At 37.9% G+C, this 459,968-nt stretch overlaps 6 protein-coding genes across 6 annotated transcripts; 2 read left to right on the top strand and 4 right to left on the bottom strand.

The window, feature by feature from the left end:
• Nucleotides 1-21,140: 21,140 nt before the first annotated feature.
• On the bottom strand, nucleotides 21,141-133,146 carry BTBD9 (BTB domain containing 9). Its single transcript, XM_058801912.1, has 11 exons — nucleotides 132,979-133,146; nucleotides 127,887-128,097; nucleotides 126,994-127,357; nucleotides 125,132-125,396; nucleotides 123,093-123,312; nucleotides 119,220-119,339; nucleotides 66,402-66,511; nucleotides 58,301-58,490; nucleotides 50,857-50,964; nucleotides 35,099-35,177; nucleotides 21,141-30,448 (listed from the first exon to the last, which is right to left on the bottom strand). The coding sequence occupies exons 1-11, from the start codon at nucleotides 133,058-133,060 to the stop codon at nucleotides 30,344-30,346; spliced, it is 1,854 nt and encodes a 617-aa protein (XP_058657895.1). The 5' UTR covers nucleotides 133,061-133,146; the 3' UTR covers nucleotides 21,141-30,343.
• Nucleotides 133,147-137,253: 4,107 nt separating this feature from the next.
• On the bottom strand, nucleotides 137,254-144,026 carry GLO1 (glyoxalase I). Its single transcript, XM_058801828.1, has 6 exons — nucleotides 143,917-144,026; nucleotides 142,790-142,872; nucleotides 141,489-141,629; nucleotides 140,642-140,709; nucleotides 139,651-139,740; nucleotides 137,254-137,825 (listed from the first exon to the last, which is right to left on the bottom strand). The coding sequence occupies exons 1-6, from the start codon at nucleotides 143,995-143,997 to the stop codon at nucleotides 137,737-137,739; spliced, it is 552 nt and encodes a 183-aa protein (XP_058657811.1). The 5' UTR covers nucleotides 143,998-144,026; the 3' UTR covers nucleotides 137,254-137,736.
• Nucleotides 144,027-148,376: 4,350 nt separating this feature from the next.
• On the top strand, nucleotides 148,377-261,377 carry DNAH8 (dynein axonemal heavy chain 8). Its single transcript, XM_058800824.1, has 91 exons — nucleotides 148,377-148,414; nucleotides 150,633-150,717; nucleotides 151,561-151,709; nucleotides 153,205-153,394; nucleotides 153,754-153,917; nucleotides 154,878-155,054; nucleotides 155,413-155,526; nucleotides 158,009-158,116; nucleotides 160,390-160,491; nucleotides 161,749-161,895; nucleotides 162,821-163,018; nucleotides 163,555-163,631; nucleotides 164,090-164,189; nucleotides 166,371-166,490; nucleotides 167,195-167,330; nucleotides 168,025-168,212; nucleotides 169,116-169,196; nucleotides 169,974-170,090; nucleotides 172,599-172,718; nucleotides 173,470-173,599; nucleotides 174,642-174,739; nucleotides 175,682-175,788; nucleotides 176,727-176,787; nucleotides 178,262-178,448; nucleotides 180,133-180,320; nucleotides 181,888-182,014; nucleotides 185,030-185,265; nucleotides 186,642-186,746; nucleotides 187,714-187,827; nucleotides 188,373-188,435; nucleotides 189,363-189,463; nucleotides 190,348-190,485; nucleotides 191,676-191,916; nucleotides 192,907-193,106; nucleotides 193,466-193,619; nucleotides 193,712-193,875; nucleotides 194,021-194,123; nucleotides 194,677-194,781; nucleotides 195,064-195,225; nucleotides 197,042-197,266; nucleotides 198,202-198,374; nucleotides 200,019-200,197; nucleotides 201,878-202,065; nucleotides 202,911-202,997; nucleotides 203,098-203,205; nucleotides 203,985-204,119; nucleotides 204,749-204,910; nucleotides 205,749-205,995; nucleotides 207,320-207,561; nucleotides 207,644-207,784; nucleotides 211,084-211,321; nucleotides 212,270-212,412; nucleotides 213,032-213,166; nucleotides 215,180-215,302; nucleotides 216,374-216,587; nucleotides 217,135-217,244; nucleotides 217,941-218,104; nucleotides 220,079-220,271; nucleotides 220,697-220,819; nucleotides 222,443-222,573; nucleotides 222,917-223,070; nucleotides 223,506-223,670; nucleotides 224,247-224,473; nucleotides 224,861-224,979; nucleotides 227,653-227,756; nucleotides 228,585-228,761; nucleotides 229,611-229,778; nucleotides 230,595-230,807; nucleotides 231,963-232,100; nucleotides 232,441-232,568; nucleotides 233,285-233,456; nucleotides 234,493-234,648; nucleotides 235,937-236,092; nucleotides 237,090-237,272; nucleotides 237,736-237,841; nucleotides 238,671-238,923; nucleotides 239,024-239,214; nucleotides 239,588-239,709; nucleotides 241,685-241,803; nucleotides 243,091-243,293; nucleotides 244,238-244,311; nucleotides 246,594-246,746; nucleotides 247,462-247,617; nucleotides 249,618-249,734; nucleotides 250,900-251,001; nucleotides 251,377-251,537; nucleotides 256,403-256,559; nucleotides 257,075-257,227; nucleotides 257,313-257,502; nucleotides 260,437-260,558; nucleotides 261,016-261,377. The coding sequence occupies exons 1-91, from the start codon at nucleotides 148,394-148,396 to the stop codon at nucleotides 261,301-261,303; spliced, it is 13,566 nt and encodes a 4,521-aa protein (XP_058656807.1). The 5' UTR covers nucleotides 148,377-148,393; the 3' UTR covers nucleotides 261,304-261,377.
• A 9,795-nt stretch (nucleotides 261,378-271,172) lies between these two features.
• Nucleotides 271,173-353,589, top strand: GLP1R (glucagon like peptide 1 receptor). The gene is given in 16 exon segments (XM_058801461.1): nucleotides 271,173-271,354; nucleotides 272,285-272,483; nucleotides 272,486-272,549; nucleotides 272,552-272,724; nucleotides 300,359-300,455; nucleotides 301,685-301,795; nucleotides 323,528-323,637; nucleotides 326,187-326,293; nucleotides 329,670-329,823; nucleotides 331,275-331,434; nucleotides 339,830-339,890; nucleotides 344,041-344,110; nucleotides 344,814-344,902; nucleotides 347,365-347,503; nucleotides 348,351-348,392; nucleotides 353,422-353,589. Coding segments are annotated over 16 exon segments (1,926 nt in total).
• A 2,826-nt stretch (nucleotides 353,590-356,415) lies between these two features.
• Nucleotides 356,416-358,737, bottom strand: SAYSD1 (SAYSVFN motif domain containing 1). Its single transcript, XM_058802511.1, has 2 exons — nucleotides 358,579-358,737; nucleotides 356,416-358,500 (listed from the first exon to the last, which is right to left on the bottom strand). Exons 1-2 carry the CDS (start codon nucleotides 358,735-358,737, stop codon nucleotides 358,210-358,212), a joined length of 450 nt encoding a protein of 149 aa, XP_058658494.1. The 3' UTR covers nucleotides 356,416-358,209.
• A 66,129-nt stretch (nucleotides 358,738-424,866) lies between these two features.
• On the bottom strand, nucleotides 424,867-459,670 carry KCNK5 (potassium two pore domain channel subfamily K member 5). The gene is made up of 5 exons (XM_058802457.1): nucleotides 459,366-459,670; nucleotides 433,707-433,818; nucleotides 432,138-432,304; nucleotides 430,824-430,992; nucleotides 424,867-430,016 (listed from the first exon to the last, which is right to left on the bottom strand). The coding sequence occupies exons 1-5, from the start codon at nucleotides 459,549-459,551 to the stop codon at nucleotides 429,202-429,204; spliced, it is 1,449 nt and encodes a 482-aa protein (XP_058658440.1). The 5' UTR covers nucleotides 459,552-459,670; the 3' UTR covers nucleotides 424,867-429,201.
• Nucleotides 459,671-459,968: the final 298 nt, after the last annotated feature.

The raw sequence follows: 459,968 nt of genomic DNA, 5'->3' as shown, positions 1-459,968 counted from the left end.
ACAGCTCTCCTTGTCCCCGGCACTGCTCTCCCTACCCCAGCGCCCCGGCTGGCTGAGGGAGGGCCCGAAGGTGCCGGGCCCGGCCAAGGGGAGCCCTTGCGAGGGGCCTCGGCCGGGCAGGGGGAAAACGCTCGGGGTGCGGCTGCTGGAAGAGGAGCGGGCCTGGAGGAGGAGGCGAGAGAAGCGGGGACCGATGTTGGAAGTGCAGCGGGGGCGGGCCGGAGCCCGGCTGTGAGCCCGGGCAGGGAGCGCGGCTCTCCCGGTGCCTCCCGCGGGAATCCCGCCCGTGGCCCTGAGGAGGCCCGGGGCGAGGAGTGCAGCCCTGTGCCTGGAATTCACCGGGTATCTGATCTGATAAAGCACCTTTCCTGTAACAAGCATTCTCTTTTCCATCTTGAATGGTGTCTTTCAATAAAATAAGTTGTTTTTATCGTTTATTCTGTCTGTACAAAACACACCAGATTTGTGGCTAGAGATAAAGCTATAGCAAAGTACAATGTTTAACAAAGATATCAAAGGGTTTCCCACAAAGCAATGCCCAATACACGCTTCACATTACTGATACTAAGGAAAGAAATTGATGGCCATTGTAGATTATCCATCTCTACAGAGAAAAGAACTTTCCCCAGAAGTTATTAATGCAAAATTACACCTGTCACCCAAAATGCCCAAATCGGTTCTTTCAGCTGTATTTTGCTAAGGATCCTAAAACAAAGTAGTAAACCCTTAAATACATCCTTGCATTAAGCTCACAATGTCAACCTTAATATGTCATTATTGCCCTTCTGGCCAGTGGACATCAGCCAGCATTATGTGGATATCAGAAAGCATTAAGTAGTTTGTAGGTTGCTTTCCCTTTAATCTTTCCTAGGCAGCATTTCCTTGGGATACACTGCAAGAAATTATGTAAAAGAAACAAAACTAAATATTGCCTCAACTTCTATTACACTGTGAAGCTCATATTGTAGCTCAGGTAAATCTTCATTTGAGGTCTTGTCTTCACAAACTGTTCCTTAACTCACCTGCTTTTATTTTTTAATAAAATTGTCTTTAAAATGTATGTGGAACATTGGAGGGGGAAAGGTATACAAGGACAGAAAGTGCACTGTCAGCCAAATAAGCCCCTAAATGCAATAAATAAATAATGAGGGGAAGCAGAAGGCCCTGAAACATGGGGCCATAAAGATGCGGGAATGCCCAGGAGAGCAGTATTGTAAAAGAGCAAACACTACAGCTTTGCTTCCAGACAGCCACCCAGCAGAGGGGATGTGGAAGAGAAAGCTGCCACTGCTGAGGGCAGATGCAGTGAGACTCCAAGTGCACTTCCAGGACTAGAAAAATTAATGCTTCACAGAGGAGTCAGATGCTAATTGCAGGTCACAAGGGAAAGGAGAATCAGTTCCTACTTGCAATGATGAGCCCTGTGAAACTGTCCTAGAAAGATCAGGGAGTCTGCCATTTCAGATCATTAAAAATCTGTGATGCTGCTCTGGAATGACTAAGCCAATTCAGGGAAATCAGGAATTGTCCTCTTTCTTTCTTTCCCTTCCTTCAAGATGAGAAGGACAATACTCACCTTTTCAAAATGTCATATGTCCAACATTTGTTGGAAATCTGATCCAAGTTGATGCCATTATTCCCAAGAGTATTATTGATTTGTTATATTGGAAGGAACGTTATTAACTGCCCAGATCACTGTGTGCCCTTGGTTTCACAGTTTTCCATTTAAATAGATGGAGACTCAGGGAGATATTTTCAAATAGAGGAGCTGTAAATTTAACCACTGTTTGATTTTCAGAGGTGCTGATATTTCTTAACTACATGTGAAATGAATCGGAGGGGCATTTGCTCAGCCCTGCTGAAAATTAGGGTGGTTTTATTTAGGTATTGCATCAATTTGAAAATAAAAGTCATATACAAACCTGGTCTGTGCATTCAGGTTGAAGATTTTGGCCATGATTTTTAGCAAGCGTCAGTCCAGGCCCAGTGCAAGATCCATGTAGCACATGGGGGAAGAAAATCCTCATTTCATTCTTTGCAAATGTTAAGAACAGCATTTTTGACTCAACTTTTCTTTCTCAGTAGGACACATTGTTCTGGAGATTACTGGGCCTGCTCTGTTCTGTTCATACTTAGATGCTCATTAATGGAATTGTGCCCTTTGGGGAGAGGGATGGGAGAGAGAGGCCTGAGGATTGATAGCTGAAATACTGATACTGGCTGTGGAAAGCCCATAAGAGGAATAAACCTATAAAAAGATGATTTTTTTTTTTTACCATGAAGATGCAAAAGAGCCCGTGGCACATTAATTTTTCATATGGAAAAGATAGAAACAGGTTGCAAGTTTAAATAATTTACTTAGAAGAGTTAACACACTCTCTTTTATCTCTAACTCATTCATTTTTCAAATACAGATATTTCTGAAGAGCAGACTACTGCTGCCTCCTGAACAAGTTTATACTGGGTGTGGTTTTACTGGCTCAGTGGAAACTCCAGGTGCCAAGCCAGCCCCTAAGGCCAACTCACCCCACCACAGCAGGAGCAAGTGAACAGCAGGGTGAGGGAGAAGAAAGGTCCCATTTGTCAAGACTTTTGTGGTAAATGCACAAGTGAAACTCAATAAAATTTCCCTTTAAAGCAGCTAAATCTTTACTGTGATATCCTTATGAATCTAGTCTCAAAGCATCTCAAATTGATACTATTCCTGGACTCCCATCTGTAAGGATTTCTGGGAACACTTTCATGCTGTAGTTATTAGGTGAAGAGCAAGCTTTGCTGTGCTTGAGTCATCCTGCTTCTTCTGGGATTAATCTGTGTAAGAGGAATAGGAACATCTCCCAGACCTTTTCTGGCTACATAGTGCAGTATCGTTTAATTTGATAATTGTAATTAATACTATGCAGAGGGTTATGAATGCAACTGTGTTAGATATAGAATAAGAACAGAAAATGTTTTAAATGCACCAAAAACATTCAGAATACTTTGCACCAGCAGAAAAATTGGAGTGTCTATTGACAAACAGTCCCATCTTTGGGAAATCTCCATCTGAGTATCAATGTTGGAAGCCTTTCTTTTCCAAGAATTCACTCTAATTAGAGATCAGATCAGAAAACAAAACCTCTAGCTGCTTTCAACATCTTTTTCCACAAGATCATTATATGCATAACAATAAGGTGTATTTTTTTTTAAGGCACTACTATCATGCTAGGAAAACAGCTTTAGAAATGCCACCACCTTGAGCCTCCTACCATGTTTGGAACAGCATTAATGAGGAAGCTGGCAGAGAAAGTGTCTTGGTCTCTGCTGACCAATATTGGGGTGTAGCTACTCACACAGGTCTTTCTACCATGCAAGATCTACTAATAAGAATTTAGTTTAATTTCTCATCCCTCACTACAGAAAAGCCTTTTTAAAAGACAAGTGTAGAAAAAATAATTGTTTTCAAGACTCCACATTAGAAAACCACCTGACAGATGGCAGCTGACAGTGAATGTAGCTGTTTTGATGTGACTTACACATCTGAGGAGCAGAGTATTCTGCATTTAGAATTAATAGTTAACTCATGCTCATATTATTGGCTAATGATTACTTTGTGAGTGATGAATATATTAGTTGTGAGCTATTTTCCAACAGCTATATGACTTCATGGAACAAGCCCATATTAATCTGATTTTAGATTGCAAACATTACAGTGCCAAACAGTGATAGCTATCAGTACAGTCCCTCTGTTAAAATTTCTTTACACAAAATACTCATTGAGTAGCTCCGAGTGAGAAACTGTTCTCTGTTCAGAAACAAAATTCAGACTCAGTGGGTAAATAATTTGCTGCAGATAGCTCAGGTAGACCAGCAGTGGCAGGCTGGGCGCTCTGTCACTGTTCTCTGTACCCACAAAAAAAAACATTTGTAAGGGTGCGTGCTGCAGGTCAGCATAAAGTACAAGCAGAACATCAAGCTTTTTTTTTTTAATGGAAAAACTATATGTGATGCTTTTGTCAGCTGCTTCCAGTAGACAACATGAAGCTGTGGGCAGAAAAGAGGAAGCTCTAATAGAACAAAGCTTTTCTAAAGGGTAAGTCAAGCAAGCGCTCTATAAAATTTCCAAAGAACAAGCACACTTTTTGCAGTCAAATCCGCTGTCCAACTGGATCTGTTTACCACCTGCCTTATCTCAGAGGCACAGCTGAAATAATAACAGGGATTTTGATGCTGGTGAATTGCTTAAATGTGGCTCATTAAAACCCAGAGCAACTTGTAAAGGTGAAGTATTTTCTACTGAGACTGAGTATTGTCAGTATCAGGGACTGACATACAAGAATGCCCTCCTTGCTGGTGGCCCACAGTGGCCAACAATGAGGGCTGTCTGCTCAAGGAATTTGGAATATGATTTGGTTTCACTCTGAGAAAGGGGCTTGAGTGGGATATGGGAAAAGGGACAATATGTATAAATCAGAGAAGCTGCAGATGGACAACCTAGTCTACATTTATATCAGTGTCACTATCACATTAGATAGCAGCCAAGATTTATTCTTTCTGAGCTTTTATAAGGAGCTGAAGGTTCCAGGCAGGCTGGAGAGAGAATTGCTATGGGACTGGGTACAACATGATGCTTTTCCTATTAAAGAAGTGTGATTAGCCTATTGCTTACTGTACCTCTTAACCTTGGTGATTTGAAACCCGTTTCATGCTGACCATGGCTGGCTACGATCCCAGTGCACAGAACCTTGCTGTGAAGGCACTTGGCTACCCAGGAGGGATGATTAGTGACTCCCCTCATCACCATCACACAGACTAGGAAAATAACATTTATCTGACCTCCCCAGAAAATCTGAAACGTCTAAAAAGCCTTGGCAGCAAGACAAAGTAGATGCTGATCAGTAGGAATCTTGCAACTACTATCTCTGGTCCAATAGTGCCAGCCTTCAGAACATACTTGACTTTTGCACCCTGCAAGGAATAGTCACACTTTTCTATAAATTCCCGAGTCATTTTTTGTTGCCGTGAAGATAACAAAGGAAATGGGTATTCACTGAAGCCAGGGACTTTTAACCAGAACTTTTCTATTAACATTCATTCTGAATCCTTATCCACAAACATGAAATGTTGGGCTCATATTGGTTATTGCTTCATGTTAAGTAGAACAATTGATTCTTCATGGAAAGGTAGTGCTGGCACAGAGGTATCAATCAAAATTCAAGTCTCTAAGTCTCAGCAGTGTTAGCACGTGGGATCCAGAAGAATGTGTCAAAATAATCAGTGTGCCTTTGCCCTTCATTATATAGTAATAAAGAAGAATTTCTGAATCTGTATCTGACTTGTTCTTCTCCCTTTTTTCTCCCCAAAACATGGTGATACAACTTACAGAAACCCAGTATTTAAGACAGCAGAAAGCTGATTATAATACTGTGATCTGTCAGCACTCCAGAGATCTTATCACAGTTTGTAGTTGCTAATTCAGGCTCAGAAACCCCGGTGAGATAGGCTGGAGCCAGTATTTTCATTTTCAAATGTGAGTAAACAGAGACAGAGTGAGAGGTCATGGCTCATGGAGTATTGCTTCAGGAAGACATCTTAGAAATGTGGCACTGCTGCCTGAAAGCAGACTGGTTAATGAAGGCTTGTGCCCCAATCTCACAGAACTCCAGAACAGTGTGCCTACTGAGCTTAAGGGTCTTGGTCACATGTGGGCAGTTCCACCATCACATAAGTCAGAGGAAGGTATAAAATTCCTTTGGCATAAATTCACATCATTCCCAGGGCATACATTAGTCACTTCTATTAAAAACACTGTCTCCCTCTTGCTTAATTGCACTAAAACCTTTGTGTCCTTTCTTCAGGATATCAAAGGAATAAAAAAAGCAATAAGTAATTCTGGGGCAGGGATGCTGGTGTTTGGGTATCCTTTACCCATTAGAGAATCAGGACAATCTATTAATGCTGTCACAGTGAAAATACAGCTCTCCTTCAAATGCTTTAGAATCACAAAGAGAGGTGTTTTTAATGCTTGGTTACATATTCCTTTTAATGGAATTTTCCTTTTTTGCTTGTTAGCCAAGAAGGGGAACGTTTCAGGTTACTGCTATCCCCCGCAGTTTTCCATGTTCTCCCAGGGAGGTGACTCTATCCAGGAGGCAAATGAAACCTGCTTTGGTTCTCTCTAAATATTTGAGTACCCGGGATTCCCTTCGAGGGGTTTTTCATTTAGCTGCCTCTCCTGCATATACATTTCAGCAGATTTAAGAAGCTCATCCTACTTTCCCCCTGAGAATGCTCAGATAGTCAAGTATCTGATTTATCATGACAGTGTAGAAGACAAGCACTTCTCCATGTTCAGTTCAAGACACCTTTGCAGTCTTTCTTCTCCTGAACCTCCACACTCATCCTAGCCTTGCAGAGCTGTAATTTGGGAAAACTAATACCATGGACACAACTATGCAGTCACCTCTCTGTTTTCTGGGATTGGATTGTTCAGATTGTGTTTATCTCTGGTATGGCTGCAGGGGGACTTGGCTCTGATACAATCCCTGGTATTGCTTAGGCGGAGAACAATGACACACCACTGTGTGAGGTGTGGAAATCACAGAGCTGATCTGCGTTGCTTGGAGCCCCCACTGTAAACCTTAGATTCAAAGTCCCTCCGTGCCTGTGCCACACTGGCAGGACCAGGCGGGCTGTCAGGAATGGTGTGCAGGAACAGCTTCCAGAGCAGTGAGACTGAGTACAGCTGTGCACAGCAGCCCTGTGCAAGCAGGATCTGGGTTAGTGCTGTGCAGAATCACTGCCTGTGCACTGCAGCCCTGTGCTCCAGGTTCCAGATTCCAGGGCTTGTTTGTTCAAGGCATGGTGCAGCTGCAGGCCCCTACTCAGCCTAGCACTGTGCTGCATTAGTGAAGCCTCTCTGGAAGACTGGGAATGCCAGTGTGACAGAAGAGCCAGCCTAGCTCTGATACAGGCAGCTACCAGGCTCAACTGAGTGCAGCCCTGCACTGGACACAGACATTGTGTTCATTTCATTGTGCTCTCAGGTGCACCCACTAGCACATGTACAGGCTTCTCATTCACAGGTTTATCCATTACCTTTGATAAGGGAGATTCTGCTATAGGATCATTCTGCCATCTCTTATCCAACAGTATTTATGTACATGGGAAGAACAAATGTGGATGAGATTTGCAAATTGCCAAACACTGCAACTGTCGCAGCTCAGTATCCACGTTTCCATTCTTAGTTGAATACATTTCACAAGAGATTCTAAAGACGCCCAGGCACAACTTTATCAAGCACAGCTTCATTCTTGGCTCATTTGTTGCCTCTGATGTTTTACTTATTTACACACAGATAAGATCAACAGATTCAGCCTAGAGCAGCACCTGTCTCACATTTCCAAGAGGCTAGGGAGTGCCCAGGCAGCCTGCCAAGGCTGAGTGTGCTACTGGAGAGGCCACCTGACACAAAGGAAAATTGACTAGTTTCTCTAGCAGGAGTGCTAAATTAATTAACTGTAGTTTGTAATAAATCTGATATGCTTTGGACATTTAATGTTCAAGAAAAACAACACTTTGGAGGGAAATAACAGTAAATAATTGTTAGGACTAGCTGATTATGACTACCATTTCTGTACTTCTAGCCCTATTCCCAAGTCCCTGGCTGTCATTTTTGCACCATTGGTGTGTGAGATTTTCTTCAAGCCGATTTAACAGAAAGTATATTTGCACATTTCATTTCACTTCAGTTTTTCAAAAACTAAGCTTCTTTCAGGTTTTTGGCTTCCTGTACCTGATTTTTGTCACAGCTTCTAAGTTTTTCTTTGTTTTGGCTGAGATACAAAAATTGAGATTTTGAGTAACTTTGCTTATTGAGGTTCCATTTTTTGAAAGAACCAGGAAATAATTCAGTTTTCTTAATGGAAAATTCTATTGGCTGTTTTCCTTTTTAATACCTCTTCCACCTTTTTCTTAAGGATCTGTACTGCCCTTTTTATTTGTTCTAGTTCTCCACATGTTTTTTTCCTTCTACTTTTTCTTACTTTCTTCTCCTCTAACCTTTCATTTCCCCTTTCTTTCCTGCTACTCTCTACTGTGGAGCACAAGCACCTGTTCCCTGCAGTCCTGCAGGGTTTTTCTCTTGCCATGCTTTGTTTGAAAAGCTTTCCACCTTTAAAATGGCTTCCACCTTTAGAGTAGTCTTAGTGTTAGCCTTAATATCTGAACATGGCATGGGGTTTTGAGTGTTTCAGTTTGACTGTTCTCTGCACTCTCTCCTCTTTCAGCGTGTCATTCTCCAGTACTGTCCTAAATTCCTGAACAAGCTGCGAGGATGCATGTTTATTCAGAAGTTTCACTTCAGAGGTGAAGTAAATCTTATGGTTTGCTGAGACTTATAGGAAGGTTTGAGGTGGTTATTAGCTGATTAATAATCACAGGAGAATGAATAAAGTCCACAGACAAATCATTGCCCTGCCAGTACCATCCAGCAGGCTGGGAAACCCATTTGAATGCAGAGATATGTATTAAGATTCACCAAAAAGGGCATTTCAGGAGGGGTGTTTAAAACAAAACTTATGTTTTGGAAAATAAAATTTACATCAGAAAAATGTAAGCCTGTAACTTTCCATCTGCAGTCAAATTACAGTCTGGCAAGATCCTCTACATGCCTGCAGGGACCTGTTTGGTAGTCAGAAATGGAAGTTTATTTTTTGTTTCATTCTTGAACTTATTAAAATGAGGCCCAGATTTATAATTTTTGAGCTTGTATCCTACAGAGAATTTAAACTGTCCTATAGCCATGGATTATAAATCCCTGACCTGACATGGTAGTGAGTGATTCTTGTTTGCTCCTTCCCTGCTACAATCATTAGAGAAGTATTTTCTCTTGATCAGAGGCCACAAAATGGATTCCTACAGTTCTCAGGCTAGCCAGCAAGTTAGTTAGCCTGTTCTCTTTCTGTCATCAAAAGAACTGTGTAGAATGATCAAAAACAGGCCATGAACATGGAGAACAGTGCAATTATTTCAAATCCATATTTTTACCAGCTGTTAATCATGCCAGCAGTTTCCTCCCACTCTGCTTCATATGCTGAGCCTCCTCATTTCCTTTAATCATTAATTAGAGCACTTTTCAAGCAAAAAGATTCTCAAAAACTCCAAGGCCCCTCTGAATTTAGTGATTGCCAGCCCTGTCAGACTTTCAGCAAAGTTTATTGGTTATGTTTTATCAACTCCATTCACAGTAAAACCGTTTATCACTGCATTGATCCTTGCTGGTTATATTATGGGACAGCCACTTTCCTGACATACTAGGGCCAAAGGGACACTTGCACCAAAGACATGCCATAAAGGGATTGCACAAAAGAGCAATAGCAAGAACCAGAAAGGAGGAGACAAAAATGTGCAGAGTTTAGGATTTATTAATTTAGGATACCCCATTTCACGTGTTGCTTTTTCCTCCCTCTCTCATAATTTTTTCCCCTTAACATAGATGTTCCTTCCTGCCCACCTAAATTGTAAGTCTGATGTCCCAGACTGAATTTAATTGTGCTATTTTGTAGAAACACATCAGGCTGAGCATCAGTATAAATACAGTGACTCCTGTGTTTTGCTTTTTTTGCATAGTGAAGCCTTTAATCTTGTTTGGTTATCTACATCCTGCTAAAGGGAAATTTAGACAAAACAGTAATTGAAACACAGATGTACCACATTGAAATATGAAAGACAGCTGTTACAATCTCTTTTGCCTCAAGGTATGAATGAAAAAAAATCCCAAGATCCTAAGGTAAATTTGTTATGTGGTAGGATACTTGTAGCAAATTTTGAGGAAAGGCCTCCTGGGATGGAATATACTAGCTGCTTTCTCTAAATATAAAGCTACAATGAAAACAAAACCTGTCTTCTACAGAGACAACACTATTCTATGGTTTCTATTTTTATATAAGAGACATTTGGAAAAGTTCCTTTAAATTCATAATCCACTCTGTGGGTACAAAAAAACGAACTTATTTTCATTTAGAACCATAGAACCATCTAGGTTGGAAGGGACCTCTAAGATTCTAACCATTAACCCAGTGCTGCTGGGTTCCCCACTAACCCTGAGTGCCACATCCCCACATCTTCTGAATACCTCCAGGGATGGTGACTCCACTGCTTCCCTGAGCAGCCTGTTCCCATACTTGACAACCCTTTTGGTGAAGGAATTTTCCCTAATGTGTAATCTAAACCTCCCCTGGAGCAACTTAAGACCATTTCCTCTCTTTCTATCACTTGTTACTTGGGAAAAGACACCGACTCCCATCTCACTTTGTTTTCTCGCTTTCACCTCACATCTCTTTATTTTTTTGGTGACCTTACCTATTATTTAGTGTTTGAAATTAGATTTCAAGTTCCTTGAGACAGGAATCCCATATTATGCAACATAGAGATCTTTAGAATACACTGAGCTGACTTTTAAAACACCTTAAAAAGAAGAAAACATGAAATGGCAGTGATTCTGAATTTCATGGGCCTCCATTATTGCACATCTCCACCAGTTTTACTTCTCATACAAAGGATTTTGCATTAGGCTTGGAATTAAAGATTGCATGTGGGAAAACTGGGAGCAAAGGCTATACTCATAATGTTTTTACATTTTAGTTTCACAGACCTCCTGTCACTCACATAAGTAAAGACAAATCCCCCCACCCAGCTCACCAATCAGGTCACCACAGACATCACTACAGTCATTAGCTCAGGAAAGTTTTTGTCATGCTTCTTGCTTATTTAAAGATCCCTTTGTCTTGTGAAAATACCAGCTCTTTGGGGAAGAGGTTGCCTTCAAGCCACTTCTCAGACACCTAACTTTGCTGTTGCTGAGACACTGATAATTCCTCGTGCTTTTGCATGGGGCCTTTACATTCTATGCTTTTTTCTGAACTTCTACATTATAGAAACTCATATTGATTCAGTCACAGAGTTTTATGTTACAATCTTAACTTACAATGCCCATCTTAAGTGTGGGTGGTACTCATGGCTGTAGAACCTGGGTGCCCAGGCAGACAGCAACTCAACAACAGTTTTACTGGCAAGTAATAGAGTAAATCAGATAATCATTCAGTTTTGGGATCAGAAGTGTTTCTCAAATCTGCACTGGCTGTGCCACTCTGTTGATTGTTCTTACCAGAGTTCATTTTCCAGGTGACAGGGACAGGAAAGAAACAGAAAGAATTTCTGAAAAATCATTTCATTCTTAGTCTCTGGGCAATGATGACAGCAGCAAAAATCAACCTTATATATCACTGATGATCACTCCCCATAAATACAAGCAATTCAGGAAACCAGCTGATATTGCAGCTTCTTTGGTAAAACTCTGTGATTCAGTGTGTAACACACAGCACTTACTGGGTAACTTCACTACAGAACTCCAGGATTTATGGTGGTTCAAAGCGTGTGAGAACATTGCCAGACACTGTGACTTGGATAACTTAACTGTGGATAAATATAAGACATTGTATTTACTTGGTTTAGCTACTTTATTGGAGGTTTGATATGTATTTGCCAGTTAGCTGAGAGACTTGGGCAGCTGGATCAAAGAAAGCTCTTGTGTGTATGTCTGTGTGCATCTGCGTTTTTTGTACATACACATGCCTAGCTTCATACATACATAACCTTACCAGTATAAAAAAGTGGGTGAAGAGTCTGCCAGTCTATCTAGACTTCCATGGTGGAAGTAGTTGTGCAATCAATATCTATGACCAGTTCATTCATCTCAGAAAAATACCCTGGAGTTTTGTTTTTCATAAATTGTTCTATTAATCTACTATTTCTATTTTCATACTACTGTATACTTGATGCTTTAGAGGTGTGAAGTACTAATAGAGTATAGGAAATACCTATAAATACTACATATGCCACAGACCTTAGACTATATCCTTCCTGATTTACAGCCTTTCAGTACACACCATCTGTCTGATTTTGACTAACAAGGGGAGGGAGAAAGGAAGAGTGGACTTAGGGGTTGAAGGACAGAATATTATAACTGTTCACATATTTTCTGTTTTGAAAACAAAGGCAGTTAGGTTATAAAAATTCTCATGCTAATGTTGTTTGTTGTTTGTTACCATTAATTAATCTTGATGATTTGCATGCACTGTATCTCTCAAAATCACAGTGACATCTTTCACGGTGCTGCTTTCCAGCATCTGATACGATTGTAATAAGACTTTATATGAAACTCCTTTATTACTGTGGCTAAGGATATAAAAATCTTACAGATGTCGGAATGACAAACATGTAATTGAATAAATAAAATTACGCAGTGCACTGATGTGTCTACTGGGAACTGGAAAAAGCAGCATCTACTTTGGTCTGTGTTTATTTTTCCACTGTGGTTGCAGCAGGAAACCATTGCATAGGAGCAGCATGTTGCTTGTATCCTGAAGAGTCCCACTGAGTCTGCATTTCTTTGGACTCTGTTTCAGGATTTTTTAGGATGCTTTTCTGACTCATGCTGCCCTCTGCAAGGTGACCCTTAAGCAGGCTGATGCACTTGTTCTCTCCCAGAATCACTACTCACTCCCATGGACAGCCCCCAGTATGATGATGTGAAAAGTCATGGTCTTCAGGGTAAGGTGAAAGAGCAGGAAAAGTGCTTTATGATGCACAACAGTGGTTCGGTTTTTTAATTGTCGTTTTACTAAAAATCTACTGAGCACCTAGATAGATTTGACTTGCCAGTATCAACAAGATACACTTATATTTTGATACTGAATGGGTGGAACTATGATGCAGTCCTACATTACTGTAATAGCTCAGCAAAGATCCTTGAGCATGTTGCATGTTTTGAATTTGCTGTAATGGAAGAAAATATTTCTGGTCACTTCCGGAGGAGGGGATATTGCTTTACTGTGATTCCCCAAGCTTTGCCATGAAAATCAAGTCATAGTCAGCTGTTGGCAGTAGGAAGTCAAAGCTGACCAAACACTCTAATATATGATGCCTTCTGTTTGCTCTTCAGCGTTTCTACAGCTTTCAGTATGCAGATATTCAACTTTAACAGCCTTTCCCAATTTAACATAGAGTCCCTGATGCATCCCTAACTAGGGAGGATGATTAGATGAGCCAGGCACACAGTGCTATTCCACTAAGGGTAGTCTCTGTGGCAAATCTTTGAAAAGCAAAAGATAAACTCCCACTGGAATACACAAAGAACCACTAACCATATGGGGATTGTGATGTTGCATATATCAGAGAAATCAAGAAAAAATATATCTCAGGATAAGTCACCATATGGGAGGCATCAGCAAGGCTTAGATATTCTTCTCAGCTTGGGCTGTTTCTTGCACAGGTCACAGATAAAACCCAATAATACCAGGAAAAAAAAAAAAGGAAATATCAAAGTCTGCACATGAGTTAAAAGCATCTCAATATGTGGGCACAGTACGTAATCCATGGAGCAAAATAAGCAGTGTAACATATTGCCAGCTGACACTTCCAACACCTGATTGCACACAGGGGTAGAGCCATCTCAGTTCCCTCTGCCTGCAGCCTGGTCTCTGACTACCACTATGGGAACCATGAAGAGAAAAGGAAATCTGACCTCACACTGCAGGACAAACAGTCATCACGTGAGGAGATAATTAGAATTTCTCTTTATCTATATCTTATACCATGCTGATTACCACAGTTTCTGAAAATGCACTCAAAACAAAAATTAAACTTCTTTTTTCTCTTCCCTCTACTACCCTGCATGTTTTCTCAGGAATTGCTTTCTGACTGTCTTCTGTCCAGGACCACTCAAATTATGTATGTTTTAGGGAATGTTTCCCTTCAGTTGAAACATCAGACACCAGTCCTTGACAACAGCAATGGAACTGATTTGACAGAGCTAGGGATGTGTGACACCATCTATGCCAGCAATAGTTTCCCTCCCTTTCTGGAGGCAGCTCATACATTCACAAACTGGTCAAATTTGTTTTGTAATGCACTGGTCTATCATTTGGGAAAGTGAGTTAGCAATTTCCAAGGTAATTCCCCAACTTTCCTGCCAAGAGCTCTGACAGGACCCCCCAGGGAAAGAATCATTAAGCAAACATCTGTCTACTTCCTATCTGTCAACATCACAACAGCTTCAGAAGTCGGACTGACATGAAAGACTTGCCAGCTTTACCAGAGCCCACATTCTGAGGCTGCTGAGATTAGCAGAAACTCTGTCTCTACAGCGATAAAGACCCAGAGAGATACTTAACTGCACAAAGTAGTGAATTGCTGTTTTCCTAAATGTATTTTGATTGCCTTGATACAATATATGTCAATTTTTACAATAAAAATCTCCCTTGAGAACCTGCTGCAGAATTAGTGTTGTCACCTGTCTAGTGATGATACATTGTACTGTCAGCTTGTCAAAATGATTAAGTGAACAAGAAAACCAAATTTTTAGCCCTTTCTTGATAAATTAAGAGCAGAAGGGGTTTTCTTTCCGTTTGTCAGCATCTGCTATGTTTTAGTAGTTTGGCTTTGATGGTGGAGGGAAAAGGAAAAACAATGGGGAGAAAGGCAAGGAAACCCATTAATCTTGAGAAAAACAAGACTCTAATCTGCCCATCAACATTAAGATTAAAATCGCTCAAAAAACAATGGGCAATTTTATTTTCACTTAAGAGGAAAATGTTTTAACAACTTGCTACTTCACATTCTCAGAAGAACAATCTACAAAACACCTGTTACCTAATAGTTTCTAGAATATTTTCAGGGGAACAGAATAAGTTACTTCTCTTCCTTGACACAAAATGGGCCAGCCAACACTTCCAAACTATACCTGAAATAACACTTTTGCACAGTACCCAGCAGAGAATATTTTCATAAGTTAGATGATGACCAAAACTGTGATCTTATGTCACCAGGGAGGTGCTGCAAGTGATATTAGTGACAGAGACTGTACGTTAGTTACCTTGGCACAAACTTGTCATCAAGTTGAAAATAATATTTTGGATGTAAATATTACAGATGCATCTTAATGGAATAAAATTTGATACAGGACTGCTTCAGGCAACCATGAGCATTCTCTGTGGTGTCTTAGCAGAAGGCACATAAATCTATGTCTTGCCCAACAGCGTGGTTGATTTGGCCTGCCCACTCTACTGCAATAGTGGAGACAATTTGATATCATATTCAATATGCCTAATACAGGTATCTGCCAACTTCAAAGTTCAGGCTATGCAGTCAGGATTTCACAGCCTTGGAAAGCAGATGATTTAAATTATTTTGTAATCTCTTGACCTTAGAAACTATTACAAGTAGACATACCAGCCTTTCCTCTTGGTCAACTGGCTGTTGTAGCACTGAATAGTCATGTTTCATCAGCTCCTATCTCTGTCAGAGAGGAAAAAATCTTTGCAAATTTTACAAGAGCATCTCCTTGACTATGGGTCATATAATAGCCTAAAGTGAAGTGCCAGGACCTTTCATGAGCTGCTTCATATACATAAATCTGACTAAAGGATCATTTTCTAAAAATTAATAATAAGCTGGCTTCCTGTTTACTTATCCCACTGAGAGAATATCTGAAATGTGTAATGGTTAAGCTTAGAAATCATAGCATTTAAGTTATTGGGACAGTAATTTCCCTGAACAGCTACCACTGGGAGCAGTTCAGAGTTAATACTTGGAAAACAAGAAAGAAAATGCCCTTGGAGTATCAGTAAACTTGTGGCTTGTGTTTCTGAGCCTGCCAGTTTTAACAATGACATGAAGGGAAAACAACATCCTCTTAGAGCAGATGTTTTATTTACCCTGGTCATGTACAAGAACCCCCACGTGCTGGGCCATCACCCAAACAGCTGTGTGCCAGTGTGAGAGACAGTGGAAGTTCTTAAACACACCATCAGTAAAGCCTGAATCTGGCAAATGCTAGAAGATTACAGGATTTCTTGCTGTAAGTCATGGGGCCTAGTCTAGTTTGAAACAAAAAGAAAGGTCAGTTTAATGGGGAATTCTGATCTCATAAAATATGCAGGATAACACACATATGCTTATATTACTGCTCCTCATTCTAGAAAAGTAGGAAGAACACTGAACTCACTGTCTGTTCTAATCAGGAGCTAACACTAAATCACAATTGTGCCACAACTTTCTCCAGTTAGTTTTCAAGGCTTTTAAAGTACTAATCCTGTATTCAGTGTTCTCTGCCCAAATACTTCCCCCCAGGTCGGCAGCTGGGAGTGATGCTTTTGGCAAGGGAGCTACTGGCATTTCCCACCATTTAAATAAATATTTGTACCAAGCCTGTATGAGAATGTGGACAAAGAAAATATCTGTGTAGTAATTATATACTTTATTCCCCTTTCTGTAGAACTTGAGAGCTGGGGAACAGAACTGTCACTGGCAGAAAGCCCTTCAGACTGGAGCTACAGAAGGGTGAAAGCTGCTGGGAGCAGGACAGCAAAGCAGGACCGTTAAACATATGGGAGAAGAGTTAACTGTACACATCAACTGGAAAGCTGTTGACTGGGAATATGTGAACATCCCTACTGTTATTTCCTGTGTTTGTGCAGAAAACCACATTTCTTCTAACAGCCTCAATTGCAAAGCTGTGCTTTTTTATTCCCCTACTAAGGTTTAATCAGGACAGTACTAAGACAGCATTAAAAGCATGGGGAATTGCTTTCCTTGTCCAATCACTTCCAAAGGTAGCCATTCCCATCTGGTATTACCATTAATAACCAGATAAATCACAATGTAACTGTAATGTAAGTTTATATATTAGTAGCAAACTTCTACTAACATTATATAGCTTAGAACATGGCTAAAGGATCATTGTGACATATGTTCCATTTATATTAATAAACCCCCATTTATCTGTTTATTAATAGTGAAACTTTAGCTTAGAAACACATCTATAACATAAAGCATCACCTCCATTATGTGATACTGAAGTCTGAGCAGTGTAAGTAGCAATAAAACCATACTATGTCAGCACCTTGGCAAAAATATCTCTTTACCCAGCGGCTGATAACAAAATGTGATAATGTCACATCTGAATTAAAACAACAAGGATAGTTATGCAGAGGTTTAGCAGAGAGCATTCAGCATAAAGAACACACCTGACAGAAACAGATCTATTTCTACCACATTCTCCTTTCTTAAAATACACATTGTAAGTGTTCATGTCATTAGGCTGCTGGAAAGCAAGACCTTTTCAGATCCTTATAGCGGCATCAGTTGAACACATTGCAATGATGGATTGATAGTAATTTGCCTTGTAAACAGAATGCACTTATAGACCTGCACCAGGCAGCCTCAGCTGTGCCTTAAGCAAATTTCTAATACTCTTACCATGCCCTTCATTGATATGTACAAGTACATTTGTCAGTGCATGATCTCTTTGTACGTGTGCCTAATGAAACCATTAAATCAAGCTGCAAAATGGCTATTTATCAAAAAGTAAATACCTCTGAACAGAGCTCAGACTTCATCTCATGCATCTCCAAGGCAAGGGCAATTAGGAGTAATTGTTGCTAGAATCACTTTCACATGGTTTTTAAGCAGCAATCCTGGAACCTGTGACAAAGCTTACTACCTAAGGACACAACAGCCCATATTTTCAAAGCTCACACATTCTCTGTATCGCATTTGGGACCTCTCATTAGCAAAGCGTGTGCATGAGCACAGCTGATTTGCTGGTGGCCATTTGCATACATCAGGTGTGCAGAAATATGTGTGAGCATGCATCACCTACAAGGCAAAGAGGTTTTTGTATTAAATAAGCACAGCTGTGTCTCAGTCTCTGCTCTTGCCCACACATGAGCTCCAGGCAGTAGATCCAACTATTTGAGAGTTCCCAAGGCATGAGGGAGTGGCTAAGGGTAGATCAGGGAGGATGGACTGGAGTGCAGTTACACCTCCATGAGGATTTTAGCCCGGAGAACAGGAGGTTCAGGGGAGACCTTATAGCTCTCTGCAACCCCTGAAAAGAGGGTGTAGTTGGGTGGGGATCAGCCTTTTCTCCCTGGCAACCAGTGCCAGGATGAGACACAGCCTCAGGCTGTGCCAGAGGAGGTTCAGGTTGGACCTCAGGGGGAATTTCTCCACAGAACAGTTGATTCAACATTGGAATGGACAGCCCAGAGGTGGTGGAGTCACCATCCCTGAAGATGTTTGAGAAATGACTGGAAATGGCATTTAATGCCATTATCTATTTAAGAAGGTGGTGTTCAGTAAATGATCTCAGAGATCTTTTCCCATCTGAGTCTGGTTCTGAGGATGACCAAAGCCCTTGGCTATTCTATAGCTGTGCCTCCCTGGCTGGGGCAGGTTCCTCCCTTACATACAGCACATGCAGGTGTCCAGCAGCAGCTCGTGTCTTCTACAAACCACACCACAAACGTGAGTGAAGGACTATGAATGAAACTGGGGACTGACAAGCAAGTTTCAGGTAGAAGCACACATATGACCTGGCAGATGGGAAAATGTAAAAGCTATTGCACAGTGCACAGAAGGGTGACTCCTCTTCATTACCTCCTCAATAGACACACAATGGGAACACTAAGGATGGCTTTGTAGAAGAGATAATTAACTAACAAATACATTTAGTGCCTTGAAGAAGTGAATGAACACAAGGATACCAGTGATCTAGTGGGTATATTTAGGTTTCCAAAAAGATACTCAGTTGTCATAGGGTGTAGAATGTCCCCTCACAAAAAATAATGTTCAGACGATAGAAAACCAAACATACCTTTTATATTATAAAAACACTTCCTTCTTGCCAACCTGATTTTATTCCAGAGATGGTGATATTTCCATGCTAAGAATACCACTATCTCCCTTACACACATGCTGTGAACATTCTCATCTGAAAAACACGGAGGTGTTTGATCAAGCAGAGCTGCAGATGCGTTTCCATGCACACACTGAGAACAACCAGCCCGTGCCCTCTGCAGGCCAGAAGGGTTCCTGTGCAATCACACAGTTTGTTGCTGAGGGAGGGGGGAAGATTTGTGAATATTTCAGTTTCTCCCTGAGTCATGCAGTCTTCAAGGAAAAACACTTAGCAATTTAACCATCAACCTTCAAGTTAATGTTTACCACCTTCAAAAGCAGACAAGGAGCAGTCTTTCATAAACAGGACTAAAGGTGGCACTGCACAGACCAGGCACTTCCCAATGACTCGGCTGCAACAAGGAGCACTTCTGTGACGTGTCTACTCTTATTAAGAGGGATATGCTTTTATCTCTATATCTCAGTTCTCGCTTTTGAGGTAAAACCCACACTCTTCCAGCTGCAGAAGGTCGACATATTATTGGATGAGAAAAAGGGAAAGAGAATGGCAAAGCATGAAAATACAAACTCAAATAAAATTTTATACGATTATTTCTTTTTTGCCTTGAGCTATAAGGCAACCATTGCCTACTTTCCAGGATGTTTAATTTAATTAACACAGCCTACAAGGATATTTAAGCAGCAGTTAATAGATTATAATATACAAAATGAATTAGCAACAAAAACGTCCTGTTAGTGCATTTTGCTTTGTATTGTAATGATAAAATGATGGTGATTTGATCGGTATCTGGTCTTACTGAAATGATGTGTCATGGTGTTTTAAGCTTCAATTGCCACTGCTCAAGCAATCGAGCCCATCACTTAGAATTAGAAACAACTTTGAAATAAATCCTCAGGCTGTAGCAGAGACAGTGCTGACTGCACTCCACTACTGCTTGCAAAGGCAGCTCTGTATTTCCGCTTCAGTCTCCACTCTCTTCATGAGCCCTCCCTGCTGATGATTTTGCCTAAGCACAAAGATAAACTGGACCCTTACCAGAGCAAGGAGAAAGAATATTTCTTCTTAGATTTGTTCTCATCCTACCTGCTTTCCTCTTCTCTAAGATTTTTTTAATGTGTTTTTTCTTGTTGTTTAATATATCCAGCCCTCATTACAAACTGCATTATCTTGAACACAATCAAAATTTTGCTGAGGGCTGCAATGCAAATTTCCCAAAGGCCTCAAGAGGCCTCTGATTTGTCAAGACAGTAAAGTCATTGACTCTCTTCTTAACTTGGACACATGGCATGGGAATGCAGATGGCTCCAGCATGAGCTTCTTCTCATTGACTGGATTATACTGCTTTCTGGCTGGCTTTCAGCCTGTACCTTATTATGCACACAGCATTTCAAAAGTAAGGCGTCCTCACCTCACTATTTCCACCCATGTCACAATTTAGTAACTGAGCTGAGGGGCAGCTTATGCTTCAGAATTTACACATCTGCTTCTTAAAATGAACAGGAGGATCTGAAACTTAAAAAAATTCTCATTTTTATTCTCAGAATCTAATAATAACTGTCAAACATATTTACTATTGTATGACTAATCAAAGCACAAAAGAAATTAGATTTAATTACATTATGGCATTGTATGGCTTGCTGTGGTACCTCAGTTTGATCTTACAACTTAGTACCATCTTTTTTTGAGTTTGACCTCTCCACTTTCTAGGTACTTTTATGAAGAAACTAGCACGACATACAAATGTTTAGAAGATTACATGATGAAGGAATGTAGCATAGCTACAGAGAGAGACTGGAGAACAGTCACTGCTTTAGGGCATGAGGTTCTAAAAGATGGGCAAGGCTCACAAAAATTCTGTTTGATATGTGAGGCTGATAAGCCAGGAAGATAAAGGTCTAATACTCATTAATCAAACATTCAATGCTCCCACCTTTCATGGTAGTCTGATGGGTTTATCAGCTAAAAACCTCTGAAAAATTAAGCCTTTTTCGGTTTTTAGGAAACAGAATCCCAAGTCTCACAATATTAGTCCACTTTTTTTGTGAAATAAAGTGAAATACTGATTCATACCCTTCATCCAGAGAGTGTAGCAGCACATAATGGTAGCAACACCCAGCACCTGTTGGTCCAGACATTTGCAGCAGTGGATGCCTGGTGGCCTGGAATCACAGTGAAAATCACCCCCATTTTCTATGTTGATATTAAGACTGTGTTGTTATGAGTTATGAGTTATATATCAATGATGGGGTTATTAACTACCTTGATCTGATGAGAAATCAATACAGTTCTGCCCAAAGTCTTCTATTCACACATGCAATATATGAGCAGCATCAGACAGGTTCTAATATTAAGTTAAAAAAACTACAGACAAGCAGTGAAGCACAAAAGATCACTTTATTTTCCAAATCACACCTCTCTCATTCTTGAAAAGGTGTATTTCTAATTGTTACTATTTTAAATATACTCTATATTTTCCTGTGAAGTTAAATACTTTGAAGAAGAATCCCCAAAGAAATAAATACCAAGCACAACAGTTTCACTTTATTATTTGCTTTGAGCATTGTCTGGTCCTGCATCCACTCTGGCACTCTGCTGCTCTTTGAAACTGTAAAAATCCACAGCCCTCTGCTTATCAGCTGTTAATACAAACTGTTAATACAATGCCAGAGCATGCACAAAATAGCTTACAGCAGTTTAATAATTCTAAAACTTTTGTTACAAATACACACATTGCTACTAAGAAAATAATTGGGATGCTTCTTTTTCTGGATGCTCATAGAAAATTCCATGTTACAAAATGCTTGTTTGATGATATGCATGTCTGCTGGTGAAAAGAAAATCAGTACTAACGAGGTTTGCCGGGTGGTTTAATGGATATCTTACAAAACCAGACAATTCCCAAAGTTACCAACTGGATCACTGCAGCACAATCTGCAACCACCATTTAACCTGAAACCTAATTAGCTCAAAGGGTCAGTAATGCGTATCTGCAACAGTATAAAATGACAATAAAATGACACCAAGGTCATCAGAACACACCATGTGGGGTTTATTCTCATATGATGAGCACAGTCCAATGCAATAGCATGGATCCTGCAGCCAGGGATGGAGGCCTGATGATGCAGCTTTATGATGCTTGTCACAATGATGGAGAGGTGGAAGTTGTCCAGTGCAGGCAGCATCATGTCCCTTGAAAGAGAAAGCTGGAGCACTTCCCATACCAGAAGTTGTGCTCCTGAAAAGCTTTTCTTGAAAGAGGTATCAGCGAGAGCCTGAACAGGTGTGGCTGTGAATTCATCCCAATTACATGTGTCACTTGGGACCACGCTCCTGAAAATGCCATCAGAGTCTGGCAGGCCGGTTTTGCTACATACACATGCACTTAAAGAACATTCCAACATTATGATAGAGGCTAAAAACTGTGGCTGAAACTCGTACCTGTTCACAACAAAGTCTGAGGTAGTTTAGAACCACTCTATGTGAAAGAAGGAAAGGGATTTGATGCACAACAATTTCAATATACAATTATAATTGCTACAGAGAAGGCAAAGGTAACAGAGTGTAAAATGGATTTAAATTACTGTCTGTCAAGAAAGAGGAGCCACTAACACAGAATGAGTGAAAAAGTTCACTAAAAGCTAATCTTCTATTTAGCCAGGCTCCGAACATTAACATTCACTTAAAAAAGAAAGCCAAAGACAATAGTGACACTGAGCAAAAAGGAAAGAACATTTTACGAGAGAATAGGCAAGGTTAACAGACAAAATTGTGAAGTAATACTGAACTTCAGAAAACAAGTCCATGTGCTCAGTATGATGTTTCATATGGACAGGTGAAATACCCACACACAGGGACATTGAAAATTATGAATTCTTTCAAGGTTCACTCGTGATGATGCAGTTAACTTAGAAAAGAGCACTTGCGTACAATTAATGCCTTGGACAATGCACTACTAGCAAATTGAGTGCATAGCTGGTGTACCATGGTGAGAAGGAAATACTTAAAATTTATATTTAAACTGAAGTTATGTAAGCCAGCATAAATCCTGACCTATTTCCTAAGTTCAACAGTAAACTTCTTCCTTATTTTCCTCTTAAGGGTAACAGACTGTAAACAGATCACAGAAGGACAAGGCCCAAATAGTATTTCACACATCCATAGAGAGCCAAATTCAAACATTGCTCACTAGCACTTGACAGCCTAGTGGTAGTTGCCTTTTAGAGTCTGATGTGAATGAAAGGGGATGATTATATTTTGTTCAGCACAGGATAAAGAGGTAAAAGTAAGTAATTTTTAAAAATTCCTTAATACATCACAACATGCAGGAAAATTACAGGGAACACCCCAGCAGCAGTGATATGATGCTATGTACGGAGGAAAAGAAAAGGAGTAACAAGCAAATTGGGGAAAGCATGTAGGAGAAAGTAACAGCTGGTAAGACTGAGGACAAACAGAATTAGCTCAGACCACAAGAATTGTATCTCTGTGTTGCTCTTGCCATAAAAACTACTAAAGCCTCACTTCCTGTGTTCTCTTTTAGCACTCATATTCAGATGAGTGATAGATTCCTTATGAAATTCCATTTTTAACTAAAAGTAAGGCCATATAGAAACGCATCTTTGCAAATAGTCACTCAACTTGCTTAACACGTACGTTTCCATTGCTACATATGCACAGATGCAGCCATGTAATTCCATACCAGTCTTTCTTTCCCCCAAACTCCTCTTTTTGCAACTCCAGCTCTTGCTTTAAGAGATATTTCTAATCTAATCACCCAAGCCTCATGAGCCTCATGAGCTTTGTATTACTACATAAAAACATTCATGTAAGTATTTACCTCTCAAAATGAGTTACACAATTCCTGAAACAGATCCAGATCCTGCAACACCAACACCCTTTTGCCATTCAAAATGGCAAAAACAAACTCAGAGAATAACCCAAACAGGATCCTGGCCTGTAGAAGCAGAAGAAACCTTCCCCTGTTGTCCAGCAATGTACCTGCCATGATTGTTTCAAAAGCCATTTCTCAGCATGACAAATCTCTATGAGAAATTCCTGAGGAGAATCTTACCATCTTTTAGCAAATGAAGATAACTCAAAAATCCAAGAGACAGCTAGAGAAGATACCCAAAAGCTAATTTTGTGGCCTAACCATGTTTCAAAAGCACACGCTGAAAGTTTTGAGTAAAGACAAAAATTTCTTAACATCTGTGGTTAAACACACTTACTGGATTTCCAGGTATCAACCACTAATCTTGCCACTTAGCAACTACAGCTCAGGAGTACAGAGACAACAGATAGGTGATGTAGACCACAAATTACAGGAATGAAGGAAAGGCTAAACTGGGATTGCTCAGCCTGGAAAAGAGAAGGCTTTAGGATGACCTGACTGTGTCTGTGCAGTACTTAAAGGGAGTCTACAAGAGAGATGGAGATGGATGTTTTACACAGACATGTACAGGCAGGACAAGGGGGAATGGCTTCAAACTGACAGAGAGCAGGTTTAGATTAGGTATTAGGAAGAAATTCTCTACTGTGAGGGTGGTGAGGCACTGGAACAGGTTGCCCAGAGAAGTTGCAGATGACCATCCCTGGAAGTGTCCAAGATCAGCTTGGATGGGTCTCTGAGCAACCTGGTCTAGTGAAATGTGTTCCTGTCATGGAAGGGAGGTGGGAACTCGATGATCTTTGAGGTCCCTTCCAACCCAATCATTCTGTGATTCCCTGATCCCTCTCCAGAAAGACACAGTGATAACTACTGTTCACCTGGACTACCGGGCACATAGTTTAGATACCTTCATCTGAGCGGTGATACTGTCCAACTCACTTGGTATTCCAGGACTTGGCTAGTATTTTTTGGACACACAGAATTTGTATAAAAGACCATATTAGATTCATTTTGTAAATTCCTCAGACTGCTTAATATAACTGATTGAAATTGTTGATGTGTATCTGTCGATTTTCAGGAGTCAGAGGATTAATTCTGAAAATGATGAGAAACATGTTTTAACTGAGCATCTACACAAAGAGAATAGAAGTGCCAAAATGATAAGTACAAAAAGGATGAATAAAAGTTCATTTTACCAGTAGTGTAGCTTTCCCTCCTCTGTGATAGCCCAGGGCCTAAAGAAGTAAGAGGCACTGGAGAGGCATGTTTACACCTGTGCAGGGTGATGCCACCACTCAATCAAATATTTAGTAATCTGAACTTAAATTCCATTACATTCATGTAAGGAATCAATTATAATTTCTTCAGAACACTGAGTTGGCATTATTGTATTAGGCTGCAAGGAACAGTACAAGAAGTACTTCTCTAATGACTGGCTGTGTGAAAATGGATAATGTCATGGGTGTATGGAGCTCATTCTTCATTTCCACCATCTGGACATGCCCTAGTAATTAAACACATACAGTATGATAAGATGGGTATGTGGTTGCACAGGCAGTCAGAATGTGGGCATATGACAGATACCTGTAGTTTCCTTACAGCATATGACAGATACCTGTAGTTTCCTTACACTATGCTGCAGTTTTTAAATTGGGATTTCTTTATCTAAAGGATGTTGCAGAGCAATTTTAAAACTTTTCATGTAAGCATTCAAAGACAGACCCAGATTCCACCATGGAATGTGAGTGGGACTTTGTCATTACTTCAGCCAAAGCTTTGCAACAAAAGCTTGGCAAGGGCCAAAAAGACTGCAGGGTGTTTTTCAGCAGGTAATGGAAGTTCTATGAAGGTTCACTCAGTAAATACTGCAAACCATGGTAGACAAGGTAGCTAGGAGGAATATCTGTGTTCTTCAGACTGCACACATCTTTGAGATCAGCATTTAGCTTGCTTTTTATTATATATACACCTCACTACAGCCAAATCGCCAATATTTAACAACTAGACAAAAACTTTGGACTGGTTCACCTGTACCATTCTTAGACATTTACAGTTTTAAAGCAACCAGCATCCTGCCATACCACAACGGCAGCATTTCACACCTGCCTGCATAGTTGTTTTTTTTTTTTTCATTTTGGAGCTTTAGAACACATTCTAAATGCAAGCTAAATAATTAGCTATGACCTCAATTTTACATATATATATATATATATATATATATGGATGGATGAGTAAGCAGTCCTAAAACTTGACCCAGGACCTTTACTTCTGTATCCTGAACAAAGCTTTGTGGAGCTTCCACATATATATATATATGAGTTAACTAGTACAAATGACAACAACAATCAGTTCAGAGAGAACTAACAATTCTAACCTAAACAGAGCCATTAACTGAGAGATGGGGATGGAAACCAGGCCTCAAGCATCCTCTGGGATCTACAATTACTTTTGAAGCATGGTTTAGTCCTCTGGCAACTGATATGATGATGCACCAGCCTAAACATTTACTCTTGGATACATTAACTCTTACTGGTTCTATCATTTGCTCTACTACTCTAGTCACAACAACAAAATTACCAATGCATTTGCTTGTTCATTTGGTAGTAGACTAACACCTGTCAAAATATAAGCCAATTAATATTTTCATAGATAAATTCAATCTATAGTTTGTGAAATCAAAGTTCTAACCCCTTACTAAGCGTCTCTGAGTGGGCGTCACTTTGTAACCAGAACTACGATGACACAACAATCAGACAAGAAAGGCAATAACTTTGTCATCTAATTTTTGTACTGAAAATTTAATTAGACTGAAACAATTACAGACTGCTTTTGCTTTCTTTTATGGAAACTAACTCTCATCAAGTCAGGTACTCAACTGAAAACTCTCTAATGTTGTCATTAGTAAAGATGAAGATGCATTAAACTGAATTTTTCAGCAATGCTGAGAAGCACTGAGCTCTTACATGAGTTGTCATAATGAATAACTTATTTTCATGGAGAAAAGAAGAAAGAAATGAAGCTCTGAAGGAAGAAAACTGCAATGAAGAAGAGTTCTTACTCTAACAAAATTAGCAATTTCTTCTCTGTATTGTCTTTTACATTAGACTTGCATTAACTTCTCATTGTAATTCCATTTAACAGCCATTTGAACTTGTTTTAAAGCTGATTGGAAAGGGCTTGAAAAGCATCTTGAAAAATTGTAAAGCCACACAATGTTTGCTCACTTCAAAAATTAATTTCCTCAGATAGTAATTTTACCCTACATTCTGTGAATAAAAACCCTTTTATTTTCATTTGGAAAAAGTTAACTAAATAAAAAGATTTTAGAAAAGCCTTTGCTGAGCTCTACAGGAGTTAAGTCTAAGCCTGAATTCAACCTATGGAAGTAAAATTGAGAAAAGAAGGCTTGGGGAATTTAAAGATGCTGAAGTACCAAATAGAATCAATGGCTCAATATAGTCAGTATAGTTATTTCCATCATGCAGAACTCTTAAGGTCTATTTTATAGATTCTGATTAGAAAGCAATGAATACCTGGTCCGTTCTGCTCTAACCTTGTTCCAAATAGAATAAGACTGATTACACAGTTCTGAATAATTACAGCATTTCATCACTTTGGTAAACCTTGATATTATGCCATAACAGCACAAGTTAGTTTTCCTAAAAGAAAAAGCAAAGATAAAAAAGAAAAGGAAAGAAAAAAACTTCAGAGGAATATACAGGAAGTATATGTGAACTTGGGAGTCAATAAACACAGACAATAATTAGAAAGAAGAGAACATTCACACAAAACCACAAATCAGTTCTGTGTTGTATCCTCCTTTGTCACTACTAATACATTGCTAACACAATGTTTAAGACAACAGATCTCTTCTAGGCAATACAGGTAATTAGGGGTGTTTGTTGGGGGGCAGCATTGGAAGACCCAGTGGAGTTCAGCTCTCTGTAAACATTTTAGCTTTAAATAAGGAGAGTAAAGGTTGAAAGTGTGAAGGGCTTGTGGCAGGGCTTGCCTTAAAAGCCTGGGAGCTTACTGGGCTCATCTTGATGCCAGGTTCTCAGAGCAACTCTAAATAAATCAAAGACTCTGAGAAAGGCCAGTTGTGACTGAGAAGTAGTCTAATACTAAAGATTGCTATTCACCTGAATGAAGGGACAATGCAAAGTTAGTTTTTCTTTTTATTGATTGATGGGGGTGGGAAACTGAAGGGTCTGTAGGACCTCAAGAGTTTTTGCTTTGGGGATTTCAGATATGTTCATCCAGATTCTTGGCAGAGAGTGAATGTCATGGGAAATAGACATTTCTTTTCCACTGTGAGTTACAGGACAAGATCAAACAGATGTTCCATAGGTTATAGCCTACAAGACTTATTTGTATCATAAAAATTAACCGTGCACATCAAAGATTATAAATGGAAAAATTCCATTCTTTCTCTGAGAGCCTAAGCTCAGAACAGATGGCACAACACTTTTTTAGCTTTCTTGACATTCTCTACAATGTTGGCTACTAAATAATAACAGCTAGGAAGTTATGTCCTTTGCTTACCCACAGTCTGAGAAAAGCAGGCTGGTTTGATGGAACTGCAAAGAAATACCACCACTGCCATGCAAGGACTTATCTACCAAAAGCAAGATATCCTCCAGGCATCTCAGTAGTTCCAGCATGGATTGCAACTGAAAAGGTTTTCTGCTCCTAAAGGGAAAAAAATTCCAACATTTCGGACTTGTACATGAACATGGGAATGGTGCCCTCAGTAGCTGGTCTTAATTCTTCCATGCTCCAAAGGCTGTTAAGCCATAAGGTAATCAGCCCTGCAGACTGGAAGGTGGCTGGCACATGCAGCATCCTGCCTCACAACTCTGCACTGTCCAAGGCAGCTGTGGCACATGAATTAGAAGCTTTATACAGCACAGTGGGCATCCATCTTCACCAGCAGACATTCACATTCATAGCAGTGGGAAGGGAAGGAACTGCATGCAAATGTCAGAACTAAATTGTAATTTGGCAATGAAAAATACTATATTATTATTGATAAAGCCTAATCAATTTTATTTGAAAGAAAAGGGATGCTTTTCTTATTTGAAATATCCTCTGATTCATTGCTACCACTGATTATATTTCTTCTTGGGTTTAGCACAACTAGTATCCAACAGGGAAATTATTTCAAATTAAGCAGTGTGATAAATTAAGATACAATTTGCTATGTTGATATAACTCATTTTATCACTATGGTTATGTAATAGAAAGCCATATTTATCCTGCACTAGCTTTGTTTTCTTCTGGCAAGGTTATTTATTACCACAGGAAATTCCAACTTCATAAAACTGGTTAGCTGACATTTGGAATATAATGCACTTTGTGAGGAGGAGCAAGCATCCTAATCAATTTTGCCAATTACACCAGCATTTGTCTTAATCCAAGATCTCTTTATCCCATACGGAAAGGCTGGCATGGAGCTCTTCCTAAAAGTCATGCAGATCTGGAGAGTAAGAGATTACATCATCATCAGTGTGAAAACAGAATAAACAAAGTAGCAGGACACGTAATCCAGACAGATATGGATGGATAATGAATTCTGTGACTGGAAAGTAAGAACCAGATCTTTTACAATACAGTGCAAAAGTGTCACGTTTTATGAAGATCATGAGAACGGTTAATGCATACACAGCCTTTGAATTTTTAGCTCCAGACTGTAAAACAACTCTTCTTGGAAAAATGTAAATTATCTGCAAATTCATCTTTTGGTATTTGAACAACTGCTTGTCAGTGACCAGATGGAGTTCCACTTTTCTAAACCAAACATTTTTGATGTTCTGTTGCAAGTTGTCTTAGGCAGGCAGAATTTAAATAATCATCTTCAGGAATGAAAAAATACAATTTTCTTCAAGATGGATGTTTGATTTAGAAACTTCCTTTGAATTTGTACTTTGAAAAGTCAACTAAGGTCAAGATTAATATAGATACATTAATTAGTTTGTTAATATTATGAATGCTTTTCTTATCATCCCACTGATGAATGAGAGAATTTGCATCTCAGCAGGTAAACATGTCTGATACTTCCTTAATCTACTGTACAGCATTTGCTATAGTCAAAAATAAGAAACTAAGTGGAATACAGAATCAAAATGATTTAGAAAACAGATTACTAGTTACAAAGGAATATGGATGAAGAATCACTTTAAAAATAAAATATATTCTGGACTGATGTGTTCCATAAACATTTTTTTGCTAATAAAAGCCTCTAGGGAACAAATACTTATTTCATATGCTTTCCATTCTGCTTGAGTGATTTTAGATTTCCACTGTAGCTCTGCCTTTTATTCCCTTCTGTTTTCCTTGCCTTGGTTAGATTAGAGAGGTAGGGTGTTAATGGGGTACTTGATGAAGATTGAAGACCTATTTTCTCCCCCCTTGGAGACCAGCCTGATTTGAACATATCGAGGACAGTGCAACAGTCTCTTCATGTCCTTGGGAGAAAGCCTTTACAAATACTTTTCAATACTTCCAGCTTTGAGACATGGTCCCCTTCATTCACAAAGAAAAAAAAGGCGCCAGCACAAGAAGGTTCTGAATAATTTCATAGAATGTCAGTGGGGCTGCAAAAGCTCCCGTTCAACCTCCTTTACGGTTGGTGAACATGAGGATGCGAGGTGGATCCAGGAGGGGAATGCAGGGAAGCAGATGCTCGCAGCTCCAACAGGGCAAGACACAAACTACTGTCCACCAGTCCCCACCTCTGTTGTTGCTACTTCCTTACTACTCTCATCCTTGTGGGTACTGTTTTGTGCTGGGCACTCAAAATGCACACAGTGAAACACCTGGAGAGAACAAAAAATGAAGATAAAGCAAAACACTTTAATGCTGGCAAAAGCACAATCAAAGTAAGATGAACTCTACATGGAAGTCTATGTGGAAGTCTGCAGGCCAGTGACAAAGTCAAAACAGAATGTTTCACCATGAGGTCAAAAAACGTTTACTCATGGGCAATAAACATTAGGCAGGGACAACACTGGAGCAAGATAAGGCCTTCAAATTATACCAACCTTTATATATAGCACTAAAAATCAGAAAGATAGCTCCAAAACATATAGGGATATTTGTAAACTTTTCTTTGCCAACTAGTAGAAATACTTACTACATGCTATTGAATAACAACAATTATATTAGTAGCCTTAAACACATTTTATGATCTAATCACTTCCTCAAGAGGCTGAATGTTCATGCACACTAGAAATGAAATTTAAATCATTACCAACATGATTCTATTTCAAGATTGCCCTCTGCTGTAATAACAATGGCAGCTCTACAGACAAGTCCTGGAGTATGTAGGAAGGCATTCAGAGTGTCCAAGGTGGCTGCTGCTTCATCAGATGAAATATTCCTTTTGAAATAGTGATCATTTTCTGATGATTCAAACAATAACTGGGACCAGTGTGCAGGTGACTGTATCTTAGAGTAAGAGGACCATATGCTTAAGCATTTTTCCAATTTATTTTCTACTTTACTTACTTCTACTTGTTCTTGAAGAGCCTGGGAGGAGAAGGGGGAGGAACTCTTTAAAATTGTTACAAAACCTCTTTCCACATGATTTCACATTGCTATGAATTGCACAACTTTGCCACATACTAAACTTAAGTATTTTTACACTGCTTTAAATTTGCTATTTTCCCATGCATTATAGTTTAAAAACTAAAGCTCAATGATTATTAAATCCTGAATTTTAAACTTATTGTCTTAACTTTGTATACTTTTATGACTTCTTCTATTATTCTTGTCTTTAAAGCTCTTCTCACAAACAAAGGTAATCTCTTATAATCTTAACTGCCCTTTCCCAGACCCTTTCAAATTAATATGGGCAAAATCAAATATCATAAACAAGACATGGATATATTACATATTCATACAAGACTACAGAATACTATATTTTTTATCTTTTCCCCAATATAACCTAAAATCCTATTATTCTTTTTGACCATCCCTGCTCAAGTGAACATTGAGCAGACATCTGCACTGACATGTCTGCAGTAGCCCTAGGTCTTTTCTGAGGATGTAGCTAGCTAATTTGAATTCTGACAGCATATATAAAATTAATTTTAAAAATCTTCAATCAATGCCTTTTTTGCCTTTTTTTTTTTTTTAATTCCCATTATATTTTCTTGTGCCCCTCAGTGTAAGCTTTTTATGCAGATACATTGCAATACATGCTTATATTTATATATATACACTCATGCTCACATAAAGATGTATTGCTATGTCTTTATATATACATATATATGAACAGATTACAAATCTGCACAGGCACTCACACATAGACACGTGCACAAAATGGTTTTCCTCTGCATTTCTTCTGCTTTTTCCTAAAGCTGAACTAATTCCTATACTGGCATGCATTCTCTCCATCTGTTACAGTTCTTGAGAAGCCAATTTTTGTATTTATCTACACTTCTAGAGAAGTCCCTTTTGTACTCATTCCACTCCTGTGTTTTTCAAGTAACAGCTACTGTAATTTTTCCAGCTGCACTTTTCAGGATAAGGCCTGGCAGAAAAGAACATTCTCTCATCTGTAAGATGCTGCTTGAAAGGAAGCACAGAATGTGATGGAGGTCTCTAAGCCAGAAGATTCTGTATTTCTACTGTATTCGACAATAATAGCATTTCTCATTTAAAATCTCACTTTACGTGGTGATACAGCTTTTTTAAACATAGTGTGGACAGCCCTGAAATTTAGCTAATACTAGTATAGAAAGTCAGAAGTACACAATTCTTAAATTGTAACTTTCATGTTTACTGATTCTTTCACATCAAATTCTTAATGGTGAAAACATGTGGCATATTGAGAAGCCTATGAATTTGGAACATTATTCTCAGTTACTGTGCCACCTCAGCATATAAGGAATACAGTGTGGGAAAAGCCTAAGACTGAGAAGCACAATTGAGCCCAGCTGCTTCATCCAGTATCAGAGTTCAGCATTTCAGAACAGTATCACTAAAACAAACAATCTTGCATGTGCTTCTCTCAAAAGAAAAAATGACAGCTCAGGATCATCCTGTGACCCACATCATGTTCTACTTCTCATGGATATTTTAAGAGAGGTCGGGCACACAAAGCAGGAAGGCCAAGTACAAATACACTGGCACAGTAATTTGTAAGATAAAGCCCTCACATCAGCAGCTAGGTGTCCTTTCCAGGTCAGTGATACTGGAGAGGAATAACAAGAGAAAACTTACATAAAGTAATCAGGTGACCCAGCTGACAAATAATGACAAGGAAAAAAAATTCTTTTCTCTACAAAAGTAGGAATTGTGTAAGCTTAAGAAAACAGAAAGTTACACTTCTATCATGTTCTAATATACCAAAAGCTATTCGAACTCCAGGTCAAAAAATCTGTGAACATGCCTTTCCAAACTTGGAAAATGTTATGAGAAAAAGATGAGCTTAAAAGATTAAAGAATTCACAAAATGGAGAAATTTTATGGGATTTCTTTTAAATTCCAAAAATCAACTCTTCCCTTTAGGATGTACAGATTGTGTTTCAAAGTTCAAAGGTATTTGTTGGTAGAACAAGTAAGGAGTATTTTGTACCTATTACAGTAACACTCCATGATAATAATATGATTCAGAATGCTGAATATGCTGTATATTTTATTTAAAATGAAAATGGTTTGACAGACTGTACAAGCAGCTGTGGGCAAGTAATTCTGGACACTGCTTGTATTCTTACTGAAGACATTACTGAGACTATAGAACAAACCAAGACTTGGCTTACACTGTTCCTATTTAATTTGTAAATATGAAAAATATCTTGCTGCTTTCTTTGGAAAATTAAAATCTATGACAAAACATTACAGACCTTCTGTTTAATATATATATATATATATATATATATATTTAAAAGTAATTTAGTAATATGTGTACACTGACAATGTTCCTTCTCTATTGGTGTTAGAAGAAGTAATTTAAAAAATAAAAACCAAATTAGTGCTGGATACAGATTTTACAGACAAAAGAGGAAAAGATAAAGGAGAACAGCATGTGTTTATAATTCAACTGAGACACTACATGAATAGCTGTAGCCTCTATCTATACTCATCTTCACTACAGTTATGCTGTGCTCTATATAAATAATTATACAGGATATTAAATTCCTTGGAAATAGTAACCAATTTAAAATTAGATTTATGGCTAAAAGGCTCTTGCTCTTCAGGGCTTAAAGCTACCTTCAAGAACTCAAAGCTGAAAGTAATGTTTCATGCATTGCTAAGTTTATGCAATGCACCTCATTCTTTTTTAACAAAGAGTTGGAATTCACAAACACTGGCATGAGAGGAAACAAGACTGTCAATAAGGATCAGCAATGGAAGAAGCCTTCTTCACTCATGTACTACCCACAGGCAGCTTCTGACACTAATTCTAAGGACTCATTGAGGCTGAACTGTACGTGGTGGGAGACACTACTCAGAAACACAAAATAAAAATATGTATTCCCAGTTCTGATGCTTGGTCAGCCACTTTCCAGCTGTTGGCTGAGATGTTGATATCTGGTGCTGCTTTTGTTTGCAGGAGTTGCACTACAACAGGGAACAGAAATGCCATTGGACAATGCTCCCAGTGCTTAGGAACCAGCAACCCCAAATGCTAAATACAATCAGAAAACCTCACCTCTGGAGCTGACAAATTCTAATGAACTCAAATGTAGTATTGTTACCTCAAGCTCAGTGTAAAGCATCAAAGTACCATGTCTGGTGGTGAGTTACACCTGTGGGACACAGACAGGCAGGTCTAGACACACAAGCAGTGGCCTTTGGAGCCTCTTATAATGTGCTGATCTCACTAAGACATGCATAAACTCTTAAATTCATAAATGTAAATTGTTTCACTGAAGTAAAGAGTAAAATCTGGACTTAATCTGAGACAATACACAATGACTACAAAAGAGAGAAGCACAAGTAAACAAAGATGGGATGATTTTGCACTTTCTTTTTATACAGAAAAATATTTTTGTCTGTATAAAATGAAAAAACATCTTCAGGGTTGGCCACTATTAGTCAATCAATTTACCAGGTATGAAAATTAATTTTAAGGGACTCTTATTCAAATAAGATTTTCTTATGAATAATGAGATTTTTCTTATGTTTTGTTAATTAAAAAGATAATATACGGATGATAAAACCCAAGTAGATCAGAGACCATGCACCTTTCTCTAGTGCACTAAATTGGTATTTTAATTGTTCATCAAAATAAGGATTAATTTAAAACCAAACCCAATAGGAGTGTTTGATGGCAGTGTGGAAAGGTCAAAACGAGGAACAGGTAATAACACTGTTCAAGCATTTTGCTAGAGTGCCAGAGCAAAAACATGAAGTATGTACATTTGACAAGTATGTACATTTATCAATATCACAGCAAGATATGAAAAACTTTTGTAGTATATTCTTGAAGAATATAGGGTTTTTTAGAAGTTCCTTACCTCATTAGCTGTGTTGCGAGTTCCAACTATTCTGATAAAAGATGCAGGCTGTTTATCAAAAGTGATTGTTTGCCAGGATCTACAAAGAAAATTCAGAAATACACACAAATATTGAACATAGTCACAAAAGCCTCCAATAAAACATACAGAATGCATTCAAGTGACAGTATGTACTATTATCACTTAAGAGGGCAAATGGAGAAAGTGAATTGCTTGAATTTCCAGCACTACTTCCTCATTTTTAAGTCTTGACTCTGCTTATGCAATTTCATACATACCTAATACCATTATATTTTGTATCCAGGGACAACAATCATACTATTGAAGCTGAAAGTTAAAAAAATAGACAAAGAAAAAAGACCCGATAAAAGCTGAAAATCTTTGACCAATATTGACTGTATTAGATTATAAAAAAGGTCAGATAAATAAAAGTGCATCCTCCTATTAATTTCTCATGAGGAATCACCAGAATTTGGTTAAAGAAAATTACAACTCTAGGAGAAAAAAAAAAAACCAAATCACCTAAAACCTCAAACTTTTCCCACTCTACGTGGAGCAGTAGCGAAAGAGGAGCCAAGGTTTCTTTGTGTGGACCAAGGTCCTTCCAGGAAGTTACAAATGCCACAAAGCACCATTTGCAGTTCGGGTTGTGAGCATTTCCCCATCCTGACACAGCGGCAGTGAGGAGAAAAGACAACTCTCCCAGAGCTAGTGTATCATTTTCAGGCTAGACTGAGAACACTAGAGGTACACTGGGACCACTGTAATCTTTGTTCCTCACTTTCATCTGATCTGAGTGGGGTGCAACACCTCAAGCAGCCTAATACACAGAAGGAAAAGCACACCAGAACTTTGTGCTCACAGTACAACAAAACAAATAAAAAGAATACCAGGAACTAAACGTTTCAGTTGGGCACCAGTTTAGTACTTGAACATATTAAAATTTAAATTATTTTATATTCATAAAACATGAAAAAAAAATCCAGAATTTAACTTCTCAGCCAAACTAGACTCTATCATAGAAGGCCTCAGAAATAAATTGAAGTTAGGTTAACTTGATTAATTTACTATGGAAAAAAGCTGGATAGTTTTTCAGAATGGGTTCTGAATACCTGCAGAAGTGTTCATGTAAGAAAAAGGGGACCTAAGTAAAACTGGAATAGAACACCACACACTGCCAGCAGACAATCCCAAAGCCTGGCAGTATGAACAGCTTCATTGCTGACTACTTCTCTGACATTTGATTTTTCTCTTGTTGGGAAAACCCCCTTTGTCACAAACATAGCATTTCTCAGCTTAATTTAGTTGGCTATTACTTTTATCACAGCTGTCCAGTTATATTTGCTTAAGGAAGATTACAAATCCAATCAAGTCCTAATTTCAAATAGTTTACATGATAACAGGTGTGGTTTGTGGCAGGCCTCAGAGGTTACACAGTTATCTACCTAATGGTATGGTTTATTTATATGCTTTATGTGGCTATACCTCTATTTTAAAGCTCAGGTTGGTTCTTCATGCTCTATATAAAATATAAAATGGGAACAGACTATTTTGTTGATTGTTTCAAGACCTGAAAGATTGTTATGATTTATTCTTCTTGATATCCCTTCTAACCTTACTCTAGTACGGTCAGTCAATCTCCATGGGCAAAGAGAACTTGTTATCTTGAACTACAATGTCCCAAAGATGAGAGGCTGGGACAAAGAGATGATCACAGCACTGCTTCTCATAACAAAGCACTGCCTCAGTATGCATTGTGCATATGCTTTGACATTTATACACAAAAACTTGATTCAAGGAGAACGATGATGTAAAAACCAGTTTGCTTTCTAGTGATTTGGAAAATATTTTAAAGCTGCATTAAATAAAAGAGTTTAAAATCCTAAAGGAGCTATTAAGAAGAGCCTGTGTGCCTCGAGACACTAATGTAGAGTTTGTGTTCTGTGATAAGAAAATAGGTTAATTAGAGACCACAAACTAGAATAGAAGTGGGTCTGTATTTATTTCCATTAATTCTGAGCACTGGTCAGATACACACTGCAAGAGCTCAGTGCAGAATTTCCAAGCATGGCAATAAATGCCATTGTCTGTGCCATGATGTGATACCAGGGAGGCTCATGATTTATTTGGGAATACAACTGAAGAGCACAGATAGTAAGAGAGGTTGAGAAAAAGATCTCTGAAGATTGTTTTGATGACATACTTCCAGACCAACTCCTCCAGGAAGTTCCTATGCTTGTTCACTTCCCACTGCATTGCAAGTCCTTACTTTCTGCTACAATGGCAGTACTAGGATTTGATCATAATTACTCCTTTAATAATATTAAAATATAATGGAAAAGAATAAAAACATTTCTTGAGGGTGTTTTAGATAGCATATTCAGTCCTAAGAATATTTACTATTTTGGTATGTGTCCATTTTACTCCTTTCTCATTGGAAAAAGAAAGCCAAAATTACATACAATTTGTAAGCCAGATATTAAAATGCAATAATATTGCCACTAGAGAATTAATACTTAATTGCATAATGAGAAAATTAGAGGTCTCATTTTATTTTCTTAGCAAAAAGGAGAAAAGCCAAATAGAAGACAAGCCAAGTGGATTGGGAAGAATAATTTTTGAAATAAGCAAGGCAAACCTTCACTAGAAAGATGCATGGATTTGACTGCAACAGTACATTTGAGATTGTCTATATATGCAAAGCAATACCTCTACAGTATACACATTATTATGCAGCAAAGAGATAATTTATGCATGTAACTATACCCTGATGAGAAAAGGGATTTCTTACAGAACATTATACAGGCATATCTGACCTCTTTTTTACATTTTTTGCTGATACAACAAATTCATTTAGAATTCTATTAATGTATAGAGCCATAACAATTTTTCAGTGGTGTTCCTCAAAGACATCACAGGTAATCCTCAAGTTTTTTTTAACCTTCCTTTTTTACTACTAGTTATCTTTGCTGGTACTATTTTCATAATTTCAGTTTCTCTGTAGAAATTTTATTTTGCAAATTGTTTTGTAGCCATGTCATTTATCTAGTCCTGCCATGCCTATATGCTTACTTTACATTTTCCTTGCACAAGTTTGTCTTTCTATTCTCAAAATCACTTTTGAGTGTCTTTACAAAAATTTCCTCCAAACTTTATACATTGCTTTCATATTGATTCACACATAAGTCACTCTGTAACAGGAACAGCAGCATTAAAGCAGATCAAAAGCACTTCATTTTTAGCCTGGGATTAGATAGTCCCGTGTAATGGATGGCATTTCTTCCCCTTTACTCCCCATATGCCAAACAAACAAATTTTTCAAACCGGTGGCAATACTTATACTGTCTTTACCTGAGACACAGTAATAAAGAAGCTATCAGAATTTACTTCTCTCATAAAATGACACTGCTGTCTTTTGGACTTTTTGTGCCCCTGTACAGCTTATTAGTGACCCTATAACAAATGTAGTTTTCAGGGTTTAGCTTTATTAAATATTCAGGCAGTGTTGATATTTTTTATGCTTTGACACCTGCCTTGCTGGTTGATTTGTTTTAGATTTGCTGGCTCAGTCTGCAGCAGTTCTGGTCATCACTTTCACAACAGAAATAATCACTGCGTTAAGTTGAGGTTTCCATCTCGAAGAGAAACCCAGGACTAGCACCCTACTCAGATTTATACCAGGATCCTCAAGCTGAAATGCAGCACTAAAAGTTGTTTGGCTAGCAGCTCCATTTTAAAAAAGAAATTAGCCTCGTTACAGTCCTGCAGGGTTTAACACTCCACATCTCACCTCAGCCACACGACTTCTAACTCTTTTTCTGCCTGACTCCCCTAAGGAGATGCAGTAATTGATGATTAGCATTCCAAAGCCAAGCCTGCATCCTGTGAGCCTGTCATATTTAATTACATTTTAACTATATTCGTCTTCTATAATAGCCTGAACATAATTTAGATAATTATCTTTTGCTCTCTTATTCTCTGACTCTGCCTGTCTCACTTAGAGCTCCTTGCAATGAAAATCACTTTCTCTGTTTAAACATATAAACAGACTCTTGGGCCAAGAATTTTCACCTCTCCAACAGCAACAGCTGAAAACATGATGGCTTTGTGCATCTCACAATCTCTTCACCACACTCTATTCAGAGAAAGGAAAAAGATCACTAGAAATCATCCCACTTTCGGGTTTCTTCTTCTCCTTTTCCTTATTAGGCTGTTGCAAGAATGCAAGAAATTCCAGGTAAACCAAATTAATACCTTGCTATTCATTAAACTATCTGTAGCTCCAAAATAGCAATTCACCTCCTAAAGAACATAATGGGTTTTTTCAGGATTTGGAATACTTTCCTTGTTATTTCTAAGAAAAGCTGCTATCTTTCTAAAGATTTATTACACATAATAGGACATAAATAGTGATTCTTCCCCAATATTTCTTTCTCTTCCAGAAAGAACAAATTAACAAAGAAGGGGAAGCTTATATTTTATTGAGGTTTTCTAATGAGCCAGTGGCACTACACAATACTACACACTGTGGGCTTACCGGAGCAGCACTGATGAGAGCTGAAACCCAGTTCAGGCCAAAGATGTCAGACAAAAGAAAAAGCTGCTACATGTAACTAACATTCATCAAGCTGTAATAACCATATCATATTCCTATCAAGGCTTGCTTTAGGCTGAGCATGTACATTTTCAATGTGCATATCATGTCTCCTCACTTTCCAAGATGACATACAACTTCCATACTTCTGTTCCTCACTCTCAGAAAAAAAAAAAAGCAAAGCAGACTTTGAAGCAAATTTAACCTCCATTCCTCCATTTTACTTTCTAATATTTGTCTACATATTCCTTATTCTACAGTATGTGATGAAACACTTCTTAGCTTATTTTGATGTTGACTTTTTCAACTGTAGCTATGTATTTTTAATGGAATTTGTAAAAGCAAGTAACAGGACAATGAAAGAAGAGTTGTGGCCTTTTTCTATATATTAGTCTCATGACTGTACTGATATAAAGAAGGCAGATTGTAACCAGCATGTGATGCTGCCAGATAAAATTGTGTGCACAGATAAGCAAGCTTACTGGAGGAGTGCCACAGTATGTTCTGCATGGTATGTTACACCCCCTGCTATGTTAATGAATACCATACTAACCTTTCTTATGGAGTACCTATAAAATAAACACAGAAGCACACAACATAAATGCTATAAAAATAATTGTTATACAGATACTCTTTGTTATAAAAAGGTCTACAGCTACCTTATGAATTGCCTATAAAACCCCTGTTTTCCACTATAACAGCACTAAACAATGAAGGGAATACTCCCTTTCCTGCTACAGCTGTACTTCAACACAGGAACTCAGAAGGACAGACCCTTAAAAAAGTCAGACTGAGGAGCTGGCTCAGCCAACCCCTTGCCACCCAGCCTCCCAAGCCATTGAGGGGGGAAGACAAAGCATGAGAAAGAAAATACTGTTAGGAATCAAAGGTCATCAATGTTTTGGTTTATGAATTGAAGCCAAATAAGATAAATTCTACTACTGGTCTACCTCAACTAAAACTGAGTTTCCATCTCATGCTGTGACCATGACCCATGTTTCTCAACAGGTAGCCTATGAAACATGGGGCTCCTAAGGAAGCAAGGAAGGTCCAAGCTGGAAGTAACAACCTTTTATCTGTTCCTCTCAGAGATGGAGGCAAAACTGACCCAGTCATGCATCTTGGCAAAAAAAAAACCCCAAAAAACACCAACAGCCAAAAAAGGACTTCAAGTACTAACAGAGGTAATAAAAATAGTTTGTATAAATAATACAAGAGTCTAGAGTAAATGTGAGGATAATAATAAATACTGAAAGTCACCTCTTGCAGTACAGCTTTATATACTGACAAGTAAAAACATGCATGAACATCTTTTGGGAAACTTTCCCTCAAAAGTTATTATTGTAAATATACTTCCCATAAGGACTGCATAAATCTGAAAGCATCTGAACTAAATGGGTAGCTATTTGTAGGATAATGTCTATTATTTGGTCTCTTGCACCAACCCAAACAAAATATCTGTCCTCTATAAGAATACTTTACTAAACTGCTATAAATGTTGCATTGCATAGGATTTGTTGTAGAAACCAAATGTGGGCTTGACAAAACAGACCTACTAGAAAAAAAATTTTGACATATAATACATTTCATAAAGTCTATACTGGCTTTCTGACATCTGTATAAAACTTGTCACTTAAAAGACTCCATAAAGTAACACCTGCTTTCAAAGCCTCAGTGCTAACATTTTTACTTTTTTAGAAAAAGCATTACAAGAAGAAAATGTTAAATATATAATCAAATTGAACAATTGGAAACTGAATGTAATAATTATCTTTCTATCTAAACTAAGCAATCAATTTTCAAATACTTCCACATACCAATGTAGGCAACTCCTGGCATTTCTGTACTGCATAAGCCCATATAATTTAGGTTGCTTACACCTTTTTTCAGTTTCAATAAGTCATCTTTCTTTATTCCCCAAAATATAGCTTATATTTTAAAATCTTACATAAAATTAAATTATTAGCAATTTGCTGGAAACTGGCAGAATGCCACAAGACAAATTTCTACATTGTAGTAAGAATTGTGCATGTAGTACCTACACACACATCCTTGGGGATTGGCAGTAGCAGATGACAGCAGACAAAGGCTGTGAACCGGAGTAACTTGAGAGTTCATCTTCATTCTGTGTACATCAGAGCATACACGCACATGACAAGTCTGCATAATCTCAGAGGCTGAATTGGGTTTTTTGTGCTTACTTGTTACCAATAGTTATTGCTCCTGATGTTCACACAGGAGCAATACCACCTGATGTGGTAGCAAAGATATGAAAAGCCATCCAATGCAACAGCAAACCCAATAATACAATTAATGGGATGCTTTCAACTTTGAAGACTTCTTGTCCCCATAAATCTACAACAGATTGTAGGCTGCTTTTATTATGTAACTTTTCATACCAATGGAAAAGTTGATTAAAAACAAATATATAAGCAATTCTTTTAGAGATATGAGGCAGAAACATGGTCCCCATTAATCAGTTTCCTTGTAGTGTGTACACTAACGCTATTTATCGCACTTGTCTCTCACATTCCCCTGGGTGTAATTTCACGGCCCGCTCATAAAAACTTCACATTTACAGCAACCGCTCTTCTATTACAGTCGATAACATCTAATTGACATGTCAAACCTCCAAGGAATGCAGTAAATTGAACCACAGCCTCTAAGAAGAATAAAACAGTGAAAAAAGTAAATCAGCATGTGCCTCCTCCTAACAGCAATACAAGCTTAGTGAGGTTTGGTAATGGAAGGGAGGAAAACTGTTACCCTTTCTACTACCACACTGAATTATCTATTAACCTCAGTGTCAGAAAGGAAAGCCTTGTGACCTCAGACTGAAACTCACCCACCAAAAACCCTGAACCTGAATCCAGGACTGCAGTAATTTTAGACATGAGAGTGAAGTGAGCCAAGACAGACAAAAGTAACACATACAACTTTTTTTCTGTTACTTTTTGAACAGAAGAAATGAAAATCCCTCAGAATAGTGTCTGGTAAACTGAATTTTAGTATTTAGTTGGGAACTCTCTGCCTTCAAAACTTACAGAGAAAGAACTGGGTAAAATTTCATGAATAGAATTTTTAAAAGAAAGTCATCATGACTCAGGATGAAAGAGCACAAAACAAAGTCAGGCAAAACTTGTTTGCATAGCAACTGAAGTATCAGGAAAAAGGTAGAATGATTTAATAAATATGTACATGATATATAGGAAATCCACTAAGAAAGAAAAATTAGTTTACAGGTATAGAAGAAAAATAATGAAATGAAATTAGGTAGTATGATGATATTCTGTACTGTCATTGAGAAATAAAAAATTCTTACTGTGGGAATTCAGTGTAATAGAAAAACAAAGAGCAAATAGAAGCATCATCTCTTTAAGTATGTGAAACAAATTGACAAAACATTATTCTAAAAAAACAGACCACATGGCACACAGTGCACAAGACCTCAAAAGATGAACCTCAAGATATAGTAATTCTTTCACTTTGTGTTTCATGGTTATAATCTGTCTTGGTAAAAACATTACTGTGAATAAATCAACGGCTTAATACTGCATGAATCTCAATGCAAAACATTTGTAACCCTAAAGATCATAACTGTTTAGGCCATCACAAACAAATGGGTACTTTTCAGAGTTTTGATGAAATTAGATCCTGAATATCAACAACCAAATCAGGGCAAACCTCTTGATTTGACATGGTAACACCTGACTGGCCTCCTGACAGTACAAGGAGATTTCAACAGCTGCTATATTATTTAATTATTTTACCTGTAAGAAAGGCCTACAGACAAAAAAAAACCCCAAACCCTTACATTCTAGGTCATTTGGGAATCTCTTATTCATTAATTTATTATCTTAAGCAACAATGAATTTCAAAGTAAACAAACATAGCCACAAAACAACAGTTCAGGTATTAGGCATTCCTTTCTTATCTCAGGCAGATAATTGGGCCAGTTTCACAAGAGACATGTACAATTTGGATAACTTTTTTGTAGTAATACTTATTCATACAAGCGTTGAGAGGGTGCATGCATGCCTACATGCATGTGGGTATATGCATGCACACACAGACATCTTCAAGAGAGAGAATTTAAGACTGTGAAAGTAAGCCAATGTACTGGCACAAGAGAAGAATAATAATAATTCTTGAAAGTAAATGACCGTTTTGAATTTTTACTTTGAATAGAAGACTATACTACAAATATTTTACACATACTGAATTGCCTTTTCTTTTTAAAAGTATTTTTCTAGATGGCAATAGCAATACATACATCTATTCTGAATTCACCCATTTTTGCTGGTCTCCAAAGAGACATTCATGTCTTTGCTGGCATGGGGGAAAAACTCAATACCTAAAAAGAAACAGGTAGTGATATTGTGGGTATTATTTGGTATTGCTTATTTTCTCTGAGGCAGAACTGAGCTAACATCCAAATTGATGTCAGATTTATTGTGGTGTTTTCACAACTCTCCTCACAGCACTGTGCGTGAAGAGGAGCCGAGACCATGGCAGTCACAAGGCAAAACTTTAATGAATATGGTACATGCAGAGCTGTAGTGAACAAGAACATGGAAAAACATTTAAGGCAGAATAGGACACTGCAGTGTGCAGCTCCTTGTTACTCTGTTGAAGGCTTGTTCAAAAGATCCATGTATATTTGTGGCTGAAAAGCAAACACAAGGAACTGAAGGTAGAAGCAGAAAAATAGAAAAGACAAATGAACAATTTGAAAACCTTGTGATCCTGAACTGCTGTTAAGAAATGTAACTTTAAAGAAGGCAGATGCTTCTTCAATCAAGCTAGAATAATCTAAAATAAAACTAGCAAAGGAAATGTTAGATGCAGAAATTCTACACTGCTGAGAGGCTCCTAATGCTCTGAAATGGAAACTCTGGTTTCTCTCTGTGAAATCTTAATTCTTTGTGCTTAATAAGACAGCATTGTGAAGCTGGAGTCTTTCTTCTTTTGCCTTATTAGAATAATTCGAAAATGTAAGCATATAAACACAGGGAAAAATATGTACTTCAATGCCTCTATCGTGCAGGGCTTAAAAGCTCAATAATTACACAAAATGACCCTTTATATCTGTCTGACTTGTTCCAGTAGGCATTATTACCGGGATAATGAACAGACTAATGAGAACTCTTAGTTTATTTTTGTGAAGTGAGACTTGAAATTGAGCTTCACAGTGTAGCAATTTCCCAGACATCTTGTGTGAACATATTTCATTTTGTATTGTTTGAATGTGGCCACAGTGAATTCGGCAATCCTGGAGCAGGCATCTGGATTTCAGAGAGCTGCTGTAAAACTTCCTTCATGTGAAATAAAGAGGATGAATCACAGTTGAAATATACTCCATTGGCAGAAGAAGTGGTACAAGAAGAGGTTTGCTGTGTAATTATCTTCATGTCAAATATGACAAAGTATGGTCAAAAAAATCTGCTTGACATCAGAGGGCCAAGAACAAGTCCTTTTATCCTGTTCCACTCAGCCACTTGGGAGCTCAGGCATGAGACAGAATTAAGGACTACACAGGAATCAGGAAAAATATTTTCTCATTCTAGGTATGACAGGACAATAGATGCACGCAAAACTGACGGGAAACAACAGAAGAAATGTGATGCAGGCATACAGGCAGTGGGAGAGAGAGCTGAGAAAATTTCCAGCCATTTTATTATGCAAGAAAACAGTTCTGTGGAAGTAGTTAAGGAGAATAATGATGAATGAAAACTGATGCAAGGGAATTCTAGAAATGGGATCATATAGTGAAGTGAAGGAACCAGAAGAGGACAGGAATAAAAACTGCTGTGTTTTTGGTTAAATATTAGAAACTACAAATATAAGTACATAATTTGCCCTGTGCAGGAAAGATATTCATACACATCAAATATTATCTCCATAGCAGAACTAATAATCATATCATGATAGATATTAACCTGGTTTCACAAAAGTATACTCAGGAAAACAATCCCAACTTGAGTTTGCTACTATTATTGCTAAGAACAGAAGTATTTTCTCACTAGAAGTCCTCGGATAACATAGAAAACACTTTTCTGTACATCAGGAAAGTGGTTTAGGACTGTTAAGCGCATGATCTAGATCACTCTAGGTGTTCTTTACCTGTGAATTATCATAAAATAAAATACAGTAGTGAATGAAAACTTGAAATGCACATATGTCATGAGGAAGAAATATGAAACACTAGACAAGAGCAAAAATCTCAAAAGTTGAAAATTATTCTGAAAAAAAATCAGAAGACAGTTAGTAAATTTTGATAATAAATTTTGCATCCACACTCCAAAGATTGTTTCATGTGAAACTATTGATTAGATTTATACATGAACTACAGAGAAAAAATTTGAGGGGAACTGAACTGAGAATTGAAATAGCTATTATACAATAAAAACTCAATAAGCAATGGAAACATAAAATAAAGTTTGTAAGCTTTTACACCTTTATAACAGCAGAACATTCTGAATAACAAAGAACTAAAAATATATGTATAATGCAGTATGTTACAAACCTCCTGGAAATCAAGTAATGCCTGCCATGAGAAAATCTCAACTAGCCATACAGACAGTTGATACAAACTGCTTTAGAACTGTCCATCTAAAACCAATATTCATTGTCTCTCAAATTCCATCACGGTATTAGACAGAACATACTATGCTTGCTGCCAAGGGATTAGATCCATTTCATAATAACTACAAAGCAGAGAACTTTGAAGACTGATACTGAGTTGATGAGCACCGTGATAGCCTGCTTAGTATTTGTCTTTGCAGGGTTTATTTTATCAGAAGTGTCATTAACTCTGAGGTCTGGTTCTCTTACTGGCCTTTGGCATCTTTTGTTTTTCATTTGACTTTCAGACTCTGTCAGCAAATTCTCCTAACAAGTGCAAGTCTCTGTTGTTCAACACTAACACGCTCAAGTCCACTTATCATAAATGTTTTTAAAAATAGAAGGGAACATGACTGTTTTTCATTACTGTCATACTGTGTAGAGAAAAACAGCTTATTGTGGAAAAGAAAAAAAAATAGCCTCCACAGAGCATGTGAAAATTGTCAATTACACAACCAGTATGCATAAATTGGCTCTCACTTAGGGAAGGTACACAAGCTTCCCCTGTGAAGATAACAGACATCCAGTTTTTTCTTCAGCCTTTTAAAACTGGGAGAAGAAAAGGTTAGGAGTAGCCTGTCACTTCCCGCCTTTGAGCGCTGAATTATTAATTTACACAAAACACTACATTAAAAATGCCATTAAAACAACCTCAAGGAGCACACTGAGAGTTTAAAGGGGAAGTTCATGCTTCAGTAGTCTGCCAAAACCAATGCATGCTCTTTAAACATAATTTAATTTTTTTCTCATAGTTTTTTCTTCCACTTCCCGATTATCAAAGGTGTCTGTCAAGGTCTGTGTTCAGCAGACAGTTCATCCTCCCCTTTGTGCTAGCAACTGAGCAAAAATTATTTGGAGACCTCACAGAACACTTGCAAGAGAGCAAGCTAATGACTTCCATAAAAGTCTAACTCCACTGCAAGAACAGGCAGCCATAAAACCAGGCAGCAAACTGTGAAGGCCAAAAGTCTTATCCATAAAAAGACCTCTTAACCACACATCTTAGAAGACAGGAAAACTAATAGGAAATATTACTAGTAATGCAAATGTTCTCATTGAAGTATTCTGTCTTTTCAAATGTGGGCCCCTGTGAAATTCTCCCATGTTTTCACTACATCCACTTTGATTTTCTACATTGGAAAGCAAGTGAGTTACTAATGCCAGAAAGGGTAACTTCAGGATTTCAAGACCTTATCAATCACATATATTGCATTCCATCTCCAGTATGTATATTGAAGTCAAGTGGGCAACCACAATCCCATGGAAGGACATACCTACTTCTTATTTTCCTTAAACAAAGACAAAGACACAAGTCTAAGTGAAGACAATTTTTATACCAACAGAGGATTAGTGGATTTCAGGCTGGGATGTCAAATATTCATCAAAAAACCCAGGATTTGGCTGAGATAAAAAAATAGCTGCAAAATTGGACCACAAATTAGCAAAAGATTTGTTTTGTTTCACCCAAGTGAGAGAGGAGCACAGCATTCAAAACCATCCAGGGAACAAAGAGATGAGGGTACTGGTGTTTCTATCCCTGTATGCTCTAGTCTGGTTAATAAAAATTGCCAAATGTAGGCGTTATAACTGTCTGCCTAAACTTGATGGTGAGTCAAACCCAAGCACAGTGCTTCAGTTTGATCATTCCTTTTCCTTGGGGAGCCTGTAAATCAGCCACAGAAGGCATTCAGAGATAGACTAAAACTATCAATATAATGCTAAGAGGAAGGACAGACAGATAAAAAAGAAATCCTTTGCATCCAGCAGGAGTATCTTCACTGTTACACTATGACAGTAAACCAGAAAACTGTACCACCTCCACTTTACCAGCATCTGTTAATTTTGGTTAAGATCCAAATCTATCTTTTCTATTTGTTGTCATTGTTAAAATTATCTGAAGTGAAAACAAGTTGTTTGTTTTCGTGGCAAGCATCCCCAGATTTTCAATTTGAGATTTTTTTTTAATTACAGAAACTAACCCAAAAAATAGTTCTTCACCAGTCATAGGCAGTGACTGGTTCAGTTTTTCCCTTTTCATTAAGAAATCTCTACCACCACATTGAAAGTTTACCCAAAAATTTTAAGTGAGGGCCTTCATTCAGCACATGAGTCACTGAATGATGATGTCTCTTCTATTAAACATTCCACTATTTTTAAACACTAGGAGTATGGCTTTTTTAGATCATACTGTGTGTTTCAGTATTTTTCAGTAAAGAAAATTAGTGTGCCAGTACTGTATGTAATTACACACTGTATGAAATGACAACACTCTTTTCTTTACAGACCAATTCTAACATTTGTGCAATTGGCACTTATATAGCATTTTATATATTTAACATATTTACTAGAGAAAAAATATTGATACTATGGATATTACTGCATATATTTATATAATACATATACTTGGTTACCAATCTGCTGTTACAATTCAAGTATTTTTTTGAGCTGAAGTAACTTCAGCATTTCTGCAAATCATACCTGAAAATAAAATGAAACATATTTAGTTTTCTTTGACTGAAAAAATCCAAATCTATATTTCTGATCATAAAGGCAAGAGATATAAATTGAATGTAAAAAATGCTATCAGATGCAAAGAAATCACCTGAAATTTGATGGCCAGTGAACTCTGGTAGCTTCATGACCAGGTCTTTTTATCTGTTTAAAGCAGGTACAGACAATGCTAGGACACTCCTTGTCTGTAGACTTCAAGAATAAAGACTGGCATAATGCCAGCTGACTGCACATCTGTCAGAGCAAGAAGTTAGGCAGAATGCAATTCTTTAATCCACATGAAAATTGTTCATGCAGCCACAGCTTTGAGAATTTCCAGAGTATCTATGTTTTGAATCAAGATTTTGAAGTATACCCAAAGAAGGCAGCTATCTTTACTTCAGGGATGTAGCTTTATTTGCTCAAGGCTAAGGCTTTGGAAATAACAAAAAAAGCAAAAAAGCGTGGTTTGAACAGGGTGAAAAGATATTTGAACTGGGCAGTCTATCAGCAATTTCACCTACACTGTGCATACTTAAGCAAGTGCTCCTTTGGACTGCTAAACGGCTTTCAATATCAAAATGTAAAAGGAAAAAGTGCACAGATTCCTGATATCTCTTTCTCTTCCTTTTGTGGTTTCAGCTTTTTAGTGCTCTCACTGCTGGAGGCAGACAAAAAGACGAGTTTTATTATGCTGAGATGTCTTTGAGAACAAGTGAAGATTTAATCGTTCTCCAGACCTGCAGGCAGAACCCAGGTTTCTGCTCATCAATACCCTGCCCTTTACAGGCACTGAAAGGACATGTCAAGTTCTCCTTCACCAACACATCCAGAGTGTGTTGTAAAGCATTTGAGTCACACTGTTTGTTAAGGGATGAAATACAAACTTTAGAAAAATGTGTTAGCAGTGCTGCTACAAAGGACTGAATAACTCTCTTGCTTGATGTGACAAACTGAGAATGCAGAGTGTCTCTGAATTTATAAAATCACTTTGTTTTGGTTGGCACAAGTAGAAGATGGGTGGGGGCTGGCCCCATATAAGCTGATGACTTGAATTTTGTCCAAAGAAAGAAAACACATCTCATGGAAAACTGACTCAGGGAAAATGAAAGATGTAAGATTTTTATAATTCTGAGCTTCCCAGGGGTTTAATCAGGGAATCATACCCCATCAACATTCACTGAATGCTGAGCATACCTGGCTTCTGGATATGTAATATATGAATTTGCAGACTGTCTTTTCAGTCTTATGACCAATATCTAGATAATTCTTTGCTAGGAATTTGAATCATCATCACATGGTTTAAGAAAGCTCTCGGCACCAAATTACTCATCCATACTTGAGGAATGGATTTTATCAGCAGAAACTGCAGTAAGGCCAATGGAGAGTATACAGTTGGAAAGTATTCGTGCCTGATTGATTTTTTCTAATTTAAATATTCAAATGAAAATGAAAGTTTTTCTCTCTTCTTTATCTCTGCCTAAGGAGCAGTCTTTTTCTCTGGAAGGGTGCTTTTCAAAAGTAGTGTTCAGTGCATAAGTCAAGCACTCTACTTTTGAACAGAGACAAGATCAAGCTTTGGCAACCATGTGGTCTATTATGATTTGGTCCTTACCCTCACTCTCCTCAGATGTGATACAATACATTAATGAGTTTTGGTAAGGGAGAAAGACATGTGAGTAGCAAAATCCTTTATCAAGTATGCTCTCTTCCCTCTCCTACCACATTTCTCAAGGCAGGGTGGCTTGACATCCAGGGTCACCATAAACATGTGACCTCCAGAAAAACACAGTTTAACTTGCAGTGATCACAAAACCAAGGGTATAGTAGGCAGACTTTTTATGCATGAAGAATCCAACTGATTGTCTGAAGATCCAGAACCAATCTTAAGAAATTGATTCTGAAAGTCTTGCATTAATCCACAGGTTACGCAATGATATAAATCATTCTTTTCACAGTAACATACGTAAGTAGTGAACAAAAATCCCAGCAAAAATCCCAGCTTCCAGTTCTTAATTTGTGCCAATGAGTGTCAAAAAACTAAACTCACTTGCAGGAAATTTTTGTGCGATCCACCACCATGGTCCACTGCTGCTGATTTGTTGAAACCTCAATGTAGTAGCTGTAGCTCCGATCATCACAATCCCAAAGTAGCAACCTACATAAGAAGAAGTTTTTGAGATGTAAAGTTAAACATCAAACCAACTTTTAAATTTTTCCAGCCCTTTATTTTCTCCACTTAATCCTTTCTAAATGTAACTGTTTCTTATGGAATGTACCTGAAACACTCAACAAAGTCTTTACTGTTTTTGCCATCTCAAACTACGGTGTCTCCATTCTTATTATCCTGAGGCCAGCAACAGACTCACAAGCTTGTAATAACCAACTTATGAACACTAATCTACTATATTGATCCAATTACTTTTAACTGATTTGCCACATGGCATTGCCTTCTTAATAAATGATGCAAATATCTGTTTCAAAAAGACAGTTTAGGAGAGGACAGAAAAAATAATTAGGTGATTAAAAGGATTATGCTGCCTTCTTAACTGTATTTTATTTTGATTTTGGAAAATACATCAGAAATATATTTTTGAAAAGTAAGGAAATGGGAATTCCTAGTCCTGGTTCATCAGAGGAAGAAGGAAAAAATGCAATAAACTGTTAAACAAATTGCTAAAAAGGCAGAAAAAAAAGAAAGACAATAATTCTAAAAAACATGCACTCCCTTCAGAAAGGGCACTAAGTGATATTGAATAGCCTTTGATTTCCATACTTGTCTTACAGAGAAGAAGACCTAAAGCATCAGGGATGGCATTTAGCTCAAGTATTACCAAAAACCATATCTGGTAAATGTATCTTCTTTACTTTTCTTTATATGGGCATTATCCCCCTGTTATAAGACATATTTGGCCCAGAACTGGACACAGTACTCAAAGTAAGCCTCCCAACATCAAGTACAGAGAGAAACATCCTAGTTCAGGCCTTTCTTTTCAGCTTTTGAAATCCCAGTGTTAAAAGTGGAATTAGGTCTAGTGGCCAAGCAGATTCATAACAAATTCTCTAGATGCTGAATGTAACTCATTAATATTATCAGAAATAATATGCTGTCAAAAGTAACTTTAAGAAGCTAAATGAAAACACTTTCAACAAAAGTCTTTTAGCACATACGTATACTGTCTATTTGCAAATTTAAAAATTCAGAGTTGACTTAGTAAAAAAAGGAAGAGTTGTCTGTGGCATCATAACCATCTTAAAAAAACATCCCACACCCCAAAACACAACCACTCAACTTCAATATCTCTCCTTCATCTGACTATCCCCATTCTGCTTTTCTTCAGCCAAAAGGTCTCCAAAGACACTGAATGAAGAGCATTTTCTTAAAAAAAGTTTACTGATTACAGTCCTCTTTTTGGTAACTGCTACTAATCAACAGGTCCTGAATTGATTTAACATTTATATTTAAACCAAGTCTTCTAAATTATAAAAAGAGGAAAAATAAAAAACATTCATAAATTTGTTTTCATTCAAAAAGTCTATCAAAATGTAGCTAATTATGCTTTTTGATAGAATCCTTTTTATCATGGTGACTCATTGCTATTTCCTTGATCCATGCTTTCAAAGCTATGATCAAGAGTTTGAATATCAGAAGCACACTGGTGACTGTAATTTCAACTAACAATACCATAATTAAAACATAGCTGGCTTGGTTTTAAAGCAAAAGTCTAACAGGACATATTTGTTCCTTTCAAAAATATATAATTGATCTCTTCCAAATCAACTGAATCTCGTTAAATAGGTTTAAAAATAATATGGTTTCGAATTATTATAAATCAAATAATGAGTGAATTAAAGTCAGCAGCATCTTTCCCAAAGTGACTTTGCATGAATGCTAAATGTAGATTTCTCTTACTTTGATACTTCTGAAGGAAAATAAAAAGTTATTTCTTCTCTAGCAGCTTTTTAGGAGAAAATCAGGATGTAGACTGACAATAGAACTTACGTGGAATTTACTCTGCTTGAAATGCCTTTCTGGATGAGCAGTGAAAAACTTTCAGGTGACAACTAAAATATTCACCAGTGTACACTGAGCACAAAGGCCACTTTTTATGCCAGGCACAACAATCTTTGTGACACATTACAGGCAAATTACCATGCTGAACTTTTTTAGCAAAGCTATGTTTTGCTAAGATGAATATTAAATGACCAGAAAGAGAATATTCCACTTAAAAAATCAGAACTATACCCATTGGAAATGGATCTGTTTATGGCAAAATCCCCCATGTTCTTAGGACTTTCCACATTGAAATAAAAAAATTAAATTAGCTCATTAGTGTATCTCGCCCTCAGGACTGAAAAAGAAAAATTGAGTGAAGATTTATCCAGCTTACACCCTGCAACACTGTGAGATTTAAACATATTTCTGTTTTGGGTATCTGGTGCCTAAGCCTGTGAATCATTTAATATGACATTGCTGTTTACATCACATGTCCACAAATGCTTCACTTTATAAGATAAAAGCTTTTCAAATATGAATCAAACTTCACATTGCAGGCATAGGAAAATTATTATATTGGCTACCTGTTACAGGAAAAAAAAATGCTGCAGTACTTTTTTAAACAGTTATGTCCCTAAATGTCATGTGTTACCCTGTGATTGAATGTTCTGCATTGCTAAAAACATTTTCTGCTGTCTGTGCTTACTTTTTATTTTTAAATTTCTGTAAAAAAGATTATCACTGTTTAGTTCAGACTGCTATATAACTACATTTACTCAAGGTGCTAGCAGACAGCCAAACATAGTCATGCACCTGACAGGATGACACCTGCTTCCTGAGTACTGTAAGTCACTACAGAGAACATACAGATAACTATTTGAGAGTACTGTGTTCATAAACCACTTGCATACTTGTAGAAACCTAAATGACAGAAATTAAAACATGAAGTACCAACATATCTTGAAAGAGAAAAAGAAAAAGGAAGAACACCCCCATGGAAGGAGGTTTTTTTATACAATTGTTGCTGCATTTTTGCCTCTGGTTGTCTATAAACTCCTTCAGTTTTCTGCAGATATTTATGTTTCAGTAGTTACCCTGCAAGAAACTAACTTTCTTCCTACAAAGATCCTATAAAGGAGACAAAATTTCTGCCTATTTTATAAGTGTTCCTATGATCATTCATTCTGAGTCATGATTTTACTCTCAAGTCAGGCAAGCACAGAAAATGAGCAGCAGCAAAGAAAGAAAAGCTTCATAAGTGGAAATGGTATGGAAAATCAGAAAGCATAAGAGATGTATATGATGATGGTATAAGCAAACAGAAAATACATTCAAGTTCACTGATGCTGTTTGTTAATTTATGGATGACTCTGTATATGAAAAGCTATCAATTTCATACAAGCATTAAAGTCTTCAAAAAGATTAAAGTTGGATAAGTAGTTCATATACTTTTCTAAAGACATACTTTTTGTCTTCCTATTTATTTTAATATGAAAATTTCTATGGTATAGAATTCCATCTCCTCCACATACACTCTAACAATTTTTTTAATTTATAAGAAAAATCAGGCAAAGGCTGTAGCATAATAGTACTCTATTTCTAGTCCAGATAAATGCAGGGAGAATTAGACAGAAAGTCATTGTGATATGCCAGCTGCTACAATATTCACGTTTTAGCCATTTAAAAATTAAATTGTGTTTACTATGTTAAACACACCAGTTGCCTTCTTTCTGCTCCTAATTACATACTATAGTATTCTGTCACTGACAGGGGCCTTTTCAGGGACTAAAAGGAGAAAGATATTTTGTGTCCAGACAGGCAACTATGTGGAAAAAATACCTAAATTAACAATAACTCTGTTAACTGTTCTGAGAACTAATAAAAAATAAAACTTATAAATATTTTTTAAAATTTCATAATCTAGAAGACCATATTTACTAACAACTGTTTAAAAAACCCCATAGGATCATAGAATAGTTTGGATTGAAAGAGATGGGTTGAAATCTCTATGTTTTCCATGTCTTCTCTATTAGAAAATAGTATCGAGCACTGATTGTCATTAGATCTCTTTCAGAATTTCTGAGTAAATTTTGATGTGGAAGTCAAGACTCCAAATTTATATATACATAACATATACCTACAACATACATATATATACATAACAACCTATATACATATATTATTTATATACAAATAGAAGTATTCAATACTAACAAAGTTTCAATGTGGTCTCCCATGGAATTCCTGAGTCAAACTGAACACATGTCATTAGTTGCCTCCATGCCTTCTCAGCAGTGAAGGTTACAAAATTATGGAGCTAGAGTAACAAGAACTGAGCCAGCAAAACAATGGAAAGAGAATATTGTTCTGTACCTGACACTTGTTAGATCATGCCTGGGATACTGAATCCCATTTTGGATCCAAATAGAACATTGATACATCTCAGCACTTCCAGCAGAGGACCATCTAAATGTTCATGACATTGAAGCACACACCTGTGGAAGAGACTGAGGAAGCTGGTTTGTTCAGCCTAAGGAGGCTTGGGGCTGGGAGGAACCTAGCAGCACTTGTCAGTGTCTGAGAACAGCTTATCACAGGCTACCCAGAGAAGTTGTGGAATTTCCTGCCTTAGAAATTTTTAAGACCTATGTGCATAAAACCTTGATTTGGATGGTCTTTTTTCATAACTGACCCTCCTTTGAGAAACAACCTGATGCTAGATGCCTTCTTCCTCAAGTCCCTTTCAACCTGAAGGGTGCTAAGATTCTCAGACATTGGAATGACTTTGGCAGAAAGCATGCATACAATATATATTCCTGAAACATTCAACTCTCTGTATTTCTAAGGCATATATGAACACCAATAGTTCTTCTGGTCTTTTTTCCATACTCAGAATTTAGTTGCCATGGTAACATGTCTTAAAGGCTCTCTCCAGTGATATTCCCATTTCTATAGACTAAAAGCAGCTACTACCTTTTTTCAAAGGTTTATATAATATTTACCCCCTCTGAAATAAATATATTCAATGGCACATTTGTGTTTCTGAACTAAAAAGATACATACTTTAATTCCTAATTATTCACTTAAAATCCAAACCCATGGGTATAATGACTCAGTTTCTGAGGGTAGCAGAATTAATTCATTCTGCCAGCCTAAAGCAAATGCTCCTGGAATTTTTTTCTATTAGGTGGGAGCATGAGATCAAGGGAGTTTTCAAACAAGCAAACAGCAGGAAAACAGGCAGTGAATACAGTTCTATCAGTTGTGGCAGACATTCTGTTAACAAAAAAAATTTTCTTGCTTCCATAAAGATTAAATACTAAGACATTTTGCTGTTGTCTATGTTTATATATGATTTGATTTCCGTACAAAACATAGATTTCCTGATGCTGAATAAAGAGACCACTGTCATCATCTTTAGCACTGCATAATATAGAACATGTTCCAGACCCTTGTCAAGGCTGTAGATGCCACAGAGTGAAACTTCACTTAACCACTCCAAGGGGCAGCTTCCCTTGGCTTCCTATGACCTGCAAGAGACATGGCTGCAACTCAAAACCCTTGTTCTTCTGGGCAGTACACAAAAAAAGAAAATTAACATGCTGCTAGCATTTCTGTCTCTAGGCAATGCAGGTAGTCTCCTCTGTAAGAAGATACCCCAGACTATGATGTTTATTACTGTTATTTTTGTAAAGTAAGCTATTAATCTTGTTTGTACTATACATGCAGGGAAACCGACAAAGAAAGATGAGATTCTGAACCTGTAGCTGTACAATTCAATACCACATAAATCACTAAATGCCTATTAGTTTTGAATTACGTAATGTTTAGGTTATTTTTTTAATTTGCTCTATATAGTCTTGCTGATTACACAGTTATCATTTCTTGGCAACCCAAAGTTTAATTCACCTAACACACCATTTAATAAAGAGACTTATTAAAAATCTTCTGCACAAGAATAAACAATAGCATAGCATTTATTATAGGAAATTCAGTTTTTTTTCTCTAACTGGAAAAAGATGGTACAATGCATCAATTGAAGGATACATAATTGAAGGATAACAATTGAAGCATATCAGAAAACAGTAAGATAGGAAGACAGAGAAACTGAGAAACTATCCATTCTAGTTAGCATATTCTTCTCTTCATCTTTTATATGGCCAAAGCCTTGCTGCTAAAAACTGCTACTTAAGTTTAAAATGCCATGAAAATGACAGCATTACATTTTCATGTACCTATTTAAAGAAATCTGAGTACAGCTTGTTTTTTCTACTTGAGATGCAATATTTAATAGAATATGAACAACACCAAACTCAAATGAGTGTGGAAAGTTGCCAACCACGCTTACTCAACTTGTTTCCCACAGTGAGAACAATGCTGGACTTGCATTATGCATAACATCTACAGCTTGCATATGCACAAAACACTACTTTTGTTGGGTTAGGGATTTGCTTGGATAGCTGATATCAAACTCTATCTTCAGAGTTTTACAACCATCATAACAATGCCATAGGCCAAAACCAAACCACACAAAATAGGAATTGGCAGTCATAAAATAGCTTTCAAATCTCACTTGGCAGCTCTTAACAGGGGGAAGGCACTGAGCTCCTAGAAATACATATCTACGTACATGGTCTCTGTCTGCAAGCCAATACTCACCTGGGATTTCAGCCTTTGATCACTGGCACTCTGAACTTCAGAAATCTTTATTTCTCTGTCACAGAGCATACAAATTAAGTCCCTGACTATACAGTCTAAATTTGCAAAGACCATTATCCCATTAAGACAAGGTTTTCTATGCCTGATTTTATGAAACATACATCCCAAGCATTAATAGTCAGAGAATATGAAGTTGGGAAGAATATTTTTCTTTTCACCTGTGAAAAATCCGGCTCTCCTGTCTATTTCCTAGGTCTCTACATCAGCCAAAATTTTCATCTTCATATGTATACACACATTTACAGTAGAAACAGCTCAATGAACTTCAATCCAAATCTAAACACATTCATAAATCCAGCCTTGTAAATCAATATTCAGGTTGCTGTACCTTTATTACACCCTCCATGTTTAAGTAAAAACTAGCAGTAATTGTATAGCAAAAAGGAAGCCTGGCTGACTTGACATGATGATTTTCTTCAAGGAAATTGTTTTCAGAATTAAGTGGATAACAGTAACTGCACCTACTTAACCATAAGTGAGACTGCAATTAAATTCTATTTTAAAATAAGTATATAACTTTGATCTTATAATTTGACTATTACTACTATTATGCCTCTGAAAAGTATTATTTTCTGCAATTGCACTCTGTATCTCGATATATAATTCACACATTTAATTTTTAACATGCCTGTTATACTGAAGTCAGAAGCCAAGTGACAACTACTAAACTAGCCCCCTAATTAATGTCATTTCCAAATGTCATACATTCTAAAGAAAATAACTGCTCAGCAAAAATTTCACCGTGGCCCCTAATTTAGAGAAAAATAAACCCTCCTACCGTATTGATCCGATCATGTAGGGCTGTGCCAGCTGCACCACAATGGCTCCGCTGCCAAGCTGGTGGCACGTGTACCCCGAATCCCAATCGTAGTTCTTCGTGTCTCCGTTCAACAAGGCATTGCGACTGCGACTTACACCCTCAATCACACTGGCACAGTCTGCAATTGTCGCAACATTTTCGGTGGGAACTGTAAATTAAAAACACAAAGATGACAGACATACAGTCAGAAAACAGTTCAGATGCCAGTGGTCTTTATTTCTGGAGAAGAACTGGTAAAAAAAAAAAAAAGAAAATAAAATCAATGGAAGGAAATTTAACTCACATAAAATGAACTATGAATAAGTGGTACAGATACTTTTTATACCACTGATTCCAGAATAGCTTGGTAAATTAACAGATGGATTTCAGTATTGGTGATACGAAAGCACTCTTTTAACACAATTGGGAAAAAAATATCTTGTACTGCAAAACTTTAGAAATTTTGAAAGAATTTCTTCCTGTTTTCATGACGAATCTTCCCCCTACTACAACATTCAAAAATGACTAGAACATAGTTATGAGAAATTTCAGAGATAACTGTATGAGTTTTCAGCATGCAAAAAAAGAGATAATTTCCCATGAAGAGCTCGAATTCTGTGATTTCACTGTGCTACTGGTGTCAGAAGAATAATCTTAAGAAAGCCACTAACCAACCAAAACACCTTAAAAAACAAATGGGAAGAAACTGCTAGATCATTGCAAAGTAGTAATCCAAGGCAGTGCAAAAACAATCAGTTTTGGAAAAGCTACTGCATTACCAAATATACTATCATCTCTGTCTGCTCATAAAAAATTACTAAAATCACCACTTCACTATTCTGGAAATCTCCTGATTCCCCAATTACTGAAAAGAGGCACTCAACAATTCCTAGATTCTTATGGGAGAGCAGGTGTTAGACATTAGAAGTACTTCACAGGGAACAATCTCAATAAAGCAAAGCCTAACACTGCCAACTAAGAGTACTGGCACTGAATTAAAATTTGTCTAGACTTCCTTTTCTTCCTCTCCTCCCTCCCTGGGAGCAAAGGAACTTATTTGTGTATTCATTTTATATAAACTTTAAAGCATCTTCTACATAGAGCTGGTTTGTGGGGTTTTTTTAATAGGAAGAGGAAGCTATTCCAATCTTGGTAAAAAAGAAAATGAGAAGAGTCAAAATCAATGCTTATATTGAGGCTCCATGGCACATTGCAGACACACTGTGAGCTAAGTGATTAATTAAATGTATTGCAGCTCAGTTCATGCAATATTTTGTCTGCATGACCTCTGAGCGTCACCCTGCTCCTTCTCACATTTAGATTTCTGCACTAATCTATGACTCTCCTAAGAAGATGCTACCCTGATTAATCAAACTCCTTAAAAACTGTACAGAAACTGTCTTGGTGTGCTTTTAACATAATTCTGAGGTCTTCCCTACAACAGCTAATTAGAAGGTGACTCTGACTAATTGAACTGCGCAGAACGTGCCATCCTGTTCCTTTTCCCTAGGGGGTCTGCCACTCCCTATTGTGAATGTTCATTATCTTTTATATACACTTGATAAACTTATTAAAAGTACCATCTGGTGGGGACTCTTCTGTATTTTTAAGTCTTTTGGTTGTCCATTTTTTCCCATTAGAATATCTGCTTCCGTTTAGGTCACTTATTTACAAATAGAAACTGTCAAAACCAACAGTCTTGTTTCTATTTTTGTTTCCTTTTATTTTAATCCACCAGCTGTCCAGCTATTACATATTGTCAGAAAAAAGAGAAGATTACAAATACAATTTTTTTCCCCTACTGTTCATACAACAGTTTTGGGCTGAAAAGTCTGATTTGCTTTTATGGAACAGGAAAGACTGTGTGTTAGCAAAGTAAACACATTCTGTAAGCAAACAAAAGGAGAACATGATTGAGGTTACAGGATAGCAGCATCAAACATTTATTAAAACTTACTTTCTTGTCTCTTTGTCTTATGCTGCAGTATGGAGTGATGAAGAACTGGCAGTATATATAATTCTAGCAATGGTATTTTTATAAAGGATTGCAATTTTCAGGACATGGCCTAAGGGTCATCTATACTGACTATATTTAAAGATAAGACAGATATGTTATTCAACTGTCCTTAGAGATCTTCCAAGATAAAAATGTACCAGAAGTGTGTTGTAGCCTCAATCATATTATCACTCCTTAAGCTTGTTTCTCTTTGTCTTTTTAGTATACTTGATTTTTCACACGAAATTTTTTTTCCCCTGAAGCACTCCAAAAAAAAAGTTAATGCTGCTGCAGCAAAGTAGCTTCCATATCTGAGTGTAGACTACTTCCTTTTATCTCTCATTCTGGACAGATCAGCTTTTGCTTTCTGTCCATCCACTGTGACTTCACTACAATATGGGTGGGTGGGAATATGAAAGAAAATCCTCAAATAACTTTTTGCAACACAGAAAAGAACAGAACAAAGTGGGTATTTCTACTGGTTTACAAAACCAGCCATTAATAAACCTCAAAGAAACTATGAAAATAAACATACAGGGAGACAGCAGATCTATTACATAGTCTTATTTTATAGGAAAGCAGCAATTTAAAGCATTATGGACTGTTGAAGATATTTATACTGCACTCTAGGCAATAGTCAAAAGTTCTTTGCCTATGTGTCATCATTGCAACAAAATTGTTCATTTTAGGGAATTCTCTTAAGACACAAAACTACCATTGTGAAGAAACTATAAACAAGCAATTACACTAGAAGAAGCATAATTAGTATGAAGGAGTGATTTTCCTCTCATGATTATATCTGTTAAAAGCTCATCTTCCAATCGTTCAATTTTTCACTATAAAGTTGCACTCTTTCTTTACTTGAACATCTACTAAACTGACATAAATTTCCTTCCTGGCTGGTAGGAAAACAGAAAGCTGAAACTAAAGAAAAAGAGAATTAAGTATGCAAGGATTATTTCAGAGTTTGATCATATTATATTAAAGAATTAAATGGGTAATGGGCATTTTGCTCGCAATATTTTCCACATGCCAGAAGATTTGTTAAATCTAATCTTTATTCAATATATGAATTTGCCCTTGTTTATTTGCTACATGGTAGAAAAAAAGAGAAATCTACAGACTTTTCAGTTAATTAAAAGTACAGCCACATGCCCTTTCATTCAACATACTTTCTTATTTTCTTGAGTTGAAACTTGCTGATGAAATTACTATATTTAATTTGAATCTTCAATTAAATTATTCAAAGAAATCAAGAGTTAAAAATATCAAATCAACTTCAAACAAATATCAACAGTATCTTCACCTGTTTCAGTGAAAAGCCCTCTGCAAGCCATATTTAGCTGGAAAAGAAAACCCCGCTAATATGTGTTTTTGTCCAATTGTCAGAAATTGTATTAGAAAATCTTCAGAGAAGGCTGATTTTTCACTTGATACTTGCTACAGTTTGTGATTCCTAATCCAATAAATTAGAACAAAACCATTCAAGTCACCAGAACTGGCCATAATTTTCATTGCCAACTAATTGGCTGCTACAGGGCTCTTTCATTAAACATTGTGTCTGCAGAGGGCTGTCAGAAATATCAGCTGTTTTAGGAAGTGTGCATCCCTCCTTGTGGCACTGGAAACAGACAGAAAAGGATTAAAAAAAAAAAAAAAAGAACTGGAACCACATGAACAGATCTCTCTCAAAACCAACCATGTGGCTACCCTTTCTTGTAGAAAGGGGGAAAAAATCCTGCAGTATTTAGATTGTCTTCAATTTTTCATAATTTCCTAAAGCTATGTCTGCAGCAGAGCTGAATTATACTGCTGGGTAAGCCTGCATTGTTTCAGAGAATGTGACCCTTTTCAAAAGGGAATAAACAAAATATGATAGCTTTGTGTGGAGTCAACATTAAACTAGACAAAACCCAGCATCTTTCACTGCTTCCTTGGGGAGAGACAAAGCAATCTTTTACAAAACTGAACCACACACTAGGAAACTGATATGACTGGTTTCTCCTTGTTACACATTCAGTTTTGTTTGTTCTTTTTCTTTTTCTGAAAATAACTGCTGGAGTAAAAGACAAGTGAATATTTATTTGTATCATTTTATCCCTTTTAAAACAAGTTCTCCTAAGGCATTGAACAGCACACAAATGAAGGTTCATGATGATTCCTAAGAACTGAACAGCATTCCTCAGAGGGTGACCAAGGACATTCCAATGTTTTTACATCCATCTTCTGCTCTTCAGTCATTATTCACTGTTCTCTCTTTCATGCGTATTGTACACATTACAAGACAGTCTGAAAGACTGAGATAGAACACAGACCAACACTGCTTCATGGAAAAACCATCCACATTGCATTCCCAATGCCCTTCACCAGGCTCAAAATCAGAAAGAAGGTTGGTCAAGCCCACATAATCCTTGACTGCCCCTTGGCACTGAGAATTGATTACAGGACACTGAAATTATATTTTTTTTTTCCATTTGAGGCAGAAAAGAGGAATCTTTTTCCTCTACTAAGACAGGGAAAAAACACCAAGAAACCTAAAGAGGCCTTGCACAGAAGCAGCTCTTTAACTCTTGTAACTTTTTGCCACTGGGCAGATTAGAATATTTTACAATATATTGCATGACACAGGTACTGCTTCCAAAGCAGTATGTCTCTTACTTGAGAAAATATTCTTTTGTTTTGAATTCTAGATTATATAGCAATGGCTTAAGACCATTCAAAACTTCATAAGTAGTTCCTTATAAGCAAGCACTATGATTGTCAGATTAAAGAATATTTGCATCCTTTTAAAACAAAAGAGTTATGTTAATATCATGAATTTAATATAGAAAACTGCTAACTTACACACTTAGAAATAATGCTATGCCAGAAAGAAAAATACATCTCAACCTTAATATCTGCATTAGGGAAATAATTTAATATGATTACATTCCTTTCTATCACCTCATTTCACAAGACAACAAACTGTAAACCAACACTTAAAGACCAGGAAGTGCTATAAAGAGCATTTTCTGCTACTTTTGCTTCAAAAGTGCCACTCAGCTACCATTGTGTTGTGTTAGTACCACATCCAGTATTGTACAAAGCAACTGTATAAATCACCTTCCACATTGACTTTTAATTGTAATATGTGAAGTTAGTAATTTTTCATTAAAACCTTGTAAACAAAAACACAACAACATAAAATTGTTGTTATAATGAAACAACACTTCATTTTTATTATTTGTTTACCAGCCTTCTAATCTTCACTGTATGGTGATGGCCATCACATAGATATTATGTACCAGTAGTAATATATCTGATAAATTACACTCTTCACATATACAGCTCTCTGATCAAGTTGAGTATCTTTCACAAAAATTAAATAAATAATTTCTCAAGTCTCTATAACATCTCTAACCAAATACCTCAGAGGCCTCATTTCTCTGGAATGAGTTTTTCAAATGACAAATCTTCACATCTTATCTTTAGTGTTGTTTTGGTAGAAGTAGGGGTCACTAAGTGTTTTTGAAAGGAACTTATGGCCTTCTAGGGCTGACCAATACTTGATTTTTTAAATAAAACAGAGTATAGATGCAGCAGCTGTGTTTTTTCTAGCCTAATTTAATAAATACCACATTTAATAACATATGGGATAAGCAATGAACCCAATGAACTGCTTTTCAAGGGTTTAAGATTAAAGTTTCTCTACTCAGTCAAGCTTAAAAGCAATCTGCTCTGATTACTGCACTTTCTTATATTTTGTTGACTTTTCCTAACTGCTTTCAGTTCATTTTATCCTATCTGGTCATTTCAGAAGCAGAAACAAACATTACAAATCCTCATCACAGTAATAAAATAAATCTGTGCCAACCCACTGGTACTCAAACTGAGTTTTTACTCAGGTGGACTTTAGACTTGCAGCCTGCTTGATTGCAGAAGCCATACAATATGGCACCTTATGGTAATCACCACACTGAAAAAAAGCATTGAATAGATATATCATCTCTTTGATGGATCAAAGTTGCTGAGAATAATTTTAAATAGGCAATACTGATGGCCAAAAATTCTGATGGACAGTCAGAGGTGTCCCTGCTCCATTTAACAACTGGACTGGCCTCAACTAGTCCCCAAATCTTTCAATTTCTATCTTTCTCACCAGAAACTCTGCAGGGTCATGTATACAACTGCTGGTACCTCATTGACAGTTGGAAGACTATCCACACGCCACTTTCAATTAACTGCTCCTCAAATTCTTACTTTTAACTTTCTACCAATTGAATTGACTAATATCCCTTAAATATAAAAACCTGTGTAAATCTACAGGCCCTTCTCTTTCCTTACTGTTGATAATTTCAAATGACTTACAAGTACAACATCTTGACTGACCCACACTGAAGAACAGCAAAGCTGCCCTTGATTATCAATCACCATTAACACCGGAAACCCTCAGTATTATGCTGCCAAATCCTATTCACCTGTAAGATTCTACAAAACCATTCTCTCAAACAGAGAATTTTTAATAAATCCATATAAAGTCTTCATCCCCTAGATTACCGTTGAAACTTAAGAAGTGATAAAAGAGATCAAATAGTTTGTCTCACCAGAATGATCACTCAACCAGTAAAAATAATTGAGTCTATGAAAGATGAGTCACTTTCAGTGTAAGTTCACTTACACAAGTGAACTTGTGGATTTACTGCCTGGCCTACTTATGATCAAACAATCTTTGTGTTAACACTCAAAATTATTTAAGTCCAAAATTGAGCATTTACTAAATAATTTTTATCATCTGAAATCAAATACATACAAATATTTGTACACACTAACTGATTTTGTATGAAGTTTTTAAAAACTCATGGCTGGCAGTGCTAACTATGAAATTTAGCTCAATGGTTTTATCGAATCTGAGATACTTTGTTTCTCTGCTAAACAGCTAACTGAAGGGAGATATTTTCTTTTAACACAGTTCTTCCTTACTGCTTATTCTATTCTGAAGTCAATAGCAATTGCATTGCTGCTTTCACACTGCCTAAAACAAAGGGAAGGCTTTTGATTTGCCTTTGTATAATGCATGGGAAACAGGCTGGAGAAACTGGGTCTTGGTTTTTCATGGCTAAATATTATAACTTTCTCAAAGAAAAATTTGAAGTCAATGTCTTACTAAAAATCTTCCTTCTCCTCCTGTTTTGAAAACTGTTTTCCCTTCCATCTGTCACTAGTACATATTTAAAATTTAAATATATGTTTAAAACCAGCATGAACTCTGACAATTTTGCTGAAATTCTTGATTTTATGCCAAAAGTACTCAATTGTGGGAAATCTCCCCTAGACAACTACTCAACACTCTCTCTCCAATGAACTTCAGGATCTGACTTTTGTGAGTTTATATGGAAGAAAGCACAGAAACCACCCCATTTTAACAATTAAAAAAAATCAATATTAAATCTTTCTGTGACACATTTTTTCATTCAGTATCATTGGTCTGTAGGGGATTTTACCTAAAGTAACATAAAGGTACTTAAATCAGTGTTATATAAGCTGCCCAGAGCTAAGAGTGCTCCATCAGTGTGGTGTTCTGAGAATAACAGCAGCATAGCTGATATAATGTTCTGCCATGGCTAAGCATGTCTATGACTCTTTGGGGGGAAATGAACACAGGAGAGTTTACTTTCAGCAGTTGTAACCAGGCTGTATAAGAGGCCCTAAATGTCCAAATCCATCATCACTACAATAAATAGCTATGCTTTGTCCATTCTTGTAAAAGAATTCAGGCTAACCTATTGGGAGGCATGAGCAACCATACTGTGACATGCAAAGAAAAATCACACTGCCAGCACTGACTGACTCAGCTACAAGTGGTTTTGTCGGCAGCAGTTGAATTCCAGCATTCCTGCAGCATCATTAATTAATTCACAGTACTGGAATTCCATAGAAGTTGTAAGGCTTAGCCAGTTAATTCTATGCTTACAACACCGTTTAACTCAATTGAGAGATTTCTGGATGGAAACAGGAGTGCAGTAATGGCCAGCTTTAAAAGACAAGCGTTTACACCAGTTCCTAAAAAAGGAAAATGGTTTCCTAAGAAAGGAAAATATCTCTTACCTATCAGACCTTTCTCAAGAGTAAAGGATTTGTTCGTGAACATGCATTCAAATGCCACAATATGGAAAACTTTGTTCACTGTGTTGTGAGTTCCAACAATTCGAATATACCTATAGGGAAACAAAAAAAGGTAAACAGCACAAGTTAAACATGACCAACTTCTGTGCACTTAAATATAATTGATTCAGTTAGACTATACCGTGAATACCCCTAAGAACTGAGTAACTGTTTAAAAAAAAGAAAAAGGAGTAAAAAAGAATATCAATTTCACAGCAGGTTTGCATCTAGTCCAGCATTTCATGCTGGCTCCTGTGCAATTTAAGAAGAAAAAAAAAATCTTTAAAGAGATGTGGAATCTGTTAAAAATGTTTCTGGATTAATTTGCCAAGAAAAGCAAAATTGGGGACCGTCTGTTTCAGAAATGGTCTGTTAGTGCAAATATGTGTTCATGGAGGTTTTAAATACTAATACTAATCATAACAGTAATAATAATAAGAACATGAACAACAGTAATAATCATCCTTTTGCCAACATATTTTCAGCACTGTGAAAAATTTCATACGGCCAGGACAAACCCAAAATAGGAGTCAGGCTTTTCTTTCAAAGCCAAAAATCAATTCTATTTTATTAAGACTGTTTCTAATTCTAACACTGTATGTACAGGATATCAATCTCTGTTGGTGTATCTTTTATTAATAATGAAAAAAACCCTCATTCAAATATTATGAAACAAAGCTATTCTGGGTGTCATTCCTGGTGGTATAACTCACATTTCCACACTCCAGCTGCAAATCAAAGATTTGTGACCTCAACCATTGTGACCTATTCACCTGCTGCACTACCCTGGAGGCTTCACCTTCCATAAACAACCACTAACCTTGATTCAGTCTGATCCTGCATTTTCTGAAGAGATCCAACAGTTCTTACTATAAATTTTGAAAAATCTCACAAGGACTATAGTATACCTCTCAATAAATGCTGAACAAACAACCAGAAATCTACCTAAACCAAATACCAATTACTTCACAAAATGGGTTACCCACACTTACAGAAAAGCTTTGTATGAATTTAACTCATTTCAATTACCAACTATCAGAATGTAGGACTCTTTAGCAATATCCTTAGTCTGTCTCTCATTTACATGGTATAATTATATTGGCCATTCACCAACCACATCATTTTAGCTTGTGCTCTTCATCAGACCAAGTTGAGAAGATACAGAGTATATTTTCTGAGATTTTCTTTTTAACAAATAAAACAACCATCATAGCTATTTACTGTGCTAATGCTCAGTTTCCAAATTTCATTTAAAAATTATTTAAATAATCATAACTGGGAACAAAGAATTGTATGCTATTGCCTAATTAATACTAACTCACAGATCAATCAATTATCACAGTAGCAAATGTCCTGAAAGTCATTCTACGTAGAAAAAACAAAGTTGCAAAAGTGGAGAAAATATTTATTATTCATGAAGAAGATGAACCTGTGTTTTAAGAGTAAATCAGAACTTAGTCCTTATGCTGTGCCAAGTGTCTGTCAAAAGTATTGCCGGAATCTTGGTTGACAGGCAGGCAAACAGGAGGTATTTCCCCAGACTTGCCCATGTGAACCACAGCTGACTTTTTCTTATGAACTCACGACCACAGTTCGAACCCTAAACACACAGGGAATGTCCAAAATTCGACAACAGTAACTGATCTTGTTCCCTCCAGCCTCAGAAGCACAGAATTCAATTAAACAATGGAATAATTCTGGAATTTTTTGAAGTGCACATGGAGCCTGGCTTGCCACAGACACTCCCTTGACTCTCCCAGGCAAGGAAGATATTGATTGAGTCGTGCCGCTTGGACAAAATGCACAGGCAAACCACCAGAGTGTTATTAATGGAGATGTACTTTGACATCCTTCAGTTACGCTTCCTTGCATTAAAGAGCTTAGAGAATAAACAAAGTAACAAGATTAATAGGAACACAAGAAACTGCTTCATAATTAGCTTTAAAAGCTAATTTACTTAGATTTTTTGTGGTATAAAATTGTATCATTAGATCAAACTTCTTGATTGTTCAGAGCAACTGGAAGTTGTTCAAATTCCTGTCAGCAAAAAGCAGGCTCACATGACACAAAGTTATCTATGAATCTTTGTGTGATTGCAGAGTAAAAGAATCACAGTCCAATGCCTAGACTAGCTCCACTGTTCATGGATGTTAGACTCAACTGATAAGACTGGAAGACAGAAAAAAACCCTGAATCATTCTTTAAAGAAAAAACCTTGATCAATTTGTGGGGTTTAAACGAACTTCTCTACAGGTAAACAGGAATGCAACATGAAAATTTTGCTCCTTACTTTTATTTTCTGGCCCTTTTTGAGAATAATGGACACTGATAATATTTAAGTGCTCTAGAGTTTCATTCACATGTCACAGACTTCTCTAGCTACATACAGTCAAGCTACACATGACCTTAAAATCCTCACAACAGGAATATCAGAAAAATCTGGTTGGTGGGGTTTTTTTCCTCCACTACCAAGAAAATTGTTTTGACTATAGGGAAACAGCATGTTCTACTGGATCTTGGTAGAATTTTAAAGGACTGAAATTTGACCTGGGCTGATTAATTAGGCACCTACATGGCAACATCTCTCATTCATACCCCATTCTTCCAAGAGCAATTATTCTCCTTCATATGAAATTACAATATTTGTACTCTGATGTGACTATATATCTGAACAACTAAATTATGTTTTACTTCTGCTCTTTACATCTGTAAAGCTGACACATATAATTCAGATCACAGCAGCTGCAGATCACACCACTGATTCTGCTGTGGATACCCTAGAGGACCACAAACACCAAAGCTCAGCTGCCTACATCATCACCACAGTGCTTAGGAAATATATGTCAAAGCATGAAAATATGCATACTCTAGGAGTCATTTTAATCCTTCATTATAATAAGAGCAGTAAGACAGAGACAAACTAAAATATATTAAGCACAAATTCCAATCCCTTGAGACTATTGAGACAGAAGACTAAATAAGGGGAGGGAATTGAAATTAACAGGTATTTTGCAGATATCCACTCTTCAGTTACTATCAAAGCAACCTAGAATAGCAACAGCAAACTCAAAGAACTAAATCTAATCAGTACAAAATGCACTCCTATGAAACTGGCATTTCATTTTCCTTTGTGGAGCATTTAGTATGAGACACCAGTGCCAAAATTACTACAGACTTTATACCTCTTCTAACTGCTTAGAACCACTGACATTCACATTCCAATCACTGCCACAAAGATGCACGAAGCACAGCCCAACACACAAGGGCATTAGAAGACATTGTGTTTGTTTTTCAGTGGAAAAGGAAACAGTGTTATTCAACACTGCCTAAATTCCATTTATTGACAGCTCCCTAAAACGAATAATCCTTCAGACTCACACAGCTGAATCAACAGACCTGTGGCAGGAAGATAGAAAAAACAAGGAAGAAAAATCTATTGCCAGCATTAAATCATGTGGGAGAGCAGTGGACACAAATAAATATATAATATAAATAATTAAGCCAGAACAAACATGAAAAGCATATCTGTCTTTTGACAGAAGACAAGTTTTCCTGCCCTTAGACAGGCAAGTCTAATAAAGTCTATTTTATACCAGAGGAAATCCCTGCTGCAAATATTGAAAACAACTGTGACAAATTAAATAAAACACTTACACAAGACAAAATCATTGAACTCCAGTAGAAAAAGTACATCTAACACCTACAGGACCTGGACAGTAACAAACATTTTCACCTTGGAAATACAACCAACAGTGAAGCAGTTTGAAAACACAGGACATTTCCCTTTGTAACGTGCCAGAATGTGTATGCAGGTATTTTATGCTGGGGCATTCAAGTGACTATACAACACTTAAACAGGACATGTAATTATTTGTGTACCACATGTAAGCAATACGTCACCGAATCAACCAGTGCTTCTCAAAGGATATAACCAAATTAACACTGATGTGCTTTGGAACATAAGCAAGACTTGCACAATGTGATAATATGTTGTGTATTCCATACATAATAATCTGTAAGAACAATAAGTTTACAAATGCTTTGTTCTTTTCTAATAATTTCCAATTTTTATTTCTTTAAAACAAAAAAAAACCCAATTTCGGGTAAACTGGCTTTAACCTCCATCTTCACACTGTATGCATCTCTAGCTCCAATGAAGTTCTCAAATCTGAACTTGGTACACCTGGTTTTATTTTGGGTCAGACCTCAACCCAAAACAGCTCAATTTCCTAGAACCCATCTGGATATGAGCAGAAATCTGCAATTACACCCGTTCTCATAATGGACTTCCACTATAAGAACACAAAAGAAAATAGGAGAAGATATGAAGATTTGGATGACATGAAATCTATATCTAAACCATACTCCTGATTTGACTTCGCAGCCAAGCACAAATTAAACCACCTTCACTCATCTTTATGCCATCTCTACTCAATACATAAAATGGGACTCTCTTAAGTTTAACTGTATAGAAAAAAAATAGTTTTTAAATAGAGAAGAAAGCATTGTTCTTCAGAAAGTCAAGTTCTAAAACAAACTGGACAGGGGGATTCAGAGAACAGACACGAGCTGGCTCTGCACACCTTCCAGGCTGATGTGACATGAAGCCACATTCTTTCCAAAGTGAACCTCATCTTCAACACAACTAATTTTCTTTGAATCACATTACATCCTCATGAGGTTTTAAGACTTAGGATCAATTGAGCTTCATTATATAGATACATTGAAGCTTCCACATTTTTAAACATATCGAATAAAACATGAGAAAATACAGGAAAGTGCTGTTCAGTGAAATCTGAGAATGTTTGCCATTTTCCCCAGCTTCTCTCGCTCCACCAGTCTGTGAATTTATCATGCAATACTTCTTTCTTGCTCCAGTGACACTTCAGTAAGTGCTGTCTAGATCTAGACTAGAATCAGACTATAAACAATATGAGAACGAAATACCTGAAAAGCATTAGAAAAAAGAGAGGGAGGATGGAAGAACAGAAGGAAGGAAAAGAAAGATACATTGATTTCAATCCCCATCAAAGTAGCTCAACAAAGAAACAACAATACTTTTGACCTGTGCTTAAAAGAGAAAAGAAATTTGAAATTCATCCTATAAAACTGTAATGAAGATACATACAAAAATTTGTATTTGGCTCTGGCATCACAAAAATCTGACAGACAGTGGTAAAGAAGTGGATTTAAAAAAAAAAAGTCTAAAAATTATTTTTAAAAAGGAGGCAATTATTGAAGAATCCTTTTAATAGCAGTGTTGTTTGGATGAATCATCACTAATCAGAAACATAGTAACTCCTGGTATTTGAGCTCACAGGCATAAGAGAATAAGAGAAGACCTCTAGGGCTGTCAAAAGGGGGTCACAAATATACATGAAGAATTAAATGTTTAAGGTAAAAAAAACCCTAACAAACTGACCAACAAATAAATTAAATGCTCGACCACTAATAAACCACCACTTCTATACAATGAGTATACTATTTTACTTACAGAAAATTACATCCAAGGATATATGCAAGAACCGTTAGCATCCATTATGTTAAAATTATACTAGAAAACTACTATACAATACTCAAATGAAACAGCTAAGTATTGGTAACATTAAAATGACTGATTATATATTTTTCATCAATATTTTTATGATTTAAAAACTTGTACCTGGAAATACAACTTCTTATACTTGCAGGTGGTTAGAAAATTGATGCAAAGTATTGCTGGCTCAATTTCAAATTTGCTACTCAGTTTTGGATTGCTGAAATATAGGGTAATGCATTAAGCAAAGTACGTCTCATACATTTTAAACATTTTGCGTAGCATGTAGTGTTACTACTCAAGTGTGATCTGGATCTGGGGAAAGAATGCCTTTGTTAACTGAACAAGATTTGGTTCTTTAACTAAAGATATGATTATATAATTATTAAATCCCTGTACCACCACTGATTTATGGATTTACAAACACCAGCCAACAGTAAGTATATCACAAGAAATATCAATTTCAATTGTTCAACATTAGGAGCAATGTTTTTAGGAACAAAACCACTAAAAATAAAAAATTACAAGTAATGTCCCACCCAAAGCAGTGGAATGTCACTTCTGAGTGCTTTGGTGCTCCTTTCTAACATAAAGTGGGCAATACCTGCTCCTGATAACACACAGCTTAGCCAAACTTTTAAACTATGATAATTCTTTAGATGGATTTTAGAAATTATTACTGAAGACCAAAATTCACATGAAATGTATATCAAATACTATGAAAGAGTGTTTGTGAAACAAATGTCTGGTGTGAGACAGAACAATGAAAGAATCAACCAATTATTTCTAAATTCACCAAGTTCTGTCTTTTATGGAAAATATCTCAGATGATATCCACTAGCAGTATCATCTGCTATACATATATACCACTGCTACCTCAGTTAATCAGTGTCTCTAAACTTCCTGGCTTATACTTTCCAGCATATTGAAGACCCAACTCTTAGCTACTGCAGGCCTGAACTGAGCTATAAAATAAAGGACAAAAGAAAGATTATTTATGGGCCTATTCATCAAACACAGACAGTGCAGCAGATTCAATCTCGTAAGCTTCATAGGTCTAGTTCTTTTAAAATCAAATTGTGTTTTACTGGAAATAATTGATGACATGGTGAAAGAAGATCATAAATTTGGATTACAAGTAGGTGGTCTGTATTAACCTGTACAAACACTCCTACACAGCTCATCAGCAATGAGATGGCAAAAGGGAAGGGTAGTGACTTCCAATATATGTACAGAAATAATAAAATATCCAGAAACTCAAGTTCATGTGAGAATAGTTGAACTATGGTTAAAGACAGAGCATTTAAGACAGACAACTACTATATTGATTTCTTGTTCTCACTGCTTCACTTTTTTTTATTTGTTTAATTGTAGAGTTTGAGCCACATGTATCACACTACATTTGCCATATTTCTCTTGCTGATTTAATAAGCAGTAAGAACTGTTTAATTCAGAACAGCACTCTGCAGTATTGCACCAATTAAACTGATTACAATGGATATTTATTCACTGAAACATCATCATCAGCCTGGAGTGGTACACTGAGTGCCACAGCCCCAAGAAAATGTTATTATTTTGTTAGAATATAGTTCTTGTTCTCCTACAAAACAAAAACAACTTATGTTTGACATGTTTATGAAATACACCACTATAACTTGTGAGCAGACTTGCAGAAAACAGAAATATATTGACTGAGCTACTGAATTCAGATCTCTTCAGTTGGTTCCTTAACCAAGGAACAATAACCACTCAAGAAGTTCTCTTCTTGTGGTTAAGCATCTAAAAATATGAAACTGTTTTAAATCAAACTTCATAAATCTTAAAATAATTTTGGGTGCAATGGAAGAAGAGAACCAGAAAAAAAAAGTAAGGCTTTTCTTCGAAACTTTATTTCTTTCAATGTGCAATAAAAAGTGAAGTTCTCACCTGCCCAAAATACCCCAATACTGACTAAGCTGCACATAGGTTACTTCTAGGTGATACTAATCCAGTAGGATATTGCAACCATTGATACACTGACCACCTCCTCAGAAGGAACTCCAGACTCAAATGGAAGGAAGAACACTACTTACAGAATAACATGGGAAGTGAGGAATATAACTAACAAATAGGGGTTTGGGTACTAATTAATGCAAGTTATGTAACTGCTAACCAACAAACGGTGATGCACTTGTTTGTTGAAATGTATAAATAGTGTAAAGTTTTGATGGTCAGGGAGCCAGTATTTTATGAATTACCACCCAGATCCCTACCTGGAGCAATCTAGAATAAAAAATAGAAATTACCCTCCTAAGTGTGTGAATTGATGCTGCACAGGTAATGAGCCTGTGTTTAAGACAACAATAATGCATATTTGTATCAGTAGCAACAAAAAAATCTGTCTTGGTCCTTCTTAGTAATACTTCCAAATACTTAATAAAGAGATATTACAGAGTTTTGAAAGGACATGAGAAAGTCAGTACTTGCCTGTGCACAAAAATTTCGAACACTTGCAGGATGACTACTTCTGTAGTGAAGTAAGCTTTGTGGCCACGGAAAATAACACCAGAGTAATAACTTCCTTCACTATGAACAAAGAATCTCTTATCTGAGAATGAAACAGAGCTTTATCTGGATGTCTACTTGAAGACAGAATGCATTAAGCCATCATCCATTTGGCTATCTATATATTAAAAACTGCCAAAGAATAGTTTCATCAACTGTTTCAAAAAGTAACAAACTCCCCGAGCATAAGAACTGCACTGAAAATGCTGGAAGTTGCAAATCAATAGTCTTAGAGTCAAGTTATGACAAAAGAAAGGATTCTTAAAGAATTTAATGATCTACCTAGGATCCTCTAATGTAACAAACTTATTTCTTTTTCATAAACCTCTGCCTTTTTCAATTCTGATGACATGCAGTACTTCTTTTCTGAGCTTAAAGCTGTTTCTGAAATATTTTCATTACTCAAAAAGGTAATGTATTAGACCACAAATCAGATAAATTTTTATATCTTTTTCCTCTACTGTTAAAATTTGAACTATGTTCAAAACCACTCAAACGCAGCTCAAAAATTCATACATACACATATATAAAGAAAATGTGAAGGAGATTTTTTAAGTGCTCTGATCCATCTAAATGCTTACCACAATATCCTTGACACCACCTTATAAACCTGTGTCACGCTTCTGATTTCACTTCAATAGCAGCTGGAAGAAGAATTCTGCTTATACAGCACATCTCTAGCACTGACAACAGTTTCCAACATTTGGTTTGATGGGAACTTGTTTTCTTTGACTTCTACTTTTGACTGTTTCTGAATTCAGTCAGCTAGCACTTAGAACAGGACTCCTCAATGAAGAAATAAACCACTATACTTGAACTAAAAAGTCAGGAAAAAAAAGCATAGGAAAAGACAAAAAAAAGAAAAATAAGTAAAAGGTATCTGCACAGCAGGTAAGGTCGTGAGAATGAAATTAGTGTTTTAGGATATTAGCTCTAATAATTGTACAGTCTATCAGAAACCTGCAGTTACACATTTGTGTTGGAATCAGCTAAGCTGCTCTATTCATGTGCTTCTTTCACCACAGCTAACCTCAGGATATTTGATAGCTCTCCATTGTTACTACCTTGTATGTGGCCTTCTCAAAGTGGCTGTGAGAATACACAATGCTCTCCTATTTGAAATCCAATTAAATCATTACAACATTACACTGGAAAAACGGCCACTGAAAGGCATTAGGCTGTATTGTATCTTCTTCAAGCAGGTTTTTTCCTTTAAATAACACTATTCTTGCCTCAGAAGTGACAGAAGTGCTCTGTGGAAGAGTATCTTTTAAATGAATCTACCACACAGTTATATGGATCTCAGTTCTATAGACATAAACTTCATTAGCACATCAATTCAATTTTCCTGAATGTCTTGCATTACCTTTTAAAACATCTACTTCATTTTATTAAGCTGATAATTTGAACTCAGTACTGCATTATTTTGATATATAACTAAAAGATAAGTTAATGCATTTTATTCTTATATATGAATGCAGTGAAAATGTTTCAGGAGGCAGCTCTTTGTCATACTTCACAGCTTTATTCCTAGTTGTAACTGATGTCAGTTAGGTGGCTATTATCAGTCTAACAGTACCTTTTCCTCAATAATAATATTATTATTCTCAGTTTAATGACATAAATATCCATTTAGAAATGGAGGCAATCAATATTATTTATTGCTATTTTTCATTAACTAGAAACTTACAGAGAATACAAGGCTGTGACTTCTTTCTGTCCTTCATGGAGTAGAACCTTTGAACTTCAGAACTAAGGCTCCCCCATCTGACCTTCCTCACCTGGCGTCTCTGACCTTCTTTACCTATGCTCAAAGACAATTTTTCCCACTTAATTTTCATATCTTTTTCCCACATAATCTTTCATATCTCCACCTCTCTGTTCACACATTCTTTCCTTCACCTTGACACCCCATCTCCCTACTATGTCATGTATCCTGAAATAGACAGTGCACTTGATATATTCAAAATGAATCTTATATACTTAGAAAACAGTCTCCAGATTTTAGTAGAAATCAATAATTAACCTGTGTACTTTTCATCATAAAATGATGTTTAAATACCCTACTGCCCATATATTTAGCAGGTAATTGCAGTATTGATCTGTGTAATATATATCTTTTGATGTATACCCTAACAACTTTTTACATACCTCAGAGAGCTCTCTTGATGTCCTACAATGTCTAATGACTCAACTCCATCAATCCTAAACTAAACTCAAACTTCCTGATAATTTTCTTTTATTACATTATAGTATTAGCTCAGAGAAGTCTGGTCATTGTTTCTACCTAAATATACACAGTTGACTCTAAATATTTCAATTTTCAGATTCAAAACATCAATTCAGGGAAAAGATCCCAGTAACATCAAAATGCTAGCAGAAGAGTGGTTTATAGGCTGATTTCAGGGAAAGGAGTCCAGGACCACAGATACGGTGACCAAAGCATAAAGGAACAAAGTAATGGTAATTTTTATGCTACAGTACCATTGGCTTTACACCTTACATTACGGATTAAAACACATACAAGTCTAACAAATAACCCAGACTCTCAGTAGGTGAAACCTGCATCCCTACCACTCACCTATTATTATCCATGGTAGCCCGATTAAAGTTAAAACATGGAAGTTTAACTCATGTTAGGTTCATGCTTTCATTTTGCTATACACATACACCATAGGAACAGGATTTCTGTGTTACCAAACTGCATTTGAAGCTCTCTTATACTCAGGAATTCTACTGTATTTGGTAATTTTCCACAAAGAAGTAAGTAAACCAGAAATACAGTGACTGGACACGAACAAATTTCAGCTCTAATAATTTTCTATAGCCGGAATACTAAAAATTATTTGCTCAATGTCTTACTCCATTCTATATCAGTATCTAAATATCAATATCATGAACTATTTTGTGAAAACAGTACAACTAGATCCTATATAAAGATGTATGACTACACATGACAAACAATTTGAGCAAGCAGCATCTAACAAAATGAGGTGTAATGCTAAAAGAAGATCAACTAATCTACGAGACTTGACATCTACCAGTGTTTCGGAGAGATATTAAAACAAAAAGAAAAAACAAAACAATAACAAAAACCTCCACCACAATCAACCAAAAAACCCACAAAATTAGGGAAAGAGCAGAAATAGTAGACAGAGTGAACAAAAAAAAGGGAGAAAATGCAGCAAAAATTAATAAATAGGCAGCTCCACATTATTCTATAGCTATCTCATTTTAACACACGTTTTTAAAGAAACTTACTTTTAAGTATTATTTAACCTCATAGCGAAAAGTAACCAAATATTTCCCCATACAAATGAGATCTGATTTTACTGTGACATCTCTTAACATATTTAGTTTCACACTTCAAAATATTCACCATGTTTTGTGAAAGACAAAAAGAAACGAAAAAAATGGTTTGGAAAAACAGCATCATTTTGGAAATATCTTGCTAGGTATGCATTTTCAATATTAAATAGTAAAAATTCAAAGCTCATTTTTCTTATCAATAATTCACTATTACTGCAGAATGTCAGTATTCTAAAAAGTAAACCCTGTATATATTTTTAGTTCTGCACCTACAGCTTTGGTTTTCCACCTCTGTTTCAAAGCAATAATATTGCACATATATAAACTAAAAAGGACATCTAGAATGAATAAATGAAATTCAGAAGTCTGCTTTACTGCACTGCAAATGAACAGCAGTGTAGGCGCACCTTACTATGACTGGTATGAACCATGTCTGCTTTGCACTGGTGAAGTCTATGAATCTGCCTACTCCACACCAAAAACTGAGCCTTGAAATCACTCACATCCTCATAAATACTAAAGCTAAAGGCCTGAGACACATTGAAATTAGAATTCAAAGTTAAACCTTCATGACTTTTGAAATATTAAACCATCATCAAAAATACATTTTGGAGGTATTACTTATATATTATGCTATGATGTCCCTTTCCAGAAAGAGATATTTCAGACCTGCAGTTTAATGAAAGGTCTGGACTAGAGACCAGACTTCATACAAATAAAAAGCTGAAAACGTGGTGAACCTTTTGGCCTGGAAAAAGCACTGTTGTTTTGGCACAAAACCTAAAGTATAAATCACTCATTTTTGAGAGTGAGCTCATACATGGCTAACATAGCCCTTCCCTTTTCAAGCAGATAGATTACTTGAAATATTCTCCTACCACTTTTCATCTGTATTTATAAACATTATTGTTAGTGTGTTCACTACAATCACAGCTAAGATCTGCACCAGATCAGGATAAGCTAAGACCAATTTTCCTCACTATCAAAGGATGAGCTCTTTGGCTCCCCTTTTTTTTTAAACCATCTGTTCCAGATCTGTTGAACATTATTATTCTCCACGGTACCCAGAACTCACTTCATTGGTAACCAATACAGGCTTATACCCAGCGCTCTTACTCTATACTGAATTCAGTATGAAAATTAACATTAAACCTGCCCCGTGCCTTATGAGCATGCAATTAGCAAAAAAAAGCCAAAACCATCTCAAAACTTTTCTGCAGCAGATATCCTAAAAAAGGATACATTCAGGACAGAAGTCATTAGCACTAGCCATCATTAGCACACTCCCCACACTGAGGGCAGAAATACCCAAAAAAATTAGTACCAATCTAACAATGACCTCTGAAGTGCCCACATTTGATATTTTGCTTTAAAGTAGAACATTTGCTCTGTGGTCAACATTTTCAAACATAAAGAAAAAGAGTTTCTACAATTGTATCTGAAAACTAACTGGTGGAGACTACTGCAGTGGGAACAATTGTTTCCAAAAAGTAGTACATCAGAAAGTAGCCTCACAAAAACTGCCACTCCTCCTATCCATTACAGGAGACATCATCATTTTAACTTTATATTTGTTTATATGTATACACAGATATATGTACATATATATAAACATGCCTAAAAAAAAAGTCAGCACAAAGCCACAGTTAACAAATAGAATGGACATGACCTATTAGCTCAGAAGCTTCAGATTTCAAATTAGGAAGTTGATTTAACATAGTATTCCATTACAAAGATCCAATAAAAATGCTTTCAAAGCTTGAAATAATAGGTTTGCACACCTCATCTGCTCAAGGGCAAACATGAACCAAAGGATGCCCACGTGGTGACACTTAAAATGACAACATGCAGTTTATGATTAAAGGAACTTTATATATATTCATGATCTCTGACATTTCTGAAGTTGAAGGTTACACTTTCTCTGCCCTGAAACATAGGTCAATCAAGCAAAATTGAGATTACCAGATGGAAAGATAAGCCATATTTTGATATTATTGCTTTAATATTATACTTCAATTTTTTAACAAGATTTTAGGTTTGCCTGAATGGTTTTGGCTGGTTTATTTTAATTTTTTACCTGAAATGTTAAAAATGTTATTCTGGACTCAGAATGGATGAACCTTATAAAATAATGCTTTGTTCCAAACAGGAAAGAAGAGCAGAAGGGAAATCCTGACATTCTATTTAACATCAATAATATTGCCAGTTAATATACACAGCCAATGATTCTGTAAATTACAATATGGAGCAGGAAACTAGCATTTTATGTAAGCGAATTCTGACTGTTCAAATATATTTCTTTTGATAAGGCAAAAACTCTTAGAGAAAACAAATAATTTCCTTTTAAGGGCATCCATACAAGGCAAGAAAAGATTTAAATTAATATTAAAATCTTAAAACATATGAAAAATTTTCTAAAATTAACACTTGATAAGAAGTAAAATCATTTACTAAGGGTTTGAGCTTTATTTTTACCCACTTCAGTTTCAACAAATTCTTTTATGAGCATACATAGCCTATGAGTTCAATAGTGCAGAATACAATGAAGAACAATGGGGGAAATTTTCAACTATCAATATGAAATTTGGAAGCAAACTGCCTCCTCCAAATACATATATTACATTGTGCAGAAATTCCCAGTCACAGAAACAGGATTAAAAGGACAAATGACAATGATGTTGGCATCCTCAATCTCATAGAAAAGAGAACACAATAATGATTTAATTCTTTTTAACTACATTCGGTTGGGTATTTTTGCCAGCCTTAAAATATCAATGTAGCTCTTACTCAATTCAAAGTTTCAAGTCCTTCCTTATTTTTTCCTTTCATCCTTGCTCTGCTAAATTTAATTGCCTTGGCAATGCCAGAACATTGCCTGATCCTAACAGGTCAGCATTGATTGTTCTAAACCAATTGGTTCCTTCATTACAGAGAAAATGAGGTAAAGAGAAAAGGCAGGTGTGCCCTCGCACAGTCAGCTGGACTTCAGCACTTGCCGTTCTTCTCCCTCATTAACTAGCAACCAATCGATCAGGAACTTGCCCAGAACCCACAAAAACTATTCATCACTTCTGACATGCAATGGTTTTAACAGGTCACTCAAGGAAAGAATATTTGAGGTATCTATCTTTAGAGCCTTTAAAGCTCATACAGTTTTTAAACTTCCATCCATGAGAAAAGAAAACTGAATTGCTACACTCCTATATAATTCCAGTCTAAACCTTGAATCCAAAATAAAATCTGTTAGCTATTTGCCCAAGACAAGAATTTGTGGTGTACCTGATTTTAAGTGTTCTTTAGTGTGAAGAACTTTGATGGAGAGAAAGATCACAGCCGGGAGAAAGAGTGAAGATGGCCCCACTCTCTGCTTAAAGCTCATTTTCTTCTGTACTTCCATGGTCTTTAGTTGAAAAATTAAAGAATGCCAGTGAATGTTAATCCTAAAGCTTAACACATCATTTTTACCTCCACCTTTTAAAATATCTGAACTGTTTGTGTTAGCAATCATTTCACATCACTTTTTCTTAATAGTCCCTCTACTGTCAAGCTCCATACTTAATTTGCCCATACAATTGCTAAACACCTCCTTTACCTTGCTTGTCAAAGTTACTAACTGTTCAGATAACTTTTCAAGAAGAATCATCTTTAAGAGTAATCTGTACTGATTAGCTCCTAGTCTAGTCAGTTATTCACATTTCTTTCTCTCATCATAAACTCCGCGCAATATGCCTTGTCCTTGTGCTTTGTTCATTAACACAAATTCGTAATTTCACATTACTATCAGTTTGAAACATTGCTATCAAGTTGATTTTAGGAGAAAAAAAAATTCAAAGAGATACTATAATGAACATATAAGCAGGGAATAAGATATTTGAAAAAGAACAGCCAATACGCCAACAAAACACCTCACAAAGAGAACAAGAAATAAAGAAAGGGAAGAGGCAGTAGACAACAGATTGTGTGAAGAAATAAAGAGGAGTGGCACAATTTTGATTAGGAAAAAGAAAATTACAATGAAAGATAATGCATTACTTCTTCTGAGAGGACCAGAAAAGAGAAACATCAAAACAATATGTCACTTTATGGCACACTGAATGGAAAAAAAATTAAGAGGGCTGCAGAAATATAGGTGTAATCCTTTTATTTGCAAATCAGTGTAGAAACCACTTCTCTCCCACTTATGTCTCCTGTCTAACAAATGAAAAGAAAAGGTTAAGGTTATTATTTTTAACAAATCCACAGAAGCTAATTGACTAAATCCACAGAACATAATAAAGAAAAAATCAGGTGTTTTACCTGTGTTCTTTGTAATAGGAACATGACATGTGACCAGTCATATTAGAAACTAATTTCAGTTGGGAAAAAGTTTTAGCCATTATATCATATTCATCCCAGACTACTATAACAATTCTTAACTATACAGTAAAATGGAATTTCCAAGCACAAATAAATTAACTCATTCTTTTGCTAAATATTTCATCTGCTATGATGACATACAGAATCAGCTTACTTTCTGCTGCTGGTTTTCACTTTCCCTTCCTTTTGAAACCTTTGAAGCAGCTGTCCTGTGTATCAGTTAAAGGCCATTATTTCTGAAAAGATATTTTTATGCAGGAACAGTCTCCTGTGAAGCAAAACCATTTACCAATAGAGCACACTATGTAAAGGGCTTTTCACAACCTAACTTAGCTGTTTGGATTCTACCTGAGCTCTCCATGATGATTTGAGTTCCCCAAGTCTGGCTGGGCTATCCTTTGTCATCGAATCACACACAATTGCACATTTATGAGTAGACAATTAACACTGACAGAAACTGGATGATGAGTCTTGCTGCGACTATTCAGCAACACAAGTCATTCGTATGTCAGAAGAGAGGCATGAGCACGTTCAGCAACAATTTTAAACACTGCATGATTGCCCAGTAAGTCAAAAATTATCTTCCAATGGTAAAAATACATTCCAGCAGATTTGTTACAATTCGGCTAGAAAAAAGAATTAAACATTTTACATATTATTGCAGAAAAAAACTGCATTTCAAAAATCACCTAAATCAAAGATTCCCAAATTCTTTGGTCAGTGGCCATTCTCCAAGTTCTCTATGAGTTTTACACCTTTTGAGAGGTTTTTCATGCCCCCCTTCAGACCTCTCTTCTCTGAACGAGTCAGTCACAAGTTTGTCCATCTTTTCTTGTAGGTCAGACTATGCCAGATCTTGGTGTTCCCTTCTGGACTGTTCACATACTTTTTGAAGTGGAATTTTTTTTCTAATGATAAAATGATAATCTCCTCGAGGATCCAGAATCAGCAGTTCAGATATGACTGAACTGAGTGAACAACACTGATTCATATTATAAGTTATACTCCTATCTATATATTAAAATATTTTTTTTCATTAGCAGGAGATACTGCAGTTCTATATCCAGTTTGGCATTGCAGAACTTTCTGGGGCTTACCCTCATTCTCTAAATCATATTTCCCTACACAGGGAGAGATTTTTGCCCTTGTTTTTAGGAAACTGCATTCTATTTATTTCAGACTGTCTCCACTTTGTCAAGATCCTTATTAACTCTCATTTTGTCCTTTTGTATAACTGCATTTTCTCTCACAGTTTCATGCTATCTGCAAATTTAAGACAAATACATTCCTAATATACAGAGTTGTGTGGACTGTGTGGAAGACCCCCATAAAAATCCCACTTCACATTATCATTCCATTTTCCATTTCTATTTAACTATGATTACAACAGGTGCTAGTCAAATTTTATCTTCACTTTACAATATTTTCCTGTAGACCATGTTCTTCTTGCTTGGAGATGGAAATAACCTTTTACTGTCAAAAGCTTTACTTATGACAAAATATAACATGTACGGATTTATTTCTTATCCATGCCCAGTTTTTCTGCCTCAGAAGGAAACTAAATTGACTATCTGTTTTTGACAAATCCAGTTTAGCTGACAGTAATTCCTTTATCTTTGAGTGCCTACAAACAATTTCGTTCAATTACTTGCTCCAATATTTTTCTGGAAACTGAAATTGTGCTGTGTGACACAGTTCCTCAGCTCCCTCTTTTTGTTTCTTTTAAGGATGGGAAAGGAGTAAGTTTGGTACTCATTACATATTTTCCATTTATTTATAAAATCAATAAGTCTTCCAAGCTAATAGGTATAAGCTACAACTACTAGTTCAAAAGCTGTTTTCTGGGGAGTAAAAAGCAAGTTCTGTATTTCTGTAGAGAAATAAAAGGGAATTCAAATATAAATTTCAGGTACCAGCAGAACAAATTTCTTTCTGGTTCTAAAATTACTAATTGTTAATTACAAGCATTAGTGCCAAGAAATTGGAAGATTACATACGGTAAATTTTCAAGGACAACAACTGATATTTAGAGTTTATCTTATTGCTTATATTTCCCGGTTTTATTAAGAATAGAACAAGTACTGCCTCTTCTCTAACTATTCTCTATTGCTGTACTCTAACTTCTCACTATTGCTCTTTACAGCCTTGTAGTGAAATAAATAAGGAATTTCTGGAATTATCTTTCCATATAATGAAATAATCTGTAGTACAAAAGTAAAAAACCTTTTAAAGAGAAAAATTGCATCTTACTAAATAATATTCTCTAAGGAGCATAAATCAAGAACATATAGAGAAAGAAGTAAATATGACGAGTAATTTGGAAATAGTTTAAATGAAATAAAATATTCAGTGTTAGTGTTAAGACAGAATGTAATCCATACTGCCAAGACCGCTGTTCACTAATTTAATCAGATGCAACAGTATCCCTAACAATACACCTGTGAGGGCTTCTCAGAGACCTCCACTGGAAGGCAGAAGAGAAGAGGCCTTAAGTGAAACTGCCATATTCTGCTGCAAGCCTTTACAGAAAAAAAATATTGACACCTTAATTCTCCTCTTCCCTCCTGCAATAGATGGATGGAAGGAAGGATAGAAAAAAGGAAGGGAGGGAGGAAGGGAGGGAGGAAGGGAATACAGCTATTCCCAACAGCTTTCCGACTTCTTGAGAAGATCCCACTCAAGAAGAAAACGTCTGCAGGTGAATGCTTGTATTACTGAAAACGCACAGAAACTACTGTTCAACACACATCATGATTGGACACTTATGGGTCTGAAAAACAAGTTCACCTCTTTTTTTTTTTTTTTTAATTTACTGCTGAAATCAAAAGAAGTGTGATAGCTGATCTGCTGGTATCTGCTAAGTATTCATAAGAATTATCTGTTGTTTTCTACCTAAACCTAAGTGCTATAGAAAACTGTATTTCAAAGTCTGTCTAATTGTATCATATATGGAGGTTAAAATACATAAATAATAAAATTAAAAGAAATATTTAAAAACTAATTTATTTTTCTAAATGTAAATTGGTTGCTGGAAGGCACAACAAACCCAAAGAAGACAGTTCTGTATTGTTCTTCTGTATGCAAGAAGTAATAATGTTGAGGTAAAATGATGTGGGGTTTTTATTTATTTGAAATAACTGTTTTATAATATGACCAAATGGGAATCAAGGAGGAAGAATCTATTGCATTTGTCTGTTCCACGCAAATACCTGCAAGTTAATTTTACCATTGTTTTAAAATTTGGAGACTCAAGGGAGCAGAGAGAAAATCAGCTGTGTCAATAACAATGTCTTATGTGCTTTGCAACAAAACCCTGAGAGCTGCATTCACACTTTACAGAAGCAGTTGCCCATTTACAATGTTTCACAACGTTTTCTACACTTCAGTAACATCAGCCTATGGTATTAGTAACATATCAGCATGCTTCACATTGGTATCCTTGTACTATTTAATGCAATAATCACTGCGAAAAAGAACAAAACTCAGAAACCTGTGAGACAAATCCTTACCTTAGTACCCCCAAAAATTTATACTCTGATTAGAGATACACTTAAAATCCCTCTGGAGCAGCTGAAGTGACATAGGTTTGTTTAATATGTAAGTATAAAGCAAAAAAATGCTACATTTGCTCCTTTAGACATATTTTCTCACAAGAATAGCCTCAGAAATAGCAAGTGGCAAGATAAAATCCAGTAATACACAAATTAGAAATCAGAAAAAAAAGTTGAGTACTTTAGTAAGCTTAATTTTCAAACCTATTACAGTGTCCTTTGATGACTGTAATCAGGTAACAGAAGAACAAGCACTATTCCACAAGAGAGATTAATTACCAGCTCTTCCTATTTAAAGCTCAGTCATTTTACATTCAAATTTTCTCCATGTGATATACAAATCTTAAAAAAAAACAAAAAACCATAACATGATTTAAAAATATTTCAGAAATTGTCAGTCTTAGCACTGCAATACTGGAATTGTGACCAGAAGAAACTTCAGTGTGGGAAGAGCAGTACTTGCATGCAGATTTAACTTTAATCCAGAAAGACCGTTCAAACCACTTCCAGGCCAAGTCCCGCAGGGCTGCTGAAGCATTTCCCACCCAAGCTTATTATACTGGAACAAGCACACCACCAGTACTCAGATTATAAACAAAAAAGGAAACTGACTTCACAGCAGGGGTGGACAATGCTCACCATCCTGATCATCAGGACTGGAAAAGCAGAGGGCAGAGGCTTCCAGGAAGGTTTGCAAAAAAGATGAGCCTGCACTGGGGCTGATAACCCACTCTGCACCACTCTTTAATACACATCTTGGAAATGTCTCTGCTGAACTTTGCAGCAAAGAGAGTTAAAATCCAGGCACTAATTACTGGTTACTAACAACTAGCTAATACTACTACTGCCCCTCCCATTTTCCCAGCTGTACATTTAGCTAAGGTAAAGGTACATTCAAACTCCCAAAGCAAAAACTGATGTCTCCCTCCTTCTCTCTACTTGTACACTTTATTTCACTGTAAGAAATCAAGTCTGCGGATTGTTAAATGTAATATCTTTCCTTTGATAAAAGCCTCTTCAAACTGTAAAGCTGCAGTAACAGTTTTCTAACTTCAAGGATTCATGTTCATTCATTTCAGATGGACTGTTAATAAAGTTTAGTAGTAGAATTTCAAAGATTGAAAATCGCTGTATCCCACTGAGGAATTTATGCAATCTATTTCTTTTGTCATCATGAAGAAGAACACTGAAATGAAAGTCAAGATGCTGTTCCATACTTATTTTCAGCCTGGGATCATTCTTTCTTTTATAGAAAATCTCTTCACTGTTCATTCAACTAGAACAGTCACATGCTTACTTTATTCTGGTAATAGTTCATTCCATATTTGTAATACAAACTTTTTTTCCTGCCAGTAGTTTGCTGTTTCCCTGTGAAATAACAATAAGCTCTTGCATTTCATCACAGTTTATCAGTTGAACATCCATCCAGTAGAGTTATATATAACTCTAATATAATATAAAAGACTGCCTAGACTAAAGTGAAACTTTGAGACATTCAGTGCAGTCTGGACATTACAACAGCATCCTGATCATCACAGATCCAGTGACCCTGACACTTTTGTTGACTTTAGTGGAGAAAAAATCCCTACCAAAATAGAGCTAACATTACAAAAATTATAAGAATAAAAACCACAGTGAAAAGTAATTTATTTGCTGTTTTTTCTATTTTGTTGATATTTTTGTTTAACAGATGAACAAGAGATGGCAATAAAACAAACACTTCGAATTTTCAGGAAAGCATCCTTCACCTCAGTCAGCACTAGCTCCTTTTCAATTAATAGTTCAATCAAAACATGCAAATTACACCAAGTAAAGTATATTTGGAAATGAAAAATATTGAATGACAAATTAACACTTGAGAGCCATTTCCTAGATGTTGCTCGACAAAAAGAAGCTTCAAGAACACTAAATCTGTAGCTTTGATACTTGGCAATTTCAAGTAGCATCAACAAATTTTGCTTTTGAAAAGATATTGTAAGCCTACAAAACGAGAATTAGTTACATTAATTTTATCACCCTATTGAGTACATTTCTATGACTTTGCTGCTGCTCCTTTCACCTACCACCTTTAAAGGATGGTAGGTGACAGGAGATGACCTACCAGCAGCAGCAGATTCAGTATTACTTTACAGTAACAATACTGCCCTTCTGTTTGTAACACAAACTCTGGTTTTAACATGATAAGAAACCACATAACAATTAATCAGTACAACTTTTGCTTATCTCAAAGATTAATCTATTTTGCCCATTACAATACTATCTTACTGATAATAGAGTTGCAAGAATAAAATCAGAGAGAAGACAACTCTGTCTGCTGCAGCTTTCAGAGTACTTCTTCTCCAGTTTCTAAATAGGGTAATTATTTTTCTAAGACAGTAGGAAAGAAGTAGGTGGGCAGACAATTTTTTTCTAGTCAAATCTGTCTGTCTGTATTAAGACACTTGATACATTTAATATACTTTCAGACCAAACAAACACAGTTTTCAAACTCATTCAATAGCACATTATCATTCCAACTTTCAATATATTTATTTTATCTCCCAGAGATAAGGCCCCAGAGCAATCACCTCAAATACACGACTTTCCTTATCACACCGTCCTCAGCTGGGGGTCAATTGTGGGGATAACATAAAAGATGATGCTGTAACAGCCTCAGACACTATTGACTTAGCAGGAATGGCAATGCCTCAAATATATTGGCCTCCCAGAGAAAGGAGGCTAAAAAGCAGGATGCAAGGAACACATCAGCACTACTACAAGACTCAGAGAAGGAAAATAGCTACAAAGCTTGTACATGAAGTGTGAATGCCTAACTTGGCAAACATAGTTAAATCGGCTTTCTTTTAAGCTAAAATGGATACCTTCTGCAAGAGACAGATACAAAGTCTATTTTCAATTACATTCTCTGTCCACCACATTGTTTCTGAATCACAAATATCACATGGAAAGAATATTTTTCATTCAATACAGTTGATTCGCAAAGTATGTAAATTAAAAGTCCAAAAGAAAACCCCTTAAACCTATCTTTAGGAAAAAAGGCAAAACTTGTTTAAAGAGGTTTACTTTCCTTTCTCTGAATTGGATATTCCAGCAGATGCAACAATGGTCTGCAATACACAAAACAAATCCCAAATTCACCACATCTCATGCTACTTCATAAATATTAACATCTCTCCTCTTTTAATGTCAGCTATACAACAAACCTAACTCCTATTATCCAAAATGTACTTTTTTTTCTTTTAAAGTACAGCATTATTCTAATTGTTAACAAAAATTTCAGATGAAAAATATTTCTTTGAAATGCTACAGCAGAACTTTTACCAAGAATTGAGGAATTACAAAGAATTGAAGAAAAGTAAAAAAATCTTCTGGAGCAAATGGAGTATTCTTTGTAGGATTTTAGCCTAGCCAGCATAGTAATATTCAGGAACAAATCTTTTGTATATCTATGCCAGTATATGGAAAAAGTAAGACCAAACCCAAATGACACCTTTGACCAATGTCCATATCAGGGGAAAACTGCAAAACTAATGTAACTGTACCACCAAAATATTTTAGGGAATTGTATAATATACTCATCCCTGGAGGTGTTCATGGGCAGGTTGGATGGAGCTCCAAGCAACCTGGTCTAGTGGAAGATGTCCCTGTCATGGCAGAGGGTTGGAATAAGGTGATCGTTTGAGGTACCTTGGAACCCAAACCACTCTATGATCCTACACAGAGCACAAGCCACTACAACTTATGTGTAAGATTACGCAAAAGCAACTGAAGACTATTCCATTTCTATATGACAATCATCATGGTGATTTAAGATCCTTACCTAGTATATACCTCTCTCTCATACTTCCACTGATTTATCTCTGCAGTTGCCCTAGGCCATTCCCCCACGTGTGCATCCTGAGCAGGAGGTTTTTTTACATCCCCCATATCATACTATACCACATCTCACAAAGTATATTATGTTACAGCACATAAAATCTGTGCCAGGAAAAGCAAATGCTGCTTACAAAATATCCCCTACAGTAGACAGGTAATGTCAAATTTCTACCAGGAAAAAATAATAAAGAAAAAGAAGTGTAGGAATTTGGCTAGGTTCCTGAAAACTGATGTTTTCTTTCCCTGCTACATTTAATAGCAACAACTACCTGTCATTTAAAATTCTGTTAATTTTCCAGTGGACCTCTCTTCTCTCTTTCACAAAATTGTTGGTAACAGTGGAACCTTCTGTTTACAATATACTTCTCATATTTGCCTGTCATTCATGTTGAGAGTATAATGAAGACTGCAAGTATTAGCAATGTTATGCCACTTCATTTGCAGTTTGTTCTCGCTCAACAGATGCACAGTGGTTCTTCCAATATGCAATGTTTTACGAAAGTTAGCTTAAGCCATAACAAATTATCAGTGAATATCTTTCTTGTACAAACTGTGTATAGGCTTGGTCAACAACTGTGAAAAACTAATTTCTGCTATCCCTAGTACCACCTTAGTCTGCAAATCAAGGTGAACAGAAGCATTAAATCTCTGCACATAAAAGTCCTGCAAGCCCTGCATCCTTACATGAAGGACTCCTGTGCATCAGATGCTTACACATCTTAGTGCATCCAACTAAAACTTTTCCCCTATGTTCCAGCGGAATGTACACACCAATTCCCCACTCCTGCCCCACTGAATTACTCATTCACCTTCCTCCATGCAGCCTGAAGTGCTTCTAATATGCCAGTTCATAAGATACATGATCCATATGGTTCAACCCTGCACTTCTATGCTAAGACAGCTAATGCAGCACTCTCAAGGGCAGAGCTCTGAGTTCACAGAATCAATTAGCCTGGAAAAGACCTCTGAGATCCTCAAACCCAAGCTATGACCAAACACCAACTTGTTAACTAGACCATGGCACTAAGTGCTATGTCCAGTTGTTTCTCAAAAAACTCCAGGGATGGTGACTCTGGGCAGTCTGTTCCAATGCTGGACAACCCTTGCCATGAATAAATTCATCTTGATGTCTAACCTGAACCTCCCCTGGCACCACCTGCGGCTTGGTCCTCTTGTCCTGTCGCTGGTTGCCTGGCCTCACTTTGAATATTGTGCGCAGTTTTGGTCAGTGCAATTTAAGAAAGTTATTACAGAGTGTCCAAAGAAGGGCTGTGAAGATGGTGAAGGGCTTTGAGGTGAAGCCATATGAGGAGTGGCTGGAGTCTTGGTCTGTTTAGCCTGGAGAAGAGGAGAATGAGGGGAGACCTCATTGCAGTTACACCTTCTCTGTGAGGGGGAGAGGAGGGACAGACACTGATCTCTTCTCTGTGGTACTCAGTGACAGGACCTGTGGAAAGGGCCTGAAGTTGTGTCAGGGTGGATATTAGATAAAGGTTCCTCACCCAGAGGGTGGTTGGGCAGTGGAACAGGCTCCCCAGGGAAATGGTCACAGCACAGCATAACAGAGTTCAAGAAGCACTTGGACAACGCTCTCAGGCACACAGTGTCACTCTCCTGTGCAGGGCCAGGAGCTGGACTTGACGGTCCTTGTCCAACTCAGCCTGTTCTGTGATTCTGTAGGTATCCTCCTGAGCCTCTTTTTCTCCAGGCTATAGAACTCCAGCTCCCTCAGTTGCTCCTCATAGGACTCACCCTGGCGCTCCTCTCTGGACACGCTACAGCACCTCAATGTCCTTCTTGCAGTGAAGGGCTCCAAACTAAACACAGGATGCAAGATGTAGCCTCACCAGGGCCAAGTACAGGGAGACAACCACTGCTGCCACACTGCTGCTGATACAGGCCAGGATTGTCCTTCTTGGCACATGCTGGGCACATGCTGGCTCATGTGTAGCTGGATGCGGACCAGCACAAGTTGGTCCCATCTTTTCCACCTACATTTATTGATGATCCTCTTAGAAGCAGAATGTGAGTGTGTGTGTCTACACATATATAAAACCTGGGTTCTTAAATGGCTAAGTTAGATGGAAGGAATGCTCTGTATCATCACCTAGAGGATAGGGGCTTAGCTGTTGTTTCAACATGGGTAGAAATTCTTACAGAAAACTCCAAGATGGAAATATGAGTGACTCAAAATGCAGAAAAAATCCAGTAGCATAACCAAAGCTAAGCTAATATCAGCTTAAAACTGAACCAGTATGATTCAACCTCCCTTATACCCAGAAAGCATTTATAGCTCTTCTGAAAAGCTTCTACTCAGCAAGACCACCTATGTCACTGGGACACAATTTGAAATTCACAGTGAAAAGACATTAAAGTCACATATAGGTAAATAGAAGTAAGTTAGACTTATAAATTAATAGATTTTTATAAAATCCATAATAGTATTTTAAAAATTCTATATTAATAGAATATATAAATTAATAAAAGTTGAATTTAGAAGTTCCATGTGGGGCACAAAGGCAATTGTACATCACTCGTAGGGTTTAGAAACTTGCATGGCATCTGCATAAAATAAAATACCTAAAAAATAATTAAAAAGTTTTAAAAAACTAACAAAATCTTATAGTTTTAAATAAATTAATTCTGGAGCATTTAATTTCCTCTTAGTAACTAATTTCCTTTAATATCTACTATTTGTTTCATAAAGCTTTGGAAAGTCAAAATATTAGACATACCCCTGTGCACAAAATTTGGTAAATATCACACTCTCTACTATACTTTAACATCAACATATTTTAAAAATTGAATCAATTTAAAAACCATTTAAGATTCTAACGTATTTGATGCTACAAAAAGCAAGATTTTGCCCTAGCTAGAAGGGATAATTTGGTGCTTGCAATGTGATTCTGAACCTGCTAGGTTAACTAAGTTTATCCCAAGAAGAGAGCAATACATTTGTCCAAATGTGATGTATACTCCCTAGATCCTCAGAGGAAAATAAAATACAAGTCAGCAAATAATGCATGCTGAGGATGAAACTACAGGGTAAAACATGAACAAGAGTCCAGGACATAACTGGGGAAAGTTGCATGATTCAGTGCTGCACTGCTGAATGGGGCACAGTCCCTTTGTAGGCTGCAGTTCTGATGGGATGCCTGGAATCCCAGGCAGAACAAGTTTTTCTCAGGCACCCATCAAGGAGGGTCCCCCAATATCTGAAGCTTGTGGCTTCACTTAACATTCATAATTGTGAACTGAGTTCAACATGAAATGACAATAAATGCAAGACTTTATAATAAACATAAACTTAAGGAGGTCAAGTAAGGTTATATACAACACCTTGATTTTGGCCTTTCCAAACATCCAATTACTGGATTTGCAACTTCGCAAAGAAAATTCACACAGAAAATTCAAGAATAACTTCTGACCTTCAAAAGTCAATACGTCTGCCATATGGTGTAACACTTTTGTCCATACAGATGAACAGACCAAACACATTTGTCATGCAGACTTGTCAACAAAAGTCAACCAAGAGCAATTAAGAACCACAGATACTCATTCTCTACCCCATCCGCAGTAGAGGTGAATGGGATATCCAACAAGTTTCACAGGTATTTGCTGCCAATAGGGGAAAACCAACATTCAACACATCTGAAGGTGATACTAATTATAAACAGAATATAAACAGAAATGCAGCCCAATTAACACTCCTTGTTTTAATTTTTCTTCCTAATTTATTTATGCTCATACACACTTCAGATTTGAAAAGGTGATTTTTCTTAATTTCACTTTTAAATTTCCTTTGTGTTGAAAATTATCTTGTATTTCAAATGAATACACATGCTTCTGAGGGCATCAATCATCAAGATGAACAATTAAGAATATTATTTCTATTGCTGACTATAAACTGCAAAATAAAGGTAGAAAAATACCACCACCCTGAAACAAACATACTGGTGTTTTAGGCCATTATATGTGCTCTACTCTGTTATTAGGCCTATGAATTACTAAGAATCAAAATGAAACCATGATAGTAAGCAGTAAGACCAATTGTATTAAGTCCCCCTTCATATAAAAAAAACCCATGAAGTACAGCTGGAAGGTAAAATATTTTAAGATAAGTAAAAATGAAGTACAGTAAACTTGTTCACACCACCTAGCAATACAAGTTATAATAATTTTTAGAAACCTTAATAAAATAGCCTTTCAAAAAATATTGATTGGAATAGTCAAAAATCAAAGTGCTGTTCACACATTGGTGCATATCCTGACCTCTAAGTCCTGACAGGAAAAAACTCCTTTCTACCAGTAGAGTACTCCATGCCCAAACACTGTGTATAATTTTTGTGTTACCTCCTGATACATAATTTCCAACTGCCCACTCAGAGACAGGACACGGCCTGGCTAGGCAGGTTGTTCTGCACAGGCAAGAAACAAGACCCCATGCAAGTCAAGTATCTCCTTCCTCACAGTTTCATCAAAAGAGAAAAAGAAAGGCCACAAAGGATCAGTGCAGCAAACTGACTACAAGCACTACAGGATACAGTTTAACAGCATCCTAATTGGACAGGTTTGCTCCTTAAAACAAAATTTTTGTGAAAATACATTCCCAAATACATTTTCCCCATACATTTTCATTTATACATGAAAATATGTCATTCTGGGAAAAAGAAAGTAGATCCTTTAGCGCCATAATGCTTTAATAGGAAAAAGTAGTCAGACAGCTATTATTTAAGGCATTAGTCACAACAATAAAACCTAAGAGGGAAGGGAGTCAAAGAAAGAAAAGCATCTTTCAGGTTGAACCAAGTAACACAGAGTAAGCAGAACTTCTCTTGTTAACAATCACTCAGGTCACAAGAAGCCAAAATGTTTTCTCTTTATAAAGGCACACATTGACAGCCATTTCACATTTCAATTAAAAATGAAAAAACAAAAAGAAAACATCCAGAGAAATAAATGCTTCAACAACTATCAGTCATTTCATGTTGCTTTACCAACAAAAGAAAAAAATGTACTTAGGAACAGTTCCTTGAAAAGGAAATTTCAGCTGTGGCTACTCTGCTTTCTGGATACTTCTGTAATATACCTAGAGCAGAAAAAGTAAAACCTGTCATTTTTTCAAAGTCTCATGGTTTTCACCTGTTAAATTTAACAGCAAAGAGCTCTCTGTCTCTTGTCTTGGGGAATTCAAATTCCGAATTCAATTCAAAGACAGAATTAATACAGGAGTCTCATCATCTGACAAAATGTCAAGTGATAAGACTGCCGTATTATGATGATCAAGCTGACAACTTCTCTGCTATCTGAAGGGAAAGGTCTCACTCCATTTCCAATTTCATTATTTCAAGCCTCCCACTTTTTACATTTCTGGCCAAGGAGTTCTCTCTCACAACACTTCCGGAGTTTATCAGACAGAGCTTCTTCACTTAAATCAACTCAATGGGAGGTAGAAAACTACCCTGTAATGGGTCAGTGAAATGAAACTGTTCATGCAGAGGTCAGACATGCACCACAGCCAGCACAAGGGAGCAAGGCAACTCATCCAAGTATGAGGAAAAAAGATCTTCCATCCTTTTCAACCTTACAACAGATTGTAATTGCACATACAGCCAACCAATCTTAAAAACCAATTAGTCCCCTGAATTGCTTCAAAGAAGTAGAAAACAAGTATTTCCTCACTGTTTTCCAACAGTGAGCACATCAGGACATTAAGTGAGGGGATACAATTCACATCAACTCTAAGCACTTCTCACAGCTGTGTTCTGAAGCAGGGGGTGACCAGAAGCCCTGTGGTGAAGGTGGTGTATGTGGGTACTTGAATGATAAGTGATATGCTTGAAATCTCATCAGGCACCTAAAGGAAAGCATGGAACTGCACCCAAAACACTCAACTCCCCAAGTCAGTACTTCAAGCAGAATAACCTGGTATCCTCCTAATAAATATGAGGGCAAGGGTCATCAACTGATGCAGAGATCTGACAGATACAATTACATGGCTACCAGAAACAGGGAAGCTGTGCTTCCAACACCACCTTACTCGGGCCACCAGGTCATACCAAGCTGCAGAGCAACTGACCTAGATGGAACATCACAAGCCTGGTACATGCTTCCAAGTATTTAAACTACCCCAGTTACTCATACACATTCCTATAAAGTCTGACTCACATAACTCTAACTAAGGAAATTTAATATAATTATTTAAAACTTTGTAAAATCCAAGCATCAGAATCCTATGCACAAGCATTGTTTTGCAGACATATTTATTCTGCTTTTCCTTTTTTAAAAAAAAGTATGCATTTCCTTCTAAAATTGCTAAAATGTGAGTCTGTGACAAATTGCAACAGAAATGGATCTGAAGCAATAAAACACATACAAAACATTAAAATACATGGCTAAAGAGATGTTTAACTAAGAAAATTATACTTTGCCAAAATCTAGCAGCAACACTCTTTAGTTTTTTCCACAAGACAATTTTATTATTCAAACAATGCCATATCAGGTCTGATTAAAATATAAAATCTCTTTAGGAAATGTTAAGACTACATTACACTACAATTTACAGCTTATTTGTCAAACTGTGACAACACTGTATTTCTTATCAAACAACCTCTATTACTATGTATGAAAATTCACCCTAAAATAACTTCACAGTTGTCAGACATGACTGTAAAATTAAAGCCCATGGTTCAGTACAAAATGCATTCAATACACAAGCATAATGGCTGTATTGAGCGTTGTCTCATCTACCTGCTCTTTTTGGGAAGACATATGGCAACATTCACTCTTACTTCCATTGCTCACTCTGTCTTAAGCTTTCTTAAATATTGTTTCTGGATGTGACAGGAAAAACAGAGGCCTGTTGAAGTGCTCTGAGCACCTGGAAAATTAGATCAGGTGGCTGTACCATCACTGCTATTCCTCACTGAGATTCAAGGTTATTAGTGAAGACTCTAAAGGGAGCTTCTGTAAAGGAGAATTTGAAAGAATCCTGATTGCCATAACTTAGAGAGTAATTAAACCAAAATAATAGACCTTATGCAAAAGTTTTGACCAACATTTTAATGAGGTTGGAGAGCACTTTTTTCAATTGCTATAGCTATGGACTCCTGATAACAAAATACTGTACTATTGAGTACTCACACAATGCAAGCTATTGAATTTCCAAACAAGAAAAGCAGCCAAGACTCTTGCAGCTTTCTAGCAGCTAATTTCAGTAAATTCAAACCTTTTAAAACTGCACAATAAAGTACTTTTATACACCTTTATTAGCTGAATCTGTATCAAAGACCAAAAAAATTCCTGATGAAATCTCTGGCTTTGAATGCTGAGGTTTTAACTTCAGCAGTAGGAGACAGGAATTAAAGCACTCCCACTGTCAGTTAAGTCCACATTTTACTTCCCTGTTTAGCAATTACACTGACGTTATTATTTCAGCAACCACAACATTCACTTCTGCTCAATTTATAGAATCATACAGATTAAAGAAGGTATAATTAGGACTTCAAAATCAAGATTTTCTACAAACAACATCTACATAGAATCAGCACTTGCTTCAAATCTGATCTGTAAGTCTACTAGAACAAAAACACAGGAAGAACTATAAAGAACTATTAAACTGAGCAGAAGGAAGACAAGAATAGATAAATTGAGAAAATTCTAAAAATTAAAATCTTCAAAACTACATTTATTTTCAAACTTTCTTTCTACATAAGAGCTGGATGGCAAAATATGAATCAGAAAGACTTTTGGCTTGTTCTCTTTTTTTGTTTGTTTTGGGGTTTGGGGGTTCTTTTATGTTGTTTTTTACATATACAGCTAAATTAATGCTAAAAAAAACCAGCACCAGCATTTTGTTTTGATTCAGTCAAATAAGGAATTACATGACTTTGAGTAAATAATAACCTTAAAAGTTTAAATAACTTGAAATGAAACCATTACTGTCACTCAAACAATTTTCTACAGTTAAAGCCTGCATGTTAAGTGTAAATTAATTTTCCATTCGAAGAATATCAATTATTTATCTGCTTGATGTGAAGGAGGAAAAATGCAATTGGAAATATTTTTTTCCTGGGAAGATTTTAGCTATTGCATAGCACACTCTAGTGGCAAGAAGTGTTCAAATCAACTGGAACAAATCTGACTGAAGAATTTATGTCATAACACAATTTTGCATGACTTAATGCATACCTATGTTTCTTTGGAGTTTGGGAAAAGTGCTTGATTTTGTGCTGGTTTTAGTTTTTAGTTTTTGTTTTAGTTTTGTGAGGTTTCAGGGTTTTTTTCAAACTACAATCTCTCACCTGCAACTTTTCTCATGGTAGTGCTTCAAATAAAATGTTTGTGAAGATCATCAATGCTAAATCTAATAACATTTCATCTTTCCCTAAATCATGCCTTTTAATTTATATCTATGCAGGATGTTCCACGAACAACAAAACAGAAAGCATTTGCATAACTCTCCATTATTCTCTGACTTCAAGCAGAGCCCATAAGGACAGATCATTCTGTCTTTATGGAAAGCAACTTCCACAGTCTGCATGTATACTTCTTTCTAAAGTGTATTTCCAAGAGGCCTATGATTCAGTAGGTTACAAATGAAGATTTGGATACCCACACATGTAGCCAAACTGTATTTTGTATATTATAAATTGTATCTAACACATATAATGACAAATATCACCCATCTCCATTAATCTGCACCAAAAAAAAAAAGACATAAAAAATGTAACAGAAAATATTACCTATTAAGTAAGTTATTTTACTTTTAGATTAATATTATCTTTGCATATGTCATCCCAAATTCACTCATCCATCACCTGGGAACAAAGATACAAGGTTGGTTTCTGCAAGAAGTGCAGAGGAATTTACTGGTCTTTCAATAAGCTCACACCCTACCTCTCCTAACAGCAAATTTTCACTAGGATCTTTATGCTAGACAGTGTAGATTTCCTTTTGTATTTGTGAACTATGAAAAAAACCCCTTTACATTACTTTTCAAATGCAGATCAACTTATTTTCATGTTCATTACAAAAATAAATCTGAAACTCAGCTGTGAAATGGGAAGACTATACCTTATTATTTCATCACTCAGGGCATGCTGGTTCCTAAACTCCCATTTTATGTCTTTTGGTGAAATGGCACACTTTCTGGCAGATTAATAAAATACTAACTTAATTCTAGCAATAGAACAAGCACAGGGAAGACTGGCTAATCCCTTTTCATGACAAAATTGTAAATATTCTGTTAATAATGTCTATAACAATTTTAAAGCATTAAATATGAAGTTCAATTGTATTAAAAGTCATTGTTAAAGATATAAGTATTATGAGCATCTGACTTAAAATATACTTTGTCATAAAAGAAATTTAAAAATAACATTAAAACCCTGAAGACAGACACGTTTGTATTTTTTTTTAAACAAAATGTACGGATTGGAATTATAGTCAGGCTAGGAGCCATTGCAATTTACTACATTTATTCATTTCTTGTTATTTAAATGGCTCATTCTTAAGCATTAAATAGCACATGCAAAATTATGTTTTCTAGACAAGACTTTTACACAATAACAGGAGTTTAAAGCATTTTAATTACTGAAGTACCTTTCAGCCCAAACCTCCAAAGAGAGAACTAGGGACACACTGGTTTGTGTGACACATCCCTAGACAAGCTCCCCAGGCAGGAGCAAACAGTGCATTCCAACTGCTGACAGCGAGAGCTGAGCAGGCTCTGATCAAAGCAAACTCAAGGACCAGGGATTCAAAAGGCTCTGGCAGGCAAAAAGAACTTAGGTACCTAAATATTGAACTTGCTTCAAGAAAGCAAGCCAAAATGCTTTTATCTAAGGAACCACCTAGTGCTGGAGGAATACGCAGCCCACTGGAAAGCCCTCAGATGGATCAGTTTCTTTGTATGCCTAAAATTTACACATACAAGCTCTGAAGCATTATTGATTTCTGATAGTTCTTACCAGCTGAAGTATGACCCAGAGACTAGATAAAATACTCCTAATAAAGCAGAATTTTTTCTTAACTTCTACTTCTTATTAGTATAATTATTTCGAGGCTTTTACATTATCCAGAACTAAGCTGCTCCTGTTGAGAATACAAAGTCTCTGAACGCTCTTTGGAATACTTTCCTTGATTTTATTACCAGGGTCTGTTGGGTTTTTCTAAATCTATTTAGTGAAGGTAAGGTGGATATTTGTTGTTCTGAAAAGCTTCCCTGGCAATAGACAGGTCTTTCTGGTACATCAGTACCACAGTTTCACAACTTCTGAAAAACACCACAGATACAAAACCAGCTTCTGTCCACACCAATCTCCACCTGGAGTTCAGAACGATCCTGCTAAGCACAGCAGCATCTCTGTAGGAAGTCAGAGCTCTGAAAAGCTTTGGAAGTACAGCTTATTCCTTTAAGGGTTGTATCATAAAAATATCGATGGCTTAAAAACTGCAGAATTCTTGGAACCTAATAAAAAAATTTAATTCCACAATAGAATAAAGCACTGATTGTTATCATCATGCAAGTTTAAAACATGAACTGCATTTCCATAAAGAACTTTTCCCACTATCAAGTATCTGCTAGAACAGTTTGCACCATTTAGCTTTCATTTTGAACATAGTGAAGACTAAATGCTGGAGGATCCTACCTCAAAAAAAAAAAAAAAAAAAACAAACCAGCAAGAGGGCTTTTTAAGACCATATAAATCCATGTTATTCCTTTTTCAAACTTCACAGAAAAATATTCCTATTTCAGGTTGTCAAACACTTATTCTAAATTAAAAGACTTTCTGAAGCATTTTTGGTCTTTGAATTAATTTTAAGGAGTACATGACCATGGAGACTGTGGTTGTTTCCAGAATTGATAATTTAGGAAGGGAAATTTATCAGGACTTCATTCTGAATTTCTTACTTTATTTTATTTAACCAACAAATTCTAGATCTGATATGCATAGCTGTCCTGATAGAAAGAAGAATTTTAAGAAATCTTTTATTATAAAAAATCTTGTATTATTGTCTTAAAATATTATTACATGTGGTATCTAGCTAGATTTTCAATACTTCCAGAGTAATCTAATTTTAATGTAACATTTTGAATTTTAAATGTTGCATTCCCCATATAAACTGAGTATTACACCAGCATACAATGTGCAATTAAAACAATTATTCATTATATTTATAAAGGAACTGAATTTAATCTTCCTGAAAGTAGTCTTAGTATTCTGCTTAAATAGGTTTGTATGTCTTCATGCATATACACATAAATGTGTGTGTACATGTGTGTATAGGTGCTTTACCTAGCCACTGAAAACACTATCAAATACTGTGAAAACACTAAAGGCAAAATCACTTCTATGTTTGCTACACATTATTTTATAATGATACAATACCAGAGAAAAATAGTATGGGAACCACTGCTTATAGAAGAAAATCAGTTTTCTTGAACTCCTAATTTATTTGACATCAGTAAGAATGCTTTAAATTAAAACTGAGTACCCTACATGGGCTTAAATACATAAGACACACAGCTTTGTTTCCTAGTCAAAGGAAGATCTGACTCTGTACATTTCATGTTAAACCTTGAAATTACAGTAAGGATAGAATAAATAGTTTCTCACAGGCATGCTGACTTTTGCTATGAAAATCCACTGAATTTATATGATAGTTGTTATATGCTTTCTGCTCCAAAACAGTGTCTTGAACTACTGTGCAGACTAAAAAGCACAGTCTCTTCTTCCAAGAGGTAGTCTTAAAGCATTTTCATAGGAATATGAATTTGAAAAGTTAGCATGGTCCCTTAAAACTGTGACTAAATGTAGTGTTTTTCTGACATCTTTCCTTACCATCAAACAAACGGGCATTCTGCATATGAACTGTCACAACAAAAAGTTGAGGTTTTTTACATTCTTTTCTCAGAGCTGAACTGCTTCTGCATTGCAAATTTTAGTACAGCACTAGAGTCTAAAGAACAGCATTTTGTAATCTCTTATCACCATTTTTAATAACAGACAAGTAATATAAACATAAGAGTTTTCATCATCTGGCCCTTGTATTCCTTTCCATATCAGAATGCAAATGGCCTCAGCTCAGCAGACAACAGAAAAGTGTCCAACAGCAGAGACAAAAACCCCTTTTTGGGCTCCTAATGAGGTCTCCAGAGCCCAAGGCAAACCAATAACAAATTGTACTTTCCACACATTGGGATGTGGGGGCTGTGAGGGAGGAGAGGAAGAAAACCCTGGAGCTTGTCATCTGAAATTAATTGAACTTAGCCATGCCAGGAAAACACTGGTAATAAACACTCCCCAACTAAATAAAGCTTTTACACTAGGAAAAAAATAAAAATTTATGGCAGTAATTTCATCTTGGGTTTTTCAAGAAGAGCTTGCTGCTTTTCTTGCACTCGATAGAAACAATCCCAAAGGAGCAATGTAGGCAGCAATAAGGCAGACTTCTAAAAAGATATCACTTAATTTCTCACTCCTCTCTTGCACTATTGCTCCTCTTCCTCTTGTATTTAACTGAATATTAACTCTATCACTGAAATATGCTACCTCAAGGTTTCTCATTCTGTAGAGATAGGAAGTCTTATGCTTCAGCATCCCCCTGAGAGGGTATTCCATCTCTGCAGGTTCATCATTCATTCCATCATCCTAAAAGCAGTCCAGAGCTGTTAGACAACTTGGTATTAACAAAATGCCATAAAAGATCAAAACATAAAAGACTTTAAAATAATAAATCTCATCTTGAGCCAGAGGATAAACATTCTGTATGAGTAACTGACATTGCACTTCTTATTCCCTACATGCCACAGAAACAAAGTGATCTTGGATTTGGCAATTGCTGAATACGTTTTTCTTCCCTTGCTTACACATCTTACATTCTATAAAAAATCTAGCAACTAATGTTCATAGAATCTACTTAATATACAGCATCCAAATCCTTTAAGCACGAAAAATAAAAGTCTGCAATTTTAGTTTGTTCTGTAAACAAAAGGAGATTACCCATATAATTTAGTTTTATTTTCCAATATTTCCAAAAGGATGATACAGCTAAAGGAGTTTAGATGACCTGTACTAAAAAAAAAAAAAAAAAAGCAATGCACTCTACAAAACCTAAAGAAATATCAGTGACATACTTTATTACTTCACTCTGTATCATAACAGAAACCAAAAATTTCTGTACAGCTCACACATATATCTACTGTGTGAGCAGCTTACACTGATATGCTTTTCATGCATCAGAAAAATGACCAAAGTTCCCCAAATTAATTACTTAATGAGTTTAACCTCATGCAAAGAAGTTCTACAATCTGTAGAAGTTTGTGCAAGCAAACCAGAACTATGCCCACCTGACAGCCTTCATTTTAGACCTGCTATCTCCAAGCTTTTCCCCTATTCTACACAGCAGTCATTCTGCACAAAAGCAGAACACCACCTCTCCCAGAATTCAGTCTCAAGATTATTCATGCTACACTAACAATTTTTGAGGTCATCTGAAAATGGAAGCAGATATACTGCCCACACTTGAATGCAGCAGGCCTGTCCCTGGCACAATTCAGCCCAGCCCAACTGGCACTCCCTTCTCAAGCACTACTTCAGTGAGAATCCACATGGGCCAGAAGCTATTCCACCCAACAGCAATGAGGACACTCAATGCATTCTGAAAGCTGAATGGAGTTTTATAGGATGAACATGGCCAAAATGTAAAAGGACACTACAAGACTAAAGAATAGGCATTGGGACTATTTAGTCCATTAATAATAACGGACTATAATAAGTTTTAGATATTACTATAGACTACTTGAAGCAGTTTCAAAGGTTTAAATCAACAGTTATTAGGAACAAATATACTTTCTAGGCCAAATGCTAAATTCCATAAGTTTGTTCAGCTTTCCTAAGCATTCTCCAGGCTTGTCTTTCATGGCCATACTTCTGTGATTTGCATATGACACTTGCTCCTAATCGTACCTTCCACATATAACTTACTTTGCCCTTTGCTTCATATACTCAATTTAAAAGGTTTTCTTTACTTTAAAAGCTTATCCTCCTTTTCTTGTCTTCTGCCCAGAAGTCTCTTCTGCTTGTGAGTTTCTTCTGAGACTCACAAGCTACACAGTTCTTAAGTTTATGTAATCTCCCTATCAGGCTAATAGTGTACGTTTAAAGCTGGAGAATGTCAGCTGCCTTCAAATAGGATGAAATAGTTTGGTTTTTTTTATTTTAAGAGCTAGAAAAAAATTGGATCAAGACAAAAAACAGTGCAGCATTTTTTCCCTTTAAACACAGTGGTTATCAGGCTGATTTTCTGACGGAAACTCCTGAAAATCAATCAGTGACATTAGCAGTTACTTTATTATCCTGTATTTATGTATTAATCCAATTATATTATCCAAATATACACAAAGAAATTTTACAAATAATCTTTACTGCCTGACATATATATGCCATTTAACTTACTGAAGCAATCCAAACAATTTACTGAAACAATTCCAAATCTCATATAGCACAACTATCCCATCATTTTCAAATCCACAAAACAGTCCTTCCAATTCCGTTGAAACAATTTGATCTATTTTACTTTAAATTAACACAGTATTTACAAGCTGTTGTATCATGGTTGTCCGCAGCCTTCACCTAGCTGTCCAAATTTTTTGAAGTATCCTGCCAGTTCAGGACAGAAAGATGCTGCCAGAATAAAACCAGCTGATTGCAGTGAGGAATTTAGGCCTTTCCTACATCAAGTATGAAACTTTTACTCCATATTCTTCCCTGCCTTCTTCCTGCTGTGTGACTCAGGTCTGTTTTACTGAGAGAAATTAATGATGAGCTCCTGCCGTCTTTACCACATCTGTCTACAGGTAAGAATGTGTTTAAGGAATGAAACCATGCTGGGTAAACTAAAAACAAAGAAAAGGCACAAATGTGATATAGCTTTAAAGCTATCTGGCACTACCTCAGCAAAGAATTAAGAGCTCAAAAACACAGAAGAAAACAGACTGATATAAGAAAATATAGAAACCCTACCAGAAACTGCAGAGAAAAGGAAAAGAGCAGTTCAGCAAAACAAAGGCTCAGCCTGCTCCAGGGACTGATCAGATCAGCATTTTTCCACTTTACTGATGACTGGCCTGCAGAGTCACTAGGGCACTGTGCTATGGGTGGAGAGCATATTCATGTTTAATCCAAGAGTGTGTTTTCCTATTTAATTACTGTGCATTATGAACAAGAACTATTCTTCACTCACAGACTAGATACCATCCTGCTCTCAAGCATCCACAGCCAGTGGAAGATACCTAATGATGCAAAAAATCTGATGACTTTTTTTGTCTCCTACCACTGCAGAGTGAGGGAATAAAGCAAAGGAAGTTTCAAGCTTGATTCTTGGATCTCCTGTCTACATCTAATTTAGCTAATTGTTTTTCTTTCTGTAAGAGGCTGGCAGAGTTTCCCACACACTCTGGAGTCCCATCTTCCAGTTTAAGCATATGAGGTTAAAGCAGAGCACCAGATGTTTTGCTCTTCAAGAGGAAAGTGAGAGTCAGCATCAAAAATCCCTGTCTCAGTGCTGACCTTGAGCTCAGGGCAGAGGCAGACCAGCAGGAACCATTCCAACAAGACTTTCTGAAGGAAGATGAAGAGGTGATAGCACAACATATGGCAGCTGTGTGTTAGTCACTAGGCCAAGAAACCAGCTGTCTTAACACCTGGTTCTTTCAACCTGAATAAACCACTTACAATTTAGCCTTGCCTGGAAAAGAATTTAAAGGATTAAATAAGGAATTAACAGGGTTTTTAACTACAAGGATCTCCAAAGCAATAGAGGAAGAATGTTAGGATCAAGACATTGTTAATGTGCAAGTGAACTGCTGCATTTAACTTGCTCGACAGAAAGTGGTGAAAAGAGGAAAGCAGAGTAAAAAAGAAATGCATCTTATAGCATCCCAGATAACAAGCACTTGTTCCATTTGTTCTTTTGGAAATTGTGAGAAACTATTCCAGAAAACAGGCCACAAAAATTACTACAGTGACCCTGGAATAAAGTATTCTTCATTAAAGCTCTGATGTTACAGTAACTATGAATAACAATTCCTCTAACACTGAGGTGCGGCCATAATTCTACAAAGAAGAAAATTTTTAACTTTATTTTTAAGACCACATATTTCCTGTACTTCCAAGCTTTGTGAAAAGCACAGGTGTATTTCAGAATATCTAGATAAGAATTCTCCATTTCTGTTCTTCATATAGGTGTTTGCTACTTTATTTTATACTCATTTTATCTTGCAGATCTAATAAATCTGAAGTGGAATGTTGAAAATATTTGGCTGTAATTATTACGGAGTAAGTTCACTCTAAAGCACCACATATGAACACCTAAAATATCCTGCACAAGAACACAAACCACAAAAAAATGTAACTCCTCCCCATGAGTGATGTTAATATATATATATTCTCTTTCAAGCTGTGCAACATTAAGATCACACACATTAGTCTATTCCATCTTAGTGGAACTTTTGCTCAGTCAATGTAAGAGTATTTTAGCCAAATTTCATGAAACTACTGTATTAACTCGGCTAGAGTTTCTAGGTAACTAAGAACCGACACATGAGCACATGGCTTCCTGACCCACAAATCAAGATTAACTACAAGGTCAACATAAAAATTCTCCTTAAAAGACTAGGTGGGTAGGAAAGCTCCATAGTACTGTGAAGACATTTCTTCTATCCAATGTCTGAAGCAACAATGATGGATTCTGAAAGCCAGAAGTCAGAAGGAGAAGGAGCAAACTGTGAAAGGAACAAACCAAAAGATGGTTTGAGAAACAGCTCTTCTCTCCTCTCAAAAGACCACTAGAAATAGAAAAAAACTGCAGAGATCACTAAAAAGCTCAGTCCCTTTCTATTAGCGTGATCCTATGCACCTCATACAAAAGCACTCTCCATACATTGTTTGTGACTCCACTGGTGACCTCTGTTTTCTTTAAAGTACAACTACTTCAAGTAATTTCCATGGTAACTGCACAGAGTTTCTAATTTTAATAGCTAAACCAAATTCTTACCTGAGTGAAATAATACATATTTTAGCTCCTTATTTGAGTGAATTATGTTCATAATTCACTAGAAGCTAAAATGAACAAAGATATTCAAGTGCAGTTATGCCTGAAAAAGAAAAGAAGGTAATTTTCCAGTTTTACAGCTGCTTTCAGAATTCTGCCTGAAGGATTACACTCAGCAGTTACTCAGATGCAAAATATTACTTCTATTGCACAGATTTTGAACACGAACTATTAAATCTGTTAGATCAATAGCCATTCCTCCCACATGCACTTAAGAAATTAATAACAACTATAACATTTTCATACTGAAATACTTCCATTTTAGATAAAGGATTAGAGAACAAATATATTCAACTTTTAACACTGCATCACAGCAGCTACATACAATGTAAGCCATAAAGCTACATAATGAAGATCAGATTATGAATTTCACCAAAACAGCAATTTTAAATAATGTATCACTGAGCTTAACTTAAAATAAAATGGGAAAATAGATGTTCTTCAGTGCCTAGATATATCTTTCCCCCTGCAATGTTTTTGTCAAACGTAGCCAGTCAGTTTCATAGTTTGTTTTTGAACAGCTCTAGCACTGGTTATTCACAGTACAATATGAGAAAAAGTATTAAGTAATTTCAAACAGAGTAGATAGAGAAGATCTATCTGGAAATCAGTTAATTTAAAAAAATTATAAACTGAAAACAAGAAGTTGCTCAAGAACAGTTCTAGAACAGTGCTTTAAACAGGCTGTCCAGCAAAGTGGGCGAGTTACCATTCCTGAACTTAGAAGACACTTGTGGATGTGGCAATTGTGTGGTGGACTTAGCACAGAATCATCCCAAAAACAACATTTTTAACTGAGGTCCTGTATTTGCCAAAGTTAATACAGGAAATGGGCCAATCTGAGCAGACAGTTTACGTTCCATGCATTGCTTTACACAATTTTCCTTAGCCTATGATCTGGAGGATTCTTCAGCAGTAACTTTTGAAAGTAATCTCTACTAAATGAGCTTAGAGGACAGAATAAAATGTTCAGTCAACTGCCCAGTTGCTAAATGCCTTTTAAAATTAATTTTAGACACAAACTAATATTGTATCTAATACGCATATTTTGAAAATTCCAACTTAGAAACTGTTCCTTAGTTCAAGAAGCCCAAAAATTTTGTTAAAATGTTGCAGGAAAAAGTAATCCAAATATGCTGCTGAGCTCAAGCATTATTATATTTACTTCCAGAGACATATGGGGGAAACCACTTAGGTGCCAGATGTGATGGTGCCAACACATGCCCGCATGCCAGAGGATGGTAAAGAGCCTTGAGTTATCTACGTAGAAATCAGGTGATGCATAGATGGTGCAGGCACAGCATAGGTAACTAAGAAGTTTCCATAATACAAAGAGTAAAGAAAGATTAGGGAGTCTGAAAAAATAAATTTTCTAGCAGCGAACAGTAGCTTCTGTTAAAAAGATGGATTGAACAGTCTTCTGTGTAAATTACCTGTGAGTACAGTGAACCCCTTTTACTTTACTATAATTCAATACTCGTGAACATGTCTGACAACTGCTGATGATACGAGGAACATTCTCTTACTACTAATCTGCATTATGTCAATCCACACCAAGAGAATAAAAGACATTTATAGTCTCTAGTTTCACCCAAGAGTGAACTATTTCAATTTCATTCATTTTCACTCCAAAGAAATAATATAGATTTGCTATATTGAAACAATTTGTTTCCCTTTCATTTACACACTTACCCATGAAGGCAAGATGAAATATGACACAGGAAGTAATCTCTCTTTACAGCTGTTACATGTGCTTTATAATTTACTGCAAGCTGGAATCATCAGCAATAATGTCTTCTAGCCCTTCACCCTATTTTGATCTACTGAAGTTTTAAAATCAGTTTTCATCTAAATATACACTAAATCATTTATTTAAAAAAGATGGGATGAAATAATATCTGAACGGGAAGAGTGTCTATGCATATATATAGTGTTTCACACAGCTTTCATTTTCCTAGCTGTTAAGTCAAAATCAAGAATTCTCTTGTAAAAAAAAAAGAAAAATAACTCCAAATAAAACATTAACATCATCAGCAAAATTAAAAAAATAACTAAATTGTCCAGCTACCAATATACAATAAAAAATAATAATAGCAATTCTAAAAAGCCAAGCTCAATAGAAATTAGAAGAAAGTTTAACAGATAAAAAACTTAGTACTATGCACTGAGGGAACACAACTACTAAACAAAATCAGCCTAAGGCACAGTTAAAATTGATTGTATGCTTCAATACTACGTACTCATAATTTACTCTTAAATTTTTCACAAGTCAAATCCTGTGACACTTAAACCCATAATTTCTATTCTAAAAAGCTTGTTACAGAAACAGTAAGGCATTACTCCTTTCAGCTATTGCTTTCTTAACTGAAATTATTTTTAAACTCTATTATCCAAATTTTGGTGGTATAAAAAGAGCAGAGGAGCCTGATCAGTTAATGGGAAAATTAACACGTAATTTTAGATCACATAGAAAATGAATATAAAATACTCCACTACAAATCTTATACATCTGAAGAATCAAATAACTTCAAGGTAAACTGCAAAACAACTGAAAAAATTCCCCTTTCAAGTCTTTACAGGAGAGCATAAAAGAAAAAATTATCTTAACTTCAGAATGTCTCACTAATTTTTAAGACTAGAGTTCTAGTCATGAACTTAAAAAAAAAAAATTGGATTTTTATCCTCTCCCCTAAAAGAGACTTTAAAAAATTCCCTGGATAGGCTTAGTGGAAAAATTTTGGAGAAAATAAACAAACCCCAAAAAAGAATCCAAACCAATTAACCAACCAAGCAGAAAAATCTATCTCCCTCCATTTGATTTTAGCTTCTAAAGCATGTAAGGGTATTAATTTTTGCAAATGGTACATCAAATTCAAAGAAATACTACCAAATCTTACTTTTAAAAATTGAACCAAACAGGAATTCTCATGTGGCTCACACAGTTACTTGTAACTGTGCGGAAGCCAAAAACGTTTTCATTTGCTAAGTACTGTCAAATATCAAGAAGAGAAGTAGTGAAATCTTTAATCTTGTTTCTAAATACCCTGGGAGCTAATAAGCCTAAATTATTGTTAGTGCAGCCTCCAAGTCTGGAGATGAAAGAAGCTTTGGGTAGCCAGATAGTAGGGTGGGGCCACTGGAATACTGCACATCATCGGGAAGGTTGCTGAGAACAAAGCAGCGCTGTTCTGTCACTCTGTTACAGCTTGCTGAACCCAAATCTCAAATGTGCACATACGGTTCTGCTCTCCACACCTCAAGGAGTATACACCAGAGTCACAGAAGGTACAGCCAACACCACCACAAATCATAAAAGCAACTGAATGAATGGAACCAAAGAGCAGCGGTTGAAGAGTCTACACTTGATGTGAATACAATGTTTTCATTCACCAGATCCCACAATACTGGAATTAGAAAGAACAAAGTAGCAAAAGGATTGTCTAAATAGATAAAACTACTTTTTTTATGCAGTGGTTAATGAGCTTTTGCAAAGTGCTGCCACTACAGCCTGCAAGCAGTTGACAGCACCCCAGTCAAGAGAGGGATCTTAGATAAATGAATGGCCAAGCTATCTCTGAATATGCATGAGCAGGATCAGAGGAGTACGAGGATGAACACACAGGAGTCTGTGCTCACAGCCTCTCCCTGACCAGCAGCTCCTGCTCTCCCGGTCAGAGACTGGACACACAGCAAGGTGCCCACTGACCCGGCTCAACAGGGCACCTACACTGTCAATGTAATGAAAATGCACCTTGATTAGCCAACTTTGCAATTTGCCATTAACAGAGACAGGGTAATTTAATTAAACAGAATACAGATTCAGAAATCAATACTTAATACACCTCCCATCACAACTGTTAGTCTCCAATACAAAGAAGAAAGACAATGGTATGAAGAAAAGTAATGAAACAACTACTTTATTGATCACTAGAGATGTTACTTGCAGTACCTAAAATTTCCAAGATCTTTATTGCATCTGTAGTGAATTATAGAAAAATTTGTCCCAATCTTACAAATGAAAAACAAGCTTGAAAGTATAAAGCTGTTAAAGTCACTTTGTGGTGAAAATCAAAACCCAAATGCAGCATCTGGTGTTTTAGAATAAACATTTTTTCTTTTAGAAGACATTACAAATAATAACTGCTTACAGTACAGTAGCAGCCTGAAAATCACAAATCCCATGTGGTTTTCCTATCATTAACCCTATCATAAAAGAAGTCTCATAAAACATTTTTCACTTGCAGAGTTTTTCCCAAACATTGTACTTAATCTGAGCAACATATCTCTCTTCCATAGTTTTCTTTCCTTCCTTCACTTCTGTCAGTTAAAGAGACTTACACACATGTTCACGTCTTACTTTCTACAAATTTGATTCTCTATAGCACATCATTTGTTCAGTTTGATTTTTCATTTTCAACTGTTTGTATCCTATTTTCTTTCATATTAAAGAGTGAATATTCATTTTAAAAACTACTTAAAGCTGCATCAAATGGAACCATCAGCCCCATCCTCCCAATTGAAACTGAGATGTAAAAGAGCAAATACAGGTGAAGCCAAAGAACCTTAACTTCAAGACAAGTTGCATGAGCTTCTTTTGCAAAGAAAAAGGACACTGAAGAGTAGTTCACTTTAGGGCTTTTCTACTCATACTCTTACCTTTCTGCTGCATAGAAGATAACTTGAGGTTTGTGAACAAACAATCAAGTTTAATCACAGACAAATTTGCTTTACTGTAAAACTTTTATCATACAAATTATTCCACAGCTAAGACTGGCCTAATATTGGCTGACAGGTGACTTGATACATTTAGACACTGAGAAGTAACTCCACAGAAGTGCATTACTTGGTTCATGCAAACAATGTGAATATTATGAATATGCAGTTTTAAGTGTGGTACAGCTTTTCAGATACACATGGGAAAACCATGTCCATTACCTGCTAAGAAATGGGAAACAGAGAAAAGCTTTACACAGTGGGATCAAACAACTTCAACAGACAGCCATCACTGATCAATGAAATGCAATAAACCAGAATTGTTACAAATTTCCCAAAACATTATTTCCTCTTGGAAAAGCCTGTCTTTGTAAACACGTATGGCAAGTTTTCACAGTAATTCCATCTCTTGGAGTGCAAAAGAAAACACAGAAGAGAGTTTAAAGAAAAGAAGTGCTCAAGATGTCTTTTAACCACACTCATCTTCTGCAACATTAACTTTAAAATACAGCTTGCTGTAGAATTATCATCAACAATGTGATAATTCAGCATTTAGCTGTATCTTTATGCATCACTGTCAAGCTGAGTAATTACTGATAACTTTCACTTACATCAGATCTCATTTATGAGGTGAAACATTGAAAACAGAACTCAAGACAATTTAGAGTTTAAGAAACTCAAAATGAATACCTCAAAATTCAGACTAAAATCATTCTAACCATATTACAAAAAACCTACTTATTATTATGTCAAGCTTGAGAAATATGTAATCTAGGTCTCTTAAAAAGTTAATTGTTTCTTCCAAACCATAAAGCAAAAAAAAAAAAAAATATTATACTTTTTTTTTTTTATAATTCGTCTCCAACAAACTGCATTGGCAGGTTCTCCCTATTTCTTGGGTATTTCTATACAAGATATATTGACCCTCTACAGACACTTTTTCAGACAAATATTCATTTTCAGCTGGTAAGTTGTCTGGCAGGTTGTCATCAACAGTTTAAATATACACTAGCTTTTTTACTTTTCCTCAAAGCTGAGTTGGGCTCTTTAGGTTAAGATAATTGAAATTGCTATGACAGACAGGAGAAGGAATCTGAGAAGAAAAAAGCTGCTTTGATAAAGGTCTTGATGAAAAATATTATTGATTATTCCTGTAGAGAAATGAGCTTTTGTATCACTAGGAGCACATTTGGAACTGAATTTAGAAATGTAAGCTTAAGATCAAAAGTATACATAACCTGAAATGAAGAAAAAGATCTTTTAAATCAATAAACACTCCAACCCAGATGAGGCAATAGCTTTCTTGATCCTGTGTAGATGATCTACATGGTTTGAAAAATCTCAGACTATCACCTTTTCTTAAGAACAGAAAAAAACATCAGAATAAAAACCTACTGGAAGACAAAAAAGGAAGCTTAAATACTGATAGACAGAAAAAACAAGGAGCAGCTATTCACTAAAATGGAGACTACAGGAAACCATTTCCTCCTATTTCACAGTTAAAAGGCAAAGTATTGGAAACATGCCAATAAAGACTCCAAAATATGATCACATCTTACAAGAAAAAACAATGAGCTCTACTCCCCAGCCCCAAAACAAAAAAGAAAACTGCCTGTAATGAAAATTGATTTTTGAAAATAATGTCAGTAAAAAGCCTCAAAGGTTTGGAGTAACATTTCAAAATTGCTTTTACTATTCATTACCATGCTTCTGTAACAGAAATCAAGATAATTTTTACTTATTTCTGGAAATTACATTAGTCTGTATCACTCACAGTATTAGATTCAGGAAAATATTTTAAAATTTCAGTATCCAAATAAAGAAAAGCTAATTTGAATTATGCAGCAAGGTTGGGATTTCTTCGTAAACTCACAAACACCAGCATATCTGCACAGTTACAAATAAAATATTTACACAAGAGGCAACGCTTCCCAAAGAACAGTACAAACAAAATAACTAGTCAACATGTTGCCTGTGCAACTATTTGTAGTTCTCAGATGCAGTAACTAAGGTAAAGATGGTTTCATTTACACAAGTTTAATCACTCCATTTGCAAGAAGTCATTTTATAAGGATACTAAGAACTTACTGATGAAAAAATTTTCACATACTTTTCAGACTGACAGAAGGCCTTACCAAGCTCTTAACAGCAACTCTTTGTGTTTTCTAGTCAGGACAATCATGCAATAGGGCTTCATTTTAAGTTAAAAAAATGTTTAAAATCATCTTCTGGATGTCTCCATGCTTTTTCTGAACACCACCACTCCCTACTGGGAAACAAGACATAAAAACACTCCTAGCACGAAATTAAATCTGCAGACACTGCTTTCATCTCAGTTTATTTCAAGTATGTTGGACAATACCTCAACTGTATGCACCTCAAGAGCTGACTCCTCATTTGTTTCCACATCTTCTTAAATCAAACTGTATCTGGAACGTCTTTTGGCAAGTTACTATCCACTGAAATTGCACAAAGCTCAGGAAAACTGCAAAATGGCTATCCATAACAGATAACATCATCAGAGACCTACAGGTAAGGCTGAAAGTGAGACATTGCTGCTTAATCAGCAGCTAATTTCAATGACTCTCCAAAAGACAAAGAAAAAATAAAATTACTGCAGCACCACCAGTAAAAGTTACCACAGTTACCTGAGGCTGCCTGATTAAGATCAGAATCAAAGAAAAATGTTTTGTCTAGCCTACACCTGAAAATCACATCTCCTCGCATATCATTACATACAAAACAATTGTGCACAGACACTAATGTGTCTGAGTCTAGAACTACCTTAGTACTGAAAAATTTACTCTTCTTGTATTTTTTCAAATGTTCAGAAGACACGGTCTACAATTTAATTTGTCTTCACTCAGGCAGAGGATTACAAATAGTGTAATCATTAGTAGCAAAAACTGTTGAAGAACTAAACAAAAAATCCACCCAGTATCATCAATGCTTAATAAAAGGAAAGGCAAGTATTTTTTTCTGCACCAATAAATACATCTAAAACACAAATACACCTTCTAAAGCAAAAAAATTTCTCATGCCACACTTTCTATAGCAGCCAGGTGCTTTAAGGGAAACACGGAGCCCTTATACCACTATTAATTCAACACATCAGTACTAGAAAACCTCAAGATTTTTCAGCCTAGAGCAGATGTAAAAAAACAGGAAAAACAATATGCTTAAATAATTTCCCACGTTTACAGCATGCTTCTACAGGCATCTACCAGTTCTCTTAATAGAAACATACTTTAGGACCAATTGTTCATGCAGAAATAATTAATATTTCCTTTTAATAAATCACACTATTATTATCACAAAAAGTGTTAAGGCAGTAATAGCAAATACAGACGAAAACTGATCTCTTTACCATTTCAATATATTTTCTGAATGTTGGTATTACTGATAAAATAGGATTGATTTCAGACTATAAATTGGTCTGGTCAGGGAAATACTTCTCCAATCAAAACACAGAATCATCCAATGTCAAACTAAAGACGGAAAATGAATTGAATGTTTCTTTTTGATTTTATGTACTAACTCTGTACTTGCTCAATCTAGAGCATAAAGAGCAGATCAGAATGATTTTGTAAATCTGGGAAGTTTAATACACAAAAAAAAGCATACAGTAGGAAAAACACTTTCATCAAAGGAGTGTAAACGGAAAGAAATTAAGTCTTTTAAACTTTTATTGGAGTGACACCTTGTGGCTACATCTGCCTTATTATGAAACCTCAAAATTTTAATTTTCTTGTAATTCTTTTAATGCCGTTCTTCAAATATTGTGGTCAAGGATGAAGTAAAAAGATGAAGTCACAAAACAAAAATGAAAGGATGAAAAAAGTGGGAAGAGTAAGACAGAAAACAGCATTACCTGCTCAAAGACCTTTAGCATTTTTAACATTCACTGCTACAAGAGGAATATGGAATAATTATGAACCTGACACTTGTTCCTAACTTCCACAGGAACATTTTCTGTGTCCTGTCTTCTCTCTAAAGAATTTTCAGCTTTACATGAAAGTTGATATGAAAGTGTAAACAAAGAAAACAGGACCAAAAGAAATTCTAAAAAAAATACACTACTGTATTGAAAAAAAAAAGCGGGGGGGGGGAGAACAACCCTGTAATCCCACTCTCTTACTTGCTTTTTCTGCACAGTATATGATTGTTCAATTTTCAAAGATGGTAGAATAATGTATTCTAGAAGGATTTAAAGCAAAAATTGAAACTCTAAAACAATCACATCAATAAAACCCCCATATATGTTTTACTCAATATTTTCTTTTACTAAAACCCCTTTAAATACAGCAAGACCCTGTTACTTGCTATACCAAGCTTTGACACTGAACAAGTAATCATTGTACAAATTAGCTTGTTTATCTAAATCAGGAATTGCATCCTACAAATAATACAAATTATCTGAGGAGTGTGAGAAAGCACAAACAATCTTCTCATCTTTTTATTTTTGAATTTCAGTCTTGGGTTATTGCCCTTGCACATTTTTTCACTTACTAATCTGACAGAGGTTATGGCTGGCAAAAGTTACTCTAAACACATTAAGACAGCCTGGAGCATGTAAGCAATAGGAAGAAGCCAGGAGTGTAAATAGTCTGATCACATTACTTGACTTTGCCTAATGAGCTTGGGTGGTTTGATATGCACTTTGCCAAATACAAATTATCTTTCATGGGAAGCACAACAATGCCCCTAACTCCAACACTACTGTAAATATTCCATTATGCTCCATACATCAAAAAAATCAAATCATGATAGGGACAGTGACACACATGACAAATGATTCATTAAGGAGGCTGAATTGGTTTTAATTCACTGTTGTATAAATTATTTATTTAACAACTAATGGCTAGAAGGTTGTATTTTTCATCCAGCTTGTGTGAAAAAGGCATTGATTGTAGAAGTGAATATGGACAGATTTGCTTAAGAGGAAAGTCACAGGTTTTCAAAAAGACAAATACCCCAACCTGTACATATGCAAATAAAAGACACGCTCCATCAATTTTTTATGCCCATGGAAATGTTTGAGTAGCTTCTTAAAACTTAGATGAACATATCAGTTCAGATGTTGACAGCTCTCACCTTTTACAACGAATATTTATGTGAAAGGTAACTCAAAAAGGCAATTAATCCTGCCTAATGTTGCAGGGTTCATATCCTGTTTATAATCTATGAAAAATTGCTCTAGTGTATCAGACAACTGTACATGTTCTACTCCTTCACTTTGGCAAAAAGCATGCAAATAATAAAACCCAGCCAATAATTATACTCTTCAATTCTTTGTTGCACTTCAAAATGACATCTTACACAGTGACCTCATAAAGCACTTTGAGCTAAAATAATTTTTTAAAAGAAAAAAAAAACCCTAGTTGAAGACCCTCCTGGTAAGGCATTCAGTCCATGATTATCTATTAAAAATGCATTCAAAACTTTAAAAAAATGCAGCATGGTTCCCAAAGTGGTTGCTTCCAAAAACATTACCTGCATTAGTAAGACAAAAAGAGTAAAATGCCAAAACTAATGGCAAGAAGACAGAACATAACATGATGCTTCCATTCCTCTGTACTGTTATCCATTAACAGGAAAATTTTGGCACTGAGACTTGAGACACTAAAACAAGACTATAGAACAGAAGCAGCATTGAGCAAAATAGAGCATATAAAACCCTTAAAACATATCTGCCCCTTGATAAGTATGTACAACATGCCTGTGAAACAGAATGTCAAATATTAAAGGAATACATTCTGACAATCTCATACTTTAAATCTGTGCTCACAAGACTGGAGAACACCTCTTTTTTAGGCGTCAAGAAAATGCTACGTATATTAGGATTTCTGTTTTGTGTACGTTAGTATACTGGAAATAAGTAATTTAACTTGTTTAAGTAAACAGAACAGCTTTAAATACATAATCACAATACACTGAAATTGGATACAAAAGAAAAGTTTAGTAGTCCTTGCTTCCTTCCTTCTGAACAGATTATTGATGAAAAGACAGATAAGTAAGTCTCTAACACTAACATCTATGTGTACACAGCCTCCCCTGCTCAAAGCCTCTCTCCTGGAGGAAATTTGATCAAAATTCCCAGTGAAAGGAGATTCAACCTTCAAGTAATACCGAACTATTTATATTAATATAATTAAATAAAAAATTCTTAATGTTGAACTCCTCAATGGAGCCTTCAATTCTCTGGTGTAAATAAAGATTACAGAAAATCTTATCTAAACTATATTTAATTATTATGGTGACTCAGCTGAGAATTTGTATTTTGCCTTAAGGTTACTGCTCCTTATTGAGCACTTAACAATAAGTGCTCATAAACTTAGGCTGCTACATGACTTTATCTTTAGCTCTTCCACTCTTCAAATAAGCCACACCTCCAAGAAATTCCCAACCATTCTGTGGGCATGATAATGAGGAAGAGAGGTTTATAGAAAAGAACAGGATTTCTTTGGGAAAAAGAAAGCACTTCTCTCCATGGAGATTCCAAGAGTTGCTGTGCCAATTAAAAAGTTTGTCTACAGAATAATTATTACAAGGCAGGTCATTTCCTCTCAGGGTCTATGACCCAAACCTAATGATGACAGCATCTCTGGTATCTACAGGTTGTATCCTTCCTATCAATTAGCTCAATTCAGTTTTTGAATAAGGCTGCTTCAATGTGATTATCAGCTTCTTGCAGAATTCCCAACACCTATAGTTAAAAAAAACATTTACGGTTTAAAAAACATACTTAAACAACACTTAAACCCATCTACTCATTTTCACAGAATGGCAGAATCTCAGAATATGCTGAAGGCACCCATAAGGATCAACAAAGTCCCTGTCATGGACAGCACCATCCCCAGGAGTGACACCTTGTGCCCAAGAGTATTGTTCAAACACTTCTTGAACTCTGTCAAGCTGGTGCTGTGTCCACTTCCCTGGGGAGCCTGTTTCAGCGCCCAACCACCCTCTGGGTGAGGAACATTTATCTAATATCCAACCTAACCCTCCCCTGACACAACTCCAGGTCATTCCCTTGGGTCCTGTCACTGGGTACCACGGAGAAGAGATCAGTGCCTGCCCCTCCTGTTCCCCTCACAAGGAAGGTGTAACTGCAGTGGGATCTCCCCTCATTCTCCTCCAGGCTGAACAGACCAAGTGCCCTCAGATGCTCCACACATGGCATCTTAAGGCCCTTCACCATCCTCACTGCCCTCCTTAGAACCCTCTCTAGTAGTTTAATATCCCTCCTATATTCTGGCACCCAAAACAGCACATTGGAGGCATCCCTCAAAGCTCCTCAGTCCTAACTTTCCCCTTCTACAACTATTTAAAACAGTGCATCAGTAGAAAATACATAATACATAAAAGTACATTTTCAAGTTCTATAGTAGGTATCTAAGTGCATTATAAACATTTAGACAGTCAAGAAATGATGTTTACTACTGAGTGAAAAAAAACCAGCATCAACTGCAAAAAAAGCAGGTATGGCTCAAAAAACAAAAAAAAGGAGAAGGAGATAGACATGGAAAAACCATCGATTTCAAACTGGATGCCTGCATTGTATCAACTATACTAATATTAGAAAAGAATAAGATAAATTATTATAAAACTATAAGAACTAAGATAAACTATGTTTTTAGCATAGCTGATAAAAGTTGAGATATAACACAACATAATGAAGTAGCAAAATCCAGCAACTCATTCTGTTGCCTACATTCTCTAGTGTCAGCCCACTGTACATCACACTGATGAACTAACCTGCAGACTCGGGCAGGAAAATACAGGTTCTGCCAGGACCGACAGAGGTACTTAGAGTGATCGATAACCCGAATCCAGTCCAACTCATCCATGGACACCTCAATGTAGTAGGAGTAAGACCTATGGATTGTCAAAAAACACTGGTTAGAATACAAGTCAACAAATTTTAGGTATTAAATTTTACACTGACTTCTGGATTTTCAGTAGAGTTGAAAAGAAAACTGTTCTTACCCAGATCCCTATTTTCAAGCTAGCTTTGAAAAGAAGTCACACAGTTAAGATGTATTCTCAGAATGATTTAAAACATCCACACATTCACAATCTATAGACATTAGATGAGACTACTATGCCTAAAAAAGTGAAATGGAGACTTTTGACTCTGCCATAAAAATCATCATTTGTATTCCCTCCTCACAGAATAAAAGTAAATCACCACCAGTGATACAGTTGTACTTCTATTGCCAAATCAATAAAGAAAAAATGAAAACCATTACTAGATCAAAAATGCAAATTCAAACTCCTCACTTGAAAAAAGCAAATATATTTTATTAGCATTTTCACTTTATGATCATTTCACAACTGAAGTTGCTCTTCACTTCTGACCCTTTCAGTTCTTTATGATCCATCACTGAACCTGTCATTACTTCCTTACACATGCCAAAATTACCTCATGAAAAATAAAAAACCCACTGACAGAATCTGTCTTCCTCCTGCTTATCAGTTATGTTTACCTTACAGCTTGCTGTTAAAAGAAAGCAAACCCAAACTAGAACATAAAAGTTACAGCTAATTCCCTATTATACCCATGACTGTAATGCTTAGAATAAAGTAGAAATTTCACTTGTAGGACTGCAAGTCACTGAATATATGTTTCAGAGTATTTTCCTAAGGAACTAGCCTGCAACATTCACAGGCATTTCAACAGCACCATGTCAGCACTTAACATCCTTTCACACTGATTTCTACAGAGGTGTTGCTCTTAAAGAGTTCTACACAAGCATGTCTTATTGAACATTAACGTCTTTGTTAGTATTTCTAATTTTCCTGATGACTTAAAAGAGTACATACTTAAAACCACATTGTTTAAAAATCCTTAAAATGTTAGATAGCAGTTAATACCTTGGAAAGGTAAGGCTGAGTCTTTAAATGTCAATTGCACAACCAGCTTTCTCATTCACACCAATCAGATGTGTGATACTCAAAACCCACATAAATACAACGTGTTTTAGCAACATTACTATTACTAACATATGTGTACTTGACCAAACTAGGCAGCCAAGTTTTAGAGTTTGAGCAGTTTGTATACTGAAGTAGAGGTTCTCATCATTGCTAACAAATATTTGTAACCAATACACAACATGATACTTTTTGGTTTCTGAAGATACCAAACAAAGAAATATTACCCCAAAAATACAGATCCATTATCATACACAATGGTATGCCTTTAATTTTTTTAAGGCTGAATAGCATCTTATTTGCAGGGGCAGTTTGGATAGCCACCCCCTAGCACTTTTACAGCTAAGATTCTGCTGTTAACACCTCTGAACTAGAGGTATAAAACACCTGTTAGCTTCCATTGGTTCTGTTAAGAATATCCAATAGATCAGAGCTTCACACAGACTGTTAAAACTAAGAGAGTAGCTTAAAAATTGTTCAACAAGAAGCCATCATGCTGTACAGGTCTGTTCATGTCTGTACAGGTGTTAAAACACCTCCTTCTCATGTATCTCATTATTCACGTATCCCAGGAGAAAGATGCAGTTTAGTGGCCAGCAATTGTTAGACAAAGATGGCAGAAAGGAAAAGATCTCTACAAAAAGCAAGAACAATCTCAGAGTAAGACAGACATGGACATGTCAGCAATCCCAGATCCTAAAGATCCTGGCTGGCCAATTTCTGCACAGCTCTCAGGCCAAACTCTTCTCAAGTTCAACTACCCCACTGTAAATTGTTTTCCTAATATTTATTATTAATTTATCTTCTTGCTTGCGTCCACTGCTCTTTACACTCTCAGCACACAGCTTCAAGAGAACTCTGTCCCTGTATTTTCTACATTCTTACACTGAATAGGTGAGGAGAGCAACAAACTCTCCCTTCTAAGCCTGCTCATCTTAAAACAGGAGGTTCTCATGTGCTCAAGCCTTCATCCTAGTGTCCTGTTGAACTCAGGAAGTCAGTATCTTATAGTGAGGAGCCCACAAATAGACAAAGTACTCCAAATGCCTCCATTTCCATTTATCTTAGACAGTTGAGTCACTGGAGGGAAAAAAGCGTGACAATTCATAGAACAGAGAATCAGAGAATATTCTGAATTAGAAGGGAACCCCTAGGAAGATAAAAGTCCAATTCCTGGCCTTGCACAGGACAGACAGTGCTAATTCCAGTACTATACCTGTTGAGAAACAAAAGAAAGCCCAACAGCAAGCTTTCCACAGAAATCAGAATTATTTAAAAAGAAAAAATAAAAATCAGCAAGACACAGAAACTAGATATTAAACCATTGAGCCCTCAGTATTTCATGAAGACAAAAAACTCTAGAGATCCACCTTGTCAGATATTTGCCAGCAACAACAGTTTGTTGTACAAATTTCAGATGAAGCACACAGGACACCAAATAACAGATAACTTTGTAACAAGTTATCCCAAGGAGAACATTTTTTCCTTGAAAATCGGTTCATAAATTTGGTTGATCTCCTGGCACAACTAGTATAATATTATATGAAACAGCTCCTTATACCTTCAAAGATCCACTTTTTGATCTTTACAAAAGAAATGGAAGTGAAACAAATTTCGGTTGAACTGAAGTAAGAGAACTTCCTTGAAACAGTTAAATAGCTAAAATTAATTAAATTGGTCTTGAATTAGTAACTAACTCATGTAAAAATTTATTTAAATTTACAGAACACCTTACCTTACCCTAACTAAAAGTTTTATACACCCTGTTCTAGAATAACATGGCTTGGCTAAAAAAGCAAAATGAAAATATTCTGCAACGCTAAACTGGATTTTTTTTAAAATAAAATAAAATAAAATAAAATAAAACAAAATAAAACAAAATAAAACAAAACAAAACAAAACAAAATAAAATAAAATAAAATAAAATAAAATAAAATAAAATAAATCCCGTATCAGAAAGGTAATAAAGTATATAGTAAATGTATAAGGAAGTTTGTTTTATTGTTTTTAACAGCTTATGAATACCTGCTGAGCTGTCTACTAAACAGTAAGATCTGTGTCATAGCAAGTTACAAAATTAATATATTAAATTTCTCAGAGAAAAAGAACCCTGCAATTTTTCTACTTCAGCAGCCTCCCAATTGTTCAAATTATCTTAATTTGAATTTTCATACATTCTATAATAACCTGAAGTAGCTCAGTAACAACTGGCTATAGCATCTATGACAATTCATATTTCAGCAGTCTAACCATGAATTGGCTTCTAATAACTACTGTAGTCAGCTGGTAATTCACATTCAAAATAAATTTTACTACCTCTGAATTACAGAATCATAAAATCATTTAGGCTGGAAGAGACCTCCAAGATCAAGTCCAATCTTATTGTCAAAGTGGGCCATTTCTTAACTGTTTTGATATATTGAGAAAAATTGGAACAAAAGAAATCTTTCAATGTTTGAAATGCAGATATGTAAAAACATTAAAATACTTTAGGGTAGTTTAACATCTGTAAATATGATCTGGTGTGTAAGTAACCAAAATTACATTTAAAATCAGGTTTCCAAATAAACCATGCAACTGTCAGCTCCAACACTACCATGCCATTCCCATAGACTATTTAAATTATAGCTTGCACTGCTACATTATCTCCTGGACAAAATGCATTACTTTCCCTTTTTATGTCACCTTGGCACCTACCGACTGTCTCTGTCCCACAGGAGAATTCGTATGTGGTTGATTATGGAGGGCTGGCCCAGTTTAATCTCAATGCCAGAGCGGCAGTCATCGTTGATGGGGTGTCGAGAGAACCCATGATCCAGGTCATAGTTCTGAGTGTCTCCATCCAACAGAGCAGACTTCAGCTCCCCTTTTACAACTTGTGCTCCATACTTCATTGTTGCAATATTCTCCCCTGGTACTAAGAAGAAAAGGGAATAGTTTCTTAAATTTTACACTCAAATTAGATGTGCTGAATATCAACTCTATTGGGTCAGACCAAAGATTTATTGCTAGTATCCTTTCTTGACCAGAAACACACGCTCTAGGCAAAGAAAAAAAAAAAAAAAAAGAAAAAAAAAAAGAAAAGAAAATAAGATAAAGAGGCATTAAAAATATTTTGCTTCTTCAATTTTATTTGGTATCTCCTACATGCTTTACAGTAATAAAGCTGTGATAATTTACTATTATGTAGCAGCTATATTCTCAGTCCCCTTCATGATTTTACAGAATTCTGTTGCACCTGTCAACTGCTGTTTGCTTTAGGTTTGGGTTTTATTGGAGTTTTTTTTCCCCTAAATGGAAGAAATTTAAATGCACAAGATGTGTATCAAATGTTCAAGATCCATCCTGAATTTGTAGAGTGGTGCAAAGAAGCAAATCCACATATGCTCCTCTGACAGCTACACAAGCTTCCAGTATCCTGCAAAGCTAAATGAACCCAAGTGAAATGGGAAACTTTTGGCTACTTAAGCTTTGAACTCACATGGAAAAGCAAGCTTTTTTAAACCACCATTTCACAGTAATAAGCCTGTGTCCTAGGAACAGCTTCCTTCAAGCTAACTGGGAATAATGATCCTTAACTTCAACTACAGAACAAAACTCTGTAAACTAGTCTCTTCAACAGACATTTTTAACTGCCTTGTTTGAGGAGAGATACCAGAAAATATGATCTGAAAACTAAATGATGAAAAGCTACCCCAAACTTTTCAGGCAGGTTGACAATAGAAGTATGAATTTTAACAGGCTGATAAAAATTTGCTATCTAAAGAACAGAACTTGAAGTGCTAGTCAACATTTCCATAAACAGAAAAAGCTTCAAGATCCTGAATGAGTACTAAAACAACAAAGAAATTCCACTCTCCAAAAAGCTGTGATTAGGAGAATTTTATTGTGGAGATAAATATCCAGGAAAAGAAGCCACAGAAGGCCATATGACTTATTCAAATGTATCTACTGCACTCTCAACAGAATGTCTCACATAAGAAGACTTTTACAATACCATAATATTAAACTCATATGTTTAAATATTAATAACTATAACTTCTAAGGGAGAGCAAAGAATATGCAATTCTAAGATAGCAGTAATTGCAGTAATTCTCAGGCTGCAAGCATGACTGAGAATACAGCACAGACTCTTAAAGAACACAACTTTTTTCCTTTGCTGTGGGTCAAATTCACACATTAGATGGCTAAGAGTATCTTTTTAAAGCTTAAGTGTTAGATACTCTCATTGAATTAACAGAGAGCACAGAAAAAAAGTCAAACACAAGGCATCTTACACTTTTTAGGTTTCCATTAAAATGCTTCAGAGACTTGTTTAAACTATTTAGACAAGCATGTAAAGAGTAAAAGAAAAGTCGTAAGTAGCGGAGAAATTAAGAAAATGTTAATGAAGTAGAAAACAAGTCACATAAAACCATTTAAATATCATATTTCTCACAGCCAATTAATTTTTATTTTCAATGATTTTGTAAAACTTTTTCTATTAAATTACCACTGCCTCTGGGAAAACAGTATTACATTCAAGTTTGAGAAATATCTGAGATACAAAGCAAGAAAAAAAATTGACTAATATGGAGAAATAAAAATGGTAGGAACAGTTACATAACAACATGTTTCATACTTGCAAACCTTTTGCAACACACAGTAATAGATGAAAACTCAAAGCACAAATTAAGCATATCCTCCAGACAACCACAGTCACTAAATGAGAAGGAAGCAAAAAACCTGATGCTTACTTAACATGCCCCTGTAGTTGAGGTCCATGTCCCGACTCTCAGAACGAATCTTAATGGCATCTAGGATGGCATCAGGTGACAACAATCCAGAAGGTCTTACAACATTCAGTAGCTCTGTCAGACTCATTAGTGGCAAACGTACTGCTTGCATGATTTCAGCATGGTTTTCCTTGGGGTTATGTTTACACCAGTTCATCAAAGCTTGGAAAATGTCCTTTTCAGGAGCTGCAAATGAGTCTCTCAGTACAATACTTAGAAGAGCAGCCTGGAAAAGAGAAATATGAACAAAACATATACCACCTAAATAAACAGAAATTAAGTAGAATTTTAGTTTTTTTTCAATCAAGGGAAACTCAGATAAGGCAAAAATTAATGGCTATTTTATGTTATAGCTATTAAAAATAATCTCCAAAGGGATGACTCCCTGAAATTGTAGATTGTTTTAGTTATGTAAGAATTACAGAATCCATTACCAAAATAATAGGCAACATAACAAAATAACTAGAGAAAACTGAAATGTAGAGAACTAATCAAATCAATATAATATCATTCAGTAGTGCAAATGTACTTTGGAAAATGATAAGAGATTTGAGGACTTGATAGTATAGTTCAAAATATTCCTTTAAATTCAGGTTGCTATAAGACCACTGATGAGAAAAAAAAGTATTGCTTGAAACCACTTTTTTAACCATTTCTAACTACTTGGGATTTCTGTCCTGTCAATCTTTCTCTTTGGGTACCAATGAGAGAGAGAGAATGATCAGGTAAAAACTCCAGTGGCTTTTATTCATGTAGAAAACCCACTGACTGCAAAATGAAGACACAAATAATCAAAAAGCTTTTTGATTTTCACTTAGCTAGCAGAATCATCAGGAACTTGCCTAGAAAATGGAAAGATCTCTCCTATACCAGCACTGGCTATGTCAAAGACCTCAAAGCGTGCACTTCCTGATGAATGATGTTTGCTCATTTCATTATTGATAATATACTCTCAAAACTCAAATTTAACAAACTGCATATGACAGAGAGAGAAAAAAAATCTTTTTTCCTTATACAACGAGTAATTTAAAACAGTGTTATATACTCATTCATGGAATAGACCTTTCACAGCTCTTCCCCTAAGAAAAAAACACTTTAAAATGCCCCAATTAAAGCACCATTCATTCAAGGTGCTCTGCTGCTTCATGTGAACACTACTTGAAAACACACTCACTATTAAGTTCAGCCCAAAGACCCCTCTAGAGTAAATGCAAAATTTCAACTTTGTAGAACAGCCTGACTCAGTCCCGAATATTTATGCATCTAACAAAAAAAAACAGACACAAAAAACCCAAACCACCATACCACACCACCATATTCTGCAAGTTCAGAGCATGATGACAATCAGCAATATAAATCACAGTATCCTCTAGAATGCTTTAGTTCACCCAGCAGAAAAATCACCCATCACTGATGAAGCTTATATCAAGGAATTAATAGAACAAAGTATGCCCTGTCACATTCAAGTGTATATTTGACTTCCCCTCTGCAGCATTCAGAAGCCAAATTGTATTATACCAGGAACAGATGAAATAAGACAAATTAAAATTAGATTGCCTGCTGCCATATTTTAGAACACTCCATTATATATAGTATATTAAACTATATTGAGTGGTCAATACCTGAAAACTTCAGAACAGATTGCCAAAATTTCCAGTTCAGCTTATCTTGAGCATTTCCAACCATCACAGTTTCACAAGCATAAAGTAACTATGAGCTTACACAAGTTTTTAATTGGTGCCCTCATTAGTATTTTGTCACAAAACTGTATTACCATTGAAATTAGCAGTCTTGGGGAAAAGAAGTACAAACTAAAGATATACCTTAGAAAGTGACAGGAAGCCTTCGCTGGAGAGCACCTCTTGGGCATTTCTATCCATGAACATACAGCACATAAAAGTTAATTTGGGAAGAGAATAAAGACTGGCAACATCAAAAGTCATACAGACATTCTGAATATTAAGTATTGTGCAAAGATACTCAGATGTGGAATCCTCCAGTTCTGGGAATCCATATTTATGTGCCAGGCTTAAGAAGTCAAGAAGAACCTCTTCTTTCTCATCTCGCAGCGTAGCACGACCAGTGTAAATGTATTTCAACAGCATGGTAAATGCTTCTGCAGTGGTGTCCTGAAGAGGAATTTCTGCTTCAGGCTGAGATTCTCTCATTCCTCCATACAATAATGCTCTATAAGGAATAGAGTTTAGTTTAGATAGTAGCTTATCCCTCTGGCAAAATTCACAGGGATATTAAATGTATTTCTACTGAAAAATTTCCAGCTCCTAAAAAAAACTGGATTAGTATTATTCCTAGTTTTAAAATATATATTCAACTGCATCAGTCAAACTTTTTCTCAATTCCAATTCATCAAAATCAAACTTGCTATCTCACTATATTCCACAGAAACATACCATTTATACTCTGAGAAATCAAAACAACTTTGCAGTAGTACTTCCCTGCTCTTAAGTTCTCTTTCTCTTGAATTTGTGAAACTACCTTCAAAATCCAATTTAATGAAGGTCAAAAGAATAACACTATGACATGGTATTTATCTTTTTCTATTTGAACACAATGATTTGATGCGCTGGGAAGCATTCACACAGAAAAGGTCACACTCAATGGACAGATGATTACACCCTGAAAAGTTCACAGGGAAATAATGTTTATCTCATCTGCACAAAAACTTCCTGTGAGCCTGACAAAAAGCCTTACTCACCTGAAATAATGGCATCTAGCAGCCAGGATGACTCTGTGTGCTGGAAAACGCTTCTTTTCCACAATAAAGGTAACGTCACTGTATTCCTCCCCGTTCATCAGGGCACCAATGTGCTCGGACAGGATGTGGACGTGGTCGATCTCCCCCACAGCCGTGTACGGACGAAGCGGGTGGCTGTTACTCATCTTGGAGGGATGGTGGTACTGGTAGCCTAAAGCACAAAGAAAGCAAGCAGTATTATACAGGGCAAAAATAGTAAAAATAGCAAGCATAACTGCAATAATATAAAAAGTGACTAATCTAAGTAATTATATATTACAAGAAAAATTAAGCTGAGGTTTTCTATCAAAGTTCATTTTCAACCACACTCAACATAGCTGGCATTAACAATTCTAGCTAAGTATCTCAGAGAATTATCACCTTGTTACTCAGTCAACCCATTTACTTAAAAGAAAAAGTTGCCAACAAAGGGAATTAAAAATTAAACTATTTTACATCATGTTACCATTAGAAAGCAATTTTTATCTGAATTAAAATGCACAGACACAAAATAGAAATAAGCAAGGTAACCAATTAAGCTTAGTCTTAACTCTCCTGTCTGTACTAGAATCAGTGAAAAGTAAAAACTTTTTTTGTAGATTTCTATTCAGCATTTCAGAATTGGGAGAAAATAAACAATCAGGAAAACTTTTAATAAAGAATAAAGTCCATCAGAGAGAAAAGCTTTACAATGTACAGTTCAATTTTCTTACTCTTTACATTCTGTTTTCTTGATGACTTTGTTCCTGCACACATATACACACACACATATAAAGATATATATATATAAAAACATACCTCTCAATCATAAAATTAGGAGATTGCCCACTAATGTGTAATACAGATAAATGCTTTAGTCATATCTTCTATAGAATTCTTTTGTTTCTTCTTCATTCACAACAGGTTTTAGCTTTTTATGGTTTTGGTTTATTTTGGCAGAGAGACTTTCTGTAGTCTCAATGGCAAGAGCATCGAAAAGTGAATTTAGGTCTTATACTGGCTTCTACTGTGACACTTTGGTTTACTTTTCTTTAAAAAGAAGTTGGGTGTTTCAGATAATGACCATCCATATCTTCAGAGATATCTTCCCTGCTCCAGTTACTAGAACTTTTCAAAACAGGCAGATATCCAGTGCTAAAAAAGGTGGTGTACCACACAACGATGAGGCCATACCTTACACACACCTAACATATGAATCTTTTAAGTCAAATATTCATGACTGAAATACACTTTTAGAGTCTACTGTAAAAATACCATGAGAAAATATGTTAAAAAAAACCCCAAACAGATGCACTTAGGGTTAATTATTATTTGCACTTGAACACATGGAAATGCTTTATCCAAAGTCAAGATACTGTGGAAACACAGTCCCAAAGAATCTCAAATGAAGCTACACAAAAAGTGATAGAAATAGAAAATAAAATTTAAGAAAAAATACAGCATACTAAATCAATCACAGAGCACAACACAAATGGGAACAAACTCCCAGGTTTCCACTGGCTGTCTGTGCTACTTGAATTAGAAGCTGTGTGCCTGTGTAGCCACTGCAGCACAGAACCAGCAACACTGGCCAAGATAGTGGAGGCAGCCTACCAATGGGAACACAGAACACTGCAGTCATTCTTCTATCCTGACATGAAAGCAAATTACTTTTCAGGTTTTCATCCTAACAGACTACTTCTTCCACTTGCATTGGTTAACTTACAATTAGTCAAGACAATTTAGATTTATTCTACATACACTTCCCGCACGATTTACTTTCTAACAAGCAAGATTAAGCTGATTACATCAGCCCAGCAACATCTGTTTGTACCAGCAACACCACTTACCACAACGTAATTGTTTGACACTTCATAGACAATGGTAAAACTGAAATGTCTTCGAAATAGAAAACTTTTTATTACACTGAGGGAGTATGCAAAAAGATGTTATTTGTTACTCAGCTACAGTCTCCGGTCTGGGTACTCCTTGAAGAATTCCATACCACACCCATAATTGCTGTTGCTGATCTTCATTTGCAATAGTCAGGCAAGCCAGCTACGTGTGAATTACACACCATCAAGGAACTCTGTACAATCTCTCTGCTGCTAGTTTAAACATTTGTTGATTCAGGAAGCTGATTTATGATACTTCATTCATGTACAAATATTGGCACATTTTAATTTTACAATCTATTTTTATTTCAACTTTTTTACTACATTCTACTTCTTTGTTTCCTGAATCCACTCATTTTTAAAAAGAAGAACAAGTACTGTCTGAATAAAACTGAAAGACTGTATTAACTGTGCTTTCAGTAGCTGTGGATGTTGTCATGTGCCAATAGGGCAAAAAGCTCAAGAGAAATTGTTTCTATTTAAGGTTAAATAAACAAATAAAATCAAAAGCACACTTCTCTCTCAAGAGTACATAAACCTCTGTCTAAACAAGTATCAGTGTATATAAGAGGGCAAAGTCTGAAGCAGGAAGAGTTGAGTCTGAAGCAGGAACAGTTGCTAGTGACCCGAGGATGGCCAGTCCTTATGAACATCAAGATGCTGAACAGCAAGCAATGAAAGCAGAAATTTAGATATCGGCCTGTGTGTAAGCAGCAAGGCAAATTTCTTCTGATGTGTAATGCTCTCCAAATTGCTGGTTCCATGTACTATTCCAGCCATCAGTTTCAAACACAAATCTGGTGAGCACAGGAAATACAGGACTCAAATGATGGCTACAAGCTGAGGAGGCCTTTCAAATGTTTGAATGACCCAAAGCGCTGGGCACTGTCACCTTTACAAAACCATGGCCATGCCTATTCTGTGTGCCATGGGTACCTCCAGTATACTGAAGAAACACACCAACTCATCTATTGTCTACGAGTACAGATTTCCAACACAAGTTCTGTCTGTATTGTGGACTTTTCATATAAAGACCTGTGAGACAGTCCTGCCTCCAAATACAGAACCAAATAATACATGACTTCACTTCCTAGGCTGGATTAATTAATGGTACAAATTCAGGCAACCCTTTAAGTGATCTGTACATTTCTTGTTTGAGGAAGTAAAACTTAATAACCTCTTTAGTTGTGCCAAATTGCTATGTGCTCACAACTTCCCTGTATAGCTAAACATGTCTTTTTCTAGTTGTTATTCGAAAGTAATATTTATGATTTTAAAAAAAATGGATGCTGCTAAAAATTTGCACACAACCTTCCCTGAAGCTCCTTCTGGCTCTTCTGTCATCAAACAACATCACCTTTTCAGAAAATACAGATGCTTACTCTTCCTGGCAGTCAAAGAACATGTCATTTGTAAGCCTGCTGCCAGCACCACAACCTACTTCCAGGAGGTATTCAGAGCTAATTAACTGCTTCAGGAGTCGTCTGCTGCAGCTTTGGTCATGACACAGAAATAAACAATCAAAACAGTCTTCTCAGTGATTTTGAGGCACCATTAGAACTGCGACAATATGAAAAAGCATTTTTTAAGTCCTAAGGCCTACAAACCACTTTTCTGAACTCAGTGAAAGACACGCTATTTGGTGGCCATCTTTAACAGTGAGCATGTGAAAAATGCAGCCCAGTATTTATGGCATAAGGCAGCATGCAATGCTACATAATGTGCGCTGTGCCTGGAGAAACAACAACCCCCTCCATGCTTTCAGTTTTCTGTACTTCTACTTAGTAGGTAATCTGTAACAGGTTATGTGATACAAAAACATCATCTAGGAAATTTAGCAACAACAGCAATGACATCCTTTCTGAACAACTCTCAGTTGCAATGAAAGATCAGCATTCAGTCTCTTCCCGCCCTCATTTAGGCTAACATTGAAGGATCCTCTGAAAAGCAGTGCTGCTTCAATGAAACATGGGAGTGTTGTTTTTCTACCAGGTAATAATGAATTATTTGAAGAAAAATTTTACATAACATGAGTAAAGAATGCTTACATAACAGCTCTATCAAAACTTTAGAAATAAATGCAAGTAAACAGACTATTGCTAGAATTAATTTTTTCATTAAACAAGTCCAGCTTATAGACACTGAGCAAATAACTTCATACTCTTAAAACAACTAATTCCTACATCCTCTAGTTTGTACCTAGCAAGCTAATACTTTTATCAGAATTAGAAAAAGAAAATTTTCTTAAATTTTCTTTTACATTCTCTGATCTAAAAATTGTTTCTCAGTTGATTGGATGGCACTTGAGTAGTATTTCGATTTTTTGTAATTTCATTACTTCATAATTACTTCATATATTGTAAAAAAATTCCAGTAAAATATTACTTTAGTTTCAATTTCCATTACCACAGACTCCCAGAACATGACAGATGTAACAGTAACACTACTGTACAAACATACCACTGGTTAAATCATACTGTTTTTGTATTTCCAATGGATACACATATGTCTTTTCATAAATATATAATCTCAGGAAACAGAAATTTTCACTAAATACTTCAACATTCAGAGTGTAAATACTTTGCTTCTGTCAGAACCCTAGCTCCTTTGCACTTCCAAGTAACAATGGTTAGTTCAACCAAAGTTGAACCTGAGTGAAAATTGTAACGGGAAAAAAAACCAACCCCAAACAAGATTTGATACTTTGTAGCCAAAACCACAAATAACATAATCAACTCATAGGACTTGAAAATCGACAGAATCTGAAAGCACAAATAAGGGCAATTCACAGAACTTCCAAGTCTCATCTCCAACCCTTCTGTTGCGAAAGGATTAAAAGGAAAGCAGATGGTAACATTAATGGAGACTAACCCACCATCCAATCACAGCATTCTAAACGGCAATTTAGTACAAAAAAATGTTTTGACTCAAAGCATATGGGGAGTTATGCCCTGCTCATCTGCAGACACATTCCTGTCACTTAAGTGCTGTAGTGCTAACATTTTACATTCCGCTCAGACACTTTCCTGTCACAGAAGAGAAGGAGTAAGTTTAGCAAAGTACAAAGAACAATATACTTAGTGCAGATTATTTATTAACACATATATAAAATTAACCTGGTTAAAATGGCATACAACAAAACCATTAAAATCTCAAGAAAACACGTGGGGCCCACTCACCAGTGAAGCTGTCTGAAGACCTGCAGTGCGCGTAGCCCGTAGGCAGATTCCCTGCCTCTGGGAAATTAGGGTTCTTCGCCATTCTGAACAACGGGCAGACTGAACAGCAAGCTCATAGAAATGTTATTCAGCAACATCCAGCTGCACAGCAACAACTGGACCATTTCCTGGAACAATGCATGAAATACACACCATCAGAAAGCATGAGCACAAAGCCTAATGATGAAAGTGAGAGAGATGTGTATTTCTCAACTCCTTGCAGAAATAAATCCTTTAAAAAGCCTTCAATTTAATGGGAAAACTTCTAAAAACAGAATTCAGGAATAGTATCGCTATTCTGAGTCATCATAACTTAATTTTGACCACTAATATTTTTAACCATCACAGAAGACCGTAACACATTGCCGTATTTATTATAAACCAAAAATTTCCATCCTGACATTTCTGCTACATCTCAGCATTAACATCCCTGAAAACGCCATTTTCCCAGATGGGTGTCCTAATTAAACCAGGTCCGTACAAACTGTGTAACACATGCATTATTCCCCACACAGACAAAATTCTCCAAGTGTTCTTGCCTAACTAAAGTTTTAGGGGTTCTGTTTGGGTTTTGGTGGTTGTTTTTTTTACAAAACTTAAGGCAGTTGCTGACCTTTCTATTGCACAAGCCTTTTTTTAAACAGGAAACCAAAATAAAACTGTAAGGTCAGGAAATGGAGAAATCCAGAGGCTTGACTGGCTTAAATACATAACCAAGATAACAAGTCTCTCTTAACAATTACAAATTACTGTTAATCTTCCCATCAAACATTCCAGGAGGAAAAATAAACTGTATTTAATTTGCTACATGGATGATATCTTGATCTATGAATTCTCTCATATGGGTCACTCTAATTTTCTTTATGGGATATGTTTAAGAGAACAAAGGAGGAGAAGGAAGAAAAAAAAAATTTAGGCGGTCTCATGAACTAGGAAGTAATCACACCTTAATCCTGCAAATCAAATCCAGGCTTTTTGCAAAGAAAGTCTCCTGGTTTTTGAGGATCAAAATGTAACATGTAAGTATCTTTCCTATAAGTAATGCATGTTATCAAGTTGGCCTGTGTTATCAAAATACATAGAAAAGCCATTCATTAAAATTCTCGGGATCTTTTTTTGTTAAATTTGAGTAAACATCTCAACGGAACAGTTCTAGCAGCTGATTTAGAATTGTAACAGAAGACACACCAAATACACCTGCTCTGTGAGCGGGCTCAAATTAAATCCTAAAACACATAAAAGCTTAAATGATTCCAGCACAGGACTTTAAGGAGGTCTGTTTGCTGTGCTTTAAAAACATGAGCAAAAGACATTGTCCGGCAAGAGAGATCACCGGCAGATTGCTACCAAGTTAACATCAAGTTGGTTTTTTTTTTTTAAATCTGATAATATGTCTCCTAAGCTAAGAGTAACTCCAATGAATCACAGTAGTGCGTAACTTGCAGAGTGGTTAAACTACTACGACACCAAAGCACCAGGGAAAACACTGAGTACTGCGAGAGCGTCAAAATACCGAACTTATACTTTATATGAGATGAAATTCGAATTAGAAGGCCAAGGAGGGCCTTGAGGAGCCGGCCAGGGGCGGACGAGGGGCCGGCAGGTGAGGCGGGCGCGGAGCGGAGCCGGCGGTGCGCCCAAGGTCGCGCCCGGGGCAGCCCGGGCCGCCACCGACCCGCAGCTCGGGAGGCGCCAGGGGAAGCGACCCCGGCCCGCTCGGCCGCTCCTCCCTTGCCTCCACAACAAGGCACTTCAGGTGAATCCGCTTCCCCGCCAAACGCGCCCGCCGCCTTCCCCGGACGGCAGCGCTCCCCCGGCCCGGCCCGCCCTGCCCGCGCCCGGCGGGAGCCGCCGACGGCAGCACCTCCGGACCCCGGGCGGCCTCGGAACCCCGCTCGGCCTGGGGGTCGCGGCCGCCGCGCCCTCCCGCCCGCGGGACTCACCGGCCCCGCCGCCGCCGAGGCCTCCTCCCCCCGCCCCGCCGCCGCTCATACGTCACCCGGCGGCGCGCTGACGTCACCGGGCAGCAGCGGCCTGCGTGTGACGCAAGCGGGTCCCGGCGCGCCGCGGGAGCGCCGCCGCCGCCGTTGTGTTTCCTGCTCCGCCCCTGGAGCGCGGCGGGCGGCACGGACAGAGCGGCGCGGCCCGACACCGGCACTGCGGATCAGCGAGCGGTGTTAACCTTCCCCGCCACCCGCCCGCTGTTCCTCGGCCGCGTCCAAAAGCCCCGTTTCCTTGGTAGCGGCGTGCGTGGCTCCTGCCCTCCGGTGCGCGTCCTGCTTTCCTGCGTCAGGAGAGCTTCTCCCAGCGGGAATGGGGAATGTGGGCCTGTCGCTGTGTAACCGTGAGAGTGACTTCGGCTGCACTGCACGAAGCTAAATTTAAGCCCTCCGAGAGGCAAAGCACTACACGTTATTTAATGCCACGCTTTATTTAGAAGAAAGGAAGCCTTCCTTGGAAGAAGCAAAAATAGCGGCCTGTAATCAGTGAGAACATGGAACAATTTCAAAAATGTTCTACATCTAAAATATTTTAAAGACGCTGCAGGTTAAAAGACTTACCATTAAGTGTTTTTCTTTAGTAGTTTATTCTTGGATTTCCTGTCTGTGGATACTGGTTTAAATTAGTTCTCAGTATGACAAGCAGCAGTACCTTTTTCTCAAAGAAACCCAAACCCACACCTTGTCCACTTCATCATACTTCTGTAACTAGTTTGTAGATGCCAGTGGATTTTTACTAGTTCCCTCTTTACTACCTCAAAATCTATAATGTCCACACTTTGTCAAGCATATAAAAAACCAAGGGTCACTACAAGATTAGCCAACATGCTTAGAGTAAATTTTGATTACTAAGCAGAGAAGCCTGCTCCTACTTCTGTAGTTATCCACTGGACTACATGATAGGAAAGATGTGTGCCAATGTCTTTCCAAACAATTCCATGGGCAGCGTGTGTTAATGTCTTTGAAACAGTTCCTCATGTCTCTACCAACTTCAATCTGCAGGTTTGTTAGAGCCCAGAAATTTGACTCCTGAAACAAATGGGTCCCCATGCAAGCCTGAGATTCTGAACTTTGGGCGGAAATGACATGTTTATGGAGGAAGTATGTGGTAGGCAGTTCAGGAAGGCTGTACCTTCCCAGTACCTCAGCCAGTGGGGAAAGGAGGAGGGCAACATGTGGCTGGGAGTTTATAACAGGTGTGCCCCCAGTGAACTCTCTCCCTTTATTAGAACAAATTTGCAGCACTCCTCGGTCTCCTTTGTGGACACTGGCTTTCCACAGTGTGGCTTTTCTGCTCACACAGGGGCTTTCCAGAGTCCTTCCACCATCTGGGACCAACATATGACAGGAGGAACTGGAGTCAAGCCTCACCCAGTTTTTAGGTGGCCAACTCCCTTTGGTGCTGGCCAGCACCAGGCAATTGATTGGGCTCCCAGGACTGTCCAGGAGACAGAGAAATGGACCAGTGAGGTCTGTGAAGAGTCCAGAGGAAAGGACCACAGGAAAGGACCACTGGAAATTTCACTGCTGAGTACAATGATTCAAAACAGAATCCTCAAAGCAAAACAGCGAGCCTTTCCGTCATCTAGAATTCAACAAGAAGCAAAGCAACACATCATCATGCTTTAACATTTCTTGTAGTTTTCACCAGTGCTTTATTGGGAAGTGAACTGCAATGCCTTTACACTATTCATTAGCCTTTGGTTACACTACACATTACTTGGTAGCCACATAACTGAAGAAGTTAGGTGCTATTCAAACCAGAGTGAGACAAAGCAGAGGGTTTTAGAGTTTGTGTAACACATGGAAATGCTACATGTTCTCCTGCTGCTCACAGGTGTGTACCATCACTTGTTTTGGGAGGGCAGATCAAATGTCTAGTAGTAGCAAACTGTTGTTTCAGATACTCTTTCATTAATTTCCTAAGGCAGAATATACAGAGCATTTAAGTCAAATATAGCCTCAGGCTTCTACTGAAACAAAAATTACGAGCAAGTTCTTCCTAGTGTTGAAAGAGACAAGGGTTACTGTGAGTTAGCAACAACGAGACCTCTTTTCTTGGCTATCACTCAGCAGTCAGAAACTGAGCTGAAAGACTGAATTCTTTCTGCTGTACAGATTTATTCCCTCTGTAAAATTTCTTTTTGAAAGACTGCTTAAGGCTGCTCCTTAAAAGAGTTTTGCTTGGAATAATGTAAGTAAGATTATGATTTTTATAAGCATGCCACTACTCCAGTCAAAATTAGCCTGACTTTTATTTTCTAGTATACAAGATAGGATATGAAGCTTTCAGGATATTTTGACTTCATAAAAAAATATACTGAAGTTTCTTTTTTGCCGCCTCATTGATGCTCATCAGTAGTAACACAGGAGTTGTTGTCATTGCTAGTTTAAATCTAATCAGTGTGATATGCAGTGAGCTTCTGGTCACTTATCTTTTGACAGTGTTTACTGAAATATTAACATAATCAATGTTCAAGAGGAGAATCTGTTTAAGTGCTCTTCCAGAAAATGATTGAGTGTTCCTAACTGGAAACAATTTGCAGTGACATCACCGGACAAGACAAAAGGAATCCAAGTGAGGTCCCAGGGGATAGTTTTGGAGGAGACTCTGAACGTGACTGATTCCTCTCTATTAAGCAAATTTCACAAACACTGTTTCAGATCTTCTCCGGGAGTCTGAAAATGGGTCTCTTTTATACAATATACTTCACTGGAACTAAGTGAGAGTCACCATGTGGTTAGGATTCAAAATTTCAATCCAGTAGCCATCAGGATCCTGAACAAATGCAAGTCCTTTCATTTTACCTATTAGGGAAAAAACAAAAGATAAAATTAAGACTACATGACTGGTTCTAAATGTCAAATATGATCACTTTGAAAAATATTTTTCCTTTTGCATGAGAATTAGTTCAGATTTAGATGGATAATTCTAAAAACATCCAGATTAGTTTTTAATCAGCATTACATCTTTGTATGCAAAAGTGTCAATCCTACTCTCAATAAAGCAGTAGCTAAAAGTCACCTTGCAATTCCATCTTGTTGATTGAAGTTTTTTGCATATGCCCCGGTAAGTGTTCATCCTTGAAATTCAGGAAAATATTTTTGTGCTCTGGGGATGTTTTAATATATTTTCTTGAGCTGGCTTTGCTGTTATAAAATTCTATGTTCCTCTACCCTATTAATCTCCCATCATTTCTGACTCCACACTGAACTTTCACCATAAAAATTTTACCTCTAACATGGTTTACAGTATACTTCTGCATCACTTCATAAAGCAGAGAAATGCAGGACACAATTGTTATAAATTTTACTGTTTATATTATTCCTTAAAACAGGGTCCCCAAAAGTTGTTTTCAACAGTAGATCAGGATAGCACAGGTCAACATGTTATCTTTTAAGTGTTAACCACACACTTGTAGTTATAGTTGCTCCAATAAAGTTATTTACTGTAACAGAACCAGCCTAGCTCTTAATATTTTCTAGTCACAAGAACAACTGAGAAAATAGATGTTTGACCAGTAAAGCAGGAAAGTAAACCCAAGGCTTGATCTCCCAGCTTGCTCTGCAAAAAATATGAAGCCCAAAACTACTTCCTCCTCCTTGTCATTGCTGCATCAATTTTGTTTCTGAATTTTAAAGAAGAGCTTTTGTTCTGCCCCCACCTCTTGTCTGCTTCAGGAGTTCTTGTGATTCTCTCCATATATAGTCTAAGCTTTTACTTCTATGTACTTTCATTCCTACCACTGCACTAAGTCAGCAACTCTCATTTCAAGCCTCTCACTGTTTAACAGACAAATTAAAAAAGGCTCAGAAACTCTAAAATGCTAGAAATACCAAGATCTATTCTTAATTCAAGAAATCAAGTTATGTTTACAGCTATATTTCTTATTTTGCTTCAGCTGAGAACACAGAGAATAAGATGAAAATTACTTAATTCTGTTTTAATTACTAGTATTACATGTCTGTTTTTGAATGCATCAATTCTAAAAATCTCATGAGGTCTTTTTATGTAAGAGAATCCAGCTGAAAAATGCAAGACTTCTCACCACTTGCAATATTTTCACATACACATTCTTTGCTTATATACTCTCTAGACATTTGTGCTATATATTATGTAATTCAATTATGATATAAACTAATGGGGCTATTCCTACGAAATCTGAAAAAGCCAGTTAAAAATATAATAACTAGTAGGTTGTATAGCAGGTGTTAGGTGGATTTACATGAAAATAGCCAGAAAAGTCAAGAATGACTCAGTTTAAATGAGTAGGAATTATTGTTTTCTGACTTATTTTCCTAAGCAGATTGTTATTCCTTCTTATTTCCAAGCAGATGTGCCATGTAAATTTGATCCATGTTACAGTAATTCTGTAACAACTAGGCAGCAGTATACATGACATGTCAGGCTGCATACAGAAAGCATGTAGCAGACTGATTTATTATTGTTACTGAGATGAATCTATTGCCAGTTTTGCCCACTCTATAAGGTGGTGCAGGAGTAACTGGTTCTAGAAACCTCTAAGCAGTGGCAACTCCTAGCAACACATTACCCAGCTTTCCAGGAAGATCTCATCCATAGAATATACTAAAACAAAAAAAAAGTTTACTTGCATTTCTGATCAAGACTTACCATCATCTGGTTTCTTCACAAATTTCACTCCTAGTTCTTCAAACCTCTTACAAGCTTTATAGACATCAGGAACAGCAATTCCAATGTGTCCTGTGCAAGAAGGTAAAAAGAGTGAAGTGCATTATAAATATTGCTGAGTGTTCTGTGGAAGTTAGTTCAGTATTTCATGCTGCAGTTCACATAAATTAAGACTATATTTAAGAACAAACTCCAGGAAGAGCGTTTTGGGTATTAACATTATTCTTCTTCAAACAGTTGTCTTTTGATAATGCCTTTTAAACACAAATGTTAGAGTTGAAGTATCTTGTGTTGTTTAGACAAGAACTTTATTTAGAATAGGAAAAACCAAGATTTTCAATCAAACTGTTATATCAGCATGTTCTTCCTTGAAGCAGAGCTCCATAACAGGATTTTGCTGTATTTGCCCTGTTTGACAGCACATGGACTTCACCATTAATGCTGTTTTTGCAGAGACTGACACTAGTGCTATGCAAGGACTGAGCTTACAAATCACTTCAGGAGCTTTAAATGTCAAGTGGCTGGACCAAGTGTGAAAACTTATTTCACAGCAGTGACCTTTCAAGCACTCAGGAGTATCAAATCAAGCCACACAAATAATATCCTCAGTGCTACAGATGAGTGGAATTGTCCTCCTACCTTAAAATCATTAACTAGTGGATTATACAGCAGAAATCCAAGATGAAATCAGTTTAAGCACCATGATAATCTAATATACAACCACAACTGATGTTCTTCACTCAGTAGTTACAATTAGCATGTGTTGGCTTGCCAGAGGATTAGATTCTTGATAAAGAGTGAAGCTATGGCTCATTACTCTGAAACACATTGCTTCATTTATTTTCATCATCCTTCACAGGATACATGTTGAAAGAAGAGAGATAAAGGATGAAAGGCAAGTTTTCTGCTTTCCAAGAGTTAGTACATTTTATTTCAAATATTAAAAACTATAAACACAAGACTAAAGACCTACCAAATCCACGGGGATCTGAGTTGCCATTGTGGTAAGACTGACTGTCATCGTTTTCAGTGCCCCAGTTGCTGTAAGAAGTAATTATTACATATTGAAGAAAAGCATTCAAATTAACTAATTCTAAATGTTCAGTTTCCTTGGGGAGGGTAAATTGTTTCTCCTAAAAAAAGAGAGAATTTCAGCTGTTGGCTGCATTCATTAAACTACAAAGATCTTCCTTAGTTATGGGCTCCAGGGATGGTCTTGGGACTAACCCAGCCATGTTCACATTCCCTCACTATTATTTAGGCTCCACATTTGAATGAGTCAGGAGTACTCCTGTCTCATTCAGCTTAGGGAGGTTTTGCTGCACAAATCAGTTGAGCTACCCATCACTGGGAACAGCAAGTGAGGGTAGCAGGTCATGCAGTTAAGACAGCATTTGGGAGATTGTGTCTGCACAATTATAACGATTAGGAGCATTAACCAAATTGTCCTGTTTACAGGAAGCACATGTTTTGACTTAATACCTCTTCAGATTAGATTCCAAAAGCAATAGTTACCCATTATTAGGATGCTTTGGGGATCCAAAGAAAGGTCCCTAATTTACTTACACACATGCCATGCATATAAAATGTATCAAGTACTGTTTCATATTAGTGTTCACCTAGCAGTTTGAAAGAGCTCTGAAAGAGGAAGATTAACCTTTCCAAGTATCCAATCTTGGATACATTCTAATATGGTATGACAGTGAAGATGTATCCCAAGTAATGATCAAAATTTTTATTAAATCTAATGGGATTTACACTTATCCAATACTTTCTAATCACTGTTACAAAGTGTCATCTCTCCTTATGTAAATACTTACTGTGTCAGTTCAAGTGTAGCTTTTCTAGAGAAGGTCCAGGGTGTTCTCTCAGCTTTATCTTTTGGGATATCGTTTTTATCTTCATACCCCAGGAAATAGAGTGAGAACTTCATAGTAGGAAAGTCAAATTTTTGAAGCAGTCTAAAGGGCAACAATTATTTTGAAATAGTAACTTAAAAGGGTAGTCAGGCAGCTTGCAAATAAACCAAGATGCTTCTCCTATAGAAAATTATTTCCATGAATTTTTATTGTTCTATAATCCATACCTTAAAATACTACATTTTAAACTATCAAATAAAAATACCTCAGAACACCTTACAAACCTACAAAATTTAAAATAATCAGATGTTTAAAAACCAAACTACCAGTAACTGAATAGAAAAGTTAGTACAAAGGCTTGGATCTTCAGATTGTCACATGTTACTTAACTGTGTTTTCACAGGAAAACCTGTAACCACTTTAAAAATCACCAAGGAATAAAAATATATACTTTGACTCTTACTCATTCTAGAGAGTTCATTGGCACCGGACAAAGTTTAAGAACACAGCAAACATAGATAAAATAGATGAAATACATTTAGATGAAAATACCTTTACATTTACAATTTCAATAGCTAGCTGTAATAATAAAATCCCTTTCAGATGTGATAATTTAATCAATTAAAAATACATGAAGCATACATTTTTATGTAGGACATTTAACTGGAACAAGTAGGCATGCAAAATTAATCTAATTTCTTTTTTACAAAGTATTTAATTTTCATTTTCACTGCAGTGGAAGTAATTTATTTTACTTTAGTCTGGACTCATTTCAAGACGTTTAAAAACATAACTCAAATGCTAAGAATGCACAAAACCCCCAGCATAAATGTGTTAAGCTACTGCATGGCATATGCCTTCCAAAAGCCCTCTCCAAAAGACTGAGTCTGGACTTTGTCTTTATCCTTTATTGATTTATTCTCATGTGATTGGAGGCAGTCATAAGCCTCCTCATTATAAGTGCAGTCATAAAAGTTACCAGTCAGCTGCAGGCTCAGTGAAGAGGAAGTAAGCAAGTTGTACCCTGATAATTAATGACCTATTCAAGAAAAAACGAAATTTCTAGTCAAGGCCAATATTAGTTCATTTGCAGCTTAGGCATCTACAGCTTACTGCCAGACCATCCAACTAAGCATCAGCTGATGGGACAGCATTGTTTATGTAGTTAGACCAATTAATATAATTACATCCAAAAAAAACAGTTATTTTCAGAAGAACAGAAAAGAACTCCAAACTTATCACGGCATACAAATTCCACTCACGTCATTCCAAGTATCCTTGTATAAAAATCCAATGATTTCTTCGGATCCTTTACTCTTAACATTGTCTGCTGAAATATAAAATCCTGTGGGGAAAAAAGGTTTATACTTTATACATCAACCAGAATTGAATTATGGGTATTAACAAAGATGCCAGTTAGTAATGACTCTAAAACCAGGAGGCTCAGAAGTAAGAAAGAGAATTACTTCAAGTGTAAATAAAAGATAATTACTTCAAGTGTAAATAAAATCTTTTGTTCTGATTCTATACACACAAATTTGTGTTAAATAAATATGTCTTTGTAACGTAATGTTTAAAACAAATAAACAATCCCATGAGTGGTATCATTCAATATGTATTATCAGATGCATCAAAAAAGAGTATCCTTATATTTATTTTATGGGACTGTAGCATACATGAACAACTTCACACAGAAGTGCAACAGACACATGAATATTCAATATTGAGCCTCCTAGACTCCTGAGCTCATTATTTTTATTATTTCATGGCACAGGTATTGAACTTCTGTCAAGCTTGATTATATCTTGGCAGCAAAATCGGCCTACCACTCTGTAAGGATATTTTGTTGAAGCTCCAAGGTAACTATATACCAAGAGGCTTGTGAACGACCAAGCGGATAAAAAGTACGTGGTATAATAGTTGACAGAGGTAACGGGGGGGGGGGGGGGGGGGGAGGGGAAATAAAAATAATTCAACTACAATGTTCTCCTAATAAAAAGTAAAAAGGTTTGGGGCGTTTTGACGGATTTGTGTGTGCCGCCCGGGCAGGGACCGGCCGGAGCGCCGCGGAGCGCTCGCTCAGAGCCAGGACAGCCGCGGGCCCGGCCGAGCGCGCCCCGCGGGCTTCAGCGGCTCACACGGACCGGCCCGGACCGGCCGCCCCTCGCCATGACCCCGAACCCCGCCCGGCTGCCTGACAGACACCCCGCCAGGGCAGCTCCGGGCCCGGCCACCCTTCGCTGCCCCGCCGGGACCCGGCCCGGCCCCATGCCGGCTCCCATGCCGGCTCCCAAGCCCGGCACGTCCGCCCGCTAAGGCGCCGTGAGGGGACCGGGAAGGAGCGGCCGCCACAGCCCCGGGGCGCGCCCGTCACTGCCACCCAGCCCACCTTGGTGCTGGCATCTGGCTCCGAGCAGGCAGCGTAAGCTGCCTCGTCCGTGAGCCCGCTGGGTTCCGCGGGGGCCGCCATGTCGGGAGAGGAGGGCAGAGGGGAGGAGGAGGAGGAGGAAAGGGAGGAGGAGCAGACGGGAAGGCGGCGCTGCGCCCCACGCCACCAGCGGCCCGGCCGCTCCGTCGCAAGGATGCCCGAGGAGTGCTGCGGAGGTGTGGGATCAGATGGAGGTCTGCCCGTTCATCCCTAACTCATAGCGAGCCCCTCAAGCTCTGAATGAAGCTTTTCAATTTTTGTTTTTCTGTAAATCAGTAGTTTTATCTGCACAGTTATGATTAAGAAACTACATTGTGAATGTCGTCTGCTTGGCTAATCTTCTGTTTTAAGGGAAAGAGAAAGCAATCCTACATGATGAATGGGCTCTCTGGACTAGAGCCACCAAGAGCGAAGTCAGCAAAACTGAGCAGTAAGTGGGAAAAAGATAATCCCAGCAATGAGCAATTGCAACTCTGACTCATTGACCACCCACTCAAAACGGACCCCAGACTCAAATGGAAGGAAGAATTGCGCCTGTGGACACAACTAGCCGAGCCACAACTAGCAGAGAGACACAACCAGCAAACACGAGGTTGAGCACTAATTAATAGCAAGGTTATGTAATTTTTAACTAATGAATGCTGATGCCTTTGTTTGTTGAAATTTATCAATACTGTAAAGTTTTGATTACTGGGGAGCCAGCATTTTGTGCATTACCACCCAGCTCCCTGCTTGGAGCAAACTAGAATAAAAAGTAGAAATATCTTGCCTCAGTGTGTGAATTGATGCTGCACAGGTAACAAGCCTGCGTTCAGGACACGGGCTAAAGGGAAGGAGCTTCCCTGAGTGTGGCATTACTTAGCTGAAACATGGCATGAAAGTGAGGATCCCCTATGGTGACCTAAAGATGCATCCCTCCAGTTGCCACCGTGAGGCCGAGGGTACCCCACCAGTGCCAGAGCAGACACAGCTGATAACCCAGCTCCACTGGAATGGTACTGCTTTTCTAAGTCCTGGAAGTATCAGGCTGTTTGGGAATCCTGGCATTGCCTTGTTATCACACTCATGGCAGCCTTGGTTTAGTGTTGACAGAGGTTGATTTCTGCTTTTGCCTCCAGGTGCCAGGAAAATATTTCAAGTAGCATTTTTCACAGAGTCCCAGAATTGGGCAGATTGGAAGGGACTAGAGTGGATCTGTTCCAATCTCCCTGCTCATGCAGTGTTATCCCAGAGTACATGGATTGTGTCCAGGTGGTTTTTGGATATCTCCAGGGAGGGACACTCCACAACCTCTCTGGGCAATTTGTTCCAGGGCTCAGTCACTCTCACATTAAGAACTTTCTCATATTCTGATGGAACTTCCTGTGCATCACTTTCTGCCTTTTATCCCTTATCCTATTGCTTGGCACTCCAGAGAAGAGCCTGGAAACATCCTCTTGGCACTCCCCTCCCACTCCCCTTTAAATATTTTTAAACATTGATGAGGCCCCCTTTCAGTTGTCTCTTCACCCTCTGGTGGTACGCACTGTCCTTTAGTATAAAAATATCATTTCAGGCCTAAGAGTGAAGGATAATATTTCTCTCAGAAACGCAGAATGAAAACCAGGGTTGAATACCCTTTGTGGGGAAAAAAAAATTAAAACTCCACACGTTTTATAGCTGAGAGCAAAGCACTTCTGCAGCGCCGAACTCAGTCTGCGTTACTCAAGTGACTTCCATAGGCGCATTTACCCTCACCAGCCGCGCGGGCAAGCGGTTCCCGGGCCCACGAGGTCCTGACGGTGGAATGACGGTTCGGATGCCGGGGCTCGGATTTTGGCCGGCCGTGCGCGGGCCCGCAGCGGGCAGGTGTCCCCTGAGCCCCGCGGCTGCCGGGGGGCGTTGGAGCCGCCGTCCCGCAGCGGTTACGGGCTCCGGTACCGGCCCGCCCCACTGCCCGCCCTGTGAGGAGACAGCTCCGGCCAGGTCGGTGGGGGTCTTCGCCCGCCTCTCTCTGCCAAAGCTGCTGAGGCAGCTCAGCTTTTCAGGCTGTGTTCTTAATTAATACTCGGGAATCCTCCACTTCTCCGTCCCTCTCATTCTCCTTCAGCCCTAAAACGATGTATGCTGGAAGCCAGACCTGCTTTCCTTGAATGAACAATTCCTGTAGAGAAGGTTTGGGGCATCCTGGAGGAAAGGAAAGGAGGTTTTGACATGAAAGTGTGTTTGTTATTCCATCAGGAGAAGGGGGCAGACAGAGCTCACACTGGTTTTGTAAAGTGTGAGAATCTCACCTGAGATTCTTGAGTATAGATTTTGAAGGTAGATTTTCAGGTATCTTGAGTATAGATTTTGGAGGTAGATCTTCAGGTATCTTGAGTATAGATTTTGGAGAGCCAGGGGCGATGCCGGGATAGAATGCAGCCTTTGTGGGTGTTTGAAAGAGAGCTGTGAGAACCCCGCCTCTCTCATCTTGTGCTTCAGGGGAAGGTATCAGCTAAAAGCGAACCAAAGGCAGGGAAACTAGCATCCAACCTATTCCACTTGAGTGGAATAATCAAGGAGGTAAGCATCACTGCTAACCTTGTAGATGACCAGGCCAGTCATAGAAACAGGAAGAAAAATAAATAAATACGATAATTTGGGGTTTTTCTTTTGGTTGTTTTGTTTTTTGCTTTTTGGTTTTTGGTTTTTTTGTGTTTTTTTTTTTTTTTTTTTTTTTTTTTTTTTTTTTTTTTTTTTTTTTTTTTTTTTTTTTGTGGCTCTCCTTAATTTGTTTTTTTGGTGGTGCGTTTACTTCAAGAAAGAGATGAACACTTTCTGTAGCAGGTGGTTGCATGCCTAAAACCATGGAACATCGGCCAATTTGTCACCTATTATATGGGCAAGAATAAGGAGCTAGTAATGTGCTACCAGGTGTTGCTTTTCAGCCACGTGTTGCTTTTCATGTCAGCCTCACCTTTGATTTTTTATTTTCCACATCAGGTAATAATGTCTAAGAGAGTATATAACACTGTTACAGCAGTGGTAGGCTGTCCTTAGGCATCATATTAACTACTAAGGAATTCTTGATAGTTATCTTGATCCTTATTGTAATAGTACACTGAGCAGAATAGCAATTTCTGTGTATGCAAGTCTTTTCTAAGTTGCTGAATTTGGTATATATTTTAGAAACTAAAATTTAAATAAGTAATTTGTGTTTGAAACCATTTCTATTTCTCAGTAATTAGATATGCACTGAAATTATTTATATTGTAAAATATATTTGTTTTATAGAGAGGCATTCACTCCACAAAACGCATGTGTATGAAAAATTGTTTTTAAAAAATGTCTCAATCTTCATCTTGACGTTTGTAACCAATCATAAAAATGTATTTAATGTCTGGCATTTTAAAAACTAGAAGAGGATATGGTGAGACTATAAATTTATATACCTGGAAAGTCAGTTTTGAGATGCTCCTGCCTTCCGCAAAAGGTAGACTTGAAATGTTTGGATTGTTAGAAACATAATCTTTTCTTTTCAAATTTCAGATTTTAGAATGGCGGGAGCACAAAAAAATACTAAAAGAGGTTCAGGCAGTGCAGATGATGTACCTTCTGTGACAATCCACCGATTAGCAAGCCTTTCCTCTTCGTCTCGTTCTCTTGGAAGTCGAAGTCAAAGTTTTTCTAAGATTTACCGCCCTAGTGGCGTTCCGAGCGTGCAAAGTCATAAAGCAAAAAAGGTTATAATTTTCTGGTTCTTTCCTCAGATTATTAAATTCAGTTTATATTGATAATTAGTTTAAATCTTTTATTTGTTGATTTTATTTTTGTTTAGACTCAGTTCTTTTACTAAATTATTTCTGGCAAAAAGTATTTTTATCCATGTTTGTAATATTTTAAAATTTTAAAGTAATAGAGGTTAGAGGCAGGAGATATTAGCTGAATAATTTACATAGAAGCAAAGCTATACTCACCTTAGTTCCTGCAAATATTTACCCACCCTAGATACTTTATTTTAAATTGATGTTTTAACCTTTCTGTATTAATTTAATAAATTGAAATTTTGATTGTGAACAAGGAAGCCAGTTAATGTCACGTAAAAATCTTAAAATCTAACTGTAATATTCTTAATGTTTGTTTTTCCTTGAAAAATCCTCAGATTTGACTTCACATCTTATAATAATATTAATAATTTGTTCTTCAGTTAGCCTCTGAAAATTTAGGTATTTGTAAAATTAGGACATTTTGTAGCTGTAAATACAAGACAGTAGATTTCAACATTAGCTGCAAGTTAAGTAGCGGGTCATTGTTGTGATTACTTTGTGTATTTTTAGCTTGAAAGTCTTGCTTAATGTTTTAGATTCAATATGAAAGAGCAAGAGAAGATCGAAGAGCAAAAATCAATGCTTCATATAAATACATATTTGACGTTCTCAGTGCCAGGGTAGGCTTAGACTTAGCAACTGTGGAGGAAATGATATTGGACGTCCCTTCGGTGAGTCTGTTCTGCATTCTTATTGATTTAAATTATTAGTAAAAATATGTAGCAGATTACCCCTTTGATAGAAAGTGTTATCCATCATTTTTATTGTTCCTGCCAGAAAATGTGATTACTAAGGCACACAATCAATCTAAAAGGACACCTGACTAAATCTTTCAGCTGAGTTTCCCAGCAGATTTGCAAATATCTCCAATTTTTGATTGTAGCTTTTTCATCTTTCTTACCTCAAGGAAAATATAAATGCCACTGTTATTTTGATCAAAGGGTTTATTTTCACATCTAGCAGTTCCAAACAGTTTCATCCATCTGAGACTGACTTTATTATGTTCTAATTATGATCATTTTGTTTGTTAGGCAAGTTCTCAATGAAATTTCTAAGATAGTGCAAAAGTGTGTAACTTATGAGAGCATTTTGAAAATTATCATGTTGTTAGTAGTAAGAAAGAAAGATTAATCCTGCACCATTTAAATACTATAGAAATATTTGAAAGACCCACTAAGAAATTTCACTTTTGAGCGCTTTATTTATGTTTGTATGTTTAAAAGATTAAGTGGGTTTGCAGAGTGTATAGATCTTAAATCTGTGGAACTTCTGAAAGCTTTCATTATTTTTAAGTATAAAATGTTGTCTTTCATGATGTTTCAAAATGATTAAACAAACAGGAGGAAACAGTTAAACTGTTCTTTTAATAGATTATCAAAACTCAGTACGGCTGTTGTGAAAAGATACAACTCAACTTCTCTGATTACATTTTTGTTATTTGTTATTTGACTGTTGTTGCACCTCATTGATGTTATTTTTGTCTGTTAAGAGAGATTTGACTTAGCATTTCAGCCAGACAATATCTCCTTTGATAAAACAAATCAATTCTTAGAACTTCAGTTTTACAGTTACAAGCCAAATGTAGCCTTACTCCAAATTTGCTTGGGTTTTGTTTGTTTATTGATACTTTTATATAATAAAATCTACTTTTCCTCATTTGTTTGGTTTTTTGTGCTTACACAACACAGAGGTGTGCTAAGTATATTGTCCCTTTTTTATGTTTGTTAAATGATATATTTTTAAATCATTCTGATTTAATGTGAAACGGCTGTTCTACACCAAGTTTGACTAATCCCAGCACTTGAGAAATTGAGAAATTTTGGGTTCTTGATGGGTTTTTTTGTATTTGGTTTTGGTTTGGGTTTTTCTGTTTGTTTACTTTTGTTTTGTGTGGGTTTGGTTGGGTTGGGGTTTTTTTTGGCCGTCGCCAGGACCATCTGAAAAATTATTGTGGTTGAATATTTTCCTGCTCCCAGTTTTAGTTTATTTATAAACTGTTTAGGCTGTTGGGGCTGTGTCAACATTGTCTCTCACCAAACTGTCATTTAATAAATTCCCATGAACATATGTCTTTGATATCCATGACTTATGTTTTGCCCTTTAAAGTGTTAGCCTGCATATATATTCACACAGTGGGTGTGAGAACCACATGGACTTGAAACAGCAGATTGATTCTTTGCAGAATCAGCAGCTGTGGGAACTGCTCACATCTTACCTTCTGTGTAGAGTCATACAAGCCCCAAAGTTACTGTTTGTCCTCCTCTTCTTCACAAGCTGGAGTGCTTCTTGTAGTAGTGAACTTTTTCCTGCTTTTTGTCACTGTGCTTTCAGCACTTTAACAATTTTCTCTTTCACTGTTTTGGGATGGGTCTTTTTAATTTATTTTTCTCTGTTTTAACCTTGTTACCACTAATGCTGTTAACAAAAGTGAAATGCACTTCTAAAGCGGGCTTGCTTTTTCTTCTTTTATTTTCATGCAATGTTGTCTTCTCACAAGAGTGGCTTCAAGTTCTGTCAGCCTGGGTGTCACTCATTTTCCCATCATTGCTCTGATTCAGCTTTAATATTTGTTTATTTGGGGAGGAAAAAAACATGCTCATAAGAAATATACCACAACTAGAATTGTATCCTTTGTCCCTGAACAGGTGATGCATCTCCACACATGCTTGCTAAACTTCTGACCTTTTTTTTTGATGAGGAGGAAGCCACTACCGTGGCTGAGCCCTTCAGTTGGATGATTCTATATTCTCACAATATTTGGGGATAAACATTTGAGTGTAAACAGTGCCAAGAAAAGTTTAAACAGTAGCATGGTCATATTATTTTTGCACACCTTTAAGGCACATAAGAATATTTTGAGTAACATGTATTCACTCTTTGTTTTAACAGTTCGATGCCTTTGATTCCTTTTTTGCCAAAGGAGGAAAAAAGTCATTGAAAATTTTTTATCAGGAGGGAGATCCACGAGGAATAGGTAAATATTTAGCAATAGTAATAGTATGTAATAGATGTAACAGTGCATTCTATTGTTCATTTCGTTTGAGGTTTCTCAGAATAAAATCTGCTTTTGCTTGTTCAGAATTTTGCAAGCTTTTGCTCGGAGGACTGAAAATTCATATTTTAAATGCTTGCTTAAAGTCAAATTGTTTAGGAAAAAAAAAAAATCTCAATTTTGGCCATTCCTTGAAGAAAGACTATAAAGTGTTATCCTGAAATACTGAATTGGTTGTGACTTTTTCATACATGAGTTTTGCCTGCAGCTCATTAGAAAGCACTTTCCTAAAACCTGTCTCTGAAATTTCATTTATTATAAATATTTGAAATTTCTCACGTTTTACGTGTGTGGTAGAGAATTAGAATGTAATGTCTGAAATCCCTAATGATTCACTAATTACTGCAAATAATGTTCTGTTACTTATTTATATTGAGCTATCAAATTGAATATATCCACGAAGGACCTGAGGCCATCTCGAAATCACTCTTTTCTCACTTAGACCTGACATCTTTTTGGTAGGATAAATAGAAATACAGTACCTTAGTCACCAACAAATTGTTTCAGAACTATGGGCCTGAGCAAATTCTCTTTTCAGTGCAATACACTGTACCCAAATAGGTTTGTAAGATACACATTATACATTTGGTGTAGTTCTCTAATGGTGTGATTAATTACAGTTAGAAATTATACTGGTTTTTGTTCCCTGACAAAAGAAGAAAATAAATTATTTATATGTTCAATTTTATTTCCTTACATTGATTTTAAGCATTTTATAATACCCTCATTTTTAAAAAGAGTCATACCTATGAAATTCCTTTTCAGAATGTGGTCGGGTAATTCCAGATGTTGAAAAAGGACGTAAAATGTTTCAATTTTATTTGGAGAGGACACCAGACAAAATTCTAGGACTATGCCTATATTTCGTTCGCTATAAGAATGACACATCCATAAGTGATAAAACTATACACGAGGTACTCTCTCATTTTTTAAAAATACTAAAAGCTTTAAAAGCAGTTATTTTTTGTTTCCTTATTTTTTTCACAGTTGTCACATAACTAAAGTTACTGGTAACTTTTTTGCTCTCCATTTTGGGTAAACAAAAAATTGCTGAATTGCTTCAGCAAATACTTGTGAATTTAGTGTCTTACAGGATCCTTGTTAAAGAAATATGTATTAATTTCTCATTCTCCTTAGTAGCGGTCAAAGCTGCTAAGTATATTTTAATTGTGATCAAAATTCCTAAGCTACAAAGAAACACTGAGAAGACTTTATTGCAAGTGCCAGGAGACAAAAAGTTTACCTGTACCTTTTTATGTGTTTTGATAAATAAAATACAAAACAAACATTTATGCTGTATAAATTATGTGGCATGAGATCTTCTGCTTTACAAGACAAATTCTTATATAAGTGTGGGCTTCATTATTGTTCATAGCTACATGTCTTAGTATTTGGGCAGTGCTTTAAGGGACTGCAAATTGATAACAAATGGTTTCACATATGTATCTTGTAATTAGTATTATTTCAAATTCTTCAGACAGAAAATCCATTATTATTTTATATTCTTTATATTTCATATTAAAATATTCCATTCCTTTTGAGACCCAAGCAGGTGAAGGAGAAAAAACACTATAATGAGTAAGATACAAGTTCTGTCTTTATCAAAAGCCTCAGTATTGGTCATAAATATCACTTTTCCATCAAATATCTTCCCAAATAATTCCAAATGCTGAAGGGATAAGGAAAGAAAATTTATGTTCTAGTAAGTTTGTTACATGATGTATGTTAATACTTTCTTATTTTAAGGACATTTTAAATATATGGAATTTATTGAAATAAAATGGAATATTAGAAATAGTCGTACCTTGTAAAGCTTTGTTTTGGAGAGTAGGTAAAATTTAACTTGATTCAAGATAATATATATTTAGTCAGACAATTGCTTCTTATATAATTTCAGACAAGGACATTCAGAGAATTTTTTGCTACTTGCAATTCATTAATTAGTAGCTAATTGTGGGTGTGGGCATTTTTCTACCATTTCAAAATTTCCAAACTCTATGTGAGAGATAAATAACTGATGTAACAAAAGCATAACTAGACAGCTTTTTAAAACTGTATTAAATAATTATTCACTTCCCTTTTTTATTGAAAGTACTATCTTACAGGCACGATGTAGGTGTGTAATATAATGATTTTCTCTCCTTAAATTAAAGTTTTGTTTCGCATATTGGAGTGCTTTTCTAAAAAAAAAAAAAAATATATATATATATAAAAATATATAATATACATTATATAAAAATATATAAAATATATAAAATATATATTAAATATGTATTATATATATTAAATATATATATAATATATATAATATATATTATATATATATAAATATATATTTTTTATAAAAAAACTTATAATACTGTTTCTACTGTAAGTTACTGCTTTGATAACAATATTTTAACGCTGCAGGAAGTTTCCTTTGGTGTTTTGGATGCCACTGATGGACTCCTACCTGGTATTAAAGATTTACTAGAAAAGGTTTTTCTCCCTGCTATCCTTGAAACAAGTAATTGGGGTGATTTAGGTGAGTCCAAAGAGGATACAAAGGACAAGCAGAAGTTTGTGGAAACAATTAAGAAATACATTTCATTTATAGGAGGTAAGCATTGCATTTAGGAAACAAACTAGAGGAATTTTGCTTAAGGATTTCTATTTAAAGACAGTAGTGTATAGATAAAGAACTTATTACATTCTGCAAGGAAAAATAAAATTATCCATTACTTGCATAATATATACATGGGTGGATTATTTTCTTAAGCAAATAGTGATGCATTGCTTTTAAGGAATACCACTGCATTTAAAATCAGATATTTCTGCTTTATGTGAGTGACGTAAATTGCTATTATATCAAAATGAGACTGGCTGCAGATGTACATTTTCAAATTTAAATTGCTTTGACTGGTGGAAATTTATTTTAAAGTCTAAATTGGTTTGATATTGTAATTGCCTTTTTCTCAGGTGCTGCAGAATGCATTGAAGGAACAGTTGAGTTGAAAAAAGTAGATCACATTAATTTTTCTGAACTCCAGACCTTTGATAAAATAACTGCAGCTGCTGACAGTCATGACACAGTTACCCAGCTAGAGGAAGTACTTATGATATGGTATAAACAAATTGAACATGTAAGTTGCTGTTTTAACACATCAATTCAGCATGAATATGGATGAATATTTATAAATTATATGTGAGACTTGCCTGAAGTCTGCCAAAGGCTTCAGCTGCATCTCCACCCAAACTAAGAGAAGCGCTCTGCTTCTATGCACAAGGGAAGTTAAGTAGATAGTCCTCATGTCTAGGAATTTACAGTCTAGTGAGAATAGGAGTTTCTGAGCACTTAATTCATAAATAGTAAGAAGAGAACAGAGAGTTGCAGGACTAATAGCACTGATGAGGACCACATATGTATATAGAGCATATCTAACTGTACATTACCTGTTAAGTTTCTTCTGTCACTTGTGGCGGGAAGTACTGCTCTTAGAAAGATTTTTGGGCAGGCCCAGCAGGGCGTATTTTATCCAGTGTAAGTTTTGCATGGTAAGGTCTCAGTTATCAAAGTCTGAGACTTCCATGAAAAAGAGAGAATCCTTTGTCAAAATATGAATCTGTGTAGGCAGGGACATACTCTACTTATAAGGCATACTATAGTTAGTGTGTTTAGCTCATAAGAATAAAAATGTCAAAGACACAAAAAAAGAGCTGACTGCACATTTATCAACATACAAATGGATACATTTATGACTGATATATAATAACTTTTATTAAACTAGTTCTTGAAGTTCTGGACAAGTGAAATTACATTTGGTGCATTTCAATCCACAGGTTCTGGTTAAAGGCTTATCTATATACACTGATATTCACCCAGGGTGTGACAGCAAATTGTATTAATTGCCTTATTTTCAGTTTATAAATATGATGAAGTGCAATTCAGACTTAGAAAGCTTTTCCAAATGGGAACCATTTTCATGTGTCAGTAACTGCAAGCTTGTTCCTTTCTAAGTTTCCTCAAGAGTATTTTTTCTCTATAATGACTTGTCTATTTCCTGTAGTAGGCATTTGATTTTTTTTTTTTAATTGGGTTGCAGGTTCTGACTGAGAGCAAACAGCTAAGGAGAGAAGCTAAGGATTCAGGTCCACTGATGGAACTGGAGAACTGGAAATACATGTCTGCTAAATTGAACTTTATTATTGAGCAGATCAAAGGACAAAACTGTAAAGCTGTTATCAATGTTCTGAAAGTTGCACACTCTAAAATACTAAAGGTAATAATTTTTTTTATGCTTTTTTTTTACTATAAAGGTGAGTTGTTTGTTTGTTAGTTTGTTTGTTTTTGTTTCATCTAAGAGAGATTTGCCAAGGATAATTAGAAGAGGAAAATTTAGATGTGTTGCTGGTGTACTGAATGTATCAAGACAAAGAACAAGACATTTCAGGAATGCAGCCAAAAATGAACATAAAATACATAATATGTGTAATAAATACAATAAGTTAACTTTATTGCCCGCTTTGGCACTGCCTCTTAAAAATTCATTTACCAAAGTTTACTTCTGGCAAGTGAGTGCAAGTTAAAGAAATAGTTCACTATGTATGAAGTTTTTCACAGTACTCTTTTCCCACTAGTCATGGCAAGAATTAGATGGCAAAATCACAGATGCAGCAAACGAATCAAAGGATAATGTGAGATACCTAAGCACACTTGAAAAAGTTTGTCAGCCCCTTTATACCACTGATGTTGTAAGTATGACTTTTGCCATTCTTTATGCATAGTTTAGGTATTTACATAGACATCCCAGAGCAGAATAAAGTTTCCCTTCCTTATATTTACTTAAAAGCAATTTTTTCTAATTTACTACTAGTAATTTAATAATTTTTACTATTTTAAAAATTTTTTTCTAAAAGCATGTCAAGCTAAATGTTGAAACATTATTATATATTTCATCAAATATAGTATTTTGAAGTATGTATTTGGTAAATATGAAATATGTATTTACTAAATAAGCATAAATACATACGATTTTCTAATAAGTCAGTCCTGCTGCTGGTATTATTTTTTTAAAGCAATTGAACCAACTACATGTTTTATAATATGAAAATCTCCAAATACGTCTTCCCCTGAAAATGCCATATGTGTCTATGGTACTTTAGTACCAAAGTACTAAAATTTCAGTTATATAGAAAATAATGAAACCTTATAAGGCAAAATAGGCAAAACATTTTTTAATAGGCAAAACATTTTTTGATAGGCAAAACATTTTTTTAATATGGAATACAATATTATCTGCTTCTATTTGCAGAAGTACCTGCCAGTCAGAATTTAGACAATTGGTTGTCTGGGTACACCATTCAGTGGTAGTTCAAGATATTAGTTATTTGGTATAATAACTATGAATTATTATAACAGGTGTATTGCAGAACAGAATGTAAGGAGTAAATACCTTAGAAAAATTGTGCTCATTCTCCTTTGGTTTTGAGTCCTTCATGTTTTGGTCCTATATGCCTCCAGCTCTCTGTCAGCAAGTGCTGCATTTCTTTTGAATCTCTGGCAGCTTAGGATCCTACTAAAAAGTTGTAACGGAGGGCAAGCAAAAGGGCTTTGATATGGCAGAGAGCTCATATTACATGGAATAGTGTAAGAGGCGAGTATGATAAGCAGTGTCACCAAGCTGTTTATCTTCAGCTCTTCAAGGTGTCACTAGAGGGTGCCAGGTACCAGGCCATAATGATGAACTACTTCATAGGTGTTATGAAGATAAAATTATTTGTACTGTAAACAAAGACAGACATTAGTGGGTGCAAACCTGTTGAAAAGTTCATCATTTTACCAATACAAGATAGTTAATTAGAGTTCTTTGTTTAATCTGGAACGGTTTGGATACATGTGATTTTCTGTTTAATCATATTCCTGAGATCAAGTTAATTTAGGTAGGATTTTCTATGATGTTCATCCTAAAAGCAGTAATTTCCAAGCTTAATATATCCTGTTTTAAACAGATCTTCATTTTGTGCAGTTGCATTTAGTATCGGGTATAGACAACTCTTTTATATATTAGCAAATAAGGGATGGAATAAGTAATACATGTTGATTTATGATGATATTTGGTGTGTGCATAAAATATGGCATTTAGTGTATGCAGTATCACACAGTGAACATTTGCGCTGAAGTAGGTTAATATAGGAAAATTCAGACTGAGCATTTAACTTAAAGCTTTGAATCAGAGAAATTTCTACGCAGTCCAGTATTCAAGGTTTTATTTTCTGTCAAGGATTGAAAAAGAAAACCTATAGACTCAGAATCTCCTGATTCCATTTCACAGGCGGTGCTGGTTATGAACACTATGGACACAGATGGGCTTTTTTATACTATATTGCATTTATTTCACACTCTTGCTAAATGCAAATGCCTTCTATTCACACTATGAGTTTGAATTTGCAACTCAAATTTAATTACAGGAGCTTGTCTTCTCCATTGAGGGGTGACAGCCAAAATTACTTTCTTGATGTTCTGAATTGCAATTTTGACAAGTTCCTGATAATGTTAATGAATTGTCTTTTGTTTTTGTTTACTTTTGTTTTTTTCCCACCAAAATACTTTAAAAGTGTTTGAGCTACTGAGTATTTGTAATATCACTGTATGATTTTAACAATGTGAACATTGATTTCACAAAATATGTGAAAAATTTAGGTGTTTGATATGCTTGAAGGAATTAGGCATTTGTTAATGAAACTTACATTGTGACAATTATTTAATGAGTTTTCTGAAGGGTCTGAATGAAACATTTTATGTAAAGATTGTTATCACAATGAAAGTATATTAGCACCCTTACCTGAAGGAAAACAAAAGCATCCATCACAGAAAATTGCTGGCAGAAAAATACTTCCTATTGCACCAAAAAATGCAACCTTTACACTTTGAATCAGTGTTCAATTTTGTTCATCAAAATAGGATATTAAAATTATTTTATGTTGTAACATCTTTAATCTGATTTCTTAGCCAATGATCAAACTTAGCCATTAATTGTTCTTGTAAGTTGGTATTTGAAATCTTATTGAGCATGGTTAGTCTTTTTTAATAAGAAAACTTTTGGTAAACTGCCATGACATTTTAAAGACTGATTGGTGTGGCTTAGGGAAATACATAATTCAGAAGTTAACAATAGAATGGAAATATAGTTGCTAAGAATAGAAAGTAATTTTTTTCTTGAAACTTTGCTTTGAGGTATTAATGACACAGGGAATACCATACTTGATAAAGGCTGTACAAATGATTCACCGTGTTTCAAAATATTACAATACTTCTGAGAGAATTACATCATTACTTATAAAGGTAAGTATATTAAACAAAATAGTAATTATAAAATTGGGTGACTTTTTAGAAGAAAAAAAAAATTTGTTTAAATCAGTAGAGCATTAAAAATGTAAAAAGAGTTTAAAAATGGTAGTAAGTAGTGGGGTTCTGTAAGGGAAAGAAAAAGAACTCTGTTGATCACGAGAGGATTAAACTTGGATTGCAGATTTCTCTTCTGAAAGGAGCTTTGTTTATTCTTGGTTCATCAGTGTTAATTTTTTTTTTATTCTTAATTAATCTTCTGATCTGAATTAATCTGATCAGTTGTTTTCTAAGTCACAGAATCTGCAAAGGCTCTTTTTCTCTCAGCCTGGATGACCTAATGGCAGATGGCCATCAATCTGACTAGGCTGTTCCTTCAAAAAGTGAGAAAGATAAAAGGTTCCTGTTTTTTGAAGAAAGTCATACTTGAAAAGTTAATTGAATTTCAGATCATAAACTTTCCCTCCTTAAAGAGAAAATTGAGACTGGCTGTGCATTTATACCAATGTCTTTTGCAGAATCCAGATATCCATTGCATGCAAAGATGGTTTGTACAATGATTTTCTAGCAAAGAAATCCTTCCTAACTAAGCCACACACCTCCAGTAAGCATTCAGGGGAAATTCACAGTAGACCCTCATTACACAGACACACATTTTTTGTTTCTTTACACCACAGAGTTCAGCATAAAATTTTGTTGCATTTCAATTTGAACTAGGATATTAAGAAGTATATGCTCTTTTGAATCTCTATTCATCGCTGTGGCTGTTTTCTATATATCACATTAGGTATATATTACCTATCCTAAAATGGGTCTTTGTACATTTGTATATTGACTCTTGCTACTGTCTATTATTTAATGGTTTAAGGGAGTAAGTATTTCATTACAGAGGCTAATAGCAAACTGGTTACATGAAGACATGCTTGAAATAGCAAGGAAAAATCTGTATTTTAATCCAGTAAGTTAAGGTCCCTATTTACTGTTTTTTTCCACTTAATGATCATCAGCAGTGACACTGGAGGTCCTATCTCCAGCTTCATCAGTAATTTTCTTAAAGTTTGAAGCTGCCTTTGGTATGGCAGTTTCCAGTCTTTTTTCAATTAGGAGTACTTAATGCCTGCTTTACAGTAGCCTCATGTCAGTGTTGCCTTTTTCCCAACCCAAAAATGAAATTTGAGATAATTTTAGTAAGGAGGTAATATAAAAGAGGATCTTTAATGAAGGCCTTCAGAGGCAGTTATGGAATAATGTCCATGAAAGCCTACCCCTACAAGGATAAGTACACATTTATATGTTTTAGGAAATAAGCATAATTGATAAAAATCACCAATTAGGAGTACAAGTGATGCAATTTTCCTTCAGGTCAAGCCCCTTCTCTGGAGCCCCCCCTCAGCACTAGTTGTGCTTTGTCCATGAGAATGCATCTCGAAGAGTTGTTCTTGGCTTTGGCTCCCAGGTAGAACCAAGATAGCACTGGGGCCTTGTACCTCTCATGGGTTGAAACTCTAAAATTTGTTTTGTCGTTCTGCTTAGGGAAAGGCCATGGAAAAGTACTGGGAAAACTAGCTACTAACAAATATATGTGCAAAGAATACAGAGAACATAGAAAAAAGACAAAACCCAAACAACACCATCAGGAGAATTGTTTTGAATTGTTCATATTATTTAATAGACAAAAAAATTTTCTACCTGTAGCTGTTCTCTGTGGTATGTCTTCTGTATCTGCACATACTCCTCTCTCTCCTTCTGTCATGACTAAATTTGGATTTTTGTGGTTGAGAAGTGAAAGAATGGTTGAGAAGTAGAAGAATGGTTGAGAAGTAGAAGAATGTTTATTACTTTTTATAGCCACAGGAAATCAAGGTAAAGCCATACTGCTAGGATAAAAAATTCTCCAAGAGCAGTCCTTAAATAAGTGCTGCAAGTGTAAAGACAACAATGTAAGTGAAGAGTAGTTGGAACTCAATAAGTTCTTTTTGTTCTTGAATTTTGATTGATGACATTCTGTGTTTATGTATTGCTGCAATTATAGGACTTACAAATATGTCCTGGGACTTACATATACTTCTGGGGGTGTTCTCAGAGTTTTTTTTTGTTTTTGTTGTATATATTGCATGTATTTTCTAGCCACTTTCCTCAAGTGAAATTTATTCCAAATTTGATTGATAGTATTGACATGTATATGAGAATTTTATTAGATTTTGAGAAACAGAAAAATTTACTGTTAAGCTTAAAATTACTGTTAAACTTTTTTCATTTGTCTGTCCTAGGTTACAAACCAAATGGTCACAACATGTAAAGCATACATTACAGATGCTGGCTTGAATCGACTCTGGGATCAGGAGACACCAGTAGTCACTGGAAAAATCAATGTTTGTATTTTGGCATTATATTATTTACATGTCAAACCTCTTGATTATCCGCTGATATTGTAAGGAAGTCCATATCAATATGTACCAAGTGCTTCATACCTCTTGGCTTTTTGATTTCATGATGTTTTGAAAGTTTTCCCAAGTTTTTCCATTTACAGCAATGCCCATGGACTCATAGTTGGCATGTTTGCTTTATGTGCAACCAAGGAATTAATATCTCACATTTTTCCATCTTGAGGAAGAGGGGCTATGGAGGAGGGCATAGCTCTGATATGGCATAGCATCTTCCTCTACCCTGGAAAATCTGGTGTTTGAATAGACCCTGAGTTTGTTGCAGTACTTCCTTTCCATACAAGATTTCCTTGCCACACCATGAAAAGTTAGTGTTAAGATAGTCTTCCTCTTCTTCATCTGATGGTGACCTATTAAGAGCAAATGCAATATGCTATGGTGAAATATGTGCAGCTGTGGGAATACTGGTTGCCAATGTTTACTTCATTTCCACATTCTCCTTTTCTGGACTTCAGTTACTGAGTTCCGCTCTTCCCCAAAAGGCATAGAATACAGAGGAAGAATCACTTCCCTAGTCCTGCTGACCACACTATTGCTCATAGAGGCCAGGATGCCACTGGCCTTCTTGGCCATGTGAGTGCACCGCACTGCTGCTCATGTTCGGTCTGCCATCAACCAGTACCCCCAGGTCCCTTTCTGCCTGGCCACTGTCCAGAGACACTCTGTCCCCAGCCTGTAGTGCTGCAGGGGTTTATTGTGGCCAAATGCAGGGCACAGCACTTGGTCTTGTTAAACACCAAATTTCTGATTTCAGCCGATTTATCCAGCCTGTCTAGATCCCTCTGCAGAGCCTTCCTACTCTCCAGCAGATCTACATGGACACCCACATTTGCAAATTGGCTGATGGTGGACTCAGTCCCCTTATCTAGATCATCAGTGAAGATATTAAAGACTGGGCCCAACACTGATCCCCGGGGACAACAGGGTGGCTGCCAACTGGATGCAACACCATTCACCACCACTCTCTGGTTACTGTGCTCTACTGCTGCACGTTCGTTCATATCTTGCAAACACTTTCTTCAGATACTGAAAGAAAATCACTGTGTTTAAGTTGTTGGTACCTCTTGACTGAAACCAGATTAAGTGATAACTAATGGCTTTGGAATGTCAATCGGTTTGAGTACTCTAGTCCCTTACTCTTAAGCATAGCATAATGAATATGGTTTTCTTTCCTTCACCTTTTAGGAGTGCATGTATCTGTTGAGAGAATATCAGAAATGCTTCCATGAAGCCAGGCAAGAGACTTCTAAAAATCTAGGGGAAAAGGCATTGGAAGTATCAGAAATGTACATTTTTGGAAAATCTGAAGCTTTTTGTAGGAGATTAGAAAAAGTGAGTATATTGGGTGCTGTTCTTATTTGCAAAGAAGAAGCTTCTCTCCAAAGACCAGTTTACAAAGTGCATGCTTGCCGACATAAATTCTCTTAATCATCCTTTAAAGGAGTCTGTAACTCTCTATTGAGAGAATTTAGGCACTTCCACAGATTAAGTCATCCCAATGATTGATGCTATTACCTCACAATTGCCTTCTCAACTTGCCAATTTATCTCTTTTAGTGTGGAGAGAAATAACCTGACCTAGATTCAGATCATTATTTTTAGAGGTTTAAAATTATGTGAAAAGTAACACACTTCTGTTTTTTTTTTTTTTTTAATTACTTTAAAAACTCATGTTTACTGCCAAGCAGAATTCTTCAGATGATTCTGCTGCTTGGTGTCATCTTAACATTTAGCTTGGTAATGCAGTGAAGGGGTTTTAAACTAACATTCTTGAGTGGAAAAGGTAATAGGTGCTTCTTGGTACAGATTAAGGTCAGACAAGGGATAAGATGATAATCATCACAAGGTAGGAATTCTGTGAGTCTTTGATGTACTTTTTTATCACTCAATATACATACTAGTCTGTAGGGTTGTGTTTTTTTATTCTTTGATATATCTTTTTGTCATAAGTCTGCCATGTTTTAACTCCTTTTCTGTATTATCCTATTGGATCTAGCAGTAAAACATAATAAAACCCTCTTTATCCTTAAGAAAAACAGTTATTATTTTACTTTGTGTTGTGTTGTGGTGACAACTGATGTTGAAAACTGGATTAATCATGCCTCAAGTATTGAAGATACTTGACTCAGAAACAACACATTTGTGAATGCAGTAGCCAGAAGAGTGGCTGTTGAATATTTTATTTTGCTCAGGTTTTAGTTTATAGAGGAAATAACAAAGAATTCATTATGAGCATGAATATAACATCTTTATTTCAGATAATGGAAATGATAGCCATAGAACAGAATTTTAATGCACTGACTCAGTGTGCAATTGAAGGTATAGATCTTATGGCAGTAAAATTCAAAAATATCTACCACATTTTTCAAAAGAAACCATATGACACCCTTGATCCACAAGTAACAGAATTTGATGTGGATTTTGTGAAATTCAAGACAGAAGTTGAACGTTTAGAGGTGAGTAATATTTTGACTTATTATAACTTACTTGGGAAAGAATTTATGGAAACTGATTGTCAGTGGGATGTTGGATTGTGAACAGGCTACATTGTTCTTCTAAACAGCATGGAGTTTGTGTTTGTCTGGAGGGAGATTTTTTCCATTCCTTCTCCTTTTTTTGAAGGAAGGTGTAAAATATATCAAACAGTGCTTAAGGATGATTTTCATTCTGTGGCCAAAATGACAAAAATTGTGATACCTGAGAGAATGATCTATGTGAAAGTCATTTATTAGCCTGAAGAAATGTGGTCAAATTTTAGGCAGAATAAATTTGCAACTAATTTGTTTATTTCATAGAATTGTATGACATTTTAGAGATTATTTGACTGAAAATGGCTATTTAATAATTATATTAAGCATGGCATTATGAAGGCTGCTATTTTGTGCTATAAGTGTGCTTTAAGTAACAATTTCAAATGCTACTATGTTAAGAAAGTATCATCAAAATTCTGTTTTCTGACCTGAAAACCCACACTGAATTGTGTATTCTTTAGATACAGCTACAGAATTTTATGCGCACCTGTTTTCAGAAAATTTTGTCTTCACAGAATTCACTTCAGTTACTTCAAAGGTATTTGCAACTATGTTTTAAAATATTTTAAAGTAACTTGAAATTACTGATTTCCACAATTGAAACAGCCCAGCAAATTTTAAAACAAACAGCCTAATTGAGAATTTTTAATTACTGATATTCTGAACTACATAATAATGAGAAAATATATGTTTTATCTTTCTTATGGGAATCAATATATTCTTTTTCTTAATTTCATTAGAATATTATTATACACAAGAATATACTAAAGGAAAAGCCTAAAACATACTAAGCAACAACTACCAAAATACCCACCAGAGCAGAAATTTTCAACTTGTTTAAACTTCCTTAAAGAAAAAAGTTTTCCAGGTTCAAAATAATTTCCTAGATGTTTGCTTATTTCAGTTTATGTAATGTTCATATACCCCAAGGTAAATTAAAACATTTAATATTTTAGAAATGTAATTTTGGGTCATTTTTGTCAATTTTTAATACAGGTTTCAAAGTCTGAATATGCCATGCCTAGAAGAAGAAACAGCAAATACAATTAGTTCTATTCTTCAACATTATGTAGCAGAACTTGAAGCTACTAAAAAGGTATTTAATTTCTTTCCAGTAAGTTGTAAACATCATGTTAAAATAGGAGAAAGCATTTTAATATGAATAATTTTTATTTTTTCTGCCTCTTTCACTAATTTACTCCCAATTCTCAATTTATCCTACTTCTGTTTTCCTGTTACAGGAAAACAAGCCTTAGTGAGTGGGCAGCAGAATATGCACAACTGCTCTTGTAGGCAAATTTGTCCTCACAATTTTACTTTATAATCAAAATATTTTCTGTTATTCCTTCATAAATTAAATTTAAAGAAGCATGTTGTTTGCTGGTTTAAAGAAGCATGTTCTTTGCTGGCTGTGTACATTTCTTGCTTTTACCTTTTGGATTTTTTTATTAAATGAGGCTTCTGCAGTTAATTTGCATGTATAAGTAGTTATTATCAATTGCTGTGGCTGCATAAAATACATGTAAAATATAGGTGAATTGCATTTATGTTCATTATGAAGTAATTTTTCATGATTTTTGTAGTGCACCCTGACTGAAGTATAATGAGAATTAAGTTCTGGCAACTGCTCATATCACTTGACTGTAAACTATTACTTTATCCATAAAATAAACATCTGCAACAGAACTAGATGTCTAAACTCCCTTTCTACTAAAGAAAGAAAGAAAGAATTGCTCTAGAGTGAGTTAATCTGATCAATTTTATACAGCGTCCTGAAGATTTAAATAATTCCCTCCAAATAACCATTTTTCTTCTATGAATATAAAGGGAATCTGGAATACCAGATTGTTGAAAAAGGTTTTTTGACCTGTTTACATTTCATAAGATCAATGATAGAAGTTTGCACAAGGAGCCAATATCTATAAACTCTGCAGTTATTAGAAATTTTTTCCTCCTAACAGTGACTTAGAACTGTAGCCTAGCAAGGCTGTGCTGAACCACTCTTTACAAAACCACTCTTTCCTTTCCCTACCCATACACTGTTTATAACAATCCCTGAACCCCTAAACACTGGCTTAACTAGATGAACAGATTTTTAGCAGCACTGCTTGCTTAAAAATCATGTAGCCCACCCTTAGTTGTATTTTCCCAGGCAAAATAAAGCCGATAGGTACATTTACTGAGAGGGTTTCATCCAGGTAAGTTCCTCTCAAGGTCATTGTGAAGCTGCTTGGATTTCTTTGGTTGGGGCCACCGGAGACAAGGTAGGGCTAAGACGTTCTACTTAGTGAGTAGTTGTGTCATCACAGCCTGAGTTCACGTGCCTAATGTTGGGTGGCTCCAAATACTCCTTTTTTTCTGTCAAAGAACACGTCTTGATTCTGCTGACTAGTTTTAACTATTTATTTGATATTACTAAATTGCCTTTTATCTTTGTCAAGCAAGTTATTTCTAATAAAATGTTGCTCTTACTGCAATGCTGGTTCTAAAGTGACTGAATACTTTGCCATTGCATATTTCATACAGTATAAATTTAGGCCTTTTTTTGTTTTATTTTGTTTTAATGCAGCCATTCGCTGAGCAGGAGACGTTCTTTTTTCATCTTGGGCACAGATAAAAACACGGGCTTTGTATCCAGGAGTATCTACGTGCATTTTAGTTAGGAGTTAGTAGAAAAGTGCATACCATAGAATGCTAAATTATTGTGATTTGGAAGAATCACCCACAAGAATCACTAAGTTCAAATCCTGAAATATTATCTAATAGTCAGATATGTGTGTCTGAAGAACAGTGCTGATGTTTCTATTCAGGAAAAAGCTCCCAGTTAACAGTCTAGCTTGGGCCTCTGCCGAGGCCAGTTCCAAGCAAAGGAGGAGAAGCCCCACGAGTTCTCCTGACACCACTTCCTTAAACAGCTTGTTTTCACAGCAGATGGCTTCAAAGTCAGGGGTCAGACTTGATCCTGAGTACTGGCTGCTCTGCCCCAGGGTTCACAGTGCCTTTTGCTGCTCTCAGGTCTCTGTCATAAGCGAGCACAGCTGAGAAACTGCATGAGATAATGGAGACAGGAGAGGTACCAGCGTTGAGGTGTGTGCATCTCTGAAGGGTAGCAAGTCAGGAAAGAAATACATTTTTTCTGTCCATGAGCTGTTGTGTGACACAATGCAAATTTAATCTGTTTGGGAGGAGGAAGAAATTGTGCTACCAGAGAAAACAGTTTAGCATTTCAATAGATTTTTTTAAATGCATCTGTTTAATGATATTGTTCTTGCTATAGCTTTACCAAACGCAGAAAGATGACCCTCCTCTTGCTCGAAACATGCCACCTATTGCAGGAAAGATACTGTGGGTGAGACAGCTATTCAGAAGGGTAAATGAGCCAATCAGCTATTTCCATGTAAGTTGATATGCAGAAAAATTAGGTGTTTTGTGTAGCTGTGAACTGTCTTCAGTAGGGTAATCATAGGATTTCTGGTTATGATTGCATCACTTGTTATATGCTAAGGAACATTTTTCTTTGTATGTTTATACTGCTCTGCAGTAAGCCTTGTGGAACCAAGATGTAGTGTTGGAATAGAACAGACTAGACTATTTCAGTTGAAAATGACTTTGAAGAATTCTTGAAATGTTTGAGTGATTCTCCTACAAAGCATCTAGGGTCTCATGCCAAGTTAACTTCTATGTGAGAGAGGTTTTCACTTTCCTGTTTCCCTTGGATGGGAATAATGATAATCTAAATCTGTTCCAAGGAAAACAGACATTAATACTGATTAAAAAGGAAACTTTTACAATAAATTTTCACTTATTCAATTTTGAGTAGAACTGAGTATCCATTTCACTGTGAATTGCAGTTATCTATGACAGTATATTAAGTAATTGCTCTTAGTGATGTTAAATGTTTAGTATTTATCCCTTACAAGTTCTTACTGACTTTATTGCCCTGTAAATTTGACTCATTAATATTTGATACAGTTTTTAACACCTCTGTCAGTATAATTCATAGTTAATACTATGTATAGGCAATACTTAAATTGAGAAAAACCCAAGTGGTATGGATGGTTTTGGATATAGTTTTAATTTGAATGTGCTGTGTTTTAACAGAAACATTCAGATATCTTGGCAAGTCCAGAAGGTAAAGCAGTTGTTCAATCATACAACAAACTTGCATATGTATTGGTGGAGTTCGAGGTAGTCTATCATAATGCATGGATGAAGGAAATGTCACAATTACAATATCGTAAGTAATTAAATATGTACTTGTTCTTTAAATTTTTGTTGGATAGTAAGTTAACATAAATGAAATCAGATTTTTTTTAAAGCTTCATTTACCCTTAACATGCGCAAGTGAATCATGATCCAATTATCAGACTCTGTAATACAATCTCAGTGCTTTACTGACCTTGATGCTGGGTTTTGATGCAGAGGATTGCAGATTTGGTACACTGTTTGACTGTACAGATGACTGTAAACATTAGTGACACAAATTTTGGTATTTAAATTCTCTATGTGTACTATGTAATAATTCTTTCTGGGTTTTTCTTTTTCCAGTATAATAATTCATAAAGTTGTATTGCTCCAGTCCCTCTAAGGACAAATATATTGTTATTAAACACCTAGAAACGTTTGATAGTCCAGCATTGTGTTTCCTGGTACTTAGACAACTAATTTCATGATTTTTTAACTTGGGCTGAGAAAAATTATGACACAAATAAGACTGGATCTCAGGCTTGTTTAGATTATGAAGAGAATGGCAGAAAGTTAATATGATGGGTTGTGTATTTTCTTTAACTGAAAACAATATGAAGCTATTTCACAAGTAACTCTACATACTTAATCACTATATTTTAACATTAGAAATATGGATTTCATAGTAATTTATAGAATTTGAACAATTGTTTGCTTTTGAAACTGATACTAGAATGTCTTTACAGTCTTACAATCCACGATATTTGTGCGTCATCCTACAACTGAGAAGCTCCTGGTTAATTTTGATCCCCAGATTCTAGAGATTGTGCGAGAGACAAAATGTATGGTAAAGTTGGGTCTAGAAGTACCAGAGCAAGCATTCAAACTAGCAATATTAGAAGATGAATTGAAGTCAAACAAGTTGAAGTTAGAGGTAAACTTTAAAAGTATTGTGATTGCTGTTCAAAAAAATTTTAAAAAGAGTGTGTTTAAACATGGATTTTTTTCTATAGCTAAAAATTAAAGCTGGGTAAGAGGTAGTTCAAGGTAAATTTGCGGAATACACAGGTGAACATAGAAAATCTAATTTGAAAAGTTCCCCTGTTAAGTCCTGTGTGGGCTGGTAGTTACTTAAATATAAGAATATATACTTCATATATCCAATGGCACACTAAGTATACTTTGGTCATGAAATAATTTAAGCTATACAAATAGTTTTCACAGTCAGAAATACAGTAAAATGCAGGGGTTTAGAGTTTTTGACAATAAACATTGGAGTTAGTCTGGTTTGGAATTGTGAAGAATTTTGAAGAACTTTGCAGGTTACCTGCAAGAGAAGTTACATTTGTTATATCTATTGCAGTCTCTGCTATGGTGTTATTTCAAGAGCCTGTATCTTGGGGAGCCTGTATCTTGTGCATCATACAAGACTTCTGTGTGTGTGTGTGCATATGGCATAAGAGAAGAGGATATTTTAAAACTGACTTGAGCATCTAAAGAATATGATACGCAATATTAAGAGGATATTGCAAAGATTAAGTTGTCTTCAGTTCTAGAGAAAGTTTGTTCTTTTTCTGGCTTTGTGCCTTAAGAAAGTGCTACAAAAAGGTGGCTTTTATTTCTCCTTCTACAGCATAATACAAATTCATTACATCCCAGAAATGATGTTCATAGCTATGTAATGTCTGTGTAAAATTCTACATTTGTTTTCAAATACAGCATTGTGCAGCTTTCAATATCGTTTTTCAGATGATTTGATTGTATGACAAATTGTTTTCTTGAGTAAAGAAATGCTTTAAATATTCTGTTTGATGCTATCCTTTCTAACAATCTACAGGGTATTATTGAATCTTATGAAGAATTGTGTCAAGGAACACGAAGTGTGTTTGTAAATCTTTTTGCACCAAAAATGCAAACGGTTAGTATTGCTGCATGCACTTCAGTATACCTCATAAGATCTTAAAATACCTTAATAATAATTTATAATTCTGAAATATTTAGATGGATCTGCATGTTGCGAGCTTAATGGATTTTTCTGAGACCTTTAAGACTAAAAATCTGGTTTTTTGATCCTTCATACAGTTCTCAAATAATGTGCTTTACAGTCAAATAATCTTAGTGCCTGTGAGATAGAAGACCAGTAGAACAAAAAATATGGTCTTTGAAGTCTATCTATCTCCACAAATCTCTGGCTTTAACATGGAAATTTGCTCAGAAGGAATTATTAACTTTTTAAACTGAGTCTCTTCAGTGGTGTAGAATGCTACACTATGATGTTTTATGCTATACTAAAAGTACAGTTTTATTGGAGATGCAGGATGTCTATCCCACAAGCCATTTTGTTTTGCCAGACATTTACAAGTGTACATATGTTAATGTTTTAAGTAACCCTCCCCATTTTGTTTGTAAGAGTCACACTGAAAGGTTGCAGAGTTTGTGTAAGTGTGTATAACTACAAAGTTGGACAGAAGTTTGAGAAACTAAAGACCTGAGGCTATAGTATGCACTACCCTCCCCTTCCTTTCTATTGCATAAATTTCTTTGACCTTTTTTATTGGAAACTTGTAACCTCCCTTACACACCACTCTGTTTTATAAGCAATGTTAGTAAATATAATAATAGAACTTGTTTTAATTGTTTTCTCTTGTGGTTTTGGTGTTTTTTTTAATCTATTAAATTATATCTTTATGCTTAGATGGAAGCTGTGTTGAGGCAAGGACTTACCATGTTGACTTGGTCATCTGTCACACTGGAAACTTTCTTTAAAGAAGCTGATCAAATTCAGCATATATATAGACAGCTTTTGAGAAGGGTAAACATTTGCTCACTATATAAATAAGACCAATACCTTACAGAAATTATTTCTAGGATCCTATATTTCATATTGAAACATAATCTGTACTTATTTTTGTACCATACCTACAAATTTTATTGCTTTTTAAATTAGGTTGCTTTTCTTGGAGTAGGGATACACTCAATGATTCTCTCCTATTATTGCCATCATATGTATTTGATTTTTCCTTCTGTCCTTAAAATAGAATCTATTCCCACTTGTTGTCTTAAAATTCTGTGGCTTTCACTCTGATTTTCAGAGCCAATACCTGTCTTTGAGTGCTTGTCCATGGCTGCAGCTGCATAAAAGAAACTTCCATGTAAAAACTGTTGAGTGGAGAACTTTGGAGCATTAATTCTATCCGTAGCAGGCATGTTGTGAAACTCTTTGTGCAGCCCATAAAATAATGGAGATTATGCTCTTTTCTCACAGTTCTCTGGATTCTGCTCTGTGCTCTTTTACTCTCTTGGTATTCATCACATAATTTCTGAATTTATTTGATTCCATATTTAATATCCACATAAGTAATCTGAATGATGGCATAAAGTATAGCCTGACAATGTTTGCTGATGACACGAAGCTAAATGGGAAAGTAGAAGGACACCTGACAGGGAAGACCTGAATAGGCATGAAGAGCAGACTAGTAAGAACCTTACAAAGTCCAACAAGGACAAATTAAGGTCTTTCACCTGGCCAAACATCATCCAGGAGTGCAGCATAGGCTGAGATCTACCTGACCTGGGCATCCTTGTGGATAACAAGTTCAGTGTGAGTGAACAGTGTGCTGCTCCAGCAAAGAAATTCAGCAGGATGTTGGGTTGCATTAATAAGCAGTGGTAACAAATCACCATCTTCCTCTACTTGGTGCTGGTGAGGCCAAACCTGGAAATGTATTCAGTTTTGGTCCCTGCTATACAGAAGACATTTGGAGAGGGTTCAGAGAAGGGCCACAACAATGATCAGAGGACTGGGAAGCCTGACGAATGATGAAAAGTTGAGAGAAATGGTTTTTTTCAACCTTGAGTAAAGAAGGCTTAGGGGAGACCTTATCATCATGGTGTGTGTAATATTTGAAGATTGGCTGCAAAGAAGATTGGCTGCAAAGGAGACTCTCTTTTTACAATAATTTATGTGGAAAAGATGGGGAGTAATGGGTATAAGTTACTTGTGGAGAATTATCAATATGACAGAAGAGGAAAATTTTTTGCAGTGAGAAGAGTCAGCCACTGAAATAATCTCCCACTGAAAGTGGTGCATTCCCCAGTTCCAGACAATTTTGAGACTCATCTGGACAGGGTGCTGGGCTATCTTGCCTAGGCTGTGCTTTTGCCAAGAAAAGTTGGACCACATGATCCTTGAAGTCTTCTTTCAATTTGGTATACTATGATTCTATGATTTACCATGCTTGAGGACCGGTATTGGCTTGGTTTTTTCTCAAGACTTTAACTTGACAGTCAGATTGCCCTTCTGGCTTGATGATTAAACTGTGTGACTATTATCTTTTCTATGAATATTGTAAATTGTGTTTCCTTTGTGGTAGGAGATTGTTAGTCACTAGTCAGTGTATCTAGTTCTTTTTATGTATGGTAGAAAATCATAATTATGAGCAATGCCCTGTTTGCCACTGAAACCCAAAGCTGGAAAAAGATTATCTTTGTCAGAAATGAACAGTTTTGTGAGCCTGAGTATATCTAAAATAACCATGTTTTTATGTAAATTTAGGTTGTATGTGGCTTTTCTTACTTCCCCCTCTCATATAAATTAAAAAAAATTAACCTTGGTTAGACTCTTGATTTCTACAAATGGGGTATTCATGTCAAACAGGAAAAAAAGTGATGTGCAATGGAAGCATGAGGTACATTGTGAAAAACAAGATGGAATGTCATAAATGCAGAATACTTCAGATAAAAGACTAAAAGATGGACAGAAGTCACTTTAATTGGATTCTTCCATGGCGAAAACCAATTCAGTGTAGTTAACTGTATACTGATAATGCTGCAATTTAGGATCAAAACCCCAGCAAAAACGGTGTTGACTAAAAGAAGGAGAAGGACTGAAGATTAACCCATAAGCAATTTATAGTAGACCCCCCCCCCCCACTTGCCTTGTTGCTAAACTTGTGGTCAGTAAGATCATGAACAAGTATCCAATGATATTGATGTAGCTTGTGCTATTACTCTGTTTTGTTTAATCTAGAAGCCGTGTACCTTGCATGACAGGAATGATCCAGAGTCTGACATTTTGTTACTGCCTGTCTGCCTAAAACTGCAGTTAAACCAGCCAGGATTCTTTGGGAGTCTAGTAATTGTAAATAACCCTTAAGTTACCATAACTCTTGTTATTATTCACTTGGAGAATTTTCTACTCTGTAACATTCTTGCATTTATTTTTCTGCAATACATTTTTTACCTGTTAGAGTGCTCTAAAATGGAATACATTATGCTTTAAAGATAAATGTATGGTATTAATGTGGTTTTCTCTTTTTAGGTAAATATTATAAGTGACGTGCGGATTGGTACATTATTAGAAGAAATATCAAATACTTCTTTAGTTAGCTTGCCAGTAGATGATGCTCTCAAAATTGAGGATCTGTTGACTGACAATGAGGTGTGTGCCACTTGACATCTTTCAACTAGAATTTTAGGGCATGTTAGAAAAAAATGCCTTAGTAAATGAAAATAAAACTATAAAATTCTCTATGAGGAAATACAGAACTTTATTTGTAATTAAATTATTTTAGTTAAAATATTTTATATGAAGATATATTGGTTCTTTGGTATTTGAGATACTTAAGCTGTAGTATGTCATAGATAATCTTGTTTAAGTGCTTTGTATTTATTGTGTATGATTTCTTGTGTATGAAGGACCTCAGAGATACACAGCCCTTCTTATCCCCTGCTTTTTCCAAACTGTTGTTTTTAAGGAGAAGGCAAAAAATACTTTCCAACAAGTATATTTGAAAATCTAAAAGTTTTCTTAGTACAAAATAGGCTAAAAATGTATTAATTATTAAATCGGTGCAAGTAAATAAAATTATTAAGGACAGTTGAAACAGTGTTTGGGTAATTTCAGATTCAGAATGTGACCTCTCTTCAACATTCAGGATTTTTTTAAGCACCTAAAAGTACCATTGCATTTTAAAACCTGGGCCTTTTTAGGCATTAAAAATATAGTGATAATATAGCAGAAGTTTTTATAAATGTACAAGTATATTTTAATAAGTATATATGTTTCATTGAAATGGTTTTGGTCTGATTAATACAATATTCAGAGAAATGTTTTTAATCTCCATCAAGAGAAACAGTAATAAGATAATCAGTGTTAACTATGACAATGCATTGATATTTTTATTTAACAGGAATATACTAAAGAATGTTCTGAGGTCTTTAACGTCAAAAGCATGCGCGTTGAAGAATCTGTTCAAGATCTAATAGAGATATTTGAAAAACATTGTCTATTTCCATCTTTTAGGCCCTCAGAATTTCAAGGTAGTCAATAATGCTTATTTAAATAAAAAATTCGGGTGGACTTTAGCTAGTTTTTATCAAAACTGATGTTTTAGCTAATTTGCTAAACAAATTTTCCTCTCACTAAAATTTCATCTGTGTCACAGCTCTGCCTTCTTTAACCACTGTTAAAGTAAAACGCTAGCTCATGAAGTATGGAGATAACTCAGTTGTGGCGTTTCTAGAGTTAAAAGCTGTCCTTCTGTTTAGATTAGCAAAGTATTTGCTCTAGAGGAAGAACATTCAAGTTCCATTTCTGTCAGTCACTCATCATAACTCTCCCATGTCACATCTCGCCACCTGTAAATGAAATCCAGTGTTCCTCTCTTCTCAGCTCTGTCAGCTATTTGGTACCGTGCCTCTGTTTTTAACTTTCCTGCAGCAGTACAATTATGTGCTTTTTTGGCTGGTCAGTTTAAATTAGTATTGTCAAAGGTTGGCCCTTGAATGACTGGTTTCTGCTTCTTTGAGGTGTCTTACTAAGATTTTAGAAGATCCCGTATTGTTACAAGAGAAATAGTTTATATTTGAAGGAAAAAAAATGTTTTAAGGAAAATTTTATTTTGATGCTTAATCAGTAATGGAGCTCTTTTCTTTCATGGGATTTTTTTCTTCTAGGTTCAGGTTTCTCCAGCTGTAGAGGCATAGGCAGGGTCAATACTGCAGGTGGTTCAGTAGGATGCAAGCAGAAAAAAATGAAACAAAAATACTTCTCTGTCCTTTGTTAAATTGTTTATGCTTATTTTGATATTTTGGTCATTTTCATGGATATATTAATGACTGCCTAGCCATCCTTAGTAACAGAGTGGTAGTGCACTGTGTTTGCTAAGCTAAGGCCTATAGGCTGGTCTCTAAACCACATTCCTGGTGTGAAAAAGTGTCATGAAATAAAACCAATTTTTGGTGATCCAGGTATTACTAAATAAAAGTCAATATTTGTTTTGCCTCTAATGAGGGGACAGCATGCTTTAAATCAGAATATTTATATAATAACAACTTTCTTTTTTTTAATTTACAGGAAAAGACAAGCGTATAGCATTTGGAGGTAAAGTAAAAGCTCCTGCTGAAGGACCTAAAAGTGAAGATGGCAGGATCAGTGATAAAGAAGAAGAGTTTAAAAAGGTGTTTTGTGAAAATAAGGAAATTATTTTTAGGCCAATTGGATTAGTAAACAGGATCTTGAGTTTTGGTAGCTGCATATCTGTGTTACAGAAAGACATCACATGGAAACTGTCAAATATAATGTACAATGATGAAATAGCTTACCTAAAAAGTACATTTGAGATGGATTTTAGTTTTCACAAGTATATTGCATTTTATTCCAATTTTCACCTTTATTAAACAAATTCTTGACAGGAGTGGTAAGTGTAAAAACTGGAGACAATAATGTGCCTAAGCCATAACACAGGATTTCCCTCTTGGGTAGACAGGATCTTTCATCATTTCTATCATTCTCTTCCGACTTCATCAGCAAAGATTGTCTTTGTACTTTTCCCATGAAGAATGCAGTTTCTTCATGTTCAGCAAAAAAGGAAAGTAGAAGTAAAGAACAAGGACTCTCAGAGTTGGAAGTACAAATACAATAATGCTACGATGTTGCAATTTTTAAAAATAGTGATAATTTCATGTTGCTGTATTTTCATATTCTTGATCCAGTTGCATTTTATTGTATTTATCTCTTATTCAAAAATGGATGCATGGGCACCAATATTCTTGAATATAATAATAATTATATTCATGGTTTAGTTTTGTCGCTTGGTTTTCTATTTGTTCTTTTTTAATATGGAGAGCTTTTCTGAAGGACCGTATTTCAAACAGATTTCAGTATTCTGTATCTGAATAAGACAAGTTGTTCCTTCACATCCTGTATTTTCTTTTCCATGCAGCTTTTACTTATTTACTTGCTTACAACCCCCCAACTTCTCACTTTGTGTCTTTCATGTAGCTTACAGCATAAGTTCCTTCTGACAAAATCTGTTAGGTTTGACTTATGATGTTTTTGCAATAATTTTCAGGTTCCTATGTGAACATGTTGCTAAATAATGTATGGTTTATTTATTACAGAACTGTAAAGACTTACTTGCCCATTTCAGTCGCCGGCTGCTAGTCAGTCTCCAGAAATCAACCCGACTGTCTTTGGATCGTATTAGAAGAAGAATGAGTGCTCCAATGTAAGTTGCTAATGAAGGATTCCCTCAATATGAATTGATGAATTCTTTATGAATTCTTCATGATAGTGGCAAGATCCATACAAAATCACTCTCCTATATTCAGGATGATTTCTATAGATTCGTCTCTGTTTGAACAGACATAGATTTCAGAGACAGAATTGTTTCAGTATAATATATTGTGCTTTGAAAAGCCTTCTTAAAATTCTATTAAGAGAATTTAGCTCAAGCAAGTGAAGATGTTTTGTCATTAATGTTTGTTAAAGTCTGAATTGCACTTTTTTTTCCTATGGACATTGTTCATAAAAAATGTCTTGAAATCCTTATCAAAGTCAATGGGAATTTTTTTTGGTTGTTTCCTTCATATTTCGCTACTCTATCATATTGTTGAATCCTCCCTGATTTGGTTAATATATCATACCACAGCATTAAAAATTTTACTTTCCTCTATGTTTTTAGGCTTTCATTACAGTTTTGAGTAGGTTAACATCATGTTTTTATAATTTTGCACCAGCTTGTCATCTTTGAAACTTTTTTCCATTCAGTTGAATACTTACCTAAAATGTAGTGGCACAACTTTTGCTGTTGATAGGTTGCTGCATTTAATGATCAATGAGACCTTCTTATGCCCTATTCAAACCACTGGCAGAGTTCAATCATTCTTAACCTGAGAGTTTAAAATCCAGAAAATACTCTGGAGAAAAAATTCTGAAACAATGGCTGGATCCAAGTTAGCCTTTGTCAGAATGGTGGAGCTCTAGCTATTTTCTTTATCCTTTAAACAAGAAACTTCTGTAAGTTTTGGAAATAGTACATAATTTCATTTGAAAATTCTCCATGAGGCTTTGGTCAGAAAATGTAGCTCAAAACTATATTTCTCAGATAAACTGAGGAGGTTTTGTGGTGAACTGTTTATGATATGTGTCAAAACCATTTTACAGCCAATCTGAGAACGTCCCTCCTTTTATAAAAGCAGAAGTACACCTTCAGATTCCAAATCTGGTAAGTTTTATTTTATATAGTTAAGGTAAGATACATTGTCTTAGAGTTATCTCTGCATTTGCCCAAGTGCAGGCTGTGGGCACTCTTCCACTGAACCAGCATTTTCTCCAAAGGAGAGCAGTTGCTCATATCTTTCGGTGTGCTGAGAGCACTGATGAAATGTGCTTGCAGTCCCAATGCACTGGCCTCTGTCTCAGTAGTGCTTGCAGAACCTTGCTTTTTAACCTTCTGTGATTTAGCAATTACATTGCAATCCATTCATTCATGTTCTTTGCAGAATGATTACAATTCTCCTCACGTGTAGTAGTAGTTGTATTACTACTATTACATGGAATAGGTTCTACATCTTGCTTTATTCTTATTCTTATTCTATTGTTATTGTTATTCTTACTCTTACTCTTACTCTTATTCTTCTCTTACTTGTGTAATCTAAATCCTTTTGTTGAATTTCAATAATGAACATTATCTGTGCTCAGTTTGGCTTAAGTCACCTAAATGGGAATTTAGATGGCCAGAATGAGGAACACTGAACAAAAATAGAAGATTCAAAACCACATAAAGGACTTGTGGATTTCTAGGTACAGGGAAAAAAAGGCAGCTCAATTGCAAAGAAGTAAAGCATTCATTTGTTTTCCTTTTGTAGAGTAAAATAAATATATGTCAGCAATATGTATTTTTTATTTTATGAGAGAAGGTTACAAAATTTCTCAAATATCTTATAAAGATTGATGGGTTTATATTGAAATTACAATGAAAAAAGTTTTGCTCTTTGATGATATTCCTTTGACATTGAACTGGTGTTCCTATGGCCATTCTGTTATACATTCACATTGTGTGTGTGTACATATGATATGTAATTTCTGTCAAAGTGTAGAAGCCTTACCTTGTTGACATTTGTAGAAGCATAAAGCACCAAGCTCTACCCACTGCAAAGGAAGTACATCTCTTTTTCCAGTCCTGAAATGCTTGGCTGATCCAGGGCAGTAATCAAGTAATTCTGGGAAAAATACCTCTTTGCTAATGCTAAACTCTAGTGAGAGCTTGCAAGAGCCTTGCTTTTATGCCTGGAAAGGGTGGGAAGTGGTGGTTGCACGATAGCATGCAATTTCTAATGCTTTGTTTTTCTAGAGTGTAAAAAACAAGGTTTGTAATGTATTCTCATACATTATATAAAAGTCATTATAAAAATGATGCTTAAAATGTTGCAGGTGTAAAAAAGGCCAGTAAATTTATCTGCTTATATACTTGGTTGACTTTTCACCCACAGTATGAGTGCATAATTAGATGGTAGGTCACTACAGTATGTTTCATCTCTTTAGAAGCAATTCTGAGCCAGAAAACCTGCTAAAGTTGTATTTCCCAGCTTCTCTTCTGGGGTAAACTCTGCAATTCACTATGGGTGGAGTAAAACTGAGGTCTCAAAAATGGCAATTAGTTACATTTATTTCAACAATTTTTCAACTGTTTTGAATAGGTAATAGTTCCCACTTTAGATGATATACAGCATGCCATCAATCGCATGATTCATTTAATACTGGAAGTAAATCGAGGAGTTGCTCAGTGGGGACAGAGGCATTTGCAAAAATCTATTTTAAAAACAGAACAGCAATCAGCTTCTGCAGGCTTTGGATCACAAGGAAAAAGAGGCAGAAAAGGAGAAAGTAAGTGGTTTGTTTAGGTTTTGTTTTAATTTTTGCTTTACTTTTTGCTTTAATAACTATGGCAAATGTAAATAGTTGTAAAGAAGCTCTCTTTTAGTCAGAGAAGCCTACTGTGGATTATTTTACATTAATTTTGGGGGTTTATTTTGATTTAATTACCTGTATTTTTCAGACATAGCTTTTCAGGCTTACATAAGTATTACAACTCTGAAAAACAGTAAGCAAAAAACAGTAAGCAAAGTTTCAAAAAAACTTTGAAAAATTCCTAGATTCTGAATATTTTACTTAACTTAAGGTAAAGTGAGCTGTTGATCAATTGTTTTACCTCCTTATTGTGGAATGTAGCCATAATGATATAGCTGAAACCATAAACCATGATTTTATACCAAATCTCATTGAAATATTGAGATACAGCAAGAGACAGATTTCAGGAAAGATTTTAATTGTTGGATGTATTCCTAGATTGGATTAAAAACACCTGAAATGTTTTTTCATGTGAATGAAATATATTTGACTGGAGACAGACCTGCATCCATTTTAGTCAAATACTTTATTTCTTAATTTTATTTCCAAGTGTCTCCATACATTTTGCAAGCCACCATAAAAGCCTAAATATGTTTTTACCATTGTTTTTTCTGAGCTGTTTGACCCAGTGATATGCAATCCAGTTATATCTTTGTTATCATTCCTTCCTTCAAAAAATCTGTAACATCTTGGAAAGTTTTTCTTTGTGACAGTCCAGGGCTGTTACTTTATTCTTCTACTGATGTGTCTTGTATGAGTCTCACCTCTTTTAATGGGCTTCAGGCAGGGTGGCAGGAGCCAATCCTTGTCAGACACTCAGAGTCTTTTCCTCTGCTGTGTCAAAATACAGCATCAGCAAATGACCATTTTCATCACCTTTAACTAGACACCAGCAACACCTGGGGGCATATGTTAATACTGTAGCAATGGGATTATGGAGTAAACTCATAAGGATGGATGAATCTGAGACTGTTTCCAGTAAGCAGACCCCAGAAAAGGCCTTGAGAGTAAAAGACAACTTGGAGCTGCCTCAAGTTCCCCTCATTAAACAATATATACTGTGGGAAGGGTGGATTTTTCTTCTTTGTTCACTGAAATCTGCTTCAAAATACTCAGGGATTGTTATGGAAGAAGGAGCTCATCAGATCTGACGAATATCAGTTTCTATATTGACCCTGATTTTCTCGGCAATTAATCAAAGAGTTCAAGAAGTTTACACAACTTTAAGCAGTATATACATTAAAACTTTACTTTAAAAAATTTTAAAAAGTTATTAAATAATGTGGAATGTTTATGAGGCCTTTGATGTTCTGCTTACAATTACATTAAAATGAAATTGAATGAAAATTCATTAATTCATTTCATTCATTCATTTCATTCATTCATTTCATTCATTGAGAAAATGAAATTTGTGAATGAAGAAGACTATTTTCTTTCCATTTAAAAACCTTCATTTTAAAGTGAATTTTCTCTAGCTGTATAGTGCCTGGCACGAGCTAGCAGCTGGTACTTCACATTAAGCAGTGTGATAGATCTTTGAAGAGGGATACTCAGCCTTTCTGAAGAGCACCATTGCTCAATTTGGTATGCATAGGTTTAGAAGAGAATTCTAATCAGACTGTCAGCAATTTATTGATTTATATATAATTTTATTTTACAGAAGGTGATGATGTTGTCAGAAAGTTAAAAAATTTTTACTCCGGTGTTGCAGAAAATGAAACTATTACTAAAATAATTGTGAATCTCTCTTCTTCTGCGAATTCTCTAAAAGGAGGAGTTAGTGAAGTTCTGAAAGAATTTGATAAATATAAGGTGTTGTGGACAGGAGATAAAGATGCCATATTTCAGGTCAGTTTAATGATTATCATTTACAGGACTATTCTTCATTAATCCTATCTTTTGAAATCAGAAAACATTGTGAAAAAATCAAGGAAAAAAAATATGTAGAAAACACATTTACAGCTGAAATTCTTCTTTTATCTTTCTGTAGGAATGGTATTGTATCTGCTAATACTGATTCTGTGCCATTCTAGATACTGAAAACCTGGTAATTGCTTTATTTTGTTTGTGTAACTCTGGATTTTTGGCCAGAAAAAACCAACTCAATTTGATATGAGGCATGTCTCTATGCAAACACAGGTAGCACAGGGTATTAACAAGAGGAGTTAGAGATATGTACATACCTGCAAGGGTACTGGTATCACAGGGATTTGGTGGGATGGCACTATGAGTGGAGAGTTGGAATCGAGGGATGCAGCTCTTTGGGAAGGCTAGGCAGGGAAGACCAGGTCAGGATTAAAAGGAGGGCAGGGACAGGTGACATTATAGTGGGGATCTGCTACAGGCTGCCTGACCAGGAGGTCCAAGCAGATGAGACTTTGTGTAGACAGACAGGAGCAGCCTCACACTCACAAACCCTGATCCTCATGCTGCTGGAGGAACAGCACAGCAGGCCGTGAGCAATCCAGGAGGTTCCTGGAATGTGTTGATGATTCTTTTTTGACCAAGTAATGGAAGAGCCAATGAGAGGAGGTGCCATACTCTACCTTGTTCTCACCAACAAGGAGGAGCTGGGGGTGGGGAAGGTGAAACTCAAGGGGCAGTTTTATGCTGCAGTGACCATGAAATGGTAGAATTCAAGAGGAGTTTGTGTGGGCTAAAACCCCACCAATTCATAAGCAGGGCTGAAAATTTCCTGTTAGTGTAATTAAGAATTTAAGACTAAAGTAATTAATGTTACTAGCTTGATCTAGTTACTACTGAGGAATAGGCTACTGCTACAGTGAAACCTTCAATAATAAGGCAGTTAAGTTTTATACACACATGTTTAATTTCTACATTCTTCCTTTTCCACTATGCTAACTCTTTCACTGCCTATCTGGGTACTTTTGGACAGAAGAGTAGAAGTGGGATGATAAATGCTTTCGGCATTTATTACTTGTCCATGCAGTGTAAGCATAATCAATACAGGTCTTAAGTAACATAGCTGAATTGCAGCTTTTCAGAATCACAAAATGTTGCTACCTTTGAGTTCTGCTCAGGGAACTACTTAGAAAATGTGTTTTATTGTGATTGTTTCTCACATAATTTGGCTTATGAGGTAGTCTTTCTGTAAGTGTGGGCATGTATTTGGCCTCTGTTTCATCACCTATTTTCACAAAACAAGTAGGTCCTTTATATGTCTTGGTTATCTGTTTTTCTTTTGAATTTGATTGGAATTTCCCAACAAGGTTGAGTGTTAGTGACAGAGAAATTTATAAACATTCATTTTACGATGCTAGCAAGGCTACAGAAGGCTAAAACCAAGTATAATAATGGTATACATTTTCAGTAATTGCTGAATTACAGTTGCAACATGTTTTACCAAAATTATGGAAAAGGACATTTGTTGATTGACATTTTAAACTGCACACAGGAATTCTTTGCTACTGGTCCCACCTTGTCTGAAATTAAAGAAGAAATAGTTCACTACGATACGTTTGAGCAAGAGATGAAAAATTTTAAACCCACTCTGCCTCTTGGTCCAATTGAGTTGCACACAGGTATGACATTTTCTTATCTTAGTATGTACAGTAAGATAATGAGTAAAATAGTCACACAATCACAGAAGATGCATAGTTGAAAGGGACCCACAAGGATCATCAAAGTCCAACTCCTGACCCTGCACAGGCCCATGCCCAAGAATGACACCATGTGCCTGAGAGCACTGTCCAAATGCCTCCTGAGCTATGTCAGGCTGGTGCTGTGACCACTTCCCTTAGGTGCCAGTTCCAGCCCAACCACCCTCTGGGTGAGGAACCTGTATCTAATATCCAACCTAAACCTCCCCTGAGGTTTAGGACACAACTTCAGGCCATTCTGTGTCCTGTCACTGGTTACTACAAAGAAGAGATCAGTGCCTGCCCCTCCTCTTCCCCTTCACAAGGAAGGTGTAACTTCAGTGTGGTCTCTTCTCAGTCTCCTCTTCTCCAGGCTGAGCAGACCAAGTGCCCTCAGCTGCTCTTCATACGGCTTTCCCTCAAGCCCCTTCATCATTTTCATTGACCTCCTTTGGATGCTCTCTAATAGTTTAGTATCTTTCTTATTTTGTGGTGACCAAAGCTGCACTCAGGCCTCAAGGTGAGGCTGCCCCAGTGCAGAGCAGAGCAGGACAATGCCCTCCCTGGTGTGGCCAGCGACGCTGTGCCTGATGCTCCCAGGACATGTTTGGCCCTCCTGGCTGTCAGGGCACTCCTGACTCCACTTCAGCTTGCTGTCAACCAGGAGCCCCAGGTTCCTCTCTGTGCCACTGCTTTCCAGCATCTCATTCCCCAGTCTGTCCCTACATCCAGGGTTTCCCCATTCCAGGTGCAGAATCTGGCACTTTCCCTTGTTGAACTACACATGGTTGGTGATTGCCCAGCCCTCTGGTTTGTCGAGGTCTCTCTGCAGGGCCTCTCTGACTTCAAGTGAGTCAACAGCTCCGCCTAGTCTGTGAACTTCTTTAGTATTCCTTCCAGTTCTATGTCCAAGTCATTTATGAAGGTGTTGCAGAAGCTGAGGTCTAAAATGGAGCCTTTTGGAACCCCACTATTGCCAGGTCCCCAGTCTGATGTCACCTCATTCACCACAACCCTTTGTGTTCAGCCCATGAGCCAGCTGCTCACCCTCACATGATGTGTTTATCCAGCTGTGTGCTTTGTCCAGAAGGATACTATGTGAGACAGGTTTATTCTTGTAAATATGAATATATATATATATATCTAAATATATCTAGATATATTTCAATATGAATAAAAATCACTGAAGAGACCTCATCAACTGTCAGCCAGGGCTCACTCAGATCCTTCTAAGAAATCTGTGATTAAAAAATCCTCCATTTCTCCATTCTCCTTGCCTTCTCTGCTTGTAAATGTGGGCACTAAGTTTTGTCATGAATGTGAAGTTGTTATGGAGACTTTCAAAGAGTTAAAGAATGTGTATTGACACTGATTTGATCATCCTTGGTACTCCTGTCTGGCATCACATCAGCCAATGGTTATAAAGAGCATTGGAAGCATAAAGCACCTTCTTTGGTACTGGAGAAAAACTAGCACTTAACAGCATTAATGTGTTGTTCCCTTTCAGTGTTTGTTTCAGGAGGAGACATGGCTACTTAGTCATTCCCATGTTTGGTATCTCTGGCTGTCAGAACATTACGTTCCGAATTAAGCTGTTTATTCTATGGCATTTGTGCCACAGTTGATTGTGCTAAGGATTCCAATGGCACTTATCCCCTTCACCTCACAGGTTTTTACGAGGCTAACAAGTCTTCTCTTGACCAACTATCTGGTTGGTACCTAGTGGCAAGTAGAAAATGTGTCCTGCTGCAAATATCAGTGTGGCTGTATTTCTAATGAGCAACCCTCTTCTTACGACAGATTAGTTTGATTAGATTAAGAAATAACCTGTGAAATTTGTCTTTCTTGCACATCAGAGAAGCAGAAGATGCCTGCCTTGAAGACAAATTCATTTCAGGATCTTGGTGATGTGTTGACCCTATTTCTTTCAGTGAACAGGCAAAAATGTCAGACTGCTGACTGCACATCCTCATCCAGTTTCTCGATGCAGTTTCTTTTTAATAAGACTGCTCTGGAAAACTCTATCTAATGTTGTGTGACCAAGAGTAGGAAGAAAGAGTGTATCCAAAAGAATATGTTTTTTGTTGATTGTCATGTATGACCTCTGCATCACAGGGACCCAAGTCCTCTAGGTTACAGAGCAAAGATGTTAAATGTCTTTTGTGATCTGGGACAGCAGGTAGTTTCTTGTACTCAGTTCAGGTTTGGGAACTGATTTATTGTAATTTACACATTTTAACTTCTGGAAAGGTGTGGTGGTTTTCTTGAAATATGCCTGGGCTTCACGAATCATCTCTTTAATGTTAATACACACATTATTAAAGGAGCATCTATATCTGCTGCAAAATTTGTGGTTTTTTGAGCAGAAGTGTTTTATGCTATTAGTATATTTTGCTTTCTTTTACCAGAGTACAAAATGCTGCCTAATAAAATCCTGATTTTTTCTGAAAATAAATTTGAATTCTTGACTCTTCTGTCTCTTCAGTGTTGGCTTTTGGTTATATATAAAGTTCATATAACATGATGTGTCACCTTACAGGTTTAGCTGTGAACTATTCCAAGTGCCAATTTTGAAATCCCAAGATGCCATTTCCTCAAAGGGTATAAAGCATTTAAATATCACTGATCTTAACACATTTGGTTAAGGTATATCAAAGCTATTCTCTGAAAATCCACATTAATAAGTAGATTTTGTTCTTTATTCATCTTCTCTATGTGCTCCACCAGGTAAGCTTACCAATAGGTTTTACAGATACCATAATATACAATAAAACAACAGAAATATATTTAGTTATAGTGGAATTTATTTTGAAACTTTTAAAATGCTGTAATGGAATTGCTTGTCTGCTGTTTTCTAACTGCTGTTAAAGAACCATATGTGATGATGTGGGCTTTTTAAAGAATAAAAATAGGATTTAAATTGAGTAATTTTTTTTTATTATTGTTTTTTAAAACCAGAACCACTGAAGAAAGCTTTAGCAATTGAAGCCAATTCCTGGAAGATGGTCCTCTGTCGTTATTTAAATGTGGAATATAAAGCGAAATTGCTAGACATAACCACGTTCATAAGTGATTACCTAAACAAATTGGCTCGACCTCTGCTTGACTTAGATGATGTCAGATTAGCAATGGAAGCTTTAGCTACCATTCAAGAAAGGAGAGCAGATATAGACTTCTCTATGGGACCTATTGAAGTAAGATGACTTCTAATTTGTTATATTGGAAAAATTTTATTGTTATTATTAATAATAATAATATATATAATAAGTGTCACAGGACAAGATAAACTTTGAACATTGTCTTGAAAGAACTAGGCTGAAGATGAGAAACAAATTTTTTTTTGTTTTTTATATAATAAATGATGAATATATATTCATATGAATATATATTATGAATCAGATCATTTGATAGGATCTGTATTGATACAAAACAGAAAAAATTATTTCTCAGATTATAATATAGAAACAATCTAGGAGACAACATGCAGAAATAAGGAGATGAGAACACAAGACGAGGGAGCACTATGCTCCCTTTTGCTTTTCATTAGCCTTAATCCTCTTACTTTTTCTGTGTGTGTAAACAAACATCTTGATCATCTAACTCCTTGAAAGATAGCCAGAGAATATTTATGAAACCACACATTGTGGTACGCTGTCAAAAACTGACAACATTCTTTTAGTTTTTTCTATAAGAAAGAAGCTGAAAGAAGCTAAAACAAGGTCATTATAAGTACTTGGTATTTACTATCACAGTCTGAAACAGTCGGCTAATAGAACAAATTAATTAATTAAATGATGTAGAGGTAAACTGTGGAAATACAGCTGCCTTCTTAAGTGTGTATCAAGTATGTTAGAATGTCAGCCTTACATCAAATAGAAGAACCTGAACAATAATGTAGACATTTAAAGTAATTAGCTGGAGTGCTGTGTCCAGTGCTGCCCTTCCCATTACAAGACAGACATGGACATAGTGGAGTGAGTCTGGCAAATGACAAGTAAAATCTGAAAATGAACTTATTTTTAAATAATGCAGTTTGTGTAGGAGGAGGATCATAAAGCAGAAGGTAAGCAAATAAATTGCTGATGAGAACAAATTATAAGAAAGGTTCATTCCATTACAGATACGTATCCATATATGTGACAGTTCGGCAACCTTAGCAAAAAAGGTTTTATAGATGATATGGCAAAATATTTATAGATGTGTAACTTAACGTGCACAGTTACTCAGATTTAGGGAAAATTCATCAAAATCTGCATTCAGGTGGACTGTAGATATGTGAAATAAAATACTATTGACATGATAAAATTTTATATTTTCTGATATTAAATCTATGGTGTTTGTATGTTTTCCTAGTATTTCATCCAAGACATCTTTGAAGAAATAGTTTTTGCTGTTGTTCCCTAGTTCTTCATTCCTCACCCTTATTAGAAAAAAACCCCCACCAAAACAGTTATGCCTAAAATATAAGAACAGATTTTCTTTAAAATATTTCTTACAAATTTGATCTATGTTTCCTCAAATAAACTTATAATATATTCCTGAGTTAGGTTTGTTTTTTTTTTTCATCTAGGAAGCCTATGCCATTTTAAATGCATTTCATGTGGAAATTACAAAAGAGGAATCAGATGGTGTTGATACAATGAGATATGATTTTAATAAATTAAAAGCCCAAGCTGTAAGTACATAAAATTATGTTATTTGCCATTTGTGGAAAACATGTGAATTTCTTCAGGTCATAAATGAGAGTGTGAGACTAATTGTCCATCCTCCCTGACGTCTCACTCTTGACAACAGTTGTGCAGTAGTGTCTTAATCTAATATTAGTGGGTTCATTTTCTAATTTCATTTTTATAGATAACTTTGATATTTAAACATTATTGTAGCTTTTAGATGTATGTATAAAACCTTCAAGAAAATGCTGTGTCTGCTCTCCTTCATTTCCAGTTTTTGTGTAATTTTTGTCAGATCAGGGAGTTTATTACCCTTAAGTTACAGTTTTCGAAGAAGTGCGTACTCTGCCGGTACCCTTACCCTTAAAGGGTGGTTGTACTTTCACCTTTGTGATTTAGAACAGTCTTATATCCCCCAAAAATTCTGTGTTTATTGAGTATGTTATGTAATGAAGGTGTTTAGATGGAAATATGTAGATATTTTTTTGAATTTATTAAGTTACATCCTCTTCCACAGATTAATCACTCAGGAAAGGACTCAAGAGTACATTTTACATTTTTGTGTAGCTCTTGGTTATTTCTCTCAAAATTTTGATCAAAGAAAGAGAAATTTGTTAAAGAAAAGGCTGACCCCTGTATGAGAAAGATGACTCTGTTAGCTTGTGGTTTGAGGTTTTTTGGAGGGAGGAAAGAAAGATAATAGGATCTCGTTCCACCACCCCCTTGTAATGAAATACATTCCCTTAAATTCCAATGCAAGATATTGTTATGGTTTTTGGTTTATCCCTCACCTTTCCTCTCAAAAATTGAATATAGTGCCATAAAGGGGAAAAAAAGTTATTTAGCTTCAAATAATCAACTTTTGTTCAAAAATTTGAGATGTTTTATTCATAATTTTGATTTATATCTAACTCAAAAATCTGTTACTGGTTCTTACAGAAATAACTTTTATTTTAATCTTTTCCATGTCAGATTGTAGTGCAAGATGAGTTGGTTGAAGTTCAGCCCAAGTTTAAGAAAGAGTTGCTAGAAGCAGTTGAATGTTTTCAGGATGACGTGGCACAATTTGAAACAGCTTATGAAAAGGTAAATGAATTAAGTATTATTTTGGTTTGCAGGATTTGGGTACCAGAATTTTATTCTGCTCAGCTACTGATGTTGGATGCCATGGTTGCTAAGCAGTCATCACTGTAGGTCCAACTTTTCAGTATGAAGAAATACACACAACTCTATAAAGAAAGAAAAGAAGCACTGGTGATGCAACTTGTAATGAAATTGTGATTATAAATTGCAAATTAATTTGGAAACTGTAGTTCATGTTGTGGCATCTTTGCACACTCATCAGCATTAAAAAGGATCACTGTCCTGGTTTTGTTATTTTCAGCAAAATAAGGAAGTATGAAAAGTTAGAGTCTAATCTTATTAATTTTAATTAAGGTAAGGGATTTTCAATTCCATAGAAGTTACGTCTTCTTATATTTACCATTGTAAGTATTGAATTACCAAGTTATATGACTTGATTTAAGTTTGACTAATAAAAAAATGTATTCTCTAATGGTCTGTAAATATAGAGTGGACTTCAGGCATTTTGAGAATTATTATTCCATTTTTGTTAATTGCCTATTTGATAGGAAGGGCCTATGGTTCCAAACATTCCACCTCAGGAAGCCAGTAAGAGGCAGCAGATCTTTCAGGTAAGGAAGTAAACTGTTGAATTTGCAGCTAATTAATTAAATCTGTTCTTGTTTATCAGAACAAGTTTACCAAATTATAATTTGGATGTTCCTTATAATATTATGTTATCTATAGTTACTCTCACACAATGTTTTCCTTAATGTGGAAGGATTGATTGATTGATCTGTAACCTTTCTTCACTCTTCATATTTTGTGAGGAGAAATTATCAATTTGGAGTAATAAAAGCAGAAAAATAGGCAAGAGTCAATTGTGACACCTTGATAATGGCTGAGAATAAGCCAGGTTACAAAGAAATCATGAGCCAATTTTGTAATCTTTAAAGATCATATTTTTCATTAGATATTTGTCTTTCAACTTGTTATTTGCTTGTTATGAACCTTAATTCATAGGTCCAGGAGCAGTATTTTCTCTCATTTTAATCCTGCTTCTTTTTTCTGCAAGTTATAGTAACTTAAATAGTACTTTTATCAATCTAAAACATTGTATAGATTGTATAAAGTAAATTCTTAGTTTGTAAAAAGAACTGAGCGACTAAGAGAAGGTACTTAACACTTGTAATGCATCTCTAATATGTATTGAAAATTGAGTGATTCTGGTTAAATTTGCTGTGTTTCTTATTTTGCCAAGAGAATGCTCTGTACTTTTGGATACTAGTTGTGAAAATCATTCTTCTTTCCATTTTTCTGTGGTGATCATATTCTTTTGGACAGCAGTTAGACTTTGAAAGTAATTGTGTTATTTTGCACTCTGGTGTTTTTCTTCAAGCTATATACTGGTTTAGATCAAAAATATTTTCAGATATTTTACCTATACTTCTAATAGACTTAATAAAAGTTTGAAACAGTTTAATGATTTTATTTTAGACAATTTTAAGTTAAAACTAAAAGACTTGTATTTTCATTTTGTCTGTATGAAACACAATCAGGCTAACTTTGATGAGCTGTGGAGAAAGTTTATCACGTACTCATCTGGTGAACGGTTGTTTGGATTGCCTGTCACAGAGTATGACATTTTATATAGAGTCAGGTAACTGTGCAAATATCATTGTCATAAGTATGTTAGAAAGTCTTAGGCTTACACCAAAGGCAGAAATATTACAATATGCAAGTTTTCCATTGCCTTGAATAAATAAATAAATAAACAAATAAAATTTATATAGTTCTAATTAATTTGTTAATTCTAATTTGTTAATGTTGAGTTTGTTAATTTTGAAAAAATTATTTATCTATTATTGCAATAGAATGATACCAGATGATTTTACTGTGTAGAAATACTATATAAAGGAGCAATATGCCCTGTTCTAGACATAAATATAAATTTTTAAAAATATATATTAAGATATGGTAGAAAGTGAAGAAGAAATATAAGGAAATATCATTCTATTGTGATATAAGAAGAATTTAACTGAATTTGAAAGTCTGAATTTTTCGAGCAGATGTACAAATGATGATCAAGTTTTTGTTCCCACCATTTCAATAGTTTGATGATGATTCACCCCAGATCTCACTGTTTCTGCCTGTTTTTAGATCAGAGTTTTAGTTCACATTCAGAGAGTGCACCTAAGCAATCTGTCAGTTTTTTTCCACCTGCTATGCTCTGCTTTGCACTGCAGAGCCAGCTCAGGGTATATAACCTAGGTTTCTTTTGGACTAATGGGGGTTTTGAGAACTAGGGAAAACCAAAACTTCCTCCAAATATGTTCAGTGTGGATGTTAGGTCCTTAGCACCAACCATCTGCCCTTTTTTGTGGATATTTTTTGATGAAGTATTCTTTTCTACATTAAAAAAAAAGACTCTAATTGTCTACCCCTATTTTTTGTATTATTATTTCCTACATCATGTATTTAAATACTGTGAGGTATCCAGAAAGCTGATTGAAATTATTGGCATAATTGCTTCTTTTTTTCCAGGAAGGAGTTAGGCTTGCTTCAGAAATTGTATGGATTATATGATACTGTAATAAGCACTATTGATGGTTACTATGACATACTTTGGACGGAGATAGATATTGAAAAAATCACTAATGAACTTACAGATTATCAAGCCAGGTATGTTTGGCGTATTAATAGTAACAGATGTTAAGTGCATTAAGATTTAGGTGAGTTCAGCAAAGCCATTTATGTATTTATCAAAACCTCCATGAATAAGGTTTGTTGAGAACAATAAGATTATTCAAGAAGGAACGAATTAACACCATACTTGTAGTGAAGCAGCCTTTTACCTGTAGCTTTGATAAGTGAAGGGCATAAGATCAGTCAAAGTGCCAGTCTCATTAGCTAGACCAGCCAAAAGGTTAGGAGGACTGAAACTTTATTTGTAAAAGCTAAATTCTTCAACGGGGATGATTAGCCCATTGATTTCAAGTTTTGCATCCAATAATAATAGGCACAAAATTCTTTCACCCTCAGAGAAGGGCAGGCAGGTGTTAAACATCCCGTTTGACATCAAGCGGGGAGTTAACCAACATGAACATACTGACAACCACCCAGCAGTGACATAGCTCTAGGCCACACACTGCTATGCTGCTGCATACCTCCTGATTACTGTGAATATTAAATCACATCAGTGGGAGGTAGAGAAATAAGTGATAAAGGATGCAAAACCAAGGATTTATTGTTTTTCCTGATAAGGATGTACGTTCCCATTTGCAGTAGGGTATTCCTGTGGTAGGTCACCTGCTCAGTTCTTGGTGTGTTGGCTCTTTAAAAGTGTGGTCAAAGAGGTGGATATTTATTTAACTGTTATCAGGGTTTTTTCCACACTAGAAATATGCAAACCAAAAGTGGCGGAGGCAGTCATGTTCATTTCATTTTCATGTCTGTCTCCAAATTGATATGTTAGTAAGTGCCATGTCTGTTAAATTGAAGTAAATATTAGATTTGTACAATGACTTAATATGTGAAATTCAACTAATTTAACCAATATTTTTCTTTTATTTTTCTTTTCCAATAAAGAGTTTCTGATGATAAGCAAGAGATAATTAAGTTTTAACAGAAATCACAGTATTTTTTATTTCCATTATTTGCAGGGAAAATATCAGTGTTTGAGAATATTAAATACTATGATTTTTAAATAGGGCATTTGCATTAGTTTTTCCTGAACAGGTAGGCTAGTTGACATAGGAAATGTTAACCTTAATACAGTCCACTTCATATCTCCTTATTTAAACTCTTGTTTAAACAATTGTAATTTTGACAAAAGGGAAATTTACTACTGTATCTCTTTAATTGAACCGCAGGTGCCGTAGACTACCTAAAGGCCTCCACCACTGGCAAGCATTTTCTGATCTCAAGAAAAGAATTGAGGATTTTATTGAGTGTTGTTCTTTGCTGGAAATGATGTCTGACAAAGCAATGAAGCAGAGACACTGGGATCGTATTTCTGAAACAACAGGACATACATTTGATGTAGAATCTGAGACCTTTTGCCTTCGAAACATCATGGAAGCACCAATTCTTGAAAATAAAGAAGATCTTGAGGTAGGTACATATGTTTTTACCCTCCTTGCTCCTTTTCTATTGTGAACAAAAATAATGTTATTGGTTATAGAATGGTTACTCTCTTTAAAAATAATTACTTCATTAAAGTCCTTGACTTTCAATCAGACCACACTGGTTTAAAACAGTCTGTGTTTTCTTTAGAAGTTCTTGCCTATGTAAGAAAATGTACAGGTAGCAGCTGGAATCTTTAGACCCTTATTTGTAGATAATCTCCTCACATTCCTCCTGCCATTATTTTTTATGATTTTCTTAGCTCTTTTTAAGCAGGAAAAATCCTCAAATAAGACCTTAAATGGTCATAGTCAATTTTTTACCTCTGTTGTTGCTTTATAGTTCTGTAGGTAAATCAAAAATTTTAGATGAGGACTTCTTAAGAATATTTAATATTAAAACTTTTTCTAGATTATTAGAAATAATCTTTTGATTATTCTGGATTCTTTTGAACAACACAGCTTCAAAAAAACCCACTCCCTAGAACTTGTGAAAACTCAGTGGAGTTTCAATTTTTAATATGGTAAATACATATGCAAAAACTTATTATATCTATACTTGATTTATATGGAAGCATTCGAAGCTGACTTGCTTAATTTTTAATTAAGCTGTGATTTGAATAGAATGTTGGACTTGACCTTTCCAACTTAAACTTTCTTTAGATTCTGTTATTCTATAAACTGAAAAGTGGTAAGAGTTCATCTGGTGATGAGTCTAATCACTGCCCCTCCTCAGCCTTGCAAAAATCATGATAAAAAAATCTTTTTAAAAAAGAAATAACAACATGTGAAGACACAGAAAATACATATCCATCCATTTCCAAAAGTGATTTTTTTCATGTGTCCATACAAGTAATTTGAGTGAGTAACATTATTAGTGTGATATCTGCTTTTTTAAATATTCTGTGACTGGAGGTACAGTATTAGGAAATTATTTTCACAAGACTGGAGGGTCTAAAAAGGGGTCCTTTCTTTGCAGGATATATGCATATCTGCTATGAAGGAAAAGGATATAGAAGCCAAACTGTTACAAGTAGCTGAAACCTGGGCTGCCCAGAATCTGAGCTTTGCACAGTTCAAAGCAAGAGGAGAGTTGCTGCTGAAGGGGATTGAATCAGCAGAAATTATGATATTGATGGAGGACAGTTTAATGATTCTGGATTCTCTAATGTCCAATAGGTACTTGCCATTGTTCATGTATGGCATTTTCAGAAATACTCTGTGAGAGCAACAATACTATTATTGAGCTTAATTAGCAGTAAATTTGAATTAAATCATTTTTTAAATAAAACAAACTATTAAAAGGCCTAATAAAAAACCTCCTTATGTGTAGGATTTCAATGCATATTCAGTTATGACAACTTTAATCTCAATATACTTGAATATAATCAAGCTGCTAAAATCTTTCCAAAATGTTGTTCTTGTTCTAAGTGAAACAAGAGTTGGTTTGTTCTGGGTTTGTGGTTTTTTCACCACTGTATTTATTTTAAAATAGCTTTATTTACAATTAAATAGTTTATGCTCCTCTCCACTTTTAGATACAATACAGCATTTAAAAAGCAAATTCAGAGCTGGGTTTCTAAACTAAGCAGCTCTTCACACATAATTGAAGAATGGCTGATTGTGCAGAACCTCTGGATTTATCTTGAAGCTGTTTTTGTAGCAGGAGATATTGCAAAAGAGTTACCCCAGGTAAACTTTACAATGCTTGCCTAATATTGTTTACTGAAAGCTTTCTTTGCAATAATTTTCAACAGATTATGCTTTGGTTTTTCTATATATAGGAAGCAAAGCGTTTTCAGAATATTGACAAATCGTGGGTAAAAATAATGCAACGAGCTCATGAAAATTCAAATGTAGTTGCCTGCTGTGTTGGAGATGATACTATGGAGCAACTTCTCCCTTATTTACATGAACAGTTGGAAGTATGTCAGAAATCACTTACAGGGTATGAATTGTTTGATTTTTACTGCTTTACTACATTGTAAATAATTTGTATGAAGAATTAAATGTATTTCAGTCTTACATACGCCCCTATATAGAAAAAATTACAACCTGAAATGGTTTAATAAAAATCTTGTTCAATTTTAAAGATATTTAGAGAAGAAAAGACTGCTGTTTCCAAGATTCTTTTTCATTTCTGATCCTGCACTTGTTGAAATTCTTGGACAAGCAAGTGATTCTCATACAATCCAGGTATGACCTTAATGATTTTTTTCTACTTATAAAAAGAATTAATATAAAGGGAGGCATTTAATAAAATGGGATGCAAACATTTTCTTTTTATAAAGTTTGCTTGAAAAAAAATTTGGTATCTTGCTCTCAACTATTTTAAAAAATGTGAAATGGATACCTGTAATTCAAAACAATCTTCAGAATTCAGACCACTAGAACATGGTTTGATCAAGTGATTTGCTGGGGGTTTCCTTCCCAACTGAACTAATAAAAGGGCCCTGTGAGGCTTTCCTGCTTTGCATATTGCAGAATTCTTCCAGCTAGTCTGGATTGTTACTGAAGGTCCATTGAGATAAGCCAGTGTATCTCTGCTAGATCATCTCTGCAAACTGTAAAAATACAGTAGACAGAGATAAAATTCTACACAACCATTTCTGTAATTGCTACCTAGGGAGGGCCAGAAATTCTTCTGTAAGTTCAGATGAATTTCGCAGGATAACCTTATTTCAGGGGGAGTTTTCTGTTTGCTAGTGCTAAATATTTACATTGAATAACTCCTGAATTATCCTTACAGCCACATCTGACTTCCATATCTGACAACATAAATGAAGTAGAGTTTCACCCAAAGGATTATGATCGCATACTGGCAGTCATATCAAGAGAAGGAGAAAAAATTTCAGTAATTATCTGATTTTTTTTTCTAGAAACATTAATAGATAAATAATTTATTAATGAACATATAACATGTATTAAGGTGAATTATGGTTAATTACAAATAAATATTTCAAGATTTTTGTTGACAAGACTAGAATATGTCTTCATGAAATAAATTGCTTGGATACGAAGTAAAATCTGTAGCTGTCATGAAGAGGAATTTAGTAACTATCTAGCAACTCACATTTTTGAACAGGATGTTGGTAAATATGTTCCATTTTATACATTTGCTTTCATTATTTTTCAGCTGGACACTCCAGTGCTTGCAAAAGGACCAGTAGAAATTTGGTTGAAGGCTTTATTGCAAATGCAGCAGAGGTCGTTGCATGGCATAATTAGGGCAGCATTTTACCAAATTAGTGACCCAGGATATCAGTTGTTGAATTTTCTTAATCAGTTCCCAGCACAGGTAAGAATACGAGGTGTGTACATGTGTCTGCAGTCTGGGGTGTGTCTGGGGCCATGTGGAAGGCAAAGAGCACGTGGGATTGTCTGTATGAGCAAGTTTTCATAGAGGAAACAAGGGGAAGGATCTGGACAGGAGAAGGTAATCCTAAATCACTTTGATTTTGATACTCAGTATATAGCATCATATTTTTCTTGCCATCTGCTTTAAATTTAGTTTTTTCAGTTCTCTTGGTGAATATAAAGTAGTGCTTATATTTTCTATATAATGGATTTTTTATCCCTTTCAGCTGCAAATAAAATTGCACGTGCAGATTGATTTCTCTCATAATTTAAGATTGTAAGAGCTATGATTATGATTATTTGTCTCATAATTTATAAGATTTATCTCATAGTTCATATATTTGTCACTATGATAATGCAGTCATAGTACAAGGCTATGTTGAAAGATCCTAGAAAATCCTCCATCTTACTGATAATTAATAAATTTCAGCTAAAATTATTGAACTGTTTCCCATTCTGTATGAATTCTGAATCTCTAATTTGCTGACTGGTACAGTACTGGGTGTAATTTTTAATAAAAATCCTGCAGATATTAAAACTAGCTATCATGTTGCTATTTTCAAAAAAATCAATGCATTTAAATATTTAATAGAATTATCTCCTAAAACTCTATTTATTATGTAATTGGGTATTGTCTCATCAGTGTTTATTTGAAAGTTTTTCCTACCTTAAACAAATAAGGACTGTCTTGTTTCATGTCAGACATTTTCATGTGGCTTTACTACTGTCTGCAAAGATCTTTTCTCACACCTTGCTAAGTTCTTACGTTCAAAAAATTGTTTGTGTTGGAAGGGTTTGGCCAAGGAATTTTTACAAAGAAAAGCTGTGCTACAGAAGAGAGGAGTTGGGCAAAATACTGGCAAATTAAATGTTTTCTTCAAACTTTTTCCTTGCTCAGAAACTGCTGTTTTAGATAGCATGAAATAGTCACATCCTAATATAATGTTATTTATTTTTTGTTTTCTTTTGACTAATTGGTGGTTCTAAAATTAATCTTTTTTAGTCTCTACCTATGATAGCTCACCATTTAGAATCATGAGGCTATCTTCCAATACACAAACTTGTAACCATGAAATAACTACAGTTGTAGGGAGCCAGAAAAGTAGAAAGAGATGTTTAGCAAAACTTTTAGGGCTTGGTGTTTTGTGAATATAAAAATGTGTGTAATAAAAGAATGCAGAGATTGTCTGTCATTTTTTGTTGTGGGTGTTGTAAATCAAAACCAATCTGAAACAGTAATTTATGTACAACATCCTATAACTCTTTAGATTTATTTAGAAGTAAAATAACTTTTAGTTTAATGTGCTCTAGGCTTTCCTCTGGGCATGACAGAATGTTAGAAGGCAAGCCATCCCATGTTCAGTGAAAATTCACAGCAATTTAATGTTCTTTAATTAGTTACAAATTGGCAATGGAAAATTGTCAGAAGGTCTTCTCCCCCCAGAGCCAGTTTGGGTACATATTCCTGGAGTCCTCTAAAGGATTAGAAGGGAAACTGACACTAGTCCTTAGTTTGAGAGTATCTCACTATGTGACAAATTTCTGTAAAATTTTTAAATCTTTCTCAGCAGGTTGTGCAGCAGAGCCCATTAATTCAGCCAAGGTGTCCTGGTGGGATAGAGTCATGTTGGATGTAGTGATGTTTTGAAACTGTCTACACCATAATTCATCGTTCCTATTATAACTAAGCCTTCTGTCACGCAGCTAGACTTCAACAAGTGATTAGTTTGTATATTTTTCATGTATTACATTTTTAGGTTGGATTACTGGGAGTTCAAATATTGTGGACACGTGATGGAGAAGAAGCTCTACGCAATGCTAAGGATGACAAAAAAATCATGGACGTAACCAATGCTAGATTTCTGGATATTCTGAATACATTGATTGGCCAGACCACACTGGATCTTTCCAAGTTTGAGAGAGTGAAATTTGAAACACTTATTACCATCCACGTGCATCAGCGTGATATTTTTGATGACTTGGTATAGATTTTGATTTCTGACAACTAAATGCATTTTCTATCATAATACTCTTTCTTATATGTGGTAGCTACAGTTACATGTGTATGCATATGTAAGAGATGTCCATAATCTCATCACAGTAAAAATAATTTTGCTTAAAATAGAATAAAATTAGTTCTGTCAGCCAAATATTTTTGCCAAATGTTTACACTTTTCCTAGAACATTTAAATTTTCCATGTCTTCCTATAGAGTTTTTTTTGGTAGACAAAACAAAGTATTTCCTTTCTTTGAAAAGAAGTTGTACTACTCTTAATTGCATAACTTAAGAAGTTGAGACTGCTGAGGGTGTTGTAACTGCTACATAATTTCCTCATGACTTTACAGAATCTCAGTTGGCACATGGCTGCACCTTCCTAAGGAGGCTACATAGAACTCAAACAAACAAAAGACCCCCTAAAATAGTTGCAATCTACACTTGAACTTTTGAGACTGTGCTAAATTGTTACTGTTCCTTCATTCTTTGGGGAATGGCATCCTTCAGCACTGTCCCTCACATATTTCCAGAGGCTGTTAAGATTATGCAGCATTTGCTTCTCTGCCTCAGTCACATCCTTCCCTCATCACACCCTTTGTTGCAATGTATTTGGAGGATTTAACAGTGTGCTGTTTGCATTTCTCACTTGGAAAGTGACTGCCCTACTAAAGCAGTTTCGGATTTATTTGATAACACAGATGTTGGGACGATTTGGTTAAGTGGTCAGGAGGTTTTAAAATATCAGTTTAGCATACATCTGAACATGTTATATCATGTTTATTATATATAAGTTTACTTACACAGGAACTTTAATCTGAGTAATCACTCGTTACTAACATAAAAATAAGCATTTTATCACAGTTGGTAAAGTCAGTAAGTATAAGTGCTCGGTTATAACACATACTTCTACTTTCTTTTAAGGTAAAAATGAACATCAGATCACCAACTGATTTTGAGTGGTTAAAGCAGTCAAGATTCTACTATAAAGAGGATTATGATCAAGTCATTGTAGGAATCACAGATGTTGATTTTGTTTACCAAAATGAATTTCTGGGTTGCACTGATCGTCTGGTTATAACACCTCTTACAGACAGGTTAGAAAAGCAATTATAGATAAGGAATACTTTTAATATCTATGGTGTTTATTTAATATTTATCACTAAAGAGATACAATCTGAGTTAAGTCCTGTGTGGGCTGAAAGCATTCTCATACATATGCTTAATATACGCTTTTAGAAAAGGTAAAATAGAGTCTCACTACTCTGTACACTTACTAATTCCTTTATCATTGCCTTTATCACAGTTTAAAAAGAACATTTAATAACAGAAATTCATTGTTTTAAGGTTATATAGTAGCATATAGTTTAGCAGTATACTGAAGAGAAGGTTAAGTCAAATATTTCAAATTTTTTAATAAGCGATTCTGTAAAGATTCTCTGGCTTCTTTGAAAATCTAAGAAAAAGCTGTGTGCACTCACCTTACTTCTTCTGTAACCAAGCAAGTAAATGGTCATTTTGTTTCAAATGTGGCTTAACGAAGAACTGTATTTCCTTTTTCCTTTTGGGAATGTCTTTGCTTCCTTCTTTGTCCAAATTATTTTTCCTTTTGATCCTTTCTTGAGATATCACTTTAAACCAAATGAGAAAATAGAAGACCAAGAGATATTTCACTTGCAAAAAGATCCCCTCAAGAAATAAAAATAACTTCCAACCTACAATAATTTACTTTGATATCTGTGTGGTATATGTGCTTCTATGACTTTTTAAATACCTTTATTCTTCAGAAGAGGTAGAGCTGCTATCACAACAATATAGAAAGCTCAGTAGGTTTCTGCAGTGAACTGTATTGCCCTCAGCAACTGAGCATTTTTTATGTAAAATTGTTAAAGTCTACCCCAAAATTGGTTGAAGTAGGATGGCAGAGAGAAACCCTTCCTGACACTTCAGAGGTCCTTATTGTATAGAAAGCAAGAAAGTTCCTGAAGTGCAAGTTGGGCATAATAAATTACAGTGATTCAAACTAAAATGAGGAACCAGTTAGTTATAAAACTCTGTTCAATATGGATTAAAACCAGAAATACTTCATTTAGAATGTGTTCAAACTATGTTGACTTGATAGTGAAGATACCCCATTGTTTAATTCCTTTAGCATTACTCATTCACATATAAGTAAAAATGTAATCTAGACTTTTTTAAACTTTGAAAAAAAAGGACTAAAGCTTAGGGTTCTTTTCTATTTCTTCTACAAATAGAATTGTAACTATATGTTACACATAGCTTGGGAAGGGGCCACACATATATCCTTATTCTTTCACACTTAGGGATTTAGTCAAAGGTAGCATAATTAAATGTATATGGGTTAGTATGCTGCAAAATATGGTGGCATAACAGAATGCAACAGCAGAATGTGCTCTTTATAGCTGCCAGAAAAGTTAATGAGAAATATCTTTATGGGATGCACGTTGCTTTTTTAGCTTGTTAACACCAGGGTTTGTTTCTTTTCTTATTTGTTTGATTTGTTGGGTTCTTTTATTTTATAAGTACTGTTTAAATGTTGTATTTTGTGCCTTTTACCTTTCTGAACTTCTTGCATGGAAATCCATAGGATTGCTTTATAAAGAAGTAGCAGTTCAACATAGGGGCGGTAAAATCTATTGCATAACTTGATCTTTATTTTATATGTATGCATTTATATCTTGAATATAATATAATAGATTAACATAAATTTGTATTTGTAGGTGCTATATAACTTTAGCACAAGCTTTGGGAATGAACATGGGAGGAGCTCCAGCAGGACCAGCTGGAACTGGTAAAACAGAAACAACTAAAGACATGGGAAAGGCTCTGGGGAAATACGTAGTAGTCTTTAACTGCTCTGATCAAATGGACTTCAGAGGTTTGGGCAGGATTTTCAAAGGTAAGATTTCTTCCTGTAGGATAGAAGAGACTTCCACATGTCATTAGCAGGTGCAGGTAGAGCAGGGTGCTCACTCAGTTCCTGACTGTGCTGGGTTTTGGCTGTCTCCAGGCATGGATGTTCTGCAACGCCTCTGCTTAAGTGTTTTGATCTTTCTCATCACACTTTTTGTACTTCCTCTAGCTTGGAATCTTCCACATTGAAACACGTGTCCATTGTCTTCTCTTCTTCCTCTGCCCCTCTGAAACAAGCCTGACTCCAACTTCTCTTCTAGAAAGCCTATAGGCTTTCTCTTCAGGCTCAACAAATGCTGTTCTCTCAACCTCTCCCGCTGTGTCCTGTCCTCCCTCCAGCCCCTGACACGATCACAGCACCCTGGGTGCCCTCATGCCAATTTATCCATGTCTCTCCCCTACTGGGAAAGCCCAAAGTGAGCATGGCTCTCCTGCTGCTCCCTCCCGAGTGCTGAGCAGAGGTGAACACTGATATGCCTCACCCTGCAGGCTAGGCTCTTGCCCAGTATGCAGCTGGCTTCCCTTGCTACAAGGGCATAGATCTGATTCATGCCTAATTAGCTGTTAAATGGACCAGCAGCTCGTTTTCTGCAGTTTCAAACTGCTTTGCATTGCAGTCAGCACAGAGCTTGTACTGCTGCACGGGGTTATTCTGGTCTAAGGGACTTGAACTTCACGGGATTTCTGTCAGCTCATTTTTCAGAGTGATGGTATTGTATGTATTGGGAAGCAAGAGGCATAAAAGTGGCTAAAGCTGTGGGTTTATAAACATATTGCCCATTTGAAAGTCATTAAAATTTTAGCAAATCTTTGAGTGACAAAATCCATGACAGAATGTCTTTAAGGTGATTTAGTCTTAACTGTGCAACACAAATAAACCCTGAATGACTGGCATAAATGATTCATAATTAAATAACAAGCTTTTAGCATGCATGAAAGAAAAACATGGCTTGCTGTTACTTTAATATCATTTGGGAAAAAATGCTGTTAGAAACTTTCTTATAAAACATTGTGAAAGGAAAAACAATTCTCTTGGGTGCCACTACATACATGTTACTTTTCCAAACAGAAATTAGGCAACTGGGAAAATAATCCTGTACAAAAAGTACTCTTCTTATTAATATAGTACTTCTAGATTTCTCTTTTAATTTATTTTTCTTTCTCTGGGTTTCTCTCTTTCTTTCACAGACATATTCACACTTTGAATGTTGTTAATGTGTTGTATTATTATGAGAAACTTGTTTAGTGGGGACTTAAAATCAAAACAGTGACTTTTTCGGTGACATTTAAGACTAATGTTTTGTAGCTCTAAGTCAATTATTTTTAAGTTTTTAGACTAACAGTACAGCTTTTTGCAAATAATTGAATGGTCCTCTACAATAAAAGGCTACATTCACAGAATGATCTATAAAAAATATTTACCAAATCCCCAAAATTATCAAAATTTTTTTTCAGACCTTGGCTCACTTTTAAGCATTGTGTATAAATCAACTAATATTAATTCAGACAGATATGGAAACAGTCAGGTGGATTGGAGGAAGATGGGCCTTGACCACAGGGCAGTAAATAAAACTAATGTGATTTAATTACTTGCAGGAAAAGTCATTCAGATATTCAAATATGCATGAAGGACAAGAGATGATATTTTTTTCTTTCCCTGTTTTAGGTCTTGCACAGTCTGGATCTTGGGGATGTTTTGATGAATTCAATCGAATTGAGTTACCTGTCTTGTCAGTAGCAGCACAACAAATCTATATTATTTTAACTGCCAGAAAAGAAAAAAAAAAGCAGTTCATTTTTTCTGATGGGGACTGTGTGGATTTAAATCCAGAGTTTGGAATTTTCCTAACTATGGTGAGTGTAGTAATAATTTCAAAGAAGTGGCAAATTATACTACATAGATGTCAAGTGATACAGTGAAAAGAACTGGTTTTATTAATAAAATAATGTTAGTATAGAATTAGATTAAAGTGCACAATACATAAATAATATGATTATTCATTAATAGCCTTCATTTTGATTTTAATATTATGGGAAGTGTTCCTAATTATGTCCCTTCATTGCTGTATTGCTACTCACTGTGCAGACTAGAAGTTTGACCAAGCTTGCAGAATTTTCTATGCTCACTGAGAGGACTGAAACACTAATACGCTTTACTACTGTATCTTTAATAATGCTAATAATAATGCATCAATAATTCCTGAATGTTTTAATAATACTAAGATATTAGTTGTTTAATAGTATTAATATTTTAACAGTATTAATGAGAAAGATACTGTAGGGAGCGGGGAGCAAAAGAACACTCACTTAAAGAAGGAGATATAAGAAAAATGTTAAAGATGTTTTTCAGGGACACAGGTCTTGACTAATGGGTACCTACATGGATATGTAAAAATTCTTCAATCTCCCGCAATATTAACTTTCAGAGTATGCTGTCTTGTTGCCATAGGATTCTTGAGGCTTCATAGCACTATTTCCTGTAATCTCATGGGCGGGAAATTTTAAGGTGTATGTTTCCTAATGGCAAGGCAGATAGCAATCCAAGAATACTTTATGGGAGATTAAAATTACAGTAATTGATAGGCAAGACTTCTAACTCTGAACTGCTCTAAGTATTTATACATGCATTTATTTTTATTGAACAATGAAAAGGAGGCTATTTTGCAAATCATAATGATGCATTATGTTTTCTTATTTAGAATCCTGGATATGCTGGACGTCAAGAACTACCAGAAAATCTCAAAGTACAGTTTAGAAGTGTTGCAATGATGGTTCCAGATAGACAGGTATAATTCCTGACTGAACTGAAAGGAAAAAATGTGTTTCAATTTGCTGACCTGTCTTCAGGAGAACCTAATGGAATTTCTACAAATATTTGTATTTCAGATAATTATAAGGGTTAAACTTGCAAGTTATGGATTCATTGATAATGTGGTCTTGGCTAAGAAATTCTTTGTTCTTTATAAACTTTGTGAGGAGCAGCTCACTAAGCAGGTAATGTTATGTATTCTTTTTTCTTTGTATTTACATCATGAAACCTCCTACTTTTTGGGTTAATCAGTTTTTTAATGAAACATCACTTTCATGCCTTTTACAAAATATTGAAATTCTTTAAATGTAATTTTAAAAAATACCTCTTTAAAATTTCTGAATAAATTACTACATTAATTCATTAATATGTAGTTGTATATGGACCTTTTTTGTTGAAAATGTTTCTTTTTAGTTAATTGCAAGTGCATGAAGTTCTCTGCCTAAACATGTCAATCAGACAGAAAATATCCCAGTCATGTAATTTTTCTGTAACAATTATCTAGGGCTAGGCTAAGTAGTTGGAAATTGGAAACTGGAAAGCACAGTCTAGTTTGATTGAAGTCATTCATGTCCCTATAACATTGCCTTGACCTGAAGTCTGTGCTTTAAGATGCCTTAGCTGAAAAGACATGACTCAGTATGGAACTATTAGTTTTTTAGAATCCTGTTATTCAGAGCTATAAATTTTTTTATATGGCATGATAAATGGTTTCATCAATTAAATTTAAATTAGGAAAGAAAAACCTTATAGCATACACACATCTTCCTGAAAACAACTTCATTATCCTTCATTTATTTGAACAGAATAATTCCTAAACAGCAGCAACAATTCCTATTTTAGCTACCTTTTTCAGGCAGGACAACTGCACTTTACAAGTAAATATGCAAGTAAAGTTTGATATATTAATGAAATAAAGCTAGAGAATTTGTTACTGATGCATAAGCCTTCTTCCACTCTCTAGGTCCATTATGACTTTGGTCTGAGGAATATCCTTTCAGTACTGAGGACTCTTGGAGCTCAAAAGAGAGCCAGGCCAAATGAAGGCGAATTGAGTATTGTCATGAGAGGGTTAAGAGATATGAATCTTTCTAAGCTGGTAAGAATCTAATTTAATAGTTAAGCACCGTGTAGAGGAATGCCTAATAGATGTTTCATGGGTTTTGTATGAGATCAGAAAAAATCTCAAATGTTCTTTACTTTAAAAAATGAAGCATGATAACCTTCATGTTATCATTAAACAGCATAGGGAATTTATTAGACTTGTAAAGAGCGTTCATTATGCAAAGGTTCAAATAGATTTATATTAAGGCTTACCTCTGCATGTGACTTTCAGTGTCCTGGCTTGTGCACCAACTGACCACTGTACCATAAGTAAATTGAATAATGAGTATCCACTAAATCAGACTTCTAAAGATTTCTTTCCAGATAGGATGTTCTTTCCAATATATGCTGCAAGTGGTTTACAAATCAATTTTATAAATTGACTCCAGCGTCTACTCAGTGGGAAATTTCCTTCAATTCTGAATTTCCCTTTTGCATGGCTTGTGGATGACATTTTCAAAGTGCTGCTATTTGTAGCAAGCTCTCCTGTTAGCTGTCTGTAAGCATCTGTATCTAGAAAGTATGTTATTACTGCTTTTTCTTTTAAAACAGAGACTAGTTTTGATTTGGAAATGTTCTTTGAATAACCACCCTTTAAACATTTAATGACATTTTTTGTTTCAGATAGATGAAGATGAGCCTTTGTTTCTGAGTCTTATCAATGATCTCTTCCCGGGGTTGCAGTTGGACAGCAGTACCTATGATGAGCTCCAGGCTGCAGTAGCTCATCAGGTTGAAGAGGCAGGATTGGTTAACCACCCACCATGGAACCTTAAGCTTGTTCAGGTAAAACTTTTTTTTCTAAAGCATTCTTCGCAATCAGGAGTCAGAACAATGTGTTTGTGGCTAGACCACTGTCTTACCCAAGAGCCTGCACATTGCATGTGGGGAAAAAGTGAAGGTTGTGTGTGCACCTTGCTGAGGAAGACCAGTTCAAGGGACTTACACTGTCGTGCCTGTAAATCTTCATCCTGGAATGATAAAAGCTTTTATTCAGCCTGCAGAGGAAGAAACTGTTTATGTTTCATCTTACAAGATTTCGGCACCCCGGAGGATTACCACTGTTTTGTGCCGTTCAGTTCATTCATACTTGCATAGGCAGGCTGACACTTTCACAGCAAACCTAAGGCTAACATTAATTGGCAAACATAAAATCCAGCAGAGAACTCTCCTGAAACTAAACCCATACACAGTCCTGGAGGAAGTGCAGTCCCTCTGCTTGCTTCATATGCATAGGTATTTCAGACTGTAGTAATTACTCATACTTCTGTAGTATTGATGTTTTACTACTATTAATTTTTCCTTTTAAATAATGCAGAAGACCCTTTTTCAAATCTTATAAAACTGTTTTCAGCTGCTTAAAAAAGTTTAGGTAAGATTTAGTTCTGTGAAACTTTTATAGTGTACTTGCTTAGTGCTAAAAAAATTAGGAACTGGAGATATGCACTCTTCCACAAAACATTAAAATTCAGCAAATGCATGCTAAATTAAATGCTAAGCATATAACTTGTATGTCTAATACCTCTTAATCACTACTAAGTGCAAGAAAATATCTTTCTAAAGCATGTATTTGTTTTTATTTTGATTTTTAAATTGAAATATTTTATTTTGATGTTGTTAATAGTTGTATGAAACCAATCTGGTACGTCATGGGTTGATGACGCTTGGACCTAGTGGGTCTGGAAAAACGATGGTCATAACTATATTGATGAGAGCACTCACAGAATGTGGCCATCCTCATAAGGAAATGCGCATGAACCCCAAAGCTATCACTGCTCCTCAAATGTTTGGAAAACTAGATGCTGCAACTAATGACTGGACAGATGGAATCTTTTCTACTCTGTGGAGGAAAACACTGAAAACTAAAAAGGGTATGTAAATACTTCTCATTTGATATCATTAAAAGGTATCTTGAATGATATATTGAAAAAAGTATATTGAATTCACACATGTTCCTCTTGAGGAAAACCATAGAGAACATATGAGATGAGATGAGATTACACCTCTTAAGAAAGGAGGTTTAAAGATTTAGTATTTCAGTATATCTACATTTTTTAAAAAGATCGTTTTCTTGCCACTTCAGCTCTGCAATGTAAATGTGTTACTTGGAAGCTGATAAATCATAAATGATATTAACTTGTTCTAATGGCACTGTCTTTATAATAATGTTATTGTCATGGTTTACATGTATTGATTGCCCATATTTATATTCCAGTATTTTAGGATTGGCATACTGAAATTCCTTTTTACAGTGTTTCACATGTATCTGAAAAAATTAATATATCAAAGAAAGGGAATTCTTCTAGGGAACCTTCCTAAAAAGATGTTAATTTTTAGAAGACAGTTGAATTTCTTACATTGGAAATGCATGCGATTTCTCTGTTAGAAAATTTATATATTCGAAATGAAGCTGGAATTCTAAAATTTAATTGCTAAAACATAGGTACTTACATCTATGTTTATATTTCAAAGTATAAGAAAAACAACCAGATTTTAAGAACAGAGGAGTGTGCATAGTTTTCATTAACTTGAGAGGGATCTGTGAATATTCAATGTCTCTGGTTTAGTTGCTCAAAGAACCCTAACTTTAGCAACAAAACACTAAATTCCCCAACCTCCCTGTGCTGCTGGAGTAGGGTTGGGGCAGGAGGAGGAAGGAGGAAGAATTAGATTACATTATAAAGAAAGAGGTTGCATCTGGAGAAAGAAAATGGAGTGGGGTAAAACTGTTCTAGGTGTTTGTCTTTGCTTCTCATCATCCAAATTTATGTTAATTTGCAATAAAATAATCTCTTCCAACTTGAGTCTGTTTTGCCCATGACAGCTGTCAAGTGATCTTCTGGTCTTTATCTGAACCCACAAACATTTTCACTGTATTCTGTCCCTCTGTCCTATTAAGGGAGGGTAGAGAAAGAGAGTAGCACAGTTTCTATCCGGTAGCCAGCCAAGGTAACAAATATTCAACGCTATACAGGTATAATTGCACCCTCATTTGCTATCAATCTTTTCAAAAATATTTCCTTAACTAAGTACGCAATTTATTCAGTAAGGCGCATCCATATAGATGGCAGAAATCACAAGAAATAAAATAAATTTTTGGATGACATTTAAGTTCCAAACCATCTTTTGTACAATTATTTTCTTGATTTTTCAGCAATGTGATACGAACGATCTCTCTTTTGATTATTTTTCCAGGTGAAAATGTGTTTCTAGTTTTAGATGGTCCTGTAGATGCAATCTGGATTGAGAATTTAAATTCAGTTTTGGATGATAACAAGACCCTCACTCTTGCAAATGGAGATCGAATTCCTATGTCCCCTTCCTGTAAACTGTTATTTGAGGTCCACAACATTGAGAATGCCTCTCCAGCAACAGTTTCTCGAATGGGTATGGTCTTCATCAGCTCTTCTGTCCTCAGCTGGAGACCAATATTGCAGGTAACACAACTATTGTTGGCTGCTCCTTATTATACCTTGCTATACCTTTTATACAGAACATTATCGTGGATATTTTTTTCAGGCATGGCTGAAAAAACGTACTGCTCAGGAAGCTGAACTTTTGCAAAGTTTGTATGACAGAATCTTTGAACCAGCATATACATATATGAAACTAAACCTTAACCCCAAAATGGAGCTTCTGGAATGTAACTACATTATGCAGGTAAAAGAAATACTGTATGAGTCTGTGTAAATTGACTGGCAATAGTAAAAGTGCAGGAATAGCAGGGAGAACATTTGATAGCCATAAAATTTAACCTGAAAATATTGTCGCCTGTAAAAGAAAAGCTCAAAATCAATATTTGTTTCTTGGGCAATATAAGAGGAAGTGTGAAGATGTGCAGAAGAAAATTTTTCTTCTCTCTACTACTTCATACGTAGGCTAGTCTTCTAATGACTGGAATTTGCAGGCTTCAGTATATTTCCAGAAGCATATATTTAATAAGGTAATGAATACATTTGGGTTCTTTTAATACCAAAACATTATCATAAGGGTCACTATATCTCTACTGGCAGTGTCAACAGAGAGAGAAGAATAATTCTATTTATCTTTTTATCTTCAGATGTAATAGGTGTTATTCTGTCCATCAGGTCTTTCAAGATCAATGTGGTCATTTTTGCCTCTTCTTTCCTATCAGTTGGAATTCTTCCTTGAATGGAGTCCAAACTATATCAGTGATTTATTAATAATACAAATATGTGTTTGACAGATTTTGCAAGACTGTCAGTCCTGTACTGCACATCTCCAGCTGATTTGTTTATGAGTCTGTTGTCATCTGCAGTTTCTAAGTTTCCAAACTTTCCATTTGTCCATGAATCTCCCTTTTATTTTGACACACTCATAAAAAATTCAGTGGTGCCCTTGAAGAAGAGTCTAAACAAGATAATGTTTTGGATAGCCCTCCAGTTTAATGTCAAACTACCAAATTTGCACCCAGTATCTTTTTTCTGTTCATTAGAGAGTTAGTTTCAGATTTTCTAGATTGTGAAGTATTTTACTGCAAACTAATAGCCACAGTAAATGCTGGAGGGCTTAACTGTGCAGTATTAAATGACAGTAGAGTATCTTTAGAATTAAAGTCCCCAGGCAGAAACAATTGAACTTTATGTTGTGCAATGCACAACATTTTTGAGAGAGGTATAATTTTTCTTCTACATTTCTTATCTGTGAAACCTCTAACTGAACTGAGCTTGTCTTCATGGAAGATTTTTCCTGTGATCAAAGGTTTCTGTTATTTTTGATTAGCACTTGTTAGGAAGTGTCAGCAAGGCAGTGCTCTATTCATGCTGCTTGATCAGGGAAATATTTCCCTGATTTAAGCTGTATTGATTGTTTCTTTGTGTGAATGAAAATCTCTAGTAAGTTTCTGTCACATCTGTGACAAAGTAAATAACTCTTAGCAGGCCTCCATGCTTGTCTTATCTGAGAGCCAGTGTCACCAGAGATTTTTAACCTACTTAAAATCTCAGCTTTGCCATAAATGGTCTCTGTGCAGAAGAGAGACCTTATCAGCCTCCTGTTTTGTTGGGTCTTACACCTCTTTAGCAATTGCAGGATTCAGGACATGCTGCTTCTCTTTAGTTCATGCATTTTCAAAAATTACAACCAAATCAAAGCAGTTGCATCTGGCAGACTTGTATTTGAGTTTCAAAACTCAGTTTTGGATGTTTATCCAAACATGCACATGTACCTGATTACGTTCCATTTTTAGCACTCACAATTTAAGTTTCCTGTTCATGTACAACAGCTTTATAATGGCTTCATACAAACGTGGTCTCACCTTTGCTTTCCTCCTTGTAATTTCCACTGACTTTCTAACTCTTTATGCATCCTCTGGCCTACCTCATTAGGAAGACAAATATCATTTACCTTAGGAGATTCAACACCAATTTTCTGTTTATAGAGTTATCCTGCCTTACAAGCCTATTGGAAAAGTCAGTAAACTTGTAGCTAAAGGATATCTGATTGGTATAGTCTGCATGAAGGATCAAAGGTGCTTGACATCATTCTTTACCAGGCATTTACATGGATGCTAAATAGTCATAGCAAAAGATTAGAGTTTCATTTCTAGATAAACAATGTATTGGAAGATAGTAAATGTATGACTGGATTACCAGTTTGTAGGAAGGATAGAGGTGATCACTGATCCTGAGGCACCTTTGCAGGGATCAGTCCTGTTCAAAATGTTCATAAAGAGTTTGGAAAAGTTTTAGGTGAAGAAATTTATTGATGATACTAGATTATTCAGGGTATTAAGGACAAAACAACTAACCATGAAGAACTGTAGACAGACTTTATGAGACTGAATAAATAGGTAATAAAATGGCAAATGAAATTCAGTGAAGATAAGCATGAAGGAGTTCACACAGGAAGAAAACAAACTGTTCAATGCCATGAATAGCAGGCCTATGGGACATCTTGCCAAATGTTGTAATAGACAATAAAAGTTTATGTAGGCTCAAGACCAGTCTTGCTATTTTCAGGGTGGAAAAAACCACATGGGATTATAAAACAGGAAAAGTGTATATTGTTTAGAAAGCCACAAGCCGAAGAGGGTGCCAACAGAAAATACTACCCCAGCACCACCACAAGCCAAGAGAGATTTTTTTTCTTTTTACTCCACTTTTGGCCATTGTTGCAAATGAGATTCTGGGCAAGCATTAGAAGCACGTGTTACTTTATCACTTCCCACTCCAATTATGAGATGCAAGACAGCAGAAAGAGTACTAATTCCAGGAGCTGACTGAAAATCTGTTTCACTGTTAAAAAGGCATATTTTGGAACAATACGCTGCACACTGCCTTGTATAGAAGGGGAGCACAAATAGTGATGCCTAAGACAGTCAAACATCCAAATTCAGCAACATCTCAGAACTGTAGATAACAAGTTACCATTTTTCTAGAATCTAGACTCTAGTTCCCTATAAGCAGAGTAAAGCAATCACATAACTGAATAATTTAATATATATTTTTAATGAAAAAATAGAATTTAATGTGATAGATACATAAATTGTACCATAATTGAGATAAATACATCAGACAGATGCTGAAAGTTCTTCCATGTTTTAAAATGGAAAGAAATGGCTAAGCTTCACTTGTTCTTGGAGTTCTGAATATTGTAAAATTGCTTAAAAAGGTATTTTGTTACCCTAGCTCATAAATGCATGTTTGTTTTGTAGGCATAATTTAGAAGGATAACTGATAATCAAATTACCTAAGTAACTCTGAAAATTTTATTCAGTTTTATATAGCTATCTTTAATAAATTTTATTTGGTTTCTTGTTCTGAATTTTATGCTTGGTGTTTTTTTGTAATCTGTATTGATTTAAATTTTGAATATATAAAAATAATGCATATATATATATATATATAAATAATGCATATATATAAATAATGCAATTATAGGTAAATAAAAAGTGATTATGTAATATTTTCTAAATGCATATTTTAAAATATTTTCAGTCTATTAATCTTCTGGAGGGCTTGATTCCATTGAAGGAAGAACGTGGTGTATCAGCTACACAACTACTGCATAAATTGTTCAACTTTGCAATAATGTGGAGTTTAGGTGCCCTTCTGGAGCTGGACAGTCGAGATAAACTTGAAGCCTTCATTAGAGCTCATGATAGTAAATTAGACTTACCAAAAATCCCCCGTGACAGCAATCAAACGATGTATGAGTTTTATGTAACTGATCGTGGTAAGAAAAAGAACCAATATTCTTTTTTAAACTGTCATTTTTAAACTCTGTTACTGCTTTAGTCCTTATTATACAGTCCTATGAGTTGAGGATTTTTGGCAGTGTAGTACCAGCACATCTGTGGATGTGAGAAGTCAGAGACAAGGCATAGAGTGCTCACTGATAACCTTTTATTATTTCTTTTTAATTTCCTTCTTACAAATTACTTTTTTATCAATTTAGCCAACCTGCAATTTGTAGATAATTCATGCTTAGGCTGCTTTAGTCTAGCTCAATACTATTTTATGTTTAATTTTCTTATAGGTGGTAGTTTTTGTTAAAGGAATAAAATCTGATTTTAATTTTGCTTAGTAATTTATGTCTAATAACCGGTCATGAATCTGAAAGGTTATAGAAGTATAAGAATAGTGAGATATTTTGATTCTTGATATTTTCAATGGTGTACTATTTTCTAGAACAGTTTTTAAAATTTAACTAGCGCACAAAACCATGGTCACAAAAAACTTACTGTCATGACAGAGTATGTTCTCTTGTGAAGAAATGAATTTCTGTCATATCCAGATTTATTTATTTTTTTTGCCATCAATATTGATTTAGTGTACACATGTGAAATCCATATTGCCATGTTCTGTAATTTTTCATTAGCAGTGTGAGAATTCATTTCTAGGTAAACATTTTTTAGAGTTTTTATTTAGATAAGTATATATAAATCCAATAAATATGTCTACATTTTGTAGGATTTTAGACTAATTACAGGTCATGACTAATAGAATGTCCTTTGTTAGGTGCCTTTTAGACAGATTTGAGAAAATTTATCCCTTTTTACACCTTGTAGTATTCTACCCATAAAATCTATTTTTTAAATCCTTGTATTAACAAAATACTGAACATATTGAACATGATCAGAATATTATGACATTTCATCCCCCCTTTTTTTTGTCATTTCAGGTGCCTGGGAGCACTGGAGTAATAAAGTTCAGGAATTTGTTTATCCGACAGATCATGTCCCAGACTATGCATCTATTCTGGTTCCAAATGTTGATAATACCAGAACTCAGTTTTTGATAAACACAATTGCAAAACAAAAGAAAGTAAGTAGAGGATTACATATTTTAGTATATGCCTACCATATTAAATAAATAGAAAACTACTTAAAAAGTAACTGGATGTTATGATTGTTCTTCATCTTCTAGTCATTGTCTCTAGTCATTGCTTCCCAGGTGCATCATTATATTGTTTTATTTTTATTTTCTTAACATGGATCCTCTAATTATTTTTGTTAAATAATTATCAGTATATTAACTATATATAAATATATATAAATATCTGTAGTTAGTTTTGTTCAAGAACAAAACTTTAGAATATAAAGGAAGGAATTTACAGGAAGCCTTCTTAGGGTCATCCACTAAAAGAGACTGTTGCAGCAGATGTGTTAGAAACTGGAAGAAGTTTGGCAATTGGAAGAAAATCCTCTAGCACATTCTTGTTTCTTCCTTTCTCTTTTAATTCTTCAAAGAAATTTCTTGGAGGATCTATGTGGAATGAAAAACACATATGGTGTCAGTGCATCTGGAGACAAGAAAAACCTATCCGATAATGTAGCATTTAAAAATAGACACAGAAACTTGTCTTTTCTCAAAAAATAGGTCTGTTATGCATATATAAATATAAGTTTTGATATTACTTATGTGGTTTAAATATCTGTTACAGGCTGTTTTGCTCATAGGAGAACAGGGCACTGCGAAGACAGTTATGATTAAGGGATATATGAAGAGATATGACCCAGAAGAGCATTTGTCAAAAAGTCTAAACTTTTCTTCTGCCACAGAACCATTTATGTTTCAGGTGAAAATATAGATATTAAGCAATCTTGCATACCATTTCCTTGCTAAGTGTATAAAGGGTACTTAATTCTGATGAGAAGTGATTTAGAAATAAATTCTAAAGGATCTTTTTTTGTCTAAGTCACTTCAACATTTCAGAAAATTCTATAAAAATAATTTTTGCAGATCAGAGTAAAATATAGCCACTCACATAGAGATACATATATTCATGATTGCTCTGAGGTTTTTCATTAGGAATTCTAAGAATGAATTTTTTTGCTAAAGACCTTTAATTTTCTTCTTAGATTTTTGGTTATACTTTGAGTTTTTTATGATTCTTTAGTATATAGTATTAATTTTAATTTTAGTTAAATAAAGAGTTGATATCAACCTTTAGATAATTTTTTCCCTCAGCTCAAGAGTAACTACAGCATCAGAAATTCAATTTTAAAGATCTCTAGCATGACAACTTTGTAGAAATTTCTCTTACTCTATGTAACTGGTAAAAATCTATATAAACAGAAATAAATTGCTGTACATAATTTTTTAACAGAAAAAAAATTGCTGTACAATATTTTTCGAGTGATTGAAAGGATATTTTATAACACTGTGGTATGATTTGATACTACTAATTTGCTAGGATGTGATTCAGTAAGTTAAATTGGCTTCATTAGCAATTCAATGCAATGAATTTATAGTGATGAGCCTCTGGTAGGAAAAAGAATTAATTTTGGAAAATTTAATGATTGAAAAATCTATTCACGGAATAGGTCTTACAAACTCCATTGCAAAATTAGGCATATTTTTTAAGAACCTAATGCAAATTTTATTAAGAAAATGGTGAAAAATAATGAACCATACACCTATTTAAAAAAAAAAATTCCAGACTCACAGAATGGCTGCTGAGTTTTTCCCATTCTTATGTGTAAGATCTCTGATCATGGTTTGCATGAAAATGTGACAAAATAAGGCAGCCACCCTTTCAGGCATGCAAGGCTTGTGGAACAGTCGGTATCTCTGTCCCAGTGTCCTTTACCAGGCATATTATGAGTCCTTAGAACATTCTTGGAAACAAATCCCAGGCTTGAGTCAGCTCAAGACATGGTTCACTCTGCTGGTTTCCTATGGAGAGATGTAGCAGAAAAAGAGGTGGAATGCTTCTAAACACCTGAAAGAGTTACATTAATTTTTTTTTTTTAATTTTGAGTCACCGTTCTGAGGCTATTTGAAAGCTTGTGTGATTTTGGATGCATTAGACATGCTAAAAAGTTCTTGATTTCTTATGTAATCACCAGTTTCTCTTTTACACCTTAACCACATATTTTCTGTATGCCTGTATCTTAAAATACTCATCAATCTGTTGTAAAAATGGGGCAAAAACATTGGACAAAAGATGTGTGTATTTTCTGTTTCAAAAATACATTTAATACTTTTATCTTTATGACAGCACATGCTACATTACTCATATAGGGTGACATTTGTGCTTTTACGGAGAAAACATTACTTGTCTAAGGAAAACATCTGGTACCATCTTGTAAGGTGTTTTTTATGTTATTGTTTATGTATCTTTAGAAATACTGTAGAGCTGTAGAATTTTGAAGAACATTTCAACTATATATCATTCTTTCTTGTCTATTGCATCCTCTTTCTTGCCACCAAAATATTAAAAATTTTGCATTATATCCCTCACAAGACACCTGGAAAATCATGATTAAAGGGATCTAAGTTGCCTCTGTGCCCTGCAGTTGTACTGCAAATATTAAACAAGTTATATTAGTTATTGGAATGATAATGCTGATAGTGAAACAATAATTTCTAAGTTTGGAAACTTTTTAAAGAGCTCTGATAGCCAGAGGTGGATTGCAGGACTGGAGTTGGATTCCTTAGGAACTGAGTTCCTTAATAGTAAAATTAAAGATGAAACTGCTAGCAAAAAGAGAGAATCATTGGCTGAGTGCTGTTGCAGGTTTTCCAATGATTTCTTTTAAATATTGTTGCCTTAGATATACAAAGAGAACTTTCTTTATCTTTTTAGAGGACAATAGAGAGTTATGTGGACAAACGTGTTGGAAGCACTTATGGACCTCCTGGGGGCAGAAAGATGACTATTTTTATTGATGATATCAATATGCCATTTATCAACGAATGGGGAGATCAGGTAGACTTTTTTAATATTTACTACTTATTTTCAAATTTTTCTGGTTTTTCATGTGGACTTCTTATACATATACATACACATATATGTATAAGAATATGTATAAGAAGTCCACTCTATATATATATATATATATATATATATATATATATATAGTGGACTTCCTAAATTTTTTATTAACTTTTAATTATTGTAAGTGCTTTATAATTTTGGTACACTGATGCACACAAAAAAAGAGAGCAAATTATATTTATTGATGAAATATGTAATATAATGATGCTATATTTTACATATTCTCCACTCCCTTATTTTTTTAAGACTAAAAAAAAAAAATCAGCACCATACTAAAGTAGCATATTATCAGTTTCAAGACTGACATTAATCTGTACCAGTAAAGAAATGTCTTCCATGTGAAAGGCCAATACCTTGGAGAGAGAAATAAAGGATATGAAAAATTCAAGGCCTCCACTAAGTTTGCCTTATGGCCCCAAGACATGGCTGAAATATTTTTGGGGGAATAATGGTTTCTGATTGGTGACGTGCTGCGTATGATGTTGGTTTTGGTGGCATGTGTGAGCACATGCATAAGGCTTGCTGAATATCATTGGAACACTTGCTGTGGGGAAAACTCTGGAGCTGTAGAGTGGAATGAGGAGTGAATAACCTTTCCGAAAAAGCATAAAAGAATCAGTTATTTTGCTTCAAAGGAGGCCCAAGAGTGAGCAGAAAAGCATAACTGCAACATTTGTAGCTGAATTTCCAGCAACAAAATAAGGAACAAAATTTTTCTCCCGCCATTAATTTCATTAATTTTGTTTAGTTCAAAAGAATAAAAACACGATTTCGTGATATTATATGGCAGTAGAACTGTGAAAAAATTTTCCTGCCACTTAAAACCACATAAACAAAGATCTTCCATATTTCTAAGGAAGGTAGTTTAATCTGTTTTTAGATTAAGGTAAAAATATCTCTCTCTGGATTAGTAGAATTACAAAAATAAGTTAAATTATCATGGCGTATTTTCTTCTTTCCTTGCATAAATTTCTAATTTGTACAACTTACATAAATTTCCAGATAACAAATGAAATTGTCCGTCAGATGATGGAAATGAGAGGGATGTACAGCTTGGATAAACCTGGAGAATTCCTTACAATTGTAGATGTACAAATAATAGCAGCAATGATCCATCCTGGAGGAGGCCGTAACGATATTCCCCAGCGTTTGAAAAGACAATTTTGTGTATTCAACTGTACATTGCCATCCAATGCATCCATCGACAAAATTTTTGGTACTTTTTTTTTTTGTTTTAGTACAGTTTATTTCCTTTTGTAATGGATTTAAATTTATAAAAGTATGCTTTCTTTCTCACTTTCATCATGCAAATTCAGAGTTCTTCCAGGTAAACAGCTAAAGCTGTGGTACAGCAAAAATAGGGCTGTGGAAGAGAAATTAATTCCTTAAAATACTTGTCTTTCTAATTTTGGACAAAAAAATATTAAGAAAGTAATGACATTTCCTGGAAGACTATGAGCACTGCTATTTCTGTGTAGGTTAACATTCCAACTCTGGACTGTCTGGAATGCACTCTGTTGCTAAATTTCTCAATTCTGGTAACTCTGTCAATACAGGATATGGCAGAAACCCAGTACTTACTGCCTGATGTTTCTATACCAATTCAGAAAAGCCATAGACAACAGAGAAAAATAATTTCACCTGTAATTTTAAATTATGTTTTACCAAGTATTGTTTTAAACAAGCACCTATTTGTCGTGCTCATGACCTACCTTATCATGTCCTACAAGCTGAGATTGTTTATTGTGTCCTGTATTTTTCAGGTATAATTGCCAATGGATACTTTCATCCCTGTAGAGAATTCAACCCTGAAGTATGTAGTATGGTGGAAAGATTGGTCTCAACAGGAAGAATATTGTGGCAGCGGACAAAGGTATAAATACAAGGAAGGTTTTATCTCTGAATAGAGTGACTATTAGTTTAGTTTAGGCAACTATTTCCTAAGATCATATCTATAAGAAAAACACAAACAAAAATCCAGACCACTGAACCCCAAAAAAGAAAAGAAAAGAAAAGAAAAGAAAAGAAAAGAAAAGAAAAGAAAAGAAAAGAAAAGAAAAGAAAAGAAAAGAAAAGAAAAGAAAAGAAAAAAAAAAGAAAAAAAGGAAGAAGAGATTAAAAAACTCCCAGAGAATGGGCTACAATGTTTTCAAGATGAAATCTGGAAAATATCAGATTTCAGTATAGAAGACAGAATAGAAATATCAGTCCATTAATTCCTATGAGTTAATTCATGTTACCCAAAACTTTGATCTCCATAGCTAAGGGGCAGGGAGTGAAATTCTTTACAAAATATAATTTTTAATTTATAAACCCAGAGCAACAGGTGAAAAAATTACATATTGTAAATCTTGGTGTTCTACATTTAGTGATAGATTCTGCTTTTAAGGAATTAGATACTCTTGGTGACTTCTTATAAAGAGTTTTCCCAAAGTATTATGTGTGAAAAGTAGTATTTTTTGTTATTTGCATGTTTTATATGTTATTAATGATAAATTGATGAATTTTATTATTAATGATTCTTTCTAGGTGTTAACTGAGTTTGAATATTAACCATTTTTTTCTTTAGGCAAAGATGTTACCTACACCATCCAAATTCCACTACATCTTCAACCTTCGAGACCTTTCTAGAATTTGGCAAGGAATGTTAACTATAAAGGCAGAAGAATGCACAAGCAGCAGTGTTATCCTAAAACTTTTTAAACATGAATGTACCAGGGTAATTGCTGACAGGTATAATAATTATGACATTTTATAGTTAGTAGGTTTAGCCATTTACTTCATTTATGCTCATACATCTGTAAAACTTCTAAATGTTATATATCTTATTCGGCCAATATGAAAACTTTTATCTTATTTTACATACAGTCTGCATTGATGTGTTATTCCAACAAATATCATGGTATATACTGATAGATTAACTCAGTACCTGAATGGAAAACATTGAAGTATCTAGGTATTATGTCTTTCAACCTACTTTTTTTTCCCCCCTTTGGCTGCACTCAGCTGATTCCACTGTAGAAAAGAGAACTTTATGGTGTCCTAAATTTATACACATAGGATAACTTAAAATTGCTTTGCTCTCCTCACAGAAAAAAAAGGGATTGCATGCTTATGATTAAAAATTGGCCCATTTCCTATAAATCTCTTTCAAAATATTCATAAAACAGATATAACTATGACCTGTATGTCTTGGAGACCACTATTATTTTTCTGTTCATTGTGCTTCAATTTCTTGTGAAATTCTAGATGTAGCACTAAAGCTGCTGCTAAAAGCCTGACATATACCCTCTACTACTGTGAGTAGTTATAATTATTTCTCTGTGATCAGAGAAGTCCGTCCACTACAAAATGTTAGCAGTGCTATCTCTGTCTGATATTTTTCACTCTCTTAACTATCAAATATTATACAAACATACATATTTGATAAAATTTATGTCTATACATTTTTATGTGCAACAGAGTGCTGTTGAAATGAGACAGGGAAAATATTTAATTTTATTTTAAGCTAGGATCCACCCTACTAAGGCAAAAGTATCATACAGAGTTATACAGTGTACTATTTTCTGCTTTAAATTAGGGAGCAGTATCACTGGTATTTATTGATATGTTAATACATGTTTTTAATTTGTTGCGGTAAATTTAAAAATGCATGGAAGACATGTATTTATACACATACATTAGAAAGAGGGAGACAGAGAGCGTAGTCATGCATTCCCTATTTCCATGCTGCTTTTAAATTTCCTAGTGATTAATATTATAATGTCGTTACAAAAGACCTCTAGCAATAGTAATGTAATGCATACCTAGGCTATCTCTACAAAAGTTCTTCAATTTAGTTTGTCTTATTTGAAAACTCACAGCACTGGTCTTCACATTTGTTCTACTTTCTTCTCAGTTGTATCACTGAAACAAAAAAGAAGTAAATACATGGAAACTGTTTTTTATGAACTTTGACATTTACAGTTGGAATTATTTTTTTCTGTGGATGAGGTGGTTCTTGTCTCTTGCATTTGCCAGTCACTCCTAAGTAGTATTTTTTGTTGCTTCACCAGTAATCATAAGCAGAGTAGTCAAAGGTCTGATCTCTATTAAAACCAGATTTAATCTCTTAAGGGAAGCAGATAAAGCTGTTTACACAATGAAATGTAGTTGTTTCTGGACTTTAATTAGTCCCCTCTACCCCAATGTGTATTCCTCTGCTAATTATGGGGTTTTGTGTAAGACTTGTTGAGAATGGAGTCAGGATGTAGTGGCATATACTACCTTCCTTTCAGTATTCCTTGTCTAATTGCAGTTCCATAGGAAGTGTTGTGATACCAGAAATTATGCTGTTCTACTGCAGGTTGAAAGATGAAAGCATTCACCCTTTTTCTTCCTTTTTTATCTGAAAAATTACATAGCCTGTTGTTGTCTCATTCTTGGTCAAACTTGGAAAACCAAATTATCTTGTTTTATATTTCATGTGACCGACCATTACACTTTATAGTATGGAAGCACTTGATTTTTGTGAATGTTGCCTAATCCTTGTCTGTGACCACTGTGTATTATGTATTGTCTAATACATATTTTTCTTTAAAATGTTACAAGTTTTGGGGTTTTGTTGTTGTTGTTGTTTTAGGGTTTTTTCTTAGTACTTATATACCTGTTTTCTCTCTATATAATTGGAAATATTATTTTTAATTTCTACTAATTTATGGTTTTCAGGTTTAATACACCCGAAGACACAGCTTGGTTTGAAAAAGCTATTGATAAAACAATTGAGGAATATGTGGAGGCAGATTTAAGTGAAGTTCTCAAAACTGAACCATATTTTGTAGATTTTTTGAGGGATGAGCCTGAACCAACTGGTGAAGAACCAGAAGATGTTGAGCTTGTAGCACCAAAAATTTATGAGGAGGTATTTCATTTTACGAATCAAATACTAGCCACCAAACTTTTCCTTTCATTTTTAAGTGTGTTATATTGCTGAACTCATACAACACAGAGTTTTGTTAAATAGCTATGAAAATTTTTGTGAAAATATATCCAGATTGTTCTAGTTAGCATACAACAAATCATTTTAGTGATGTTAGATTTATTAATGACATATAAATGTGATCTATCTTTTCCTGTTCTTGTTGCTTCTTTTTTTTTCTTCCACCATTAGCAAAAAATTTCTGCGTAAACACAACAGCAATAATTATGGTGAATTAGCAAGGTAATATCATTACACATGGCCAAAACATAAAAATGAAGTTGGTGTAGGAATATCAAGGGAGTTTTAAAATTCTGAAGTGCCCTACAAGTGTTGCTACAGATTTTTTCTTTTTCTTTTTTTCTCAGGTTCCAAGCTATGAATTCCTCTGTAACAAATTGCGGTACTATCAGTCGCAATACAATGAAAGTATTAGAGGGTCCTTTCTTGATTTGGTGTTTTTCAAGGATGCAATGACACATCTTATTAAGGTTTGGTATTGCTACTTTTTTATTTGTTTAGCTGTTGTAACAGTGTTTATTTGGGCAAGCTCCTCTTAGAGGGCACATCGTGAAAAGCTATTCTTATCCCCAAACTACTTTGCCATCTTTGCATGGTCATTTTTGAGAACTAGGAAAGAGCTACAGTCATTGTACCTGTTTACATGTTTTACAAGTAATTCCTTATTTAAATATCTGTTTAAACTTCTATGTATTCAGACAGATGACAATTTTCCTCAAAAGGAAATGTGAGACCATAAATAAAGACATTTATATTGTGTATTTTAAAATTATTTTTAACCATTTAGAATTCAGAGAACACTTCAAATGTATCTGTGCCTGACAGGGCACAAAAACAACCTGAGGTAGAATCTGACTGGATGAGAGACTGGATGAAAGGAAATACAAACTGGGGCTGCAACAGAATCAGTGTAATGTGTAGGTCTCAACTAACAATCATTTGTTCTCCTAATCAGAAAATAATTAATCTGAAATCAAAATCTGATTCATGGGGGTTAAATAAAGGGAAAGTATGAGATAAGTGTCTCAGCTTTAAGAAGTGTTATTTCAGGAATTGCTTTGACTGGATTGCTGAAAGACACACAGAAGCTGCAGTGAAATAAAAACAGAAGAAGAGGTTTTGCTTGTCTCTAGTTCAAATGAAGTAAATGTTTGTTTGCTTTGCATTTAAACAGGAGTAAATAAATTTATTTTAAAATATGGTTTACATGATGCTAGGTGCATTTCAGAAGACCGTGAAATCCTCTGACATTCCATTTTTTATTGGCAAGTTTTAGCCAGAATATCCTTGATATGCAATCAGTGACAGCAGCGCTCCTTTCTACCTAAGGTGACAATAAATCTAGTCACCTACATAATTTCATGTTTAGACTTTAATATATATATATGTCTGGAAAGCCTCATAAGGAAGTGTCCAGTAAGCTAAAATATTATAAAAGATAAAAATGAATATATTTCAAAGACTTTATGTAGATGCCAATCTTGTGCATAATTTATGTGTGAACCAAAATATAATGTAGAATCTTAATAGTGCACTAATATATCATAAACCCAAAGAATATGTGCCAAACAACAATAGAATAGAAAATTTGTAATTCAACTTTTATGTCTGGAGACTTGGTAAGGAAACTATCACAAAAGAAATATTGAAAGTTGATAGACTAGAAGATAACATTAAAGCATAGTTTATTTGTGTTAAGTCTTACTAAAAGACTTAACACGAGTAAAGACTGAAAGACAAACTACTAAAATTAGGAAATTAGTATGTTTTTTCTTCTAGCTAAAGCTTTTTATTAATATTTTAAACACATTCAGAATCATGCCTTCAAAATAAACTGGAGTTCAAAATATCCCCTTTCATGTATTTATGATTATAACAATCCCATATTCTTATATGCAGCTTCTTATTAGCCACACAAAATTCCTAAAGAATTTACAAGCATTCTTGTGAGGAAAAAATTTCTGCAAGTATCCTTTTAATAATTTTTACATTGTATTATAGCAAATTAAGCATAAAGCATAAGAGATTTTTTAATTTTCCTAACTAATGTTCAACTTTATTACTGATATTTTTCTTTATTATTTCCTCTATAGGTTTCCCGAATTATTCGGACAGCCTATGGAAATGCTTTACTTGTTGGAGTTGGTGGATCCGGAAAACAAAGTCTTTCAAAGTTAGCCTCCTTCATTGCTGGCTATAAAATATTTCAGATAACTCTAACCAGGTAAGAAATGCAAGAAATATAGAAATCAGATTTATGGTATTGCTTTGTCTTTACTTGGTTACAGATTTTTCTATTTTTTAATTTTTTTTTTAATTTTAATTTTGACGCCATTGAAAAAATATTGAAAACAATACACTCTTATATACAACATTACAATGTTGTTGTACACAACATTGGATTTATTTTGACTTGAAAAAGGTAGACCATGTGTTAGCTATTCCTGCACCAAAATATTTGTTTTTAAAAAGTATGTTTGCAATGTAATTTATAAAATACTATAATCCAAAAAGAGCAGTATTCTGTATTGTTTTGAATTAACAAGTAATGTCCTTATCTCTCTTAGATCCTATAATATAACCAATCTGTCAGAAGATTTAAAAGTGTTATATAGGACAGCTGGACAGGAAGGACAAGGTATCACCTTCATTTTCACTGATAATGAGATAAAAGAGGAATCATTTTTGGAATATGTAAATAATCTGCTGTCTTCAGGAGAGGTAAGAATCTCAGCCTGACAGCCAATGTGCTCTAGAGGCAGGGTACTGTAGAATTTGGTCTCACTACTTTATTTGTCTTGGTAATACTTTGTAGAGTAATTATAATTAAAATATTTCAACTTTTTAAGTAAGGAGTGCTCTGGATATGTAGTTTCTTTATTTCAGCGTAAGCCAGGAGAACATAAAAGAGCAGTGGTTAGTATTGCAGTAGCCTTTTATTAAATCATGATTCAGTTGCCAGTTCAAATTCTATGCTCTTCTGGAGTTGGACTTCTTAGATTTCAATGGATTTTCATAAGTCTAAACTTGTGGTTTTTAGTCTAAACTGTGTATATGCAGAGAGAGAGAGATACAGATGTAAACAGGCAAATATTTATAAATTCTATAATAATGACATCCATGCAATTAATTATCAATTTCTTGCTTTGTAAAAAGATTTCTAATTTATTTGCTCGGGATGAATTGGATGAAATCACACAATCCTTAGTACCTGTGATGAAAAAAGAGCTGCCTCGGCATCCTCCTACCTTTGACAATCTTTATGAGTACTTCTTAAGTCGAGCAAAGAAGAACTTGCACGTTGTCCTCTGCTTTTCTCCAGTAAGTTTTTTTCTATATATCTGTTTTCCTTTCTTCCATAAGCAAACTTGCCTATGTGGTATAAGATAATTATTCAAGTTTTATGTTTTAAAGGAAGTTCAAGATGCATAAAAAGATTACTGAAGTCTAGTTGTAATTGCAGAGATAATAAAAGTAATAGTACAGCTGTGAGAACTTAACAGCAAAATATTTAAAAACTAAATAATTTCTTAAAAGTTAAACTATTTTTTTCCTCTCACATATTCTTTCCTAATACATATCAGTGAATGTATTTTTGTGAAATTATGGCTTTTAACTGGAAAACAGTATTTTATTGGTAATTAAAATACATTATTTGATGCTTCAAAATATTAGAACAAAATATATTTGTAATGAACTTCTTTTTCCAAACTTAATGAATGTTAAATGTTAGCAATTTTGCAAAACTCAATTTGAGAAGAAAAAAAAATGCAAGGTGTTCTAAGCAGAAATTGATCAAGAAGAAAATAGACTATTTAATTGTTTGTTCTAATTAAACACTTTCACTGACCTTTGCTTAAGAGTCATATTGCTAACCAACTGCGATTCTCTCTTCAGGTTGGTGAGAAGTTCCGTGCACGTTCTTTGAAATTTCCTGGTCTGATATCAGGGTGCACCATGGATTGGTTCAGTCGATGGCCCAGGGAAGCTCTTGTAGCTGTGTCCAACTATTTTCTGTCAGAGTTTAATATGGTCTGCCCTCCACCAGTTAAAACAGAAGTAGTAGAAACCATGGGTCTCTTCCATGATATAGTATCAGAAAGCTGTGAGAATTATTTCCAAAGGTAATATTTTCTATTAATGGAATAATTAATCTCAAAAATGTTGCTACTGACAGTGTTTTTTGAACTCCTGTTCTCTGTATAAATAAAGGTATTTATTTAATAAAAAATAAATTTGCTACACCATTATATCCTCAGGCCATGAAAAAAAATTGCTATTATGTTGAAAATTCTTCATCTACATTCCCACTATTCAACAGTCTTTAATATTGTCTATTTGGATAAAAAAAAAAGTAACTAAAAGTATAAGGGTTTGCATCATGAAGAAATCTGATTTTGAATGAATAAAGACTTGCGTTATATAATTTTCTCTTTTTGTGGAAGTGATCAAATAGCTGTATATATCAAAAATATATGTGAAGTTGATGTTGCCAATACGCTTTTGTTTAGGTATCGAAGACGAGCTTATGTAACACCTAAATCTTACCTGTCTTTCATCAATGGCTACAAAGAGGTTTACACTGAGAAGTTAAATAGTATTAATGAGCAGGCCGAACGTATGCAAACTGGTAAGCAAATGCATTCCATGTGTGGTCTCAAATGATCTGTGTTTTTAACATTAGACTTCTTTTTCAGCGATCACCTGCAGGGAATCACAGTCCAGAAGTGGTAGTATATGAGGACCTTTACCAGACACTCCCCCAATCACAACCTCATAATGATTCTCTTGTAAAAATACCTCAAAGAAGCTACCAGCCTAACCACTCAGCTCAGCATTGTATTGAACTTTAATATTGGCCTACCAGAATTTTTAATAGAAAGTAGAGCCTGAAAATGGGCAGAGGTAGCATCTGATTTACTGGTGTAGAGAGAGGTAATTGCAAACAGTTATTAACTTGTTTCTGGCGTCTATAGAAATTATCACCATGCAATCTGTGTGCTTCACATGTGATTTATTTTATATTTCTGCTGTAGAATAAGTAGTTGTTACTTGGGGTCATTTTATAGCTGTGGTTCTGAAATATAGAAAAGTATGGTTGAAATATGCTTCAGACAGATTTTAGATATCTGTTTGAAATGGCCTAATTTTTGGCATTAGTATTTAATGGTTTCAGAACACCAGTTTTCTAGTGTTTTCAGTTTTCTCCGGTTTGCATCTAGACATGCGTTTGTAAATCTGTAAAGCCAACTGAGCACCTTGGGAAACCTGGCCTTTATCAGAAAAGATATTGCATACCAATTCAAAGGAATAAAGAATTCTACATGATAAGATTTTTCATACAATGGTAAAGAATGTGTCACTTTACTAATGATTAACCGGTACCCTTTACATGAAGAAAAGTCTAGAATAGAAATGCGTAGGTATTTTATTCATAAATTCTTTACTGAATTAGAGTGAACTGTAGAAGAGTAAGTGGTCCTCAATATTTTCAAATTGTGTAACTTTTGCTCTATGGATCTGTTGCCAGTTCTTGAAATCCGAATTTATCCTCATTCTACTTTGAGATGGGGATGAAGTCTGAGAACCTTGACGATTCAAAAGACTGGGGTTGGTTTAGGTTTTTTTTTTTTTGGTATTCTTTCTACAGTTTTTTTATTTCCAAAATAATTCAGAAGTAGTAGCATAAGCAGCTTAAGCACTATCAATGAGGTTTCATATGTAGATTTTCATAGCCTCTGACGTGTTATTACAAGTTCCTTACATGTTCTGCTGAAAAAAATGATTGTGTACCAGTGAACATGTGAATGGATATGTTCTACTGCAGCATCTTCATATCATTGATGCATAGAAAACCCTGTCTAACGAACGCCAGTTAGAAAATATTCTAATTATTTTCACTTGCACAGTTGGTACTTCTGTAATATTTCTTGCTGGAATTATGCAGGGGACCTCAACAAGCTATAAAGGTTTCTCATTTATAATTGAATTCTTAATTCTCTTTGATCTGCATATTCCTATTTTCTTTCCATCTTTCCTTCTCCACACTGTAGGCTTTTAGCAGGGAAAAGTAAAGCAGCAAAGGGTACCATTTTCCCTCTTGTGGCTTCTGGGTTGAAGGTGCTGGATTGGTGGTGTAACTAGATGATATTGAGGGTTTCTTCCAACCTAGGTGATTCTGTGGTTCTGTAGTATGGCAGGAACCTAACCAAGAGGCAGCTGTGTCAGAACAAGGGATATGCTGGGAGAGAACTCTTTTCTGTTTGAAATGGAGTAGCATTAAATTGGAGAGCCATCACAGAGAAATATCACACATCCAATGTGTAGCTGCAAGGGTGTGCTGACTCAAATCCTTAGGGAGAGAAGGCAATAAAGGGATTTACTTCCAGAAAACTTGTAGGATTTAAAGATTCAGTGATGAGGAAGAAATAGGCTGGAGAGGCTTCAGCATGCAATGAGGAACTCAGGAATGGCCAAAATTTCTGTGCTTAAGTCTATGAGCAAGAGAGAAGAGAAAAAAAGAACCCATGAGTGCATGGGAAAGACTGAATATGTTACTATACAGGGAGCAAGCACATCTCTTTCTGGATGCTCTCAGGCACATGGTGGGATTCTTGGGGTGTCCTGTGCAGGGCCAGGAGTTGGACTAGATCATCCTGATAGATTCCTTCCATCTCAGCATATTCTGTGATTCCATGGTTCTATAAAAGGCTGAGTGGCCTCTGTGGGTGGCCTGAGTGGTTTCTACAGCACACAGAAAAGCTAGGATGGGACTGGCCCTCAGCACATGGGTTCTATTTCACCTTTTCTGTCACCAGGGACAAGAGAGGGTAAACTCAATATGCAGGAGCTGGAGATCATAATTATGCTGTGATCTTTAGGTCCACTTTTGACTCTACTTTCCATTTTTTTCTAGAAAGGACTCTATTACAAATCAATCATGGATCCTTAAGTAATTTATTCATGTAACGACACAATGAAGCATCGTTCAGAAATTCTGATGACTTTATGATGCAATATATATGTAACATAGTTCCTTTTTTGTTGTTTTTGTTGTTGTTTTCTTTTGAAGAATTAATCTTATTTATCATGATTTTCTGCCTTGGAAAATTACTTATATCTATGAAAAGTGAATAGTAGACACAATCATGATAGTATGACTGCTTACATCCACTTTCTCTCCTTTACATAAAATTGAATGAGAACACAAGGTAAACCTATGAGAGATCTGGGCTTAGGTTGTGTGATCTAACTAGGAAAAAAAAAGTTTCTGTATTTCTGATTTTTATCTTTTACTTAATAGGTCTGTCCAAGCTGATGGAAGCCAGTGAATCTGTTGCTCAGCTCTCTAAGGACTTGGCTATAAAGGAGAAGGAGCTGGCTGTGACTTCTGCTAAGGCAGATAAAGTAAGTGAGTGTTAAATAACACTAGAAAATACAGCAGGTAAAATGCTACTGCCTAAGTTAATCATAATTTGCAAGAATTTTCCTCATCTAAAATGAGGTTTTACTCTCTCTATAGTTTTGATTTATATATATATATAGCTTCTGAAAGCGAGGTGATTTTAAACTGCAGCAAAAGTTGAGTGCTTTCCTTGTCCTTCTCCCATTTCTTACCCACTCAGATAAGCATCAGATTTCATTTTTTCCATATTTTTGTCCTAATTAACATAATTAAATTTGGGATTTATGTGCACTTACTAGCAGCAAAAAAGTTAACATGACATTGGGACTTTTCTACTTCAAAATTCCTTGGAAAAATGTTCATTGCAGTCCAGTTTCAGATTTTGTCTTTTACATTACCAAGCTATCTGTGTGTTCATGAGAGTGGTGGTCTGGTAGAAATCTGGTTTCCAGAATGACTGTCTGGAAAGGCATGCTAGGGAATGGATCAGTATAGGCATTCTGTTTTCTGAAAGACACCATAATGCTCTGATGGTGCATGTTTAATATGCACTGGAGAGTGAATTTTGGCTGGTGATGACTTAGGGACTGCCTGCATTCTTTGAGGCCTTTAATCTCATAAGAGAGAAATATGTGACAGAAAGGGATGAAATTGAACTTCTCACATTTAATTTTTATTCAATAGTTATATGATACCATATATAGTTAGCTATAGTTGGGGTTAGATTTATATACTTATTAGCTGTTACATACCTATTTTATCATGTGTCTGGTAATCATTTGTTCCACCATTTTGATTTATAGATTTTATGTGTTTATTACCAATTCCAGGTACTAGAAGAAGTCAAACAAAGTGCTGAAGCCGCAACTAAAATAAAACTTGAAGTCCAGGAGGTGAAAGATAAAGCACAAAGGATCGTGGATGCAATTGATATAGAAAAGCAGGAAGCAGAGAAAAAACTGGAGGCAGCTAAACCAGCACTAGAAGAAGCAGAAGAAGCTCTGAAAGTGAACAAATTTCATTTTTATTAGTACAGTATTATTTGCATCACCTGTGAGAGGCCAGAGCCACCAACACACAGCTGTCTCTTGGTATTAACTGCTGTCGCCATCTCCTCGCTGTTGCTGGCCATGTCTCTCAAGAATAATTAAGGCACACATATATAGGAACTGTTTTATAGTATTTCTTCCCTTCCATCTGAATACTTGATCATTATGAAGGTGGAGATCTTTCCAAAAGCTACTGATGCCTTTAGAATATCTCTTATTCTGAATTCAAGGGAATACTTCTTGTGCTAACAGAATGTTTTAAATTCAAACTTAAGTAGTTACACCTGTATTTTAAGACAAATAAAAATCTATCTCTTCCTTCACCAAAATCCACAATGCTTTTGATTTTAAGACTAAAACAGGAAACAAAGGGGATTCAGGGCAATCAGAAGCATGGCTCAGAAATCTGGAGGCATTACTGTGCTACATAATTTCATTATTCTGCTCTGAACAGTAAAAAACCTCTGAAATCAGAAATCAATCATGGCCTTCCATTTCACTTATAAGAATTTATGTGAAAGAAGTTATTGAATAGAAAAAGGAAAAAAATGCATCATTGATTGCTCTTACACTGATATTTAGATAACGAGATAAATGAAACTTCCAAAAATAGTGACAAAATTACTAAAGTTTCACCAAACTATGAAACTTATTAATTAGACCAGGTTTCTCACTTTTTTGGTGTATCCTCAATACAAATGCACCTCAGAGAAAAGTATTACAAATGAACATGAAAATTAAGATATTGAATGGGAAAGTAGAATGATGGTGTTGATGCAGGATTCTATTGTACCTCTCTTCAAACAGACCATCAGACCGGAGGATATTGCTACTGTTAGAAAACTTGCAAAACCTCCACACCTCATTATGAGGATCATGGACTGCTGTCTGCTACTATTTCAAAAGAGAGTGGATCAAGTGACCATGGATCCAGAAAAGCCTTGCTGCAAGCCATCGTGGGGAGAATCATTAAAAGTAAGTAGAGTTCTCAAATGGTGTTTCTTAAACATCAGAAATAGCAATTAGCTTATCAGAGAACATTTGATGCTGTTTACCCAAAACATGACAGAATTTTATTGAAAGGCAAACATATTGTTTTAAGATAAACTCTATCTGTATACTATGTCTAACTGGTAGAAATAGTAGGTGAGACTTTTGCAGCAGAAGCTTTAGTTTCTTTGACCCTTCCTGGCACATGGCCTGATGGTAACAGTAACAAATAGTGCTCTTGCATTTTATTTAGACTTTAGACTTTCACAGTTTAAGAAGTCATCAAAAGCTTTTGTTTTCCACTGATATAATAAAATGAGATAAGCAGTTATTCCATGAATTGCCTTTAGCATGCAAAAAGTTTGTTAGAAAAAATTAAACCAAATTATTTCACTTTTCAGAATTTAGATAATACATCACAACTGCCAAAGCTTTTTTTTTTTTTTTTTTTTTTTGCATTTAGTTAAGTTACAAATATATTTCTGAGTCTTTCTTTGGGTCATTTTTTAAAATTAAATGATGCTTCTTAAATGCTTCTGAAGTGCAACACAAGAATATAGGAGATGGAAAGTACATCAGTAACTTTTGAATCTAGTTACTGGAGAGTAATTGGTTAAAACTTCAAAATAACAGAAGGTGTGTGGGAGGAGTTACAACTGAATAGCACATATATAATATTAGCAATATGAATTACCTCTTTTTTACAGAAGAATTTTAGGAATGCTTTTTAACAGCTTTAACACCTATGAACAAGACTTTGAATGTCAAATATGTAAATAACTCGTGTGTTGTTTTTTAAAGCTTATGAGCGGCCCGTTCTTGAACAACCTAAGGAACTTTGCTAGGGATACAATCAATGATGAGACAGTAGAATTAGTCCAGCCTTACTTTGAAATGGAAGACTATACACTGGAAAATGGTAAAAAGGTGTGTGGCAACGTGGCAGGACTCCTCTCTTGGACAAAAGCCATGGTGGTATTTTATGGTGTTAACAGAGAAGTCCTCCCTCTTAAGGTAATACATCCTCTCTTGCATTGTGTTTGCTTACCAGTGGCTAAAGAGGGTAGGAGCAGAAACAAAACTATTTTCTCCTTGATTCTAGAGAGAAAACAGAACAAAAAATTAGCCTAGACTAAATTTATGTGATCTGGTTTACTGTGTATAGGGAAAGGTGTTTTCATTCTTTTTATTATGTCATAATTACTTTATAATTGTTTTTAAAATGTTGTACCAGGATCTTCATTCCTTCTCCAGAGGGTCCTGCAAACAGGAGTTTGCAGCTATTTTAGCATTTTTGTTTTCTCCTGGTAACTTAGAAGCAGTGGAGCACTGACATCTTGCCTAAATATTGGCTTTCTGAAGAAGTTAAAGGAGCTATGTTGCAATAGTAGGGAGCAAAATAAGGAAAACATTTTTAAGAGTAAATTTTTACTTTAGTGTGCATGAGTGTTCTTTTTCAAGTTTATGAAACTCAGTCAGTGAATTTTTTGTTCTAAACAAACTATTTTATCCTTAAATACAGCACAATTTAAAAAAATAGTAAAAGCTGTGAGCACATGGCAATCCCAATTTTTTTTCACATTTTGTCGCTGGTAGAAGTGTTCTTTACAGAAGCAACAGTAATACAGATTAATATTTTTAAAAATAATTTCATTTCCTGTGTTCACCATAAATATAATTTTAGGAACAATAGGAAGAGTCACTGTTTTAGGACCATTTCCTAGTGTGTAAAAGCAATATTGTTAGCTGACAAAGGACCAGTCTCCTGTTGTGATTGCTGGTCACTAAAAAATTCACTAATAGAAGAGGAAAATACATATAGTCAAGCAAGAATACTGAGTGATTGTTCTTCTAGTCTAACCAATTTGTACAGATCAGGAACCTTTCTTCCTTAACCACCTTCTTGAAATGTAAATTTTTTTAAAGGAATAAAATTGACAATATATAGTAGAACTTTAGGTGCTATATTGTTATTGAACAAAAAAAAATCTTATCTTTGGTATATATGTGATATAGTTTTCAGCTTAAATGTTTTTATGTTTATATAAAAGTTATTTTGATGTACTGTTGTCTTGTGATTACAAGCTAAGTAGGCTTAAATAATAGTTCATTGAATTATCTTGAAATCATATATATGATTGAACTTCTATTTTTTTTTCTCCTTTGCAGGCTAACCTGGCAAAACAAGAAGGTCGCCTGAAAGTAGCTAATGCAGAAAAAGATAAAGCTCAGGCAGAATTAGATGAAAAGCAAGCTGAACTGGATAAAGTGCAGGCAAAGTTTGATGCAGCAATGAAGGAGAAAATGGTGAGATAAAAGTATTTTAGTCTTACCAAAAATGCTTGTACAACATTGTTATGTAATTAGAATTTGCTGCAAACACACATTTACCTGACACCTTGAATAGCATGGCTGAGATTCAGGTGTAATAGTAAGAGATTTAAGCCTATATATTCTTCCTGTGAAGAGGAGCATATTAGATGCCCTGAAGTGTCAAATATGTTAATTTTATTGATAAATATTAATAAAATATTTATTTTATTAAATCAGTAAAATAGTTATAATAAATATAAGAGGATGAAAAGTATATAAAATAACTCCACCATTTTGCATTTGATGCTTAAGTAGGACATTTTTTTAATTTTAGGACTTAGAGGATGATGCAGAAACATGCAAAAGAAAGATGCAAGCAGCCTCTGCACTTATAGATGGACTGAGTGGTGAGAAAGTTAGGTGGACTCAGCAAAGCAAAGAATTTAAATCTCAAATTAAAAGGTATCAAATCCATTACAGAAAAACAAAAAAGAAAATACTTGTAAAAAATGAAGTGTTGGTAAACAAGTTAGTAGCTTTAATTGAGGTACTTAATCTTCTTCCTGGAAATCTTAATATAGCAATGCAATCAAATAAACTACCCTGAAATTTGAATTTTCCTCCCATAAATAAGAATACATGGGTGCTGAGTACTAGTATTTCAGTTAAGAACAATACCTCTGATTTTGGAATTAGCTTCCAAGAAGATTATTTACCAGGGCTGTTATGTATCTGTATTACAGCTGCTTCTGCAGTCCCCCCAATACTGTACATCCTTCTGGTGTCACTGGGGAAGTGAAAACCTCAGATAAGCTCAGCTTCTGTAGAAGACTTATGTTACTACAAATTTGCTATGGGGAAAGTGGGCATTTCTGATGGGAGTTTCAATAGAGCTAGGTTTGTATCCTTGATAAATACAGTATTTCAGACATATTTTTTAAGAAATAAACCATTTTCTTAGCTCATTTATGAAAAAAAGAATAGCTGTCATTAGGGCTTTATTGTGTTGTAGGGGTGGAGATGGTGTTTTCATAAAATATTACTCTTAAGTTTTGCCTCAAAAATGCTCTGGAAACAACTTTTTAAAAATCTTCTTATGTTTCAAAAGCTGGTTGTTAAGTAATGAGAAACTGAATTTGTGCACCACCTTTTAATGGTGATTTTTCTTCCTTTTCTAGACTTGTGGGAGATATATTGCTCTGCACAGGCTTTCTTTCATACTGTGGACCTTTTAATCAAGACTTCAGAAACCTTTTGCTCAAAGACTTATGGGAAACAGAGTTGAGAGAGCATAAAATCCCCTTTTCTGATGATTTGAACCTGATTTCTATGTTGGTAGATCAACCAACAGTAAGTTCTTGGTGCTTGGAGGGTTTAATTTGAATTTCTGTTAGCATATTCTACAACTGCTAGCCAGCATTATGCCTGCTTAGAGAAGAACTATAATCCCCAGTATTCCAAATATTGCTGTGCTGGGTAGTTCTGTGGTTTCCAAATGCTCCTGGCAATTTCCACTAAATCTTGGTGCAGTAATAGTGACAAAACCCAAGAGAAAGAGGTGATGCACAATAGAATTTCTCACCTCCTGCTGACCAACACCCGGTCAATCCCTGAACCATGATCAAGCCTCTTCTGAGTGACTCCCCCAGTTTATATAGTGGAGATGGCATTCTGTGGTATGGAATATCCCTTGGGCTGTTCAGGTCAGCTGTCCTGGCCGTGCTCCCTCCCAGCTCTTTGTGCACCTGCTCTCTCGCTGGCAGAGCACAGGACACTGAAAAATCCTTGGCTTGGGGTGAGCGCTACTGAGCAACAGCCAAAACATCAGGGTGCCAACAATATTCTCACACCAAAGCAGAAAAACACAGCACTGTACCATCTACTAAGGGAAAATTGACCTTTATTTCAGCCAAAACCAGGACATTTCTAAAACAGTGGGTTTGGTTGTAATTTAAAATAGACTACATAAAGTCCTTTTAGTCAATGTAAATGTATTAGAAATGGGCAAAGAGTGGGAAGTGCCAGAATCTTCAAGTTTCCTTTAGTAAACATTATTCCCAAAAGCTCTCTTAGACTAGTTTTTCCTTAATTTATCCCAATGCTTAATTTGTCTGTCAAGCTGTCTTTTAACATTCTTAGACATTAAAATATACTTTTTTTGATTCTATATAGTTTAAAAAATCCATAAGAATAAAATTCTGGAAATATTTTTATACTTGCATTAATACTTCTTCAGCAGGTTCAGATATGCATTCCCTTTGATGTCCCTGTTACTTCTTAGAAAAATTTTAATTGAAGAAAAATTCCTGTGATAATTTATTTCAAACTACTGCTTTTTCTTCATCTCTCCCTTTTTTTTTCTTTTATTTAAATCTTTTTTCTTTAGATTAGTGAGTGGAACCTTCAAGGACTGCCTGGAGATCACCTCTCAATTCAGAATGGTATTATTGTCACTAAGGCATCAAGATACCCACTTTTAGTAGACCCACAAACTCAAGGAAAAGCATGGGTGATAAATAAAGAACAGGATAATGAATTACAGGTAAACAGTGCCTTAAAGGAAGGGTGTGTGCTCTATTATGCTCCTTCAAACATTATTATTTCAGAAGGAGGTTGCATTTGAGTCAATGTGATCTGAGATAAGTTTAACATGTATGGAGACTGACAATTATGTAGATGCATCTTGAGATGCATCAGCAGGGAACTTGAGAACAGCTGTAAATCCCACTCAAGGGCTTGGAAAAGACTATCCAAATTGTACGAGTTCTAGCAAAAAAGTGTAAAAGTATTTTGTTCAAGACGGGTAGGTATGGACCTAACACAAAAGAGGACAAAGAGGTGATAATTAAAAACAAAAGAGTATAATATGAAATTATTAAATGAGAGCAAATTGAGCGACTGTTAGTAAGATTACAGATAAAGGCAGGATAAGTTACAGCTCTGAAAATGTAGGCAAAGTGCCTCAAGTGTTACAGCTCATAATTTAGGACCTGAGAGGATATTCATAATAAGGTGGTCACTACAAAAGGAAGTTGAGGAAATCCAGCTGAAGCCATACCCATGAAAAATTTGCTTATCCTAACATTACTGCAGTCTTCATAGCTCTTTTAGAAGTTAAGCCAATATGCTAAAATGCCTGCTAATGAAATATAATACAAAGATGTTCATGTGTCACTATTTGCATCACAAATTATTTTTTCCCAAATGATGTGACATGGCAAAAAGAAACTGCATTTTAAAACCCTTAGCCTGAATGCTGAGAAAACTCATACGTCCTGAATATCAATAAATTTTGGAGGGTTTAGAATTAGTTAATTATGTAGCTTACTATTTTATGCATGCTTTTTAATAATTTCATATAGTGTGAATCCCATTTCATGAAATATCAATCTGAATTCATAATATTGTAGCAGTGTTTTAGACTGAGTTCAGATTTCTAGAAAGAATTTCTCAGCACTTCAAAGCTAAAATTAGAAAATCTAGACCTTCTAGGACATAGAATAGAAAATTAAAGGCTAGGTGTCTCTGATTTCTAAAATATACATAACATCTTTAATATGCCATGAGCTGTATCATTATTACTCTCATAATGAAGTCCTGAGGATTCAGTTACAGCCAACCTTTTAATTCACGTTTTTATGGTACTTTTCACAGTACACACAGAAGTATTTCTGCATAAATTTCTACATGGTCAACATTTATAGCACCTTCTTTAAAATGCAACTAACAAAAACACTGAAAAAAATTTCCATGGTTAGGTCTGTGGTTTTCATGTAAGACTGTGAAGAAATGCTTTGTCCTTACAACAAATTTATAATTTGCTTTTTGAGGTAACAACTCTGAATGACAAGTACTTCCGGCAACACCTTGAAGACAGTCTTTCACTGGGACGATCGCTCCTGATTGAAGATATAGAGGAAGAATTGGATCCAGTCCTTGATAATATATTAGAAAAAAATTTCATAAAATCTGGATCTGCTTTTAAGGTTAGTAATCAAACAAAAGAAAATGAAAAAGTAGCTAGCCTTGTGACAAATGTTATTTTATTGTTGTTATAAACACCTAGGTAAACTCTGTATTTAGTGGAGACTTGTAAAGAATCAAACTGCACTAATAAAATATAACAGACAGAGCCTCAGCTGTGTAGTAAGTTGGCAAGTCTAAACTATGAGTTTAACTGCCAGGGTTATTACTGAAGTTTCCAAACTGGAACCAATTGTAAACTTATCTGATTGAATGCTTAAAATTCTTTCTACTAATTTCCAAGCAGTGCAGATATGCTTAAGGAAGTGGTTTGGTCCTACTCCTTTATAAGCCAGGTATTTGAAGACATCTTGGAGACTCAAAAGTTGGAGCCTCATTTGCCCCCCACTGTCTCATGGCAGATGATCTTTCCGGTCCCTTCCAACACCAACAATTCCATGATTCATACTACAATATGCAGTGATCAGATTTCCTTGTGCACATGCAGCTGTTGAGTTAAACTGCTGTTTCAGAATATCTTAACTCTATAAAAATATTTTGAATACTTTGAATGAATTTTTACTTTGTTTGGAAATATTCTTTGAAACCTGCTTAGTCTTAATAAAGATAAAATTTATGTCCAGTAATTTCTGTTCCATTGTTGGATCACATAATTCCTTTTACCTTGGACATAAGAGAATGATGACTTCTACAAAGGTCAGCAGTTTCTATTACCTCTTCATTTGAGGTGTGCTTAGAAACCAAATGGTTCTGAAACTGTTAATCATAATCCACAGTGGAAGTGATCCCTATATTTAACTGGAGGGAAATGCTACTTTTATAACATACTGTAACTTATACATTTGGTCATTGACTTTTATTTTCATAACAAATCAAAATTGTGAAATAAATTTCCTCTTTTTGGCACTTCAAATAGTGTAATTTTTTTTCTGCTCAATATTACTGAGTTTAATAAAGCTCATTTTCCTCTGTTTAATACTCTTTTAACTTGACCCACAGGTGAAAGTTGGTGATAAGGAAGTAGATGTTATGAATACATTTCGACTGTTCATTACTACAAAGCTACCTAATCCTTCTTTCACACCTGAAATTAATGCAAAAACATCAATTATTGATTTTACTGTTACAATGAAAGGACTTGAGAATCAGTTACTGAGAAGAGTAATACTCACTGAAAAACAGGTAAGTTAACATTACAAATAAATCATAGTGATTTTTTTTTCATTTAATTGGTTTTGGTATGTAGAAAATAAAAATGTTCAAATGGAAAAAAATTATATTAGCTATTTTCTAAAATTATATTCAGATTCAGTATAGACATTTCCAAATATCAAAAATTAATTGGGAGGCTCTTAATATATATATGACTGTTAGTACAACACAAACAATTAATTACCTGAATTTAACATTGATAAGATAAATCACAAGATACTGAATAAACACTGCTTAAAAAAAATTGTTATTAAAAACATCTTTTAGATACCAAGAAAAGTAAAATGCACATTCCATGACTGGATCCAACTCTTCAGCTCTATCTTCAATCACAAATCATTCACTTGAAAAATCAGAAACTAAATTTTAAGTATCTCTCATAAAAGTTGGAACCCATAAAATGTCATGCCATTTTCTTTTTTTTCAATAACAGGAACTAGAGGCAGAACGAATTAAACTCATGGAAGATGTAACTTCTAATAAGAGGAAGATGAAGGAACTGGAAGACAATCTTCTTTACAAACTAAGTGCAACCAAAGGTTATGTATCAAAATATTAATCAGATTAGGCAGATAAAACTAATTCACACTTGGTCTTTTCCTTACAAATTTTGGTTTATCCATCTAAGATTCAGTAAGAGAATGTACAATGGCAGGAGTATGGGGACTGTGAGGGATTTGGTGCTATAACATGCCACTATATGCAACTCAGGACACCTGAGCTTAACACCTAAACAGGTTTTTTGAAATACCTCAATATTTTTGAGAACTTTCTGCCCCTCAGATGAGATCAGGTATCTGACCATGGGCAAACCTTTAATCCTTTAATGGAAATATAAATTGGAATGGCCTGGCTTAAAATTGCTTTGAAACTCCTCTTCAGTACATTATGAGCCTGAACATGACCCCTCACTATCTCTAGTGGAAAAAGAATCTGGTAACAGAAAATCTGTGAGAAACTGCTGGAGATTCATGCATATTGTTGAATGATCATTTCCCTTGGGACCATAAGTCTTTTTAACTTTGAGAGTGACAATGAATAGACTTCAAAATAATTTAAATCATTTGTTGACTATGTAGACTGTGTGCATAAGATAGGAAACTTCTCTACTAGGTGTTGCAAAGCTGTTGATATAAATACACTTAACATATTTGGAATTAATTTGATCAAATATGTTGCATGTAAAAATAATTTTTAGTATTACATATCCTGTCTGGTCTCTATTTTAAAAGCTTTCTGTAATTCAGTAAATAGTTTCATTTTTTAAAATCAATAATTCCTGTAATTTGGCCTTTTGTTTTATATATAGATTTGGAGTGAAAATATTGTTACAATCATATCCTGAACACCCAGTATTTTACTTTTCAGGTTCACTAGTGGATGATGAATCTTTAATTGGTGTCCTGCAAACAACGAAGCAAACAGCTGCTGAGATAGCTGTCAAGCTGTCTGTGGCAGCAGAAACTGAAGTGAAGATTAACACGGCTCAGGAGGAATATCGACCTGTTGCTACACGTGGAAGCATCCTTTATTTCCTTCTTACAGCAATGAGCATGGTCAACAATATGTATCAAACTTCACTGGCTCAGTTCTTGAAGCTGTTTGATCAATCTATAGCCAGGTAGGAAGACACAGATTTTTTCTATTATTCAGATGTTTGCCTTTCCAATGTATTTGCTCTTTTTCATGAGGCTTCTTTGTGCTTTGTTTTCATGATTTAGGTCCAAGAAGTCTCCTGTGCCTCAGAAAAGAATCTCAAATATTATTGAATATCTTACTTTTGAAATTCACTCATATTCTGTTAGAGGCCTGTATGAAAACCACAAATTCCTCTTTACCCTCCTCCTGGCTTTAAAAATTGATATTGAGAGAGGACATGTGGAAAACAGAGAGTTCCAAACTCTCATTAGAGGTAAGTTTTAAAAATTGTTTTATGTATAGAGCTAATTCAACTTTTTTAACTTTTATGCCATTTCAAAATCTTATTTCTTTGTCTACATGGTTTCTATCAACATTTCTGTGGGAACTGGGCTTGTTCAGCATGGCAAAGGGAAGTCTTAGAGGGCACCCAATAGTAAACTTCCCTGTGAAAAGGCCATTAATAATGCTAAGTTATCCTTTGCTATAAAATAAATGCTAAGTACACAAGAGTACAGTTAGTATCCTGGAGAAAATTACTTAGGTCAAAATATATAAATTAAAAAGAAATGTCAATTATATCTTGACCCCTGGAATATCACATATTTTATCAGAAAATACATTTCATTCAGTGTTTTTATCCACAGGAGGTGCAGCTTTGGATCTACAGGCTTGCCCACCCAAACCAAGCCGCTGGATTCTTGATATGATATGGCTAAATCTAGTGGAATTGAACAAACTTCCACAATTTGAACAAATTTTGAACCAGGTGATATCTTCTAATTATCTTTTTAATGTTAATAACCAGTTTTGTCATCATAAAATTTATTTGTGTTTTGTTTCCACAAAAATACAGAATAACAGAATAGAGACAATTAGGAAGCAGGAATGGTGGTATGTTTATTTATCTCTAGGGTATTTGGTATCATAGTAATTGAGACAGAAAAAGGAGAGAAGGAACAGGAGCAAAGGAAAAAGGAAGTCAATAAAAGAGAGATAGGATAAAAAGGTAGAGGTATCAGAAAGGCTCATAAAATTAATCTGAGTGTTAGGTTTTAAGTTACAATGTTGTCTGCCTTGATTCTGGTGTATTTTTGAAAGTTTGCTGCTTGTTTTTGCATACTGATTTCTGTTCCAAGGGTAACACTTTTATATGATGAGATGGCTACAAATGCCATGTTTTACGTAGGTATGCATGAACTTACATGCACATAAGCTTGTGACATGTTCAATTTGGTTAATTTATTTTTCTTTTTTAGTGCAGTTAAACCATTCCCTAAGCATTTCTTGCATCTAAGTGCTCCTTGTTAATCAGGCTGATAGCCAGGACAGCGAGTTCTCCTTGCTGTTATAGCATTGGCCAAGCCCATTTTGTGATGGCCCTGGAGGGTAGCAGACGTTTTCGCTAAATGGCTACCTGCAAGTGGTCCTGGCTGTTTCTAAACCCTGCATGAAGGCAAGAGTTGGATACATACCAGTGCAGTTCTTCCAGTTTTTGGTTTCTTGAGTTATCAGAATATTAAGTTTGGAGAAAGTTGGAGAAGCTTTAGTTAGGTTGTTCACTCTGGGTTGTCAGGCCACCAGAATCCCATTTCTATAAAAGTCCTTTCACCAGGGCTTTTCTAGAATGTGTGCAAACAAAATTTTAGACTCTGAAATACTTCGTGACTATGTTACCACAAAAGCTCTCCTTTTTAAATAAATTTTTTATCACTGTCTTACCTTTGCCAGGTAGTTGCAAAGTTAAAAAGGGGCAATTAAAATTATTTCAGTCATAGATAAAAATGGAATATAGAAGGGTGACAACTAGGATATCAGTTAAAAACCCAAATATTATGAAAACATCTTTTTAATATTTATTTTTATCCATTAGAAGTACTGTTATATTCGATTAATCATATAAAATACAACTGTATCATTATTCATTTAGATGAAAAAAAGTTATTTAAAGTGACCAAAAAAGGACTGAGAATGGTATGCCCCGTTCTCAAGAGGTCTCCTGTGCTTTTCTTTTTCTCATGCTAGTTTAAATTTGTTTATCCCCTCTAAAAAAAATAAGTCCCAGAGGCCTAATTTAACATAGACATCTTTTGTTTTAAACCTTTGTCAGTACATTCCTTGTTCTTTTTCCAGTGGTCTGAGAATATTGCAGTAGCTGACCCTCCTCAGTCACTGCATTGAAGGCTCAGTTGCAATTTCACTATGTTCTGCCCACCAGTACTCCTTGTCCCATTAGGTCAGGGGTTCTAAGAGGTGCCTTTATTGTGATCATATTTGTGGTCAGGTTTATTCTTTCTCGAGCCAAAAGCTTGCCAGAATCTGCTACTTTTAATTTGTGATTCATTGGCTGGATAAACAGTACTGGGACAGATTTTTCTGGTCCTCTTCATATTTTGTGACCAAAAGGAATAAATTAATCAATCACAGTGTGTTCCTCTTGTAGTGTGGAATCCTCCTGCTAATCACTGATTTTTCTTAAAGTAGATGCATGTGTTTGGGAAGGGAATGCATAAATAACTGACTGGCTTGAGAGTCTGCATCTTAACACTGATTGCAGCAATTGAATTAATATTATTTTTAGTATTTTAATAGCAATTCTCATGGCATATGTCTTAAATGCTATAGGCAATGATACTTGTGATATATCCTAATATAATAATGGCCTCTCATTAAAAGCTACATTTGCAAGGGGATTTTACTGCAACTGAAATATGTCTATTTGTGTGTTAATGCAATAAATTTAGATAGCTCACCATGATAAGCAATGGAAACACTGGTTTGATAAAGATGCCCCTGAGGAAGAAATTATCCCTAATGGATACAGTGATTCGCTTGACACTTTTCGCAAGCTTTTACTCATCAGGTGAGCATCTTCAGAAATTTTGGGGAATAACACAGTTGCAACACATCTCAACCTATCAGTTTGCTCTTATCATAACAGTGTAATTTCAGTTATCTCTGGGTGACATTAAATAGCAATTCACTCACATGAAATATGTTTTTATTCAATTACTTCAGAGCTATTCTCTGCCATCTAAAGATATTTATAGAAAATATTTTTTATAGCTTTGCTTTTATGTCAGGAGAAATGCAAACTGGATTGCATAATGCAGCCTTCCTTGAGAAGCCCATGAAAATGTTGAATATTCCAGATAGTTTTCAATTTTCTAAAATTAAATTTCATTTAAAATTAACCATTTTAAATACCTTTAAACAAGCATTAAAATATAAAATAAAAAAATAGAGAGATGGTGAAAATCCAAAATAAGTATTCAAAACCCCGTGTGAAAGGTGTCCTATAAATTAGATTTTTTGCATCATATAAGATCTCTAAGATCTTGGGATAAAATGGATTTCCCCAAAGAAGCATTCAGCTGCCTTATGCATGAGATCATATCTTATTCCATTCATTTTATACTTCCCAAGTGCTGTAAGAAATAAATCAGAGATACTAATGAAATACCCCAACAATATTATTTACTAGATTGTGATTTGTCTTTGGAGCAGATTCAACCTGTGCCATAAAAAAGGCTGGAATCTGATGGAAATACCATATTGTTTAATGCTCTACACCCTAAGAGGGAGGGGACCATCCAAGTCTGAAGCATTTAAATAATCTTCAAAACCTGAAGATTGTCAAAGTAATATATTTTATCCAAAAGTAGTTTGTTTTCCCATGGGAAAAACACTCATCACCAGCACAAATACAATCCAGTGCAGAAGAATTGAATTTGTACCCTAAAGGGCTAAACAACCAAATAAATCGTTGGCAGAGTTTTACTAAAGGGCAAAAAAAAAATCTTAACATTTTCCTCTTTGTGTTCTCAAATACAAAAGTTCTGTTTAAAATGAAGAACGTCCCAAACTAATGAAGGTACCTAGAAGAGAAAATTCCAATGCAAATAGGTAAGGCAAAATTGTAAGCAACAGGAAAGTATCATAAATAGAGGGAAGACCATCAGCTCTGCCTGTTATTATGTCTGTAAAGACAAACCTAGAAACATATATACATGAATGTGTGTGTATGTATACATATATATCATGATTTTAAAAAATCCCTCTAATTGATAAAAATAAAATTTCTAATTTGAGCCTGATCTTGGAGGAAGAGGCAGTGAATTTATATCTTTGTATGTATTTTATTTTCTAGATCTTGGTGTCCAGACCGAACACTTTCCCAGGCGAGGAAATATATTGCAAGTTCCTTGCATGAGAAATATACAGAGCCAGTTATTTTGAATTTAAGAAATACTTGGGAAGAAAGTGACATGCGAACACCTCTCATCTGTTTCTTGTCCATGGGATCAGACCCAACTGATCAGATTAATTCCTTGTCTCGGAAGCTTCATTTGGGTATGAAAGTAATTATTCATTGTCATATGTTAAGACACAGATGGGCAGTGTAAGCAATTTCAGAGATGTTTTTTCCTGAGAAGTATTTCTTGAGTTCTCTTGCTGTTTGTTCCTGAAATACCATCTTAGAGATAAAATAATGTTTTAAATAGAAGACATTATGCTAAGAACATTCTGTGTGAAGTTGGACAGTAATTCAAGTCTTTTTTTAATAAATTGTTATCATCCTTCCTGGTGATGATAACTTTTTAAATCCCTATCTTGTAAAGCAATTAATTATTCTTTTAAAATTCTGTTACTGTGACAATGATATTTTCTTGTTTTAACTCTTAACTACAGGTACCTGAAAAATCAGTAATCTGCTTTGAATATTACTTTGTAACAAAAAATAGCTACAAGAGCTACATTTGTATATTCTGGACTTTAATTCTACATTATATGGAAGTTTTGAAGAAGTGTGGATACAAACTGAGTTGAGATTAGATCCTGTATATTCCTGACATTAGTCACATTAGTGTGTTCATAAATTCAGTTTTACATCTTTGCATTGTGTTTATGTACACTTTGAGATAAATCTCTGTTCGTATTTCAAATGCTCTGGTGTTGTTAAAATTTGGCACAAATTTACATTCACAGTCAACATTAGTCACAGTCTTTAACTTCTGTAAGTATATTCTCTATGTGTATTTCAATGTTGTTATACAAAATGTCAAAGTTTAGAAAATGTGTACAATGTATACAATGTCAATGTTTAGAAAATGCTATATATTATTAGCATAATATGATGGTGAAGGGCTTTCATATGCTTTCATATTTATATATTTTTGCATTTAATTTATTTAATTGTGCTGTATTTATATCACTTGTTGTTGGGCTGAATTGAAATTCTTACTTTTTATCAATAATGTAGGTTCATTAATCTTATATTGTCAAATATGTTATAGAATGTAGGACCATCTCAATGGGCCAAGGACAAGAGGTTCATGCACGCAAACTCGTAGAGGCGTCAATGGAACAGGTGGGGGAAAAACATTGCAACATAAGCTGATGGTTTTGGTATTCTTTTACGCCCCTTTAGCATCCAGTCTATAATATTTTGCATTTTCATCTTACTGTCAAGCATATCTCCGGGTGACCATGTCTTTTTGAATGCCTGAGTTTAAAAACATTTCTCTGTGGCATATATATGTGACAGTGGAGTCCAAGGCAATGCCTGTGCCAGCAGTGCTACTGAGCAGCTTCCCAAAAGCAGCACATTCCTTACTCATCACTACACTCTTGACAAAGGGTAGAAGGACATTGGGGCCTGGTCCTGTCCAGATCCCACCTCTTTATTGGAAATTTTTTTCATTTTTTCCCCTCCCATATAAGAGATACCTGGATGTTGCATAGCTTCTACTGAATGAAACAGTGAGTGCACATGTAGCTTAAAGTTGTAGATACAGAAGGATGTGCTTGCTTCTAATACTGTTTCACATTTTTCTTACAACACTGCTAGTGACAGGACCACTTACACGCCAGCACTTGGTGTATCTTCTTTGTTTCTTTAATTGTCGATCTTTTGGCTTTGAGTCATAAGCATGTCTAAGAATTTCTAAACAATATATAAGAATTTTTCTTTAGATGTTATTATGGCGGATGATATTTCCCAACAGCAAAACCATGAAAAACCTAAGTAGCAGCTACAGAGAGATAGTAATTGAAACTTCAAATACAATAGAAAAGTTTTAGTGCAAAGGGGATACCTTCTTTGCACTAAGCTGGACACTTCAAGGAGCTGTGGACAGTCTTTCAAATGAAGACATACAGCCATAGTTGCCTGCAAGCTCAAAATATGGGATGTATTTTATATATACATATATTATATATATGTATATATATATTACAGTCATATACCTGTACTTTGGAGGGGTAGAATATCTCCAGTAATAGAGAGCAGAACATGAGTATTGGCATATAGATGTACACCAATTTGGAAAAAGAGAAAAAAGACATCTCTTTATAGCAAATGAAAATTTATAAGTGCACACATACATCTGGTATTTCTTTCTTTGTATGTCTAGAATGGCCACTGTAAACTCCCAGTTCATTGCAATGGTGAAAACTGGAGCATCCCTTCCTCTCTTTTGCCCTTAAATTGAAGCACAAGGACACTCAAAACAGCACTCCAGTAGAGCTACCAGTAACAATTTCTGAGCTACATGCCTTGGTGCTGAAGGGAGAAAAATGTGAACATCAGATTTGAAACTACTAAACAGAATTAGTGAATATGAAGACAAATACCTCTTTGGCACCTCGGCCAAGAGTACATAATATGATTAAAACTGCTGTGCTGTGTTACAGGAAGATAATTGTCAAAAACTCTGTTTGATTCATTTGGAAATGTACAAAATTGATTAAAGATCTCCCTCAGAAAAGTTGATCCCCATAAAAGAAGGAAAAAAACCACCTTCATTTAATTTTTTTTTAATATCCATCAATTCACCACAAATATGTCAATTATATTTTTTCACCAACAGTTACTGATGTTTCTTAAATGACCTAAAACAAAATTGCTAAAATGAAATTACAAGCTGTAATGAAATCCACTGTCCATCACTGTTTAGAACTGATTAAATAATGTCCCATTTTAATATCAGGCTTCTAATTCATCAGGCTTCTAAAGTGATGCTAAAAATGCTGATAGGATTTAAATTCATAAACAAAAGTTTAGAGAGACAATAATCTAACTAGAGCTTTCATGCTCAGTTTGAGAGATGAATAAGATCAAAATAAGTGGAGCTTGAATTTCATGCAAATGCCTTTATTGCAGATAAACTAATTGAAGTTAAAAACTTTTAGAGTCTTATTACCACCTCTTTGCACTTATTTAGATTATGTTATTAACAAATCAGTTTTTAAAAATACGTATTCCTTAAATTTCAGCTGTTACTTTTCCACCCATGTTCTTTTGGATCTGAGAAGAGGATTGCTTATCACTGATGTTTTTCTGGGAGAGTACAGGAACCTCTTTTTGCCACTAGATAGCACTGATTCTTTACTTACAATATTGAGCCTGGTTATGTTATTTTCATTGAGAAAAAGAGAATGTGGAAATAACTTTTGCACTAACTTATCCTATTTGCTTTATCTGTGCCAATATCCTATAATAATGAAAGAGAATATATATTTAGGAACAGAACAGAATTTTGAAAAAATTAGATGGAAAACCAAATTTTATTCTTATATAGACAGCTGGCTTTAGCATTATAAATAACTTGTTCTTAATATTATATAGTAATAGTTGATATCCTTGTTTAGGGAGGCTGGGTGTTACTTCAGAATTGTCACCTTGGACTGGAGTTCATGGAAGAACTACTGGAGACACTTCTTACTGCTGAGATCCAGAATGACACATTCCGAGTTTGGATAACTACTGAACAACATCTTAAATTCCCAATTACACTGCTACAGGTTTGTTCAAATATTTAATTCAGGTACTTAATGAAAATTATTCACATTAATTATGTAAATGGCAGTAAAAAAATGGAGGGGAAAAACCCAAGGAAAAAATGGACTTTTGTTACAATGTAAATATGTCAGTGTTGGTGATGGTTTTACCCAAGAGAAATTAAAGGTCTATGTTCAAAATCTTTGTGCCTAATCTACTATGACTGCAGAAGAGAAGTGTTTGGAAAGACCTGTTTGTAGCCTTGCAGTACTTGAAGGGGTCCATAGGAAAGATGAGGACAGACATTTTAGTATGCTGTGTTGCAACAGGTCGAGGGATTCTGGTTTTAAACTGAAGAAGGTTTTATTTATAAAAAGATATAAGTTTTTTACAATGAGGGTGGTGAGGCACTGAGGCAGGTGGCACCCAGAAAGGTATTGGGTACTCCATCCCTGGAAATATTCAAGGTCAAGTTGAACAGGACTCTGAGCAATGCTATCTGTTTGAAGATGTCACTGATCTTCAGGGGGTTGGATTGGATGGCCTTTAAAAGGTCCTTTCCAACTTAAACTATTCTATGATTCTCTGTACTCCTTTTATGCAGTTTAAGTACATATCAACTTCATTTCTACAAGGCTTCAGTTATTTGCATTTTATTTATAACTAGTAGTTGTGGCATTTTCATATGTTGCTATTTTTGTTTCAGTAAACAAATCCGATTTCTTTTTCTTGTGACAGATTGCTATAAAGTTCACAAATGAACCTCCACAAGGTATACGTGCTGGACTGAAAAGAACATTTTCTGGAATTAGTCAAGATCTGTTAAACGTTAGCAACCTGCCTATGTGGAAACCTTTGCTTTACACTGTCGCTTTCCTGCATTCTACTGTTCAGGTATTTCTTAAAAGGTTTGCAAATAGTGGTGTAATATATGGAGTCATTCTAATAGAGTTTCCTGAAAAAACACATTCTGATATTTATTGCAGCATCATACTGCAGGACTAAAGCTTTAACGGCTGTAATCTGTATTTCAAGGCTCATTATTATATCTTTTTTTTTTAATGGCTTTTAAACAATTCTCATATAATGGGCATTTAGAAAGTTTTTTTTCTCATCTAACTTCAGCTGATCGAAAGTTAGTCATTGGGTATATGGGAAAAAATTCTCTCTGTAGTCAATAGAAATAGATAAGCATGCTGAAACAGAAAACCAGCTTATCTGACACAGCTGTCTTTCTCTAAGAGTGAATATTTTTCTAGAGATATATCATTCTCTCCATTGATTTTAAAGGCAATCCAGATGCCTAACTTAGAGTAGCTATTTTCTAGATGGCTAAAATCAAATAAAATTTTTGTAACATCTGTGCCAATGTTTTTTCTACATTAATTCCAGTGTGAGAACAAAGACATCTATACATTGTACTTTAAAGAGAAATAAGTTTTGAGATCACAATAAAGACTAATATTCTGAGCTCTCTGAATGTGCCTCCTTTTCACCAAGGATCTCAAAATAGTTACAAAACACTGTTTAAACCTTAGGTTCTACTAAGCATCTTGTATTTTTTGGTGTAGGCAGCCGGTGAGAGAAGGACAATTTTTGATGTTCACTGTTACAGCATTCTGCATTATTTTCCTTCTTCTACCCTTTTTAAACCGTGAAAAAGTTGTTCTGTGTACTGCCTCAGGATTATACTGTTCTTGTGGAACTAGAAGATCTATGCTTATTCAACCCATCAGTATTTTTAAAAACTATTACAGCTATTCATCTATTAAGAAATTTTATGAATTGCCAACCAACAAGCAATATTTACATTGTCCTGCCTTTAAAGTGACCAGGTCTTAATATCCTTTGGTGACAAGATCATGATGATAAATATAGCTTAAGATGTAATTCAAAAAACTTTGCAGGAAATCATTACACTTTTCTGCATGGTATTATTGGTTAATGCTGTCTCATCTGCTTATAAGCAGATGATGGTTCCCAACACTCTCATTGAAAAATGAAAGGTGGAGGGTTTTTTTTCATTCTAGTTCTTTTTAAATATTGTAGCTAGGGTGCCTAAATGTTACTTCAGGTGTCAAAGACTGTCAGTGATTAGTGAGCTAGTAATATAAAATCTGATAAATATGGTATTACTTAGATAATTTTAAATTTTAATTTATTAATTTGATAAATGTCAGCGCTATTCATAAATTCTTGGATTAATTTGTTCTACATTCTGATAAAAAATCATTGAGCAAATTAACTGAGATGACTTTAATATACTTGTGAAAAATCTAATAGTGCTAGATATTGAAAGGGTTTGGGCTACAGAATATTTATTCTTTACTTTCGTAGTTGAATATTTTTCTGTTAATTTCCAAGTAGGTGGGCAATAGTATATTTCAATAATGTAATGGTGGCAACCTTAACATAAAGTTTTGAATTTTGAAAAAATGTTCTTTAAGAAAAACATGTTGAAACAATAAGACAGAAGTGGCAGTATAAAACTCTTTGGAAAACTGAGCATAAATATAGGAACTTGAAAATTTTAAATATCATTAGTCGATAGTATATGTAAAAAGAAGAGAAAAACTGTACCATGCTAAATTAATTAATTGTTTAATATAAAAATCTCATTATCCACACAGAAGTGTGGCATTGTAAACTTGAGACTTTCAAATTGATTACTAAAGTTATTAATACATTATTTTGTTGCTTTTTCTATAAATATTTGTCCCTTATGGAATAACTTAACTGTATTATTGATATGTTTGAGGCATACAGCTATTTCCTAGGCTACATTTCTTCTCCAGTTCAATTCTTTACTCCACTGGTATTGTTACTGAAATTTATTAAGGAAAGAAAATTATAAGTTGTTTCATAAATATATTTGGTTTTAATTTTTTCCTAAGGAGCGACGCAAGTTTGGACCTTTGGGTTGGAATATTCCCTATGAATTTAACTCGGCAGACTTTACAGCCAGCATTCAGTTTATAATTAATCACCTAAAAAAAATTGACATCAAGAAGGTGAATGCTAAAATCTTTATATAGTACATTTTAATGCTTTGAATGGCAGCAGAAATTGTTTTTTCCTCATGTTTATCATAATTTACTCATTGCTATTCATTTAGTGCCACTTCTAATGATCAAAGGTTGAGGTTCTCTGCAAGAAAATCAAGCTGAAATATTTTATGTGCTGTCATGCATGTAAAAATACCTATTTGTTAAGAACATTAAAATTTGTTTTTCTTTTTCACTGTATCCAAATTTAACAAGTCTGTATGTTATCTGTTTTGGAAAGGGAGCTAAAATATTTACCGAGTTTGATAGAGCAAATCAAAGCTCTCTACAGCTGCCATTAGATCTTCTACTGCTTAGCAGGGAATAGCCATTCCTTATGAAGCACCACTCAGCCACAAGAGAAAAATGAGAAATAGGAAGAAGGGGTGGTGTAGGGAGGATGGAATGTGGGGTAAGAAGAGAGGCAATAGCAGCTGTGAGTGATTTTAGGTCAAACAAGTAATAATGAAATATATATATATATATAATATATATATATATATATTATATAATGAGATTTTACTTCTAGAGATCAAGGTATATGAGGAGTGGCTGAGGAACCTGGAGTGTTTAGCCTGGAGAAAGGAGGCTTGGGGTGACCTTGTCACTCTCTACACCTCCCTGAAAGGCGGGTGTAGCCAGGTGGGGATTGGCCTCTTCTCCCAGGCAACCAGTGCCAGGACAAGAGGACATAGCCTCAAGCTGTGCCAGGGGAGATTTAGGGTGAACATCAGGAGGATTTTCTTAGTGGAAAGGGTTGTCAAGCATTGGAATGGACAGCCCAAGAAGGCTGTGGAATAACTGTGCCTTTAGGTGTTGAAGAAACAACTGGACATGGCTCTTAGTGCCATGGTCTAAATTGGTGTTTGGTCAAAGATTGGATGCAGTGATCTTAAAGGTCTTTTCCAATGTAAATGATCCTGTGATTCTGGATTTATAGTAGCAGGATCAAGCCCAACCCTTCTATAAAATTACAGAAGGGTTGAGCTCAGTAAATACATTAGAAATAACCTATTGTTATATATAATTTTTTCAGTTTACGTTTCAGAATGAGTTTTAGATTGTATTTAAATTAAAATCTTCTTCTTACATATAATAACTATAGTCTTTCATGTACTTTACTTGCATCCAGGGGATATCATGGAACACAGTACGCTACATGATTGGAGAAGTACAGTATGGAGGCCGAGTCACAGATGACTATGACAAACGTCTTCTCAATTGCTTTGCAAGGGTAGGAGATCTCAGAAATACGGTTATTTGTCATGTTTATTGGTAGCCGTAATACAGAAAGCAGAAGGTCTTCTTTCTGCTGAATATGCATTTCACCAGTTTTCAAAGTAAATCAAATTTTTCAAAACATCATTCTTTGGCAGTGAGGATCTTCCCTTTGATTCCTCTTTGGTGAGGAGCAGAAGCTTAAAAAGACTCAGCTGGAGTCAAACTTAGTAGACATAATTATTAACGATTTACAGTTGTCTTAAAGTAAAATTAGATGCAGTAGCTGAAACAAGAACCCTAATCCTCCAAGAGTAAAAGTGAGGTTTAAAAGCCCCCTAAGTAGCAAAATAATTGCTGTCTTTCTTTTTTCCCCATGGATTTTTCACAGGTATGGTTTAGTGAAAGTATGTTTGACAGTGCTTTCTGCTTTTATACTGGCTATAAAATTCCAGTATGCAAAACTCTGGAACAGTACTTTGAATACATCCAGTTACTTCCTGCTATGGACACCCCAGAGGTGTTTGGTCTCCATCCCAATGCTGATATTACGTAAGTAGGTCTCAACATATTGAAAATGGAGAATGATTCTTTTAGTATTTGGGAACAAATTCCTATCAAGTGTTTAGGTAAAGTATATTTTGCATTGGAAATCTAGGATTCATGTGAATTTCACTGTTGAAGTGGAACACTTCCTGTGTATGTACATTGTTATAAATGCAGTATCTTCAGCTATGTTTTACATGTCCATTTAAAGCACTCTTATTACTTACTCCTCATGATTTTACTTTTTTTAATTGAAAACATTATGAAACTTTAATATGAACACGTGATCGGTTGATCTATACAGTTCAACTAGAGAAAGTTTCTAGCATTGGCTTCTGTTTCAAGCAGTTTATTTTTCTGTGCACAATTGTTATATGATTCTCTGGATTGTCATTTGATTTACAACCATGCCTTTTGGATGCAACTACAAACTTATTTTGCAGTCGGTCTGGCCATTTCCATTATTTAAAAGAGGCTTTTCAACTTCACCAAGTACTAGCTCCACTTTAAATTTTATCTTTGACTGAATTCACTCTTCCAGTCCAAACAATCTGTGTAACAGCTTGCCCTTTATTTCTCTGTAATATTATATGCCCTGGGAAAGGATATGAACATCATCATATTTTTTTCACTGAAGTTCTTAATAATTCTTCCATGAAATACTGCATTTTCATATGCAGTATGTCCACCTTCCACATTCATTTTTTCTTCATGTAGCTATTTTTCTACCTTTAAATATTGAAATGCAGAGCTGCTGTGAAAACCTAACATCATCTAATATTTTTGGATGAAACAGTAATTTCCCACAATTTTTCAGCATCAAAGTTGAGAGGCTGGTGCCATGTCAAGAGGCCTGTATTCTAGGTGCGCTGTGAGAAGAGTACACAGTCTTACTGTCAACTCCTACTAGCACATACCACTCTTAAAATATGCTTGTGAAGAAAAGAATCTGAGAGTAGATTCTGTTTCAAGTCATTCCCTGATACTTGCAAGACCTCCCTACAGAAATGATTAAAGAAGAAAGACGAGCCAAGATTTAACAGAGAGCTAAACAAAGTCTTGAAGAGAGACATGCTGTAGATCCAAAATTAGGCTTGTAGGAGAGCTAATTTATAGGAGGAAATTTGAGACTAATACTCTTGGAGGAGCTTTAGTGAGTAGGAACAGCTCTCTGATTTCTCTTTAGTTCTCAGTTTTTCCTCCACTTGGTACCTCCACATATTCCTGTTACTTTAGCCCCTTTTTTTCTCCTGTAGATTTTGCCTTGTAGGTATTTCTTTAGAGTTTGGGAAAAATGTACAATGGCTTAATGCTTTTTTCCATGTCTTATCATGGTCATGTTATAAGCAACAATGCACAGCTGCTGTGTCTGAATTTCATCTTTGACGCACAGACCAAATGGATTAACATCCCATAGGGTATAAAATTCTATTCAAATTCTCCTTATAATATCTTACCAAGTCATCTCAGAGTATGCACAAAGCTAACTGCTAGGATTGAAACCCTGAGAGAGCTAAGACCTCTCCATGTTACTATTACTGAGGACAAGAAAAATCTTATCTCTCACTAATTTACCGAGGCAGTTTTACATTTCAGCCAAAAGCTCAGTCTGTTGGTTACAATTGTAAGGCTTCAATGAATTTCAATGCTTCCATTTAGGATTAACACCTAAAGTCATTGAGAATGATTTTAACTTGCTGTATGAATCATAGGTTCTGCAAAGCCACATAGTTAACAGGTACCTGAGCAGGAAAGGAATATTCTGACAATCTTCTGCCAAAACCCCTTCCCAACTGGTTCCCTTCTAAAGCCTTAAATGTAGCTGGATTTTTGTTAAGCTATTGCAGGCTGATGAATGTAGGGTTTTGAACACCATGCTGCAATAGATATTGCTGTCTTCTAGGAAAAGCTGAGGCAATGGTTCTGTCACGTGCATTTTTTCTTAGTTTTCACTTCCAGTGAAATCCCTGATGGCACATATTCCAGCTATCAAATAATAATAGTATGTTACGTCCAAATTCTTGAGAGAATACTCTTAATAATGTTTTTTGGAGCCTAGAATCCACAGAAAATTAATTTTCTTTTTTCATCTTATGACACAATTCACTTTACAATACTGTTTTGGGGAAAAAGAATATAAATATGTATTGAGCGCTTTATCTTACATACTTTAAGCAACACTGACACTATAAATGAGATTCATTTAATGTTGCTGTATCTTCCTTTCTGGTTACTCTAGACTTGCTTAACAGTAATAGAGAAAATAGATCCTTGTAAAGTGCAATTTCTCTCATCACAAAGCAGACATCTAAAATACATGAGCTGAATAGAGCAATCGAGACAAAGAGCTGTTATGGAGACATCTACACATAAACATCTACATGTGATGAGGGTCAACCCATCACATGCAACTGATTCTGTTCTCAGGAACATGGTACTTCCTCTACGGACTTCTGCCATCTTTTTATTGTTATTGTTTGCATCTATACTTCATTTTATTTGCAATCTAAAGTAAAGTGAGGCTTTCCAAAGCCCAGAAAAATTTTGTTCCAGAGTGGTTTTTATGTTGAATACGTCCCAGTGCTATGTAAATGAAATTCTTTCTTGGTATTTTAACCTCACTTCTGCAGTGGAAAATTACTTTTAATTATGTAAAGACCAAGATACATATTTTTGTCTTTTCTATTTTTATTTACAAAAAAGTCTTGTTCAAAGAGTAATTATTATTTATGCAAGATTCATGTAAGTTCTCCTCTTCAGAAGGTTCCTAGCTTGTGTCATTTAAGAAAGGAATATCATCAATCAGTATCACCTTGATTCCATTCCTTTGATGCTGTTTCTCAAAAGCCATTCTCTCCTTTTCCCCAAATGTCGCAGACATTTTTTCATAGAAATCCTTTCTTTGGGATTTGTGCATCTTCTGGGAAGCTCAGGCCCCAGAAAGAGAATGTAAACAATGATTATCAGCTGCTGTGAAATGCAATAGGATGCACCTGTGATTGGTTCATGTTCCATGTGTACAATTAAGGGCCAATCACAGGGCAAGCTCTCTGGAACACAGGGACAGAGAACTCTCTTGTTTTTAGATTCTATTCTATTCTATTCTTAGCTTAGCAGGCTCTGCAACTTCTCTCCTTATTCTTATTAGTATAGTTATAATGTATTATATATCATATATCAATAAATCTACCCTTCTGATCAAGAAACAAGATTCTCATCCTTCTCTCACCCCAGCAACCTCCTCAGGTCACTGTAATACCCAAAGCTTGCATACTGCCTTCTTTTTAAAACAGTTTCTATTCCTTTTTTTTTTTTTAGATTTAGAAAGACCATTTTTAAAATTCTGTAATTTATTATAATTTAATTGATGTAATAATCAGGGAACCCATACCTTCTATATAAAATAGTCTGACAGCAGAATTGGAAGAATGGTGCTTACAGTATGAAGAGGAAGGTTCACATATTTCTAATCACTACTTGTTAAATCAGCAAGACAAAAAGGAAAGGTTACAACCACCAGTATGTCATCCAAATTACCAGTAAAGCCATGAGTCCAAGAGAATTTTTATCTTTTCTGCTCATATGTGATCTTGAATAAATCTTTCATTCTTTTAATGGGGCCATAAATTGAAAAAAAGCTTGAGAGTTTTGAGTCTAAAGTAAAGGGTTATGAAAATCCTTGAAAGCCCCCACCATTCCTACCTTTAGAAGCAGAAATTATATCCTCAGAGAAGCAAAATCCCAGTAGTATTTCTTCCATTTTTCTGATTTATAGTCTTTATAATTGCATTCACACTTTTTTTTTTTTTCTGAAGTACTTTAGTATCTAGCTTCTCTGGTATTGTGACACTGTATCCAAAGCATCTTTAGGTGCTTTAGTTCACACATTCTATCCTTGGTTTCATGTCTTATATAATTATGTATGACAAAGTAATAGAAGGAGATGGGTATCATAGGAAAGTTGAAAAGTAATGCTGACATGCAAATCTATGCTTTGAATCAGTGTAAATGTATGTCCTGCATCACTCATTGATGTCTGTTCCTCGTGTAGCTGATTCCGTAAGGTAAAAGTAGGCACTGCTGACACTTCAGTACTTCAGGCTTTCTTTCTTATTTCCTCTCATAGCTCTATGCCACTGGATAGCACTCCAACAAAAATACTCCTGTAATTATTCTGTTGAAGGACTGATGTGGTCTACCATCTTTCATTATCCAATGCCACACAAATTTAATTTACATTTTTGTATTGACTCAGAACATTAATTTGCATTAGCACTGCCCATGCTTCACTATGGAATAGAAGTTTTTTACCTGCAGTGCTGTAAATCTAGCAGCCCTTGTCATTAATCCTGAAACATCTGAAAGCAGAATGGATTTACTAATTATCAAAGGGGCAGCTTTCAGAGTTATACCTCCACCTTTTCCTGTTTCTGCATTACACTTTTAAGAAGTAATTAAATGAGGCAAATATTCTTCCTTGTTACAAAACTTTTATTGTTTCTTCTCAACAAATAGCTCTTTAGAAGACATTAATCAGGAATATGCTCTTTCCTCAGAATCCCTGGTATCGTAGGTTTTTCTGCCCCTCACAATCTCAGCTTGTAGACCTCCTTCTTATCCCTGAATTAGGCACACAGCAAATGTGTAACAGGGAAGAGGGAAGTTTATATTCTTTAAAACTTTGGTAAACCAAACCTTCATGATCAGTGTATTATGCAGTGTGTTATGGTTGGTGCAGGATGCGAAGGAAACCAATTTTGTGCGAGTTTTGATTTGACTTCATAGCACACTGTTTTTTGTGTGTTCTACAAAATTATCATTAACCATTAAAAAATTCTATGTAATTCATAGCATGTTCCTCATCCTCTCAGATACCAGAGAAATACATCAGCTGATGTTCTGGATACTATTACCAACATTCAGCCTAAAGAAAGTGCTGGAGGATCTGGAGAAACTCGTGAATCAGTTGTTTATCGTTTGGCTGAAGACATGCTAGAGAAACTTCCTCCAGATTACGTACCTCATGAGGCAAGCTAACCTTAGTCATGTCCTACTGTTCTCTCTGTTGAGTTTTCCCACTACACATTCCAAAAAAGAAATGCCGAATTGTACAAAAGATCATATAAATAGTAGCAGAGTCAAGGAACCAACACCCTTATTGCTACCAGCATGAATTAGTATGAAGTTTTTTTTATCTAAAATCAAGACATCTAACAATTGGCCATGGAGATATGCTGGGGAGACTACGCTCGGATTTGCAAAGCTACTTGGGAAAACAGAAAAAAGTCAGTCTTGACATTTTGTGATAGCAGTCTCCTGGGCCTTCTGGGTGAAGTCCTGTTCTAGCAAAATCATGTGTAATTGGGTAGTATCAGACAAAAAGTAAAAACTACAGCAGTTGTAAGGAGATAAGTGTTAGTTGAATAATACACAAATCTAATATTTACTTTTCTGAACACACGGGTAGCTAAAATGTTGCATACTAAAATGGCATTTCAGTGATTTAGACTTAACTAAATTTCTTCTGTGCTTTTATAATTTAGGTAAAGGCTCGTTTAGTTAAAATGGGAGTACTAAACTCGATGAATATTTTTCTTCGTCAAGAAATTGACCGCATGCAGAGGGTGATCACAGTTGTCCGCACCAGTTTGAATGATCTGAAACTAGCCATAGATGGAACTATTGTTATGAGTGAGGCAAGTAAAGTGCTTCCACTACATATGGAATACTATGCTTTAAAATATTGATTTATTTACTTTGAATATTGTTTAATTCTTTCAGAATTTAAGAGATGCACTTGATAACATGTATGATGCTCGAATCCCTCAAGTATGGAAAAGAGTATCTTGGGAGTCCTCCACACTTGGCTTCTGGTTTACTGACCTTTTGGAGAGAAATACTCAATTATCTAATTGGATATTTCAAGGAAGACCAAAGGTGTTTTGGATAACTGGATTCTTTAATCCGCAAGGTAAGGCTACTTCAAAGACTTGAGTAGTAATGTACTGAATAGTAGTATTTCAATGGTTATGCTGCCAGCATGTGTCACAGGAGCCAAGATGGAAAATGGGTTCAATGTGCACTTACAGGCCAGAAAGCCAACCTTAGCGTAGGCTGCTGAATGGAGCGTGGCCAGCAAGGCAAGGGAGGTGGTTCTGCCCCTCTGCTCTGCTCTGCTCTGCTCTGCTCTGCTCTGGGGAGAGCCCACCTGGAGTGCAGCATCCAGCTCTGGGGCCCTCACAGAAAGGATGTGAACCTGCTGGAGCGACTGAAGCAAAGGGCCATGGACACAATCAGAGGGCTGGAGCACCTCTCTTATGAAGGCAGGAAGAGAGAGTTGGGGCCATTCAGCCAGGGGGAAAAGGCTCTGGGGGTGACTTTTATAGCACCTCCCAGTACCTAGAGGGGGCTACAAGAGAGCTGGAGAGGGACTTTTCACAAATGCATTTAGTGATAGGACAAGGGAGGACAGATTTAAACTGAAAACGGGTAGGTTTAGAACTGATACTATAAAGAATTTTTTACTGTGAGGGCTTAAGGCATTGGAACAGATTGACAAAGGAAGTGTGGGTGCCCTATTCCTGGCAGTGTCTAAGACCAGGTTGGATTGGACTTGGTCTAGTGGAATTCTTTTTTTTTTTTTTTTGTGTATGTGACCCTGACCATGGCAGATGAGTTGGAACTTGATGATTTTTTAAGGTCCCTTTCAACCCAAACATTCTAAGTGATTCTATGGTTCTCTGATCTTTTAGTCTGACCCAAAGCCACAGTTTTTATATTACAAGAAGGAAAACATGTGGTTAATAAATAAAACACTTAATCTTGCTGACATATTGTAGCATGATATTATACAACTTCTAAAGTATACTTAATAATAATGATACAGCTTTTAAAGAAAATACTTTTCTTCTGGTTTGAAGCTGTTTAACTCATTCCAAACTGTAAGTTGTGAGTATGGAAGAGCTTTAATCTAGAGCAAGATGTTACAGTAGCGACAAAATGACTTTTTACAGTACAGTAAGAGCAATCACTCACTGGAACAACCTCTTCAGAGACGTGGTAGAGTCCCCACTTCTGGAGGTTTTCAAGATGTAATTGGACGGTGCTAGATAACCTCATCTTCCCTTTCCTATGAAAGGTTGGACCAGGTGAACTTCCCATGTCTCTTCCAACGTGGGCTATGAATGTGCAATAGTACCACAATTTATAGCAGTTCTTTGTCTTTCACAAAGAATCATCAAAACGTATGTATCCATTTCACAGGTTATTTAATGAACAATTTCTTCAAATCCATCAAAGATATGCTGTGAAGTACAAGTAAACATTATCATTCTCTGTTATAGCTTGATATTTTTACCATTTAGAGGAAAGAGGAGGTAAAACAAATTTTAACCATCTTCATGAATAAAAAAGGTATAAGGTGTGTGTTCCTAAGATAATCTCCTTCAGCCTATACAACTACACATACAAAATTCTCATGTGAAACTTGTGTGTGTATGAGGGGTTTTTTTTAGTGTTTTTGTTTTAATTAGAACTAACCTCTGAAATTCTTGAATGTTATATGAGTTACCTTTGCTTTGTGATGCTTCTGTTCTTACTGGCCTTCCTACTGCCAGAACTGTAAAAACTACTAATACCCAAGTCTGGTTTAGAGTCACTTTCAGAAACAACTGAGGTGCCTGGAGTACATCCAATTTATTATTAAAAGATGGTATTGGGATGCCAGTCAAAACATCATTTGTATACTAAGTGGCACAGCTAATAATCATACTGATCTCTGATGATTCAAAAGCAGCACTCACAGTGGTGTAAAAGAAGATAATGGACCACATTTTTTTGACAAATTAAAACATTTAGCCTAACGGGCAACCAACCTGAGACACAGATGGTCTTGAGCTTTATTATTGCTTCAACCTCTGTGTTAAAAAAACCCAACCGTAGTCCTTCAGCTAGAGAGAGGTTTGCTAAGTGCAAAATATGTACTGTGGGTAGGGGTGAGGTGAGTATATTTGTAAGATCAGACTATATTTGTAATACTGCTCACCAGGAAAATCACTATTAAGAATGCACTTCTCTTTAACTTCTCTTTCTTCCTCTTGAAGAAACAACCAGGTGTTTGGTACAGGTGTTTCTGGTTTTGTAGCTTTTTCCTTTGTAACACATTCAAACCTCTTTGTTGCTCAGTCCTCTCTGCTTAAACTATTCAGCCCTTTGCATCTCAAACCTTTCCTATTTCAAATTTCTGTAAAGTCTGTTCAAAACAATACTCAAAAAATCACCTAACTTGCTGCTCAGTTATGTCATCCTTCACCTTAATTTCCATCTGACACCCTTTTTTCCCCTAACAAAACACACGTTTTTCATTCCTCATAGGCACTGCATTGAGTAGATTCCTCACACCCACATAGTGGTTTTATTATCATATTCAGACACATATTTTCTGTTTTCCATCAATGAAATTTATTCTACTTCTTTCATTTAAAACATCCCCTTCTTTTAGCTAAGTTGCCTTTACATAAACATCAGCTCGCACAATGGATAACTTGTTTGCCTTGAAATTCTCTCTTGAAAGACACCTTTATCATGGATCCTGTAGTTAATTGCCTTATGATAATTTGTTAGTCAGCGTCCTGACCAAATATTTCTTAATAGAAATTTAATAGAAGAAAAAAGTACATGCCATTTAAAAATATTTTTCTTGGTGTAATGCACAGTATACCACTTTTGTCACTCGTTCCTATTTTGGTCCCAAAGCAAAGTTTGCTATCATTAGTCAGGATGCTCCATTTCCAATACAACTCTGATTATCTGTCTGCAAGTTCAGTGCAGGATCATGCTAATAACTGAGCAAGATTTTATTTTATAATGTGAGATAAATACTAAATGTCTGGCTTAATTTCTCAAGGATTCCTGACAGCAATGAAACAAGAAGCGACTCGAGCACATAAAGACTGGGCTTTGGATAAAGTTGCAGTACATAATGATGTGCTAAAGCTGACCAAGGAAGAAATCATATCACCTCCTTCTGTACGTATGACATGCAAAGATGTTTCAGAATTAATTTTGGTATTTAGCTTATATTATGTACCATTGAGTCATTTTATATTGGTAGAGGAAAAAGTTACAACTGTCTTCACCTTAATGCTTTTGCTCAGCATAGAAGCCAAACACTAAGTATGAAGATATTAATTAAGAAAAATATTTAGTTAAAAGAACTGTTTTCATTGTACCACCTGTTAATTTTTGGAATTTATAGTAAACTTTACATGAAACTTTGTAGTATATGCACTTTATTACAGAATTTTTGTTGCCCTCCATTTCAGTAGCATTATCTTCTGAAAAAGGATTATATTATAATTTAAAATAAAATTGTTTGAAGAGATTCAATGTCAGATTTTTTTTACTATAAAACATACACTTTTTTTAATGGTTTAAAAAAATTATGCTTTATGTGTTGTGATGTATCTGCTTACTCTTCACACAGGAAGGAGTTTATATCTATGGGCTCTTCTTGGAAGGTGCAGGCTGGGACAAAAGAAGAAGCATACTTGTTGAGTCTTCACCAAAGATTCTTTTTGTCCAGCTGCCTGTGCTCCATATGTTTGCTGTTGATTCAACCAGACCTAGGGATCCCAGGCTCTATGTTTGTCCTCTTTACAAGAAGCCCAAGAGGACAGATTTGAACTTTATTACAGAGGTATTTTTAAAGACAGCAAAGTCTCCAGACCACTGGATTCTGAGAGGAGTGGCTCTTCTCTGTGACATCAAGTAAGCTGCTTTTCCTGCTATGGCAGAAGAGTATGTGGCGCCTGTGACAAACTAAATGTGTAATTCTTCTACTGCTCTTTATTTGGAGGCTACTTGTCATTATACTAGAAATTGCATTTCAGTCTTGGCTTACTGATGTTCTTTCTCTGCTGTCAGCAAATTCAGTTTGCCTTGGCTGTTTGTTGATAGTTCTGAAGTAAATCTTTCCAAATAAGTTCATTGCTTGTACTCTTTGAAGTATGCATTATATTACTTTAAATGGATATTTGCTTTAAGAATGTCAAATAAAATGTTATTAAAACTTACAAAAATAAAAACTTTGCTTTTTTTATTCTTTCACATGTAGAACTTTTAGCTTGTGTTTCAGTGATGTATGATGACAAGAAAATTTAAAATCTCCTAGATACAAACTTAAATTCCTAGATTCTGTGTGATACACACCTTATTTGCCATGAGTCTGCAGGAAACTATATGACAAAAAATATAGTTGATCCATATTTTTTGGATGGAAAGCTTTCTGGGAAAGCTTGGGCTGTCCCAGATCTCACTTGTTCTAGTTAAACTATCTAGATTAAGTAAAACTACACCAGGAATGTTTGTGGCTGGAATATCTGACAGAGGCCAGTATGTTTTTTGTCCAGTTTAGCTGTATGGGAACAGAAGTAGAACAGTTCCAACTGCTAAATATGGATTTTTTTTTTTTAATTATAGAACCAGATTATTTACAGGTATAATTATTTTGTCTGCATTTCCTTGTAGCTCTAAAGTGTGGGTTGCAATCCATGAAATGACCCTCACAGCATTATTCTGTGATGATATTCAGGAATATCCTAACCATGAGTTTTCCATATACAATTAGTATTAAACTAATTCTATTTATGTAATACTAAACAAGACATGCAGTCTACACTATCTCTTTAATAATCTCCAATAAGCTTCTTCCTTCAGATACCTTTATTTGACAACACAGTTTCTCACTTACACCCCATGACTGGACTTTCTTCCTTTTGCCATTCAAGAGTGTTCAAATGCATCTGCTGTGGCAAAGTGCAGCTACTACTTGACAAAGTCCTGGGCATCTGTTGAGATGATAAAAGGCCCTTCCTCCTGCTGGAGTCCTTTGGCTTTCCACTGGAGGTCACTGTCCTGGGATATCCTCTTGCAGAAAGTCCGTGGCATAAAGGAAATAACAATACACAGACACAACATTATGAGCAGAGTAACAAAAAAGTGAGATCTCCAAATGCCATTAAGTAAAACATTTCTTCTCTCCCCTCTATAGATTTACTTAGATTCAAATACAAGAAAGCTGCTGGTGTTGGATAACTTTTATGGCTTTTATGTATTTTTAGAAGTTGTGCCTACATCTGCAAAAAAGGAAGAAAAAAATCTGACTTTCCAATTGCAAAAGATTTTTCCCCAAGTAATTGCAATACTGATATGAGAACTTGTGGTGGGTTGACCATCAGCTAAGTACACAGTGGCTTCCCCTACCCTGCCCTGCCCAAACAGAATGGGGCAAAGAATTGCAAGATCAGAAGGTGAAAAGAAGGGGGCCAAGATGAAGACAGTTTAATAAGTGAAGCAAAGCTGCACACACAAGAAAATTGAATTAAGGAATTTATTTTCTGCTCCCCACTGGCAGGCAGATGTTTAGCTGTTTTCTGAGAAGAGCCTTAGCACACATAATGGTTACTTGGTAAGACAGATTCAATGAGAACAAATTTCCCTTATCCTCATTCTTTCCTGAAGTCTTTGGTGCTGAACATGACATCATGTTTATGCAATATCCCTTTGGACAGTTTGGGTCAGTTGCCCTGGCTTTTTCCCCTCCACGTTCTTGCACGTGTCCTGTATACTCACTGCAGGGACAGAGGGGAAAACAGTTTATATCCAAGAACCAGCACAAGAACTACATGTATTCATTCCTAGATGTTTTTTTCCTGGTCTAGCCTTTTAGCTTAATTACAATGGAGAAACACTGTGTAACCTTGAATGCCTCCACAGGTAGAAGATGTGCACTGACACATTTACAAGTGAAAGCCTATATGGGAAATAGCGGGGAAGGTACAAATTAATGTGCTGAGTTACATAACTTACACTGCAGATGATTTTATTCTCCATCCAGTATAATAGCAAAAATAGAGATGAATAGTATATTGTTATCTCAGCTATATCATGTATTGCATCAGATTCTTGAGATCATCTCTTTCTTGTTTGTCAAGAGTCCAATCCCCATTTCCCATCTTCTCTGAGGCTGTCTAGGGGTTTGTTCCATTCTCTTTCCTCAATAACAGGCATTAGCTCACTACTTTCAGGTTACAGTGAATGTTAATTTTCATAGAGCTTTTCAGTTAATTTATGGAAATAATCTATGCTTTGTGACAACAATCTACTATGTATTCAGAAGACTTTTTTTTGCTTCTGTATGCTTCAAGAATATTTATCAAGTATTTTCATGTCCTAGTCATACATGAGATAGTATTCTTACACTTTATTTGTTTACAGCCAGCTCTTCCAACATCTAAAGAAGTGCAGTTAATTACTTGAACCACAAGTCATTCCTCCCAGGAATTATCTATAGGAATTCAAGATCTGAATTCAAGACTTTTCACTCCCAGGAATCCTCTATACCTCATGAATATTGTAATAAGCCGTCAAATTCCTAAATTAACGCAGTTTGTTGTGTTTTTAAAAGTAACTACACAAAGTTACTCTCTGAAAGTTTTAATGTTGATTTGCTATTCAAGTTACTGCTGTTTAAGTTGTGAGACAGTGTTGTGGTGCCTAAACTGACAAAGGAAGGAACACCATATCAGCAAAACACAAATATTTAACAGATGATCAAGAGAATACAAGTACTTGAAATATGACATTTAATTAGTCTCTATGAGAGAAGACCTAACTCACAAAGGTCTGTGTTTGAGAATGTAAAGAAGAACATGTCCAGAATTGGCTTAGAGAGTGCATTCACTATGTGCATTTTTCTTTCCTCCCTTGGTGTCACCCAGAAGAATTTTCCTGCCCTTTTACTCTGATTTTCAGAGGTAATCCAAGCCAGTGAGATGAGGGAAGGCACTTCTATTCTTTCCTGCTGCTTTAGAATGGACACCTTAATTGGGAGCCATTGATCTGCTGGTACCTCAAGATACTCACTTTTCACAGAACCTTTTCTTCTTAGGTGAAGATTCATGAGAAGGCTGGAGCTTGGCAGTGTAATGAGATTTTATGTGACAGTGGCTAAGAATTAACAAAACTATGGAAAAGAGCTTGTGAATGGCAGGAAGGGGATGATTTGTTTTCTGTCCAGGTTCCTAAACCTCACAAAACCACTGACTGGAATGAGCTTGTTTCAAGAAGGTAACATTTCAGCTAAGTTTTAACTTGAAAGATTTGTTAATTCCATAGAATCATTTTCTTCATCGACACCCTCTGTTTCTGCCTCTAGATTTGGGTCAGCTGTAATCAAAATTTGGTCAGAATAGTCATAGTTTATGCCACAACCCACTGTTTTCTTATTCAGTCACCTCATTCACTGACCATATCTATTTTTAATATTTAAACTAATACATAATTTTTGAAAGTCTTGAAGAACATCTGGCAGCAGTATATAAGCGTGTTTCTGTTGACACAAATACTGAAAATCAAATGTATGGAATGTGCAAGGTGCTGTTTTAAGTATATTGATATTTTTGTAGGAGTTGGTGCCTTTATCTGCATCACACAAGCAGGATATTCCTGAGCTGAGTCTAATTTCATGCAATGCCAAAACCCCGTGTCTTTTCCAGTGATTAGCACTGCCTTCAGAGCACCAAGAGCCATGCATACATTAACTTTTAGAAATTCAGGAAAACTGTTAACTTAGCAATGGTCCATGATAAAGGTCAAATCCAGAGAAAGACTTTGCAACTAGAAATATGTAGGCACAGAGTTTGTGGTAATTGGGAGTGGGGCTGGGCCCAGCCTCATCCCCAATGGGCACAGCTGTGAGCAGCATTGGAGGCAATGAGCCATGGAGTGCCCAGGGGCACGGACCAACCACAAAGGGAACAGAGGCACGCAGGTGCAATGCAGGAACATGAGGGGTATAAAAGGCTGGGCTGAAGAACAAGAAGGGCAGATGCTTGCAGCTTTCTGAGGTGCTGTGATGTTGCTCTGTATGGGTTGAAACTTTCTGAAATTGTATGGGGATACCCTGTGTATTGTGGCTGTCTCAACTGCAATGCGTGCTGTGACAAATACCTTGTGGTTTTTATATAGCAGATATTAGCATGGGTAAGTAAGGCACTGCTAACACGTCTGACTCACTTCTATGCCTCTCTATTTCCATTAAAATTTCTAATTTATTTGATATGACTCTATGCTGATAATATCACTGGGGACATCAGAATAGTCTCTGACTTACTGCATTGACTATTTAATAAAGGAATGACTCAACCAAGGTTTTAGTTAGTTAGATGACTAGTAATTAGGAATATCCAGGAATACAAGATCCAGCTTATCCAATTTCTGCTATCTTCACATTCCCAGGTGTCAAAAAGGATTAGTGATTGCATTCCACCAGTTAAAAAGTTAATTTTTAGGACTTTAATTCTTACCTTGCTGTTTGATCTAAAAATTTGCCTTAGATTCTTGTATCCTTTATAATGAAGCAAGATACTCTTCACACTATTCCTTTGAGATTTAGTCCTATCAAAATTATTTTATCATTTCTCCTGAATACTGAGAGCTCATCCAAAATTCATCCTTAATCTCGGTGCCAACATTTACCTTAATTAACAGACAGTTATCAGTATTTCCCACCTAACTGTCATTCAGCTCCAGGGAAATGTCATTCCACCTTCTGAACATTAGGAAAACACTATCTTTTATTATTTCCAGGACAAAATGACACACTTAAAGAATTTCCTCTTGGACTCCTTGCCTTTTCCCTCACCCCTGTCCCAACTCCTGGACTTTCTTTGTGGTTCTACAACTTCAATATCAACAGGCTGACTCCTTCAATTCACCTTATGCTTCATTTTCCCAAGTAATTGTGGCAGGATGCCTTAGCAGGTAAACTGCAGCTTCCTGCATATGTTCACTACTCAGTAGTTCCTCCTGCTGGAGTTTATATGCTTATGCTTGATATTCAGATTAGTTGAGTGGCTGTTCAAGAGGTTAGCTGATTAAAATCCCAAATATTATTTTCTCAAAATCTGCTGGCTAATCACCAAAGTGGGATTTCTGTGAACAGCCACTTGGAGACAGAATGATCATTTTTACAGACACAGTAATTCAGAGAACTGCATTCAACAAGCAACTGCCCTTTGTCCCTGCACCTTCAGGTGACCTGTGAGCAGGCTGCTGGATAGCAATGGAAATGAAGGATGGTTAGGGTCACCTTCTCTTTTTAGGGGAATGTTTATGATGTGATAAGCAACAGCCTCAAAGACATTGTGATGAGCAGTTTGTGATCTCCTCACTGAGCACAAAATTCAAAATAGTGAAACGTAAATTGGCATGTAAATAGAAATGAAAGCTATTAAACTAGTAAAATTACAACCTAGAGAATTTAATCCAAACAGTACCCTTCTCTCTCTCTTTAGTCACAGCCATGGTAACACATGGGAAATCCAAGAAACAGGTTCCCAATTTCATTCATTCATGCAGAGACTATTTTGATAAGAAATACCAGACCATAAAGTTTTATTTCTCAAGAGACACATCCTGTCCCTCTTCAAAAGACATTTTTATAATAAAATATATTAGATACTGCAGACAAGCAACTAAATGCTTGTCTTAGCACTTGGGAAGCATTTTACTGAGGGGACACAGGTCCTGCCCACGAGGCATCAAGCAGCAGAGTAGACCGAAGTTCTCTCCATCTTTTTGGGAAAGACCACTATTAGATCCTTGCACAATATGTACAAGGCAGTCTTCCTCTTCTGTACTGAGGTTTCCCTTGGCGGGAAAACATTGAATGGAGGCATTTCCAAATAATTTCCTCACAGAAAAAAAGATACTACAACAAATGAGGGAGATGGGAGAGCAATATTTCAGTCAATTTTACTTAATAAAAATAAGAAGACTTATTGTTTCTTCCTTTGTTCTGTGGGTCATAGCTTCTTATTTTCTTGTAAAAAAATGAGGAGAGAAATTGAATTCTTTGCTGATAATTTCTTACCATTATTAGTTCATCCTAGCAGCCTTCTGTAGTCTGAAACACTATTCTTAACAAAGTTTTTGAACAAGGTTTTTAATATGGGAGTTTTAAAAAAGAGTCAGGGATTTTGATAAGAAATTCAAACTGTAATAAAAATTATTTTCTATTATATTACAACACTGCAACTAGCTTTGACATTTCTAATTCTATAGTTCTAAGATTTTTAAATATAGGAATAACTGGATCATATTCACAAATTGACACAGTCATATGAATTCTTCAACAACATTTTAAGGAGACTATTTAAATAAATTTCTTCTTTATATGACAGAGAACTGTATCGTATTGAGATTAAATACCCATCTAAATAATTCCCTCCATACAATCATTACACAGAATATATTCCACAAGGTAGCTAGACTCCAAAACTAGATACAACTATTTCAGTTCATTATGTAGTTTACAAAACTTAAATTAAAAAATATATATATATATATATTTGCACTCATTTCTTTGTTGTCATCAAGAAACTTATAGCCCAAAGTGCAGAAGCCATACTGTCTGACAGCTGAAAAAGGAGTTTTCTGTTACTTACAACCACAGCCTTATGTCTGGAAAAACAAGTGAGCAACAGATTATGTTCATTCATTCTGAGCTTGCATCTAGAATTATGGAAAGTTGGTTGATTTCAACCCCTGCATTCCAGCCCTACACAGCTTCCATGAGACATTTCACGAACTGAGCACATTCTCCTAAATGTGGGCTGGTAACTTAAGTAACAGAACAATTAGTACTTAAAAGCAATAAATTAAAATTACTGCGATTTAATTCAAAATGTGTATGATGGTCAGCAACCAGAAGAAATTCTCTTGCTTCCTCATGCCCTTGAAAAACATTTAGAACTTTTTTTACAGTGATCTGTCACATAAGTATTTTGAGTAGTCATGTTCTGATTCAAAATAAGATAATTTTGAGTTTTACTATGAAGTATAAATTAACCCAGAGTTCATGTTTCAAGGTGCAATTAATGTAATTTAGTGTCTCCAAAGATACTGAGGTATTTATAGCTCCAAGACTAAATGTGCTTTCTAAACACCAATGTGCTGTAATTGCAGTTGTGGCATATATGTTTGTAACTCCCATTTACATAATCCAGCTCAGGGATACCTTTTTTCTTTTCCCAGGAGGCCCACAGAAGGATTCCACTTAGATAAACTTTTATTTTGGTTAAGGTATTGATATGAGTTACAGCTCCACAAACATCATACAAATTCAATGATTCAATGTTGAAATTCTTCTTCTTCCTTTCCTAAGCACATATTTCAAATTTTTAAGTGATTTATTTGAGTTACTTCATAGGTGCTTGTTCTCAGCTCAGACACTTTTAACTTTTATTGAGCTTGGAAAGATCTTTACTGAAACTCCTCTTAGCTTTGTAGAGAAAAATCAAGCCAAAGCACATTCACTGCTGCAGCACACTACAGGTATAAAACACAACAGCAAATGGCTCTTGCATTTCAGAGGCAAGTAGGCTGTACAATTGTACAGCCACTGTACAGGGCAGCCACTCCCTCCAGTTTTCATTTAAGTACTGAGTCTCAGAAAACAGGGCAGCCACTCCCTCCAGTTTTCATTTAAGTACTGAGTCTCAGAAAACACTTAATTCTGCAGATGTCAGCAACTTCAAATACACATGTACAAGGTAGAAAGGAATAAAATTCCACTAAGAGTTCAGATCTATTTGCACTGCGATCCAAGAGCGTATCTCTATCCCAAACAAAGTTATTATGAAAGATGGTGTTCATAAAAGCTAGTAGTTACTGGTAATGGAGAAGTACGAAGTGCATAACTTGCAGTTAAAGCTGATAATATTCCTTAGGATACTGCCCATGGCAGCTTAGGAAAATGTCTGCCACTCAGCACATGTCACAGCAGAAACACACAATTTCTCTGTGACACACACTTTTCCTCTCAGAAGGTTTCAGAGACAAAGCATTCAGTCTTGTGGGACAGGGGTGTTACTTTCTGCAATATACAAGTCCAGTGGTGATAAATTTCAGATAGCAGAGAGCCCAAACCCTTGAGAAGGCTTTGTGTACTGCCTGCAAATACATTTATGCCATCTCCACAGAAAGGGATTATCAGAGGAGATTATTGAAAGAGACACCGGACTTTTTCAAAATGTAGTTTTGCCCTCCAAACATAGTCAATTGCATTAGGACTGCTTTAATGGTCATAGAAGGACGATAATCCCTGTGTTGCAGTGTAACTGCAAGGCAGCTCCTGCTTAATGCATGAGAGGTCTGGTCCAGATGGAAGGTAAAGGAACAAGAGAGCTGTTACCAAGTCCTGCATATTAAATAGCATCTGAATTCCTTCAGCTACAGGAAAAGAAGTGCTTGCCTCAAGAAACAAAATTCTGAAGTTGAGCAAAGCTTCATCAACTCATTGCATTGTATTTTTCAAACTGAAAGGATCCCAGCTCCTTTCAAACTTGGATAGTGTCATTTTAATGATTCACTTACTTTCAAACTGTTCTTTTCTTGCATAATCACTGACACAAGACCAAGTTAAAATTTAATATTATTAAAAACATGAATAAATATAACAAAAATCCAACAGATCCAGATTTGAGAGACAACTTTCAACAGTATTTCCCCACAAAAATATTTGAATTTATTGAACAAATACTTTTCCATCTCTCCATCTGTCTTTTAATACAGTCAACAGGATTTGTTTAGTCTTGTGATAATAGCTTCTTAATGATACAGTGAAAATGCACCTGTTCAGAGTTTACTCTGATCTACTTTGCTTTTTCTTCTATTCATATAGATAACACTAGTGTATGTGTTTTGTTAAGAGTATAGAAATTTGGCAAGAAAATAAATTCCCTTGTGTTTCAGCAGGTCCTCAGAGACCAGAGGGTTTGATTTCTGATTATAACAAACTTGGCCCTAAGTCTGGTCATGTTCAGTAGGAACTTCCATGATCCACTGGTTCACAAATACTGAAGTTTCAACCCTCTAGATCTCGTTGCGGTGAATAGGAACTTGTGCAATCACAGATCCATGAATAGTGTGGTTTAGTGAAGGAATAGAAATCCAAATTCGAATTGAGGTTGATAAATTCACTTGATGCAATAGAGATATTAAGAGTAGCAATAATAATAATTGTGTGCAGAAGCTTATCAATAAAGACATCCTTGTTTGGGAGGAGGGAGAAGAGAGGAGAAGAGAGGCGAAGAGAGAAGAGAGGAGAAGAGAGGAGCCCATCAGTGGTCTCCAAGGTCCTTGTCGGTCTTCTCTCTAACCAGATGACATTTCTACCCTGCTTGTACACAGCCCAGTCATAAGATTGGTATAAGATTGTACCCCTTTCCCTCCTTCTGTATATCCAGATCTAAGGGGGGAATTGAGTAATGTAGTCATGTATGCAGCAGCATGTACTTCACTGAGCTTATTAGCAAATGCAGAGTTTGCCTGTTAATATTTAAATGTCTCTTAGCTAAGGCAAGAGTGGGGGTTTTGGCCATGGTGTCTTTCAGAGTTCTTGTTATATAAATTTTCTCTATTCTATGCATTCTTTGGAGCCTAAACAGAACCATCCAATCCACACAGCACATCCTTCTTCAGCCAACTCATCCTTTCTTAGCATCAGCCATGCCCCGCTCCATCCACAGGGATAACACAGAGGATACACAGTGTACCCCAGGCTGTGATAGTTAAGCCATGGTCTGCCTGGCTGCTGGGTCATCATGCCCTGGTATGATGCCATCATGCCTGAAGAGCTACCTGGGATTACTTCTGGGTAGCAGAGTTCATCTCCAAAGTAACATTCCTGCTTCCAACAGGATATATATCGCCGTTGTAGCCCTGGTGAGGCTTCTCAATGGAGGCATGAGTCTACTAAGGTCTGGCAAAAGCAGCTGGCCCTCCTCTGCACACAGGTGCTGGGAATCTTCTCAAAGCAGAAGTCTTAACTGGAAAACTTAATTAATAAGCCTGGTGCAGAAATGATAGCGAGCAGTAAAGATTGGCATGTGAAATAGGTGCACCATGCTAAGGCTGGCAGTGCTATCCAGGTGGAGGAGGTTTCTTTCTCTTTATTTAAAGGTTTCTGTTGCCTGGCTTGAGGGTAGTGATTTTTAATTTTTTTAAATCTTTATTGTATTTCATTTTAGAAAAGTCGAAGGAAATATATTTTCTGCCTTCAGTCAACCAAACCACCATGGCAGATACTTTCTGTCTGGAGTTAGCTGTTGAGATGTAAGCACTGCCCTGGCAATTCACACTCTGAGGAATTTCATGATTTCGTGATCTCACAGCATCGATGCTCTAACTAGTTACATTTCCAAAGTATCAGACTGATGCTGTGTTGTATTTGAAATTAATACACATCATTAATATTTAAGCTATTAACTTGTTTATATTCTAGCGGCATCTTACTGACCAATGTGAAATATTTCCCCCACTTCCTGGTTCAATTTTCAGCTTTCCTTCTAGCTCTGATGGCTTTCTTCCAGATTCTGCTGTAGAATGTCACCAAATATAGGTGCTTTAGTGCTGGTTTAGTTCTAGCAGTCAGTGCAAAGTGAATAAATAAGAACAGTAATGTGAATCTAGCACAAAGCGGATTCAGAGCCTTCTTTTGCTAGGAAAATAAGTATTATAAATCCTCAAGATTTACACATCATACTTCTGCCAGGACTGACCTGTGCCCCGTCTTCAACTTAGAAACCACGCTCTGATCTGATCCGCGTGCAGCTCTGCAAATTCAGGTTATAAATGGATAATTGCATTCACTATTATTAAACCCAATAAAACTTGGACGTCACGAACAGCATGAAGGTCACCAAAACGCTCAAGCCTGAAGAGATTCAGAGTAAAATAAAATATGAAGTTGAGAAAGTGGGGGACGGGATCGCAGAGGCGCTGCCTCCACTTTTTTCTTTCCCCTCCCCGACCCAATCCCCGGCGCTCCCGCCTCCCAGCACCGGCCCGTGCACCCTCAGCAGCTCCGCATCTCCGTCGGGCGGGGCCGGGCGGGGCCGGGCCGGGCTGTACCTGGGCCGGCCCCTCCCCGCCTCCGCCGCCGCTACAAAAGCGGCCTCGGAGCGCCCGGCGCGGCCGCCGCCGCTCGCTGTGCCCGGCGCGGGGCTCGGGAGCCGGAGCCTCGCCGGGCCCCCGCGCATGGGGGCCGCCCCCGGACATGCCCTCCTCGCCGCTCGGCTTCGCTCTGCTGCTGCTGGCGGCCGCGGGAAGGTCGCTCCCGGTGAGGCGGGTGAGTGAGTGCCGGCCCCTGCCCCGCGGCGCCGGCCCGGCCCGGCCGGGCGCCCTCAGGGATCCCGCGGGGGCTGCGGGGCCGCCGTGCCCGCGGCTCCGGGAGCGCCTCGAAGAGAAGTCACAAGTTTCAAGCCCGTCACTTTTCGGGCGCCCCCGCCGACGCTTGCAGCACAGGCGGCCCCGGCGGGGCTGGAGCGCGGGGAATTCTCCGTGCGTGGAATTCTCCGTGCGGGGGTCCCGCGCAGGAGCCGCACGGGCGGCACCGCCGGGGGCTCGGCGGGCGGGCGGGGGCTTGGGGCGAGCGGAGCGGAGGAAGGAAGCGGAGATGCTGCTGCTGCTGCTGCGAGGGTATTGCCCTGGAGGTAATGCTCCCCCCGGCATCAACCCACAGGAAATAACACGCGTGTCTGTAATGGCAAACAAGCGCAGTGCCGTGGGAAAACCAGAGCGGGGTCCTGGCGGGGGATGGCAGGGTCGGCTGTGACACAGCGTTGAGGGTGGGAAAGCAAAATATAATCCGTGTGAAAAGCAAGAGCAGGCAGTGGGGAAAAGGGAGAGGACCAGGGAAGGGATGATGGATGGAAAAGGTTGGCTGTCGTTTGGTGAACTGGGGACAGCGAGGCAAGAGAGACTGATGGGGAGGGATGGAGGTTACAGCGTTGGGGTGGCAGCAGGAGGCTCTTGCTATAGGAAGAATAAGGACGGGCTCAAAGCTGGCATTGTGGGCTGCAGAGGTCAAGGAAAGGACAGTGTAACTGATGATGGATCAAATACACTGTCCAGTTTCTTTCCAGTTGCCAAAACCTTTTGGGGTTACAGATTTCTACAATACAGGACTAAGAGGATCTGTTTAATACCAAACTGTGTATAAGCCTGTAGGGTTGTCTAGCGAATTGGCTTTTCTTGGTGGGTTTGTTTTACTTGCTATCTACTTCAGGCCCTTAAAGGTGCAACAGGTGCAATTTGCCGTAGGAAAAATTCCAGTTCATTGTTAAGATGACCAAAGACTGAAACAGGGGCCCTGAGAGGCTGGGGAGCTTCCATTTGTGGAGGTATTTGGTATTTCACAGTCTAAATCCCTGAGCTACTTGGGCTTCAACCACAGAGCAAACTAATAGTGGAGCTGCCAACATTAGAGAATCAAAGTGAAGTGTATTTCTGGGCTAAGGGGCCTTCTTTACTGGGAACTAGGAGCAGGTGAGAAGAAAGAGACTTCCATGGCCTCAGCACTATAGCTTCAGTCTTGAAGTAAAACAAGTACTTTTATAGCCTTTTCTGACACTAGAGGGTCTTATCTGACAACTTCTCTAGAGCAGTGATTATGCCTGTTGTGTGCTGAAAAACTGAATGAAGTACTCTACTCGGTCATATGCATACAGAAGTATGGGACTTTGGCTGAATTATTTTCTCAGGTTCAGTTTAGAATAGTGTTAAAGGTGGTATTTAAAGGAAACTGAAAAACAGTCAATAGCAGGTAGTAAAACCTGTGAAAGACACGTGTGAGAGGAAGGCAGAACGATGTGATACAGAGTTGAGGGAAGAAGAATTTATTGTGCTGTAATGTTTTACTTAGACTTTCTCTCCCTTCATCCCCTCAAACAAGTGAGGAAGGGAAGAAGAGAAAGCTAAGAATGTACGTAGAAGGAAGAAGAATTTCGGTCTGGAGTTTTTATCTGAGGTAGTGCCGCTTACATGCCGTCCTCTTAAATGCAGAGTGATGGGTAATTCCTAGGTCTGGATCTTCCCTACAGCATTGAGGGTAGTAAAGTGACCAAGAGCTGGTAGCACACGGCTGCATTGCAGAATCTCATTACTGATGACAAGCTTGTGTCCTTTCTGTTTGGCCTTGAGCAGTGATGCCCTGCTGCTGAGAGAGCTGACCGGCAGCTGGCCACTGGTTCACTGCCATCCAGCCTCTCTCTTGGATCTGGATTTCAGATCCTGCTTTTTTGTGTAGCACTTTTGCTCAAAGGTTTGATAAGATAATCTTTCACACACGAAAGAGCTGTGCCACAGCTGTGATTTGGGAGGTCCTGTTCTTCAGACTACCCCTGCTTTTGTTTTTGAGGATAAATGGAAATAATAGAGGGAGTCTGGGTAGAAGTAGAAACAGACGAATTCAGTAGAAAAGCACCGATATTGTGTTCTCCTCACCTCTTGTTTTTGAAGTGCTCTGGTATGGGAATAGAAAAGCACATAGGTAAAGATCAACATATGAAGCAATAGGTAAAGATCAACATATGAAGCAATAGGTAAATATCAACATTGAGTGTGGGTGTGTGTGTGTACGTATGCTACTGGTGCTCTCAGTTACTAGTTTGTTACTGAGGCTTATTTAGCTACAGCAGCCAGCTGTTCTCCCGATCAGCAGCAGGGCTTTGGTAGGTTGCAGGTGTTAGGGGCATGTTTAGTTAGTTACTGCTCATTGCCCACCCTTCTGAAGCCTGCTGTGGCTGCTTTCTAGTTCTGCATGCAGCATCTGCCTCTTTACCTTGGGTGCGTAGGATTGGGTATTTGTCTCCAGGAGGGCTACTTTTGAATCCTGATAAGCTTAGAGGAGAAGATGCAGTGTGGGGGGGGAGGTTTCAGATGCCTTGTTAGTGTGCTGTACTCTGCCCTTGAGGGCATGGAGGTCCCCAAAGTGTTTGCATGCCCAGCCCAGGCTTGCAGGACCATGCCCATTTTGATTTCTTGTCTTCTGTTACATGCCCTAATGCTGAGAAAACTGAACTATGGTTCCTGACTACTACTGTCCAGTAGATCTGTGTTCTTTAGAAGTCATTAGGGTGGGAAAATGACTGTAGATAGAGCTTGTCTGAGAAACGGAAAGAGAAGTGAACCTATAAACTAGTGACACCTTGCAGAAGTGAGGATGGTGAATTGGACTGCATGTTGGTTAGCTGGAAAACCAAGAGGTTATTTTTACACCAACTGGGTGAAAATTCCTCCATTAGTAGGTTGGTTGGAGGTTCTGAGTTACTCCTTTTCTCCATTTTCTGTTCCCAAAAGCTTCACAGAACTGTTTTTTGGTCTTTTTTTGTTGCCTGCACTCTGAAAATCAAAATATGCTAGACCAGTGTCAGCAGCACATACTGGCAGAGGTGTAGAAAGCAGTGGAGGAAAGGGTGGACAAGGTCTGACACTGGGCCATCTTGCTGTAGTTATTATTCAAGGATACTTGGCTAGCCTCTAGGTAATGGGCTGCTTTCCCAGGAATATGGCCAGGTTCTTAAAAACTTAGTATTTGTAGGCTGTTTAAGTTCATGACTATGTTATTATGGTGTAAACTTAAATTAGATGATTGTATTATATAATTCAATGCAAATTAAATTGCTATCCTGAGTGGCTAAAACCTTTAAGTATTCATAAAATAATGTGGGGGTTTTCTTGTTTGTTTTGTATAGAAAACTCTATTTTTTTGGAAACTTTATATAAAGATACGGTGTATGTGTTATAAAGCCAGATGGCCTAACACAGCAAATTTCATGATACAAATTAATAAGATACTTGTTACAATATCCAAAAAATAACTATATTGGGGGGGAAGTGGGGATGACACATGGCATTTTAGGCTTAAGGAGCCTAGGACATGGGCATGTAGTGACAGGAAAAGGGGGAATGGCTTCAGACTGAAAGAGACTAGTTTTAGTAAGATGGTAGGAAGAAATTCTTTACTGTGAGGATATTGAGGCAATGGAACAGGCCCAGAGAAATTGTGGATGCCCCATCCCTGTTGGTGCTCAAGGCCAAGCTGGATGGAGTTTTGAGCAGCCTGGTCTAGTAGAAGACACGGCAGAGGGGTTGGAACTAGGTGGTCTTTAAAATCTCTTGCAACCCAGGCCATTCCATGGCTCTGTGATCTCCAAGAGCCAGAGGAAAGGACTGTATTTCACACAACAAAACAATGACTTGGCCCTTGGCATTGTTTAAAAACTGTGATGTCTGTTCCAGGAAAGTTTAAGTTAGTGAAACAGCTCTTAAATCCTTCCCCCTATTTCTGTAGCTGTGACCACACCACCATCACTTCCCCATCCCCAACCTGGAAGACAGTCTGAGAACTGGATAAAAGTATTTGAGGAAAAGCACAGACAGATATGGCTGGGCATGGAAGGGCAAATGTTATGGCTGTACAAGCGCACGTAGCTCTCCTTTGTGAGAAGAAATTGTATTCTCAAAGTGAGATGCAAGTGATGGAGCTTTGCAAAACTAAACCTCCTGCATTCTGAAAAATCTGGCTCTCTAGCTGAGGTAAAGTTCAGTGAAACCGGGCCTGATATACAGAACATAAACAGTTGTCTGCCTTCTGTCAGATTCTTAAAGGTACTGGATCATATCCTGTTTCTGCGAGCCTGTGTAAATAGGGCTTTAATTTGCCGCATTGATTGATTGCCAGTTATCTGAGAGGACACACCAGGAGCTGTTATCTCTGAAATCACAGGGCCTTCACTAGCTTTTAACTTGGAAACAGTCCTTTTCAAAACTGATTGTTTCCTTCTGCAATGCTGTAGGGGAATGAAAGCTGTTACCATCTTCTTTCATGAGCAGCTTTTCTGTTTCTGTGATAAACCAGCGTATGTACTGCCACCAAGGCTGCCTGCTCAAGTTTCCTTGTACACTACATCAGTTCTATTAGTTTGTGTCTTAACAAAAGTGAGTGTACACAATAGCAGGTATGCCGCAGTTTTGAAAAAAAAAATTGTCTGCAAAGTAGATAAGAGACCTTTTATTTAAGCTCTACAATGTTGTTTTCTTGTGAGCCCAAATTAAAACATCAGGCAGGAACTCATTTCATTAAATAAAACTTCCTAACCTCGCTACTGAAAAAAGACCGAGTTTGCTTGCATCCAATACTTCCCATTAGAAGAGGGATAAGGTAAGCAGTATCTAGGGATCTCTTATTTGCCAAATAGAAGATAACCCCTTCAAATGTCATAGTTTCATATGCAGCAAATTTGAACTTCTGAAGGGTGAAAAAAAGTTTGGTGGTGGTGGCGGAATACTGTTCTTTGATGCCTTGTTTTGTTCAGTGTTGGAAACTGGTATTTGTGAATTTCAACATGCTGGGCTATGATTGCTGCATTCCAGTGATCCCTTGCCTTGGTGTGGATGTGGGGGAGCTTAGGAAATATGTGCTGAAGGACAAGAAACTGCCAAAAAAGTTGCAGCAGCATCATGATCTGTGGTTTGTGAGCATAAACATGAAAAGCCCACCACTTCCACTGCTGAAGGAATGTAGATGAGTCTACTCTTACTGATAGGGATATGGACCCATATGAAAGGAAACTCCCTGCACTTGATGGGGATTTCAGTAAGCCTTAAAGACAGTGTCCCAGGGATATAGTGTGGCACATCTTTGTGGAGGGGAACCTGATTAGATTTCTACCAGCTGTCCTCCCCTTGATCTTCATGGTCTCGTCTTCCCAAAGAGATGAACAACTGCCACTGCCTCTGATGTATGTGAATGAATTGATTCAGGTTGCTGAAGTGGGGCCATGATAACATAAACAGCTCTTTCCCCAATGTTTACATGAAACCTTGTGAGCAGCCCCTGCCCCAAGGTCAAATATGGCTTCTTACTAGTCTTGTAAATACTGCAGTTATTGTATAGAGAAAACAGGGGCTTAATTTAATTGACTGAACAATCAAAAATATGGTAACTGTGTAGAGGAAATTGTAGTTTAGACATGTGAAAAAGAATATTTCCTTCAGCTGGTCATTTTACTGACTACGTTTTATTGCTATTTCACCATAACTGATTGCTAATAGATTGCTGTATTAGTGTAGTCTGGTATTGACTGCTATTTTTCTTGCAATTGATTGCGTTTCGTTGTTAGTTCGCCTTCTTGCCATCTTTTTCCTCAATTGTTTTATGCTGGTTTTTAGAATGGCCGTATTTTTGTCTTGTGCTCCTCTGGTCACTGAGCTCATCTGTGTTCACCTGTTCTGTTCTTGCCTTGTCCCACTTGTGCACATGTCCTGCTTGTGCTTGTCCCAGTGCCTTCTCTGTAATTTCAGGACAATTTTTGAAACTTGCATTCTATTATTGATAGGTACTGTTTTACCCATGTGCTCTCTGCTGCGCTGTACAACAAGTTCAGGAAAAGGAACTTGCTTTCTTGTTGTGCCTTAGAAGCAGCTTAAGAGTTGGGACCTTTGTAAAAGAACCATTTTGCATGTGTGAAACTATGAATCCTTTGAGCACAACTTAGAAGCTTGTGGCTCTTGTGGTGTCCTGTCTTTTTCTAGTCCCTTCTGGATTTTTAGAGAACAAGTGAGCACGAGTTAGCTTGTCATCTAAATTTTGTTGTAGTTGGGGCATATCTGTTCACATCTTACCCTTGTTCAGGCTCATTTTCCCCTGTCCCTTCTGTAAAACTGCACTGCTTCTCTCCTTCTCCCCCACCTCCCCCAGCTGCCCCTTCTCCCCATGAAGCAGTTTCTTTGTTAGATTTAATGAGTTTAGGGCAAACAGGAAGGGGGATGTGGGGTGTGTATATGGACACATATGCATAGGACAGTCTCTGAAGTCTTGCTCTTTTTAAGACTTTCATTTCTGACTAGGATGCTTTGGTAACTCCTCTGACATCTGCAGTTCTGGTGCTGCTCAGTCTGGAAGCTGAATCACACTGAAAGGCAAACCAAATCAGGTAAACCAAAACACTTGTTTGAGCAGCCTGAGGGAGAGCAGTGCTGTCTGTAAATCCTTCTCTAAATGGGAAGAATGGTGACCACTGAGACTTTTGCCTTGAGTGTGTCTCTGATGCAGGGCAGACATGTGTGGAACTCTCCTTTTACAGCACAGCATGTGGTTTTGGCAGCGTGAATAGGCTGAGACTTGCTGTTATGTGTGGACAAGCCAAAAGCAGACGAGAAGTTCAGCTGCCAGAAGAGCTGCTCTGGCTCTGCTTAGTGTGGGTATTTGTCTGGTGCTTTCAAAGGCAGTCCAGCTACCTGTGAGCACCATGTATGTGCTGAAGCAAGCTGAGAAATGGATGTCAAGCTTTACCCTGATGTCTACCAAGCACTCAAGAGATATAGAGAAGTCATTCCAATGAAATGGGTCGATTGTACCTCTTAAAACTAGGTTATTTCATTATATGTAGCAATTATCTTCCTTTTCCTCTGAGTTCTGCTAACAGTAAACTTTTATATATTATAGGAAACAATGGTATTGTTTCTTTTGCTAGTATTCCTACTCCCATTCTGCTCCATAGGAATCAGCCCTGCTCATGTTGTGACCATGTTCATCCTCATGTATTCTTTCATTGTGAAAACTATTTTTTTCTTTTTTTTTTTTTTTTGCTTAAAGCATATTCCAGTTGTTCAATTGCAGCTCGACTCCTTTACAACTGAGTTTCAGAGAGTTTATTTCTTATGTAACCAGACTGAGTCAAATTTTGCATATGCTCATCTCTTTTAGCAATTCAGTCTTTCCTGACATCTGAAAGCAACTCTTATAGAATGAGTGTAATTGGACTTTGACAATATAGGGTGGGACTGGGGACATAAAGGGCAGATCACAAGTAGGTGATTTCTCAACTGCAGCAATGAGGCCACAGTTCTCTAAGAACCTTACAGAGCAAATAAATCAGAGGATTACTTCATTACCTCTGATGGGTGTCAAAATCTGTGACCACCTTCAACAAAACACAAACAAATCAAAGTGAACTTGAAAATCACTCTCAAACAGAGCTGAACTTCTAAGGGATTCTGGAATATCTCTTTTTTAATTTGAAGTTTGCTGTGACTCTATAAGGCATTAGAAGGATAGTAGGTGAGGGAGTGTGGTATGTCCCTGCAATTGCAAAAATCTTATCACCAAGTCTTTAATGTTTTTCAAAATGACATAGTCAGCTGTAACTTTCAGGTTTTTCTTCTCTTTGCTGATTTATGTTTGGCGATATCTCAGGGATGCCACTTGCTCGGTTTCTCGGCTGTTTAGGCTTGTAAGTTTTCTGGTGTTGTTTAGGTGGCCTGGAAAGGCCCAGGGATGGCCTTGAAGAGCCCGGCGCCTCAAAGGACGAGGAGAGACTTCTGATCTTGTCTCGGTCGTGGTGTTTATTAATTGTTTATCTAAAAGATTTTCTTTCAGCCCGACAGAGGTCTGCACAGCAAGTCAGCCATGGGCACACTGCACAAGCCCCGGGGCGGTCACTTATCTTTATACCCTAAGTTACGTGTACAATATTTATCATTTCTCCCCAATACCTTCTACCCTTATTAACCGGTGCACTTTTAGTAATAACCAATCCCAAAGTGCCACCACCACCACAGAAGATGGAGGCCAAGAAGAAGAAGAAGAAGAACAGGACACGCCCCAATTCCTCCATCTTACTTCTTTAGACCCCCCTGTACCAAAATCCTAAACCCTGTGTTTTACACTTTAACTAACTTATCCCTTCACCATTCACCCAGTGAATTCCTCCCAGTCCTCATACAGGTCTCGTCTCCTGTGTAGGATCAAAATCCTGCCACCAGACACTTCTGGCAACATTCCAGGACTCCCGAGCCCCCCAAGGGTGGTCTCGGCCTCTCTGCACCTCCATCCTGAGGTGCTGAGATCCCACAGTCAGCTTTTTCTGGGGAGCAGAAAGGACCAAGGGTTTGTACTCAGTCAGATGGGTAGACTGTTTTTTAACTCACGTGTTACGTTTGAGGTCATGTATGCACAAAGCATACAGGAAAATATTTGTTGTTCATATTAGGAGGAGCCCTGGTGGATGTGGCTTAATATTTTGTTCTGTGCTGCAGTTCATCTCTAAAGCCCCAACACTGGGGAAGGTTTGGAGACATTAGAATAACTTTCCCTTGACTTCTGCCAAGTATGCTCCTGTGATATTTGTCTCTTTCCTGGCTTTTCAGTGAGCAGATGATAAATCCTAGGTGCAGTGTGCCGTGTGTATTGTCAGCCCCCCAGCAGGTGTTTTTGCTCCCTGCTGTAACATTGCAGATAAAGTAATGGCAGAGGACTTTCTCCCTTTGGTTGTTTTCTGCTTCTGCCCGGTAGAAATTCTGAAGCATGGACTTAATGTAACTACTAAACTGTGGTGTGAAAAAGTACTTGTTACCTTTCAAATCTTCTGGGAGAGACTGATGTGCCTGGTATCTGCAGTCCTCTTTCACAAGATCCACTTCCTGACGTGCACAGGCTCCTGGAAATGCAGTAGCCTCTTCATAGATCTTCTTCAGGATGGAAATTGATAACTTTGTTTCTCCTCTGACGTGTCTAGAGTATTGAAATGAAGAGTTGTTCTAAGAGTAGCTGTAAGTTGTTTTGATATGTAGAAAGGGTTGGGTGTACAGAAGCATTGAGAAGTGCCAGGTGTCTTACTTTGTCTGACTGGAGGGGGAAAACCATGAAACTCAAAAGGCTTGCTTTATAGATTACAGAATGTTCTATTCAACAGCTACTTTGTGAAATTATTAATTTACTCAACCCAATGTCATCTTTGTGTTGTTGAGGCTCAGAGTAGCACCTTGAGAGCTGGGATAGGGTGGCAAAGTATCTGTCATGTTTGCAAAGTCCAGAAACATGTTGCCTTATGGCTGGCTGTGACTTCTCTACAGACTGATCATTGTGCTGAAGGGGTCTGTACATAGAAATCCCCTTTTTGTGCCTTTCAGAGAGCGTGAGAACATAAGTGTCAATGCTTGAATTTTTCACTCTGCTTCAGTATGTGAAATTGAATGGCAAGCATGAAGTGAGTGAAGCACCAATATCTAGGAGGGTAACAGCCTGTCTCCTATGCCCCAAAATCATCAGAGGTGCTACAGCTGTTGCGGAGGGAGCCAGACCCTGTAAAGCAGTTACACTTCTTCCTAAGTCACCTCTGAAAGGATATTGGTAGAGCTGTGGATGAGTTGCAAATAAGATATACAGCTCTGTATCACTAGATCAGTGATAATCACTTGGGTCAGTCTCTCTTCCTCCAGTCCTATTCCTCCCAAATAAGATTGTTCTACTGTACAAAGCATGTTATGCAGAATGAATTAAGCTTTTTGGCTTTATCCCTTGGGATAGGAAAATTAAAGGTGTAGTATTTAGTCTAAATTATTTGAAATAGCAGTTGGTTTTTGCTTTTGTCAGAGGCTGTGATGCTCTCTAATGTACTGCCCTTTTCATTACCATTTCTTAATGAAGACAAATTCATCAAGTACCATTTGAAATGCATCACTCTAAGAATAACAAAAATATCCCATTCCTTTTAAACTCAGTGGCACTGCAGGCAGAGTACACTCTGGAGAAAATTAAAAAAGAGAAGACAGGATGCTATTATGTGCTGTTTACAGTGACACTGCTATAAATTGCACAGCAAATAAATTAAGATGTGTTTGCAGTGGACTTCTTTCAAAAAGCCCTAAATCCTTAATATGTATGACCTCTCTAAATGAAATACAGAGCATCACAGATGGCATGGATGGCTTTCAGATATAAAGGTAGTCAGAAACATCCTGTTCAAACAGTATTTCAGAAAGTGAAATTCCAACACATTTATTGTTGTGATAGATGTCCTTTGAGCCTAGATTTTGGCAATCCTGTTTATTAGTTGAATTGAGTAAAAGTTGACACAGGAAAGTTAAAAAACCTGCATTCAGTTGCACTCAGCTTTGCTCCCTATGGACTTTCAACGGGCAGCAATTTTATCTTTTAATTAACTACATTTAGAGGAGAATCTTGTACTAGAAGAAAACTGTAGAATAATAATTCTATAACTATTCAGCATGCTCTGTATTTGTTCATTGCTCTTTGGGGATTAAGACACCTGGTGGTAATGAATGAGGCTATTAAAGCTTTGTAAAATAAAACTGATTTTATTACTAATAAGATGTAGTGATAAAGGAATGTTAGCTTAATAGTTTGAACTCTTTAACTTAATGGCCTTGCAATAGCAGAGATGGTTTTAAATTGCAGGAAACAAAGCTGGAGTTGGAAACTGCATTTCTTGATTTCTTACTTGTTTTGCTACCTAAATGACATTGGAACCACAGAATGCTGAGGCTGGAAGGAGGTTCAGCCTTCTTGCTCAAGCAGGGCCACTTATTTATTTGTGTAAGGTAACGTCAATGCCAATGGGTCACTGAGCTGTCAGAGCTCTGGATTTCCTGATCTGTTTTCCTACTTGTTGCTTATGCTGAATGATTGGTGGGTCATCCTATAATGGTTGAATGAAGCTTTTGTCTTGTTCCTTGCTCCTGCCTTCTTTTGCACTCTGCCACCATTCATCCATCTTTAATTAGCTATAACCTGAATTTACTGTGGTATTTCACCAATCTGGGCTTTTTATTCGAGGTGAAAGCTCTAATAAGTCTCTATCCAGTAGACTTAAAATCACCTTGGATTGGACTCAAATAGACCTTTACAAGATCACATCAACAATTAGACATTGGGTAAGAAAATAGGCAAATGAGGACATGCATTAATCTCTTCCCCTACATATTAATTCTAAAGGAAGCTCTTATATTAGTAGACTGTTAATTTTCTGTAAAAGAAGCTTTGTGTTAGTGCAGCTTTGACTTCTGCTTGGATTTTGCAAAAGGGTGCCACAGACTTTTCAAATATAAACAGCAGTCCATATTTGGACCTTTACTGTGATCTTCTAGGATGGTCTTCCTCTTTCTAGAAGGATGATAGAGAGGGGTTTTGGAGTGGGGCTTTTTTGTGTGTTTGTTTTGGCTTGAGGGGTATGTGTGGTGTATTGTGGGGAAACTGTTTGAAAACCCAGTCAGAATAAAATGTTTTTTAACAGAAAATTAATTCCTGTGTCAGGATGGGTGGGAGGTATGTACTTCCAGCTGCAGGAAGTAGTTGGGGTTCCCTTTGGGGAGAGGACTCAAATTTCTTTACACGAGGAGAGGAGAATGTGGGGAGCAAGCTGTCCATCTTGTTGCTGCAGCAGTCCTGGTTAGTCAGAGCAGTCAAGGGAGAGGTGCCATCCAACCAGTGGTTATTGGTGACAAGGAATCTGCCTGACTGTAACTTGGGGCTCACTCATAAGTTTTCTTTTTGGCTGATACAGTGTTTGTGCTTTCAAGTAAAGGCTTTCTTCCAGAACTAGAGAATGGTGTAGTCAGGTGAGGAAAGAAGCAGGGGCGTCTCAAGATTTGCGTTAAATGTCTTTGTAGTCCCTCATTAAGTCTGGTGGAACATCTTATACTGATGATGAGAAATGTCCAGATTTGGGCCTTGGGAAAGTGTTTCCTTTTTTCTTTAACTGTCTTGCATGGAAAGATTGACAGTTTCAGACTTCTATTATCTTGCTCTCTTCATTTTAGGGAGATTGAGTCAGGTGAGTAATGTTCCTGTGGTTTTACATATTAATTATTGATTAGGGAAATGGATTGTAGTGTTGCCTTACATTTTGCATAGGAAGTAGGAGCTGTTGTCACTCTTGCTATTAGAAATGTGTGTGTGGAAATAATCCATTTGGTAAGATGACCCCTTCCAAATACCTGTTACAGGGAAGGAGTAGTGTTTTCTTCTACATGCATTTAATTCACCAAGTCTGTGTGTTTGAATACTAACATGATGGGTGCCTTGGAAGGATCTGTAAGAGCTACAGAAAGCAGTAGAGGACAAATTGCTTTTTATATTGAGTCGAGGTTGAAGGGCTGTGTGTGTCTGAAAATATTCTCAGTTCCTGTATAATTGATTACTGGTGGAGAAGGGGTTACAGCTGCACAGAGGAGAACTTCATCAATGAGACTGTTTGTAGTATTAAACACTACACTCTTCAGAGCCAGACACTTAATAACAAACCAAGCTGTCACTGGGTGCTGCACATGCTACTGAGGGAGCTTGAAGGCTGTAATACTGGGAGAACAAACCTAATGTAAACATCGTTTACAGTTCATGAGGTTAACTTTCTACTTGCTCCAGCTTTCAATGGTTAGTTTCTTTCATGTCTGTGTTTTGTATTGCCTGTTGTGTGTGGAGTTCTGAGCAGCTTGGTTCACAACTTTGCTTTAAGCTTCGCAAGTTGTGTCTTTTCCTCTGTTGTCTTTGAAAATACTCTATAGTTTTTCTTTAACAGAAGGACTTGCAGTTCTCTTTAATTGTGACTTTGCCATTTTGGCTGAGCTGCTTAGCATAGTGCTTAACTAAAGCCTTAAAGAAAATTCACATTTTTGAGTAATTCATTAATATGCCTGTACTTTATGGGGAAGGAGAGAAAGCTTTGTACTGACAGATCAAGGAGAAACTAAATTTCCAGTTATTGTGCTGGAAAGAACTTGGATAAAAATATTGAATTCCAAATATTTTATCCCCAAACTACATCTCATATGGTGATCTTTATGTTGATGGTACTTTATGGCCTCTGGAGTTTTTTGGTTTGTTTTTAATTTATAGCTCTTCTTATTCTTCCCTCTTTCTTCTTTTTGGTCATGCTGGAAATATTTGGAGCAAAACCAAGTTGTGGAAAAAACAGATTTATTATATTGTCCAAAGTATCTGTATTCTGCTCAATGGACAGCTGGGATCAGCACAGAAGAAAAGTGTTATGTGAAAGACAGCATGGGCAGCAGACTATGTCACTGGGAAATGAGAAGATAATTTTATAGCAAATTTTGTACCAAGCTTGGAGCACTGTCAAGTATGGGATGACAGGCAGCCGACATGGAAATACTCACTTTTCACTCCCATTGAGATCTAAATGCTTCGTGCTTATTTTGCAACGCTTATCTTTTATTTAGTTTTATGGTCCAAATTTGAAAATAAACTATTTGAACAGTTGAGAAAGGAGAGTGTCAGCCTACTTTGGTCTTGACTAAATCATTTTCTCTTTAGCTGCCTTTTCCCTCTCATCTGTCTTTTCCTCCACCCTGGCGCCTTCTTAAGTTTTTGACCATTTCTGGTCCAAGGAATCTGACAAGAGAAATGTTCTGTGGGTTAGTGTCCTTTCCATTAAAAGTTCTGGTAGAAACAAAGCAGACAAGCTGGCCTGTCTGCTGTGTGTTTGTCTGCTTGCCCAAGCTGCTCATCCAGCGGGCCCCTCTAGGGAGCGTGTCCCAGCTCTGGCCAGTGTTGTCTTCCTGTCCTCCATGTGGTGAGTTACTGCCTTTTTTGGCTGTGTTGTTTCCTCCCTTGAATTCCATGAAATGGATACTTCTGAACAACTTAAGATGGAGACTTTTGGAAAGTTCCTGCCACCCCCCCACCCCAGTTTTTTATATAGTGATTATATAGGAGCCTGCAGAGCTCCTGGAGCCTCACTGTATTGTAGTGATGAGCATTTGTTTCTTTTGTTTTTAAAAAGCCAATAAAAATGCACTTTTGTCTATTTCGCCCCTCCCTTTTTAAATACTCTATATATCTGAACGATCTATCATTTTGGAGACAGGAATTGTAAAGGATTTAACCTCAGTGTTGCTCATGTCAATAATTGGAGACTGTTGTATAAATTATGTTGCAGGAGGTTTTCATGGACAAGGACTTACTGCATCTGAATAAATTCTGGTTGCCAAAAAGGAGGAGGATGCATCTTAGTGACTGGAACAGAAGCTGTTCCTGCCGGTTGTTAGAACACAAGGTGTTCTATGTTTCTGCCATTTCGAGCCTCTTTTTGGAGCTGACCTTTCCTTTCTTTTCTACTTAATACTTTTAATTCTACCTGGGTGATAAGTGTTTTTACTTACATGGCGATGTTTGAGCAGAAGTTTCACATACTGAGGCTTTTTTACCTATTTTAAATCTAAGTGTTTCAGTGAACTTTCTGCTGTCATAATCTACAATGCTGAAGCAAAAAAGATGCCTGAGGTGAAAAAGGACCTGTTGTCTGCAGTACAGCAGTGTGCTACTTTGGTAGCTGCAGGGAACAGATGTGTTTTTGTTGGGCAAGGTGTTCAGGCATGAAAGCTTTTACCAATCTCTAAAAGCAGATGTGATCTACAGCCCTGATACGGCAGCACTTCCATCTATGGATTTTGACTTTAATTTTGACTTAATTCCTTCAAACTGGAAAAGTAGAAAAAAGAACGTAAGGTACCATCTGCAGCTGCAAAGCTGAAAGAGTAAAAATTGTGTGAAAGGAAAACATTATCATATAAAAAGCACAAGTATTTTTAACTTTGAAGAGAGTGATGCTGATAGTGTCCCCAATTCCTCCAGCTCTGCAGATGTCTTCTCAGAACTTAAACTGTTCTGGTAAGAAATGGAAGTGGTGGCTAAAATAACTCCAGTAGTTGTGTATAAGGAAAAGGTAAGGAAGCTGATGGCAACAAGTACAAACAAACAGTTTCAAAAATGCTAATGAAGATAAAACTGTCTAATCAGTCTGCATAATCTGAGGCTAAAGGACAACTGGCTCCTTTATCAGAAACCAGCCCACCGGTCGTGGGATGGAGGAGCCTGGACTGTACTTTGCTGGGCTCCACAACAGTGTGGTGGTACATAATGATAGTAGTCTATGAAAAATTCAATTTCTATTTGTTTTCAGTAGTAACTCTTAAGTGTTTAATCTGATATGCATCCACCTGTTTTGTGAAAAGACTGAGAAGTTATTGAACCTCATAAATATTAACCAACCTGTTACCTTTGGAAAATTGAGTCAGATACAATTTTTATTACTTCAGGCCCTTCTTATTAATTAAAACTATTGTGACACACTTCATGTTTTGCAAGGTAGTTACTTTTAAGCAAAGTAATTTGAATGGTAAATTTAACTCAGACCAGAAAGAAGTGAAGAATTTGATACTGCAGGTGACAAACCACAGTGGCAGCTAGCCTACGAGTGCAGTGAGTTCTTGGTCTCTTGGAGTCTTCAAGGCAAGATTAGATCTGTTTCTGACGGGTATTTTCTAGTCAAGCTGGCATGTGTGAGATGGATGCAGAAGTTGGTGAGAGGCTCTAGAGGGTGCTATGTGGGAAATTGATGAGTTTATCATGTGAGTCCTTTGGCCTCAAGGTCACTGTGGTTGCAAAAGGTGAAAAATCACAAGCTGTATGGCAGGGAGTGTAATTGAGGAACATTTAGGGGCTGTTTGTCCAATTGTTGAAGTCCTCAAGTCTTTGCTTCTTTTGAATAACACATTTGATTCCTAGCTTAACATTTTGGTACTGGTAATTCATTTTATGTGCTATATAGGTTTTTACTTATTATTCACTTCTAAGATGGTGGATAATTAAGATTGTTCTTATGTCCCACTGGGAGCTGTGCTGCGTTTGTTTCTGCTTCACAGCAACACTTAGCCCATCAAATATTTTTCCTGTTTAATTTTGCCTCTGAGAGTAAGGTTGTTTGGCTTGCAGTGCTGGTGGTATGAATGAATCATAAGGCCCAAGGAGACAAGGGGAGTGAGGTGTGGGGAGGAAAATCGCCACCTTTCTTTGGGCACAGAGAAACCACTGTTTTCAACAACAGTGCTGCTTTAAATGCTGATAGTTATGCTATAAGATGACCCAGTACTTCAAAAGTACATTTTAAGGGTGGACTGAGATGAAAACATAAGTCTTGCAGAGCAGGTTCACTCGGAGGGAAAACTTCTCCTCTGAAAATACATGTCAAGCCAAGCCTCTGCTACTTTAATTTCTTAGTTTTTTTCTCTAGCATCTTCGCTGTGAATGTATTCTGTTCCTACAAGTGTTGTTTGATTTAAGGTTGGTGTCAGAGGGGGAAACGTGTAGCTGTGAAACTACTAACATGGAATGAGTTTAATTCCTTTAAGTGACCCATCCATTTTCAGCTTTATTACTGCATGGTCACTGCTTCTCTCAGTGCTGTTAAAATTGGAGCTGGATGGAGGGGAAGCTTTGTGCACAACTTCACCTTCCTCAAAATGAGTAATTTGGAGACTTGACTGGAGGGGTGGCTCTCTCTTCTGTTTCCATTTATCCAGCTTACTTGAAGCTGACTGCATGCTTTTCTTTGCTTGCCTTACCAAACTGCTTTTCCCTTGGGATTTATCCTGTCTCTTGCTTTCTAAAAACTGGTGTGCTTACTGCTTTAACAGTAATCTTCCTCTGCTGCTCACTTTCCCCTTGATTTTGAAGGTGTCCCCAAGGAAAAGTGGCAAGAAATGGAAGTCCTGTCAGCTTTAACATCAACACAACTGCAGTTCACTTCTGTAGCTTTAACCACAATCCTCTTTAGCTGCAGACACCTTGGGGAGAATAGGGGAAGGAAAGAAGGAGTGAGGTGGAGGCAGGCTGCTATCTGTGGAGAGTTATGACTGTCTTTCAGGCTGGACTGAAGGCTGTGCTGTCTGGCTGAAGTAAAGAAGTAAGATCCAGCCTCAGGGCTGGTGAGGATTGTGCACGAATTTCCCATGCATTGAGAAAATGATCTAATGAGACCCCAATTGATGAAAAACTAAGTGTGCTAGAAGTGGCCTGAAGATGGGGTAGGGATAAACTTTTGAAAAAATTGAAGTTAGGTCTTGCCTCTGAGTTCCTCTCTTCTGCTGCTGTCTGGGGACAGAATCGTTGTAGCTTGTGGGATTATCTTGCGGAGGTAATGCATGGATCCTTTGCTACTGATTCAGCTTCAGCCAGAAATCCTGGCACTGACTGCACAAGAGGGACTGCTTATTAGTATTTGAGTGTTTGGTATGCATGGTTAATTCAGCAGATTGGGGGAATAACCTGAGCTGACTCCTGTAGCAATAGGGTGGTTCATAAGTTGCTTTGCAGTCCTAGAGTAAGGAAAGTCTGTGATTCAACTTGACCTGTCTGTGCTTCTGTAGTCAGCTCCCTGGCTCAGAGGGATTGCAGCAAAGAGAAGTAAATCTCTTCTGGATGAATTTGTCAAGTGCTTTTACTTTTTTAGGATTTGGAAAGCAAACAGATGACGTCTGGAGAATGAGCTTCGCTGGCAGAACTTCTCCTGTATGCTCTGCTCTCAAATGTGTCCTAACTGTGGATGAAAGCACTGGCCATTTGTAAAGGTGCTGCATATAACTGCCTTGGCAGGGACAGGCCATACAGCAGATAATTTGGACAGTGAACCTTGAGCCACTGTGACAATGAGCTGCTGAGGGAGTTTATTTGCATTTGTTAAAACCCAAATAAACTGCTGCCCTCAACTAGGACTGGTAAAAGCAATACAGATTTGATTGCATTCTACTCTGGCAATCTCTAAACGATAGTAGATGCAGAACCCATGAAATTGTAAACTGAAGTTTTTGGGTTTGTGTGTGGTGTTGCTTTTTAAATAGCTTTGTGATGATTGTTTTTCTATTGAGTAATTTTTTTAACTGGAGAACTCTGTTTGTTTACAAATAAAAAAGTGTAGATGGGAATGCTTTCAGTGAGAAAAGGGGTTGTGAAGATTCGTGTGTCTGATTTATTTGGCTGGTTTTTTTTTCTTGTTGTTGAACTGATTGCAGTGATGAGATGACAAATGGGTGGCCAGTCTTACCGGTGTTAAATGATTTGTGATCTTGGAAAAACCAGCTACACTTTGCACCACAGCTCTTTGAGAAGGGTGACTGTTAATAGTCATTTGAAAAGCTGGGGGAGCTTAACTCTGTTGGGATGTTTTGGTATGGAAAGTGGAAAGATTTAGAGTTTTTCCTTCCTGGTGAAAATACAGATTATTTACAATGAAGTGATGTTCATATGTTTTTCTGTGGTAACTTTTTTTAGCTTGGAAACTCAAATGTTGCAATTCCATGGCTTTGTGGAACTGCCAGCTCAGTCTGTCCCTCTGCTCAGCCAGCACTGGGACTGTCCAGTTGCTGGCTGGTACAGAGAAACCAATCGGTTATAAACATAAAGATCCTTTTAAATACACTTGTTTCAGTATGTCCTCAAGAACCAGCTTAACTAATTGCATTGTAAACCTCAGCAAGAGGAGTCAGAAGTCCAGCTTTGGCAGATGATCTTTATTTTTTTTTGCTTGAGCAGCTTAGAGATGACTCAGTTGCCCAAATGTAGGCATCCAGAGCTGCTCAAAAATGTTACAGTATTCAAGACCCTGTGTGGGGACTAATTGATATGATGTAGGATATAGGGGAATCCTGTTCCTCTCTGTAGGTGTGGCAGGAGACAACATGAGGGATACATCAAGATTAAAGGGAGCTATAGGTACCTATGATCAGGCATCTCAATTCCATCCTAAACCTCCTTGGCTTTTCCCAGCTGTATATATCCCTCATTTTTCTTCTATTCCATTTGATAGTACATGACTGTGATGTCCTTCAGGGATCTATATTGTAGATTTATATATCTATATTGTAATTTAAATATCTTTATTAGTGGATGTAGTGGGATTGAGTGCGCCCTTGGCAAGTTTGCAGGTGGCACTAAGCTGAGTGGAACTGTTGATGCACTGGAGGGAAGGGGGGCCATGCAGAGGGACCTTGACAGGCTTGAGAAGTGGGCCCATGTTTAACAAGGCCAAGCGTGAGGTCCTGCACCTGATCAAGAAAATCATCAGTATCCATACAGGCTTGGTAAAAATGGATTGAGAGCAGTCTTGCAGGTTAGGATTTGGAGGTGCTGGTGGATGAGAGGCTGGACATGAGCTGGCAGTGTGCACTCAGAGCCCAGAAACCCAGTTGTATCCTGGGCTGCTTCCAAAGCAGAGTGGCCACCAGGGTGAGGGAAGGGGTTTTCTCCCTGCTGTTCTTGTGAGATCCCACCTGGAGTGCTGCATCTAGCTCTGGGGTCCCCAAAAAATGAAAAACATGGATCTGTTAGACTGGATCTGGAAGAGGGCTGTGGAAGTGATCTGAGACTTCTGCAAGGAAAGGCTGAGAGCTCAGATAGTTCAGCCCAGAGGAGAGAAGGTTCTGAGGAGACCTTATGTTGGCCTTTCAGTACTTAAATGGGGCTTATAAGAAAGGTGGAGAGAGACTTTTTACCAGGGCTTGTAGTGTCATAGGATAAGGCTTTAAACTAAAGCAGGGTAGAATGATTTTTAGATAGAAAGAAGAAATTACTTTGTATGAGAATTAGTATTGTGAACCACTGGAACAGGTTGCTCAAAGAAATTGTGGGTGTCCCATCCCTGGAAGTGTTCAAGGCCAAGTTAGATTGAGCTCTGAGCCACCTGATCTGTGTGAAAGATGTCCCTGACCACAGCAGGGATATTAGAACTAGATGATCTTTAAATGTCTTTCAACCCAAATCATTCTATGATTCTGTGTTACTAATGAATGAAATGCTGAGTTGCTCTTCCAGTAGCCTAGGCTGAATTTTGTTTCTAAATCCATGAGAGTATATATGAAGTTCTGCTCTCATTTTCAGCTTTATGGCTTCTGCTCCTCCTGTAGTGGTCTTCAACTCTGCCTTTGTTCATTCCTTGATGTTTGTAGAGCTATAATCTTGTGTATCTTTCTAAAAATACATGCTAAACTGTTATGTTTTGCTTGCCCTGTTGTATGACAGCATCAATAAAAGTCCTTTGCTAAAGAGCGTGTCTAGATTTGCAATGCACAGTAAAATCTTGTATAATAATGTAATTCTCATGAGTGCTGTACACTGTCTCCCACTGAAATTGTTGGATTGCTTTCTTCTCTCCAAGAGTTTGTGAGTTATAGTTGCTTTTGAATTTTGCATTTTTCTTCTATCCCTCTGCATAGTTTCTCAGTAATTTTCTTCTGGCATTTTTGAGTGGCTCATGTAATACATCCTTGACAGGAACACTTACCAGGACAGATGAAAGACATTGTAATGAAAATAACATTTTCTGGTAACAGCTGCTGCCATCCTGAATGTGCTACTCCCTCAGCAGTGAGCATATGGATTCATGGGACCTACAGTCACCCAAGACAAATCTTTCCAGCTTTGGGAAGTTCTTCATGGGACAAAAGAGCTCTGCAGGTAACTGTTCTTGTCCCAGGTCTGTCCATCACTGAAGACACAAAAAATAGAAACTTGAACCCTATAAACACAGGCTGGCACTACATTTTCAGACTATCCTACTTGACCTTTGGGAGTTTGATTTTATTTCTTTATTTCTCTAGAAGGTGATGCTAAATTTTGTAGGATGCTGAAATATTAGGCTTTACTTTATTCCCTTTATTTTGAAACTGTATACTGTGCAAGCTGATTTAGGTCTTTAAAAGTTTGCTTTGACATCTATGTCTCTGAGTGCCAAATACTTTCTCTTGAGCCAGAAAATTACAGGGCCAAGAGATATTTTTCTCATTGAGATGCACCTTGTCAAAACAAAATTTTCAGGGTTGGGAAAACTGGTTATTTTCAAAGCATGAATGAAAGATCCCAGGATGGACCTGGAGTGTTTGGTCCTGGAATGGAAGCCCTTGTGGTTAGGGCTGAACTGCCTGCCTGCTCAGACAGTTCATGTATTTGGAGTGATTGGTGGAACAATCAGCTGAACTGGGAGAAGTCCAAGAAATAGGAGTTTGCCTCAAATTAGTTTTGGTTTTGTTCTTTAAAATGGCTTATCTGTGATTCTGTGCAGAAGCATTCTGCATTTCTAGACCTTTAGGAGATGCCTGTGCTTATTCTTTTTGCCTGAATCTAGTAAGAACAGATCTTAAGAATGGAGGGGGTGGGAGATGGGGGATGGGATGGTGGTGATAAGTGCCCTTATAGGTGCTATTATGGGCTGCTGTATGATTGAGCCCAGCCAAACCTTCCTTTCTTCCTTAGCTGGTGCAGGAAAAGAAAAAGTCAGGAAGGCCAGGATGAGGCACTGTGTGGTGTGGTGGTCTTCTTCAGCTGAGAGAGAGGAATGCTGAGATTCAGGTACTGGTTTAAAACAAGCAAAAAGAACAACAGCAACAAACACCACCAAAACAGGAAGAAATCTGGGCGGAGCAGATCTGAAGAGGCAGACAGAGGAATGTCTTTTCTGTGTGTTGATCATATGTGTCTAATGAGTGCTTCCTCTTGCAGCTGTGAGTTCAAAAGCTTGATGTCATGGAACTAGAAGTCAGTGACAGAACAGAGGGCTTTCCATGCTTGGACAGATGGTGAAACACTGTTCTCAAGATTTGCCTTTATCGAAGTCCTGAGACTTAAAAGTACTAAGCTGCTGCAGCCTAAGGGCAAGAACAGCTGGCAGGTGTCACCAGGGAGTTTCTCCCTGAATGCAGTAGCTCCTTTTGAGGGAACTAATTTTTTTGCTTTTCAGTAGCAAGGAGGATGCTGAAAGATTTCTTTTTCTGACGGTCCTGAGCTTCTGAAATAATTGGTTCATTAGTAACTAAGGAACCAGAAGCATTTACAGGAAAAGCTCCTAGAAGCTGGCTTCCCTCTCAAAGATAAATTGTTTTGATCCTGTTTGTTTTTTTCTGAAGGGTGAGGAATTTGTACAGAGTGATCCAGCCACTGATGAAACATTTTTTAAGATATGAGTTGGGAAGCATAATTAATATTATATCATCTGATCAGTCAAGCAGCTCTACAGAAGGGACTGAGAGTAATGACTTTATCTCAGAGGGTCACTTAGTGTTGCATAATGTCAAATGACTACATTAAACTTGATACTGGGCAACGTAATGTGGGAAGAGAATGTGATAAATACAGAAATCTAGGGAATGTCAGTCCTGAAGTATGATCTAATTTATCATCTCTTTGAAAGGGAACCTTTAATGATACTTCTTTTGAATTATCTTTAGTAGAGACATCATTTTTTGATGTACCTTTTCCTCCTTTGACATAGCTTCAGTTCTTAAAGGAGAGTAACTGGACTGTGAGATGTTGCACATAATGGATTTAGATTAACTTCTTATGCAGAAGTTGAACTAATTAGTTACAAAATTGGGTTGAATATCATCTCTTTGGGAGAGTGAGGGTTGAGCAATAAAGCCGCCTCCCACACTAACACACTTCCAGAATGCTTCTTGAAGATGCAAAGACATTGTACTTGAAGGACTGATCCTCAATGGGATTGTTTTATAATGGGGTGAACAGTGAGTCAAAGGACTCTGGTAATACCAAGTTCAGTACAGTACATTTCAGTAAAGCTTTGGATACTGTCTCTCATGGGATCCTTCTGGACAAAATGTCCAGCACACAATTGGATAAACACATCATATAATGGGTAAGCAACTGGCTCATGGGTCAGGCACAAAGGGTTACAGGGAATGGGCTGGCATCCAACTGGAGACCTGGCACTAGTAGGTTCTGCAGGGTTTTATCTTAGACTCTTCAACAATTTCAAAAACAACTTGGATGCAGGACTGGAAGGAAGGGATACTAAGAAAGTTTGCAGACAGTACAAAACTGGGAGGAGCTGTTGACTCACTTGAAGTCAGAGAGGCCCTGCAGAGAGACCTCGACAAACCAGAGGGCTGGGCAATCACCAACCATGTGTAGTTCAACAAGGGAAAGTGCCAGATTCTGCACCTGGAATGGGGAAACCCTGGATGTAGGGACAGACTGGGGAATGAGATGCTGGAAAGCAGTGGCACAGAGAGGAACCTGGGGCTCCTGGTTGATAGCAAGCTGAAGAGGAGTGAGGAGTGCCCTGGCAGCCAGGAGGGCCAAGCATGTCCTGGGAGCATCAGGCACAGCATTGCTGGCCAGACCAGGGTGGGGATTGTCCAACTCTGCTCTGGTGTATTGATGAAAACCTATGGTTTATGTTACCTAAGGGATGGTTTGTTAAGATTTGTATTGTACCAGAAAAAAATGTTATGAGTCAGAACAAGCATAAGGCTTGTAATGTATGATCTTCAGTTATCTTGGACTTAGCTGCTGTGCTGATCCTGAGCAGAATAGCCTTGAAATAATGTCTTCCTTTGGACTTTGCAAAAAAAGGGCTGTGAAGTTTAAAAGTAACTCACCAGTGCCCTTCTGTGCTAAAGGCAGTACATATAATCTGAATCCTCCTCTCGTGAGGTTGATATCCCAGCATTACTATCCAAGGGAAGAATACCAAGGCTCTGCCAAATTGTTGTTCAATGCCAGGTTCCTTAGTTTTTGCTTTTGAAGATTAAGATTAGCAATTTGGAGGTTGCAGTGGTTGTAATGTTACGTGTGAGCCTTCAGCAGCAAGTTAAAGTCTTGCTTGTTATACAGAAATATTAAAAACATGAAAAAGTTGTAGCGTAAGTGGTCCAGTTTAAAAACAGACAAGCAAAGACAAAAAAAAAAATAATGCAAGGAGGAATTTCTCATTCTGTTGCATGTGAGACCTTATATGTGGTGGTGGGAGAAGAGAGAAGGTAAACCCAGGGATCGCCAGTTGCCTCTGAAGCACTGAGAACTCTCCTTTCCACTTTAATTACATTTCATGCTACATTTTGTCTGGAGGCTTTATACCCTGTGTGCTCAGATTTCACTGTATTAGAATATTGCTTTTGTGGCACTGATCACCTTGGATCTGTGTGGATGCTGCTTTTTGTTTCAGCAGGAATAGTTTCAAAGATGTTGAAAAGAGATTAAAATGGGTACTTTTACAGTATGACCTGTGAAGACAAATGATGGCTACAGAAAGGGGCTTTCCTATGAAGGTGATAAGGATTTGTAAAGAATTCTGACTTCAGACTGTTAAATGTGCTAATTTGGAGTGTGCTCACTAGAGATTAATTGCACTAATTGTATGCATACACTGAGAGGCTCCAGTCTCTGTCCTCTTGACTGTCCTATTTTTTCTCCCTTTGTTTCATGCTCCTTAGGCTGTACCATCTCTCAGTTCCTTAATGTCTTTCATCCATTCATGCCTTTTAGCTTCTCCACCTTAACCAGTCAGCTGTGCTTCCATCTTCTCCTCTGCTATCCTTCTGTGATATATTTTCACCACACATAACTACTGCTGTTTTTCCACCCATGGTTAAATATAACAGGAAAAAATAACCCCAAGTAAACCCACAACTGCATGCTCTCAGCAATGAAAACAGTTCTGAGTTTAACAAAGCTATGCCTTTTTCATTTGCTCCAAATTTTAGGTACTGACCCAGGAACCATAGCCTTGTATACTTTCATTTAGTGCTTTGTTGCATAAGGCTCTAAATAACTTTTCAAGAAAATACAGGATCTCATATTTCCATAACTACTGATATGGTGAATCTGTGGCACTGTATAACTTCTGATTCTTGGTCATGTGGGCCATAAGCTCTGAGAAATAGAAAGTAGCATATGCTAAAATCAAGTTGAAGTCAATTTGTCAGATAACAAACCACTGTATTTAGCTGAATGACAGTGAACTGTTGCACAGAGAGAACCAATTATGTAGTATTAGTCTTATTTGTATTAGATTGTCTTATTGCAACTAACTATAGATAATAGAAAACTGTCTACCAAATAAGTGATCTCCACAGAAAAGCGTGTCTAAATATTTCACTTTTATAGTTTGCTAGTCTCCTTCTTAGAGTTGTTTTCTCACATTATGAAAAAAGCAGTATTAGTAGAAAGCTTTTACTTTCTCATTAAATTATGGAATAGAGGCTTGCTTTTAAGCTGTAGTTAAAGCTAGTTGTTCCTGCATTCATGAAGGCAAGAGATGAAAACTTGATTTTGAAAAATTCCTTTAAAGCTCCCTGACTCCAAAAGAGTTCCATTTCTTAGTGGAAGCAGCTTTTAAGATATTGTCAGGATATTTTAAAAGGTGGAGTCTTGTTTCTAAATGAAACTCTATATGCATCTGTATCTTGTAATGATTTTAAAAGCTAAGTTTGGATTAACTTGATGTAGTCATCAACATGCTTGATCAATAGTTACTTTTTGGGAAGATGTGTGTTGTTTAGTACCTTCTTAAATTATTCTGAATTTTAATTTAAGTATTCAGCCTGAAAATGTTCCTTTTAATTCCTTTATTATTAGAGTGTTAACCTGGTGATAAGAGGATAGTGAAGCAGTCTTGTGTAACTTCAAATAACCAGCCTTGTACAATGAAGACCTTTAAATTATTCTCTGATTCTAAAAGATATATAACCTAAAAGTCACTTTGTAAAGATGCCTGAGAAAAACTTAAATGTGAAAACTGATTGTCTCCCTCTATTCAGGTCATCTGTTGTTACTCAGCCTACATGGATGTGTAAATGGTTTAGTTACTGATTATCTGTTTCCCTACACACACCTGTAGATCTAATTTAGGTGATGTTTTCTTTCCCCTTCAGGTATGTTGAGCATAGATCACTATGCTACAGGTTTGTTTTTCCATTCAGTAGAATCCATTTGTTTTACAATAGACAGACTTTGCAGCATTTATTGGCATAGATAAGGTGATTTAAATCAGGCAAACAGGGTCAGAGTTTCCAAGATCCACAGGCTTGTGCTTGTTTTGACTTCAGAGGGAGCTGACTAAATTCTTCTAAAATTATGGCCATGAGGCCCTAGCTACAAGTTATGGGTACTTACTCTTGAAACACAATACAGGTATTTACTAAATGCTGTATTTTTCATTACATATGCAAGACCATATTTATAATTACATGTACTGGGTTAATCCAGGCAGAAGCATTGTGCATATGGTGCTTGTTTTATTTCATTTCAAATGGGTTTTTAATTGGAAGGATTTAAAAGAAGAGGACTTGAGAGGTCTTTTCTGTTCTTTCATACCAAGGTGATTGCCCTGATGTCTAAATTTTAGTTGTATCAGTTGCAGTGGACAGAATTAAATTCGACTTTCCTGAAATGCAGTAGAGTTTTAAAATTACTTCTTCATTTTAAAATTATTCTTCCCATACTATGGTTTTATTCTAACCATCTGGAAAAGGTTTAGAAGCACAAGTGGAAAATAAAAATTAGCAATTGAAGCTGGGAGGGTAAAACTGCAAGGATTATTTACCCTCATGCTTCACTAAATAAATTGATTGGCATCTGGGATTAAATGAACTTCCTTCCACTCAGCAGCATTAGTGTGTTGTGCCATTAGGTTCATGCTTTTGATTGTATGTCTGAGACATCCATGGGGCCTTCTCTGGAAAAAGAAGGATGAGTTACTTGCATTGTTAATCACTTACAGCCTCTTAATCCGGATATTTAAACTTGCTTTATACAAACACAAAGAGGGGGGAGAAGGAGTAATGTCTCTACTCAAATGCAGTGAGTAAAGCTGGATCTCTGTGAGCCAGGTAGGACATGTGCTAGGGTTCAGTGAGCAGCCAGCTCTGAGTTAGCTGCTCGCTCTAATAACAGCTAATTTCCTTTGTCCTCAGACCAAGTTTGTACATGCTTTTCCCCTGCCCTGTCGCTACCTGGGGTAGCTGATGGTGGAACCTGCAGCCTGTCAAAATCTGCGAAAAAGAGGCTCCACATCTCTCTGCATTTGCAGGAAAAATATGCAGGGAAAAGCTGTTCATCAAAGGAAAAAAAAAAAAAAAGGCTGGAAAAGCTTTCATCCACATTTTGGAAGAATACTTGAGGAACATCTGCTACATACAGTGAATAAGCTTGTTTTCATTTATGGGAAAGCAGAAATACTGCTGTTGGAAAAAACCCTCTACTAATAAAGGACTTACTGCTGTCCCTGTCTTTTCATGAGGTAATAAATCACACAACTGGGGCATGTTCAGGAGAGCAGGGCTATCTCAGTGTGGGCTTCAGTGAAGGCATGGTATAGTTTGTGGAGTTTTTGTTTCCTTGTGGTGCAAATAAAAGGCAATTTTATTTTTTTTTTTGGTTGAAATTAGGCAAATACATAGCATCATCTTCTGCCCTTTGTGATAAGCAGTGCTGTTCTGGCTTTTTGTAGTCATTTTCACACTCACTCATTTTGCATTAAGAACCCTACAGTTTAAATCCCTGCAATGTCTGAGACTCGTGATTTCTCTTTCAGAGTTCAGATGGGTCCCTCTCTGAGGTTGTGCAGAAATGGAAGGAGTATCAGCTCCAGTGCCAGAAATACTTGTATGAGACACCCCCCATTGTGGCAGGTAAGCTAATTTGGTAGGGATAGGATGTATTAATTTTTAAAATGCATTATAACAGTAGCAAGGGACTGATTATGAACTTGAAAATACTTCTTTCTGGTTCATTGCTTCTTTATCCCATTTGCTCCTGCCTGCTCTCTGTGGGGCTCTTCCCTCTGCTGGGGGAAGCATTTTATGGAGCAATTTCATTGTAAAGATGTTTGTCCTTAGGTCCAGAGTGTTATGCAGTGGCAAGTGGTAGCTCTGCCATATCAAACAGCCACTAATATAATAGACCTGAAACTTCTTTAGGTGTCAAGGTGTTAGGAAATCTGGGACCATGCTGTTCCCATTGAACTAGGAGTTTGTGGGTTGTAAAGTTGGTATAAGCTATTCTGAGCCTTGTAAAATGCTGAAATGGCTTTGGAAAAAGCAGCAAGTGACTTAAGGAGAATGTAGCTTGTCTTAGTGTTTGAGCTGCTGTAATATGCTGAGAGCATCTGTGATGTGCCAGCATTGTGGAGTTTAGAGGACAAGTGGTGACGTGTCAATAATGCTCACAGTTGGACACCATGCAGCCTCTCCTCTGCTTCAGTGCTTTTGTGACACGCTGAAGATGTGTCTGAAGGTGTGCCTGTGAGGAATTATTTCTAAACTGTTAATATTCCTTGTCTCAACTACATTATTATGTCAGAGTGAGAGCAGTAGCTGATGACAATGGCAGGGACACATTCATCTCCCTCTGCTGCATTATTCTGTTGAGCAGTTGAGTGCTGCCATCTAAGAATGACAGTTTAATGAATCTGAAGTAGAAGTAATCTCATGTTGATTAAGCTGTAATGCAAAGTTATGGTTGTGTGTGGGTATTTCATTGGTGGACCTATATATTAGGGTAGACTTTCCAACTGCATGAATTTGAACCATTCGGAGGAATTATTATCTTTAGTGTTCATAGCAGAAATGATTTTAAATTAAACTGTGACAAGTAAGGCTGTGAAAAAAGATTAATCCATTACTTCCTTGTCTGTTGAGTCAGTGTAAGACCCTAATCTTTTCCTTAGTTCCTCCCTGAAACAATGGTTTCCTGTCTGAAGGTAAACTCACTCTTTTGGATAAATAAATGTTGTATAATTCCACATCAGAGCCTAAATGCACGTGTCTATATTTCCTATTATATTCTGCTCTTCAGTCTTTTCCTTCTTGCTGTATTAGTACAAGGCAGTGGCATGAGCCTCCCTTCTCTCTTTCTGCAGAAGGCAAGTTCTGCAACAGAACATTTGATGATTATGCCTGCTGGCCAGATGGACTGCCTGGCACCTACGTGAATGTCAGCTGCCCCTGGTATCTTCCCTGGGCTAATGCAGGTAAGAGCCTTTCTTTATAGGCACAGCTTTAAACCAGTCCTGTTTTCCTTGCCCAGTCTTAGCAAGGACAAGATTGGCTTAAATGTCTGTGAGTGCAGTCAATTCTCTGTAACATAAAAGTAGGGACTGATATTAGTATGATACATTCTTGATCTCTGTTTAGCAGGAGAAGATGAAAATGAGAGAACAGACTTCTTGAAGGTTGTGTTTAGTTTGGATAGTTTTTGATCTCATCTGGTTTTGCTGCTTGGATAGTGGTGACTGTTAGTGACTTAGCCTTCAGCAAGCATGCAGAGCTGCCTAACAATGATAATGGCTTAGTTGGAAAACTGAGATAAAAGTAACAAAGCTAACTGGTACATCATCCTGTAGAAAATAGAGATGGAAAAGTCTAAAGTGAAAGTGTTTTGTGCTGGTTCCTGAGATAAACTTATTTCTCAGAACTCTTTGCAACCACTGAAAATGCCTTCATCTCACAGACTTCTATGAAGGATTGAATGGCACCTTTAGATTTTACAGCCTTATGTGCATGTACACTTTAAGGCAAGGTGTATTAGATCATTTAGTCTAGTGTTCTGTCTTTCAAACCAGTGACTTGTACAGCTTGTACTTTGTGAAGACCTTTCTATGCTTCAAAGTCTAAATGAAACAGTTTATTAGCCAGCTCTGGTGGTGTGGAGAATTGGCTTTGGCCTCTGTTAAAGGACAGAGGATATTAGTTAATGAGGATATATAGTTCTGATTGATGGATGCAAAGTGTATGGTGTAAGTATGGAGGACGTGTTGTGTTGGTATGGAGGGATATCAAGAATGATGAAGAGAAGGGATGGGATAGTCAGAGATTACTTAAATATATTGTGTAATGTGGGACCTGGGCATAATGCAAATATTATGAAATTATGAAATAAGGGCTGGAGATGATCTTGGGTCTGGCTGAGTTGGAGATGATTTTCTTGACTGTAGCCCTTGCTCAGCATCAAAGCACTTGCTTCAAGCCCTGCCCGAGGCCAGCGAGCCTGGGGTCTGCTTGAGGCTGGAAGAGGACATCAATGGGACAGCTGATCTGATTAAAGGGATGTTCCTGCTCTGTGATGTGGTTGGCAGTAAAGCTTAGGGAAAGGGGCAAGAAGAGGGAGAAGTGAGTAGAGGCATTCATAATGGTGTCTTCTCACATAATGGTTATCCATGCTGAGGCCCTGCTTTCCAAGAAGTGACTGAATGTCTGCCTGTGAATGTGAGGCAATAAATAAATTCCTTATTTTGATTTACTTGCATGTGCAGCTTTTGCTTTACTTATTAAACTTGAAGGGTTGGTGGTGTGTGTGTGAATTCCCACACTTAAATCAAAATGTCACCACAGCACTGACAAAGGTTAAAAATTTATGCATACAACACTACTACACCCCCGGGCCTTCACTGCTTTACAAGCCCAAAGGATTCCCTGTAGTTGTTCCCCTCTGTGGTAGCATCCAGTCCTAGTTTTTCCCATTACTTCTCCTCGTTACTTATTTATCTTGACCAGCAAGATATTACATCTTAGTTTTTCTCCCCCATCCTGATGAGGAGGGAAAGCAGCCAGGGGAGTGTTTGGCAGCCCACGAGCCTACCACCTCGTCCACCAAGGAAGCCCAGGGGCTGTGAAGAAGTCTCTGCCCTGGTGCCTCCATCTTCTCTGAGCTGAGTGCTCTGCACAGGGCTGTTTCTCACACTTTTTTCCTCACTCCTCACTGCCAGGCAATGTTTGTTTCTTTCTTGCATACAGTTGTTTCCCTGAGGTGCCATGGCCTAGTTGATAAGGTGGTGTTAGTTCATAGGTTGGATTCAGTGATCTCAAAGGTCTTTTCCAACCTCGGCTGAGGGGCTCAGCTGTGCCCTGCAGCGGATCTTTGGAACCAGTTGTGTCCAGCATGGGACAGCTTTAGCCTCTCCTTGCAGAGGCCACCCTTGGTTACATCTCCAGCCTTGCCTGCTTTCCTAAGCGACTTCAGAAGTTAAGATGCTGTTTGCTAATCCTCCTCAGGATTAGGAATGGATAAACAGGCTTTTTCAGGTGTATGAAATAAATATTTACCTCATAATTTACATAAAATCACTGGATATGGCAGAATTTTTTCCAATAATGTTCTTCTGTGGGGATACCTAAAACTCTTTGCAGACTTTAACTTCTGTCCTCTAAACCTGTTTATTTTCAGTCTTTAAGACCCTGGACTTTCAACTGCTCTTGAAACCACTGCTGGAAAAAGCCACGGTTTAATGCAATACTGCAGATTAATAAATTACTTGAATGTGCAATATCTTTCATACTTTTGGAAATAAGTTTTTTTTAAAATTAATTATCCTGAAAACGGTGTTTGTTTCAGTGAGAAGAGCAGCATTTTGTAAACTCCTTGCTTGGGAGAATTGCGAAACACTTCAGAAAATCATTAAACCCTTGGATTTGTTCCTTTGTTGAGCAAATTGTGCATATACCTCAACCTCTGTTTTATCAGCAAGGAATAAAAATGGAACAAGGAGGCCTTACAGTGTCCAATATAAAACAAGAAGTTTGTATCTCTGTCAGGCATGCAATTTAGGAGCCTGAATTACCATCACCTGACGAGATTCCACGGCATCTTGTGGAGTCATGTTCAAAGTGAATGCTAATGAGCTGCTGTGATGAAGAGGTAATGTCTTAGTAATACAAGATCTAGAGCAATAAACATTTGAACAACTTCTGATTTAGAGTAGTCACTAAAGGATGTTTATTACTTGTTCTTGCTTAGCCCCCTACTTGGAACTTGAGATAGGTTCTAGCAGTGCAGGACTTCCATCCCATCTCCTGGAAATGGAGAGGAGGAAAAGGTGAGATGTTGTTTGGGAAGTACCTTCAAAACATGTTCAGGGAAAGTCATCAAGTATGAAGTGCTTCAGCTAGGCATACTCAAATATTTAAGACTGCTGCTCCCTTGACTAGGAGTCAGGTTTTCAAGTTTGTAGAAAGCTTGCTGGGGTATACCCCCAGAAATCCCCTCGGAATTGAATTGAGTCACTTGAAACCAAATGTAGCTTATCATGGAGTACTGAAATGGAGGAAGCATTGAGTGTGAGTCTCTTCATGAGTTAACCACTTCAGTATAAAAATGTAGAAGAGCTGGAAGCAGGGAAAGGTGATCCAGAAAGCATACACTGGTCATTAAAGGATAGCATTGGGATAGCCATAGCCCACACAGAATCTTGTCAAGTGAGATGAAGAGTAACAAAAAGGGCTTCTAAACAGATATGAGAAAAAAATATGGATCCACTGCTGAGTGCAAGAGGAGAACCTTGGCAAAGGATGGGGAAATGACTGAAGTAAAGGCCATGCCTTCTTCATGGCCTTTACTGGTAAAACTTACTTTCAGCAATCTGAGGCCACTGTGATCAGTGATAAAGTTGGAAGCAATGAAGACTTACTCTAACTGGATGAGGATCAGAATATGGAACACTTTCATGTGGTATACCCAAGTCCACAGCAGTTGGTAGGATGTACTGATGAGCGGTGAATGAGCTGATTAATACTGATGTGAGGTCACTTTTGGGTATCTTTGAAAGGTCATGGCAATTGAGGGAGATTCCTGCAGTTGTCACCACTGTCTTCAAGAAGTGCAAGGGGGCAAATCTGGGGAATTACAGGTGATTGGCCTTTTGTCAGTCCCAGGCAAGTAATGGAACAAATAATCCTGGGAATGTTTTCCTAGCACTTAGAGGACAAGAAGGTGATTAGGAGTAGTCAACATGGTTTTATGAAGGTGAAATCATGCATGATGAACCTGATAAGAGGACTAGCCTGGTGGCTAAGGAAAGAGCAATGGAGGTGTTTATCTTGACTTTAGTAAGACTTCTGTTGCAGACTCCCATAACATCCTCCTTGACAAACTGATGAAGTGCGAATTAGACAAAAGGCTGAAAAAATGGACTGACAGGAATCCTGTGAATTTTTGCCCCTGAGGAGGAATAGTTGAGTGTATCAGTGCTGACTGTCTGGAAAGCAACTTTGCAGAAAAGGCCTTGGAGGTACTGGTGGACACCAAGCTCAGGATGAGCAGCAGTGTGCCCTTGAGGCAAAGGGCACCATTGGGTTGCTGGGTTGTATTAGGAAAGCATTAGTGGCAGTTCGGAAGGATGATCCTCTCCCTCTACTCTGGAGGGTGATACATCTGGAGTGCATTGCCCATTTCTGGGCTCCCCAGTATGAGAGAGAGAGACATGGAATTAATTCAGCAGGTCCAGCAAATGACTGTGAAATTTATTGAGGAATGGGAGTGCCTCTCTTATGAGGTGAGACTGAGAAAGCTGGTGTTCTTCTGCCTGGAGAAGAGAAGCCTCAGGGAAAATCTTATCAATGTGCATGCTCATATACTGAAATATAGAAAATTTCCTTTAAATGTAATTATTTTATGGTGAGGTTTGCCAAATACCTAGGACAAGTGACCCAGAGAGGTTGTGGACTCTCTCTCCTTGAAGAAGATGATCATACCCTGACCAGACATGTGCCTGAGCAACTTGCTCTAGTTCCTCGCTGTATTAGGAAATATCCAGTCTCATTCCAGTGTTGACTGATTTGTGATTCTCTGTTTCTGTTTGTTTGTTTGTTATTTATAAGGTTAGTTTTGGTAACCAGTGATTGTCAGATGCTACAAATTTCTGTTGGTGTCAGCCAGAATACAAGAGAAGAATCTGCATGGTAAATGTTTGGAAAGCTGGAGCATTCCTTGGGGAATCTGGGTTTTGCAAACTATGCTTTAATAGCTTTTGCTGTTTGTGTACCACCCTTATCCTGGTAGCTGTCAGTCTTGAGCCTGCCCTTCTGCAAATCTCAGCAGCAGATGTGGCCCAGCAGGTTGCCTAGCAGAGTGGCAAGCTGAAAATGGTATGAGGAACTTTTTGTGCTCAGCAGGTATGTGAGTAGTCCAACTGCACATGATGGCAGTTCTTGTCCCTACGTGATGCCACAGAACTGCTCCCTAAGGTGTGACATCCTGCTTGTCGCTTTTGAAGCTGGCAGCTTCTGAATCCTTGTCTGCATTGTGGGCAGGGTTCAGCAGAAGTGCTTTCTCCAGTTCTTTGGATTGAGCATTTATCTCAAGAGCAACTGCAGGGAGATAGGAATCTGTTCATTGAGAAACTTGAGAGTTAATCTGGTGTCCAGTGCTGTGTGCCTGTTCAGACTTGTGTGTATACAGAGACTTTTTCAGCCTTATGCCAGACAAATCCGTGCAGGATGGGATTACAGGTGTTTTCTGCTAAGGAATGTGTGCATTTGCAAGACTTTTCCTTACAAGATCACTTCCCTTGTGATTACAATGTTTGTCTTCAACCGTTTCTGAAAATGCTGCTTGCAAAGGCAGCCTATAAAGTACAGCAGAGACAATCAATACTGTCCCACTCGTGTCAGACCTCTTTGGAAATGCTGAGACTGAGACTTCTTTTTGTTCTGTTACCTAGCAGGTGTGTCAGCATCCCTGAAAAAGTTACTATTGGCATGCTGTCTGCAAGGATGGACTCTGAGGGCTGGGAATGTGTTCACGATAATTGAATAGAAGAAAAATCACAACATTAGACCAAGATTTTATGGTTGAAACCATGTATGCCTGTACTGCTACAGACTGTTTTTTTTTTTTGTGACAGACAAGTAAATTAAACCTGAATTTTTACAGGAAGTTTTCATATTATAGGTTGCACTGAAATAGTGGGTATTCATTTGTGGGTGCACTTTTGAGATATGTTCTGAATGCTGGGTTATTTTCTCTTTCTTCAGTAGCACTGCTGTCATTTTTTCATCTCTAGTTATGCAGCAAACTAGATTGGAAATTTCACCCAACTGAGATGTGGGGATTTCTCCTCATTCCTTTGAGTTTTGGTGTTGTTTTTTCTTCTCTCCTGTAGATCAATTTCCTGATAAGTGTAATTGCAGCTATATTAGCATTCATCTACTTCAAGTATGTTGGTCATTATATTATTTTCTTAAAATAAAATTGTGAAATAAGAATATTATGGTTATCTGGGTAATCAGTATTCCACTAAAGCCAAAGTAGCTGAGGTTTAGAGTAGCCTCTGCTGCTGAGGTTAAATCATTGTCACTGGAAAGAGACATAGGTGGCTGATATGTCTCACAGCACAGGGCTTGGTTTCCTAGCAAGTGAGGAGCCCAGACACTGCTGGGCTGCAGCTACATGGCAGGAGTTCATAAAGTCATCCATGTCCCTTGAGAGCCATACAAAATAGCTTTGTGCATGTTATGAGGAAGCTCTTTCTTGCTTCTTGACAGCAAGAAGCAAGATCATTGAGGCAAAGGGAACATGGAAGGGAATCTAATTTTGGTCAAAGTATTCTGTTCAGGGCTCTGTAGGGAAATTCTTACATTTTCTCTTTGGGAAGACTTCTTGGTTTTCAAGTGTTATTTTCAAATGCTTTCAAAATATGAAGAGAAATGTATAGACTATCAAAACAAGCACATGCTTAACTTTGACATGACTTGCTTTGCTGTACTCCCAAAAAACCCAAAGCAAAGCTTTGTTTTTGGTCTGCATATACATCTTTGAAAGAGCAAACTACAGAAGTTTCTCAAATCTGTGAAAGCTATTTCACTCTAGCTCTGTTTGGCTTTTATTTGTTCTTATGCAACTCCCACTGAGGGCAGGTCTTTGTGGGGAGATGCTGAAGTAGCAGGAGGGAGGTTATTGTTAAATGAATTTGTTCTGCAAAGTTGCCAATGCAGATGTCGGCCCACAGCCAGAGCTTGTTGAAGGCAGGTTTTCTATACTTGTGGCTGACAGAGTTGAAGCTTTTGCCTCCTGTATGTGAAGCTCACTCAGGGTATGATAACATTGAAGTTGCACCAGGTAAACTTTGCACACCTTGCTATCCACATTGCAGTTGGAGAGATTATGACAGGTTCAGGGGCTGTAGCTGTCTCAAAGCCAATCAGTGCAGAAGCTCTGAGGGGAGCAGTAGGGGCTCCTTTAAGGGACAATGGGCACCTTGCCTCACTGTCACTGGCTCTGTGCTTTTTCTTGTTACCTTCTCATAATTGAAGGCCAGCTGCCAGTAACACCATGTGGATTTGGAAACTGTCGAGCTGCACAATTCATCTTGCAATTATGCCTCCTCTGGGGTTCTGATATTTTATTGTTTAATAGCACTAAATCCTTTTTAATTAAAAAACCTTCCAGAGGTACTAGTTTCAGGCAAGAATTATGTGAACAGTAGCCACAAAAGTTGCTCCTATATGCACTGGACTGCACCAAGGCTGGCTGCAGACTTGCATCAACACAGATGTGGCTGTTGCTCAGATCTCCATGCAAAATATGTAATCTTTGAATGCTTTTGTTCCAGCTTAGAACCTGTCTCTATTTTTGAGGGGTCTGATACTTGAATTAGATTAATGCCAGTCTGTGTCTGTGTTGCTATCTTGCGATGGCACAGTAGTGAATTTTGAAGCAGCCCCTGATTGTGCTGCTTGCTGAGACTGATTTAGTTTCAGCAGCTTTGGTGTCTGTTTCTTTGGAGGAAACTAAGCCAGAAGCTGTGCCCCAGGAGTGTACTGGATTCTTTTCAGTCCTGGAGGGAGGCATAAGACCTAACAATTTGGCTGTACTACTATGTAGTCTTCCATTACAGCCATACACGGGCCTTTGGAGGACTTCTGCACTACCAAGATCTCATTAAATTGTAATGTTTCTTGTGCCAGGTAAAGGGCCAGGTGGCTTGTATGTCTTAATTGATGTTGTCCATGAGGCCTCAGTGCTTTGTAGTTCCCTGTGCTGTCTAAATCTACCTTTCTCCTAGTTTGAAATGCTTTTCTTTGTTTATCAAACAACTTCCGTTGTCATTCACCTTTGCTTGAATCACTTGTCTCCTATAATTCACTTTATTTTCTGTATTATCCTCTCTTTACTACATTATGTGTTGCAGTGGTGACACCTGCTCCTTTGTTCTCCCAGATCATCAGGTAAAGTACAGCCTGGGGACCCTTGGAAACAACATTGGTTTCCAGCCTGTGACGTGAGAGACCTGAAAGTCTCTCTGGTGGCAGACTAACCCAGCAGTAATACCAGGTGACCTCTGATGGTAACCTTGTGGCTGCCTCTGGCTGCTGGAGATGGAGTCAGTCTGATTAAATCGTGGAGATAACTGGCACCACAGCTGTACTTCACACAATAATTTTGCCCAGTCACAGAGATTGTATGAGCTGAGCTTCACGTGGGGGTGTGGAAATGCAGAGCTCAGACTGGGTTGCTGCTCCAGAGTACCATCAGTTACAAGATTACATCGAGGTCAGATCTTTCTCATTTTCCCCTGCTGTAACCTGCATTTGAGACCCTCTTCCAGCACTCCCCATTTTCTCTCTGGTGGCAGAACTTCTTTTCCTGATGTGTCTTTAGGTGGGGGCTCTGCATGAGGCTTTGGGTGGAAGTGGGGTGTTACCTTGTAACTCTGAAGTACCAGAGGTTAGCAGTTTAACCATGAGGATTTTATGATTGTTTAAAGAAATTTCCCTAGGGTTATGAGATGTAGACTAACCTTATTCTGGTGCAGCAGAGATCATGGAAATTGTCTGCACAGTCCCCACCCAGCATTAGTGTCTAAGTTAGTCCTGGCTGTTGCTTAAATCATGAATTACTACCTTCCTTCTTGTGTGGTGCCTTTCTTTTCCCAAGAGTGTAATTGAACTTCCACGATTACACAATTGTAATGGTATCACATACCACAATATTGAAGATTCCATTCCCTGGTACACAAGCAGGAAAGCCAAAAGTGGTGAAATGAATTCATCTGATCCCAAACTAAATCTATCTGTGATTGGGAGAAGAGGGGCTGAGAAAGGGAACAGAACCTTGTTATGTTTGTCAAGGTGTTGCCACAAGTGTTTTGTGTCTGTGGCATGCTGTACCGTGACACAGGTGAGAATCACACCTTCTGCCTCAGCAGGATTTTGTGTCATTGCTCCTGGGGTGCCTGGACCATTGGAGAAGCTTCTGCAGCTAATCTTTTCTTAAATGTGATTTAGTACCCTTCTCAGCCCCTTGCTATCAAATATGGTCATTCAGGGCTGGTGTTCCAGCATCTGCACTCCTGAGACATCTGCTGCGCTGCAGGATTAAGTCCAATGGTCCTGGTCCTCTTCCCTTTCCCTGAGTTCCATTTGCACACTTTTCTAACTCAGAGGGGGAGGGAGTTTGAAGACAGAGTGCCATAGTGCCAGAAAGAAGCAAAAACATAAAAGAAATATGTTTGATTTTGTTTGTGAAACCTCCTATGGATAGCAGAGCTGTGGCGGTGAATCTCTGGTGTTACCTGTGCAAAGCAAACCAAAGAAATTCTGCTGTTTTCTAGAGGGCTCTGTGGAAAACCCTACAGGTGAGGAAGCAGGCATTTATGTGAGAGTTTTCCTTCAGACAATTTTTGAAGTTATGTGCATGGCAGGAACATTTGGTTCAAGGGACCAAGTTAAACCTTGTCTGGTTTCATCTCTCTCACTTTTTGTTTAATCACCCAGCTTCGCAGTTTGAGATGGTCTTTTAAATCCGAGACAGCAGATGTCTTCGTGGGTTTATAGTACCTGCTTGTCTTTTTGCATGCAAGAAAATAAATTTCACTTCAAATATTGGATACTCTGAAGATGATTAGACATTTATTAAATTTCTTCCTTTCCTTGCTTTAATAAAACCAAGCTTCCAGAAAGTTCCCATAATGCTGAAAAAGGTGTGACCTTTTTTCAGTGAAAAATGTTTCTTTGCATTTGCTAACCTGTAAGCACTTCAAAATTTATATTTCCTTTGACCAGAAGCTGTCTCAAGCTAATTGGCAATTTCAGTTTGCTTAAAGTAATGATGAAAAAAACCCTTAGTCTTCCAAGTTCACCTCTGCCTGTGTTTGTCAGTCTCCATCTGGTAGTATACCAGAGAACTCTCAAACATATGTTGCTCATCTCAAGGGTAGATATAGGGGCTGTTTGCAGAAATAATTTTTAAAATCATTAACAGATAGATGGTATTAACATCCATTTATTTTGGGCCACGAGGCAATGTCATTCTCTGTTTTATCAATTTTGCTTAAGTAAAAGAAACAGCTTTTTAAAGAAACTGCTGCTTAACTTCAGATTAAGGTACATATAATAGAGCAGCGACATATGACCTTCCAGCTGGGCTGAGATGTGACTTTCTATGGGGACAGAAAGTCACATCTTTCTGTAGATGTAGATTCCCCTCCTCAGCAGGAGGGGAATCTACTCTGATTCCCCTCCTGCTGCAACCAAAATACATCAGATGTGTTATAGAACAGGAAACTTTGCGCATAGCCACACATTGAAATGCACATATGTGTGATGGAAAGATGATGTTTGTATGTCAGGTATAGATCTGGTCACCTGAGACCTTCTCGGAAGAATTATGTTGATTTGCACTGCTGGAGGAGCCTGCTGTAGGATATCAGCTTGCTGTGTCTCTGGGAGTTGGAGCAGTTGGCAGGACTGTATGTTTTCCAGAAATTTTTTAGTTATAACTGTATCACGTTTTTCCTTGAAATGCACTGTCAAGGATGTCAAGGCACACCTCAGAAAACACATAGCTGAGCTTAATTTTGTGAGTGCTTGCAACATTGCCTAGAGCTGATCCGGCCATGAATAGTGCCTTTCAGTGAGAAGTGAACACCATTAGACCCAGCTGCAAGGAAGAGCTGGACTGCCTCTGCCTTGCCCATGCTAGTCTAGCAGGTAGTTAAATATACTTGATATGTTTGATATCTTAGACTTCATCTGTGCTCTCATTACATACTTGCATAACTGAAGTTTTTATCTACTTGCTTTTATTTGTTTTCTGTGTGCTCTTAAACAGAGGGACCTCAAACCTTTCTTCAGGTTACTTATGCCTAAGAACTTGCAGTTTTTAATTGCTGTGGATGAGCAAAGTGAACTAATTAAGGGTCTGAATAAGCAGTAGTGTTTGTGTGTGCTACATAATTAAATGCCTTGCTGAAAACAGATTGTTGACTTTCAGCTTACTTAAATGTTACTCATTAGTAAAATACTGATTTGTTTTGGTTTTTTTTTCCCCCAAGTCCCAGAAGATGTGCTAAGATATGAATACTTGATTTTAAAACTGCATAGGTGGAGAGGAACTTGCCCACATGGCTCACTTCTTCCTCCCCTTTTCAGGAATTCCTGGCACTTCACCTTGGGTGGTAGGAAAGACTCCTCTCACATCCAGCCTATGTGTATCCTCTCACAGAACAGATGTGCTTCTGATGTGGTAGTGGTCTTAAAGGTTATTTCTTTTCCTAATATCCGTAGTTAAATTTTGGTGAAGATACATCTCAATCTATGTATATGCAATGTGTGTGTATATATATATATATCAGTAAATGCTTTATGTAAAGGCAGCTGAGTCTTCGCCCCTTTTAAGTTAGTAGCTCTGTGATTGAAATTTTTATAATATTTTCATTTGACAGGGTAGTGTTGCAAAAAATGTGGACTGACTTAAAAGGTGTCTGAATGCAAGTCTAATTATAGAACATCCTCCCCTTTCATGCCATTTTGCATATGCAGCTTTAACTTAAGAATACACTAATCTTTACAAGGATCGCACTTCTTAATCATGCACACAGTTTTATTTGTTTAGCAGTATTATTCTTTTCTACTTGCATGTTTTATTGGTGACTTTCCCCTTGAGAGTTTTCTGTCATAGACTAGATTTTCCCTGAGACCTGGGTTCCTGCTATGAATGTTTAAAGTCTAATCCTCCTCAAACATGCTCCAAATGTTAACTGTTAGGATTCCCATACATCACTTTAATTTTTCTTTGTATAAGAATAAAGCTTTTCTGGGCAATGTTTATGAGAGAACTTGGGTACATGACTGGTTTGATGACAAAAATAATGCTGGTTAATGCCTGGTCAGACTCATATGATTTTCTGGTTCTCATTTACTTTTTGACAATTGGAATGAGCAGAAATGAATTAGGTAAGAAAAGGATCAAGTGCTTAATGGCATATTTCCTCTGAAGGCAAAAAACTGACTTACACACGCAAAAACTGCCTGGTAATAGTGCTGGAACTTAATGAAGCAGGGCACCAACAATTCCTTTAAACAGAATGAAAGCAGGGGTAAAATGTGGAAAACATTGTGTTAGTGTGACTGATGAATGACAGTGGGCCTAACTTTTTATAAATGTCAGGTATCATTGGCAGTGAATATTCAAGGGAAGGGGTTGCTCCTTGGCATTAAAAGAAAAGTTTAAGTCAAAGGGATTTTATGTCCATCCAAATACCTCTCAAGCTATGAAAATTGAATGGAAATTAAATTGGAATTGAGAACTTGGGGAAAATTGCCCATGTAAGAGTGTAAGAGATCCTGATTCTTAGATTAGGGATAGGTCCCAGCTTTGGGTTGAAGGGTAAGAATCATTGAGATTGGTGTAAAGATTGACTTTGTGAAGGAAAGGTAAATCCAGATATACCTGCAGCTTTGGTGGCCTCCAGACACTATTGACAGAAAATATGGTGGTTTCCATAATAAAATTGCTTGGTCCTTTCTTTTTCTTTTTCCATTATTTGTAAGAGCTTGTATTTAGTATCTTACAGATTTGTAGCACTTGGCATGATGAGATTCAACAAATCAGAACTCTGTTTTAAGGCGGATGTTTTCCAAGAACATTTTGTCAAAATCTTACTCTGTATTTCAGCATGTGGATGAGAAAGAGGAGTGTGGCTCCTGTGATACTGGTGATATGTCTCTTGCTGCTCGTGGGGGTGAATTCCTTATGTGTGATTGTTTGCAACTACAGTCTCCAGAGGCAATGTCCCTGTGGAGTAGTGTTCCTTTCTCTTGAAATGTGTGACTGTTGAGGTCAGATGTGCTTTTGGTGCACGGGCTGAGCAGGGCTTCTTATGGCCTTGTTGGCTGCAGTAGGTCCAGATCTGAGAGCAGATGTTCCTTGTTGATTTTGCCCCTGTTCAGTGCTTGGATGGAGCAGGAGGAGCTTGGAGTATGAGGAGGAAGGCTGAGGAATAGACTGGTGAGAAAGGAGATGTGAGAGGCTGGAGTTAGGTTGCAGTTTTAATTATGGTGGCTTTGGAAAATGGCAGTGAAGGAGCACAGTAGGAGATGGTGGCTTTGGAAAATGGCAAATGGTAGAAGCTGAGAGAGAAGTAGAATAGTGTGGGAGGAAAGGGAGAGGGGGCAGGAGGGCAAAGGTAGAGCAGCAGCATAGGGCTAAATATTGCAGCAGCATGAAGGGTTGAAGGAATTAACCTGAAGAGGAGAACCAAGGTGAGGAATGCAGTTAGGGGAGAAGAGGAATGGTGTGTCTTCAGTCTTTAAAATGGATGAGATACTCCATTTTATTTGTTCTGCTTTGAAGTGTCCACATTCTTTGTATTGTGTAGATTGTGGCTAATTCTTGTGGAATTATAGTTAGCCCTAAATGAAGTTTGATAGTTTGAGATAAACTTTATGGTCTATTTTCTGAAAGCTTCCGATTGTTTAGGATTTTTTTGGATGATCTTTTTACCTGTCTTGCGAGAGATGATAAATTTAGGATTATTTAATCAGTGGTTCTTTGTACCATTGTTTTTGTGGATAATCAAATACCACTAGTTTCCATATTGCCAAGGACTGCCAGTTTGCTTGCAGCATCTGGCATTTGTTTTAGCCTCCATGTTCTGGAGCTTTTTGTTTTGTGCTGAAGCTGCATCAACCAACCAGTGTTTATTTGCATGTGTGCATCCCTCTCCCTCCTGGCTGTGCATATTGAACGTACTAGTTACCTGTTGTATTTTCTCAAAGTTGTTTTTAGCTCAGCAAGTATTGTGCTAATGATTTGTCTAGTTTTTTCCTTTCTTTTTAGCTTGGGGGTTATTTTGCCTGTTTTTATAAGGCCTTGGAATATGGGTGTAGTAAAACAGATCCCTTTCTCTGCCCTGGAAACAACTTTAGTTGTGTGATTTGCAGCCTTTCAAGAGGACTTTTCACTGCAGAATTTTATTTTTTTTTTGCATCATTTTAATATCCTCTAATAGGATGGCTTCTATTAATTACATTAACTGATCCAGTAACTTAAAAACACAAAACCTCTTAACAGCATTTTTACAAGTTTGTTTTGCATTAAACTTCCAATCACATTTGTTGTTGCAATGCACTTTCATTTATTCTGAACAAAACTTCTAATGGTATTTTTTGGTATCTTACCAAATGTTGACAAAGCTGTTCCATTATCATAAATACTTGTTTTTCATAAGCTGCCTTATTTTATTACATTAATTCACATATCTTTTATAGTTCATAAACATTCTTTATTAAACCTGATGCCCTCATGCATGCGTGCACTTTTATGATTTTATTTAAAGTTTATTTCAAAAAGTTATGTTAGGTGTCAGTGTTGTCTAGCATAGTTAATGGCAGCCTTTTCTTGATACAAGTTCCTCAAATTAAATGCTTGGAGGGTACAGAACCTTTTAGGGTAATGCTCTGTTAAAAACAATATTCTTTTCCAGAAAGCTAGTTTAATTTTTGAGATACTTGCTCGTATCCAGTGATGTATACATTTGTGATTTAAGGAATACTTTGTGATTTGGTATGGTCTTCTTTGCTTCCATAACCTTTATTGGCCACCATTATGCAAGTAGTTTTTAATTATGAAACTATGTTCTGTGATTGTTTTCTTTTTCACAGATCTTATGCCTTCAGTATGAAGAATGGATTTGCATGTGAAATGCAGTAAAGGGGGCTCTTATCTGCAGGATCATTGCCTCATTAACTGAGACAGTTGTGTTGAGTGAGGCAAAATATTGCAGAGCTGGCAAGGGTGATCTCTGCACTAAGAACAGAATATGCCCATGCAGAACAAATTTTGTGGCCGCATAATTTCCTTTTTTTATAAATGTGACTTTATTATGTTACCAAAATATTTTTTATCATCTCTTTATGCCTATGAGCTAATAGCCTTTAGTGTTCATTGGGGAGCTGAATGGTTGGTGGTCTTTGAATGGACCACACAAATAAGAAAATGCAGTATTTGGTATAGACTTGATTCAGTCTGCTTAAATATGGCTTGCATCTCACAGCAGTATGAGTGAGTAATTTCACCTTAAATTATCTCCCTCTGTTCTTTGTCCTGAATAAAACCGTGGATTCAGCTGGGAAAAAAAATGTATGACTGTGTATGTAGAAACAATGTTATTGAGTGGTGCTAGAACTCATCTAAGTAGCTTTAACTTAACACTTCCTAATTCTTGAATCTTTAGTGCTGTTGTGTTAATGTAATTTCAAAAGGAATGTTTTTAAGTAAGAATTTATATGCAGGCAGTATTCCTTGTGTGATGCCAAACATCATGTCCATCTACAGTTCTGTGACTTTGTGCTTTTGCTAGCACAGCAGAGGATTCTGGCACTGAGAATTTCCAGGACATGCAGGGGTGTCTGTGCAGCCTGCAGTGTGGCCTATACTGGGTTGGCTCTTCCCTTGCACCATGTAAAGGTTCTGTTAGGTCTGCAAGAGGGTCATGTCAGGTGGTCACTTCATATTCTTGCTGCAGGAAGAGAATAATTTTCAGATGGCTTGGGTGAGAGGTGGCGAAACAGATTCAGAAATCCCTATTGTGAATATTCCTAGCTTGAAAGATCCAAGAATCCCTCCAGCCTTTTCCAATAAAAAAAAAAAAAAAGCCAAAACACTGCAAGGAAGAAGAGTAACAAGAGGAAAAAGAGAAGTAAATGCATTCACACTCCTACCAAGAGACAGACGTGAGCTTGCACCCACCTAACAGCCACCCCATGCTGCAAGGGAACATGCAAGTAAGCAAGCACAGGCTTGGTTTTTTTCTTGTTGTTTTTACAAGAGCAAAGGAGTTGAGATGACTAATCCATTATAAGGGAGGAGAAATTGTGAGAAAGAATACTAAATAAAGTACCTGTGGTTAAACTGCCTGTTGAGGTAATATAATTTCAGATGATGTGGTGGTAAGCCCAGCACAAAGGAGCGCTTTGATAAATGTGATTCTTGGACAGTGGTGCAGACTGGGGCTCTTCAACCTCCCAGAGGCTTCAGGATCAGGCTGTTCCCTTATGTCATGTTTTTAGCTGCATGCTCCTAGGCATGAGTCCTGGGATTAGGATGTCTTTGCAGAAAGCAGCACGAGGGCTGGGGCCGAGTGACACATTTAGCAGCAGCTTTTACAGCCAAGAGTGATTCCTTTCAGGAGAGCATTGCCCAAGTCACAGCAAGTGATAGCTGAACAGAGCTGCTGATGGGGGCAGAGCCTCCTAAATTCTGGGAAGTTGTTGTCCCCATCAAAGGGAAGTTTGCTCATTTCAGAAACAAGGAGTCTGTCTTGAAGGCTGTAGTGATTCTCTCACACTGCAAAGTCCCTGCTTTGTGGAGAAAATTGTTACCTTTTCCAAAACAATTTCCCTGCTGGAAGTAGAGAATGGATGTTAGCAGAGGACAAGTCTATAATACTTGACACAGAGCAGACAGACAAAACTGCAGTCTCTTGTTCTTCTCGTTCTCTCATCTCTCTGCCTGAATAGAATTGATTGGCTAGGACATGCTGTAATTTATTTTTACAGTTAATAATGTTCCAGTTTATCCTGAGGGACAGTTGGGTGAGTAATGTCACACTGACCTTGATACCCTGATGTTGTAAAATGCAGATGAGGTTGGCTGTTTCAAATAGAGAAGATACTCAATTTGGTTTTATTTCTAGTAAAAGTGGGGCTAATAAGGAAAAGTTGGTGAGCCTTTTGCACCATGCTCTCCATATATAAAAGTATCCAGCTACTTCTGGGATTTGATTTGATTAACAGGTTCAGTAGGTAGATACTATTAGCTTCAATGCTAGCTCTCTACCTTTTATCAGCTTACAGAGACTGAGTTTTGGGCATCAGTCCATTGTTTTAATATGTAATTCTAATGAGGTGTGATTGACACTGTTCAAATAAACTCGTGCCATTAGGCTGCTGTTCCAAAGGTTTTGCAATTTTTTGCACTTAACTTAAAAAGTAAATAAAATCAGATTCCCTATGCACTGGGTGTGGATTTGTTTATTTGCAGAGGATGATAAGCCAATTCTAGAAAATAGTGGAATAATTTGCAACATTGACTGTATGGTAAGAGAAAACATAACAGGACAGGAAAAAGGTATTGCAGGATAGCAAGGAGGTAAGAACCACCTTGAACCTTTAAAAAAAATATTGTTTGTCATTCTGGTCTGTTAGAACTGCTGCTGGTCTTTGTATACTTGGTGTTTTGACTGCATTAAAGGTAAGAGACCCTGAGTCACTGCAGAATTCAGGCATGGACAAATGTGAATTGCCTCTGAGTAAGCCACCTGCGAGCAAGAAGCTGGAATTGCTCAGCAGCTGTGGGGGAAGCTGTGTGGGTGCCTTCTTTCTGTCATGGCATACAGGCCACCTCCCAGCATGTCACTGTTAGTTTGTCTCAGTGTCTATTAATAACTGATTTTCTTTTCAGCAAGGGCATCACATGAAATTTGCAGGAAATGAGGTTCCTAGTAAGCTTTGGAGCAGGCCCTCAGCAAGGACAGAATGTGTACATACACTGTCCCTGTATCTGTTTTAGAAGGTTGAAGATCTCTGCCATCTTAAGCCATCTTAACCTGTGCAGAGAGAGTCATAGAAAGTACATGTGAAAAAATTGTTCTAAAGCATTTTTAGGTAGTTTTATTTCAAGCCACATGCTTTCCTCTGAGCAGAAAGAATGGTAAGACACTTGCAATTCTCAAGTCAAAACATTCCTGATTAAAAGCTTGTGGATTCCTTGAATTTTGTTGGACCTGCAACAAAGATGGGAATTTTGTATATGAGAAGATTTAAAGTCTCCGGAGTTTTATTGATTGTTTTGAAGAAACACCAGAGTAGAGTTGCTGGTGTTTTATTCTGTTCCTCGTGTCACTGAGACAAGATTGGGGAAGAGCATTCAGCTCAGGTGAATCTCTTCTGAGCTGTTGGACATTAACAAACAGCCTTTTTTCTGTTTGGGCAGTAGCAGGTGGCTGCCTGTGAGCCTGTTGCCCACAGGAGGAGTGGATGGAGCCTGTTTGCCTTCTGCTTCTGGGAAATGGAGGAAGTGGGAATGACTGTGGGCTGATGCAATTTGGGAGGGTTCTGTTTCAGAGGCACACCTTTCTGTGGGCATGCTGAGTGAAGTCTGGGCTCTGGGCAGCTTCTCTGACCCATCACAGGCGCTCGAAGGTGGCCGCACCCTGGGCTGTGTTTGCCTGGAGACCCTGCATGGTGCTGGTGCTGGATGGGCCAAGCTGCAAGGCATGCAGGGCCTCATGGGTGTGGTGTTTATTAATTTCTGAGCCCTTCTCAGCTCCACGGAGTGGTGCTGTGTGGGTAATGGGGAGTCTGACACATTACCGAGAGCGTTCCATTTCCACAACAGTGAGACTTGTTTGCACATTTCTGAGAGTCACTGGCTGCCTGCAGTGCATCAGCCCTGTGTTATTCTCATGTCCTGCATTCTGCACTCCCCCAGCTCTTTTGTGAGCATTGTCCCGTCTATCAGCTAGCATCTCAATGGTGCCTCAAAGTGGAAATTTTTATAACATTATAAATGCTCTTTAAAACATTAAAGCAAACATGAAACCATTCTTTTTTGTAACACTTTGCTGTCTCATAAGCATTCTGGTTAATAAATTATTCTGTAGACCAGGTGTTTAGGCTGTCACTTTGTGATGTGCAGTCTCATCTATTTGGGATTTGTTTGATTTATTCTTTTACATTTTAAGGCTTTTCCTGGGTACAGATAGCCCAGCTGGTCTTCAGTTGCCTCGGAGTCCTGCACTGGTCACCCCTGTTTTGGCAATCAGTGAGTCTATGGCAACCTGACGCAGCTGGCATGTCACTGCCCAGAAGTCTGTGAGAGCCATCCACTTTGAGAGTTTGTGGCCCCTAGGTGTGGCAGGAATGTTTCTGTCCAGTGTAATAGCTTTACATTATTTTTTCTTCATATCTAAATGAATTGCCTTGTCTTTCTGTGTGATAGCAAATTGCGTGTTTCATTTACAGTAAACCTTTCAATTTGCTAATATTTGCCAGCCTTCAGGATACACCAGATTTTCCTCTTCATTATTTAAAAAGTGTTATCAATAAAAAGAAAATTAAAGTGTGTCATGATGATTGGGAGAGAAAATAACTATATTGAAGCTAAGAATCCATTCCAATTAGACCTTTTCACTAAGAAATACTGGCAGAGGGGGGACATTCACAAAGAGTTTTAGAAAATGTGAAATAATGTTGGGGTTTGGGGTTTTTTGCTTGCTTGTTTTTAATTAATTCTCCTTTAACATGGTGGGGTTTTTTTCTAGGAATATAGTAAAATTTCTTGTTTTCTGGGATTATTCCTCATAATAATTTTGTCTTGTAATGCTTGATTATAGCTCATCTAATGGTAGTCAGACAAAATTTCCTAGTCCTATGGTCCTCTGGACTTAAACTTCCTGGATTTCACTAACATTGGCTCCAAATATACAATATTTACTGATTCCAAGGGCTGCTTTTGCACAGGTGTTTTGAATGGCTTCCTTCAAGTTGCTGACCGCTAATCCTAAGGGGGTTGGATGAGAGGGGGAATCATGTGTGAGTTCCTTAATATATTCATAGAATGGTTGGGTTGGGAGAGACCTGAAAGATCATCTAGTTCCAACCACCATGCCCTGGACTGGGATGTCTTCCACTAGGCCAGGTTGCTCCAAGTCCCATCCAGCCTGGTCTTGAACTCTTCCAGGGATGTGGCATCCTCGGCCTCTCAGTATAAACTGTTGGAGGGACTCACCACCTTTTTGGTAAAGAATTTCTTCCTAATATCTAATCTAAATTTAGATAATCTAGATTTAGATAAAATCTTGAGCTTTCTTGTACCCCCTTCAGGAAGTGGAAGGCTGCTGTGGAAGGCTGCTGTAAGGTTTCCCTGGAGCCTTTTCTTCTCCAGGCTGAAGCAAAAAAGCCGTTGAGTACCACACAGCCCTCTGCATGTCCTTTGCAGCCAGGTCTCCCCTGTCCTTCCTGAGAGGACCTGTGTTTTCCCTAGTCTTTCTTCTATTCCTGATGCTCCTAAATGAGCATTTTTATTACCCTTGAGCAACATCACAGCCGTGTGCTGACCTAAAGAAGTGGTTGGCACTGGCAGTAGATAATGAGAGCAGGTGCAGTTAGTGGCTGTGAATGTGTTGCAGAAGCTGTACCTAATTTCTCCTGTTTTCACAAGAAAAGATACCCTTAATAGTAAGAAAAAACCTCCACAAGCATAGCTTAATTTTTATATCACCTTTATATTACCTCTTATTGGTATATTCAGTATAGCAATTACAAAACCAAATAGACTATGCCTACCACAACCATTATCAGCTACCATTTAGAATACTAATTTAAAATGGCTTATTAGAATATTAATATCTATATTTTTTAAAACATTTATTACATATAGTACCTGCTAGTTGTCTGCTGCTGACAATTATCAAACAGATTACCAGTTGTCAGCCTACATGCAAACAACCTACTGGGTTGTTATAATTTCAAATAGATTTTAAAGTTTTCCCATTGAACAGAAATGCCAAATTCTAATGATTCTAGTTTGCAGTAATGAGGGAGCTGACAACAGGATGAGGTTGCAGCAGGCAAGGCTGGGTTTGAGCAAAAATTGTAATTGGAATTATTACATCAAATATAGAACTGAATCCTCCTAACTCATCTTATTATGCCCCAGGATATTGTAAGAGCATTTTTCCAAACATTGTCTGGGTAGAGGCTAACCGTGACTGAGGGATTGACCCAGCATTCCTTTTGAGGACTAGCTTCGTTATACAGAATAGGTTGGTTTACTGGGTCAAAAATGTGATTAGTGAGAAATTTGCAAAGCAGCTCATACAAGGACACTTCCAGTTGCTTATGTGTAGAGCTGTCTAAGTTGTTAGATTTCCCCAGTACTCCAGATACTAGAGAGGGAGTTTCTTTTCATACACTATGTCTGAATGCTGCTTTCCCTTTGCACTTTTGGTGCTTCCATCTGACAAAATTTTATTAGGAGCCAGTGCAATTTACTTGCTTTTACAAGATCAAGCAGCTTACTGCTTGAGAAAGGTGCTTAATTTATTGCTAATTTTGTTATTGAGAGAGGTAGATGGAGGGAATAGAAAGAGTACACAGGTAGTTTAGGAAAAGATTTATTGTAGCACAGATGTTTGTGTAAGCATTTACCTTTTGGGAAGCTTGTGTTAGTGTACCTCTTGGGAGATTTCTCTGGGTGTGCATGCTTTCAGAAAGGAAAAAGCACATTTAGTCTTTTTGCAACACCTTTTCCATGTAGAATCTGTAGCTGAAGCTTAAGATTCCTAGAATTTGTATGTTTCAGAATCTAATATTTTAGTGATCTGGAATTTATGCATACTGTAAAATCCACACAAAGATGGCAGCAGTTATTTCAGTCTCTTGTTACCATGGAATGGTCCTGGAACATGTCCTGGTGCCACCTGATACCTTGGCAGCTGCTCTGGGGCCCTGAGGACAAGCAGCAGTGTGTTGGGGGCAGGCAGGGTGTGGGTGCAGCACTTCCCCTGCCATGCTGCAGCTTCCCCCTCCAGCCAGGAGAGCGGTGGGTGAGCAAGGAGGGCTGCATGGAGATGCTGTGTGAGCCTTGCCCCTCAGTCCAGTGGGCTCTGTCCCCGCTGACCCTGTGGCTGGCTTTGCTCCTGCAGTGCTGCACGGGCAGGTGTACCGCTTCTGCACCTCAGAGGGGACCTGGCTGCTCAAGGAGAATTCAACCCTGCCCTGGAGGAACCTGTCTGAGTGTGAGCCCTCTGACCAGGTAAGAGTTTTTCCCTTTACACCCCCCCGCCCCCCACCTTGCTGCTGTTGTTTAGGACAAAGCAGGAGAGAGGAAAAAAATAGCTGTTGATGCCCGCTGGTTTTTCTCCTGTCAGAGTAATCTTGACTGACTCACCTCAGTGAGCCTAATGCTGAGGGACATCAGGTCTCTCCCCTTTAACAAAGGGAACATGAAGGGCAGATGAGAGCACTTTCAAATGTGCGTGAGAGCCAAGAGAAGTGACTCGGGTCATCCCAGCTGTGGTGCAAGTTGAGCAAGGAGCTCAACTGCAGGAGTGATGTACTGTTATTCCTTTGCCTTTTTTCCATTGTCACGTCATTGTAATGTGACCATTTGTTCTGTCTATCTTGTTAGCAGCTATTAAGGTGATTAAGATGAACTGAACTGAAGGATATTTGCTTTTTCACCTTTGGGCATGGGGCAATACCTGCCTTTCTTTGTTAAAGGTTTTTTTGTCTTTATACCTTCATTTTCTGTGGGCGATGGAATTAGGCTTGTCAGTGTTATTTTCTTGCCCTCATGCTTTTTACTCTGCAGGGAGCTGAGATGCCTGGCACTAAATGAAGGAGAGCACAGGGATTTTCAGAGGATTTTTGACAGCCATTGGCGTCAGCCAGTGTGCTGTGTGCGTTCCCATGACACGTGATACCACTACTACTGTGAACCTCCCAGGGCGATGCTTTTCCTCACAGAAATTGAGTGCACTCTCTCTAGCCTGGAGTACTGGGAGCCCGTGCGTTACCTAGTCAAAACAGTTCAAGTTTATGAAAGTCCCAAGAGCTGCAGGATCTATACCCTCTGTGGTTTCCATTGCTCAGTGCCTCATTCTTCAGAATGAATAAATGGCTACAGACTAGGAGGAGATTGGAAAAGAGAGAGTTTCTCTTCTCCAAATATGTGAATTTTAACCTTTTCCTTTGACTTGCAGCCTTACTCCTTGTCCCTTTTGTGTTCTGTGCTGTACCAGCAGAACAGATTTGTCTTAATACTATGTATAAGCCTGGTTGTTTCACTTTTCCTTGTTAGCCATTATGATTTCTTCCAGAGCTGTGTTGGGACATGCCAATGACTGAGATACCTAATGGTAACACTTGTTCATTTGGCACCTGCCTCCAATTTTTCATGAACTGATCTGGATTCTGAAACCCTTTGTAGGTGGTGTCACTCCCTGAAATGTGAACAGGCATGTTTGGTTTTCCAGCTAATGTATATAGAGCCCCATAGTAACTTTGGTTTATGTATCTTTGGTTTATGTATCTTGTGGGAACAAGTTGTTTTTATGAGTTTGTCATGTGTTACATTACAAATGTAGCTAAAACAAATTCCCAAGTGTTAGTGAATCTTTATAAATTTTGGTGTTTGATGTAATTTTCATCTATATACGTGTTTTAAATTGTTAGGTTTCAGTTGTTTGCTTAAGCTTTGATACTGAAGAGGTTTTTTCTTTTCAAAAGGCAGCTTTCATAGCATTTGCTTTAAAGCATTAAGCTAGCAAGTCTGAGGTACAGCTTTAAATTCTCCTGGCTGTGCAAAATATATCTGAATAACTGTACCTAATTTATGAAGTACAAGGAATGTATTCCTTTGTACAGCACAGGTCTCAGGAGTCAATTGCAGAGTTAGCAGCTTGAAGAAGGGAAATAAAATCCCTGACTCTATTTAGACAAAGATAAGTGCTTAGAGATGAACTAGAACTGTGAATATGAATGTGCCTTGGAGGCTGAGCAATAAGACTGTGTTAAAATTCAGAGCTGCCTGTACCTTTTCAAGTAATTCTCTCCTCTATAAGGATTTTGGCCGGAATTTTTAAGCAAGAGTCTCAATAATCATGTTTTCATTGAATCTGAAGAGAGCCCCCACTGCTCTGGTCTGCAGCAGGTTGCTCCATCTCAAACTGTGGTAACATCCAGGTCAAGAGATGCTGTTGGGCTCTGGTTTGTTACCAGGAGGTTGCATAAGTGAGGCAGAGCACAGATTATTTGGGAGCAGAAAAGGGTTTAGCTATGTGAATTCAAGGCATACTTTGCCTCCAAGTCATCAAATAGGACGTGGCTTGTTGCACTTTGAAGTGTAGATGAGGATCCCCCTCATTATCACAGAAAGGAGACTTGCTTGAAGTGCTCAAGTCTGAAAAGGTGAGATCTTCCATTTTTACTGCAGGTCTGAGTTGTGTCTGTGCTTCCTGCCATCAGTTTTAAGACTTGCTTGTGTGGTAATTCATGTCTCTCCAACTTTATTATGAAATAATATCACATTATCTATTTTTCTAGCCAGGCTGCAAAACCCAACTATTTGAGCGAATACCTGGGAGCAGCTGAGGAATTAAGATTAAATTTTTGTTTCTTTAGAGCATATGGAAAGTGGAAGACTGATATGACATGTGCATTTAAACTTTGAAGTAGGAGAATGATTTCTGTTTATCGTTAAGTAAGCTAGAAAGTAGCTGGGAGAAAAGAACTGAAGGCCATGAACTCTCTCTTTTCCCCCTCCACTTTTTTGTTTTTCTTTTCTTCTTTATATGCTCTCAGGATGCACCAGAAGAACAGCTCCTGAATTTGTCCATCATATACACCATTGGATATGCTCTTTCCTTCTCTGCCCTTGTAATAGCAACTGCCATTCTTCTTGGATTCAGGTAACTGGCGAAGCTTTGAAGAGAGTACGCTAAAGGTTTTATGTTTTTCTATATGACAATATCAGACTTTGACAGAAACATTTGATTATTTTTTTCCTTCCTTCCTTCCATCACCTCATTATTTCTCTATCTTTTGTTACTTCTGTGTTCCTTCCTAAAATAATTCTTTCTCAAAATGCAAAAATTGCCAAATTTTTGCAGTTACCCATATGAATATGTAGAACAGGTACTTTTTATCAATTGGAATATTTTGTTAGGTAAGTTTTTATTTCAATGAAATTTCCATTGGAAGAGGTGGCAAAAGAGAGAGATGCAAGCATTCCTTCATGGTCTCACCTTGCAGATGAGGCACAAGTCTGAGATGGGCAAGGACATTTAGGAGAAAAATTTTCATCTTGCTTTGTTTGGAGTTACCCAGAACACAAATCTCAGTCTGGCCTATATCCCAGTCTTCACATGCAAGATGTGCAGAAATGGATTTTTTGACAAAATTTATAATTTTGGAGAACTTTCAGAAATTCTTATTTCTTTCACAATATGGAAGAGAGTCTAATGGGCAACTTGAAAATTTTTTGAAATAAATTGCTGACAGCTGGCCACAGTGGTATACGGAGTTCATCCAGATTTGCACCTACAAATTCAACAGAGCGTATAAAAATTTAGACACTCATGGTTGCCCATGCCAAACATACACTCTGTGTGTTTGGTTAGAAAACAAATAAAAGCCAAAAACCCCCACCAGACCAAAACACAGCTTTGGATTCTAATAGGGATCCTTTTTCTTTTTGCCCCTTCTGTAAATGCAAGAGATGTTTTGATTCCAGCCAGACTTTCCTTCAGTTTGGAGGTGCTGAGCACAGGAGACTGATGCAGAGATGAGATCCTGTTCTGTTGTGGGAAGGAAATCCCTCTGCCATGAAGCTGATCACTACAGCTGGGTCCCATCCCTCTGATGTCCTGATGAGGCTGCCTCCCAAACAAGTATAATGTTCCATGTCCTGGTTCTCTTATTTGAAGTCAAGTCAGGAACCTTCAGTGATCCTCTGATCCTTAAGAAGTCTCCTTCCCTGACTGAAGAATTACCATTGCCAGTTATTGGTCATTTCCTCTGGTGCCTGCACTACACTTTTAGCAAGGCAGTCCCTTTCCTTTTTTCCCTTATGTATTTAACAAGGTCAGTCATATCTTTTAACTTTGAATTTCCAAAACTAAAGTGATACAAGCCTTCTCACATAGAACCATACTTTTTTAGCAATATATTATCCCTTCTGCTCCCAGTGGAGAAGCATAGGTGGGCAATATCAAGGAAGTTTTAAAATGACTGCAGAAATCCAGAGACATGCTCCCCCTCTGTGAATGCCATGTGATAATTATGATTTGTATGTGTTGTACCTGTGCAACTTTGGGACCTTTCTGACAAAGCACCAGATGGTCTTGCAGTCTCCGAATCTCTCCCAGGATAAATGTTTTCTCCTCATTTCACCTATCAGTGGCACTCCTTGAGTATTCTTAGCAGCCCAAATGTAAAGGTCACAGAGCACAACCACGTACTTTTTGAAGGAAGGGAGAAAGGATGTTTTCTGGCAGGCAACAAAGAGCAAGTTTGTCACCAAGGACTGGTAGGAGAGAGGGAATTTTGATGTCCTGACTTTTGTGGGGTGATGCTTTAGCGTTTTTTCCTTCAACTATGAAGCAGGGACTGAAGAACTGTACACAAGTGTGTGCTTCTCATTTTGAAAGTGAGATTCTAGGGACATCAGAGATACCAAGAGTCTTGTTAAAACTGTGCAGTCAATTCATTTTGTGTTCTCCTGTCTAAGTTTTTTTACCAGGAGACAAGTTGGTCCTGGATCTCATGAAATATGAGATCTACCCTATGTGAATTGCAGTTTCTGGGTTCTGACTGGAATCTCTGCCCATTTCCCTGAAGCTGCTCAGCCTCAACAAATGGGGATCAAAAGCTAATTCAATGACATGCAAATACTGATGGGCCTCTTAGAATTCTTAGACTACAAAATAACCTTTATATTTGTCTTTAAAGGTGATACAGCAGAGGAAACAATATCTCTCATGAGTCCTATTTTGGATCCCGAAAAAAATGGAAGGAAAGTCTGTCATTTCAGTGGTGGAAGCTGAATTAGGCCCATAACTTCATGACTGAAACAATTTGAATAACTTTTTGCCTGTAGCAAAAATACTCAGTAACTACCTGCAACCTATTTTCTTCAATTGCTTAATTTACATAACTTTTTCAATCGGATTGAAATGTGTAGCAGTTCTGAAGGGTAGCAACAAATGATTTTGAGTTTAAGGAACATAAATATTAATAATAGGTAAGTTTTGAAATAAATTGTGACTTAGAAGTGATACAAAAATTCTACCTGACCTATGACAAACAAGTTGTTCTTCAGTGCAAACCTCTAGCTTTCAGACCAAGTTAGTTTTTCTACCAAAATTTATAGAGCTGTAAAAACCAGACATATGAAGTATAAGTTCACTGGAAGTTTTGCTGGAATAATTGCTGATTACCATATGTTACATCTGTCTTTTAGCATCTTACAAATCATACCCAGTGTAACTTCCTTTTGGTAAAGGGTGTACCCTTGCAGAGCTGGGAGAAAAATGTGAATAAGGCTGGTAAAATACTGGCAGTAGTCTGCAATTGGATGCCATTTACATGACTGCAGTTTCTTTGATATCCCTTAACGTGCCTTTTTTTTTTGACAAGTAGCAATTTTATTGTCTTTGCAGCAGGCTGCTGAAACTCAAGAGGATTTTTCCTTTGTTTTTTTGTTTTCAATTCTGAATGCAGAGATGAAAAATCTGTTCCTTTTACCTCTACAGAAAGTATTTACAATTCTCCCAGAAGGCAATTTGAATATAGATTTTTTTTCTTGCTGTCAAAGGGTGATTTGCAGGTGGATTATTTTTCATGGTGGGTTTGAGCTGCACTGCAAGCCAGTCCTGAGCTTTGCCAAGGTAAACTTGCGCAGTGACATTGGGGTCAATTCAAAGCAATTAGCTTCAGCGTTATGTGGAACTTGACTTTTTCAGTCCTTTCAGATAAGGCTTCTGAAAATGACTTTATTTTTACACTTTTTAAGATTTAGAAATTTTTTTTTTCCTAAATACACCTATCTTCTTCCTTTCCCCAAACATTATCTCTAAGGGCTAAAGTTTTGAATTGTGTGTTTTCCTTGATAATATTTTCTTCCCAAAGACAGTTTGAAATCCCTACAGCCATTCCCAAGTTATGGGGTTTCCTCTGGTGCCTCCTGATTTCTTACAGGGCTCGTTGTTCCCTTTCTTAGTCCTGTGTCTGATGTTGCATCTTTTATGTGGGTAGTGGATCATGACTGGATTTTTCTTTTTACAGACATCTGCACTGCACGAGGAATTACATTCACCTGAACCTCTTCACCTCTTTCATCCTCCGGGCTATATCTGTTTTCATTAAAGACTCAGTGGTGAAGTGGATGTACAGCACAGCCACACAGGAGTACCAGTGGGAAGGACTTATAGCCTTCCAGGTAAGGCTGTGGTCATTCCTAGGATATTGGAGTCATCACTCTGGTGTGTCTGCATCACAGCACGTAGTTTAATTTTTTAGTTGGTGGCATTACATGTTTCTCTACCTGGGGGAAGTTAGCCCCCACAAGAGAGAGGAACAAGAAGCAGATCTTTTTGCATACATATATATGAATGCATACACCAATACCCTTATCTTCTTTCTATGCTGTAGTTTCATTTCTTTCTAACAGTGATAAGAGGGCATTTATTCTCCTACGCCAGCACTTTTTGTGATAGAACTGGCCATCTGGTCAGTTGGTTTTCCACCAGCTAAGTTGGTTGTTCCTGGTCATCTCTATATAATCTCTTGATGGCAGGAAAAAAAGGAAGCATCTGATTAAAATGCAAATTTGAAAGCATTTAGAAAAGCTTTGGAGGAATAGGCTAATTAAATACTTCTAACTGATGAGAGAGGCTATACAACTCTTTTGTAAATAATGATGAAAGTGTGCCCTTCCCCATTTGGATTTGGAATGCAAAATGTACTTGAAACCTCAAAGAGAAGTAGCTTTATTATCTGTATAGCTCTTGTGACTTTAAAACATGGGTACAGCATTTGCTGCTGCAGTACAGGTTTGGAGTGGTAAGGGGAAACTCTCCTGCTGCATCCTTAGTGCCCATCCTTTTCTGACACTGCCTAAGGCAGAAGTGCTAAAACAATTTAGTGAATCTCATGTGATGGTTGATTTTTTTTCTCATCTGCAATTTATCAGTTACCAGAAAATAATATTGCATCTTAAATGGTTTGGAAAAGTTCATATTGGATTGTCAGTCATTTCCACTTTTTGGAACGCCTTGACTTTATGATTTTACACACAGTTTACTCAATAGTGGTTTCATCAGGTCTGATGGATATATTAATTAGGTAATCATACTTACCTAAAACCTTTCTGATCAGCTCTGTATTTTACCAGCTATGAGAGAATTTGCACTTAAATGGGGTGCAATGGGCAACATTGCTTTTCTATGAAAATATCCTTTGCTTTGGCAAATAGTCAACCTTATGCCATCTACTCTTTTCTTTTTAATAGAGAAGTTCTCAACTGCAAAATAGAGTATCCAGGAAAGTGAAAGATTCACTGACTGTGGTTGATATAGTACCTTTCACTTGTTCTTTTCATCTTTATTCAGGCTTTTCAAAATAAAATCAATTGCTTATTGAGGGAAAAAATACAGAATAGGAGGAGTTTTTAGGGAGTTTTTTTAAGGAGTTGTGTTGTTGAAAGCATCTGTCTGCTGTGCATAGAACCTATTCCTGGCTTCTGTCCATTCAGCAATAAAATATGTGATTAGTTTAGCAAGCTCCCTTTTTGAGGAGCAAGAGTAGTAAAGGGAACCAGTCTTTTGAGTTAGTATCCTTTTATTCAGTCCCCTGTTGGGTTACTTTGGGCTGTGATTTTTTCCATCGCAGGAATCACTCAGCTGCCGTTTGGTCTTTGTGATGATGCAGTATTGTGTGGCTGCAAACTACTACTGGCTGCTGGTGGAAGGCATGTACCTGTACACACTGCTGGTGCTCTCTGTCTTCTCTGAGCAGAGGATTTTCCGCCTCTATCTCTGCATTGGCTGGGGTGAGTTGGATTTTCCATTTGTCCTCCTGTGGCTGCACTGGCAGAGGGGATGACAGGAGGACTTGTGTGTCTGTCCTAGTGCTGCCGAGTTCAAGTCCTGCACTCTGCATTCTCTTTTTGTTCCTGATCCCTTACCTTGTTTGGGCTGGAGGGTATGGTCACAGGTCCTGGATGCTCATGGCACAGAGGCTGTGGGACACTGCAGAAACTCACCAAACCAGTGGCAAACTACTTTTCCTTCAGGACATGACCTTCCCAGGACAGATTGTGTGTGGGTGGTTCCAGCTGGATGTGGACTTTTCTAGACTGCCTTGCTTCATCTCCTGAAAGTTTTTGATTGCATTTAAAGACATGTGAACTGCTTGTGGTGTAAAATAGCAAAGCTGCTTTGCATCTGGGTGAGGACAACAGTAGAGAAATGGTGACAGCATGGGAGGGGATGATGCAAAGGGGCAGGGGGTGTCGGGTTGGCTAATTGGGCAGAGCAGGTCAGATGGGGATTGTCTGGAAAAAAAAAGGTCAGGGGTGCATGTGCCGTGGGCATGTGTGTGTGTGAAATCAAGGATTTTGATGCCTTGAAATCAGCTGGTTCACTAAGGGTCACCTTCTGCAGAAAGGGTAAAGCATTGATTCTTTCACTATATAGTTCACCTGAAAATACATTACAGTTTGGGATCAATCTCATTTTTAGTGTGATCTTGCATGTACTTTTACTGCATTCTCTCCCTCCCTCTTCTCTACCCTCCCCTTTTGGTGGAATCAGGCCACTTTTGGAAAGATGAAAGTAAATACAAATAAATACTACAAGTGCTTTCACAGATGCTAGTTTGAACATTTAAATTGCTTTGACTCTCCTCCTCTCTCTTTGGATTTCAATTGTGAATATTTTAGCAAATTAGTTCTCTGGAAAAATGCATATAAATAGCATATTATTGTCCCAATTCTACAAAAACTTGATATATAATGAGAAAAGGTTTTCTGTTATATTGATAGGAATAAATTAATGCAAATAATAGCAGTTTCCTGCAGGAGGGTTTTATTTAAAGTTCTCTATCTTCCATATTCTTTCATGTCAGGCATGCAGCAAAAGCAGCACATTTTTGTTTAACATTTGAACTATATGTTTTAATTAGACACTCAATTTAATTAAAAAAAAGGGGGGAGGGGGAGCTATCCTGAAGCAATGACTGAGGTCATGAAAGGAAATGGAAAAGAAATTAGAACAAAATTATATCTAGTCAAATCCTAAGGGGACTGTGTTTACTTATAAGAAAGAGTTAGGCTGCTTTTGGTCTGAATCACTTCTATTTAGAGTTTGTCTCCTGCAAAGGCAGAAGGCAGAAATAGATGATGTTATTTTGGTTTTGTTCTTTTTTTACAATGGTGGTTTTGCTATTGTATGTTGAATTTCTAGATGAGGTTTTGGAAACGAGCAGCAATGCAAGAACTTGGCACTAGACACATGGGTTTCATCCAAGCTTTCTAGAAAAGCTCTGTCTGTGCCATTCAATCGTTATCTGTACAATTTCTTGCTCTTCCATATGTGTCTGCATGTGCAAACCTTGCCAATGATTGTCCACCTTCAAATGAGAAACATCTGCTATTTCAGTGCTCCCAGATTAGTTATACCAGATAGCAGTTTCATCTCTAACCAGTGAAAGATATAATAATTTTTCCTGATCTTTCTGCTTCTTCATTGGTCATTCCATTTTTTGGGTGCTCAAGTCCCTCACCAGGTGACTTTCTGCTGTATGCAACATTCAGAAGATTTTTATTTAATTTGATTTTTGAGCTGCCTGATAGCCTCAGTGTGATGCTGAGGCTTCAGAGAGAGAGAGACAGTAGGTTCCTGTTTGAACTGTTGTCCTGCTCTTTGAAGTAGTCAATCAGCTGTAAAAATAAGGCTGGAACAAAAAATTAAATATTTATTTGATTGCCAGCGCTAATTTGATTCTCTGACCATTTGTTCCATTAATGAATTGGCCTCTTACAGGATATCTTTTTAACTTTTTCATTTCTTATAATTTGATCAATATTTATGAATGAAAATTTCATGTTTCTATTCCTCAAAAACATAGTCACTTTGTTGTTATTTCTTACAATTGTAACTGAAGATTGTGATCACTCTCAGATGTGCTGGAGTCTGCTGTCCTGGAGCCCAGGATACTGAGCTTGATGTGCACCCTCCTCACTGCCCTAAGGTCCTTGAATTCCCCCATTTCATGGGCACTGCAGCCAAGGCTGCCCTTGGGCTTCACATTCCCCACCAGCTCCTCCTCGTTGGTGAGAGCAATGTCCAGCATGGCACCTCTCCTCATTGGCTCCTCTGTCACTTGGAGCAGGAATTTATCAGTGTGATCCAGGAAGCTCCTGCATCGCTTATGCTCTGCTCTGCTGTCCCTCCAGCAGATATGGGAGTGGTTGAAGCCTCAGGAGTACCAGGGTTTGTGACTGTGAGGCTGCTCCTGTCTGTTTGCAGAAGGGCTTCCTGGTCAGGCAGCCTACAGCAGACTCCCTGTAATGTCACTTGTCCCTGTCCTCCCTTGAACCTGACCCACAAGCTCCCAGTCAGCTCCTCACCCATCCCCAGGTGGAACTCCATGCACTCCAGTGTCACTGATGTGGTGACACCCCCTCCTGCTCTTTCCTGCCTGGCCTCCCTGAAGAGCCTGTGGCATTCTGTTCCAGCACTCCAGTGAGGAGCCATCCCACCATGTCTCTGTGATGCCAGTGAGATCATAGCCCTGCAGGTACTGCCACTGGCATCCTGCTGGTAGGAGTGGATGGATTAAAGATCTCATTTTCCAGTAACTTCAGTTTAAAGCCCTCTTCCCAGGCTTGGCAAGCCTCTGACTAAAGATTTTTTCCCTTCTCTGTCAGATTCAGTCCATAGAGACCAGTTGTTCCAAGATATTCCAGTTTTTGTTATATGATAACATCAGGTCAGTTCTAAAGTCAGTTATTAGACAGTAGTCCATTTATTATCAGTTCAAATGACAAATTATCCTTTGCTGTTGAAGTATTTATAAAGGGGAAAGTCTGTCTTGCATTATTATACTTTTAAAAAAAACTAGAAAAATCATAAAATCTTGATAGACCTATGAAAATTAATGTAGTTTCATAGATTGGGAGTAATTTATGCTAACATCATATATATTGATAGAATTGTATAAACCTTCCCTGTTACTTTTGAGGTAACTGTATTCCTAATGGCCACTTCACTGCTGAGATTTTATGTCATACTAGGCTTTGAGATGGCAGTGTTAAATTTTTCCTATTTCATTTAATGTGGAATACATCTTGCTTATGTCTTCCATTTCTTTGTCAAAGCAGAATTCCATATGTTTATGTCAGCCTTAAGTTCCACATACCTTACTGCAAAAACAATTGTACATTCTACCTTCAATGCCGATGGAGAAAAAGAAGGCAGAAACACTTTGCAGCATCAAAACCCCAAAATTTTAATAGGCTAATGGAAGAGCAGGTAGGTGAGAGGTTTCCTTCCCTCTGGGGGTCAGCACAACAGCAGCCAAAACAGCTGTTGATTCACACAGTCATTTGCACTTGCAGAAAAGAAAATCTGTTGCTATGCACTGCTGGTACCTGGTGCTTCCTTGAGAAATCCTTGCCCATGGATCTCACTTTCTGGAGAGAAGTAAAAACATTTATAAGAATGGGGTGAAAAAAAAAAACCCAACCTAACTACAGAGATCAAGATCATTACTTATTTGTTTTGTTTGTTTCTCAGTATGTGCGGACTGGTCTGAATCAGTGTCCAGGACACCAACCCAGTGTTCATCATGTCTGAGCCCAAGGCAGGAGCTGCTGAGCCTGACATTGAGTTTCAGCTATCAGTACAGTACTGAATAGTCTCTGGACAAGGGCAGTTTATACTTGTAAAGCTGCTGTATCAGCAGATTTTAGCAGAAAAGGGACCTGTTCACATCTAAGAGTAGAGAGGAGGGAAGAATGGGGAAAGAACAGAAACATCCCGCTGTGACTCTGAGCAGCGACCAGACAGGAGACCATTTTCAGCACTAAAGGCTAAGAAGAAAATGTTACTAAACAGCTAAATATTCTCTGAGCTTCTGTGGTAATTTTACACCCAGTTGCACTTGCAGCAGGAAAATGACCATAAAAAATAAATAATCTGCTTCCTTCCAAGCCTTGGCAATCCAAACTTGCTCTAAGGAAGAACACTTTGAGGAATGAAGCTATTAAAAGCAGGAGGCCTGGCTGGGGCATCTAAATCTACATCCTGATTGCAAGGAATATATGACTGGAACAGAACCAGTAAGAAACCTTCCTTCAGAAGCCCAGTATGAACTCACTGTAGCAACAGGAGGCATTCATAGCACTGACCACTTTTTTTCTATTTTCAAATGAAAACTCTGTTTCAGACAAGGATGTAAAAATAGATTTTGTGTCCAGACTCATCTTGGTAAGAAATGCATTTCAGGAATTCCTCTTAATCCTCTTTACTCTCTGTTTCCAAATTAAACTTTTTAATGTTTTTCCTTTTTTAGGAAGAAAAAAAATTAATCTTCTCACATCATCAGTGCTTTTACTCTTTTTACATATAGTCATATTTGTTTATAATTTCTTTCAGTTCCTCATGGCGTCATTCTTGAATTCCTTCACCTATCAGTTGATCAAGTCAGAGCATCTTGGATGCTTTCTGAGAGAAAGAAGAATCAACTTGTTCTGACAGCAGTAGTGTCCTTCTGATTTATGTGCCTGATTTTCTCAGAGGCTGAACGTATCACACGTGGGATGTCAGGTTACAGCTAAAATACTGAAAACAGCCCTAAAATGCTGTATTCAGAATATGTCCTTCTTTAAAAGTTTCAGCAGGATAGCAGTGCTCTGGTCCTTCAGAGAAAAATCTACTTCAGGAAGAATCTCGAATCAGCATGTGAAGATGAGGGGAGCCTCCTTGCTCCTCGTATATCTTTCCTGAAATTTCCTCTCTGTAAAGTGAGGTACAATGCAAAGCTACAAATACGGTGTAAGAATGGAAACTTGCTTGCACGTGGAGGTAAAGGAAGGATGATGGCATGGAATAGCACCACCTGCTGACACCTCTCTTGGAAATGTTCTGGGTTCCAGAACAAACCTGAGCTTTTCTGTTCTGTTACCAAAATATCTCAGACCTGTTCAATGAAGAGACTGATTTTTGAATGCTGCTGTCACGACATGGTAACTTCATTAGCAGCTGCAGGAATTTCTTGCCTCTCTCATTAGGAATAGTGGAGCATTCTGAAGATGCCAACCTGTACAGGTTTTCTCAACATTTTTTCTCTCTTATCTACTCCATCCTTTTGCCATTCTGAAAAATGAATGTTTTTCCAATTTTTTTTTGCTGTTTTTCTTACTATGCAGGCACCTGGCCAGATGTAGAATATTTAAGCTAGAGTGAAACTAAGTAGGTTGTGCTGCTTATTTATGCAGTGGGATGTTAAGATGATGATTTGGCAGTTGCATTACGTTCTCATCATCCATAATATGTATTATTATTGCAGCCCATAATTCAGATGCCCAGTCATTTGAAGTTGAACTTTATTAGCTGAGCTGTCAGCAGACTTATTTTCTAGTACACTTGACAGATTTCATAATTACCATGTAGTGTTCAAAGATTTTGGGTCAGCTATCAACCTGCAAGAATTAAGGTCACAGTTTATTGTGATCAGGCTGTTGCAGTTTCTGGCGTCTTCAGCAGTGATGCAGTACAGAAGAAAAAGTAGACATTGCCATTTCCAGAATTCAGAAACTTTTCTCTGGCCAGTTATCTCAGAAAAGATCCATCTCAGAGCTTTCTGTATGACCAAAAAAAAAAAAAAAAAAAAAAAAAGGCAAAACCAGAAAGAGTTCAGCCAACACCTTAAATAAATGCCTACTTTAAATGAGTGTAGTTTTTTTCCTTGGGTATCTGATATACTTTGAATAGCAGCAGCAAGAGGAAGAAGTGTGAGACTGAAACTCTAATGCATCAAGTGCTATGTTGGAAGCCCAGGAGTGGAATACACCACTGATGCTGTTAATGAAATGTGGTATCTGTGATGTTTATTCAGTGAGTTGTATTCCGTTTACTTCCACTGCCTGCTCAAACCAAATAGAGTTCTCTTGACTGTAACCAGAATAATATATGGGGTTTTGCCAGTTAATGCAGGCTAACTAAATATCAAGACTGTTAATTAGTCTTCGGAGAGTCTCGGTGACCCTTGCAAATGGCAGCTACTGCAGAGATGCTTCAGATTTGCTCTTTTGCTGTGATGGAATAACTTCTACAGGGAATGTTCTTGGGGCAGTCTCCTCTTTAGATCTTCACTAGGGCTTTGGAAAACTGCATGTGTTCCCATCTGCTGTATCCCAGACAGTTTCCAGAGCAGTCAGTTTCTCAGGACAAGTCTTTGTGAATTTGGCAGATGTCAGGTAGTATCCATGCAGTAAGTTTTGAACATTAGTGCAAATTCATGTGTGCGCTGTCAAGTCTTGGGTGTCTCAGACTAAAATGTGCATTGCCAGCATGGAAAATAGTGTGACTGATGGTGCTGCAATACCAAGACACCAGTGGTGTGCATCACAAGTGGGAGTGGGCAGAGAATGTTGAACAAGTTGCTTTATACTTGCTGCCTATTAATTTGTATAATATTTGCATAGCTGATGCAATTCTCTTATATCAGCCTCACTCTAGTTAGGCTCTTTTGAAATATAGTATTAATAATAGGTTCTCAATTTAAATGTCGAGTGATTTGATTAAACATGGAGAGATTTCTGATGTATCTAGGAGACTGAGATACCCACAAATCATTATTATCTCTTGATCTATCAAATGATATATCCACTGACATACAGCCTTAGTGCTGTCGGTGTTTGTGTCTTATCCTGTAAGTTTCATATTAAGATGTCTTAATGCTCAGCAAAGTCAAGAAAGAAATAATTCAAACTGTACATCATTTCTGTGAATCAAAGTCTCATTTGATTTTGAAGTGATGTGCAGTGAGCCCGTTCTTAATCTCTCTATATGACTATCAAGGCAGCATACAGTTTTTGGTAACTTTGTTCCCAAAATACTGTGTATTCTCAATATCAAGTAAATCCATGGAACATGATAGCTATTTGCCCAAATAATCTCTACTCAGTTCATTATCTTTGCTATTATTCTAATTATTGGTATTTTTTCCATGCTGCTCTTTGTTCTCCCTCTTTTCTTTTTTTTTAAGTAACTGATTAAAGAGAATATTATTATTCTGTGTCTGTAGTGTTTAGCTGTTCTGATAGCAGAGAAATTCTACAACGCAAGAAAAGTGAAGGTTTTTTACTGATAATACCCAATAAAGATAGTGCTTGAGGTGCTCAGACTGTGGGGGATGATCAATTTCCCTATGACTTCTGCTGCCACAAACTGTGGATTTGCCCTGTGCAGAACTTAATGCTGCAGCCTGATCTTCTTACCATCCCTGACTTTACTGATTCTTAAGAATAAAGTACCAAAGTATGGTAAATGTTGCTTTTTCTATACAATGCACATGCAGCATCAGACACTGTCCAAGGAGGAATTCAACCATCTTGATCTGTCCTTAAGCAGAAATTCCTCATCGTGCCTTTTCACTCACAACCTGCTTTCCTTCCTTGTGTGCATTTTTATCATTCTCTGTACTGAGTATTGGTTGGTAGGTGCACTTGAAAATTATTTTTAATGACCTAGGTTCTTCATAAATGAGAGAAGTTAATTAGAGAGCTTTTGATGCTGTAAAGCAGGTAATGAGTGCCAGCCCACCTGGCTTGTCTCTGCCCTTTCCAGCCCAGATGCGCTGTCAGGTGAGGGCAGGGCCAAGCCTCTCCTCCCTGCCACCTTCCTCTGCTGGCTTTGCTGCAGCCACTCGAGTGCACACCAGTGCCACAGCCAGAACTGGCACTTCTCTGTGGGGCAGGACACTTGCTGAGGGTGCCCACCCTCCCTCTGCCACGGGGGGCATCTGGGGCTGGGTGTGCTCCAGCCTTGGCGCCAGTACACAGCCTGAACTTGGTCCTGCTTGAGTACAGTGACCCACAAGCAGAAATTTAGACACAAAGGTCTTGGTCAGAGCACACTGCACCCTTCTCTAGCATGAGTGCAGAGGCTAGTAGAGCTTCCAAAAATTTAATTCCCTTGGCCTGTCTGTGAAAAAATCCACAGAAAAAGTGGTGAATGCCTGTTATGGGGCACTTATGTTGTTCATTTTTCATGCCTGTTGAGAGCTGGGTGGGAGCCTAGTGTTCATGGCAATCTATATAGGATGGGAGCTGCAATCCTGACACCAGTTAATCCTGTTGGGGGGAGGCAGAGGGAGTTGTCCTTCTGTCACTTTTTTCCCAGTCTCAATGTCAATGTCAGCCTTGTCTCTCTTTTCAGGTGTGCCAATGCTGTTTGTTATCCTCTGGGGAACTGTCAAGTACCTTTATGAAGATGAGGGGTTGGTTTAGTTCTGATTTTTATAGCTGTCTCATTTGTGCTGTATGTGTGCACCAGCAGGTCACTGTTTGCTTTCTGTTCAGCGTGGTTTGCTTTGGCAATGTGCTGAAAACTCACATAATTGCTTCTGTTTTGTCTGAAGGTCTTGCATAACATTTCAGAAAGGAGAATATGTTTTTTTCTGATCAGAATTTTCTGGATGTCTGAATGAATCTATTCTTTTTCAGGTCAAGGAAAGGTATGTTTTGTTTTTCTGTACTTATAGTATCAACACTAGCAGTCATCCTACCTAACCAAGACCACTCCTGATACTGTGCCTTTGGCAGTAGCCTTTACAGTTGTTTCAGAAGAAGACAGCAGCCTCCCACAGGATTCTGCCTGCAATTTGTAGTGATTAGCCTATGCCTAGCAGCAGAGAAGTGATTGCCTTTTCTTGTTTAAGCTCCCATTATTTAGGTTTTCCTAAAATAAAGGCACATTCTCTGTCTGCTTACATTAGTCTTGCTGAAGTCAACTATGTCACGCACAAGACTGCTGTAAAACACAAAATACTTTTTGTGCTTTTTTACCATGATGGCTGTTCTGGAAAAAATTACCTTTGTATATGCTTTATAAATAGCTGTTTTATAAATAGCACTGTAACTTGTTGGATTTTTTTTGTTTGTTTGTTGGTTTGTTTTTTTTAAGTGAGGAAAATGGCTTCTTTTTAGAGATAGTGGCTGCCTAGAAATATTTGGGTAGTTTTCTGTGTGAAAAGAAATAAATTTGTGTTCTTTCATTTTTATTTTAATTTTTTTTTTATTTAATGGGTTTTCCTCTTACTTAGTTTCCACACTACTCAGCCAAGACTTTTGTAGAGGATCCTTTTATTTTTTTCTTTTTTTTTTTAATTCCCAGACACAATTATTATTGAAGAGTTGCTGCAATGTGAAAATTCAGTTTAGTCAGAGCCACCCCCAAACTGTTTTCTGGTGTTTCTGATTATTAAGAACCAATATTTTTTTGTGTGTGTGTTCCTCATAGTACTGCACCAGTTCAGTCAAATCTGCCTTTTCTGGTTAAAGCAATGCTAGGATTTTTTGACTTTCCTTTTCAGTGTTGACGTGATGATAGTCTTAGCAAGAATTGTGGCTGCACTGATGTACTGCAAGTTTTGTTGAAATTATCAGAATAGGTGTAGAGACCATGCAGCCTCTGAACAGGCGATGTTCCATGGGCATATCTTCCCATTGATGTAGAAAATGTATTCAAAGTGCTCATGCTGAGCCTCCCACATTATGTGGTGCTCAGAGCTGATTTATTTTTTCTATTAAGGAAAACTGTCATTCACTGCCTTCAGCAGACCTTAAAAGGGGCAATTTTGCACATTATTGAATTTTCTAAATGTTGTCTAAATATTTGTAAAATACAGCAATAAATAACTACATGCAGCAGCTGCTCTGAAAGGCAAGAGTTCTGTGCCTTAGGCAGGCATTTGCTGGATTAGCCAGGGATATCTTTCATGCTGTTTGCCATAGCTCTGTCACCATGCAGTGGGCTGTAAATTTCATTTGTGATTTAACTACTTCCCTGGCTATGAAGAATAACAGGAAATAAATGTGGTCAGGGCTAGGAATCTGAGGCAGTCCTGTGAATGTAGCCTTTGAGTAAAGGACTGAAGCCTGCAAGACTTGGTTGGTTGCACACTGCCTTCTTTCCTTACATGTGCAAGTATAAACTCCTTTAGAACACAATTAGTGTTTTTAAAAGTGAACTATTAAAAAATATTTTGTCTAGATTACAAATACAATTAAAGGCAAGCTGTTGTTCTTAGTTATTAGACTGTGCCTAAAAAGCTGATACTTACACATTTTTGCTTCTGTCTGCAATTAAGTATGGGAGCAAAACAGTCAGCCTTCAATCTTTTTTTTTCCCATTCACCTGTAGCAATTCAAGGTTAAAATTCAGTGTTTTCACTTCTAGAAGGAGAATACTGGATTGGTAAGCAAAGGCAGAAACATCCCACTAGCATTTTTTTCATTGGACAAATTCTCCATTCATGAGTCTGAGGCTATTAGTTGCCAAGCATCTTCTGAGAGGTGCTGAGCAAACTGTAGGGATAGATCCTAAGCACAATAGATATTGGTGCATTTATCAGTGTGGCAATCACACAAAGCACAGATGGGCCAGAAGTCATGTAGAGATATACCAGTTTTATTTTGTGGATGCTTTAATAGCCATGACACCTTAATTGACCTGTAATGGTTTTTTTATTGCACATATTTGTATAAATTTAAAGGTAGCTAAAATTGATGTGTGCCACAGGAAGCAAATTAACACAGAAACGTAGCAGAGTTAATGTAAAGAATTGTTCTCAGCCTCTGTTATTATGAAGATTTTTTTTAATTACCTCGGCATCTACTGCAGCTGGTGAGAAAATTGGAACTCAACTTCCAGCTATGCTTATTATCCCATCAGTCTTGAGGTGTTCAGATAAAAAAAATTTCCATGAAGCTGGCTCCCACTCGTGTACCAATTAAGAAGTTCTGTAGCTGAGATTCTGGCTCAGGTACACTGCACACAGCCTGCACACCTTTTTTGCCCAATACCTAAAATGCAATTGAATTGGAGGCTGTAGAGCTGCTGGTGGCAATAATATGCTCTTTGTACACATTCAACTGAAATTGAAGGAAAAATAATATCTCAAGCCCTTCTTGGACTTGCAGTCCCTGCAAGGGAATGTGGACTTGCCACAGCCGAGCTGTTGCGCTTCCCTCTCTAGTAAGTGAGCACATGTGGGTGCATGCTTGTAGCATGGAACCCTCCCCGTGCTGCATGGTTTGCTCTTTGCTCTTAGACTGTCCCACTACAAGGCTGGGGAGGGTTTCAGCTCCACCAGCATCACTCAAGATGAACGTTCACAGGTCTTCTAAGAAGCCTTAGGGAAAATTGTGTATATGTATGTCTTGGCAGAACAGATTTGGAGCTGAAGAGAAACTTTTTTTGGGAAGGAATCTATGTTTTATGTAGTGCTGTTTCGTGGTCTGTTTCCTACTCTGCGTAGCTCAGTAAACTGCTGTCTTTACTGGTGTCTGCTGCTTCTGAGTAATGCTGAGCAAGAGGCTAACAAAGTAATTTCACAGAAATATTAAGAATGCTGTCACTGCAGGAGCAAGCCAAGTGAGACATGAGCACTGCCCTAACACCTGGGCCGTCCTACACAGACATTGCCCACTGAGCAGTGGGGGTGGCTGGCTGTGGCCAGAGGAAAGGAACTAGATGTACAAACCCTCAGTTTAAGGTTCGCTTCAGACCAGTGATCCCAAACTGTGGCTGCTGTGACTCTTCTTGTCATTTTTCTCCCATATTGCTTAGGGAGACAGGAATTTTGAAAGCTTAAATGAGACTCGTGCAGTAAATGAAGTATTATATTGTTGCAGCATGCTACTTACTTGGCAGAGGGCTCAGGTCAGCAAAAGTTAGGAACTGTTGCTCCCATTTTTGATTTTACTTGTTTATAATTTTTAAAACTCCTGGTGGGCCTGAAACCTTGTGCATATGCACCAAAAGAGCTGGAGTTTGCAGCTGCAATTGCTTTCCCATGGTTGAAATTAGTAACTCCTTTTTGAAAATAAGGACAGATAAAATAGATGACTGATCTCAATATTGTTATGACAATAATGATGGTAAGTAATGGGATAAAAACTAGCAAGCAATTAAATAAGATGATCTGACATTGGAGACTGAAGAATAATAAAAAATAGTGCAGGATGAGGAAGCTAAGAATGACAGCGGAAAGCTCAGACTCAAACAGATTCCCCCCGTTTCTTCTTTCAGCCAAATGACAAATTTGACCTTGGTTTTAATGGAGTAAATCTTCACAATTAATGGATGATAATTCATAGCAAATTGTGGAGGAGAGCTAGCCATTAGTGGGTAAGAAAGGCCAGTGAGTAGTATCCAGCTTGATTATGATAGCTGCAATAGTACAGAGCATTCAGTGTTTCTGAGAAGCAGCTGCATCTGTTTCCATGTCAGCATGATGTGCTTTCCTGGTATCTAGTCCTTAATATTGTTTTCCATCTGCATTGCTGGAACAGAATGAAAAGAAAGAGATTTTAGTAATGTACTGAAACTTTTCCTTCATCTCCTTTTTTTTTCTGTCCTCCTAGTTGCTGGACCAGAAACTATAACATGAATTACTGGTTGATCATCAGACTGCCCATTCTCATTGCCATTGGGGTGAGTCTGAGACGTGTGCTGTGAGATGGTACATTTCCCTGAGAACAGCACAATATGGTACAAAGATGCACATGTGGCCATTGTGCATCTCCAAAGGCTAATAACCTTTGAGGCTGTTGACATTTTCATTCAGAAATGTGATTTTATGAAGCCAAGTTGGTTTCTGTCACTGAAATTCCAGACTAGCATTTTGTTTCTTTAATTTGGCCACAAGCTGCCGTGTTGTAGTGGCAGGACATGATAACAGAACAGCATGCTGCAGCAGCCCCATTAACTCCCCTGTGAGCAGGAGGTGTGGAAGGTAGTTCAGGGAGACCAAGGATACTATTTCAAATACTGAGCTACAAAAGAGCTGCAAAATGTGTGGCATTGTGTAGAAATATTCTGCAGGCACAATACTGTGCCAGGCTCACAACTCCAGCCAGGGCAAATGCGCCACACCTTTGCTGTGTCTCACTCCCCAGAGAGTAACTGGGGTCCCCTGCTTTGTGTAATGAAGTACCTGTGTTTTTAAAGGGTGGCTTGTGCATTCACATTTAGACCACAATTCCTTGGCAAGGAGTTGAGTTCTGTGGCAAATTCTGCAGCTGCTTCATAGCAGGATGCACAGAGAGCTACACATGCATACACAAACCAGCCTTTTTGAGTACTTATGCACATGGGTTTATTGATGGTGATATAAATTCTTCTTCCATTTTTCCAGGTGAATTTCCTCATCTTCATCAGAGTTATATGCATCATCATCTCCAAACTTCAGGCTAATTTGATGTGCAAAACTGACATAAAATGCAGGTATGTCTTAAGGTGGTCTGATGCTTTTCGTGCTCATCAGAATAGAAGCAGACAAGGGCAAATGTGAAAGGAGTGGGTTGACCAAGGTGGTTAAAGACCCTTGAGTAATGCACAGGTATGGTGTCATGCATTAGTAACTGCTTGGACAGTCAGCCCACAGAAAAGTCTCAGGGAAACCAGGGCAGGTATTTCACCTGTGCTATAAACAGAAGGCTAGATCACTGTCACTCTACAGTCTTCCATTAGACTGAAGGAATATTAAGTAAGCAGTTATTTTTAAAATACCTGCAGCACATGCAAGTACTGAATGTTAGAGTCCTTGAAATCACCCAGAGGAGGGCAGCTGGTGTAAGGGCTGGAAGGAGTGTCCTGTGCGGAGTGGCTGAGGACTTCTGACCTGCCTGGTTTGGAGGAAAGGGCTCTGAGGGATGACCTTGTTCCCTTCTACAGCCCTCTGAGGAGTTGAAGTAGAGAGGGAGGTGCTGAGCTCTTCTCCAGGATATCATAGGACATGTGGGAATGGTTCACAGCTGCACCGAGGGAGGAGGTTCAGATTGGCATCAGGAAACATGTCTTTACTGAGAGGATGCTCAAACCCTGGAACAGGCTTCCTAGAGAGGTGGTCAGTGCCCCAAACCTGTCAGTGCTTAAGAGGCATTTGGACAGTGCCCTTAAGAACTTGCTTTAAGTTCTGAACAGGTGGTTGTCATAGGTTCCTCCCAGCTGAAATATCCTATCTTATTCTAATTTGAACATAAAAATATGAGCTGATAGAAATAAAAGCTTTCACTTCCAGTAGGATAAGATGGGATCAGTTTGAGTTTTGCTCCTTGTTTTGCTCCTTGCCAGTTGTTATTGGGAAAACTTTCAATCTTGAATGCGTGAGATATTTCAAGAGAAATGTCAGGGCTATCACATATAAATTCAATTTTTGGTTTGTAGTCAGTCTATCCTTGTCTGTATTCTCCCTGTTATTTAATCCCCTTGCTAAGATTCATGGTTGCATCCTTCATTTGTCCATCTTGACATTTGTACTGCAGTCTGGAAAACAATGTAAGAATAAAAAGTTAGCTTTTGAAGTGCGGAGCTACATGCTGTGGTATCTGGACTGCTGCTGTTACATTGGGTATTTCAATGCTGCAGTCTTCTAAACAAGACACAGCATATATTTTGGTGATTTCTTATCTGTGTGAGTTGACGGGTGTGTTACCTACCTTCTTTACCTCACATGAAATTTTGGAAATCTTAATGTGTCTTGAGAGTTCAAATCAAAGATGAGGACTTGTTGGAGCTGGAGGCTTTGATTCCATGCCCACTTGTACAGAAAATTGAGTATTTTCAGAAGGTCACAGTGAAAGGACAGGGGCAAAGGTCACAAGTTATAGAAAGAGAAATTACCCTTGCATGTCAGGAGAAAATAAATTCACAGTCAGAGTGGTCTGATGCTGAAAGAGAGGTCCAGAGGGGCTTTGGAGGACCTTGGAGATACTCAAAACTTGGCTGGATACAGCCTTGAGTAACCTGCTGTGAACTGGAGTTGGGCTAGAGTCTTCCAGAGGTGCCTTCCAACCTGAATGCTGACATAATTCAGAATAGCAGCCAGTAGCCCTCAGGCACACAAGAGCTACAAAGGTCTGACAGCCCTGCTGATTGAGTGATTTTGTATGTACTGACTTGTCTCAAGACAGGTTGTTGTGAGATGTGGGTGAGTTTTGTGGCCCAGGAAGCTCCCACGTGATCCCCATGCATCTTTCACTATCCTGCTGGGTAGCTGACATGTATGTCCATCAGAAGAGAGTTACGGATCATTCTTGTGAATTTTTTCCTGTGGTTGTGTATCTTGAACTGTCTCACAAGTGAAGAATCATTTCTTTCAGATTGGTTTGTCTTTCATCCTTTGCTAGCTCTGTCTTTGAACTTGCCATCACTCATTTTAAGACAGTTTGATTGCTTTGACAAAGTGTTCTGCAGTTACATATAGTTACAATGTTTAGAAGATTTAACACACCCACAGAGGTGGGAAGGAATATTCCAATAATTGATAGATTATGTCTTTCATGTCATCAAGAAAGTAGGTTTTGGTCATCTTTCCCAATTACAGGTGGAGAAAAGAATACAAAAGAAAGACATCACAGGTACAAGGAAGCACACAGCTTCTTACTGAGTTTGGAAGATTTTCAGGTGAAATACAGCCAGTAACTGGATAGAGCTTTGCTGTCACCAATAAATGGTCTGCAGTGAAGTGGTAGGGGAGGTTAAAACTTGTAGGAACTTACTAAAGTTATTTTGAGGAGGTTTTTATCCTGCAGCCTCTGGAAGAGGACCCTGCATCACAAAGTGGTGCAGTGACTTAAGAAAGTTGAAACTCTGTCAGAAACAATGCAGAAGGGGTGACTCCCAGGGATTATTTGGATCAGCAATTCAGTGGCACTGATGAATCTTTAATTGCTTTGTAATCTTAGGTTGGCCAAGTCTACGCTGACTCTGATCCCACTGCTGGGGACCCATGAGGTCATCTTTGCCTTCATTACTGACGAGCATGCCAGAGGGATGCTGCGCTTCGTGAAGCTTTTTACTGAGCTCTCCTTTGCTTCCTTCCAGGTAGCACTCACCGTGTGCCCATGGGCATAAGATCTTTTTTAACTGCTATTTGAGGACCTGCTTTCTCTTTCATTCATTGCATGCTTATGTTCCTTATATTTCTCAGTTTAGCACTGGATGTTATAGGATTGTGACAGTGGAAGGGAAAGTGTAAGGACTAATTTTTAACAGCCAATTTTACTACAGTAAGCTGGTATTCCTGTCCACATATTAATATTTATTTCCTATGGTTCACCTCAGGGCAATAACAAAATTGTCTGTGATTTCCTGTAATTGTACAGTGGTGTTGCTGAAAGCACATTTTGTGCTTTCTCCAGTGTTTCTGATGCTCCTTGGAAAATCTGTACTGCGAGAGATAGCTGTCTCCAGCTGTAACTGTGTGTGAGGAGGGCATAGGCTTATTGTGATCTTTATTTAACTGTTCCCTTAGGTAAAGCCATTTCAAATGAGTATCCTTCTGTAAGGAAATCATTATTCTGTTTCCCTGCACACTTACTCATTCCGTGTTTATCAAGCACAGAGCTATATTTAAGGCCACTGTGAATTACTCCCTTATGAAGTGTTTAAGACTTGAAACCTTTGCTTTGTACAGAAGAAGGGGAAAGAAATCACTAGACAAAAATAACAGATTGAAGAAAACAACAACTCCTTTTTCCTAAGATCATGTGCTTTGAGACATAGTTTGGTCAAACCTCTGCTCTGCCATCAGAGTTGACAGGGACCAAGGATTGTCCACTTTTCAGTCTTACCCTGGACATGTCAGTGTGGAGCCTCTAGCCCTTTGCAACTGAGTTTGGCAAAGTGAGGAAACTGCTCTGCTCACTGTTCTGGTTTTTGTTGATTTCAGGGGCTGATGGTTGCAATTCTTTACTGTTTCATCAATAATGAGGTAAGAGAGATACTATTTTGTTCCAATTTGCCTTATCAGCATACAGTATAGGAAAAGGAAATTGAAAATGGTCTTGAACTGCTAAATTGTCCTTGTTCAGGACTTTTTGTTTTACAGAGCCTTCCCTGCACAGCTCTGTGGGATAACTCATCAGACAAATGTGTTTGGAAGGAATTCAGGCAGTATAATTTACAGTCACTGTTTGTAGATTTGGAATCTCACAGTCTTTCTTACAGTTGTGTAGTTTGCACTGGTGCATTCTTTGATTAAGAACTACAGCTGCTCTTAATCTGTCTTATTTTAATTGCTTGTTTTGCTTTTACTTGCTTTTTATTTGCTTGTTTTTGTGAATGGGGGAGTGGAGCCCATTTTATTCTATGAACTCAGATCAGCTTGCTGGTGAAGTTGGAGAATCCTCATGGCCACTGCTGTACAGTTTGGTTTCATTTGGTTTCCCCGTGGCCCGGCTGCTTGAATGCATTGTAACTCTCTCATTAACACTGAACCTCACAGAGTGGTAAACTCACAGACCCAGAAGAAGTGAACCTTTAGCTTTGAGTTAATTGATTGCAAGTACCATCTTCTGTGGTTTCTGCTGAATCCCAGCCCTGTAGTGGGAAAGGGTATTGTTCTGTTTCAGTATTGCAGGAGTCTCGTGTTACCTTCTAAGTGATTATTACTCATTCATTTGGCAGCCAGGTTTGTAAGGGTAGTAAACACTACTCATTTAGTCACTACATTACTAAATTAAATGCACATCAATATGTTTTACACTCACAATAAATCTACTTTTAACTATGACGTGGCTATTCAAGATCACTTATTGAGAGACAGGCCTCATCAGGGAATTGGAATCAGTAGAAGAATGTACTATTTCTATCATTATGGCCAGGCTGGAGTCAACAGGAAAGCAACAGGCATTCTGAATTAAGCCTTTCAGGAGTCTGCTCAGTTTTCTAGGTTGTGAGTAAGATTTTATCAAAGTGAATAATCTATTAATTGTACTGCTTACCAAAATCAGAGGTGAGTAGCAGCAGGCTTTGCTGTTGGGAATGAATGTCATTTGCTGTGTGTCATGAATTAGAGAATATTTGTTTCAGATTGCTTGTATGGCTTTACAGGTGTGCTTCAGTCCTGAGATGCAGCACTGTCTGCTGGTGGATCGTGTATTTCTTGTGATTCACCTTGGTGTTTGCTCACACATCCCTTGTGCAGCTGCAGCCAAGCCTCTCATGTGTAATGCTCAATAACTTCCTTCACATGAAATAACAGCAAAGTTACATCATAATCCAAACTTTATTACAAGCTCTCAAACAGGCACCGTTGTTTCATTTGAGGGAGCTTACCTGTAATAGCTTACCTGTGTTCCTAAGAAATGCTCCAAATCTCTTGTTACTATAATTCTCTTGCCTTTGTAATGTAGTTCATAAAGCCTAAACACAATGAGTTCAGCTTCACTGACAATCCAGTATAAATTATTTTGCTTGTTTCAACTCTTGTTCAAAGAGTGGGAGTAGGATTTTGTGAAGCCTGGTCATCAGTGTCCATTAAAAAAATTTTTTGTAAAGGAATTTGGTTAAGTAAAGTCTGTTCTAAAGTAGATGAGAATTCTTTTCCTCAGCTAAATGAGAAGCTGTTTTCTGACACACTGTATTTGTCCAAAGACAATCCTTGTTTGCAGTGTGGTCTGCATTTTATTTTTGTTTGTGACTCATTGACTCCTTTTTCTTTAACCATACAGAAGGAAAGTTCCTTGCAAGTCTTGATGCACAGATCAATAGTAGAAATGAAGATAGAAGTGATATTAATGTCCTTTTCTAGTATCTACTTCTTAAAAAAAATAGAATTTGCTCATATTTCAGTCTTACTTTGTCTGAAAGATTCTGGATTTTCTCTGAACTTGCTCTGAAGCCAACAGTAGTGTCTCATTGAGGTTGCCTGTTACCACCAATGTTCTTTGAAAAATGAGCCAGGCTTAATATGACCAGTTTTTCTGCTGTTAGTGCTGCTTTCTGTAAGAAATACTTTAAGCCACAGAGGTGTTGCCTTTTTCCACCACTTAGTTGAAGATGGTTCAGATTTCATTCTCTGTAGCCTTGGTTCTCCTTTTTGCCTTGTCACAATGGAAGTACAATTCAATCTCTTCTACTTTAAAGAATCTGTCCTGGTGCCAGGACTTCTGAGTTCTTTAAATACTGGCCAATCCTTCCTTTTGATTTTAATTTCTTTTCATTCTCTATACAGACTATTAATTAAACTCTTCCATCAGCTTAGTTCCATCCCATTTTAGATCTGCTTTCCTTTCATTATCATTTGCTGAGATATTTTTTGCCAAAATTTAGGGATTTTTTATAATTAGATTCCAGATTCATTGCTACACTGTCAACTTCCTTCTCCATTAGGTGCATAAAGCTCAATCAAGAGCTCTCTGTGAGAGATCTTCTCCAGCCTTAACCTCCATGACCATCTTTTTCAAGTTGTCCCCCCCTCTTTCCTTTTTCTTTTAAAATACTCTATGTAAAAATTTTTCTTCCCCTGTCTCACATGTCATGGTTTAACCTCCAGCAACTACGCACTGTGCAGCCACTTGCTCATTCCAGTTTGGTGGGATGGGGAAGCGAATTGAAGGAATAAAAGTGAGAAAACTCTTGGGTCGAGTTAAAGACAATTTAACAAGTAAAACAGAGCAAAATGTGGAATTCATTTACTACTTCCCACTGGCAAGCAGGTGTCCTCCCAAATTCCTGCACACCTCCAGCCTGCCTGCTGTCAGGGTGGGATGAGAAGCTGAAAAGGCTTTGGCACTGTGCAAGTCCTGCTCAGCAATAACAAAAGCATCTCTATAATTGCCAACACTGTTTCCAGCACAAATGCAAAACACAGCCCCATACTGGCTGCTGTGAAGAAAATTAACTCTACCCCAGCCAATGTCAGCACATCATGGGGGCTTTGTTCTTGGTATCATTTTCCTGTATAGCTTATTTCTGGGGAATCTTATCAACAAAGGAAAGTTAGTAGGATAAGCATTTTGCTGAAAGATCTGTAGATCTACTTCTGTGCTCAGGAACTGCCTCTGCAAAATCAGTCTTACTTAATTCCCTTGCTTATACATTCAAAGCCATTTAGGCAAAAACTCAATTCCACACAGGCAGCAGACCTGCTCCCTACCCTCTTCCTAACCCCTGGAGAGAAAACTCCTGATAACTGATATTATGCCAGTCATATCTGTTCCTAAGACAGACCCATTCCTACAGTCTTTTGTTCAGGTCTTCCATTCACTTTATCTCGGTTTTGCAGGCTGTTTGTATCATAGCTCAAGCCTGTCATGTCCAGCTGGAGTAAAGACTCATTTCCTCCCTTTGACTGACCTAAAGGTACCTATTGCTCATTTACTTACTCAGCCAGTCACTACAGTCATGCTTTCATTCAGGATTTGCCAGTAAATGCCTACAACAGCTTTTTCCCAGTGCTGCCTTATGCTTCCATGCCCACAAAAGATGCCAAGTACTGGAACAGTAATATGGTCAATTACTTTCCTGCAGACACTTGCAGTTCCTGCATTTCTGCCTTTGTCTTACCATTTTCCCTCATTGTTCTATGCCAAGCTCTCCCAGACACACTGTCTTTCTTTGTGTCTTTGTGCACCTTTTGACACAACAAACTCCCCTTACCATGGTAGAATACAAGCATCTGTCTCAGTATCTTTCCTTCTGACCCATCTGGTCGTGACAGTGGAGGTTAGATTCTGAATTCTGACAGATTGTCAGAAACACAGAGATGCAGCTGGTTCCACCAGGACATTCAGTACAAGGGCTGTAGGCCAGAGCTGACAAGCCCTGACAGAGGCACCCACCAGGGGAAGACAATTAGTTTTGTAAGGCTTTGCTCCTTTTTTAGGAGTTCCTCTCAAATTCAGTCTTTCTCAAGCAAGGAAAGCAGACATACAGCAGCTGGTTCCCTAGGAGGTTTCCCTCAGAATATGAAGGTTTCAACAGCCTGGGCATGATGACAAACCTGTGCTGAAACTGCCATCAACCTACTTAGTCTCTTGGTACTCAGTATGAGACCCTAAAATAAAAGAAAAAGCATCTTTCCAGAGAAGGCTCCCTTAAGTGACCCACCTACAGTGAACTTATTTCCGGGCTGAAGTACACACCATAATGAACTTATTACTGTGGTTACACTCCTGCCTTTATCTAGAGTAACAAGTGTGAAATTTTATGTCCTCTGCCTTATGTGTTAAAAGCTAATGGAGGTTCTTACTTCAGCCAAGTGGCAAGAACTTTGCCTGTGGAACAGGAAGATCTAATTCTGTTCTTGTTTAGCAGTTACACAATCCTGGATAAACTTCCAAACCTGTGCAGAGGTTACACAGTTTGACCCAGAACCTGTGACTAGATGAGCATACTTCGTAGCTTCAAGAAAAGCTAGTGTCTGGAATGAGAAACTGTAATTGCTGTTTTAAAGGGGAACAAGTTCAGTCTCTAACTTGCTTAATTGTTGTTTTCAATTCTGAATAGGCATACGGTTTTTGTATGAAATAAAAAGAACCCACATAAATATTCAAAGAACAAAAATAATCCAGGACATAATAATGTTTAAATCAAACCAAAAGTTAGAACTCCTAAGAATACCTGTGGTGCAATATTGAGCAGAAAGTCAGTCTTTTCAGCTGTTTCATGGCTGATAAGCAAAGTCAGTTTAATTGTTAGTCCTGGTAAGGCATAGAGTCCAATCAGTATTGCAGGTGAATACATTTAGAGCAAAATAATGAAGGTAAGATTTTCTGGTGCATAGAAGAGCTTTTTTTTCTACAAGTAAAAGTGAATGTCATCATTATTTTAAATGTGGAATGGCCTATAATGGATTAATGAGATAATTGGATAATTGGAAGCAATAATATTGCAGGTTTAAAGCACTTCCAGTTTTTCTCGGTAATGTGGTATCCTTGCTGTTTTCTGATGGAGTCATTTAAAGAGCTGATTAGTTCTACATTCATTCCTTTTGTTTCCTTCTTTGCTTCTGTTAGGTTCAGATGGAGTTTCGGAAAAGCTGGGAGCGCTGGAGGTTGGAACACTTGTATGTCCAGAGAGACAGCAGTATGAAACCTCTGAAGTGTCCAGCCAACAGCATCAGCAGTGGGGGCACAGTAGGCAGCAGTGTCTATGCTGCCACTTGTCAGGCCACATTCAGCTGAGATTTCTGCAGGTGAATCAGATGGAGAACAATGAACTGTATAATCTACCTGAAAACCCTTAAATACCCAAGCAAGTGGCTTAAGTTTGCCATCTCCAGCAAGAAACTTAAGCATGTGCTGCTCATCGCCTGCCGCCTTTTGGACAAAGGTTTCTAGGGAAAGCAATCTGCTAATGTAATGAACACATCAGAGGAAAAATTGGTCATGTCTAAAGTAAGTTAAAAGAGTTTTTTCCTATTTGCACACAAGGCCTCCAGGGGTCCAAAACTTAAGTGTTGCATTGATCCAGTCTGAAACCACAGGGTCAATGGCTTATTACTGTTGAGTGGGTGAGCTGAGTGATCGACTGATTAAATTACAGGGATATAGAATATTATTATTGCCAGAAAATACATTTAGACTTTTCTGGCGATAGGGTAAGGTGCCATCGCCATTTTTAGAAAAAAATAATTTAGTGGGACACAACTTGTGTTTCAGGGAAGAATCAGTTTTGTAGCAGGGGTTTCCCAAAGTTAAAGTTGAAAATATGCTAATCTGTTTTCTGGGTAGGTGAAGAACAGCATCCTGAAGGTCTGTCAATGTTCAGCAGGTAATGTAGTGAACACTTCTGAATGCCGTCTTCAAGGTTCGCTTCAAAAAGTATAAAAACCCAAACAAAACAAAAATGCAGTATCTGTGAGGTACCTTCTCTGCTGGGAATAGGTGCACATTATTTCTGTTGACATGGATGGAGATGTACCCTGTGTGCACTGTCAGTGCTAGGCTGCCCACCTGGTGGGCACACAGGTGTTCACAGGGATGGGGTGATGGCTTGTGTTTCAAGAGAACCTTTCCTTGTCTGAGCTTTACGCTGCTCCTTGGGGGTGCAAGCACACAGAAAGAAGTCAGCTTGCGGCCACTGCTGGTCTCAGCAGACCTCTCCTCATTGCAGAGATTCGCTGGTTGGCAGTGTGTACTCACTTTTGTTTCCCCTCCTGCCTCGGTCCTTCTCTCCTGTGACACACGGCACCCTCGCGCGGAGCGGGAGGTGGCCCTGGCGCAGGGCGCGGGTTCAGGACCAAGGAGAGCTCCCACCCCCCTTCCCGGGGTGGGCTGCCATCCTCCAGCGCCTGCCAGCTTCCCATCAGCGGCATTCCAAAAAGGAAAAAAAAAAAACCCAAACAAAACCAACAGCTCCAAACAGAAAATCCTGAACTCCATGAACTTTTTTCTGTCTGTTTAAAGCAACAAGGGCTCGTGCAGTGACTGCATCTGCACTGTGTAGTGCGTTTGCTCCCTGACCTTGACAAGAGTTGCTGGGGACAGGCAGAAGTACCTCTACAAGCCCGATGTGATAGGTTGCATCGCTTAATAAAAAGCTTTGCACATCTTTACTCGTACTTGGGCTCCCTTTACAACAGAGGCGAAGTGCCAAAGACAAGCTCTGAAAACCTCCCTGCTCACAGATTTTTGTAATAAATAAGTAACTTCCATGGCAAAGCAGTTACAACGACTCAGCAGAAATAACCCTCCCTGTTCTCAAGTCTCTTTGCACTTGCATTCACAGTCCCTATTACCAAGAAAGTGGACTGGATATTCTGGGATGTAACTCAGCATCTTTCCTGCCTGAAGCTAGATTGCTTTGCATGGGATTATTTAATCATTGCATTAGAATCCTAATTGCCAACAGCATGGATTAGTTCTGCAATCATGAGGTTAGAATTGAATTAAAGAGGATGTGTTGCCACCTTCTGCTCTAATGCTAGTAATTGAGCTCCAGGGAGAAAGACACGTTTGCAGAAATCCACCACAGTTCTCAGGCTGGCTTATGTGTCTCCAGCATGCTGGCTTCTCTGCAGGCTGCTTCCAGGCCTTCCCTCTCTTAATGTCAGTTGCAAAGCTGACTTTGGAATGAAGCACTTCAGGTTCTTCTGTATATTTAATAACTAGCTTCTGTGCTGTGTGACCATCAGTACAATACTTGTCTACTACATGCAGGTGTTAACTGCTGTCCTGCAAGTTAATTAATTAGCTTCCTGTATCTACAGAGTATGCTTGATGTTTCTAATGTCTATCCTGAAGTGCTAAGAATAGGAAAAAAGTACTAAAGATTGTCACTGGCAGGTGGAAGGGCAGCATGGTGACAGATGCACTTTACAGCTGTGGCTTAATGCACACTGGTGGGAATAATTTCACTGATTAATATTCAAGAGTGGATGCTGGTCCTGCTTAGTTGCGTGCAAACCTGGGAAAAAAGTTCCTGCTGCTTGCACAGCTGTTGGCAAGATGATAGTTTTGCTGGGATAACAGGAAGTTACAGAAGTGTTCTAACTCACTGAAGTGCTGGACAAACAAGGGTGTGTAACAAATGAAAGAGGACAGACATAGGAATAGGGAGCATTTCCATGTGTGGTAACAAACCTGTACTTAGTTGCTGTCACAAGCAAGATTCAACAGCTTGATGTGCTTTAGAGTTAGTAAGCTGTTCTTGTCCCTCCTACTCATTTGTGGACTGAGGGCTTTGGGCCCACAGGAATAACTCCAGTTAACTTGGTGGCTTCTGCTTTGTTAGAATGTAAGAGAAAAGTAAGGTAACAAAGTGAGGTCTTAGCCAAGCAGAAGGCTGCAGAGGAAATTTTCCCCCCCCTCCAATTAAGCTCTCATTAGTTCAAACCTTTTTAAATCCCCTCTCAAAACAACTCAGTGGAAGTAATTAACACCAAGCAGAATTACAGTATTTGTGTATTTAAAAACTGAGCAAGGCCACAGTGCCAATTTCTCCATCATACTTTATCTACTTCAGTAGTAAGACCTTTCACAAGCCTTTGTTATTCATGCCATCTCCATTTCACAATGTGTAAGGTACATTTATTTGAGTAGCATGAAATAAGCAAATCAACACAAAGCACTGGAAGAGATGAACTGTGTCAGTTTTTATTTCTTGTGCCTTTTGGCTTCATGCTCACTTATTGTGGTAACTTGTTTCATGAAGCATTAAATACAAGAGTCTATAAATCCACCTGGACATAATGCAGCTAGAGCGTATAGCAAGTGAAAACTTTATTTGCAGCATTGCTGCTATGAATTTTTATAATTTCATTGATCTTACCTTATATTTAATATTTATTTGCATGTATTTTCTTGTTTTAAAAAATACCCACAGAACTGTACAAGATGTCAGATTATCAGCTCCCCATAAACACTACGTTGATGTTTATTTTTATTGTTGTGAATAAAGTTTCAACTTACAAAATTCCATTGCTTACAGGTGTTTTGAGTATCATCTAACTACTTTTTACCCTGTTACTAGAATACTTTTTAAGAATGGAAAGATTCTGTGGTTCTTTCAGGGAAACAGTGCTTTATGTGTGCAACTGTGTCCACTACCTAGTGGTGTTTGATCCTGCTGAGCATATGTTAATCAAATACAAAATGCAGCATGTTATAGAGTCAAAAGGAATCAGTAAGAATACTGAAAACTCTCGGGGGAAGGGGAGAGTTACTGGAGAATGACAGAATATGTGCAAATGACAAATTGTTTTGCCTTGAAATAGCAGGACTTGGAATTTATACAACAGCCCAAGATAAAAACTGTGAGAGTGCTGTGGAGAGCTACTGAAAGATGCTTATCAGTGTTAACATATTACATGTGCTTTATTACTCTCTTGTTAGTCCAGCTAAATTCAAAGCACCACTTTCTTTTGTTTCTACAACCAGTGATGAAACTTGTGTTGAGTAAAGCCTTAAAAATGTGTTTAACTGTTAAATTATAAAAGACATAGTGGAACAGGACTTGAAAGACCAACTGGTGACTTTTCTTCTTAACTCTGTCCTCAGAGACACAAGTTCTAGCAGCTGCTCTTCAGAATGATGACTTAATCATAAAATTGTTATGGTTAGTAAAGACCTTAAAGATCAAGTCCAGCTGTCTATGTAGCATCACCACCATAGAACTTGTTTTAGAACACTAAAGCATGTTCTCAAATGCCACACCCGTGTTTTTTTCCCACACATTAAGCAGAGGTGACTACCACTTTGCTGAGCACGTCTGGCTCAATGCAGTGATCTACATATTAAAAACAGCAGTGGATCATACAAATACACCTGCCAAGAATAACTATTTTTCAGCTTACAGTTACGAAAACTGTAATATGAAGCAAAAAGGGAATTATAATCTGATGGTTGTGTCAGGTGAAAGACACCACTGCAAACCAAAGCAGCAGCCTATTTTAGGTATATGGCTATTGCTTCTTGTTGTTTCTTCACCATGAGGGTTCCAGCCGGTGCAGGGGAGAGCACCAGCAGGCCCTTCTACTGCAGGTGTCGTCAAACGCCAGCCTTTGTGTCTGTCACCTGCGGCAAAGCTCTCGGGAGCTGAAGCCGTGTAGGTGACGCGCTGGCAGCCGCAGCTGTGACACGGCCGTGCCTCTCGGGGCCCCGGAACAGCTGTCGGGCCCCAGGAAACGAGACCAGAGCGCAGGCTTTGCTACGGCTTTATTCGGGACCGGCCGGCGCCGCGGGACACGGGGCCAGCAGTAAGGCTCAGGTGCTTTTCTGCATAGGAACAAACCCCATTTCATTCCCCCGAGCCCCGGCCCTTCCTCAGGGCGGCGGCGGCGGCAGTCCCGGCCGGGCCCGGCGCTAGCTGCCCGCGGCGGGCCGGTAGTGCAGCTCCCGCTCCAGCTGCTCGGCCGTCAGCGTCCCGGCGATGGCGGCGCAGCCGGGGTTGAAGACAGAGTAGGCGCTGAGCTCGCCGGGCCGCCGCTCGGCGGGGCCGCGGGTGCCGGCGTACATCCAGTAGAGCAGGGAGAGGACGAAGTAGGGCAGCCCGAGCTCCAGCTCCACGAACAGCGCCAGCAGCACGGCCCACAGCAGCACCTTCAGCAGCAGCGGACGCGCCCACACCGGAGCGGCCGCCGCGCCGGGCCGGACCTGCGGAGGCGGCGGGGAGAGCGGCGTCAGGCACCGGCCGGCCGCCGCATCCCCCGCCCCGCCCGCCTCGGCGCTCACCTGGGCGCCGCCGCCCGGGCCCTCCGCGGCTGCCCGCGGTCCCTCGGCGGCCTCCGGAGCCGCGGCCTTTCCCGGCGGCTCGGCTGGGCGCGGAGCGGCGGCAGCGCTGCGGCGGGCGGCACGGAACTCGGCGAGGCGCCGCTCCACGGTGGCCGCCATGGCCGAGGCGCGCCTGCGCCAGGCCCGTGACGGCCCGGCAGAGGCGGGGCCGCGGAACGGGGCGCTGCGAGAGGGGCTGGGGTCGGTCCCACCGTGGGGAGCCGCAGACAGGCGGTCAGTCCTTCCTCGCCGGCCGGGATGGACAGCAGAGCCGGCGAGTCTCTCTGGAGAAAAGCTGTAATTCACCAGAGACCTCTCGTGTTTTGTTTTCACACAATTATTATTTTGGAAAAGACCTCTGAGTTAGAGTCCGCCCTTGTCCAAACACCAAATCAAATAGATGATGGCGTTAAATGCCACGTCCAGCCATTTCTTGAACACCCCTAGAGACGGTGACTTCACCATCTCCCTGGCAGGCCATTCCAGCGTCTCATCAGACCTTTTGTGGAGAAATTCCTCCTCCCAGCCAACCTAAACCTCCTCTGGTGCAGCCTGAGGCTGTGCCCTCCTGCCCTGTCGCTGGTTGCCTGCGAGAAGAAGCTGATTGGGTGTTGGAGCAGAGGTTTTAGCAGAGCGCCGGGCAGCTGGGGCAGGGCAGCGAGCAGGAGGAGGAGAGCACCGCAGTGGGCTGTGCCCCTCTTCAGCCTCCCGCAAGCCAGCTCTTTTCTGGGCTGAACAACCTCAGTGACTAATGCTGGCACCAAAAAGAAGAGGGGGTGGAGAGAATAAAGCATGGAGTGACCAAAGCCTGGGGAGCAGGAAGGAGCTGTTCACAGCCAGGCTGTCCAGCGCCATTTGCGTTGGGTGTTGGAGCAGAGGTTTTAGCAGAGCGCCGGGCAGCTGGGGCAGGGCAGCGAGCAGGAGGAGGAGAGCACCGCACTGGGCTGTGCCCCTCACCGTGTGGTGGTGCCCGGAGCCAGGCTCACCCTGTGCCCCTCTCTGCTGGCCCTGGATATAACCCTGTGGTGGGCTCCCTCCAGCACAGGCCCATGGGCCTTGCCAGCATCCATCCTGCAGTCTCTTTAAGTCAAATAATAGCATTGGGAAAACCAGTTCTATCACATCATGTTCCAGCTATTGGCACTGCCAAGAAATAAAAATTTATTTACAGAATCTGTCTCTTAGCCTCAGGAGTAAAATATCTATCACTCTCCAGCAGTAATAGTCAGCAATGAGCCATCATTTCATCCTGCAGTGCTGTTTCCAGTTACTTATAGCCTTCTCAGAAGTGACCTTTGGGGCTGAATGTCTCATGCATGTGTCAGCTCAGAAGTGAATATGAGAAGTCTAATAAAAATCAATTTGGGTGTTCTTAAGTTATCTTAATGTGGAAAAAATTGTGTTTTTCCCAGCTAAATAATTTTTCAAATGCCTATTTTATGCTTGGTTACAAAATGACTTTCTTTTAACCTTCCGACTTTGCAGAGAGTGCCGCAATGAATAAAATTTTTCTCTTTATTTGTGGAAATTTGATTTTGAAATAACAGTCAAAAATGTTTTAAGATATCCTGCACAGGACATTATTTTATTTTATTTTATTTTATTTTATTTTATTTTACTCTAGTTTTTTTTTCCTTCGTCTTCTTCATGGAAACAGCTCCTTGTTCTATAGACCTCATTAGTCAAAGTAATAGTTTTATGTGAATAATATATAAAATATCACCTTTGCAAGCTGCATCCAGTGATTCCTATGTTGTCAGATTTTACTCATGATTTACCAGGCTTAGTATGTATTTGCTATTATGCATCCAAGTAGCTATTTTATGGCTATTTTATAGGGCTGCCTATATTGCCATGTGTTGTTAGGAAACATAGAAGAGTGCCATGAATTATGCCTTTGAAGCCCAAGAGCACTCCAGTAACTTCATCTCTAAATGAGTGTTACACTGTGGATAAATACCTAAACAAATTTGTATCCATAAAGTCTTGAATTACTTCAATATATCCTGTTTGAAACAAACAGCTTAATTTCATTTCATTTTGTATAGACATTTCATTTTGTTTGTTTGTTTGACAAACCATACGAACAATTTGTTCCCTCCTCCAGCGCCTACAGAAGATCTTGGCAGTTGACCAAGCTTAATCTTTGGATCCTCAGCCTGTGGTTAGGAGGGCAGAGGGGACATGGAAAGGCTGAAGAACACTTCTGTGGGACTTAAATCAACTTCATGCCTTCCCCTATTTATGAGAAAAACAGATTGAATATAGTGGGTTTGTAGGCGTGAGACTACGAGTTGAGTATTTTTCTTCTCTTGTGCCACAGCCAAGGATGAATCAAAAATGTTGGGTGCTATTGATAGATCTCTAAAGCTGCATTCTTTATGAAGGAAGTTCTGGAATTGCCCATCAACTTCTAGGAGGCAGCATTAAGATCACTTTAAAAACTTAATTGTTTTTTAAACTTGTTTCATACTAAATCACAATATAAAGCAGTTCACATGCGTATTTCCCTCTGCCAAGAAGAGAACCTTTTTTCTTTATAAATTTCCACTTCAGCGATTTTGAAACCTATTCCTCTATCCCAGCAATCAACTTTTTGTTATATTTTAGTATTTATGACAGAGAAGAATCATTGCATTCTGTTCTCAGCCAAGTATCAGCTTAAGGAGCTAAGGTTCCAAGCCATTAGGAACTTTTTCTATGGCACTCTATCAGCAAGTGAACTGAAAAAGGTGAAAGAATTGACAGAACAAGAAAGCTGGCAAAGCCATGTTGAGTTTATACTTTTGGGATGGTGACTGCAGAGTTTTTCCGAATTAATTTTCAGATATGCTTCATGCCCCTTAAGAAAGGAAGAGAAGTGAAAACTAATTAGATTAGGTATTTTTACATGACAGACGGCATTAGAACTATTTGTGGCAAAATACCAGCCCAGCTGAGTTAACCAAAGCATTGATAGCAACATTTAGGTCCTGTGGCATACTTTGCATGTGCCACATCAGTCCTGGTGTCAGCCCCCTCCTTGCTCAATAGTACAGGCTCGGGGCCTTGCCCAGTTGTGTGCAGAGTTGTTGCTTGCTTCCTTCAGCTGCAGATACTTGTTTGTGTATGCCAGCTTCTTCAGATATCAACAGTAATCAAGTCACATTAATTCTCTTGATGGATTAATCTAATTCATTGTCAGGAGCTCTCTCCTTTGTGAGATAAGTGTTCACGCTCACACTGACTTGCTAAGTGCCATAAATGCAGACAGAAGGGCAACCCATTATTAATATAATGACCAAGTGTAATTAGTTCAATGGAGCTGAGGGAGCATTAGATCTAGTTGTTGAGGTCGTGCAGAACATGTATAAAATAGATTGAAGTGCACAGATTCATATTTCTGTAACTCCATAGAGAGCTTTCTGCATATCCATTTACTAATCAGTTCTAAACTACAGAGAAGAAGTGCTTCCTTTGTAAAAAATAGTCATTAATTTTCCTTCCTAAAATAGCAGCATAAGGGTACTTTGCCATTAGACATAAAGAATTTTTTTCTGTCTTTTTATTGAACTCGTTTAGCTTCTCAATTGCAAATTTTCATGTCTGTGTGATTTTGAAACGTGCATTTGTATATTCAGCAGTGCATGGTAAAGAGTTCTCAGACACTAGCACTTATGTTCCTGCTTTATATGCTGAAGTGCTCTATATTCAAACATATTTAAAATTGGACAAAGCAGAGTTATGAATATTTCTGTCACAACTCTGAAATGTTCCTCATCATTTCACACGAAACTTCAATTTGAGGGAAAACAGAGAAAAAAAATTCCTCAATAGTCCAATGTCAGCAGTGAATGTCGGATATTTAGTGAAATCATTGTAATAGAAAAGGGACATGAGCTATTTTACTGCTTTTGGAAGATAACACCGAATGAGCACTCTTGGTAGGATTGCTTTACCATGTTCAGAACTTTGATCTGATTCCAAAGTCAAAGTTTGGAAACTATTTTAAAACTTCAAAAATTCAGAATACTGTCTTTTGATTTTTATCATATAGCTAGGATGGGGAAAAAAGGCATTTTTCACTTGATATTCCTCATGACTTAAATGAAAAGAAACCTGTTTTGTCTCTCCTGTCTGCCAACGTAATGCTGGGTTTAATCAGTCTCGTCTTCTCAAACCATTTTTTGGAAAAAAAAAATTAAATTAATTATCAAAGTACTTTTGTGAAGTTCGAAATACAGCTCTTTGGGCTTGGTGTGAATATTTTTTATGTTGGTTTTGTATAGCACTTAAACGTAACAGCACTTAAATGTACCTAGATGGTGCAATAGCATTTCCCCAGACAGGAAATGTGAAGTGAAAAGAATGTCAGACAAGATCTTGAAACTAATTGTAGATCTGAATTCTCGTTCCACATCTATTTCCTTTAATCCACTACAGTTTAAAATACAGAAAATTCTAGATGCTAGATGGTGAATAAAGTGCAAGAAGACAGAAATGGGCTACATTATCCCCTTACACATATACACAGTCAGCCTTTCATTGAGAGTGCACTGTAAACTTTAATGCTCACATTGGCTGTCAGTTTTACACATCCACATCTATCAAAAAACCACAAGAGGCAGAAGAACACTGCTAGGTTTCATTTTTAGAGGAGCAGAATGCCCAGAAAGGTGTTGCAGCAACCTTTGTTCATGCCTTCGAGCCTCTGCCCCTGTATAGGAGAAATCATCATGCAGAAGAGCTGCTCTATCATTGCAGTTGTCAGTGTGCATTCCAGCCAGCTGGTTGGAGCCTCAGGCTCTTGCTGATAAATATAATTTCCCTATAAATGTTTCAAGTAGAGGTGAGACTTCAGCTGTGCCCCTGCAATAGGTATACCAGGTGTAAGGGCTTGGAGCTATTTCTGATTTACCACAAATTATTCAGCAGACTACAAGATGAAGGAGGGAGATATCATGGCATTCCTCTTCCTCCTGGGCTCTAAATCAAAGAAATGAACTTATCTCGAATAAAATACTTGATTATGTATATCTCCATATAATCTACAGAACAGAAGTCCAAACTATTACTTCTGGCAAGCTGTAGAAATATTATCAGTTTGCTCTTTTTGGCAATTTCTCCTCTTCATTATCTCCTTTTTGTCTCAACAGCTACACTGGATTTTGGAATATTTATGATGTTATTTAGGAGTGATAGGTGACAAGCTTTAGGGATAAGGGCTCCCCTAATGCTTTCAACAATAGGAATAAACTGGACAGTCCACCAGGAGAATGAGCTGTTCAGCATGACTGGGAAAAATGCTTTTCCAATATTGATATTTGAACATATGATATACCAAGTGCTTCTTTCCAAACTGATAAAGAATAGTAAAAATAACTGATTGTCATTCGAGATTTTGAGCTCCAAGTTCCCTTCAGTAATACACAAAGGTTGTGCTGGGGCTCACCCCTGAAAATTAGTGGATGGCACACATAATTAAAAGTGGGTACACTGGTAATTAACTTAATCCCTAAATTCATCTTCCGGTAATGGAAAGAATTTTTATGGGTTTGAGAATCATGAGAGACAGGCAGGAGCAGTAAGCTTTATAACACAGCCATGTAACAAGGCTGGGGCATCACCAGAATCACCTGTGAAAATCCTGGTGTTCATGGAGGAGGTGCACCTGTGGTGATGCATCACACAGTGTGGGCAGCACCACAAGTACAAAGTTCCCCAAGCACCCATTCGTTTTCTAATGGAAGTGGTCATTATTTTTTAATGCTCTGTGCTAAATCCAGAGTTATCAGATATCTCAGCCATGTACCAGAGCAATTTAGCACCCCTAGGGATGAGTGGTTTGAGAATCCCTAATGACTTTCATAGAAAATAGGACATGAGGATGCTCTGCTCAGTTAGTATGACAGCACTTCTGTAACACACAGAAGCACCCACGAACAAAGAGTGTCTAATCCCTAGAGCAAAGATTTTGTGTGTGCCTGTCTTGGATTGCAATCTTGCAACCTAAATTCTGTCCCAGTCCCCTGTTTAGGTGACTGCACCTGCTCTATTTATGTCACATCTAATAGCTAATTTTGAATTGGGTCAGACTCCAGACTGCAACTGATCTGTGTGTAAGGGTCTAATTAAATTTCAGCTCTTCTCTAGGTGATTACCTGCTATTTTGGATCTTATCCCCAAATGATAACTATTAATTTATTAAGAAAATACCAACATATTTATCTTCATGATTGTAAAGAAAACACAGGAATCCAAATGGATAACAACAGTGTAAAAAGTGCAATAGTAGTTCAGATCTCCATGCCAGTAATTCAGAGTTCCATGCTTTTTAAGTTAAATTTAATAGGCTGTAATTCACAGAGAGAGTATTTTTCAGGCCAGTATTTTTTCTAATAAATGGAATAAAGATCTGGAAGAAAAACCTGTGTAAAACAAAATGCAAAGAGAAGAAAGATGTAAGAAAGTCGTGAATACACAAAGGACTTGCAGAAATACAGCCTTTGCTAACTGCTGAAAGCTATTAAATGGTAACTTGGCATTTTGGAACAGATTAATAAATCTTTGATTTAAACACACTGCCAGCCCTGACTTGCAAAAAAATCACAAGTTCAATACTCCAAAATCCAATACATATTGCCTTCCTCTGACATCCTCAAAAAGTGGAAAATCCTTAGTATTCCACTAGTTACCACTTTGTCTTGAACTTACTTTCCTGGCTTGGGTCTGACTGTGAGACCTGAAAAAACATGTCAAGCACCACGTCAAGCAGGGTGTCAGCAGCAGCCTCCTGTCCTTAGAGACCAAGATACAATATCAGGAGTGTGAAGCCCAGTGGGTGGGACTGGAAGAATACAGAGAGGAGATAAGAACAAGAGAACTCATGTGAGAATAGCAGAGATGAGGCTGGAGACAATTTGGTGTATCTGAAAGAAACAGACACTAAACCAGATCCTCAGTTTTCCTGAAATGATGTGACCCTGTAGGGCTCAAACCTGACCCCACTGAAGTCAGTGAGGACTCTGCCAGGGTTATACTGGGGTTGGTACTGCATTCCTGATGGATCAAACTGAGCTCATACCTTGCTATCTGCTTGATGAGACCTGTGGGCCTCATATAAAAGATCTCCATGTTATTTCCCTTAAAAATAAACTGGCACAGCAACGAAAACTTTGCCACTTTTTTTTTTAAACCATGACAAACCTAGCCAATTTATTCTATTTATTATGCTGCACGCATGCCTCTTAAATCTTGTACCTTATGCTTTCTAATATAATATAAATTGCATGAGGAGGACAATACTTAAGCAAGATAAGCTTCTTGTATATTAGATTGTAAAGACAACCTGGAATGGGGCTGTCTCTGAATTTATGGCAAGTAAAGCTCAGAACTGGGTCTGGCTGTTCCAGCACAGTAAGAAAAGTGGAGTGTTCATCCTGCCTCTGGTAGGTTTAGAAACCTTAAACCATGTTTCACCATTTTTGCGCTGACCCTGTGGGACTCTCGGCACTGCAGCGAGTTCAGCATCAAACCTCCTGCCTGGGTTCTCTCTGCAGTCAAACTTGACCAGAGTTTCAGTATTTGTCTTGACTGTGGCCTCACAGTCCATGATTTGAGCAACCAAGCTATGAAAGGAAGGGGGAAAAACCAAGAAAAGCATGCTTTGTATGTAGTGGCTAAGTAGAAATTTCAGATGGCAGAAAAGACTGAGGAGCATTTCTGGATCATTTATTTATCTCAGGGGGCAGGAAAGGATGCAGTACATTCTTTTGTCAGCTCTTCCAAAGGATGACTAAGTGGCTTTCATAGGCAGGATATTGCAAACATTTAACAATACTATCCTACAATTTCTGTTTTAGCAGTCCAGTAATGACAACAATATGCAGCAGACAAGGCATGAATTCGTGAGAGAGAAATATTTAAAGATTAAAAGGTCTAAAATTTATGTTTCTAAATTAAATATAAGCAGACAGCAGCAAAAAATTTCCACAGTTTTGTAAAATCAAAGTACTTGCAGGACAGCCTTGACATTTTAAAGTTGAATTCTGGCCTTAAATCTGTACCAGTGTATATTTTCTTCCTCTATTCGTGATCTTTAATTCCCTTCCAGAAAAGTCCACTGAATTTCAAAATTTACTAGGTTTGGGTTTTGTTTTTTTTTTTGGGTTTTTTTTTTTTTTTTTGGTTTTTTTTTTTTTTTTTTGGTTTTTTTTTTTAAGATTCTTTAGAGTAGCGACTCGAAGGGGCAAGAAAGCTGCGGATTCACCCGACACCATGAACCGAAGCAGAAATGACAGCACCCTCTGCTGTCATTTTAGATTATTACCTTAAAGATTTTTCTCTTTTAATCTCACTGGTTTTATCTTTCCTGGGGAAAAGCTGACAGAATCTTTGGTTCGTAATTTTTATTTCATTTTAGGAGGACTGTGACTGCCTTGTGCTTTAATTCTATTTTTTTGCTTTGCAAATGTTATATTCTGCAGTTCAGACTAATTTGTCCTTTGGGATCTAAAAGGAGCTGAAATTTTAAATCTATGACTTCTGTTTATGTGAGATAAGATTCACCTTTCAAAACACACCCTGTCTTTCAATAAACATGGTTTTTATAACATCTACACTGAATTTCAATATATGTCTTCTAAAACCCAGTCTCTGATTGATGAGCCGAAGAGCCCAGCAGGTTTAATCTCCACTTCATACAGCTGGCACTGGGCAGCTGCACAATTAGGATTACATCTCCCTTTTCCCTGCTGCAGATGGGTGATTCTGAGCTCCCAAGAATGTAGCAGTGGATTGACTACAGAGACCTAAAGGGATTTATTTCCATGATTAGGGACTGAGGTACAATTGAATTCTATGAAATGAGTATATACTCCCTCTCTCTCTAATTCCCACTTCCCTTCTGTGATGGACATATGGTTTTGGTTCTGAGCTAAACAAATTCTAAAATAAATGTAAAATCTCAGGAACTTTATTTATGTACTTATGGAAGTTGACTTATTTGCTGTAGACCTGGTCTGATAGCTGTTTTTAATTCCTTCACATGCATGAAGAGAGTGAAATATATTGTATTTATAATACTGTGATTTACACAAAAGCATGTGTATTTCCAGCCCATGGGATACTGAAAATGGAGCTCTGGATCAATTCCAAGAAAATCCTTTACTTTAAAACTTCATGTGAGGTATTAAGACAAAAAGGGATTAAGTCTTCCTGTATATGTAAGCTCTGTTTCATTAAATGGACTTCAGAATACAATTTCTGGTTTTCCAGCTACTGCTTTTTCTTTACAGACGAAGTTTAGTAAGTATTCTGTCCTCTTTCTTTCCTTCTTCTTTTTTTTTAATGCTCAGTATCAACATTTTAAATTGAAGTGCTAGGAAAGATTCTTCTGTATTAATTAAAAGAAACTCATCTGCTGGCTGTGGTTTTAAAATATTGGGTATTAGTATTCATTCATGTTCTTGAATAAAAGTGATTTTCAGGAGAGAAGTATGATGTAAATATGGATAATGTACATGAAATGCTAGGATTTTGTTGAGGATAACAAAGAGATAATTATCCCAGCATTACTTTTGCTTCGTGTAATTTCCCAGACTTTTTAGCATGCAGTAAACCAACAAAACCAATGGGGATTCAATGGGACAGAACCGATCAGGTTCTCAGTAGGCATCAGCTGGCACATGAAAATCACTAGTGCTGCATATGCATACATTAGCAAGTATGTGGCTCAGGATTCCTCATGGAAGGTGCAGGCTCAATGCTAAGTCTTATATGGTTGGCTCAGTTCAGTGTCTGTGTCTATTTCTAAGAAAAATTCCCAGGAGATTGAACAGAGTGGCCTCTGCACTAAAGTTGTATGTACTGTGCATCACTACCTGTAGGATTTACAGCCAAATGAACCCGTGCCCTCCAGACATATCACAATCTGGGTCTGTTTTAATTGCCATCTCAGCCTCACCTCACAAGTGAGTGGATTCCTTTTCCTGTTGTCCTGTGTTTTCTTGTTCTCCAGTCTTGGCTGATTGAAGAAAAATGAAGTCCACATTCCCTGGCCACAGCCTCGCTCCTCCCGTCCCCTCCTCAGCATTCAGCAGGCCCAGAAGGCTTCCGAGGCCACCTGCACCTGACAGTGCTTAGTGCTTCATTATAACTTCATTATAACTGTGTCTCTTCATGCGGGCTCAGGGCCCTGGAACTCGAAATCAGGGGGAATGTCTGTCTGTCTGTCTGTCTGTCTGTCTGTCTGTCCGCAGCTCTCCCCGTTCTTTCCCTGTTGGTGCCATCCCCGCCTGTGCCCGTCCGTGTTCTCGCAGCTCTCCGTGCCCACTAGGTGGAAGCAGAAAGGCGCTGTCCGAGCCGAGGGGTTCGCAGGCTCCTCCATCCTTGTCCCGGGAATCTGCAGGGCACAGCCGGAGTCAGACCTGCTGCTGCTGCTGCCGGGCAGGTGGGGAAAACCCTCAAGACCTTCGGGTGTATAAAGAGTAAATCCTTTTCGAATTCGAGAAGGTGTGTGGAAGGCAAGTTGCTTTGTCAAAACCACAGAACGGGTAGTAGAGTTCTTGGGGATTTTCTCCTCGAAAGCACTTCCAAAACCTGCAAAGGAATGTTCCCGTGCATTGCTGTCTCCCACACTCGTTGTCAAATCTGTGGAGGTTTCCACGTTCAGCTCATTCCCTCAGGATATGCTACATATAGCAAAGGCATCTCTATCTCTAGGGAAAGTGCTACAGGTCAAAGAGGGCAGCAAGGTAAAGGCAGTTCGTGTCATGCTGGTGACATTATTCCTTTATTTAAAAATACCTACATTTAATAAATTAACTGAGCTGTCTGTTGGGATGAAAATTCAGGTAGAAGCTTGAAGACCCAAACATGGGTCTCCTTCTGGTCCACATCTGTAACATAGCTAGCACTAAAACTTAGTAAAAAAATTCTAAAAAAATTTATTCTAATTTCATAGTTTTCCTTTTCTATATGGGGACTAACTCAGTATTTTTTGAATGGAAGATGAGATTATTTTTGGTGAAGGAAAAAAAAAAGAAAAAATAAATGGCTTAAAATAATTGGAGCATTTACATGTGGATGGAAAGAAAATAAACAAAAAAAATCTCTCATTCAAATCATAGCTCTGCTTGATTCCAGGCAAGCCTTGATTTCAATGGGCAGCTTTACCAGAGACTGGGGTCTCTACATTAGTTCATGGGACATGGTGATGCAGTCTATGCCTACCCAGCCTCTGCCTCTTTGCAGGTCTCTCTCAGCATGTTAATCAAAATTACCACACTACAGGAAACATCTTCTGCTAAAACATTGTTGCAATATATTTGGCTAACAAAAAAAGCATCTTTTATTTGGAAAATTGCTCCAGGAACTCCTGACCATCTTTGTTCAATGGAGCAGGAGGGCCATGATTTCAGAGTAAAACCAGCAAGCTCAGCAAACAGCCTGACCTCTTGTGCACATACAACTTCCCAGCTGCTGGAGCCTAATAAAAAGAGTGGCAGAATGACTGTGGAGTCATTTGGTACCAACCAAGTACCACTGGGAAAGATGCAGTTTGCTTCTTTTCTCCAGCTCCTCAATGTTTAAGCTGCAACAGTTCAGATTTCTTTGGAGAAATCCTCACCAGAGTGCAATTTAGTTGAGTTCTTATTGCATTGAGTTCTTATTGTTCTGTATGAGAAAAGCAGAGCAAGGAAAGAAAAACAAACAAACAAACAAACAGAACAAAGCCAGTAACTATTAAAAGTGAAATGGTTCAAGAGCAAAAATTCAGAAAATGTTCCCCATCAAACAGGATTATTTATATTAGCTTTTCATTCCTGCATTCCTGCAGGTTCGATTCAGAGGCAAAGTAATCAATATTTTGCGTATTTTCATCATGTTAACAACATGCCAGAGGAAATAATTTCACAGGGATAAACTGTTCAGCAATTTCTGTGGTATATTAACAACAAGCAAGCCTTTCTTGAATGTCAGACCTTTACTTCTGCTCTTGTTTTTGTCAGTATCTTTTTTTTTTTTTTTTAAGCAATATTGAAAACAAAACAGAAGAAAACAAAAGCCCTGGCTTATTTGACCATTACTTAACTTCATATCCTTTTCACAAGACAAGCTTGCCCTGGAACCCAATCCCTGTAGCACTTCCATTTCCTCATATAAATTGTTATTTGTCACAGTTCCTGCATTCAAGTTATAACCCTGTCTTGCTCCATTTTTAGATTTCACTGTAAAAAGAATGATTTAAATCAAGGTGAATCCATTTCTGTTACTGTGGTGGACTTCACAAAGGCTTTTCCTGATGTCAGATCTTCTCTAGCTCTTGACAAATACCATTGCTTTTGTAGATGATTTTTCCCACTAACAGGATATGTAGCCTTTCACCTCTAAGATGCTGTTTTGAATCCTGCCCTTCTCAATTGCCAAACAAGTGTCAAAGAGCAGCAATTTAGATTGCAAGACTTGAAGAATCTTGATGTCATTTCCAGGGAAAAGATGTTCAGAAAGCACAGAAGTCCCTTTCTTCTGAGACTGGCCTTGCTCACTGAAGAGTTAATAATCAGAAACTAAAGTTAGACCAGCTCAGTTATGAAATAAAGTGGACATTCTCAGTAAGTCATGCAATTAAGTATCTTACAGAGTTAGCAGACTTCAGGGTCAGAGAGAGGGTATCCAGTGAGCAGAAGCTCGTGCTGTACATGCCATGCTAATGGAAGCTTTATTGCCTTTGCTTTACCTCCACCATAAAGAAAGCTCTGGTGACAGCAGCATCCCCAGCACACCTAATGTCAGTTTGGTGCTATCAGTGCTTTCCCAAACCAGGGCTTGTGTACAAGCAAAAAAACCACAGGTTTCTTTTTTGCATGCCTGAACCATACCTATCCCATGGTTAAACAGAGTATTCTTTTATCATGTTCTTCACGGATGATGGTCCAGGAGAGGCAGTAGTAATGAACCCTCTTGCCCTGTGCAATTTCATTAACCTTTCTCATTTTGTGCTTATGAGCTTTGCAACCTCAAATGTCACCTTATTTTCTGCCATCAGACGCATGAGTTAGTCATGCACAGTTTTATTTATAAATATAATATCACCTTGTTTATTTGAGCCCCAGAGATTTTGGGTAAACACAGAGTCTGAACAAATGGGGATGCTGGGGCTGAGCATAAAGTTCAGCATTTTCTGAGCACTCTGTGCTGCCTTAGTAAGAGCAGGTAATCATCCTAAACATAGGAGAGACCATAAGGAGAGCAAGCAGAAGCAGAACTCAAATCTAAAGGTTTTACACACACACACACACACACACACACACACACACACACACGCACACACACACACACTTAAAATTTCTTAAATTCACTTACATTAAAAAGATACGAAACCAAAACTCCAGAACTCATGCACACTATGCAAGCTGTGCTGGGACAATAATGATATTGCAGTTGGCTCTTGCCAGTCCTCCTCTTGTTGCTTCCCATCTTTGCCTTTTTGGGAGAGTAAAGGAGGATTTCAGCTGCCCTGGCACTGCCCTGGTAAGCCATTATACTTTTCTGTCAGCTGCTCTGAGTAGACACAGTGTTCAGGAATTTTCCATTTTTTGGGCTACAAAACAGTCCTTTTGGCTCTGGCAGGTCTCTTCCTTTTCTTCCTGGTGCATGCTGAGGTGAAGAAACTGCAGTGTTTCCCAGCACTATCTAGGGCATCCATGACAACTTCCCCTTGGTTAAAGCAGTCTCTGACAGACCTTTTGTCCCTGACATAATTATAAATGTCCTACTTTGACTTCACAGTCTTCAGCCCTTTTGTTCTCACACCTTTTGTTGCCCTTCTCATGTTTCTGGTTTTGTTGACTTTTTTTCCAGCATTTTGCTATGTCTTTGGCTCTGGGATATTGTGTTGATCCTATTGATTTATATTTTTACTGTGTCTTTATTTATTCCACATCCCAACCTTGAGATAGCTCATAATTTTTTGCTCATCAGGTACTTCTGGCTTGGTAACAAATTTATTGAAGTCCCTCATAGTTACTTGTCATTCCTAGTCCAAGCCTATGCAATTCTCTTCCGTACTCAGTGAAGTCCATAGCCCTCCCTCAAAAGGTCAATGAAAGTCATGTTTGTGCATAACAGGACAGAATTTGGCATCAAAAGCTTCAGTTTTTTCATGTGTTTCTTTGAAAAACACAAACCTTAAAAATAGAAATATGAAAAGAAGTGAAGGTTTTTCCCAATCCACATTTCTCACTAGAGCAGAGATATTTATTGCCTTAGTGATGCAGGTTTTCACTTCTACCCACTATCCCAAAAGATCCAGACAGGTGTTTCTCAGGAGCTTAGGAATAGGATGTCATGGAGTGTTTTTCTAGGGCTCCCAGGACCCCTACTTTGAGCATCCACCTACCTGCAAACCTTTCCCACCTTGCCTCAGATCACCAAATCTGATGTGCCTTTTTAGTTCCACCTTCTCTGCTTTGGGTGATATTCCCATCTGCCATATTCCTTCCCTGTAGCTGGGTGGTCAGCCAAAGTCTTTTCTATTTTTGGCTGTCCTTGAAGGATAAAATGAAAGAATCAGAGCTCCTCCTTTATCCAGGATTTCAAAGGTTCAGTATGCACTTACCAGATGTCAACAAGAAAAAAGTGTTGTCAAAAGAAAATCACAATATAGTAGAGGAATAGTATGTAGCCACATAGTATGGACAGCCACATTTATCCATCAAAGTCTCTGCAGTCCAGATATCTGTCTGTAATTCATCATAGCAGAAGAGTGAAGAAGGGAATTTGCCTAAAAGAAGAAATAGGGCAGAAAATTTTAGCCAGGTCTGCATTCCCCTCTGCAAATCCCTGGAAAGGTAAAAGGGGGTCAGAGTACATGCCCCATCTCCCTCAAGTCTGCCTTACACTTCTGTTCCCCAAGGCATCTGGAAAAACACAGACCAGCTGTCCTGTGTGCATCACATTTGAGTTCCATCTCTGAACAGAAAGAAATGGGGCCCTGGACCCCAAAACCATTGGAAACAGAATGAGGCAAGCCATTGGGGACCTAACTGAACTAAAAGGGGAAATTTCTGGTTTGGATTTTGAAAAGTTTGCAACACAGGCCATAAAAATTTCCCCAGAGGTAAGTATGAACAACTGCACTGCAGTAGCCTAGTGCTTGTTGTAGGACATTGTAATGGCAACTGGAGAATTCCTTTATGTATATTGTTGCAAAATGGTGCTGAGCAATATTTATGAGTGTACTCTTGAACATATTTTCACCCTGGAATTGACTAATCATGTGCAGATTTACCAAAAGTTTATCAGAATGTCAGGCAGTGCCAAGGAGCAAAGCAGCTGGACCATTGCACGAACTGCAGTGGAGCTGTTAGCAAGGACCCCTGGCACAGGAAATAAAAGATTTAAAAACCCAGTTTCTCTTCTGTTTGAGTAAAATTGAGTAAACCAAATGAAATTATTTTCTTAGAGAGCAAAGGGCCTTTTCAAGGAAGAAGGGTCATTTCTACTGATAATAGGCTTCCAAATTTTGAATAAGAAAAAAACCAGCCAAATATATTATAAATGATATATGTAATATATAAATATATGAAATAAACTTTGTATATTTAAATACAGATATTTAAAGATATTTAAAATATATTGTAAAGAGCACTACACTGTCAAACTTAATTTTTTCCAGCAAACTGGACATATTTGAACACTCCAGATTCTTTTTCACAGATGTCACTTGCACAGACATTACCCTCCTCATTATTGTACATGAGATTTTTAAATTCTTCTGCTGGAACTACTGAAATATTAATTTTAAAACAACAAACAACATTTCCTCGCATGCCAAGGAAAACGGGAATTTTAACATCTTAAAGCCTTCCCTAGAGATAGCAGGATTGCCTTGGTTTGTGTGTTACTCCACAGAACTGCATGTTATGCCAGAGGGAGGGAGAGGCGACTGCTCTGGTTTTTTTCCACTAACTTCACACTGCGGAGCTCTTTTTCTCCAGATTCCTGACTTTGCTCATCATTCATTTTTTGAATCCACCCGGTAGGACAGTTTTGTACAGGGTGGGGAAAAAAAGTAATTCCATTTGCCCAGACTCCTGTGGCAAGCAGCAGATTTGGAAGGAGGAAGCATGACAGGTTAAGGCTGGTTGGGTCTCCTTGAATTTTGGTCCCTCTTCAGAAGACCCATTGCTTCCTGACAGTCAAAAGTTTCTGAGCCTCATCTGCTCACCTCTCCATTTAGTGCCTGGTTTCCCTGTGCCACCAAGATCTGTGTGTGGGCTGCTTCTCATGCTCGGCCAGCTGCCCTCTGCAATCAGGGCACTGCTCCTCTGCCTGGCTGCGACTCAGAAACAGCTGGGGACCTTCTGCCCTCGGTGCTTGGCTCCTCTTGCCCCAGGTTCATCTCCTATCACACAGTGCCACGCTGGGCTGCCAACTATTCCACTTAGGTAACACTTGGCATTCCCAGCCCCAGGGCCTCAGCACTGACGCAATTTCCAAAATTATTTTTCAAAAAGCCACAAATATTTTGAATTCCTAGCAACTGAAAAACCCCAAAAGCAAGAAAGCAGCATTCTTCTGCCAGGAAGGGAAGAGGAAAGGCTTCAGTGGGGAGCAGAATGGTGGATTGAACACTGTTTCATCCTTCTATTTCCTCCTCTTCTTTTAAAACTTGCTGGTAATTCAAGGTAATGGGGAAGGGAAGAAAGAAAGAGACAAAAACTGGGGTGGGGAAAATAAATTTTGAAATCCTTTCTCCAGGAGTAGAAGGGGAAAAGATCACATAAAGCAATGTTTGCCTCTTTGTGTCTCTCTTCTCAAGCTTCCCACCTCCTTAAAAGCCATGTATCAATACAGGTGAGAGACAGATGCTATTACTTTTTCCACCTCTTCCTTCATTAAAAATAAACAGAAGCATAGTTAATGGTTAATGCTGCTGAGTTCATGGAACAAACAGTTCTCTTTTCCCATCTCGCCTGTAGTTCAATTATGAACTTAGGCTGCCTTCAGGCTACAAAGGGCAAGAAAGCAGGAAATACATATATCCAGAAATGCAGCCAGTGTTTGATGTCTCTGAGCTGAAATTAAATAAAATTGAAGTGGCAAATAAAAGCAATATGCAAACCATGGAGCTTGGAGTCAAGTGGAGAAAAAGCCAAAAAACAGGGCTGAGATAACTGAGTAACATGAAGGACTTCCAAATTCAGCAGCAATGATAGAAAGCTGTTTCTGCAAAGCTTGTTAGTAAATGCTCTTCGAAGTAGTCCCAGATGAAAAAATAAATGAACAAACTTTGGCTAATATTAGTGTGCCCTCTGGGTTTGCCAGCACTGAACAAGCAAGGTAGGAGGAAAAAACCAAGACCCCGGGGTCTGGAGCCAGAACAGTGACTGAGAACCTCAAAACCCTGTAGGGATAGAGAGGAGCCAGAGAATGGGATTCATCCTCACACTCCTCCAAAACACATGGGAAACTTAGAATTGCCGTGGAGTGCATGGTGCTCTGAAGACCAAGGTCAGCAGGTATCTGTTAGGGAGGTGAAAGCAGAGGTGAAGTACCGTGTTGGATAAGGATGCTCGTACAAATCCGACACTCAGCAGTGCCATAAACAGGCACTGGACAATGTCACAGACAAAGGCAGCAGGCTTCAACTCCTGATGCTGCAGGAAGGAGAAGGGAGCTTTCTGCCTGGCTTATTCGTGGTGAAGGGAAAGTGCATACAGAAGCCTGCCAGAAGGGGAAGAAGGATTTGGAGCTCTAGCACAAACCAAAACTAGCCCCCCAAATATTTCCTGTAAGAGTGACCCACACTTTTCTGCAGCTCAAAGTGAATCAGAGCTTCTAATCTCAGCATTGCAGTGAAACACATGAGATCAAGGAATCCATCCAAAGTTCACTAAGCATCAGAGAAATGAACCTTGCTTGCCTTTGGATAAAATGAAATACAGGTGCTGTACTAAAGAGATTAATAACTATACACAAACTGGCTGACTTCACTCAACATACAAGGTAACTACTATCTGAAGAAGCCATGAAGCATGATGAATGGCATAAGTACGCTGAAAATTGTTGTGAATGCAAAATTAATAGTTATAAGTACCTGAAAACACATGCAAATCCAGCTTTTCAAAAGTCAGGTAGGTAGACCAATTTCTAGGAGAAATTCAAGGGAATGTCTAAAAGAATACTGCATATTGAAAGAACAGTGCACCTCAACATCAGGCACATCAAGAGATGTGCAGGATAGAGATTCTGAAGACACAGCATCTGCATTCTGCAGACTCTGAAAATATCTAGCTAAGGCAGAGTAAAAAGGTACTGTAATTTTAACCACTGTGTAGATCCCAGGGTGCTGTCTTCCCAATTGGTGCTTTTCCCTGCATCATCTACTGAAATCTTGTCAATCAGCACATGAGTTTTCTAAAACAATTGAGGGCTGAGTGAACACTACAGAAAGGACATCATTTTAAAAGGGGGGGAAACCCAGGCAAACAACCACCCCAAAAACCTAAAAGAAATGAAAATTCCAAACAGCTGCTTTACAGTTTTATGTCTTTAATATATAAAGATAACTTAATTTAGATATTGGCATCCAGATTACAGCTAGTAACATTTACATATGTATCCCAAAACCTAATTATCTTGATGCAAAAGGAGCCCTTATGCACCTCATCAACGTTGATATGTTGATATACACTTAAACTTAAGACTGAAGAAGAGAAAGAAAAAAGCCTTCAGTGATGTTGGAACATTATCCCTTGTTATTAGAATAACCATGGACTTTCAAACCCAGAGTGGGTTATTCAAGCCCAAATGCACATTTCTGTTTTAGAAAAGAAGAACCCAGATACTATTTTGAAACAAGACAGAAAGAATGCATACTCCTTTCTTTGGTTTTGGTGTCATTTGCACAGGTGATCAAATTATGAGTGGGATGAATTTAGTTTTGAAAAAAAGAAAAGCATAACAGTATATTAATGCATTGTCCAAGGACAGCACGTCATTAACCTAATGATACACTTGTTATCTTACTAATTGAAATGTCCTATACAACAAAAATCAATACTTACAGTCTTTTCCTTAGCAGAGTAGTGCGATTGTCACAAAAGCTGTCGTGATTTACGTACATTTTTACTATTTTTTTCTTTGCTAGAATACCAAATCTCTTCTCACTGAGGGATCTGACCACTAGTTGGCATTGTTACTTCACTCAAATAAATAGCCTTTAAACGAGGTGTTGAGCTACAAACCCCGACATCTACATTTTTGAGCTCTAAGTTTCACTGTGAAACATCTGGACATGGTGGTGAGGGAAAAGGGAAGGAATAAGTAATATTTGATTGGAAAATTATTTCCCTTTCCCACCCTGTGTATCTCTTTCAGCAAATGTTTAGTTCTACCTTAAATTCTGAAAAAGAAGCAATATGAATTGTATCTGTGGAGGGAAAAATCCCCAAACCAAACCACACCACAGCCATAGTCATGCACACTAAACTGGTACAGTCCAGGCTGTGAGTGTAGATCCAGTAGTATTCCTGGGCCAGGAAGCTTAAATAACAGAAACACCACTGTTGAATGCAAACATGAAATAAAAGAACTTTATACCCTATGAGTTGCTCTTTCTGCTACACCAGAGCTTTTAGTGGTGCCTTGTGCTCTGAGCTGCTGCTAACAAAGCAAGTGCCAGCTTTTTCTGCATGGTGATTCATGGAATAAAACAAGGGTGTTTTCTCATCTTTCCAGGAAAAGTGGGGTGATACCTTTGTGAGTTAGAGTGCCAAGAGGCCTTTAGGGCAGAATCTGCCTGTGCTGCTCAGCCCCTGGTCCATTCACTCTCTTTATCACACACAAGATGGGATGTGGGACTCCTCCTGGCTGTGCTACCCATAGCTCTGGTAGCTCTGCTGTGTGAGACTGGGGAGCCCCTCCAAGGCTCAGCAGCACAAGCTGCTTCTGGAGGTCCCTGCAGACAGAGAAGTGGGAGAGAGAACAGGTTGTCTCTCTGTGTCCCATCAGTGGGAGAAGGAGGGGGAATTTTCACATTTTGGAGTCTAACTTCTAGGACTGATATTGAAGCAGTTAATGGTTTGCTTTAGCTGCAAATCAAACTTCCTTTCCATTAAACTTAACATTTCTGTGATATAAAAGCAAGAATTTTAAAAATGTCCACTTCTCAAAGGAAAATGAGCACAACCTGAAAGAGCTGCTTTAGAACAATAAGAAAGATGTAATCTCTGTAATATTGCAAATCCTGGCTCATACACAAACCCACAGACTGACACTGCTCGCACATTAACTACAATGAGTCATAGTAATGCTCTCAAATTAAATCCTCATCTACACTACTGACACACTTTAGGGCCTTAGGTATGTCTCATCAACACTTTTGAGCTTTAAAATACACATAACACTTACCCAGCATTACAGAGATTAATTCATTAGTGACTGCAAAGTGCTAGGTAAATGTTTACAACAATTAACCAGCAGGATGCTTTCATCACCAAAACAGAAAGAAATATAAAATGCAAGCAGCACCAATGTGAATGGTGGAAAAAGCTTCCTTCCATTCTAATGAATGTTTCAAAGCCAAAACAACAAAGAGCAGTCAATCAACCAGGCAGTGGTTTTGAGTAACCTAAGTAACTTGACATCAAGTTTTTCAGAAAGCCCAGTAGGCTGATATATAAGAAAATTTAAACAGATTTTGCAACTGCTTTGCCTATAAGACTTTCTAAAATCTCATGATAGAAAGCAGCTGATTCCACAATATCCAAGATATCCTTTGCTGATCTAGATTTAATTAAATTAAGCCACTCACAAAATTATGCTATACCACAAGGCAGTCCATGAAGGATCACAGAAGACATAGCAAGCTATCACCAAATTCTCCACTACTGAATATCTTAGCAACTGTTTTCTTTTGAAGGAACTGTACATTAGAAATTCTCAATGGGTTGGAGTGAGCAGATGTAATGGTGCTTCAGACACCCATGTTTGTAATCTAATCTCTCTCCTCTCAGGGAGAAGCAAGTGAAGAATGTGTGATGGCTTCTAGTCTGTAACACAAACTGGAGCCTGATATTCAATTGTACTCATTATCAAAATCTATATAAATGCCTTCCACTTTATTTAGCATTAAAAGCTTCTATCCTTTGAAGATAAACAGGTTAACAAGCTTTAAAATCATTATTGAAGTAAGGCTTGAGGAATATCTTTCTGAGCAGCATAAACATTGGCTCAGCTAACATCTCATGCCATCAACGAAGAAAGATCACTAGCAGACACAGGCCAAGATGCTGTGGGAAATAAGTGGAAGGCAATAACAGCTGGAAATATTTGGCATATACATTAAAGTTCTGAAACCCTTTGGATACTGGGTTTCCAAGCTCTTTTTTTTCTTTCCTTTTTTTTTTTTAAACCACAAAGTATTTCATTAGCACTTGTGTGAGAAAGAAAGTCAGAAACACCCAGGTGTGGTATGAATGACATGGTTACCTGCCATGAAATGATACAAACATCCCTCTCCTTCCTCCCTCTCCCCCTCAAATTATCTATTTGCAGAATGCATGTAACAGCACATCTTCAGAGCCATTGTTCTATGAGCCGGGTATGAATGCATACCTGCCTGCATGCATTACAATTGAAAATCCAGTCTTCTTAGGCTACTTTGCTAATGAAATGGGCTTTATACAGTTGTGCTGTAGGTCTGTCCTGCTTTGCATTTCCTCATGGTTTCCAAACACAACGAGCAGTTTTGGCCACGTTTGACAGATGGGTCAGGGTTTAAAATTCCTACAGAGCAAGATTTGCATCGTGATAGAAGACACCAGGAAATTTCCCTGTGAAGGCAAAGGCTGTGACAGGGACTCAGGAGCTCCTTGCTGAGTTGGGTCTTGGAAGACACAGTGCTCAGAACTGGGCATCCCACACAATGCCTTTTGTCCATGCACAAGTTTGCAGGAAGATGACAGGGTATGCTGGGCAAATAAAGGCAGGAAACAGCAAAAGGGGAGGAAAAAAACTACTGGTGGAGGCCTCAGAAAAGATGCAAGTGTTAAATCTAGAGAGACTTTTAAAATTTATTTTATTTTATTCATTTATATTATTTATTTTATTTAGTTATTTTTACTAGCAGAAAGTTAGGATGTAGGGTGCAAGATGTGAGTGAATTAGAACTCTTTCTGCGGTTCAGAAGAAAAATTATTTTTTTTCTACAGCAATAGTTACCAACTGTTTAGACATCTCACTCAATCAGATGGAACCTGTTTATCCACTGATCCACTGGTCAATTGGATGTGGGATGAGAAAGTACACAATAGTCATATACTGTGGCACAGGAGTCCCAGTTGCTGCATGGACCTGGCTGTGCTCACTCCACAAATGTAAACAGAAAGATTATTTCTGTCCTAAAAACAAAAAAAAACAAACCAAAAACAACAACAAGAAAAAAATCCAAAAAACCCCCCCACCATAAATATTTTTCCCGTCTGCCCTAAAATAGTGAAACCCAAAGTAAACATAAACCAACCACCCTCTCTAATGGTGATTATAGCCTTGCTGGATTCTGTGCACAATAACAATGGCTTGAATTTGTTAAAGGTCACAAGGAAAAGTACAGCAACAAGACCTTGTAGCTGGCAGCATGTTTTTATTTCTCAGCTTAAAGTACACACAGTAGCTGGCTACACAGTGAGTGCTTTCAAACAGCAATCTACAGGAAAAAAAAGGAATTAGCTATGCACTGTTGAGCAAGGTAAACTGATAGATAAACGTATGACTGCTACCCTCTGAAATTTCATTGCTATTTTACCTGTGCCAAAGCCATCAGGGAAAAAAGTAAATAGCACTTCTAGACAACCTAAGCAGGAGGATCTCTCCTGCTGTCATGTCTCTTGCATACAGAGCTCTGCCATAACACAGCGGCCAAGGAATATTCAAGAAATCCAGAAAGTGCGTGTGTCTCCCATGACATTTTTTTATGCACCAGAGAGGAGGAATAACTGACAGAAAACAAACTTGGATTCAATCAGTACAGCATGACAAGTACTCAGTTGTACTCTAGGCCTTTGCTTGAGTAAACAGCAATGTGCCTGTGAAATGTTCAAAACAAAAAAATAAATAGCCTTTAAAGACACAAAGTGTCTGTATAAACAGAGGATGGGGAAACGCTGCTCGAGTACCAACACCTTTTGATAGAAAAAGAAATCAGCAACTCTCTCTTTGGCAGGAATGGAGAACTGGGATACAGATCCTGCAGCAAGGCTTCCTGCAGTCCCAGGAGATCACATACAGATGCCCAGGTGCCCACTTTCCACACAATACCCACCCAATATTGATAACCAGATAAGGAGCTAAGAAACAGCTGAGGACAAAACAGCCTTAGACAGAAGGCAGCAAAAGAGAGACTGAAGGCTCTGCTGCTGTCCTAGATCCCTTCAATATGCTGGAAAACTTTTTAACAAAGTTTGTTACATAGTTTAGGGGGACAAATCTCTGCTGATCCCTACAAGAAAGGGGCAGAAGTCTAAGCACAGGATTACTAAAAAATAAATACAGTGCAAGCACTGATCTGGTTTCCTTTTGAACATAGCAGTTACACATGGATTCTTATCATCAGGAATTCTCCAAATTAGTTACACAATCCCTTCCACTGGGCTTATCATGCTCAATCTCCCAACAATTTAAACTCCTCTTTCCTTCCAGTCCTGTTTAGAGCTTCACTCTATGAGTGCTCAGGAACCTTCCAGTTTCTGACCTAAATTAACTACATAATAAACACTCAATCTGGGATTAATATTAGCCTTTTATATAAATTTTTTTCCTCCCTGGTACACAACCCTTCAAACCATTTACAATAGTTGTCTTATCCCCTTATAAGCGTTTGCCAACCAGGCTATAGAAATCAAGATATTTTTATCTCTTTGTAAAGAATAACAGGGAAATGTTTAATCCTTCCCATTCTTCTAACCAGCCTACTAATCCATGTTGCTACTACCTGTCTAAATTCAAATTAGGCTTTGTTAAAGCTAGGTGATCTCAGCTGTACAAAAAACTTTATCACTTACAATGGCTTAAGTATCTCTACAAAACCACCTTGCTTAGCATGCCCAAAAAGTACATTATGCTCTTTACCTCTGCTTCACACTGGTGGCTCATAGACACCCACAAATTTGATCAACCATCATATTCTAGGGTTTTTTCTTCTATGCTTTTATTTGTTTCAAAGACCCAGCAGCAAGTACAAGGAAGACAGTTCACTTCAGAGATAACTGCTGTGCTGCTTCTGCCCTGCCGCAGGGTTTGTGCAATACATGTTTTATTCTGGGCCACTTTGTTAAATCAGTGGCAGGATTAGCACACAAGGCATATGGATTATTTTGCAAGATTTAGATATTGCAGAAATATAGTTCTCCTCTGCAATAAGGAATTAACTTTCTCAATATTCCTGCATCAACAGATACTTGTGGTTACATATTAACTGAGAAGGAAAAAATAATGTAGTTTGTAATGCAGAATAGCCAACAGGGTGTAACTTTTCATACAGATAAATGAGCCCCCACCTGGAGTGCTGAGTCCAGCTCTGGAGCTCTCAGCATGGCAGAGATGTGCTGGACTGAGTCCAGAGTGGGGCCACAAAGGTGTTCAGAGCAATGGAGCACCTGAAAAGCAGGAGAATCCGTAACACCAAGTGTCACAGGAATTTACAGAAATGTAAAGCAAAGCTCTAGGAACATTTTCCAGAAAAGATGCTTACGAGTGCCAAATGCAGCACAAGTGAATGAGCAAGAAAGAGCATAGCACTCGTAGTGCAAATTGGCCTCCCAGCTGCACTGCCCTTTTGTGGCTGCTGAATGCCGCCAGAAAGAATCTGTGAATCTATCATTTCACAGCCATGATCAACACTATGGATGTAAGAACAAGACCAATCGCACCATTTGTTTTTTAAGTTTCCTATAAATGAGATTGAAATTACATGTTTCCTGTAAAACATTTTAATTAATTAGCTTCAAACACATGCACATGCTCACAGCAGTCTCAGGGAAAATACAAGTTTACAAACTTTATATCAACTACTGATTTCCTCTCTTTCTGACATTTGCATTTATTTACAAAATACATAAGCAAAGCGCTACTGAGCATTCAAGGAAGCACTTCCTTTGCTCATGATTCCAAGTCTCCTTCCAGGCAGTAGCTGAGCCCTGAGAGCTCCTGCTCCCTCTTGGCTTCATGCTTCAAATAAATCTGTGTGATGTTTCTGCAAACTTTCCTTGGCTGCTGCTCTCCCAGACCCACACTTCCATAGGAAGATCATCATGATCTTTGGGTTTCGTTTGGCTGCTCGTAAATCCTGCCTACACAGCTCACAACATCATTGAGATTTCTGTAAGACTTGCACTTTAAACAACGAAGATTATTATTTTATCTGTGCCAGAAGAGAAACAAATAACTTTCTTATGCTTGTTGTGAAAGTTTCACCAAACTCTTCTACCACTGCTTTTTGCACAGACTGCACATTCCCTGCCCCAGACACTGAGCATTTCTGATGCCCTTGAAGAAAAGGCAGAGGACCATCCCTTTTGCACCTTTGATCAGTGCTATGTTAATTTCTGCACAGGAGTCAAAGGGACAGTCGTGGTCTTGGGCCTGAATCTAGAGCCAAGACAAGCTCTGTGTTCCTTTTGAAAAGGGAACATCTTTTGAAAAGGGCCGTGCACCAGGCACCAGAAATGCTGAGAGCAATGGAATTAGGCAAAGCTGAATTAATCCTCTCCCAGGCCTCCCACCCCCTCACTAAAAACCTTGGGAAAGCTCAAAAGATCCAAGCTTGATCTTTAGGTACAATATGTGTCAAGGCCACAAAGTGCAAGCTTGCAACTAAAGGTGCTTTGAGTACACAACAGATTTCCCAGATGGGAATTTCCTCTATTATTATTTTTAATTTTCCATTTCCTAACATTCAAATACCAAAGAATACGTCCAAGCATACTCAGCTTTGAAGAAAACATTTAAGCAAGACTAAACTAGGAAAGAACACTTGGTCTTCTACAACACAGCCATTACATTAACTCCTCTGAGAGCTGGTCTTTTGAATCCAAACATAGTTTGTTTTTTTAAAGTCACTAGTGATTACCAGGGGAAGAAAATAATTGTTGGGGAAAGCTTGGTTAATTCAGTGACCAACATAACATTTAATTCCATCCCAAGCTTTCTGTGGAATGATACACTGTGAGATGATGGCATGCTGTACTCAGAGAGTCAGCCTCAGAAAAAACTCAGTCACCCAGAAATTCAGATCAAATGAAAAGCACAGTTATTTTTTGGAATAAAATGACTGATGGACACACAGCATTAGGTTTGAACTCCAGCAATATAAAAAGACTAACTTTTATGTATAAACCATTTCTATGTAAAAGTTTAAATAAGAAATATCTCTTCAGAATGTTCTGAGAGCTTCAGGACCAAAAGAAACCCAGCCAGTATTTTAGAGAGAAACTTTGAAAAATTAAATTTATTCAAGAAACCCTACAATATGCAGCTAAAACCCTAGACTATCACAGCATCTTGTAATTCTTACTTTCATTACCACTAAACACCACAAAAGAAAAAATGCAAAAAGAGAAAATCTTTCTTAGGAACCTTCCAGACAAAGCTGTATGCATCACCTGTGGACTCACAGATCTTCTTCTTTTAAGCCAAGGCTGCTCCAGCTGAAAGCTTTTTACAGTCTGCAGTTACATCAGAAAGGTATAGCAAAGGGCAATGGCCAAAATAAGGAGAGCCGAAATGTAATTTGAGGTTTTGATGTGCAAGATGGTATTTTCTGAAAGAACAAACACATCAGCATCATCCACTTCAGCTATAATCCTTCCTCACTCAGGATGAGGTATAAGGAACGAGACTGAGTGTAAACCCTGGCAGTACTGCCAAGTACCAGGAGAAGAGGCCAGGCTCTTCCAAACCCATAAACACCAAAAGAAGCCCCACAACCTTCGACAAATGCAAAAATGTTACGTGGAAATAAAAACTCAGCTGTTTGTCTGAACAAATCACCACAGTAAAATGTGCTTACAAGCAGAAAACTCGATCTGCAGTCAGGAGATGTTATAACATTTTCAGTAACTGGACGCTTCTGCAATTCCAGTGCTACTTTTAATTGGATTTACGGACTGTGTTTTACAAAATGGTCATGGAGAGCCAAAAGGGGCTCTCATCCACCCTGCAGGCCTCTGCCAGCATAACAGTGATTGCTGCCTCATTAGGAATGACAAAACACCATGATTGGAAGAAGCCCTTTCACTCTACATGAAAGCCAGGAAGGAAAACACAGGTGAATTTACCCTGAAATAGTATTAGGGAGGAAAAGCATTTCCTTCTCTTTTCAGAGTGTTTCTAGTTGTTGTGTTTTTATTATAGTACATTATGTTTTAGATATCAGAAAATGTTATTCCCAGGGTGAAGAGAAACTGAAATACTGAAAAATCCTCTGATCTTGGCCCATCAGTGAAAGCAGTTTGAAATGTCTGCTTCTACTAAATGTTTTGTTTGGGTAACTTCCACTAGGGATTAAGCTTTATTTCCATTAGAATGTCCTTTGAACAGGATTTTATAAAAGCTTAAATGAAATGAGAAAACTCTTGGGTCAGAATTTGTTCATAGCAGTGTTTCTTCAGGACTTGATTAGCCTGGGATTGAATGAGCTGCATTCTATCAGCTGATAATCAGTAAATAAAAGTCTAGGCAATTATGGTTTTTTTCAGTTCAGCAACCCTTTCACAGCAACTCCAGCAAAGGAGCTTTGTAAGCAAGAATGTGAAGCCATTCACTGAGAGACATTCACTTTCTCAGAAAAGACACATTTGCTTGCTGATACATCGACGGGCTCCCATACAGGGTACCTCAGAACACAGGCAGCTGAAAATAAATGTAGCAGATTTTGCAGTTTATGGGCCAAGTTTTGTTCACATTTAGACAGGCCTGTATCTGGGTCATATCTATTGTTTCACTGACTTTAAAAACAAAGTTAAACCTCAAACTGGATCAACAAAAGCATTGTCTGGATCTCACAGCAGAGAACCTTTAAGAACACCTCAGAGAATCAAAAGGCATTTAAAAGTGTTGGAAAAGAAAATCCTCCTCCTTTAGGAATTCATTTTATGGATTAATAAATTTAAAAAAACCCCAAAAATAAAACTGACACTATGCAAGTATGAGAACTTCACCTCTTATCCCACATACTTTAAATCATAGTCCAGTCTCTAGCTTCTAGGGATTGGTATAAATCCTGCTGTATGAAGTGTATTACCTCTCCAAACTTTTGTTCATATTATTTATGATGTCTCTTCTGGTATCACTTTTTCTTTCCACAATGAGCTGTGGTCACAGCAGGCCTTAAAAAAACCCTTATACAGAACATTTTCCTGCAGGATGCTCCAGCTGGTTTTCAGCATATGAATGTGACAGAGAACCAAAGCAGTAATCCCTAAAAGAGGGAATAGTGTCAGGAGAAGTACGTTGCCAGAGTACAATGTGCTTTCTGACAGCAGTGAAAATTTTAATCATGACAGCACCAGGGCACATGACTCCATGGTTAGCCCTGGAAATTTGTCCTGCAATAAAAACGTCTCTGTATTTCTTCTTACATTTTTAGCGGGGGGGGGGGGGGGGGGGGGGGGGGGGGAAGCTACTCCTCTGATTTGCAGTAAATTACAGCTCCAGGCAAAAACTTCAGCAGAAGAGAAACATTTCTGACCATCCCCTTTTATCTATACACAAGATAAAATCAGTTTCTGTTGCAGAAAGTCTCCAGCACGTTCAGTTATAATTTCATCCAAGGTTAACTAACATCCCTCACCCCTCCTCACCCCAAACCTGGTCTTGCTCTGGAACACGGTGGTGATTTTCCACTCTCTGTGCTGCACAGTCTCTGAGGTTTGTCAGGTGTCCTGGCTACATGGATCAGGATTTTCTAACCAGACAATCCATTTCTCCATGATGCACCATGCTTAAAACTCTGCCCTTCTCAGAGGAAGTCATGTCTGAAAATAAGCCCTATTTGTTTGTTTCATTTGTTTCAAGGAAGCTAGTTATTAATAAGTTATTAAAATAGCATCCTTTCACTCACTAGTATATTTTTTTTCATATTCAGCTGAATTCTTCTCAAAAATCACTGCCTTTGATTGCATGTAGGGAGCAAAAGAAAAATATTCTATACAGCATGGTGAGCTAAGTGAGGGGCAATTGTTGTTAGGCAGAGGCTCTCACCATGCAGCCTTGTCCTCCCCATCCTTGCCTTTCTCTTCCCCCACCAGCCTTTAGCATGCTTAAGAAAGCAAAGCAAACCCACCCCATTTCAGGTCTTTCTTTCCATCCAATCCTTGCACCACTATCTCTTTCCAGCTCCACTTTCCTCTCTCCTTCAGCACAGCTTCTCTGCTGGACCATGGAATGTTACTATCAGCTGCATGACCATGGGCACAGGTGGAAGAAACAAACTCAAAACAAGCCTAACTACTGTCCTAACAGCAAAGATTTGTGGGTACACAGATGACTTTGGGTATCATTGCCATCTACCTGTACTGTTTACATTAATTCCAAACACCTGCACAACAGCAGCCAGCAGCTCCTGAGGGAGCACCAGTGCCATTGACTGAACCCTGTGCAGAGACACACCTGCCTGGATTTCCTAGGAATCTCTCCACCTTCCAAAAAGCAACATGTGACATGTCCTCTGGACAAGGGCAAGAGCTGTACATAAAGCTTATTTCAATCTCAAATCCACTCCATTTCCTGCTTTACTTCATTTTTTTATATTGGGCGCGACCAGATTCAAAGGGAGACTTTTGTCTGCAACTCCTATGCAGGAAAAGTGTTTGCTCAAAGCAGAACTCAGAAGTTCTATTGGAATCTGTCTGGCAAGATTTTCTCCTCATCCTTGCAGAGGCTTTGTATCCTCCAATACATTTTTCCTTTTGATGTCCCCAAATCTGCTTCAACTACTGCTAAACTTCAGCAGTTTTGTTTGAACACCCAGATGTGTCTTCTCTAACCGTCTGGTAAAGCCCACAGGAGCTAATGAGGAAGATACCTGACCAGCATCCTCATGTTTTCTCAGATTTGACTGAGTGGCTCACAGAACCAGGATATGTACACAGTTAAAATAATTTTAACTGTTCTGACTTCAGAGCCACAGTCTTAAGACAGAGTTCATTTGTTTATTAAACAGCGTAATGATGTCCTGGGAAACTTTTAAAGTTGCTTATATCCTATGAAGTGACATCAGTAAAATGAAACAGCAGGTCACAGTGTCACAGCTGGAAACCTTGAATCCATCATAACAAGACCTTCAAGTTTCCAATTCAAAAGCTCTGGAGAACTCAAGTATTTTTCCCCCTAAGGGTATTAGCTGAGGACTCTGCTTTCCATGGTTCATTGTGATTTGGTACTGAGCTATTGATAGGGTATCTCTGGAAACTCTGACTGTGAGAGCACTGTGTTGGAAAAGCACAGAGCCAGAAGCTGAGGTAGAGTGCTTCCAGCCCTGAAGGCAGGCTTACATTGCTGTGAGGCACCTACAAGCTTCAGAACTGTGTGAAATACAGTTAAATAGCCCAAGCTGCATGAGAGATACATCCAGGCCTAAATAACGGAATAGATGCAGGCATTATTTGTGCATGCACAGCAGAATAAGAGAAGACAATTTATGTGAAAAAGATGTCCATCAAGGCAGAGGACACAGCCAGACACAAAAATGCATGGAAAAGGTCGCTTATAAAGAAATATCCTATGTTCAGCTTTTTCCTGTTTGACCAATGGAATTCAATGTTCTTACATCTCTATGATGTTACAGACAAAAGAAGTGGTAGAAGAATAATGCTGAAGTAATTTGGATATACCTAAAGACTCAAATGTCAAGCCTTCAAATTTATCTGATGGTAATCTTGAAGCACAATGCAGACAATTTCTGCAAATGCTGCTGTGTGAAGTCATCTGCAGGGAAGGAAGTTTCTACTGTCTGGCACCTGTTGTCTAAATAGTCTTGTACCTACTGAGGCTGCTGGTGAGGACCATATTTCTCTTAGTAGATTTACTACAAAACTAGCATCTAGCTCATGTGGAAACCCAAATCCAGCAGGATTTTTGTGACCACTCCTTGAAAGTGCAAATTTCCACATTTTCGCACCAACCAGAGAATGGTTCAGTTTTTCCCCCAAGCCCTTTTAGTGACTACATTTCATTTCTAAAATTAATATTTTCTTGAAATTCACTAAGATGCATTTGTAGAGGGGAAAAAAATTAAGTTGCTAACTTTAATAATAAATCAAACAAAACCATTTAGGAAAATCTTCCAAAGATAAACAGAATTTCCTGTATGGCTTAGTGACCCAGCTAGGATTAATCAGCCCAATAAGAAAGATTATTAAACCTTTTCAAATGACAAGAAAGGCCTGAGAAATTTCAACATGATCTGGACAAAGAAAATTTAAGTAATAATTGTTCTTGCCCTCCCATATAAAACACAAAGTATTATTTCTTAAAGATAAAACCCACAAGAATAACTATTTTAGTGCCAATTTTAGTTGCCTGCAGAACAAGGCAACCTAAGATAACCTTATACAATCTCAAGTAAGTCTGATAGCTATCCATTAGCTGTAGCCACTTGCTATTTTTTTAGCACTACAGTTCATGTCCCAGTGAAAAAAAAAAGGGGATATGGTGGAAATTGAAGGAATCCTTCAAAGAAGGAAAAGAAGCATGAAGCAGTGAGAAATTTTGAACAGAAAGGAAGAATAAAGTCAGATCATTACAGCACTAGGAACTGAGGCAGAAATAGTGATTTCTCCTCTCTTCTGTCTGTATCTGAAATACCAGCACCCAGACTCACTATGGACCAGCAGAAAATTTTGCCGATGGAAAACTACAGAAAGAAAACCAGGTAAACACTGAATTTCTTACTACATGAGGGTAAAATTAATGGAGAAATATGAATATAATTCCTGAAAAATGGGGAAGATATCTCTGTCCAATACAGTACTGCATTGGGAAAAAAAAAAAAAAAAATTCTGAAAGAAATGTTTTTCAAGAAATGCACAGCTTTCTGCACCTCTAAAAGCTGTTGAGAGAATGCAAAATAAAATCTCTTCCCAGCATTTCTTGCTCTTTCATATAACACATTTAAAGAGAAACAAATAAGTTGTATGGGACAGTGATGAGCCTCTGAACAATCCCTCTTTTCATCAGGATCCAAACTGGGTTTCAAAATCTGCTTGAGACATGCCTAGCTATTTCTGTTCCACAGCAATACAGTCATGGAAAGTTTTCCATGTACCACAGCAAGGCCACAGAGCAAACAGTTTATCACTGGAGTGTCTCAGCTTGCACGATAAAAAACAAACAGGGAGTAATATATGACAAAACCTTGAAAGTGGAATTTTGCACTCTAATTACCTGGTCAGAAGCTCTTTTGAATGGGCTGTGTGAGATAATAAATTTCTTGTTAGAGAACAAGTCTACTTTGTCTGGACTCTAATCTTGGATTTGCAGCAGATTGTTATCAGTGCTTTCCCCCTGGAATTCAGTTTCTCTGTGCAGATTTAAAAGAATAAGTCTTTTTCTCTTCCTTCAAGGCAATAGCATGTAATATAGCTGCTCCTATTTTTGCCTATATTTGGGGTGAACAGCAATTGGCTTAATTTTCGCTTATGCTCTGGTTTCCCTTGGCTTTCCAGCAAGAAGAGCCTGCAGAACTCCTACAGAAGGCCTCCCACAAAGTATTTTTTCTTGTCTTGTTGTACTGTGCAGGTTTTAGTGGGGAGCCATTAGATGCATGCCCTGCATCTTTGGGAGCTGGTGGAAGGGAGCTCAGGGTAGTTCAGAGGCAGAAGGTGACGGCGTTTCCTGGTGGGTCTTGAACAGCTGTGTGCAAAAGCCAAAGGGCAAATTCAGCTCCAGTGGTTCTTGCTGAGCCATACCTCACAGCTGAGGACCTGCAGAGCCCACAGCCCTCTGCAGCCCTCTGGCACCCCTTGGCTGGTCAGATGCCAGAGCACCGACGTGGGACAACACCAACATTTCTAAAGAGACGTGGCTTGGCTGCTCCAAAGATAAAGTGATTTAAAAACATGGGGGGAAATGAGGATCAGAACTCACTTTGTATTTTTATACAAATCCAGAAGAAATCACAGAAAGCAAGGATGACTTGCCCCACCTTAGGGTGGAGTGAGTGAAGACGACTATAGAGTTTGACAGGACATTTGAAGGTCATCTTGTCCAGCCTCCCTGCAGTGACCAGGGACATCTTCAAGGCCTGGCCTTGGATGTTTCCAGGGATGGGCAACCTGTTCCACTGTTTTACCACTCTCACTGTAAAAATCTTCTTTAAAAATAATTATTTTAACTTCTATTAAATAACAATGGCCTCTTGTCTTTATGTGTTCCATTGAAGTCTACCCATGTCCTCCCCTTGTTTTGTTATCTAAACCAATCTCACTGAAATACTAAGGGAAGGTCCCCTTGACCCTTCAGTGATCATGTTATCACAAATGTAAGACTTCTCCAAAAGAGCAGATGGGCCAAACCCAGCCCAAGGATGCTGAGCTGAATGGAAAGTACACACTGATCAAATATTTGCTATTGCTGATGGAGAGGGAGCTGAGAGGTGGCATTTCCGTGACATTTTGTTCTTGTAAAGCCAAGAACTGCTCTGTAGCCTTTGAATGTGCCTTCAAACTGTTAATCTCACACCAGAAATAAATTGAGAGCTTTGGAAAAGATGCAATTGTTTATTCTCAATCCACAGTATCACACATAAATAACTCCTATTAGGAAATACTATTAATAAATAAGTCCTCATGATGACTGGGAGAAATAACTGATCATATCAAAAGAATTTACAGCTTAAGAGCAGGGTGACATAGCAACTCCATGCAAGGTTATCTTGCTCTGTCCTGTTGTAATAGGCACATGTGCTTAGCTGAAAGTTTATTTTAAAAACTATACTCATATTCCAAAAGTCAGCTAAGAATAGTAGTCTACAAATACGAGGTGTTTCCACACCATCCATTAGCCAGAGCTCCGGGAATAACACCGTACAAGAATCAGGGAATTAAAACATTTTTACCACTTCTATCCTGCATCGGATCATTTGTTATTAAATGTGAGTCTTCATGAAAGTTGCTAATACAGATGTGACCTGGAGTAGAGATTGCTTGGACTTGAATAGAAAGAAAGCAGGAACAAAAAATGCCTGCTCAAGAAGGAAACAGTGAAAAGACTCAAAATACAGCTGAAAAGTTCAGGACAAGAGACGAAAATAATTTCAGCTGCTGATTTTTCTGGCAGAACAGAAGTCCAATTTGTCTCTTTTAAAAATGCATGCATACCCTTCCGAAGCAGCTGCCTTCAGCCTCCTTTTTGCTTCTTTGCAACCCTACTGGGGATGCATTTTGTGTGTATACACAACACTTTTATCACGCTTCACAAAGCCTCAATTCCATCTGGTTCTTTTCTTTTCGAAAAGTGCAAGAACACTACCTATCCTGAGTTTGTCTAATATATTGTCTGATCTAGTTTGAGAATATTCCAAGTGATTTAAAACAATAACAAGAGTTGTCATGAGGAGAAGTCAGTGCATTTAGTAAACAGTCTCGCTTTTTCTGTTAAGGAAGGAGAGGTACTATGGAGGAGGGGGATAAAGACAAAAAAAAAACCTAAATAGGAACAACAGCAACAACCAGCAACACCAGAGCCTCCCTGAAAAGTAGAGAAACCCCAGAGGACCATAAAAATAAAATTTAATAATTAATTCACCACTGACCCAAAGATATTTCACCTGTAGCCTATGGGATCTACAGGTTGCTTAAAATATGTTTAGGTTTGTGATATATGCAGAATTGTTACCACACAGAAAAGGAGGTCAGGCTTGTTGTAGTAACTTTGTACAGCTGTTTCACTCCACACTCCTGTGCCTTCATATCTCTGCAGAGACACATAATTTATCACAGTGGGAAAGCAATTCTAAAATTGCTGCTAAGGAAAGGCAAGTCCTACGTCCTGATTTCCCTGAATCAAAGTCCCTCACAAAATGGGGAATTACATAAAGTTGCTTTCATTTTGCAGAATGGGGGAATGACAAGACGGCCACAAGAGAAATATTTTAGATCTCAGCTTAATTGCAGATGCTGCATAATTCTCACAGCATCCTAGCCCACCTCCCTCAGGTGAACATCAGAGTTTTTTGGAAGAGCTTGTAGCAGTCCATGCACCTCTCACTAGAGTGTCACAAAATTCCAATAAAAGTAAAAACAAATGAACAAATAGCCTGTTATTTGATAAATACATTGAAGTAATTCTCCTGTATTAACCCAACCTCACACCACAGAGCATCCATTTTTCTTCAAACAAGTCTTTACATTCATCCAAGCTCATGCATACAATATTTAGTCATTTCCAATAACATGAGATTTAAATGTGACCATTAACTTCTGGAGAGTTCTTTAAAATGCAGACTAGAAATTCCCTACTTCTGTCATTTTGTGGTTGCTATGTTTAAAAAATCTTCCCTCTGGGAATTTGTTGTGGTCAGAAAGCTTCATCACAAATGCACTGTACTACATTTGCTGGAAAAAACAAGAAATGAATGCCTTCTCCATTTCCTTTTCAAGAACCATGGTTTACGATGGTTTAATTAATGTCTCTTAGCTTGAGAATTCAAGAATTTAAAAAGTAATTTGAGCATGCTTTATTACCACAACTTAAAGCTGTGGTCATTGGTGCAGAGGGCTATGTGCTCATTGCACATGAACCGAGGTGGGTTCATGTCTGACTGTGTCACGTAACAGCTTCTTTTTCTTCCTTACAATGGTCCCATAAGATTCAGATATTTAGAATTTTAAAACTGCATGAAAAGACCAGAGGCTGCACTACTCTCATCATAAGTTCCTGGAGGTCTAAGTAAAACAAAGGTAACTTGAGCTGTACCATGAAGTAAAAGGCAGTTGTTCAAAACTAATGCTGAGACAGCTTTGGCATTTTTGAAGGATGATCTGTAGAATAATTTAGAGTGGTAAAAATAACATAAGAGTTGCATAGCCAAAGCTCAGAAAATATGAAGGAGATAATTTAGTGTTTAAAAGTGAGAAACAAAAATCCCCCAACATTTAATGCAACTCTATGCTCTGGTAGCAGAATTTCTGAAGGGCTGGATAAAGACTATCACTTTTGTAGTCTCCCAAGAATCAGAAGTATTTGGCAGATTCTTGAAAGAGGAGATAAATAAATTTTATTTAGGCCTCAAACATTATTTACAAAAAGTCAGCTCATAGTAGTCAACCATGGAAACCTTGTACTATCACATCTATAAATGTATATTTTAAGACACAACTTTAGCATTTTAGAGTTGCCTGAACCATCTACATTCCTGTCTTTCATATATATATATATATGTGTTTGTGTGTGTGTGTATATATATATATGTATATATGTACAGGTGTGTGTGTAGATATATGTGTATTTATAAAAAATTGTTTGTCTTTAAAATTTTTTTCTCAAAAGTCAAAACACCCTCCTCATTGCACTAAGTTGTTTGGTATAAACACTGATTTTTAAGTCACTGATAAACAGTATTTTTGTGTGTTTGGGAAAGCTGAAAATATTTTCACTTTAAAAGTCCCATAGTGCAGAAAGGCAATGTTCCAGCAATCAAAAACATGGCATGTTCTCCCAGCATGATTCACTGTAGCTAAGCCCCCAAAGAAGCAGTGCTAGTGGATGATTGCCAGTGGTGGTGTGTTCTAGAAAGAGGAAAAACAACCTGTGAAATGTAAACAGGTGCTGTTTAAAACAAGCTGTGCACAGGTACCACTCACAGACAGGCAGCCAGCATTACATCTTAGTCCAGATGCAGTTTAGATTTCATCCTGGTGAACAGGAGTTTCCCTTTAGATATTCCCAGCATAAAAAAACAAAAACTAAATCAGGGCCTGATATAAAAAGTTGTCTGTCCTTGGCTAAGTGAAACCTCTTTTGGGGACCCCATCCTGAGAGCACCCTGCCCTGCTTGCTGCCACTGTGGAGGGGAAGTGCTGCCAGCTGGGATGATGTTTGCCACCTTTGCCAGTCACTGGAAAGGAAGGGAATTTTGACAGCAGTTTTGCAGACCATATCAGGGTTGGCTAGTCAAATGCTTAGCATTTGAATGAATCCCAGCTCCTACCTCCTGCTGACCCATCTCAGGGCAGCTCAGTGCAGCCTCAGCAATAGCATTTGATTTACAGCAGAGCAGGAGCACAGCACCTGAAGCTTTTTACTGTAAACCATATACCAAGAAACACTCTACAGACATTTAGTAGCCATATAAGGAACCAGCCTGGCACTGATCTGCCATTCTCAGCTGTCTCCCTCACCTCACACTGCTGCAGCACAGCTTCTGCCTGTGCAGACTCACACTGACTTTTGGCTTGTGTCTGAAAGCAGGAATAGATGAACTCAGTAACTCAATGACCAATTCTACAATCAATGGCAACAAAAACAACAACAGCAAGCCCCCGCACCTGTGCTTTGTTCTCACCTCTGGTACATTTTTGCCACACATCCCCAAAGTTAGAGGGTTCATGGCAAGGGTTACTTTCTAATTGGTCTGCTCCCCATTTGTCACCAGGGCATGCTTCCTACATCCCCACATCTCCCCACTGTAGCAGAATGGCTCCAGATTGAGACCAGCTCAGCTGAAGATGTCTTTATGCAACTCCTCCCATTCCAGCCTGTCCAAACAGGTCCTGAGGAGCTCATTCCTCTGCTCAGTTTTCATATGAGAGCAGAGGTAGCTTTGCAAAACAGCCTCAACTAGGATGAATCCTACCTAGCCTGCACAGCATCTGCAGGAAAGAATGGGTCTGGTGCTTCCAAGGAAATATTGCTCCTTTTCATTCCAGAAGGCCCAGTCAGGGACAGAGGGACTGTCCTGGCAGGGGGCAGCAGAAGTCCCTGTCATGTTTACAGGGTCACAAATGGCCGGAAAAACAACTTCTAAAGGAATAAGCAAGTAAGTAAGTGCACAATGAGCAGGAGTCAAGGTATAAATCACAACTGAGCCCATGAAGCTTTCTAGCTTCAGGTATCAGATATCCAGCCTTAGGCCAGGCAGTAAAAGACCCTCTGAGCTCTAGCATCTCATGATCAATCACTCCTGGAAATGACCAAACCAACAATGCCAGCACATCTCCAAGGGGCAGCCCAGGAGAGGTTAATGCAGCTCAGAGAGGAAAAGAGCAGTACTCCTATCTTCATCCATTCAGGGTATTTGTGTTGGCACAGGCATTGTGTAACTGCCAGGGAGAAGGAGATTGTCATTCTCAGGAACACTTCCCAGTAAGAAGAGCCTCTGTTCTATTCTCAGGGTGAATGTTACTGAGAAGGACACAAATGAATGAAACCTGGCCATGAACTAAAGCATATAAAAGAATGTTTTTGCCTTTTTCAGAGGAAAGACATATTTGCAGCTTTACTTGCATTTTAAAACAAGCAGACAAAGGATTTTTTATCTCCTATATGAGAGACAGACAGGGAAGAATTTGTTTATTTTAACTGCAAAATTTTATAGATGGTCTGAAGTTGGGGGAAGCATTTTAACCAGCTGAAGCTTCAGCTACTTTAGGGCTGGGAAAATACTTTATCTTCCACGTTTCATTTGGATGGCTTTATAAAAGGACAGAAAGGTCCAATTTTGCTTGTAAGTGTCACAGCAGCGGGAAACAATCTTACTTCTCTGAGCTGTCATTCCCATTAACCAGTCTCCACACTCATGTATTTATAAACCTAGTTGCTCATTTTCTCTGAGTCAGATTTTGTCAAGCTATGGTAAAGGTCCTTTATGCTTTTGTGTGCCTCAGAAGATGCTCTTTCTGCTTCCAGACTGCCTCACCGGGCCATATGCATGTTCTGTTCTGGCTCTAGCAAAGTCACAAGGTGCAGGTGAGCTAACCTACTTCTTATCTGTTGAGATGTCTGCTTCTGAGATCTGATATCCTTCAGATGCTTGTGTTAATGAGCTACTGCCAGCAATATCACTGAGAGGTTTTGTTATTTCTTCCTTCCATCATGTTTGCATACTTTTCTTTCAAGTCTCCTGTCTTCTCAAACTTGACAGCCTTACACACAGTTTCAGAGTGTAACATCATTAATAAAGTAGATTATCAAGTGCAAGGAAACCTCACCCATATTATTCAATTGCAGCAGAGAGCAAAGCAGCACATCTTTCCTTAACTGTGATCAATAACTGATAATGCTGGATATTTTTAAGAAGTCAAGAGATGGGCACCACATCTTCCTTTGAATTTAACATCAAATACTAAAAACCAAATGCTGCTTATCTGTACATAGGTGAAGGGATGTTTTTTTAAATTTCCATTCATGTTTACTTCTTTGGCTCCTCTTTTTTTCTGAACCCTACAATCCAAAAAACCACTGTAGGGTTGGTGAGATAAATATGATTGGGGCATGTATTTAGAATAACTCAGATGTCGCTACCAGTTTATTAAATCAGCTGAAATTAAAGGTGGCTACTAGGTATCAGCTTCTCTTTTGTTTTGTGTGTTAGTTGTGGCAGAGATATTTCATAAGCCATGTGAACTTGAGAATATATGGCTTTACCAGGTGAAAAGAAACCTGAGGGGGAAAAGCTCCTTACAGCCTTTTGTTACAGATTCTTTTGTGCATTTGTGCTTTCTTCTAAAAGGTCAAAATCATGGCAATGAAAAAAAGAGAATGCATTGTTGCCCTGATTTTTTAAGTTTTTCTAAACCTTCTGATGTTTACATTACTGTAACAAACTTTCTCACACACTTTATGTAAATAACTCATTGTTTTGCATTTTTTTATGGAGTAGGGGAAATTTGATGGACGGTTGGTTTGTCCAGTGTCATTGGAGAGGTGGCACTGTCACCCTCCAATCCACTGTCACTTTTGGAAATCTATAAATGTTGTAGTCAGAAATTAAGAATTCTCTTTTTACCCTTGAGAGAGCCACGTGTCTGTGTCGTGTTATTTCGTGTCCTATAGTGACAAGGCATCTCCTGACAAAGCCTTCGCCCTCTCACCTCCAGTTCCCATCTCTTTCAAAGTAGCTAATTCTGAGCTTACTTAGGGATATTTCAAGAAGTGCTGGGAAGGGCCTCTTTTGACAGAATGCAGGGATAGCTGTGCGTGGATTTGATGAAAATTAAAAACCACATGCAATTCTTGGAGCTGCCGGAAAAGTTTGGGCCAGAGGATGTGGCTCTGAACTCACATAAGGGAATACAAAGGCAACAAAAATCTTTAGGATGCCAGTATACCAACCAATACATATTTTAGGTCTTTTATTCTTTTCATTATCTCTTCTTTTGACAGCACCTCTGGTCCCTGCTGCTCAGATATCAGCATGTGTGGGGTGAGGATGTTTAAGCTCTCTCCACAGAAGATGTTTATGGCTTTCAGACCAGCCACTTCATCTGCCCAGCCCACACAACTGACAAAAGAGATTGCAACATATCCTAAAACCTTACCCCGAATCCCACACCCACTTATCCAGGAAAAAACCTGACACTTAGTGGTTTTTAAAGTAGTGCTCCTCCTCTGTCCACACCATAAGGTAAAATTTATGATGCAATCTATATTTGACTGTAATTTATTCGTTAAGCCTCTTCACAACAACTTTTACAAAAATTCAGGGTTGATGAGACACCAGGTGGATTTGCTTGGACACAGAAGGCAAATGCAGAGGCAGCCCAGTGCTATTTGCTACTGTAGAGTTTCCTCAGGAGATAAAAGTAGGGAGCACTGGAAGTTCCAATGCTATTGGAAGTTTTGTAGAATTGATAATACAGAAAGTATTCACGCACTTTTCTCCTCTTATCACCACATCTTTAAGGTTTTGTGGGAATGGATTGCTTCCTATCATGATTATTATTAAATAATTGGTAATATTTTCCCCAGTTTACTTATAGAATCATAGAATACCCTGAGCTGAAGAGATCCACGAGGATCATTGAAGTCCAACTCCTGGCCCTGCAAAGGACAGACCCATGAGTCACACCATGTGCCTGAGAGCATTGTCCAAATGCTTCTTGAACTCTGTCAGATGTGACCACTTCCCTGTGGATCCTCTTCCAGTGCCCAAACACCCTTTTTTTGTCTGGTCTTGTTTTGAAAATTCAGCTAAGTTCTTTTTCTAGCTCAGAACACTAAAATTCACACTGTACTTTAGTAACAGCTACCTGTGCCATGGTATACAAAGGAAATGGTCCTGAGGAACTGAACAAGTTGTTTCCCCCCTACTTCTCCCACCTTTTACTCTCACTATAACCACACATTTCCAAAATACATTGTTTTGGAACTTTTTAAAATCATTGTTTACTATGGTTGGATGGTGCCATTTCTAAAACTGTAAACTGCCCTGACATATGACCAGCATTCCCAATGCTGCTGCTGCACTGGGGGAAAAAAGATTCCCCACAAACCACCTACACACACAAAAATTCCTGATGGAGAAGCACTGAGTTGGAGAAGGATAAAGGTCAGACCCACAGCACATGAGTACTCTGAAAACCATTTGTGGTTTTGTGGTGTAAAAGTAACATGACTTTTTTATCAAACAATGGTACTCTGATGCTGTCATAACTTTAAAGATTATTCCCCTTCTTGACTCAGATCTCACAACTTCTAAAAAAACAACTTCTAAAGGAATAAGCAAGTTCAATGATAACTTCCTTAGTAGTGGATGAAAACTACTTGAGCAATCTGAGACACACAGTGTCCCAACCACAAGACTGTCACCAAATGTTGTTTCTTGTCATGCTGTGACTCACTTAAGAGGCAGATATTAAAACCATGAAGCTCTCATTGCTCTTTTTCCCCATGAAGCTTGGATCCAAGTGCTGAGGACTTGGATGACATAGAAGCTAATTATGCATGGTTTATAGCATCAGACTACTTAAGAAGTATAAACTAATGCTAACTTCCTCTGTTTAAATCTTTACGATAAAAGTTTTCATTTGAGTCTCACTAAAACTAGAGTTGCTCCATAAATAGAAGAGACTGAGCACACCAGCCACTTCCAGTTTGCTGTATGTGGGACAGGCAATATTAGTGTCCAGTTTCCAAAATATGCTGCATTTCATACCTTGTTCTTTTGCAGTGCAAAGAGGAACAGGTTGGGGATTTTGTTGTTTGTTTGTTTGTTTGTTTGTTTTTTTTCTGAAGTCAAGCTGACAGTATTTCAACAGAGGAGAAAGCCCCTGTGGAAATGTGAGGATGCACACAAGCTCAGGAAATAATATTCAGGCAATTGAATTCTTGAGGGTGGACAGACTGCTAGATGCTGAGCCAACCCATCCTGAGGGACATTGCTCTCACCAAAAGCTGGTATATGAAGAAGCAACTTGCATCACTCTGAGACAACTTGTTCTTGGAGGTAACAAAATCAGATAAAACTCTTTGCAAAAAACAACCAGCTGCAAATGGTGTCTACTATGAGAACAGGGCAGGAAACTCACTGGATTGGGAGCTTTACTTGCTCTTTTTCAAGTCTGGTAAATTGCACAGAAATGTGCATGAGAAGAGCAGGTAAACACCAAATGAAAGAAATGTTCTTTGTGTCTGGTCCAGACAGGAGCTGAGGCCAAAGTCAACACAAAGAGGTAGCTTTAGTCATAAAACCCCTCAGTCGTCTTGACGGCCTGGGTTTTTTTCCTCCTTCCTTAGGAATGTCGTAATTACGTGCAACAAAGAAAGATTTAACAGTTTGCTTAAATATTAACTGCCTATGATTTGAGGAGAAACCACAGACTTTGCATAAATATTCTGCTGTTATATGCCAATGAATGACAGATATCCCCTCTTCTGGAAGGGCATCATGCTTACCCCTTCTCAGCTGTATGCAGAAAGTCAGGAGTACGTGGTTGATGGGAAGAATTGCTTTCTACAGCTATCAAGGAGGAAATCAGAAAATTATGGTTGCACTATAGTCTAAAATATAATATAATGGACAAAATCAGTGAAAAAGAAAACACAATATCTGGAAAAAGAGCATTAAAGTCCCTGTGGAAAAAAAATGGTTTCAGAGTATATAAAGTGTGCATTGAAAATAATGAAAGCTCTATAAAAAGATGTATCTCACCTAAACCTCCTTGAGAAAGAAAACCTAATACATTTAAAATCTTTACTGAAAGTCAGGAGGAGACATTTGAAACAATATCTGTGCTACACAATTACCTCTGTGATTTTCAAACTGCTTACTGTTCTTGCCAAACATGAAAGTGTATAATTGAAATAGTCTGGGTTTTTTTATATGACCTGATTTGGAATTGCTTGAGTGCTCATTTAGAGTACCAGTTCAGAGTCCTTTACCCTCCATTCAAATCCAGCTCTGGTGTGGCAGAGGCTGTAAAGAACACATAGAATTTGCTCAGTCGAGGACTGGATCAGCTGCTGCCCACCCACACCTCATCATTTTGCCCTCTGACTCTGGGTACAGAGGTGTGACCTGAGCATGGGCAGCATCTTCATTACCAACACACTGATGAGCCTTTAGAAATTAAAACAACCCTTCCAGAGTTACCATCATTTACACAAGAATGACTGGGTGAGGGAGTCCACAGGGAACAGGCATCACAATACAATTCTGTTCCTCAGCCCTTGGGCTGCATCTTTTGTGGAGCTTAAAGCTGCCTGAACCTGGAGTAAGGCAGCTTAAAGTCCACCACATTATGGTGGCTAATCATAACTATAGAAATGCCATTAATGAGTGTTATTTAACTGCTGTATTCACTATATAACCACATTATTGCATGCTTGGATTTTCACTTGCGTCCTTGCTGTTTCAATACTGTGACTCAGTGGAGAATAATTCTTAGCTTATTTTCCAACTTCTTTGTGGTCTCTCCCATTGATACATGCAGTACAAGACAGGAAAAAGACAGCAGAAAACAGTTCAGATCCTGCCATTGTATGTAAACCTGAAAGCCAAATCTTCAGGCATTGTTGCATCCAGCATTGCTCACTGATGGGAACCATTGTGCTAAGTGTTTGGCCCTGGTCTTGTACATTGGAGCTGTGCAAGCAGCTTTGTGAGCTATCAGGACTGAAGTGACCTAAACATTCCTCTCCCAGCCTTTGTACTGGTGCTGTAGTGTTTCCAGATGTAAGAGCAATATGAATGCAGAATATGGTGCACTCCTTGCACAGGATTTGACTCTGGCTCCCTTATCCAAACAACACTCCAAGCAAGTACGACTTCTCCTGAGTAATTAGCCCCTCTCCTAGACCATGGTGCTCATCAGCTGGCGTGGCTCTTGCTCTGTTCTCACCAACTTTATCCAAGTGCTTGCAGTGTTCACAAGGCTGGGCTGGGAGCATGAGGGGCAGAGCACACACAGCTTGGCACAGACATGGGCTTTACCATCTATAGAAGATCTGGGGATGCTTCAGAGGCTGAGAACAGCAGATGTAAAACATTCCTGGATCTCTGATTTTTAATTAAAGATTTAATCCTGTCATTTGACATTTTCTATTCCAAGATTTCTCCAGTGGTGAGCTTCTTCAATTGGCTTAACACACCTTGTAATCCCACATTTTCATATCAGCTGTCAACTGGATCACTGTCTCCTCCACAAACACATGTATTTTGAGATGATGTTGATGATGTATGTGTGCATGAGATGTACATTCCTGGGAGTCATTGTTGACTGGGGAAACAGACCTCAGCTCCTCAGAATTTTGAGAAGGGTTGCCCATTCTTTTGGGTGTGATTTGAAGTAACTTAAAAAACAAGGCAACTAAGGACAGAATGACCACTCCTACCCCCTGTCAGATTTCATCAGCCCTCTCATAGTGCTAGACAGGTTCTTCACCTTCAGTAAATTTAACTCTTTTATCACACCCTCCCAATCCTTCAGGTTTTGAACTCACTCAGACACTGTGCAATTTTGGGGACTGAAAAAGAATTTACTGCAACAATATTATCTGCGGGGCTTAAATCCTACTTGGTTTTAGATTATTACTTGGAGCACATTTCATTTATGTTGCTTCTACCAGCTGTGATGACTAGACTGAATAAATAACTAATATATATTAATTGTATACTGAGAGAGAGGAGCTACAGGTGGAGTCCAGGAACAAGAGCAGCTGCTGTGGTCTGCAGCCTTCAGCCGGGGGGACAGCAACCATAAATAACATAAGAGATCTTCCTGATTATGGAAAAGCCTCACAGCAATATTTTCTGTGCATCCATCAGGCCAAGACAGCATGAAATAGCCTTTTTTAAATATTTGATTTCTTTTGAAAAAAAAATAAAAAGTCAAAAAATGGTAAATGTTTAAAATTGAAGCTTCAGAAGAATATTTTGGAATCAGAGAAGTTTAAATCTATCAGGAGATCAAGATGTCACCTACAGCTTGTTTGATCCAGATAGAAATATCTGAACTTAGATATTCCCTGGCAGAGGGATCTTTTAAAAACTTCCAAAATCAGAGTCTCCAAAATGGGCATGTAGCTTATTTCTAAATTTAGAAAGCTCTTTTCAATCCTTCAGATGAGTGCTGATCACTTTTACATCCTGCCTGTACTGGACATGGAGAGCACTTGATGACATTTTTTTAAAATCTATTATCAGACAAGCTGATGACTTTCATCTGGAATAAGTATTTTCCTTTAAATTTCTTCCACCTTCCACACAGTTCTTATCATACTTCTTGATTGACTGCAGCTTGTGATATCAGTTGTGAATTGTGGTGCCTTTGTCAAAAGATTTGGAAGGTCTATGTCACCAGGGATACACTTTTACATTGTCTTAATTTCAGGTAAATTTGAGACACTGAAATTTGGGGATGTTCTGTACATAGACCAGGAAAGCTCTTTCCCCTTTGAATATTTCAGTTTCATTATAGCCACTTGCATTACTTCAAGTTTAAAATACTTTTCTTCCCAATAAGATAGACAACTATTTGTGCTGATAGGCTTAGATAAGTTTTCAGTCCAGCAACCTGTGAATTAATTGAACTTCCCTCCAATTCCATTTACTCAACACAATAAAAGTCAATGGAGATATACTACAGAATAATGTTTCCAATATGTCTAAGTTGTGCATCAGTGGACTGGGTGTTTATGTGACATTTATTTGTGGTTGTGTTGTTGAATTTCTCTCCACAGCAGGACTGATTCCTTGATTTTGCATACCACTATCTAACAATCACTAAACCAGGATTAATACTACAGGCATATTTCAAATATTTGCAAATTATTATGATTATTTATTTTGGTCCTTGTTCCTACACAGCATCTGGGCATCTGCCAGTGTAAAATGTTGTGCAAGTGTTTTGCAGCACTGTTAGTGTCCTCTTCTGCAGAAGGAATACTGGGATTCTCTGTTGTAGACTGTTTGTTTAACACAGTGATCAAAAGGCACATTGCATTGCCACCAAACCTTGAGTCACCTTCCCCAAGGAACAATCACCCTTTCTTTCCATCTGGGTGGAGATTGTATATTTCTTAGTAAGAGCAGGGATGATCTCAGTCCAAAATTTCTTGATAATACTTACTAAGCAGAAGAGGGATATTTTGTATTGAGGTGGCAGGAAAAATGCTCATTGCATACAAGCTGGTAAGCTTTTGCCATTGCAGTGCTGAGACCATGGCAGCAGCCTCGTGTCTGCTTTCTTCTCAGCACAGTTAAAGAGGGAGAGGGAAGGAGCATCTGTATAGGTGGTGCTGTGAGCTTTGCAAAAACATCTGGCAGATCCTGGCTGTAGCAAAGGAACAGAAATTTCTCTCAATTTTTTTTTCAGACACACTGCCTGGTGCGCTTTCTCTAATGGAGACATTCTTCTGTGGAATCACTGGGTTTGGCTTTTTATGGCTAGCAAGATGCAGCAATGTCAGGACACATCAGGATGCACCCCGATAGTGACTGTTTGCCTGCAGCAGCACATGGTAGCAGAGGGAAATGGTGGGAGGTGGAGGGTGATGAAGCTGCCTGTCATGTGCTCACGGACGAGGATGGACTGGAGTGTGAGGAAGACTGGTTAATCCTGCCCTAGAGGAGGAAAAACAGAAAGACTTTGCAGCCAAAACCACTTCCTTTTGCAACGAGATGAAAAGCAGGAGGGAGGAAGGAAGGGGAGGAAGGGCAGGGTTCAGAGCCAGGCCTATGACAAAACCAACCCATCGGGGTCTCTCCATTTCTCTCCCATTGCTACCATAACCCTCCCAGCAGTGTGGTCAGGGGCAGAAGGGAATAGAACAGCAGTTAAAGGGAAGTGCAGGGGATGTAGGCTGGCATACCAGTAATTTGCTGGAACTGGACATTTGGGCTGGACCATGACGGGGCTCTAGAGAGTTACTCATAATACAAAGTTTCAAAATATGTACAACTCACACTCAAAAAATGATTCTGTCTGAAGGCGGGGAATGTTTCCCCAGCCCCTGCTTGTGAGACAAATAGAAAAATGGGAGGGGTGTGGGGGGGGGGGGGGGTGAAATTACTGCAGTGAACTGTTTAGATAAAGAGAGTTGCTGAAGTTTGCTCAGGTAATACTTCATCTCGCTGCCTGTTTCTAGAGACTGTCCGCAGCAGGTACCTGATAGCACAGCTGGCTCCTGGTGGGGCACAGAAGCAGCACAGGAGTGTGGCTGGGAGCCTGAACCTGGGCTCAGCAAGGACTTTGGGGGTTTTATGTAAGCTATTTTATGACTTAGGACAACTGATACTGAGTGTCTACAGTTTTTAAAAAGGCTGTCTGCAATCAGAAAGATTATTAATTTATTTTAGCCTAAAGAGACAGCAGCTGGTAGATGATAGCTGCCTTTAGCCTATTATTTTTTTCTTATATGAATTTTTTGCTCTTCTTTCCCAAATGGACAAAAGCATGAATCTCCTTATACACAGATACACTTCTGTACTGTCTAACTAAAAAAAAAAAATTTAGAGCAATGGCAGGAAATTCTTTTAATTTTCACTATCACATTGCTCTTAAAAATTATTGAATCTTATAGCTGGCCCAAATTTTGCCTGTGTTGAACTGGGTACCAGTGCTACTGCTGGGATGATCCTTTCAAAGGCACTTCTGAATAGATACATCTTGACTGCTGCAAATAATTCAGCTGTGACTATCCCTGCATGATTGTGGTGTGAAATGACAGTGACCAGACACCTGGATTTCTCATAGTTGCAGAAGATGAAGTGACAGAACAATGTTTGAGCCTGAAAGCTTCTTCCCAGTCTGTCTGACTTTGAAAAGATCTTTGCTTGCATCAGCCATGTATCAAGTCACTCTGACCTGCTACAGTCAGGTTTCCATAAATACAATCTACAAAAGGAAATACTTGCTCTAGCTAGTGCTGCAGGAAATTACAGGTCAATTCATTTATTATATGCATCAGTATAATATAGCAGTGGGTGCACACATTATTCCTTTGATTATTCAGAGCATTGCTCTAAATCACTTGGTGCTCAGGACATGTTCCTGCAGATGGCAAGAACCAGCAAGTTCAGTCTAAATTGGGGAGCCATAATTTGCTGTCTCTGTCAGTTACACTGACAGCTACATGGAAGTTTAGCCGTGTTACTGAGGGCTCTGGTGCTCTCTCAGCTTCAAATTAACCTTCAGGTGATGTCCAGGGTAGATGGACATCAGGAGTCAGTGAAGACTCATCTCCTCTGGAGATGAAAACCGATGGGTGATTTTCCCTGCTTTGTCTCTAGCTCTCCCCCTTCCATTTCCATCTGCCTTTACCTGAAGCTGCAGATAAGATTTGTGGTCCCTGCCTGCCTTTTCCACAGTTGTCACTCTGGGGAGGTGGGGACAAGAAGCAATCAGAAATTAGCATTACATGTGAGGAGTTTGCCAACATAGTAAAGAGATAACATTGATAGCATTGCTCTTTGCTTCGAAGCTCTTTTGATGTAGCGGATTTCAAAGCACTTCACAACAGGGCAAAGTTCAAGCGCTCTGCTCCTTTTTTTCAGCTGGGACCACTGAAGCACAGAGATGTACCAGAATGTGTTCTAAATTACCCAGTGAGCCAGGACTTGCTGCACCTGCCCCTCCAAAGAGCCCTTGCTTTATCTTAATTAAAATAATGTGGGGTGGGCAACTCAAGCCTGGTGAGACATGCAAGGAAGCACACACAGTCTTTGCAGGAGTCACACATGCCATAGGAAGGATTCAGTGAGGGCTGGTGTCTCCTTTCAAGCTCCATTAGAGTCTCTCCCAGTATTTATTCTGTCTGTTGCATTCTCTTCCTGCAGATGTTTTGAAATATATATATTAAAAAATTCCTGATGAGTATCTTCATGATGGAGGCTCAGCAGTTATTACAAGACTCAAAGCCAAATCCTCACTTCTAAAAGTCTTTTTGAGACCTGAAATTCTTTTTAGGAATAAGGATCTCTCACAATCAAAGCCATCTATCCCCAGGGGTACTAGAAGGATGATCTAGTGTGGGTTAACATCAACACTCAGGTTATCCTTGTGCTAGGTACAGAAGTAAAGAAAGCTTTTAAGTTTCACTTGGAGGTATTGGGAGCTGTTGGAAGAACAACAGATTCCCTTAAGCAGATCATTCCCTGATGCTGATGTTCCCTTCTTCCCAAAGCATTCCCAAGTATTTTCACTTGTCTTGAGTTTTAAGCAGTTGGATAATACCATAGCCAGACACATCTTTAAATACTTTTTTTATGTTTGCAGAGGTTTACAGGGTGAACATTTTGGTGGAAAGAAGTTTCTGGTGTTATCAATATTTTTCACTGCATAGCTTTAAAATTTCCTTACAGGACATTCACTGACTTAAAGAAAAAAAGAAAGAGATAGCTTTCATCTTTTGCCAGTGAAATTCAGTTTTTGTTTCTCACACTGAGGTCTCAGAGATTTGTTGTCCTTGTCACATGAAGCACTTCATGACAGGAAAATGATGTTCCATTAGCAAAAGTCATCAGCAGAAAGATCCTGGCAGTGCAGCCATGCTTGCTGTTTACTTAAATCAGGTATTGTTTTAGCAAATTGGATCCACTTTTACAGCAAGGTGTTTAGATTTGGAAACATATCAAATTGAAAGGGAAAACACAGCTGCTGATCTATTTAAATGTGTATTTATTTACTGAACTAAGCATAAATTTGAGAAAGGTGGCAAAATAATATTTCTGTGCAGAAGTGCAATTTGGTTTATCAATTCTCCATACTTTCATAACTTCAGTGTGCTGCGAAGCTAGGTTGAAAAAATATGACAGTATTGCAGAATTATCAAAAGGAGATAGAGCTGGAATGAGGACTGCTGCTTATTTAAGCACCTGTGAGGGAGGGACAGACAGTGTGGGATGATAAACAAGTTAATTGGTTCTTCTTCCTAAAATTCACCTCTATTTCATTGCCACCACGAGGCTCTAACACTCACATACCTGCTAAAGTGAGCAGAATAGCTTAGAGAGCCATTTTTCAGGTAGCAAATACCAGTGCATCAGTCTATGTTCAGGTTTCCCTTGCCATCACAGTGGTTGGAAACTGACCTTTTGGTAAGTGAAGGCAGATCTGAAGGGATTCCACACCAAAGGAAAATGCCATATTCCTGGCTTACAGAAGTCATGCAGCATGCACAGGACTGACCTAAAAAGCTTGGCTGATTTGCCTCCAGGTGTTTTGGGGATTACAGCCTTCCCCATGGTGAAAGCTGAGCTCAGGATCTGGGATGAGAGGAGGATCACCAGAGCAACAGATCTCAGCAGAGTGTGCATCTGTGCATCGGTGGCACGAGGTCCTGCCGGTAATGCAGCTCCTCTCAGCCCTCTGGTGAAAGTACCCCTGTTCTTAGGGTGTCTTCAGAGCCTCTTAGAAAAGACATTTCAGATGTGCAGAGTCTCTCTGGGCCTGCCTTCAGTGCTCAGCCTGTGTCCCCAGCCCCAGCTGCAGTCCCCTGTTTTAGGCTCTTCTCCAGACATGGAATATTGTCAGCACCTCCCAGTTGAGGCACAACACTGCAGCTCTTTGGCAACACAGCTCCAGTCAATCCCCATGCAGTGTAAAGCACACCAGAAGAAAACAAACTTCTTTGCTATTATTTTGCCTGCATCAAGTGTTTTGTAGTTGTAGTGACTGTGGTTATCCCTCCTGCATTCATAATTGAGACACAAAACAATTTGTGTTTTAGATTAAATTGACTCTTTCTTTTAATCTCCATTCTGCTGCTTGTGGGGGTGTTTCCTGGAACGTCTAGGGTTTGGTTTTGTTCCCTTAGAGAAGCTCAGGAAATGTCAGCCAGATTTAAGTCTGACCTGAAATGTGATGTCAGCTCTCATACACTGAAGTTTGTTAAAAATATGAAAACACAGTGTGAATCATAAAGAATGAAATTATTTTGATTCCAGGATTATGATTCTAGCTGGAAAAAATGAGAATCAGTAGACTGAAGACACAAAATGATGCTTTGCCTTTGATGCATTTCCCTTGAAAGGGGAGAAGAAATGACTAAATGCATCCGTTGATCAGAGTATGAAAAGCAGATACCATACAATTTATTGCTATTGCTAAAATAGGAATTCTATTGATAACAATAGCACCTAGAGTCTATTTTAATAGAGTATTCCTTGTTGAATTTCCTGGTGTGAAAAAGGCATCTTTATTTGGTGAGATTTAATCTGTAAAAAGTCCTGACTACTGCTGTGCACACTGGAGTGGAGCAGAGGAAGGCAAATATGCTGGTTAAGGAGAAGATGAAGGACATCAGCTTGTTTAGTCTAACAAAATAAGCACAAAACAGTGAAGTAGGGATACAATTACTGTAAGTAAATACACTGGGCCATAACACTTTGAAAGGAAGAGAATACTTAAGCTAAAGGATAAGGTTAGCTTACTAAAAATAGGCAAGAACACGTCAAGAATAGATCTCTGTTGGAAAACAGATTTCCAGACCCCAAAGAAATGAGAATTTGGAACAGTCTTCTTCTAGAGCTGAAATCCCTCATTAGTTTTAAAGGGAAGCTGGATGTATTTGTGAAAACAGTACCTGTGATGCCCATGGAATATGCCTGATTGTGCAGAAGATGAAGATATTCTCTGCTCTGGCATTTTTATTTTCAGCCCTTTCTTTTGGATGTAGCATGAGAAAAAATTCAGAAAGTTTGCAGTCCAGACACACATTTTCACTGTACAATTACAGGACAGTAAGGATGCATCTCTTGTGCATCTGTCAGTGGGAGCTGAAATGTGGCCTTTCTCAAGTGCAGAGCTGTTATCAGTCAAACTAAGCAAAAACAAATTTTCAAGAAGTGAAAAATGTTACTTGTTTCTCCCCACACTGTATTTTAGTTATTTGTTTCTCTCCATGCTGTATTTTGCTCCCAAAGGAAAGAAACCAGGAAGGTACTCCCTTGGTACGAAGGATAAAAGGGAGAAACTTTATTGCTTTGGAAATGACCTTGTTGCGTTGCTCCAAGCAAATTGATGGTTTCACATCTATCAAGTGCAAAGAATAAATTATTAATGCATGTTTATAGAGTACATAAGCAAACCTCCCTACTACACCTAGACAGCAACAAGAGAGGGAACAAAATACATAATTTAATGGGAGTTGGTGAATCTGAGGAGTCAGTGGGAATCAGACCTGCCAAACTTTTGCTACATCAGACTGCTGAGGTAAAAGCACTGCCTCTTGTGCTTTGCTGCTTCCAGAAGGATTCCTCAGGCATCAGCTCCAGTGAGATCATTAGCCTGAACAAGGTATCCCTCTCAGCAGAATTAAGTCACAGTCTCCAAACATTCAGACATTATGACTCAGGCCTCACAGAGGCACAAGTTTTATCTTTAAAAGGCCTTTGATTTGTTAAGTATGTGTTTGTCTAATCTGATAAAACTTTAAATGCTGTTTTACCAGTCTTTTGCATAAAAGATCAGGACAGATTAGGGTATGCCTGATCCTCAGTGTGAAATCCTGACAATGCTGCAGGCAGTGGGAGTTCTGCTGCCGACTTCAATAGACCAGATGCCTTTTGCTTTCATCTCGGGAACCCTTGCCACTGGTGAATAAAAGCTTCATTTGTGAATTACAGAGGAAAATCAGTTCTCTTCCTTTGTAATTGAAGAAATTAGTAACTAAAGGGTCGTTTTGAAAGATATTGTTACCTAATACAAAAACTGGGGGGAAAACTGCAGTTTCTCAGCTGTTATTAAAATTAAACTACCTAAGATGTCACTTAAATCCTATGAAAGAGGATCTGGAGCTCATTACAGGCAAGAAAACAAGCAATCCAGGAGATGTTTATTTGATAGATAAGATTATATTTTGACTCATTTTTTTATATGTCTTTTGAGCTGTGTAATTCATTGGCCAATGGGCTGCCTCTCCCACGAAAGCTCTGGTAATTAATGCAAACTCACCAAAAGCCTCAGATCTTTTCTGTAGTGAAACTTTATGGTAATGTGAATATTCACATCCCAAACCAGTGCTTCTCTACTGCTTCTTCCATGCTGCAGACAAGACAGTAGCAAAGAACATCTCTGTGCAGCACAGTCTTGAGAGAAACATCTTTAGTTGAAAAGGGTGGGAGACCAGAAGCTGGAGATAAGGATCAACATGAAGTAAATAGTTGAGCACCTGCATTCATTCCCCAGGGATAGTATGGGACTTTCTGAAAATCTTCAAAAGCATGAGGAAGGTCTGTCCTCTGGGGTAACTGGAGTATCTCAGATACTTACACTTGTCTTTTTAGTTCAGAGGAGCAAACACTTCTACAGGACATAAGTGCACTGTGGTTTGATTTTGGTAGTAAATCAGTTCCACAAATTCCTTATAATCCATATGAGAAGCAATGACAGAAAATAGATTGTGGAAGTTATACCAAGGTCTTAATTCTTTTTGAGGTATATGAGCTTTCTGTGAGCCACCAGAGCATCCCAGGACAATGCCACATGGGAATGATGTCTGGGATGCAAAGTTATCATGCTGCTCTGCCAAAACATGTTCCAAAGGACTATATCTGTTACTGCAAAGACTTATGAAGTTTCAAAGGAATATGTGGAATGCAAAATGATTTGCATTAGGTGCCAAGAGGATCTGGTGAAGTCCTGGTCACATCTGTCTCAGACATAAATTTGGGTGGCAAGATCATGGGAAGGGTTTGTTACTGTAAAGTCAGATGTTGAGAGAGCAGATAGTTTCAAGGTAAATGCTTGTATGGCAGTAAGTCATGAGCAGGACAGAGATACCTTTCCAGGTGGAGCAGAGCAAAAATCAAGTTGATTTAGTGCTGAAGCAGGATCCAACAGCAAAGCTGAGGATCCCTCTCTCTGGCTCAGGGGTGATATACCACCACAATGGCAGCTTCTTCAGACAAAGACCAAAGCAGAAAGCCCCTCCTGAAGACCTTGCTAACTTTGAGGTGTTGAGAGAAGTTTAGTTGGTTTTGAACTTCTGAGGTTACGAAAACCAGAAGCAGATTCAAAGAGGTGGAGGGGTATTCAATCTTAAATGTGGGGGCTGCAGACTGATCAAAATGTCTCACAGAAAAGCACACTAGAAGAGAAACTGGGAATGGCTAAGGAGACAAGAACCCCAATAGCATTATTGTATGGACTTGGGCAAGGAAAAATGTCTGATCTTGGCAGATGGCATGCAAATACATTCCCAGTCATGTGCACACTGACACTGTCTCAAAGAATAATCCAGGTTTTTCAATTGCCATTCTAAGATAAGATCCAAATTTATAAAAATAAGTTATTTTGATACATTTGATCTAAACATATAAAGTTAAAGAAAACAAATTGCATCACAAGTTTTGAATTACAGTTGCCGTTTGAACATTTCTTCTCTGACAAAAGAATTGTTGCTTTCTATTTGTGCCATTGCTGGAGGTGTACATTGCTATTTGTTATTATATACAAGCAAACAAAGGGAAGAGAACAGTTATTTTGTGAAAATTATTATTTGTATAGGGTTTCATATTTATTTTCAATACTTTGAATTTTAGAAAATTATAGTGACCAACAATAGCTTATTTAACAAGCTAATATAAAGCAGCTTGCAGTAGTTAGATGGCTGTTGCTAGTCTGTGAGTCTTTGCATGGTGTATTTTACCAGGAGTCGAATCTATTGGATATTACAGCTGCAGTTGATATGAAAGATCCATCCAAACCTTGCAAGACAGGACTGTATTGTGAGTGCTTCGTCCCTGATAGTGTTCAAGGCCGGGTTGGATGGGGCATTGAGCAACCTGGTCTAGGGGGAGTTGTCCCTGCCCATGGCAGGGTGGGTTGGAACTAAATAAATCTTTAAGGATCCCTCCAACCACGACCATTCTATGTTTCTGTGATTCTGTGAATAGGTCAGCCTGAACACTGAAACTGTGGTCTACATTTTCAGTAGTGTTGGTGTGCTACTCCATTTATCCAGTAATCTGTTGCCAAGCTAATGCGTCACATACATGTCCTTCAAGTAAATACAATTATTTTTCTACATTGACTCAGATTTCTACATACTGTTGGTGCTGCCGCTGCATCCGACCCCAACACTGGCTTTCCAGCAGGATTCAGTGCAACATTTCAAGCCTACAGTGTGTTCAAGCACTGTGTGACCCTTCAGAGTTGAAAGTGCCACCTAACATTACCAGCCTGCTGGCACACCCATGGCACCCATGGAAGCAATCCTCTTTGACCGCTCTTGCTCATGTTCCCTGAGCTTGCAAACCACCTGGGCTGTGCTTTCCTTGGAAATGAAGGAAAGAAACACTGTGAACAGCAATTGGCAGGTCTGCTTCTTGTTCTCTATGAACTGGTTTGTTCATAAATAACCTGAAATCAGATTCCACTTTAATAAGTGACAGATTTTCTCCTTGCAAACATCAGGACGGAACGAGCAGAGGGGTTGCCTGCCCTGTCTCACCAGGATGCCGCTGGTGCAGGTGCTGTAGGGAGCTGCTCACAGAGTGTTTGCACAGGTCTGCTCCCCGCCCCGCGAGGGACTGCAGGGAGTCAGTGTGTCCTCCCTCTCCTCCTGTCCAGGGATTTGGACTAGCTGAAGAGATGGAGCTGTTGCCTGATGTGCTCCTGTTTTTCTGCAGGGTGCCAGTAGAGGGCAAGGATGGCTTTAGGCTTGATGTGAGCAATCACACAGGTTGCCCGGCAGAGCAGAAAAATTGCATGAGCTAAGGAAAAAGGCAATAATGTATGGGAGTCTGGGAAAAAGAGTGCCCAGGACCTCTCTCTTGGCTCCTTCTCCCGTCTGTGAGACAGGCAAGTGCTGTGGACCATGGTGGTGAGCCCAGGCTGCAACAGGAGCCTTGCAGGACTCAGGGACAGGAGTCTGTCTGTCCTCAGCGGGACAGACGTGGCCCTGCCTGCCTGTTGGTCCCCCCAAGCCTGGGAGAGGGACAGGCCTGGCTGCTGGATCTGCTGTGAACAGAGGCTGCTCTGTTACACTGGTCCAAACCTCACTTCTTCATCAGCTTTCCCACTGTCTTCCTTGAACTGCTGCTTAACATGAGCCACGAGGAAGGGTCTTCCACTGATATCACATGGGACCTCATTCCCCTTTTCCTTGCTAGAAAATTTTAAATACAAGAGTAAATAAGTTTTTTGGCTCCATTCTGGGGAAATGGAATTAGCTGCAGTATAAATAACCTTTAAAGGTTTTGTAATCCAAATAACTTAATAAATTAAGAATAAGAAAGCTCTTAGGTACTTTCTCTGAGCTGAATAAAACATCATTTATGTCAGTAAGTACTTCAGATAGTCTCTAATATACCTTAGTAAAGCATTGTTTTCTCTTTTCACTGCAATTTCAAGTCCTCTGTCCAGTTGATTTATAAGTTCATTATAATATGCTTCCCTTCTCTACAAGCACATTGTAGGTGTCTGAGAAGATTGTTAATTCCTCTGCTCCAGAAACAGAAATAGCATAACATTTTGTAAATTTGTCTGAGTCTCTCTCAGGAGCTGATGTAAAACCTTTCAAAGGGAAAAAAAAACAAAACAAAACCAAAAAGAAAACCAAACCAGTGATAAAAATGGAAGTGAATTGTAAATAAGGTTCTTGCTTTTTTTCCTGAAAGAACTTTTTCATAAGACTTCCCAATAGTCAGAGGTTTTGCCAGTTCTCTCACCCACGAAGGGAGTGATGTTCCTCTGAGACTCCAGTTGCTGCTCTTTAGCTATGACTGTGCAAAGCATCTGTGCTACTCTGGAAGGCAAAGCCTTTCACAGAATTTCTTACCTCTTTTCCCATCCCTTCAATTAGGCAGAGAGGTGAATGAACAGGGACCTGTTACACAGCAGTGAAAGGCCACCAAACGTAGAACCGTAGAACTTCTGGAGAACTGTAATCAAGAGATAACTTTTGCAACTTTACATGCATGACAACTGATGTACAGAACAACCACTTCATCCGAGTCACACAAATCCATATATGTGGCTGAAAAGCAATGGAAGATGACTAAGGAGTGGGAGGGAAAGGCAGGCAAGGAGAACGTACTGTTCAAGGAGAAGCTGATGGAAAAGAAAAAGAATAATTTCCTTTTTCAAGGGGAAAAGCAGATGGGATACACTGATGTAGACATAGCAGTCTTTGCCTCACCACTATTATATCCAAACACTTGACACTGGAAAGGAGAGCCAGACAATGAACTAGAAGATTCCAACACCACCATATTCCAGTGGCCTTGACAACTAAGGAAGTGCAGGAAATAGAAAGGATATGAAGTCTCCTTGTCTTTTTATTATTTACCTTTTAATGTTAGCACATTCTAACCATGTTGGGGGCAGCCAGTCAAGTAAGTAGAAGAGTCATTTCTGCAATGCATATGAAATATTGCATCTAATTTACAGCAGAGTCTCATTAGTCTGAGTAACCCTAATACATAAGAGCAATAATTTAGAGAGTGATAAAAACAGATCAGACCTCTTAGAATGGACCCAAACTACAGCTGAAAGGGACCTCTAGAGATAACCAAATATGCCCTTCTGTACTGGGTGTCCCTGCATGTAGCAAGACTATCCCTGACAGTTCAGCTGTTTGCCTAAACCATTTGCAAATTCTCCAAGAATTTAAAGTCCATGTCCGCCTAGGAGTTTATTGCTCTTACAGTTGGAAATCACTTTGTTGTAGCACTAGGCTCTGTCATGTTTATTGCAATGTTGACAGATTTCTTTTATTATTTTCTCCAAGGCCTACAAAAGAACAGTTTATCTCCTGCTTAGCAGTCTTCACCAGTCTTTTACCCATCAGAAAACTTGTGTGTACTGGCTCTTTTGTTTTCTTTGTTAGTCTGAATAAACATATTTTTAGCCTTTTCTAATGAACTTTCTCAAATGCCATCCTTTCTTAAAACATTTTCTTGTTGCTATAATACAGACTGTTCTCAGTTTAGCTACACCTTCCTTAAAATCTGATGATCTGATTCCATGGAAAAGTCTATATTAACCCCACCATCCTAAGGAGTGGAACATTACTTCCTTCTCATCTCTCATGTTCTAATTTTGCTCATACATCTCAGGAATTATGGCTTTGGAGGCCATCGGATGTGTTTGGTGGGGGATCTTTGACACCTCCCAGATCCTTTCATACAGTAGTAATTCTGATGCTATTCTAGATATTTTATTTGATTTTAATGATCTCTAAAGTGTTTGAAATTACTTTCTTGAGGTGGGAGGATGGGATTTTAAGAATTTCCCGATACAGGCTCTATACTGGTGCATGTTGATTTCTTTCTCATTAATTCTGTTTTTAGTTTCTTCCTGTTTTGCTGCCCAGAGGCCTCTCCACCCAGGACAGTGAAAAATTAAAATGAAGATGAGAACAGGAACCAATTATTTCTACTTGCTAATGGGAACATAAAATGATCACAAAATTAAACTTTGGAGAGTTGCATGTTATGTGTAAGAAAAATTACTACATCAGCTGAAAAAAGAACCTGCTGAGGGAGGTGGTGGAAACAGCACCAGTAGATCTTGCCAAAGACACCACCAGACTTGTTGTCAGAGCAGTGTCATATGGGTTTGCTCACTGCAAAGAGTCACACATTTGTGAGGAAAGGAGTCTGCTCACACTCCGTGGCCTCCCAAGGCTTTAATAGCATCAAAAATGGGCAAGAGCAAACGAACCTTGCATGAGGGATTCTGCAAAGGAGACCCACCTAGGCTCTGGTCTGATCCTGAGGGAAACAGCACCACTGTTTCCCTTGTGAGAAGATGGGTGAATGGAAAAGCAGAAAGACATGAGACACCTCATGGTCTGTAACAATGGGGAACAAGGTTATCACTCCAAGAATTATCAGCTGCCCTCCTGGAGAGTCTTCTCAACAAGAGAGGGTTGTATGCTTCTCATGAAGCATATGGACATCATTTTTCATTTAAATGTCATATAATGGAGACCTTTAGTATGAAGACATTGGTTTACCTATTTTTAACCCTGAGGACCACTGTGGTGAATCAGTGGGAGGGAGGAAACAACTCTTTCTTGTGAGGTGTTGACAGTTTTTGCTTCTTCCAAGTCCTTTCCCAGCAGGTGGCATATGGCGGCACATGCTCTGCCCTCCTTGCCTGTGGACTTCTATTAAGGGAACAAGTCCCATCCCAGAGTCCCAGTGCACAGGGATGCTTCAGAGCCTTCAGCTGCAACAAGAAATACAAAATACAGTGTTCTAAAGCTGTTGAATCCACTCAAACTCATGCTCTTATCCTTCCCACTCCAAATATTAGCCCAGCCTAAACATAAGCCCAAGTAAAGGTCAGTTTAACAGGACATGGGGATGTAGAAGAATCTTTCTCACCTATAGTTGACATGGTTTCTTATTCCCCCTCATGCAGAGTACCTGCTGTGTGCAGGTGCCCTGGAGCGAGGGTTGCTCCATTTTCTTACTCCTTTTCGAAGTTCTAGAAGGTGACTGACAGTCTCCATCTAGTCCTGTTTCTCATTCCTAGGGCTTCATTTTTGTGTACAATGGCTTTGGTGCTGCTAGATATCCCTGATACTTGAAGAAAACTCCTCTACCTGAGTTCAAGACTAACCAGCCAAGAGCGATGCAAACTATAAAAATATCTCTGATAGCTCTGCCTGGGACCACTGGCAGCTGCTATTCATAGTCTGTCCTTGTGTGCTTGTAACCAGCTGATTGCCCCTGTCTGAAATGGTCCCTTTACCCTCCCTGGCACCACAACACTCCAAAATTCATCTATGGCACGTGGCACCAGCAGCATCCATCCTATGAACTTGTGCCCTCATGCATTATCAGCTTTCTATAGACTCCTTCATAACCCAAGTGGCAAATCTTCTGCACAGAGGTGGTGGTGTGAGACCCCATTCCCACTCCTCCCCTCTCCCTGGCATTCTGAGGCCACTGAGTGTCAAGTGTTACACATAAATGGCTCCTGACATTGATCTATGGTATTTTGAAGTTACAGCTTTGGCATTAATTTGGAATTATTGTAACTGGGTAAGTAGCACATATGGATTTCTCTACTGCTTAAAAAGATTCCACTGTGGGAGTTTTCTGTACCCTAAAGATTTGATATGTAGGCTGTCTAGATTATATTGGTTGCCATCTGGTTTTCAGTCCCACTCTTTGTTTTCAGTCTCCAGGCCATTATGCCTTTAGTAAATAATCAAACATATTTTGTTCTATTCAATTTCTTTTCTTCTGGTGAATTGTTGATTAGGAGCCAAAGGTTTATTTAAACAGGTGACAGCTTTGCTGCTTACTTGGTGCATTGGTAACATGATTTTAGGTCACAACTACAAAGACAAACGTAGTCATGCCAAGAGATCTGAACACACAACAACAAACTAAAGTGTATCTGAGGTGTGGAAGCCTTCTGGAGAATTCCAGACTAGAAAGAGCTAAGCTTTATCCTCCCAGTTCAGAGGCTGCAGCAGCAAGGACCACTGTGGTTATGAAGTGGGGTGGAGTGTAGGAGTGGCAGTAAGTGGGAACTGGAGTTGGAAGAAGGGGAGGAGGAACATGCAGCTAGAAAAGGTGCAACTAAAATTCACAATAGGCATGGACTCTTTCAAAACCTGTTTTAAACTGAAGCCTCACTAACAAATCCCTGTATTTCAATAGGCTTGCCCAATCCATTGCCCCCTAGTGAAGTCTTATCCTTGCCCTTTACTGAACTACATCCATGCAAATCCTAATCCCCAGCAGGTAAAAATAGCACGGCTGAAAGTGCAAAAGCTTGAGCTTTTCACTGAAGGAAGCCATGAACGCTCAGCTGGGTGCCTTGTCTGTTCAGTGTCTGCCTCCTGTAGCTGAAGCAGTTCAGACTGACATTGTTTGAGGGGAGAAGTCAAGTCTATCTTCTGGCTATCAGACCCAAGTGCCAAAGGGCTGCTGTGCCCTGCCTCAAATGCCAGGAGGCTGCTGTGTCCTGCCTGCAGGCAGCTGTGGTGCTCCTAGGGGGCATAGGACAGATGCAACACAGCTGAGGGAAGGGGAAATTAAGACATATAAGCAAGAAGACAAGTGATGGGAACCAGAAGATAGAGAGCAAAGGGTTGGAAATGGCATCCTTCCTTAAAAAATTGGTTGGGTCATTACTGCATAGGTCTGACCAGAATGTGTATTTGAAACCACAGTTCTCCCCACCCTGAGTCTTGTTGATATTGCTTTCAAGAATGGTCATTTTACAGTAAATACACTCTGACAAGCCCAAAGTCTCTTCCTCCCTCTCTGTGCCAAGAGTTTATCCCATGCATTTCCAAAACCACACAGCACTTGAAGGCACAGTAATATCTGGAGGCAGAAGCTTTTAAATAAGAGCCAGTTAGAGCTACAATCCATCTCCACCTTTTTTTTTTTTTAATTTTCCTTGCATTCTTTGAAAGAAGCCTGTCTCAAGCCTACACATTTTAAAAGGCTGCCAGTTCTTTCCTGCAGATTTTGCACCTTTCAGCTGTTAAGCCTCCATAAGATTTTACTTTGCATCTACTGACAAACATCATAGAGTAAAACTCCCCCAGAGACTTGGCCTGACAACATATTCAGAAAACTGCTTGAAATTATTTGACACTAATTTCTTGGTGGTTTAGAGCAATTAACAGATTCCTCAGCTATTGTAGTTCTGATTTCTTCCTGTACTTGATACAAATTTTATATTTTGCCCTAAAAAAAATAACTTCTTAATTCAACACCCCATCCCTTTAACTTTGCCTGACTGACATGCTGGGATTACCAGAGCTGGGGTTAAATGCCAGGGTCTCTCCATTTGAGCAGCTGTGAAGGATAGAGAACTTACACCACACAACTGCAGATAACTTGAAGGTTAAATTTTAAAAGCAGGTATTTGCTTTAACTTCTTGCCTTCACCTGATCTCTCTCATATATCTCAGAATCTAGTCTTACATTTTACATCAGTGAATTTCACTTTCTGAAGATAAGCAGCACAGAAAAAACCCTTAAAATTTGAGTCTTCTTCATTGTATGTAAAAAAGCCATCCTTGCAAGCCTTTCTCATTTTAAGCCACCAATTTTCTAGCATTTATTAAAAACTAACAGCCACAAAAACAGCCAAAGAGTGCAGTGTCCCCCTCAGGTGTCCAAGGTGTGTTGCTTACTCCTGCTTTTGCATTAATTTCCCATTCTAATCAGCAATTAAAAAGCAGGCCAATTAGCTTACTATTTTTCCTTCCTTTCCAGCTGTGCCTGAGATGAGTTGGCAAAAGCCCCAGGATGAGAGGAATAGAGTATATCAATAGAGATTGTCTGCATCTGAAGTGTTAATTTGTTCCTTTACTTTTTGCTGCCTGCCAACAACCCATAAACCACAAATATGAAGGTTGCCAGAGAAGGACAACAGAGCTTTATGAATAAACACACTTCAGCTTCAGAGCTTGTGACTTCCATTTCAAAGTGAACACAGATTTATTTCACATTGGTGTGCACATATTTTGCAGTTCTGCCCAGCAACCAGGAGTGTGTAGGAACAAGTGCTCCTCTGCAGAGTTTATTTTGATCAGTATGGATAGCGCCCAGCCCACAAATCAGCACAGAAGAGGATTTTTGTCTCTGATCTCAGCGGCATTAGGAATCAGGATACTTCCTCATACACCCAAAAGCTCAGCTAGATAAACAGAAATGTGATCAACAAGTGTCCAAAGCCAAAAGTCCACAGAACACTGCAAAGCTGTTGACAGGCCTTAAACAGGAATTTCGCTCTTGGTCATTCACACTGAGTGCATTAATTCTCCTTACAATTACAAGCATATTATGGTGCCACATTATATTTTTATATCTAATTAGATTAAAAGTGTCAAAGTATTTACATTTTACCTGAATTAATAATGCATAGAAGTAATTTGAAAACATGAGTGCTTTTGTTTAGCATGTATAGGAGAGTAGCCAAAAGAATGTTATTAAAAGTTAGCATGGGAAATTTCAAAGAATGAAATATAGCAAAAAAACCCCTGACTTAAGATATTTTGTGTTTTAACCTCCTCACAGAGGAGAAATTAATTGTTTCAGACATTTTCAATTTTTCAGAATTCATATTTTCAGTTTATTTTTTTCTTTCTTTGTCTCTCACAGCCCCACCCCAATAAGGAGAAAAGAGGAGACAAGGGTATAATTTCCACAGCTTTCTCCATGTAGGAAACAACATAACCATCAAAATATGAAGAGCGAGCTATCACTCTTTGCTCTTTCCTATGAGCAGCAAGGAGTGACAAGAGGGAGAGAAATTTTGGCATCCCATAAAAAATATTCTGAAAACAGAAAACCAAAACTCTTTGACTTCACAGTTTTTTCAGTTTAACTTGTAAAATCAAAAATGATAATCAGAATATTTCTCATACGTTAATATATTTTCCACATATCTACTCATTTTTTTATTAACCAGAAGGAGTTCTGGCTTGGAATCGTGGCTATAAGAGGAAGCCCTCCCATCAACGTGATACCTGGCTTTCAGGGAGCATAATGCTTCCAGCATCCCAGTCCACATGAACTCTCCCTTTCCAGAGAAGCCATGCTGGTGTGAAACAGCAAACCCCCCTGGTCAGTTAGATGAGTATTTGTGGGTGTTCTGTTTTGGACCTCTATGCTCCCATCAGTCGTGGTACCCCTCCCTGTGCTGGGCTGGCTGTGTAGTCCAAGATAACCACTGGCTGCTGCTTTGTTCACCCCAGGATGCACAACACCTGCCTAGACACCTCTTGTCCACAAACCCCCAACCCCTTATGAGTCTCTTTCCTTGGGAGCTGGGAATAAAATCGAGGCAGTAAAGGGCAGCTTCGCACCCCTTTTTCCCTGAGTCTTTGCCTTCATGCCACGAGTCAGCAGTTGCATCAGCTGCATGCAAAAGCAGGTATTTGCCTAAAATAAAGTGAATATCCCTCACCAACCCCTTCAAGTACCCCAAGCTGCACAAGACCTGGTGCTGAAGTCTGAGAGGAGAGCTAAGGGCCTGCCAGGAGGAGGCAATGCCATGGCTTTGCTCTCAGTGAGATAGGTGACTCTGGTCAGGGCTGGGTTTACCCCCATTCACCCATCACTTCCCCCTTTTTCTCAGGGATGAAGCCACAGCCCAGAATCAGGCAGTAAGGCCAGGCAGGTTATGTGGAGGAGGCCCAGACTGGGTGCAGGTCAAGGGAATTTCCCAAGAAACAAAAAGTAGTAAAAATCTAAGGAATGTTGTACTCAGCACAACCTTTTATTCTTATACTTCTATTCTTATATATCACAGTATTAGTTATCTTACTAAGGGCAGGTTGAGGCTAAAAGTGTATAAAAAAACCAAAAAAAAAAAAATCAACCAACCAAAAAAATGCCAAAAACCAGCCAACCCTTGCTGACAGACACAAGGTACAAGTCACAAATTTAAAAAGAAAACCCTTCCTCTTTAAACTATAGGTAACAGAGCTCCACCACCTCCTTGCATAAGATTGAGACAGGCATTTCATGGGTCCTTCAGGACCCGGGTCCAGCTACAGGGAATTGCTCCGAATGGAGTAGCATTTCCCTGTTAAAATGGTGCTGAACTGCAACTCATCCTGATTTTTTACTATGTTCAGCTCTCAGAAATAAAGGTTTGAGTTCTCTGTGCCCATGAGCTGCAGGTTGCTGGTTTCATGTTGCACCAGGTACTGGCAAAGGCCTAGGAAACACATTCAGTGAAAACATTTCAGGTTTTTAAGTGTCAGCTGCTCTGTGATTTTATCTATCTATTAAGCTATTGTGTTCAGAGAACCTGCAGCCAGGCATGGACCATTAGAACAGGCGTGTAACACATACAGGTTTGTCCTGTTTTCCTACTTCTTGCCACCTTCCCCTCAATAAATTAATGACACTACTAAAATTCCGAGGGCAGAAGGTGAACAGTAGTCTCCAGCCTGCTGGGAGCTGATGGAAATATTACTGGGTGCTTTCCAGACTCCATGCTCTGTGCTGCCCTGAGCTCCATGAGGAGCTGCACCTCCCTCTTTGGCTGTTTTCGGCACCAGTCACCAGTCAGGCACTTCTTCCTTCACTGCTCCTGTTGTGTGGCAAGAGGAAAAGCAGAGATTGGCTGCTCTCACTCAAATCCTACAGCATCTACCCTTCGTTGCCATGCCCATGCATCTCCCCACTTTCCTAGCTTGTGCCTCAGCAATTCTACTTATTTGTCTAAAATAGTTTCAGTCTCTTCTCTCTCAGGCTGAGGTTGTCTCAATTTCTTCAGATGGCTCCATCTGTACCATGGGTATCACCAAGTCACACTTTGCTGCCCATTAAGGCAGGTAGTTAGCTATTTTCCAGCGTGTTGCCAAGGAAACTGCTGGAGCTGAAGGACTGCAAATAGTTCTAGCCTGAAAAATGGTGAGCACTGCTACTAGAAATACTGCAAAAATTCATAAACAGCTACTCAGATATTTTAATAGCTCTGGCATGAGATTCAGATACCAGTCATAAATGTACATTTTATTTTATCACAGTACTGAATAATTCTAACATTTCCCATCCCTGTGCATCTTCTTTAAAAGCAGCCCACTGATAAAACACACCCCTTAAAATAAACTTCAGTTTATTTTTCAACAGCTGTCCAAAATCCACATTGAATAATACTTTGCTATGCTGTATCTAATTGAAGACTAGATGCCGTTGAACTGAAGTCATCAATACCCTGTACAAGTTAAGGCATCTGCTTGCATAAATAGCTTGCTTTTTTGGCTCTTTACCTTTGGGCCAGGACCAAGTCTCATCTGTAAGGTGCATTACAAGTGTAGGTAGTTGTAAAAAGAAATACTGATTGCCATTCTTCTCATGACAGAGAGGATAAATTGTAAATTTTTTATTGCAAAATATTAAAATAAATTACATTTTACAAAGACTTAGCAAATATTTACATACAGTGTGATTCCAGTGACAATCAGCAACAAAGAACAGACAGACAGGCATATTATGGAGTGATAAGAGTCAGAACTGCACAAATGTCAAAAGCCATACTGAAAGACAAGCAAATTTTTAAAAGTTAAATCCATCACAAATGGAATGAATCCTACAAGGCACAAAAATGACATGTCTGCAAAGTTCTTTTGTTTAGTCAACAGACATATTGCTTTTTGCTCTCCTCGTCTGTCTCTGCACACTCTCCCAGATCAACTGGAGGAAAAATAAAATCTTCACACATACAGCTGTGTTACCATGGATCTGTTATCAGTCTGGTTTTCATTCTGTGTGCTTTGTGATATCCATTGCCAGCAACAGATTCACGAATCATTAGTTCAGAAAAATTAAACACTCTGATTTTGTATTTCCTCAGTGACTTCGTACCAGTGTATCATCAGATGTGTGAGGCTGCCTGATGTGAGACAGGTATCTGAAAGTGATGCCCTTCTGGTAGAAACACGCTTCAGTAACACAGTACAAACCCAAGAAGCATCACAACGATGTCATGAAGAATGGGGTCATGTAGTCTTACAGCACTTAAAAGGCCTTTTGTAGGAACAGACTTCCATGGTCACATTTCAGGATTTAATTTTTGAAAAAAGAGTAAAATTGAAAGTACTGGCTCATCTTGGCAAAATTAATAAGTGAATCCATCCTTCACATGATGTGACTGGAAATAAAATCTACTTGTAGGCAACAGCTAGAAAGAAGAGTTTTCACTGCTATTCCATCCCTTCCTTATACATGCTTTTAAGCTTTTTTCCTTCCTTAAATATCCCCCATTCCTCTCTTTCCAGGAAGAGATCTGTCTCACCTATAAAACCAACTCCATAGCTTTAAGAAAACTACTAACATTATTATTAGTTAGCCAAATGAAATCAATAGGTATCCAAAGAAAATGTTTCCAGATTGACCAAATAATTGAAATTACAAGACATAACCAGGTAGCACTGGGGAATTCATGCAGAGACACTTTTGGAACTGAATAGAACAAAATCCAGCCTGGACACCCCTCTAAGTAATTACATGTAAATCTGAAGGCAGAAAGATATTAGTTTAGATCCCCCAGGCAGCTTCTTTTCTCAAGATGTGGAAGACAGGCAGGCAAAAAGCTGTCCTGTTTAGCTCTTCGGCACTTCTGAGATGGCACCATAATTTTAAAAACCCTGGGAATGGTTCAGCTTTTTGGAGAGAGCCATTATGAAAGCTATGCACCAGCTAAACCCCTCCAAAACTCTGAAACATGTAGGGCTTAACGAGACCAATTCTGTTGGCCCCTGTGTAAAGAGGAATTTTTTCCCAGTGTTAAGATTACATTAAGGCACATGGTGGGATATCTTGAGAACAGTTTTGTGAGGTGTGATCATGTTTCCCCGAAAAACTGGGAATATTGTACTTTGTTTTAATAAATTTAAACTATTACTTTAAATCCCATGATACTTATTATGCAGACTTATAGTCTATGCTGACTACACTGGGAAAGGCCAGAGAGCCATATCTAGCTTGATAATATGAAACAGATCCCATCTATTCTCAGCTCTGGCATACAAGTGCACTTTGCTACACAGAACAGTGTCTGGGTTCCAGTGTGCAACATCCCCTCCCAATCAAAGCAGCCCAGCCAAGTGTCTGGGTTGTATTATTTCAGTATTCAAGAGAATTTTTTCTTTTTTTCTTGTTTTTTAAATGAAGATTGGACTATGCTTTTCCATTTCAAGCACTTGCTGAAAGTCTTTTCTCTCCTCGTTGTCCTGTAGCTCTCTAACTGTTACTAAAACTTTGATCTTTGCATAAATAATGGAAGACAAGTTGGAGGACAACAAAAACTATATGGAGTGCTTTCTCATTTTATTTTAAGTTAGTGTGGACTTTTTTAAACAAAAAATATTTTAAAAGAAAGAGAAGGCTAAACTGACTACACAAGCATCCTGCACATATGCACATAATCCTACCTAACATTTCTTACAGTTATTGAGTACAGCTGTCAACCACAGCCCTTCAGACACAAAAACTTGAAGGGCTTGGAGTAATTTTAGAAGAGTGGAGATTAAGGTATCTTACTAGAAGTAAATAAGAATCATCTTGATACGGCCTCTCCTTCTTTCCTGTCAGATACAAGTGAAATTCACCCTGCTCCAAATAGCGTAAATGTAATAAAATTTGATTACAAATGAGAATCTCTCTTCAACAACACTACCATAAATTGCAGATTAAATACAAATCAAATGATGTTGACTCCACAGTTGTTTCGCATGACAGGTGGACACGAGTTGGCCACAATTTGGCCATTGTGTTCACATTCTATTTGAAAAAATGTCATATGTGTGGAAAATTCTAGGAAAGAAAACAGAATAGTAAAGACAGTCCCTTGTTTCACAGTAGATAACTTCAAAACTTCCCATCTAAAGGCTATCCAAGCAGAGTGCTAGCTTCCCATATATCTTCCTTCTTGCATGGGACAGGCCAGCAACTGAAGCTGCAGCCAATATTTGTAGTTATCAGAAATAGCCAGTAATTTAAGATTAGCATTGCAAGGTTCCAAAAGGTCTTCTTACAGAGCTGGTGAGTCTGCCAGCATTACACTGAAAATGAGACTGGGACAACTTTTAACTGTTCAATGAACTTTGGAAACTTTCGGACATACCAGAATGGTTTAAATACTCTAAAACCAAACAGATCAGCAGAACCTGACATGTTAAGGTTTAAAGGTCTTGGCTATCTTCTGTTCCAAATGTATTGGATAAATCTGAAGCCAATACCTCTTGCCAGCATATAATCAAGAGCCTCATGTGAAAGAGTTGTCAGGGTTAATGCACAGACATAGAAAAAGAAAGAAAAAGAAAACCATGGTAAAATTTCTTTGTAGCCAAAACAATTTGGGCATACATGCTATGAACAGACATGCTTCCTTCTAGTGAGTAGCCCATCTCCAAGTCAAAAAATAATACTTTCAGAAGCTTAGAGCCGAAGTTCCTTCTAAAAAAAAGTGCCTTATGGCCCGAAGTCATTTGATCACATCTCAGTCTGCCCAAGGTTTGATATTGCCCAAACTTCTATCGAGTGAGATAGAATAACCATTGTATACACACATAGGTCAAACTCTAAAAACAAAACAAAACAATATATGAAGCGTAATCAACTGTTTCAAAAATCATCTCCCATTCAAGTCATGTCTGAAGTACCAAGGCAGAGAGGAACATCAAACAACAATACTGACTAACACACTGCCCAGATCAGCAGCAGTGCTACAGGTCCCCTCTGACAGGCATTAGGGCATTTGGAGAATATCTGTGCTTCCCAAGGTGATTTTTTCCTAAGAAGAACAGTGTCAATAAAACTTCACCTGTACACAGATACTGTATGAGGTTCATTCAAGTATTTCCTTTAGGAAATGGACAGTGGAAGGACACTTTCAACACTAAAAAAGTTCATTGCATCCTGCTTGTGCCCATACATGCTTTGATCAGTAAGTCTTCCAGTCACTTTACTCTTTGACAGTTCTGGGGCTGATGTGTATCTCAGCAGCCCAACTGGCGAGCTTCATCCCAGATCTTTCCTTGTTAGAGGGCTCCTTCTCGATCCATTCCTTTGGAACTCTTAATTTTAGTATTTTATTTATGAAATTAGAATTCACTATAATTTGACAAGCACTGACATATTCTAAAGGAGATGTTTCAGATCTTCCTTCTCAGTCTACCAGCACAGCTCAACTCATATCTGTGTGCCCTGGCATTCCATCCAAAGTTTCTCTTTAAGTACAGCGCCATATTTTTGGCAGTAACAACTTAACAAAGAGCAACCCCCTTGATTTCATTTGTGATAAATGCTGGATTCAAATCCAGGTTTTCAGAGGTGAAAGGCTAATGGAGTAACCGAACATGTTTGATGCCCAAAACAGTCTTGCAACAGTATAGTTACAATCCCAAACTATTTCCTCAATGAAATGCATGAACTCAGAGCAGATCCAGTGTATTAACTAGTCTTTTCTATTTTGTTCAAGAACCATAAAATCAAAAGGAGTGGGACTCCAAATTCAACTGTTATTTTACAAGTCTTTCAGAAAAGCAAAGCTGACAGGCTCAGAAGCCAACTTAGGATGGGAAAAGGAGACTGGAGTTTCTTAGTCTGGGACTTGCTTTTGTTTTCAAAGAGACAGGAGAAGCTGCAAACTCACTTTTCTCCTTGCTCTATGTTCAATATGCACTGACCCCTTTCAGAAAAACATTGTCCAGCATGCTTCACGTGGCAGCCTTCACATTGCTTACTGTATTATATTCATTCATCAGCTGTTCATAAGGCACAGAAAGTTCTAGCTCATTATTGGTAAAGGTAGATTCATCAGAGGATGGGAATTTTACTAATTTTTTTGCAGTTTCAGATTCCTCTGCAAGATTATCATCCATAGAGGATTTTGATGTTTCCTCATCATCTGAGATATCTTCCTCTTCATCATCATCTTCATTTACAAATGTTATATTGGCATTCTCAAATATTAAGGGCCGATAGTCTCTGGAATCCCACACTTCACCTTCTTCTTCACTAATCCTGTCCAGCTGGTTCACAAACATGGTTCCTTCTAGAGGGCTGTCTGCAATATTTTTGTCATGGAGGGGTCTCAGTACGTGACCATTTTGAATGTCCAGGGAAGCCTCATCATACTCAAATGACTCTGTTTTTGTGTAAGTCACCTGAACATCTATACTGGCGTTCATTTGTTTGGCATTTTCCACTATAATCATTTTGTCATTGCTTGTCTTCAGGGCCTTCTTCCCAATTTGCTTTATAAGGTCATTGTAGGTCTCTTCCTTCTTTGAAAGAAAGCTGAAAATGTTGACATCCTTTGAGGTACCCATTTGAAGGGGTTTTTTAGGCCGAGGGTGGTTCTCAAATGACTCTTTTCTTTTTTTCCTCCGTTTCTTGATTGCTTTGTGGACTTCCACAAACATACTGACCTTCCAGTTAACAAAGAGTGAGAGCCAAGCTAGTCCCAGATAGATCCATAACTCCACAAAGTATCTGTAAAGCGCATGATAGTTTGCATCTGGATTTACACCTACAGGAAATTAAAAACAAAAACATTACTGTAAGAAGAGTCACAGCTGATAAACCTTGAAGTTGTTACCCTGAGAACTGCTCTCTTCCTCACTAAAAGAGCCTTGTTATTTGAACATCACTCAGAGAGGTACCAAGTGGGGAAATGAAAGAAAAAGTTGATCCCACATCTTCCACTTGTCGGCTACATGTATTCTGACCACTGGACTAACCAAATAAAAATGAAGTATATTTATCCTCTCCTTGTAAGATATAAAAGTGAACATTTTCCTGCTTAAAAATTACCTGTCTTCTTCCTGCCACTGAAGCATGCACATATAGGTACCTTCCTTGAGAAAAAGATTCAGAGTTCAAGGTATGAGGACCAAAGTGCTGAATGAAGCAGTGGCTTTTAGAGAAAGAAGAGGTTTATGAGGAGAGAGGAATATGCTCAGCATTCCCCATTGACTAGTTCTAGGCAGGTGTAGGCCCAATGCCTACACATCCTGCTTAGATCCCATTCAAAGGTGCACAACTAACATGGTGGGCAGGGTAGTTCTTTGCCTGAAATACAGACCTGGGGTACCAGACAGACTTATGGACTCTAGAACTTGGCTGCAAAAATAACTCAATAAAGGCCTTTGGTGTCTACACCAACACTGAAGAGCCAGATCTAATCCACTGGATCAGCAGCCAGCCTTAACAGAATATTCTATCCTGCAAAATGTGCTCTAAAAACTTAGAAAACATATTTTCAAATTAAGAGTTTGGAAGTAGAATTGCGACACTGTGCATGTAATAAAATAATACATAAAATACAATTACTGACCAGCAACAAAATCTCCAAATCCTATGGTGGTGATAGTGATGAATGAGAAATAGAGGCCTTCAATGTAATTCCATCCTTCAGTCACCATGAAGACAAAGGGAGGAATAACCAGATGGACCAAGACACCCCAAACAATGAATATAGCCGTGCATGTAATTTGGGCTTTCCTCTGCAAAGAAAATGCAAAAGTCAGGGAATGATCTCAATTTTTTTTTCCTACCCATGGCACCAAGAATCATCTGACAGTACCAGATATTTCAGTTTTGTGCTAACAATTTAGCTACCATAATTAAAAGTCCCTATAAGTGACTGAAGTAAACACACCTTTTTTTTCCTTTATGCAGAACTCCCTATTCTTGCAACTGCTTGCTCAAAAAGGATTATTTGCTCATAGTTTTGTTTCATGTTCTTGGAAGATTTTAAGGAGTCCCAAATATTTTATAAATTGGAATGGGATATGGACATAGCACTCTAGTCTAAAAAGCCATCAGTACCTCTAATTTTCCTCTTACTCATTTGAAGACAGAAGATCAGAAGCATTTTAAGTTGTTTCTCTCCCATTTCTGTTTCTTTCTCTTTGTCCCTCATGCCAGCCTCTGTACAAACCTCCACATACACACATATTTCACTATTATTTTCTGTATTTTCAGGTGCAAACCCTGTACTTTCAGGTGCATTATTTTCTGCACTCTTCTCAGGTGCAAACCCAAGAAATTTCTTGCTCTGATTCTGAAAGCAGGACCTAAAGCAGTCCCAGTGCCCTCCAGGCACTCTGACCCTGCACTGCCTCCCATTTCTGAGCAGAGTTAGAACTGAGGATTCACTTAGAGTGGGGAAGGGAGGAGAAAGAAACCCAAACAAACCATCACCAAAAAGCCAACAAAATGCCACAAACCAAAAAGCAAAAGCCAGTAACAGAACAAAATATTGTTTTGCAGTAGGTTCACTGCACAGCAGGAAATATTTGTGCTAGCATGCAGGCAGGTGGGAGCCAAGCAGGACAGCATATTATCATTCCTGTGCCTGAGGAGCTTGAATGAAACGTCTGTGAAATGGAGCCTCATGTACATTTGTTCTAAAGGTCTTTAACATAAGAAGTAGTACCAAAGGTTTTTGTGAGATCTCATTTTGCTAAACTTCTTGCAGAACTAACACATCAGATACCATCCCTCTTTTAGTTCTTTCAATGCACACCATTTGAGAAAATTTGTGCAAGTGTTCATTTACTACAAGATAAGCAGGCAAGTTATGAAATGCAAGCTTAATTCATGCATCAAAACTACACAGTTCAAGGGTAAACAAGTAAGGGCTTACCAGGCTGACTCCTCTTTTCGTCAGAAACTGGCCCAGCCTCTTGGCACGTCCTCCAAAGAATTTCCCCAGAGCACTGATCCACGTCAAGCAGAGAGGGACTCCAAAAAGCCCATAAAAAATGCAGAAGAGACGCCCAGCATGTGTCTTTGGGGAAACATTTCCGTAACCTGGAAGAGATAAGCATACCCTCCGTCTGTTCTGGCTGAAGAGAATCCAAGGCAATTCTAGCTGTGCACAAAACAACACTGTGTGGGCTCCTACTGTGTTGGGCACTCCTTACTTCACCATCTAAAAGGGAATTACTTTACTTCAGCTGCCCATCTTCTGAAACTGGATGCATTCCAAATCTAACAAACACATATTCCATTACTGTACTTTGTGTTCCCTAGATTTTGTGAATATTTTTCTGGACAAGATGGGTAAATAGAAAATAAAGCTCATCTCAAAACTTCTGATGTGATGTCCCAATCTTAAGCAGCATTGTTAAAACTTGACTGATTTAATTTTACAGAGTGAAACTCAAAATTCATCCTGAAGCTAGGTCCTGGTGAAAGATACACTATACACATTTAACTTGTGATGCGGTACCTTTGCAGGGTAAGAGCTTGTGAGTTAAGTGCAAGGCGAGTAAGTACAAGATATTTCAAATGAATTTGGTTCTTTGCTGGTCATAGAACCCAAGAGAGCATTGCAGATTCAGGCTCTAAAATCAGCAGCCTATATTCTGAACTTCTGATAGAGTCTTCTTATTTAGGAGTGTTATTGACTTCAACATTTTTCATAAGTTATAATATAAGCTGGGTATTGTGAATTTTAAATAATAAAGAAAACCACAGTACAGCATACAGTTTAACAGTAAGACTTCTACATTTGGTCTTCTCTGGTTATTTTGCATTCCCTTTTTTTTTAATTGTGCAACAAGTGTGTAACAGCACCATGTAGCAAAGATTTTTCTGCAAAAGCAGAAGGAAAATGATTTTGAGTTCTGAAAACTTGTATATCACAGGAGAAAGACGTCTTCCAGTGCAGAGGATCTTTATAAGGACAAATCAGTAGTGATATTTAAAAAGCAACAGTTGCTCTGCTTCACCTTTTTTTAAGAGGTGGATAAAAAATATAGTTAGTTCTGCAAGCCAGGAACACTGATAATTTAGTAGTAGCTCAAGAGAACACGTGTGTGTAACAAGACAGCAATCCAAAAACCTCATATGCACTTGCTTTAGGTATTCATTTAATGGAATGCTTTGTTATGCTTTTGTTTTGGAATTTTATGATTTGGAAATTTAAGTGCATAAATCAATGGAAATGGAATGACACCAGCCAACCCCAACAGCACCTTTAGTCCATTACTTATTGGAAAGGCACACTTCCCTCTTCTGTACACACATGGAGAGGGTGCCAAAGCCCTTGGTTTTTTCCTCCATGAATCTGCAGGTGAACACACACTTTAGGCAGCTCCAGCCAGGGGACTCTATTCGGTGGCTACCTTGACACAGAAATGGGAGACTACAAAAACAGTAGAGCCTACAGAGAACTACAGATAGAAAGGTTGACATAGTAAATATTTACCGATTGTCGTGATCACAGTAGCAGCAAAGATCACAGCATTAGGCCAATTCCAGTTGTTAAAAGTATTGTTCCCAGTGATGGCAACCCCCTGTCCAGCAGCGTCTGACACAATCTGTAAGGAAAAAGTAACAAGCAATCTTGTAAAATCCTGGCAGCCTAAAAAAAAATGTGTCTGTCCCTCTCACGTTTTCCCCCTTAGCTCATACTTTCAAAATAATCTCTTGAGTTTTTTGTGAAGGCTGCCCTAGTATATTCAATAACAATAATTTTATGAAATACTAAAAACTTTCTTCACATAAGAAAAATTAATTCAGGTGCTCCGACATTTCAATAGGGAGTTTCAATCAGATAAACTTTTACTTGACTTACAAGTTTAAAACAAATAGATGTCTTCCAGAGAGCAAATAACACTCCTGCAAACTGAACTAGCATTTAACCTCCAGTGCAGATCTTGAATTTGGTTTAATATTAGGGACGTCTTCAGAACTACTATCCATTTCAAAACACTGTTACATGCCTCAGCTTGATTTGGGTATGAATGTCATAGAATCCTTGGCAAAGCTCATGTGATTCATGTTAATTCACCTGCTGTCTCTAACGAAGTCAAACCATCTAAAAGCAAACACTTAAAACTGTACTTTTCAAAGACAGAGAAATTAACATTTTTTTCAAAGCATTTCATGCAACAGGATTCCAATCATTGTCCTTGAATCAGGCCCTTTTCTTCTCCCACGCTGGAATCTGGTATGTCGTGATAAATGCAAAGCAGTAATTCTTATTTTGTGCAGAAATTGCAAGTTTCAGACCAAAGCCTTGCATCTCGCTGATTCTGGAGCGCATTTCTACCTCCCCAAAGTAAAAGGAAAAAACCAAACAGATATACCACATTCCCTCTCGGAAATCTCAAGTTATTTAAATGTTTGCCCTGTAGCATCATGATGCAGGTTAAAACCTTACCACGTTACTCTGCTTTTTTCCCTTCAGTGTAAACACCGAACAAAACTCTGAGGCAACATCAACAGACAGGAAAGGTGAAGATATTTCCAAATGTTGATTTATAATGTTACCCACTGTATGCATTTCTCCCTCAGTAAGTGTTGAACATAAAAAACTATCTGCAGCTAAATATTTAAAAAACTGGAAGCAATATACTTTAAAAAAAAATTTTTTTAGAAATAAACATGATGTTTATATTAAACTGGCAAGAACTTTTAAAGGTAACAACCAACTCTTCCTTCCCCCATCACCCTTTCCTTCCTTTCTACTTGATTAAGATCTGATCTTGGACCCAGCAGAGAACACAAAGTTCAATCACTACATACAAACATACACAAGTTAACACAAGTTTTAATTATTCTTGAGACTTAGTACATATTACCACCCTCCTACTGTAATAAAAATGCCCTCAAAGTGAATGTATTGTACATATACAAGATGCACATGATTTAATTAAAAATGCACTTTCAACACACTGTTATGTGTTGTTCCAGGCTGTTCCAGGAGATAAAAGGAGAAGCATTGAAAGTGAATGAAGGTAAAGAACTCGATTTTTTTTTCTCCTGGTAAAGTCAAAGTGTGTGTAAAACTGGATGCAGTGTCTTTCCACAGCCTACAGGCTCTGGATAGAAGAGGGACAGAGTTCTCACCAAGGCACTCATTTATCATGAGAAAGTGGTGTACAAATGAGAAGCAGCCCTAAAACAGGCAGGTTGAGGGCAGGCAAGTAAAACACACAATGTTTTGAGAGCAGGCAAGTAAAACACACAAACCCTCTTCCAAAAAAAAAAAAAAGTATCACAAGAGCTCATCTGAGAAGAAACCAATCAAAGTACAATCACTCATTTCTGCCATGGTCTGCGAAGGAACTTCCTGAAAGTCCCAAAGGACATCCAAATCACCTCAAAAACACAATCTGTTATCTATTATTCTTGAAAAGATGCCCTGACTTCTTCTATTGCCTAAATGTTACACTAAGAGCCAGTTTTCCAGTCATTCTCCATTCCATAATCAGACTTGGATATTTTTTAGTTATTGTTTCCTCACAAAGCAAGAGATCTCCAAGAGACCCAGTGAACTATCCACTCCCATTATCTCACTGCATTAATCCACCTTGGCCTGACCTCACGAGCTCAGCTTCCCAGTACATACGAGTATGTCAAGACCTGCCAGGATTTGAGGTCTGGAGGTCTGAAGAGGTCCCAGATCTGAGGGGAAGGAGCTGCTGGACTGAGTGGCACACAGCTGCCCTTTGCAGCCAGGCAGCTAACACTCTGGGGGAGATGGCCAGCTCCACAAGTTATATGAACCCTTGGTATGGTGAACCAGAGATAATTCTCCAGACACAGCTGACACCCTCTTCCTGTCCCTATTTGCACACAGCTATTGGCTATTAGCACACAATTATATAAGATCGATAGTCCAGACTTCTAAGTTACTTTATGCCTGCAATAAGTCTGAATGTGCTATATGCATCCCAGCTGCAGGAACAAAGTCACAAAACATGCTTATATAGCTTTGGTGCTGTGGGAAATATGTAGCTGCTTTCCAAGCAGCTTAACTTTTGCCCATACTGAAATAATTAAAGGTTCTGGCTCAAAAAAAAAAAAAAAAAAAAAAAAAGTGAGTGGACACTATACAACTGAACAGCAAACATGGTTGTGTTCTTTTGCTTGGCAAATCTGTTAGGCTCAAATGTCAGAGATGCCTTTGTTTTCATATGTGAGGATATAGAATGCCCCAGGTTGGCTGTGCTTGATTTCCTAAACTACAGAAAACTTCCACCAAAAAGTCTTTGGATTGTAAAAAACAAGGCAAGGAAGAAGAGGAAGAAGAGGGTAGGTGGTGCAAGTGTTAGTATCTTGAGAGACGTATTTTTAAAATACTTTTTCAAGTATGCACAAATGCAAAAGCTGAAAATAACTAACTTATAATTTATACATCGCCTTAGGTCTCACCTCAAGAAAGTTCATACTGATAAAGGCAGGAGTGTTTCAGGCACCTGCCACTTGAATTCCCCCCATATGAGTAAGAGTAGGGCTGGAAAGTTCTCAAAACATTTAAAAATAGCAAGGAGAAGTCTTGGCCCATATAGGTCACACACCATTACTGATTTTATTCTAAGTGTTAAGGAGTGCAAGAAAATCTTAAGAGACTCTAGTAAGGAACAGTTGGGTCTGATGACAATAAGCAAGAGGAAGAAAAAGGACTTCTGAGGTATTTGTGGCCAGATAGACAGACACACCAGACTGAAGACAGAAGACAATAAACTGACAATATGTGAACTAGAGCAACAGATCCTGCCCCACAGGCACCCTATTACATAGAGGAAGAAGAGCCAGATACTGCTCAGAGCCAGGTCTCTTTTGAAGAGGCTAAAGCCTCCCGTGTTATTCAAAGCATTCCCTGGGATGTCACATCCAGGTCTAATGGCAGCTTTAAGGTTCTCCCAGTGGTATGAACAATTGTCTTTTGAAATGCTGTTTTTCCACAAGAAAGGAGATGTAATTGAACTATTAAGCCTGAAATTACACCCAATGGCTTTCATTCTACTCCCAAGAGTATTACAATGTAATGGACAATCACAGCTTCTGAAAGCTGAATCCATTAAAGCAAGAACTGATGCATCCTTTGAGGACTCCTAGGCTTTGTCCTCACTTCTGACTCCAAGAGAACATAGGAGTAATTTTGCTTCTTTCTCAAGTTGTTTTATCAACATGGATGCAAAGATTTCGTGCACTGAAAAACACTGAATTTAGAATCTACCAAGTACTTTAGAGACTTTCCTACAAGAAATGAAAAAGCTTTAATGGTAATCTTTTTTCACACTGACATCTAAATACAATTTGAAGAAACCAGAGAAGTGCAGTAGTTATCTAATCATAGGTATGTATAATACTGACAATTAGCCAATCACAATAAAATTATCCAGGGTAATAAATTTTAAATTTAAACTATCAGATGAACAGTATACTGCTGTTCATCTTTAACAAGATTTCAGTTTTTAACCAAATCCAGTAGCAGCAGGGCTAAACAGATAGGTGAAGTGATACAAGCAACTGTACGAACAAAAAGCCTAAAGGAATTCATAGTGACTTTAAAACTACATAAACAGTTAAAATTCATGCCATGCTAATTGCATACCCTCGTCCCACATGGCTTTTACAGTGATTTAGGTTTTCTGGCTCCAGCTATAAAGTTACAGTAGCACTCAGCTGTTTATAATAATCTTATTTTTAGATGCAATAAAAACATATTTAATTGTTAATGGATATCTTTCCAATAATAAAAAAAACCTGAGTCACATGTTAAGACTCCCAGATCAGATATATATTATAAAGTTCTGCTGACCTGGATAATATTGCCCCAGGATTGAGTACATGTATATAAAGAGAAAAGAAACCCTCTCAGCCAGTAACCCTTTTGAAGGAAAAAGGCCTGTGGGTGGTCACAGCTAAACTGACAGGACAGCATCCTCAGACTCATTATGCAGACAGGCAGCACAGTGGCCATGGGTGGAAGTTTCCTGTCCTGTTGGCATACTTTACTTTGATGTCTGCTTACACATTAAAAGTAGCAGAAGCTATTTCACAGACACAGGCACAGTCTGAATTTTGTAAGTACTTTATAGCTAGATCAAGTTGTAAATTCACAGTCAAACTAGAATATATTAATCCTGGCTTACAGCTGTCATAGCTCAACTACTGTGTAAGTTTCTGTATTTAGTTGTTAAACAACAAATATATATGTAATGTAATACTAAACAGCATAATTTATTATTTTGAGTTATAATCACTGGAGAAAGAGAAAGCAACAAACAAGGTAGATACTGAAGGTGATTGGCTTTCACTCTGCACCCCCAATGTGCCCCAACTGAATGGAAGATACTGTCCATCAGAGAAAATATTTTCCTCTCCGGAATACCTTGGCAGCTTGGGTTTTGGGTAAGGAAGGGGAAAGTGAAGCCAACTATGCAACTAATGTTTTTACCAATGAATAAAAAACTCTTTCTCCCCAATTACTTTTCATGTCTAGATCTATGAGGTGTACACAAGTAATGTTTTATTAAAAATTCCTGTTTGAGTTCTTCAAAGACTTCATATTAACCTATATATTTTTTCACCTCTCTTCCCAACTTCAAAGACAGATGCAGTACTGCTAAGAAAATCCTGCTGTGCCACGCTGCTTACTTTGGTAGCCAGAGACACAACGTGGCAGAGCTGCAGAAAGCTGAGAGAATTCCCATACGGTGAAGTAATTTCACTGAGGCAGCAGACAGATCAGCTATTCCCATGTCATCTTTAGAGCGGCTGCTATACATGTGTCAGTGCACAGAAATGGAAGCTCATCACTTCTTGGAAAGGAAAAAAAAATTCTTTAAGGATTAGAATACAAAAACCTCACACAGCCTAGAATACAAAACAGCAGCACCCTCTCTGGACATGTTTCTGCCACTTAGCACCTGGCACATTTCATATGTGATCTGCTGGAGGCAAGAGTTCTCAGGAAAGCATGGTAGTAACCATCCTCCCTTTCTGAGCAGCTCAAAGCCACCAGAAAAGCACACAATTGTGGTTCCTGCCATCCTTTCTCATTGCCATCTCTAGTGTAATGACAGACCTACCCTAACTGCTCGCGTTCCCATCGGAATCACACTGGCAACATGACCAGGGCCAGCACACGGAGCCAAGTGGACAAGCCCTTGAGGCTGCCTTTGCCACTTGACAGTCTCTGCAGGATTACACAAACCAGCAGGACTTAGGATAGCTGACCTCTCATTTCCCTCTCAGCATTATCTGTGTTTGCAGTATGAATTTCATGTTTGTCAGGGCAAGAACCATGCCAGATGTAAAAGAAGTCTTTTAGCTGAGTCCTGGATTTCCTACTTCTCTTCTGTGGGGAATGGTTTGCGACCTTTTCTGAGAAAGAAAAATAAGACAAATGAACCACATTGTCTCAGTCTGACAGGCAACACCCTTGTGTCTTGCTAACCTGTGAAAGTTTTACTGTCCTTTACTGACCTATGCAGAGAGTTGAGCTGGAAGCAAGAGGTGCAGGATATGAGTCAGCAGCACCTGCAGTATAGGAGGATGGTGGGAATTAATAAGTTCCACATTAAGTGAAGAGGACACTGGTTGACTACACAAGTTTGGTTCCGGATCAGCTAAGCATAAAGGAGTGAATACCCAGCTGGCCTATGTTAAACTAGGTTCTGCAAGACTCTTGATAATCCTAGAACTTGTATAGATAGTCTGTTTTAACAAACAAAATCCAAGGCAGAAATGTCTTGTTTCTAACAGGACAATGGGGTTGTCGACAGTAGCTGCCTACCACAAGGTCAAAGTTGAAACTGAAACAAAAAATAGGAAATAATCATTGAGGGAATAATGTTAACTTTCACTTCTAGAAGAACAGAAACTCTACAAGCTTCATGCTTGATGTTGACAGATGTAAATAACACACATAACCAAAAGAATACATGAAGTTTATGCAAAATCTAGAGAGATCACTAGACTATATAGCATTCCTTCTCCTTTATGTATGAATAGAAATAGAAGAAAAAAATAAAAACAAACCCTGGAAAGCAAGTGTTATTCCTCAGGTTTACATTCCAATGTAGATCAACTACAAACAGCAGGGGAGAAGTTTTCCCCTTGCTGTCATAACCAATCACTTTATAAATGCAGTGCAAGTGCTATAGCAAGTGCACACATATTTTGCATTTTTCAATCAACAGTTTAGTCTTAAAATATAGTTCTCTTATCAAAAGACAAAGTTTTGAAAATTCCCAGTGTGGGAAAAAAATCCTGGCAAAACATGGATTAACATACTTCAAGGGAAGAGTTTTTTTCCAACAATAGCAAGATTTAATCCAGAATGAGATGATATTTTCACACTTTTATCAATACAGCAAATAGAATATTATCTTCTCACTTTTTCACAGTCTTGGGAAAAAGAAGAACTGAAAGGGGTTTTGCTGTTTTTTTAAAACTGTTTCAACATGTCAGTGTTTTTTGTTTATTTGTGTGCTTTTAATAAGACAATTATAAAAGATATTTAAATTTGCTACAAGTGACTTTAAATGATGCACCAGTATCTTACAGCATACAAACCAGAAGGGTATATATAGAGTTTGAATGCATTGTATATAACATACTTTACCCAAAAGGTTATATAACAAGATTGAACTTGCTCTGCAGAAAGAGTTTGGCTAATCTTGTTGATTCTTCATTTACCCAGCCAACTTCTCAGTGTTTCATTCTGTTCATGCAACAGTGCTTCTCAATGCATAAATTAATTACAGAACCAAGACTCACTATTGCTTTCCCTTCATTATGCTTTACTTTGGTCTGTCAGGAACTTGTGCCTTCACCTAAGCAGATTTTTTCTTACCTAACTGAGCTTCCAGCACATGCCACTTCATACAAAGCTGTCCCTACATCTGAGCCTGATAGTTAAAGAATGCATGTAAATACATGCCTGGTTTTCACTCTGCATAGTTTTGTGATACAACAGACAGCAAATTAGGCATCATTTTTGGCTGTTAGTTTAGAACACAGAATACCCAGAAGATTTCTTTACATGTCTTGTTCTTGATTTCTTATTTAAGTCATTTTGCCACAATTCATTTTTGATTTGTTTTTAAGTGGGAAACCTCCTGTTCTGAGACTTAGATGTGGCTGGCACTTTCTTTTTAAGCAGTCTTGCTAGTTTTATTGCAATATTTTATTATTTCCATTTAGGTGGAGAAAGCACAGAGTGGAAAACCTTGTCCTTCACTGGACTTTGAAAGCAGATTCCAATGAAAGTAATTAAGTACATGCTATGAAGAAAACTGTGGATTAGAGCTCAACATCTCTTTTAATTTACTGATAAACCAGTACAGAACAGGCTGTCCAGTAAGAACACCAAAGACAAGAAACTACCAAACAAGATACTATCAAACACAGAGAAACATGGAAATGGTCTTTACCAGAGAGAAAATACACTTGACTAAACAACTGCATCACTGCGCTGTAAGGAAGCCCTGTGTGTGTCCTTCAAAGGGTGCAACTGAGTTTGGAGAGGATTAGAAAACATTGACATCTTAATCCTACACACCTACCTTTACACTTGAGAATATTCACTATTTAGTGTAATTCTGAGGAAGCTTCTATAAGGTTTATTTACATGCTCAGAACCAAGGAAGAACACTGACATTCCCCAAAGCAAACTGGAACTGCTCAACATGAGCTCCAAAATCTCTCTGCAAAAGAGTTTGCTGGATATGCCAGTGAACTCTTATCTGCATCTGAAGTTCTATCACATTAGCTGTTCTTAAAATTCACACTACCCAATCCCAGAATCACCTGTAAACGCAAAGAGTATTTAAACAACAGCATCCTTGCTACAGGTTAGTGAATCCATTGTGTTTTTGTGGCCACACTTTGGTAGCTTGGGGGGCTGCAGGGGTGGCTTATGTGATAATCTGCTTGAAGCTTCCTCCATGTCCAGCAGAGCCAATGCCAGCCAGTTAGTTCCAAGATGGATGTGCCACTGGCCAAGGCTGGACCTATCAAAAATGATGGCAACATCTCTATAATAATGCAGTTAAAAAGGAAAAAAAATGGTATTGCTCCAATGAAACTGCAGCCAGAGCAGAGAGGAGTGAGAATGTGGGAGGAACAGCTCTGCAGACACCAAGGTCAGTGCAGAAGGAGAGGCAGAGATGCTCCAGGCTCTGGAGCTGAGGTTCCCCTGCAGCCCCTGGTGCAGACCATGGTGGAGCAGCTGTGCCCCTGCAGCCCATGGAGGTCCCTGGGGATGCAGAGATCCACCTGCAGCCTGTGGAGCAGCCCCACAGCAGAGCAGCTGGATGCCCAAAGGAGGCTGTGACCCCAGGGAGGCCCGTGCTGGAGCAGGGTCCTGGCAGGAACGTGCAGACCCATGGAGAGAGCTCACTCTGGAGCAGGTTTCCTGGTAGGACCTGTGGGGCACCCATGCTGGAGGAGGCTGTGCCTGAAGGACTGAGCCCCATGAAGGGTGACCCCCATGCAGAGTTCAGAGAGAGCTGCTGTGCCTGAAGGACTGAGCCCCATGAAGGGTGACCCCCATGCAGAGTTCAGAGAGAGCTGCTGTGCCTGAAGGACTGAGCCCCATGAAGGGTGACCCCCATGCAGAGTTCAGAGAGAGCTGCTGTGCCTGAAGGACTGAGCCCCATGAAGGGTGACCCCCATGCAGAGTTCAGAGAGAGCTGCTGTCCATGGGACAGACTCGGGCTGGAGCAGTTCATGGAGAGCTGTGGGAGGGACCCCATGGCAGGGCAGGGGAACAGCTCCTCTCCCTGAGCAGTGCCAGCAGTGTGATGAGCTGACCATGGCACCCCATTCCCCATCTCCCTGAGCCACTGAGTGGGAGGAGGTAGAGCCTGTGAAGGAGGGAGGAGTTCAAGGGGAAGGTTTTTTTTAAGATTTATTTTACTTTTCATCATCCTGCTCTGATTTTGTTAGTAATAAATTCAGTTAATATCCCCAAGTTGAAACTGTTTTGCCTGTGATGGTAATTGGTGTGTGATCTCTCCCTGTCCTTATCTCAACTCACAAACTTTTCCCTGTATTTTCTCTCTCCTGTCCCGTTGCGGAGGGAAGTGCCTGGCATCCAGCCAGTATCAACCCACCACATTTTGCTATTTCATACAGTCTCCAGGACCTTCCAAAAATGTGTGTGAGTGAAGTTTTTCAGAAGAATTTGTGGTTAGATACAATGCCATTATAAATAAAACATAAGAGATAATACTGTCACACCTCCCTACCTTTATTAAGAGTAGTAGCTTAAGAATCTGTCCTGACTTTGCAGAACAGACCTGCTTTCTAACCATTCTGCCAAATGGAAAATAGTTTTCCCACACCTTCTCCCAGGCACTGATGATAGATAGTATTTTTCCACCCTTTATCTTCAGCACCACTATTTTAACACAGCACCAATTATACACATGTTAAACAATGCAGAAAGTTCTTCAGTGGACTGAGTCTCAAAAGAAACAGAGTGACAAATTTCAATCTGGGTATTTCAGGATTTTTTCCTTCTGGGTTTTTTGTTTTTGCAAGTGCAGAGTGTCTGTGGGAACAATGCTAAAATGATGAATTTGTAACAGAGACCAGGCACTTGGCTTAGTTAATCCATAACTGCTGACAACCCAGTGAAGAGAGGAAGAAATTGATTTAACATGCAAAGGGCAGTCTCACTGAAGACAGTAATACAGGCACAAGCACCTCTCTTTGTATCCTCTTACTCTTCTGCTTCCTAGTTGGTAAAATGAATGAGGGTAGAGAATGCACATTTGTCACAGGCAGAAACACTCCTTATTTCAGTCTTTTAAGTGCTCATCTGTTTTTCTTGTTTTTCAATTACAATTTAATCAGACTAAGTGATCCTTTAGAAAGGCAATCTGTTAATTAACTCATATTAGACAGCAGAAATCATGCTCTTCAATCTTAATTTATTATCCAGAAATAGCTCTCATTAGTCAGAGACAAGAAGGGGGGGAAATTTTACATACAAATTTAGAAGATATATGTTCTGCTCTGGTTTTAGCTTGTTATCTGAAGGCCATGCAATAAATCATGAATTTGGAGGAAATGTAAAGAACCATCTCTTTACATGCCTGAACCTGAAAGACACATAAAACTCTAATTGTGGCTTAAATATAATATTTATGAGTCTGGAAACTTCAGGACACAGTCCAGTGGAGACAAACTGTGAGTTTACAGATAAATTAATTCCACATAATTGTTTGGAAACAGAAAAGGTAAATAATCCTGGCAGCTATTCCCTGCTTGAATGGATAATCAAAATTAGACAAAGCATGAGCAGCATCAAACGGGATACATAAGACTCAATGATAAAAATTTTATGGCACTCTATAGTGCCAGCATTTGCTATATTGAATATTTTTTTCCTTACTTTCCCCTGCACACACTCCACTCACCACATCCTACCCCCCAATTAAAACAGACATTCATGTGCTGGCCATTTTAGTAATTCATATAGGTGTAAATGCTGATCACTGCAATGAATTCTACTCTATCTACAAAAATCCCTAGGATTGCTTCTACTTGGAGAAACAGTCTTAGTATTGTGTAATGTTCTGCAAGATTAGCTGCTCAGTCAGTGCTGGTAACTAGCACCACCACCTTTTCCTTCCCTGGTGGACACAAACATCACAAAGTGCATTGATATGCTTGAGTTTTGCAGGGAAAGTTACAGCTGAGTAATAAACCTAATCAAGAGAGCTTTCCTGAGGATATGATGCTTCCCAAGATGCAAGTGCACAGTTTTTTTTGTGTCACTTGGCATGGAGAACAAAGACTTAGAGAGAGTTTTAAAGTTAGTGGAAAATATCTTGGCAAATAATCCTGATTGAAATGATGAGAGAATTATCTCCTGTGGGACAAACAAATGGGTGGAGATCAAACTTAGCCCTCCTAGCTTCCCAACTTCTGCAGTATCTGAAAATTAACAGAAAAACAGTTCCAGGAAAGGTTCTCCATTTAATAACAGAAGGTGCCCGCCTGTAGAAGAGAACCACGGAAAACCATTTGACTTAGTTCAATTATAGGCACAACAGAGTAGCAAAATACAGTTTGAAACTCATCTAGTTTCTTTAATTTCCTACTTCAGTCTAGGCTGTAAACTTAAATCCTCCTTTAATTAGCCTGCAGTAAGAGGAGAACTCCAAAACTTCCGTATCTTGAAACTGGACCTCACTGCCCTTGAGAACAACATAGGTTTTGTCATCAATTTTATTTAAAGAAGATAAGCAAGTTGTACTGCAAAAATAAAGGGTGAGAGGAGATAGTGCTGCTTTCTTTTTACTGTATCAGAAACTATAAAGCAAGACCTCAAACAAAAACCATTTAAACAAAAATCCAGTTTGGTATAGGAATAAACAACAAAAAAATAAGTCTGAATGGAACTAAGCTGCAAAGTAAAACAGGCTCTCAATCAGGCAGTAGCTGTTAATCAAAGCATTCAGCATGGTAGTGTATAAGAACCTCCTTGCCCAAACCAAGGTCCAGATTTACAGTGATTGGTTTAGCTAATGTAAATATTTCTGCAATGTGGTGTTAGAGGTAAGATTTTGGATCTGGAATCCTTATTACTACTATAGTGCACTGAGGAGCATATTTTTGTCCTTAGTTAAATCCTCTTAGTAGGAGAGGAGGAGTTCTTCAGAGACATGTTGGGAGAAAGTGTTTATTCTTCTACCATTTTCTGTGGCTCCATTGAAAGGTGTGCAGGAGCTCTTCCTCAAGGACGGACACAGTGCGCAAGACATAAATGGTGAAGAGCAAAACAAATTACTTGGAAAGAAACTACTGATAAACAGAAGACTAATACTTTTGCAGCACGAGCTTGATTAATTTTTTCTCCTGACAGACTTCTAACAAGAAGGACTTTAAGTAAGGTTTGAGCCATACAAAATACATATAATTTCCTTTACTGAATATACTAGCACTTCTACAAAGTGGATGCATTACCCTACTGACATTGTGACTTTGTGAAGCCTTATCTTAAGGCCACATGGAAAAGAAGTACAAGTCAAGATCACTGATTTTGTAATGATAATTTGCACTCCTTATTTGTACCAAGTGCTATTCTACTGAAGGTTTACAGATGGCTGTTACGTCTACAGCTACAGACATAACACAAGAGCTGTCCTCTTCAGATTAAGCACATTTTGCATGGAAATATTCCATCTGACAATGGAAACAGAACACAGCAACATGGAATCTCAGCAACATGGTCCAGTGAGAGGTATCCCTGCCCATGGCAAGGGGGTTGGAACTGGATTATCTTTAAGGCTCCTTCCAACACAAACCATTCTATTTTTTTTTTCTTTTGCTTTGTAAGAAGCAATGCAAGAGTTACATTTGTCTTTGCAGCTTTCCATCATAAGCATCTATTTTACAAAACAGTGTTTAAAAAATAGGCAGTATAAGACATTTTCAGTCAAAACACACACACATGTTTTCTAAAAAGTCCTCACATGGTGTACAGGAGTGTTTGTGGAACCTGTTATAGTCTGCCCAGACATGATTTAGATAATACTTATTGATTTCATGGTCTGCAATGAGTTCTATGTTTTGCCTTTCTCCATCCTTGTGGAAACTTCCCATTGCTTTCCCACACTACCTTTAATGAAAGGAATGTCCTAAATCTGAGGCTTCATTTTCCATGCAGTAAAATTCAAGAATAAAATCACAGAAGGATGTTCAGCCCAAACAGGGCTGGACCTAAGCACAGATCCTCTCTAAGGCAAATTGAGGCCAAGCCACCACGTGAATTGATAGAAAAACAGAGTAGTCAGGCCTTTGAAAACATTTATTGCTCTTTCTACACCATGAAATCAAGCATGCAAACAAGCCTTGAAGAGAAAGTGAATGTAACACCACTGATCAGAAACCAAGCAGTTTTAAGATGCCACATGGTGAATTTTGAGGGGTTTTGGCAAATTGAACGATTACATTTGAATGAATAATCCCTCACTACCAACCACTGCTGTCCTGCTGCTAATTTTGCTTTGACATAACAATTAGCTAACAACATGCTTGATTAGAGACCTCCTGGCCCAGATGTATAAAATAGAAGACATGGGGTAAATTACTGTGATGAGAAAATTAATTAATTCTGCAATAACCCCCAACTTTTGGAGTAGTTTCTATTTTAGAGTGAAACATGAAGTCATTGAGATTTAGGTGGTATGAGTCCATAAAAAACCAATTTCAACAACTGGTGTTCTATTTCTATTATGCAGTTCAAATAGGTGTTACTGTTTCCTTTGGAAAAAAAAGGTCTAATGTGTAGGGAAATTAACCTCTTGGAGGCATGTCAATATTTTTACAGCATACACTGTTTAAGACTTGCTTGTGTATGATGTATAGCATGGACAGTTAATTTTCCCATAAGTCATAATTCATAGGACAAACAATGTGAGGGATATTAATGGAAAGAGATCAACAAGGTTATTTCCTTTTGTGACCTTCTGCACAGTTAAATAATACGTGAAACTCTTAATTCAGCAAATAAGTTAACTGGAACTATTTTGTCATTGCAGAGTTGAATACTGAAGCTTCCCTATTTGTGATACTTGCAGATCCTATGCTTCAGCAAACTGATGTTGCTTAATTTTATTTCCCCTTTTGATTTCTGTGCAATGGATGTAAATACCAACTGTTTTCAAGAGGCATCTGGCTTTTTTGACAGATCATGACTACAGAATTTAGCAGTTTATATTTTTCCCCTATTAATTTCAGGACCAGAGTCCAGTTTTATGAACTACTTAATAAACTATTTTGATGAAAAGCATATTCAGTGCTTTACCAGCATTCCCTTGCTCTTTTGATTAATGCAGTAATAGAAATGTTTCCTTTTCACTTTCCCAAGTTCCACATAGACATGTTCTGAAGACAAATTAACTAAAGGTTATTGCTGCATGAGAACTGCAGCTGTTCTGCAGATGCTGAGTGTCCCTACTTTTCACTGATTTACCAACACACTCATTCAGAAATAAAACCTATCAGACTATGTCATAGGTTTCATTAGTATAGCTTAATTTGGTAGACTTCTGTTTCAAAATGCTTATAACACACTTTGCCTTGGATGGAGAAAAGAAAAATAAAAAGTATTTTGACAACTTTTATGTTGCATCAGCTGAAATTTAGACACGGGAATAATCTGTAATACCAGATTAGGCTTCCTTCCTATCTGAATACATACATGGTGACTAATGTAGCCAACTCCCCTTTAGAAGGGCTTTGGAAAATGCTGTTGTCCCCATTTCAGAGATAAGAAAGTGGAAGCAGAAGAGTCAAGAGTTTAATCAAGCCCTCACACCAGCTGGTGACCTGTGTTAGGCAGGGCTAGACCAAGACAGTGTTTGCATGAGACTCTTGCAACAGAGCTGGTACCGATTGCATAAGCAGATGGTAACCCATGGAGCAGTCTGTTTCCAAAATAATACATTTCAGTTCAGTAGCAATTGATTTAAGTAGATTTAAATGAAACCAAAACAGTCCTATTGTCAATAAAAACACAGTTTACTGAGATGAATTTATAAGATGCAGAGGGGTTGGACAGAAAATGTCGATATTACACAGGAGAAGTAGAAGAGGAAACTGAGTTTAAAATGAAGCTTCCCAACACCCCCTCCCCCCCAACCTGCCATGCTCTCAGTGTATAAGAACAGTTAATTAGAACAAGTCAAAACACAAGTGATCTAAACTTGACAGCTTTGCTTACAGAGGCCCAATAAACTTCTCAACTCAGTGGGTGAACTGAAGCATAAAGTAACACTGCATACTACATTTGCTCCCATTTATAGCCATGCATTAAAATATGCTTCAGGTTAAGAAATTTACAGAAAGCTACTTGTTAAGAACGCTCTAAAAACTATTTGGTTTCTTAGGCACCAGGAGGAAAATGCCATAGACTTTTGGTTTCACAAGCACTTTTGTATTGCATCCCCAAATTTCAACACAACTTTAAAGGTCCTGTTTCTCTGAACACATGCTAGAGGCTGCTGCTGAAGCAAGCTAGTAGCACCACACACCTCATTTCCTATTTAACAACCTATCCTAACAACTTACTTGTCTAACAATTCAATGAGCTTAGACATGCTAGAATAAAAATCTTGCTTGTCCCAACAGCATCAAATAAAAAAACTGAAAGTGATCAGTTGGGCGGAGCAGAGTACTACTTGTAATAACGTTTTTAATCAGGTAGACTTAAGAACTACAGAACAGGAACAAGAAAAAGACACACTGTTGGCTATTAACTCTTTAGGGTAGTGCCTTCACTTAAGCCACCTTGGTAATCCAAACAAACAACCATGTTTCCAGGGTCAACAAAAAACTTTTCATAACTTCAACCACACCAGTCTACATCCCTATATCATTCCTGTATCAGGCAGCAGGAGGAGGAGGCAAGGCAAGGCATGCTTCCAATGTCAACAGGGACAGGATGCTCTGTATGACTAGCAAAGTGATGGGTTTATCTTAAGGGATCTTACAAGGGCAAAAACCTGCCACAGAAAGGCTCTTAGCTTTAAGACTTCTGTTATTATCCAGGGTTTAACCTGAAATAAAATGTTTTTATGTTACTTACTATAAATCTCTTCAACACTAGATTGACTGAAGACTGATCTTTGAGGAGGACTGGGGAAAGAGTGGAGGCTGCTCTGAACAAATGTTTTCAAATATAGAGATCTGCTGGCATATAGAAAGAAGAGTAATCAGTAACTGAGATAACAGACTAGGAAACAGTCTGACCTAGACACTCTCAGACCCGTAATAGCTTGGTTTGCCTAGAGCTGGGTGAGTGTATTATACTGGCAATTACATCAGTTTGCTGCTAAAAGATAGCTGCACATTAGAACATTTCTTAAACACAGTTGTGTCCCCTTTTTATTTGCAGTAATTGTATAACATTAAAAATAACACAAATAACATTAAAAACCATATACACAACATATGCAAGAGAACACAATCTTCTGCTATTTTAATACATTTCGCACTACAGTAGTAGTAGCACTTACAGTAGTAAGTACACAGAAGGGGCTTTCTTACCAAGGGAGCTTCCAACCACTAACTGACAGAAAGTAGAACAGATACTGCTTCAGTCATTCTCCAATCATCTTTTCAGTCCTGTACCACATCTAGTTCCTGGTCAAACCCCACAAGTAAAACAGAAATTGCATGAATCTTGTAGAAAGGATTTTAACTAAGTGAAAAAGTAAGCTTAGTCAACTGAAAAATCTTTCCACTTTAAAACTACCATGCACACTTTCAGATTCACAAAATTTCCCGTCCATTTGCAGGTTTCCCCTGAACAGCTAACACAAGACAAATTGCAGACAAAGAGTAACGTAAAACATTGAAGTGTGGTAGGTTATTAACAGACTCTGTGCTCCATCACTTCTCAACTGTCCCATCCCTGAGGATGCATGCAAGCCAAACCACTTTGTCACCCTCTTGCTACTGTATTGAAGGCAAGAGCGATCAAGTGGCAGAAGTACCATAGTTGTTGCCTTCTGCTACTCTTCTCCTTCCTAGCCAGATTTCCTGCAACTGACATCTGTGACTGTTCAGCAGCATCGAGTACCTTCTCTGAAGCTGAGACAGAGCAAGCCCTCCATACATTTCTAAGTAGAGAACTCTCAAGCTTAAAAGCTGCTCACATACAAGATGCTAAGGAAGTCAACAAAACCACAGAAAAGCTGCATTGTCTCAAGTAAGTGAGACGGTTTTTCCAAGATGCACAGAATTCAGCTAAAAACACCTACTCAATATCTAGCATGAAACTACTTTATGACAGTGATTCTCCACTAGGAGACAAGAAGTAGCCAGCTGTGAGAACATCCGTCCAAATAACCAATTGTCTAATTGTAGCAGAGCTGAACAAGCATTATTAAAACATGCAAATAATGCCAAGGTACCTTCAAAGTTTGAACTATATTTTACTTCCCCTAAATATAAAATAAAGACATCTATTCTCATTTCATTAATCAAGTTGACAGCTTTAGGACCTTGCAGAGACTATGTAACAACTTCATGAAAAAGCATTGTTATCCTATAGTCACAATCCAGTTAAGACACTACCAGAAAATCTAGTATTACTGTAACAAATAATGTAGAGACACAATAAAGATGACTACTGGGTTTGCTGCTAAACAGAAGCAACTTCAAAATTTTTTGCTCTCTCTCCCTTTCCTTGCCTTCCACCTGAAAAGCCATGAAAAAACTTGGAAACAGGCCAGGGGCATTCTAAAAAGGCAATTGATAGTGACACAGGTGAAAAATTTTCAGAGTGCACTGATAAAAATAAGAAAGAGTGAAGCATAAACTCCAGTGCCCTTCAAAAACCCTTGTGCCAACACGGCAAGCACTGATTGCCCTCTGTCATTCTGCAGTCACGTACACACCACTTAGACAGGCCTGAAGCCTTAACTGGCAGGTTATCATAGATCAACTATTTAACTTGATTTTAAAATATTTGCATTACAGTCTGTAGCTGGTTAACAGCCACTGTAAGAGCCGAGCATGTGGCAGGTTGAGCGCTCCAGCCAGACGAATGCAAGAGAGGCTAAGGGAGAAGTCGGTATCACAGTGAGCTTGATTAAACCCTTCTCTTTGTTCAGCTGCTTGGCTCCAAACACCTCCTCTGTTTCTTTGGTGCCTGGAGGAGACTCATCAGCCTGCCTTCCATTACAGGCCAGAACCAATCTACTCACAAACTGCCGTTTCTCTAGCGAGGGACCAAACATGACTCTTGAGCAACTTTTCTCCACAGCTTTTTTTCTCATTAAGAGTAGGCTGGGAGTAGCAAAGAAGAGCAGCAATATGTGCATTTGGAGGTCACACAGAGAAGTCATCACTGATAATTTGATATTTTAGTCAGGCCATCAAAAATACTGTATCATAGCTGGCTTTGCTTTCTACCTCGGGACCTTCACAACCATTTGCAGAATTATTTTCAAGTTCCATCAGCTATTACTCACTCGCTGCCATTATCTGACAATCTTGTGACTTACTTTGCAGTCCAACTGAATGTTAACTGTCACTGTTGTTAGGAAGTATCAGAATACAGAGACCTGTGATAGGTTCAACTGGAACATTTTTGCACCTCTTGCTGTCTCAAAGAGACATATAGGTCTAGGGGTTTTGTTTCTCAGCAGTTGGAAACTGCTTGCACAGTATTTCCAAGATGCCAACACAGAACAAAGTCAGTTTAGTGTTTGCCAGTTTGCTCAATCACAATCTGTGTCTACCTTTTCATTAAGGCAGAAATACAGTCCTACAGACAGGCTGATCTGTAGAAATCGACCCCGCAACAGAGGTTAAAAAACCCATGTCTATTGTAAGAAACACTACAGATACACATATGGTTAGAAAAAGAAACACAACCTATTATTTGTTTCCTACTTCAATTTTATCACTCACATTTCTTTCTCTTAAGAAAATCTGTGTATGAGGTTTGATTTTTCAGAAGCTATTCTGCACCCAAGAGTGTATTTGATCCACTCGAGTTCACACAACACAATGCAGGGGGGAAAGAAAAAAAAAAAAGAATCACTTCCCTACTGTTTTGACTGTAAATAGAGCTACTAGGGCAATACATGCCTAGGAATAATCTCTCCTGCCTACAATTCAAGAACCTGGTGTTTTAAAGAAAAGATCTACCAATACTAGAACCAGCAGTGATGATGAGGGACCTGACACAATCAAGACAGAAAAAAAAGGAAGATAAAGCTCCTTCAAGCCCAAGGCATCCCCTCAGCAGACAGAGCTAGCAAAAATGCAGAGTACGTATTACATGCTTATTTTGAAAATTAATCAGCCTCAAAGTGTGGCTCTCCTGAGGATGTCAGTAGCACCACAGGTGGTGCTTCAGGATTTTAATTTAACTGAAGAGGGCAACTCTTCCACTCCTCCTGTTACCGCGTTCTGTTAGATACTACAGAGCAGATTCAGTTTGTGATGAGCTCAGCTTGGACTAAACAAAGCCCAAGGACATACTGCTATTCCAACCTACTCCAGGAAGAAATTTAACTACATGTTCCCATGCATTCAATCCACAGAATCAAACAAGTGCCAGGACAAAATAAAACCTCTGCAAATCACAGGCACTGTGATCAGCAGATCCACAGCACCAAAGTGCACAAGCATTCTCCTTTGCTCTCCAGCTGATCAGATTATTTACTCTCACTTGCAATCCAGCTTGTTTCTGGGTTGTGTATTATTATGGTGGCATCTAATTGCACTACCAGCAAGGAAAACAACTGTTCTGAAAGTCAACAGCATTCAGAGAAAAGCAAAACAATTCATTGTGTTTAATTATTAATACACAGCAAAAACAACTATTTGTTTTTAAGAAGGAAATCTGTACTAACTCATCCTTACAGTGTATCTTCACTGGCTACAGAAGGTATCTTGCAAAAACCATATATACAGTATGAACCAAAGCATAGAACAAGCTGTGATAACTTGCAAAACTACTTGCATGCCATGGTCTCTGGAGCAGAGCTTGCCAAAAGCACACCTAGTAGCAGAAGGTAACACAAACATTCAGTTCTACAGTAACAGAAAGACAGCATACTAGGAACACTCAAAGATTAAGTTCATAACAGGAAAAAGGAAAAGCCCATAGCAGAAAAATTATGGCTTCTGATCGATTGCTATTGCTCCATCAGCAGAGTTGCAGTGTATGCACTATCAGCTTTGTTTAACTATGTTCCAAGAAAGTTCAAACAATTTAATGGTTAAACAGGGAAAAAGGGAAAAAAAAAGAAAACACAACAGAAAAGCATGCCTGCTTACATTTGGTTTCCTGTGTAGAAACACACAGAGAAAAGCTGTGGGGTAACGCAGCTGGACAGCAGCAGGAATTTCTTTGCAGAAAGGGCTGTTAAGCATTGGAATGGACTACCCAGGAAGGTGCTGGAGTCACCATCACTGGAGGCATTCAAGAAACAACTGGACATGGCACCCAGTGCCAGAGTCCACTTGACAAGTTGGTGTTTGGTCAAAGGTTGGACTCGATGATCTCAGAGATTTTCTCCAACCCTAGCAATTCTGTACTGCCTGTCCTCAATTCTTCTCTAATGCTGCAGTGGCAGTAACCCTAAGTCACACTCTGAGGCATCTTAGTGAACAGTGGTCCTACATTTTCATCTCAGTTCATAGCTGCTGAATTTGGACTATGCGTAATTAAGATATAAATTTGAACAATCTAGGAATACCTTCCTCATATGCATAAGCCTTAATTTACACTGTCAAGCTTTTGTATGAAAGATATTAGAAGTAGTTAACAACTTTGTTTCATTGGCAGTCACTTGTCCTTCTTTGAAAGATGCTCAGCTTATGAAAAATGCTTCGCCTTGAAAGAGACAAGTCAACTGGCATTCCAGATAATTAATTCAGTCCCCTATTTATCCACCCCACCTTCAATATTTCCAATGGAAGGGATCAGGATGGTAAAGAGCAAACAAATAAACCCAAGTAAGTCTAGAATCTCATTTATCCATCTCCTGAAGAGCACAAAAAAGAGAAAATATTATGAAAAAGATGCCCGTATTAACTTTACATTGAAAAACAAATCACTTGATAAAGCCTAAGCAAAAGCCATCATCTCTGTTACATGTTGAATAAAGCATTGAAAACCTAGTTCAAGTTTTTAAGAAAACTTTAGTTTTTCTAGTTTGCAGACTCTCTCAAAAATGTTGCACATAGATTTAAACCTTGAGGTAGCAGCTTGAAATTAAAGCAACGTGGGAAGCAATGTTTGGAATGAGAGAATATTCTTAAATTTTCACAATTTGAGATAAATTCCAAGAATATTCAAGCAAGCTTCACCATCTTCAAACACAAACCAAAATCCTGGAAATGCACCTGCAGGTACTTGAAAAAAGTGAAGACACTTTAAAAACCAGGGGAGAAACTAGTATTAATCCACTTTACTGTTATTTTCTTCAGCATAAACCATGTGCCATGTATATTACAGCAGCCCTCCTTAAAAGTTTTCTAAAATGTTTGTTCACAGCACTGGGCTTTAAGTCTAAACATCTTGGTTTCTAAAGTTATATCTCAGGTCTGCTTAGAGTCTTACACGCTTCTCAAATAAAGACTCCAACTACAGGCAGCAGTTTCTCTTTTCATTTTATTGCTGTTTTGAAAGCAACCATTTTCACTCATCTGCAAATGATTCCCTTTCTTTTCACCAGCCTTGCTGTTTATCAGTGGGACTGGGATCATTTTTCAATGACTCTGGTGGGCAAGTAGAAGATTTCCTGGTAAATAAGACGTGGCCCAGGGTAGGCAAACCTTTGCTCATGTGAGCAGGCAAAATTGAGGGTCAAGAGGGCACCTCCTTTCATGAATAGCTCCTTTATCATTAAAGCTGATGTTTCACAACCAGGATGGAGCAATAAAGAGTAAAAGTAAGGAACTGGAAGAGAGGGAAATGACCAAATCACCTTGTATTTGGTTCAGCCTTCCAAACTCCCTCCTACAGCAGGGTAGATAAAAGTGTCATCACTGGATCCCTGCTTTGCTGCCCTTTCTAAAGAGTCCCAGGACTTAGGGCCACTGAAACAAGTGGCAATGACAAGCCACAGAATTGTATCAACAGACAAAGCTGTTACACTACTTTTAAGATCCTACAATGACGATAAATATGATATAATGACATTAATACTAACAATGTTAATTTCTGCACACATTCCAAAGAGTTATGAGACTTCTCTTCCAAAATAATTGAACATAGAGATGGGAGATTACACAGCTCCTTCTGTCAATACACAGTTGTGGTTGAGGGTCTTTGGAGGCTTAAATAATGTGAATAATGTGGCATCTCAGCCACATTTATATCTGAGCAATCATCTCTACCAGAAGAACATGGACAAGCAGAAACCAGCCTATACACTGCCCAGGGTGAGTTACCTTTAAAATCAGGGTCCACATAACGTTACTCTGAGAAGTGTTTAAGTACTTTACCTCTTACAGTTATGATAAATAGTATGGTACTTTCAACAATCAAAAGCAAATGGATTCTTCACACAAGAGACTCCTAAAAGTTGCTTCTAAGCAAGTTTATTTTTAGGCATTTCTCAGGATGGAGGGAAAAGGCTTTCTTTTTAGCATATCCTACAATACTTAGCTTGTAAATTTTTGCAAGTGTCTTAAACACATTTCAATAAACATTTATTGTGGTGTATTTCTTTTGTAATACATTGTGAAATTTTTATTACAGAATATAAACTTTAGACAGTATTTGATCAAATACAGCCTACTTCAAAATCAGTCAAACTCTTGGTACAGAGATGCTGGTCTGTACGTGAGCTGAGCATCTGTGCTGATAACCTATTTGTCTTTTTAAGTGCTCAAGATCAATGCTACAGATCTGGCTTTGTAGCCATTCCACACAGTTTCCATTGCACTTACAGCTAGCATTAGGCTCAAAGGAACACACGAGCTAACCTGGGTGGGGAACAAGGGCAGCAGAGAGACCGGTCTCTGAATAAGTCAGTCCTTGTCACCTTTCAGGCTGCTTCTGGAAACAAAATTGGTATTGTTAGTCCAACTTGAACATTTCTTGGCATCCTTTCATTTTGCCAACACCCATTTAAAATTCTACAGTTGGTGATATTTGCTGAAGAACTTTATCCAGTATGTTTTAAATGGGGGTCTTAAATAGAACATCAGAGAAGTAACAGCAAAGCTCAACATGGCTCTGTAAAGTCACAAGAGTATCAGTGGGGACCAACATCAGAGTGAAATAAAAGGCTTCAAGATGAAATTACCTATTAAAAAAGAGACAACAGCAGAAAAATTAGTTAAACCACGCAAAATCCCAAGCACAACTTTAGGGAGTCCTTGTAAGAAGCTAGAAGAGGAGGCTCAGAGGAACAAGATAGCAGTGGGGATGAGGATGAGTGGGGAGGTGTTAAAAGCCCATTTTTAAAATCAAGATGTTCTGGTTGTGAATAGAGAATAAATTTGGAGGTTATTAACAGAAGAGGATGATCAGGTTTTGTGAAAGAGATGCAAACACTGTTTTAAAGATTCGGCAGAACCCAACAGAAGCAGCATTGAGTGGCTGAGAAAGGACAACTACAAAGACTATTTCTGATATTCTTTACAGCTTATTTAGGACAGAATCCTGACGTCTTACATGATTCCCCCCCCAATCAGTTAGCTTCAGCTAGGTTAGATTTCACCCAACCATTGTCCTCTGGCAGATATGACACACTCCCCTCTTTCCCACCACTTCTTACATAGAACTGGAATACGAACAGGCACAAAACTACAACTCTAAAAGAGAGCAGGCAGTAAAGTTTGCAGTTACCAATAACTACGAAATAAAGGCATTTACATTTGAGGAAACCTGAACTTAGGATGACAACAGAATTTCTATGTGGGATCATCAGACTAGCAAGACTGGACATGGAAAGTAGGATAGGATTGGAAGAAGTGCAGAGGGAAACCTCAAACCACGTATGATATTATCAGCAGGAGCTAATGCATTGGAGAGGAAAGGCCCTCCACACTTTTTCATTATCATCTTGTATTTTAAGAAAAAAAAAAAACAAAACCAAAAAACCCCCCAACTTTCTGCCACTTCAGGATTCATTGTGATACTCATAATGGGACAAAACCACCAAACATAAAACCCCGTTAATGATTCCCTCATACCAACATAATTTTCATAATAAATTAAGGCAGAATGTAGATCTTGCATTATGTCTGCAGCAAGTTAAGCGTGCCAGGCACATCCCAATCCAAACAATGCTTTTTTTTTTTCCTTGAGGACATTAAAACAGGTTTGGGATATAATCTAGAGTAAGATTTCATTAAGACTCCAGAACAACAAAAACCTACTCCAAACACATAGCATGTCTTTCATTTTTCAACGTCTCTTTATAGTTTCAAGCCTCTATCCACCTGCTCCACTAAATACCACTGACACTTAGCGGGGCACTAAGACGGGAACAATAAGGTCATTGCCATCAGAACGCTCTGCTATCTGAAGCAGACAGAAGGAAGCCACCAACCGAAGAAAAAGAACTTTAACCACAAACTTTTAGGATAAAGAATCCATACTCTTCCAAGCTTGCATAGTATCGATTACACCAAGAAAACTAATGAGCCACTTCTCCATTCTTCTGTATATGAGCATTTTAATCGACTTTTAGTGAATTTGAAAATCAAATAATTTTATTAAAAATCCAAACATAATGAACAGCAAATCTTACTCGGTATAAACATTTCTGAAATAAAAGTCCCAAATGGCTCACTCTCACCACTGGAGCCCCACACATCTGGGCAGTCTGTGTTTCATAGTTCACTACTGCTTACCACGACATTTTAACAGATTCCACATCCATAAGAAGGCATTAACTAAGTTTATATAGCTCTCGGATTTAATACACGCTATCGATTAAGAATTAGGTTTGAAGAGCAATCTGCCGGATTATCAACTCCTTATGGCTTGGGAAAAAGTCAGTCTCCTAGAGTATAACAGCGCAGGAGTTGCGAGCATCCCTCCGTGCGAGCCGGGCACCCTTTCCTCCCGTTACCCCGACTGACCCGCGGGACCCCCAGGCACTTCTCCAGCATTTAGTACGGGAAGAAATTAAAAAGAGAAAGGGAAGAAAATCAGACCAAACACAAGAGGATCGAGACACTTGGCTTCACCTTCCCTTCCTCTTAACACAACATCCATTGAGGCAGAAGGAGCCACCGTGGGTGCTAAAACAAGAGCCGCATTCACGGGCGCCGGGTTGAGCAGCGGGCGGCACCTCTGGGCCGGCCCGCTGAAAATCAACCCCCAGCTCCTTTAGGACTCAGAGGGAAAGAGTAAGCTTTGTCATTAAGTAGTTAGGAACGATTAAGAGGTTTCCCTACGCTCCCGCTCCAGGGACAGGTTTTCGGCACCGGGCTTTGTGAAGGCACAGACATGGTCGGGCTGTGCCGGGTCCCGGCTGCTTCCTCAGCCCGCTCGCCCACGGGCGCGGGGTCTTCCGCTCCAGGGCGCCCGCCAGCACCTGCTGCTGCTGCCGCCGCTGCTGCCTCCGGCACCCCCGGCCCTAACCCCGGTTCCCGCCCCGGCGGCGCCCGCTGTACCTACCTGCAGGATCCTGTCCAGACCCTCTTGGCCCAGGCAAGGGAACTGCTTGAGCAGCTCTGTCTTCTGCCGCTTGTAGTTGTCGGTAGCCGAGCGCCAGTGGGGCTCCTCCAGCACCTCGAAGATCGCCGCCCCAATGGACAGGTAGAAGATGATGGCCGAGGTCAACAAGGGGCCCCTGTCCACCATGGTGCTGGCGGCGGGCAAGGAGGGCAGGCGGGCGGAGTGCGGCGGGTGGGCGAGCCGGGGCGTGTGCCCCGCGCTGCGGCCGTGGGTGCCCAAAGCCGCCCAGTCCTTCCCCTGACACCTCTTCCTACCCCGGCCGTCTGCGGTACCTCCGCTCCCGGCTTCTGCTGCGTTCCCTTAGAGTCTTCCACACTCCCCTTCCACACTCCCCTCCCACTCTCTCCTCCTCCCTCCACTCCCCCCGGGCTGTCTCCTTCTCCTAGTTTTCTCCTCCCTCCAGAACAGCGATTTGAATCTGGGGCTCTCCCGCTTCCTCTCTTCCCCCCGCCCGCGCATGCGGCGCTGCCGCCGGGGAGCGGCCGCCCGGGGCGCGGCGGGACCCGGCCCGCGGCCCGGCCGGGGGCGGGCGATCCCCGCGGC

This window comes from Ammospiza caudacuta, chromosome 3 (genome assembly GCF_027887145.1).
Source record: "Ammospiza caudacuta isolate bAmmCau1 chromosome 3, bAmmCau1.pri, whole genome shotgun sequence".
Lineage (NCBI taxonomy): Eukaryota > Metazoa > Chordata > Aves > Passeriformes > Passerellidae > Ammospiza > Ammospiza caudacuta.
Note: the sequence above shows the minus strand (reverse complement) of the source record. Positions and strands in the feature narration are given on the sequence as shown.

Bases quoted from the DNA above. Each gene is read 5' to 3' on its own strand.
- KCNK5 (XM_058802457.1), bottom strand. From the start codon at position 459,551: ATGGTGGACAGGGGCCCCTTGTTGACCTCGGCCATCATCTTCTACCTG. The intron at 433,819-459,365 runs GTAGGTACAGCG...TTTTCCTTACAG, and splicing joins GTCTGGACAGGATCCTGCAG to ATTGTGTCAGACGCTGCTGG. The intron at 430,017-430,823 runs GTCAGTAATTGT...AATTTCCTGTAG, and splicing joins ATTTGGAGATTTTGTTGCTG to GTGTAAATCCAGATGCAAAC.
- GLO1 (XM_058801828.1), bottom strand. From the start codon at position 143,997: ATGGCGGCCCCCGCGGAACCCAGCGGGCTCACGGACGAGGCAGCTTAC. The intron at 142,873-143,916 runs GTGGGCTGGGTG...TTTTCCCCACAG, and splicing joins AGCCAGATGCCAGCACCAAG to GATTTTATATTTCAGCAGAC. The intron at 140,710-141,488 runs GTAAGTATTTAC...TACTTCTTACAG, and splicing joins GCTACACTTGAACTGACACA to CAACTGGGGCACTGAAAACG.
- SAYSD1 (XM_058802511.1), bottom strand. From the start codon at position 358,737: ATGGCGGCCACCGTGGAGCGGCGCCTCGCCGAGTTCCGTGCCGCCCGC. The intron at 358,501-358,578 runs GTGAGCGCCGAG...CCGCCTCCGCAG, and splicing joins GCCCGGGCGGCGGCGCCCAG to GTCCGGCCCGGCGCGGCGGC.
- BTBD9 (XM_058801912.1), bottom strand. From the start codon at position 133,060: ATGGCGAAGAACCCTAATTTCCCAGAGGCAGGGAATCTGCCTACGGGC. The intron at 128,098-132,978 runs GTGAGTGGGCCC...TTTGTGCTTTAG, and splicing joins GTCTTCAGACAGCTTCACTG to GCTACCAGTACCACCATCCC. The intron at 66,512-119,219 runs GTTAGTTCATCA...GTTTCCCTATAG, and splicing joins TTTCCTGCCCGAGTCTGCAG to GTATATTCGAATTGTTGGAA.
- DNAH8 (XM_058800824.1), top strand. From the start codon at position 148,394: ATGATATTGGACGTCCCTTCG. The intron at 168,213-169,115 runs GTAAACTTTAAA...AACAATCTACAG, and splicing joins CAAACAAGTTGAAGTTAGAG to GGTATTATTGAATCTTATGA. The intron at 202,066-202,910 runs GTGAGTGTAGTA...TTTCTTATTTAG, and splicing joins TTGGAATTTTCCTAACTATG to AATCCTGGATATGCTGGACG.